Below are 560767 nucleotides of genomic sequence, written 5' to 3' on the forward strand. Positions count from 1 at the left end.
TTACTGCAAGCAGTCAACTCATTAAAGCTCGAGTTCGTGAAGTTTTGTTAGCTGTTCAGTCTAAATATATTTATTAGCATGCATGTGGGGATTTGTGCACAAAGTCACTCTCCTGGAAAAACAGCTGGGTGGCTGAAGAAGTTTTTAGAAGTTAAAATTGCGCTGCTTTTGCTGCTTTGTATCTCAAGAGCAAATGAAAAGAGGCCAGAGGAGACACTGAGGGCTCAGACTCAGTTCTTGAGGGGCCTTGAGACTTGAAGGATTAAGATTACGGGGGAGGTTCTTTAAAATGACTGATAGCGCAAAGTGAGAGAGGGAGCAAGGCAGGGCAGGGCAGGAGTCTGTGTGGCGGACCAGCAGCAGCTTTACTCTTCAATCAGTGAGATGAAAATTGCCACTCCTGTCAAAGTAGAGGTGTTTACTGAAAGGAGGACAAGGGAGAAAAAGAAATAAAGAGAGACCTCTTGAGAGGGAGAGTTATGCAACCTGTATGGTCCAGGGTTCCCATGGAGCAAGGCAGCTAAATTTAGCCAATCAGAGCTGGAGTTGTTACCTCTCAAAGTCTGCGGGCAGAGATGTTGAGAGGTAGGATTGGTTATGATCCTGCAATGATGTATATTGACACATAACCAAATTGCACATCTCTGACTGTGGCTACGGGATGACAGTTTTCCGGGAACGAAAGCGGGGCATCAGAGTGTTGGACAGCTGCGAGACGCGCTCTGGATCTCTTTAGACACAGTAATTTCATATGATATCGGGGAAAGTGAGGCCAAAGAGCTGCATCTGAAACTCCAGAAAACGCTTCAAGGCTAAGAGAGACTGTCGACGTGTAAAATGTCACTCATGACCTCAACTCTTAATCATTTACAGGGGGCTTGAGCATAAGTGATTCCCATTAGGAGTGGCCTCTAAGCCTGGTGCGGTTGGGTAGCATGGTGGTCTCAGTGGTGATTTATGATACAGTAGGGCCTTGTGGCAATGCTGCCCGCAGTGTATTTTGTGTCTGTCTAGATTTCATTGATCGGCGATGTGATGGAGAGCTGCAGTCAGGCCTCTTTGTCAAGACGGGATGTCATTGTTAGGGCACTTCAGCTGTGATGAGGATTGCTTAAGTTTTATGGCCTCTGTGGCCTTAGTGATTTGTTGTTTTATAAAATGTATTTTTAAATGTGAGTTTCTTTCAAACTTAAGCTTCCTTTCAAACTCTGCCATTGCGTTAAAGAGCACCACGGCCTCCATAATTCAAAGCAATTTGCAATTTGATGTCACCAGGAAAGGCCGCTAGATTAAATGCTCATCCATTTAGCTTTTTAAGGAAAGCGGATCATATTTTCGTGGAGCACTTTCTGACATCTTCATAAATCAGTCTAATCATAGGGTTGTGGTACACCCCTGCCTTGTTTGTGTCTTTGTTAATGCCATGCACATGTGACCAATGACATGCTTGCATAGATGAGCGAGCGCCAGCGTGCTCTCTCTCAGCTGTAGAGGTGGTTAGATGTCTGCTTACATTTAAGAATGTATTTCGGGAGGCGAGGGGGGGCGAGCATGCCAGACGTTGTTTGGATGTTTGGCTGCAGGCTTTGGTATAAGGGAGTCGTCGACATCTTCAAGGTGAACCCCTGGAGAAGTACCATCTTTAAATTTTGAAAATTTATGCTTAAATTTTAGTCTCAACATACCGTTCATCGCCTGACATTGCCCATTTTATGTTTCTTTTTATGTCAGCTCACTACATTGATCTTGATGATCTGTCAAATAGATTTTGCCCTGTCGCGTCGTGCGGCAGAATATATGAGTTTATCCTCGCGGACGCTCTCTAGGAGCACCTTTATTGCAGCGATATATTTCACCAGGAAGAACTTGACTTGCTTCAGGCGAATCACAGCTGGGCACCACATGCTTCATATCCACGGCGCGTTCCATGAACCGTTCAGAGACAAGACAGTGCTCCCGTCTTTGTTTCGCCTCGCTCACTTCTCATCTATTTGTGTCTCTTTCTCTTATCCGGAGATGTTTATCACTCGCTGTATCTACAGGCTGCACCCATCATCAGACACTGCGTTTAAGTTCGGGCCCTCTTTAAAAAGAGATCCATGCTGTCTAAAGTGGAGGCAGGCCTCGCTCAGATAGCAGCCGATGAACGCTGGAATGCCTTTGGTCTTATCATGTTGTCGTCACGATGCAGCCGCAGCAGGCCCGAGCCTGGGACGCACGAGAGGCGACGCGATGTCATCTTGAAGTCAAAGGTTCGCACGACGCCGTGAGTCACGCTTTAAATCAACGTTTCCTGCAGCTGCTCTTGCAGCTTAAAGCCGCACACAAGCAACTCCTGTAAGAACAAGGACGCTGCTTTTCATGTTTAGATGTAGAAATCCTGCGACACCATTACGGTTCACAATCTGATATAAATAGCTCTCTGAAAGGTTTATCTGTCATTAAAATGCTGCATTTTTCCTATGAGACCTAATCAGAATATTTTTTTTCTTGTCAGGCTTATTAGGGAGCAGTTTATTGTACAAAGTGGTCTTTGGTATCCCCTGCCCCATTAATTTGAATGTTCCAGTGTGCTTGTTATACCTCAATGTTTTCCATAAGTCGTTCAGTTGAAGTTAAGTATCCATTTACTTATTTTATGATTATTTCTGTGCTGCATTTTACAAGGAACGCTGCTATAATCACTAATTCTAGTTGACCACATGAAGAAAGCACAATATCAAATCCAGTGGTACATTGTGGTAACCGTCAGTCCAGCGAGTGAAACATGGCTCGGTTTCTTTCATAGCCGGACCACTGTGTGACACAGGCGACAACAGTACAACTGGCTGTCTGTCAAAGTTTCCAACAGGCCGCTGTAGTCTACGGTGAGCACAGATCTGGTTGTGATTACTACAACGGAGACAGTAAATCATGACGCAGCATGAGACTAATTTGTGGTGGAGAAGAAAAAGACCTGGGCCTTTCTTTATGGAGTCGCAGTTAACTACAGAAGACAAGCGCAAAATAACTTTTTAATAGCAGAAAATCAGAGAAAAGAGGAGCAGCCCCGAAAATGGGGAGAGAAATCTGTTGTTTCGTGTTTGTGGAATAATACAAATTAGTGACAAATTACGGGAAATGCCGACATTAGACGCCTTAGGAAGCCCACCGTGAGCCTCAAGAGCAGCTTCAGTGCTCCCTGGCACAAGTCTCTGAACTATACCGAATGAATACTGCTCTTCCGGCAGATATTCTCTCATTTGATGGTGGCTCTGGAGAGTGCTGTCTAAAGCTGGAGTTGTGCATTAAGGGGCACTTCCTCAAAAATATAACTGGTTGAAAGAGATGGGACAGTCCCGAATTATGACCACTTGTCCCGAATCCCAGATCCTGCCCTGTTTGTCCCGAAAATTGGACTAAACCTGAGTTTTAACCTAAAAAGACATTAAATTCTGATGTTGCCCACAGGCTGGCACTGTTCTGGCTCTCCACAGCCACAGAAGGGGCTGCAGGGTAGCCTTTTAAAACGCAAAAATCTGTAGCCTACATGAATTATGGCTGTTGTAGTGTTTTTTTTTTTTAGCCATGTACAGTAGCGCTGTGGGCAGGCAGCCACAGAGAGGGAGTGGTCTGACATGGCACAGACAGATGTGATAGGTACCGCACTGACGACATGAATAAGACTAACGGATAATGATTTGGATACTGTTGCACACAATGCAGGAAGAGCTTCATGAACAAAAATAAGGAATTTTAGCATCGACTCTTCATTGACACTGAATGTAATGCACTGGAGGCAACGACCACTCCCAGCTCCCCTGTCCCAGGTTTCATCCATTCTCATCTGGTCACCCTAAACTGCAGGTCGGGGCTCTGGCAGCAGTCAAGATTCAACATGTGGACTGCAAGAAATGTGATTGGTCGGTTTGTGTTTTCCCCACAAATATTCTGATGCCGGAGGAGACTGCTGGGAGTGAAACAAAATGAGAAAGCAACACACATCTAACAAAGATCCTTTGTGCCCATGTATGGAAGCATCTGCATTTGTTATGTTTCTCCACTGGTTAAGGCAGGTTTTTCCTTTCATTTGTGTGTGTGTTATTGCAAAAAGCCCTGACTCGCCACTTGACTCAATCTCCTTAATCACATTACAACCAACAGGAAAAATTGGAAAAATGCAGAATTAGTCATTTGTTTGCCCGCTCACCTGTGCGGACGCTGCACATTTAAACAGGAGTCCTTCTGTCTCCGAAGCAAATCTAACAGCATTTAAGTCAGAATTTTCCACTCTGGTTGGAGGCCTAGTGAGTCAGCATCAATAAAATTTTTAGGGCCATCATGCCCTCTGTGAGCCAAAATGCAGCGCTACAAACAGCAGGCAGATAAAGTGGGATTGCCTCGCATATCATCTTTCTAGGGCAGCCTGGATGGCTTATTAGGACACTTAATCCTGTTTGTTTTGGAACCAAAATATGTCTTTCTTACCGTAAAACCGCAAAATGTTTGACATGGCCCAAAAGAGCATCCTTCCAGAAAGGCTAGAGGGGTATGGGATAACTAATAGGCATTGTAAAGACTCCTTAATTTTTCAAGTCTCCCATACAACACAAACAATGTTTAGAGAAGTGCTCAGTCTGCCCCTTAATCTGTGGCTGTTGGGATGTTTTTGTCTCCACTGCTCTGCTTTTCAGTTTTAACTCCTTTGAATCTACCTCTCCGGGTCAAATGATTCCCTGGCTTCACAGCAGTTCTGTGGTGGCTCCACTAATGGCGCTGTAATTTTGCATCCCTTTGAAGTTCACCCCGACCGTTGTGTTACCTGAAGTCTGCGCTTCTCTGAGGTTTTGGGATGGGGCAGGCTAGCTAACCCTCTGCAGCCTAATTAAATGTAATTGCTCCATTTTGTAGTGGTGCCCGTGTGGAGAGGGGAAGCCTTGTAATAAGGGAGATTGCGTGAAGGGTCCGAGGATCACAGACGCCAAAGAGGAGCCACGAGGAGACGATCGGAGACGCTTCCCCCTCTGTCGCCTCCTCTGTCCTGAGCAGACCTAGTCATTACCCCCTCCACTCTTCTCACTCTGGCTCTGTCTCTCCTCTCTCGCTCTCTGTTGCTCCTTCATCCTCTCTGTCATCATCACTCCGTCTTTCATTCACAGTCATGCATGTGCACGGCTTGAGTGCGCAATATTCCGCTCAGAGACGTGCTTTATTTTGCACTCGTTCTGTCTCTCGCCCCGCTCATGAATTTTGAAAACAGGGGTTCACGTCGCTGCTGCATGACAGACGAATGCTGAGCGTGTACAGGAAGTGTTTGCTACGATCTCTGCGGCATTCTCCTCAGGTGGCGTCACAGTTGTGGGTGCAAAAGCTGGAATTCTTGGAATCCTCCAGGCACCTCTGGGACTCCGTAACTGAGTCAGACACCGAAATGGGCTGTTTAGCCCCCTGACACTGACTGGTGGAGCGACAGGAGACGCATTCTTTCCGGGAAAGAGGAGAGGGAAAAAAATGGGAAATTACAGAGCAGGAGAGAGACAACATGACACACAGAGAGAGAGGGAGCGCCAGCTTGACCGTGACCCTGTGGGATGACAGGCTGACAGGGGATGTGTGATGATGTGTGTGCTGTGGGTACAAAGGTGACTTAGATCGAGGGATAAGCATCATTCTCCCTCTCTGTTGTCTCTTTCTTTGGGGAGGTGCCAGAGAACCTTCCAGTTGGGATGATGACATTTCTTCCTCTGCCTTAGCTCCACATACGCTTCCTGCATCGGGGTGTCCGGCGATTCGCCTCCCTCGTCCTCCTCCTCCTCCACCACCACCCGTCTTCTCCGCCCTGTGGTGCCAGCGCGTCTGCCACACAGCCGTTAAGGCTAATGCGACACAGGCTCCGGATCACATTTCAGCCTCACATGAGCACCCCCCTACTTCGTCTCCCCCCCATCCTCGTCCTCCACCCACCCCCATTTCCTCTCTTCCAAGCTGACCAGGCCTGGCCCAGGAAGTATACATTTGATCAGAGAGCGCAGATCAATAAAAGCGCGGGATCCCAGAGTCATCATTTGGTGTTTTATGATCCAGGAAAGTGTCCGCTAAATGATTTCTCTGCTTGTTAAAATAGTTTTGTGAAGCTGGAAATGGGTGGCAGTAGCCAAGCTTCTGCTCAGATGGAGCAGGGTGTGTGTGTGTGTGTGTGTGTCTGCTTTTCCTGACAGCGAGAGTAGGGGTCTCTCGAGGAGAAATGATAAAAGTTGAGGAGGGAAACATCAAAAGTGCGGTGGGGAACGAGTGTGGTGAGATCGCACACAGTGCCGGGCCTGCTGTCTCTCTCATGACCTCCCTGTCATGTGGCTTCCATGAGAACCAAACATCCAGCCACAGTTGTTTCCATACAAAACCAAGCTGCTTTGGTGATCCCAATGCTCCTTTTCTTTTTTCACGACCACAAAGCTAATCGTTTGGCTGCTTTTGCACGGCTGCGTTTTTTCATCTTATCATGTGCGAAGGTCACAGCAATCGCACACAAATTTTATCGGACCCCCTTTTTTTTTCTTTTGCCGCAAAAACGTCACGACTATCAGTGTCGTCTCCTCGACGTGAGCCAAATTCCCCGTGCTGTGTGGTCAGTCCCTCTGTCACACTTCTCTCATGCCTAGTCTGGTAAACACAGTTGAAAGATACCAAAAAAAAAAAGAAATGTCTCTTCAAAACATCAGTGTTGTGTATGTGTGCTGCTGCTCCATAAATCTGCCAACCTTATCACGCTCCTGTTCTAAACTGGGGGCATAACCAATTAACGAGGCCTACACAGTAATTCGCTGTCTGCGTGTTGAATAACTCCTCACTCCCAGTTCCCATTAGTGGCTTATAACTGCAGAGGTTCATAATTATACCATGAATTGTATACGTGCTTGATTCGTAATTATACCATCTATATAATTATAGATTCATGCTTCCTCTGCAACCTGTTTTGACACATATTTCGTGAACTCTTGTGATCAAAGCGATTGGTGTGTAAATGTTATTGAGTCAGGGATTGCAGTAGATCTTTTGGCAAATGTTTTTGTTGTTTCCAAACACTGGGTAAAAACTGTTTTGGTGTTAAAAAGTGGAAACGCTTGAATCCCTTCTGAGGATGAGACTATCCATCCCTGCAGATGAAGGCGACTGGTTCTCGTCTATAAAGAGGCCAATTTCATGCAATTATTCTATATTCTTAGCAAACACGTCGTGATTTTTTTTCCCCCCAGGTTGATGCAAATGGAGCTGTGAAGTGTTCGCGAAACATGAAGCTGCATATTTTCTAACCACGTGTCTACTCTTTGATTAGTGCCTTTTCACTCCACAGTCAGAGTATAGTAGGTGCCCTGGAATTAATGTAATTGTTTGAAGTGTAAAGTGTAAAATCAGCATCACATGGCATTCATTTATGAGCTTATCAAATCCAGATGGAGGCATATTTTGCTCAGCATGATTCGAATATCCATCTCTTTGAGTCTGCTTGCAATTAAACCATTCAGTGAACGTTCAACAGCCTGAGAAAAATCCAGTCTTTTGGAATCAGTGGGACACAAAGCAGGGTGAGCTGTTAACACCGGGAAAGACCACCCCTGATTTTGACTGTAAATGATATTATACGTCCGTCAGGGCTCAAAGTCCTACATCAAAGCGAAGGAGACAATACAACTGTGACTGGTTTTTGCCCTGTGTGAGAAAATCAGGAGTGTTTTGAGAGCTGTAGAGCTAATCTCTTCTTTGGATACACAACAGTGACGGCATTCCTCTTGAGGTACTCTATATGAAACTCAGCCAATCAGGTGAAAAATGGAGATAGAGACAGAGGACCAATAAAAAGTGCATTATGGGAAACTCCAGATGTTCCGCGAGATCGAGAAAAACAAGACGAATCCCTGTCAGAAATTGCCCTGGGGCAACATGGGGTTGTAATTTCAACCCCATTAAGATGCATTAGTGTTAATTTGTTTAAAGACAAGGAGCTGTTGTGTTGTGAGAAGAAGGCCCATTGTGTTGAGAGTGGGGTGTGGACAGCGCCAATTAGATTTATCTGCAAATGTTGGCAAATGAAAACGCCAATTCTTAATGAATGGAAAATATTTGTGTGCAGTTGATTAAAAGAAGAAAACTCCGGGTAAAGCCGCAGATACGATTAATTAAAAATGTTGTGTGCTTTGTGGTTAAAGAGAAGAAAGGTAAAGAAAGGTGTAAACATTTTGATACTGAAGTGTAACTAAATGACAGAATGGGGATACAAATACAAATCGTGTTCTAACCACATAATGAGATGGTATAAACGTGTTTCTTTGAGATGGCATGGCTAATCCTGAACACAGCAAATCTGTTGTGTATCTTTCTCATGAAGTTCAAAAGGTAAAGCTCCCGATCGGGTGACAGGTAGCTCAAGGGTTTGAAACCTGCATTAAAGTCTCTCTTTTATTTCCTTTCACTTTCAAATATTTACTGTCCCAAAAGTGGAAATAATATAAGATTAACAAGAAAAGGAGAAATGTGTGGCAATAAGGCAGAAGAGGAAGCTTGCAGTGGAGTTTAATTTTTCTATTTTTATTCATTTGTCCAGTGAGAGAAAAGTTTAAAAATATGAAAAAAGGGACCATTTAAGAGCATCTGGGCAAAGCAAGACAGAGGTGGACCACTGGGGACTGGATAAGCTTGACAGGGGTCAAAAGGGCAACATCTAAACGGAAAAAAAAAAAAAAAGACGTATCGGCCTCTCTCATTAGAGTGCAGTGCACCGTGGGGACTTCCTGGGTTAATAACTGGGATGGGGTTTGCATTACTTTGTGTCTCAGCAGCAGGAGAGGAACACAACCCTTTAATACAGCAGCTTCAATTACACCACATCAGGAAAACGATGTCCCCTTAGATCCCATTAACAAAAATAATACTCAGAAACAGTGGCGTGTGTGTCTGCGCCGCGTGCGTTCGTGCACGCAGGAAGAACTTCCAAGTGTCTTCTGGCGAGTTGACTTTGGTTCGTCGACTCTAAAATCTGGATCCAGAGCTCAGAAATTTGTCACAATTGTCCTTTAGTCAGCGCTGCAAAGCCTGATGCGTTTAAAAGCTCGAGTACTGCACCAACATCTGTTAAATTGCTGCCATTGATAATCATCACAACTACCGGCAAATTGCTGCATCTTATCGCGGGCAATTAACAAAACACGGAACTTCTAAAACACCCTCCGGCTGTCTTTTCTCTTCCTGAAATTCTCTTTCTTTCTCCCTCTCTCAGCTGCTCAGACATATGTGGCCTCATGTCAGGGGATGCCTCTTGTAGTGAATGCCCATTGAAGGAAGCGATTTTGCCAAATGCCAAAGCCATTGAGTTGCTTCATATCCTGTCAGATAAGCGGCCACAAAGAGCTCTCTTTTTTTTTTTTTTTCTCCCCCGGCTCCCAAACCGTTCCTAACATCTTAACATCCTCCTCTCTTCCTCCCCGCTCCCCTCCTACTCCTCTTGTTAGTTGATAAAGAGCGTTGTAATGTCAGGAAGGACACACATTCCTGACGATGTACTCACAGATCTCCGAGGAGCAGGGGTTAGCTTCCTCGCAATGTGTGTGACAGATCAGACGGAAGAAGGGAAGGGACGGAGAGGCAGAGATGAGAGCAGCAGCGATACACAACATTTGAGGGGAAACAAGGGACTGAACTGAAAAGTCCATGCGGTGAAATGAGGGGAGAGAAAGGTGAAACACAAGGAAAACATGAGAAATGACATAATTGGACTGGATTCAGAATAATAATAATAATTCTAAACTTTATAGCACCTGTCACATTAGCTCAAAGTTGCTTTAGATTAGAAAGAAAACAACTTTACTATAGCTTTATCATAAATGAGCCACTAATCAGCAATTCTGCTCTGTGGAAAAAGTGCAGCTCTGAAGGCCAGACTTGGCACCGAGCTGAATGTAAAGTCCCACAGCTCCTGCACAACATCCAAAGTGCACCCAGTTAAAAAAAAAAATTCAAGGTTTATGTGATTGCACCGCGGGAGTCAACAGTAGCAAGTTTACTATGTCGATCAGTTTGATGGTAAATTACATGCACAGGACAACAAAAAAGCCTCTGTGTCTCCAGTGAGCCAATGTTTCAAAAACCACCCTTTTGGCAACATTTGGACGTCTCGCAAGTAGAACGCCCAATAAAAAGCAGATTTGGTACTCAGCCCCAAACCATTAGTAGTGAGCCGAGGCACTCGACGTGGTACACAGGCGTTAATTGCTTCTTTGCCCGTAACTTTTTTTTTTTGCAGCCCTTCTTTAACGCGGTTGTTTTTGTAAACAAGGTTATTTGGAAGGGATTGTAAACACCTGTGTGCTGGGAAATATTCCGTGTGATCGGGACACTCGGATGCTGCAGAGTCTGTCTCGGGCTGATAAGTGTAATGCTGCCGGTGTGATCGTTCACAGTCTGGTGATCTGTGTTATCTCACAGAAGCTTGTGCCTCTTGTCCATTAGAAGATCTTTTATCACTTTTTCTCTTTAATCTTCAGGCCATGCTTTGGTGTTTTACTCATCCTCTATTCCAAACCTGAAACTGACCTGAGAAACTGTCTCCAGATGCTCCACTTAATGCCTCTGACTCCATTCGTATAAGTAGGAAGACAAGACAAAACTGACCAAAACCCATATCAAATGGCAGCCTTATTATATAGTACAGTGTTCGCATCACCATTCTTGAGATACTAAAAATATCATGTTTTTAATATTTAAGATTTTCACTCCAAGTGGATTCAAATCCCATTTTTGTTTTATTTTTCTTTCCATTCCTCCAGTAAACCTCAGCTCTTGCTCATTAGATTTACAATCCGTGACATTTTACAGTCCATAACTGCCTCGAGTTTATTTTCATTTTATTTGCACATTTTCAATTTGTCAACATGAACTATTTCAATTTAGTTGCCCCGCTGACTCTGCAGAAAAGTCTGCTATATGTAGCAATAGTGAAAACAGTGTTACATATGAAGCCTTCCCAGTTTGGCTCCTATCAAAATGGCTGAGATGCTTGTGGCTTTGTGATTAAGCTGCTGCAAACCACACAGCCCAGGGAGAGTAAACCCAACATTTAAACCAAAACCCAGATACAGGCAGCCTGGGCAACAACAGTGGCATATTAGTACTTACTCCAAGACAAAATGTCCGTCATTTGTGTGTAACCCACATTCAGGCAATTCGGCTTCTCAGCACATGGAATTAAGTCTGGGAGGCTTGAGGGGGTTTGGGGTATTATTATGCAGCCATCTGACAACCCTGAATTGTCTGGAGGAATTAAGATGACTTGTTGTAAAACTGGCTCATGTGATTAGCGTTGAGATTTTCAGCTCCACCGTATTGTCGTGATTTTTTTCACACGTTCTTAACTTTTTCGTGTATATTTTTCACTGCTCTCTCTCGCTCTCATTAATAGTCAAGTACAGATCACCTGGTTGTTGGACTTCAAAGCAAGCAACAATTGGATATCAACAACACCATTACTTACCAAGTCCCTGTGAATCTCTGTTTGACCAGTGGGACCTTTACCAGAGGGGAAAATAACCCATCTGTCCGGCAAATGCTTCCATATGGACACAAAGAGTGGGGGCACATTCTTGTGGAAATGAAAGCAGGTCCTTTAATCTAAGAGACATAATCAATAAATGATAAGGCCTGTAGCTGCAGGGCAAAGCGGTAGTTTGAAGATAACTTAAGACAAGATTAGTGATGGGACAAAATGGGGGTGGTGGGGGGTGATGTTGAATTAAAACATTATGCATGGAGGACTGGACTTAGTTGCTTGGTAATCATGGGTTCCTATCAGCTCTTTAGATCACTTCCTGCAAGCTTAGCTCAGCCGTATTCAAGTGATCATTGTTTTATCTGGAAAGAATGCTAATTAGAGTTGTAGAGAAGCCAAGCCTTGCCGACATCACCAAAATACACTATGTGGCCAGTTTAAATGAGACAATAGATGCCTTCGCAACAACTATTATGCAAAGGAGACATTAGAGTACCAATTTGGAATGCAATCTCCGTCTAGCAAATATTTACCAACAGCCAAAGACATGGAAAAGAGTCTAGGAGACAGCTAGCATGGCTAATGACTGAGTATAGAAGGGCTGAAATGTACATTTCAGTAAGAGGGGGTTAGACTGAGGCTTCTGAGTGCGATTCAAGCCCCTGGGGAATGTGCTGAGTGTAACATTTGATGCGCAAGATAACCAAAGTAGTGGGCATTTTCAATCAACGTGTCAACCCGAATTTCAGTCGAGATTCAAAAATAACACCAAGGATGGAGGGAGGTTTTAGGCTTGGCTTTGATTTCATGGTACTATAGGTTTAAAGACCAGAATTATATTTGAGTGCCATGAGAATTTGTTCATCTCTGGAGCTGTTTCTAATGATATGGAATGACCCAGACGGGTGCTACTGGTCTTAAAGTCCCTAAAAATAGAGATGCTTATTTGCAATCCCACATTTGGGCCCATGCGCACACAGAGAATGGCAAACTGTGACACCAGGCGAGGAGTCTAATTTTCCCTTCTTTTATGGTTATTGCTGAGAATCCGCTCTAACAGCAGCCTTTGAAATAACAAATATGGAAAGATATCCTCTGACTTCTGTATTACTGGTGAGGAACACTGCAGGTTGAGAACTCTTGGCATTCACATTACGATTAAATCTTGAGTCACTCGACTGTAAAGAAACTTTGAAATTGTTGTTGTTCGTCTTTTTTTCTTCCCTTTAATCCATAAGATAACAACCTATTTTTTTGTCTACTGTGAGAACTGCAGCTTCAGGATGATGTTAAAGGCAACAGTGGCTCCTTCCAAACAGATGCATGTGTAGTTTGTGGTTTGTACCAGCAGGGGTAAGTCTGAACGGATCCTTTCAATGTCCACAGTTTATCAAATTAGGGGAAAAGATGTCATGCACAATAAACTTAATTCTTTGTCTCTGGTTGTGGCCAACAGTGGGTGCTGGAGTGTGTGTGTGTGATTTATACCTTTCTCTAAATGTCAGCTGTGAGAGTGACAGTAATATGATGTTTCCCACCCACAATGGAGGAACACACACACAGTGAGCAACCTCAACATGGCTGTTTGGTGAGGCTATAGGGTGTTCCCAATCATTTCTGTACCCACAACATAGACAATGAGCATGTTGCGCTATTAAGGTTTGGTCCTGTGAGTGGAAGAACCAGGCAGCACATAAGGAAATAAAGGAGATTTCAGCCTGTAATTTGTGGAAATCTTGCTGTTTGGAAGCAACATCAAGACTTTTTAACTCGTCCACTGGGAGCAGGGCTAATGGCCGTGAGCAGGAGAAGAGCTATACACACATCTGTAGAAAGAAGTGAACTTGACCACTTCACACATTTACATTCACTGGGCGTTTCCTTTTGTCAGCTCATTTAAGGCTCCTCAGATGTTGGTGTGAACAAATCAACATTTAGATAGCGTACTAATGTGCGGCTGAGAAGACCCTCTGAAGATAACTACCTTTGATATGACCCCCTGGGACTCACACTGTCCCCAGCTTAGCCCCACCAGCAGGGGCAAGACAATCCAGTCCATTTGCCCCCCAGAGAGATCAAAGCCCTGGCCTCCTCCTTTTCATTCTATTACCAAAGACTCCACCTTTGCAAAGTCCCTACACAAATGAGATTGTGCATCAACCATTTTCTTTGGTGGGGTTAAAGGCAGTGTTTTTGAAAGGACAGAAAACAAGCAGGGACATTAAAGAGTTTGGGTGAGGGTATGAAAAGAGGTGGCAAGTGGCAAAAAAAAAGCTCCGATTAAGGCCTGATGACTGTTAATGGGACAATGGTTGAACCACTGGGGCCATTACTGTGCCATTGTCTGATAGGATGCTTCCCTGTTGAGTTAAGGTATGCCATTACACAACATTCAAGCCTTTTGATGCTCCTGCTTAAGGGATATTCATCCATGTCTCAGACAGACAGACTCATCTCCTGTTGAGGATGTTTTATGAAATGAACCGAGGGCTCAGAGACACCCATTTCCTGCCCCTCGTAAAAAGTAGTCTGTCTGCTGTGAGCATACTGGATTAGGTATGGTACACGGCAATGCCTACTGATGGCTCATATTGGGGTTTGCAAATCATTGGCTAAACTGCCTCTCCTCGGTACTATAAGGTATTTTTCAAAGTATAAGGTTTCTGCGGTCACCTCTATTCAATCAGCTGTGCTAATTGACTGTGACGCCATAAGCCTGCCGTCTTTCAGTGTTATATAACTGGATATAACTTTATTATCTACTGAATAGCGACTCAGTCCGTGTGAGTTTTCCACTAACTCTCTCACTCTGCAATATATTTTTTTGACTTCTTCAAAAACTTCGTGAATAATGAGTAAATTATATGTGTGAAGCAGCTTTGCGCAATGTGGTTGTGGCTGAGGCAGACTTAACATAGCAGCCAGGAGCTGAGCCAGCTCTGGCCCTGGCCCTTGTCCTAGCCCCAGCCCCAGGCCGCCAGCAGCGAGCTTCTGGACGAACTATAATGAAGAGTAGGCATTTTTATACCCAGCTGTAACTCTGCCCCCCCTCCCGGTGCATCTGTTCACTCCCTGCTCATCTGGCAGAGCGGGCAGACTTCACATATTGGGATATTATTTGTATAAACAATGGGCAGATTGTTTGTTTGCCCTGAATTGGTCGCAGCTGTCTAAGCACTGGGATGTGTTGCACATGGAGCGACTGGAGAGAGTGAGGGAATCCACCTGAAGGATACAGGTGGTGGAGGACGAACTAAAGTGCCTACACAGCCCTCCGGTCTCTGGCACCACTGGCTTTGCTGAAAAAGCCTGTAGCCAAGGGAAAATAAACATGAGTCCTGAGAGCAACAGAGCATGGCAAAACACAGGGCATTGTGGTCAGGTATCTCTTTTCTTGGGCTTTCATGCAGTGTTACTGCAACAAGCAGCTTACGCAACGGCTTATAACACGACCACTTGTTTCTGTTTTAGCCCAACACACTTACCCACCATGGGCCTTCACGGCTGAAATCAGAGCAGCCGACTTTCCTTCATGTGGTAAACGGGGACTCAAACATAGTATGACATCATCAGAGAGGGACCTGAGACCACAGAGGAGGTGTCAGCTGCAGATGGAAGGAACACCAGGATGGATCAAACCAGTCATTCATGAACCTCCCCTGGTGAGCAAACCCAGTGTCGCGGCTCTGTCCCAGGGATAGCAGTGAGAGACGGGCTGGGCCTCTTGGCCGCCACATGGAAAGCCCTAACCACAGTTCTCTGATTGAGTGGAAATGTTTCACGAGCATGCTGATATTTTAAATAAATAGTCCAGTGTTACAGGAAAAACGCAACTTTCACTCTCACAAAGGAGACGCCAGTTAGCTTAGCTTAGCGTAAAAACTGAAAGCAGATGGAAACAGCTAGCTTGCCTCAGTTTGAAGATAACAAATCCACATATGAGCAACCAGAAAACTTACTAATTATAGTTTTTCTTACCAAATTTTAAAGGTTGCAAGGTTTTGTCAAGTTCAAACAGAAAAAGGCTATCTGTTTCCAGTCTTTATGCTAAGCTAGGCTAACATGCTACTGGCTGTATGTAGCCTCATATAATTTTTGAAAATGGAATTGATTTCTCAGCTAATTCGCCACAAGAAAGCAAATTAGCTTATTTTCCAAACATGTCAAGCTACTGCTTTAAGTACGGAGCTGGTGCCTGGAAATGTTTACCCTAGCTTAGCATAAAAATTGAAGGTGAAAAGCTAAACTGACTCTCTCCAAAGTGAAAAATAAGCATTGTGGCATCTATAAAACTGACTGCAACACGTCTTGCTTGTTCAAACCACACGGAAGAAGAAGTGTAAAAATGACTAGTTTGACTAGTTAGACCTTCCTCTTGGTGGACAACAGCCAGGTGTAGTGACTGTGCATAGCACCATGAAGTCTTGTCATCAGATTTGGTGCAATCGTAGCTGGAGAACCTGCACAGCAGTACTGAGCAAGTATTTTAATTTTTCTTTGTCAAAAAACAAGTCTAACATGTGAATCCAAAATCACAAATTGTAATTTTTGGAGTTGCATCATGTAGGCAGATGTAATGCAATGCTAAGCTAAGCACATCCTGATTCCAGCTCCATGACACACAGACTTGATTAATCTGGGAAAAAAGCTTGTGCTCAGAAATAGGGCTCAAATCCACGCAAAGACAAAGAGACAGACAGAGGGAGGAAGGCAAAGAGAGGTGAAATACAATATACAAATAGTTTGGAGGTGAGTGAGAACAATTGTCACTGGTTAATTACCTGGAACGTAACATGAGACCCAATCAAAGTACAATACGTCATCACTTCGCTCTGTGAAAACCCTTGTTTCCCCTGTTGTGTTGACATCACCCAGAAGTTAAATCAGTGGAGCAAACCTGTTCTCCACCTGCACTCACACACTCAGCGCATTGTGCTGAATGAGTTGTCCTTTGTTTAATTGTTATTTCCCAAGGACAGGGAGATTTCCCCGTATTGCTCAACCAGGCAGATTGTCATCCCACAAAGATGAATAGTGAGCATTGTGCGTCTTTTCTATGAAGTGATCAGCGCCAGCACCCAGAAGTTTGACATCTCCCTGTGAAATTTTGTTTACATAAGAGCTTGGTTTTGATCCGAATGCTCATTCCAGAAGTATGCCACCTCTTTCATCTGACAAAATAACATGCATTGCCTCTGTGTACACTGCCTCGTTTCTTTACCCTTTCATCTCTGATGTCTGTCAAGGGTATTTTGGCAGCGATGTTAGAATAACAATGGCAGAGATGCCAGGTACTAAGCAGAGAAAAGCTTGACTGTTAATCTTAGATTGTGAGGGCAGATATCAGATTTTAATACAGTAGTATAAACAAATAAGTTCTGAGTTTTATTGCACAGCAAGTCTTATCATAATAAACTGAGCTTGACGAATATCAGGCCAAACCAGAATTTGGTTTGTTTGTGTGTTTGTTAAATTTGGGTTATACACATAAAGTACACATGAAATGCATAGCCGAATGAAAACCGACATACTTTACATGTGTTGATGAGTATTTTCACGAATCGCAGCATGCAGGCGTGTTGCTAAGATCAAGCTTTGCTGTAGTTACATGTTACCAGTTTTTGGAAGTGTACAGTAGCATGAAAATGCATGTCAGTGGAAATGCTGATTCATTCTTGTGGTATGACAACACCAATTGTTGTTGGTTTGGATGCCATTGCGTGGGTGAGCACGCTGTTACTCCAAACCTCTCACACCCCGAGATTCGCCCCTATGAGGGTGTGTGACTGTGTGTGTACATGTGTTTGCATATGTGTGTAACAGCAGCAAGGTGGCGTGTGGGGACACGATTGTGTATGTGTCTGTTGTCGTGGATGCTGTTGTTGTTGCTGTTGTTACTCTGGAGTCCACTAAACCTACCGTAGCTGCGTCTACTACACACACACACACACACACCCTGGCCTTCCTGGAGTTAGGGCACATGCCTGTGGCCTGTGTGAGTCTGTGGTTGGAGTAATGATGACAGACTCACACACAGATTCCAGGACCCCCACAAACATGACTTGGCTGAGCCTGCATGGTATATTGTACTGCTGACAATGCTCCCATTACTCTTAATTACTCTGAAGAATGGACACTAAATTGTTTAAATGGAGTATGTCTCTCTGTATGTCTGCCTGCCTCCTTGTCAGTCCATCTGGTGGGAGTTTTCAGATCCTTTACATAAGTAAAATTAGCAATACCACAATGTAGAAATACTCTATTACAAGTGACAGTCCTGCATTCAGTGTATAAGTAAAGTATTGTTGTGATTATACCTTTATTAGCACTGATACTTGGCTAATTTTTACTATTATAGGTACTGCTGGATACTTTAAATAGCGGTTAAATAATGCATTTTATTTTATAGCTTATTTTAAGTAGCTTTTTACAAATCTTAAAGCAGCTGGTAACAGCAGCTGTCCAATAAATGTAAAAAGTACAATGTTAAAATGTATGTCAAATGGACATACTCAAGTTAAGTTCAAGTATCACAGAATTATACTCAAGTACAACACCTGAGTAAATGACCGTAGACACCACCACTGATCTTCTGTGCGAGTCAGAGTACACCTCACCTCGCCTTGCCTCAACAAACTGCAAATTAATGCCTATGGATGTGAACGGATGAAGAGGTTATCTTGCTCGGTCAGATATCAAGAGTGTCTTGTGCTCCTTTTGATCTGACACGAGAATCAAGCAGAAAGTACAGTAATTTCCACGGCATCTTCTAATCTAAACAGGTCTAATTACAGGCACCAAGGTGTATTTGGGTGGATTCATAGCCTACACATTAGAGCGCATCCATTGCACAGCAGCTGGGCGTGCTGTGCAGTTCGAGAAAACCAAAATCCTTTTTGTTATGTTTTTTTGTTTTGTTTTGTTTTGTTTTTTGAGTTGCATCACAAAAAACTGAAAACTGCTGCGGTGCACCTCATTTCATAAATCCTTGTGTAGATTGAGTAAGATGAAGTAATTAGAGGCTTTAGTTTGGATAGCTAGCTATCTGCTCTGCTGCACATGAAGGCAGGGAAGTTATAATTAGAAACTAGCCAGCAACACCAAAGGGTTAGGTGGCAAACCCTCGCCAGGACACACATACTTTGTTATTACCTCTTTGCAGTTATCATTTGATATGGCAGCATCCTGTCCTGTTTTTAATGTTCGTCTGATGACACAGCCCCGATGGACCATCCTCTTGCAGGATGTGGCCTGTTGAGGCTCCAGTAGAGGCTCATTACAGTTGTATGTTTGTTGTAAGTATGCTTTTCTGTGAGTGTGGGCCTGCACATTTTTCAGCAATTGTGTGTAATGACTTTGAGAAGCATATCTGGGCCAAACATTTAAACCATCCACTCAGCCCCAACCGCTGATTTGTGAGGAGTGGGCCCGCATTGAGTTAAACACCACCGAGTGATTGTTCAAATGACTCTTGCTTTCCAGAAGGGGATAGTTGTTTTTCAGCCAGAAACGATTCCCACCCTTACCAACCGTTAAATGAATATTTGGACTAAATGGTTTAGAAGCTAACTGCTGCTGGAGAATTCATAGTCGACACATCTCGAGCGACGCCTCAAACATTTCTTTGTTTTTGTGTTTTTGGGTTTTTTTTGGTGACACGAAAACACTGTTGCCAAAAATGAGGGGCAGGAAGAAGGAGTGAGGTTATCACATGACGTTTAATAAAACAAATATATTCAGATTTTCTATATATAACATTTTCTTATAAAACAATATATATAACACATTTACAATGCATGCAGCACCATGTCTTTATAATACCGGTGTTGACAGAATTCAATAGCTCAATTAAGTGCCACCTCTGGGATAATATTTACAATACAGTAATTTACTGCAATAACTGAGGCTTGAAGTTCCATAAAAAGAGAAACAAAACAGCTCTGCCATTACCGACGACATGAATCGATCTTCCCAAGACTTCTGAAATGTCACTTCCTAACTTCCGACTCCTCATCTGTTGATGGGGAATTGGATCGGTCCGTCTTGCTCTGTTGCATCCCTCTGGGTGTATCACTTTTCCAGGAATCATGTCTATCCTTCCGGGTGCTGTTTATGTCAGCAACTTTGGCAGGAAAGAATGTCTTAGGTGTTGGGTGTCTGTGTGTGTGTGTGTGTTTGTCAGTGTCTGTGACTGATTTGTTGGTCTGCTGGGTGTGTGTCTCGTGGTGTGTCTCTTTCTGTCTCTGTGTGTGTCCATGCGTGTGTGTCAGCGTCTCTGACAGGTGTGTAGGTTCCGGGCCGCCGTCCTGCTGACGCCGTGGTCTCTGTCTCCTTTCTCTGGTCGGCAGGTCATGCCGTCGCCGCAGTCACAGCGCTGGAACAGCTCCAAGCCGTGGGTGCCTTTCCTGCGGTGGCGCGTGCACACCTGGCCCTCCGTCAGCACAGGCTTACAGATTCGTGACCAGAAGTGTCTGGCGCAGCACAGACCCTCAGAGCAGTCTGCAGATCTCAGGCAAGTATCCCCCTCCTGGCCTGCACACAGAGTGAAGAGAGATGAGACTTTGTTACATGGACCAAACCTCACTGTGGACTTTTTGTGGTGCTATTTTAACCTGGTTGACGAGTCTTAGTAGGACACTCACCTTTCACAGCAGGAGGCTGATGGCCATGGGCACTGGGAGGCTTCTTGGCGTGATGCTCCATGGTGTTATTGTGTTTGTGCCAGCCAGTGATGATGGATGCATCTGTGCCATCTATGTCATTTGCCTGGCAAACACCTACAAAGGTGAAAAGAAAGAAAGACATTTAGGGGCCATATTCAAGTCATCCACCTCTTGCGCACATTAGAATGAATGAGCGAGCATGCAGATGCACAAGGGCTACAAGCAGCTATCAGAATATCTTCAATGATTTGATTAACCATAATTGTAAGTCTGTATATTTATGATGGGGTGCCTCTGCTTACCATTGCTGCAGCGGTTTCCTGCACAGCACATGGAGTCCCGTGCGCAACGCTTCCGGCTCTTACGGCAGGGCAGGCAGGCGCCTCTGGCATCGTTGCAGAATTCATCACCTCCGCAGTCTTCATCATCCGTGCAAACACCTGGCTGATGTGGTTTGATAAAAACAAGAGCAGCGTGTCATTGAATTACTGAGATACTTACTTACGAAACTTACACAGCCGCAACTTCTGCGGTGGCGCACAGAATTGACTTTTACGCACGGAAATTACCTGCAAGGTGTCTGCGGGTAATTTGTGTCCCACGCTACCGGAGGGAGAGGTGCGCGGGCTCGGACTGACAGTGTCGGAGCCTTTGCTACCCGAAGCACCGGGCAAGTTTTTGATAGCGTTGGAGTTCATCAGGACAGTCCCCGTGTAAACGTCCCCAAGGTATCCAAACAGCGTGAGATACACAGCCAAGAAGCGATGCGCAGACGGTATCTGCATGATTCTCCCCTTACACTCTGCTGCGTTGCAAACACACGGAAAGAAAAAAAAAATCCCTTCTGTTTGTCTGCAAAAGTGACTGAGTGACAAAGTCCAAAGCGGCCTCGAGTCCTGAATCCCAAAGTTTCCAGAGAGTTTCGGCACGATGCTTTCGGAGCCTCCTGACTCACAGTTGTGGGATGATCTCTTTATACATGTGGACCTGTTTGTCTTCCCGCCCCTCGCTGTGCACAACAAAGGCGGAGGGGTGGAATTTCAAAGAGAGCCCCACTGTACGGAAATGGCCATCTATTCTCCCTGCACAGGACTGCGTTTCACAATGTTTGTGTAATGATAATGACCTGCAAAGTCTGTCTGAGTGTCCGTCAGTCTGCGACGCACACTGGAAGCAAAGTACACACACAGTCAGGACTTACTGTGCCTATTTAGTTTAAAATCATATTTTCACTATAAAAAGGGTGAATACATTATTTATGTTCCTTTTTAACATTTAGCTTTTTTCTGTCATTTATGTCAACATCCACAACGTGTGTGCATTTTCTGCTCTGTTTCAACACGGACTTAAGAACATCTGTGGAACTCTTAGAATATAAATATAGGCTATTATAGTATGATTTGAATTTAAAATCCTTTTTTTTTCTTCTTCAACTTTTGCAACTGATTCAAATGACCAGATTTCCTTTGTTTTCTCTAAAATATTGATCACGACGATTCACCATTTATTCATGAATTTGAATGACTCTTATATGTTTAATTAATCTAGAAGCACAAATGTAGTCGTATATATACATTTATCATTTGTCAAATGATTAAGCTTTATACCTGTAACAAACCCTCGCCAGTATTCCCCACAGTGCATTCTGTGTTTCCTCGCAAACTCCGTTAGCCTTCTTTAAAGCTGTTTGGTTATTCCAGGTTCTTTGACATTCAAGTAGCCTAACTGCCCTTTGGCTGTGAAGACAGTGATTGAAGTCACTTGCGTCGATTAACTACTTCATTTGATCCCTCTGATTGCATAGGGGGCAATTATCCTCCAAAGTGTGCTTGATTACACCAGTGGCGAACATCAATGTGTAGGATATGCAGACCATTAAGGGGTGTGAAAAGTTTACCGAATTAATGGACTTCCGTGGCGAGGCCTTTCAGGGTTGACTGGCACTTCGAGATTAAAGGCAACTCTGATCTGTCTCTGCTCTCTGACCCTTTGGGCTCCTCCGCTGCAAGAAATGTCCTGAAACACTCAAATGAAGTCTTGAAAGTGCGGATTTGACTTCAGACTGCAAACCGAGTCAGGTCATCTCACCTTTTCTATTTTTTAAAGTGACTGTTTTCTTGAATTAACCAGTGCTCCGTCCTACTTTTGATCCTCCTACTGCTGATTAATTAGCTCCTTAAAGTGACTGAAACACATGAAGCTGAATATTGTCACTTTCCAGTAAACTGAGAGAAGTTTGTCTGTGAAGGCATCTCGGCACTTGGACGTCATCTGCTGGTCACGCAGCCTATTTCTGAGTGGATGAAGTATGTGCATGCGTGCGTGTGTCCATGCACGTGTGCGTGCGCATGCGTGTTTGTGCATATGAGTGTGTGCGTGCAAATGCGCACGCGCGTGCGTGCGCCTTAGACGTCCTGGCACACTGTGGCACTTTGCGCGTTTGAATTGCTGTATATCTTTTGAAGTAGAGCTTTTATCTCCACTTTACTAAATGTCAGTGCTGGTAAGGTGAGCTCCTTTGATGCACTTTGATCCCCTTTGATCTCGCAGAAGTGTCACCCTGTTGTTATGGCTGAAGCCATTCCCCCTGTCCCGCAAACAGATTTGTTGTGCGAATAACACTGAGAGCAGAGAGGCTGAATCATCATCTGCACTTACCACTAAGTGGATGACACTAACTCTTGGACTGATTATTAGATTTCAGGCAACCTTTGCCAGGTCGCACCAGGCTGAGGCAGTCGGTTTGGGAGAGACTCTGTCTCACCTGCAGCTCCCTCGTGTGGCGACTGCAGCCAACTGCGAACCCTCACCAGCACACACAGCTTCCAATCAACCATGCCGAGCTGTTTCAAATAACTAAGAGACAAACACCACTCAAAAGTATTGTTTTTACTCTATAATTTAAAAATCTGACACAGTGGCACTCTGCAAAATCAATTTACAGCAGAATAAACAACATAACACAAGGCAAATATCAGGTAACATTGCAGAAGGCGGTCAATATAAGACTCACAACCAGTGGTTCGTAGAGTGATGGCATACATAAGGCTTTGTGATGAACATAACCTGCCCTTAATACAGCAAAATACTTATGGTATGTCTACAGATGTAAGATTTCTTCTAATTCTTAGCTCTCGACACACTGAACGACTTATAGGATATCAATATCAGTGTGTCAGTCTGTTTGGCTTCCTGGGATGAAATATGAGTCGTTCGTCTTCATTCAAACCAAACAATAGAATGAGAATTTGGATGATGATGCATTCTGATCAATGCTGTCATACTGTCAAAGGCTGTCAACAGTGGTAAACGAAGTATGGAATGCCATTAATATATCAATATTTACACTTGATTGTATATTTATTGCCTTACTCATTTATTACAGATTTGATTTCAAAGACATATATATGTATTTAGTATTGACTTAAATGGCATTCCATGAACTAGAATAATGTTTTCGTATTTGTGAAATGTTCAAAACTGCAAATCATTCTTGCCATCTCTAAATGGTCATATTTCATGACTGAGTCAGGTGATGGATGGTCCCTCTGAGCTGTGATTTACTGTTCACTTTATATTAGGCCAGTTGTGGTGGATTTCATGACACCATATTAGATACACAGAGAAAAGCATGTCATTGCAGCCTTATCAGGTATGATAGATTTCTATCATTTTACTGTCAGTAAATGTTCCTGTGAGATAAATCAAAGGGGTAAAGCAGGAAATGTGTTCCACATACAGTTCTATGAGCCATCAAATGACTAGAAATTCTCTTTCCATTGTGATTAATGTATTTATTAGATATAACAAAGGATGAGAAGCAGCCGTCTAAGAGGACACATAAGTTTTTGAGGTGTATATGTGTTCATGCAGCATCAAAAAGGACTTGTGATGTTAATTTTGTATGCCATTGATTTAAGGCACTTACATTTCTTCTGATTTTATGCTCTGACTTTTGGACATGAGAGTTGATGAGCTTCATGAGAGATCATGGCGCAAAGTTTCACAAAATGTCATCTTTTTCTCCATATCGCCGTCTGTCTGTAAAAGACTTTCAAAAGCTCTGCAAGAGGATGTTAAGCCTTAGGTCTTAAGATGATGTGTATGTGGTCAATTTTGCCTCCAAAGGAGAGGATGGAAAATTCATATGGATGAACTTAACATAGTTAAACCTGTTTAAAAACCTCAAGGATACCACGTAGCACAATGTACCACGGTGTCAAGTGATATCAAACAAATCTTCACTTAAGTTTACGAATTGACACAAGTCTCCAATTTTCTAAACGAGGAAGTCAAGTACGTTACAAAGGAACCAAGCACAAAAGAACCACGATACAAAAACAATAACCAGTACTGTCATCTCACCATCGCTTATTATAATTTATCTATAACAGCACCAAAGACATTGAAACCATGTTCACAGTTATGTCAGAACTATACAGGAGCGAACAGAGGACGAGGCATTTGGGTGATTTAAAAACAGAAGAAGTATTCAGGTAGTGAAGTATTCATATGCGTGATTAAAAGCATTTTAAAGAACAAAAAGACGTGTGTGACTTCATCTACTGAAGCTTTAAATTAGCTAGAACTGCTGATTTTCTCAGTTAATGGTCTTAAGTGCATAATGACACATTGCTTCATGTAAATACTAGCTGACATTTCATGTGTGTCGGTGTGTGATTCATTAAATTTTAAGCAGGGCACTTAAAGAGTCATGTCTCTCTCCACTGAATGCACAGTGTTTGTGCTTTTCAAGGTAGGTTAATCTTACATAAAGTGTACTAAGTATTTGATTTTAGCCCAGTTGTGTCCATGTGTGAGATTGTACCTTCAAATACTATGTACTGTACATGCTGTATGCCATACGGATGTTAAATAAGAAGAAAATCTGTGACATTCAGGTTAGTCTTGAGCACTTGATACCAGTTTTACTTGCAAACTGTAGTGTGTTGATTTCTGGAAAGTGTCAGCGATTGCAGCAAGCAGCTGCATGTCAAAAAACAAGGAGGCAACTGCAGTAACATCGTATACCCTTCTAAAATCCACCAAATATTTCACCAAATATGGCGGAGAAACAAACACAGAAAAGAACTCAATCATCAGCCTCCTCTCTTTTTGAGCCGTCCATCATCACATTTTTCACACTCTTATTTATCCAATCGAATATTCATCCACCCACTTAAACATCTTTCCCTGTTACATGGGGAAAACATGGCTCCATGATCAGCCTCTCTTTATTGTGTTTATATACGTGTATCCCTGCACTTTCTTTGCCTTTGCCTTTGGAGCTGAGCGTAAGACAACACTGAAGAAGTGCTACAGCAGTCCCATTATAAATGCTTGATCCAGAGCCACAGTGAAATAAAGGCATATCGGTGACCCAGAGGGTTTGCCATCCATCCGTTTAGCTTCTTTTCCATATGCTCTCTTTCCTTTTTTAAAGCAGTTTTTTTTTTTTACAACACAGCCATGTCCTCATGATGGCCTCCAAGCAAACAAAAGAAGAGTTTCTTTTGGTTTTAGGGGAAGAGGAGGACTTCAAAAATCAACGTCCCAGCCGGAATTGTCATCTGGAGGCGGGTCCTCGTTGTCCTCTGGGAAGCTGTCGAAATTACTTGTGTCGACAGCCGATGTGACCTGAGAGAAAGACAGAAGAATCTTTAACAGAAAGACTAAACAAGCAGACGAAAAATGGATTTTGGATTTGAGATTACCCAAAAAGAGAAGACAATTATAAGAAGTAGAGCAATCAGCAGTGTGCACTTACATTAGGGATAATAGGGGGTGTCAATGTCCCCTTCTTCAAGCCCTCCCAGTTAAAGCCCTCAAACCATCTACAGGAAAAACAGCATCACTTCATCATTTCATGATTATGTTTTACTGCACAATTAGACTGCATAAAAGCAATGAGTAAGAGTGTTCTAGTCATTTATAAACATGCTTACTTGTGCTTTTGGATGTCTTTGACACCATTTTTCAAGTTTCCCAGTCGCTCAGAAGGATTATCCCTGCAGTAGAGAGAAGAAAAAAACGGCATGAATCAGCGTACAGACCACTTCAATGGGTTTAATACAGACCACTTCAATGAGTTTAAACAGCTGGAAGCACCAACACTCACCTGCATAGCTTTTTGATTAGGTTGGCAGCATTTTTGGTAATTTTCTTTGGGAATTCAATCATGTCGATGCCTCTCAGGATGATGTTGTAGGTTTTCATAGGATCGGGGCCAGAGAATGGAGGGCTACATAACAGAGGCAAAGATATGAGTCATGACGAGCAACAAATGCATTATGTAGTGTAAGAATTTAATCTGTGTGCTCATGCACCAACTTGTCAGTTATATTTATCACTTGCTGTAAGAAAACTCTTACTCAAAAGATGTTTTTATTGTGTGTGGTGTCATATATTTCCTGACAGGGAGCAGTTAAGATATTAGTTTTATGGACATGCCCAGGCTTGTGTGTACCTGCCGGTTAAGAGCTCAAACATGAGGATTCCTAGAGACCAGTAGTCAGCTGAGATGTCATGGCCCTTGTTCAGAATGATCTCTGGTGCTACATACTCCGGAGTCCCACAGAAGGTCCATGTCTTCTTTCCAAACCCGATCTTCTTGGCAAAGCCAAAGTCTACCTGAGGAAAAGAATGAGTTTATTTTCTGTCAGTCAAAATTGAATAAGAATGTGAAATAATTTCATATTAATTTGGCTATTACACACACACACACACACACACACACAAATATATATATATATATATATATATACACACACACAAAATTATTCAGTATTTTAGTTTTTCACTTGATGCTTTGGAATGATGGATAGAAAGACTAGAGCAGCTGGTTTCTGCTACAAACTCCTTTCTCTATGAGGAGAGAAGGGAATGGCTTCACTCCAAAAAACACAGAAACCACCTTAACCTCAATTGTCCTTTTTTTAGACTATAATTATACTTTTATTTACAATAATACATTAGGCAAGTGTTCAAAATTCATTCCTTCACTGTAGTATCACAGAAAGATGAGGTTTCACCTGTTTGCAGCATTTCTGATTTCCACAAAAGACACAGATCCAGAGGTTTTTTAATTATTGATGTCTTACCAGTTTGGCATAGCCCCTGTGGTCCAATATAAGGTTCTCTGGTTTGAGGTCTCTGTAGATGATTCCTTTGGAATGCAGGTAGGCGAAGGCCTCCACCACGCAAGCTGTGTAAAACCTGGTGGTTGAGTCCTCAAATGAACCCCTGGAAACAAATGAGGACAGCAGAGCTGAACTGTGAACTGTGTGGTATCTAACAGCAGTAGTCGAGCAGAAATGGCTTTTCTGAAGCCAACCACCAGGTTTCTGCACAGGATACCAATGAAAATTTGTATTAAATGTTAAATACAGAAAGTAAGCTCATTCTGGAAAATTAGCACTGCAAATCACCATATTTTAAGCACACATGCTATAAATCTAGCTAGAAACATTGCTCCAAAATTCACTGTTGAGATATAAACATGTCATCGAGGTCTAACAGCGAAGTGTGTTGGGCTCATGTGAAGCACAAACATTACTCTCCTGACACACCAAAAACCCTGAAATCCTTGAGGTAACTGCAACTCTCCACATCTTGTGGCACTTTCTCTTTGAGTATTAGTATCTGACCTGAAAATAGAGCTTACCGGTCTCGAAGAATGGTCCACAGCTCTCCTCCTAAACAAGCTTCCATCAACATGTAGAGGTACTTGCTGTCCTTGAATGTTCTATAGAGTCTGAAAACACAAAGGTGGATGTTATCTCTGTTGAATGCAAAAATGTTTAATGCAAGGAGTCCAAAATTTATTTTACAAAATAAAAATAAGAGCTGAAAGGTACACCTACAAAATGATTGCTGACACCTATACACTGACAGTACATCTCCATTTTAAACTTTATCTTTACGCATGCATTGGAATGTAATTATTTAATAAACAATAATACATCCCCCAGTTGCACAATTTTAGGTAAAACTGCCTCCGTTATTCATTTTTTAAAAGCAGTACATAGATGGTCAGAAACACAGCCACTGTTTGTTCAGATTTTTGTGGCCACTTCTTACCGTGTCCAAATGAGTAAGAGAAAAGTTCAGTTGTAGCTTAAGGCAACAACTAGTGCATTTGAGAGGGAGTGCAGACCTTCATACAGACAGACATTATATATACTGTATAGTGTGGCTTATGTGCAATCTCTTCTTTCAGGGCCAAAACAAGCTGAAGCTATTTCAAGCATATGCAGAGACAAGAGCCGAAGAAAACACCTTGAACAGGTCACCAGAGTATCTCAGGAACATCACAGGTGGACACACAAGCACTCATACTCACAATCAATCCTCTCTTTCGGTACAATGCAAATTGTTTCCAATATACTTGACTTGCAGGTGGGAGGAGAACTTTATTAACATAAAAAAGAACCTACACACTTTGCACTTATCGCCCTCTGAGGTATAAAAATATACTGAGTCTTGTGACATGTGTGGAACATACAGTAGATCACATATGTTGCATTTTAATGACGCTGTTCAGCGAGTATACCTAACAATGAAGTCAGAGTGGGCCTCCTGCATGATGAGTTTCTCTGAACGAATGTGCTCCTGCTGTCTTGTGTCGACAATGTGCCGCTTCTTCAGGATCTTCATGGCGAAGGTTTTGTTCTCGTCACTCTTGAGCTGAACCTTCAGCGAGAGGTGAAAGGAAGAACTTACAATGCGTAATGTCAGCCTGCACATCCACCTGCACAGCCTCTTAGACAATAGTGAAGATGAAAAAAAGCAATCATTCATGTTGCTGTCAAAGTGCAGTGCCCCCTACCAGCTCAACACGACCAAAGCCACCAACCCCCAGGGTGTCGATGATGTTGAAGTCAGCTAGGTTGAGATTGAAGAAAAACGCATTCTCTGCTTCATACCTGTGGTGCCAGGAAAAGGGGAAAAAAGACAGAATGGGAACAGGATTAGAGATGAGGTGAAGGATGAAAGAAGAGATAATCCACTTTCAACAACCTGAGACAAAATATCCGTCTCCTCTTCAGCTCATTTGTTTGCAAATCTTAGAGGATTTAACTCATAGTAATCTATCAAGGATGTTATTGAGGATGTGGGGTGTATAAATATGAGCACGTGAACAGGATGTGCTTGACTTTAGTCCTCTGGTAAACCTCTTTGACCTCTCTTTGAGCACAGACAATTGTCCCAAACTTGTCCCTATTCTTGACAGGAAAGAACAAAGACGGGACAGCCGTCAAACGAGCGGCTCACAACTCAGCTGGCTCTGAAGACACGCCTTGGCTCGGCCACCGAACACTGCAACATGCCATTGCAGACCTGCACATGCTGGCAGCGGAGACTGTTTCCATGTGTCCACCCCTTATCCCCAGATGCCCCGTGTCTTCTCTGGTTATTGTTTGATCCAGACAGAGTTTCATCAGCTCAGTCTCTGGATCAGTGGGCTTAGGACAGATCTGAGCATGGGCAGCCCTATCTGGGTCACTCGGAAGAGACTACCGCCCCAACGTCAGGCCCAAAAACAATACAGCTGTATGCCAATAACAGACATTTATCAAAAATACTCCAAGACTTGTTTAAATAAGGCTTCATGGAGCAGCAGGGATTAAGTTTATTTACCTAAAGGATGAACGATGACTCATCTTATTCCGTTCTGTGTTTGAATTTCATATATTCAAACAACAAATGAGACTCTTACTTTTGTCGTACTTCATTGAAAGATTATGTGGCCATTTGAGATGTGGAAAGAGATTTTTCACTCCATCAGATCCACCAGATACATTAGTTACACTGCAAGCTGGAACAATAAAACCTTTTCCCTAAGCTGCATACCAGTGGGCACAGTGTTGGCACGTGTTGGCAGGTTACCGAGGCTGCTGTTTCTCGGAAACACTTCAGGTTACCAGGACAGTCAGTGTTTGTGTTTATAGTGTGCATAGGCACTACTACTCGCATGGAAGATTCAGAGGTGATCCTTTCATTTTATTCTCTCCACCCATCATCTGGAAGCTGGCCCAGAACACGCTCCGAATCTAAAAATGCTCCCTGCTTGACAAAAGGACGAAGGGTGGTAACTGAGAGCACGTGGATTACTGTGTGTGGGACAGGATTATTATTAATGTCAGGGTGACCGGCACGCACGCATGCATGGGCTTATGAGCGCGCACACACAGGAAACCACGCACAATATCAATGAGGTGTGGACATGAGGTGTTCAGGTTCTGTTCCTGTAGGAAGGAATGGATGGGTTCATTTTACGTTTTGCAGGTCTTTAAAGAGGTATGGAAAGTGATAGTATGATTTGGCCAGCAGATGGCAGCGTCGCTCCATTACAAGTATCAGCGTAGGCAAAACGTACTTGCTTATGAACCTCAACTCCAAGCCTTTCAAGGCTGAAACATGAAATGAAGCTATTTTATTAAGTAGGCAACAAGATGCAAAAGATGAGCTCTCCTTTAAGCGAATACAATAAGACAACCATGAATGCAGCTGGTGGAGTTTGCTGCAATGAATTGTAATCATCAAAAGTTTTGTGTCTGGAAAAGGATTTCCTGTTGCTGTGTCTCAACCAAGGACACACAGGCTTTCTGGGAGTTGATGAATAGTGAGACATTTCCAAAAGCAGCAACACAAATATTCATACAGACATTTTTTTTTCAGGCAGAGAACAACACTTGGAACATGATATTGGCAAGCAGACCCAGTGAGACTCAAACCACACATCTACCTTAAATAGATGTCATGACCATGATCCTTGAATGAAAACTAACACAGAGCTCAGCTGCATCTAACATTGCAATGCAACCCTGGTTATTTACATAATACATGTGTTTTGTGGTCCCTTGTAAGAGGTTGAAATGATATGTTGTTTATTACTGTCCATTACCAGCACTGCAATACAAAGTGTTTCTGTGCGGGTCAAGTAGCACCCCAGTGGGTGATAATCTGTATCAGTGAACGGATGAGATCATAAAAAATGATGCAATCCCCATGTGTCTACGCGCGTGAGTGTAAATGTGAGAGTGTGTTGTGCGCTATTATCCTCATTTCCTTTGCTCCGGGTTCTTCTTGGTCTTGTCTGACTCAAGGGAGAGGAGAGAGGAGAGGACAGCGTCTCTGACCTTACAGCTGACTCTCATTAAATGCCACTTTTATTTACCAGCTATTCCTGCTTATTGAACTCCTACAGACATTGGACATGCTGAATCATACTGGGTCATATTTTCTAAAAAATCTTCAATTACAAAGAGTTTTATTCCTGAATGGGCCTTTATTAGCAGGCAGTGGACAGTAAAGTATTTATACTCAATAAAAGGCATCTGCAAGTTTCATTAACTTAGATTTGAGACACTTTAATGACAATTCAAATGGAAACTGTATTTTTTAGGGCATTTTATGTCTCTATAAGACAGTCAACAGTACACATGAGGGGCGAGACGGAAGAGAGAGTTCAGGAGTGACATGCAACAAAATCCCCGACCAGGGACTTCACAGTTCAGGGCCAGAGCTATAACTCACAGGCCAGCAGGACACCCCTCCCAAAAAAAAATTTTTATAGACTTCGGCAACTGTATTAAAAATATTAAAGCATGCTCCAGGGAATTTAGATAACATAATTTAAGATTGTTTCTCAGGATTTGCCAGTAAGACTATTTTGCTTCTGGTAACTTATAATAACAGATTCTCACCTCTCATTCCACGAAACAAAATACTTTCAATTTACGTTTTATGCATGTAGAAATACAAGTGACACATTACAGGGTTTGGCTCTACTTTGTGTAGCGTGACGCTCCTCCTGCACAGAGAAGCACTGACTTGATCAAAAACAATGTCCACATATAGCACATAGCGGGGAGCTGGTCTTTGAAGAAAAGACCTGCCAGCCTCACAGACAGCAGCTGTATTTTGCTGTACAGTTACAGTACTGCTGCAAGGTGCTTATCCACTGTGACCAATTAGAGATAGTTTCCATCACCGAGGGATCCTGACTCAGGCTTTCCTCACCAAGACACAAATGTGCTCTGCTGGGCGGGGAGTGCCAGCAAGAGACAACACACAAACACACACACACACGCAGCAGGGAAAGCTACCTTAATCAGGGTGAAAATGGCTTTGATGTGACAGATTTCAGGGAGCACGGGAAGACAGTAGCTGTATTTTAAGGTTAACTTCTGTAGAGAATAGGGTTGATAATAAGTTTACAAACGGTTGCCAGGCAAAAGTACGATTTCTTGCTCATTTGCATAAAATCAATCTTAAACTGGTTTCCCCAGAGACCCAGGAATGGGAAAAATGGGGTCGAGAATGCACACTGCAGGTCTCTTTCTATCACACACATCTGCTGGCAGAGCAATCATCAGTGGTAGCGAGCAGGGGAATCTGGGCAGGGCTAAATGCCAGAAGCAAGCCACTGCTCTCGCCCATTGTACCCATCTTCTCTTGCCTCTGTCCAACACAGAAAGTGATGTTATGTTCTGGTCTTTGCTGACTAAATTCCACTGACTCGCCGAAGACGACTGACTCTCTTGGCAGTCAGCTAGAAATCTGAAGCATGGAACAGACAGACAGAGGTCTAGTCCGCTTTGTCACCCGCCTTGTTCTCTCCCTGTCTCTCCTCAGTCCGTCCATCTATCTACATCTTTCTTTCTCTTTCCGAGGTGATAAGCCGCCCCTGCTCTCTCGCTCTCTGTAATCAGTCATCACCGGGTTCTTGTCTCTCCTCACCTTGACTCACAACATAGCACCAAGTGAGTTGGGTATCAGATTATGCCAATACACAGCTGCCTGAACCCCAAGATGCCCACCTCATCGCCAAGGTGCCCTGTGCCTTGTATAGTGCTATTCTCTTGTTTCCATAGCGACGATAAATAGAGTCCATATTAATTCCTCCAGAAATAGAGGCGGAGGTCATGGCCTCTGTTTTCTGGCTCGCCACATGGGTATTGTCTTGTTATGTAACTAACCTAAAGGCACAATGCATTAACAGCTGGCCGAGGGCAGCACGTTTCTTTATCAAATGTTACAGCGGGTGGGGAGTCGTGATATGGTACAACATTTTAAAGGGCTATTGAGATTGAAAATGAATTTGCAGAAATTATTTAATGAAAACAAAAGACATATAAAACACAAATTAAGCACAAAGCAATAAAACACACTTCACAATTTGCATAGTGGATATTTTAATGAATTCATGCATGCAAATAAATTCTAATTGTCTTACTTGGCTTTGGCATCCGCATCCTCATGGCCTTTACTGGACACGTCCTCCAAACCTCCAATCAAGTGCTTGAATGAACTGGAACACAACAGCACAATAACAGCAAACGTTAAAACAGCAAATAAGCAAACTTTTCTTGAATTTACTTTGTTCAAATATCTACAGTCTATCCAGTGCAGAGTAATACGTACACATATTCTCCATTTACAGTACGTAATGAGTGAATAGCTTATGGTTAGAGGAATTACAGCAGCTTGTATTGTACACTGCAGGCGATCCGTATAAGAAGCTGGAACAATATATGAACAGGCTGCCATAAAAAACACTGCCAGTCACTATTAAATATTCATCAGTCTGCTTTTAGAGACAAGCCTCTAAAAATCACTGAGAACAGACGAGAGGACAGATCTATCGTGAAGAGGTGTAAAATGCTGTGATAGCAGACGGTGGCTGAGTGAGAACCTTAGTGACAAAAGTAGAAGGCCGTACATAAATCTTTTAATGAATGAATCATAGAACAGAAGTTATCATTAGACATAAAATACACATGACAATATTTTCTGTTATTTCAGTACTTAGTGCTAAGTGAGTTAAACTAAAGGAAACCATGTTCCTTTCAGACCTTAATAACAACATTATAATATAACAATAATCAGCTAATTTACCTACTGGATATACCAGAAATTTTCATTAGTATGACTGCAGCAGATATGAAAGTTAATGAAAGAAAGGATGACACGTTAACTGGAAAATAATAAGATACATAATTCGTTAACTCGCTGAAATAAAATCCTCCAGAGTTGCACTCATGGGGAGATCTGGTACATGAAAAGTAATAACTACACTTGGCCTCATTCCTCTCTGAAGCACGGCCTCGCGTGGAAAAGACTCCAAACATCCCGGAAGAACAACTAACTGAGACAGTTTTCACGCAAAGCTCATCAGGCTGTCAGCCAGAAGAAGTAATACATCTGGTGTTTTCTCCTGTTGAGACCATAATGCCTGTGAGCTGTGACTGTTTCCGAGCTGAGCTTTTCTTTAAATGTTTGGCTGCTTGAAGCGTCTATTGTACTAAGTCGATTTAATTTGTTTGTTTTTATTCCCTGTCTCTTTCCCACTGTCTCTATCTCCTGCGTTTTCCGCAGCAATTATCCTTATCTTACCTCTTAAGCTGCGCGGTTTTGTTTTAATGCTTCACACATGTATGGACATACAGGAAATAAATGCGCACACAATAACAAAAGGCTCAAATACCAAGAACCTAGCATCCTCACTAAAACTGGTCTGGCTGGGTGACACACAATGAGCTAGTTTTGTGGGCTGTGACAGCATTAGCTACTTGTATGACAGGCAGAGTGAAAGGCAGTGGTAATCACCTGTGCTGGATGACTCACTCACTATCCCCTCTGCTAGCTCTGAGGATGGCCCATTTGTGCCTGCCGTGTTCCCTGAGGCCAGAGGGAGGCTGTGGGTAAGATGATACCGTCTACCATCCTCCCCACACCTCATATCCATCTGTCTCTCTATTCTCACCACATGACTTAATGCTAGAGACAGAGATGGATCGACTTTTTCATTTAGTTATTTATTTTTTTAAGTACGATCTCTTGATAAAAAAAATCATCCTGCACATAGTAATAAAATATCAAACCATGTTTGTGCAATGAAAAGAAAGGAAAACTGCAAATATTTGAGCTCAGATTAGTTTAAAGGGCAATGTGAAGCTCAAAATAATGGTTTTGCTCTTTGATAATCTCCTGACAAACGCCGGTGAAAATACAGCCCTCGTTAGTCATCCCTGCACAAATCTAGCATAAATCTAAATTCCTTGCTGAAGTTGATTTAGGATTTCAGACGCATTCTACACCTGCTGTCTTGACGTCATTAAACTAAGCAAGTCTCATGAATTTAGCTGTTTGGGTCTATTTCTCACCTTACATTTACTGAATTTGACGAAATGTAATTCATTGGATAATTTTGGATTAATCTGACATTTGCACGAGAGCCTTGATGTTTTCTTAATTTGAAAACTGAAAGCAATGACACCTAAATGTGCGCCATGCTCATCCACTAAGGCGTAGCAGCGGAGTCGTGCTGATGTCTCAGTAAGTACTTTTATAGCCTGTCCTTTCCTGACCGTAGTTTTGCATGGCTGCACAAGGCGAACATTCGTTCACAGGACAAATGCATTTCATTCCAGTGCTAAAGAAACAACATTATTATGTTCTGTGGGATTCACTTTTATGATACTCACTCTCTATCGATGACTAGACAGGTCACTGCCTCTGCCGCAATAACGTTGGCCGTCCTGATGTCCTCCCTGGACAAAAAGATCACACAACACGATCAGGCACAAAAACAAAATTGGCATATTTGAGGCCATTATTAAATCACATTATTATTAACTTTCAATGCTTTGTCAGAGCTTTGATGATGGAAGCAGTCAAAATGAAACACCTGCACATCAGTTATGCCTCACTCAACTCCATTCACTCCATAAATGGAACTGGCACACAATGAAAACATCACTCCCCACAGGCAGCACACACTGTGAAGACTGGCATTACTCTTTATCACATTTGACATCAGATTCATCTTCTTCTGATGATGATGCTTCTTCAGAGGAGTCGCCCCAATCACATGAATCCTCTGAGTCTGTATCCCAGGAATCCATCCTTCACTGTGAACAATTTTCTCCACAGCAATAAGCTCTAACTCTGAACCAGCGCTCTGCCCGGGGCAGCCCTTCAATAAAAGACACGTCTGTCGTGGTTGCATATAAATTCCAAGTCCAAAGCTATACACTTCAACATAGACTAAAATATTACAAAAAGACAGCAAATTCTTCTGGAGTTGTCCCATATGCAGAGTACTTCATGCCCCACCTTAAACAGGAAAAAAGCTCATACTCTGGATGAATTTCATATCCTGCTGGGTAGCGAATAAAAAGCTAAATCAGGCTCTGTTCAGGAGAGTTGACTCAATTTAGTCGAAGTGCGAACAGTAACTGACAATCACTCTCTGTGTCTGACCTGAACTCAGACATACGGCAACCTATTTCAATGAGCCGAGGTGATAATTCCTCCTCATGCTATGTCAACTCCCTCTGCCTTCCTTCTTCTAAATACACACACACATACGCGCAACCTTCCCTCTTCATGCACGCGCACGCACACACACACACACATGCTCTGCCTCACTCTGCTGACCCCTCTGAATAAAGGTCACAGCTGGTGGGGGAACAACACATTTTGAAAGCTGAGGACTAAGAGAGGAGAAGCGAGCAGGGGAGAGGAAGGCAGTGTTTGTCACGGGCACGGGATACATGAACAGATGACTACTCGGGCTTTCTAGCTAGCATAGCGCATACAGTATTTCATTCACCTCCGATAAGCTCCTATGACCTGCATCCAAGCTCTTAACACAATACCCTGGCTAACACTGTTCCACCTGTTCCTCTGGTTGGCAACAACAGCATTCAATACCATCTGAATAAGCACACTTCATACTCATAACCAGGTTAATGGGTGAAAGAACAACGAATGCCCCAGTTCGGATGATGATACCATGTTATAACTATTGATTATGTGATAATTCATTTGAGGAACAAGAATCTTGATAATTAGTTCTTAATAGTTACCACAGAATAAGACTAAGGTGAGAAAGATTAGTGGATTTCATAAAGGAAAGCATAAGAAACCTTCATCACATTTAATAGTTTGATGTGATGATTATTCAAAAATTTAGAAACTGAGTAGGGGCTTGCACTATCAAAGGATGCTGAGGCACAAATGCTTGTAATTTGCCAGCTGTGAATTTGCCAGTAACAATCCACCAGCTGTTGTGTCACTTCTCAAAAGCTATTGCCCTTACTTCTGCAAATGTACCGGCTCCTGTCAGGCAGCGTGAACAAGCTTTTTTAATTCATATCATATTCTGTATGTAAATGAGGACACAGCGAAAATGCATCTCAAATAACAGATACTCACTCAAAATGTCGAACAGTCATAAGTCAAGAATGCCAAAGATCTAAACTTCTTTGATTAACTTTATTTCTAACTTTAATACATTTCAGAAGATTATACATCACATTTTCTAAATGGTAGATATTCAAACACAAGCAAACTCATTGGGCACACACACACACACACCACACACATTTCATCAGTGATAATGAGCGACACCTACAGTGACACCCACAATCTGTTACATGAAGTCTCATTAAAGGAAGTGTAGTGTTTGTGTCATTTACTAACCATGGTGATACAACAAAACAACACAACACTTTGGGCTATATTGAAATGGTGGTTACGTAAGCATGAATCATCCTGAAGAGACCTAAAGGGTTTCACGTTAGAGAGAAGCTTGTTACACCTGTCCCCTGCTGCTCGACTGTAGCTGAGGAAAACAACTTAGTGTGCCATTGCGTTGATACTTGCGATGTTCTACGTGAAACACAATCGCTAAACAATATCTGTCAGAATGATTCATTTTCACACCGCTGAGCCCAAGTCATCCACTAAGCCAAAGATGGCTCTGCACTTGTTAATTGCGGCGCAACAAGAAATGCATTTGAAAACAGACACACACACACAAACACATGCTCAAGCATAGAGGCACTAAAAGCAGCTGCAGGCTGTGTCTGGAATGTCCTTTGGACTTACACAGGAGGGAGCCTGTGGTGTTGATTTCCAGTAGATAGTTGAAATGAACCTGGTAATTGGACAGTGATCTGGTGTCCCGGGAAGGGGTTAAGAAAATAACGTCCAGGCTTGGAGGCTGAGAGTGGAGCAGTACCTTTGGCCTGCAGTTTTTGGAAATAAAGCCAGGCGCAGGATGGGGGCAAGCACAAGAGGTGGCCGTGGGATACAATGCCAATTGCTTGTGCTTCAGTTCTGTGACTGAGAGGTACTCAGGAGGGCCTGGACAGCTGCGTATGAAACTTCACAGGTTGGTATCAGAGCTGGCTACTTTTCTGTCTTAATTAATAGTAATTAACACAACCCAAGTATCCTGTTTAGCACTTTTAACCAGCTTGTAAATCTCCCTCCTGCTGTCATTCCTGCCTCATCTTCGGTTGACAGTGAAAATTTCTCATTATGCTTTCCTGTCTGAATTGGCTCCTATCTGCCTGCAGATCCTTATAAACACTGGAGCTCACACGCGTTCCTCCTCTATAGTCCATGTGATAGTATTCCTACAAATTTCATAAAATCAATCTTCCCTGTCTTCAGTCCCAGCTTGCTCTCTATTTTCAACCAGTCTCTCACATCCAGGTCTGTCCCTGACTATTTTAAAATTGCCAGGGTTCAGCCACTTCTTAAAAAACCCTCTCTAGACTGAGCCCAGTTAGAGAATTACAAACCAATCCCCAAGCTACCCTTTTTGTCCAAAATCTTTGAAAAAATTGTTATCTACCAACTCCTGAAGTTGGTCGAGGTTCATGGAATTTCAATCCACAAGCATAGTACTGAGAATGCTTTACTGAGAGTAACCAATGAAACTTTGCATGCAGACAAAGTTGAATACTTCATTGTCATCCTGCTAGGTTTGACTGCTGCCTTTGACACCATCACATATGTTACCATGTAATTTTACTTTATAGGTTGTATAACTGTGCTGGCATTTCTTGTACAACTTTAAAATGGTTTCAGTCCCATTTGACAAATAGATATTTTAATATCTGTATCAAGCATCACGTGTCCTCCTCAGCTCCCCTGCTGTGTGATGTGCCTCAGGGGTCAGTCCTTGGACCAATCCTGTTTTCATTGTACATGCTTCCTCTGGGTCATTTGTTTAACCACTTTCAAGAAGTGTCATATCACTGCTGTGCCGAAGATACACAAATCTATTTCACTGCCAAGCCAATAACCCGAATCAACTGCCCTCCGTCCAAAAACAGATATTATTTTAATTGGTCCTGACAACTTTTCCTCTGTAGTTGATCCGTTTATTGGTCCATTTCACTCTAATATCAACTCTACCACTACAAATCTTGGTATCACCTTTGATCACCATATGACTTTTGACCAACATGTTACTAAGCTAGATCAGTCCTGTTTTCCTCAGCTAAGAAATAGTTCAAGAATCACATGTATATTGTCTTCTACAGATCCTGAACTACTGATTCACAGTTTCATTTTCTCCCACCTTGATTATTGTAATGCATAACCTTGCCCCAAGTTACATTTCTGATCTCATTGTCTCGTATTCCACTCCTCGATCTCTCCGATCCTCTAATCTCTGCCTTTTATCCATCCTCTGCTTCAACTGCAAAACAAAAGGTGATCCTGCCTTTGTTGTTTAGCCCCACACCTCTGGAATGATCTTCGCTCATCGGTCAGATTTGCTAAATCTTTGGACTGTTTCAAGTGGCTTCTAAAAACTTTTCATAGATCTTCATTCTGGCCTTTGTTTTTTTGTTGTACTTTTTTTTACCTTACTTGTTTATTCATTTTTATCTTTGTGTGTGTGTGTGTGTGAAGCTTTTTATAACTATTTTAAAAAGCGCTACATAAATAAAGCTTTCCTTACTGACTCACTTACTTTTTCAAGCTCCAACTTCCAAGATTTAAGTGTTCGACCATGTGCGAACATTATTGCAGTCACAAACTGTGTTGTCAGATTAACCAAACTTAACCAAAGATCATGTGGGAAGGTTACTCACACAGCGTTTCTCATATACAGAATATATTTTATGCGCCTGCCCAAAAAGAAACCTTTTTTTAGAAGTTTGTAGTTATTATTTCTCACTGTCAAATCCCTTTTGGACATACAGTTGACAGATCAGATCAGTCTGCCAGAATGGTACATACTGGGCTCAAGCTACAGCTGACTCTCAATGCTTAATGCTGTTCTCAGCTCCCCCAACCCTCCAACCCCACCTCCCCCCTTGGGTTCCAACACCTAAAATAAATGTTTGGCCTGTGGGAAACTCTGAAGGAACAGTCCCTGTTCATAGCAGCATTACAATATGACAACTGTGCATGTTTCTAAAATAAAAAAGGCAACATGGGATTCATTTTGACGAAGTAATTCTCAAGCAGTCTCTAAAAAGCTTCAAATCCTTGGTCGTTGATTTTAGTACGGTGATGGTATGAACTGAGAGCAGTATGATATACTCTGTATGATATAAGACGTTTCTTCAATCTAAACATTTGTGGTATGCTTAACAGCAAAGAAAATATACAGAGGATACAGCTGCAATGCAAAATACGCAGAATATCTAGTTAACAGCAAATAGCAGAGGTTAATGCTTTTACTCATGGGGTATGAGCTATTAAAAGACTGAGAGTATGGCTTGGAGAGCAAGGAGGACGGCGATTCTATAAAGCTGCATTCAGATTGACCAGCTCTTCATCAAAATATGCAGAATTTATTTCAATGAGACCACTGTGCGTTTTCAGTATGGATACCGCTGAAATAAACTTCACACCATCTGGCTCAGCTTTCGCAACAGCACAGTACAGCAATGTCCAGCAGCGTAATGCACCGACCAAAAACTATGTGCAAACACACAGACCAGGTAAGAAAACTCTGCAGCCTTATCTTTGGCCCTGATGGGCCGTACTAAAGGTTAAGCTAAATTTGTCTGATGTATGATGTTTAGCAGTTAAAATGTTTACTGTGTTCATCATCATTGAGCCAATTTCTGTTGTTTTATTTTTGTTCAGAGAGATTAATAGATGGCAAGGCTGAAGCTATAATTTTATGAGATGATTTGAGTCACACAGTTATGACTGCTCTTCAAATGACACAGTTGAAAATTTCAACAATATCTTGTCATCTGCTTTAAATAGTTTTCTTCCACTAAAGGTTAATAGGAGGCCGACTGACAGATTCTCTCCATGGTTAAACAATAACAGTGTTAACAAGATTAAGAGAATCTGCCGAACAGCTGAAAGAAAATGTAGAAAAACTTGGCTCACAGTTCACTGTAATATATACAAAGAAGCCATGACTGTTTATAACAAAGCAACATGTCTGGAAAGAAAGGATTACTTTTCCAAGATTATCACAGACATTACTGGCAAGTCCAGAATATTATTTTCCACCACTGACCAGCTACTCAACACTGGCCTCACCCATCTGCAGCTGGGTGCATCAAACTGTGAAGAACCTATGTCATTCTCCAATAACAGAATAACCTCTATTAGAGCCAGCATTGCTGCTGATGTAAACACAGATGACCTCAACAAACCCTGTCCGATGTAACCACGGGAAAACTCACCTCTACTTCATTAGCTGAGCTCTGCAAGACTGTCACAGAGTCTAACTCGTCCACCTCATGTGTTAACCCTGTACCTACAGCACTTTAAAGCAGGTGTTAGACGGTATTTCAAGTCATGTCCTGAAGATTGTAAATACATCTCTGCAAACAGGCATCTTTCCAGATGCTTTCAAAACAGCTGTTATAAAACTCTTACTAAAGAAACCCAGCCTGGATGGTAATGTACTCACCAAGTATAGGCTGATATCCGACTATCCATTCATCAGTAAGATGAATAGATCCAATAGTTTTTGGGACATTTTACTCAAAATCACAAATAGAACCTCATGGTGGCGCTAGAGGAAAAGTCAAGGGATCACATTAGTATCAGGATACATTGTCTTGGAGCGCTCAATGTCTGCACAAGATTTTGTGCAATCCATCAAAACAGGACAAATTTATGATGTTGTTTCACTTTTCTGTTCTGTCAAACCCTGCAACAAATGAGTAAATACTGCTGTGCAGTATCTACTAAACCTTCAAAGTGGATTTTCTTGGTTTGTTTCATCATCTCACCACTCTAACACAGCTCTGCTTTTTCACAGAGCTATAGTTGGTCTGAAAGGGGCCTGACGCCAATCACATTTCTGTCGGCGACATCACACTTTTTTTTTAACAAAATCTCTCATCCTCTACTGGAAAAGACATACACACACACACACAGACACACAAGGTAGAGGAGGTCATAGCACACACCATTTGTGCTATTGGTGGATCTACACCTCAACTGAAAGCTCACACTTCACCATTGAAGAAAGAATGTGACATGAGTTTCAAACAGGGAGCCGATCTTTTCCTGGAACATCCACCTATTGGGGTGAGATATACGTATACTGTAGTATTCACTAAGGGCGACACAAACTTTTAGAGAAAACATGTAATCCAATTTTCCTTCAGCTGCTTTAATGTACACACACATCACACACCAGCACTTACACTCACTCTAACAAACCATTACAGCTGGCAGGAGAACAGACTTTGATTTGTAAATATGATGTTCTCATAGATCAAAGACAATGTCTTCAGATGGACAGAGTAGCCTTTGAGTAGGGGCTATTGAGTTTCATGAGCAAGGACACACATAGTTAACTTCTAATTAGAAAGATGGCCCTGCAGAAGAGCCCTCTGATCAAAAGCCTGTTTCCAAGATAGTCAGTATCTCAATCATTTCAATTTGCGAGACATCCTTGACCATCAAAGGTGTAGTTGAATAGGCTAAGACACTCTAAACAAGCAGATGGCGAAGTGGGGGGAGCACTTTGTTTCAGTGGGATATAGAAAAGATAAGGTTTTCTTGATTAATCAAAGCATGAGATGCTCTTGAAGTTGCTTTGAAGAGCTTCTCAAAACAGCACACTACTTGAATTCTTATTCTGGGAAACACTACAAAAGAATTGATGGAAATATATGGATACATTTAAAAATATGTGGGATGTGTCATGTATTTATATCGAGGCTCATGCATTTTATATGTGTGTGTGGACTTAGAAGAAGTCACTGAAGTCCCTGAAAATTCAAATACTTCAACACAAAAGTAGTGCAGCTGCTCAATCCATTATAAATTAGCACTTTGTGTCATGCTCTCATTCATCAAACAGCACAGCTTTATGTCTCATTAGTGTAAAAGGATCAAATTTCTGTTTGGAACAACCAACTCCTCCCACTGCCGAGAGATCAAGCTTCCTGTGCCTCACATGTGCCACATGCATTTTAATGCTCTGTCATATTTTATATCCTATAGTCACTAGCTTTAAGATATGGGGAGAACCCAGCCATCCGTTCAATTCCAGCTGTTGCCTGAACATCAAATCTAGAGTGTTCCTTTTGAAGATGAAAACAAAGATTTACAGTGTGCTTTGACAACAAATAAGCTGGCATTTATTTTTCACCCGCTTTGCTTCAACAAGACTGCATTTTAAAGAGTGTATTTAATGCTCTTGAGGTGTGAATATTGTTTGAGAGCAAATCTGAGATGGCTTTCATGTTCACTGGCCACAAGATGGCGACATCTCCACTTCTTTTTCATGCAGACGCTGTCGGCATCTGTTTCTACCTGACCCCATGCAGTCATAATACACTTCAGACTATTTTCTCTCTCTACCCTCCCTGTGTTTTAATAATATGGCATCCATGGAGGTGCACAGTCATGACAGAACACAAGAAACGGCAGTGTAAAACCATCACTTCAGGAGACTGGTCATTGACGCCAGAAGCCATATAAAAACATTTTTATTAGACCTAAATGTTCTTTCAGTGAAAGTATTTGAGTGCTTAGAGAGCACCAAATGTTAGCAGTGGCTGTGAATCATTTGATCCCTACAGCATATACAGCCTGATTACTTCAAACTTACCACAGTCCATCTTCACGGCTAGAATGCATGTTTCCTAGTATAGATTTTCGTAATGCTGGAGACTCGTCATGCTTGGCTTGTATCTGCTTATTACATGCTTCTCTCAATCGACATCAGCTGCTGCGTTGGTAAAAGCAACTATGCATACATATTCAACACAAACATTCATACGAGTATATGAAGAGGGTGAAAATTCCTTTTTATAGTGAAATAACACGAAGACGTTCTGGATGTCATGATGTTCTGGGGATGAGGAATTGAGAAGGAAAGACCAAAGAATCTAAGGAGCACTGAGATAATAACCAAACACAAAACTCCCCTCACAGTAGATGACTTTTCGCCTGTACATTATTGTCTGTGTGACATAGCTGTGTGCAAAATATAGCACTTGGTGTCATTGTGAGGGATCTCCATTGTCACTTGAACATAAACACTTTTTTTCTCCTCTGATTTGGGCAAAAATAGAGCTCGAGAAAGAAGAGCGTGTCACAGTTACTGTGTGTTGTGCTTTCTACAAACAGGGTTGGAGGTAAAATAGCTGCATCTTTAGATATTCATGCTGTTTATATGGCATCAGCTAGAAATATGATTCCGTGACCAATCATTTCAAAATGCTTGCTGCTCAAAACTTATCTCAACATATTTTCAGTTGCACAAAATAAAAAAAAAACATTTGGATTTCTATGACAGTTTAGACTCTTTCTTTCTGATCAGCTGAAGCTTAACAGTGTTTGTGTGGTTCAGAGAAAATTCTTGTGTCACATCTCAAAAATGTGGCTGGAACAGTTACAGTAAATCAGGCCTGAAGTTGTGTAATGTGCGCCCGGCTTTCAGCATTTCCAAACATTTAGCAACTTATCATGCCTCTCAAGAAGAGTGAGTGGTGGGTGAAAAAACGGGACAGATAAGAGCTGGAGGCTGATTGATGGCAAATTAGAAAGGATAGATGCATATTAAGTGTAAGAGGAAGGATATTAAAGACAGGTTGCAAGTGAAAATTAGACAGGGAGTGGGTGACAGTGAAGGAGACAGAAACAGCGGGTGAACAGAAGATTTAAATTGAAGGAGGCAGTCATTAGGAATAATCTTACCCTTGCAGTGCTTTCTCCCCAAACCAGTCTCCTTTTCCGAGGCTGCGCAGGTACACAGGCTCTCCGTTGGGCAAGTCTTCTCTGGTCACATTAACCTGGCAAAAGAATGAAAATGCAGGAGGAGGAGGGTTAAAGAAGAGTAGTGTGACAGGGAGGAAGATAGAACAAAAGTGAAGAAGGTAGAGTGGATGAGTAAAAGAAGAGGAGTTTTATTTGAGATGGACAACATTTCATTTAAGCATCATTCTGAAAGAAACTGACGAGTAAATGAACTCTCAAGATGGCAGGTTAATCACACTACTTCAAGCAGGGGAGAAGCATCAGCATCATGGGTAGTCTGTTACAAACAGGTGACAGCCATCTCTTTGCACGATGTGGGCGGCGCCGCTGACCACTCCATTAGCCAGATGACATGTGAGTGATGGCACTGTGCTGTGCCGGTAGACTTAGCCAATCAAAGTGATGGCACTTGAGTAGATTTTAGAGGAAGCGAATGGAGACGGTCATTTCAACTAATAAAGGATCTTGTCTCCATCTATTAGTCAGTTCTGCACAGGTGTGGCAGCGGATCCAGCACCAGCAAACTAATGCTGTCCACACCTGATTGACAGTGTAATTAGTTGTGATCTAATACGATCAAGTGGTAGCAGAAAAAAGCAAAGAGAGGAGGTAGAGGAGCTTCCAGAAAAAAAGTGAAGGACAAAGGGCAAATTCAGTGTGTTTGTGTTGTGAGACGCCTAAATCTGGTGGAACGTCCTCCACACAAAGTGCACTGTCTGTCGTATAGATAGGGACAAAGTGAGAGATGTGGAAACAGCCAAGCAGAAAGCGCTCATAAGGTCAGGAGTGTGTGTGAGTGTGTGTACATGTGTGTGTGAGTTAGTGTGTTCATGTATGTCGCCCATTTGCTTGTGATGTAGTTATGCCGACCTTGTTTAGTGGGTTGTGTCTGTTTGGGGTCAAAGGAGAGTAAAAAAAAGACAGGAAACATAATGTATCTTCATCTTTCACAATGCCACCTACATCCTGGACATGTGAACTGCTAGAAAATGCTGAGAAATTGTCTGTCTCACTGGGACTTGAGGGCAGAATTTCTGGCCATGAAACACTTCAGTAAGCCATGTTTAAATCTTTTGTAGATACAAGAATTATGTTGTTTACAAATGTGCATAATCACAATGAGGAAGAGGGGTAGAGGAGGATGAAGGGGAAACATGAACCAGTGAAGGTGAGAGAAGAAGTGAAGGAGCAAGTGTAAAATGGACCAGAGGGTAGTAAGAAAAGGGAAAAGGATAAAGAACATGCGGAAGATGAGCAGGGAGAAAATTAGGATAGAAACGTTCACAATGCAAGCACATGAAAGCCCTCCAACAGTGTTGATATTGAACGAGACAGTGTGTCATCTGTGCTCAGTGTGAAAGTCAGCGTTAATGGCAGAAAGGTGAAATGAAAGTGACTCCATTCTCCTTTCTATCAGCTCCCACCGCTGCCGCGAGAGATGACGAAAGAGGCGGCGCCTCCGTCTCTCCTCTCCACTATCTCAAGATGATTGATGACAGCCAACTTCCACCCAAAAATACTACCGCTTTGCTCCAAAGATGGGTGTCATGATGCCCTGCATTGTGATGTTATGATGATTATTTTGGTGGTAGACTAGAGAATCTGTTCTCACCTTTCCTTTACTGATGATGAAGAAGGTGTCTCCTCTGGCCCCCTGTCTGATGATGTACTCTCCATCTTCATAATGTGTCTGTCAGAAGAGAAGACCAGAGAAGAGAAGTGTTATTCAGGAGCATTATGATTCTTTTATCTCCTTTCTTACATTGGTATTGCCCAATTAGATCTTTTTTCTTGTTAATGCCACAGACTGGCAAGCTGCCATCAGTGTTTCTCTGCCTTCCACCCACTACTTGCTTGGATATGAAGTGTGACCTTGAATATGAGCAAGCAGGTACAGAAAATGTGTGAATAAATGAATGCTACTGCATCAAATCTGAAGGCAAATCACAGCTCATTTCGCAGTGCAGAATTAATACAGGGCATCCATTCCTCAATTCATTTTCAATACCCAGTAATCCTGTTCAGGGTTGTGGGTGCTGGAGCCTATCCCAGCAAACGCCGAACAGGCTATGTTCCGGTGTAGTCGCCAGTCTAACACAAGGCTAACGCAGACAGAAAAACACTTTCCCACACAGATTCACGCCTTGTGTTGTAAATAACCCTCACTGCCGGATAAAGAAAGCATTGCTTCAAGGACATTAAGGGTATAGTTTCTTGTAGGGTAAGTGATACACAAGACATGACATAACTTAACATGGTGAGAAAAACCACTTGTGCCATGGCCAGAACCGCAGCACATGAAGCACAGGTAGTCACTGACTAACCTTGATAAAGACAATAGGCTGACATAGTTTTGTTTTTCATAACAGCTCAGGTGGGAGTTTCACTTTCTGAGCAAAATACAGAAAATATGAAGACAGAGCTCAATATTTCCTGTTAGATCATAAGCAGATTCCACACTGAATTTGCTAGGTTTGTATTCTCACACCATTTCACCCAGGGAAATTATCTTCCATCTTACTTTGTACTGAGTGTGTGTGTGTGTGTGTGTGTGTGTGTGTGTGCGTGCGTGTGTGTGTGTGTGTGTGGAATCTACTACTTGTCAACAGTAGGTTGCAGTTATGATGTTTGGTTCAGGATTATTGATTCCTATAATGTACTCACTTTTTCTCAAGCATGTCTTCAAGGAGAGGAATACAGAAAAACTAGTTAGATCTATCTAATCAAAAATCAATCGCAGGCCTAAATGATCTATTATAGTGGAGGACAAGACACAGGACAGCCTGATGGATTTAACCATTATTTGACCTAACAACACAACCTTCTGCACAGACAGGCAAGACTATTCTTAAAAAATAGGAAAAACCTTGGAGGGGCCAAGTCAAATAATACATACCACTGATTGGTTGTTTATGGGGATGACAGCAAAGAAATAATGTAAAGCAATCAGAGTTTTTAATTATTTCAGGGCTGTTTTTGCTAGCTTGCTACTTGCTTTGTCTATGAAACCCTCAGCCAACAGTGCAAACACATTAATCAGAGTACATTTATGTCCAAAATGTCGTGCAAAACATTTTTATTACTATTGTGTGCATTCTTTCAGAACACTCACATGTCGTCCTCACACCAAGCCTAAATGATCATCTCATTAATTGAATTGCTCGCAAAAGAGTTTGCACATTTCAAATGGCCCAGGTTAAAGAGGATTTGATCACAGGGATGTGAAGGTTGTTTGATATCGTCACATAGGCTTGTTTTTACACTCTGACACGTCCTCACCTTTGTAAAACCTCGAAATTCTAAACATTCTGCCCCACTTTACATTTTCCAATTCAGCCGCTGGCATGTTTTTGTTGAGGATGATTTGGCTTGCTGCCTCCTTCTGTCAATGTACTTTCCTCTGACCTTCTTCTCTTCCTTAATGGAGCTGTCCTTCACCATAAACAAATATTGTGTAAGCCCATTTCTTTTTCCTGGTTCTGCTGCCCTTCAATTACCCAGCGAAACTGGCTCTTTGCAGTTACACTGTACCCTGCTGACCCCTTTAACCTGTTAGGTCCTAGCATTATCATCAATTCGACCTTAACCCACTTACAGAAAACTTCTGTGCTGTGATGATGTTTGTACTCACACCATGGTCATTTCCATGCTGCTGATAATGTACTTCTTAGTGACGATGTATTAATATTAAATTATGGAAGCAGAAATTGTGCCAGCCACAGTCCAAGTCACACACACTGTGCTATGGCACAGACAATTCTATATTATCATGGTACAAAAAAAATGTACAATGACACAATAGTGTAACAGTCAAGCGATACAGGACAGGAAGGATGAAAAAGGCAGGATAGATAATGCTCATTTCAAAGTAAAACTCGATGAGCTGATCCGTACTGGGTGAGGCGATACAATGTTCCGCTATGACAATATGATGTAAAGATGATTTAATAACATGTTGGCCAAACAAAAACCATATGTAGTATTTTTTTATTCCCACTGACCAGAAAAATAGAAACCATTACACAATGTCATGCAATCTATTATAGTCCAGTCCCGCTATAAATTCAAACTCTGTGAAGATTGAAGAATATGAGATTATTAAAGAAAGGTTGTAATTTAACTTCATGGTAATATTTTAGCCCATTTATCATACACTCATGTTCAGTTTGCCTGGTCAGTCAATGACATTTTCACTGCATGAGGTGAAACAGCTTAACAAATGGAAAACTGAATGTGCTGCCAACTTTTCTGTAGGTTCTTGGGTTTATTAATTTTCATACTAATGCATATCACTAATTAAAACAAATCTTTAATTTGCTGTTTTTGCTGGTTAACAACTAGAAACTCCTACTCAAAACAATCTTAAACATTAAAAGGCCAATCCATCCCTCAGGGTAAATCTTTAGAATTAGAAAAATCTGCATCCAGTTTGCAGAAATAAATTAAGAAATACATTTCTTTAAAGCAAAATGATCAGGAACAGATTTCTTTTGCATAAATGATTACACATGTACACATATTGACAGTGAATAACCTATAAAAGTAGGAAACGAGAATATCTGAATCCAATTCAGCATATTGAAAGCCGCAATGTTCGCAGCACACATCACAAGTGTAAATGAGAATGTGTTTGCATAACTAAATTATGCTGGAGGAAACATCAAACGAGGTGGTGTGCAGATGGGTAGAAAATGTGATATTGAGACACATCTCAAAATGCACATGGACACCAGAACAAAGAGCACATTCTACAAAACTGCAGTAAAAATGACATACCAGTGATGTTACATGTTTTAGTACATTTCTAACAAATTGCATATCACAACTGCTGTCCATTTGGCAAAAACATGCTGTTGTGTTTCAGGTGACTTAATGTACTGTATTTTTCTGCCTTGCAGGCAGCCATTGGTTTCTGTTTGTTTACATATGCAGATGCTAGAAACTTGCCTGAGTTTTGCAATCCATCACATTCAACAGTGAGTCTGCATTTATTTTTGTTGCGTTATTGTTATGAGGTAATGCAGTGCAGACTTTTAAAAATCAGTCTGCACAACTCGGAAAATATTTTGCTTGCTTTGATGGATCACACAACTCGTGCAAATATTGAATGGGGCGAATTCCATATCTGCGGAAATGAATGGAAAACTATGGACGCCACAAAGGAAAGTGGTAGGAAACCCCTCCCCCCAAAAATAAAAGATGTTCTAATAAGACTGAGTCAGTTGCTTATATTGTTTGAACGCACATTACAGAGCAACAATTGCTCTGAAATCCCAGCTGTGCACATTTTGTTGAAAAAAAACCCCCCGAAACTTCATTACCATTATTCATTTCTGTAATATGCCGATTAAGATGTGTAGATGTTGTGCTGCAGATATCACAGACTGAAACAAAGCATTTACCTCCTCAAGGACATCTGCAAGCTTGCTCAGAATATCTTCCTGCAGGCCATGGAACGTGGGGACGCTGCAGGGTAAAGAAATGAAATGGCTTTTAAATAGAAAAAAGATTCATACATATAAACATAATACTGATTTAGTCTTTTGTGGTTGTCAGATAAAAGAGATGTAGAAAGCAGTGTAGCTGGCAGCTTAGAACACAGGATGTACTGGCTCTGAAACCGCTGGCCAGAATTAAAGCAGACCTGTGATCTGAAGTGAACAACATAAATATAGACAACAAGAACACGTAAAAATCAATATTAGGCTTTGAGACTTGGCTTGTATTAGGATATATAAATATTTTAGCATACACTGGGCAGCATGTCTAGTTACCAAGCATGGCCTCAGATCCTAAGGTTGAATACACCAGTATGAGGCTTTAATGTTTGTTCCGTTTGCTTCCCGGCAGCCTCATTGAATGCTATCTGCCTGTTATCATTCCTACTAAATAAAACTGGCCCAATGTTTATCAAGCAGGAGAGAAAATAACCCGTGTTGGCGAACAAAGAACTTATCTCCCCATATCATCTCTTTCTGTTTCTCCATCTCCCTCTCCCCCCTCATTTTCCATGCTTTATTACAGTAATCTGAGCCATCTTGCCTCGGCCCCCAACCCAGGCCGCAGCCACTGTGCTGATCCGTGTCTTGTTTCTTCCTCAACAGAGGGACTGGCTAATGACTTAGGCAGTGATGACCTTACTCTACATGAAACATATGGAGTCTCAGTCCCAGAGCTGTGAAGCTGTTGACACGTCCTCTGTTGTAGCAAATTTCCGATCCAACAGCTTAATTGTGTTACAGCACATTAATTAAATATACAAGGCCAATGGGGAAGTGTGGTTTTGCTAATGTGGTATTTTTGGTCACTTCAAACATTCTTATATCATTACATTTACGGCACCCTGCATAACATAACTAACAAATTCAGTTGTGACCTTGCAAACATCTAGAAAAACGAGCACTCCCCTGAAGTTGGTCTATTCTATTCCCTATAGCTAGACTTGCATCTGAAGTGGAATTTGCAGCAATGCACATTTTGTAACCCAAGGTGATGTTTGTCAGTTCATTAACGCTACCTTTGCTGTTACTTATTCTGGAACAATATGTTTGACTCACTGAGAGTAACTGCTAGAAAGAAACAATAAAAAAAAAAGTCTTCACAAGCACACTCACTTCCTGTATGCAATATAGTGTGGGATTTCTCAGTCAGCTTTGCATCTGTGTTCCTCCTCCACAACTTGTGAGAGCAAATATATAATTTCACAGCAGTTAAAGAGTGGGTACAAGTCTCACAGGGACCAGCATGTGTTTGTTCTTACGCTTATACTACAGCTCTTTTATTAGATCTGCTTCGTGGAAAAAAACAGCAATATTATTGTCTACATATTGTAAATTAACAAATGTTGCTATAAATCTCTGATTTCCCGCCCTAGATACCCCTTTTTAAACCAAACACACAGAGTGAGCCCAGACCAAGCAATGCATACATCTATTAAACATTTACTTTTCTGTTGGACTGTTACGTAAGAGCCGCTGAAAGGCAAGAGATGCCCTGCAGCACACGCTCATACACTCAGAGAGAGATAGAGGTGTTTTTGTGTGTCTTTTTTTAGTCAAAGCCATTCCTAAAATAGCTTCAGCTTTAGACATGGAAATAAGATTAATAGTGGTTTTGATCTGGTTGGAAATATATTTTTGGTACTGTACAGTAGATCTTCGTTGTATTGTGAAAAGGGTGCTGTAGATGCAGCAAGGATAGAGTAGCTTTACTGTGACTGACCTGCAAATGTCAGACTGTTATGCTATACAAGGGGTTTGTTCTCACCAGAAATGATGACAGTATTTGTCATTATGGTCAAACACTCAGAACAACCTAAGTGATTTCTCAAACTGCCTTATCTTGTGTAATTGTACACTCTCAGTAGCAAAGGCAGAAGTGGTATAATATTGGTGTACTGCGGCAAATGTCTTTAGGGGCCAATATGCTATATTAGAAGAAATAGCATTGGAAACCCACCCCCCGTCACACCTTTCTGATGGTGGTGGTGTTTCATTTTTTAAAAGTTTAATTTCTAAAGTATAACTATACCTTTACCGTAAAGGTTGCACATCAGGAAACCTGTGTCGGAGTCATTTCTGGAACAGTGAAATGGGTTGTTTTGGAACGTGACATACAGCCTTTTGTATTTTAGGGGTGTGATGATTTGTTGGAAATGTCGAGTGAAAAGTTGATTTCCTAAGTGCTGTATCCAGCTGCCTGCCTTGAAACAACATGAGGCATGTTCATGATCCGAGGCAGAGCGTGTGCTTTTATGATTTGTGAACTTCAAACATGAAGCACATGTGTGAGGAGGTGAGAAGACATATCAGCGTGGTATCGGCTCTGAAACAAAGTCATGTGGAAGTGGGCACATGCAATAGGGATGACATGATATCATTTCCATAACTGGCTTGATGAAGACCAAAGTGAATGACTGAAAAACGAAGGTTTGTGGGTGACAGAGATTTCTGCTGTAATTGCATCTCATGCATCTTTATCACCGTACGCTGCCCTTCCTCTGTCTTTTGATGATTCTTTCTTTTATCCTATACTCCATGCATGCACAAAAGAGTCTGCAGGCCTTTTAAGTGATAATTGGCTTCTCTATAGAGAAGTGGTTAGGGCTCTGTGATACAGATAGGGACATTAAAGAAACATGATATAGGTACAAGGTGTTTTTCCAGCAGGATGAATGATGCCTCCAGTGACGCACCAGAAATTAAAGTTGAGATATATGATTTATTGGCAGAAATGAGGACTAAGGAATCTTCTGAGAAACAGCTCACACATACTCTCCTCAATTCATTTTGTTAATTAATTCATTGAATTCCAGATCAAAGCCCTGCCGAAGCCATTTGTCATTGTGAGAAGATTTGCCCCGGACACTCACCTTTTCAGAAACTCCATATACTCCGTGTGCTTGATGAGACCCGTCCTCATCATGATCGTCTGAAAACATTGCCGGTCAATGGCCCACAGCTTCACATTTGTTAGAGCTGGAAAGAAGGATGCACAAAAGCAGTGTCATGAAAGACAGTTACTACCCTCAGGCATTCAGAATAATAAAACAGTACATTTATGCGTAATACATGCCCTGCAACAGCTTTATGCTTTATGCTCGCTCATTACCAATATAGTGAATATAATATGCACTTTAAAGCATTTGATACTGAACTTGGAATGTGAGAAGGACCGTAGTTGTGTCATGGCATGTGCGTGTGAATTTGAACAAAAAAAACCTATTGAAATGTTCAGACAGCAGGGTGGAGAAATCTGTGAGCATTTGGGCATAGTCACTCTTTTAGTGGCAATAACTGTCATCTAAATGTTTTCTGTAGCTGCTGGTTGTCTCGACAATTACTCTTTACTCAGCAGCTGGAGTTAATTGGTATGGTGCATGGATGGCTTGCTTCAAGTCATGCTACGACGTTTTAATTGGTTTAAGGTCAGGAATCTGACTTGACGATGTCATTTTTTTTTTCATTTCTTTTTAATTGGTTAAAGCCCATGAGTTACTAATTGCTCTTTGTGTTAAGGGCAATTATAAAAATGTGTGACGAAAGTAAAGTTTCAAATCACAAACAGCTACCCTGATGTTATTCTGTACAATTTCCTGGAACAATTTGAAATTAATTGTTCCTTCAATGATTGCAATCTGCACTAGCCCCGAGGCGCCAGCTCCAACCATAATACTCTCTACATCTGGAGTAGATGGAGGTTAAAATGTCGGCATGCAGACTTTTTTTTTTGTTTAAATATAGCACGGTCCTTCAGAAACTCATGCAAAATCTTTTTTTTCATTTGTATGCTTGGCTGTTGATTGATGGAGGCCTGGGTCTTTTGAAATTCCCTTTCATGCCATTTTCAGTGTTATGAGCCTCAGCAGCACTTTCTCTGGGGTCCTCTATAGCCACCTTTGACCAGAATATGTTTCACCTCGACAGATCTCTGTTGTGTAGAGCAGTCTGTTGGAACCAGGCCATGTGGGTTTTCATCAGAGCAATGGACCTCTAACCCTCTAACCTGAAATTCAATGTATTTCCCCATCTAACCCCATTTCCTTAAAGAAACTGGGTTGTTGAGGCAGAAACTTCATTACAAAACATGTCAAAACCCCATATTACATCTAGCTGAGCCATGTTATATAGTGACTTCCAGAATGTGGAAGCGGATCACTTTGGTAACAGTTTATGGTAATTATTTCAAAATGACACCTCACAATTGGCAGTATCATTATCTTCTGCAAGAAAGGCTATTATTTCGACTTCATTGTTTCACTTGTGCAGTCGCACAGTGGACTGTGAGGAATAATAAGTCAGACAATACAGAGAATCCAAAGTCTGACCCCAAAACGAATCTGGGGATCCCTGGGGGGCCCTGGGGCCGTAGGGACATGTAGTAATATTAGAAAAAAAGTCATCAGACGAGTCAGTCTTTTATGTGTCTGTTGACAGAGCTTTTTATTCTGTCTCATCTTCCCAGTGTAACACGTCTTCTTCACAGGGTTCTAAAGATTTGTTGGTAACAATGTGGTCTGTATCGATTACACAATTGCATGATAAATTATTTTTCGCTCACTGTCCTCGACGACAAAGTCGCAGTGCAGGCTTGGCTACTGAGCGGCACCCCTGCAGCCGGTGGGGAATCAGTGTGTCCCTTCAGGTAGTTGACTGCTGGGCCTGGGCCTGCAGGTTAACGGGCATTTCTAATAGTATATATCTGATTATTTACGCTTACTAAATGTGATGCCCACTCTCTCACACACACAGCTCAACAACTTTTGCTTCTATCCTTCTGAGTACAGATGTTTACTTAAAAGTATGAGGATGTTTTTGCACAGAGGGGTGGTTCTAGCCAGTTGTCATAAATTTTTTAGAATGGCTTTTAAGTAAGGATAATGGTTGATGTAGACAACTAAGAATAAAGCTGAACTGGTGTCTGTGATAACCTGGCAAATATTATTAATTTACCTCTGGCTCCATGAGCACACCAATGCTAACACACAAACTCATATGCTCTTCATGTTTATGTACATATACACACTCCCACATACACTATAAATCTTTCTCTGCAGACGAGGAGTTTGGCAGCACTTTAAAATAGGGCCAAACCACAGGAGAAATGCCCTCATTACACAGACTGACACTGTTTTTAGTTGGAGACACTTTCTTGGAGCAGGAACCCCAAAGCACACAGTATGACATAAAAATGTATACACAGATATGACAAAAATGTGTGGACGAACAGATATGCAGACATTCTGTGCACAGCTAATACATGATGCACATCAGATAAACACTAGATATAAACACACACATGTAGCTGTGTGTACGTACACATGCACATACCACAAATAAATAATAAAGCAATCATAAGGCAAACTCAGTAAAAACACAGTGGATTGTAATGCTGACGCCAAACACACACGTTCCACAAATATTCTATTTCTTCTCCTCCTCCTTTTTTCCAAAGGTGTGACTTAAAAAAATCCAATCACATCTAGATCTGGGTACGTCTTCCCTAATCAAAAAGGTTATTTTCATAGGAGTGATGTGGACAAACTAGACTGTAAACCCAACAAACCTGGTATATGGAGACATTTGTAGAGAGAAATTATTAGAGTAGCCTTCTAATTTGACCCCAAAGAAACAGGAGTGGGAGGTTAGACGTTGTTGCCCACTATGCAGCTTGCAATGGAGTGTTTTGAAAGTGGGAGTGTGGGGAACTGGGAAATAAGATATGTTGGGAGCCTGCAGCGCACCACAGTAGGTAAGTTTATTATTCAGAGGCTTGACTAAATTGCGATGAGACTCAGGGAGCTAGTTATCCTGTAGTGAGGGCGCAGATAAATGTCTTAATGCTCAGGGGTTGCCGACCATTAGCTTCGCAGCTTTCTGGACACACATAACACCAATGGCCGTGCTGGAGAGGATGCAAGGATGTTGTCTGTAAAAAGCTTTGAGGAATTGGTCAGTGTGGTGCTCCAGTGGGATGATAACCGGACATGCAGCAGTGGACTGTTAATGGATGCAACATGAAACTCACAAGTGTATACTGTATATACAGAGGGTAGACATAAAAAGGAATACCTGTGCAATTTAATGCGGCAATGAGTACTACCTGCAGGCCAAGTGCCCCAGATGGCATTGTATTGTTGTTGCATCATATTGTTACAGCTGCCCACTTCATGTAATACACATCATATGCAGTACATGACAAGTGCACTTGATTGGTTCAGTGTTTCTTTCAGCAACAGTCTTCAACATTTGTCAAATAGCAGTAGACATGGAGGTGACGAGTTAAAATATATGCATCCATTCTCTTTCAACAAGGTTAAAAAATATAGTTTTAGTGCAACACACAATATGATGTACAACAGCAGAGAGAGGAGGTATTTAAGATACAGTTTGCTGGGTGTGCTGATCAGAGGAGCAAATGTGACAAAACTGCAGATTTTTTTGGAAAACTGCCTCCCGTCGATGCTGCGAAAATGGCCTGCTAATGTGCACCAATCCACCAGTGTGTGGGCTTGCATAGAAAAAATCTGTGCAGGTGTTTTGATGCTTGTGATATGCAGCCGATGTGTCATGCACTTAATTGTACGTTGCGTCAAATATCACATTATGATAATTCCTTTAAACTTCACAACGGCTGATTTTTGTATGTCCATGTAAAGTGTGTTAATTGACATACATTTGTGTTATAAATTTCACTCCCTAAATTAAAAGCATGCTAACTCTAATATCTGTGCTGTCTGCTGTTTAACACCTCACCCTGATAGCGCCGCTAAATTGAATGTAATCCCACCTCAGAATAAAGGATGGCTGCCCACAGCCGAGTACTTTCTCATTAACATTTGCTCGTGCTCCTTGTTACATTTCTTGTTCTTGATGCAGTGATCTGAATCCCTCACCCCTCAATTTCTCCCATTTATTTGTAACAATAGATCAATAGTGTTGATTGTGAATACTGCATAACTGGCCAACTAGCCCCCTCGGCCCCGAAGGAGAAAATACGTTTTTAAGCCTGAGGAAAATAGTGAGGGATTATACATGTGAATGCTGCCAACAGCATGTCCTTGTTCCTGCAGGACAAGGCATGTATGCGGTGTAAGGAATCACTCATTCATTTGACACAGTCGTAATTCATTGTAACTGAATTTCAGCCCAGGGCATTATGCAAAAGTTCCACGTGTGTTTGTTCTTCTAATCTAATTCTTGCTCATTAAATTATATAAATATAGGATGAGATTTCTTCTCTGCACTCTGGCCATGACAATTAACATCCATCCGTGGGGTTTGGAAGCATAAAAACTTGCTGTGACTGTGATCTTGATTTCCGCTTGAGCGGCGTGAGTATTAATGGGGTTTTAAAATGACTCAAAACAGTCTGGCCCGTGATGATTCAGCTGAAGTATAAAACATCTGCCATTTACACAGCAGAAAATCCACATTCCTTTCCTAAAGCACCATTGGGCTACATGAAAGTGGTACTTAAATAAGGATTAGGCCGAGTCTCAAGCAGTGAAGTGTGCAGGGAAACTTGTAACCTCTGATGACAAGAAATACATTTGCTGAAAAACAGTATTACCACAGTACAATGCACTGCTCAATGCACGCCACTGTGTACACAGACAGAAAATAAGCTCCCTCTCTCTCCACACTCGTCTGTCTAAAGGGTGCTGGGAAATCTGTTTATTATCTGCCTCCTGCTGTGCCTGTAGGTTCCTTTTCCAGAGGAGTAAAAAAAAAAAACCTGCCATAACAAGATCATGACAGATGATGATATGTATTCTGACACAATACTATATATTATTTATCTTCAGCTCCCATTTTTACAGCGTTACCATGCCGGTAATCAAATCATTGCCACATAGCGCAGAAAATGTGTTGGAAAACCTTGGAAATATTAATCAACATGCGTCTTTTGTGCTTTGTCAGTTATTAGAACATGCACTTGTAGATGATTAACCTGGGGTTACACAGAGTGGTGTCTCCAAACTAATTACTGAGAGCAACCACCATAAGAATTTTCACTCAGGGATATTGTTGTAATGTTGAGGTTTAAGGGCACTTGAATTGGTTTTCACTGTCACTATAACTGCTCCTGCAGTTTCATTTCTCTCATTAACATTTTCTCCTAAACTCCCCCCTCGTTTCTTCCCTGTAATCTGTACAAAAATGAGAAAATCAACCGTTCTCCTCTCGCTGACTTCGTGACAAACACACATCTCAGACCACACAGTCACGTGCGCTCGACTCCTTCGAGGCTTCCTGCATGTCTTGTTTTGGAAAGTGTTAAGAGAGCGATGCCGAGCGATGCTGTCAGGACTGCGAGGTGGAAGAGTGCAATCTCCTTTCCCCCCAAGTCATTAATAACATCAGCCAAGTCTGATTGCATCTGGATGAGCTCTTTAGAGCGTGAGAAAGCAGGACAAGTGATTTACACCAGACGCTGTCACAGAGCCGAAAGAACAAGGAAAACAGAGGGATTTTCTTCGTAATTATGCATCTAATTATTAATACTGATGCTTAAAGGAATATAAGGCAGTGTAGGAAAAACAGATTCACTGAGCACATGTTTGGCAGTAGTTCAAATGTGTAATAAGTTTCTACAATTCATATTCCAAAGAACAACCAGCGCTGATTTACATGATTTGTTGTGAACTGCAGCATTGCATGTCTCTAGTTAGGGTGGTAGCGTGTGCTCTTATGACAGCTTTCACATCTCAGTGAATCCCAACAGAGAAAACTAGCTGGCTTCGTAAGATGCAGTCTCCAGCTGCCAGTTCTGCCAATGCTCGCCCCATGTGGGAGAAGGGAGCCCGTAGACTTGGAGCTGCAGCTGTTTGAGAAATATTGAGCAGAAACGCCAGCCATCCACCCACCGTGCTCACCCACGCTATGTTGTATAGAGCACAGAGGATCCCATTCTTTGTATCACAGAATAACAGATTTAATTGCAGTGGTATATAGAAACTGTTTCATCTCAAAACTATTTATGTCCAACAGCGTCCACCATTAAAAGTGGAAAAGGCACCTAGATGTGTGGGAGTCATAATATTTAAATGAATAAATCTAACACTGAGCACAGGCAGGATACTCTTTTTACATTTCATCTGGAAACTTCCTGTCAGAGGCTGATTGAATAGGAATATTCCTAAAAGCCTTTCTCCCAAGATAAAACCACCATTCACCGCTCATCTCTAACATTAACAAACCTCACTCCCAACCTTTATTCATCAACTCTCGCTGGTCTTATTTGGAAGTTTATTATAAACACACACACACACACTCACACATTTAGAAAGCTGGAGTTTGGTCGGTTTGGATCAGTTTTCCATTATCCTGAAAGGAGAGCGGTCCATCTAAATTTAGCTCTGTGTGCAGGTATTTTAATGTTGTTCATACTGCGGACCTCATCATACTCTCTGATAGCAGCCACTGGAGTCATTTAAGGAGTAGCTTCCCTAGATGGGATGTGCTGTCTTTGTGGACAGTCAGTCATGATGGGTGACAATCATTTCCCACTACCTGAAGCTGTTTTATACACTGTCGTCACTTTAAGTTTGTGGGAGTATGAATATGTGTTTGAACAGAATTAGAGGGAGGACAGAGTCGAGGGGTGGGGGGGTATGTGAAGACGCTGCATTTAGGCTAAACTCCACATTTGCAGACAAATATAGAAAGGACAAAGGGATATTTGGACAGTACGCCATGGTTATATATTTTACAATGCAATGGGATAAGAGGAATCCAATCCCATGAGTCATAACTAATGAGCATGAGTAGTACTGATGTACACGAAAAGTAACATTTCTCTTTGAGAAGGAGTTAACTGGTTGATAAGACAGGGAAGGATTGAATAAGAATGAAGGAGCAGCGTGTTGTGTCAAAAAAAAATGGAGTAAACTCTGTTAACACATTGTTCTTTTTAAAAGCCTTTAATCTTCCCAGTCCATTTTTAACAGGCTGTTGTCTTTAGTTCAAAACAGTTTTCATTAGCAGGGATTTATCCCCTGTTTTCTGCACAGATTTCGTATCATGGTGTCACGATGCAGCTGCTACCTGAGCCGGTGACGTCAGCGCTACGGGCAACTGCCTCTCCATCAAGGGAGCGAGGGAAACATCTTAGCTATCCACCCCCCGCACCATAAAAATTACCTTTTCAGCATAAAGTGCTTTCTCATCGGTTTGTGAGATCAATTTTAATTGTTTGTTGTCCTCATCATTACGGACAATGAACCAGAAACATTTGCCACAGAGGAAATCAGTTTGAATAACCTGATAAATGTTGCTGTGCCCGGCTGTAGAAAATCAAATGGAGGAAATGAAGTGTGTTTCCAATTCATCAGCAAGTAGGTTATTTTTAGGCCCTGAGTCCAGGTTGTATCAGGTGACACATTTCTCTATATAGCTGATTCTGTGGATTACTAAAACTCCACACTGAAATCTGTCCAATTATTGATTTGCCAGGCAGTCAAACATCCTGAGAACAATGTTAAACCATGTGTCCCATATTGTCAGCCAGATTTAGCCATGTAATATCTCAAGACAATATCCTCCCAAATACCATAGCGTCTACACTAAAATTACTTCCAAGATAGGAGTATTTTATTTTATTCTGACAATAAGAAGAAATAACTTGTGTCATTGTTGGATTTCTGTCAGTCAAGGCTGATGTTTGGCGACCTGCTGAGGCAAAAACATTGCAGTGACGGCTTCTATTCTGCTTTGCCAGAACACGACGAGTATACTTTCCTGTGCGAGTGAGCGACTGCATGGCAGCATGCGTGTGCGCATATTCATCATCCCAAATGTGTGTATGCCACTGTGACAAGTGGCCTCTTTACTCTGCAGGAGTCCAACATTCAGCTCTGCTTCTCTGAAGGCCACGGAGACTGGTTATTATAGGAGGGAAAGATGCATAAACATACACACATTCATCAGAGATGATAAATGTCCAGTAAAAGAAAAAGAAAAAAGATAATTTACCCGCATTTGGCACTTGCCAGGTGTTAATTTTGGACCCTGCTATCACAGCTCCATAGCAGTTTACTGATATTGATACGACCAATGTTTTGTCAGATCTGTGACGGGTATCTTTCAGCCACCCTCTACACGTAAATTGCAAAATGTTTCTGCTTAACATAAGAGCAATGCATTGGCTCACAACATGCTTCAATTGTCATTATTTGATCATCATCAGCTTTTCCCTTCTCCCAAACATTAAGCAATCGGTCAACCTCTAATAGGAAATAGCACAGTTTATTTGCTACCATCCACTTGTCATGGGGCATGAAATTAAGCCTGCTTTTGAGAGGGTGAAGGCTAGAAAATTGAAAAGTCTTTGCTCATCAGTCAGTTACTTTAATTGTATTTCTACGGTTCAAACGTCAGTGCCTCTTCACTGCCTTGCAAGTGCAGGCTGCTTGACCAAGTATGAGAACTTAGAACTTAGCTAATACTATATATATATAGTTGTCTTCTTACCCTGTCCATAAACTCAATGCCAGCCATAAATTGTGTTTTGATGTTTGTATTTTTCCCCATTCAGTAAAGAAACAACAATCAGTATGTCTTGAATGAAAGGTCAGTCCCACCTTGTCGCTGAGATTGGCTCAGCATTAGTGATTCTAACAACGTGGCTGCAAATAGTTCCATGGTATGCGTCCAACACTGCTGGACCACAACTATCAGATCTTTGCACTGGTATAATGAAATTCAATTACATGTTTAAATCTGTAACATGTATTTTGTTCCACACTCAGCAACTCTGACTCTCAGGCTACATTTTCTCCACTGCGTGAGAGACTGCTTGCTTCCTCTTCCATGGAGAGATCAACAAGTTCATAAAATCAATAAGGCCATAAAATAGCCAAGGCTGTGAGTCATGCACACTCCAATTTGTTCTGTGGAGGATTAGCTTCTTCCAGTCATCACTATTGGTATCTGACCCCATTTACACTTGCTATTTCAAGTGTCTTGTATCCAGATCCAGATGCAGTTACACTTTCTAAACATCTGGATAAAATGCATTGAAACACATAGAAAGCAAAGTTTAGTCTACCTTGAATTGCTCTCTTATTCAAAATACCAAACACTCATGAAGTGACTCATGTCAGATTCAGGCTATGGAATATTTTCAATTTTAAGATGCTGTCACTGTGTCAGATTAGGCAATTGTAGAGTCTACACGTTGGTCCCCAACCAATCGTCGCTTGCCATCTGTCACCACCTGCGTGATGTCATCAATAAGGAGGCGCTAGGAGCGGTGAAACTTATGGAAACAAGAATGTAAAGAAATAACAGCGTCTGTACTCTGTATGATAACGGTTGTCAGGAAAGCCTTAAAAAAGGAATCATTCCTCTTTTGCACACCATGTTTACAGTTGAGTGTGGACGAGCGCTCTGTTTTCCTATTAGTCAACGTCACAAAACACATCGTGGAAGGCCAAAACATTCTGACGTTCTAGTCTTTCTGTCACGACGACATGAAGCGGATAAAAGGATCAATCACAACCCCGCACGTCCGTCGAGTCGGGCTGTTGTTGGGCTGATATCATGCAATCTGAGCCCAGCATACGTGCAAATGGGTTTAAGATTCCAGACAGGTAGTCCTGCTAAATACTACTAAGAGAAACAGTTCTACAAAGTTTCTGGAGTTCCCACACTGACACTGAGCTACAGCTTCACCAGCAAATAACTTTTTTTTTGCAAAGCACAAGCTAAAATTGTATCAAAAAAGGGGAGCAATGCAAATGAAACCTGGATAATGCAAAGGCAGACAGCTTTATCCTCAGTCGCCCGACATTCCCCCTGAGCAAAATCCATGTTCATATTATTGGCCTGTCCATTTTGGCACATGAGACTATTGGCATAAATCATGTCAAAGAAAAGCAGTTGTTTAAAGCTACACCTGCAGGGCCATTTTCTTATTGACTGACTGTATATTGCTGCTGTCTGAGGCTGCCTCTCTGGGTTTTTTAACCTTTCAAGCTGTCTAGACCCCAGAGCAGCATCTAGCTCCGGGCTCACACCTGCGCACCTGCTGAGAATCAGGACAACAGCAGCAGCAGGGGCCCTCTGTCCGAACACGCACACACACACACACACACACGCACACACACACACTGGGACAACCTTTAACACATTTACTTTCACACAAAAGCACAAAAATCCGGATGCCTTCATTCAAATAAAATAAGCCACACTGTGAAGTTCTACACGCAGACACAAGACAAAAAAGCACACAACAGTAACTTCAAATACCTGGATGAGGGCTACCCTGCCGCCATCACCATTTTACCACCACATTTCTTACTGCACACTGGTAACGGTGTTACCATGGCAGCATTGGAAACAGAGAATATTTTTTCCCCACTCTGTCCCACTGGATTTGTATCTACCAAAGCCATTCTTTCTGTCTTCTTCTCTCTGCCCCTGTTTTCTGCATTTTATTCGGTTATCCAGTGAAATCCTTTATTCCATGGCAAGGTACTGTAGTTCTCCTGAACCTCCACACACATCGCCACGAGGTGATGAAAGGGAATAGTGGTAGCTTTTACAACAAAATATCCAGCCACTGCTATGGACATGTCAGTCACAGCGAATGAGACGCCAATTTGTGAGCTTTTTGTCATTAACTTTAAATTCAATCAGTAATTCCTGTTGCTGCAATGTCAGATATTCATGTTATCTCTTTTTCTCTGCTTATCTAATTGCTTGACTGAATTTGGATGTGGCATGACTACATAAACTGTACAGTCCGCTCATTTTTGCATTGCATGTTTATATTTTGATGCATTTTGTATGGCTACCTCATCAATCTGGCATCTAATTAGGGTGAATAGCCTAAGATTTAGAAAAAAAAAAAAGGCACAGTGGATGTTGACTCTGCGTTCCTCGTTAAGAGTGCACTCACTAGCTGTCCTGATTCTAAGAGCCCTTATCTCCACACCTGTGGTTCATAGCAACAAATATAATCTGCAGTAGTTTTAGATCTCCACAGTTTGCAGTTTACTGTATATTAAATACTCCTAATATGTTCTCTGTCATTTCCCACATCCAAATACTTACATGTGGAATTACTTCAATATTAAGATCACCTAATTCGTTAAATATATAACTACATGTTAATTTGCAGATACAGTGTTGTATGCCTGTACTGTCACTTATTTCATTTATCTTTATTGTATTTTTATCTGTGAGCTGACACCACTGAATAAATTAGCTGGGCTAGTTATATATACAGGTAGCTGCAACGAGGCGGTCCCCCAGACAGAGACCACAGAGGCTTGCTGTACCACAACCTGTCCAGCTGACTAAAGAGAATACAGGAGCATTCATCCAGTATACCCAGCTTATAAATGTTCTGCGGAAACAGGAACAACGCAGGAGCTAACTGCTACTAAGTGTGTCTGCAAACTAATGCTCATGCTTGCATTATGTCATCAGCAAGATAATGCTGTTTGTTTTAATGCTAAATGTGGGGAATCAGCGGTTGCTAATTATTAGGATTAATGTAAGACAGAGCAAACATATTTATTACATTACATTCAGCTGAATTTATGACAACTCGCCTTATATGAAGTACAAATTGAAAATGCTCACGCTGGTTTTCAAAAAAGGAGACGTAATAGAGTTTGTTTGGAGGGTGGTTTTCAAATCCTGCACTGCTGCATTTTAATCACACTGAAAACAAATTGTGTAAAATGCTGTTGTTTTTCTCTGCTTGCAAGGCAATTGGCTGTTGCTTGGTATTCTGCACCAGCGAAAGAGCAGCGCCCAAGAGTAAGAGGAGGCCAAGACAAGGCGCCGATGGAATCGTGCTGCAGGGTCAAAGGGAGGCTGGGGGTGATCTCACACTTCAAGTCATGCATGAACAGAGGTAAAGTGCCAGAGGAATGCTTTGTAGGAAGTCTGCATTTCTTTGTTATGCATTGATGAAGCAGTCTATAATGGCACAGGCACAAGAATAACAATCAGGGGATTCATTATGAAAGAGACCAGGAATGTATACACACATAAACAACACATCAGAGTCTCCTGCAAAAGCCACCGTCCTCTGACTTCCGTACCGGACGTGATATTTAACTTGGTGCCTGGCTCTCCAAAGAGTCGAACCTGCAACTTATCTCTTTCTGCCAAAGCAAGTTTTGCTCACTGTGGTCAGAGTGATTCCTGAGACTGAACAGACGTAGTCTACTGCACACACACTCATGCATTTACACACACTCGCATGTACATTTTCCTCTCTCAGACTGATTAGACGGACGACCGTTTGCTCGTTCCCAGCGGAAGGAAGGGTTCTCATACAGCTGAGCTATCACTCTGCTACAAGGGCCATTCTCAGAAGCCTGCAGAACAATGCTGCTGCTGTGCCTTAATTTTCTCCCTGTGATAGCATGATAAGAAGTGCTGTTTTTACTCACTTATGTGTGTGTATGAATACTGATGCCCAAGCATTGGGCTTCTCCCAGCCGCCATGTTTCATCTATGAAGATGAAAATGCGCCTATCAAAATGCAAGCTAGTGTGCATACATCATTGAGTATGTAGTTATGCATATCTGTGTTGTCAATAAGGGTTTGAGGATGAATTCATCCCCTTGTCGTAGAAAAACAATATTCACAAGGACAGATAAACAGGCCTTAAACTCCTGGCAGTCAGGCTTTTAGAGCTATATATTCATGAGTCAGTGGTGCACGGTGCCATTACCCCACAACCCAACATGCACCCTCATGAAAATAGAGCCCTTAATCTTAAAGGACAGACTCAGTCATGGCTTGGATGGCTGCCATCCGTAGGAAACTGAAAATCTTCCATCATATTAATTAGGACTTGTGTTTTCATTTTTATCTCAAGTCCAGATTATCTGGGAGGGTATAAATGTCAAATAATGGGAATCATTAGGAGAGAGGAAATGTCAAATTGAGATGAATATCTGATGCACAGTCCATAATGTATATGTATAAGCTGGTTTGCATCTAATACATTTATGCATCAGATATTCATCAATACCACCAGTCAATTGTGTTCTCTTGAAATCTATTGTTTTAAACTGGATGTTATTTAACAGTACTAATTATAATAATAGTACTAATAAAAACTATATTATTATATTATAATTATATAAGTGGATTTTGTTATAATGTGTTTTTCATACAAGAAATGGTGACACTATAACTGTCGATGTCTACATTAGGTCTATTTTTCAGTAGCTTTGGTCGGGATTGAATTTGCACTACTACCACTTGGAGTCGCAGAAGCCGGATGTTTCAACCATTTATTCTGTCTCGAGCTGTATGTTGACCTATCTGCACACTTGGTAGCTAGTTTTCATGTATTTTCAACTGCGCCATGTGGTGTTGTGGTTTGACAACATCGTCTTTCTATCATAGCAGGTAGTTCATTGGTTGATCAGCAAAACTGCAATTTATAATCCTATCCATGGGTTTATTTCCCTTCTAAGCACAAATATGTGGACATTTTTTGAGTAAATCATAATTGCAAATTAGCTGAGGTACTCTGAAACCTGCAAAGGTACCCGCTCAGGTACATGTACCCCTGTTGGGAACTACAGCAGAACATTGTCAGAAGAAAATAAAGGAAAAAACCTGAAAAATTCCTGAAAGAGTGAAGTGCACATTCCTGTGTTGTGTGCAACAATCCCAATGATATGTTGCATAACACTCAAAACAGAAGAAGAAAAACAACTAAAATATCACCTTCACTCAATTTATGGACTGACCTACAGGATGACGATAATAATAAAACCCACAAATTAAGCTTTTAACTCTGTCCCACACAAGTCAGATTGATCGTCTCCTCTTGCACTTGTTTGGTGGACAAAATGTGCATTTCTTATGCAACAGCTTTAAACCCCAGTCATTTAGTTTCCAGGTAATTTAGTCCCACCATTTTGGTAGCCGTGCTTGTTTTTTCCCAGTACCAGCAGACCCCACGCTCATTTAAACAGCCGAAACCTAATTCTCAAATGTGCATGGGAGTGTGAAAGGCAAGGCGTGCCGGTGTGCAGAGTTAGTCATTGATCATCATGAAAATGCTGATTACTTACTTCGGACTAACATTGTGAGACATTTAGGTGACTCAGTAACATACAAGCACCTACAGACCTGGACTCCTGGAGATAAAGAGGGTAAACAGATAAATATTTCTGTTTACCCTCTTTCAATAAGTTTGTCACCATCTTTTTATTATTTAATTTTATATTTGTACAAGATTAATTTAATTTATTTAAATTTTTGAATCTCTGTCCTAGGAATTGGGGAAACACCTTGCCGTTTTCTGTTCATGTTTCTTTTTTTCTATCTCTCAAAGATATGGAACAAAAGAATCTAGAGCTTTTTTATTGTAAAAAAAAAAAGATTTTGTAAATGTATTTCAATTTGTAAAAGCTGGAAACATCAATAAACTAATTTGTTCAAACAAAAAAAAGAGAAAATGCTTGTCGAACCAGTCTGCGCTGCACGAAATTCTCTGTGTATGTGTGTGAAAGAGAGCGACAGAAAGCGAGAAACAGGTGTGTGAAACGTGTGTGTGTGTTTGTGCATGTCTGTGTGCCTGCTGCTGGCAATCCAGTACCTCCCAAAATAAATGATTACGTTGTTATGATTCAAAAAGTAATGCAGTCATACGTTAAGCATCCATGTGCATTAGATATGATCCCAGCTGAGAGCACAGCTGAGTTTCGGCAATGACGTCTGAGACTGCTATCATTAAGATGGAGCACACAGATAATCAGTCTCTCTGATTATGTTAGTAGTGACTGGCAGTGACCTCACGCTCTCAGACAGGACTGCTCCAAAACAACGCCAGGATTCCCGACGCTCGTTGGACCCACTACGCCATGTTTTTGTGTGTGTGCCATAATGTCTAGAGCCAAAATTTTGTTTTAAGCTTTTTATTTGATTTGCTAATAATAAAAAAGGTCTATCTTTGACCGTGAAAGACCTATAAAACAGTAGTTTGATAAATAAAAATCGAGGGCTCAAAAAAGAGTGTGAGATGTGGTTGAAAGTTATTGAAAATAACTAATCAGTCGACCTTAAATTCATAGTTTTTGTCAGAGGGCTGCAACCAGCATTTGCTTGTGGTCATCATAAACTCTAAACATACCTACGCCTTACAAAATAAGCAAATAAAATGACGCCCTATACCATGCTGCTTAATTATTCACACGTTTCAGTGTCATTTTCAATCAAGTTTTCTGTCAGAAAACAGAAAAAGATTTAAATGCCACGAACAAACGGGAGAAATTCTGATCAAATATAATGTACTATTGATTATGGACCCTATTTTCCCATGTTTTTCCAGGTAACCAACAATTTAGTCAGTATTTAGAGAGTGCAGTCCCTCCAGACGTTTGTGCGCCGCCAGTGTAAGTGTAGCAGACTCAGATTGTTATTCTAAGGGTCTGACAGTATTATGGAAAGGATCCCTACAGAGACGGACCTTTTTGTTAAAGAGTCAGATAATATTTGTTGAACCGAAAACAGACAATAAATAACTGACACCAAAGACACCAGACTCCATTCACAGAAACAGTCATTTCATTATCAAAACAACTCACCAAAACTTTCATTACCTTACATTGTTCCAACTCAACACCAACTTTGGTTTGGTCAAAAGAAACTCTCAATTCACAAAATCAGGAGAGCGAGAGAGCGAGAGCGAGAGCGAGAGCGAGAGGAGAAGCAGCATGTAGAGTGAGAATATTTTCACATCTACTCAGGAATCATTCTCACATTAGGACCTGAAAGATTTAAATATGTCGGACTGCAACCGATTTTCAGTTTGAAACACTAAAATTAATTACTGGACTACAGAAACTCAGATTTTATGACTCCTGTCTGTCATGCAGTGCATTCATTGCTGCTTTTTTCCACAATCACACATTAATTTTCACAATCGAATTAAAAATGTGATTATGTATTCAGCACTACTGCTTATTAGTTTCGATGAAACGACCACATTTATCATGCAGAGCTAAAACGATCAGTTAATTAATAGTTGAATTAATCGACAAGACATTAACTGGCAACCATTTTCATGATCTGTAATCTGTTTTGTACCTTTGGGTAATGGAGAAAATAATTGACAGATAATCAATGATGAAAATAGCTAGTTGCAGCTCTACGATCAAGGAACCCTTTACCATGATTCTGAAGTTTGCAACTGCGTGCTTGGATTCCAGCCTCAGTGGCCATTCTCAAGAAACAGGCAGTCATATTGCTTGATCTCTTTCCAGATGTCTCGCACATGCCGAATTGCATCCTGTTACGCTTCCAATTCTTCATGAAACAGTGACATTTAAACGCTATGAAATAAAAATTTTTAGCAGAAGGCCACTGTCCCTCTCTTCTGTCTGCAGACAAAAAAAAAATACCAATTTTGTCTCACTTCCCTTGAGGTGGCTCCCTCATTTTCTTGTCAGTGCTGTCCTGTATTTATCACCTCTTTCTCTTGTCTCTCACGCCCACTCTTTTCTTCTACTTCTCTTCGGCCAGCGTCTTCCCGATTGTTGTCATGTGAAAATGATGTGATATGGATTTGATGGCTTCTCTGTGCTGCATCTCGGGCAACATTTTTCTCTCAGCGTGTATCTAAAATCCCACCTCGTTTGGGAAGACTGGCAGAGCCAAACCTCTATCCTTTCAGGGCCATTGTGAAAGATTTAAGTAGATATATTGGTAGAGTATGGCAGAAATTGAGCATAAGCATAACCATGTTTTCATTAGTCAAAATAAGAAAAGTTTTCTTAACCTAAGAGCGAGCTCTATATATCTACAGAGGGAGCAGGTCCCCTTCCACCATGTTGCACCGCCATGTTTCTACAGTATCCCAGCATGGACAAACCAAACACAGGCTCTAGGGAGCACCTCTCACGTTTTCCACAACCTTCAAGTGTCTGTATCCTGGAACTAAACATAACATATTGATTGGCGGAGCTTGTTCAGGCACCGCACAGCCTGGAACTAAGTGTTGTTAAAAATGGTTAAGTCAGGGCAAGCCTATTGCACAGGAGCCGTTTCTCTTAGGAGAGGGCAAGCAAGAGCTCACCCATGAAATCACCTGAAGGCTGAAAAGAAGGGAGGTTGATAGGAAGCGAATATCCTCATCAGTCCCTTCAGGAATTTGCAATCACAGAAAGGCAAGAAATAACACAAATTCCACCAATCCTCGTATTATTTAGGAGAGCTTGCATTTTTGCCTCATCCCTGCAACGCATCTGCTTAAAAATGACGAATGTTTGCAGGTTTTGCCAATCAAATCAGTTTCCTGCCTTAAAATGGTCCGCTTCATATTTTTTTGGATGTGTATTGTCAATTTGTTTCCAGAGCTTTTTGTTTGTGTATTGTTATTGTAATGGAACAGATTACAGCATTGATTTAGCATATTTTAGACATTTTATGTTAAATCAGATTCTACTGATTCCATTACTGCTGTGGGCTTTTTTTTAACTTCTTTCCAGGCAGCTTCCTTTTCATACAAGTGTGGTGTTTAGTGAGGATTATGTCTGCTTTTATTGCTGTCAGAGCCACATTATCCCTTTGTTGGAAGACAGTTTTAAGCACAGATTGATTCGCAAAGCCACAAAGACACAATGCTCACTTGATGAATTACAGAAATCAAGCCAGTTTCAAGTCTGCGTTTTTCAGAATGTTCTGCAACGAATAGAAACCAAGAGAAGAGAATAGGAAAGACACAATGAAAAATCTAAAACTCTGTAGTAATGTTTGACGCTAATTGAAAGGAAATGCAATTAAAATAAATGGGATAAATTGTGCTATATCACTGCTACGCTGCTTTAAGACTAAAGGAACCTGGACTACAACATTTCAAGCTCATTTTACTCTCACTGGAACTAATTAAATTTCAAGTCTAATTTTAAACATTTGTGCCTGCTTAATTGCAAAGTAACACATAATGATGCACGCTGAACTGCAACAACGAAACATTGGAAATGTCATCATTATGTCAACTTGCTAGTCCCTGATTGGTGAGACTGTGTTCCAAGCACTGTCTTCAAATCACTGCACATGACGGCCCTTAATTGTTTCTGTGCGTTCTCTTAGTAGGTGTCAAACTCATTATTGCAGTTAGCAATAATGCCATTACATCATGAGTTACCTATGCAGTTAAAGGATGTGGTTGAAACCTATGGAAGCTATGGCAGGGAGGGGGCGTAGCTGCTCCACACGAGCATGTTCATCATTTCAATTCTGTCAAAATGTAATTACTCATGCATATGAGTTAGGAGACCATGCAATGTAAATTGAAATTACACTGAGGACGTATCCTCCTACAGGGTTCCACACACACATCAATTTAATTGAAGGTTGGAAGCTGAACCTCCGTGCTCACTCCTCGGGTAGTTGCATGACTTCCACTGAAGGCTGTCACCTCTCCTCTCCTATGCGGCAGCTGAATTCCTCTGCACATTCTTGTGTGGAGACACAGATTAAACCGAAGACATCCACTCTTAGAGACAGCACCAGTGACCCTGTTAGGCTGTAAACACACTTCTGCCAATGTAGACAATTACATCATTTGTTCCATGCAGGGTTTTATTAAGCAGCAAAGCGCCGGAGCACATGAAAAATATCGTGACGGGAATTGCGGGCCGATGGGCCGGCGGCTGGCAGAAGAATATACAAAAGAGGAAGACAGACACTCTGTCGCCTGTGGGAAGGGGAATATTTCATCCCATGAGAGTTGGCTCATCTCCCCGTGGGCACCTGTTGCCATGGCAACGGGAGCCGGGAGTTCCGTCAGGTTGGTGTGGTCAGCGGTACGGGATCAAGGGACATGAAAGGGGCCAGCGAGGGGCGTGCAACCTTACTGCCATCACTCATCAAACCTGTTTCCTCCACACTTCAGCTCAGGCCTCCTCGCCCTTGACTGCGAGCCCGAGGGACCCCCACCCTTCATGCATTCATTCATACCTGGACCACAAGTTGATTTTCTTCCTGAGCAGGGGAAAATCAACCCTGCGTGTGGAGGTATTTACCAGGTAAATAGTGATTATACTGAATAATGATTGAGTAAGTTCTTCAGTGTCGACTGGAGCACTCACTCAGACACTGACCTACTTTCATTCATTTTAATTTCAACTGCATTCATGAGCAAAAAAACACTTTCACCCAGCAGACCTTAGCTCATCTCACCTTTTGTCTATTAATTATTCTATCCGAAGACACATTTCCAGCGATTTCCCATTTCCTGCGTCCCATAAACACACATTTTTCATCCTGACACACTCTCTTATAACACACTCTGTCTCAAATGTGCGTAGTACACCATCTGTCCTGTCCTTTCTCAGTCTCCCCTCCTTACTCTATTAGGCTGGCTAGTCAAATCGCCAGTCTGACAGACCACCTCCTCACTCACTGTGCATCCTCCATAGGCGGAGCTCTGACACCTGACACAGCAGCTGCAGTAAACCTTGACATTCAGCTCGCTGGGGGTCTCGCAAGACACTTAAGTGGAGTGTTGTGAAAACACAGAGCAGTGATGGGGAGTGTGTCATTGTGACCGCTGTGTTCCCAATTCATACAGTGATGGTGTGATTCCCTCTCTATGTTGACATAGGACTGATATCTTACAGGCAGAAAGGCCCCTAATCCCTCACAGCAAGGGAACAGATTTCAGTGTTTGTGTGTGTGTGTGAACATGCGGACGTTCAACGCAGACTCGTGTGAGCACTTTGGATGTTTTTCCAGGTGTCTGTGGAGACTCACTCTTGACAGTGGCAGTCCTGGTGCAGTTGTAGAGAATAGCCAGCTCTCCAAACACCTTCCCTGGCCCCATGGTGCAGAGCTTCAGGCTCTCCTTCGTCACCTCCACCTTCCCGTCTGAAACATGCACACAAGTACAGGTACACCATCAGGCATAATGCTATTCAAATTGCACATTTATTTTCCTGCTTGGGCGCTCAAGTGTGCGAGTCCTCTGCAGCATTTGATATATGCAGCAAACAAAGTTTTAGCGATGAAATGGAGTGGATGATAGGTGTCTGAGGGCTTTTGCTTCATTTTTGAAGGCACCCAACCAAAGTGACTCTTGACTCACTGGGCTGAAAAAAAAAAAAAGAAGATTATTTTACAATGTGGAGTTTCCAAGGGCTACTGGCCTCCTACCAAGGCCTGTGTGTGGCCCTGTTAAATGCAGCAGTACCAACGTGAGAAAAATGTACTTAAAGCTTAACACTCCATAACTCACACAGTATGGTGTGCCTTTAAGGTGAGGGCTGGGAAACCAAAATACTGTATGTGAAATTCATTATCAGGACTGAGGAATCCACCAAGAATGCTGTAAAGTATTATTACTGCAGTATTTATGCTGGTAAAGTCACCATTCAGATCTGTTTCCAAAGTACTGAAAAAGCTTTACCTGCCATTTCATATGAAGAGCAATCAGAAAGGAACAACCAGCTGCTTTTGCATCAATAACTGCAGGTTTTTGCCTACAAAACCACATGCTACAAAAGCACATGCGAGAAAGCACGCATGCAAAGCTGGAATTGTGCTGCTGCGGAGATGCACAGAAGCACTTAAGCAAACCTAAGGAGCCGCCACTTGCTATATCTCAACAACGCGTAGTGCAGTCCGGCTCATCAAGCAAGCTGATTGGCTCATCTAACATCCTGTTGGCACGTTTTCTTTCAAAGTCTGGTTCACCATCGCGCCATCGTTGATGACTCAATGTTTCTTTCATGGATGTACTGTGGTGGCTTGTTTACGCTGTCACTGGAGTGAGATTGATTTCCACTTCCTGATATCTTTTACGTTTTTCTTTACACTGTGGTTTGCTAAACGTGACAGCGCTTCCTAGCATCTTAAAGCAGGTAAGTGTGCTTTTTACACACTGTAAGGGCTCATTGCCTGTGTGAATGTGTGCTAAGACGAGCCTCGTCAAGCGTGTGCGCTTTCCTGAAAACTCAGCATTCCAGCGAGACCATGACACTGATTCACCGAGAGCAAAAACCCAAAGAAAACATTTTAAGCCGGCACTCGGCTGCTGATGAAATTTGGAAAGATGATAAGAGCAGGCGAGCCATCCACAGAGGAAACAGCTCGACATGTTATCTTGTTAGAGAGGGCCGTGAACGCTTGTGACGAAATGCCTCCAAAAAAAAAGTCACCATGTTTCAGGACCAGCTCTTTTCTCTATGTTGTAGTTTTTTACCATGGTGAACAGCACAACATCTATTAACACCCAGCATGAAACTCTACACACAGAGGAAACCATCAGCTCTTTAAGTGTGTCACCATCTCACTGTGTCGTCGACCTCCCTGCTGCTTTCACTGCCCCTGTTTAATGGCCTTTTTTGTATCAGAGCTTCCTGTCAGAGACTCCCATTTATTCCACTCAAATGAAGAAACTGCTGGAGGTTAAAAAAAAAAAAACCTTGCCATTAAAAAGGTGTTTTCACATTTTTAACAATGCGGTGCTTGCGCCTCTGTCATTATTATCAGCTTAAGTGTTCATAAGAGCTTTCTTACATTGATTGGAAAACAATATCATAAATATTTCTCTCAAATCTTGCATTCAAATGTTTCTGGCAAATAATCACTGCTGCCTTTCAGAAACACTTGAAGTCTGAACCTGATAGACATTAACAAGTCTTTTGAAGATTAGATTTTCAGCGTACATAGAAATAAAGCGCTTCTGTAGTTTCTCATATTCCTCCTTCTATTTTCTACTAATTCCAAATAAGCTGATGTTTGCCGCTTTCAAAAGAATAAAATAAATGACTTTCTCCCAGAGAGACGGAACCCCTGATGCTTGAAGAGTAACTGTAAAATGTTTCGTGGACTGAGCAGAGCTGAAATTATTTTTGTAGTGCCAGTCTAGCCTTTCAAAATCTATAAACACTATAATTAGTGAGCTCAGTTCGCAGCACGATTTAAGTCTGGTGAACGGCCACTGAGACTCGATTGAGCACGATAAATATCCACCAGACTACTCAGTGAGCTGTGAGGAGTGTTGAGATGATCTTTCAAAACTCCTGAGCCCTTTTTATGAACTATTAAACCTGCCTGTCATAGGTGGGAGAGAATGGATGATGAATGGTTTAGAAGAAATTGCGAATGATTTAGCAATTGCTTGTTTTTCCAGTTCAGAAACTGTAAGCGAGGACCAAAGACAACACCGTGTCTTTGTTGCCTTTACCTAATCAGGTGTAGAAAAGGTTTGTGTTGATCTTAAAGTGAAGGGGGACTGTCTATCATCAATTGTGGACCCCATTTGAAGTGCCTATTGAGCCTTGAGATACCACATTCCTGTTGCTCCATCATCAACAGGGTCACAATGCGGACTTGTAGTTTCAGGAGGAAGAAATATGCATATTAGTACATGTATAGTTAGAAACAGGTACAATATGTGCTCGTATAACAAGAGATAATTGATGCCCTATTCAAAAGGACACACGACACAGAGCTTAATTAAGTCCAGTGCAATGTCTGTGCCTTAATAACTGCAGTGCCTTGTGGATGGGTTCATGTGGGGGCAAAGACAGCCACACATCAGGCAGCAAAACCTTTTTTGCTTGACGATGGACGAAGCTAATAATTTCCTGTGGACGGCCGTGTAATTAATTTCCGACAAAGGTGAGTAGTCTGAGCACGGTGCTTGTTTTGGACAGCTCACTGCAGGCTGTGAGGAAATTGCGAGGAAATTAAGTAATCCAGTTCTGCAATTATTTGAATTCCACAAACGAAAAAAAAAAGGAACTTGTTATTGAGAAGTTTGCACAAATCAACTCACACACGCCGACACGCGGTGCAGCTCATTTCCTGCTTTTGTCTCGTAATAAGGGCTGCTTTATCACACTCCTTCATCACAAATTCACCTGAAATTCACCTTTCATATGCAAGTGCCATTCAAACCTAACTACACAACAGGCAGACCCGCGCTGTCTCGTTGTGCCGTCGATCTGATATCAAAGCAGAGTATGTTTACATCTCACCGAGCCAACAGCTGAACACTGTTCTCGTCTAAAGGCAAATTAAAAATGCGATCAGAGGAAGAACTGAAAAACTCGGAATGAATGACTAATGTTAACTGTGTTTTCACCGTCAGCGTATCGCAGCATGTCTTCGTCACCTGAGGTGGTGCAGCTGTGTTAATGGCTGATCATTTGAATGCATGCGGTAATGTGCTCCAGGGCACCAGGACAGACCTGGGAGCAGACTTCCCTCTGGCTGGGGATCAGATAGGATTCCAGCTGCATTCAAAATAAAAAAAAAGAAAAAAAAAACACTGCCGTCTTTTGGGTTGTCTTCATCTCACACTGGTGCAGAATACTTCACAGATGAAAAGCAACAGGAATGTTCTCCCGTTAAGCCTCTAACAGGAGTGACAAATCTGACCAAAATATCAGATTTTCTATTAAAACCTACAATTAAAGCATTAGATTGGAGATAAAGGCTTTCTTGTAATGAGTCCACTCAAATGTGCCTCTGCGAGCAGCATGTGACACCAGGCTCTCTGTTAACCCTAAAATAAATTTGAAGATAAGGACATCTGTTAGCTTCCACGTGGAGTCTTTCACGCTGAGGCCATTAAACTGTGTCTATAAATAAAGCTGAGTTCCAGGGTCAGGATGCTGTTTAATTCGTACTCCTCTTCTTTCATTTTCTTATGTTTTTCAAGCAGCAGAAAATGGACATCAAGAAACAGGATGTGGGGGAGTTCAGATCCCCTCGAGGATAACAAACAACCACCATCCTATCCTCACAGGCCTCGCGCTTCCGCCACTGCTCAGGGGTCAGATTACCCAGTACTACCCCAATCCATTAGAGCAATGGAGGAACACTGATACTAGATCAGGCAGAACATTGTTTCATCCTCCCGCCAAAAAAAACTGAAGGTTTTTAGAGGTACGGCTATGAGTCTGACAGTTCTGGCTACAGGTCAGCATCGATATGTCCGTGATAAAAACATCCACGCTCTGTCTGACAGTTTGAACGCTTTTGTGGAGGAAAAGTCATGAGAGAAACAGGACTGAGTGTGGGATCTATTCAACAGGGACTGAAATGGGCTCAGACAAGAAAAAAAAATCACCATGCGCTCTTTATTTTTTTAAAAAGAAGAAGAAGATGGGGTTTGAAAGATTTCGCGAATTGCAGCTCATTCAAAAGTTTGACTGAGATAGGCCTGAAATGATAGCGTTTGATAGCTCTGAGCAGTAATTTCTGCTTTCACCTTGTTTTTCAAAGAGCACAATGTGACCTCTGCAGGGGGAAAAAAAAACAACACTTTCAGCAGAGCAAACATTTATAGCTGCGCTGTTCTGAAAAATGAGACACATGAATCAACACGGCGAGCAGACATCAGAAAATGAAGAATAAAATAAAAAGATCAAGATAAATGGGGCGCTCCACTTCACGCTCAGTGAAAAGGTATTATAAGGGCTAGACGTTCGGGTTTGAGGGTAATTGACGGCAGGCCTTATTAAATTAATCAAAACTGTTGTGTTGCTCTGAAGCAACATTCAGGCACAAGTCATGCCTTATTTCTCTCTGCAGTTAAGAACGGAATAAATCCTGGACTGTGAGAGAATCTGGGTGTGGGCTGAAGCCAGCAGCAAGGACAAACCCTAAGAGTGGAAGCGCTGTTAGGTTATTAATCAGGGAGGAACTCAGCATACAAACAGAAGAATCCCTGTTTGTATCTCTGCGGGCTGAAATAACACAAGCTGAGCAGGGACGGAGAGAAAGCGGAGTCTGACTGAAACATGTGTTGTCGTTGACTTGTGAAATGCAAATGTTGAGGTATTTTCAGGCAGCGAGTGGCTATTTTCTGCGCCTGCCTCCAGGCGATGATGCTGTGCTGTGCTGTGAACGGGCAGCGGCGGGGTGCAGCTCTGCTGTCATGCCAACAGCTACATCCGGTCCTCCAGCGCGTGGTACCGCCAGTACCACGCGCTGCAGGCGGCTGCTGTCCACCTACTTTCATCACATCATCACGGAGCTAAACAGAGCCTGCTGTATTTCAATCATTAGCAGTATGGCACAATTAATGCAGCAATTTCAGCTGACTAATATCATAGTTTATTGGGCCTGACTGGATAATCAAACTTTGCAGAGGTTTCTGTTACTGAGCCTACCCCTGCTGATATAAATGGGGTGGACAAAGTAATAGAAACACCTGTCTGTATGACTCAATACAATTCAACAGCACCACAAACTGCAGCCTCCAAAATGAGAAACCTTCATGAAGGCTTGATTAATTGCAGACTATTGTATTAGACTGCATTAGTCTCAGCTTGGTGTACCTAATAAACTGAGTGTTTTAAAGCAACATTAGCTGCAACATGTGATTATCCAATAAACTATGACTTTAGTCAGTTGAAATTGCTGCATTCATTTTGTTGTACTGTCATATATAACTATTATCTGTATGTTTATGTTTTCCACAGCGTCCCAACAGTTGGCTGTTTGCCCTGCATCGTCCATTCTTGTTTCACAGAGCAGCACGTCTGCATCATCTTCAAAAAATATGCTTGTTGACTGTTCAGCTCCCTGTCAACAAACCCGCGGAGTCGCCTCCGTAGCCTTCTGCGGTTCAGGAATCTCGCCGACTGAAGGTGGAGGAGGCAGAGTTCGCTCCTGTTTCAGAGCCTTTTCAAGAAACACTGGTGCCGCCGCTGCTTTTAAATCGACAAGTGCAGGCAGTTTTGTACGTACGCGCTGCTCTGCGGGTGGGATCTGAGTGCGAACCAGCTGACGTCGAGCAGCCTCCTTGTATGTATGCCGTCTTTTCGAGAGCAGCAAAAACAAGGGAAAGATAAAAGCAGCGACAGGGCAAGAGGAGTGGGGCGAGAAATGTAAGAAGGCAGCGGCGAGGAGAGGAGAGGAGAAAAGAAGCAGAGAGGCAGCGGGGGAGAAAGACGAGGAAGGACACCTGATGCTATAGGTGAGCACTGCCGAGTATCACATAATTTGAGACGAGAGCACTTCAGATCTTTTCCAGTTGAGCGGCGGCGTGCTCACACGGAGCGCCCTGCTATCGGCACAGTGAAAAATTACACCGGAGTTTTGTTCAAGTGCTGTGTGAGACTAAACAGTGTGTTGTGTGTGTGTCAACTGGATGCGGAGGACAGCTGGTTTCACCCTTTTTACATCATTTCGCCTTGGAGACAAGAACTCAGCAAGTGCCATATGTCCGTTTTTTATAGCCTTTCAGCCTCACGCTGAAGATTACTTTCATTCATCGGGAGCAATCGGACACACAAGGTGAGACCCGGCAGTTATAATCCCTTGTCTAAGATCCCGCTCCGATCTGTGATTTCAATAAAACATAATAATGCCTGGTTTCATCCCTGCTGCTGTCCTAGTCATCAAACTCAGATTATGGCTCCTGTCTTGACAAGGTGATTGATAGCCTGAGCAGGGGGCAGTGATAATGCTCGTTCTGTATTCACACACCAAATCACAGCATTGTAATTAGCCGTCGGCGACCACGCCACGCACACATACTGCGGCTTTTCTTTTATGCAGGCCAGACTCAATTAGACAGCTTCAAAATCAGAGTACAGATTAATATGGCCTCTTAAGTGCCACAGCAATGGGTTCATTTCCACAGCCTGCTCTCATTTCGGTAGCCTGCTGTATCGCCGCAGGCAGGAAGATTCAGAGTGTTGGGGACACAAATGCTTACACAAACATGAACACACAGTATTTACATGCAGAAAAGTAAGCAAATACACAGAAGGACTACAGTCACGCTTGTGGCGCCGTGAGGCTCCACTTAGGCACCTCTTTGAGCTAAATACTAATAAGCTGATGGTTTTTAGGTTTGATGAGATATTCGAGTCTGAACCAAATCGGTGAATTAACAGACCAACATTGTCAGTCATTGCGGGCTAAAATCATATTTTCTTGCAGTTGTTTAAAGATTACAAGCTGCTTGATGGGCTTGTTTAACCTCCTTGGCTCATGTAATCATTTCAAAATCCCTTAGAAAATGTCAGAAATGCTTTGTTATCAAGCTTAGAACAAGGCTGTTCTTGGAAAAATTGAGATAATCAAGATATAACAGCGATATTCTGCTGTTGTTCACATATGGGGGGTCCAACATTAGCACACACCACTCGCCAACACGCTTAAGTTGATGTTTTGCATTGGCTCTGCAATGCATGACGGCCAACAATCGTATCGCAGTTCTTTGACGCTAATTGAACTGGAGGAGATTTTCAAGGGAAAAGCAAGCAAGCAAGCATTTGGCAGCACATTGTAGTGTAGATGGGTTTTATGGCTGGTCGAAAAATGTTTTGGCAGATAAACCAAAAAGTTAATTTCGGACCACGTATCTGCGTATGTGTACACCACCACTATACACACACACACACACACACACATACACATCCAAAGTCAGCTTATAACAGTGATTTTTGCTCTTTCTCCAACAAAAATTGCGAGTGTTCCCATGCCGGGGTTGGGAGTATTTGGCGAAGGCAATCAAAGTTCAAAAAGAGATCAAAGAGATGAATTTTAACTCTATGAAAAGTCTGCAGCGAGAGAAGAGAAACGTGAAAGAAACTCTTATCTCGAACCTTGACTCCAGTGACACTGATTGATGAAAGTGGCCTTTCCAAGCCCGATGTATGCAGGCTTCGTCAAGTATGTAAGTTAATAATAAAAGCCAAGAATACTGATTCAGCCTTTGAGACTGGACACCACCATACTGTCCTCAGATAACACTGCTGTTTAGAGCCAGTGCCTGCAGCTATTTCACGCGTATGTATATACAGTGCACGTGTGTGTGTGTGCGTGTGCATGAGCTAGTCTGAGGGTGAAGGGAGGGATTTGTCCGTCACTGTAGCAGAGCAGATTACTCGCGCCCTATCTTGTATCCTCAAGTCTGAACCTCAGCAAACACAGAGCTTATCCAGTCACAGCAGACTCTCAGCATTTCTCCAAGTCTGCGGCCACCACCTCCCGACACACACACACACACACACACACACACACACACACACACACTCACACACACAGCAGCAGCAAGCACACAATACAGTACGGTTTATACCTACCGAAGTCAAAGCAAAGAAAGGACTTTCAAACATTTGCATAATATTGGGCTCATATGATGCTCGTGAGCTCTTTTTGTTGCTTCCTCCTCCTCCCCTCCTCTTCTGTGTCACCCACACACACATACACACACACACTGCTTTCATCGTCTTTCCAGATGAAGAACTCTCAGAAGCGGGGTTACCCACAAAGGGGATAAAGGCTCAGGGATCATTCACAAATTACTCATTAATTCTTGCTCTGAGGTGTATTCATCAGCCTCTGTGGAGTAAAAATGGGGATCAATTCTTATTCTAGAGTTCAGGGGAAAAAAAAAAAACAAAGGCCATCTCACACTAATCAGAGCAGAGGAAAAGTCGGTGAAAGGGGATGAACGGGGAAGAAAGGAAGAGGATAAAAAGAGAAACAAGCATAATGAAGTGGACAGATGGGTGAAGAGTGACAATGGAATGAGACAGTAGAAGAAAAGAAGTGATGAGCAAGTGGAGAAAAGATGGTGACAACAGGACAGATTGGGGCCAAAGTCGGTAAAATGTGAGGAGGGGCAGTAGAGGGAGACGTGCATGCCTCTGGTCTCGTATTTGACCATTTGGAATTGATAACTTGTACCTGTGTGTGTGTGTGTGTGAGTAAGAGGGCGAAAGAGAAAGTGACAAAGGGAACAACTTGGAGGCAGAGAGGGCAAAAGAGAAAAGACACTTGTCAAAGAGAGAGCGTGTTTTCACTTAGTGTTCGGAGCAGATGGTGCACCACTCAACGCAGGTGAGATTACTAGTCTGCAACACACACACACACACGCACACACACACACACACACACACACACAAACCATTTGCACATAAATGACACATTAGCTGGAGTGATACTGGTCTCGATAAAAGTGTGTCAGATCATTTGGCTATTATATGTCGGCAAATGCAGGCAGATGTTTACCCATCTTCTTGAAAAATTTAATTTGCTGTAGTGTATAGAAACGGCTACTTCCTGCTTTTCATTGCATTGCTGTTCATTAATTTAAAAAATCCACCCATGGCTGATTCACTGTTACGATCCCACTTTAAATTAGAAATCAAATCGCAATTTGCTAGCAAGTGAAAATATTTCTCTGCAGACTCTTTCGCAATAATCAATTTTTCAAGCCTGGTCAGTCGAGTGAATGAAAGGAATTACATACACACACACACGCACACACGCACACACATACTGTAGGTGTATGTCAATTCATATATATATATATATATATCAGAGCATCAGGCAAAAATATCATTACACACATGTTTCATTTAATCACATGTAACTTTTTCTGCGTAGTTTCTCTGCATTTGCTTCAGAGTTCTTCTAGAGGAGGAGGATTTTGGGGTGACCACGTTTAATGTGGACAAATACAGGGTTAACACCTGATACTGACTGTTACTTCTGGCGTGTGTATGTGTGTGAGATAACAAGGAGAGTGTTTAAATGTCATTCCAATTACAGACCCCTCACCTTTTCCCCAGATGACACCTTAATAAACCTCCAGCAGGAGCCTCATTAGGGTTATCATAAGAGCTGATAGCCTGAAGAGGGCCGGCTACAGGTGACTCAATCCCGTGGTAATAACGGTATTGCATTGCCATGTTACATAAGAGAGTCCACACATGCACACACACACACACACGCATACTGAGCCACTCATCGTACATACCATTTTAGTCCCAAATAGCTAAAATTGAGTTCCCTGAGATGCCTTTTCAGCAGCAGGGGAGAGTCTGAGCCTCAGCAGCTGGTTAGGGTTCATTATTAACTTAAGATTGGCGGCTGTGCAGTGCTGTCGAGATACAACAGGCAGCAACTGTAGTATCAAATGTTGGCTACATGCTGTATGCTCCGGGGCCAATCAAACAAAAAACTGTGAGCTTCAACATTTTACTTGCTGAGCAGCATTAGTTAAGTTGCCAGGCAACAATGCAGTGCAGTGGGTTTGTGCGCTCACGTTTCTGTAGCCCAGCGCATTCTCTATTTTCACATCATCTTATTAATATGCGAATATATCATAATAATTACAAAGATCAGCCGATCATTTATTAAACAGCAGCGGCTGCAGTCGCTGCGCTGCAAGTAGCAGTAACAGAAGCAGTAATAACACTACGTTTAATTTGCTTTATGCCTGTATTGTGTCCTTTCATACCTCTGACACAGTCACACTCAGGTTCCCCTGTTGATTACATCTCTACGCTGTGCGTAGACGAGAGAGCAGCCGGTCTCCCTTTACCCTGCCTCATTGGCCAGTGAGCACACAGGGGCTCCAGCCGATAGCACACAGAGAGACAATGATTCCTTTACACCTTAGCTGCTGTCACAATCACAGACAGGGACATTCATTTATTTGGTCTCTCACAGATTCTTTAGGAAATTGATGCTTGCACAGCTGGGACACTGGTTGGTCTTTTGGCCAGGTGATTATTCTGGCTGGTGGCTAGTTAGTTACGATGATTGTTAGGTTGAAGAGCAAATCCATTCATACTAAAGGTCCCTAATGAGAATAAAAACAAACAGGATAGTGAACATTGAGGAGCTCTAGAGATCAGCTTTCATGTCGGGTTTTAATAAGTCAGCCTGTAAGGTAGAGTACAAGGTGACAGAGAGGTGATAAGGTGCTGGTAGAAGCTAAAGGGGATTATCACAGGATAAAATACGCCATGAAATGATATGTAAACATACACCTGTGCCTCTGATTTCCCAATGTTATATTTGATTAGAGGTGCATGCAAACAGATCAGTGTTTGACGCCACACATATCATGCTTACTAAATATCTTGAGTGTCATATCATAAGGAGTCAAAAACCATCAGATGCTCCCCTTTCGCAGAGAAGTACCGAGCCACAGTGGGTAAACATTGTTATTCATTGTTATTCAGGGGTCTGTCTCAGTAAAAGCAGCAGGAAAAGGAAAATAACTGCAGGAGCGGTTCAGCATGAGCCTCAAAACAGCGCATTGTTCCTTTCTGTCATTCACACATTAAAGGATGCCATTTAAGCCTCACTTCGAGTATTCTTGGCGAGATCTGTCAGAATATTATCTTTGCCTCGCCTAACGCAAGGTCAGATAAAATAATTGGGACTCTATCCAATTTGTGTTGAGAAAATGTCAAATCCTGGATGTATTCTCAAATCCCCTGAACACCTTCACCTGAATAAAGTGCATCAATGGTTGCATTGAACAGGGTAGCCTGTCAAAGAAGCTGTCAATGTACTGTGAGCACTTGGGGTTTAGACTCACATTTGCAACTCTTTCTCCTCACTTCTCCATCTGCCCTCCCTGTACACTTAGTAAAACTGATAAAATATACAGTAAGGGCAGGAAGCTGGTTCTCCCTAAAAGATAAGAAATAGAAAAAAATACATAATTCAGAATCAATATCACGTATGCCTGCATCCTCCTGGCAAGGCTGAATTTCTTCTTTGAATGCACCTGCTTCTCACACAAAGATTCAGACTCTTAAGTGAATATTCAAGTATAAATGCAAAGTTTTAGTTCTGAGAGATCTAGTCCGGAGAGCCCCCTAATCCCTGATAAAGTTGTCAAACAAAAGAAACCCGTTCAGGTTACGCTCACAACACCAAACCATTAACAGTAACCATCTCAAGGTCTAAACAGAGCTAGAGCTGAAACAATTAGTCAAATAATCAATCAATCTGCCATAATTTTGACAATCAGTTAATCTTCGTCTTCTGTTTGAAGAGACGTCCAGTTCATATATGTCAGCTTACACAAGTGTGATCGACATCGCTCACGATTTCCTTACAGTTAGTAGATCAGATGATCAATTGATTAGCTGAAGAAAGAGCTGGCAGTTAATCGATAATGAAAAGAAACGTTACTTGCAGCCCTGAACGCAAACATACATTTTAATGTTCCGCCTTGAGCCGACCTGCAGGTTTGACAAGCTCAAACATGAGCTCATCGTGGTTAACAACACAAAACCGTTCTCTGTGAGTAATGTTTAAAATGGCCCTTCCGACAGGTGCAATGATCACCTTGTTTACCGCAAATTAGACTGAGCCGATCATGTGCTCTTAATAGGTTTGAATGTTGGCCGAGGCCAAGTATTCAATGAGCTCACAGCATCCAAATGAACCATCAAATCTCTATTCTCAAAGCTGAGGATTAGGCTCCCTCTGAACATTGTCAACATGTTCCTGGAGGACAGGTAGGACCAGAGCTGCATATTTGTATTAGCATCCACACCTTCATTAGATTAAGTTGAATGATGACTATGACGGAAATCATGAGGCTTTTACCGTCAAGAAAGTTCTTGATAGTAATTGGATGTGATTATACTAGTTATCATCATTAGCCACCTGTACGGGTCTTCGCGGATGACATGGCCAATCAAAAAATCCTCTCTCATCTCCATGGAAACGTGAGCCTTTGTCTCCGTCGCAATCAGTGTTTTAAAGAGGGGCCAGTGTCAGTTACAGCCCGGCGGATGCGACCGAAATACAACAAACATTCATTACGGCAGCTACTGCCAAGCGGGCGGCCTCATCATAGCAGCGAGCCGGTGCCAGGATCCACTGTTTCGTCTGATCTTTAATTATCAGCTGCAATCTGCAACAAAAGCTATCTACTCTGAAGCTGTTGAAAGAGAGACGCTGTGATTCTCTCTGGTATCAGTCTAGACTCTCACTGATGGAAAATAAGCTCTGCATGTGCTCTCATATTAAAGAAAAAAAATGTTATATTTGAAGTGAGATCAATGACGTGATGCACAGCTATCATAGTTTTTGTATGAGTGTGGTTTGATCTTGCTTCATGTGGCTACGTGATGCTTGATAAACGGTGTCAGCCCCGTGGCAAGATGTTAATGAATAGCCTGGCAAGTCTCAGTAAGAGATGACAGCACTGCCTGAGCAGTGAACACTTCATTTGCTAGGAAAATGATGTACGGTGTGTGTTTGACGTGGCATGGCACGGCCAGACGTCCTGTCAGCGTGGATTAAAACGTCACAGGCTGTGCCGGGCTTTCACAGTCCTTGGTACAAAGTCGTCGCCCCTTGGGCTAATGCTTTTAACATTTGTTTTTTATGCAAAAGAAGTCAAGGCCAGGGACAGTTAGGGCGAAAGCTGCAGGCGAGGGACAGGCTGGGACACGAGAGAGAGACAGAAAAAAAAGGGAGACGATCAGAAAGTGGATCAGAGCTGATGATGTTCGCTGACGATAAATATGTTAAACCTGCCCCGAGGATTTGAAAATGGGAAACAATTAACCACATATTTGATATTGGTGGCATATGCCCACTGTTGAATGGAAGCCACAGTTCCGGTTACGCTACCGCTCTTTCCTCCATCACTGTCGGAGAGGAAATCACAGAGCCCCTCAACAATTATTTCTCTTACAGATTGATATCATTTGTTCCTCTCTTTTCTGTTGAGCTCAAGAGGAACCTATTCATCATGCCAGTGTGACACTTGCTCATTTGTGACCTAGCATGACGAGTCACCTCTGGCGCAATCGACTTCTCGCCGCCTTCGTCACAGGATTCGTCTGGAAGTTTGTGCCCGCCCCCCCCCACACACACGACTTTAGAACAGAAAGAAACACCTGATTCTATTACAGCACCCAACACTTCCTCAAATTTAAAACATTCATCTCGGGTCACTCGTACAGGCCACAGCTGTGTTTTGCATTTCATTTGCATTGTGCCAGTTACATGTCAGACTCTTTACATATCTGACTTCTCTCTGCAGTCTACAGATAAGGACAACGAGTGAGATCCTTCTTGCAAACAGGGACGTGAATAGTAATGGAAAAAGTCCACTTTTGCTAAAGTAAAAGTAAAAATAGAGCAATATAAAAACACCCAAAGTAATTCTGCATCCAAAACCTACTCAAGTAAATGTACAGAGGTATTTTCAGGAAGCTGTACTTACAGTTGTACAGTCCCTGTGATTATTGTATTGTTATAGTTCAGTAAGTAGTTCAGTAATAGTTTTCTTGGGAGTTTTTTTTTTTTCTTTTTTTACTGTTTTGCATTTGCAGTTTGCATTCATGTGCGGCGTCTTAGTTTTGTATACTAGCATGCTAACATTTTCTAATTAGCATGAAACACAAAAGTTCAGCCTAATGTCATTAGTTAAGCAGGTATTTGGTCATGAACATCTGCAGGATTCTTCTTCTGTGGCACCATGAATGTACACAAGCCTGGACAAAAGCAGTGGATTGAAAGGCTCCGCCACGCCACGAGCATGAAAAAAAACGTTAAAGTCAGTGTAGCACTTTTATTAATTTATACATATATTCATCCTTTTCTTCATATTCTACTTTATATAACATCTGTTTCTCTAAAACAACAGAATTCATTTCAATCGTGGTTGACAAAATGCAGTGAAAAACCACTGCTTGTGTCCTGATCAATATGACTGAGTCCCCTCCCCAATACAATAACCTTTAAAGTCACGGTTCTCAGGTTTTTGAATCCAGACCCAATGACTCACTAAAGACCAGATGAAGGCAGAAAGCAGCCGTAACACTTCTACTGGCATCCACAGAGAGACACTGCCCGACTCTGGAGTCCTTTCAGATGTGACAAAGTCTATCTGCCTCTGCTCGAAGAGAACTAGTATTTCTATATTTTATATAGAAAATACAGGTTTGTGGTAGAAATCAACAGTTTCTCTTAGTCTAGTGGAATTGCAATCTCATTGTTTTAGTCCCACAGATCTGGTCTTAACAATGTTTGGCCGAATGTGGCATCCAGGAAATGTCTGGTTGACCCAATAATCAAAACAGGTGGCCGGAGCGCCTCGGTAGTCAAATGCCTTCAGCAGTTAATGAACTGTTGTCAGTTCGATTCCAGCCGGCGACCTTTGTTGCATGTCATACCTCTCTGTCTCTCTCCCCATATCCTGTCTGCCTCTACATCCACCACCATCAAATAAAGGCATAAATGCCCCAAAATAAAAAAAACAATTAAAAAATAGGTGGCTGACATGAAAGGATAGGAGCAACAATCAATATCAGCACTCCTCCTGGTGAAATACTGTCTACATACCAAACAACAAGATTCAGTCTTATTGCTTCTCAGTTTGTTCTCATTCTTCTGCCACGTTGTTTAAAATGTTTCCACCTTGAAACTTCTTGAAGCCGTATTAGAGTTACACTGCCCATGAACTTGTATATCAGAGTCAAGTGCAGGTTATGAAGGGTGGATAGGGAAAGGGAGCAACAATGGTAATTTGTACGTTCAATATTTTAATCTCTGGGATGTCAAAGCTCACCTCTATATAATGATCAATTATACTGTGCAGGCATCGACCGACACCGCTTCCCCTGAGGTCAGATCTGTTGTCGGGGACGGTGGTTCTCTGAGCAGTTTATAGTAGTACTGCTTGTCACAAATCATGTAGTAAGAATGCCCTTTCACAAATCCCATCAGTGCCAGTGTGGACTGTTGTTCCTGTCACCAGAGCTCACACTCAAAAAAAAAAAAAAGAAAATACAAACCACATGCTGAAACAATACTTCTGAAAAAGGCAGAAATATAGAGGACTCAGCGGGCACGCATATAAAATAATATCTGTGGGACGCGAGTGAATCATACAGCATCGCTGTTGAAGTTTTGAGTTTCAGTTCATCACCCTTCAGCAGCCCATCAATATTGCCCTTTCATTGCTTTTCCATCATTGTCACGATGGTGCTCTTGAAGCTGTCCAGAAAACACCCCTACAGATCCTGTTAAATCATATTTATTAGAGAATATGTGTAATTATGTACTTCTTTTTAGGGTTATTCTACTGTTTCTACTTTAGATTTACATTTGTGCTTCCACAGGATTGACATTTTACCTCCGTGCATGTGTGCTTTTACCTTCCATGACGTAGACCAGCGAGCCCACATCTCCTTCCTTAATGATACAGCTGTCCTTTCCATACTCCACCGGATACATGCAGTCCACGATCTCTTGGATCTGCGACAGCTCCAGGTTCTTCATGAAGTCATTGTCCAAGATGGCCTCCTTGATCAGGTCCTTAGACCTGGAGACAAGGTGAAACAAAATGATATCATACCTTCACTGTTGACATGGTGAGCTAGAACCCCTGGCCGTGTTATAGAGCTTCTGGTACAAGCAGTTAGGTGAAATAAAGACCTTAAAAGGGATAAAGATTGGGAATGAAGAACACATCATTGGGCTCTTTGTTGTGTTATTTTGTTATTTAGAGGACCCAGACACAACTTGAGATGTTTGACTTCTGCTCTAGAACTTAAACTGGAGTTCAAAAAAATGGTTTAACTCAGGGTTACTGTAATAAGAGGAACTGATATATCAAAGCCAACATTAGGAATGATGATGGAGAGGTGGGGTGTCCTTGCACTGGTTCTCAGTTCATGAACAGATGCTACAAAATGAAGGAACCCTCTTTTTTTTTGTCTCTACCTATCGAGATACCTGAGAAACAATTCAGAGTGTGGGATAAAGTTATTTCAAGGTTTATATGGAATGATCAAAGGCCAAGAGTCAAATCAGAAGCATAAACAGGATGCAGCGCTTCCAGCGTTTCCATGCAGCCCAATGAACTCACTCATTAATAAAAATAGGACTGGCTCGTTTAATCCAATGAATCACTTTATTCAAATTTAAGATCTTGTTCAAGGATTTTTCTTTCTGTGAGGTCACTGCATCATAAAGTATGACAACAGACATTCAAAGCTTCTTTTGAAATCCTAAATGGAAGCTTTGAATGTAAAGAAATAAAGAAAAAAAAGACATTCGGTACAGGACTGCTTCATATGTTTGCAATTAAGGGACTTTTATGAGAGATAAAGCACAATGTGAATTTATATAAAAATAGAAGAATTAGAATCCTAACTGGAGTTTACAATTCATAGAAACCTAGAAAAATATCTATGTTATATGAGCACCTCATGGAGAGAAGAGGAAATACAACATTACATGTGAAGCTGAACTCGGGCAAAGAACGAGGTGCGAACACGTCAGATGAATGGTTGCAGATTGGGTGTCCTCACATACTTGGAGAGCAGTTTCTTACCTGAAAAAGCGGACGATTCAATGAGCGCCGTGAGGGACTAATGATCAGCCGTGCTATCAATCTGTGCCCTGAACCCAAGGAGGAGCAGTAACAACAGCGGTGACCGCCATAGACAAGACAGACGCTGCTACTGAGGCTGCTCTTCACCTGACATCGCAGTTTGTTTGCACTTTGCTTTGCTTCGCTCTTAAAACTATGACAAAGCCAGTATGCTGGCATGGCTGCGCGTCAGTGTCGACTTCTAATAATGTTAGATTCAGGCGAATACGTTGCTCTCTGGTGATTGGTAGAGAAAATTGATCTTCCTCCCCCAGAGACGAAGTGTAAAGAGTTGACAACTCAGGAGATGATGTGGGCCAATAAATGCAGACCGCTGTGGGCGGCTGACAAATTCAAATGAAATACGTGGAACTGTTAAATCATAACATGAGCGCTCAAGACGAACAACGTGGAGACAAAAGCACGACGTTTCTGTTCTGGAATAGCGATAAAAACCAAAGAAAAACAAACTTGGCGGAGATCAAAATATACTCAACGATCCTGTGAAGGATGTTGACCAGTTCAACAAGCATTTTGCTTTACTTTTAAGGCAATTAAAGTCTCATTCAAACTGCACAGTGGCTTTGCAAAAAATCACATCTTCATTTCAGAGGTGTCAAGGTGCAGCCTTTTTATTCCCACCAAAGGCTCAAACAAGTCAATAAATTGCATAACCCATGCCTAATGGAAGCAGATTGTTTCCACTCAGGGGTGCGTTTCTGAAAGCCAAATCAGCCTTCAGACTGCAGTCATTAGGACATTCCACAGGTAAGTTTTTTTTTTTTTTTTTTTTTTTGAAATGACAATGCAAGGAAGGGAGAAAATGCAATTAACTGCAAAGCTAATGTGCTGTTGTCAAGGTGCACCTCGGATTACAGGTGAAAGAGCACTTCGTCAGGCAGGCTAAAAGGAAAAGCAAGGCCAAATGGACTTAGACAACAGCAGAAAGGGAACACGATGTCAAATTATCATTCAAATTAGGAGTACACGTTGATGCTACTGATGGGCTCCACTGATGTAAGAGAGACATTTGTTCATAAAAGGGGTCCACGCGTCAACGTCAGGTGATGATCCTCTCTGACAGAGGGAGGCGGGAGAGAAATCTGACCGGCTCCTCTACAGTGAGTCAAGATCACTCATCCGCTGGAGCGCGTCATCACCAGCATCTGAGGTGCTGCGCAGCTGGTTTTGACGCTGGCTGAATGAGGTTAATAATATGTATCAAGGCTAATCCAACAAGGAGTCCCCTCCTGCTGACAACTGAAGCTTTCACACCCTAATTCATGAAAAACGACAGAGCGCGCTCGCCATCCCCGGGTAGCAGGCACCGCTGAACTGCCTCTTGCCTTTTGTTGTGCTCAGTGCCCTTTTCAGGAGCTGATCACCTGAGGAGCTTACAGCTAAAAGAGCAAATAAACTGGGAGGCATTTCTGAAGCGCTGCTCCCGCCGCACACAGGCTCCTCTGCCCTGCTGTCAGCCTGCAGCAACGTCCTACACAAGACACACAGCTACACAACCCAGACTACACAAACCCGACTTCAATGTCTGCCATGATGCAACACCAGCAGGGCCCTGGGTTTGGGTTTTTTTTTTTTTTTGTTTTGTTTTTGGATTTCTGTACTGAGCACTAAACACATGTCTGTGTTGAACTTTTAAGGTCATACAAATGCTTCTCCATAAACTTTCTCCACACATTGTCAAATGTGTGGAGAAAGTTAGTGTTGAGGGACGAATTGATGAATTGCCACGGCTATGAGAGATCAGCTCACAGCCGGCATATAAATAAAAATTTTAACCTCGGCCGGCAACTACAGATCATTGAAGCGCGTCTTTTTTTCACACCATCAGCTGAATGACTTTTGGTTTGGGTCTCGAGCAGCATGCTGAAATATCACTAATGTGGTTCGCTTAACGTGCGTTTGGCATTCAACAGTCGTGAATTTTCAGTTATGGTTTCAAGGCCTGCGGGTCCCCAAACAGCTCTGCTTTTAATCTCTGACAGCGGTGATAATTGAGGATAAAAGTGAGGAGATAAATGACTAAAGACCGACATTAGCAAGCTGTCACAGGCGATTGGAAAACACAGATTACTTACTTAAGTACAAAGAAGCGGAGCAAAGTATCATCCTGCTTGATGGATCAGAAATCCTTGCATACTGCATTTTCTCCCTTGAAAGGCCATTAACTGTATATATTCCTATGGCAACCTCATTCTCCCATACTTCCCAGTCATTTGCTTAATATTATAGGGAACTTCTCGTTTGTTGGGACAGAGCGGTTGCTACTCCAACAGAGCGACCAGGACGATCCAAAGGTTCCTCATCAGTTTTTGTTCTGCCCTTGAGAGACAGAACAAGTTACTCATGGGAAGTGAAAAGAGGAGACAGAGGTGCTGCACCTATTTTTAAATCCACCCCACAGTCTATGTTCTGATGTGCACTGCGCTTCCCAAACCTCCCTCCTCTTTTCAGCAGAGACTGCACGAGGAGGAGAAGATGATTTCCATTTAACGCTCACAGCTCTCATTAGGGTTCAGGGAGTAGACCTTAATAAAGGCGTGAGGTGGTGTTTTTTTTTTTTAAACTGTGCTGATCCTTATGATCCCTCCTGAGTTAGCAATGCTTTAAAATGAGCTTAATTAAAGGCAGAGATATTGGAACTCCACGTTTCATCACCTAAATGAACAGGAACAAATTGGAAATCTGTTCTTTTCCAGAGTGGAAATCTGCCTCCTTGACCCTGTTTCTGGTACGTTTACACCCAGGAGATTTCTGGCCTTTTCAGCCCTGACCGGGACCCCCCGACTTGAGCCTCAACGTTGAGCAACGTCCTCCAACCAGACCCTTAAGCAAACATCTGCCTGCCTCTCCTTTGTGAGGATGACAAATTTGCCTTCATCCCCTAGTGAAGTTTGGGGCTGAGCGAGTCCAGCCTTCCTTAAAAGGAGAAAATATGCTCTTTTTCGGAGGAAAAACCAAGAGGGGTGGCAGAAAAGTGGGAGAGACTAACAGAAATAAGAGGCAGACAGAGGGAGAGCGTATGTGTATGTATCTCTGTGGGCCTTGTAAAGAAGATGAAGTGGGTGGGAATGACAGAAAAATATAAACATTTGGCCAAATCCAACAGGCATTATCACTCCACTTCAATAACCCAAACAAAATGAAAATGTGATGGTGCTGTTTTTATCCCATGAGGACTCTTGCGTACTTCATTAAACCTCTCTGTTCTCAACTGAGCAATAAAAAAAAAGCTAGAAAGGTCACACAAAAAACAAAAGAACTTCAGATGAAATGGAAACTTCTGCCAGCTGCTCGAGCACAGATGTCCGAGCAAACTGAAGAACGGTAACAATGCTGAAACAATAAGAGAGCGGCGGTCCAACACGCTCGAGTCATTCGCATTCGGCAGTCTATCTGCTTTTCAATCTTCTTTTTTTTTAATGTATATGCTTATTAGAGGAGAGATACTGAACACAATTATCATCCTCAGCCAGATGGAGGGTGCAAGAAGGTGTGGCAGACACTCAGCAGGAAGTTCAAGCCGTTCCAACAACCTGAGGAAGAATTTAGTTTTCAGTTCCATCGTGTTGCCTCCTTTCAGTCTGAAAAATGTCAAAACGCAGGACAAATTGATATTTTGAAGATCTTGTTTTTGTGTTTCCCGTCAAGGCCTCGCTAAAAGCCTCTTTGGGAAATCTCTTAATGGAAACGGGCACATAGACTAAAAGCTTTAGGACGAAGACAATTATCATAATAAAATGGTCACTCTGTTGTGTTCGCCCCACCTTCCCTGCCAAGCCAGTGGCAAGTGTTTCCCGATTATACACGACAGCGAGACAAAGAAACACACAAGGAGGCTTTTTGTGTTTTTCCACGCAGAGCTGACAGGTATAACAAAGACTAATGGCCTTCTCTCATATAAATACTCCCCTTCATTTTTGTTTTTTTTAATCTTTGATGAAATCCTTGGAGCTTGTTTGTTTGCATGTCGACGGAATAATGACATTCATATCTGACACATCTGATCTCTGCAAAGTCTGAGAACAGAAACATCTCATATAACAATACACTACATTTAAAAGTTGATAATATACCAATAAGTTCGATTTAATTGAAACGCTCCCTTCTGCTTAAGCCAAGTGTCTTGATTGTCTGGCTGTGCACTGCAAAGCCAGATTTAGTTGTGAAAGTGTATTGATTACATTCAGTGACCACTTTTCAGTGCGCTTGCAGAATGGAGACAGATATTCTTCGCGTCCACCAGGGGGGTAAGTGTATCGGCTCATAATGACACAGCCTTCAAGTTCAAACTCAACAGAGAGCTGGATTATTTCACGACGCAGGGCTTTGTTAGTGCCAGTTTGACAACCGGACCTCATGCTGCAGACCCGAGCTGAGTGGGAAAGAGGTGTGCTCGCTTGAGTTTGAAAAGGAGAGAGACAGAGAGAGAGAGAGAGAGAGACTGGCTCCAGACATTCGTAAGGTAAACATGCACAGAGAGAGGCTGTTAAGACTGTCACAGGATCACAGCTTGTGTAGAATCCACACTGGTGCATTACACAGAGCTGCCATCACCAGGTCTCTAAACCTATAATTCCCCGTCACTGGATGATGTTTCACTTCTCATGCTAGACTATAATCAGGATAATTGATATGCAGCCTTTTATCACTGGGCTTCTGATTGTCTTAATTGATAACTGTCACTGATGACAGCTTCCATCAGATCACTTTTTCCTTATACCCATTGTGTGTGTGTGTGTGTGTGTGTGTGTGTGTAAAAGAGGGCACCACCTCATCCATATGCGCTACAGGTGCTGTACCTGCTGCGCCACACGTAAAATTACGCACACGAATCAGAAAGGTGGCAAAGGGTGAGTGAAGTCATCCTGGACCGCAGCTGCCGATGCAAAATGAGGAAAGAAAAAGTGAATGTTATGCGGTTAGAATTCAGACACCTACTGTGGGCTTTTGGGGTAGAAAGGTAGGGTGACATGGCTAAGATCCTGGATGTCGAAGGCAGTGGGTTCGGCCGAAATTGCCTGCCTCTTCGTCCGCTGCTGCTCGTGCAGCTCGCTCTGCTTGTGGACCTGCTGGGTTGCCGGTTTGATAACGGAGCGGTATTTGTCCAGCTCGTTCTGTAGTCTCTGTATGAGCTCGTCTTTCTGGTCGAGCTCCAGTTCCAGTTCGTCGATGAGCGCGTCCCTCTGGCGCAGCTCCTCGATCTTCTCCTGGAGCGCGTACTGGAGGTCGCGCAAGGTGCCCATTTCGGTTGGCGGCGACTAGCGACTTCCCAACAAGTTTACCAAGGGGTGCGCAACCGAGTCTTTATCCTCTCTCCTCTTGCGCGCAGCTCGTAAACTTTATCCGGCATGAACGGCTTCAGAGGATGCAGCCCCTGTCTCTCCTGAAGGGGGGATTCCTCGCCGCGCTCCGTCACCAGCGGATGTTGGGAATTTAAGCGAAGGTATGTCCGGCGGGTGCCTCGATTGCCAAGGTGAGAGCGCCTCGACCGCGATCCCGCAAAGTTTGCCCTCGATCTCTCTCTCCCTCCCTCACCCTGCCTCCCTCCCTCGGCGGTGTGACAGCGGAGGACCGTCCTCCCCGAGTGCGTCAGGCTGCGACCCAGAGAGAGCGCTTGGCGAGAAGGGCGCCTACAGGAATCTGTGGCACAGTGCAGTCTGCCACTCCAGAGAGAGCCGCGCTCGTCTCACATGAATAATGGACTCAGTGAGAAAGCCGCTGCTTGGAGAACCGTGTCATCATACCTCAGCAGCTCGCCCTGAGGCTGCTGAGTTACAAATAGATGAGCACCGGAGTCTTAATGGATGTTGAAGGTGATGGAAACTTAATGAACCTCGATGTAAAAATAAACAGCATCTACTGGGGGAAGAGGCTCCATTTGTATTGTGTTGAAATGCTTGTGTAATTTGTCTGCATGGGCAAAAAGGAAACTATGAGATAACATTTGAACTCATTAGTGTTCACTGGAGTGCTGGATTTGAACCCATATGATGCTTTTGTGGGCATACAATGAGTGTTAAAGTTCCACTTTTCCCAAATATCTGCCTAGCAACTGTTCACTTTGGTGACAGATTCCAAAGTGGAGCAAGTAAAGCTGCTCCAGGTGAAATATGACCACCTTACAGATTGTCAGACAGCAGCAGGTTTGACAATATTGTGGCTCACGACTCCCCACAGCAGCTCCACATTCCTCATCTAATCTTGTGCTCTGTGTGGACTCTGCTGGTGTCTGTCCACATTATCCCAATGAGTCATCTGAAGCTCAGCGAACAGCATTTGGCCTAATGCGCTCTGGACAAATTCAGAGGAGGATGAACTGCCAAGGACAATCTGATGGGGCGACCTAGGCCACAACAGCAATTACTGAGCAGAGAGGATGGGGGGCACACGGGCTGATGGTGAGGACAAAAGGTGGGATCAACGAGATCTCTTTGGCTGCGAGGATAGGTGTGCTTGGTTTCTGTGGTAAAAGCCATCTTTTACCTGTCAGAAAGCCTGTAAACAACCCTGGACAGAGACAGCTGGTCTAATAAAAGACCACAGCTGCCCTCTTGTGGTGGGTTAGTGCATCAACTCAGGCAAACAGCAACAGGGTGGCATGGCTCTGCTCTACTGGCAAAAATGTCCCATGTTTTGTGTATCATTGCATTATGACTGATGAACAATTACTTCTGTCATTGTTGATACTAACATGTGCAGCAGCCCTGGGTGCAATAAGAGAAAACAAATGCACATCAGCGGCAGAGCAAACAATAAAAAAACGGTGTTCAGACGTAACAGAGACACAAAAAGGTAGAAATTACAGCTTTCTGGGAGACTTCAAAAGAGATAAAACAACTGTGGGAACTCCTGTTCAACAAAAAATGCACTTAATAGTCTGATTAAGCCATTAAAATAATGGCTTTATATATATATTTCCCCCAAGAAGATTTGTTTCTCTAAATGCAAACACCAAAACTTCTAATGAAGCCAAAGCAGCCCTTCTCCTCTGAGCTAATTAAAAACGCTCATATTTTCTTTTATCTCTGTCAAGGGAGGGACGCTGGGCGCAAAACTTAAGCAGCAGCAGTTTCCTTCATACGAGAAAACTGCAGGTAGAGCTGCAGATTTCAGGCTCTCCCCAGTCCACTGTAGCATCCCCACATCCTCCCATCATCAAAAGGCCCTCCCACTGTCCTTCAAAGGACCTCTGCGCTTTAAATTTCACCTCTCTAACCATCCAGCTCAGCCCTTTTCCTATGCAGATCAATAGAAACAGGATCCGCTGCTCCATGCTGCGGTAATCCGATGAGCGGGGCAGGCCGCCGGCTGGTGCCACGTCCTGACTCTAATGGGGGTCACACCGTCTCCGACCCCGCGGCGGCCCGGCGGGCACGGCAGCGCAGGTGGAGGCCCTGCTCCAGACACCCATGGCACCGAGAGCAATCGCGTCATCCCGCCGGTGCTTTTCACAAATGCAAACAGGCTTACTTCCGTTTCACTGCACAGAGTGTACAGCCACATGCAATTTATTTGTCCACCGAAGGCCCATTCAGGCACTTATTGTGCCTCATCAGCTGACGCATAATTTGACCCCTTTCACAATGAACCCTGGTCCTATAGATGATCAGCGTAGGCCTACATGATGATTTCTGTCTTGAGTATAGCTTGTTAGTCACTATCTCTCAACTAACCTGGGCCACTCAAGGCCTCCGTGCCTCATTCTCAAGTATTTTTATGTCCTTTTTTTGCCTCAGGACTCTTTTGTGCTTGTTTAAAGACACACTGAGTATCTGTTAGTGAGTGCAAACGAGGACCTTCCCTTTCTGTAGTTTATTAATGCAAATGAAGGCTGGAAATTGTCTAGCCATCTTAATAAAATTAACCCCATTGTCTCTTGCATTAATTGAGTCAGCAGGGTGATTTCTGCTAGTGTGTTTGTGTGTGAGAGAGAAAGACAGAGAGAGAGAGTATAACAGGTGATTTATCCTGATGTCATGGTAATAAGAGAAATTGAGAAATTAAAAGAGTCAAACTTTTCACAGCCATATCAAGCAGAATAGACTGGAACTAAGTGACAGGATGAGATACTAACTGATGACTATTCAGGCACAGGCCCCACATGAAACCCTCAAAATCAAGACAGCCATGCTGCGAGGCTAAAACGAGCACCAAAAGGTGATGAAGGAAGCATATGGTCAAACAAAGCGTTTTCTAATGGAGTATTAAATATCCTCAGACATGCACTTCGGGTCCTCAGCGTCCAGCTACTAAAAGCCAATAATGCATCGCACTTCCTCCTGTCTGTGTCCCGTGGGACTGCCATGATGGATCTGATCAATTAGGAGCTCTTTCTGAAGCTCGTCTTGGAGCTGCGTCATCGGCCCCAAGAATGAAAGTGCTCGTCCATTCATGGCAAACCTCTCCATCGCCCATTTAGAAATAAAAAAGGGAAGAAAAGGTAGAAAATAGACCATTAAAAAAAGCGTTGTAGGACACTGGAGTACCACAACTACCTGTGAGCGTGTGTTTGAGTGTGTGGAGTTGCAATCAACACATTTACAATCACATTTCAGAGTTGTGCTTCCTAATCACGGTATCGATCCGCCCCATTCATGGCAAACCCTTTGCTTCAGTTTGTGAAAAGGGGGAAAAACACAAACACACACGCTCATGAGGATATTTTAAGACGGCACACAAAGCTGACACATGCTCACCAAAGTGCCAACGCCTGCTCAAAGACTCTTACCAGTCGGACTTGGCGTATTTCCGAAACGTCTGCCTTGACAGGTCCTGGTGCGTCTGCGGCTCCGCGGAGATGCCCTGCGCCCTGCGGGTCCGCGGTCCGATAAGTTGCGCGCTTGGCAGAACGGACTGACATTTGTGTAATTTTCTCTTCAGTTCTTGAATCTCGTCTTCCCTGTCCGCCAGACGCCTCTCCAAGTCCCGTATCCTCTCCTCCTTGAGCAGCAGGATCTTGGCAAAGTCGTCCTCCAGGTCACTCATGTTGGAAATCTCCGTTAAACTTCGACGATCCGGACAAACGCGATTAACTCCCAGCACTCGCGCAGGTTGTGAAAACGGGACACAGATCCCCCCCACCACCCACCCACCCTCCTCTACATACGCGCACGATGATGATGCTCCGTGGATCCCCTTCACTGCCCTCGTGTTTATTTCAGAAGAAGCGAGCGGAGCGGGCGGCGGACGGTCTGCGGAGCAGCGCCACGCTACAGTCCAGCGATCCTCCGGGGAGCCGCTGATGATCTCTCATTGAGAAACCAATTACAGCTGCTCTTCCTCTCCGAGGACGCGGGCAGGCCGTCAGAGTGGGCACTGAAGAGCCGAGGCAACTCCTCTCGCACTGCAAACACACCACAGAGGAAGTCCAGGGCCGCTGCCGTCTGTCTACCATCCATCTGCACGATCCCCTCTGAGCGCAATGTTAAACACCCACATCACCTCCCCGACCTGTCTTACTGCAAAAATCAATTGTCCCGCACTGGATCACTGCACAACGGACTGTTTGCAACGTTAACATCTTATATATGGCGCAATCTCCTGATAAGGCTAAAGACCTTTGTGGTTTGCTTCCTTAGTTGCACTAAAGTATTATTGTGATGATTTATTGATTTAAATGTATGTTTTTAGGATGATTGTAGAACCCTGATTCCAAAACAAAGTTGGGACACTGTTCAAAATGTGAAGAAAATATATAGAATATCATCTGCAAACAAACTGTGTTTACTGACAACAGTTTAACAAAGTGTTCCTGAGCTCATGCAGTAACATCCTTTATCCAATCATGTGTTCACAGAGTGGTGACCATTGCTCCGTCCTTGCTTGTGAACGACTGAGCCTTTCCAGGATGCTCCTTTCATACCCAATCATGATACTATCACCTGTTACCAATCAACCTGTTTACCTGCAAAATGTTGCGAAACAGGTGTGTTTGGAGTGTTCCACTACTTTCCCAGTCTTTTGTTGCTCCTGTTCCAGCCTGTTTGAAATGTGTTGCTGCATCAAATTCAGCATCAGCAGATATTTACAAAAATCAATCAAGCTGATGAGGTAAAACATTAAATATGTTGTTTTTGTACTGTTTACAATTGTGTTTACATCAAAAAAGAGTGGAAAATTATCACATTTGTATGTTTTGCACACCATCACAACACAATGTTATAATTACAGTGATCATATCCAATCAAATTTGAACTTAAATGATGTAAAGTAGTTAGAAAGGATATGAAGCATTAAATTCAGACCCATTTGACAAACAAAGTGCATAAAAAGAAATTAGAAATCAAGATTTTGCTCTGAAGCAGGACAAAATGAATGCCTTGAAAAAGTGGCCGTGACTGTTTGTATCCAACATTAAGTGAAGATAATAACACAAAAGACAAAGATTTTAAAGTGTTTCATTTTACTGATCAGACTAATCAGTTTCAATTACATTCATTTACATGCTTTCTCAACAACCCTGCTCCCCGCTTCCACCCCCAGCATGCTGTGCGGTCTGGGGAGGGTTCGGTAATCGATCATCTCTTCTCTCTGGAATATTAATCTCCAAACTCAGCCAGTCATTTCTATGCACCATTTTTCATTCTACTGCCTAAATCTGTTTCAACTCAATGAATTCATTGAGGGGGGGAAGGAGCTCACGGGCGCTTGGGGGATGTTTCATTAAGATTCTGAGTTAAAAATAGAGTGAACAGATCTTCCCTTTGCTGGTGTAGTTCAACATATCTCGCCCTTGTCTACAGCTTGCCTTCTTATTTCCCCCACCTCTTATTTGCTTAGAGATGAACACTTGTTGCTGGAAAGCGTAGCTGCATACGTGTATTTGCAGAGTTTTATTACACATTATTTGGCAATTTCTTTCCAGTTTAAACCTGCGGCTCTCCAAATGCATCTATTACCATGATAACTGGCTGCAGGACTTGTGATAACTTGTCGAGTGTAGATTGCAGTGGCTCGCATCATGTTGCACATATGATCTGCTTCTGAGTGGCTCTCTGCGAGCGTCTCACACAATAACAAAGTGAACGTAATCAGCATTCAAAGAGACAAGGTGAGGACCGGGGTTGTGCTGTTACCGGTGTGGAAAACAGTGATCGATTAATTATGTATGCAGTGGACACTGTGCCCATTATGACAGTGGTAAATTAAGTGTCACCTTCTGTGACCATATCCACATCCACGCAGCATATGGTTGCACTGAAAAGGCGTCGCTTACATCATGTTCAAGAAACAGGCTTTCATGCATTTGGACAAAAAAGATGCAGAATATCATCCATCAGTTTTGCATTAAAGTAGTGTTTGATCTTGCGCCTGTACCTATACACACACTCGTTGCATCATCGCCACGGCTATATAAGCAGCGTCGGCCTGAAAGGTGTATCTGTGTTGCCCCCACACTCGTCTGTTCCCATGTTTACACAGAGTGAGTAATGCCGCACTACCAGTTTCAGCTTGTGTTGTCGGCGTTCTGCATGGGTCATCTCCCTTGGATGTTGTGGGTTAGGTAATGGACGCCGTGTTAACCTTACGGCACCCAGAGATAGATGAGAGCGAGAGCGGCCGCTCATTGGGCGCCATTGACTCCACGATTGCAGAGACCGGCTGCGCTGTAATAAACGGTTCATGTGCTGTCTTTGCAGTGCTTCTAAAGCGCCTCTGGGCAGAGAAAAGCCGGTGCCCTCTTGTTCGCCTCTGGGACGGATCAGCTTACGGAAGAGAGAGGGCAGACATTAGTCACTGTTTTCCTGTAATACACTCACACACACACAGAAGAAACAGAGAGAAGTATCTTGGGCATACCCAGACATATGCTTGCACATCATTATCACCCACGCACACGCTTGCATATAAAGATTTATGTAACCATTCACAAAGCTAAAATCCCAGCAGACACACAAACATGAGCATGCCAGCATCTCGTATGGAAACCTTAGAGGGGATTACTGTAAGTGCGGTGCTGGAGAGGTACATTGCTGCGTCCCTGTAAAGCCTTCCCCCCTGAGACACTGATGTCTTTGATACTACATGTGACTGTGCTCTCTGTGTCACTGCTGCCGTCCCAGTGAGACACCACCAGCTGGCCGCCTGCCTGGGCCTGCCGTCCCTGGAGAAGTGAGATGAGCGCCGGGGGGGAGGTGAAAGACGGGCGCGAGACATCATTGGGACGAGGACGGGAGAGGCGCTTTCGCCCGGGGCCATCTATTTCTGAGCCTCTCCCGCCCCGTAAAAAAAAAACTACAGCAAATCCTGCACTTCAGCAGCAGTATCAATACGATGACTTCACATCACATCGATATAGTCTCACATCGTAACATGATATCACATCCCGAGCTGCAGATTGATCATTTGGCTCACACTGGAGATGGATTGAACCAGAGCTCAGGAAATTGACTTAGCAAGCGCAGTAATGATACTTCCTTCCTGCCGTCCTGCATTAGCACTGTCAAAATCAGATGACGAGGATCGGGTGCATTTCAACTTTTTTTGCAACAATGCTAGGGCTGCAGCTAACGATTGTTTTCAGCATTCATTAACCTTTCGGTGAATCTGTTTGTGAAGATTCTCGGTTAAAGAATCATTGCTACCCCTTAGCTCTAAGGAACATTTTAGTGTTTTACTTGGCTCATTCTCACTGCTCTCGTCACAGCTGTTTCCAGATGCAGCCTTTTTTTGAGCTTAAAAGCTCTGATAAACTCACTGTCACCGCCTGCCCAGCACCAAACTGCAGACCAACAAAGTTAGCGACTTAGCAGATGATGTAAATGGAGTGAATGTTGGATTTACATTCATCAGACGGACAGACGCAAAATTACACGTGAATGCTAAAGTTCAACATCTGTTAGATGAGTAATTAGGCAAGAGTTTGCTAACAAGTTCACCACATCAACTTCAAAAGAGATAATATGTCAGTGATGTGTTTACAGCTTGTTTCTGCTGCCCCCATGTGGCCAAAAAAAAACAGTTATTGCCTGTTTAAAAAGTGCAGTCGACCAAGTGCTTCCACCTATCAATGAATTGTTGAATCGTACAATCCATAAAAGCTAAAAAATAGGGCTATCACAAGTTGCCAGAGCTCAAGTTAAGGTCTTTAAATTGCTTTTTTCCCCAAAACCCAAAGATATTCCATTTAAAAATTATATAAAACAGAAAAAAACCTCAGATCTTCACATTTGAAGCTGGAACCAGTGAATGTTTGGCATTTTCAGCATGATAAAAGACTTTTGTTGTCAATTAATTCTCCCTCAGTCTACCAATCAATTAATTGAGTTATGGCTTCAGCACCACACGTTGTTCACACTGGAAAGTCTAATGAAAAAAGAGGCCTGTACTGTGATCCGAAGGTGACTTGACAGTAAGTGTGAGGAGAGACTCCGGTGTTACAGAGAGGAGAAATGTGTCTGTGAGGTGAACAGAAGGTCAGAGGTCACTGGCAGGAATGCAGCATTCCCGTCATTGTCCAGGTGTGCTGGGTGACTAACACTGCTGATGACCTCAGTCATGTGTACGGTGGCCCAGAGAGCTCAAAGCACGCAGAAAGCAGAGAAAACATAATCCCTAATTTGACAAGGCCTGCAGCATAGAGTCATGTAGAGCAGAGCTACTGAAGTTGATTGGAGAACGATTACTTGCTTCTCCTTACTGGCCTCCAGATTCAAATAAACTGACACAATTAACAGCTTGGTTTTGCAATGTTTCACTGTTTGCTTGTGTTTTCTCTAGTTGCAGCACATTTTATTATGCTGCACATACACTGTCACATTGAAGAAGATGCAGTCTCTATTTTGCTGTGTCTGAATGCATGTGTTTTCTTTAGTGGCATGTTTTGAGCTCTCAGGGCCACCGTACACTGAGGGGTCGCGGAGCTCAGAATTACATCTTTTCTCCACAAAATGTCAACTGAATATAACTCATAACTCAGTGGGAAATAGGGTCAAAGGATATAGGTGTTTGCATGCTGCACAGATTGTAATACCCCTTGAGGGATATTTGCGGTTTGTAATATTGGGCTATGTAAATAAAGTGAGCTTGACTTGAGTCTCACAAAATACGTTCTTTATGTCTATGTAAACAGTCAGATGACTCATGAGCGCCCTTTGCTGATGCAAAATGAAGTGGGGTCAGCAAATGCTAACCTGAAAGGAAGACAGATCTTTGCTTGTCTTCGTCCGCTGATGTTTTTCTTGTCATGAGAAGTGAATGCCTCTGGAAGCTTCGTGGGTAAATAGAGTGGACGCACGGTAACAGGAGAAGACGTACAAGCGGACACGGTCATGAGCTGTCGTGACCCCACCAAAGCCTTCAACATCGGCCCATTTTTCTGGAGAAAATGGAGGCTATGCTGCTCCGTGCTCGCTCTGTCCAAACAGGACTGTTTCCCACCCCTCCAATAATTATCGGGTGTGATCGAGGTGTCTCTTCTCACGCCTGTCCAGAGCCGTCTGACACATCAAGGCGCAGTAAAGAGCAGCTGTGGTGTTGTCGTTGGGGAAAAGTTGACCTTTTTGGCCCCTGCATATGTTTATTTTTGCCACACTGAGGCTGTCATCACTGTGTCCGAGTGAGGAGTTGACGTTAGCAGGAAATAAAGTCGTGTGGTACCCCTGTAACAGACAAAACTGTGTCTGATTTGTGGTGTAAAGCACATTTAGTTTCATCAGCTTGTTTACCTAGTTCTCATTCTGCGTCAAGTCTGGTGGCATATCTATAAAAAAAAGACTGGAACCCCTGTACTGATCACCGTATTGATACCCATCTAGAGTAATGGACAGAGCCCCGGCTGTATCCAATGAAAAGAGACATGTTACATAAGCTGTGAAGAAGCCCTCTCATCTCCCAGGCTGTAAGACAACAAACAGCCGCCTTCCCTCCCCAGCTGGCTGCAGCCGCTGCACTAAAGCAACAAACTCATATAGTGGTGGAGGTGGGATGTAATTGATGGTTCTATGTGAAATGAAATGACCCCGTTGATGTCTCCCGCTCACCTCAAGCCTCTCAGCCTCACGCATACATGAGCGCCGTCTCACTCCCTCCATCTGTGCCTCTCTTCCCCCGTGTTTGCGCCAGTGAAAGCATGTGTTCGGAAAAGGTCGTCACCTGCGACACATTTGCTGAATAACCGCCTGAGAGGATGGGCTGCTTTGACTTTTTCCTGGAGCTGGAAACATGTGTTACAAAGCGTGGCAGCCTGTCTGCAGAGAAGCCTCTTTTTCTTGCGTAATAAGCCGTAAACACACCTGAGTGATGAGTCACATTGCCGGAGAGCTGGGACCTACTAGCATGCCGTTATCGGGCTGTTAACAAGGAATGCGTTTAATGGAAGCTCGTTGGAGGGAGCACGTTCCTCCCCCGGCGTTAACCACGCCATATGGAGGCTGTATGCCAGGCTTTCTTCGGCGAAAGCCGGGGGATGATGCAGTGTGCATAAAGCCTGCACAACTGATTCTGGTAAAAGTCTGTTTTCTTAGGTCTTCTAAACTGTTTGATGGAGCACGTTTTGAGCTGTGACGTTTGCTTGAAAACTTAGCTGCTCTTTGCTCAGCGTGATCATCTCCAGCACTCCGTTGACAAAGCGGAGATGAAAGATGAAACTGGCTTTTCATGCTTCCTTCCAGGAAGTTTGCAGCAGAAAAATCACTCTTGTGTGGCCTGTTAAGTTTTCATGACTGTTCATGATTTACAGAGCAGAATTATGTAACTTAATACCCTCTGTCTATCTGTATGTACCGAGAGAGAGAGATTTAAATGAAAATACAGTCATTAATCAGGCAAATACAGGGTAATACTGATAATATTGGTAATATTGATTCAACAAAGCCCAATTTAAGCCCAGTTAGGTTTTGATCACTGGGGGCGATGCAACTCCTGCCCAAAAGGTGCATCTAGATTGAAGTGTATAATAAATACTCTGCTTTACTGTCTACTTTTACCCTAATTGGGCATCTCTATTTGTCAGATATCTTAAAAAAACGAATTTTTGTGGCTGTTAGTGCCAAAAAAAAAAAAAAAAACGAGAAATGGGTCAGAAGTTCCTCTTAACAAAGAGATTCTTGTAAAGCATTTACGAGGCACCAGATTTATTCAGCCTCTCATGAGAAGGGAGAGATGTTTTATGTGGCTTAGATGAAATCTGACGTGAACTTTATTGAAATTGGAACTTTAAAATAAATAACTTGCACATTTCCTAAAAGCAAGAAAACAAAAATAAGAAACACGCAGACAGCATGAATATGGACTAATAATGAGCACAGACAATGAATAGTTTAATAGTTAAAAGTTTGAACGGGAACAGATCTTAAAACAACAACAAGCGACTGCTGAGGAAATTCAGGTTTATTAATAAATGAGTTTTCTACATTTCTACAATTTCTTCTGAGAGGTCACTTCTTCCAGAGTTTGGAGCTCTTTCGACTAAACTAAACACTTCAGAGAGTTTAATCACAACACGTTCAACAGCCTTGTTTACTCGGGATGCACCGACTCGACTGTTACGGTCCTGATACCGATACCTGGACTTTGGGTATTGGCCCATGCTGAGAAATACCAGCGCAGTGAGGCAGATATAAATGTACTGAGTTATTTATTAAAATAATGGTCTCCAATACCAGATCAGCCCAAACCTGATCCAGCTATTTGAGTCAGTATCAGGCCGATATCTAATCAGTATTGGTATTAGTATCTCTGCTGTTTATAAAGGATTGCAATGATTCTAAACAGTCGAAGCCTGAAAACCCTTCCACCATGATTAATGATAACATCACACATCCAAAAAAAAGCGTTTTAAATATTTACATTTTTTAATGCAATAAGTAAATCACACTTGAACACACATAGGCTGAATTGTCCTCCCTCACGCTGTGTGTATTATGGCGTGAATGAAGTGGAGGCGTGCTGACATTCTGACCAATGGCAGCGTCTGAAACGGAGCATCATACCTCTTCAGCGAGATAAAAGGTTGTCTCTGTGCTTCTATAGCTCCATGCTGCTCTGAAAACGAATCACTTCAAAGCTCTCTGAGCGTATTCTCGGAATATTTATCAATCCAACCCTGGCCTGAGCTTAAAAGCGGGCATCTCCTCTTATTACAAGAGGTCTGCATCATTAGCTGTTAATAGCTCCCTGCGTTATGTTTTGATCAGCATGTGATGAAGGTATAGGTAGCTGCAGTGCTGGAGGAAGAATAAGTACAAATACTCCAGTGCTCCAAGTTAAAGTCCTACATTGAAAATGCAATTTAAATAAATGTATGTGTCATTAGAAAAACACATTAAAGTAACATTGTACATGCATAAATATGGCTCCTGTGAGTGTTGGACTATATCTGTAGATTATTTAGGGTTGTAGCTGGTTATGGTGGAGCTAGTTTTTAACTATCTACGATTGTAACTAACTGATATTTTTCATTTTTTTGTTCCGTCCAATGTCAACAAATAGTGACAAACGGTTGTGACCCCAGATCCAGATCCTCAAGTGACACCTTCAAATAGCTTGTTTTGTCCAGACCACAAAATTATACAGTTTAAGTAATCTAAGAGAAGGAAACAAGGACAAAAATGAAATTTGTTTTTGTGGCATTTTGCATGAAAATTAATTCCTCATTCATTTTATACAATATAAGCTGTCTTTTATCAACTAATTGTTTCAGCTCTAGTTTTATATATTGTCAGGTAGTTCAATGTACACTAATGTATCATATTTTATAAGCTTGTCACATGTTTTGTGCGTGAAGTCCCCTCACTCAAAAATGTGTTGTTCTTCTTGTTCATACAGCTTCACTGTGCAGAATGATGCATGTGCAGAGTTTGACACAAGGTATTTAATCTGTAAAGTCACATTAACTGTGCCCGTCAAATGAATGCAGTTGAGTAAAAAGTGCAATATTTCTCTCTGATTTGTGGTGCAGTGGAAGTATGAAGTGTAAAGTACAAGTACCTAAAGTGCTTAAGTGTAGCACTTGAGTAAATGTACTTAAAATTCCACCACTGAGTAGCTAGAAGACAGTAGCAGTTGTGATCTATAGAGGTCGAAGCTGCTGGACCCCTGAATTCCTCTGGCACATGCCTTTCTCTGCAGGGTTCCCAGCAAACTAAGCAAGCTTTGCACAACCTACGGAGGGACGAGTCATGGCGGAGTCCGGCACAAGCGTCTGGAACGAGCTCTGGCAACGCTGCCACAGCACGCCTTCGCTTCAACAAGCTCGTAAAAGTCTGCGCAGCTAAAGATAGACACAGGCGGTCAGGAGGACGGCAGTAAATCAGTAGGAGACCCCCGGGGCCCGACGAGAAAGGGTCCTCAGATGGTGTGGCTTAGCTCGCTGCCATTAAGCTGATCCTCAGCCTGTCACTGAGCTAAACCCCGCTCATGATTTGTACTGTGACCTAAAGACCCAGCTGTATTTGCTTTTGCAGTTGAATGCTCTGAAGCCTCATACGTTGCTTTAATGTTCTGAACAATGACTTGAAGGATTGTCACTCTTTCAATGCATTAATAGTACCCAGAATTAGCTCTCTGGGAGAACCCTCTCCTGTCTGCAGGGCTGCCGCTGTCCGCTTTGCACCTAAAGGGCCTCCACATTCCTGACTCAGCTGGACATTCAACAGGCCACCACCTGCAGCATGTCAACAAACTGCACAAGGTTTACACCCCCTCTGTCGAAGGTGCTGTAAAAATAGTGTCATACTGACTGGGTCTGTTGGTGAACGCTGTCCAGTAATAACTGGAAGAACAGAAATAGGAGTGGGAAGTGAGAGTAATTGAAAAAGCAGCAAAGAAAAACAAGGAAAATGATAATAAGTTCAAGATTACATGCACAAAAGACAGAGAAGAGATTATACTGCATTCATAATAAAGAGACAACACCAAAGAGCTCAGATGATGGTACAGTTAAGGCTCTAAACAAAAGGCCGATGATTTGACATTTGCCCGTGGCTGTGCGTGCTAACAACGGGGGAAGGAGCTACATGGTTTCTTGTCTCAGCTGTCACTTCTGAGCCCGTGGTGGGAAAAACGGGAGAGCAGTGCCCACACTCTGCCTCTCAGTCGCATCCACACGCTGAGATCCCCTCCGCCGACTGGATGTTACGCACACACCGGAACATCCTTTGTTCCCCTCCTTCGCTTTGTCTCGTTCGGATTGATGTGAGTCAGCGTGTGGCCCAGAAGAGTTTTCCCAAGTCATCCCGTTAAAAAGATTGAGTGACTGTGATTAAGAAAAGCATCATTAATTTTCTTTGGCAGCTGAATGCGCCGGTCCGCTTTGATGTCTGATTCAAGAAAGCATCCTTCAGCAGGAAGGAGCTGGCTCACTGTTGATTACAAATGTGCTTTCTGCATTTGCATAACAAAGACAAGACTGGCTGATATTAGGAGAGATTGAGATCTAATCCGCGGCTCCTCTTGCGTTGCTGCCAATCGAGATGCCTAGTAGCCGGCGATGCCCTCTTCATTTGCAGTCGACATCACATTGGCGCCAGAGGAGCTCACCCAGAATAACTGGACAGGCCTCCAGAGGCAGCTACTCGCTCATGTAATATGTACGAGCTGAGTAGACATCTCTTTCTTGGATATCACGCCAGAGCGTTAGTGTGAGTGATATCAACAGTGAGACGCTTGGAGGAATCTTTACCTATGTGACATAATAGCATATCACCCTGCATTTAGCCAGCAAAGACCTTTATGACTTTGCAAATGCAGTAAAAAAAAAATCTGACTGTGTCTTCTGGATGAGAGCATATCAGCATAGAAAAGAAAAAAAAACTGGTGGGTGATTCAGCCTGAAGGAGCGCTCGGAGATTACTGGTTCACAGTCAAGCATGGCTGCCGGGAAGAGCCTTCATGCTGCAGCCGTGATCACTCTTCATTTGCGTGCGCTGCAGTAAATCAGCCGTGCAGGTTCTGTCTCCATTAAGGAAACCCTTTGACCTCGCGCACGCTCATCGAGACAGACAGCATCACTCGGCCAGCGCGCTCACCAGCCAGTATAGATTTAGATTTCAGCTCTTCTTTCTGCCATCATTGTCTCTGATGTCACATCAAAGGTGAGCAATTTATTTTTTAATCTGAGCATTTGCTTCACAAACTCCTTTCCTGCTTTTATGCAGCGGAGCAAAAGGTAGCCTTGCCACGGCCAACGACTACTTAACAAAGCGGACTTGAGAGGATCGGCTACACGATTCAGCTTTTAAAAAACACAATGACGACGAAACAGTGACTGAATCAGCTTTTACAGGCTCTACTTTTGAGTCTGAAATCCCTGAATCGAGCAGCTACGGAGCATCAGAACACGGCGTCTCCTTTGACTTTCAGAGATTACAGATTCAGACTAGGACGTTCAAAATAACACTTGCCTTGAAGATTGTTTGATGGGTTAAGATGTTTTCAGCCGTGTGCTTTGGAGCCTGGCTGAACTACAGAAGAGCATCCTTTGAAGCGAGTAGTGCTCCAGTGTTTCGCTCAAGGACACTTCATGCGGGGTGTATGCTTTCGGGCTTTAACAACCTCAGCAATCTTTATTTAGGGTCATTATTCTGTCCCTGGTAATGTTGTAAGTGACTGAACTAATATGACAGCCACATACAGTGTTACATAAGACTTTGTAGAGTCTGTACTTATCGCTGACATTTACCCGTTTCCCCATCTGTTGACCAAAGCTTTGTTCTTCTTTCATAGTGTCCAAATGTCATCTCAAAGCTAAAAAAAGTCACAATGATATCCTAGATCAAAGCCAGCTCTGTCTGCGCGGCTTTCCGAGGCTTTTGGTTTTTGAAAATGATGCACACGGAGTAGTAGGGCAGACAGCAGGGCTTGAGACAAAGCGTGAGAAGACAGCGGTTACCGAGGAACGTCATCAGCGCTACTGAAAAACTCCAAAGGTGGCTCGACGCTGCTGTCAGCCGCCATATTTCAAAATCACTCCTGACTGATTGATTTACTGCTGATGGGCCTTTCAGAGCCCCTTCAGGTCTGGATTCTGACTCAACATACCATGTACTGATGGGAAAAGGAACTTTTTCACACATTAACTTTTCATTGTGGGCTTTTACAGGAAGCTGTGAACTGACGACCTGCGTGTAATGCAAGAAGACAGCCAGGCTTCAATGGTTTGAGTGTGTTGTGGACTGAAATATCAAGGCCTGCCTACCGAAAGCCAGCAGCATCTGCACCATATCACAAATATTTACTGGCGATCAGCGTATTCACAACATTAAAGCTGCTCTAATCGATATTTTTAGAGCAACAATGGATCAAATGACTGTGTATAATGTGAAAAGGGTCTCTCCTGGTGATGAATCCAGAGGGAATTACCACCCACATTCACAGTTCCCCTTTTTAGCATCTTTCAGCTCATTGTTTTGGTTTTCTCTCACCGCTCTCATCAGCGGCATTTCCAGACACAACAGGCCGCCGTTTTCAGCATTTAGCAGCTAAAAAGACAAAAGGTGGCCACAAACTCCACTTCAACTCCGTATCTACTGGACATGTTAATAGATACACTCACCATATCAAGCTTATAAGGTGATAATATATCAATATTGTGTTTACAGCTTGTTGCACTGCCCCCAAGTGGTCAAAGGGTTTAAAGAGTAGTTTAATATTTTGTTTTCTCAACTATAGTGGTTTAATTTGATGCAGTGATGTACAGGTGTACTCCAGGACCTCCTGACATCACTGTTCGGTGTGGCTACTTGGTGTTATGTTTTTTTTTTTTTCTTTTTTTTTGGGATCAGGGTTGTCGTAGTAGTGAAGTGAAATGCAAGAACAAACTAAATTGATATATTAGAGTGAGCAGATGCCAGCAGAGCCACTGTTCAGCAGCAGTGTGGTCCTTGACAATGACACTCTGACAACCAGGATCTGACAGGACTCAGCCTGTCATCTGCTCGTCCAAATGTGTCGGCAACATGGCTCCCTTCCAGAATCCCTCAACAAAAATAAACTACTTGGCGGATCAAAGCGCCTGTTCAAGGATGGCGCATTAAAAATCGCCCTTCCAGGTAGAGTGGCGAGATGACGGACGCCTCTCTTTGTTCCGTCTGCTGTGCCAGCACTGGTGGCAAGGACTGCAGACAGATGGCACAGAAAGTGTTTCCATCAGTCGTGAGAGTGTCCCCTCAGTCGGCGCCGGTTGACTTTTGACTTGTTATATCACACAGTATGTCGTTCTCTGAGGCGATTCCAGCTCGAACAGGGGCTCCGGTCCAAAAGTTTTACCACTACGGACGATAGAGGAAGCAAAGTCACGCAGCTTAACAGCACAGTTTGAGCTGGAGTTTGACTTCCTGCCTCAGACCTTCTTCGAGCGCGCCGTGGCCTGGGGATGACCTCCATCACCACCTTGTCATATTGGCTGTTATGACTGCCAGTTTCTGAGTCACCTCTCCTGTGGTAGATGGACTGAAACTGCAATGCAGTTTCAAGCGGTCAGAGGCTGGAGGAAGTGTTGGCCCAACTGACAGAGTGTGGCGAGATGAGCAGGCTCTGAAGCAAGCATACACACAGTGGTTGACGGGGGAGGGGGGTTGACACGGCCGTCTCTTTAAGCTCTGGTCATTTCATGGCCTCTTGAGATGTGTGTGGAGCCCTGAAGTGGTATTACTCATCATGTGCCGGGCTTGACAGGGATGATAATTCAGGCCGAGAATCTAACGTCAGTCCTGGCGAAACTCCACGTTCACAACAGACACATGTACTGTGAGCATTTTTATTTATTTTATGTGTATACATTATGTATGTTCTGTAAATTTTTCAGTTTATGGCAACAAAAAACATCCAAAAACTTTTTTTAAAAATCAGCGTTCTTTAGTTTCAGGAGTTAGTCAGTTGCATATTAATAATTAAAGCAGCAGGAATACATATATACCATATATGCCATATATATATGGTCTACAGTTCTGAGGGACTGAGGCTGCCCTGTGTTGTATTTACCCATTTCTTTTAGCTTTTTTAACACTGGCCCAACATTTCAGGCAAATCACCTCGACAGGCCACCACGAATTCCCCCGGTGCTGCCGACGGACAGTCCGGGTCTGATGGTGTGTCTGATGAAAATAACTATCATCATTACTGACCTTCAATGTCTTCAGCAGCTGCAGCCACGGTCGTTCCGGTCCCGCAGTGCTTCCATCATATTGAGTCTCTTGAGAGGAAGCTTGAAATGAAAAGACTGTGCAGTGTTGTTTCTCTAACGGCCTCGCCACATCTCAAAAAAAGTTGGCAATAAAAAAAGATGTAAAACCTTGTTGTTTTTGAAAGCTGCTATTTAAGCTCCGTTGCTGTCCTCCAAATCTGCACTTGCAGAAACGTGAACCAAAAGAGCAGAGAGAATATTTAGCCTCTGTACACTTGAAGCGACTTTTTTATAACAACGTGTCAAATGAAAATGTGAAAACAAGAGACTGTGTGAGAGGTCGCTCATAGTGATGAACCTACAGAGAATCATCACCTGAATCTGCAGCGAGTTTCAGCACATTGCTCGGCCGTCCGGTCTGGTTCACACTCACTGCTGTCATAGCATGCCATAGTTTCTGGCTGCAGTAGGCTGCTGTTATCAGTGCAAACTACCTGTTCAGCACCAAACAGCAGTCAGACACAGTTAGCCACTATCTGGTGAACATAGTGGAGCATTTAACAGCTAAAGACATTTCCATCAGGTTGTGGTGGAGACCAAACACAGAGCTAACAGAGGGGGAATCTTGCACTCATGGCCAGAACATGAAAGGTGATTTCATATCAATCCCGTGCTCACAACCTGTTTCCGCTGCCCGTAAGTGAAGCTCTCAGTTATTGCAGGTTTAAGTATATTCTGACAAGTGACACGACTTGCTGTAGCTATCAGTGAGAGAAGGAAATGAATTCACATGCATATGCTCTGCAAGAACACTCCACAGCACTAGAAAATGATTGAAAACACAGAGGCGTGAGGGGAATTTTGAGTTCAAACTGATGCCCTATTAAATTTTACAAGACATTAAACAATCAATGGACTTTATGCATGCCGATGTGTGTGTCCTTCTTTCCATTAACTATCAGCATTTTAAGCACAGGAGGGGATGAGCACCACAGTCCAGAACATGACTGTATACACAATGGCAGTTTTATTACACAAATCCCTCTTTCTCATGCCACCCACTTTCCGAGCCATCCATTAATAGACAAAACTCCATTTGCACTCCGACAACGTTATCTTCACAGACTAAGTATGGTATTACGGTGAAAGGCCGCGGCACTGCTGAGAATAGAATAGAATTTGCTCCTGAACCCATGAATCAGACTTGTTTCTCTTGGCTCCGCGGCCTTGAGAGAGAAAAGGTTGCTCTATAGCAGCAGACGGCGCATTGCGATGCCACAATGCGACCGTAAAAATGAAGTTATTATGCATTTTCACATGTTGAGGCACAGTGAGTAGAAAATGTCTTGAGTAGAAAATGATTGATAGACGCCGGAGCGCAGAAAGAGGCCAGATTGGAAAACAGGCTGCTGCAGTTTGGACGCCAGAGCAGAGGCTGCGTTTTCACATGCTAACACATTCTTCATGTTGTCAAATCATTTGCAGAATATGATTTGAGTAATACCTAACCACTGTAACCACCTGAGTTCCACATACAAAGCATTTTACCACCCCGAACTCTCAAATCAAATGCAAGGTGTCTGTAGTTAAGAACGCAGGCCGTTTTCTGTCCACATTACAGATTGCACACCTGCATAATTAAAAGATTTTCAGCCACACGACGCTGCGGACTATCTTGAGAGCTTCACCCTGGCCTATTTAATGAAGTCAGCTGAAAGTAGAAGATGTTTAGAGCACAGATCCTCTCCACCCTCCCCCTCATATGACTGCGTACAGTAGTAATGTGTGGGAGTTCAGCTTGGCTGGCCAGTGCAGTCTCTCCAGGGTGCCAGCAAATTCTCCAGCTGGCCGAGGAGCCGGCTCCAGATAAATATATGCCCCTTTTCATCCGAGGAATTGTGAGGACCCTCTTGCTCTTTCAGCAGGCAGCTGCAGAAAACGCCAGAGGTGACTCAACCCCCCCAGCAAAAATGTATCAGCAGCTGAGGTCGTGATCTAATTAGTTTTATTTGGATCTCTCGAATCTCTAGAGTGTGTCACGGCAGATGACACAATAATCAGCACCGGATCAGTCCTTTGATAATTTGGAAGATAAAATTCTTTTGGACCCTTTTTTGTGTCACTTTCACAATTTTATTCCTCGAGTGAAACTGGGTGAAAGCCAGAAGCTTTAGAAAGTGGCTGTCTTGAAGTAAAAACCAGAAAACATATTTTCTGACTCAGTGACACTGGGAGTGACGCCGACCTACGTGGACACCAACTTTTCTGAATAAGTATGAATCGTTTGTGACACAAGAGATGTCCTGTGTTGTTAGTTTTGGCTGTACTCTATTGGTGGGAAAACATCTCTGTGCACTAATCAGGATTTAGCAAAATTCAACTCAAAATGCATTGTGGGATTGTGATGATTTGGAGATTTTCTGAGTGTTAAATCAATAATAAATAATACCTAGCAAAGGTTTTCTCCATGCTTTAACACTCTTACTCAACGTTCTATGTTACAAATACTTCAGATTTCAGGCATTTTCAGTCATTTTACAAAAACCTCATGATCTGCTGGCAAACACCTGGGTGAATTAGGAGAGAGGTGACGCGAAGACTTAAGTTTGAAACATGTAGGAAGGGTTAACAAGCGGGAACTATGTCAGGCATACTTGCAGTAGGTGGAGAGCACAAATGCATACTGGAAGCATAAACACTTTCTGGAAGGAGAGACCACCCCTCGCGATGCTGGTCTTTTTTATGCAACTCAATGTGTCCACCTGCTGGCTGGTAGAGGCTCTGCCATGACGTCATCTTTTGGCACAATGAGTTGACACGATGTAATCTGCTGTAAGAGAGGCACACAGATGGACGTAGAAAGAGACCGACAGCAAATGAGATTTACATTATAGTAAAATGTTTTATTCAAAAGCGTCCCAAGTGGAATCCTTTATCGTATCTTACAAATATCTGGTATATGCACAGAAAAAGAGACAAAGTTGGTGAGAAGTTTACAGGGAAACAAACAGGATAACCAACTTTCATTTATTGGAGACAAAAAGAATAATTCGACTTGATTGGCAAACAAGACAAAACTCCAGCCTTCATCCTCATCAAAGCTCTCAGGTATCATTAGAGAGCCACGTCTGGGCCATAGCTTCAAACATCTCAGATTAAGATGTGGCCGTATGTGAGGAGCCTGCTGTAAAACTAACAAACCGTTCATTGTAAGAAGTGAAATGATTGGATGATGCTACAGGAAGGAGGGTAAGTCTGTGCTGTAGTTTGTCTCGAACATTAAGACTCTGGTTGGCATTGAAAGGTATCATAAGCTCACATTGAAAATAATATTTTCTCACCTCCTACTTTTGACAGTACTCAAAGAAATTAATCACATTATCAATATTATTTATTTGGATTTTGTATCATCTAAAGCTTAGTGCAGTGTTTCTTCATGAAAACTAATACGTTTATTTTGAACTTTTTCTTCAGTTTCACATAATGAGTTAAATCTTTCCCTATAGACGAACTTGTGCAATACTTTACAGTTCAGTCAGTTACACAAAGAAAAGCAAAAACAAGTCGACATGTGCAGTATTTGATTTGGAGGACACAGTTCACATTCAAGGAAATCAATGTTATCCTGTTTGCACACATATGGCCAGAGAGATCATGAGCTCTGTGCATCACGCTTCATCTTGTTCCCCACACAAAAGTACCATCTTGAGCGTTTGCTACTTCTGGAAAGATCATTGTGGCGTTGCACTGGAGGCTGCGTCGAGGATACACTGGCTTCAGACTGGAAGGTAGCAGCTGGATTTAGCACAAGACAAACCATACAAAGCACGTACAGATGCATCACAGACATGCTCAAAAATTTCGCCTGAAGCTTCAGGTTTTAAACTTTGGCATTCCCTAAACTCAACACAAGTGTCACATCGGACATTTTAATCTAGATCTCATCACTGAAAAGGTTACAAGACCAGACAGCGATGAGGATTATTCTGATTTCAAAATGGGACTCGATGTGGGAACAAGAGAGGGGCTCATTGTCTCCTGAGCAGAGAGATGCAGCGATGATGCAAAAGAGCGTGAGGTCCAGAATAACTTAACTCTGCACCTCGGAGACATTTCTTATGCAATTTCCACTCAGGCAGTGATGTTTAGCGGATAATGTTGGAAAGGAAAACGAGAAGACGTGGTTGTGTCCACAGGCGACTGAGCATTGATGATCCGTCTTTGAACATGGCTGGTGTTGGTTAAAGACTGATTGGTAAAAATGAAATGTTACAGACATAAAAAAAAATACAATTAACAGTCATTGTTTCTGTTAGAACAGCATTAACTAACTAAACATAAACTGACATCATAAAGCATCAATAAATAAACGGGACATTTCAGTCACTGCACGTTATTTTGGAAAAAACAATTTCTGGTAAGGCTGGCGTAGTTGTTTTACATTCATGGGAACGAGACTGTTAACTAAGTACCATCTCATACCACGGCATGGTCACACCCACGGCAGAGAGACGCAAGACACACAGTACTTGAACTGTTTTACAATCAAGCTAAGAAAGGCACTGGAATAATGTTATACCACATTAGATTCTTATGCTCTCAGTTATCCATCTTGAAAAAGGTAAAAATCTAAAAATCTTTTCTTGGACATCATTTGTTTTTGAAAAATAAAGTTTGACATACTTAAAAAAAGTATTTTTTGCACCTCTGACTCATTTTAGCAAGGACAGTTTACAAAAAGTAATTTGCTATAAAAAAAAAAAGAAAAAATGCTTATGGCATTTTGGTTATCAAATACGCTTTCCATTGACACTACTTGCACTAAAAATATTCAAAGAACATGAAGACATGAACTATGGTTTTGTGCAGAGGGGGGAAAAAAGTAATTGAGTCCTTATGGCCAAAAACCAGTTTGAGTTTCAGAAGTTTCTTGATATTTCATAGATCTGCTACAAAAGCAGAGACGGTTATGTGGCCCACGAAGAGGAAAAGACACAAAACAAATATAAATTAGTGCTCTGTGTTGACAAATACACCAGAAGAGAAAGACAATAAAAAACTCTCTCTATATATATATATATATATAGAAAGAGAGACAGAGAGACAAACAACGGAAAAAAAAAATACTAGGTGGGTCACAGTGCTACCCATTTGGACAGGGATGTGTCTGTTACTAGAGGTGAAAGGACAGCATGCTACATTTAACAGTGCCATCTTCCATGGGTAAAAACAGCACTTATGGAAGTCATAGTCCTCCCCTGCTTTGACATGATGAGGGTTACTGGATGTCCAGTTTGCTGTACTTCACACCGCGGTTCCACTGCAACGTTCGCAATGACAGCGGCACCTGATAGTTACGAGGGACCGTGCCGTTGACGTTCTCTTCACAGTATTGGAACAGTCTGTACCACCACACGCGGGAGAACGGGTTACTCTGCGACGTCTCCTTCAGCGACTGCAACAAACACACACAAGTACTGTCAGCGGCTCACAAATCTAACGTTACTTTCTTCACCAGTTAATTTTTGGTTTGAGTAATTTACTTTCAAATTATTCAGGTCCTTCTGTCATTACATATTGTGTCAGCTGTGCTTTTGGTTCCAAAAGTCTTTCATGTGGACTCCTTTACGTACAGGGACAGGAGTAGACCAGTGGAAAAGCTATATTTAAGAAACGATTTATAGCTAAAATAACTAGCCAGGCATACTGTATGTTGATTTGGCCAATCCAGTCAAATAAATACCTTGAAAACTCAAGCTTCTTCATCACACAGAGGAAAAATGTATGTAAAACCATAGATATTTGGGGAATTAAGCTTATTTGCTTCAATGAGAAGACTGACACAGCTCTTTTGTCTGTACACTAAGCTGTCTGCGGCCAGTTAGCTTATGGTAGCACAAAGGCTGGAGACAGGGACAGGGCTCTGCCCCAAAACTTGCCTACCAGGTTCTTTATGGCTAATTAACACTTATCTCAATCCATACAGAAGCCAAAACTGTCAAAAAAGCAGGGCTATTTCCAGTCTTTAAGATAAGATAATCTGCTACTGGCTGTGGCTTTATATTTAGTGTACAGATATTACGGTGGTAATGATCTTCTCATAGAAGTCTCAACAACAAAGTGAAAAAGTGCATTTTACCAAAAAAATATGAAACTACTGCTTTAAAAGATAGAGCTGCTTCAGTATAAACTCACCTGCTGGTTGGCCATAGTGTGGTACCACCAAAACAGGCGTGTAGTAATAAAGTATGCAACCACCACATCCACAGTATAGTGGTCATGTGCTAGAAGGATGCAGAAAATCCCCACTGCACTTAAGATCCAGCAAAACCAGTGGTACCACCAGAACCGCTTGGGGGAATCTGCCAGACAAACAACCGAGCAGGGTTAATACACCACATACACAGATCAAACAGTATCAGCTATAAACAAGAGACTGAAATTGCTTCAACAGGAAAATACACTGTATTTGGCCTGAAAAGTTCCAAAGGTGGCTTTTTGGCAGAAATATTAGCCAAACCATTCTCCTTTTCACCACTAGATGTCACTGCTGTATCAATCAGGTTTGTCAAACCTGGTGCAAAAGCATTGCAGTACAATGTCAGGTAGCAGAGGAAGACAACTGTTGACTTAAAGTCTGCATGAGAAATGTAATAACGTCTGTGACTTGACTACACAGATCAAATGCTACTGCTTCTGAACCTTGCGCGTAGGGATGGGCGCAAAAACCAAATGCATGAGATAACGGAAATGAGGAACAGAGAATGTGGTTCTGAGCAGGCTGAAACCAACATGTCACCAGATGTTTAAGAGGATAGCGCAACATTTCCTCTACATTTCCTTTGCATCTACATTATGTGAGAAGAGAAGTGTTGCAAAAGCCGAGCAGTATTACACTTTATCAGGGAGATACAGACACTGAAGTCGTGCTTTAGGTGCCACCTGCTTACTCTTAGCCTTGAAAAACACAGGGTTTAGCAGCACAGGCACCATTTCTCATTTGTATCTTTCTTTTGACATCTTAACTGACATTTTGAAGGAAATGTGCATTTGATTACGCCAGATGCGGTTGTCAAAATGACGTGCTGCATATTACTACACACAAAGACAGGCTTTAAGAAAGTAAAAAGAGCTTCATATGTGGCTTAGAGGCAAAACATTCCTGTACATTCTTAAACTCTAGTAAAGACACAGTGGAACTTACACTCCTTGATGAAGAGGTACGTTAGTGTTAACATGACGGTGTGGCCACTGTACAGATAATCTCCACACATGGTGTGGGAACCTGTGATTGATAGGCCCCCACCAGCAATCATCTTCATTATTCTCCTCATCTGTGCCTCCCAGTTTCCAAGAAGCTGAAAGAAACACAGCCATTCATAACATTAGATTTTTAATAAACGTATAATAACTGATAGTACAACCTGCACATACTAATGAAATATGTGTTGTGTAAAAGCAGGATGTAGAGAAGAGAGGGAAAACAGGAGCACAACTTGAATTAATCCAGACTGCAGTGTTCATTGCACCTTTAAATTACTTTTGCATTGTTTTGGAGATCAGTTTACATTGCATTTGCTTTTTTGACACTTTTTTCTGACACTTTTTTTGACACATCAAATTATTTTTCTTATGCTACAACATTGAAGGGCGACAAAATATTGTAAAACTGTTCAAATACTTGATTAGAATTTAAAGTTCAGCATCTGACGTTTTTTCGACTAAAGGACAAGTGTATTAGCAGCGAAATGTAGTTGAAGAATCAGAAGTAAAAAACACAAATTCCCCCAATACTTCCTCTAAAATATTAGTAATAGCACTGCTGATATGAAAAGCAGCACAAAGTGCAAATACTAAATTAGGCATTTGTTAATGTAAAGAACCTGTATTATTGCTCACACTTGGTGCCACAAAAGGAAGCAGTGCAAGGTCCTTAGACAAGAGCACATAAGGGTGTGGCAGACGAGGGTGGTGGACGGGTGTAACACATGTTTGACTTTAACATCGGAGGCCACAGATCAGTACATGTCTGCTACGCTCAAAGTTTTTTTTAACCATGACCATTATCTTAACTCTCACATTTCCCCAACACTCACACCAGCTTTATCTGTAACAGAAATTTTAGTTGCCTGAAACTTAGTTGCATTTCAGATGACCCCAATTTTCTCAAACCAGTGTTTCCCATACCTTGATTGTTTGTGGAGGCCTGCCAAAGTGTCAACATTGACCACTACATTTTTTTTTTCTATTTAAAATTGGTAAAATGTTCTTTCATTGTAGAGCTGCGTGCAGAGCAACAATTTGCACAGCTCCTCCTTAGCCCACTCTTGGTCTCTCCCATACATATGATGACAGATCCCCCTGTGAATAGCCCCTCCTGTCCGTGCACACTCTGAATCAAAACATGACCATGAGTGAGAGGAAGGATTGTTGTTTGCTTCACCCACAGATAAGACGGCTGGTCAAATTCCTGAATACAATCAATGCCGAGCTCACCAATGGTTAGTTTCATGAACAGATCTTCACAATTTCTTTTCTAAACTGCTGCAAGTTAACTCTGACAATTTAGCCTACGTTCTTAACACAACTCTGTCAATCTTGCAGACCCCACCCACCCCCTCCCCAACTGCTGCACAGTGGCTTTCAGTAAAAGGACATGAATCTGCTTTCCTAGTAGAGCAACTGCAACACAACCTTAAAGGAACTACAAAAAAAAGTGAAGCAAACACTCAGAGCTTTTCTTACTCACAAAAACATGGACATGCACATATCTTCATCCAATCAGTGGTTAGTGGAGAGCACTGAGAGGCTTTCAGCTTACAAAAGACAACTCATTTTTGCTGAATTTGTCCATTCAGCACAATTGTGCCTACAGCAGTTAAGTAAGAAAGAAGCCTTTCATGCTCAACCAACCTAAAATGGCACGAGAAATAAAAGTGTGTATGTATTATACCTTTGGAGAGCATTTGAAGTGCATCCCAGGGACCGGCAGAGTGGTGATGTACATTGTAATACACCGGTACAGATAGAGTGTGCCCACAATGAAAAAGAAGCGCCTGCCTATAATCGACCTGGGGGGGGGAAAAAAAACAGAATATGAATAACATGACAGTTTCATTTAGATGCAATTCAGATTTTAACTGAAAAAAAAACAAGATATTTGGGTGATTAAACTAGACTGCACCTGTGCTTAAGTAGAATCCACTGTATGAGCCAGAGTCCCACCAACAGCATGCCATTAATCTCACAGATGGAGAAGGCCCACTCCACCCTGTCAAACAGGTCGAAGAACTTATCAGGCAGTGGTGGGGTATGCTCCTTTGGTGGTACCCTCTCATGGACCACTGAAATGACGACAGTGGTGGTAACAAAGCACGCCACCGCGTAGATGAATGCTATGCCTGTCTTCCCCCACTCGGCAGGGAATGAGGAGAGTGTCTTTTCAATTGTAGGGATGGGGATGTGGACCATCTCCATCCTGAAGTCCTTCATCTCCAATGTGCCATTCCTCTGAGGTTTGCCAGTTCCGTTAGGTATCCCACCAACATGTCCGTTTGCATGGCCGTTTTTGTGTGCCTCGATATGAGTCTCTATCCGCAGGGTCTCCAGTCGCTCCAACAGCTGCTGCCCGCCATCAGATGACACCAGCAACAGGGGAGGCATCTGGAAATCATCCTCGGTGAGCCTAAGCAGGGCAGGGCCGTCCGTCTGACGGAGAGCATCTATGTACTCCAGCATCCCCTCTTTGCTCAGCCAACTGGAGACGTCCTCTGCTGACCATGCCGCCACCTTCTTCATCTTGGTCAGTGGGCAATGAGGAGGATAAGGAGGGTCCTCAGAGTAGAGAGGAAGGTTCACAAGAGGTTTGTATGTCTATGGGGCAGTGGTAAGTCCTCCCCAGTTTTGGCACATGGTGTTCTCTTGCACCCAGAGGGAGCACAGCCTCCTCTTGAAGCGATGGGGGGTAAGTAGTAGGGTCACTCAGGGTTAGAGCTAATAGATAGGAGGTGAACCACACTGGCCTCTGGCTGTCCTCTCCTCATCAGCTCTTCCCCACACACTGCACCCCTGTTAGAGCAAAAATAAAAGAGAATGCAGTGATGAAGACCACATCCTAACTGTACTGTGTGTAGTCATAGACCAGAAGCCTGGTCAGACCCGAAAGCTAGTATGTATATTCTGAATTAATAATAGAGAAAATCACCCATGAAACTACTTCAGGCCCATTTCACAAACATGAAACACTAAATGAATAATTCACATTCCAAAGCTTTAACAATAATAAGCAACGGTACAAGGACTCGATCGATCCACGGGTTTCCCTTCTTTGATCGTCAGTGCCGGGAAACATTTTCATACATCAGTGGGAACAGAGTTGATATAATATATATATCCTTTATAGGTGATTATACATACAAGTGGAGAAGATCTATTACCCTTCACCACGGAGAAAGTGTCAGTAATTCACACAGTAGCACTTCTGCAATCCCCATATGAATGGGTTTCTGGTTCAAAACCCTTATTATAAGACAACAGTGTGTAACCAGATCTGAGGTGAAGTGAAGGAACAAGAAGTGTTGGCTGTGACGAGAATGAATGTACAGTGAGTTACAGCTAGTCAGTGGTTCATCGTTTATTTGATCAGCAGCAAGCTGAGCAGATAAATCTGAATTGCTACCATACAAGTCGACTGCCAAGTCAACTGACCATGTAATTCAGGTTACTGAAAAATGTACTGCTCAAGACGAACGAAAGCATCTATGAACCTGTCTAATATGCTGTGTGCTAGATTAAAATATTATATGTTTAACTTTGTTTTCCATACTGTGTGTTTCTCATCCAGGTGTCGGGCAACAGCATCACATCTGTGGCATGTCATGTCTGTGGTGCACAGAGGGTGGCCCTGCTTGTGTTCAGAGGAGTGCATGGTACAGCTGGAGGCAGGTTCTGATCTACTGCATGCATATGCGGAAAGAGGGAGGATGAGAGGGAAACGGACGGCATGGAGGAAATCATAAATCTGTGTGAACGTCAGCAGTGAGCAGTGAGACGGCCCCACCACTGTAATCAGCCAGCAGTCAGACCCCAGCTCAGTCAGATCAACTAAGGCCAATAGCAGCTAAATACACTGGCAGGCCAGCAGGTTGGCAGGACAACAAACTGCACATCAGTACTTAGTCTCACCTCGACTCAGCACAGAGGCCTGTTCATTTAGGCCAGCAAAACAGGGCCAAAGAAGTGGGCTATGCGCTGGGTCATCTACAACTCTGACAACACCTGGCATCAGATTTATTCCAGCTGAGGTCTGGAGATCAGTTTGACCTAATAACACCACAATTCCAACGAAACATGCAAACACGAAAGAGCAAGTGTAAAAACAAACATATGGATAGCATGCAAACAGCACAGCATGAGAGTCCTCATTGCAACAGCTTAGCTACATGATAACCCAGCTGTGTACCTTCACATTGTGTGAGTTGTGCAAAGTAAAACAGTATTCAGTAGAAATAAGGAGAACAAAGACATTGAGCAGTTGCATCAATGTGTTAACAGTGTACAATTCAGACACATCAGAGATTAGCTACCACTGCGTCAGCTGTGTGCTGAGGACCTTTGGTCTGTGAATCAGCTTACAGCCGTTTCAGGGAAGAAATAATCTCACTCAACTGAAATGGGGAAAAACAGACTAATCCTGAAACTAATAAACTAACCTGTATTAACTCAGGTATCTGAATACAGCGGTTTAAGAAATCCCACAAATCCTGGATGTGAGGGCTGTTGCAATTTGTACATTGAAAACTTTATGAGTGCTCATATTAACTTTGGTAGTGATGGAATGCATGATGGAAAGAGTATGATGGTGCTGTGCTACTGCTCTCTTATTCAACCTGGAGATGGAGAAAATTCCCGGAGTACATACCATGTACTGTATGCAGTGAATTATTTCCACTGGCTGTAACCGGACCCTGCCATAACACAAGGCTGTGGAAAATACATATTTCATGTCATCACCTGATGACCAAGTGGAAGGGCTTTGATAAAAATGTTTCTGCCACAAGCAAAACAGATGAAAATCTGATCAAGAGTGAGTTCTCGACAGCATTGTTTGAGGACAGAGGGCTACAGAAACAGAGGAAAGTCTGGAAATGCTTCAGTCTTATGATGTTGAGAATTTTGATACAAGATAAAGGTAAAAGAAAACATTGAAGTTACTCCCTAAACAAAGGATTTTGTCCTTGAAAGCCTTTTGTGTCCCGTCAGAGCTTTAATAAATATGACAGCACCACAGAAAGGCAACACAGATAGGACATGATCGTTACGTGCAGCCTTCATTTTCAGGGTTGTCATGTGTTCTTTCAGTACAGAGCAGGGAATTCTATTGTTGTATGTTTACTTACGGTAGCCTAGCTCCTACTTACAACACTGACGTCATTCGTTTGAGGGTGTTTAAGGTGTTGAAGGAAGTGGCTTTTTTTTTTTTCTTTTAACCCGAGTTAAAAAAAGGATGTACCTAAGAGGAATCAACTGAACTTTGAATCCTAACATCATTGATAAAGCAGCACAGAGTTCACACCAGATAAAACAGGCTATAGAGCCTGTCCAACGTTGCTTCCGCTTGCAAAGCTAATTTTTCTTGCTTTAGTCATGCAAATTTGGCTGTTAGAAAGATTTTCAGCACAGAGGATGATGTGTACCGATCTTGGTGTATGTGTGTGCTTTTGTTACAGCTCACATGGGTAAATCTCTAATTCTGCCAGGAATTCCAGGTTTTATTTCTTCATTTACACAGAGTCTTGGTGCTTTCATTGTCATCATGGAAATGTATGTCTCATTTGTAAAGAGTGTTGCATGATGGTAGCATTGCACACCTTGTGCTCACACTGAAAGGCTTGTTTGTTATGTCACCTCAGTATCTAAGAACACTAATAGTTTAGCCCAATATCTAAATTCAGCACTAATGTCAATTGCACTTGTAGCATTAGGGACCATGAACTTCCCCAAAGAAACTTAACTAACTGGTATACAATTACTTTAACATCCCTTAACTTTGATTTCTTCAAATCATTATTTATTCAGTGTAGCTTTGTTAAGCACATATCTTGCTTTGATCATACCTGCTCCACAAGCAGACAGTGGAGGTATGTTGACAGGTGAGTAGTTAAGTTCAAAGTGCTACCACACCCAAAATCCTTTTGCCCATACAAAAGTTACCTCCTGGGGGCTTCAGAGGTGGCTGTAAAAAGTTTTAGTTTGCTCCTCAGAAAACAGAGGCTGTGGTCAGCTGAATTCATAGATTCATGCATTATAATAGTGACAACTACAGACTAAAGGCACCTAGGTACATACTGAAGGATAATGATGACAATGGTGAGTATTTGTTCACTTCACTTTGTTTTTTTTTTTTTTACTGAATCTGTGACGATAAACTTAAATCAAAGTTCTACTACTTGTAGTCTCTGCTTTGTTTAGTGGAAGTGGTGGAGCATCAGGATTTGAGTATCATTTTACAGGGCTTGCTCAAGGGCACTTCAGTGGTGGATATACCAGTGGGGTAAACACTACTTAAACCGGCCCTATTGAGTTAACAAAAGTTAAAATTCAATGTAAAACTCACCATGTGTATCCTTGAAGTCTAACAAACATGTCGAGAACTGATGCAGCAAAATCATAAATCACACACTCATTTTTCAAGCCTGTTTTCTTTAAATGCTCATTCCAGAAACTTTCAGAAAAAAAAGAGACCAGGCCAGTGGCAACACTGTGGGACACAGCTACACAGACTAAATGAGCCTGTCTGCTTTTCTACTTGGAGTTCTGCTTGATGGGTAAAGTACTGGCTTGCCGTGCCGGGTTTATAATCTGAAGTCAATCAATGTAACCTCAAACTGGTTGAAGCCGAATATGGATTCTTCAGTTCTAAGGTGAATAATCTATTGTTTTTAAACAGCTAAAACTGCAACAGCATAGCATAAAGGAAACAGACACCAAACATGACAAAAACATCAACATCATCAACAACATCATGTCAAAGACCTTCTTGGTGAAGCAGCATTCAAATATACAACATAGTTAATACATCACCTGCCTAGATCAGACCTTTACGATATTTCACATTACCACTTCCTCTTTTTTTTAAACACCTAAACGCTATACACACCTAAATCAAGCGGAAATGCCACGATAAATTTAAAAACAAACAGGAAAGTGTACTATATTAAGGGGGACTGCACCATACGAAAATAAAACGTTACCACAACGGCACTTTCCCCTCATGCGGTAAATTTTTCCCCTCAGAAAGTTTGGTGGGGCTAAGGGGAGGATAAGGGCGGGGGGTTGAATGATTTAGCACAAAGAAGTACATGTGACATCACCAGAAAAATATCCCACCCAGTTGCGACAATATTTCAAGGCGACACAAACATAAACACACACCATCCGTAGCCATCTTTAGGCAGCCAGGAGTGGTACTGAATGACTCATTCACAATGGCTCTGAGTGGCCTTTCAAAAGAGCGAGTCAGATTGGGTATGACACAGACCGATGTTAAAACAAAACTGCCTCTGCTGTAAGTTTCATTTAGACATGCGATAAATAAGCATTTACTTGTACGAATAGCAACCTGGACTTACTTTTTTTCTTTTTTTTCCCCTAAACAAACCTGTTAGGCTATCACTTTTAAGTTTTTTTTTTAAATATATACCTGATCACAGGTCTGAAATCAAATCATTTTTAGGGCCTGTGATAAATACTGAATTATTAGGACATTGCAGCTAAAATGTAGGACACCAAGGTCACAGCTAATGGTGCAGTAACAATAAGGGATAAATACATATTATAAAAACAAAACACTATACAATCAACAATTCGGAGCCAGTGTATTGAAAGACAGTACAGAGTTTATTAAAACTGGAAACTGAATGTTTGACTTTTCAACAAAATCCTTTTTGATTGATTATTTTTTGGGGCTAAGTGGCAAAGGGTGATCAAGATTAATCTGAGCATGTTTCAACACCCATGCAACTACTAGCATTAGAATCTGAGATTGTGACAGCAGTCACACAAATCACAACACTTTTTTGAACTTTAAACATTTAACTGAACACTGATGAGAAACTTTTCAAGGCTTTAAGGCCACACACATTGCTGGCCGTTTGGCTGTGGTGTAATTCCTGCCCTGCTGATCTGAATTTGAGCTTCACAGTAGAGGGCACCTGTGCCATACAACCTAGTACTTACTGTTATGTGTTCCTAAATTCCCTGTCCTTCAACAGCGCAACAGCATTGGCCTCAGAGGGAAGAACAATTGCTTTCTGACCTGTCACCACCCTCTGTTTTTTAGTTTCCGCCTCTTCATACATTCTCCTCCTCGCCTGCATGATCAGGAGCCAGCACCTATTCATTGTACTTTCTCCCACTCTATCTCTATTCCTGCACATTTGTTTCCTGCCATTTGTTTCATTCTGTGATGTCTTTTTTTGCTGTTGTTGGCCCTTACAACACTTACAACTTGTGAGAACTCCCGGTTAAAAAGAATGGCTTTTATCAAATTGGCAGAAGTACAGATACGTGAATATTAATTAGATGTGAGGACAAATATACAGTGACAGAGGCTCAACACTCACAGGCACGTTAGTCTAAGCCATGTTACAGTTGGCCTGACCAGCCTTACCACATCATGTGGAAAATGTAGCTAATATCTGACAAATACACTGTGGCTCTTGCGTAACAGTAAGAATCACTGAACACACACAGGAGCCATCATAAAGGCTTTTCGCAACAACATGTCTGTGCTTGAGCTGGTTGCTGAACCAAATCGCAAAACCAATTCCAGTGCTTCCACCAAGGAACCCATCATAAAACTGGGGGCAATGTCAGCACCATGCAAAGCTGAGCTCATTTCTAGGAAACTAGAAGCAAAGAGCAGCAAGGAGAGTTTGATTCGATCTTAAATGTAATTCAGCAATCCTTTAACCAAACTTATGCTCTGCAGGTCATAAGGCTGATCCTCAAGAGAAATTCAAAATGAATTGGAAAGTTGCAAAACTATCGTGTACATAACAAAAGGGAAGGGTGACAACCGGGTTTAACCAGAAAGGTGCAATAAATAGAAAACTGAGAATAAAGAAATGTGACTACGAGAGGACAAAAAGGTCAAGACAGCACGCTGATAAGAATGGCATCAACTTCGTCTTCCTGGAAACAAGCTGATAAATAAATTGACCGGGTCACTCCCTGTGCTTATGTAGCATCCATGTTTGACATGCTATGCAAGTTGCCATCAACTACCACAGTAGATCATGAGTTTGCCTCACGTTGTGACAGCATGTAAGCAAAGAAAGTAGAACTACAATGATTAGTCAACTTTTCGATTAGTGAATCGACAGAAAAATAATCAGTAACTTTTTTAGTAATTGATAGACATGGACGAATACTGGTACCAGTATCAGGTCCAATACTGTCCTCATATAATCAGAAATGTAATCGTAAAACGTGGCATGAACCTCTCATCATTTGAGCAGTTAGGCCGTAGGGCAGGGTGTCTAAAAATGTGGTGGATGAAGAAAATTTCAACAATTCAATTTTCACTGAATTTAATTCAAATATTCAAAATTGAATGAAGTTTGAATTCATTAAATTCACCTCGCATTGGAAAGGTACAAGATAAAAATGGAGAGGGGTATTCAGAAAAAGTGCCTCCATGTCCCATTAATTATTTTTTGAAAAATGCAAGTATCACATGAAGTGGGCCTAAAAGCTTTTCAGCAAAACTGAGGAGGTTTTTCTGAATTCTGCTATTTCCGTTCCGCTTACTACTTCTAAAACTGCTTCTCATATCTAACAGCTAATGTTCTGTTTTAGCCAATGTAATTGCACAACCAGCAAACATTGTCAGTGACAGAAAAGCCACAGATGATATTTCCCCCTCACAAAAAAGGAAAGCTTTGTTTGCCATCTCCCTGCCTTGTCTCCTAAGGGTGTTGTCCTTGTTTTTGAAAGAGTGGTATCCTTTACAGGTGTTTTATCTGGTGAGACCATCTGACAATGGGTGAACACCACACTCTCACCTGTATCCCTTTACACCTCGTATACAAGTACCTCACAGGCAGACAATGCAGGGCCAATATTTACACAACTGGGCCAGCAGTGGTTAAAGTAAAAGACTGGATGGTTAAAATTAACCATACATGTTGCATACAGTTGTACGTTACACAGTGGTTCAGTGATATTGTTAAAGTGAGTTAATATACAGCACTTACACCAAACTTTATGAAGTGTGGTGCTGCGGCTCCTCCTGCTATTTGTAAGAAACTCTTCAGTTCATAATCTGTAAAGCCTTGGTGAAAATCCCTTATACACCTTAAGCAGCTATGGTTAAGCACTATAAACTTCTAAGATGCTCAGTTCCCAGAAATATGTCCGTCTATCATCGTTTAACTGGGAGGGACAGACTCAATGATTAAACAGTGTTTGGCTTGAGTGAACGCAGAGGGGATGAATAACATGCTTGGAATGTGCAGCATTTTAGAGATTAAAAGGGTCAGCTAACGCAAATCACACACGCCTACACAAAATTTCTACCTCTAAGATTTCTGCCACCAAACACAAAGAAGTTAGTTAATTCACTAAATTTATTACTAAATAGCACTAACTAAATCTCTTTACACTTACTTGCATTTGATGAGTTTACATCAATTTAAACTCTTGACTTGCCATTTTATTTAATTGTTTTCTTTGGATTAATTTGAAATTTGTTATTTCTTAATTTTTAATCTTCATTTTCACGATTGCCTCCAATTTCTAACTGTGTTTTGATATTTACTTGTCATGTGTTGTGTAGGTATTCAACTTGTTTGACTAACCAGCACCTATAAAGTGAGCAATAAGCAATGAAACTAAATTCAGATATGATCAAAACCATTCACATTATTTTATAGACTTTATAATACTCTGGCTGTGTAATTAAACAAAAGAACGCTCAAGATCGGTGAAACTGTAAGACTGTAGAAATTAACATGGCCTTAGATCCTTCAACAAGACCAAATCAATATCAGAACCAATCCGGACAGGTCTTACAGCACAAGATGGCCTTCAAAAGTAAATTAGAATCAGCACAGGCGTCAAGTTTACATTTTAAACTACACCTACACTTCCAAGTTTTGCTTACACATTGGGTTTTCTGTTGTGAAGACAAGATGTACGGCTTCCTTTAGCAGCAGATTACTCGTCATCTCGAGAAACAATGACCCACAGGGATCGACCAACATATCTGGCATGTTGATAAACACATGTATACAAGAAGCAATAAATAGCTCCTGGAGACAATACAGAGATTCTTGTGATAGCACATACACATATCTGAGATTAAAATCTTTCCATTTACAATGAATAAGCTATTAGAGAAGTTGGAGCACTACCACACAAGCTATCCAGGGCAAGAAAACTGTATGAAACTGAGAAATTTAACAGTGAGGTCTGATGACGGCTTTGACTGAGTACAGTTACTGTTAAGTACGACCACAGGCAATGAGGCCTGATATTTTTTTCAGTCAGGGAATAATCAATCTGCTAGCCATAACAGCTGACTACAGACGCTCCAAAACGTGTATTATATAACATCCTCCTACTACCTAGGAACACTGCATATCTAATTTTATCAGATAACTAGACTACAGCTGTAATGGAAGAATGAAAATTTGCATTCTAAATAAGAGGAAAAACAAATACCATTTCATTCTTTTTTTACCCCCCAGTGTGGGCACCACTAAGCTTATCTGTCATTACAAAACGTTATTAAGAGGAAAACACTGGGATAGGACAAAGCCAAAAATGGCATATAAACCCAGGTCATGTGTGCTTCATCACGCAGGACCTAACAACCCTGCTATTACAGAACAATACTTTGTACAGGCAGTCTGTTAATTATTAGAGCAAGGGTTAAGATTAGACAGATCAGAGAACATGGATGACTCTTGCAGAAGTCTCAGGGGTTCTGAGCTGAAACAACAACCATACTGGTGGGTGCTATCTGCAAATGAGGAAACCACCTGTGGCTTTGAGTCACTTATTAGGATGTCAGGCCTTCACAGCCCCTGAGGGCCAACACACAACTTGCTTAGCATCTCTGTTCACCTGCACATGGTGCAGATACATCAGAAATTATATCCAGGATAGCACCCAAGGGACTTGTTGTCAACAGGGAGTAATTAGTGTGCAGCACAGCATTTAGCCCATCTTTTCATATATTTACTGTCCAGACTGTAATGGTCTTTATCAACAAGGTTGACAGACCTGTCATGACTTTCCATGTTTGAGCAGAAACATGCAATTTCCTAACCGTATTTCTGCATAGCTAACACTAGACAATTGTGCTTCTTCTCACTTCTGTTGGCAGGACATAAATAAATGTTGCGGTTTGCTTTCTTTCACGGCACAACTCAGAAAATGCAGGTCTTTTCTGGACTGCATGTGAACCATACAAATTAAAACACCCTAACATAACCTGATGACTCTCTTTTGGCCTGTGCATTGGGATTTTTGAGACTTATATGTTGTATTTCAGGAGCAATAACTTGCACAGTACACCAAGTTCTGGCTCTTGCTTTCTTGGTTCTCTGACTGGTGCAATCTTCCATGAAGATGCCATCCATTGTAGCCCGTTTATGACCATGTTCAATGACCTGAAACCTCCACGGCACTATAAGAAAAGGCACAGTCTCCAAAACCAAAAACTTCACATAGCTGCAGTAATCTCAGTATTATTGTTAAAGTTTCTCAGAGGAGAACTTTACACATATGACTTCAAGTGCAGTCATGTTTCCAACTGTTTTTTCTTTCAATCATGTTATTTTAACAGTATACACACTGTTACATTCTTTAAGCATGAAGCATAAACCAGGCTTTAAGGGGCTTAGGCAAGTGGAGACAGGGCAACACCCAAAATCTTGTCATGTATAGTTATAAAGCTTATTTCCATTTTGGCTGGAATTGTGTAATTTTCATTTCAGAGGTTTTACACACGTGTCTCCTTACATGGATATAAAGTAAATGAATCCAAATACCCTCCTTATCACTGTTAAAATCATTACTCATTAAAATCCTTTTTCTACTGCACATAAGAACAGGAAAGTTTTTCTACACCTAAGATGCACATCACACCATTACCAGACATTGAGGTGGGGGAGTTTCAAGTTGCTGTGGAGCCAGCTAGTAAAGGATAGTAGAGAAACTGTCTCACAGGACTCCCTTTGACCTTGCTGTATTATCTAGTTTTTCTTTTACTTTCACACTTTGTACATACATAACTTGGTTTTAATCTCTGCCCTCCTTCAAGGGCAGTTGTGGACACAAAATGACATCACTGGCCTGCCAAAGTCACACCATCTACCCTCAATATAGTATCATGGTTTTATATTTAAAATAGGCCAAAATATGCAAAAATTAGGGCAAGAGCAGGTCTACAGTAATTAGGGTACTTGAAATATAGGCACACTGGTGTACCTTTGATTGCATGTGTACCCAACAACGTGAGAAACTTGATGCAGGAATGCAAGCAGGGGTGGGAGTTACTTAGAACAAGTCAGGACAGGGGGATACCTTGCTCAGTTTTAAGCAGGCTAGACAATAGCACATGACAAAAAAAACAAGCAGGCCTTCACTGGGGCAAGCTGCACTACTTAAAATTCCATACAAATACCCCTATTCCCCACCCTCGTCCTCATGTATCTGTTCCTACATTTGTAATGTACCTGCATCATCTACTGTAATACAAAACCTTACATATGTACACATAAATTATAATTGTGCCAAATTCAGTAAGCGTCTGTGTGTCTGCAGCTCCTTAATTAATTCAAAGAAAGCCCGGCCAAATAAGATGACACAAAACTACTTCAAGACTGCCCTTCTGCCAAAAAGGATCATCAAAATTTAATCTCATAATTTGACGGTATTTATTTTCTGAACAACACAAAATAGGCTATGTCAGAGCACTACTAGCCTAGATAGCCAAAAAGCAGTTATAGGCCACAGGAAACTGGGACATCATGTGAGTGGCAGTAAAACTTCATGTGTTTCTAATTATGGCAGAAACAAGATTGAAGCCATTACATATTGTTTCTCTGGAGGCAAACCTATGATGGAAATCAAATGATCAATGGCTGTTAGCTGGGATTAACACTGTCATCCCATGCTCTAGAATAACAAACAGGCCAAGGCCATCGGGTAATAGCATTACTCCCTGGTTGTGCTTTGAGTACTGAGGCTCAGATACTCTGGAGAGGTGCAGACACACACATTTGCAAATGTGTGATCATTTTAGAAAAGACTAGTATGCATTTCAAGTGTAGAATGTGGATCAGTTTCAGAATGCCAGAAGACCCACACAGTGTTTTCCCATTAGGCATCTGAAGCCATTTTGAACAGTAACCTGTTTAAAAACGAACATGTTACACAAAAAATAAATGTTAGGATAATTTGCAGGGACCTACACACCGTATCAATAGCAATGATTTTAATAAGGAATGTTTTGATATAAGAGGTCTTATTCAGGCTTTGTCAGGCAAACTAACATTGGCAGAAAATGCAAATTTTGTGTGACTTGGCAGTGACGTGTAATTTTGACTCAACGTGAAATTGAATTTGAGGCCATGTACGGGTGTTTGGTTTACATTAAAATCTATGGAGGGGACAGTCAAAAAATACAAGACAAAACGCAATATTCATCTGTTTGACAGAGACAAAATAGACAAATTGCCCAATATGGACACTTTATAATCTAATGCAAAAGTGACCACTGAGCGTTTGCACCTTGTGTTAAACCTAAAAAAGCAGGCTTCTATGAGATCATTTTAATGATGGTGCTCTCTGTAGTGTTAAAAATATAAACATTAATGCAGCTTTAAACTGTTTATATATGCAACATAACTTCTCCATTCTGTTGTAAGATTTTAAATTTAGAATCTCTTTTCAATATAGTTTGTTGGCCATTTGTCCTTTGCTATTGATTTAAATGTTTAGCAAGTTGACGTGAGTTATAATACTTGCAGAGCTGATTAATTGATGAACTATGCTCAAACTTTTATTCACATTTATGAAAAAGCATGTTCAGTTGACACTCCCAGTATATCTTTAGAGACTCCAGCACATAAAATAAGAACCTGCAATGTGCCATCTACATCTCTCACTCCTCATCTTCATGTTGCTGCATAAGTCTCGTCTGTCTCCCTCATCCTGTTCTCTTGACATCTGTGTCACTCCTAATTTCCTGGTAGTCAGTTTCACACCCTTTGCTTCGAAAATCAAGATCAGCCATTTACACAAGATGACACTAACAGGGGTTACAGATGAGTGCAAACGTCAGTGAGAGGGGTGCTAATATCACTTCCCTATGGAGTGATATATGTGACGCTTTGACATATTGATCAGTCATATCCAGTAAAGCTATGCCGTTTTCATTCGAGAAAAATTACACCTCGCACTAATGCCATTAAGTAATCTGCAGCCTATGACATAAGAGTTTATGGTATGTTGTCTAGAGACAACAGTGGCAGGAAAGCACTTTTTCAAGGCCAGGGGAAGTTGATGACTCAAGCTACTATTGGTTGAAACTTTGGCTGTCAGCTGAGACAGTTTTCCAAGGCTGAATCAGTGCTGTGCCTGCTGCCTACAGAAAACGCACAGTTTCCACTTGTTGATAGTCTGACATGCTTTGCAATGAGGTTTCCTCTGCAATTGGGCTAGATGCTGTGCTAACAACAACCCCCATTGACTCAATTTAACATTTTCACCCCTTGACACTCAGCAGCCACAGTGTTTAGGTCTGTGAAAAGTTGCTTTCTCACCAGTTCCGTTACACAGACATCTCACTGTTCATTTCGACCACTGTCTCTGTTGGCTCATCTGTCTGACCAGTGAGTTGCACTGTGGCCTTAGTGGATGTTGGGTTAGCAGTCATACACAGCATGTCCTGCTAACAGGGCTGATGTGTCTTTTTCCAGCGACACAACTGTGCAAACACATCTGTGATCACGTTCGCACCCTCTTTTTCCAAAAGGGGAAGCAACGTGTCTGTAACCCTTCAAGGAAAACAGCCCTAAACCAGGCCACCCGTTCCACCCTCTTCTTCGGCGAATAAACGAGGCAAAACAGATCCCAAATGTGACCATGTCGAGAGACGCGAAATAGAGGGAGAAACAAATATTTGACTACCATTAAAACTCTAGGTTACTATTTACAGAAAAACAGAGCTAGCGAAGGCTTAGCTGAGAATGTAACGTTATTCGGCAATTCACTGCCACTGGAACGTTAGTAGGCACACCTGTGAAATAGCATTACATCAAAATCATGGCTGACACAGGTGGTTTTAACGTGCTAAAAACACTGCCTTCATTCACACTTAGGCCTCGGCAGCCACTGTATAGTGTGGCTTAAGAGCTTATAGTCTGACCACCTAAAAATAGATAGGCAAGCTGGCGTCTTCGGTATTTTAGCTAGCTAGCTAGCTGGCTAGCTAAAACACAGCCTACACTGGTCGTGCATTCGTAGCGCGATTCGGGGTAACGGTTAGCTACATGTCTGCAAATTAGTAGACTAAAAATTGTTTGTATTTAATGTTGTGTCTTAAATATTAACCAGCTCAGCATTTTTGCTCGGGTTTGAATTCACACAGCGCTAACTGAGTGTAGCTTCCCTGCCAATCACGCTGGATCAGAATTAACGACAACGGGAGATGTTTTGTCGTCAACTGGTGAAATATTTCAACACTACGCTAGTAAGCAGCATAGCTAACGTTACGTTTGGCAATGAATACGAAAAAAGTGGTGCGCCAAATAGCTTATACCGGCATAACGTTTGTTGCAATACAACAGTGTCTGACTCAGAGTTTGTGTTACAGCATTAGATATTAACTAGTAACAGTTACCTTGCCACGACTTGGAGCCAGAGTGTTAACTAACCAACCTCGCCGAGAGGGCTCAGCGGTTAGCTAGGTCCGCTTTCCATAAACGGCTAATAAAGGTGTGTGTAATGTAATTACCTTGTCTTCGAAATGTTGAAGGACTTCTCTTCAAATTGCACTGTCTTTCACCGCAATGTGGTACGAATCCCTCTGGAAGTCTGTCCGGTGTTTTCATGGGTAGGCGGTTTGTGACTGGAGAAGCGGGGAGTTCCCTTCACAGCATCACCCGTGCTACCTTCACGTGCCGTCAGAAATGTTACGTCCCACTGCGACAGAAAGACAGAAAGACGGAATGAAGTGTGATGAGTCCCAGCAAACACACTCGATTACCAAACACAAAACGTCGCTATCGACCTGCACATCTCATAGCATATTTATATGATTTTATTCTGCAGAAGAATGCGCGAAACTACATATTTACACATTCGACTTGCTGACGTTTGAGCACAGGAGGAACATTTGAATGCAGCAGCAGTGACAACTACGCAGAAAGTGCAGCGTTGGAGCAGCGCAAGCCAACCCCACTCACTCATCTGAAGCCATCTATTGGCGAAGGGTTGAGCACACCAAACGGATTAGTGACATCACCGCAAAAATAAAGTCTCACTTTACTCAAAGTATAGATTATTCGGCTCAATAAACCATCAGATCAGATATCTAACACGGATTTACACTGTTTGTTCTTGTAGTGAGGGCTTTGTCAAAGTTCAGGGAGTGAAAACATGTTAATACTTACTTGCACTCAATTTGTTTGTCTTTCATGCTTCTTCTGATACCACTGATCAGATCATACTGCTTGATGGGCGTGGATAATTGAGCTGGCATTGCATATCTTGAAAACTCACTGAGTACATTTTCTTTTTTTAGTCTGACAGAGCATTCACTGTCTCTACAGGCAACTTTATATCAGCCTTAACTGATATGTGGCTCCGTCGGGGATCACCTGTTGATCTGTTGATTCATCTCTGAAGACGTAATCTGTCTAATCTGAAACAGCATCTTTGTTATGTAAGGCATGAAGATTTTTCTCCATCTGACATGAAAAGTAGAAATTACTGCTCTAGGCCCTGACAAGCCATAAAAATCCTAACAACCAAGCGCAGGACATTACTTTTATTCTAAAATCCTACTAAAGCTAGCAGATAAGGTTTTTGATTGGCTCCAGGAAATTAGGCCAGATCATAAATTAGGCCAGATCATCCCAGAACTTGCTTTTTGTTGCAGCCTCCTGGTATGTATTAGTTCCTCTTGTGTATTAAAGTTTTGACTCGCCTCTGCATGGAATTTCTTGTAGGACACTATAGAGTCTGCACTTTATTACCACAATTTCCAGTGCAGACTAACCAAAACTGAAAACTCTTTGAATTGATGATACACATGTCATAATCTGCAGATGGGAGTCTTGCACCCGTGGAGCTGCAAGCATATAACAACTAAATGCATGCTGTTATGTAAGTACCATATTAAAGGGTCTAAGTAGGCATATTGAACTGATATAGAATATTTTTGACTTCTTACCAATGGGTAGGGTAATATGAGTTAAATATGAGGTATAAGGCTATAAAATGATGAAGTGAATTGCACCTATAAGACTGATTTTCTACTAAACAGCATCTTGTGTCTGAAAAAATAACTTGCAGACAAGAGAGAATAAAGATAGGCATAATGTGGAGTGGATGGGAAATAAATGACAAGAATATCCATTTAATGCTGCAGCTTGATGAGTTCTTTCACTGGAACGTGGTGGGAGCTTAATCGTGTGACTTTTATCCAAAAGCAGTTAAAATGAAATGACTGAACAAACCACTGTGTTGATGTTGTTTCACATCAGACCATCACAAACCTACTTTTTGCACTACTTCATTAGTTATGTCATCATATGTTAATATCCATTACATCTGTGCAACTTATTTTGCATTATATATAGATTTTTACTGTGCAATAACCCAAATACCCTGTGTTTTATTATTCACATTTTCCTCATGTACAGTATATATAAAATGTACATAGCCTCCATAGCTGATTTGATTTTGTATATTTGTTGTTGTTGTTGTTGTTCTACTTTCTTCTTTGTTCTTTTTTTCTACATCTTCTTTTTGTTCCTGTTATAACAACTGAATTTCACCAGTGTGGGAGCAAGAAAATCTTATCTTATCTTATCTTGTTTGGGAGTGTGATAATGAGTTTTTATATACCTACCAGAGGTGTTGTCACATCACAACCAAGACATCTCCCTAGAAAACAAGTTTACAGTGATACTGTAAGACATTAAAACAAAGTTATATATACAGGATTGTACATTGGACTGCAGCCATAGCTCCCCGCCCACACTACACACACAGAAAATGTATAAACAAATATTCTACAATAAAATACAGAAGGCAGTAAAACAGAACTAAGTATATAAAAGTAGCACTAAAGGAAGCAATAAAAGGGAAAACTGAATTATAGTTATAAGGAAGATGTACAGTCGAGTCAAATCAAATCAAACTTTATTTGTCCCGAGAGGGGTGATTTTCCTTTGCAGCAGTGAAACAGTAATAACATGCAACATCACACAATATCCAAGAACACACACAAGGCAATAAATACAACATATAATGAGAAGTAAAACACAGAGTACTACTAAAAGTAAAGCAAAGCAATATTACAGAGTGTGGTTGGGCTGCCTTGAACTTCAGCTGTGAAATGGCTTGAGGTGGGGAGGAGTGTTTGTTTCTGATGGTTTTGGTGAAGTGTATTTAAAGCGACAACCTGAAGGTAAGTTCTGAAACTCTAGGTGCAGGGGGTGGCTGCTGCTGTCACATATACATACATGCATATATATAAACACACACACACACACGCACACACACACACACACACACACATATATATATAGATATAGAAATAGATATAGATATATACACTGCTCAAAAAAATAAAGGGAATACTTAAACAACACAATGTAACTCCAAGGCACACTTCTGTGAAATCAAACTGTCCACTTAGGAAGCAACACTGATTGACAATCAATTTCACATGCTGTTGTGCAAATGGAATAGACAACAGGTAGAAATTATAGGTATTTAGCAAGACACCCCTAATAAAGCAGTGGTTCTGCAGGTGGTGACCACAGACCACTTCTCAGTTCCTGTTTTGGTCAATTTTGAATGCTGGCGGTGCTTTCACTCTAGTGGTAGCATGAGACGGACTCTACAACCCACACATATGCTGGTGCAGTTGGCCCTGGGTTCCTCCTAGAGACAATGCTAGACCTCACGTTGCTGGAGTGTGTCAGCAGTTCCTGCAAGATGAAGGCATTGATACTATGGACTGGCCCGCCCGTTCCCCACACCTGAATCCAATTGGACACATCTGGGACATCATGTCTCGCCCCATCCACCAATGCCACGCTGCACCACAGACTGTCCAGGAGTTGGCGAATGCTTTAATCCAGGTCTGGGAGGAGATCCCTCAGGAGACCATCTGCCACCTCATCAGGAGCATGCCCAGGCGTTGTACGGAGATCATACAGGCACGTGGAGGCCACACACACTACTGACCCTCATTCTGACTTGTTTGAAGGACATTACATCAAAGCTGGATCAGCCTGTAGTGGGCTTTTCCACTTTATTTTTGAGTGTGACTCCAAATCCAAATGGATTAATAAATTTCATTTCATTTCATGAAATTTATTCATAATCAATGGAATTTTTTTTTCAATTTCCATTGATCATTTTTGTGTGATTGTGTGGTCAGCACACTCAACTATGTAAAAAACAAAGTATTTAATAAGAATATTTTATTCATTCAGATCTAGGCTATATATATATATATATATATATATATATATATATACACACATTAAGATGCCTTTATAACCTGACAAGACTGATTCATTTTCCATTCTAACTGTTTTTATTTTTCTTTTGATGTTAGTAGCAAGCACAAAATGTGTTACATTTAAGGTTATGCTGCTGGGGTAAACGGTGGTAAACAAACTGGACTGGACTCTGCACAGCCCCTGTTTGGACGCGGTCACACAAGTTTCAAGTCTGCCATAGTTTTAGGGACAGCTGCCTTTCAAGCCCCTGAGTGCATCATGCTGACTTTTCTTTGGAAATTCGTTGTCTTTCATTTCCTCATCATCTCCTGCTGTTTACTCGACAATGTGAATCCTGAGGACAATCTGGATATACCAGCTATTGCCAAATATTTCAACACAAAAGGGAGATACGAGGAAGTGAACCCATATCTCACAGAGGACATACTTGCTGTAAACGGATCTATTTTGCAGCCTCCGTCCGCACAATGTCAAGAGATTCATCTGACAGCCATCATAAGACACGGCACAAGATATCCAACAACCAAAAACATCAAGGAGATGCAGCAGCTCTACAACATCGTCCTGCACAATGCCTCAGGTGAAGCGAACTGGCTGCGTGAAATCCAGACCCAGTGGACGATGTGGTACACCGAGGACATGGACGGCCGGCTCGTCCAGAAAGGTGTGAATGACCACAAGCATCTGGCCATCAGGCTGTCAAAGCTGTTCCCCTCAATGATTTCAGAGGAGAACCTGCGAGGTGGATTCATCCGGTTCATAACCAGCTCAAAGCACAGGTGTGTCAAAAGCACGCTGTCCTTCAAGGCGGGGCTGACAGAGCTGTGGGCCATCACAGGTATGACCTTGATGCTATGCCACAACATTATGATTTACATGTATTTTCATTATGACCTGTTCCTCTCTTCCTGCCCAGATAAGGAGTTTGACCACGTGGTGAATGATACTCTGATGAGGTTTTTTGACCAGTGCACCAGGTTTGTGCAGGAAGTTGATAACAACCCATCAGCTGTGGTAGAGGTCAACATGTTCAAGCAAGGACCAGAGATGAGGAGTGTCCAGGAGAAGATCGCAGACCGTCTCCGAGTCCCATACAGTCTCATCACACATGGTCAAATCTACACAAACCCTACCTTTTTAAACTTTGGGTTGTGTGCATGGATTCTAAAGTATTAACAATTATCATAACTCCCAAGGATCCATGCTATTAATGGTCCTGTACTGTAAACTGCATCTCTTAAATGACTGATTTAGACTATATGTGTGCCAGATATGTTACAGATCCTCATATAAAAAAAATAATTCCCAATTCTTGAGTAATTATGTCTTTAAATGTACACTATTAAATCTGTATCAGGGCCTGAAAGAGGCTATATATCAGTGCATATTGATTACATACTGTATATCGGCTGTTATACATCAAAAAAATAGACAAAAAATAGCTGTCAGTGTCCACTGGGTGGAGCTGTTTTCTATTTTGAAAGTAAGGAGGGTTGTAGTGAGCCTTTTCATGTGTGGCCTTGAAAGGCTTCAAAGTGTAATAATTAAACAAGCAATGGCTACCTAGGTTCAGTTTTAAGATTAAGACAAACTGCTGTCGGAGCAATGGTAGTATTCGAAGATAGTAGTTTTTAAGTCTAAGTGCTTTCCAGTTTGTTATTCAAGGATGTCATCTCAGACTTTAAAAAGGCTGCAAATTCTGCTATTTCACCTCCAAATGTTTTACATCCGCTTCTCTCCTGCAGATTTGACTGAAGCTGCGTTTTACCTGTGTGCTTATGAGTTTGCAATCAAGGCAGTGAACTCCCCCTGGTGTCAGCTCTTCGATGAGGTCGATGCAAAGGTAGGAGCAATTAGCGATCAGCTGGCATCAAATGCTTCCCTTAATGAAGTTGCATAAGTCAGAAATTTGGTATTTCCTTCACCTTCTATATACATGGGGTCATTTATTGCAGTGAGACCTAATTTGTCACAATGGAAACAGCACAGGTGTTTCTAATAACATTAACACTGGCTCTGTTGTAGTCAAGTGTCAGCAAGTTACAAGTGAGCCAGCATAAGCATGCACAATACCAGGACCCCGGAACTGGAGTAGCTAAATGGAATCCAGCCATGATTAATTTATTACACAACTTTTCCTGTTGAAATTTCCTGTTGAAACAGACCTACATTTCAACATGTCTACATTACTCTCACGCTGCAACTTTGCCAGCAAATTTGTCTCCCATTCCACCATCACACATTAATTTATTAGGCTATTTAATACCACATGCAGAACAGGAACTTTAAAAAGAAGCACAGAGGTACACAAGGGGGTAGGAAGAACACAGGGTTAGTGTAAGGGTTATCTTTAGGTTTTATTTCGCTACAACGTCACAACAAAGTGGTCAACCAGAGAGGAACTTCATCAGATCAGACTGTCATTTAAGGTCAAAAAGATGGGCACTTAGGTCATGTAGGGGCACGGAAACTAAACCCACTATTGGATCCAACACAAACACAACAATGCAAACAAACAGCTCTGTCAAATCTAGGCCAGATGTACTCTGTGCCCTCAGCGTTATATAAATCATCTACATACACTGTTGCTTGTTTTCTAGGAATATGAATAAGTGTCTTAATTACTTTATATAATATCAACTTTATTAAAAAAACAACTTCAGGGGCTTGTTCCAGTTTATACATTTGGAAGAAAAATAAGCATCACAGTGTATTATTTTCTCTGTTTTGTCATTCTATTCATTAACTGAGAAACCCTTTGGCATTGTGCGTATAAGAAAGAGCGTTTTGTGGCTTGTGTTACAAACTGACCCGATGCTGCCTGAAACCTCATCTGGCAGAATGCGAAACAGACTGCTCAGTTGGGATATCTGCCAACAGGTTATGGAGTACGCCAGTGACCTGAGGGAATACTGGAAAAGAGGCTACGGTCATGATATTAACAGCAAGTCAAGCTGCAGGCTCTTTCATGACGTGTTTCGCCGACTGAACAAAGCAGCTGGCGAGAACAAGTAAGTGAACTATTGAAGTGACCTGCAGTCCGTACAAATACACCTGCTGAAGACCTTGATGAAAACCCTGCGTGGAATAGATGAAACAATCACAAGTGCCAGTGATTTTATCTGCTTGTCCTTTAGTTGTGTTTGTTTTGCTGTTGTTTTTGGTCTTTCACCCTATTGGTAAGTTTCATCATTTTGACAAAGAGAAAGATCTAGATCTATTAAAGGTGAAGTGCCCTAAAGACTAGTCTGTGTTCTATCCCTTAGTTCAACTAACTTATGAAATACAGCTCCCTCAGTGTTGCAGCAGGAGCTTTGTTAAATTCTGAACCCTGTTTGTCCTTTGTCAGGTCAGGCCAGCAGGTGACTGAAGCTGTGACCATCCAGGTGGGCCATGCAGATACACTCCTGCCGCTGCTTACCCTCCTGGGCTTCTTCAAGGACAGCGATGCCCTGACATCCACCAACTACGCCTCCCAGACCCAGCGCTCCTTCCGCACCAGCCACATGCTACCCTATGCAGCAAACTTAGTTCTGGTGCTATACGACTGTGGGGGAGGAGACCTGAGACTGCAGCCGCTGCTCAATGAGAAGCCTGTGACTTTCCCCGGTTTGACTGACCCGAGGACCTCCATGCCACTCTATGAGGACGTCAAAGAGCACTACAGGGAACTGCTCCAAGGCTGTGACTTTGAGGCTGAGTGTCAGCTGTTCAAGCATCCTGCTAAAGTTTAGGCAGACAGGGAAGAATCTAGAGGTGGTTCTGGAGTTGTAGTTGCTTTTATTTGTAATATATGCAATATGTTCTTACTACAAAAATGAAACTGTTTGAAAAAGCTTTTTTTTTTGTTCTCCTTTTGAAAATTAAATATGGCTGTCCTCCTGTCATCAACATTTTCAGGAAGCACTCATGTGTTCTATGAATCACTGAATTAAAAATTAAGATATGTGCTGTTTTTTTTAAAAAAAACCACGTTTATTAATAGCAATAAAATTCAGATCTGCATTCACTTTTTGCCGTAAACTAGTTTATACTGAAATATTTTCATGTGAAATTGTATCTAGATTTTTTCATAGAATGACTTAAAGCAATAAAATAATATACAATTACTAATGGCAGAATGTCGACTAAAATAAGAGGAAGAGAACAACAGTGGTTGAATGTAATTAAGTACACTCAAGTACTATATCTATTGACACTGTTGATGATGATTTGTACTTTACTTGGGTATTTATATATTCTATGCTCTGTTATGCTTGTACTCCCTCACATTTCAGAGTGAGGTACTAAGCTTTTTAATCCTCTGTGTTTACTGAGAGCTTCAGTTACTGGCTACTTTTCAGATTAAACGTTTACATAAAAAATACACACTGTTAAAGATTAAACCAATGGCTCACACGATTTTGGTTTGTCAGCAGTGTCTAGTTGGGGCCTCTTCTTCAAAGTTCAAGAGATTTACCCACCAAACTTCTAATTTAGATAAGAGGTAAACATTTCCAACACTAAAAAGCATAGATTAGAGAAAAGTTGCAACAAATTGTGCATCAGAACTTTGTTTTTCCTTCTTTCCTACCTCGTTAATCATCTAACAACCCCTCAATTGTATCCTTTAACCCTTTGTAGGGGCCCAATATCTTGGTTGGAAACACTGTGTGGAACTACCCAATGGTATATACATATTGATATATAGCATAGTTAAAAGAGGGTCCACCTCAATTAGCTACAGCAATAAAGTGCTTATACTTTGATGCATCAGTATTAACGATGCTAAATATAATAATATATCAGTCACAAAGGCAGATTTGCAAAACCAAGTAAATATAGCTGACAGTGGTTTAACAGCGGTTTTAGTGCATTGACCGACGTAACAGTCCTGAGCACCTCTTCCACCACTGAAGAGTACTGACACAAGTGCAGCAAATCTCACAATGCACTCCAACTGAAGTACAACTCTGAGGTGCTTTGACTATTTCCATTTTCTGCTGCTTTTACTGCACGGCATTTCAGAGGTTATATTGTTCTTTTTCCTCCAATACACTCATTTAATAACTTAACGTACTTTGCAAATCCAGATTGATAATACAAAATATAAAAAACAAATAAATTATGATGTATTATTATGGATAATGTCTGATATGGATGGATATATAAAGTAATTACAAATAGCTGCTCATTTACCATCTGCAGCTTTACAGTGATCAACACATTTTTGAATCAATAATTATTCTGCAATAATATAATAAAACATTATCCTGAAATAGGTCATTCTGCACGATGTGTACTTTCACTTTTGTACTTTCACTTAATTATGGGGACCTCAGCAGCTCCTTTAGCAACAGACTGCTGCATCCACTCTGCAAGAAGGAACGCTACCGCAGGTCATTCATACCAACAGCTGTCAGAGTGTTCAACTCCAGCATTGCTTAATGTAGCACTGGTTCCATATTCAGACTGCTTTTGCACTGATGTGTGATTTATTATACACGAATTAACTTGTGCAATAATACTTTTTCTCTTTAAGTACTCCACCTATGCATATATACTGGTATTCTACTGTGACACATATATATTTATTACTGTGCAATAGTGTAAATGCTGTTCTGACTTTGGTATTGCTACTTTTACATAAGTAAGAGTCCTTCTTCCACTGACTATAGGGCATGTTTTCCGGTGTTTCTTCAAACATGGTCAAGTCGGGGGTGTTAATGTTTATAAAATTGATAGAGGAGCTACATCCAGCGCTGCAGGACTAACATGTATAGAGTTTTATGGATAGGCCTCTTTAGAAGCTGTACAAAAGCAGGTCAGTAACATGGTTAAAAGTGGTCAACGTCCATTGTAGTCAATTATATAAAAGTTCCGGGACAGGCCTCTCGAGCTGCTAAGCGCCTCTGTGATTGGTGGGAGAGTCTGAGCGAGGTGACGTCACTCATTTTCGGTCCCGAGTTGTGGATGCACGCGGCCATATACACAACCTACCAGGCTGCATCATGTCGACCACTGTTTGGAAAGTTATTGTTCTTTATTTCACCACCACACTCGACTGTAGCTGCTGCTTTCGTAACGATGTGAATCTTAAGGACAACCCAAACATACCAGCAATCGCCAAGTATTTCACCACGAAAGGGAGGTACGAGGAAGTGAACCCGTATCTCATAGAGGACATACTCGCTGTAAACAGATCTATTTTGCAGCCTCCGTCCGCACAATGTCGCGAAATTCATCTAACCGCCATCATAAGACACGGCACAAGGTACCCGACGAGTAAAAACGTCAAGAAGATGCAGAAGCTTTACGAGCTGGTCAAGAGCGGCGCGACGGGCAAAGACAGCTGGCTGCGTGAAATCCAGACCCAGTGGACGATGTGGTACACCGAGGACATGGACGGCCGGCTCGTCCAGAAAGGTGTGAACGACCACAAGCATCTGGCCGTCAGGCTGTCAAAGCTGTTCCCCTCAATGATTTCAGAGGAGAACCTGCGAGGTGGATTCATCCGGTTCATAACCAGCTCAAAGCACAGGTGCGTCAACAGCACGCTGTCCTTCAAGGCGGGGCTGACAGAGCTGTGGGCCATCACAGGTATGACCGTGATGACGTGATCAGGATTTGCCACTCACATGCATTTTCAGTATAACCCTGTTCCTTCTTTTTCCTGGCCAGATCAGGATTTTGACCATGCGGTGAATGATGCTCTGATGAGGTTTTTTGACCAGTGCACCAGGTTCGTGGAGGAAGTTGATAACAACCCGTCAGCTCTGTCCGAGGTGGACAGGTTCAGGCAGGGACCAGAGATGAGGAGGGTCCAGGAGAAGATCGCAGACCGTCTCGGAGTCCCGTACCCTAACATCACAGATGGTCAGTGGTGGAGTGGTCAGATCAATTATTTAAATAAAAAAAACACAAACATACTAATTACCACAGTTTAAAGCATCAAGGCTTAGCTTTTAGCTCCTCGCCCACACTACACACACAGAAAATGTATAAACAAATATTCTACAATAAAATACAGAAGGCAGTAAAACAGAACAAAGTATATAAAAGTAGTACTAAAGGAAGCAATAAAAGGGAAAACTAATTTATAATTATAAGGAAGATGTACAGTCGAGTCAAATCAAATCAAACTTTATTTGTCCCGAGAGGGGTGATTTTCCTTTGCAGCAGTGAAACAGTAATAACATGCAACCTCACGCAATATCCAAGAACACACACAAGGCAATAAATACAACATATAATGAGAAGTAAAACACAGAGTACTACTAAAAGTAAAGCAAAGCAATATTACAGAGTGTGGTTGGGCTGCCCTGAACTTCAGCTGTGAAGTGTAAGTTCTGAAACTCTAGGTGCAGGGGGTGGCTGCTGTCACACACACACATATATATATATATATATACACACACAAACACACACACACATATATATATATATATACATAGATAGATATATGCATATGTACATGCAAAAATATTTACATATTATGTTAAAGTAATAGTGCAAATAGTCTTGATTCTTGATTTCAAGTACTTTACGTTCAGATGTTGTTTTGTCATATACACAACAGGAAGAACAAGAAGTCATTGGCATTGAAATTCGTAATTCTGAGGCTCGCTTCAACTACGCTTTAATGGTATGTCTAAAAACAAAATCACACAAGTAAAAATGGGAAACTCAGACCTAAGACAAGAAATAGTGCATTGCTTAAATACAAGAATATCATATAAAATGAATTAATATAAAGTAATAAAATCAACCTGTGGCGGAGGAAGAGTGGTTGTCTTGCTGTCTCTGTGGTGGTGTTGGTGGGGTGGGCCATGGCCCGGTCCACTCAGATGTGAACCCCGCAGAACCTGAAACTGCCTATTCTCTCCCCCATCGTCTCATTGATGTAGACGGAGAAATGTCCTTCTCCCGATTGCTTCTTGTAGTCCACAATTAGCTCCTTTGTTTTGCTGGCGTTGTGCCGGCGTGTTCAGGCTGATCATGTCGCCAGCAAACGTGATGATGGTGTTGAAGCTGTGGATGGCCACGTCGTCATGCATGAACAGGGAGTGCAGGAGACGGTTGAGCACACAGCCCTGAGGGACTCCAGCATTTAAAGTCAGGGTGGAGGATGTGGTGCAGCCTGTCCACACAGCCTTGGGTCTCTGTCTGAACATCAAGTCTCAGATGTCTGAGCTTGACGGCGACCTTGGAGGACACAGTGTCTGAACGCTGATCTATAGGTCATGAACAGCATTCTCACATATGTGTTCCTCTGGTCCAGGTGGGAGAGGGCAGTGTGGATGGCTCAGGCAATGGCGTTGTCCATAGAGCCGTTTGGCCTGTCTGCAACTTGAAGCGGGTACAGAGAGTCAGGGAGTGAGGAGGTGTTTGCCTGTAAGCCCTCCCACTTAAATATTTAATGGCATGATAAACACAAAGAGTATTATTAATAGTAAAGCAGACAGTACTGGTGGGTATATATGCAGAACATTTCATTAGTCATGTTTCACAGTGACTATTTGCACAGTAGGTGGAGCTGTTCTCTAATTTGTATTGAATTTTAATATGTATTGAACTCCTCTGAGCCGTAGCCAACGTTGAGTTTATTTGTGGCCTTAAAGAAGAGTCGTAGGCCTCAAACCGGTACAGTAATTATGCAACACACATGGTTTTTAAGTTTCAGGATAACTTGTGTCTCGTCTCAGTGCTCTAATTGTGTTTGTTTTAATGGCTGACTGGCTTGTTTGATTTCATGGCTTATTAACATTTCACTGCAACCTTTCTCCTCCAGATATGGCAGAGGCTGCATTTTACTTGTGTGCTTATGAGTTTGCCATCAAGACTGTGAACTCTCCCTGGTGTCGGCTCTTCGATGAGGTCGATGCACAGGTACAGGACTAGGCTGTTAAATGACTGTTGGTTTAAAGTGCAAGTGTCATCAAATGTCTGTGCAATTAAATCTTTGAAAACACTTCGCTAAGATTGTATCATGAGGGTTGGAGATGTTTTAGGGTCAGTAACCTCAAGTGCTCATCTTATGCTGGTATTCATTGTACATCTAATTGTAGCATTAGATGCCTTGCAACAAGACACATCACTCTTATGAATTGGAGGGGGGGGACACAATAAGGTCATTCCTGTACCCACAATCCTTATCAGGTTACGTCTTTGTCAGTGAATAGCACATGATTTGATTAAACTTTGCTACCATAAAAACAGGACCTACCACTGGCAAGCCTGCAAGAGACGTAAAACAGTAAGATTTTAAGTAGAAAAACAAACAGATGAAGCTAACAAACAGACCTGTCTAATCGTTTGAGATGAATCCAGAACCAAATCAGTCTAAGACATTCAAATCCTGGGAAGAACAACTTCACCAAAGACACTTTAGTAGGGCTACAAGAATTTTCTACTTGTTTGTTTTTAATCCTGGACAGGGGCTGCAAATTAACACCTAGATAACCATTATTACATGTGTTGCTTTCCTTACTCCCATGCAGTCTGCACTGTAAACAATTATTACATTAAATAAAAAGGGAAGAAAGGTTTGCAAGGTCAAGTTAAAGAAAGACTGAGTAGTATGTAATGCTTTCTCTGCTTTTCCATAGTATTCATTCACTGAGAAGCTGTTTACTGTTCTTCATGACACAAAGAGTGTTTTGTGGCTTGTGTTACAAGCTGACCCAACACTCAGGTAGCCTGAAATGGTACCTCACATAGCAAAACCTTCGACCTTTAACGTCACATCCGGAATGGCAATGATTTGTGCTGTCTGTTCAACAGGTTATGGAGTATGCAAATGACCTGAAACAATTCTGGAAAAGAGGCTATGGTTACGATATTAACAGCAAGTCGAGCTGCATCCTCTTCCATGATTTGTTCAGTCGACTGGACAAAGCAGCCGGCGAGCTCAAGTGAGTAAAACTTTAGTGTCTTTCAGTACAAAAAAAAAAGGAGGGTGGTGTTGCTCTGTATTTTTCTTATTGTGAACAAAACTCATAAAAGGACCAAAACCAGCGATGCCCTCTTCTGTCTCTTAACGCTTTGCAACATTCTTTCAGTATTTGGTTCTCAGCCCGAGACTGTTCATTTAAGCTTAAGACAGAAAGCACAGACATTTCTTGTTAGTCAGATCACTTCGTTGTTGGGTTTGGTCTTTTCGTGGCATTTGTTGACAACAAGAAAAAGATAGAACACCACCAGCCTCACACTCTGCGTGTCTTACTCTATTTCAGTTCATTAACAAGTGGAACTGAAATGATTAGTTGATTAATCAATTTGCTGGCCGAGTGTATCGATTAAAAACAATTTTGATTATTGGTTCATCTTTGAAGGCATTTATCAGGCAAAATCACCACACATTCTCCATTTACAGCTTCTTCGATGTGAAGATTTGCTCTTTTTCTGTGCTTGATATCACTTAAACTGAGTATATTTGGGTTTTTGACACTTGGAGCGTCACCTTCAACTCTGAGAAAGTGTAATGGGCATTTTTTTTTAGCTTAGTTTATGTTTTTTTTTATTTTAGTATTGTCTGACATTTCATGGACTAAACAATTTATCAAGAAAATAATTGGTAGAATAATCCCAGATACATAATTGTTGTTAATAATAATTGTACTGATACTGACAGGGCCAGTATAGCCCTGGAGGCTAACCTGAGGGTGAGATGGTCTGTGTGTGTGACTGAATGTATCAGTTGAATCTCAGTGAATATGTGATAGCACTATGTCAAACAAGTAAAGAACTCATAAGGAACAAGTCAAAACCCGTTCAGCTGGTTGAAGTCCAACATACAGCGCAAGACACGTACTCAGTTGAATGCAGTGTTCTTGCTCCATTATAATTACCAGTTGTGACAGCTTGGCCGGTATTGTTTTCACCTTGCGTGTGTGCGTCATTAAAGCAAAAATGTGGTCCTGGAGACACATATAGAAGCAGGAACTAGTACAGAAATGGTTTTTAGTACTTTGCCAGGTGTTTATGAAGTAAGACGCAGCCATGAAACTTTACAGGTGTGAAGTTGAGATTAACATAAAGGCCGAGTTCAAAGATGAGTGTGGTCTGAGCAAGTGCACTAGAAGTAGGTAGGTAGAAATTAAAGAAGGGGTTTGTTTGGTGGTTTGTTTGTGTGTGTGGTACGACAACAGAGTAGAGTACAGGAACTAAACAGAGAGAATAAGACCTGGTATAGGATCTGGGGTTGTAAAGGGGAGTAAATCAGTACTGCAAGAAGCCTAGTTCAGTGAGGGAAAATTAGGTGGCAAGCTGTCAAGCACAGGAACGCAGCTAAACTTGCTAAGCAGCATGCTCAAGAAAGAAGATGTGATAAATGTTCAAATATGCTATGTAAAAACTTCGGGGCATTCACAGCAATATCTGTTCACGCAGCCACTTCTGTTAACACAACACAGCTGTCTAAGATGCAGCCACGAAATGGTGCAAGTGTGTGTTGTTGAGATCAAGAGGCACTGCTTTCCTTTTGGTGTGGTCCCTTTTCTAACGACTCAGACATTACTTGGTAGACAAGTTTCTCGCAAATGCAGTTACTATGCAGACTATGTTTTTGTTAAATCTTGTGTATTTTCATGTACAGTTATTTCCTTTAAGTCTGACAAAATGAGTCCACAATTTTGCTTCCCTAATTACAGTCAATTCACAATGTCAATTTAAGTAAGGCTGGAGAGAAAATGACAGTTCTCTCCTTCACTTAGACATCATTACCCGGTTACTTAAATGCATGTAAACACTTTTCATTGCTCTTTGCTTTAGATTTTCAATGTGGTTGTCAATTTTCCTCCCTTGGCTGCTGACCAAAATTTTCACTTCTTGACATCTTTGAACACAACTCATTCTGTGTTAGACCTGAAGCTGTTGTTGTTTGTCATGTGTGTCAGGTTGGGCCAGCAGGTGACTGAAGCTGTGACAGTCCAGGTGGGCCATGCCGAGACTATTCTACCGCTGCTTACCCTCCTGGGCTTCTTCAAGGACAGCGATGCCCTGACGTCCACCAACTATGCCTCACAAACCCAACGCTCCTTCCGCACCAGCCACATGCTACCCTATGCAGCGAACTTAGTCCTGGTGCTATACGACTGTGGGGGAGGAGACCTGAGACTGCAGCCGCTGCTCAATGAGAAGCCTGTGACTTTCCCCGGTTTGACTGCCCCGAGGACCTCCATGCCGCTCTACGAGGACGTCAAAGAGCACTACAGGGAACTGCTCCACGGCTGTGACTTTGAGGCTGAGTGTCAGCTGTTCAAGCATCCTGCTAAAGTTTAGGCAGACAGGACAGAATCTGGAAAAGACCATTATAGTGGCTTTATTGCGCTTTATTTGCAAAATGGATTGAAAGTTGTGGTTGTAATCTGAGCATCTTAATCTGAACGCATCCCTGTGCAAATCCATGGACAACTCACAGTTTGAGCTGGCCTTATAAGCATGTTTTAACATTTTTCACTTCCTTTTTTTGTTATACCTGGGAAAAGACAGATTTGTCTCTGAAATGTGCCATGTTCCCAGGCTAGGAATTTAATTTCTGTACCATTACAGTATTACTGCTTCTACAATGCTTATTTTCAAGGTTTATTTCCATTATTGCACATGATAGAACAGGAATCAAATGATGTATTTTTGCAGTGTACAGATCTTCTATGTTCTGTTACAGTATTAACATCCTGACCATGTTTTATGATGCCGCATTTATTTCTACTCATTTATTTATTTTGTTGCTTTACCATACAGCTTGCTGTGAACATTACAGTGGGTCTGAATTAAAATTAGCGAAGCAACTTGGCTATTTATGACAGCTGAATAGCTCTGCATTAAGAAAACAACCTGATCATAGCTTTCCTTAAATCATTTCCTATAATCGTGCTTATCATGTCTTATAATATTTTGAGTGCCACTGTCTGATAAGACACCCTACAGGATTCATCAGTTGTTACTTATCAGTTTATCAATGGGTAATTAATCATTTACTGATTGTTCACAGATCAGCCAAAGGCGTACAAAATGCATCACTAACGTTTGCAACTGCAGACTAGCTGGATTAAAACCCTTCATTGATAATTTACACGTAAATTGCAGACTTTTCAAAATGTATTAGTAAATGTGGATAATCAATCAAATTGATTGCACTCGAACACGACTTGCCTTACTGTTTCTGTCTGACCCTCTCTGTTAGGAACACCATGGCAACGGCTACTTAGCTACTCATAATCACCCCCAATAACGTTACGTTTAGTGTCATGTTTGGGGCATTTATTACTGTGTTCCCTCACTTGACATTTACTCGGTTAACAAGTAAGCTAGGTTACCTAATTTTGAGTGTACGACGCTGTGATGTCGGTTGAAAAACATCACTGAAATGGGAAAACTTCTACCCAGGAGAGAGTAACGTTTACCTAAACTCTCTGCCATGTTTGCTCCATTAGAATCGAGCTAGCAAGTGGCATTAGCATTAAAGTTACTGTTAGCCAGCTAACTACGGTTGAGACGGCAGTTATTTGAAGCAAGCTAGCTGTGTAATGTTTTTGACGGTTCAGCTTTGTATGGTAACCTAGTTGTTTTCGTAACCTGGGCAGACTATAGTGGGCCGTAACCTCCCGGAACTGCCATAATATTAGCAACACAGAGAGTACAAGTGTATTTTAACGTAACGCGTCCTCTCTTTATCAATACCGTGAGTGAATATCATGCTTAACCGCAACCTCCAGCCCAGTTCTGCCTGTTTCAGTGCTCAGCCCCGTCATGTCGTTATGCTTTAGTATTGGCTAGTACACTGACAATTATGCAGATTTATGGACGTCGGAGGAGGAGGCTGGGCCAACGGAATGCTACGTGTCTTGGAAGTCCCTTTTAAAAACCCTCGTCTTCGATTAACTTGCCACAGCCAAAGGTTTGGTGATAACAACACCAGCGAGCGACAGACTCCCCCAGATCCAGGCCTCTGTGTGTCCGAGCCCGGTGTCCAGCCGTCGTGCGAAATGTCCGGAGTGAAAAAGCTTCGTACGGTGAGTAGATCTGGAGATAAAAGGCAGAGAGAAACAACTCAGATTCAAGCTGTCATCAGATTAGCCTCAAATGTGTCCAAAAGTGCAGCAAAGTGTGATCCGCCAGCGCCCGAATAACATGGAAAACTCCTCCCAAATATGATAACCAAGTGTTGTGTTCATACACTATCTGCTATATGTTCCGGTCCTCTGACCACTGAGGTCTGATGCGATCGCGCAGAAAAAGCAGTGAAAAGTGGACAACATCAGTTGATGACTTTTCCCTTCAAGGTAACCCAGGATCATTGCTTTAAAAGTTAACTTGCTCTTGCAACAGAAACTTTTGTGCCTCTTTACTATAACTTACTGCCAGGTGTGATAGTTCCAGCCTTGACTCTGAATAGACCGGTTGTTGTAGTAGCGTATCCTTGTCAATTTGGCCCATTCATAACGTCGGGTGTCTTGTGAGGGGGAGAAAGAAGCCAGTGTGAAACGGCAGACGGATGCTGCACAGCAGTGCTGCTAACATAGACTACAAACGTGGAATCATGTCAAGTGAGCATAGCGACAGGTCAGTCGAAATGCCATGAATTGTAAGCTTCTAAGGTATTTCCATGCACAAACTTGTCATGTGTCTTTTGACCCATAAAGCTGAACTATGGCGATCCATCACTTAAGGTGTGCACCATTGTAGACAGCGGCGTGACACGGATTCCACCATACAAACCTAGGCAGAGCTGAGTGTCAGCAGCTCTTTTGATAACTAAAATGTTTGAGTTACTTTTGAAGCACTTCATTGGTAGTATTTGCTGTTTTTCTCATTTTTTTTATATATGATTGTAAATTGAGAAAAAATAGACTAATCACTGATGAAAGTAAAGCAATAAAAAATGTGTTATATAAGGTATAATAACAGTGAGTGTATATCAGATTTCTTAGTGAATGCAGCTGAAAGGGCAGATTAATAATTGGAAGGGAAGTAACTGGATAAAAGCATGTCTAAAGAGAGTGGTCTTGAAGTTTTTTTTTTTCATAGATGAAGACAGACTCAAAAAAATGTCCCCACGTCTGTTGAAAGGAAGGAAGCGAGGATAAGGAGCAGTGCGTTGGCAATCTGCAATGGAAGGAGAGAAGGTGTCTCCTCTGTTTGCAAAGAACAGAGCTGTTTGTCTACTGCTCACTCACATCGTGTGGGTGTGTACATGCACAAGGTGTAGGATACGTGTCATTTGGGGAAGGTTATGCTCGTCATTAGAGCATATTTTGTGCTGTAGGGTGAGTTGCAGCAGTGGTTTACTTTCAAATGCTGCTCAAGGTACATACTTTACAATGACAGTAGTATACGTTTACATCCTTCTGCTGTATTGAATGTCACACTTGTTTGTTTGTTAACGGCCCGTTTTTTTGTGAGACTAAGTCATATTTTTTAGCACCATCTGTGCCCAGATTCGTTATCCATAAACCCAGAAAATTCTTTACTAGAGAGACAACCATAAAGTCTAACTTTATATGGCAGTCTTCTCACATCCTTGATTGAAACACACCTTTATCTGTGTGAAGGTCACAGTGTTTTTTTACAGTCATGCCTGTGTTTGTGTGTGTGAGAGAGAGAGGAAAAAGGGGTCTTTAAATACAGATTGGGAAATTGAGACTGAAACCCTGGGAGGGTCTATTCAGACAGGTTATAGGCTCAGAGGGTGGTGACTGAGGTGGGGGGTGAGTACGCAATACGTGCAGCCATGGGATGGATGTAGAGAAGAAGGGAGAGTGGGTGCAGAGGGCGAACGTGTGGGCACGAGCACTGCCACATCATCGCTGGGCTGCAGGCAGCACACTGGACACATTGTCCAGTCAGTCCACCTCCTCCCTCCATCCCTTCCATGCCTCCCTCCTCTACCCCTCCCCTTTAGAAGTCAATACAGCCCCATTTATCCACAGCCTGGTTCACATAGTCAGTTTGGGCTGGGTGTGTCATGCTAAGTTCCAATCAGTATGAAAAGTGCTATGACTCGATCTTTTGAATGACATGTTAATGAAGCAAGATCACGCCTGAGGCTACTGTGAGGTATGTCTCTACAATTATTACCCAACAGGTTAGCCTACAGATGTTTCATGACTGGAAAGACTAAGCAGAACAAAGTGGAGGTAGGATGTGTGTGTTGTGTAACATGGTTAACATGATCTGAGATGAACACATTTTAATGGCCTGTTGCAGCCACTCACATCCTGTTTGTCTGTTTATTGTAATAAACAATTCAACAGAACCACTTTAGTTTGCCTGAGTCTGACTCAGTCTGAGCCTGCCTTCTTCTGTTTTAGGATCTCAACAGGTCAACCAACGTGGTGTACCAGGCCCACCATGTCAGCCGGAGCAAGAGGGGGCAGGTCGTGGGCACCAGGGGAGGCTTCAGAGGCTGTACAATCTGGCTCACCGGTAAATCTTGTCTTGTCCACTTGTAGGTCATGAGGCTGCTCCTTCATCTACCATGTACATTAGATAGGGTTTAATCTGAAATTTACTATTTTAAATGTAGTGCATCAATCATCCCACTGTCATGCTGACATGTCTTATCACATTTTCCCACCAGGTTTGTCTGGTGCCGGGAAGACTACCATCAGTTTTGCCCTGGAAGAGTACCTCGTGTCTCATGCTATTCCTTGCTACTCGCTGGATGGAGACAACGTTCGCCATGGCCTGAACAAGAATCTGAGCTTCTCTGCCGAAGACCGCGAGGAGAACGTCCGTCGTATTGCTGAGGTGGCCAAACTATTTGCCGACGCCGGGCTGGTGTGCATCACCAGTTTCATTTCTCCTTTCAGCAAGGTCAGAAAACAGTTAAAATCATTTTTTGGTGCATATGTGTCCATTTAAATAACTGAAAAACGTTATCTAATGAAGGTTCATACCATACATCTTGTGGACTAAAGCATTTGATGTAAGAGTTTTTTTATCTGATACCAAAAGTGCCAGCAGACCAGAATGTGCTGCAACACTTTAAACTGTATTTAAATAAAATACATGATATGTACTGTTTTCCTCCACAGGATCGCGAGGAGGCGAGGAAGATCCATGCAAGTGCCGGGCTGCCATTTTTTGAGGTTTTTGTCCACGCTCCTCTTGAGGTGTGTGAGAGCAGGGATGTAAAAGGACTTTACAAGAAGGCCCGCGCTGGAGAGATCAAAGGTCTGTGAGACAAGGTTCAACTCTGCAAACTTCCCCCCAATTTTTTTTGCACACTGCCACTCTATGAGTCATATAAGTAATGCCAAGCCCTTTCTCCAACCACACTTCATATTGAGGTTGTACTGTATCTTATTCAAGTAAGAATAGTGCTCATGAGGTTTCAGTGACAATCCTTGTTATGGTTTTTACATTTGTTGCCAGGTTTCACTGGGATTGACTCAAATTATGAGCGTCCTGAGGTTCCAGATCTTGTACTGAAAACTGGAGAGCTCTCAGTGAGTGAATGCCTCCACCAAGTGCTGGAGCTGCTCAGGGACCAGGTGGGTGTAACAGACCGTCAAATAACCCCCAACATTTGTCTAGATGTTCAAGGCGCAATGGGCCACTGTATCATACATGTTGTACCTTACACGTGTCATCATCATCATACTGGTGAAATACTAATACCTGTGAGTCTACAAGCACACGGATTTATATATCCCAGTTTATACAAGTAGCTTATGTTACAAAGCAAATTCAGTATCCTCAGGGATGGACTTGACCAGCTGGTTTCTTAAAACCAAACAATGATTTTAGATGTTAAACACAAAGGAGATTGTAGTGTTTATGTTAGGCTCCGGTTGTTCCAGTCCAGCTCTGTGGACTTTCACATGGAAGGGAGGGTTAGAGAATTGTAACATTTAGCAAGAGGCAAAGAACATCATGGTGACCATGAGATGGTGTTTGGTTGCTCAGAGCAGATTATATTATTGATCTCACCTGGGATAGCAGGTCATTGTAGGAGCAAAAACTAGTGATTCAACTGAAAGAAATTAAATACACAATGTAAAACGTGGTATCAAAATAAAAGGTTATTAGGTCTAAAAATTGTAGGTTTGAAAAAGAGACTCTGCCGTAAGATACTGTAGAGGGACCTATAGGTAATGACTCACTTCACATGAAGAGAGAGGGCAACATACATCTCAGCTTTGCCCTGTTCTCACAATTAAAATAAGGCGTTCTATTGTGCTGAGAGCCGTTTTGACCGAAAGATCCTTTGCAAATATGCACAACAAATCAGACAGATACGGACACAGAGTTCACACAGGTGTAATGCTGCTTCAGATGCCAAGTCACTGATAAAGTAAATGTGTAAACACATAAGCTTTTTATTGCCTTGTCATGGTGGCAGAGATGAATTATGTTTTAAGAAAACAATGTTGTGTCAGCATGAGTTTGTGAAAAGATTTTCTGAAGGTGGCATCCTGTTCCCATAAGTGCATTTCTTAATAAATGCCCAAAGGCAGGTAGCAGGAATTATCGTTATCTGCCTGTCGACTTTAGTTGTTTTTTTTTGGGTCTTTTCATTATGACTAATAAGACTTGGGACAACATGTATAAGCATAGGAAGTACCTGGTAGGACAGAAAACCAACAGTACCCAGCAACAACAGGGTGAAACTAATTCATTCAGGATATAATGGTTTAAGACATACAATAAAATTCATTAATTTAATTCTGTCTTCAAACTCCACATTCTGAGACTATTGACAAAATGATTCCTTAGTAGAATAAAGATTCATTAAATTATATTGAACAGTTCCCCAGACCATTTAGAGAGGGAGACAGAAAGAAAGAAGAAATAAAGTGGGTAAGGTTGAGAGTTTCAGTCTTTTTTTTACCATCCTGTTTTCTCTCAAAGCTCTTCTCTGGTTACACAAATCTTAGATTTGATGGCCTGAAGATAGTCTGATTCTGAACAGGTGTAAGTGTTCCACTTATTTACTATGGAAATGTATTGTGTGCACTGTACAGCTAAGGTTAAGTTAGTACACCAACCGCCATCTCTTTGTGAAACAGACATTAAAAGAAACTGTACTTTTTAAAGGATGAGTTCAGTATTTTCAAGCTTTCATTCCTCTTTATGGATTCTGTGCTTTCTAGCAACAAAAGTTTTAACTTATTCTTATCTTAGAATGTAGCCACAATATTTATAACTGAAATTGCATCTACAACCAACAACCACACACAGACACACACAAAACATTGTCCAATTCCAGCCTATCATATGTGAGGTTTCTTTGTCATATATGATAGTAAATGATATGTCTTTGGGTTGTGAACTGTTGGTTGGACAAAGCAAGCAAACCCAGGAAGGACTCTGGGAAATTATGTTTTATGGACCAAACATTCAATGGATTAATCGAGAAATGAATTATAAGATGAACAAATAGCAAAAGCCCTTCATTACCAACCGTATACAGCTGTAATAATAATATTCCCTTTTTCACCTTGTGTATAGAATATTGTACCAGGCGAGATCATGGAGGAGCTGAATGAACTATTTGTTCCGGAGAACAAGCTGGATCTTGCTGTGGCTGACGCAAACTTGCTTCCCACCATCAGCATCACCAAGGTGACCCACCACTCCAGTATATAGTTTTCTTTTTATCATGCAGCAAATGGGCAAGAGAGTCAACACTGGACATGGCAGAGAGCTGCTCTTGATGTACCCATAAACACTCCCTGCTGTTTGGACCCTGTGTACTATCTCAATTGCTCTGACTTCCCTGGGCACTAATAAAGGCATAAAAGCCAGCCAAGCACACAGCAGTGTGCTTGCCTTATCAAATTACCATTCAGGCCGATTCATTGGAGATGAATGAGGATTTCAACCAAAAGAAGAAGAATGGCTGTTTCATTTTCTTCCAGAATTTAGAGCCAGAGACCACTGTAATAGCTCTGGTAAAGTAAGATGTGGCAGTCAATGATCATGATGGTATGATCGTACAACACATATGCCTGTTATTAACCCACCAGGTCTACTTTTTCAGTGGGCCTAGTCAAATGTTTATTTCACTCTTTATTTTTTGTATTTGGAGTGTGTTGCTTCATCTGTAGCTCTGATGCGTTTACTAATGTGTGGTGAGAGGCAACACAGTCGGTTATGAAAGTTCAGTGGACTTGTCAGCTACCGTTTATTCAAGCGGCAGCACAGCCAAGAAAATGTAATAACTCCAGCCTGTTATTCATGTGTGCAACATGTTATCTCAGACCGTTTCGCTATGGTTTAGTGAGGATGTCAAGTGATTGTCAACAGTTATGTCTCATTGCAACACAGCACAATGAGGCTCTCTTTTACTTTGGCACTGTGCCTGTTCTCCAACCATCCAGCATTTCTTACATCCACGATTCATTGATTCTTTCATTCATAGTGTAATTACACACTTGTTGATTAGTGTATCGACATTTACAAAACACTGGATGCCATCAGTGCAGTTAAATCTGTGGCTTTTCTCAAGTGGAAGCATATGTTAAAGCGTTTTCTTGCTGTTTATAATGAGTAAATTTCCTCTGTCCACAGTTGGATCTACAGTGGGTGCAGGTTTTGGCGGAGGGCTGGGCTAGCCCTCTGAAGGGCTTCATGAGAGAGAGAGAGTTCCTTCAGGTCTTACACTTTGGCAGCCTGCTGGATGGTGAGTGACAACCGCACATTCATATTTACACTTCTAATAACCTGCCAGGACATTACCTTTCCGACACACTGCCCTGAAAATCACAAACGGCAGGGTAGCATCATCCAGATTAGCCGCTTGTTCCCTTTCAAACTGAGAACTTTTGTTTTTTAATCATAGTGCAGTTTATTGTGTAATGAGACAAAAAATGTGTGAGAATGAATTAAAGAAGGAAGGATTTTTTCCTGACTTTTTATTTTAAAGTATAACAGCAGCACCGTGCAACAGCTACACACAAACCCAGACACAGAAACAAGAGGGGTCAACCAAAATGGCGGTTAAATGTGATTAAATGACAAACAATCGAAACATATTTAAATAAAGACTTCCAGCAGTTGACACTCATGTGCCGAAGTGGAACAAGTCATTGCTGCAAACCACGTGCTGCGCATGTTCCTAAAGCAAAAAAACACAACACACAGTAAAATGTTTTACACAGAAACAAAGGAATATGAAAATATCAACTCTACCTATACATCACAATTTCTTTCCAGATATTCTGACAATATAAAAGTGACAGTTTCATTCAGTTCTGTCATTATTTCAGCTTCTTCCAACACAAAATTAATTTGGGGTTTTACTTTCTTAGATCATGATACTCTATATAGTAGGACAATGTGAAACGAAATGCTTGTCTTTTTCTGTCTCATTTAACTCACATAACTAAGACAAACGATCCAGTTCTTCACAACCATCAAAACAACCTGTTTCCAGATGCCATGGTAAGACACCACACATCAGCTGGCCAGAGACCTTTTCCTCCTTTGATTTAAAAATATGTTTGTCATTTTGCCTTGTTGGATCCCATTTCATTATGATCAGATTTTTCGCGAAACGACTGAAAAACAAATCAACACAAATTTAATCAAACCAAAATTAACTTCTTTCAAAATAGTCTGCCCACGTACCACCTTTCCTACCCACCAGTGTGCTTCATAGTCTACTCATGAAACCAGCCCCACGTACATCTCCAGCACTGCTCTCCTAGTCTATTATAGTATTATTTAATTTTTTATTTACTCCCAAAATGAACTGTACCCTGCCAGATGACTCAGAGAGCATTGTCAGTTCCCAACCTCTTCTGTTTGATGCACCCCCTCAGCCCCTTTATAGATGAACTCCATCAACACCACCCATCATGTTCCAAATGTGTTCATTTGAACTGCTTTTAAACATACATAGAAGTGGAAACTACAATTTTCTTTTCGTACAATTTAAGTGTCGATAGTTGGGTCAGTTGGTACCGCTTGGAGTGGCAGAAGATGGACATTTCAATCATTTAGCCATTGCTTTCAGCTTTCTATTTCAATCATTCACCCATTGCTTTCAGATTTCTATGTCAATCACTGAGCTGATGCTTTTTGGCGTCTGGTTCCCCTGTTTTTCCATTACTTTAAGTTTTCTATTTCAATCATTCATCCATTACTTTTTGACATCTGTTTCCACTGCTTATTTATTGCTTTCAGCTAACATTATATTATTATTAAACCACTATCATGGCATTTAGGTAATTTATTTCAGCCGGTTATCATTTGCTTTTAGCTACAGGATATCCAATGTTTATCCAATATTTTAAACTGTAGCAATTTAAACTATACAATATTTTGAGCTACCTATTTGAACTGTTAATTCATTACTTTTCTCACTTGCTAAGTAGTTTTAATGCACTTTTACCTGCATCATGTGGTGTTCAGGTGTTACATGTGACTCAGTATGTGGATGTATGTTTTTTTTAAATTAAAGAGTAACTTTAGTTGCACCTTTGCACAATCTTATCACGTACCTCCTGGCAAATCTAGAAGTACCCCTTGGGGTACCTCTGATTGACAATCACTGTTTTAAATGCTTATCCGCCGTCGTAGGTCTGAGGGTACTCCTGGGTTGTGATGTAGTCTTAGTATTTATAGTTTTTGTAAATAACATTTCTGAAATAATATTTGCTTGGTCTAAGGTGGGGCCATCAACTTGTCAGTTCCCATCGTCCTGCCTGTCAGCACTGAGACTAAGCAGGAGCTGGACGGCTGTGCGGCTGTGGCTCTTGTGTACCAGGGTTCACGTGTGGCTGTTCTCAGGAACCCAGAGTTCTACGAAAACCGCAAAGAGGAACGTTGCGCCAGACAGTGGGGCACCACTTGTCCACAGCACCCTTACATTAAGGTAATACAGCGTTCATCACACATAGTTATAATTTCAATGTCTACCTCGTGATTGCACTGCAGACAGTCAGTTCCTCTGGTGCTTATGTCATTGTTTGTGATTCTGTGGCAAACAAAACAGGAAAATATCATGTTATTAAACACAGTTCGAAGGCAATGATTTTACCTGAACATTAATACTAATTACAGTTACAGGGAAATATTTGAGTCAGCAATAGCCGGTAATCATGTGTTCATCCCCTTGTGCAGATGGTTATGGAGGGAGGTGATTGGCTGGTGGGTGGTGACCTGGAGGTGCTGAAGCGAATCAAGTGGAACGATGGACTTGACCAGTACCGCCTTACTCCACAGGAGCTCCAGCAGAAGTTCAAAGACATGAAAGCAGGTTAGAAAATCGAAATTACAGTAAAGCTACAGTAACTATCAGGAACAGAAATGCATACAAGTTGTTGTAAGCAGCTACTGGTATGAGTAATACCATTCAGTAAATGCAATATGCATCGCAGCTGGTGAAAAACTGAACATAAACTTGAAAGCAATGTATTTAGCAGTGCACCATTTGTCTTTCAGAAGAACTTGACAAAGGACCAGGTGAAATAAAATGGTAAATTTAAAGCTGCATTGTGATGTTTGTGATCTGTGCTCAGTGATCAAGTGCGACATACAGTATCTTTCTGAAAAGTAATGTAAAGACTAAATGTGATCACCTATTTTTACTCTCACTCTCTCACTTGTATCATTTATTTATCTGCACCACAATACAGTATGTATTTTAGTCATGTTTTCTTTTTCAGCGTCTTTGCCGCCCTGTGGCACATGTAGTCAGACTTTGTTACTGATGCAAGCATGTTGTGATGTGCACTTGACGGATTAGGCTGAGAATATTCTCTATTTTCTTATTGTTGACGAACTCCCTTGCTCAATAATCAATTCTCAATAACTTCCCCAGCCTTCCTGTGACTCTCAGGCCTAAGCGCGTTTATTCCAACTGAAGAAGTAAACCTTTTAAAATGGTTCAAAAGTTATTTCCTGAAATAGCTGTGCACTGTAGTTTTTAAACAGGAAAAAGTAGTGCATTTGCTTGGGACTATTTTCTTCTACAGATTTGGTATGCTAGTGAGTAAGCCATATTAGGTTTTGCTACACACACAATACTTGTGAGCATTATCAATTAACTGGTGTTTTCCTGGGATTTGCCAACAATAAGAAAAATATGGAATATTAACAGACTTCTCCTTTAACACAAACCAGAAGCAATTTTGATGCCAAATGTATGAAGCAAAGTCCAGCTGAGTTATGTGAAAGGCAGTGTAAGCATGTTTGCTGTGATGCACAATATCCTGCACGTGTTTTGGACTGCTCATATCTGTGCTCCAGTACTGCTGATATAATTATAAATATTGTCATTATATGAACTTTGTTTTGTGCTGCTGCCTGTCGTCCTCCTTAGATGCAATATTCGCATTCCAGCTGCGTAACCCGGTCCACAATGGTCACGCCCTGCTGATGCAAGACACCAAGCGCCGTCTTTTGGAGCGGGGCTACAAAAATCCAGTCCTCCTACTGCACCCACTCGGCGGCTGGACCAAAGATGACGATGTGCCTCTGCAGTGGCGGATGAAGCAGCATGCTGCCGTCTTGGAGGAAGGCATCCTGGACCCAGCCAGCACCATTGTCGCCATCTTCCCCTCTCCGATGATGTACGCTGGACCCACAGAGGTAAGGGCTGCTGTGGCCTAAGGTTTAGTCAGATCTAATCCGCCTAGCTGTTCATTCTTCAACCATTTACCATGTGTGATTGAGTATTAACCTGAAAGAATTCCAATTCCTAATCAGGTTCAGTGGCACTGTAGAGCCAGAATGATCGCCGGAGCAAACTTCTACATTGTTGGCCGGGACCCAGCAGGTATGCCACACCCTGAGACTAAAAAGGACCTGTATGAACCCACCCACGGAGGCAAGGTCCTCACCATGGCCCCAGGCCTCACCTCTGTGGAGATCATCCCCTTCAGGGTAGCTGCCTACAACAAGACTAAGAAGGCTATGGACTTTTATGACCCAGAGCGGTGAGTGAAGATTTGCTTGCTAACTGCAGTCAACATTTTGCTGACCTGAGAACCTGACAATTAAGAGCGTCACCTGAATTGAATTATTTCATAATACATTTTTAATGAAAAAGATTTTTCTTCCTGTGGAGCATGTCACCACATTTTTCCAGACTTGCCATGAAATTCAGATTTGGTCTTACATTACAGCCTCCTGCACACATTAACTGGTCCAAAACTTTTAATCCAAACATGATTTCCATGAGAATATGAACCATCTGTGACCCCACATCATGTTGTTGCCACTGCAAGCAGACTACTGACTGTGCATTTTGAGGTTCACTCTTGTAAATTTACTGTATTCATATCCACCTTTTGGTATTTCTGTGCAAGTATACTTATGGTCTCAACAGATTTCTAAGATTGTAATATGGGAAGAGTCTACGGCAGTTCTAATAACCTACCCTGCCTTCTCTCTCCATGCTGCCCTTCTTCACTCATTGCTCTCTTAGACATGCTGATTTTGAGTTCATCTCTGGAACCAAGATGAGGAACATGGCTCGCAGCGGAGAGAACCCTCCAGATGGATTCATGGGCATGAAGGCCTGGAAGGTGTTGGTTGAGTACTACACCTCTCTCAAGAAGGACAAGTAATCAACACAGCGCTCAGCTCACCAATCAACAGCACACTATAAAAAGATTACAGTCAGTTCTTAAAGGGGGTATTTTAGATCGGGTCTAGTTTTTTGCATTTAGAATGATGAATTTAGTTTTCTAAATTCTGGCAGGGGTGGGTTTTGTACAAGTCTTCATCAAATCAAAATGACTTGTCTTAAGCAGTTTAATCAGTACATTTTTACATTTCTATAAAACCATGTGATTTATAAATCCATTGTATGTTTATATGCATATTAACTTAAGCTATATATTTTAATAAATTAATGGTTACTTGAGATTCTTATTTTGTTTGTTTTTTTGAGTTTAGGAGCACATACCAAGACAGGGAAATCATTTTTCATATTTACATGTAATTATCTGAAGGATTTTTACAGCATTTTATGCCAATTATATCACTGTCTGTCAAGTTGTTTGTATGACCTGAATGAAAGTCACTTTCAGTTTTATCACTACCTACAGTGCCTTTTTATTTTACATGGATGGATGTTGATTGATTAATAAATTAATGTTTCACATTCTTGTGAAATGCAGCACAGATTTTTTTTTTAATAATGTGAAAGTGCCTTTCTCTCAAAAGTCAGCATTATAAAACAGCTGTTGTTTAAATCTCTTGCTGGCATTTGCCTGAAATGTCTCTGAGATTTGTGTGATTTTATAAAATGGGCGTGTGCATTCATGTAATAAAGACCTGCAGTTTTGTGAAGGCAAAAAATGTCAAATGCAGTAATAAAGGATCTTATTTGTTATTATGAATCTTTGGTGACCGCCTAATCACTGTGAACGGATATCTGCATTGTCCGATGATCCAAGAATGATTACCACCCAATACCGAGATATTGTGCAGATAAGATGTCAATGTAATGGATTAAAATGTTTTCTTTTCAGTTATATCTCTGTTCTGATTACATCTAGGTGCCACTGGTTATGCAATATTTTTACATTATCTTCTGACTGAACAAAGTGCATGCTTATCAATAGAAGGTTAAAGGTGGAAGTCAGCTTGACATAGTGGTATTGTGGGACTGCAAAGCCAAAAGTGCAATGCTGCCATCTGCTGGCAAGAACTGATGCAGCAAAACACAGATAAAACAAGAAACTACTGTTAATGCTCGTAAAAGGGTTCTGTCACGTTGGGATTCTCTGACAGGTGGTTGGCTTTATGACTGCATTCACCATAATAAGACCAGACCTAGAGATACTCCTTTGTTTCTACCTTACAGTCAGTTCAGTGTCCTGTTAAGAGAGGAAACTAGCTGCAGTCACAGTCAACAGTGGAGATGTTCTTTTAATGGTCTAATATCTTGTGCACATTTGTTTGCACTGGAAAACACTGGGTTCATCTCTGGATTGGCTTTGCCAGTGAGATCTTTTATAACAGATTAAGGAGATCCTGAGACGCTTTCAAATTACTCTTAAGAGATGGTTGAGTGAACTTCAAGGACTGATTAATTTTGCCAGTCATTAAGCTGTAAGAGCTTACATTACTATGAGATGAGTGTTCTTCTATGAGGAGAACCATTCTCCCGCTGTAAGAAGCACATTCCTAATTAGCCTCACATGGGATCAGATCATTTAATCTGCGATGTTCCAGGTAACCCCATTTAAATCTGCTGAACTGCACCCTCAGTACTTACATAAAATCTCCAACTACTGTACATCCAACATGTCATGTCACAGAGAAATGACCAGGATGGCTGCTGGTGTAAACCTCTTTTGTCCTACAGACCTAATATCTCTGAAGATAGGCTAACCCTATTTTAACACCCTAAAATGTGATGCACTACCTGCAGGGGCACACAGGTGTGAAGGTTATGCAAGGATGCTTATTTAGATATGGAAATGTCATGACAGATGTTATGTGGAATGGTTTGCATAGTCATGTTACATGGGACATGGGTTGAGATATGGATGTGAAGGCCCTCTCATCCTGTGGCTGGAGCTCTTACAGTAACGGGCCTTGCCTCCAGAACATACACACATGCAGTGATTTTTCCGGTGTGGTGGAAATGCACCTGAGATTAAACTTTTTTTTCTTTTTCACAGAAATTCAATTAAACTGCCAATTAGTTTTCCAATTAATCGTTTAATGAATTTGTCTATAATGTCAGAAAAAATGGGATCACAGTTTCCCAGAATCCAAGGTGACATATTCACATTGTTTGTTTTGTTTAACCAGCAGTCCAAAACCAAAAATGTTCAATTTACAATCATAAAGTAATAAGAAAACCAGTGGAGAATTCCATTTAAGCAGTAGGAACCAGTGATTTTTGACACTTAAAAGAATTGTTAATTGATCGTTTCAAATCGAATCCAAGCCCTGTAAAGCCCTGTTATTATCCATATCTTACCATGTATAATCCAAATAATCAAGGCAATATTATACACTCTTTTTGTATATAATGCACATATATAGTAGGTTTTTATTTTGTATCCGTTATTATTGTCTATTTGCTATTTTTCTACATCTCCTCTTTATTCTTGCTATTATTGCTGTCTGTAACATCTTAATGCCCAGTAAAGTTATATCTTATCTTACCTTATCTTAAAACCCCACCCTCTACCCTACAACTTACTTCAGATAAATACTGTGGCTGCGTCCTCATCTACTTTTTGTAAAGTGTTAATGAGGAAGCATTATTTGTTATTATTGCTGTCACTGTTGTTGTTAATGAAAATATAATACAATGTAGGTTATGAATGTATTTTCAACGTTATTATGCATAATTTTTTGTCACTTTTAGTATGCGTCAATGAAAACTATGTAAACAAATGTTGTCCTTTTTCAATTTCTATGGGCCATGCAATTAACATCGCAGGTATAATCTAGGATTAATGTGAGGAGACTGTATGAAGAACGCAATGAGGGTGCTGCAATTTTTATTAATGTACAAATGTAAACATGATAAAAGTAACGTGGATTGATAGGTTGCATGGATGTATTTTCTATAGGCTGAAATGACAGTTTAAACCGCGAAAAGTGACATTATGTTGGAAACTTCCCTAATTACAGCCACACGTGATCACTTTGACAGAAGGGAGCGTCGCATGCGGACTCACTTTATCCTTCCGCCAGAAGCACGAAATAACTCCATTGTTGCGCTGTTCCGGGTTAAAACAATTACTTATGTCAGTATTAGTTCATATTAATCTAATATCAATTGTTAAGACAATATTGGTTTAGATTGCATTCATCGGTTTTAATTAAACAGTGGAACTATATAGTGAAGGCGGTGTGATATTTGTTCTAAAATCCCAGCCTGCTCTACCTTCTTTTTTTCCTTCGGTGGAGGCCATGATGGGAGCCTGAGAGTTCAGCTGGAGCGAGAGGAACGAGAAAAGAAGATGATTCCCCGGGACGGAACTGACAAACCAATCTGTGCAGATTTCTGATCTTTGTATAGTCCATATACATTTAAGGTGGAGCCTGTCACTTTTTTCAGATGTGTTCTTGGCAATCAGTCGATGACAATGTTGAATCGTTAGGGGGCTTTTGGATCGAAAAAGGAGGTAGCATTAGCTATTGTTGCTAGCTAGCTGTGCTAGCTAGCTAGTTAGCTAGCGAGCTAGCTACGTCTGAGTGACTGGATACGGTTTTCGGGAACCGGTGAGTTCTCTATCCTCTCGCTCTCAATCGCGGCGGCTGCGATTGAGCCATCGGCGTGGACCGTGCCCGGCATCTGAAGGTTTTTTTGAGGACAACTGCATGTATTTTATTCGGGGGTATTTGCAAGACGAATTGCAGGATTGGGAAAGTCGGGCCTGCACGGAGGAGCAGAGCAAGGCCCGTCTTTATGATCCTGAGGAAGCCTTTCTAATCCTACCGACAGCCACTGCTAGATCTGCTGGCTAGCACGTCTCTGCGAGGACCTGCAAAATTCAGAGAGCAGCCAGCGACCGAGATCAGACCCACTGACTGCAACACACACGACCAGACGGTCAATAGCAGAAAAAACTGTTTTTCATCATTTACCCCATATAGACTCCTGTCACCTGCTACAATGGCTGCGATTATAAAAGAAATGGTCAGCCGGAACAAAAGGAGATATCAAGAAGATGGGTTCGACCTGGACTTAACATGTATCCTTCCCTGCCTTCCTTATTTTCACGGTACCCAGGACAGTGGCTAGTAATGTGTAATAGCTGCTCTGAGTAGAAGTACTGGAACCAGAAATGGTGGAGTAACGTGAGGTGCTTAGCTTCCCTGCTACTTAGCTAGCTGGCTAGTTGGTCAGACAGCGCAGCTTTGCTGTCACCCAGCATGTTTGAAAGATGGTGGATCTGTCAAACCAGCACGCATAAATGTCACAGTCATATTATAGCTGGAAAACCCCGTCCGACGAGACATAAGTGTGTGTTTAATGAAAAACGACAGGGCATTTAACTTGCATACCAGTCACCCAGCGGTGGACCTAGCTTGGGGTTGTGAAATTGTTAGTGGCATTAAGTCAGTATTTATTTTAACCAGTTGGTGTTCGAAGGCGGGTGGATGTTGTCGACTATTTCTCTCACAGTGTCTTCATATCTGCTTTTTTTCTGTTTGTACATATAGATAGTCCATGTGTAACTTCATTATTTGGCAGGATTCTGGTTTATGATTGAAATAGCTGGAAAGACTAACATCCCTGTAAGCTCACCCTCACCTTTCCTCACCTCACCTGTGTCCTCCATGGGTGAGTATTCATCAATGAATTTCAGCAAATCAGATTAGCTTTTTCCTTTCCCTTTATAGAGATTTAAGAATTGCTATTTGAGGCCCATCTGCAGGACTCATTTCTCATCTGTTACCACTGATAATAGTTGACCTGGTTCCCCAGTGCAGTATCGTTGGTACCAGTAAAGTTGGTAAAGTTGGTACTCACTCGGCTGATGGTGAACTTGATTTGGCAAGTGATGTGGTTGCCCTTGGCCAGCTAAATGTAAAACCTTAACATGTGAAAGTGCTGAGACTGGGTCGTGGTCATAGTTGTGATGTACGCGTGCATGACTTTGAGTCTTGAGTGGGATATTTCTGGTTTGAAACGAGTAGTAGATTGATGGATGAGTCAGTCGACACAAGGTACACCTGCAGCAGTTTTGATCATCTATCGTTTGTAGTGGTTATGGGGGTTTTTGTTCCTGTTTTATGGGGGAAAAAAACTCAAAGTGAGAAATTGCTGCTTTTCTCAGACTTCCGTGGGATAAAATTGAATAACTTTGGGTTTTGGACCGTTGGTCAGATAAAACATCAAAAAAGATGTCAACTTGGGCTCTGGAAAATAGTGTAAGGCATTTCTAACTATTGATCTCTACGGATCAAGTGATTAATTGAGTTATCTAAGAAAATTATTTTGCAGATGAATCAATAATGAAATGACTTAGTAGCAGCCCTATTTGGTTTCGTACGGCATGTAAAATATTAAACAGGCCTCGGTATTTGTGGTATAATTTGCTCTGGTTATTATCAGTATTGTTGCATTAACTTGGGAACATTGCTGATTAACATTTTTCTTTTCCCAGAGGGGCACTTTGATTTCATACAGCCGCTACAGATTACATGTTGAACTGAATTCAGGTGGAACTGTCAGCTGGGATGTATGTGTGCCCACATGTGTGCATCACAGTGTTTGATCAAATGTTTCTCACCTGGTTTTATCTTGAGGGTAACGCTTGTGTCATGTGGCGGGACTCTTGTGTTGCGCTTCTACAGCTTTGTGCAGGTGTGCCGGGGGCACGCCACTCAAAAGTGCCATCTTTCTTTGGCTTGAAGTCTCCCCTTGTTCAGATGTGGGCCCTTTCGAACTATGCCTTTTATCATTTTTGGCATGCTGTCTAAAAACAATACAGGCTCTCTGCAGTTATGTAATGCAGTATCACAGTTCTGGGAATTGCCCTTAAAATAGAGTTGCCAGTGATCTTGTATCAGTGTTGCTGTCTGAGTGCTCTCTCTCTCTCTTAGCCTCTCAACCCACCACCTCTCCTCTGCTCTTTTTCTTTACTACTCCCACTCTAATTCTCCCTCCCTCTGCTTGCCCCCTTTCCTCTGCTCTCCTCCTTTCCTGTCCTCCCCACCCCCTCCTCGCTCAGTGCTCGCCGGTTCCCACTCTCCCTTTCCCCCCTCTCTCTTGCTCTCAGTTGTGGATTTGGCGTATGCATAGAGCTGAGGCAGGGCTGGCTTTAAAGAAAAGGCGTGCCTGAAACGGCAGATTTTCTTTCTTTCTTTTTCTTTTCCCCTCCTACTTGGAGCTTCCGTCGGGGGTCCCGTATGTGCGTTTCCTCCCAGCTGAGGCTCTCCTGGGAGCTGTGCAGCTTTTTAAAAACACTTATAACAGTCTGACTGGGATCTCTTTGCCATTTACAAGGGTTAGAGAAGCCCATCACATAGCACGGAAAACCTGTATTTGGCTCCTAATTAGGTCTTAGAGGAAAAAATGGGCTGGTTTGTACAGATAGGCTACTACAGGGAAGTGGCTCGACAGTATGCAAATAATACCATAGGTTTACTGTTGTGCTCATGCATCAAGGCCTGTGTTGACCATACCTCAGCTGCATTAGGGCCCTTGTTAAATTCAACAAGGTTTTATTGAAGATTGCCATGTGTTACTTTTCCTAGCTAAAAATATTTGCAGCTGCAGTGTTCTTTGTGTATGTGTCTACTTGTTCTGGATTCCTACATTTTTCTATCCTAGCAGGTCTACTGATTGAACAGTGAACTGTTTGTGTGCATGTGCTGTGTGCACCATGAAAAGGGCTGTTCTTCTGCTTTTTGCATGTGCAGGTACTTGCATGTGTGCACACTTGCAAAGTTGAGGATTATGTAGAGCCCGCCGCACTTTCTCACCAGAATTGTCAGACACGTGTGTTAAATTTTTCTGACCAGTTATAAAGTGATTTGACTCTGGAAAAATATGGTCTGCTCAAAATGAAACAGACATATCCAATTAGAATTATTCAGCTTTTCTATTTCTGACACCGTGGCACAGGAAGTGTAAGAAAAGGTTGCCCTTTAGTCAGTGGTTAAAGTGTGAAATCCCAGAGCTTATGGCGACAAGCAGACTTCAGTTACAGGTAGGCGTTGCAGCCGAGCCTCAAAGACATGCATGCCAACTCAATTATTCTTTTCACTGCGAAATGACACTGATATGTGCCTTTAAGATTGTATGTATGTCACCATATAATTGGTCGTGACATTTCCTATCACTACCCTGTGCTGAAATACGGAGCCTTGTTTGATGATGTAAGGCAACTGTAAAGGCAGGTGCAGCACGAGAGAAGTGGCGCAGCCAGAAGTTAAACTTGTCGTGTGCATGGTTTCCGAGGCGTTGTTTTGCTTCTTGTCCATCACTGAATGTCATAGGTGCTGCTGCATGTGCAGTGTGCAAGCCGTAACACAAAGGACACTTGTTCGATGGAGCGTTTGGGTTTTTTTTTTTTTCTTCTACCTGCGTGTGTTCATGCTGCCTTCGTTCGATCCCGCAGATATGCAAATTGGTCCGGCTGCGCTCGAGAGAGATAAGGCGGACATTTGCGATCATCCCAATATAACTTTGGGCTCTAAAAATAAATGCAGGTCAGGGAGCGGAGACTGTCCTCGTGCACCCACATGTGGGGCTGGCTCGTGCAGGAGCACTGTTACTCCCGTCCTCTCTGCCTGTTTCGCACTGTCAAGGCCATCTGTCACAACACACACACACACTGATCAGTGCCCCCTCCTCTATGCGCCCATCTATCCATAACTTCAATGACACCCTTATATTGACATTGGCTGAAACTTTTTCATGCTCTGCTGCTTGTCTCTGCATTTTTGTAATTGTGTTCCAATGTTGAATTCTTATAGAAAGCAATTTCTTTTAGATTAAAAGGAAAAAAAAAGCAATTCATTTTAGCCTCCTGGTACTGCTGTTGAAAGCATAGGTAGACCTACTTATTCTTCAGTGTGGTGCTGGGTGCCTCGGTACATTTCCTTAACTCCTGCCCGAACAGATATCTACCCAAACATCATTGCTATGGGCTTTCCAGCAGAGAGACTCGAAGGCGTGTACAGAAACAATATAGACGATGTAGTACGGTGAGTTGTGTTACTTCTGCTTCTGCCATGCAACCATAGAAAAGTGAAATGAACGCGAAATGCATTGTGTTTGTCTTTTCATTTTGCTCTGGCAGTGGATCTCATATCGATGTAATAAATGTATTCTCTACCTGCTTATGTTTTCTCTTGCAAACAGGTTTTTGGATTCAAAGCATAAAAACCATTACAAAATCTACAACCTGTAAGTGTCCCACGCATACCCGAACTGCTCTTTGTTGACTTAATAGCTTCCTCTGTGTGTTAGCTAACTGGATTTTGTTCCTCCCATTTCAGCTGCGCAGAAAGACACTACGATGCTGCCAAATTTAACTGCAGAGGTAGGCAGCTTTACGTGGTCTGCAGACGCTTTCGCACTTTAAAAATCAAACAAAAAAAATGGTCTCACAGAACGTCCACTGTGTCTTCTTCCTCCCTGTCCCGTCTCCTCTGACCTGTCTGCATCCCCTCCCCTCCTCTGGTTGCAACTTTGCGTGGGCCCGCATCCCGTCACGCATCAGTTGCACAGTACCCCTTCGAAGACCACAACCCTCCTCAGCTGGAGCTAATTAAGCCGTTTTGTGAAGACCTGGACCAGTGGCTCAGCGAGGATGACAATCACGTGGCGGCCATCCACTGTAAGGCCGGGAAGGGCCGCACTGGAGTCATGATCTGCGCCTATCTCCTCCATCGAGGCAAATTCCTGGAGGCCCAAGAAGCGCTGGACTTTTACGGTGAAGTCAGGACAAGGGACAAGAAGGTGAGCAATTAACCGCAGGCCACATGGCTCAATAAAGCAGCTCTTTGTCACTTCAGATCACTTGTTGCAGATAGGGCTGCAGCTGACGATCATTTTCACTATTAAATAGTCTACAGATTACTTCCTTGATTAATCAAGTTAATGATAGAAAATTGTGAAAAATTGTGTTTTCCCACAGCCTAAAGAGACATATTTAAAAAATCTACAGATATTAGACTTATACATCAATTTTTTTATTGAAGTGATTTTGTGAATTTAATTTTTGTTTTAGTTTCAGTTTCAGTTGCAAACACAGAGGAGTGGATGTCATTCGTGCATCTTGGATTTCTCAACACCGTTTCTGTCGTTGCAGGGAGTAACGATCCCGAGCCAGCGCCGCTATGTATACTACTACAGCTACCTACTGAAGAACCAGCTAGAGTACAAGCCGGTGGCGCTCCTCTTCCACAAAATGGTGTTCGAGACTCTCCCCATGTTCAGCGGGGGCACCTGCAGTGAGTCACGCTCATGTTCAACTTTAACTCCAAACTAGGGCGTAGGCATGCATAGCGCTGTTCAAACGGAACGAGAGCCTTGGATGTGTTGTGCACTGTAGGGCTCACCCACGCTGCAGTTTAGCACCATAGAACAGGAGAGGGTCATCTATGGTAGAGCTGAGTCGCCCCGCGCCGGGATTTTAAAACCGAATCAAGTGTGGCTGAATTCGCTGCAGTATTTTTGGACCTTTTGACAATCAAGGGCAAGCTCTTATTGATTAAGTCTTCCTGTTGCTGCTTACGACAAGGCCAACTTATTCTTTGCCCACTTTAAAAAACGTTGACTCAGATCCACTGTCCTGTTTGTCATAAAGGAAATTTTAAATGTTCGCTCACTGAAGAAAAGCACATGAAAGCAGAAATCGATCGCCTTCTAAGAATTTTGATATCTCAGGCATTTGAGCCATCATTTATTATTTTTTTCACTTCCTCAGAAGAATTGCCTTTCTAGGAGTCAGGCTGCGTGCGTTCATTTGTTCACACTCTGCTGCGTACAACTTTTTTGTGCACGGTATTAAGAAGAATTACAATATGCACCGTTCAAAAAGAATGGAGCACCTCCAGCCCTGCATTAGTGAAGTAAACTACACCGACACACCGGACAGAGCAGTAAAAGCCACATCAGCATGCTTTACTTACACATAACCAGGAAGTAACTAAAAGGCAGTAAAGGAATTAAATGTATTGGTCAGAGATTTATTGTAACACTGGTACCACAGCGCTTGATTGTTAATAAGTAGTTACTTCCAGTCATCCATAAGTATTTGCATATCACTGCATGTTTGCTCAGACCTTGAATGGTATGACTTTGTAGTAAAATGTGTGTGTATTGCAAACAGTGGCGCTTGTTGTCCCTTGCGTTTAGTGGAAGAGTGACACAGATGTGTCGACATGTTAATGCTCTGTATTTTACTGCATGTAGAAAACACTTCTTGGTGGTTTAAAAGTTCTGTGCTATGGTCAAATAATCTTTTTTTTCTGCGCAAACATGTCTGAGTCACACAATGTTGCACCTCTCTTGTACCTGAATTTTTAAACTAACGGCCAGAAAAGGCACCTCTTCTTCCTTTACTTCTGTGGCTTTTTAAACCCTAACACCTGACTGTGCTGAACAGCCACGACTCTATTGATCCTTCTCTTTCCTCCTAACTAAAAAAAAAAAGAAGGCCCTATTCTGAGTTTGACGTCTTCATACTGGTGCGCACGCACACACACACACACACACACACACACCACCCTTCTCTAGCGTCAGGCTTTAGCGCACCTCGACAGTAAAAGAGGAGAAGCCAGCTTGTTCGACATAACCCAACATCACACGTCTCTGTTCAACAGTTTAATCCAACGAAGAAAAACTCAGATGTTCTGTGGTCGTTTGTGATCGTCAGCAGTCTCAAGTTCCCCCTTTCCTCCTTCCCCTTTGTGTAACTCACACACGCCAGGTCCCATGTCGAATGTTCAAGATGCACACCTCCGCTTAAAAAGCCACACACTGTACGCTGTTTGTAAGTGAAAGCTATGTAGATGCCGATATCTGTAAATACTTGTGTGGAGCTCTTGTGTTTGTGCCTGCTGTGCTGTCAAGCCCCTGACAGGCCAGCCGAGCCCTGTTTGTGATAATCTCCTTCTTTCTCTCTAAGGGGACAGTACCGTTAAAAACAGGAGCGAGCCGACCCCTCAGGGCTTCAAGAAAGGGAATTGGCATTGGGGTAAATGAGCCTTTCATCCATTATTATTATTTCACTCATTTGCTTTTATATGGCCCCAGAGATCCACCAGGAAGGAGCAGTCTGAGGTAGACATGTTGCCTAGCAGGACAGGACTAGTTCACAGGCATATGATGTCATCTCAAACACCCACCACCACCAATCTTGACAGGAAGAAAGAAGGTTAAAATTCTTCTATATGCAACGTGTTGCGCTGGTCCAAGACCAAACCGTGACTGTCTATCAGAATAGGGTCCTGTGTCTCTGGTTCTGGGTCTCTTTGGGTGTTCCCTTTCTTCTCCTTAATTGTGATATAATGTTTTGCACTTATTCAGTGGGGGGGGGTGATGGCGTGCTGTGCTGTTTCTTTTGTCAACTCCTGTAACAACACTGTTAATCCTGTCTCACTCTCTTGATTCACTCCTCTGTCACTCACTCTTCTTGTGTTTTCTGTCTGTTCCACTCACAAATCTCATAATCTTGCCCCACCCCCTACCTCCCCCCTCCCTGTGCAACGTCGACACTCTTTGCAGATCCCCAGTTTGTGGTGTACCAGCTGAAAGTGAAGATTCACACGTCGAACCCCGCTCACACGCGGCGCGAGGACAAGCACATGTTTTTTGAATTCCCCCAGCCGCTGCCAGTTTGTGGAGACATCAAAGTGGAGTTCTTCCATAAACAGAATAAGATGATGAAGAAGGTTAGTTGCGTGTGTGCGTGCGTCCGTGTGTGTGTGTGCGCGCGCGCAGGGGCTTTTATTGTAGCTTAATTTGCTTGGTACTTGTTGCCGACAAATTTCTGTTGGTCATTAAGAGCTTATTCCAGCTGTTGATTGTCCTGACCTCTGCTAGTCAAAGAACAATCAGCAGGCATTTGACGAAGCATTTTCTCACTCAGCCGGCTGCCAACAATTACGCTTTAAAGGACAAGGCTGACATCATTCTGTATTTTATTTTTACTGCCAACAAATCCCATGAAAACACCAAAACCAAAAGTCTAGTATTTTTTTGTGTCACTAAAACCTAATAATAGCTTATTGCCTTAGTGCCATAGACCTCCATTGTTGTCCAGAAACTCTTAAAAACACATAAGTTAGCCTCATCGCCACACTGGTTGACAAGCATGGGCACGGTAGTTTATTTTGAGTCAGTCCCACATTCACCGTCCTGCTGCTGTAAATACTCACTAATGCAACAACAGCGTATTAATCCACGGCTGAAAATAGTCCCCACATGCACTATGTACTCCTTTTTGGGTAATGTTTGCTCAAACCTAGAGTGCCTAAAGGCTCAGTAATTTCCTAAAACAGCTGGGTGTTTCAGGGTGTTTCGGGGCCTTTTTCTGAAAATGAACCTATATTTGTGAACAGTCTTTAAAGATTCGCAACTTCAGTAGAAGCAAATGGGCTTGGGGCTGAGTGCACAGACAGGGTAGGGAAGTCAGAACGTACTGACAGACAGACTAACACATTGCTGGCTTTGTTCTTTTAATGAGATTTGTTGACAATTATAAAAACATAGAATAACGCCAGCTTAGCCAGCTGTAGCCTATAAGCAAATGAAATCAAAAGTTCCTTTGAATGCTCTATTTCATCCAATTTCTCATTGCACCTCATCTCTCCTCACCTCTGCCACCCAGGACAAAATGTTCCACTTCTGGGTGAACACCTTCTTCATCCCTGGACCAGAGGAGAGCGGGGACAAGATGGAGAACGGGGCGGTGAACAATGCAGACAGCCAGCAGGGGGTACCGGCACCGGGCCAGGGCCAGCCACAGAGCGCCGAGTGCAGGGACAGCTGCAGGGAAAGCGGCAGGGAAAGCGACAGGGACAGGGACTACCTCATCCTGACGCTCACTAAGAACGACTTGGACAAGGCCAACAAAGACAAAGCTAACCGCTACTTCTCGCCAAACTTCAAGGTAAAGATTTAATTTAGATATTAGCAGGGTAAATGGATGGCATGTTGATCGATGCTTATCTCCCAGTCTGTTATTGAATAAGCTAATTACTTTGCTGTCAAATCGGTCAGTATTTTCATGGAGAGAGCAATGACGAGACTTGTTTATGATCATTTTTTTTAAATGGCGTGGACTGAAATTGGTTTTAATTTGCAATTCCAGGTGAAGTTGTATTTTACGAAAACCGTGGAGGAGCCTTCGAATTCTGAGGCAAGCACTTCGACATCCGTCACCCCGGACGTTAGCGACAATGAGCCAGACCATTATCGATACTCTGACACCACTGACTCTGATCCGGAAAATGAACCTTTTGATGAAGAGCAGCACACGCAAATCACAAAAGTGTGAACTCTTTTTAAACAGGAAAAGAAGAAATTATACACGAGAGAAAAAAAGGAGAAAACTTGAATATAAACTCAAAAGAAGAACCTTTGTCCCTTCCCTCCCCCAGACGGCAATAGAATATCATCATGTCAAATGCCAATTTTAGGGAAAAAAAGATAAATATCCTGACCAATATATTGTTTTTTTTATTTTTCTTTTTTCTTTGGCACGGCCATGTACCATGTGCGAGGTATTGACACTGTTGCCCCATGGGAAAAGGTGCTGTAGCTATAAAAATGTATTTATCTATATATATATACTCACGTATATGTATATACATATATACATGCATATATAAACAAACATTTTTTTGTGTCAAAGACAATGGAAAGAGTACCACAATCAGGAGACGGGAGGTGAAGTGTGGGAGAAGTTAGAATGATATACTAGGACTATGCTGCTCCTTCTCCTGTCTAAACCAAGGCCAGTGCTGCAGTCACTTTGTTTCACTCCCTCTCTTCTCCTCCTCCCCCCCCCCCCTTCTCCTCTCATCTTTTACTCTCCCTCCCCTCCATCCTATCCTCCTTCCTAGCCTCCTTTACTGTGAATGCTTCTTGTGCTCTTTGCAGGCTGTCTCACGTGACTTTTGGTCTTTGTGCAGTGCAAACTGCATGCGGGCAGTGGGTTGGGGGTGGGCGGGGTTATGAAGAGGCTGTGATGATGTCTAAAGCATTGCCATTCCTGTTCCCACTGTGTATACGTTAAATTATGCAGAACAAGGCATCCCATGTAATTGTTAATGTTTTTTTTTATCCTAAGATAATAAAAATATAATACACAAAACAGCAGGGAGACAAGTGTTTGCAATAATGTCAACACTACATTTAAAGGACAATGGTGATTTGCATGTATTGGAATTGGCGTCCATCCCTAATAAATGTATGCAATGTTGTCTTTTCTTAAAGAGACCAGCTTTGAGATGTGTCTTCTGCGTGGGGTTCCCCAGTGCTTTGAGTCATGCTCAGAAAATTACATCAGAGGTTTATGTAATGTTCTCCCTCCGCTGTTCGCAGTTAATGAAAATCATGCAGAATGAAAATGGAATTTTTATAATATGCAGTTGTCATCAAACGGCGGGGCCAATGCAGCCGTCAACTCGACACCAGCGCTGTCAACTAAAGCCGTAATTTTAAGTGACGGCGCCTGGCCCCCGTAATCTAAACTTTGAGCGTGTGCGAGGTGGAGCATGTGCAGCGAGTCGGGGAGGAAAAAATGCGCACAAGCGCCGAGCTTGATGAGAAAAATGCTGTAAAGCAGGTTGTCGTCGTCGCAGCTGCCGGAGCTGTGTTAACAGCAACTTCCTGCTTTAAAGGTCACGCTGCAAATAGCGGGTGGGACCTGAGGTAGGGAAGTGATGGAAGGATTATTATTAAAAGTTCAACTGAGGGCGCCGAGCCCACTTCAAACAAATAACTGACTCAACCAGGGAGCCGAGCATCTACATTAATGGCCGTCTATTGGCGAGCGAAAGCATATAAATCTGTTGAAGAGGCGCAGCAACAGTCTGCTTTCATTCTAACTTGACTGATAAGTGTGGTTCACACAGCTGAGCTTTCACTTTAATGGTTTCAAAATAGATGGTGAATTGTTGTCCTGCTTCTGCAGAGTAACAGTCCATTTCCTGAATTGATTTCAAAGCAAACTGACCCTTGAACTCTGATAAAACAACGTTTGCGAGCCAAAAAAGCAGCTGACCTCACACGAAACCATCAGTGTTGCATGCACAGCGGTTGCTGCTGCTTAATCAAGGCGTTCTCCACATGAGCTGAGCAGAGGAAGGAAAGGCTTCCAGCCCAGGAGGGAGGAGCGCGAGGCCTCGGGCAGGCCGGCCCGCTCTGCTTGCAGGCTTGTGCGACTCCCCCAAATGAAAGAGTAACAGGATTAACGACCGTGTCGCTGTGATAGGAGAGCAGAGAGTGGAAAGACCCTGGCTAAAGCATGGCCCAAAGTCTCCTGATAATAAAATAAAGTATGAATTAAACATATATATTTTAAAAAAAAATGTTCCACCCCCAGAGGCAGGCAGTCACATAATCCCCTTCTGCTCTATTAAGACTTGGTCCCCGGCTCTTTCGTGTTGATAGAGACATCAAAGCCAACCAGCGCAGCGTCAAATGAGACAGGCAGCAGTCGCAGGGGCCCGACTGTAATTGGCTGAGCTGAGAAGGAGGGAGCGACTCTGCGAGATTAATAATGAATGTGCTGTGCTGGGCTGAGGGAGACCAGAGAGAGATGCCTCAGCTCTCCACGGGCAGACGAGACTGAGGAGAGCGAAGGGGGCTGACTTCAGTGGAGCTCCAGAGTCCACGTCTTTGCTTTTGATTGCCCTCCTCATCTCACACACACACACACACACACACAAACACAGACACAGCGGCTGAAATATTAATACTCAATAATCAAAACACAGCTTCATTTGTATGTCTCGAGCACTGGCGCCTGCAAAAGATGTTCGTTTGTTTGATTTTTCGGCATCAACACCTCTCTTGAGATGAGACAAAAACGGAGGAGCTGGTGATGTGGAGGAATCTTTGCTTTTTATGTTTGAAGCTGAGTTTCCTTCCATTATGTGGGTCATATATATCCAGCCAAGAGTGTGATATGAAATTATATTTCTTTTACAATCTGCTGGTCAGCCTGTCCCATTAAGTCTGATGTGAGTCCATTACAGAAAGCCATTTCCAACAGGAAAAGAAAAAAATAGATGGAAAATTAACTATATTAATGTAAATATTCCACATTCATTCAAGTTTTCAGATACTAAACTAAAAGTATGAGATATTAGCCCCCTTTTTTCGCCTTTTCTATAACATGATAAGTCAAATTTATGAGAGACTAGAGGTCTTGAGGCGCATTAAAGGTCGAGAGTGTGGGGTCTAATGGCAGAAATGTAATATAATATTTATAGTTATGGTTTCATAAGTGTAGAATCACCTAAAAATAAGAATCATGTTTTCGCTACCCTAGAATGAGCTTTTTGTTTCTACAGAGGGAGCAGGTCCTCTTCCACAGAGTCCGCAATGTTGCATATACAGTAGCCCAGAAGGGACAATCCAAACACTCGCTCTGGAGAGCGCCTTTCGCAGTTTGAGCGGCCACAGTCGGGGAGGCGACCTCACCGCTAGATGGCACTAAATCACACAGGGCCGAAAAAAACTTGGGCCTGTGAATTCATGGCGTTGACCATGCTGTGTTGCACCTTTCACTCTTCTTCTTCTACTCCTCAGAAGAGGAATGGGTGTTTTATTGCTGCGCAGTGAAAGCACTGTATGTTTGGTTTGCAGACAGTAGTGAGACAGGAGTCAGTGGTGCAAATGCATCTTTTAAACTGTGTGAACCCTTCGTCCCGCTAACAGCCAAGCTTTATTTGCACAAAGACGAATAAAATGCCAGGGGCGCGTAACCAAAACAGTACAGCGTGACTGCACTGGCTAACGAGTTAGCAGTTAGCTCGCCAGCTACAGCCGTTCCCCGAGCAGCCCTGCAATAGCCACCAAGCTTCAAAAAACAAACATTTCACAAAGACACACAGTTTCACTTTCTCGTGTGACCTGGCCTAAGTCATTACAACAAAATTATAACGTGTGTCTCATAATATTGACCTACCAATGAGCATTTACCAGACAGAAGTTGTCATCTTTCCTTTTTTTTTTCTGGTGGTCATGGCCTTCCATAGAGTATGCATCAAACTATTGTGAAAAGGAAAAAAAAAAGCTAACACCAAAATATAGAGATTTAAGCGTAGCATTATGACCAAATGAGGGGGTGGGGGAGCGTGGGGGCGTCAGTCTGGCCTACAAAGAGAAGATAAGCCCAAGCTGGTAACCCCATTTCCCTTCCATCTGTTGGTAGCAGTTGTAGAGCATGGCTGCACTCACCAGGACCTGGCAACCCATCCCCCAAGCCCTCTTTCTCTGGCTGACTGCACAGCTGTGTTGCGTTTGGATTAGGCCAAGAATAAAACAGGAAGTAGAAATTAAACAAAAGCTTAAACACACACACACGCAGAAACACACACACACACGCTCTCACACAGGCAGTGTAAGTTACCAAAGACTCAGCAGCAAAGCGAGTGACAGCCTGTGGAAAAAGTGCACACACCCACACGTGTAGACCATCGCGATCGCACACAAATATACTACAGTACGAACAAAGTCATACTCTGCCTCCCACAGACTCACATAAGCCCGAGCAGGACCACAGGCGGATCGTTCCTCTGTGCCCACACTCGTGCTCACACATATGGTCTTTTTACATGCTAAGTGCCTCCCTGCCTCTCCTCCCCTCTTCATGGTGGTCCGCTGCGGCGGCTGATGAGGAAAACTAGCAAACATGCTCAATCTTGGGGCATGCCAGTGTAATGATGCTAACATGGGAGTATTTTGGTTACGGGACGACATCACAAACATTGCATCCATAACACAAACGACTATGAATGAGATAAAAGACGACGAACGCAGGTCGCTTTCTCGTGTACACTTGATCACCAGCACAGAGGCTTCGTTTCTCGCAGATTCTTTTAATTAATCCACTACATTAAAGCTGGAGTCGCATCCATTCATTGCTCGTGAGCTGTTATGCAAGAATCTTGCTTCATCTGGCCATTGTAGGCCATGAGTACCTGATGCTCATTCCGGATCACATGAAAACAACCCAAAAAAGCACCATTCAGACAGAAATCTGAGTAAACCCCACAACTAAGTAAATGAGCAGACATCAGGTGCTGAATGTTATCACTCCTCTGGCCTTGCACAACATTTTAGCTCTTGAGAAGTGACATTATTTTCTCTGCTGTGAACTTGATCCAGCGTTCAGCAAATCTTCACAGTGCTCTCTCTTCTTTTGCCCAAATGCACCAAAATAGCCCGGCGACAGCACGCCGGAAGCGCGCTGAACGAGGAAGAGGAACTGGGAAGGAGGAGAAGGGAGATGTTTGGGGAACACGTGGCCGCGCGACGAGTTTGTTTAGCTGGCAAGGTGCGCTTGATGGAAATCCGTTAAAGTGCTTCTCGTCATGACTTGGACCGGCTCTTAATGAATATACGGTAAATGTTCTCAGATGTTATTTTTACTGTCAGGACCTGAGTCACCTAATGAGTCACACGAGCTCTGCTTCTCTGCGTCTGTGTGTGTGAGTTTTTGTTGACATGGATTTGCCAGCATGCTTGTCAGTCTGCTTGTGTTTATGTGTGTCTTCGTGAATAAGAGAAGCACATGGAAACACTTACTGTACTGCTGTCGCCACTGACCCCTCCCCTTCCTCCTCCTCCTCCTCCACACACACACACACACAAGTACTTATTCCCTGTATGTGATCAATGAAGAGCACATGTGTGTCTATTGTACTGAATAACAGTCAACAAGCATTGCTTGAGGCGAAAAACATGGACAGAAGCATATCAGCTTTATCACAGGGCTCTACGTGCACACATCCAGCCAGCACACACACACACACACACACATTTCTACAGCAGCAACTTGTTTTTCTTGGCTTTCTGCGATACTGAAAAGTGCTCCTGCTGCAGGGCTTTTGTGTGTATGAATTTGTGCGCATGTGAAAATGTGCGTTCATACACCAGAATTTATCAGACTTTGACAGCCTCTGTTCTCTACCTGACTTTTACCCTGAAATCTTAGAGCGGGCGTAATCCTTCCCCCAAGCCTCTTCCTCGCTCTCTTCCCTCTCTCCATCTAGTGTCATCAGGAGGGTAATATGAGGCATATGGCTGCTGATGACAGTCCCTAATCCTCACGCTGATGACTGATAGTTACCCGCGCACTCCTCATCCCCATCTCGTCCTCACAGACCAAGAACAAGGGAGGGAGACGCACGTCGGCTGATACTCTTTGCTCAGCCTCAGCGTCCCTCCGCTCGCTGTCTCTCCCAGCTGAGAGTCATTATCTGAAATGACTGATGTGAGAACGGCTGATGGACAAGACCGATATTAGTGTTTGTGCCGGAGAGTGAAAGTTAGAAATGGTGCTGCAGACTTTCAGAGTGTCGGGGAACATAGATTGCTTCAGGGTTTTGCAGTTCATAAGATGCATCAAATAAAAGGAAAGCATACACTGTACATCTTGAGAGCATGCGGAGGATATAGCGCCACACACTTGAGTCCTGGCGGTTTTCAAAGGGTTAGCGTTTAAAGTTGATCACCCCCAGCAGACGATGCATCCAGAAACCGGTCTGCAACATTGCAGTTTAGGTCTTCCAGAGGTTTTTAATTGAGCCCATGAGTGAATGTTCGGAAATTTCGCAACATGTCCAAATGTTGCCAAAGTGTTTTTACGCTTGGATGGGGTTGAAACGTCGGCTTATTGATAAAAAGGCAACGTGACAAAGAGTTTGTTTGAGGACAAAGAGCTCCTCCAGTGACACAGATGTAAATGCCAGATTCCCATTATATGCATGCTTCACCACCGTTCAAGGTTTGACCAGATTCTCCTTTAGCTATTTCATTGTCTCATAATGGTGGCGGGATCCAAACATGCACTGATCCAAATTTTCTTGTGCAGATTTAAAAAAAAATTTGGTTAACATTTGCCCAAAACTTGGTTGGAACGTGAGTTACGCAACATATCCTGAACAGCGGCCAAGTGTCAATTACAAGGTGACGGTTCATTTAACAGCATAATATTTTAATAGCTGTGAATAACTATTGGTAGCACAAGTAGAGAAAACTAATACATTTACTAGGCTTCTCCTCAGCTTTCAGATACAACTGATACCTGAACAAAACCCAACCTGCTGATGAAGGCCGAAAGATGTAGTTCAAAAAGCTACCAAACTAACTAACTCCCATATTCAAGGTCAAGAATTAACTTAAAATCTCAAGAGTCATAAAATCAGCAAACTGACTCAGTAACACCAGTTAAAGGACAATATCGACCTAGCATCGGCTAATATTTGCTCTCAGAGGCTAGTTGTCAAATCAGACCAATTAAGAGCAAAACCCCTGAGTGTGCTGAATTGAGCAGTTGAGGTTTTATTGCTCGTGAGTTCAACTTTTCATTTGTAAGAGGAAGAATGTGTTAATTATTTTCTCAAAAGTGACATAGTCTCGCTGTTAGGATTGTGACAGCGACCAAGGCCGTTTACACAGACGTGATGCAAAAAAAGGAGGAATTGCAGACTTGACTGTCTTTCTCTCCTCTTTCCTCTTCTTCTGTGCTGGGCTTTTTCATCCTAGCCATATGGGGTTTAGTTTACATACACAAGGCTCATCTGGCTGTTGTTGAAAGCAACTTAGTTTTCCCTCCACATACACACATCAGGAGCAGTTTGGGGTTAAGTGTCTTTAAGGGCACTTAAAGGAAGAGCTCAATTATGAGAAATACTCTTTTTCGCTTTCTTGCCGGGAACCAGATGAGAAGGTCATATCTGGTTATCTTAGCTTATTATAAAGACTGGAAGCAAACAGCTAGCCTTGCTCTGTCCAAAGGTAAGAAAATCCACCTACAAACACCTCTAAAGCTCACCTGATAACATGTTGTCTCTTGTTCATTAATCCATACAGAGGTGTGAAAATGTGGAAAAATCTTTGGTGGCTGGCTGGCAACCAGTCATTCACAAAAAGACACAAGCCTTTTGTTTTCCATTTGTAAGGGCTAGCTGTTCCGCCCTGTGTTCAGCCTTTATGCTAAGCTAAGCTAACCAGCCTTTTTCCCAAAATGTCAAACTATTCCTTTGAACATGTGGACAGGAAAAGAAAAGGTTTAAACCACCATCCAAAGGTCGACACAGTGGACCGCCTGAGCTACAGTCGCCCAGATAGTGCGTCCACGTCCTCCTAGATGAGGATACAGAAGGTTGTTTTTCAGAACAGCTTTGTGTAAACCAAAAGGTCTGTTTTCCTAATCTCTTTTTTCACTGTATGGTATGCACTTCTCTAAACTCCTTGTCTACATGTGTTTCCGGGAAGAGCTATTTTCACCAGCTTGGAGGATACTTCTGGAGATGCAGTATGCTCTGGAAATTTCGGGCATGTGTACGTACATACTTGTACAAACAAGTGACATACTTTCTGCAGGCCTAGTGGATGTCAGTCACGGGAGTGGGTAAGCATGGTCCATCCTCTCATTTAGAGCCTGCCAGTCAGCCAGCCACTCAACCAGCCCTGGAACCAGCCAGCCAGAGCTTTTTAAAGGGCCTGTGATTTGACAGAATCCCGTGGGGGAGATGGGGGTGGGGGGGGGGATTAGGATTAGCAGCTGTTTCCTCTCAAACACTGGAGAAGATACGCTACAGCTACACCACGCTGATGGCAAATTAATAGATGAATAGAACATGCGTGCGTCGACTCAGATAATGTGCTAAAGCTCCCCCGTTTCATAAATAGTGAGGAAGGTGTCCTTTTCTTGAACCCGGCTGCGAGGATCTCTTGTCACACACATACTGAGTAGCAGGGAGGGAAGCGAAGGCATATTGCGGCCGTGAGAAAGGTTTAAAACATCATCACTTTAATCTGGGAGCACAAAGCCAGCTACAGATTATGCTTCTGCCTCTCAAGCGATTCTGCCGCAGATCCGGTTTAGATGACCCCCGCTAACACCCTCAGAGACAGGGGCTTTTAACCCCAAACAAACACTGATAGCAGGCAGCCATCAAATGAGAACACACAGCGAGCACACACACACACACAAACACACACACAGATATTATCCACATCCATGGCATGCACAGCGATTGTACCCACACACAGCATCCAAAAACACATAGATGAGGGCACACGCACACACAGAGCAGAGGACACCCATTGCACACACTCACAGCCGTACACAATGACAGATAAACACACAGGCTCATGTCGGTTCCACTTGCATCCATTTCAGGCTATTAAGCAAGGCACGAAAAGCCCAAACTGTTGCGTAGCTAACAGGTTTTGAGGTAAAAATGACACATTGGCTGGTGTGAAGAGACAGCACACAATGCGGCCATCCCCGAGACTGTCACAGAGACCACCTAAAGTGACGATGACACCATTGTGATGCTGTCAGGAGTTAAGGCAACATAAAGGGCGCAAACGCACATGTGAATTATCTCGAGGTTTTCATCAGGATCACAGAGAAAGGTTCAGCAGACGCCAAACTCCTCTGCTGCTGACCTTGTGGGCCCGTATTACCTGTATTAAAGGAGCTGAGGCACCCTGATGTAACACACAGACGATTTTTGCTCACTCTCTTTTAAACCAGAGCACCAACCACACAATTAGCTCCCTGTGAGTTAATGACTAGTTTTCTCTATCGCTTATAAAAACCTCAGAGGGCCACATTGACTGCAGAAAGCACTCGATTCTCACCCTGTCTGACATTTCCTGCATATCTGTCCAAATATTGAACTAATTCAGCTCCCAAGATTGACATACTCTGTGTAATTTACAATATTTTCTCTTTTTTTTTTTTAAAAAAAGGGAGCTAGCTCATTTATATTTAACTGGAAACATGCATTATTTAAAGCTATCTACATTGAACTAAAAGTTAACCTTCGCTACGCAGAGCAAACGGAAATGGAAAGAGGGAGAAAGCGAGATACAGGCGAGAAAATGGATATAAAAGAGGAGAGAATTCGGCAGCGGTTCGCCACAATACACTTGAGACCTGAAGGATGAGTCAGAGAGGAGATGGCCATGTCAAAGAAAATTGAGAAAGCAATAGACAAAAGAAGGAAGGGGGGTTTTCAAGCACAAGCAGCAGCCTGTTTGAAATCAGCCCTTGATTTTGAACTCGGAGGCTAAGATTATAACATCATATCTCAGCCGGCCTCCAGCTCACCGAAGCTCATGGAAAAGCCATTCTCTGGCGATACGGAGCTGTGTGGGTTTTTTTTTTTTTTTTTTTGCCAAATTTTGCCCAACACTTCAATGAGAGCCTCAAACTAATTGGTCTCACCCCCACTCCACTTTAGCCATTTGTGTCTTTATGTAGAGCAGATCTGGCAGATTTTTTACACACTTTACAACTGCAGAGCTTAACCACTCAAACCGCATGGAAAATGTCCCCACACCCTTAAATAACGGCTATGTGTGTGTGTGTGTGTGTGTGTGTAGGAGACAGCGAAAGAGGTAAAGAGAGAGAGTGAGAGCACACCCTGACGTTTCCTGTCTCCAAATAAAGACCGATGGCTGTGTGCGCATGTATGCACAAATACAGTATGTGTGTGTGTGTGTGTGCTTGAATGCCTACATCCTCATCTGTGCGCAACGCTGTTTATTTTCAAGTGCACGTTGTCATTTTTTGACATGTCACACATGACATTAAAACGTGCTATCGGCTCCTGTAGCTGACATATTTAAATAAATGTCAGTGCACTCACATACGTCCACATACACACACCACCTGTGAGCAGCCGGACGGGCTGATGTTTCTGCGTGAGCTCAACTACAAGTCAGACGAATCAGGACATGAGGACACACCTTAAAGCCGCCGTGTGTCGATTCTGCAACGCACAAAGCCAGATTCGATCAGATTTAATAAAAAAAGCAGCACACACAGACAGTATCGGCTCTTATCTGTGCGACGTCTCATGTGTCCTGCTGCAATGGCCGGGGACGTAAACACACCAGACGTAAACCCGCCATCATGTTCTTTCTGAATGATTTCAACCATGACAGTGACTTCCATCAGATAGACAATGACAAAGTGCTGAGGTTTCACGTCTGTTCACTTCCTCTGTGATTTCTAGAGAGAGAGAGAGAGTGTTTGCGCATATATGTGTATGTGTGTGTGTGTGTGTGTGTGTGTGAGACAGAGAGAGACGGACCCTATCTGTATTTGAACACTCACCACTACCACACATAAGTGAGTGTGATTCATCACTTCCTTCCTATTAACACTGCAAGAGCAGAGGGTGTCAACTCAATGTTACAGTTCAGAGCACCGGGCTCTCCACCCGCGTGCGTGCATGAACTACATGCACACACGTGGGTGTACATGTGTGTGTTTGCCCCGCCACACACCTGCACGTCTCCGTCACATACAAAATGCTTGTTTTTTGGCCTGACATAAAGTGCATACGCCATGCAGCGAGTCAGCTTGATCGTTGCAACGTTTTTTATGCGTGAAGCTTGTGTGCACGTGTGTGCGTGCGTGCAGTACGTGTCCTGCGTGAGAGAGGGCCTCCGAAAAGTTCTGCTCTCGACCTCTGGTGCCATCTGCCAGTGACAGGGCAGAAATGCAAATCAGAAGCAGTCAGATAATACACCACGCTCGCTCCCTCCATTAGAGCAGCCTACAGAAATAAACTAGGTCAGACAGACCAGCAGCCAGCTGTGTGTGTGTGTGTGTGTGTGCGTGTGTGTAATAAGGCACATGCGCCTCTCTTTGTGTGGGGAGACAGCTATACATGTGTGTGTGGGGGATGGGTTTCGAGTTAGCGCTGAGGGTTCATAATATCCTTACTTGTGATGCTGCACACTGAACAGTCACAAGTAACGTATAGACAAACAGCAGCTCCTCCAGTCAGCACTCCTTCAAAGATCTCAGACAGAGGAGGCACTTCGAGGCTGTGTGACGGGGCAAAGGAGCTGGGTGACAAATAAAGGCTCTTATCTGAGGCTGAAATTAGCCACAGCCAGAGCGCAACTGATAGGGAGCGTATTAAACTCTCGAAAACGAACCACCCGGGAGGGTGATGCAACGCGGAGGCAACGCTGGCGTAATGCAGACAGATGCGTCCTCCTCTCTCATATCGCTGCGACGCCTCTGAATTATGAATGAGGCCCGTGCACCTTTTCAATGCAAGAGGCTTCTTGTCTTCGTGCTCACAATGTACTGTTTGTTTTCATTAATGCCTCACGCTCAAACGCAGCCTCCCATCGTCGTTGTTGGCTGTGCTAAAAATTTTAAATAAAGGTTCAGAAAGTATTTGAGGGGCGTATTTAAATGCCCTTTGTCTGAGGACAGCCAAACAGTGCACAAAGCAGATGACACATAGGTGCTGATCTGAGACAATTAGATTGCTTGGTGTTGCGTTTGAGGAGCCAAGGTGGTTTAGGCTTTACAGGGGTACAGCAGCTTTTTTGGCACATATAGTGCCTGATCTACTGGTTTAAAGCTTCAATTCTATGCTCCTTTATTTGGTTGCAAGCTGATGCTACAGTACAGTGTGTAAGTTTGTATAATTTCCAAAATTCATGCAAACCTGTCACACGTAAATCAGAGTTTATACACGGAAAAGGCTTCGTATGTCTTTGTGCTTTCATGCATACGGCAAAGCCTATCACGAGTTTCAAATCTGCTATTGTCAGAATATGAATCTAAATTCCAAACAGGCTTCTTTTACTCATTCTATGTGATAAACATGGAGCAATATGAGCTGAATAATAAATGACTCGCATGCCTTTCAGAATCATTTCAAACGTGGGTCTTCTATTTATAGACGCTCAAACATTTCCTTCTCCAGCTAACTTTCTCTGTTTTCTTTCTTCCTTCAACTGATTTCAGGCACAGATTGTAAATTCGGTCACAAGGGAGGGTCAGTGATTCTCATTTCCTGCAGTTTGGTCCTCTTTAACCAAATGACTCTCCACTCCCTGAATTCTCTGAAGTTCCTCCGAGATATCTGGAGCCGTTTGTGTGTCTGTATTGTTGGTGCGTATGAATCTGTGTGTACTTCATGTGTGTCTGCAGGCATGTGAGCATGATGCATGAAGCTGGACGAAAAGGTGACATGGGTTGAAAAGGTTAATATTTTCCAGGCTGGTGGGTGGAAGGTGATAGCTTTTTGTGTGCATGAGTTTCTGTGTGTGTGAGCGTGTGTGTGTGTGTGTGTGTGAGAGAGAGAGAGAGAGAGAGAGTTTGATCACACATTTATGTGTATTTTCTGTGTGGGTGAATGAGAAAAGTTTCGTGTAAAATGTTGCCACGTTCCCAGAAAAGTAGACTTATTTCACTGACGTGAAAGCTGCACAAGATTTATTGGTTGGTTATTATGTTACGTGGAGCATTAAAATGTTTGATTAGGGATTTGTACCATTAAGAGAGGCCATCTTGAACATTTTCACTAATTTCTGACGCATGTATTGTGTGAATGTCTATCACTCTCTTTTGATCCTGATCCGGATGCAGATACGACATTTCTGAATATTTCCTGTGTGAAAGGTGAAAGGACTGTGCAGCCTTGGCAAAGTTATGTGCAAACAGAAAGTCAAATTATGTCGACCGGTGTTTCCTAACCTTCTCTGTCGCACGTCCCCACAGCCTGACACAGATGCACACGCCAGCCTTCAAGTTCCAAATGTGTTCATTAGGACTGATTTTACACCGAATGTTGTTTAACGCTGTTAAACCTTAACCTTTAAATGCTTTGGTTGCTTTTAGGTCAAGTTTGAATTTGTATACTGCCTGAAGGAGCAGAAACCAACTGTTTCAGACATGTTTCCATTACATTTTAGCTAAGCGTTTCAACCTTTAATTCATTACTTGTAGCTAACCATTTAGCAGCGTTGGGCTTGTTACTCAAAAAATGTCATTTATTACTCATTACCATAAATTTCAAAATATTTCCACCCGCTGCATGTAAGCGTTTTCATCTTCCAAGCTAGCTTGCTCCTTGGCAATGTGCAGTTTAATAATTACTTTTGGCTAACTGTTTCAACAGTGCATCTATTATTTTTAGCTCCTGTAACCTTTATTCCATGACTTTTATGTAACCTAGTCATTATTTCAGCTCTGCTCACTTGCTGACTGCGTTAGTTTTCACACATGCTCACTTGCGACACGTGGTGTTCAGGTGTTCATCGAGGACTACAGACATATAAAACACTCACAAATTCTGGTCTCAGACATGAGAGACGGGTCGTCCTCGAGGTCAGAATGGGGAAACGTCCTTTCGAGTAATGGTTTAGACAAAGGACAAATGACTGGAGTGGGCCCACTCTGAGGACGGAGAGGACAGGTAAAGGACAGGACAGGCAGGGCTGGAATCAGTTTGGCCTGGCCTACAGGCTCAGCTCAGTCTCCCGCTGCTGTTCTGTTTTGATTAAGTCCCTAACCGGATTTTTCCAATAGTCCCAATAAATCCATCTCTACGGGATATTCAGCCGGCATTATTCTTGTCATTCCTCTGTGCTGGAGAAAAGTGCTCGGCACAGTTTGGAACAAGGCATCCAATCTGCACTCCTCGCCATTGTCTCCCCCACCAGACAGCCCAGTGAATGAATGCTCTCGGCCAAATCCCCCTTCCACCATGTGCAGACACTCCCTTGCCCGCAGATACGCTCGGCTCTAATTAGGCAGACCGCTGGACGTGTTGCGGGGGGAAATCTCTCTGCACAGACATATCGTCGAGTGGCAGCTTTACAGATTTACGTCTTTTCATCTAGTTTGCATGAGTGTGTGTAAGCTGTTGCTGATGGGGGGGCAGTAAGATATTATAGTTGTTTTTTAAGATTTAGTGATGAACACAATCCTTACTTCGTAATGTATGGCACACGACAGAACTCGAAGAAGTGTGTGTCCCTGCTGCAACATGTTGCACGGCCTTGCACAGCCTTGCTGTTCACACAGTTACAGAGTGTACAGTAGGCTTCAGATCTACAGAACTTGCTGAGCATTCCCCCGAGACCTGCGTCATCAGTACAGAGGTTATTTCCTGTAGTTGAAGAGCAGCATGACTCTCTTCCTGTTCTGTGTGTGAAGCAGCATCAGTCTGCCCCCTCCAGTCCCTGTTTCTTCTATACTGGGCACAAGGCAGACAAGCAGTTAGCAATAGATGTTTTCGCCTCACATAAGTTATTTCCTGCTTAATGCATTCAAGATATCCTGAATAAAGATTCCCCTGCTTGAAATATCATCCGCCAATACCATGGTTTCAGCATCTGAGTACGAACTCTGAATACCAAAACTGTGAATCTGTCAGTGTGTGTGATTTTTTTTAAGGTGAATACTTCAAATATTCACTTCAAGACAGAAAAAGTGAAAACTGTCACGGTGGTTATGTTTAAATGTCAAAGTCACAGCAGTATAGCTACTCTGAATTGAAAGAGCAAAGCCGATCCCTTTGGAAATATAGTTTTCACATTCACTCTCAGTGCACTCATGGATTATGATTACTACCTGTAGGCCTAAAAGCTCCAGCTCTATAAAAGCAGTGCTGCTCAAGTTAAAGAAGAAGCTCAACCTCAAGGAATAAATAAGAAATATGAAGGAATCTTCCACAACATGCATGAAATGTAAATTTAACAAATGCATAGTGTACTTTAGGGGAAAAACGTGTTGCTTTGTGTGTTGTTTTTAGATATGAGTTAACGCTGTTGTGACCCATTTTCTAAAAACAGACGGCGCATTGTGACTGCAGTTAACTACGTCTGAAACACGCTACGATGCAGTACAACAATAATGGCAGAAGCAGCGACAACCACTGAAGTGTCCTCTCTTTCTGGTGCATCTTTTACTGAAGGAGAAGAGCTGTTACCTACTGCTTCCCCGACTCATCTCCTCCCTCTTCTTCTGTGTCTCCAGGGAGGCTTTGCAACACGGTCCCTTCCAGCAGCTTCCTCCTAACAACAAAACATTGTTTTATTCTATTTTATTTTTCCTCCCCTCCATCTCAGTGGAGCTATTACTCTGCCTTATTCTGCATATGACCTGGGGGCGATGGGAGGCGGAACACATTGGCCGTGGATGATAATGTCTTTCCACACAGCTGAAATCTATGAGTTTCGCACTTCTCTGGTTGTGGTTTCTGCAGCCACTTGGTTTTGTTGCAGTAGAGCAGAATGGAGGAGAGTAGTACTCATATTTATTTGCTATTATTACAGTATATTATAAGGATTATTCCACACATAACAGAGAGTGAGGCGCCAAAATACATGCATCTGTGCCAAAAAGACCATGTTCAATTTATCCACTTATATATCCTCACAGCTAGCAGCTGAGGGCTAAGGGTAAACCTGATTAACTTCCCACATTTGAATTGCGTGAATGTCCTTATATGACCGTTCTTCTCATACATATTAACCCATCTTGTAAAGAGCCACTTGTGTTATTATAAAATTAATGATAGTGAAAATAGCTGCAGAACCAAATGCAAAAAATGCCATTGTTTTGTCACGGTCCAGCATGGTCTACTTGCTTTTTCAGGTTTGGCTATGCATTACATATTGACTGTTTCAACTCAGAATACATGGAAATAGTTCCATGTTGCAGCTCTGCAAGGCTTACGTGGGCACAGCATTGCTTTGAGCTAAATGCTAACATCTGCATGCTGATGCACTCACAATGTGAACAAATGATGCTTGACAGGTATGATGCTCACGATGTTCACCATCTTTAGCATGTTGGCATCTTGCCATTTTCTAATTAGCACAAAACAAAACATACACACACATAATTAGTTTTGCATGCATTTGTTCATGAACTGATGATGGCACTAGCTGAAAAGTTAAGGGATAACAGAAGGGATTTCAGTTCCTCCTGAGGGGGACATGAATGTCTGTGACAAAATTTCATGGCAGCCTGTCCAACAGTTGTGAAAACGTTTCACTCAAAAGCGCAAATGTGAACCTTAGGATGGCGCCAGAAGAAATCACATAATTCATTATCCTCCATTATCTGGGGACAAATAAAATCTGTACAAAAGTTAATGGGCATCCATTCAGTAGTTTTTAGGATATTTTAGTCTGGACCAAAGTGGTGGACTATTGGACCGATATTTTCCAGCCATAGAGCCATGCTGCCTGCATGCCTAAAAATATGAATTCATGTTTTTTTGACAACACCTGTGTGTGTATGTGTGTGTGTGCGTGTGTCTTTCTCTCTGTGTGTGTGTGAGCATGTGTGTGTTCATTTTGCTCTTTAAGTGGGCCAAATGAGCAGGCAGCAGACTGGTACAAATCCGACACTGGGACTCACTGGGACTACAAAGGGCTAAAATTTGGTACACTTGCAAAAACAACTAAATCCCACAGGAGTTCTCCTTAAAGTTAAGTTTTTATTCCCCAGCCAAATACTCTTGTCTTCACTTTTGTTCAAAGTTTTTTTTTTGTTAACTACACTTGGCAGAGATCAAACAAATATGGCACTTATTCCCAGCAGCCATCCAACCGAATGAAGAGCAATAACCCCACCTAGTGGCATAATTTGAGACTTGCATGCATGGTGGCTGGCATCTGCAAACCATAGAAATGTTTCTTCTTTATTAATCTTCTCATATAGCACATTGAATGAATAAAATACAGTTTAATAGAGAGTTGTTATTTCTGTCCAGTGCATTAATTTGTTTGTGGCTCCTTGTTTCCATAAATGAGCTTTCCATCCAGTGTAATTTTTCCACAGAGAGATTGAGAAGGTCTGATAGTCCTTTTAACCAGAGCTGTAACTACCACTGAGGTCACTGAGGTCATGTGTTTTAGCAACATTGGGGTAGTTTAGCAATTAAAAACTTACACGTGGTGGGTGTTTTATAGGCTAATTTCAGTGCTTTTAAACTGATTAAAATTGACTGGGCCAATAGAATAGGCTAATAAATAAAGCCTTCAGCATTTCTCCCCCAGAAATATATTCCTAGCTGCATGGAGGGGGTTTTGGAGCGCCATTTAGGCTTTCATATTGGGAAATAAAATTTACTGTATATAGAAATGAACAGTTGACTGACACACACACAAAAAAAATCCCTGCTTTTTCTCAGAGAGGTGGTGCATTGTGGGGGATTTGTGATCTCAGTATTTCTAAAACCCCGGGTATTACCCTGAGAGGGAGAGGGCTAGTTAATGTGGGGGTTTCCACAGTTACTGTGTATTAGTCATGAAGAAAAGCATAGACATACAGTTTTATGTGCAATCTATATTGCTAGCTACACGTATTGAAAAACACACATGTGTTTCCTATTGGTGACTGGAACTGAGAAAACAAGAAAAAAAAAAAATCCCCAATAAATTCGCGCATGCGCAGTCGTAGGCCCAACCCTGGCTCGAGCGTTAACGTTGTAGCAGTTGTTGAAAGCGTTAAACAACATGGCAGTCGCTACAGACAAGTTTCCTGTGTTGGTTATCGCCTTTGGGTTGTTCTCCCACCACGTCTCAGTGTAAGTGAAGTAAACAGATCACAGATATGAAGTTTGGGAACTGTATGTGTTTATGCTGTGTCGTGACATAACGTTAGACGTTGTTGAAGTCTGTTCAGATACCTGTCTGTGTTTGGGTGAAGGTTAATATCGGGCAACGATGGATATATGATTAAAGATTACCGCTGGAGTTTATCTAAAAGGCTTAGTTGATGTCAATCATCACATAAGTCGCCAAGTTGTCGGGGTTTTAGGGTTAGGATGGGGTTCAGAGGGGAAACAAGTCGATGGGAAACAAAATTCACCTGAGTTCAAACCTCTTCCTAAAAATCGAACCGTTTGGAAAGAGAAGCAAACGAAGACAGTATGGACTCCAGGCGTTGTTTTAAATGTCGTAATTAGGCATTTCTTCAAGATAATATATTGAGTTTGACAACTTACTTTCACTTTCGTTTATCTGCCCGCTCTTGTTTTTTTTCTTCAATAAAACTTTATTGAATGCGGAACAGAACAATACAGTTCGACAGAAAAGGGTTTTGCCACATACAAGTAAAAACAGTCTACAGAAAAATATTAAAGATATTGCACAAATGCACAGTCTTAATAGCCTTGGTGTTGGTTGAGTACTTAAGGGTCTGAATATACTGTTTGGTTTCATTCTTAAAAAAAATAAAACAGGGACTTTTATTTTTATAATAATTCTGCATTTGTGAATATGAAATTTAGATAATGAAATGATAAGGTTGATTATATAAAACTGTTTGCTTTTGGAAGGAATAAAAGAAGTGAAACCTAACAGTATATTTTCAAAACAAAGAGTAAAACTATTCTCAATAAATGTAGAAATAAAATGACAAACATCTTTCCAGAAATAGGGCAAGACCAAAATAAATGAAAATTATCTTCAGGGCATTGTGAACAAAAAGAGCAGTTGGTATCAATATGTTATCTAAAATGCTGTAAAAGAAATATTTTAGAAGGATAAATTTTATGAATTAATTTTAAAGATACTTTTTTTATTTTGTTGTTAATCTGCCCGCTCTTGTTGTTGCCAGGGTTGTTTCCTCCCAGTGTGTAGATGGAACCTACGAGCATGACGGGAGGGATTGCTGTCTGTGTCCTCCTGGTAAGTGTCAGTGCGCAGCCGCATGTGACTGTGAGTAGCAATATGAAAGCAGGTTTACAAATTCCTTCATTTAGGAGGCATCAAATGTTCCGGCCTTGACAGCAGGGGTTAAAAAGTGCCTGCAAGATCAGCGTTCCTGAATAATATTCACATAATTTATTGTTTAATGTCTACCTAACTATCTGTCTCTGTCTTGGATGGAAAACACCTGGACTTCAGCAGAAACAACTTTATATGTTCCATCCCTGACAACCATAGCAGAATATTATTAAGAAGCCACACCAAACCAGATCTAAAAAAGCTACATTTTCAGCCTTGTTTGACACATAAAACATCTGAAAAAACTATGAAAGGTGCAGTTAGATTCCAAGGTAAAACAAAGGGAAACAGGAAAACACTGGTTTATGGTAATTTACAAAGGTATAATACAAATGTATGAACAAGAAGTTACATATGAAACCACAGATAATGTATCTCGCAATTGGTTTGGGTAAATTGTTTTTAAAAGCAAATTTACAATGCAAGACTATCCATCATACGAGCATAACTGAAATATTTAAGGTGCTAAAACAAAACTATAATACATTCCTCTTACACATGACAGGGCCTCAAGAAAGAGACAAAATGCAAGTGTGTCCACACCACTTCAGGTTTTATTGTGCTTTAGTGCATATTACCAACAAACGAGCAATTAATCAAATTACCTACTGCATAGGTCATGGCCTTTTGGGCCCTTGGCCGTCTGGGACCTTTCATGACATAATTCATCCCAGTGTTTTTACTTTTGAGATAAATCTGTGAGGTTGGAAATATTTTTAAAACACATTTTTGGCCCCAATTTAAGATATTTTGAGGTGGGTAATGACAACTTTTGTGTGGTTGGACACAGGCTATTAAGTAAAGGCTTCCGCAGAATCTTAACATGCAGTGTTTTGAACAAGATATTGATAAATGTGGCCATTTCATTGTCAACATTGTCGTGTCTGTTTTGCCAGAAATGGAGACTTTATAAGTATATCATAGACTGGCCCAGATTGATTCAATTATTTTCACTGTCTGGCTCTGGCTCTTGTTTATCCACGCTGTAGGTCAGCACCTGGTGGAGCACTGCACTACAAATCTAGAAGTTGGAAAATGCGATCCTTGTGATCCTGGGACGTACAGCAGTCACCCTACTGCCGAGATGTCCTGCGATCTCTGCACATCCTGCTCACAACCCAGTGGTACACACGCAATGCGGCATCACTGTTTCACTGTTTCCAGTAAAACCAAAATCTAAACATTTGGTAAAAAATTAAAAAGACAAGGTTTCGGTGCAATAACTCCAGATGTTTTGATTTGTCACAGTAGGAAAAGCACTGGTGTTAGTATAAACTTTGTTCCAGTGAGCTAGCATGAACAGAGCATGGACCCTGAAACTGAAGCAGCTATAGGGAATTCAGTTACCAGAAATTTTATTATTACCAGCTATTCCTACTGTGTCATGTCAAAATGGGGAGGAAACCATGCTACCTAATATACTAAGCCTTTATGATATCTATGACCCTATAGCTACCTATACTTGGGTATACATTATAGAATATCTCTGGTATTTTCTTAGTTAATCTATTAGTTGTTTCATCTTTAAAATCTCAGAAAATGGTGAAAAATATCAGTCAGTGTTTCCCAAAGCCCAGGATGACGTCCTCAAAATGACTTGTTTTGTCCACAACAAGATATTCAGTTTGCTGTCATAGAGGAAGAAACCAGAAAACCCAGAAATTACTGACAGAAGCTGAAATTAGAGAATTTTGACTTTAAAAACTTAAAAAAAATCATCAGACCAATTAATCAATTTTCATAATAGTTCACATTAATTTAATAGTTGACAACTAATTGATTAATCGTTGCAGCTCTACTCCCTGTCTATGCTGACCCTATAAAATGGATCAGTCAGGTGTGACCAGTCCACATGAAATACTCTTCATTGTCACTGCTCTTATTAAAAGAGCACAATATTATGAACTTGTAATGATACAATGTGTAGGTATGAGCATCAGGTATGAGTGAAGTCCAGTCACAGCTTCATTTTGATCTTACACAAAGAAGAATGATTACAAGAAAAAAATCAATTTAAAGATGTCGAGTTGGAATCTGAGAAAATGCAATTGTCATATTTTCTCATATTGTGAAATGTAGATTTTACCACAAGCAATGTGAGGATCTGTGAGTTCCTCTAATGTAAGTTGTGCGGTTCTACTATTGTTTTAGAAAACCTAGAGGAGGACGAACCCTGCACCGTTGCCCAGGACAGGAAGTGTCGATGTCAAAAGGATCACTATTGCGTCAGTAGCACAGACATTTGTAGACTGTGCCACCGTTGTAAGCAGTAAGTTCTGCTCCTTCACATATTTATGAACTAGAAGATGTGTGTATAGCTTCTTTAAAAATGTTTTGTATTGATTCGTACTCATAGTCTCAGAATTTGTAAAGCAAATTATAAAAATGTTGCAGTCATAATTCAGTTTGTCTCTCATAATGGCTTTTTTTTGGTTCAAGATGTGGCACTGAGGGCATCAAAGTACCCTGTGCAGGCCACAATGACACAGTCTGCAATGACAAAATTGAAGGTATGGTTTTGTTTGGCGTGATTGCATTTGAATGAAGTAATGATGGCTTCAATTGGTATATTTGAAATGGCATCATTTTGTTAGTAATATAAATGTGATGTCCTTACCTTTGTGTTTCAGGCGGTGTTTCAGGAGGGAAGATAACCGGCATAGTCTTTGCTGTAATTGTAATAATTGCCATAGGAGGATTAGCTGTGTTTTTTTTTAAAAAGAGTGAGTATTTCCTTCACAATACGTACTGGGATCAACAGAGAGGGCATGAGAGTTTCAAGATTCAAGATTATTTATTGTCATTGAGCATGACATGTCAATGAAATTTGCATTACAACCCCCATGTTAGAAACAAGATAATAAGAAAGATAAGAAAGATTCTTAAATAAAATTAAGAAACTAGAATGAAATAAACCAACATGCAATAAAAATATTCGTAAATGCAATTAAAAATATACCAGACATGAAAATATACTAAACAATAAACAGTAGACAATCAAATATACCAGTGAAATGTACCAACAGAATAAAATATACCAGTGAAATGTAGTTTCTCAGTAAAGTAGCACAGTAGTAATAATACAGTGCATTTGGTTCTGTTAACGTTCAGTTCAAGGAACATTCGGATTTGATTAGTAGTTTTGCATGTTTTTGATAATGTTTGTGAATCTTGTTTTTTTATAATTTATCTAATAAGGGAGGAGACAACAGCCACAAGCAGAGCTGACAAATGGAAATGCGACTGATGTGGTAAGTTATTCTTTGTTTATGAGGACTGACCCAGCTGTAAGATGTTTGTCCTGTTTTTCAGAGTTTTAATTAACCTCTTGTCACACTTGCGCATGTCTATGTATCATAAACGCTTTTTATCTCCCCTCTAATGTTGGCATAGCTGCCCCTTTCTATTGGAGGTGCAGGTTAGTTGTTTGAAACCATTGGTGTCCTTGTTAGTGTGCTTGCTCTCTGTCAGTGCTATTTGTGGTGTGATATACACCTGTCAAAAGTTTGGTTTGTTCAATGTTTTTCTTCATTTTTTCATATTTTCTACATTGTACATTAGTTCTGAAGACATCAAAACGAAGAAGTAACACATATGGCATTATGTAGTAAACAAAAGAATGATAAACTAAGCAAAATGATTTATATTTAGCATTTTTCTTAAATGTTTGTGTTTGTTTTACTGATTGCTTTGATGATAGCTTTCCACACTCTTGGCATCATCTTAATCAGCTTTATGCGGTAGTCACCTGAAATGGTATAAGTAAAGAGAAACCAGAGTCCATCATTGGTGTAAGACATTGTGGTCAGTCAAAATGCCAAATTTCAAGAATTTTGAATGATTCTTCAAGTGTAGTCTCAAAAAAACATCAGACACTATGATGGAACCGGTTCTCATGAAGATCACTGCAGGAAAGGAAGACCGAGAGTTACTCTGCTGCAGAGGACCAATTCATTACAGTTAGCAGCCTCAGACCTCGCCGATTAACAGCACCTCAGATTAGAGCCCACACGCATACTTCACTGAGTTCAAGTTCATCCCAGCATTAACTGTTAGAGGAGACTGTGCGAATCACGCCTTCATGTCTGAATTGCTGCAAAGAAACCACAAATGAGGGAGACCAAGCAGATGAAGAGAACTGGACCAAGAAAAACAAGGACTGGACATTAGAGCAGTGGAAATCTTGGCTTTGGTCCGATGAGTCCAAATGTAAGATTTTTGGTTCCAGCCGCTGTTTCTATGAGACACAGAGAAAGAGAAAGGATGGCATGGCACGGTCATGTGTCGCTCTCTGCTTGAAGCGTGGAGGAGGAGGTGTGATGGTGTGGGGATTCCTGGCTGGTGACACCGTTTGGGATTTCTTCAAACTTTAAGGCACACTTCACCAGCATGGCCACCAGTGTGCAAAGCTGTCATCAAAGCAAAGGGTGTATATTTTGAAGAGTCTAAAAAATAGAACATTTCATTTTTTCTCTTTGTTGTTTGCTTACTATATAACTCATAGTTTTCATACTGTATTTGTAAAGCTTGTGTAAGTGGTTTTATCTCTGTGCAGTTGTAAGTCTTTTATTAACATCCATTCTACTTGTGCTTCTCAGGAGAGGCAGAATCTTAGAGGTAAGAAGTTGAGCTTTAATCACTGTTTCTCTGCTTTGTATTTCACTTTATCAGTCAGTCTGATATTGTGTTTATGTTAGCCGATTTCTGTGTGGGAGGGTTATATTTTATTTAGTTTTTCCTAACCAAACAGAAGTGAGTGACATTTACTCCCAAGTTACTTTTTTGTTGTTAGCTGCAGTAATGGTAACATTTTTCCTGTTCCTGTTTTTCATGGGTGTAGTTATTTTTGTGGCACAGGAAGATGACGTCCCCATTCTTAAACATGTCCCCATTTCTCCCCCAGTTTCAGATGTGGATCTCCAGCCTCTACTGCCTGACATTGCCGAAGTGATTGGATGGAAGGATATGCAGGATGTAGCAATGCGTAGCGGGATGCTAAATGCTACTATTGATGCATGTAAACTGGACCACCCCGGTGATAGCCAGGAGCAGACACTCCAACTGCTAAGGATCTGGCAGGAGAGTCAGGGCAGGGAGGCAGGGTTGAACTTGATCGAAAGCCTAGGCAAAAGTGGCAAAAAGAGCAAAGCGGGCCAGGTGAGGGATATATTGCTTCGTGGCAGTTAGATGAAATCTTCCTGCTTGAATGTATTTATTGTGCACTTTTTAAAATCTTTGCAGTACTGTATTATTTTAAAAAGTATCCGTTGAGATGTTTACATGAATGGTAAATACTGACCAAAGATTTTTTTGATTTTTGCAAAAGCAGAGTTTAAGGTTAGATTTTCGAGGAGACAGCTGTGATCTGCATTTGTGTTACAGATGAATGACGTGAGGATTCACAAGTATCTGCTTCTCAGTTCAATAAATAATGGATTGAGATTTTCTGCCATCCGATCAAATGTGTGTATGTGTATGTGCCACGAATGAGTGATGAACAATTTCATTAAATCTCAATAAATCCACAGTTTGTGAAAGTGTCACATGGATTTTGGTTCCTTCTATGTTATGAAATTGTGACTGGCTAAGACTTGATCATCTAACGCTGATGGACACCATATTTTGTAGTTCAGCTGTTCCTGATCTTCAAACCAGAATGCCACAGCACATCTTCATTTCTAGAATCACATAAGAATTGAGCCTTGTCTCCTGTGATCAGCACATTCAAGAAGCCACTAAGATCACCTTTTTCCACTTAATCAGGTGTTTTCATGCAAAAACCCTAATTCACATCTTTGTTTTATCCAGTCTTATTTACTGTAATGTTTTTGTGTCAGGCCTGCCGAGCGCCAGTACAAAAAGTCTCCAAATGGTTGAGAGTGCTGCAGCTTGGACCACAGTACACTGATTTTAGCTTCACTTCATTAGCTCCCTTTAAGGTGCTTCTCATGACTTATAAAATTGTGAGTGGGCTCTCCCCTTCAGACCTGTCTGATCTCATTATACCTTCTACTGCACCTTGTGCAATATGCTCTCAGAACAGGGACTTCTGTCAGTATCCAGAGTTAAAAAGAAGTCAACTGGCTGCAAAGCCTTTTATCTGGCTTGACCTCCCTGTATCAGATACTCTGACTCTGTTGAGACCTTTAAATCTAAGGTAAAAGGTAAAATAAATAAAATCTTTTCATCCTTCCTTTCAGCTGTGCTTACTTGAGCTTCAATATCTCAGGCCTTCTGTTACCATCGTCCTTGCGATGGGTCAGTCTCAGTGTCAAAGAATATCTTAACTCAGCTACTCAGTACTCAGCTTCTCTCTTTCTGCTGAGTTTGCATGCCATCGTGTCTCTCTCTCACCCTGTATATTTGTTTTTCTCTCTTATTTGTGTGAATGGCCTGCTGCCTCTTCTACATACATACTGTGATTTTTTTTGCTGGTCTATGGTGTACACACAGTATCTCTGTCTGTCCTGGGAGAGGGATCCCTCCTCTGCTGCTCCTTTGAGGTTTCTTCCATTTTTTCCCCATTAAAGCATTTTCCTTTAGTAGGATGTGAATAATGTCAGAAAATAGTGAAAAATGTCCACCATGATTTAAAACTCAAGCTCCCTCTTGAAATTCCTTATTTTGTCTGAACTCCGGTCCAAAACCTACTTTGTCACACAAGACAAAAAAGCAAATCTACACAACTGAAGACCTAGAAACATGGAATGTCTGGCGTTTTAGGTGGGAAAATGACTTAAACAATTAAACAAAAACAGTTATTGGTGGTTAGCTTCCTGCTGATCAAGAAATCAATGCAGCTGTACACCGAAGAATAGAAGAAAATTGTTGATAAACGTTGATGATTGGCTGAAACAAGTGCCCTCTTCCAGCTATAACCAGGCGGACAGTATTATCATATGAACTTTACCTTTCCTTTTTATAGTGGTTTAGTTGCCCTCACCAAGTTCCACATTTTGTAAATTCTGATTAAGTAAGTTGTCTACACTGACAAGAAGTTGGTAGTTGCGTTTTGACTGGTCCTCACAACTTCAAAGGGCTGTTTGAAGGTTCAGGCTTGATTTTCAGGCCAAGGTTAGAATTAGGTTTAGGTTAGGGTTGAGGCAAAGGTTCGGTTTGACATTTAGTTGTGATGATTAAGGTTACGATGAGGGGCTGGGGAATGTGTTATGTTAATGAGGGTCCTCACGAGGATTGAAGGTGTCAAGGAGTGGGGGCTTAGGGGAACTAAGAGGGAACCCAGATGCAGACACACGGGGGTGAAGATCCAAAATAAACAAATTTATTTATGACCAGGATAACTCCAGACAACCAAAACTCAGGGGACTAGTGACTAAAGACACAAGGGACAAAGGGTTCACACAACACGACACAACACAGGGAATGACAACACAAGACACAACGGAGATAAGGACAAGACTATGAATAACTATCAAAGTATAGAAATAAAGAACCGAAAACGCTCCCAAAGGAGGAAGAAACAAAATGGCTAAGAAAGGCCTAAAGAACCCAACTAACAAAACAGCAGAAACAAAAATCACTCCTGAAGAACCGGAGGAAAATATCACTACTAAGAAATAAAAACTGAACCAAAGAACAATCTAACAAGGAACTGGAACTGACAAAACAACAAAACTAGACTATAGAAAATACAATAAGAGGGGAACTCACAGGGAACACGGCACGGACATGAACACAGACAAACCGAGGGATAACTCAGACATGAACAGAAACACGGACATGAACACAGACAAACCGAGGGATAACTCAGACATGAACAGAAACACGGACATGAACAAAGACAACGAAACAAAAACACTCACTGAAGGACTAGGACTAGGACTAGGACTAGGACTAGGACTAGGACTATGGCTATGGCTATGGCTATGGCAAGGGAACACAGACGGCAAGGGAACACAGACAACGACCCAACAAAGACAGGAGGGAAGACACAGACTTATATACACAAGGGAGGAACACTTAATGACACACAGGTGAACATGATCAGACAATCACAGGGGCGGGAAAACACAGGAAGTAAAGCAACCAAAGACACATAACATGAACCTTCAAAATAAAACAGGACGTGAAAAAACCCAGACAAAGACAACACACAAGTGGAAACTTTACAAAAAGGCTGGCATGCAAAGCAGACAGAAGGATCGTGTGTGTGTGTGCAGGGCCTTCAAATGTGATCAATATTTAATCCTCCATTCATTTGTCATTTAAGTTATATACATAAATATATTTCACCAGGCTCTTATCCAGTAAAATCATGAGGAAGGAAGACCATGTTTTCAGCCCAGTTATTTTAAGTCTGCTGATGTGGCTGTCTAGTTTCACATCATTCATCCAAAATTGCGACAGTGGCACCAATGTGCCCTCACTCACTTTTAGCATCTGGTAGTACTGTTTCGTTTGAAATCTGACATTCAGGCACAGCTTTCGAATGGTACTTGGGTGATTTTGTGGAGTCTTTTTGTTGTAAACATCACTTCCATATCGGACACATCAGTGTTATTATTTCTACAGTAACTCCACACCATCATCTGCAGATCTCAATACTGTTTTTACAAGTATGTTTCACTAGCAAAGACAACACCAATAAAATATGGATTTAGAATAGTTTAATGCATATTATGGATGGAGGAGAGCTGAGATGAAGGAGGAATGTATAAGGGTCCAGAGGGAAAAAAGTGGGATGAAGGGGTAAGGGGGGAAAGGGTGAGAGGATGAGGGGTCTTCTTGGATCATTGGTGCCTGAGTGAATGGCTGCAATGATAACAGGGACACACCTTTGGAAGGAGGGCTGAGGGTGTTTGCCTGGGTATAGGCTTTTTTAGGGGTGCTAGACTTCAGGGAAGCTGCAGGGGGCACAGAGAGTGGCATTCTGGTTTTAATAACTGAGATGAATAATAAGGCAAACAAAAGTCACTAGATTTTCTTTCAAGGCAAAACAAAAAGCTAGGCAAAAACTGGCTGGATGTCTTGACAAAACACACAAGACAGTCTGGCACAGGACAAGGGGAGATGCGGACTATATATACACAAGGTAACAGGGAACAGGTGGAAACAATCAGGGAGGGGCAGACAATCAGACAGGTGGGAAGGACACCAGGAAGTCAACGGTCTGAAACGAGAGGAGAGTTAGGTTTCAATATAAAATAAGAATTGATGCCAGTGAACAAAAACACAACAAGACATTACATTACTGTTATATCTGTCAGATCCTCTGTGTGATATCTGCAGGTCTCATTTTTATAGATATCTACATCTGCAAACCTACTTATCATCCATTTGTCAACAGCAGGCTGGTGTACAATACAAGATAGTACACAGGCTTATTTGGTCAAAGGCTGGAGTGTCTAGAATTAGACCGGAGTTGGACCCTACTTGTGATTCCTGTAAGTCTAATAAGGTTGCATAATTTTTGGCAGTTTATCTTCGATACCCTCTCTAAAATATCGAAGGGTCAAATAGATCCATCTCGTTTTTATTGGTTTATTTGGTGTGAAGTGATTGTAAATGCAGTTTGCTGGCCTTTTGCACTTTGTTAGCCAGGCGATTTATACTGTTCAGGTGGACAGACACGTTCCTCCCCACATACTGTCACCTGATAAAAGAGGTTGTGCAATATGGTAAAATAGAGAAGATCATGTACCCTGAGATTATTTTCAATCTGGCAACCTTTTTTGACATTTGTACAAACAATAGCAGCAGTGACTGTAACCACATAATATTTTTATATATAAAAACTTTTAATTTGTACTGTTGTTGTGTATTTGTCTGTTTTTATCTTATTTGTTTATGTGTTTCTCCCTTTTGGCAAGCCTATAAAGTGACTGCTTAGTGATGCAGGCCTGGTGGGGCAATACTGGGATTACACTGGATACAGGGAGCTGTTTGCATTTTGTGTAGAGTAGAAATATGCAATTAAAAGTCCCTGATGAAAAGAAAATAGTTTAAGTATGAAACTTGATAAAATCTAAAAGAAAAACAGAGGAGTACCATATATCAAGTTTTAATTTGTTTTATTAGCAAGTGGTGGGAAAGGAAAAAGATAAGCTTTTCTCTTTTTACCAACTGATCAGAGGTTCAATGACAAGTATAAAGCTTTTTTTAAAAGATTTCCTTTTAATACTGTTCTCATAATTTAACATATTACACTATTTATTGATGTATATTGACCAGTAACCTCTTACTATTTTTATGGAATATAATCTCAATAAATAAATAAACTGAAGGATAATTACATCCCCAAAACATCAATATCACATTCATATTTCATTCCAAAAGTAAACTAGTTGGAGAAAACAAGAATTAAGACAATACGAAGTGCTCGCCAGCCCATGTAGTCATATCCTTTATACAATCATATGTTTCATAAAGTAAAGCCAATGAGCCTGTTTACCTGTGGAATGTTCCAAACAGGTGTTTTTGGAGCGTTCCACAACTTTCCCAGTCTGTTATTGCTCCTGTCCCAACTTGTGTGAAAACTGTGCTGCTGCCATCAAATCCAGAATAAGCAGATATTTACAAAAAAATCAATGACATTGCACAAGCAAACTGCAAAGTTTTTAGAGTGACGATGAAAGTTTTTTCAGGTGTATTTTAATACCAGTTATAATAATTACATGTCCATGTGGTATGTATATTAAAACGGTTATTGTTTTCTCTAATCAAGAATATTGTCTTGGTTAACTTTTCTTCATTACTTGCTTTTTTTTGCAGGTCAATAACCAAAAACAATCTTCATATATATATAATGATAATCATGACCTTTTTAAAGTCTCTGTATTCCCTGACTTCCTCCTTGTGTCTTCTTTTTGCAGTGTGCCAAAAAGACTGTCCCAGTGCGTGAAGTACGGTGCGTAGTTCACTTTGAATTTGAGGTGGTGGAGGTTGTGATGCTGAGCTCCTCCGTAGAGGCCGAAGGGCACCAGTCTATGTGGAGACCAGGGAAATTCATAGCCTGAGTGAGCCTCCACAGACAGATACATGTTAGTGATATAGAAGAGCATCTCTGTGAGTGGATGGCAAGCCAGCAGCGCAGGGTTCAGTGTTGTGAAGAAGCTGAGGGTTAGCATCTCCCAGGCACCCGTGTTTTCTGTTGTCAGGGAGAAGCTGGCCGTGTACAAGTGGTGCTCCTTGTGGAAAAAGTTGTAGAGCCAGGACACTTTGTGATGAACCAGATGCCACAGAAAGTACTGCATGTCGAACAGGAGGAGGCAGCCCAGTATATCCTTAGTACCAGTGCACAACAGACAGCGGGAAAATGAAAAGGACATGGTTGTGCAAAATGGTTTTAAAGCAACTCCAAGCCATTCTCCATGTCACCTTGCTCTGAGGCTGGATCTTGAAGCGGTGCACCAGGGTCAGTCTGGGACAGATCAAATCCAGACAAACATAAGGCAAGCAGCAGCTCAGGTAAACAGCCAGGGAGAATAAGAGTGGAAAAAATGGAGATCTGAGAAAGCTCTGTTGTCTCAGCCAGTCCCAAAGAATCTGCAGGGGGGGCCCCTCCGTGATGCTCTCGGAGTTCGTCATCGCTGCAGTGTGAGAAATCTTCACTCTACAGACGCATTTCTACTTCGTGAAGTACGGCGACGTTACGTAAGATGCTGACAGAACATTTCCTGGGGGGTTTCATGTGGAAGCCAAAGAAAACTTGAAGGTTTTTTTTAATGACAGTTATATGTTATCACTTCTTTAACACAAGGTTAGTAAGAGTTTCAGCGTTGATGCAACGGTGTCTGCAAATGAATGAAACAACATTAATGTTTTGTAGCTGCTAATCAGTGGATTTCTGCCTCTAAAGGTCACATTCGATTATTGTTGTCGTTCATGCACGTGAAGCCTGTTTTAAGGAACGAGTTAAGATCAACCTGTGCACCCTCTGTATCCCGCCTTAGTTTAGGATCCAAACAAGGAGCACCACATTATGGATGTAGAATATTTCTCTTTTCATTTAGCAAAATAATCATTATGGGATGATAAATGTCATTACATTACTGGCATTTTGAAGTGTGTAATGTATATTTTTAACATTGATTTGTGAGAAAATCACTGCTTGTATTTCACTTTGAGGTATGATTTGTAAATGTTGGAGGGTTTAATGCTCAGCACAAACATTATGACGTCCATAGTGCATGTTTACAACTATACTACTTAGTAAATGCCAGCGTTAAAAGGGACCTGCAAATCAAAAAGGGAGTGATTAACCATTCTGGGACATGATATACAGCATGTCATACCTGCTGTTTCACAATCTGTCACTTTCAGGTTGCTCGGAGTAAAGAGAACCACATTCAATGTGAAAAGTGTTTGGCTTTTTTTAATATCGGAAGGATGTACAGTACATGTCTGAAGAAGTTTGTGCAGAATTAAAGCTGAAGAGCTGTGTGGAAGAGGCGCATGTCGCATGATTTTGAAAAAAGGATGCAAGCAATCATTTAACCTTCAAACACAGATGAAATGTAACTAAGTGAATTTCTCGAATACTTCAGTGAACATTTCAGGTGCAACATAAATATTATACTTTTTGCTCCACCACAATTTTTTGACAGCGTAAGTGTCACGGCCAGTGAATGCAGGCAACCAGAAAAGGACTCAAACACAGACAACAGCAGGCAGGTAGAATCAGGTCAGTGCTTTAATGAGGAAAAAACTGGCAGCCACAAGACATGCAAGGGTCTACACCAGGAAGACAAATGAATAAATAAGGGTTAAGCAAAGAAGATTTCAGGTAAATGAGTTCACAGGAAACAGGGAACAAGGCCCAGGGTTCAGAAGTTCACAAGGCAGACACACACACACAACTTTGATGATGTGGCAGAAGAACAATGTGGGTATGTTGTGAGCGGCTGATGAGGAGAGAGGAGCAGGTGAGGGGTAAGAGATGACTGCAGGGCCATCTGCTGGATGGAAGGATTATTGCAGTCAAATGAATGTGCATGGGGCAAGAGAGGTGACTGATGGGAGGGACAGAGGAAGAATAAGCAAAAGCAGGACAAAGGCAGACATTGTTACATTAGTCTACTAGTTAATTTACAATTAAGATTTTCCAAAACAAAACACACACACAGAAAAATAGAAAATAGAGCTGAAACAATTACTCGATTATTCCACTGAGAAAATTGGCAGCTGTTTTGATCATCATTCAAATCATTTTTCATGCAATAAAGGCACAAAAATAAATATATAAAAGAAAATCATGCTTCCAGCTTCTCGAATGTGAAAGTTTTTCTGCTTTTCTTTTTAATTATTTGAATAATCTTAATGTGCCAGTTGTTTGCTCTATTGGTTGGTAATTTATCACTAGAATGGTTACAAACCAGACAATCAATTGATCAATGGAGGACATAATCAGCAGGTTAATGGAATTTTTTTTTTTAAATAATGCAATTATGAAAACAATCATTAACTGCAGTCCTATACGAAATACTTCAGAGTGAGCGCCACTACAAACCAAATGTGGAATCCTGCTTTTACATTAATGCACGAGTAAATAATATATCAGGCAGGGCTCATTTTTCTGAAATGACCACTTTTACTTTTGATATTTGAAGTATATTTTCCTGATTGTATTACCTACTTTTAACACTTGATCCTTTACTTGTGGCTGCAAGGCGGAGCAAAATTTGACTGCGTCATTGTGATGATCGTGTATGTTTTGTGATCAAAGTCTGAACAGTGAATTCTATGGACTTGTGAATTAGAGGTGTGGTGCATAACATTGCGATATCCCACAACAGCAGCCCAAAGAAGACTTGTGCAGTTGAGTGCAACACACAGTACCCTGCAGTATGTTGACATTCACACTGGTTTGAGGTCTTTTTACAATACTACTACAATAAGTAAAACGTTTTGGCTGTGCACACCCCTTGTGATGTGTGACGGGACCCTGCACAGAGGAAGCTGGGCGGTGTCTGGGTGTGTGGGTGGAGCTCACAGTCAGGAAGTGTGTCAGAGCGACGCTGTGAAACTGTTCCCTCGCTGCTCACCGCGACATGAGTTTATCAGCATGAGCTCGGCCAGAGGACACCGCAAAGGTAAGTTTAGCAAGTTTTCTTTGCACCGCGTATCTTCTTGAATAAACTCCTCTGGACGAGTACATCGAGAAGAGCGATACACGTGCGGTCATGTGGGACAAAAACACGCTCGTTGCTCATATTTTCCGGAAAGTAAACGCAGAAAGTTGTTTTTATTAGCTTCACACAGCATCTTCTGGAGCACGGTGTGTTAGCAGGGGTCAGTAAAGTGGCTCGTGCGTCTGGAATAATGTTTTCTGTCTGCACGTTTCCGCGATGAGCGCGGGACATTATTTTGTTGCCAGGACAACAGAGGCGGTAACTCAGGCGCGCGGACACAGTCATGGAGAGAGTCATTCGCTGCAGACACCCTGCGGTTACTGCGTGGTGGAGAGGCGTCTATTTCACTCGTTTTAAAGTCATTTAAACTTGTATTTTACACAGTGAAGTTAAAACAGCAATACCTGTACTGAATATGAACTCAGAAAAATGGATATTACTGGATAATAATTATTGATGCATTAATGTGTTCATCACTTGTTGCAGCTAGTAAAGGTGGAGTTAATTTAACTACTTTGCTTTATATACTGCTGGGTAGTTTAATGCATAATAATACATCCATTATGAAATGTAGCAGAAAATGGAGTTACTCAAATTCCAACCATTTTAATTTAAGTACAGTAAGTGTACTTAGTTACTTCCCACCGCTGACGTTACTTGGATACTTCCATTGCATGCCTCTAAAATACTGTCCTCTTTATTCTAGTACTTTGTTTTTTTGACATTAGCCGCTTTAAGTTAGTGGTCATACCAGACCAAAGCTGTTGCAGCAACAACTAATATTTTAATTTCTACCAAGAATAATGGCTTATTTGTTAGTCTTTGTTTAGGTTGACTGTAGCCTTCATGTTCTTTAACAGTAGATGGTCTGAAAAATATTTTTTAATGAACCACAGCACAGGCTTGTCTGTCTGGCTTGGTGTTTGTTTGGATGGACTGTGCAATGTAAGTGTTGGAAAACATCCCAGTGAGTAAGTCATGGGAAGTTTCCCTGGCTCTGTGACCTCACATACTCTGCCAGCACTGCTGCCATTTTAAAGCCCAAGTCTGCCAGAGAACAGCTCTTAATCTCATGATCTTACAGTGAGATCATGATGCATGTGTACTTCCTATTTCTAATTTCTCTCCTTTGAAAGGGAAGTCCCATTTTTGAACATCTGCATGTATTTATTTCAAAAGATTGTAGTGATGATAGTTTAAGTAATTCAGTCCATCCTTACCAAAGCAGTGTGCAGTTGTCTCTTTAAAGTCCACTAAAAGCTCGGAACAAACGCAAGAGACTCATGTAATTTCCTCTTCTGTACAATATATTGCATTACTTGTCAGCCATCTGATGACGTCCAGGAAAGAAGATAATAATGTCAAGTGAGTGTTTCATTTGCAAACTTTCTTTGGACATTTTCCAGAAAGGGAGGTGCCATTCATTTTATTTTGTGCTAAATGTTAACAGGATGTAAAAGTCAAGAGGCAAGCTAAAATAGAGGCAAAACTAAACAGGGTTATCAGAGAAGGGCGACGTTCTTCTAAAGGGTTCAATCTTCCTTCCTCCCATGTTGCACAGTCTGATGCTGGGCGAGTGCGTCACTCAGCCCACTGCCTCTATATTTAGAGGTACAATCTGTGCTTCCTCCAGGGGTGGAGTCAAGCAAAAATAACTGGATTTTCTTTATATATACCATGATTTTTATACATTTTATTTGTTACGTCATTTTTTCCTTAAATCCACTTCAATAATACCACTATTTCTGTTTTTGTTTCAGGATCTGAGCTGTGGCTGCCGGGACGCCTTCGAGGCGCTTGAATGTGCACGTTAGAAACAGGCTGAAGATGCAGGGGGCCATTGCACGAATGTGTGTGGTGGTGGCCGCTGCCATATTGAACCAACCCTTGCTCTTTCCTCAAGAGAACACCACACTCCCGGACCAGGATGAGGAGCTGATTGCTCGCATGCGGGAGCACGAGGCGAGGCTGGAAGTGGAGCAGGCCAGGCTGGAGAAGGAGCTTTCACTGCTGGACTCAAAGCAGGAAGAGACCGGCTCGGAGGAGGGTTATAGCTGGTACTTTTGGAGCGCTGTGTCTTTTGTCATATTCTTCACAATCGAGATGTGCAGGGTGGATCTTGCCGACACAGAAATCCGGCCAGTGGAGGACGAAGACGTTTTTTCAGAGAGTGGATCCGTCACCCCTGGGACGGTGGTGCTGGACAAGGATGTCCTGAGCAACTTCTGTGACAAATCCACCTACATTTCATCCCACGATAACTGGAGGGTGAGGGAGTTTGTCGAGGGTTTCGCTGATGACTTGCTGGAATCGCTCAGAAGCGTGTGTGACAGGGATGCAGACATGGAAGTTGGAGACTTTGTCGGGATTGGAAGCATGTTTGAGTCTTGGAAGGTGTGTAAGCCGCTGGTGTGTGACCTTATAGTGCCTTTCTCGCCTCCAGATCCGTACTCCTTCCAGTTCCACCTGTGGTGCAGCCCGTCCAGCGACATGCCTCCAGACGTGCAAGGCTGTGGCAAGATAAAGGTGACCAGGTTTGGGGAGGATGAGGAGGACTGTCTCTGTGGCTCTGCTAACCTGGGCGAGGACATGCTTTGTCTGTTGCACAGCAGGAATGACGCGCTCAAAGTGGACCACAGTCCTGACGAACTGCTGTGCTCCAGGAACACACCTTTCTTAGCCAAGGATCAAGTCATGAAGTGGTTTCAGATCTCTGTAACCAAAGCGTGGGGGCGCATCTCTCACAAATACGACTTCGAGGTCACTTTTCGCAACCTGGATGCCGCCGGTGCTCTGAAGATCCGATTCCGTTCAGGGAAAGTCATCGTGTTGAACATCATACCGGTGGTTCAGCTGGAGGATACAGATGCTTATTTTGTCTCACACTTTCCATCAGAGTGTGACAGCTATGCAGACCCATACTGGCCGCTCTCTTTTGCTGTCTACGAGAGGAATTTGCTGAAACATTTCGCTAAACGCCTACCACAAAATTCCTGTCATTTACACTGCCTTCGGATCGTTACTTTCTTACACAGAAAGCAGACAGGGCTCACAGGAAAATGTGCCCTTACTAACTACCACATAAAGACCGCTCTGTTGCACCTGTTGCTGAGTACAAGGCCCTCGGCGTGGGGCACTGAGAGTGTGGAGCAGAGGCTTCGGGATGTGCTCAGCTTCTTGCAGAGGAGCCTGCAGGAGAAGAGACTTCATCACATCCTGATTGGGAACAGTAAAGTGCCAGAAGACGTCCGGGTTCCTGAGATCATTCGAAAAGCTGAGCCCATCAATCTGTTCCGGTCTCTGGTGTTGCAGAGGGAACTTCATGAAGCAACAGTCAGACATTTCCACGAGATGTTGAGAAATGCGCCTGTGCTCATACAAGAGTACACGCCTCACTTCTCAAATGGAGGTTTAAACCACAGCCTTGATGTCTGAATATTTTCTAACTTTTAGTACGAGCAGATCTTGAAAGATCTTTCAGCGTTACCACGAATAATGTTAATAGCTGAACCAGATACACGAGTACTGCCATGGAAAGGTGCATATACATACAGCACTTATTTTAGTTATGGCTGATATGTAGACATGTAGTGTTTTTTGCTGCGGCTGCTTTCTTTACACTCGACAGTGTAATCAGTGTATTGAGAATAGGGCCTCTGAACAAAGCATAGCAATGTGCCAACAGTGGGTTCTGTTGTTCTAGCGGCAAAACAGATTTGATTGGTATATAGTATATCGTTTAACTATGTATAGTTAATATATTCAGTCTATAAGACTTACTGAACTTTAATAGTCGTAGTGCTTGTTTTAGAGGCCTAACTCAATATTTACCTGTAAAAAGACGAGGCACTTTTGTCAGCCGGAAACATTTCAACAGAAATACCTCTTGTATATTATGCCAGTTTATCCGGAATCATTTACCAACCAGTATCGCAGCATTTTTGTCTTCATTCATACTGCTGCGAATCAAACGGCAGCTATAACATTTTGTAATGTTCAGTGTTAAGTGCTCAATTTCTTACTGCGTATTAGAAAGCGAGGTTTTGCGTTTGAATGTTTTTTTTTTTTTTTTGTCTCTCCATCTTTGGTGGAGCTCCATTTTATTGAATAGGAAGACTCTTTGCAGCCTGTGAGGGAAAACTAGTGATGGGCAGATGAAGCCTGACTGTATGAAGCCTTGGGGCTTTGTTTCTATTTGTGCCAAAAAACAATTGAAGCTTCAAGAAGTCTGCGTGTCATCAAGTCTGTATACTTTTGTTCAAAAGTAAACGGATTTAATGTAGCATTAAATGTAGATGTTATTGTGCAACATGTTACAATACAACAGTTAGGCGTTGTCCAAAAAGAGCTGAAATTATTTTGCTAAAATGAAACAACAATGTACTTTTTGGCGTAGACTTGGCGTGACATTTCATATGAGTCACAATGTGATGTGATTGGAGAGTGATTCATTAAATTAGCCTACTACTTTTATTACATCATTACTTGTTCGCATGAAGAAATGTTCTCATCACAGGAGTGATGATCGGCATGATCGGCCCATCTCTAGAGAAAACACAATGCCTTTTTTTGTTGTAGAAAATTCTGACTCAGGTCACAGTCATTACATCTCCAGTTTTTATTAGAAAAATGCCAAACTTTGGGATTAATAACTGAACACCTTTAATCATATTTACCTCACTGTACCTCATTCCCGTTATGGTGAGTTCATATTTTCCCCTCAATAACAAGGGAAGCCTTAATAGTCCAATACAAATAAATTTCCCCTTCATTGTATCCCTTAAATGTTAACTCAACATTGTATTCACCATTTTATTTTGTGTACAGACTCCAGAATAACCATGACCACAAAAAACAAAAAACTGGACGGTTTAAGGTTTTGGTCGCCTAGTTTCTACAGGCCATAGTCATAGTTGGGTTTCCCCTCAACGTAAGTCTTGTAAAAGGCCTTGTAGGTGTCCAAACTGTGCATAGTGGCTTTGACAGCCGGGTCCTCCGACATGCACTCACTCCACTTCTTCAGCTCAGGTGTGTCATCAAGGCAGCTGAAAAGGGAATCAAATCACTCACCAAAGATCAAATTACCACACATGGACATAAAATGTCCTCATGAAATTAACAGACGTCATGAAGGAAAGATGACAAAGAAGACAACACGCATGATTCCCTGCTCTTAACTGTACTTATGTTTGTACTTTACTGAATATTTGTACTTTTTGCTGCCCTCTATGGTGACCTTTAGTGCTTTGACATGCTTTCATTAATAAAATGTATTTATTTTTAAATCCTATCCTGAGAGATTGCTACTTACATTTGCAGTTCAAAGATCTCCAGCCTTTCAAACCACGGCCACATCATGTAGTCGATCATTGTGATGGAATCACCACCGAAGAACTTGGTCTTCTTATTAACGAGGTCCTGAAAAATAAACATTAAATTCATCATTGTAGGATAAAAAACAGTAAACTAGCCAGGAACAGTAATTAAAGACAGACACATGGATGATCTCACTTCACTCATTATCTTTGACCATTTATCACAATTCATAGACAGGAACATTTGCACTTTCGTCATTCCTGGGGACAGATTTGACTTTACAATCTACCAAACTGAATGTCTGGTGAATGTGTAAAGAAACCAGAGCTCTCAACTTTACAACCTACCTCATTTAATTTGGCAAACTTCTGTTTCAGTTCATCTTCCAGTCCTGAGACATCCTCACCCTTTCTTCTCCCCATTGGGATCTTATAGAAGTATGGTGTTATCTGTAGAAAACAGCTGCATTAATATTATTTAGGTGGTGAACAGTAGCCAAGAATACAAAAAACAACAACAACACTATTTAGATGTGTGTTGACATAATATACCTTGGAAAAATGCTCCAGCATCATCTTCTGTTGAGCTTTACCAAAAGGAGAGGAAGGAAGCAGCTTTTTCTCGGGATAAACTTCATCCAGGTATTCACAGGTGATGGGAGACTCGTATATCACCTCCCCAGTGGTCGTCTCCAGAGTTGGGACAAGACCAAGAGGATTCCTCTCAAGGAACCAGTCAGGTTTGTCTTTCAGGTTGATGTTGATGATGTCATGCCTAAAAGACAAACAGAGGTCATGGAAATTTAATCAAAAGCACAGGTTAAAGGAATTTCATGTTTATGTATTGGTGATGCTGTGGTTTAAAATGAAGCATCGTGAAAAGTGTCTTTACTTGATCCCTTTGGCATTCAGGACTAATCTGGTCCTTTGAGCGAAGGGGCAGAATCTCATGCTGTAAAGCCTGATGTGGCCTTGGGCAACTGGACCAGGTGCAGCACTTCCTGAAAGAAATGATGACAAAGTGCAACTAGGACAACATGTTGAGTTATGTGTGCTACCATAAATGCCTGAAAGTAATCATTTACACTCACTTCTGTTACTGCAACTCAAACTGTTTTTGAGGCATTTTTTAGTGTTTCCATTTTATGCTTCAGCTTGTACTTCAACAACAAATCATTTCAGAGATTTTTTTTTTTTACTCTACACTGCAGATTTACTTGCCATTTACAGTTACGAGTTTTGTTATGGATTAATATTCTGCATACCGAACATATGATCATGCTTTAAATACATTTTATTTTTACATTGTAGTGTCACTACTTTTACTGAAGCAAATAGTCTCGGTAATTTATTTCTTTCAGTGTAAAACAGTATGAACTCTGGAGAGCCATCGTGTTCTTCTCCAAGTTACAACAATAGTCTTCTAGTAGAGTTTAAATGAGTAATGTATCAGTAAAGTAGCCTGAAGTACTTCCCAGATTTATCTGTTGTCTTTCTCATCAGAGCACCCACAGACAGTTGCTGAACGCTGTGCTAATTCAGTCTTTGAAAGCGAATTCAATTCAATGGTTGACATAATACTCAAGACAAAAAAGGAGTTGGTTATTTGGACTAGTTGCAACGACATTACACCCTTACTATCTGCTGTTAGCTTTACGAACTGGGCTTAAGAGTTTTAAATAATGCTTAGTCATGATGACTGCAAAAAAATTGCCCTTGTCATTGTTTCTGGATCTTCACATCGTGAGATGGAATGCAATGGCTAACATCTGACAGTATGTTAAATTCAGTTTTGCACAGGTGGATACAAGATTTTACAAACAGGAGTATCGAGTTTGTAGACAATAAAACAGTAGGTTGTACATCTGGGAGCCATATCTGTTTCCTGAACCTGGAGACAGTATTTTTACATGATAGTAATAGTACTTTTACTTTAGCAAATAGTCTCAGGCTTTTATTTATTTCAGAGTGTAAAACAGTTTAAACTCTATCCTTTTAGCCTTTTACAGTCACACTGGACAGCCATCATTTTATTTACTGATAAGTAACTACAATAGTTTTCTTGTATATTTAAATGAATATGCTATTACATAAGTAAAGTAGTACTTTCCGGATATTCCAGTCGTCTTTCACAACTGCATGTCATCAGAATATCCACAAAAAGTCGATTGATCAGTTCGATGATAGACAAAATAATCATGATTAAAAAGGAATTGATTATTTCCCAACTGGACTGAAGACATTAAGCAATGCTTTGTCACAACGACTGCAGAAAATATCGCTCTCGTCATTGCTTCTGGCACCTCACCTCGTGACAACACAAGCAGAGCAGAAGCAATGAATGGGATGGCAAACATCTGGCAGAGTGTTAAGTTCAGTTTTGCACAGGTTTTAATGTAAGACAATGGATTCAGTCCAAAATTAGGTAAACGCGCATAAGCTCTGATTTGCACGTGACATATTTTAGGAAGTAACTGTTGCGCTGATCGTAGTTTAGCTTGTTAGCAAAAATGACAGCAGCCTGCGAGATAATTTTTAAGTTATCTGAGTAATCGCCGCACGTCTTACCTTTGGCCAAACACTTTTCAGTAGACATGTTTACACTTCAGGTGGTGAAAAAAACAAGTGTAAATGTGGCCTTGACACGAACGCAGAAGGTCAACTACTGAGAGGACAGCGTGCTGTCAGCAGAATATATAGCGATGCTATTTAATGTGAAACCAACTTCCGGGATGATAACGTGAAACGGTGCTGCGTCAGATGACGTAGTAGCCAATAGCGTGAAAGCGTGGTTTCTTCGCCTTCGCCTTTCTTCTTCGAAACGGAACGACGCGCCTGTCCCTTTATCTGTTATCTTGGCGAGAAGTGGTATTTTATTGTATGTAATTTTATTCTCATATGAAAATGGATGGAATTGGAAATTCAGAAGTTAGGTATGTTGTTGCAACAATTACATATATCTATTTTTTACCTCAGTGCAGTAAGTATACATCGTTAATGTACTGTTTACACCATCGTTGTCCATAGCAGTTAAGCTAGCTAATATTTACTAGTTTACTACTACTATTTACTACTAGTGCTAGTACCTCTGTGACCTGTATGTATGCTACTACATGGGAGGTACCAACAGGAGCTAAGTAACATTGGGGTGTATTGCTTCCATCAGGTTTTACAAACAAGAGTCTCAAGTTTGACGACAGTAAAACAGTATGTTACGCATGCAGGTGCATGGGGAAAGGCTGGAAATCGAGCAGGCCAAGCTGGAGAAAGAGTTTTCACAGCTGGACTCAAAGCAGGAAGAAACTGGCTCAGAGGAGTGTTATCGTTGGTAATACAAGTTTTCTTGTATATATTAAATGAGTAAGCTGTTGTTTTAATAAAGTAGTACCACTACGGATATTTCAGTCGTCTTTCGCAAGTGCATGTCATCAGAGTATCCACAAACAGTCGATCGATCAATTCGATAGTAGACATAATACTCAAGATTAAAAAGGAATTGATTATCCACCTGGTTGTGACATCTCTGCAGACCCATACTGGCCCCTCTCTTTTGCTGTCTGTGAGAGAAATCTGCTGAAAGATTTCACTAAACACCTACCACAAAATTCATCTCATTTACACTGCCCTCAGATTGGTACTTTCCGACACAGAAAGCAGACAGGGCTCACAGGAAAAAGTGTCCTTACTAACTATAATGTAAAGACTGCTCTGTTGTACTTGTGCTTGCTAAGTAAAGGGCCTTCTACATTTCTGCACTGTGCATTGAAAGTATGTAAGTATATAGTATAAATAAAAAGTAAGGTACTGACACAAGCTTCGGCACAATGTGCTGAAACAGTGCACTTCACAGGAGTGAAACAAGCCTTGGTATCACCTGCCCATCTCTAGAGAAAACATAATGCACTTTATTTTGTTGCACAAATATTTGATTCAGGTCAGAGTCATGACATCTCCAATTTTCATTAGAAAAATGCCAACCTTTGGAATTAATAGCTGAAAACACCTTGAGTGGTGAGTTCGTGTTTTCCCCTCAATAACAAAAGAAGTCTTAACTGTCCATAAAAACACATTTTCCCCTTCAAGCATCTCTTAAATGTTAACTCAACATTGTATTCTTGTTTTATTATGTATACAGACTCCAGAATAACCATGACCACAAAAAATTGGACGGTTTAAGGTTTTGATCACTTAGTTTCTACAGGCCATAGTCAAAGTTGGGTTTCCCCTCAACGTAAGTCTTGTAAAAGGCCTTGTGGTTGTCCACGCTGTGCATGGTGGCTTTGACGGCCGGGTCCTCTGACATTCGCTCACTCCACTTCTTCAGCTCAGGTGTGTCATCGAGGCAGCTGAAAAGACAATGGGAAATCATTCACGTAAAATCAAATTACAACACATGGACATATAAATTGTCCTCATGAAATATAACAGACGTCATGAAGGAAAGATGACAAAGAAGACAACACACATGATTCCCTGCTCTTAACTGTACTGACTTTTGTACTTTTTGCTGCCCTCTATGATGACCTTTAGTGCTTTGACATGCTTCCATTAATAAAATGTATTTATTTTTAAATCCTATCCTAAAAGATTGTGACTTACTTTTGCAGTTCATAGATTTCCAGCCTTTCAAACCACGGCCACATCATGTAGTCGATCATTGTGATGGAATCACCACCGAAGAACTTGGTCTTCTTATTAACAAGGTCCTGAAAAATAAACATTAAATTAATCATTGTTGGATAAAACACAGTAAACTAGCCAGGTACAGTCATTAAAGACAGACACATGGATGATCTCACTTTACTCATTATCTTTGACCATTCATAGACAGTAACATTTGCACTTACTGTCATTCCTGGGGACAGATTTGACTTTACAATCTACCAAACTGAATGTCTGGTGAATGTGTAAAGAAACCAGAGCTCTCAACTTTACAACCTACCTCATTTAATTTGGCAAACTTCTGTTTCAGTTCATCTTCCAGTCCTGAGACATCCTCACCCTTTCTTCTCCCCATTGGGATCTGATACATGTATTGTGTTATCTGTAGAAAACAGTTGCATTAATATGATTATTTAGGTGGTGAACAGTAGCCAAGAATACAAAAAACAACAACAACAGTATTTAGATGCAAGTGTTGACATAATATACCTAGGAAAAATGCTCAAGCATCATCTTCTGTTGAGCTTTACCAAAAGGAGAGGAAGGAAGCAGCTTTTTATCGGGATAAACTTCATCCAGGTATTCACAGGTGATGGGAGAGTCATATATCACCTCCCCAGCGGTTGTCTCCAGAGTTGGGATAAGACCAAGAGGATTCATCTCAAGGAACCAGTCAGGTTTGTCTTTCAGGTTGATGTTGATGATGTCATGCCTAAAAGACAAACAGCGGTCATGGAAATTTAATCAAAAGTACAGGTTAAAAGAGTTTCATGGTTATGTTTGTATGCTTATTTAGTGTGCAGTGTCTTTACTTGATCCCTTTGGCATTCAGGACTAATCTGGCCCTGTGAGCAAAGGGGCAGAACCTCATGCTGTAAAGTCTGATGTGGCCTTGGGGGACTGGACCAGGTGCAGCACTTCCTGAAAGAAAATAAATATAATTTACACATATGACAAAGTGCTACCATGAGAGCATGTTGATTTATGTACCATAAATGCCTGAAAGCAACCATTTTAATTTACTTCTGTTACTTTAACTTGTTTTTGAGTTACTTTAGTGCTTGTACTTCAACTTCAAATAATTACAGAGAAAATTGTTTTACAATTGTCTACATTGCAGATTTACTCAGCAGCGTCCGTTACAAGTTTTGTTATGGATTAAAATTGTGCATACCGAACATATGAACATTTGATCCATCTTAATTCTTTAAAAACATTTGCTGATAACACTCCTGTTAGTTTATAAGTGCAGGACTTTTAAGAATAGTGAAGTATTTTTCCATTGTAGTGTCACTACTTTTATTGACGCAAATAGTCTCAGTAATTTATTTCTTTCAGTGTAAAACAGTATGAACTCTGTCCTTTCAGCCTTTTACAGTCACGCTGGAGAGTCATCGTGTTGTTCTCTAAGTTACAACAATAGTCTTCTAGTATAGTTTAAATGAGTAATGTATTGTATTAGTAAAGTAGCCTGAAGTACTTCCCGGATTTATCTGTCGTCTTTCTCATCAGAGCATCCACAGACAGTCGCTGAACGCTGTGCTAATTCAGTCTTTGAAAGCGAATTCAATTCAACGGTAGACATAATACTCAAGACAAAAAGTTGGTTATTTGGACTAGTTGCAATAACGTAACACCCTTGCTATCTGCTGTTAGCTTTACGAGCTGGGCTTAAGAGTTTTACATAATGCTTAGTCATGATGACTGGAAAATAATTTGCCATCGTCATTGCTTCTGGATCCTCACATCATGAGATGGGAACATCTGGCAGTGTGTTAAATTCAGTTTTGCACTGGCAGTAATGTAAAACTATGGATTCAGTGAAACATTAAGCAAATCCGCCTAAACTTCTGATATGCACGAAAGAGATTCTAGGAAGTTAACTGTTCTGCTTATCGTAGTTTAGATGAGTAACAAAAATGACGCAGCAGGCAAGGTAACTTTTAAAGTAGCTGCGTAATCGCCGTACGCCTTACCTTTGGCGAAACACTTTTCAGTAGACATCTTTACACTTCAGGTGGTGAATGAAATAAGTGTGAAAGTGGCACGACCGGAAAAGTTCAGCGACTGAGAGAAGGGTGTACTGTCAGCAGGACATACAGCGATATCATTTAATGTGAACCCAACTTCCGGGATGATAATGTCAAACGGCGCTGCATCAGTTGAAGTATCAGCCAATAGCGTGGAAGCGTTGTGTCTTCCGTGTTTTCTGGTTTCCAGGGATACGCAACGAATCTTATCTGTTGTGTTCGTGAGAAGTGATATTTTGTTGTGTATCATTGTCTTCGCAGATGAAAATGGATGTAATCGGAAGTTTAGAAGTCAGGTATGTTGTCGCAACAATTACATCTATCTTTTTCACTTGTGTGAAGCATATATACATCGTTAAAGTACAGTTTACATCACAGTTGTCCGTAGCAGTAGTACGCTACAACATGGGACGCACAAACAGGTGCTAACTAATATAATATTTGGCTGTTTTACTTCCTTCAGATGGATACAAGGTTTTACAAACAAGAGCATCGAGTTCGTCGACAGTAAAACAGTATGTTATACATCTGGGAGCCATATCTGTTTCCTGAACCTGGAGACAAAAATACAAAGTGTCCTTCAGAGTCCTGGCAGAGGCATTGGTGCACTGACAGCCAATGGCAACAATGGGATTTTTGCTTTCTCTGAGCAAAAGCTATCCCCATCTATATTTGTGTACATTTTTCCTGAGCTTCAGCTGAAGAATGAACTAAAGGGTAAGGTGATATTGTCCTCCAGCTGAGATTACTGCCTGAATCTATGCAATTGTCATCATATTCCAGTTGGTCGCTGTTGTTTTCATCAGTCCTGGAAGAAGTACTCAAATACTTTAAAATTAGCAATGCCACACTTCAGAAGTACTCCTTTACAACTAAAAATCCAACATTCAAAATCTTACTTAGTAAATGTACAGAAGTAACATCAGCAAGCACTGGTAAAGTACCCTTTTGACTGATAAATATGAATCCAAGTGACATTATTAGATTATTAATAGTGAAACATCACTGTCTAGGCAGCATTCTGCTGTTGTAGCTGCTCGAGGTGGAGCTAGTTTGAACCACTTTATACAGATAGCCAGTCCAGTCCAGAGTTCTGATACACAAATCTCTATTTAGTTTTTGGACTTTTCTCTAATCTTTGTTTTTGTGAAATATTGGATCATATTACACTTTTGGACCTCAAGCGACCATTTAAATGAAAACAGATGAGAAGTTTAGAGTGGAAAGTAATTAAAAGTCACTGAAGTTTTGTGTTAATCTACTATAATTCTACTTCATAATTTCCATGTTGATTATATGTTGTATCATTCATCTGAATCTGCAAAGTAACTAGTAACTAAAGTTATCAAATAAATGTTGTGGAGTAAAAGTACAATATTTCCCTCTAAAATGCAGGAGAGTACAAAGTAGCATAACATGGACTTGAGTAAATGTAGCCTACGTAATTGCTTTCACCACTGTTTATTATCAATGATTTTACTGTAATTTTCCTCCAAGATGTAATGAGTTATTGGTATTTGTTTGCTTGCATCCCTTCTACATTTATGTTCTCTGTCACAAATCCTAAACAGTTCCCAATCGTTCTTTTTCAAGGAACAGCACAACTGGATTACACATCCCTGACATTAAGTGATGGTGGTCCTTATTTGGGCTGTTGTTCCTCTTTTCCAGACCACACCATAACAGTGTGGTAAGCCACAAAAGATGTAGAGTACCTAATTTTGTGCACTCCATAGTTTCACTTATGTTTATTTAGGTAGAGCAGCTTTGTGACTGTAACCATGACTGTGTGATGCAGGAACTGGGAAAACGCTGAACCAATTTGTACACAGCCACAAGTTGGGCATGATGTCATTTCTTTGGTGTTCAACCCTCTAAACTGGCTCCAGCTTTGTGCTCTGGGGGCTACATCCCTCACTATCTGGAATATTGAGAAGAGTGCCAACTTTCATGTCCTGAAACCAAGGTAAAGTAGACTTGACTTCATGAGCAATGATAGACGGACATGACTTTCTGTGCATTACATGTAATTTAATTGATAAATGAAACTACATGCATTTATGATTCAGAAGTGCAATGGGGACTGAAAAACACATGCAGAGTCTAACCCAGTGTCAAACAATATTACGTATGCGTAAGTCATAGTTGTATGTCACATTTGTTGCGTTGCAGTGTGATAGAGCTTCCAGCAACTGATGGTTCCTTTGTTGAAAGATTGGTGCCCACCTCTCACACTGTCAGTGAAAAACTGCCCTATTTTGGTCCAGAAATGCCACCATCAGCCATTGCAGGGCTCAAGGGAGACAAAGCAGAACACATTGTGGTATTGTCCCACCGTCACTTATACACTAATACAGACAAAATAAATACACTTCCAGCAATTAATATGTTTATTTTGGTGATGCAGCTGTAATTTTTGGATCCATGAACCTATTTGTTGGGAAAACAATTTTGTTATCAGGCACACAAACAAACACAAAATGTAAACAGTTACCCAACTCCACATGTGTTTACTCAGACTAAACTCTGCACCAAAGCCAGAGTCACTCCTACTGCCATCTGCTGGACGGCCACTTCAGAGCTTTATGTGGCCTGCGCGGAAGGCTTTCTGCTTCGTGTTGATGCAAAGACCCTCTCTGTTTCAATCCCCCTCAACCCTACAAGTAAACAAACATACACACACATTGACCTAGGATGTGATAGATATTTAACAACTCACTGGGAGCATTCCTACTCTTTCATTTAAGTATTGGCTAATTTTATTTGGCAATAAATAGAAAAGACATTTGATATCTGCTTTGTGTTTCTCTTTTGTTCAGCTGCTGATGCCATCCATGAACTCAGGCAGAGCAACTTTCAAGGTTTAGCCCTTAACAAGAATGGTTTGATCATTTTAGGAAAGGTAAAAGCCCACACGCCTATTAACACCTGCTTGGCACACTGAGTAAAACACCTTCAAAATTTAACTTAGAATAATAGATTCATTCTTCTGTGGATTTGTGGATTTCAGGCATCAGGAATTCTCAATTAGCCCAATTTAAGAGCACTTTAATGTTTTACAGGAGAGTGTTGTCCACTGTCTGCAAATCAAAGAGACTCAGATAAGCGTCACACAAACATGGCAATTAGAAAGACCCTTCACAACTATGATGTACTCCCCTGACTACGAAACCTTACTTTTATCTTCTAATACAGTAAGTACTCAGATCTGTTATAGTGTGGCCAATTGCAGTACATGTGTCATTCAATCAAATAATAACATGTTACTTGAGAGAAAAGATGTGTTGAAAAGAAAATCTGAGAACATCACAGGCTTCATGTTCTTCAGGGGCAAATCTATATGTTGAACCCAACCCAAACAGACAAAACTGTGAAGGTCCTGGATGTTGTCAGTGGCAACTTTGTGGCAGCAGCTTTGTCGCACACTGAGAAGAAAACTTGCGTGGTAAAACATTTGTGTTGCTCAAGAATTACAGTGTCTTGTGACGGCATGTGTAATTAAGGTCACTGTCTTTTAAGTGAGTTGTGATATTTGTGTTTTTGCTGGTCGCAGTCAGTGAGGGATTCTGGAGAATTGCAGCTGTGGTCTCAAGATGGCATTTGCCTTGGTTCCCTGTCTCTTCAAACAGAGGTCAGATTCCCAGCATATGAACATTCAGAACATACCTGTTGTATATAGTTAGACGCACTAACACTCTTGTTCTGTCAGCAAGTGAACATGACTTAAATCAAATAACTAAATTTATCAGAAGTAGACTTGAACTTGTAAGCTGTGTCTGTTTAGGTGACAAGTCTGGCCTGCTGTCCCATTGCACAATACACAGCTGTTGGAACAGCTTCAGGAAGTGTCCTCTTCATTGACCTGAACAAGGAGCAGCAGCCTCGCCTGGTGCACCAGGTTCATCTCTACCACACTCCAGTGGATCACCTAGTGCAAGTATCCTCCATCCATGTGATGTTTCAGTCTGACACTGTACTTGTAACAAAGCATCACACCATACATGTATGTCACATTAAATGGTTACAGGCTTTCTTATTGTGCGCATATACTGTATGTCTGTATACATGGTGTGTTTTTTTGCGTTTACAGTTTTGATCAAGAGGGGGACTACCTTCTCACTGGTGCCTCAGATTCACACATCTATGTACTAGATGCAAAGCCATCAAAGAGATTTTCAGTCATAGGATACACAGGTAAATACTCTTTTTAACAGTTTTTACTTGATTAAACATGTTAGTGCCCCCTCTGCACATACCAAAACACTGTACAAATCAAAGCAAATGTTGTTCTAGAATTGATATTCAGTGTTTGCCTTGTGTCAATGTATTTAGTAATACCATGTTTAAATACTGAAAGACGGAACGAAATCAAGCTCACCCGCACCCTTTTGTCATTTGGCTTTCTTTTCCAGTTGTTCCTGGGCCCATTCTGTCACTTTCTGCTCAGTGCATCGGGGAACGTGAGCTGGTGAAAGTTCTTGCACTGTGTGCTGGAGAGGAGGGCAAAACTCATGATGGCAGCCTGCTCACAGTGCTGTCTCTGCCTGTGAGAGACCTAGCAGGTACAGCACTGATGAAGTAGATTAATTCACTACTTATTCTCTTTTTTAATTAAGGCATTTAGGGAGTTGGTCAGTAATTTTTTTTAAAGATAGCACTGATTGAACACAATCATACAATTAACTGGTACACATCCAGAGGAGATCTACAGACTAGGGCCAGAGGTCATTATGTCTCTGAACAGTTTGGTAGGGACAGTGTCAAAAATGCAAGTTGAGGGTCTCATGTGCGACCCATTATTCATAAACTCATGTGGTGATGCTGACCTCAAGCAACAACTTTAGTTACCTGGCAACTGGCAGTTAACTAATCATCTCCTGTAGATGAGGAGAGGTTTAAACCATGATTGATGGTACTAAACCAAAAGTCAAGCATTGCACTGGTTGGTAGAAATTGAGAGAGTAATCATGGCCTGTAGCTTTCTTTGGTTTACAGTTACAAAATCTATAAGCAGTGAATAATAGAGCTGTAGTTTACTAGGCTACCACTTGCCTTCTGCTCTTTTTTTAAGGCTGGGAATCTATAATTCATCTATGGGGGTGCTTTGACAGTAGACTTCACTTTTACTTCCAACCATATCCAGAGACATTAGCATTACCGATTAATAGTACTCATCTGGACGTTTTTATCCAAATGTTTAGACATGTTCTAACTAATGTCGTAAAAAAGAGAGAAAAACGCCTGCGTGGTGCGCAGAGACACACCCTTTGTTTATACAGCCTGGAAAACTATGTTGAACAAGACAGACCATGACACAGATGTTTCTCTGCAGGAAAGTGCAAACAATAAGTCTAGTGTGTGGCCACAGATGAGAGTTGTGCCACACACTGGTTTAATGAGGTTATAAAACATGACTGTGTGGTTGCAGGTGCTATCTACATGATAGTTAAAATTTCCAAAGACAATGGCTTTGGTAATAATCAATTAAGGATAAAACCTCTTAAGATTTGGATAAAACACAATTTCCATTAGATATTGTATAACATTTTTTATAGAGCTATTCTGTATGAGTATTTTATATACACACTTAAACGGATATATTCTATGCCGCAGAATCCATCAGTATTATTGAAGACGTGTAGCTGCAGGATTAGCAGGCTCTCTGTAGGAGTCATCACTATGGACAAGCATTGTTCAAACAAAACAGAAAAAGGAGCCTGAATGTATCTATTTATTTACTTTTTAATAACAGTGTTTCTGCTCGGCTGTTAACATTTTACCATGGCAGGAAAAAAAAAATCACAAGAGAGCAACAGGGAGTGAAATGGGAGATGTGACCCATATATAACCCCCTCACCCCATCCTCATAAAATTGTTCCCCACAGCAAACCTCTCATTTGACAGGAAACACTGACTACATTTATTATGTGTCTCCACTAACCTGCAGGTCCAGATTGTGTAGACCGACATGGTTGCCTGTCCACTCATGTCCTTCAAGTGTCCACATATGAAGTGCCTCATCCACTTAAATCCTGTGTTCTGGGAGTCAGTGAGGTCTTTGCTTACTGCCACAAGAAGAAAACCCTTCAGCAATTTAAACTTCCTCAGGTTTACTGCTGCCTAATGTGTCTGATTCTTATGATCCTTTTTTCAGTTTTTCCAATTGTTTACAGAAACAGTGGTCTCTTGTATGTGTTCTTAATCTGTGTATTAACACAAATGAAATCATTATCTGATTTTAATGTCCAGGACACAGATGGCGTCTCGAGTCAACAGGTGGTCCAGCTGAAACCAGAGCAGGAAGTGAGGGGTTATCATCTGGGCCCTGTCTCTCTCGTTCTGTCTCCTCACCGTTTATGGCTGGCTTCTGTTAGCCCAGATGGCCTACTACGCATCCGAGAAACTGCTTCCATGGTAGGAGCCCATTTTATTTTGTTTTTCTTGTCTCCTGCAAATGTTTGAATCAGGTTTTCATTGTCTGTTGTGTATATTACAATGCACCAACAGGAGCGGTACATTGAGCTGCATTGTCATTCATGCCGTGATGGTGGCGCGCAAAGTGTGTCTTTCTCTGCAGACAGCCAGACACTCCTCACTGCTGGCTTTAAAGGTGGCTCTCTGGTGTGCACTAATCTCAGGTAAAACAGCAAGCAGCCTGTCCTGCTCACATAATGCACCGCTGTGAACAGCAGAGGGAACTGTTGCTTGCTGTAGTGCTATTACTCTTCCGCTGTTTGATATAGTGCACATACGACAGTATTTTTCCTCTCTTAGCATTGACTGTGATGGACAGTAGAAAATAAATGCAACTGAAGTGGTGGGTTGAGGGGGATCATGGTCATAATCTGCAGGAAAATAAAGATTCTGTAAACTTCATAGCACGAGTTCCCCACTGAATCAGCTCCCACACAAATTCCTTCATTATCAGTCAGTCCTATGCGCATGGTCCTGCTGCCATAAACACTCAATGATGTACCGAATTCACAGCTTAAAACTGTCTTCAACAAATGCAATATTGACTCCTGTTTGAGTCACATTTGCAAAAAATACATTGTCTTGCTGTTGTGAAAGATTTACGTCTTTAATGGGAACAAATGGGCTCGGTGCTGAGTGGCACGGACGGGGTAAGAAAGTCAGAAATTATTGAGTTGAACTAATTACTGTTAGTTTGATCTTTTCGTGGGATTTGGATGATAATAAAAATGTAGAAGAATGGCAGCATTATTCTTTAAGGTTATACTCTCACACTTACTGTAAGGGGATTATTCGTAGTTATACTGTGCTACAGTTTCCTGAGAAAGTCTGTTATATAATTGACTCTTTATGTACCAATTTGTATGACTTCTTCTAAAGCTATGACTCATTTTAGATCTGTCCTATATACAGAATGGCTATTTAATGTAAATATAATTTAATTATAAGGCAGAATGAAACAACCAACTTTAGAATTCACTTGATTTCCACTTTAGACACAATAAAACTGGTTGTTTCTATATTTATTATTATTTTATTTATTTATATTTATCTCCATATATCTTCTCTCTTATTGTGTATATCTTATGTGTTTTACATAGAATTAAAGGTGTGGATGCTGGTAAGGTGAATGAAGCTACTCAGTACAGCCAGTCTATGGATCATTCCTTGAAGATCATATTCAACACAGAGAATCCCATCCTCGTTGACTTGCCCGAGTGGGGCCAAGGGTCTCCCGCTGGTGCTGAAAACCCAGAGGAAAGTGAGGTAAATGATATTCTGGTCTGTTTTAGCAGAGTATTTATAGCTCTGCTTTACTACTACACAACAGTGTACTAACTTTTTGTAACTTTTGTTTTTGTTGCTGAAACAACAAACAGTACACTGCAATAGCAGAAAATGGAAGAAAAATATACAATTCAGCAGCACCATAAACTACAACCTCCAGAGTGATCATAAAATTGAATCCACACTCTCTAAAGAAGTTTTCAGCAGAAACCTTGTATTATAGACTTATAATAATGACGATATTGTACAGCTGTTCTGGATTATGCCAGTATTGTAGGTGAGGCATCCCAGTAAATTTCAAGAATGTAATGATAAATGTGAATTTATGGTAAGCAACAGTTTTCCTCTGAGCTCTTCTGTGTTCTTAATTAAGTCACTGTGGTATGAATCTGGTATGAATATTACTCAATCTAATAAATATTTAATTATATTATTTGTTGCTCATGCAAAGGCCTCGTTCATTGCTTAATAAATTAACAATTCAGCAATGCGTCAAAGTAAATGCTTATATTTTTCCTTATCTGAGTGTGTTTTTTGTGTTTTTAACACTCTGTAGGTCAGTGTTGGAGTCGAGACAGTGGATGTAACAGAGCACAATGAGAGTTATAACAGCCTGCTGTCTGCTCCACCTTCACACCCCACCTGGCTGGAAAAGAGGCGAGAGGCGGTCAGTGACTAACATATTGTCATATTTGCGGTCGTGTCATAATGTTAACTATGTTAGATACTTCTTTTATGTCTCTGCGACATTGCAGGTGGGGGATTACGAAAGTGCCCTTTGCACCTGTGTGTGATTTCTTGCTGTGTTGCTTTTGGCACAAAGTTTCTCTGAGCAAGAGCTTGATTTATCTGCACTTAGTGAGTGAGAAATTCAACCAATTGGCAAGTGGTAAAGTGCTATAAAGCAGATAAGCATTTGTAAAATAAAACATGATCAGTACTTTGTCCCCTGACAAAGCTTCTTGATAACAATAAATAGATACTGAAGGTGTGGCAGTCTTTGAATAAGCCTCACTGAAAATCACACATGAGAAATGGGCATAGGCACTTTCCAGCCTGCTTTAAGCTACAACATGCTTTCTTACGTGACTCACCTGTGTCCTGTGAAGACATCTGTTTAAATCAAGCTGCATCATGTTGAGTGATAAAGTGTTGGATAGCATATAATTTATTTTCTCTCCCCATATTATAAAATGTATCATAATTAACATGTGTGTTTGTCATTTAGGATTACTTACGTCAGAATGTGTTCTTGTGATTCTTGTGAAGTTGACATGTACTAACTAATTCACTACATTGTTGAAGTTGAAATATCTCACTCATTTTCAATCTATATTTTGAACAGGTTATAAAAGAAGACAATGATCAGTATTCTGAGACAAAGAAAAACATGAGGAACACCATCAAAGCGTTACGTGACGCTGTAAGAGACTGTTATTATTTCATATTTGTTTATTTTAGTCTTTACTTTAGAAGATGGTCATAAGTTTTTGAGCAGGAAAAATGTCTGAACACACATGAAATTTGCTGACAAAACAACGCCCCGCAGTACATGCAAGCACAAATACTGTATCATTAAACATGCTTGGTAAGTGCTTTTCAATCCAATGAGATCCCTCTAATTATATGCAGCAGCTCACTATCAAGGGCAACATATACACACAATAAACTGGGGGGTGGAACACTGTTTTTCACAAAGCTAAAGCACTCAAAAACTAAAAGAGAAAACCTGTATGTGGAATTCTGGTTACAAATACGTGAATAAATAAATACTATATAAAAACACATAACAAACTGTGATGCCATGCTAATGTCAGCACCAAACTAAAAATGATACAGTGGTATCTCAAAGCATCATCAAGTGTCTGTCTCAAGAACGTTTTACCTATTGTAAACTTACCCCTGTACTTTCCAGTTTTATTGGTTTCTAGCACATAAAAAATGCAGTATGTTTGAAGTCCATCATGAAAATTATGTTCAATTAGTTCAACAAACAAGTTACATTTTGTAATAATGTTTTAGTAGTAACGGTAGGCGCCCAATTACAAAATAAGTCACAGAAAGATGTTAAGATGTTAATTATGAGATTGTCTTATGAGCAATATGACGACTAAACTGTGCTTCCTGCATTGTCAGATCCAGGATGCGATGCGCCTAAATGAGAACCTCCCAGACACTGACCGTGTGGAACAACAGGAGTTCAACCTGGATATAGAGGAGCAGAGGAGACTGGAGGCCATGGTGGAGCAGGAAGCTACTCGGGTAATGCATGCACTAAAATATGAATGCAATGAAGCTTTAGTTTTGCTTTGAGGCCATGATGGCAGTGATTCTTAATGCAGTCACATTATAGGTGAGAAATGAAATCGAATGGGAGATTTTAGAAAAACGTTACCTTCGTGATGTCCTGAAGAGAGAATGCTGGGATTCTATGAAGGTCAAAGGCAAGACCATCAAGGTAAGATGGCTTAGAAACAAGCACTGAGAAGTGTTCATCACAATCACAGTATTTTATGATCTGTATGTAGAGTTTTAAATCACTTCTGGCTGTCTACCACAGGCCTTTCACTCTGAACACGAGGTGACGAACTACTCTCTGAAAGAGCAAACAGAAAAAGAAATGGAGGACCTTCAAAGGGTTCAAAATATGAGGAAGTTTGAAAAGGCTGCTTGCATGGTAAGCAAAATCCCCATTAGCTTCCGCAAAAGTGGTGGCTAATCTTCCTGGGGTCCACATAAAGCATACAGACATATCAACAGACATGCCAACATTGACTGAAACCCATCAGTCTGGCCAGAAATTACATATTCAAAAGCCAGAGTAATCAAAATATCAGATAACTTAAACAATACACATGCAACACAGATTCCAAAAAAGGTAGGACGCTGTGTGGAACATAAATAAAACACAATGTGCTGTAGTACAAAGACTGTGCCCTGATGGCTCACCCAGAAGAATGTCCTCACTGTCCCTCTTTGTCTGTCCCATCAAATAAAGCCAAAATAATAATGATGATAATATTAAAAGAAAACAGTTAAAAAAGACAATATATTAAATTTTTTACTTCACTGACTTCATACATTTTTGTAAATATCTGCTTATTCTCAATTTGATGCCAGCAACACGTTTCAAACACGGTGGGACACACATCAAAACACCTGGAACATTCCACAGGTTAACAGGTTCATTGGTAAGTATAGTATCATGATTGGGTATGAAAGGAGCATCCTGAAGGGATCACAAGCAAGGATGGAGCGAGGTTCACCATGTTTTGAACACATGATTGTACAAAGAATGTTAATACATGGGCTCGGGAACACTTGTCAGTAAACACAGCTCATTTGCAAATGATGGCAATCTGTTTTCATTTATGTTTTACACAGCATCCCAACTTTTTTGGAATTTGGTTTGTACAGAGGTTATCAGACAAACAAAATGTGAAGTCTGAAAACAAAACATCATCACAGGTAATCAAAATTCTAATCAGTTAGTATTCGAAATATCAGACCACCTGAAATGCACAGAGGTTATGAAACAAACTAATTAGTTTGAACCCCAAACAAGACATCATAACAGGTGGCATTATTCCTTCATTTCATTACTAGATGGTATGTTGACTTTTTAATATGAAACAGAAATATATATATATTCTAAAAGCTATGACAACGCAACCTCCTCAGTATGTGGGTTGTCACTCTCTGGAAATACATTTTATAGCAAAACCATTCAAGTCAAAACAGGTTTACTGCTGGAAAATAATTTGATGCTTTGAATGTGTGACCTTTCACTGCTGTAACTTTTTAAATGCTTGAATACGTGCCAGTCCACCAGTGTTGAAACTTCTCTAGATTTATGGCTGTGTGGCCAAAAGAGAGTTAGCTCTCTTCACTGCAATATTCTTGGGATGAAGTTTATAATCTTATGACCACAGATTAAATCCTCAACGTTTATTTCAGCCCTCTCAAAGTATCTTTCTCCATCTTTCAGCTGCAGCACAGCGGCCTAAAGAAAAGTTCCAACACAACCAGTGCGAAGGAGGAAGAGCAAGGGGAGGAAGGCCGCGCAGCAGAGAGTGCTGCTGTAACGGGAAGTTTGTCCGCTCAGTTAGGATATTCAAATCCTTACCTCTACGATCAGTTCAGCCTGGAAACCACAGAGCAGAGGATCAACCAGATAATTCTGCTACAGGTGTGAACCTGTTCAAAAACTGTTGGCTCTCAGCAAAAGTGTGATTAAATTATTACAGTACTTTTCCAAAACAGTTCCGAAAGCACACACTTAAGAACAAAAATAATAAAATTAAGAGAGTGAAATAAAGACCACATACATTCACATACATGGTTATTGTTATTGATCATAATCTTTTTTTTTCTCTCACTCAACTCCAAATCTAGGATGTGATATGTCGCATCAAGACAGCTTTCAATGCTGACTTTGAGGCTGTGCACAGGCAGAAGGTGCAGGAGCTCAACCGTGTCAAGGGGAGGAACAGACACATCAGAGGGATCATGTTGGAGCTGGACATGACCGAGAAGCTGTCGGAGCCCAGTCTGACCAACAGCGAGCAGCCAGAGAGGCTGCTCACTGTGGACGACTCTGAGGTTACCGACCTCCTCATGAAACATCTAAACAGTTGACAAAGTTCACAGAAAGTTCAACAAACAAAGCGTACATCCTGAACTACTTTGTGGTTTGTTTGTTTTTTTAGCGAAATGCGAAATTGTATGTGATTATCTTCGTAGAAGATGCAGTATCACAGTTCATGTGGCCTTCGTCCCGCTGTAGATAACGGCAGAGAAGTACCTCACCCCAGAACAGAAAGAGGAGGAGGAGAGGAAGAAGTTGGAAGAGGAAAGGCGTTTGGCTGCCAAAGTATGCTGCTATAATAAATGTGTTTTTGTTTTTCAACTCGTTGTAAGCTTGTTTGTTGCTACTTACAAATTCTCCAAATACTTCCATATATAAAAACTGCATCTATCATTATTACTTACAACAGCAAGATTATATTTAGCAGTTCTTTACCAAAAAGAAATTAAACATTAATGCCTGTATAGTATATGGAGCAAGTCATACCTAAAAGTAGTTCAGTTCTGTCGCATTGATGAGGTTTTGTTTTTGTCTTTCTATTGCAGGGTGATAACCTCAGAGACAGGGCTCTCGATGACATGATGGATGGAGTGCTTGAAGTGAAAAAAGAGGACATCTTGAAAATGGTGGGTCAGAATATTCACTTTTTTGTTAAAGCATTAATACTGTAATAAACAATAAACTGATCCCATATTTAATATTCCATAGAAAATACGATACAAAATGATGGACATGTTTTTGCCTGTGAAATATTATCTACTCACTTGTTTGATCAATAATTGCGAGATAATCTGAAATGCTCAATGTTTTCCACACCTGGATTGGCAGAGAGCACTGTCTTCTGTGTCAGTCTAAATGTTGAAACCAGGCAGATAAATACTTCTCCTTAAACTATGGGAACATATCATTTTCACAATTTTCTTCCAATCTTTTGATGAAGAAAATAACAGTTAGTTGCTGCCCTAATGTAAATGTAGGCTTTGGATTGTGATAAATTTTCATTATTAGATGTTTATCATGTAATTAGATCACAGAGTATTAACACTTTTTGAATGTCTGGGAGAGAAAGACAGGAAAAAAATAAGACTCTTCCCTACCTCCTGCTGTCATTTCTTATGACGTACACAAACGCTGCATCTCACTGCAGCCAAAATGAACCACTTACGCAGGAAAGCGTTACTTCTCTGCCTGTAGAAAAATTATGTCTTTTTTTAAAACTTGAATTCTTTTCTAGTCAGTGTCAGTTGAATTAGACAAATCAGCATGAAGGGCACATAGTTTCTTTTGAATTGCCTCCACAGGAAATACCTCCGCCTGAGTTTGTTTTGACCAAACCTGGAATCCACTGGAGTGAGGAGGAGAAAAAAGTCTACAAAGAGTATGAAAAGAAAACCAAAGACCTGAGCGAGGAGAAGGAGAAATACAAAAAGGTATTACAGTCAATACATTCACAGCTCTGCTACTTTTCTACGATCAGCAATATGATTAACTTCTGATCAGTGATCAATATAAGTCATCTAGTGAACTCTGTAATTGCAGTCACTGGAAACTGAAATGAAGAGACTGCAGGCATCCACCAAGGATGCCACCGAAAAGTTTGATGAAACTTTGACAAAGTTGTTTAAGAAGAAGGTGAAATGTGAAATGGCTATATATCAGGTGAGCCAACACACACACACACACTGTACATGTGTGTGACACATGTAGAGGCTATTAACATGGACAATCTGCATCACATTTGTTCCTTTTGTTTCCCCCTTTCTCATTTTCCTCACACAAGATGAAGGGCCCTGTCTTCTCATTGGAGTTTCCTCCTTGAGATAATTATGAGATATGATATCTTGTGTATGTTTCACCTTTTAAAAAATCCTGTTTTTTTGTATGTATTTTACAGGAACGGCTCAAGATTACTTATCTGGCCTATTCAGTCCTCGTAGAAGAGGAGATAAGAAATCGAGAGCAGGAGCTCAAGCTCAAACTTGAAAAAATGGTGGCACATAAGGTCAGAAAACTGGAACACAGTAATGCTGAAGGAATTTATTGCTGCCAGCTTGAGATTTTGTTATTCATCAGACACCTGAATGAATGGCAGTGGTATTCCAGATTCCAGTATAAAAATCTTCCCATTGCTCAGGCGTGTTTTGCAAGAGCTAACCTGTGCTGCATGCTCATTTGTTCAGGCTTTAAGACTGTCAGTCACTATTTCTCACAGGCAACATGCTGCTCTCATCTGATCAACATATATTTCTTTGACAGGATGAAATTGGGGAGGAGGTGAAGAGACACGAAGAAGAAGTACAATTGTTTCATGAGACCTATGACAGTATTGTAGCTGAGGACAAAGTAAGCCAGCTGGTAAAATACTGAAATCATTTTGACTGTAAGTGCACACACATAATATAATATACGTCCATGTTTCCTAAGGTTTTTGACAAAGAATTCAGGAAGGAGTTCTTTGATGTACCAAGCCATGTGGTCGATCAACTGTACAAGTTATTCAAGCGTAGACCCAGGTTTGTAATACCATAAACCATTAAACATAAGGCAGCTGTGCTGACTTGTAGCGTCATATGTTGAAAGTTGCATGATTTGATTATCCATATCATAAGTGCTGCACACACGGTCTTTTATGCCTCAGGGTTCAAAAGATGAGGACCCAGACCGACAACAGCTCCAACCTGTTTAAGGAGCAGTATCTGTGCGGTTCTCTGGCTCCTGATGGGCTCAGTAAAACGCTGAAGGCCATGGAAGAGCTGGATGCTCCGGAGAATATACCAGAAGGCTTGAACCCATCAGTCTGGGAGAGGTTTTGTCTTGTCCGCAGAATGAAAGTAGAGAGTGAGCAAAAGGTAAAATTGGTATTTTGGTACACCACTACTCTATGGTCAGTACAGCCCAGCTATGAAACTTATTTAAGAACCTTTACTAATCATTGTGTCTTGTGTGTAGTTACTGTTGCTGTACTGTGCTGTACTTACTATTTGACACGTCCTTTGCAGGTAAAAGTAAAAGCTCTGACTCTTGCTGAGATGCAGGCCTTCCTGCAGAAGAGGAGAGATGAGGATAAGGCTGCTCAACAGGAAATTAAAAATCTTTCTGACGAACTTGAGAGGTATGACTGCAATGTTGCCGTTCATTCTGATTAGAGGACGAAAGGGTGAAAATACAGCATGGATGACCTGAGAGAATGGCACTCAAGCCACGAGTCTCCTTCTCTGTAACCTGTAACAATTGTAGAAGTTGATAGTGAAAAAAGTTGATATAAGTTATTCTATTTCTCTATGTGTTTTTGTTGTCCTGCTCCCTTCTAGTCTGCATAAGGAAAAGAACCGTTTCCTGATGAACATCATGGTCCAGGTCCTGCTCAAACAGGGTCAGGTGGAGGTGTCCACCACTGACCTGACTGCTGACTACACGGAAGCTGTACTTCTCCACAGGAGTGTGCTGGAGGACCTCAACAGGACCATCAGGGTCAGCCTATACCACCAGAAACAGTCTCATTGTAAAACAAGGATGTACATTCTCATCAATGTACATCCTTGTTTTCTCTATATACAAATACGGTATGAAAATGTCTGTATCTGTCAAATGATTGTTATCTATATGATCAGACACTTGGAGAGCAGAAGATAACCACCATGGTGGAGTGCAAAGACTTCCGTAAGGGCATCATCCAGCTGCAGTGGGAGCACAAGATGATGGAGAGACAGATAGAGGACCTCAACAACAAGGCGAGGGACATCCAGATGTTACAGCTCTCTGAAGAGCCACGGGATGTGAGTGCAATCAGGATACTGAAACACCCTAATTCTGCTTTTTTAGCTCCTCCAAGGGCCCTTTTATTTCTTAAGCACTAAATAACACTTTCTGATTATTAATACTACTGCATACTAAACAGGTTAGACCTTGTATATAATTCCTGGTAATTATATGTCAATGGTTTTCAAAAAGTTAAGCATCTGCTTGAAATAGCATTGAAATCTTAGCACCTTGGCTGAAACTTTAACGCTGTTCTGTTCCTGTTTCTGGACAAACCTCAGTACGTGATATCAAGGCAGGTATTTGGGTTTTGGCAGCGTCAGATGTTTCGTGAGCAGAAAATTGTTACCATCCCTGAGTACAGATGGATGATCTTTTGTGATCACAGACACACCCATTTCACGCAAACTCCCCACCCCATTTTTTTTATTTATTTTTTTTTTTTGCATCTTTTAAAACTGGTACTCCACAGGTGAAGACTGGTTGAAAACTAAACTTGTGGTTTCTTTAATCTTGTTTGAACTTTTCAGCCGTGTTGCAATGATTTGAAATTCTAGGGAAACAGAAAAGCTTCTCTGCTTCATTTGGCAGCAAAATTCTAAGGCGTGAACAGGGAGTTAATTAAATACAGACCACTAAACTCGACAGGAAGATACTTCACCCCTCGTTGCAAATCATTAACCCCTTAACACACATTAACACAAGGAATTTCATGAGTTAGTGGTATAAAAAATAACCGAGAGGTGGTGGTTGAGGAATGAAAGAATACATGAAGATCAAATGAGTCATCCATCATGTTATTTTCAATGAGTCGATGATCCTGGCACACACAAAACATGTTTCCAGGCCTGAATGCCAGTTTCCTCTGGAAAAAGCTTCAGGTAGCTCTGCTGAGGCGTGGCATGCACCTTCCTGTCATTGTTTAGGCCCCCTAAACCTTGAGAAAGAAAAACTTTGAATATAAACAAATCCATCCTGAGAACATTTTATGATGAGGCATTTTTGCCACGACTATTAATGGCGTCTCTCATCAAGAGCTAGAATAGACACTTGATAGAAAACCATGCTGAGACGCTTTATGTTGCTGCTCCATCTTTGTTTTTGAGTTCTCACTTCACACAAGTCAGCAATTCCCTTGTCTTTCCAGTATCTCAACGAGACAGATCAAGACAGTTGCATGTCCGAGCAAGTTTCCAGTCTGGAGAAAACTATAGCTTTCCAGGAAAAGGTAACGTAAAACTAACGTGATCTCATCAGTCAGCTCTGTGTTGTGTACTGTCTGTACCTTGTGTTAAAATACACATTATTCTCTATATTCAGACTCATCAACAGAATGTGCAGCATCGCATAAAAATGATTGAGCAGCTTAAGAGGCAGGCAGCAAAGAAAGTGGAGAAGAATGCAATTGTAGAGCAGCAGCTACCCAATATTCCGGTGACTGTTGGAGAGAGGAGACACATCTATGAAGCAATAGGTAATAAAACGAAAATTTCAGCTCTAATGAAACACACTGCAGATTCTAGAGCCTGCGCCGACTGATAATGTGGCTTGTTTCAGATTCGGAGGAAAATCAGGCAGCTAAAATGGAGGAGCGCTTCAAGGAAATCATTCAGAAGAAGTACTTGGAGGACTTCGTCAGAGCACAGGTGGAGGAGCTGGCTCTTCTCTGGGCCGAAGTCAACCGTCTGAGGATGAAGAACTTTCCTTCACTTGATCAGCTGAAACACAACTGAGCACAGCCGTCTCTTCAACAGAAAACATGGGTTTATTTACATGCCTCTTAGCAAGTAAACTTAACATGAAATGTACAACTTCAGCTGTGAATAAAAATGGAATAGCAGCAACAAACACAACAATTAGTCAACTCATTATATTTTAAATATGACTGTTGCCCTCTAGAATTTTTTACACTGATGAAACAAATGTTGCTTGTTTTTTAAATCATATTTATTAGTTAGTGAAGTCCTCCTCTGTGCGGTCAAAGTGCAGAATGCCATCATCCAGCCCAAAGAGATCAATAAGCTCTGACAGACTGGCCTTTCCTCCATGTATGGGGATGTCTGACTGGAGCTCATATAGTGCAGCCTGAGCACAACTCCGCCACTTGTCAATCAAGGTTTGGAGCCGTGTTAAATCATTCTAGGGACAGAGACAGGACATGTGTCATATTCAATGTCCACTTTCAGTCTAATTAAGCAAATTAAATCCCATTACAATAATGTTGGGAGCAACCCAGACAATTTAAATTGAGCTGATACCTTGCTTCTGTACGTTTGAACCATCTTGAGCCTGCGCAGAGTCTCCATCTTGTCTTTAACCTCCTTCCTCAGTTGTTCTCGTTGTTGTGCAAAGTCTTCTGAAGGATGATGTGTTGGTTGGGGAATAGTTCCCGAAAACCTTTCACTCCCTGATCTTGCCTCATTTCGGTTTACATCTACGTTGGGAATGATCAGTGGAGGGTTATTAACTGTCTCCCGCGAATCTGCTGAAACTTGTTGGCCGTTCTCCTCCTCATCATCAACACAAAGGCGTTTGGCCACAGAGAAGGGCGAGGTGAAGGAGCGCCTTGATCTCTTCAGCCTCTCCCTCAGAGAGGAACTCAGCTTTTGATGATGCTGCGGGGATGACAATGAACGAATGACTAACTGTCTCAATAGGTGACAACAGTTCATATTATATCATGTTTAATACAATGTGAGATCACGTAAAATCATTTAGAAGTGATCGCACCCGGATATATATATATATAATGCAGTTCAACCTACCTTTTGCTCTTTATATTCACAGGGGCTTGACTCCACTGAACTACAAGGTGAAGAATACACTTTTAATTTAGCCGCTTTGGGAGTGATCTCCATCGGTGAAACTTACTTTGACTCATGTGAACTAACGTTGTTTTCGCTGTGGATACAGTAACGTCGGGGCTACTGAGTTAGCTTAACGAGCACTAACGTTAGCACCAAACGTTAGTCACACAGCTTCCCCTCAACAGACACTAAACAACAACCACCACAAGCACGTTACCAACCTATTTTATAAACGTTCTCGCAATAACTAGTGACAACAGATTTTTCACAAAACGCTGACAACAGCACGTAACTGTGAGAGCGATGTCAGAGTTTCTATTTTTCCTTATGTTGCGGCTCAAGAAAACCTCCAAAGGCAGCGATTGGACAGAATTTGATGACGCGTTACCGAAGAGGAGCCTGGGAACTGGAGTTGTTGTCTGCTAGATAGGTTACAACACAAACCACAACTATAAAACCAAATGTTTCCATGTTATTCCTCATGCCTTATCATGCCTAATCATAAATCATATCCACAAGCCTCATCAGTCCTCTCTTCTTGTTTTGTAAAAAGTTAGGCAAACAAAATGACTTTAGTGGTGTTTGTAATGGAACAAAACAATTTGTTTCTGAAGTTTTTTAACAAACGCTCACTGATAGGTAATTTCTTATATAGAACTGACTAAAGTACAGCAGTAATAATGAATGGGTAAATGAAAATGAGGAAAATACATGCAATAAACGATTTTCTTAGAGAAGTAAGCGATATTGGCTTGGGAGTATACAGAGACACATTGATTCAACCGGATGCTTTCACAGAGTAAAGTACTAAAAGATAGTCAAAAGTGAAACAGGGAAAGTAAATGTTTTGTGAGCTTGTGAATGGGTTCACTGTTGAATCAATGTTAGTTGGTTACTCTTGTTACCAGGGTCGAGTCATATTGTAATTCAGCCCTTCTCATCAGTTGATTCATCTCTATTATAGGATTTATTTTAGACTTCTACATTCTGGTGTCATCATGTTTACGGTTGTTTTGAGACTTGTGCTTATGTCTTACCTTTTTCCTTTTCTTTCTTTTTTTTTTAACTTGTGTTTTTCTGTAGCCGTCAGGAGAAAGGCGTGAGTTAAAACGTGATCCTGCCTAGACTTGAACATCAGTACTTGGCAGACTGATATTACACACCCTAGGCAATGGGGATTTTTAACATTTTATATGGATGAATCTTGCAAGGCTGAAGATTGAAGATAATTACTATGTGTGTGTCAGGAGACCGTTTTCCGTGCTTTTTTACTGTTGAATCGTTGACATGAAATACCGTATTGTGTCTGCTCCTCAGCAATATACATGAAGTAGCTGCAGCAATGGTATGAGTAGAATCTAGAGGCAATGTGAGAGATGCCAGCTCTTTCATCAAATACAGGTGTGTATGCTGGGCACTGGCTATTGATACCACAGCAGTGAGATACTATTGTTTACATCTACTATGGTTCCTTCCTGTCCTGTCAGTCTTAAACATGGATTCTAGGTTTCAGCTCTTTCTCTGGAGTCCCTTTCTTAGTGAAGGACACGTGATTGTGCTGTGTTTGGCAGAAAGGGTGTTTTGTACTTTGGAGTAATAGGTTATTTTGATCTCCAGTATATACTCTGTGTTATCTGGTATCTCTGTGTGGGAAATTTCCTTTTCAAGTAGTGCCAATGTCCTGTCTGCAAACACTTCCTTATCTCCCAGGTTTATAATGGCAGCACAGGGCCTGTCTACAAGGCACGGCCACAAAATGACTCAATATCGCAGGATGTAGATGATATTGTTTTCCAATTGGTTTGGTGTAACAGGCCTTTTCCCCAGCAGACATTTTCACTTGTCACAGCAGGTAAAGCACAGGTGTCGCTGATAACAATGGCCCTGCTTTAGTCAAGTGTCCCAGTAAGTCATGACAGTCTGCCAGTGAGCCAGTCTCCCCACCTTGCGCCTTTCCTAGTCTGAAAAAAGGCCTGTAACTTAGAAAAGTGTTTCTGAAATGGCACTTTGACTTACTGACTGTGGGATGATTGTAGTTATTACACATCATTTCCGAATATCCCCCTCGGTGATACGTGTGTTTTCTTTCACAGCCAAAGAGTAAAGTTATTATGAAATACTGCATGTTGACCATATAAATCACGATAAATACTCTTTCCATTTTGGAAAATATATTTCACACATGAAAGCCATGCTGGTGGTGTGATGATTATTTTAATTATCAATTTACTGATTATTTTCTGGATAAGGCAATAAATCATTTGGCCTATAAAATGTATAAAAAAATATTAAAAAGACCTAGAATGATTTCCCTAGGCCCATCAAATGTTTACTAAACCTAAACATTCATTAGTTATTCCATAAAATGAAGAAAAGCTGCAAATCCTCATAATTTAGAAGATGGAATTTGGGAATATTTGTGCTTTTTGATCTTGAGAAAATGACTTGAAATGATGAGCTAATTATCAGAATAATTTCTGATTATTTTTCCATCAATCCACAGAATCTATTTGCTTCAGCTCAAGTTGAGTTTTCTACTTGACTATTACAAGAATCAGAATGACTAATGGTGTGTACACATACAAGCAATTTGACTCCAGTTCTAAGAATAATGTCCTGGAGGATAGAAATAGACATACAGCTAGAAACAAGGACAATAAATCTGCACAAGGACAGGTACAAATGAACAGAAAACATAGAACTATAATGTCCATAGAAGTAGGAAAGTGAGATTCTGAAAAAGACCAAAATCAGCTGAGAGGCTAAGAATACATTGTTACATGCTCTCTCCACAATTTCACTTCATTACTGTCTTTAAGCCAAATATCCAGGTACATAAATAGAGATAAAACCCAGAAAAGAGCTTGAGCTGCCTCTCTTCTGTCCGACCACACACGGAGTGCCGCCTTCCTGGAAATGATTCTCTGCTGTTCTTTCTGTGGAGAGATTTTACCAGAGAGGTTTGCCAGCTCAGCTTGGAACAAAGTGTGACTTCCACGAAGAGACAAACCTCAGCTTCATCTCTATAAAACTGTCAAAACGCTAATCGGACTCAGCCCTTGGAGTTTATACGATACTTTGAACAATAAACAAATGCTGCCTGGCTGTGAGAGAAACGATGCCGACAGGAGATTTCACCAGACACTGTGACAGAGATGCATAATGTGAGAGATTCCTTCATAACCCACAGAGGAAAAATCTTATCTGGTCCATCAGTTGTTGTAATGTAGCTCAGTGACTAATGTTTGCTGGTTTACCTGAGGAAAGGTGGTGGTTTCTTTACATCACCCTAATGCCACTTTCACAGCAGGCTAAATCATTACTGTGTCACATTATCTTGATAAACCTGGGATGATTAAGTTCTTTGCCTTGTAATGTGCTTCTTTTGAACTCTAATCTCACCTAATTTGGGTACTTTTGAAACTGCTGCCCCCTTGATCCAGAGAAATAAGAAGCCCTCATCTGGAAAGCTGTTACCCCCACATAGGCTGGAGTGTGTTTTAACCAAAAAGGCCGAACAAGCCAGTCAACTCCTTTGTCATTTTTTTTTTCACCATCCCAGAATCTGTTGTTTTAAACCAGCCCCCTTTTCCGTTAGATATGGCATTATTCAAGCTCGCACATAGATGTGAGCGGAGCAGCTCCTCCTCCGTTACACTGGCCTTGGGGCCATTTGTTTTCCATCATTTGAGCAGATTGGAGTCATGCTCTCTGTGAGTCATGCAGGGTGGGTGGATGTCTACGCAGGGTGTGGTGGGTGAAGGATCCTACTGGCGCTTGCGGCTGCCACTGGAGCAACAAAGCATCCAATTTTGCTCAAAATTGCAGAAATGCAAATGAATGGACGGGGGAGCTTTTATTATAATCATCCAGTTAAAAACAGCTCATAACCCATGGGAGTGCGCTGCTGGTGGAAACAGCCCGATGCTGCGTCCTCAGCTGTCGCATGAAAACGATCATAGCCCCTCATCTCAATAATAAACAGGAAAAGTGATCCTTCAACAGCTGCACAAACATGCTGGACTGCCTGCTGTGCAAAGACGTGGAAGATGGTTAAAATCACTTTGACAAGCATATTGAGACTTGGGCGCACGCTCCTGCCTGAAAAGTGCTTGTGCTAAAATACTGTTTTGTTATGTAACAAGTGGCAGAAACCATACAGCCCGAATGCTCTGCTTCGACGTCCAAGGTGCGCACCAGATGTGTTCCAGCTGCAACAGGCTGGATTTGCTGCACACACAGCAGATCAGCAGAGCCTGATCCGGTTGCCCTCCTGCAATCCATGAAAGAGAGAAACAAAGGAGAAAAAAAAATCCCACCCCCCTCTATCCAAAATCACGCCTTTCCACCTCCTCCCAAAACTTTACCAGTTTCAAAAAGTGGTGAGTAAAGCAGCAGAAGCGCAGCAGCGGGAGGGGTTCATCACTTTGCCTTTTCACGGTCGACAGTCTGTCTCTGCAGAGGTGAGTCTGACAACTTAATTGGTTCCCTGAGGCGCGTTTTTTTCAAGGTTCAGCTTTTCGTGCCGTCTTCTACACCTGCCTGCCAAGCTGCAGCGCTGATGGGCGCGGCTGGGACCGGTGCCCAAACCTCTGTTTTGACTTGCCTGGGAAAAGCTGGGCGAAAAGACACAAAGGGGACCGAGGACTTTAAGAACATCCCAGCACCGCGCGTCAGCCTCACTTTAACGCGTTATTCCTCCCGAGGAGCGCTCGGTCCATCTCGAGAGGAAGTTTGAGCGATCGTTGTTCGAGCTGGCTGAAGGTATGGAGTTTCACTGGAACAACCCGGAGACGTTTTTCTGTCTGTTTGGGCTGTTTGTGCTGGACGGTGCGCGTGCCTCTTCCCACGTGCCTGCTGCATCTCTTGCACTAACTGGAGTTTGGTGATGGGCTGTCAAAATCTTTTTTTTTTTTTTTTCCTGGCTTTATACTTTGGATTTGTTGGCTTTGTTTGGTGGAAGTGGAAATGATTCTGAACTCATCTGTAAAATTCAGTAGGGGGCTTTTGGGGCTCATTTCTCTTCCTGTGGCATCTATATAATTAGCCTGTTATCGTGATCTCGGGATAGTTTTACATGTACTTTTGCTGCGCTATTTACATCCCTCTAAATATACTGCAGGACCTGGCCGAGCAGTCGCGCCAGCTTTATGTGACAGCAACCTTTTATTTTTGCTGTGCAGAGATCAGTTACAGGCTATAAAAGAGAGATTTGTACAAACTTTATTGAAAAGAAGTGGTTGGTGTGTTCACAGATGCTGGTTTAATTGACCTTCAGACATATTTTGCTCCTCTGAGAGGTGGAGGAAACTGAAGATCTCATGAGGAAAGAGTGTTTCTGCTTTTTGTTTCTCTCTGAATGTGAGGGCGTGCAGCACATGAAGCACATGCTGTTAAATGTCCCTGGCTGGCAGGGTGTGGTGAGAGGATGGTCTTTCAGAGCAGTGCACTGATCCCCTCGCCTCTTTTGTCCTTTTGTCCCTTTGGTCTGCAAAGAAACAAAATGAATACAGAGTCTATTGAAATCTATAGATGATGCATTGGTCTTGGCCTTTCTTGTGGTAGCCGCTGTTCACATGAGATTGAGATGCGTCTGGAAAGCTGTTTGTTTTGAAATGGAGTCTAGGTGAGAGTTGAATGTGATCTGCTCTATCTTGGGCTCACTGCAGAAGTTCTGTCTCCAGTTAATTAAAAGCGGGTCGCTCCAGTATCTAGTGAAGTATGAGATTGTGGTTTTTAAAGTACGATCATGAGACTGTTGTGATGCCATTTCGTCCTCAGTGGCATGAAGTTTTATGAGCTCAGAAAACAAGCGGCCTGGTCTTTAACCCACACCGTGCCCGACATAACTTTCCCCCATCAGATGTTTGCTAAAATGCCATTTGACCACATTTACAAGTTCAGCTTTTAACAGCATTTGGCACAGCGTATGCATGACCGTGGTCAACACTTTATCATCATCTCACCAGATAAAATGGGATGGAGGAGTTAACGAGACAGATGGACTTCTCGGGAGGCTTGTCGGAAGAAAAGGGTGAGATTCCTGAATTTATTCAAGTTAAAGGGTTGGTTCGCCCAAAACACACACACACACACACACAAAAAAGCCCCCACTTTTTCACACTTTTTCACACTAAATGTAGGTAGTTTTGGTTTTATTTGCAGAGTTTTAGAGATCTCTGGCCACTCAATCACAATGGAGGTGAATTGACTCTTGTTTTGCTCAAAGCATTAAAAAAATAGCTCATTCTGGAGTAACAAAGTCCCATTTCCACAGTACTGATTTTGGCAAGAGATATAAAAGTATGATTCCTCATTTGAAAGCTGGCAGACTGGGGTTGCTTAAGTCTGTTTAAAGACCCATAAGCTCTTCTGCACTTATTTTCCAGGGTGATGCTTTTGTCTCTCTCATGGGGCGGCTTACTATCACTAACATCATGGCATGCCTTCACTGGCCTCGGGTTTCCACTTCTGCTCCTCGCTCACTCTCAGGGCTCAGGGTTGGAGTCATCCTCGGGGTTTTCCTCCAGTAGTCATAACCGAATGCAGAACGGCGGCTCATCTCGGCTGAACGCCTCGTGACACGAGGTCAAGGAACGCCTAATTACACGTTCGACACTAACTGAGACAAACATATAATCAGCTGTCTGTGGTCCCCGTGTTCCTGTCTTGTTTCATGTGTCGCTCCTAAAAGTTAGTAAACTTTGTGTATATATCACTTTTCAAACCAGTGGTTACAAAGTGCTTGACAGAAGGGACAAAAGATAGAGAGAGAAAAAAGTTCTGAAAAAGATAATAAAAAAAAACAAAACAAGCAAGTTTTAAGATGCTTTTTATGCACCAATTTGGCTTCTGTGAGACTTTCTTGGAGGCTCCTCCAAAGTCGAGGAGCAACAGCAGCAAAAGCACGATCGCCTCTGGTTTTTAGCCTTGACCCTGAAAGCCTCTAAAAGGAAAGAGGAGGAGGAGGAGAAGGAGGACAGGAGCGAGGAGGCAGCATGAAATTGAAATGGAATTTACATTATCTATAACAGAATGCAGGTCGCAGCTGCAGAACAAGGCGCCTCCTAGTGGAAGACAGCTGTTATTCCTATCAATCATCTCCACCCAGTTCATTATAAACATGACATGATTTATTTACACAAACCTTATTCCCACACTTTGTTTATATTTAGCCAAGGGTTTCACTGCCTCGTTAGGGAGTGGAACACATGATGATTTAAGTGAGAAAGTGACACATGTAGATAAATGAGTTCACAGCACAGCTGACAAAGGGTAAACGAGATTGATGCTGGAAAAAGTCCTAAAGCATCTGAACACAAAGATCTGCTTACTGGAAATTTCCCAGTGCTTTCATGGAGATGGTTTAGCCGTTAGTCCATACTGACGTCTCGTGACAACGAGTAAACTGTCTCCATGACAACTAAGCAAACTCTATCCGCAAATGAAGGCCTTTAGATTTGGCTGAAAGCTCCGGAAAATCTCGAGTAAGTGCGTCCTGTGCTGGGAAGCTTTTAGCCAACCAAAGCTCTTGTTTGCTTGTTTTAATCTCACCTGCAACGTGTAATTTAGGAGTTGTCGCTTTATTTTGACAAGAATTTATCACATAATTAAAAAGAAACCTGAACTTGAATTTGACTTAACTACCGAAACGAACGGATTTGATTACACTCAACTTTCAGAAATGTCAATACCACCTAATAAAAGGTTTACTAGGGAGGGTTTATTGTAAGTTGCAACCAATGTGTTTATTAATGGATAATAAATGATTTACAAAGTGACTCAGTTATAGATAAATACATATAAATCATCAGAAAAAGTTAGTCATTGCTAAATATAATGATAACAATCCATTCGCTACTACTTCTTAATGCTAATAATTTGTTAATATATTGAAGATCTATCAGAGGCTCCTCCTGATGAGACCTGAAAAATCTGCCCTGCTAGAGGAGGATAAGCACCAACCTGGCAACCCAAATGTTGTTCTTAATAATGCTCAAAACTGACCTTTAAAGCATCATAAAATGATTTGTTATTCTTTAATGAAGCCACTGTTTAATGGGACATTCTCCCTGCAGCACCACAGCGGCGGTAACTCCATCAACCCTGTCTATCAATCAAAGTCACATTAAGGACGCGTAGAAATGAACACCATGCCAGTCATTCAACACCCCACTCAACACCCGCCAACTAGCATTAACATATAGAAGCTGGAATCATATAGTTTGCTGTAGATAACTGCCAGGAGCTGCACAGTGTAATGACTTCATTTCTTTTTTATGTGCTATCAGTTGTGACAGAAACTATAACCTCCACAACCAGGCTGACTTCTCTACCACCAAGTGAGTGTCTCTTTCCTCCAGTAATGCTAGCTTTATTCATTGGCGGTAAAACTAAATGCATGATACAGTAATTACAGCCGAGCGGTTCTAAAGGAAGCACCCGATGAGTAACGGCTTCTCCTTGTTTTGCTCTGTGTCTTCTCGTTGCTAGAGGGAACCAGCGGATCAAATCACAGGAATATGTCCAGCGGTGCTGGAGGGCTGGGCTTGGAGAAGAATGTCTTAACCCAGAACAGCAGTGGAACTTATTTCTCTTCATGTGAGAGCAAATTTCCACTCATGGTCCAGAACTGGGAAGTTGTGGCTTTGTGTTTGGACAAGTTTCGAGATGCCGAATGTTATATTTTTAACCCCCAGAAGACAGAAACTAACAGTGATTTCAGTTTCTGTGTACTGTCACATCTCTTGTAATTTTTAAGAATTTCCAGGCTGTGGTGGCGGAAATTTTTGATTCTTTACTCAAGTCATGTAGAAATACACCAAGTCCTGCTTTGAAAATGCTACTAAATTAAAGTATGCAAGTATTATTGGGAAAATGTAGTTAAAGTATCAAAAGTCAAAGAACTTAATCCAGAATTTAGCATTGCTTTGTTGTTTGTCGAGATGGTCTGGAAGTGCTGTACTTAAGTCCACATTTGAAGTACTTATACTTTACTTTAGCGCTTCCTTTTCATGTCACTTTGTACTTATACAGGGAAATATTGTACTTTTTACTCCACTAGTTATTTGTATAACACTTTATATTAAGGTGCACGTATTCACCATTAACTCGTTGCTTATTAGCATGCATATTATTAGCATATTAGCTCCTTATTAGTCATTATAAAGCGCATATTAATGCCTCATTCTGCATTCTGAACATTTTTTGACAACTTCTAGTCCATTAACTAAGAGTTTCCCTCAATAACCTCCAAACTACTGCTTGATGATAGTAAGTAAGGAAGTTGTTGCACATTAGTTAAGATGTTAATAACCTAACCCTAACCCTTAATAACCCTCTAACCCCTAGATTAAGGCATTAATAAGGATGACTAATAAGGAGCCATTATGCTACTAATATAAATGCTAATAAGTAGCTAGTTAATGAATATGTGTAGCTTCATAAAAATGTGTTACAATGTTTGACAGGCATAGCTACTGGTTTACAACAATTACAGCCAACACAATTAGTTGATCAATCAATTAGACCAATTGATGATAATTGGTCAGTTGGTCAAAGTCAGTTTGCATGCAGAAAGGTGAAACATTCAATGGCTCCAGCCTGTCAAATGGGACTATTTCCTTTTTATTATTATTGTTAATAATAATCATTTTTAGTGTGTTCAATAGTTGTCACTATCCACTTTTACAAACCCAACCGTCATTGGGTTAATCTAGAAAAACACAGCAGAGTACTTTTACAGTACAGTTACTGTACTAAAATACTAAAAAGTATTGCTACTTTTACTAAAGGAAAGGATCTGAATCCTTCCTCCACCACTGCCCATAGCGTCCTGTAATTTCCAGCAAGGAAATGATATGTAACTGTCAATTCATGTGATGCTTCCTGTGTAATTCAGTGTTAATTATAAGGAAAACAGACACAGTGTTGGAACTGAAATTTGTCGGCAAGGAGAGGGTTCAACTCAATGTGTGTAGAGTAAAGTTTACAATAATAGATTAACCTCATCTTGGGTTTAAATTTTGCTGTTTACTGTTGGTTAAGTAAAAGTAAGTGTGTAAAAGTACATTCTACTTTGCATTACCTTCATGTGACTAAGCAATATCCCAGTTTGTTTATTGACGCTGCAGAGAGGATACCGTTGCAGGAAATCAAAAATAACATCCACAAATCATCCCTCCAGCCTCTGTAGGTGTTAACACCAGCGGCTACAGCTCCTCCTCAGGAGTTTACTTTGGAGGAGACTCCTCAGGAGGAGGCGATGGAGGGGGGAGCTACATAGACGGAGAAGGTTACGGATGTGGAGGAGGAGGAGGAGGAGGCGGAGGCGGCAGCAGCTATCTCGTGAGCTCGGTGTCAAAGGTCAGGTCCAGCTCGTCAGGCGGCGCCAGGAGAGGGCAAACCGCCGGCTCATCAGGAGGCCTGTCGCCAGTTTTCCGGGAGAGGAAGAATATATCCAGCCGCTCAGGAGGTTATGATGGTGAGATCCTGTTAATAAAACAAGCGCTGCCCAGCTGGCATCAGGGGTGCCTGAAACAGAAGTTTGAAAAGAGAAGGAAGCCGTCGTGCATGAGGGTGCTGTTAACATTTCTGCTGTCATTGTGTTTTCTTCTAGGAAGTTCCAGTGCTAATTCCTCTCCTGAATTTACACGCAAAGATTATGGAATCTATTGTAAGTGAGAGTAAGACCTGTGTGGGTTTATATGCTGTCCGGTTGCACAGTGTTTTTCCAGCCTTATCCTCATTATGTGTCTGTGTGTGTTTTTATGTTTCTTTTCCCTTTTTTTTTTGTCTGTTTTCTTTGCAGGCTCCAACACCACAAGAGGGAGGAGCGAAAGCAGAGGTAGCCGTTTTCCCCCCTCCTTCCTCCCTTCATTATTTCTGACTCTGGATTTTCCTGGTTTTAGTTTTATTAAATCGGGATTCCTTTGTCTATTGTTTGTTGTGATTTTTTCCAGAGAGCGAGATCAGAGCCCGATTACAAAGCGCCTCTCCCACCACCTGCAGATGTAAGACAACTTGAGACACATTGATCCGTTTGCTGTTGGTTTTGTAATCCTTCATAAAGCAACAAAGCATCTTTATTTGAGTGTGTTCATTCAGAGAACCACTTGGACAGGGAATGGTTTTTACTGCTGGCTCACTCACTCACAAGTATGTTATTTGAATTATGCTGCTGTCAAACGCTTTGGCTCAGCGTTCAGCATGTCATGCATAGGACACTCCTACTCCTCCACCTCTCACATGCACGTTTGCCTCCGTGAAATTTCAATCAGTAACACATGTGCAGCTCCCCCACACTGCAGAAATACAGCACATCAGCAAAAAGCAAAGGGTGAGACTTGAACAGCAAGGATCTTGAGTTTGTTTGCATTGTGCTCATGTGGGGAAGAAGCTAAGGGGCAGATCTGTGGTGGCAACAATGGCACACATGAGTCACCGTTTGCACCACCTCCCATTTGTAGCAAAAAGTGGAGGGTTTTACAGACGCTGAATGCTCCCCCTGCTGATTAAAGTGTATAACTGCGATAATTTAATCCACATTTTTTAACAGTTAGTCACTCTGTGCCACCTTAACCCCACCTCAGCTGGGTGTCAGATTGCAGAGCTGTGCTTTCAGCAGTGGTGGAGGAAGTTTAGAGCTTCTACTTGAATAGCAGTCCAGCAACGCAAAAACCAGAAGTGGAACGTAATTCAATACTTTTGCCCAATTATTGTGCTTAAACACAATTTTGAGGTATTTAAACTTTCTATTTTATGCTACTTTATACTTCACATTCACTACATTTCAGGAGGAAACCCACTACATGTTATTTGACAGATAACAGTTACCTTGCACATGAAGCCCATGATCGGCTCTTAGAGTATGATGCACTGTGACAGATAAAACTACCTCGCAGTGTGCACAGTTATTAAAATTTGTCCCATCTTCACCAACTACTATATTAAAACTAATGCATCAGTAACGATAATTCATTAATCAAATCTAACAGTCTGATGGGGCCATTCTACCTTTTACTTTTATACTTGAAGCAAATTCTGCTGCCAATACTTCCAGTACGTACTGGTACATAAGTGAAATTATGAATGCAGGACTTAGGCTGCTTTACTTGTAATGGAGTATTACAGTGCTCTATTACTTCTTTTACAATTTTTTTAATCAAGTACACAAGTATTATCACTGACATGTACTTAAAAGTACAAAAACTTATTACAGCCAGTTTTAGTTATATTTCTGATTATTACTGCATTCTCTGCCACATAGAGACAGCTAACTGCACAGCTAATGTAAAGCACCTATATTAACCTAAAACTAGCATGTGAGCTAGCTGTGGCTAGCCCTAGCTAAAAGCTAAAGCTCAAATGTACTAGTTTACCGCAATTTCCTCCTAGCTGTTGAAAAATAGCCATTCTGATCAACTGACATTGTGGTTATTCTGTAATTTTTTCCACAATTCAGTTTTTAAAAATGAGACAGTAGCTAAATCTAATCATGGCAGAAAAAGGAAAAACTCAGCTAGCTAAACTCCTGCTAAAGCTAACTAGCTCAGCAGATAACAGCAGCTGCCATCTCAGCTTTTGACTTCAGGGAATTTCATGTGATTTGGGGGTAAGTTATTTCAAATCATATGCTTAAATGTATTAAATTATCAATTAATGTATCATATTATATCAATCTAATTATTAATAGTAGGTTACTCAACAGAAAGACTGAGCACTTCAGATACATTTAATTAGGCTACTATAAGTTATGCGGACAGTAAATAAGTTTATTTTGTTAAATATTGTTTTTCTCTAAGTGTTTACGCTAACATTGGCGTTCAGAATTAACACACACTCTTAAAGCATTTCTCACATATTCAGCTGGACTGTATTTAATGAACATTGTTTGTGCGACTGTGGTTTTGCAGGGACGGAGCTGGATGACGTGAAGAAGCTGCTGAAGGGACGCTCCTGCAGCGTCAGCCCCACTCGCTCCTCCAACACTTCCATTACCCTGCCTGTCCCTAAAAAAGCCAGCGTGGAAACCAAGACCATCTCTGTGGCCTCTCAGTCGGGTATGTCCCCTCACCAGAGTAAATCATATATGCGCATACTGGAGATGCATAGACACCTTGTCTCCCTCCTAAAGATACGTGGTTTAAAATGGCCTCAGTTCAAGGCTCTCGTGTATTACGTTACATTCACTCACCGAGCTAAGCATCTGGTTTCAGAGGGACCAGTCCTTTGAACTCAGATATTTAACAACACATACCACCGTTAGAGTATTTCCAGAATCCTGACAGGCTCTTCTACAGAAGAAAAATGACATATAGTGTCCTCCTGCTCAAACTGGACAACACACAAGGCAAATATCAACGTGTTATTACATATTACATATACATGTAGTAAAACTGAGGAGATCTGTCACGTTTGTCATCATCTGAATTAGGAAAGTCTCAACTTTGCAAACATGTCAAAAAACTTTTTTTTCTGCCTTGGAGCGAATATTCAGTGTGAATATAACAGATTTTTTAAATTTTCCTCTTTCCTCTCCTGCAGTTTCAACTTCATTTGGCTCTGGTGTGAGATCAGATGGCTTCCACACCATTGATACGTCAGGCCTGTATGATAACGGGCTGACATCTGAGCAGTTTGATGCTGGTGTAAAATCAGGCCAGTACGATATCACTTTGAAATCAGGCCAGTATGATACTGGTGTGAAATCAAGCCTGTACGGTGGTAGTCTGAAATCAGGCCAGTATGATACTGGTGTGAAATCAAGCCTGTATGATGGCAGTCTGAAATCAGGACAGTTTGATACTGGTGTGAAATCAGGCCAGTATGATATCACTATGAAATCAGGCCAGTACGACAGCAGTGTGAGATCAGGCCAGTACGACACGCTGGACACTATACTTCCATCTTTCTCTTGGTCCACCTCCACGCTGCCCTCCTCCTCAACCACGGTGGTCAACGGCAACACCAGCAGCTACACGTACCAGACCAGCACCAACAACATGCCGGGAGGGTCCTCGCCGCTCGGCCTCACCTCTCCCTCGTCCCTGTCAGGTGAGACCAAACGTCCTTTGAATATTATCTGAAACTGGCAGGTGAAATGTGGTCTTGTTTGTAATGTAAAACAAATAAATAAACAATTTATGATTTGTGATTTCATGGTTTTCAACCCTTTTTTCTACCATACCATCAAATCAAACTCTGCGTCTCTTGTTTCCAGTTTACGGCTTTCAGAATAATCTGGCTCCCACCTCTGGCAGCGTGCTCACCACCAGCGGAGCCAACGTGAACGCCAACCTGGGAGGCACGTTTTCTGACACGCTTCAACAATATCCCGACACATTCAAATATCTTGCACTCAATATAGCATCTTCCTGGCTGTACGTAAGTGCTTATCTGTGTGTATATGTGTGTATTTGCAGGTTACGGCGTTCAAAAGAACTTGTCAAATGGTGGTGGTGTCGTCAGCACTGGAGTCTCTACAAGTCAGTCCACAATAGTTTAAAATTTTCCCCTATTCCCCGAGTTATCACAGTCAAAACAATCATGAAACTGGAATGATTCCTGACTGTCTGCCTCTTTTTGTTGTTGTCAGCCACTAAATCCCAAACTGATGATGCCTATAAGAAAGACTATAAGTTCCTGATCTCTGAGAAGGAGAACGCTCCGGCCAAGAGGGACACAGAGATGCTCATCCTGGCTAAAGACAGCGGGAAGCATTTCACCAGCGGCAGCAGTGTTCGAATAGGAGGAGGTTAGTCAGAGACTTACTGCCCCCTTCTGGACAAACTCTCAATTTTCTCCCACCTTATGAGGTTTCGCAACTTTTTCTGAACCACAGCAAGTAAAGCATATTTATAGAATATACAGCTGCTCTATTTTCACATAATAGTATACCATGAAACCCTTTGAGGCTGTTTGTGGATGTGAAGTCTTGATGGCACTGACAAACTTTCAGCCTCCTGCATCTCTGCATCTGCACAGTCTGCATCACGTCTCAACATCAATCCAACATCTCTGTCTCTTAACGCAAAAGCCAAAATGGCCTGAATTGAATTTAAAAGTGTTTCTAATGGTTATTTTTAATGGATCATTTCAATTAGATCAGAAACTTTAACCAGTATTTATATGTTTACTCCTTCCTCGTCTTAGTGACCATCTACAAGCACAGCAGCTTGCTTATTAACAGGAATTATCATTTTTTCTCTTCTGTCTTTAGATTGAAGAAATTTAGTTATTTATGTACTTCCTTATATTTTTTTTAATCTCTGTTGTTATGGGTTGAAGCTTTTTCTCTGTGTGTATAATTGTATTGTATCATAACTTCTACTACTGATATTGTGTGTTGTTTTTATGAACTGTGCTTTCAGCTCTGCTTGTTAAGCACGACAAATACAGTAAAAAAAAAACAGTTTCAAAAAGTGCTTAACTTTACAGGCTCACTGTCGGGAGACTCAATAAAGAAGGAGAAACTAATTTCAAGCTACAGTGAGACGATGCCACTGAAGACGGAGACAGGCAACTCTTACTGTGAGTGTTTGTTAAGAACATCGACGAAACAACAAAAAGTGGTTTGGACTGTAAAAATAAATCACTGATGCTTGTTGTTCCGCCATCAGATGGATCATCTGGAGTTGTGATGAAAGACAAAGCCACCTACGCAGGTAATTTTGATTGTATGTTTGTATTTACATGATATGTGAATATTTTAGTGCTTGAAAGTGAGGGTTTTGCTCTTTGCACCGTCTTCAGAGATTCACAGGGACAGCGGCATCTTCGGAGGTGGAGGACTATGCTGCTGCTCCGACTCCTGCTGCTCCTGGTGGAAATGGCTGCTGGGTCTTCTCCTCCTCTCCCTGCTCCTGCTGGGACTCCTCTTTGGGCTCATTGCACTGGGTATGATCGACTCAAACAACATTGCGAGATTTAATCGGGAAAGATAAAAATCTCCCACCGAAGATAAAACCTCAGGGGTCTTGAGATACTCTGTGCAGCTGGTGGCAGTGAAATGCGTGGGAGTGACCGGCTTTGCACCAATAAAATGTGTGTTTCAGCTTTTACAGGCTGGTGAGCATTATTTCACAGTCCTGCTAAGAGCTGCGAGGCAGTAAATGTACTCCTTTCCCTGGAAACTTGATCTGTGGGCACTGTCTCACTGCCATAAAGTCGGTCTGGCATTCATTGTCAGTGGAGCAGCTCCAGAAATTGCTCCGTGATGACATCCAGTTTGTTTTCCTGCAGAAGGAGAGCTGATTTGGATTTTCCTGACAAAAACGCGATAAACAAAATTACCCGGAATAACCTCTGAATTAATGAGTTTACTATGTAAGCGATTGCACATCGAAACCTAATGAGCAGTTCCTGACTGATCTGATCCTGTGCTCTGTTTACTGTCTTCAGGTTCATTTTGATATCATAGTCAGAAAGAACACAATGTTCAGCTGCGAGTGTAACTTCGCTCTGTGGTAGGTTGAAGGTAGATCCATTAAATCTTTAGATTTTACACATTAAGCTAAACATGAACAGTAACAGAATTGTTACAAACTCAGTCAAACCTGAACACACAGACCTGATACACATATTTTTAGATTCAGTGTGACTTAAACTATCTGAGGACGTCAGTATCATTATGTCCGTCACAAGTTAACATCCAAACAATCTGCTTAGAATTCAAAGAAAAAGACAGAACGTCTACAGCTGCAGAACTTGCCTGGGAATCATCATGTTTTTAATCCATCATGTATCGAAGTAAACCAGTGAAAGTTCTCTGTATGTTTTTGGGTACATTGCAGACAGGAACTGAAAATAGCGAATTCAGCTTGCTTTTAATGACGCCAGTTTGCCAAAATGTAGGCTAAAAGTTACAGCCCATAGCTTGTTAACTGACTCCATGACAACATAAAAACCCCTCCTCTGTACTTGTCATACTTTACTTCTCTTATTTAGAGCGAAAAAAAATAGGCTGTGTTACTATGTGAACTATAGGATTTGGATACTAAATTTAATGTTAATCTACACATTAAATACTGAAGATTGGAGTTCTTGGTTTTTCATACACATGTTTTAGAGCCAGACGTCTTTTTTTTCTATTTCGTTTGGAACAGCTATCTATGCTAGCTATGTTCACAGTGTTTTATCTACTTTATTAGTGATTTTTGAGATAAATTGTTATTATTTGTATTAATTATATAGTACAGTGTTTTCCATACACTGTATATCATTTATTTAGGCAGCCCACCTCAATACACCCCTGCCCCATTCAAAAAGATTAGTTTACAATGTTATATTCATTATTTCTGTTTTCTCTGAAGTCATGATGGTGAAAAGTGACTTCCCTATTGAACATTTACTTTTTGAATGCAATACTGTTTTAATAGTCATAACAGAAATTGACAAAATGATCATTAGAATAATAAGAAACTTAATTTCTAAAGCACAGTTTCATGCATAAATGCAAAATAACGGTGTTCCTCACTGGTCAGATGGTATTTGTAGCCTGTGATACTATATCAGTTCTTGGATTTACAGATTAAGAATTATTCCTTATCGATTCCTAAATGTATGCTCCCTGTATTTGCATCTCACCAAATTTTGATGTCTCTTTCTCAGCCGAGGATGTGAGAAAGCTGAAGAATCGAGTGGCTACCCTGGAGGCCGAGTCCTCGGTCGCCGCTGCTCGCACCAGTCGGCTGTCAGGTTCCTCCAACGACATCAACACCTATGTGGACGGTGGAGGAACCAGCCACCATGACAACACGCTACACCTGGGTGCTGGAGGTGGAGGCTCGGGCTCCAAAACACGAATTGCGATTGCCACAGGTGGAGGTGGAGGTGCAGGTGGCAATGGCATAGATGTCGGCATCGCAGGTGGTGCTGCAGGCACCAGTGCGGCTGGTGGTGCTGCTGCTGGAGGTGCAGGCAGTGCTGGTACTGGTTTCAGTGGCGGTACTAGCAGTGCTAGTGGTACCAGTTTCAGTGGTGGTGCCGGCAGTGCTGCTGGTACCGGTTTCAGTGGTGGTGCTGGCAGTGCTGGTACTGGTTTCAGTGCTGGTGCTGGCAGTGCTGGTACTGGTTTCAGTGGCAGTGCCGGCAGTGCTGGTACTGGTTTCAGTGGTGGTACTGGCAGCGCTTCTGGTACCAGTTTCAGTAGCGGTACCAGCAGTGCTCGTGGTACCAGTTTCCATGGTAGCTCAAGCAGTACTGATCAAAGTTTCAGCGGTAGTGCTAGCAGTGCTGGTGCTGGCTTCGGGACCGGTGTGAGTGGAGGACACATGGACGCCGCTGCTCTTCAGCTGATGATCCACCACATGTTAAGAACTGAAATGCAGTCACAGGCTTTCAGAGGTACTACACACATATACTGACAACATGAACTCACACACACACACAACAGTCATGTTCACTGAACTGTTGTTCTCTGTCTCAGGTTTTATAGCATCCTCAGTGCAGGGAGAGAGAGGACTGCCTGGACCTAAAGGTGAAATTCACACGTTATTTCTTTAATAAACCGCAAACATATACTGCTTTTCTCTAGTTAATCAGCATGAGTTGTATCTAATTTATGTTCATTTATGTTTTTGTCTGTTCTTTTCAGGGGACACTGGACCTAAAGGTTGGCGAGCAAAATCACTTCTTTCATCTTTCTCAGATTTTTCATTTGTAACTGAGTTGATTTCATGGTGTCTGTCATCTCTCATCGTAATCAAATGTTTGTTTTGCTTGTCACAGGAGACGCTGGTTTCGTTGGAGCTCCAGGTGAGGAGTGATGACTCACGTTTTCCTTCGTCATTGCCATTTTTTAATATTTTCTGAGCACTGTCATGTGGCATCATAATGTCATTTACTGACTGTGACCTTTGACCTCAGGTGCTCCGGGTCCGATGGGACACGCAGGCCCTGAGGGTCCTAAGGGACAGAAAGGAAGCCAAGGTACAGAGAGCGCCTCAGTTCGAACCACATGATGTAAGAGCACTGGTTGGCTTATTTAGACTGACACATTTTGTCTGTATGTAAATGTCTGGTCAGGTGATCATGGACTGGATGGGCTACCAGGTATCAGGGGTCGTGAGGGCCCAGCTGGCCCCAGAGGTGAGCCAGGACCTTCAGGCTTTGGACCGAAAGGTGATAGAGGTATGGCTCAGATTCCCACCAGTATCAGCTTTTGTGTTCGTCAGTGATAACAGCTCCTAGTTTATCTTGATTGTGTCAGTACAGGATCTCATGTGTTTGGTTTATGCAGGTGCTCCTGGAGATCCTGGAGTTCCTGGGCCTGCAGGATCTGTTGGACCCAAAGGTGAGATCATCGAACATAACATTTTTTTTTTTTACAACAAACAAAAACATCTAATTACTTTTTATATGAAAATACCATTGAGAAAAGGTGCATCTCTAACAGTTCATTAGCTCATGGTGTATGAACTACAAACAGCACTAGGTGGCAGCAGAGAGTTGGTTTGCCACTAAAGCTATGTCAATAGCTTAACTAAATTATAATTCCTTTATAATAATTCTTCATCCCTGTTCTAGGTGCACCTGGAGTTCCTGGGCTTTCTGGGCCACCAGGTCAGTTCCTCCCTGTTCCAGAAACACCCACTAACCTGAATATTATCTCAAATTTAGCTGAAACTACTGTTGGCAGTGCCTTGACCTAATCTCTGGCATTCTGAATGAACTGTTTTGTTGTAGGTCAACCAGGTCCTCAGGGTTTCCGTGGAGAGACAGGGCTGCCTGGGTCTAAAGGTAGGCTACATGGACATTGTTCAGCTGCTAAATACAATGAAATGCATAGATGATTTAGTTTATTTTATATACTATAAGGTTACTCAGTCACTGTTCTCACTCTGCAGGTGACAGAGGACTTAATGGATTTCAAGGAGCTAAAGGTTTGTTGGAACTACTTTATGTTTTAATAGGACTTGTGGGTTAGTGATTGTTACTAACTGCATTTTGATTCATGTTTATTTTAGGTGAATCTGGTGACAAAGGTATCAGAGGTTTGCAAGGTCAGTACAGCTTTAAACTACATGTGAAGCTGTCAGATTGGCATGTTATATACTCGGTACAGTTTCCTAACCCAGTGGTCCCACTCCTCAGGTGAGCCTGGTTTACCAGGTCTGCCAGGAGCAGCTGGAGAGAAAGGATCCAAAGGGTCAATGGGTGAGTCTCAGGACCTCCAGCCTCACATTATTAACTGATTCTCAGACACTCAGATTATGGTATTCTTCTTCTGAACTGTAACAGCTTGACATTTTGGCTTTCAGGCAGAGAGTTAGAGCTATTCATTTAGTGTGATTGTAGTGGGTTATGGTGATCAAAGCAAAAACAACTAACCAGGGACAAGAACATTTTTTCACACTTAGTTTTAGTTTTGAGTTTAGATTTAGTTTACTATAATAGTCTTGATCACAACTGACTTAAATGTGGCAGTAAGAAAAGTATTAAATAAGTCCTCCACCAGAGGGCAGAAGAGAGGCTTCTGCTCATTAGCCTCCTCTACTCCCCCTACTGTTTGTTGAAGGAATAAAAGACACTGAAAATAAACCCTCACAGCAAACGATTGTTTTTTTTGTTGTTGTTGTTGTTGTTTTTTTTGAGTGGTGAATGGAACAACATTCTATTTTTTTTTTTTTTTATTTTGTTTTTATGTCATCAGGCTTGTCTGGAATTGATGGTCAGAAAGGATCAAGAGGTGAGTGAGTCATTATATGGTTACATATAACAAGAATTACACAACTCGTGAGTGTATGAGAGTGCATGTGAAAAACAAAGCTTTTCTTCTCCTTCTGAACACTTAGAATTTTAGAAGCATTAAAAAAAAAAACCTTATTAATTCTATTTTTATTTTTGGCCCTCAGGTGACCGTGGATCTGCTGGGCCCCCCGGAATCAGAGGTCCTGTTGGGCCTCCTGGTGAGGCTGGACTTGCAGGTAAACTGAGCCTGGAGTTGATCCTCAGATATATTGAAACAATCATGAGTGGATCATAAGATAAGATGTATTCATCATATCTCCCACTCTGTAGGAACACCTGGGCTTCAAGGACCACCAGGTACCACTCTACTATTAATACAGCACATGTAGTTTATTATCAGTTCTTCAGCTTGCTGTAAATCCTTTGCTTTTAATGTTCACAACACTAAAAATGGACTTACGTTTTACTTTTAGGGATACCAGGAAATCCCGGACAACCTGGAGCCAAAGGTACAGCTGCTGCCAACTTTAGCTCCCTTCAGGGCCTTCTGCTTTCCAGCATACCATGTGTTTGTGCCATTAGTCTGCATCTAATAGCATGTATCTGTTTTAGGTGACACAGGTCAACCAGGACGAGTCATCAATGCAGGTAACACAACTTGATAAAACTGAAAATACACTGTATCTGGCTACAGTTCCAGGATATCCGACCTTTTCTGTTTTCTGACCTTTTACTTTGCAGCTGGCTCCTCTTCTGTTAGCATCCCAGGACCACCTGGGCCTGCTGGTCCTCCTGGCCCTGCAGGACCCCCAGGATTATCAGGTCTGACCCTTTAAAGTCCAGAAAGTTGCCACACGATCTTCCATCTCTGAATGATTGTACCATATCAGTAGTAACAATACACATCACTTTTGTACTGGCAACCTCAGCGTGTTATATAGTATGTATTGATCTACCCCCTCAGGTCCCATTGGCCCTGCTGGTCTGCCTGGCCAACCTGGTAGGTGTTTGCATTTTTTTTGCTCCAAAAGGAAGCTTTTTAGGTTTGTATATGTTGCCCTCTGAGTCTCATATTCTGCATTTCGTCTGTCTTCACAGGTCCTAAAGGTGACAGAGGATATAAGGGAGAGCAGGGAGAGCAAGGAATAACAGTGAGAACGAGTGAAAGTATAAGTTCAACCAGAGCTGAGAGTGAGTGCTTTTTTTATTGGTTTGCTTCAAGGAATTCAGTGTTTAGAGACGAGAAATAACTTGCTGCATCTGTGGTGTAACATTATCTGCTGTGGAATATAATTAAAGTGAGACGATGTAACTTCTGAGAGGAAAATAAATAACACAGTATGTTACACATAAATAACACATAAGAAATCTAGTTCAGTACACACAGGGGTTTTGATGCCAGTAGCTGCAGTGGTGGAGCAAGTATTCAGATCCTTTACATTAATAAAAGTACACTGTAAAAGTACTCTGTTACATTCACAATCTTTCTGAAGTAATAGTATGTGAGCACAAAAAATGTTCTTAGTATTAAAAGCAAAAGTACTCAACGCAGAAAAATAGCTGCTGTGACTGTTATACTATGATATATCACTGAATTGTTATTACTAATGCTCATTGGTGGCTAATTTTAGGAAATAATAAAAACTGACATTGTCGACATGTTAGCGTTTACTTTTTATCCTGCAGTTTCCATTTGTGACCACAGTGGCCGCTGTTCAGCAATATAAAACAGAAATTGTAATGTTGTACACTTGTAGCCTAGTTCATCCTTCTCTACAGAGCAGCATACTGTTCGTTACTGAAATTTATGTTTCTCTTTTAGGACAGTTTGGTAGCAATGGCGGCTCGATGCTAACCAGCCTACCTGGCCCACCCGGCCCACCAGGTCCTCCTGGACGTCCAGGTAAATAAGACACTGCATTGTCAAAGCCATCACCATTAATGATTTGGTGATTTGTTTGATGGCATCTGAGGTTGACCTTCTTACGATATTCTTCAAACTGTGTCGCTGACTGTTTTAAAAATGTTTCCATTAGGCGATTCAAGACAAGGACCTCCAGGACCACCTGGACCGCCAGGCGAGCCAGGCAAGTATTTATGCTTCACTGTTTCAAGCATAGACTTTGAAACGGGTGGATCATATGGTGTGTTTGTTTTTCATGTGAAGCTCATCAATTCTTCATTTCAAACTTTAATCATCTTTTCTGCTTTTTAGGTTATGGAAGACCAGGACCTAAGGGAGACAAAGGAGACGCAGGATTTGCATCCAGCTCTGGTATGATCCAAAATCTAGTGTGCATTGTCTGGACGTGGTTTGATATAATGAACGGTAACATTTCAACATGGCTCCTCTTCCAGGAGGGTTTTACAATGGACCACCAGGACCACCAGGACCACCTGGGATTCCAGGGGCTAAAGGATCACAAGGTGATCAGACTTTTTGAAGACCTCTTACTGTACAACTCTTTAAAGACACGTCCTTTTGGTTTTAGGAATACTTTATCGTAACATGTCCATCATTATTTTAGGTTCGCCTGGACCAAGAGGGTACCAAGGTAATTATCTTTCATTATTATGTTTGCATCTTTTTTTTAAATCCTTCACAGTATAGATAGTTGTGAGCCTTCCCAACATAAATAACTGTGACATATCGTGTGCGTCTCAGGTGAGCCAGGCCAGCCAGGTGTGCCAGGCTCCCCAGGAAGACCAGGAAGCTCTGAGAGAGGTCAGCATCCGACTGAATCATATTACAATTATTTTAGAGACACATTTGCGATAAAGTCAAGGGCTGAGGATGTGCAAGCTTAATGTAAAACTGTATATTTATTTATTTCGTACAGTGTCGACATATTCCGGGGGACACGGGATCCCTGGACCACCAGGTCCACCAGGACCTCCTGGACCCCAAGGACCACAAGGATTTAAAGGTAAACCCACCAACACATCAGAATTGTCAGACCGGGACTCAGAAGAGGACTCAGACGCAAAGATCAGTTCACACAGTTGTTTATTGTAACACTCAAGAACCACTTCGCGGAGTGTTAAACAAACCGGCTATGAAATTAATCTAGGCAAATAGCTATATCAATAATAAGATCTATAATAAGAAAAATAACAAAGAACACAAAACACTCACTCAGAGGAATAACTAAGAAACTCTATGGCTATGAAAACTTAGAAACAAAAGGCGCTCCCGAAGGAGGAAACTCAAAAGGCTATGAAAACGGAAATGACTAAACGAGACTAGGTAATGAAAACAATAAACTCAAAATACACTCCGAAATAATGGAGGAACTGGAATCTAAATAACAAAACCAACACAACAGAAAAGCACTCTATCAAGAGGAAAACAATTCGGCTATAATATAAACAGAGAAAATAAACCAAAAACTATGTTATCAAAGTTATAAACAAAAAACACTCACAAAGAGGAAACAAGAGCTTATGGACAATAACTGTGGCACGGGCACGGGCAAGGGAGTAGACAGGCTCGGGTGAATCGCCGACGGACAAAGACACACTGGCACAAGACAAGGGAGACGCAGACTATTTAACACGTGGAGGGTAATCAGGAACAGGTGGAGACAATAGGTAATCAGGGCCGACACACGGGACACATGAGGAAGGGCAAGTGCTCTGAAACGAGAGAAGAGTTAGACCTTCAAAATAAAACAGGAAATGACAAGACAAAAAAAACCCATGACAAGACAGACCTCACCGTGGTGTGACAAGAATATGTGAATGTCGTCAGTGATTTATTGTTGCATTGCAGAATAAACGCTGCAATGGCCTGTGTGCGTTACATGAAGATAATGCTTTTGTTGTTGTTCATCATTTTAAGGGGACACTGGAGCTCCTGGTCTCTCTGGCTCTTCAAGAGGTAGAAACAAACCAGAATTACTGTCCAAACTGCTCCTTTCAATAATACACAAAGGGGAGTTTTTTTTATCTCAACTAGTTAAGAATGGCTTTAATGTTTGACTCCACATAACCTCTTTCCTCAGGCTCCGTCTCAGTCAGCCCAGGCCCTCCTGGTCCCCCAGGTCCTCCTGGTCCTCCAGGTCTTCCAGGCTCCTTCGCTTCTTCTAGTGACATGCACCAGTACATCGCCGACTATCTGAGTAAGAGTTTCTCTGAAGCGAGGTCACAAACTCACAGGCTGTTGGGGGGACAGAAGAGAGTGTGAGCATGTTTCATGTGTCCTGTGCAGGTAGAAGCAGACTGCAGGCTGGAACCCCTGGACCCCCAGGTCCGCCTGGACCTCCAGGAATCCCCGGAACCTTCTCTGGTTCTATAGACGACATCGGCACTCGAGTCATTGCATACATCCAACGTAAGTTTCCCCAGATATTATCTTATTACAACAATAGTAGAATGGGGGGCACCATTAACTTTCTTGTACAATTGCAGGTTCAGGCTCAGGCTTCAGCAATGGCGTTCAGGGTCCTCCTGGACCACCTGGTCCTCCTGGACCTGCCTCTGGATCCCTGACAGTCAGTGGTCTCATCGTCATGCTTCAGAGTGAGTTCGCCGTCTTTGTAAACTCTTCAGCATCTTCTCTTTTCATTGTGAGGACAAACAAGTTTGAGGACTGAGTTTTTCAGAGGAAGCTTCGGCCTAAACTCCTCTCTCTGCCGTGATCTGCGTAGGAGATGAAGTGAGGAGATATTTGGCTGGACCACCAGGGCCACAAGGACCACCAGGACCACCAGGAACATCAGTCGGAAGTTCAAGCAGTCACAATGTAGAGGAGATAGCCAGATATGTCATCAATATCATAAATGGTGAGCACAGGCTGCCCAAACAGAAAACAGTAACCCTGGAGTGGAGTCTGGACTGAATCCATCAAACTGCTTTTATTCTCATTTTCAGAAAGAGGGGTTTCTAGAGGTCTGCCCGGTCCACCTGGTCCACCCGGTCCTCCTGGGCCTTCTGGTGCAGGCGGCTCTGGCTTTGCTACCGCTACGATTGACTACTCCACACTGCTGAGAAGTAATTTTATTTGAGTTTTCCATCGAGAGACACTGGCATTGATTGATTTATTCATGAATCACACATTCTCCAACAACAGTGAACTGTCACTCACTCGCCATCTTCCTCCTATCTTCATCTGCTTAGATTCAGACTTCCGCTCGTGGATTAACTCCGCTGTACAACACGGTCCTCCTGGTCCTCCGGGTATCCCAGGGCAGCCTGGACCCCCTGGTCCTCAGGGGCCACCAGGAGTCACCTCAGCCACTGTGTACGGGTCTGGAGGTCGTGGCCACAGCTTGGAGGAGATTCAGCGTTACCTGCAGGGTGAGTCTGACAGACGGGATGAACACAACGTATGTAAAATCACTGCTAATACTCGATCTTACAAGAAATAAAAGCCATCAGGTTAAATATGATGCAGGCACATCCTGCACACATCATTTCATTTAACGGGCACTGACACAGACGGTTTTCATTTCAAAACTGCCCCTCCACAACCTACAACCAACGTCATCACGCCGTGTGAAAGTAAACTCTCATCCAAACATTAATCATCATCATCGCTGCTTCCCTGAGAGAATATTTACTGAAAACGGCATTAAATATTTATGCATATATGGCTAAACAAATTTGAATTTGTTGTAAACATAAACCAAAGGTGGTGTGTTTGCAGATGCACTTCCAACGTGGAAAAACAAAAAAAACAGACGTGCAGAGTGCAGAAAAAACCCCCTGAAAATCAAAGCGGAAATGCTTCCTATCAGCCTCAGTCACTTCATGCTGCAGACTTGTGTTCACACTGTAACAATAGTTTCCAGTTTAGCAGATCCAGTACACCATGTTTTATTCGCACACAGACCAATCTTTCAAAACATAGCGTTTTAAATCACTTCCATCACTCAGCATTTACATTTTCAGTCCATCTGCATTTGAACTTCACATACATTAATGAAATTTCCAGTCGTTCTCAAAAACCCACACCCACCCCCGGAGTCCTCTTTAATGTAAACTCTAAAAACACAATCTGTAGGCAAGGGGCAAGATTTTGCTAAAGGAAACGTTCTGGTTTCCATTTACAGTCTATCTGTAGTCTTTTGAGCAGGCTTTGGAGAGCACATTGGCCGAAATTCAATCTCAGAACCCATCGGCTATCATCTGACTACAATTTAGCTCTTTATTAGTTCTGGCTACTTGTGAAACAATCCACTCGTAGATGTGGTGTCTCTCAACTCCAACTCGATTCTCAAGCTGCTAATCGGACTGTAAACAATGACCGACACACAGAAGAGGAAGTCTTGGCCAGGATATCCGTTATCTGTCACCCGGATATCCGCTGGCTACACCGGAAGCCCCAAAACATTGAGAGGCCCAGAGGCTGAATCATCGTCAGGTGACAGTGGATGGGTTCTGAGATTATCTTTAATATTGTGCAACACAAATTTCCTGCATTAAAGCCAAACATTATGTGGCTTAACATTCAGTAAGAGAGGTGTTAAATCAACTCTGTGGTTGGTTTGACTGTTGTTTATTTGTCTACCATCCAATGCTGTTAACATACTGTTAATGAGATTACCCAAGGTTTCCTCAACCTGCTGCGCACTTAGAACGACAATAACTTTGAGTTGAATCTTCCTCAGGCTCTGGGTTCAGAGGTCTTCCTGGCCCTCCTGGTCCTCAGGGACCACCGGGCCAACCAGGCAGTTCCTCTGGAACAGTTTCCTTCAGTGGAAGCTTCCCTCGGGAGAGCATCCGTGCTGAAGTTCAGGAGTATCTGACCAGTGAGCCGCTAACATCCCACACAGACAGATTAAAGGCATGCGATCAGTATCTGTCCTCGAACAACACCCCCGTAACTTAAACGTGAAATGAACTTTTATTTTTCAGGCGACAACGTTCGCCGTGCCATCATCGGACCGCCAGGGCCTCCAGGACCAAGGGGTCAGAAAGGAGAGCGTGGAGAGCCGGGTTACATCCAGGGCTACACGCAGAGCCACAGCTACTCTCAGGGCAACTCTCGCCAGGGCTCGGAGCGCAAAGACATCGATGTCAGCAGGCTCACTGAGACACTGGACTACTCCAACGTTGCATTGAGAGTCACAGACTACATCAAGAGTGAGTCCATTACAGCTGCCAGACAGAGATTTTACTGTACTGTAACTACAGTTCCCATAAGGCTTTGGGGGATGTTGCTGTGGATTCAGTGAGTTTTGACGGGCAACGATGATGAAACATGTGTAAATTAGTTTTGTATGACCACACGAGTGTCTCTACAGTACGCTGATATAACAACCCTCCTCTAGATCAAGGCCTGCTGCAGGAGTATCTGGTTGAGGGTCCATGGAAGACGAATGTAAGAGCGATCCAAGGCCCCCCTGGTCCACCTGGGCCTCCGGGACCAGCTGGTCAAAGCCGCGTCATCGGTGCCTACGGCAACGTCACGGCTGACCTCATGAACTTCTTCAGAGGTGAGCAGACACAGTTATGACTTTCCACATACTGTATCAGGTTGAATCGTACAGCAGTGGAAAACTATCCAGACTTATGTAAGTGCCGCTGGAAAATGTTGCTTCATCGTGACTGAATCTGTGCCATTGCTCTTGTGCAGCCTACGGCACCATCCCCGGCCCTCCAGGAGGCCCCGGACCAAGGGGAGACAGAGGGTACCCGGGACCCAAAGGAGAGAAGGGTACATTTAAACAGAGCCGACGAAACGTTGCATGTTTTCCACAGTAATGTTTTAGTGGCGTGACTGAGACAAGAGCTTTGTATGTTTACAGGTGATCAAGGACGCCCTGGATTACCAGGACTGCCAGGGACATACACTGTCCAAATTCCACACAGAGTGCAGAAGAGGGATGCAGGTAACCTCCGTCAAAATGTTGTGACGCGTCCAGCTTTACGTAACGTGTGACTCGCCACTTCACCATTTTCTTTCATCCACTGCAGCCAACAAAGTGGTCGGTCGTCAGAAGAAGCATCGCCGTCAAGCCACTGGTGGCTGAAGAGTTAACATACTACTGGGTCATGTCACATTTCATTTTTACTCATCTTTTTTTTAGGTTGATCTGTAGCAATGCAAGTAGTCAAAAATGCTCCTTATTCTTGCCATTTGTAGAAAAAGTCAGAGGACAACTTGAGAAAATAAAAGTGGCCAAAAAATGCATCAGTCTCTTTAAAACAGCTTCAGCAGAGGAATGGTTTCAGCTGCTGGTCAGTGTTTTTCACACAGACATTTTTTTTTTGTAACATGTGGGTGTATAATGTTTACTTTGCTTAGTAGAAGCTTGCATTTAAACTTTTTCCAGGGGCAGCTTTGTTTAAGAGAATATCTATTTTTAAGCAGTAAGTAGCTGATGCTTTAATTGCACTTTGCATCTCTTCCCACAGCTTGTGTAACTTGAGTGTCTGGTGTACTTTTTTTTTTGTATTCACTGTTTTTTGAGGATTATATTGTATTAAGGATTATATGAGTTTTAAAGGTTTTGTCAAGGTTAGCCTTCAATGTTTCATGAAAGAGTATAATACTGTCAGATAATCCACATAAATCAAGCCAGCCTCCAGCCTTAAAGACCCCTGGCATTTCTCCATTCACTCCATACAAAGCATTTCAAACTTATAAAGCATCGTTATCTGAACCTGACACAGTCCCGGTCAGGGTGAGGGTCATATGTGCGGCAGGTGGGGACGAGGGTTACAGTAAATGTTGTTGCCGTCAGGACTGACTTACTTGAAAGGATTGTTGGTAAAAAATAATGGTTGAGAGACAGGGACTCAGATAATCACTAATAAATGACTGATTGGAGTATATATTTTTGTATGAGCGCGCACTGAAATTGATATATTTTCTGTGTTGGAAAGATTAAATTATAAAATGTTCCCAGATTATGTTTGACATGATTGAACTTATTGACACTTGATCAGTTTATCTGAAAGACACGCAAATAAATCTATTTTTGGACTTTTGAGTCTCGATATTTGCATGACTAAATAAAAAAATTTTCACTGTTTCCAATGTCAAATAAACAGTCAATATTTTATTTACAACAAAAAAAAATGTCCATTTATAAAGACACTTTAAATACATTTGATCTGACATCAAAAAATGCATATACTAAGAATATTCATTGTGGTAGAATGACAAGTGGTCGACACATCCAAATGCTGTAACTTAACGAAATAAAAAAATATTTGAAATCTATGGGGCGTATGGTGTAATTCACAAGACACAGTCTCCAATAACCCCAATAAAAATCCAGCATTCATGACAAAACACCAGTCAATGTTAATGTCAGCGTACAGAAATGATAACATGCACCGATGTGGCAAAATAAACGTATCAGGTTATCTTGAAGTAGGTCTCTTTTTGTGAATCGTCAATACTTTGCTCATAAAATACAGCGAAGTACATCTCCTCACATGTGGAAATTCATACAGGTACAGATACAGCATTTCACCTCTCATACAACACTGGTCTCAACGACAGGAAAGGCTCACCAAAAAGAGCGATTATAGCATCAATACATCAGGAGTACATGTTTAGAAAACTAGATGTGGTCGTAAAATACTAAGGGCACATTTGAAAAAAAAAAGTCAAATAATGAGTAAAAAAACAGGCAAAAATGCTGAAAGGACTCAGTCAGTTTGGAGTTTGAACAGGCCTGGGTGAGACAAAAGTGACTCGCTGTCAAAAACACATTGACAGTTTACTACTGCATATTTTTTCTTTAGCTCAAGCGGAAAAACAGTGCAAATCAACAGCTTTACATTCCTTAAATATTCATTTGTCTTCACAACAAAGTGAGACCACTGCTCAACCGAACTCCCAGAAGGTAAAGTGATTTATTTTCTATATATATATATACTGTATATATAGAGAGAAAAGAAGTATTTCATCATTCTCCATGAACAGCTCACCTCTGGGTTTAACTAAACTGGGGAAGTTTGGGAGTCACTGAAACACTACAGCATCAAATTTTTGTTCTTAAAACTGTAAACTCCTCATGGTAAGCACAGTATCTGATTAAACTTCATATGTAGGTGCACACATGTAACATTTCACTCATCATTTACAACACAGTACAATCCTTTTGATTGGATATCACAGCCTTATGATCCCAACACGCTGCTGCTTTTGACTCCTGTGCGCGTGTAAAACTACGCAGACATGACAAAGTCTTACAACTACAGAGTCAGCTGACTCATCAGCACATCTCCCTAAAACCAGCTATGCCTAACGTGCAGCAAAACAACATCTCAGAGTTCAATCACAAGCTTATGTAAAATTGATTAAAATCTCTCTTGTGATAATGGGTGGAAATGATAACCAGCTATTTAAGTGCAAGGCATTCAGGGGGCTCTGTATTTACTGCAAGCTGTAAAAAAAGCAGGAAAGGGCCTAAATGCAGAAAAAAATGAGGCACTGGAGATCATTCATACTGTAGCAGCCTGTGCTTTCAATAATCTGATAAGCATAATTGGCCTTAACTACCAACTGCACACTTTAAGAATTTGAACCAAATTTGCTCAAAAAAGTGCACATTATCCATTAGCTGTTTCCCCACAAGCTGAGAAAAACGGATTAAGTGAGGGAACGGTGTGTAGGCACGTCATGCTCACTAACTGTGGAGTCAAAGCAGTGAAGACATTTTCATGTTTATCAGTGACGGTCGCAGAAATGATGGCGCTCCACCAGGAGCGCAGCCATGTTCGATCAGAGTCTGTGTGGTAGCACAGGCAGACACGGGGCTATAAACCTGAGTTGTGCAGGTTTGGGATGGGGTAGAATTTGGACACTCGACTCTGGGTGGTGGGGTTAAGGCATTCGGATTCGCCGCTCATCTTGAAGAAGACCTCCTGCTCCTGCAGCTTCCGTGTGAACTCCTCCTCTAACGCCTGCAGGGGGCAGCAGATACAAACAACTGAGTCAACCACTTTGAAGATTACCGAGACGTTCATACTCTGCAGCTGGACACTGAACATGGTAAGAATGTAGAGAGAATTTGTAGGAGACAGTCAAAGTGTGAGTGGATGTTAAATATACCTTCTTCCTGGGCCTTAGCTTCTCTCTCCACTCCTTTATCTCTTGGCTGTGCTCCTCGTCCAGCTCCTTCAGCTTTTGGGTCTCATGTTCAATCAGAAGGTGGCATTTCTCATTCTGTAAGAAAATGTGGGTTAACACAGCGCCTTCAGGAATAATGTGTAACACTTCCTGTTCTCTGTTTACTTTATCTGCACTGGAATATACTTCTGTCTTTGTTTTTATTTATTCTAATTGACCTTTTTCCTATTCAATCGTCAGCATGGCGTCTGAGATCAGAATCACTGCCTCTTGTTTAATTTATTTATTCTCCCTCCCCTTTTTTATTGATTCATCCATATGATCCACTATTTATGATTTATGTATTAAAGTTTGTTCTCGTGGACACAAAGACAATATGTGTATGCGAGCATGTGTGTGTTGCAGCCCCACCTGTAGCTGCTGCAGCTCCCTGATGTTTGAGTCACACTGCAGCTGCAGATCCCTCATCTGGTTCTCGTGTTTCTGGTGTTGATGCAGCCTCTCGTTCTTCTGCCTCTTTTCCTCCTGAGAAGCAAACTAGACCAAAATACGACATACAGCTGTAATGACAATTCACACCTGCACCTGCACCCTGCACCAATCTGCTCCCCACTTAATCTGCGTTCTGCATTTAGTGCAACACCCTATTGTAGCTGCAGAAGATGTTTCAGATTTCTTCGAAGGCTGCGCACTGTCCTGAACAAAATAAAATAGAAACATTTGGAGGATGATGCAGAGCCAGCGAAGCTTGCGAAATGGTGAATGGAAAGTTTCTGCTCGGACAGACTGCGCTCGTTAAGAGTACTGTGTTTGTGCTGGACAGATGCTAGGTGTGACCATTTGCGAGAGTGACATAGTGCTGCTAAAAAAAGAACGTGCATGTTCAGCCACATCAGTGTGAAACGAGCGTAGCACGAGTCTCTGTACCTGCTTTATCCGCTCTCTCTCCTGCTCCAGGGTGATGGCGGCAGCGGCGGTGATCCGCAGGCTCTTCTTGAACATGGCCATGCGGGTCTTGGCTTCGCTGCGTTGGATCTTGGGCAGACGAACCCTCTCTTGAGTCTGCTTGTTCTTCATCTCCTCTACCAACCGCTGGTTGTAGCGCTGCATCTGCTCCATTTCCTATACAAAAAAACAACACAACACACATGCACTCAGTGGTTGAGTTCAGCAGGATTGTTCAAATAGTCGTTTTTGAGTAGATTTCTCTCAAAGCTCTTACTTTCTCGTGCCTCTTCAGCAGCTGGTGTCTCTGCAGGAAGTACTGGTCTTTCAGCTGCTGCTTCAGCTGCTGGTGCTTCTCCTGCAGGTGGCGTTCCTCCAGCTCCCACATGGCTGCCTCTCGAGCTACAAAACACACAAAAACATGACGTTTTCATGTCGCGCAAGTATGACTGAGCAAGCGAGCACATGCATGTTAGCCGGCGACGAGCGGAGTGATGAAAACAAAACAGACAGGCAACACTGTCGGCCAGCTGGGCGAGCTGCGACATGTCTCCTCAAACAGCACGTCTGTTCTCATTCTGTGCATGTCACAGACAGCAGTCACTGACATACACTCTGTTACTAGTCAACAGTAAAAGAAAAAGGACTATTTTTTTTCTATCTTTCAGGTGGTTGCTGTTTTTCATGTCTCTCTGTTATGAAAATGAACTGTGAGACGTGAAACTTGCACAGGATGCTTGATGCTTGAGAAGTAAACAGTCACATCATGTTGCCTGTTTTGTCAAATTTAAGGGTAATGTGATCTACGCATGGATTGATAACGAGAGTCTGCTGATGTGGTGCCTTCAGCAGTGTTGGCAGGAAACCAGAACCAGAAGTTTCATGTTTTCCAGCGCTGCAACAGCTTCAAATCAGTCAGTGCTCTCACCAGCTTTACTATGCTCTACGATGGGATTTACATGTCACACTGAAATAAATGGAAAATAGGAGCAGAAGAGCACATTCAGAAATTGTGTTAAGCTTAAGAGGCTGGTGAGCAGTGATTTCATCTGTCAAGTAGCTCTTCCTCCTTCCTACCTCTCATCAGCTGCTGCTTGTGGTTGAGGCAGTCTCTCTCAATAGTGGCGATCTCCATTTTATGCTGCTGGATGATTTTCTTCAGAGCTCCGTCCAGTTCTTGCTGCTGCTTCTGTAGGAACTCCTGCTCCTGAGGAGCCAGAGAGAGGAAGAGCAATGAGAAACAGCAAGAGGAAGCCATCATACAGAGGGACAGCAGAGAGAGACAGCACAAGAAAATGACACGGTGCAAAATGCGTGTAAAGTATCAAAAACAGCCTGAAATAAAATGATATAATCTAGTCGAGTCGACCACTTCAAGCTCAGTACAACACAGAGCACTAAGATGTCACATCATCAACTGGAGTCAGAAGAGGAGACACTCAGAGATCATGGATGGCAACGATCCACAATGGAGGTGAAGAGAGAAAGAAAGAAAAGTTAACAGTTCAGTAAAGACTCAGATTCACAGTTTTATGTGAGACAACATCGACACTGACGTTAACATCGTCCAGAGCACAGCCTACATCATGCGGGACTCGATGCCTAACGTGCCAGAGCTGTCTATTAATTCAATTTTCTTTTCTGCCTTTACACATACTTGTGTGTAATGATCTGTTCTTTAGATTTCTAACACCCAGCTGGTGGCAAATTGTAGGTTATGTACTGCTATTACTTAACTATGATTAGGCATAATGGATCATATAATAACACAGAGGTCATTCTATCAGTAGAAAGCCTAGTATTATCATCACACTGCTGAATTCAAATTGAGCTGTTTACAATGTGATATCATAACCGAATTAGTCACAATACAAGTGACTTTTACATCTATCCTGTAAGGCAGTCAGTCTATATTTGGACCTTGGCTGACAGATACAAACATGGATCCAGACAGAAGGGAATCAACAACTACACCACCTCTGGGAAAGAGCGCTGTACATGTTTACTCCCACACTCAATCCAGCCTGATGCAAACGATGTAATACAATATAAATGCCACATAAAATACACAGACTGGATGTAGAACATTTGTGGTTTGGTGGAGGAAAAATACTGAGCAGGAGAGGAAGAGAGAACCACTGCACAAACACAGTGATGACAACACTCAACAAAAAAAAAAAGGAAAAAACAAACCGCCCATGCTTACATGTGTCGCATTTAAAGTAAAACCATCACAAGCTATCCTGTCACTAAACTTCGCTCACATCTAAGTATGGGCCAGAGGCGGAGAGAAACAGGGCGGGGGATCGGGGGGGGACTTACATCCTGCATCTGAGCGTTGAAGAGTGCGCATGAGGACAACTGAAATGACTGTATCATAACCTGGGCCACTGCCTGCGGAGGAGAGCACACAGCGCACTCGCCCTGATCAGGGACAGACAGCACACAGCAGGCTGAGGATCGCTCTCTCACCCACAAACACACACCAGCATGCACACACACACGCACACACACACACACACACACACACTCTGATTCTTCCTAAGTTATGTAAGAGATGGCCATTTCCCGCTTTGGGAATATTGGTGAGTTTACGGTGCACAGCACAGTTCTGGATAAATGTTAGCAGGAGGTCAGTTAATTAGTTATTAATATCTCTTCTCATGCTTGAAAGCGGCTCATAATTCCAGCACTCGAGTTTAATCCCGCTTGCAAGAGAGCAGTTTTGCAGCTTTCCATGCTACTGGCTCATGGATGTGTTAATAATCTAAGAGTTACCTTTCAGAGAAAAGGAGGCCTTTGTGCGCATGACTCATGTCTCATTCATAAAAGATGCGCAGGGAAACAAAGTTTGGACGAGCTTTCGGTGCAGACGTCTGCTGTGGAAACAAACGCTGTGTCTGCAATTTCTCCCTCATTCATTGATTCACTACACGATAAACTCTGCAGGGTTACTCTACGGCGAGCAGTAATATGAGAGTGGACACTTATGAATCATCTCATCATTTTTCATCATCACTTACAAGAGTAGAGTGGTTTCCACTTAAGTCATCTCAGGAGCAAATGTGAAGAATTGAATTGTGGGATGTTTAGTAGATAGTAGTTTCCAATCTTTATTCAACTGTGGGTGTTTTTCAAAAGATCAAATATGTCTAATTTTGTTAGAGACACAACTTAATTCTGCTAATTATTTTCTCGACTATTCATTTGGTCTAGAAATGTCAAAAATTAGTCACATTTTCCTTAATGTCTTGTTTTGTGCAACCAACAGTTCAAAACCCAGTAATATTCACTTTGCTAAGATAAGACAAATTAACATTTAAGAAAATCTGAAGCAGAGAATTTGTCACTTTTGATTAAAATAAAATGTGAATAATTACTCAGTTATCATATATAGAATACTGCGAATAATCAACTAATTGTTCCAGCTGTCATTATCATGTTGTGATACTAATACATATATATAACAGTGTATTACATTTACCGGAAATTAATACAGAAACCTTTACAGATAAGCCTGATGGGGGTGACTATTTTTTGGCTCATCCAATTCCAGCTAAACTAATTAAATACATAAGAGATGAAGCTGCTTCATCACACTGATGCAACAACTCTGTGAATCCAACATAGCCACGAAGCAGTTCTGCTCACTGATCTGCACAGTTTCTAGAGTCTCGTGATTATTATGTGTATTATCATACTGCTTAAATTTCAAACACTCTCATAAAATGTCAGGAAGTTATTACAGTGCACTTACAGTAGCAAAAAGGGAGCGATTACAGACACAGCAATTCTTTGTGTTTGTGTGCATATGAATACCTTATAAGAATGACTGAGATTATACAGAGAATGAATGAGGGTATGTATATATATATATATATAGAGAGAGATAAGGAGAAAAAGAGAGAAAGAGTAATGTTACTTGACAGAGTAAGAGGCAGCAGGTGATGGTTTACCTCTGCAGTCTTAAGGAGAGACAGGTCCTCCTTTAAGCGTTTCATGAGCTCTCTTCTCATGTGTTTGGGTGACTGTCCAACTTCCTGTTTGGCCTACAGTGTGTGTGTGCAGAAACTGGTTGATGCTGTATATTCTGACAATCTGACAAAGATGGCCAACAACAGTAGAAGACATGAACGGCCCACTTTGAGAGGATATGCTGCATCCCGCCACCAACTGATTTGAAGTCAGCATGCTTAATTCCCCTGACCTCTGTCTGATGCTCCTTTGAACTCGTCAGTCAGTCTTTTGATTAGTAGTGTTTCAGAGCACGTCAGAACTGTAAGTTTGAACTGTACGAGTTAGAGTCAAGTCAAAAGACAGATAGATGGCAGAAGATGTTAGTCTCAAAATCAGCTTTCCCTGTAAGCGTTTCATGTATCACCGTATTACTTTGCATTCAATTAAGTCCCAAAGCCATTAGGATGAGTAATTTGCCTCTGCAAATAAAATGGAGTAACTGAGTTGGAATCATCTGGCGACTATGACCTCTGAATGTTTGACGGTCCTGAAATGAGGAGCTCACTCTCAGTAATCTTGGATAACATTTCTTATGGACTACAGGTCAGTTGCTCTGACTTTGGTGAAAATGAAATGCTTGGTAACTGGTTCACCTTCAAATGTAACATCTCACCTGGTACCCTTGACCCACTTCAGTCTGCTTACTGGCCGAACAGATGTGTGGATGATGCTGTTTCTTTTGTTTTACACTCCTGTGCCAGAGTGCTGTTCATAGACTATAACTCAGCATTTAACACCAGTGTACTATTGTGACACTGGTGGCTACACTAAACCAGCTAGGTGCAATCTGTGCCTGGATGGATAATTTTTTAAGAGAGGCCACAAACAGTGAGAGTGTAAAATAACCTCTATTATTATTGTGAGCACAGATGGGCCACAGGCCTGCTGTCTCAGTCCAAGAAATAACAATGGGTTTTTTTTTTCTTGGATGCCTCAGAAATTAAGTATGTCTACAAAAACTCTGGTTAGTTTCAGTGCACTATTACAAGTGTTCTTACAGGAGGTTTAATAGTGTGGTTCTGTCTGAATTCGACCTGCAGCAACTTAACACAATTGTTGAGTAGGAATTCAAACCAATAGGGAGCAATCAGCAATGCAGAGATGAGCCATTTGATGTCAGGAAGACAGCACAAGACATTATTGTTACTTTTTTATTGCTACCATTGGGTAAGCGATATCTTAGCATCAGGGGCCACACCACTTGTTTTAAAGACAGTTTTATCCTCAGAGTTCTCAACAGTCTGCAGGGCAAGTAGCAAGTAGCCACTATCCCACTGTGTTTTCTGCACTATTTATTCAAGTCCATTTATTTTAGTTTTTATGTATTTGTTTATTCTGCAACACTATGATTAAATCTGTGTGATAGGGGCTTGAATTCATAAAGATGACATTAAAAGATGATTCCATATCAGTTACCCTAATGAAGGCTTTCATTATTTCTCCAAACAAGCCCAACACCACCAACCAACACCAAGTGGGCCATCCCATGACCAAAGCCACCTCACACACTCATACAAGAGACATGGTTAGTTAAATACACAATAACAGTACATTTTAATAAAGAACACAACATTGCAAATAACAAAAAGTGTAAAAAATGTGCATTTTTTTTCAATAAGAAATAGCTTATATTTTTGCAGCTAAACAGCCACAACAAAGTACATAGCTGAGGGCTGAAGCAACCACTTTAAGCCAACCTGCACAATGAAAATATACTCTATAAATGGCCCAGAGAGCAAATTGCAAGCTGCACAACAACCACCAAGGCATCATGATGTACTATGGATGCCAATCGGTATGACTGCCATAAAGAAGCTGCATAAAGCGAGACACAGGAGTGGCAAGCACACCCAACAAAATCCATCAAAGCGTTTAAGGCTGCCAAGCAGAGAAAGAGGCAGAAAATACTAATAAAGACTTTTATAACAAGCCCAGCACACCATCACGATAAGGTTTTATCCTTAGCCTGAGACTGAACTTTTATTACATTGTTCTCTAAAAATAACAAATAGACTCAGTAGCACACTGTTGCTTAGGAGGCAACCAGAAGCCTCGGGGCCTGATGAATAATGGATACAACAACATGGAGCTAGCAGCATCTAGGAGAAGGATAGCACAGGCTGTCTGTTGCTATCATTTGCACACATACAGTACCAGGCAGAACAGCAAGGCACACCACCCCCATAGGATTAATATGACACAGCAAAGTATGCCACCGGCTAAGTTGTTAAACACATGCACCATTAAAAAGCTTGTATTTACGACATGCAAATGCTTACGACCCCCTAGCCCCACCCAGTTAGAGCTAATCAGCCCACTAAAAGTACTTCCATGCAGACGCAGTCATGCACTACATTACCTCTTTCTTGCGGTTCTTCAGCATGTTTTGGAACTTGGAAAGCTCCTTGTCTTGATCCGCTTTGATGCGTTTGGCTTCGTCTCGGAGACGGCTGGTGTGATCCTGTTCCAGTCGCTCAATGGTCTGCTTCTGCTTCTTCTCAAGATTCTCCACCTCTTGGTCATACTGACGCTTCTTAGCCTACATAGACAGAGTCAACAGACACTGGCATCACCCTGACAAGGTGAGTTTCAAGCCTTTATTTATTGCTAAAGAGGGAAGGGAAGATTAACTGTAAAAGATATCTATACGGTGACATCTCAACCTGGCTTTGAAAGAACTTGCGCTTCACAGTAGAAACGCTGAATGAGTAAATGATAAGTGATAGCAAAAGACTGTTGGCTCGCTACATGCTTCATGCAAGTCTGTCAAATTCAGATCAAGTTTCAGATGAAGCAGCTCATTTTCTAGGAGTTGGCCAAAAAAACAAAAAACAAACAAAAAAAACCCCATCACACCACTGCGGTATGAACGAAGTGACTCACAGCAGTTTCCTGTTCAAAGCGCCGGTAGATCTGCTCTCTCTGCTGCTGCAGCTTGTTGCTCAGCTGCTGCTGGGCCCTCTGCTCCTCTTTCTGCAGGAGGCGCAACTCTCTCAACTCTTGCCGCCTGAGGAAACCACACCAACAGTGCAGTCAGGGTGCCACCGTATTAACTCATCTCAAATTCAGTGGTTTACCATTGACGATACAGGATTTTACTCACAAAAAACTTTCATTTTTCATTTCTGAGATGGGATTTTATATTCTGGTTCTTCATTTATTTTTCATATGCTATCTAAAATTGATTAAAATATCTCCCATTCATATTTAATAGGAGACTTGATTTCCTGTTTTCTGAATCAGGAGTTGCTAAATTTATACGTGTGAACTGCACACATTGGCACAAGGTCATGAACCCAATAGCAAGTAGTCACACAGGTCTTGTGTAAACATTCGGAGCAGAATATCTCATGCCTTTAAAAGGCAACGTGGGAGATGACAGTAACATAATGCAGCGTTCTTCACAGGAGATAACCCGGCGTTTGTAAAAAGCTGTGGCGTGTGATGTGAACGAGAACTATTTAAGGCAGGCATGTTAAATAGGCCATGCCACATATTTAGACCATCAGTATGGCAAGCAGACTGGATACAGACGTACCTCAGGAACCTCATCTCCTCGTTCTTGGTGTCGTTATCTGTCACTATCTTTGACGTTGTGACACTGACCTCCACACCATCCACCATGAACTTACGTGTCTTCTTCAGGGTCTTCTTCTGACGTTTTGACTCCTACAAATGAAACAGGGATGTTTTAGGGCTCAAATGACTGAAAAAATGTTGATAATGTAACAACTGAGGTTGTGAGTGATTATGTTACCTGCATAGACACAGAACCTCCCTCTTTGCTCTTAGACAGGAAGCTGGAGATGGACAGATTGAGGTCAAGGCTGTTGCTATCAGCAGCAGAGCTGCTTCCAGAATCAGAGTCCTTCTCTACATCTGGCTTGATCACAGCAGGACTACCATGTTCAATCTTGCTTTCTGAATCCGTTTCACTCTCCGGGACAGAGACAGCATCTTGGGAAGTGCTCTCATCTGCACGGTTGGCTTTCTCCTCCTCTTCCTTCACAGGAGCATCTGTACATGGGACCACTTGTTCTTCAGAGGTGTCTTTGGCTTCGTCACTGACTCCATTTGTGGATTCAGTTGGTGCCAGGTCCTTTACTTCATCCTCCTCTCTGGGCTGATTGTCTTGTTCAGGCTGTTCCACCTCCCCAGGAGGCCCATCCTCAGGATTCTCCTCTGGCTGACTTTCGATGGCCTCCTTCTCCAGCAAAACCTCAGTGGGGGATTCAGCTACACTACCATTTATGTTTGTGTCCAATACATTTGATTCTATATTCTCTGTATCTGCATTTACATCTGTGCCATCAGCTGTGTCTTCTGTCATCTTTTGTTGAGGTATCTCTTCATCTGGTTCTTTGCTTTCTTCTTCTACTTGTGCCACTCCTACTGGTATGGAGTCTGGTTCTTCTGGTGCATCTTCAGGTTGCTCTTGTGATTCTCTGGATTCTTCTTCTGTACCTGCTTCTTTTTCCTCCTCTTCTTTCACCTCTTTGTGTCCTCTTTCTTCTTCTATTACTTGGGTAGGTTCATCCTCTGTTGTCTCTTCTTGTGTCTCCTTTTGTCCCTCCTCTCTTTCTTGACCATCTGTAACAAGTTCTTCAGTATCCACTTTCTCTTCAGGTTCTTCTGGCTGTGAGAGTACAGGCTCAGCAGGAATCTCTTCATCTTGACCACCTTCTGGTTTAAGCTCTGTTGGATCTTGTGAGATCAAGACCTTGGTGGGCTCTATTAGCACAGGCCCCAGGTCTTCATTACTGGCATCAGACACCTCATTGAGTTTCTCCTCTTCAGTCTTGTCTACCTCACTTGTACCAAGTCCTTCATCAGAGAGCTTATCACTGGTCCGGTCCTCAGCATGCTCGACTTCTGTATTTTCTGTAACAGATTCCAGTGCGGAGGGAGTCGGTGGGACTTTGTCATCCTCTGAGCTGGCCACACTGGCATCTGATGGTGCTCGCTTGTGTCCAGGAGCCGCCTGAGAAATATGAACATCACAATAAGTCATCAGTCAGTAAAACACAGGTCACAGCTCTGTATTTCACGTAGAGATCAACAACAAGAGCTCATTTGTCATTCAAAATAATATAATAAATAAATATATGCACAATAATTAAACTACGTACCACCGGTGTATCAGGCTCTTCCTCCTCCTCCTCTTCTTTGCTGTCCTCGATCTCCTCTGTGACTTCAGCTTTGGCCTCGGCAATGAGCTCTCTGAGAGGTCTGCTATCAGTTACACTGGTGACAAAAGGATGCTACACAGATGCACAGGGACACAAGACATCAACATGAAACAGAAATATTTATCCTGCACAAACTGTCAGGCTGAATCACATCTAAGAACATACAGCAAAACAGAAAAAAACACCCTTTACTATTTGTTGAATGTGTAAACATTCTTTGGGTTATGTTGTAAGTTACGTAGATGGTTGCATACTGTGAGATAACAGCAGGGAGTGAATGAAGTAGGGCAGCTCACCTGTAGGAGCTGTACTGAGCCCCACCTATTGTCCACATTCTTATCAAGAGCTTTCCGCAGAAAGTCGTTGAATTCTGGTGACCTTTCAAGAATAAATAAAAAGATATCAGCTTGCTGTCCAAAGACCAGAGTTACTGTCCCTGTGTCCTGCTTTGTGGAATAAAATTAACACCACTCTTGCCCTTATGGCCATTCAGTTAAGCATTAACAATACACCAAGCTTTCACACATTAAACAGTAAACAACATATCCTTATCTCCAATCCGGAAACATTCCAGTGCCACCTCTTGTCTAATTATCACCAGCGCACCATCTTACCAGCGAGAGGGATGCATGAGTGTGGGCGGCTCGGACTTGGCTATTTTCAGCAGCACTCTCATGGGATTCATCTCGTGGTTGGGTGGCTCAATCTGCGCCAGCTCTATCAGGGTTACCCCGAGAGACCAGATGTCGGCCTTGTAGTCGTACGGACGATCCTTGGAAGTTTCACACATGACCACCTCTGGGGCCATCCTGCAGAATTAGAAGTCAGTGGGTTTGTGATTAGCATTAGGCTAATTTTTGATTGTGAAATTACGTGTGCACTCAGGCATGTTTGCTTGATATCTGTAAGCCCTAAAGGTCAGTTGAAGAAAAAGGACAATCAAATAGTATGTGTGTGCATTTCGATCTGGAATTTAAAAGATAGGAGCATTTTAGGCTGAGGTCATCAAACACCGGAGTGCATCCAAGTTGCTGAATGAAGCTTTTTCCGTTATCCCACATTCCATGACAGCTTTTGTGCCAGCGCATAGAAAAATCATCACCCGTAGCTGTGGGACACGCTAAGACAATTATCAGATTGAAAGGGGTGAATGCCCTCTTGTATGCAGACTGCATGACTCACCAATACGGAGTGCCGATGAAAGAGTCTCTTCTCTGCAACGTCTTGGTATTTTTAGCAGACACCCCAAAGTCAGCTGAAAGTAGACATTAGTTTCAATCCTTTTCATCAGTACATCAAACTAAACTGTATAATGTATAATGACACTTTATGTACCGTGGATCATTTTGAAACAGAAGACATAAAATAACATATATCACATTTCTACTAGAGCAACACAGTTACAACAAATTGTAATATTTGAAAGCTTCAAGCTTTCAAATATGACCCCCATAAGTGGGCAGAAACACCTCAGTCTCCTTTTCATATTGTTCCTGGAGTACATCATCACTACCTGCATTTTTGCCACCTGTGAATCTATTTAAACCTGCTCTCTTTTTCTCACATCGCTCACAGTATGTACACATTTCAGGGGAAGAGAGATCTATCATTAAGTCCCTTGTGACTGCTTGATAATTATTGTCTGCCACGCTGCGTCCTGACCCTCTGCCTACAGAACATGAATCATCAGGGAGCCAGCAGCTATAGATGCTACAGCAGCAACATGAATACTTTTACTTCTGTAATATTATGTAACCAATTCAATGTATCACCAACTCCTGCACATAAGTGGTGTTTAAAAAAATACAGTCCTCTCCTTGAATGAGTCATTCCAGTTTTATCATATGTAAACACTGTGCCGTGCACTTGTTACCACTATCCCCAAAGTCACATAGCTCAGCTGGCTGCCACAGCACTGATGGCAAAGGGATCCACAATTACCTTTACTTATTAGCTTTTTAAGCCTATTAGTGGTGGCCCTGCAGGAAGATTCAGAGAGCCACCAAGGACATATATCTGAGGGCGAAATCAACAGTGAATCAGTTATTGTTCTGTGTCGGACTCTACAGCGACTACCCTAGCATGTGCTTCGCCAGAACACGAGTGATATTTCCTTGCTCAATAATCACACTCAGTGAAATATTAAAATGGCAACAGATATTTACCCAGTTTCACTTCTCCATCCAAGGAGAGGAGAATGTTCCCGGCTTTCAAGTCTCTGTGGATGATCTTGCTCTCATGGAGGTAAATCAAGGCCTCTAAGGTCTGCTTGCATACCACACGGATCTGGGGCTCTGTCAGGGGCCTCTCCAGCTCTGTGAATAAACACGCAGACAGATCAATCATAAGTGATCATATTTTGTTACCATGGTTTTTGAGATGCACTTTTACAAAACACGGACTAATCCATTTAGATATATTAACATTAAATATGACAGCCTGATGGTATCCAGTAGCAACTGGAGGACCAAACTCCACCCTCACACCAGCCAGCATGTATGACTGGACAAATCTGGGGGAAGAAATTTGTTCTAGGTGAGTCAGACCACAGAGCAGAATGCGTCAACATCCAATGGCAAAGTGAATTAATTGATATCCTCTTTGTCATGGTAATTCATACATAGGAAAAATGGTGAGGTCTTCAAGGTCTAAGAGAGAGAAACTGCATGCACAAGAAGTGGACTAACCACTCCTTGAAAGCTGAGCCACAATAATTACACAGTTGGAATGGCCTCTCCAACTGGGGAGAGGGAAAAAAACCCACAGAGGAGGCTTCTGGATGGAATAAAAAGAGCTGGCACTTGAGGATGGAGCAAAGAAAAAGCTCCAGAATGTTATAATAATTTTCTGTTTCCTTCAATGAATGAGGGACTTACCCAGCATGATGGCATCCACTGCACCACCCGCACAGAACTCAATCAGAATCTGTAAAAGCAAAACAAAAGGAGTGGAGCAATGAGTAATATGCAATGAATCCACAATTTGCTTAAAGGGGGAATTTGTGTTATGCAACATAGGTGAACAACATGATCTTTATAGGAAAGACATCAAAACCCCTACTCTATGTTATTGATTACGCCATGGAGACATTCCAAGAAGCCAATCGATCAGACACAGAACAGCCACACTGAGCATCATCTATAGACACATCTTTTCTTTTCTATTTCAGGGCAGTCTTTATGTGTCAGCCTTAATGGATCGAAACACCAGTAGAGGTCCTAGCTGCAAGCTGGAGACAGTTACTGATATCCTCTCCTTATGGTTTCTTTAGGATTCAACAGTTCAGCAGGATTTTTACGCAAAAAGTATGCAGAGTAGGTTGTAATGGTTGGTCCTCCTGTTAGAACTATGTCTACAAAATAAACTCTTACTCTTTAGAGTGTATGTACATGCCTAATATGACTCACATCCAGGATATTTCATCATAGTCTGATGAAAAATGATTTCCTCATTTTGTTGAGCATTACAGTATATTTTGGAGGTAAAGCCTTAAGTCAACACCTCCTTTTGAGTCAAGATGTCATATGCAGTATAGACAATAAAATTCCTTCACTTTCACCCCTGCCACAAACAAATATTTTAGATATACATATCCAAGTCATACTATTTAAATTAGGGAGGATGTGAAAGGAAATAAACAGAAGAAATAAGCAGGGAGTTAACCAGAACAACTTGAATTAACCTTCACTTGTCAATCACAGCATGAAATCACAGCAACAGTAAATGTTTAAACTACAGCATAATGGTGCAGTACCCAGCAGAGGTGCTTTCAACAATTCTCCTGACGTACTGAAACCAAATGACCTGCTGTCTGATCATAAGATCCATAACTATGGATTTATCATTTCACAGAGCATCTTTTAGGTATCAGATGATGTTACAGAGATGTAAAAATGACCAGCTCCTGACCTCAGTTGTAATAGCTGATGTAATGCAACCGACCGCCACTTCATCTTTATTGGCAATGCCAGTTAGTTGGCAGCTCTTGGTATCAAATGATAGGCAAAAATCAATCAAAGCTACAACCGCGCCCGCCCTCTATTCAGGGAGGGAAACACAGAGAAACCAAGCGGTTGTTCCTGTTCTGAATCACAATTTATCGTGCCGTGGGAATCTCGCTTGTAATTTACGGTCTAATGATTCTGACAGGTGTTACAAGTGAGCACAATTAAAATCTGCTGATCAGAATCTCAGATGAAATTTAACATCATGCATATAAATCCTCTCTTTTTCAGCTACAAATTTCTTTTGATTAATCTTTTGCAGAAAAAATAAACATATAACATATCAGCTCAACCAAATACATGCAAAGCAGAAGCAGTTACACACTCATCATGCTGCTTTAACACGGGGGCCGGAGGGACTACCTGTATGCAGCTCTGAATTATTCACAAGCACTTTCTCCAGCCACCAAAACCACTCCATTATCATCCCATAGATGTGGCCAGTCCACAAGGGACGGTCACATGACACCACCTGCCAGGACCTAGTTGTTCTGGGGCCTCTTACTGCACTCAGAATGAGCTCTACTGACTATGTATTAAAATGGCATTGGCTTGGTAAGGAACCAGGAAGCAGACACACACTAAAAATGGGTTTTGAGAATTTAACTCTTTTGTCACAATAAAGAAACCAATGGGGAATATTCAGCTGGCTCCAGTTGTTGTCAGAACATTCCTACACTGTAGAAACATCATTTAAAGGTAAAATATGTAACATTTCTGCATCAAAATGTGTACAAACAGACCACACATTATGTTTCCAATAATGCTCAAACCAAAACAAATCCATAATCTTATTTAAGGTAGTGGTGCCTTTCATTTGGTTGCCTGTTGCTGGAACTTCCGGTGAAACACGGGAGACCCCAGATGATACGTCAGAGAGTAAAGAAGGAAACGTAATGTGAATAAAACTTTAAAACATTACCTTGTCCCTGTACATTTCCGCCGGAGCTGTCAGACAGATTTTCATCAGCAGTGGTGGTTGTTTAACAATTAAAACAACAACTCCCATGATCCCACCCTACTTTGACATCAGCAAGTTATGTCTTTTTTTCACCGCTTTTATTAAGAGACCTCAAGATGCAGAAATGACATACTGTGTGTTTAAATTAGATGACGCGTAAAAGAAAATATTTTTTTTAGATATTATGACCAGTGACTTCTGGGACGTGAGGCAATCCTGCAGTAGAACACGCAGGCCTTGCCTCATACTTTCCTCTAACTGTGTCGCATGATCAGCTTTAAACAAATGAAGGCGACAGTTGAAAAAATGCACTGCTATTATCCATTAATAGAATGATACAAGAGTCCTTTGAGTAACAGCATAACGAATACTGGCTTGTGATGAATTTGTGTGTCTCCATGCGTGACTAGTTCACTGCTTCTGTGTCTCCTTGGCTTCAAATCAACAGCAATACACCAGGGGAAAAAATAGTTCTCTCAGTCAGGCACTTGCTTCCTTACCCAAAGTTTGCCTTCGAAATAGAAGGCGTCCAGCAGTTTGACGATGTGATGGTGGTTGCAGGAGGCCAGAATGTCAATCTCGACCATGTAATCCTCCAACTCATCCTCTGTCTTTGTGTCAATAACCTTGGCAGCAGCGAGGGTCCCATTCTGCTTGTTCTGAGCCTGAAAGCAATATTGTTGACAAAAGTAGGAAACTGAATGAATTTTCACAATTGGCAACATATAAAATAGGAAAGAGGGAGAACAAAGGGAAGGCTTGTATCAATTGAGTATGCTGTTCAATACATTTATGTGTGGCTCACTTTGCTGGGGCAGTGCTGTAGAGCGGCTATTGTGGAAGAACATCCATCACCATTAACCACTTCATTTAAGACAAAAGCCATTTTGAATACAGAGCAATAAAACACCAAAACACTTAAAATCAAAAGCAGTCTCTTTGAATACATTTCATATAGACTTTATGATAGCACAAGGTTGTATATTGAAAAAGAAAATTATTGCAGAAATAACACCCATTTTAAGTCAAAATACTTCTAATACACCCTATCATCTTTTGCCCTGATCTAAAAAAAGATGATCTTGTTAAGCTTGCTCACTTCCTCCTCTTCCTCTTCTACCCTCTCTTCTTTCTTTCATTTCACTTTCATACACCTACTGTTCGGTCAAATTTGAAGTTACAGTGGCAGTAATTTAGAGATTACACCAAATGAATCTATGACTTAATAGGTCTCTGATTAGGGAAATTGCCTATTCTCGTCTATTTTGGTAACACATGCCTCAAAATCTTCACTCCGGACTAAGCTGCACTGAAGAGACTAATGCAAAAAAAAAATAAAATAAAATTACCACACACTCAGTCAAACAAGTAGCTGAGAAGTTATTTTAAGGCCAGCTTTGGACTTAATGTTTATGGATACAGACACAATCTCAGGGAGTTAAGGAAAAAGAAAAGGGAGGGAGTGTTAGAACCAACTGCTGCAGAGTGTGTCACACCCTATATTTACACAGTTCTGACCTGACACACTCCCTGTGTCTTTCCCTTTGTGCTGCCCGACGCCTGTCTAGCACAGGCCATCACTAATGCATACGCAGATTCAGTATTGGCTTCGAGATGGAGAGGGCAGCCATAATTTGTCTCTCACTGAGGCATTCAAGTGTAGTCTGTGGCCTTCAGTCATTATGACATTTTACACTAAACTCTATATACTGGTCTGGTTTAAGGGATTAAATGAGATCATTTGTGGGTGTCATAATAACAAATCAAGTAATCCAGCACATTGTGATTTGATCTATTAAGACTAGCGAATCATTTCACTCATCTGAATGCGAATAGATTGTAGTAAGGATAAATCTCACACCACTCCATCTGTATTGCATGGGCACAGTGCTTGGCAGAAGGACTGAATTTTTGTCTCTCATACTATAAAGGCTTACATCAATCTAACTATGTGATATGACAGGCCATACGAAAGTGTTAGGTCTTTAAGAATGACACACCTCTTCATTAATAAAAAATACAATAGAAGCTATGTTGATGTGTTTGTGAGTTCAGGACTCTTCTCTTGTTCTCTCTCTTAAACAGCTGATTCACACTTTGCTGGCAATTTTTGTCACCCCACCCAAAACAGGCAGCCATCAAAAGCCTGTGAAATAACTGATGAAATATGTATCCTGTGTTTATAGTAATGTGACCTGAGGAAGACAACTCCTCTCCAACCCATCTATGTATTGTATCATATATACAAAAGAGTATATTTGTCTACAACTGTAGGACGAGAAGGCATGAAAAGTCTTCTGGCTTCCATCACAGCTAGCTTATCAGCTAATAAGACTTGAAAACTGGAAAATGAAGATTTCTGGGCAATCGGCTGCATTATTTGATCACAAGAGTTCCAGGAAGGGACAATATAAGTCAGAGAAATAGAGAGAGAGATGAAGAGATGAATCTTCATGCGAAACTAACCAACTAAACTACTAGACTAGCTACATTTCTCATTTGATAACTGTGTTCAATTTGTATTACACCCCTCAATCCCTTGCTAAAAGTTGTTTAAAAGAGGCTGCATCAAGATTATCTTCACAAAATGCACAAAACAAGACAGAACAGTTTAACCTCCACTCAGAGACACATACTGGTATGTACAGATCTGAGTATTTCTCACGTTGCTGCTGACCTTTCCAAAGGGTGTTCTCACCCTGACACATATTCCCACAAAGGTAACCTAGAGAAGTACGTCAGGTAGCAGAGATTACAGGTGGTGGACCATGAAAACCTTGCCATATGATACAATCTAACACCGCAAACTACCGCCTCAGAGGTAACCGCAGAACGAAACAACCCCACTCTGGCACTCTCTCAGCAAAAACTAAATGTTATAAGCTCCACAAGCATTGTTTTGGGGCTTTTTCATTAAATGTGCATTATATTGTAGTGGGGCTGCGGGTGTTGTGTCCACCTCATGTATAATGTACAGTATGTGTTGGGGAAACAAATAGACCATCAACACGTAGTGTTAACCACCAAATTTACATGCACACCGGAGCATTTGTCAGAGTGTGTTGCATTAAGAAACTACTTGTCCTAGCCTTGTCACAAACAGTCCATTCAACAAGGCTGTAGAATGGGCCCATTTGACTTTGAAGGGATTTTTTTTTTTTTTTTTTTTTGCTGTTTATTTGCATGTCATCTGATCTCTCTTAGACAATCCAGTTTGACATTTGCGAGGCCATTGTAATTGTGTGGAAGGGAACCATACCAACAGTTTGACTCAGGCCAACTCAATGACATGACAAAGTCATATAACATGACAGTGTAACAGGGCCTAGCTTAAAACCCACAAATGTGAAACATCCCCGCCAGAATTACCAGGTGAGTTTAAGATGTCCCTAAACACACGTTTCTTTACATATCTACAACAGGAAGATGTTAGTAGGCAGGTAACAGTTAAAGTACAGTTTGCAGTAAGAGTGAACTGTCATAGCACGCATGCATGAAACGAAAAATTCAATTTCTAGTGGCCTAGAGGATGTGGCCTGGACGGGGCTTGTGCCATCACTGCTGTCATTTTAACGTTATGACCCACATGCAACAACATGTAACACAATGGAAGCGAGTGTCTTAAGAAATAGGTTAGAAAACCCCAAGGCGGATGTAATACATTACCTTGAACACTTTCCCAAATGCTCCATCTCCCAGTTCCCCAATGATTTCCCAAATTTCCTCTGGGTTGACGTCTCTGTGTACATGTTCATACTGCTTCTTCTTCTTATCAGGCCCGAACTTGAACATCTTCCGAAAATTGAAGAAAGACATCTTTTCGGACGTGAACTACAGTGCTGTGGATGCGGTGTCTTCTGCTATTTCCGCCAAGAAAATATAGCGGTTCCTCCCGACGCGGAGCTCAAATGGCTAATAAAATAACTGCATACAAGCGGTAAATGAAGGCGGACAAGCTGCTGTTGTAGCCATTCAGCTATGATAATGTCAATTATAACTTCCCTCGACGGCAGTTATTCATAATCACATCACAGATAGCAGTGTTCGCAGGACGCTGGTCGGGGAGGTGCGGGTTACAGAGAAGACTTCGCCGTTCCGTACTGGCTGGTAGTCCCGTTGTTAGAAAATTAAGCCGCAAATATCGATCATATCGGCATTGTTATTATTTAGCTAACGTTAGCGAGTGAAAAGGGTTGAGTCAAAGGACCCCATGCTTCGGTTGGCTGACCACACAGAAGTTAGCGGACTAGCGTCAAGGTGGCTAACGTGATTATGCGTATTTCCGCTAAAAACGTTCAAAATAAAACCGTTACTAACGAACAGGCGAGCAAGACACTTTTTAGTCTTTGAAATCAAGAAAAAATGAATTAAAAAATGCGTTCCAACATAACAAACAGACAAACAAAGTGATATTAGTTGTTTTTTGTGTATTTTGTGAGTGTTTAATGGAGAAATCTTGTTAGTTTTGATGTGTGAGTAACCGTTGGGCATGGAAGTTAGCTAACAGTGTTATGCTATTTTGCCAAGCGTAACGTTCACGCTGCATCTGTTTTACCGAATGAAAATACTTATTTTCCACGGAATTTAACATTGCTGTCAAAATATACGGTGCGAATGCAGCTGTTTTGCTTGTTCGGGATTGTGTACTGCTGCTGTAACGCCGAAAGGGAGCCATTTAAAAAGCGTTTAGTGGTACTTCGGAGGCTAACTGTCTGCATTTCCTCTGTCAGTTGGTCTGACACTAGCTAGCTTGACGCAGTTGAAGCTGTATCTGTTTCCTGGATCTCCTCGGCAGGACGTGCTTAGCGGCTCAGCCCCTCGGACCTACCACGCATGCTTCTTGTGTTCTGCCGTCATGACGAGGAAAAAATGGTAACTAGAAGTTGTTGAACATTTTCACCACATTCGGGCCCAAATTGGGCTTTAAGGAGTAGGCTACCTGATCCGTTTAGCTAATTCACACTATTCAAGGAGTTATTGGTTGGGACTGTCCCATCAAGATTCCCACTGGTTATTATAACCTAGTGTTGGATCATTAGTTATTGTAAAATACAATAGGCCCATTGATACTTATTTATCAAAAGTAAAATACACCCCATCAGTGTGTTATATCATACACTGTTCTATTATCTTACAGTTTTATTGTATGAACATATAAAAAGCATTTAGTGTTGTTGCTAGTTGAGTGAACTCTTTTAAAAATCAGCATCAGTTTCATTGGCAAGTATGTTTACACACACATGTAATTTGACTCAGATTTTTTGTTGCTCTTGATGAAACTTACACCGAAATAGACATAAAGCTAGGAATGAGGACAGCAAAGGTAAACATAAACATTTAGCTATTATGTACATTAAAGTAGGCGAAAAAAGATATAACGTATCTGAAAAGCAACAATGAACAATAGCATACAATGTCTAGGCCTATATACAAGTTAGACTTTCTGTAAACTGTAAAAAAAAATGCAATTGTGCAATGGCACAGAGTGCAAAGAGTTGGGAAAAAGGGTAAATATTGAATGATTAATGTAACAGGTTACTTTATTTACATGAGGTTAATGGATATGACAGTGTATGCATGTATCCATATCAAAATACAGTATATACAGCGTGTGTACATTTATATTTGACAATATTGATATTTACATGTTATAAAACAGTAATAAGATACATTTTACACCATTGTGTGTGTATATATATATATATATATATATATATATATATAGTTATCACAAAATCCGAAACACTGGACACTATGGCTGTAGTAAAAAGTACAGTATTCCCCTCTATATTGTTGTGGAGCATAGTCTAAAGTGGCATTAAATACTCAAATAAAACACAAATACCTCAGATCTGATTAAATATCCTTTGCTCCCCACTCCTGCAGTGCAAATAATAATAAAAAAAATGCTCTACTTGTACACATTACTAAAAAGGGTGGATCCCTTTTTGTGTTGTGCAGCGCCCCCGTGTGGGAAGGTTGACTAACTGTTCACCTCTTCACCTCCTTGGTCAGGCCTCTTCCACCGGAGCAAACTCATTTGCCATAGGCGCAGTGTTAAGGTCGTATTTTACGTGATTGTCAGTTTAAAGTGCAACATCTGTATCCAAAGGCGATTTAGAGTTTATTGTCACAAATACGTACAAAAACCTTCAGATATCAATTATTCTCAATACTGTGCTTTAATTCCACTGTTGTGCATCTAGTTTAAAAAATAAAATAAATAAATAAAAACTACCTACCAAAAAGTTTTTGTACAGCCTATAAGATGGAGGAACATGTGAAGGCAGCAATACTTTTCCATCCCCTTTCTGGAAAATGTGCTTTTCATCATGTAGGCTATGCAAACTTTCCTCCAAACTCTCAGTGGTTTTCAATATAGGAGTTCGGTATAATGTTACACATGAGAAGCAAGAAAGAGGTCCCGAACTGTCTGACTTCACTTCTTCAAAGGGTCCCGTACAGTGTGTCCAGCCAGCCGAAGCAGGACCGCCCCCTACATATTGATTTGCACGGCCCTCCTGTCCGTACTGTGAGGCCGGCCCCTCTTGAGGGAGGAGAAGAGGGATTAAACGCTACTTTTACTGCGTTGTCATGTTTCACAAGGAGCTCAGAAACTGCGAGATCGCCTGACACCATCGTTTCATGGATGCTCCGAAGCTCGAGTGCGGAGAGACTTTTATTTCCCCCCCTTTCACCTACTTTGCTTTTCTCACCACAGTACTATCAAGGCGATTCCCTCATGGTTTTTGATGCTCTATGTCGTTTTCATGGGTGAGCATCTTCTCTTGTAGCATTTAGAGTATCTCCTGGTGCAAGTCCCACTTGGTTTATCAAGATGCAGCTCCGGACGGTCCTTGACGTTAATGTTGTGGACGTGCAGAAGAGAAGGAATCCCTCCAAACATTATGTAAGTAGTCTCATTGTTCTGTGTTTCTCTTGTCATGCTGGTCAAGTAGTTAACTTCACAGACGTAGGCTCCGCTTTGTATCGCATCTCTTGAAAGTTTAGCCATGCTTGCAGCTCTGTGGATGACATTGTCGGTCCACCACTGAAATAGCTCAGCAATTGGATTGATGTTGTACAGACATGGTGTTCAGAGGATGGATCCCAATGACTTTGCTGACCCTCTGAATTTCCGTCTTGTGCCACCATAAGGTTCACGGTTGTGGCTTTTAAGTGAAATCTGACTGGATGGACGACGTTTGACCAGGGGCGTTTTAAGTGATTCGGGGGCCCCCAGGCAAACGCCCTTATGCTTTACCTCTCACCCTCTCTTGAACTGGGAATGTTGGTACTGGCTGTGGTGGTAGTACTCAAAACTTTTTTTCACGTTTGTTCAAGTTGGATATTTTAATTTTATTATAATGCTGGATAGTTTAATGAATGATAATGCATTATATTTGAATTGCTATTTTTGTGAGTAGTTTTTTAGTAGTCCAATGTTTTCTTCAGAACTAGATGTACACAGAATGTAAGGAGTTTTCAGTTGAGTTGCATATTTCTTAAGCATTTTGGGGGCCTTTTGTGAGTTATTTTAGGGTACAATGAGTTAGAATAGTGGCATAATTCAATATTTTTCATAGCTAAATATTGTAATAAATATATAGCTGTTAATTTTGGTCAGGTGGCCCCAAACAAACAAATCTTCGTTTCAAATGTTGTATGAATATATAAATAGGCTATTGACCCCCACAAAGATGCAGTCAGATAATCAAATACACTAATTGCATAGCATCGCAGTGCCTAAGGACAACCTCACTGCTAGCATAACTGTAGACTCTAAAGACCAGCTGAAATCACACTCATCCATTAGTGCAGTCAAAAGTATTGTCAGTGTGTTTTTAAAGTTTATTGTCAATGGATTTGTTTAATTAAAAGAAAGAAAGAAGTCTTTGGGGAAATATCAGAAATGCTCCCTTTGGCAGCTGGAGGGGTGTGTCTGTGTTTGACCGACAGCAGCTGTCAGGCTGAGCCCTGACAGGGAAATAAGAGAAAGAGTTAACAAACTTGGGCTGTAGCGTAAGGACCATACCAAAACCCTGAGGAGCCGCAGGACTAATTGCAGGTACATTTACATCCTCCCCCAAGAAAACTAGTGCTCAGTTTATTTTATGTCTAACTTTTTGTTAGACGGAAAGTCTTATTGCAGATCCATACCAGCCCTAGTTACAACTAGGTTTGCAATGGTATAATGTGAAATTAATCATTATATACCATAAACATAAAAACAAACAAACAAAAAATTTATATATTAATTTGGTTTAAATTTTTTTGTACTACAGTTCTGCTCCAGCTTCAAATGAACTTCAATAAGTGCTGAAAAGCTCTTTTACCACCTGTAAATCACAGTTTGGTTCTCCTTAAGCCATTCCATTGAGTTGCTGCATTTCAGATCTGGTGCATGTATTTTATGCCACATGAGATATATGTCGGCCGGAAGGAGTCTGTGTACCACTAGGTGTTCTTTAAAATAGCAAGGGTCATATTTATCTAGTTTTTTGGAGGGAATGTACCATCCTAGTGTCCTCACGCCCATATGAGAAGCAGGTGCAAGCCCTGCTTTGGCCAGACACATCCCTATGTAAACATCATCAATAGGAATAATAGGAATGGACTGGGACATGTTGAATATGACCAAAGCTGTGTAAACAGACATGATCAAGCCTCCACCACCACAGTAGGGAGGATATGAATCTGAATCATCCACCTGAAACGGAATAAAATACTTGCTCGTTGACGATCTGATGGGCCTTGCATTTGTGATCAGATGCCCCGTAAAGAGGTGCTTGCTACCATTATTGTCCTTGAGGCCTTGGAGATACTCAACTATGTTGTCTGTGTTGGCAAAGACGTCGTCATCGCCATTGAGCAGGAAGCGAGTGTGCGGGCAGTTTCTTTCCATCCATTCATGGAAGAGTATCTGCTTCAAGGTGAGGTTAAAGAGTGATTCTTGAAAGTCCCATTGGATAATGTCATTGTACTGACGTTGCTCCAGTTTGAGGAGTTTGTTCAGTCTCTCTTTTTGGAAACCACTCGCCGTCGTTCCTGAGATGAAGATCCTTCGAATCCACACGCCGTTGTATAACCTCTCTTTAGCCCAGGTTTTGCGCAGCACCTCCCGGCGTTCATAGTTCACAGGAGAGCTTTTAATGACCAGCAGAAGGAAGACGTCTGCAGATTCATCAGCTCCTCCACATTTGTCAGGTGTGTCCAGTAGCATGGGGAAATGGCGACAGTGACGGTAGTAGAGAAAGTCTTGAATCATACGAGAGAGAGAGCTGAAGTCTGAGCTGTTGGCAGCAGTCAAATTTTGTTCACACGTAGGCCAGGAGTATACATAAGAGCTGTTTTTTGAGGGTGCCCTTGTTTCGCTGCCATTGTTTTTCACATCTTCTTGGAGATGAATGGTTTTGTGGTCAGATAAATTTTTGCAGAGATAGACAACCACAAGAAGAACTCCCAACAGCAAGGGAGTTCTTGTTCTGATGGTTTTCATCCTTAAGATCCTGCAGTCAAAAATCAAGCAGTTTTCTCATCAGCTTTAGGCGGATCAATTGGCAGACATGGCATATGTAAGGGATAATGCATAGTGAGCAGGCTCCTGTGGAGAAATAAACCCCGACAGGATGACATAGAAGACTGACGCAAAATATAGTATAAATAAAATAATATTTTTTAAAAAGTATGAATATATAAAATAATGTATACCCCTTAAGTCAGATCATATTTTAATTCCACTGTCTGTGAAAATAAGTTATGATAACATGGAAAAAGTCAAAGTGTCTTCTACATCATTATTAGTGACACCTCACCTGAATACTTGTATTTGTGCAGCTCTGTGCTTAGGGTCAGACGGCCAGCCAAGGCTGACATGTTTTCCCAGAACAGTTGAAATATGTGGTGGTTGGTTATCACAAGCATTTACTCACAGGAAAAAAAATAATAATGTAACCGGTTTGTTCAGATATTTTGTGATCGCATAACATTCTGATTATTATTTTAAAGTGGTTGTCACCAGTGATGCTCTAGTATGTTACTTTGACAGTAAGAAATACAAAAGGAACTCCTCATCAGGAAAACACAAAATTACATAATTGTTTCCAAAGAAACACTGTTACATACTTCGATTCTTCTTCAACTTTTTAAAGAAAACATCAAAGATCATAAAAACAAAACTTGAGCACTTGATTGAGAAATATTAATGAATTAGAAGGGATGTAATGTTAATTGCAGAGCCAAATCAGAACATGGTCTCTCTAACCCCTCAGCTCGTTTCTCTCTAAGTTAATGAGCTCTCTTCTCTAAGCTATGAGAATGATTCAATCAGTTATCAGTTTGTAGACAAATGTAAACTCGCAGAAACTCGTTACACACAATTAAACCAACCTTAAATTAACAATAATTACCTGAACATATTAGTAGATTAGTGTGAGCATGTGGCGAGTATCCCTTTGATAGTCAGTAGTCAGTCTGTACAGGTTAGTGGTGGGTAGTTGTGAAAGAACTAGTGAAAGATGATGTCGGACCCATAACCCCACCCACCCTCCTTCTTAGTTTAGCCAATCAGACAGCCTCTTTGCTAAGGCAGACTATGCTACAAACTATGTACTTGGTTTAAGTAGTTTCTCATGGTTGGCCGAAAGTAAACAGGTGGAACCTGCTGGAAGAAAAACCACTGATGCTTGTAAAAGTCACACAGTCACTTCTCTGCTGTGCACCCGGCTGGATACAGGCCAGACCTCCTGTGTCAGGACTCCTTGCGTCTTTTGCCTCATTTGACCAACCAACCAATCAATGACAAACCATAAGCTCACTTACTCTTGTTGCTGAAAACTGCTGATGGCCCTAGAGGAAAAGTCAGGGGATCAGAGGTTGAATCCCAGTGACTTTGGTGAACCTCTGGCTTTTCCTCTGCTGCCATTATCCGGTCAAAATACATTGATGTCTGACTAAATACCTGCAAATTTATTGACCTTCCCACCTTCCTCAGCTGTATTTTGTTTAGAAAGTCTTTGCATGCTAACACTCACTAACATGGTGAACGCTGTAAACATGCCTGTTAAACATCATCATGTTAGCATTAGTCATCGCGAGCATTTTAGCATTAGCATGTAGCACAAAGCACTGATGTCCCTAAGTATAGCCTCATAGCGCTGCTAGCATGGCTGTAGACCCCTGGTCATGTTTCACTGCAGGGTCTGGTTTTGGTGTTATCTTACTGACTTGAGTAATCAAATCCGATGGGCCACGAGACATGGCTCAGCGGGACTGCAAATATCAATTAGTCCATCAGGTACAATTGGATTACTTAACCTGAGAGTTAGGATCAATTGCATCATCCATCTCCTGCTGAGGGACGCTCCCCGAGGCCACTAAACACAGGGCACAGACTTTCCCCTGGGATGGGAGCCGGAGGTGAGGGTTGACTGGGAAGTCCCCCTAGAGGAAGAGGGAGAAAAAAATAAAATCTCATTATCTATGAGCTAAGCAACTGAAAATGCTCATCCGGTTTGAGAGAGGAAAGAAGCAACCCTTTGTCTTTTGTCCCCACTGTTCAAGTGTGACTTCCTTCCAGGGACTCGTGGCACTGGAGCCATATGCAGCATGGCAACTGATCCTTGTTTATATACGTTGCCAAAGGATCATTTCAGGAAATATGAGATCCAATGGGAAGTCTTCAGTTTGTTCACTGTACTGCATGAACACCCTTGTTAAATAATGAGTTTGATATTTAGATTAAAAATGTGCTCGGCTATAGTATTTGACCACCAGTCATAGTAATTTAGTGCAGATGAGCCTGCACAGAAATGCACATTAATGTTTGCTTGTCTAAAATCTGCAGTAAAGAATGTCATCCTTTTGCATTAAATAACAACAGGCCCAGTATCAGTAATGTTGGTTGCAACCACCGCAATCATTTCTGTAACACTTCTGACACTTCTGTAAATCTTGCATAAGAAATACCTCATTAATTAACTCATACTAATGTGTTAATCTCAGATTGTTTCCCTCTTGTGTAAGTTGTATTGTCATGGTCAAACATAAATATGGTCCGTGGTTTTCTTGGGATGTATCTTGACCTCACACTCCCTCGCGTTTGAACCATGCTGTTGCCTAAATTCAGAGTGTTTGGTCATACTGTCGGTATCTAAGTAGGAAGCTGCTGGAGGACTTGTTCCACCTCGCTGCACACTTTTTCTGTAATGAACTGTGTGCAGAGTGAAGACGACATTTCAAACTGGTGCCCTTGCAGATTGCCACCATATGTGTAAATGCTGCTTTTGTAAACATTCTGTGCCATGCGCTTGGATGGAAATGCATTAGGTATGGCCATCTGTTTCCAAACCTCAGGACATGCACAGTTGTTTGTTGGCCCTTTATTGTTGAGGCAAACAGAGAATTTATTTTCGGAAAACATCCGGCAACAGTGTTTTGTTCAGTTCATGACTGATGCCTGACAAGGAAATTATATTCCCATTTCAGTTACTATGTGAGTAAAAACTTCTTCCCTATCATCATTCCTGGCGATAGATAGAAGTGCTGCAAGTTGTTGACATAATGTGAGTATCACTCGTTTTTCCTCAGATAGTGGATTTAAGTGGACATTATAAAAGTTAAATCCAAAGTTTGTAGTTATACAAGTCACTGGAATGCAAGTTTGCAGATTTTTATTATCAGCACTTTAGAATAATAAGTAAAACTGAGACTTGAACTTGTTCTGAAATATTTAAGACCACCAAAGTCACATTCAGTCAATTGCACTCGCAGCAGATGTAATTCATTATAAATGGTTTTTATGACATAATACTTGAAATCTATTGGCCCTATCATTGACCCCTGATAGCTTTTCAATGTGTGATGGAAACAAATGAGCTTAATGAGTTTATTTGTCCTCTAGCGACCTCTTGAAGTTAAGTCAGGAGGGAATGTGCTTTGTGTCATTAGGGAAGGTCAGGCTGAGGCGGTGCCATGGTGTCTTTGACTAAGTGACTTTGTTTCTAATGGACCTCTTTTTGTTTGTGTTTGTCTTTCTCTCACTAGGTGTACCTCATCAACGTCACTTACTCAGACTCCACTTCCCATGTCATCTACAGGAGATACAGCAAATTCTTTGACCTGCAGGTATGTTATACTGACAAATAAACTCCTGCAGCCACTTAATACCTGACAGGTTAAGTTCTAAACCTTGAGGTTGTGTGCTGAGAGTGGCCTGAGTATGTCTTCTTCATTTTAAACTCTGTGAGGTCAGTTTGACCTTTTGGTCCCGTCTTTCTGCTCAGCTGCTGGACGGCAGTATGCTTAGTGAAAGGTCTCGTTTCAGACTGCTGGTGGAGTCTGCTTGGAAGAAGGGAAATGGGGGAAATCCAGTCAGCAGATGCAGGAAGAAAACATGACCTCAGTCAGTATGCAGAATACAGTGTGGGGCAAAGGTACGCCTCAGGATTCTTTTGAGGGATTCAGTAGCCTACAGTGAAAGTTCTGCATTCCCTGACATTGGCTCGGGTTTATATTTTAACAAGACATGGCCGAATTGTCTGCACTATAATTTGTTTGTTAGTAGGGCTGCTCGATTACGGCCCAAAACATTATTTTGGTCAATATTGAGATCAAGATCATTTAACACGATTTCTCATTGACTTTGGAACCCTCATGCATTTGTTGAAGTTTTAATTTAATTCAACTGGAAAACAAGACAAATATCAGAATAAGAATAAGAATATAAAGACTTGTTTGATGTATGAAATATTTATAATGTTGCTTTTATTTGGTCTATGAAATGCAAGAATAATTTTTGACGCGTGACTCTCGTCCTTTTCGGCCGCTCCATGCACTTGTACTGTACCAGCACAGATAGATGTGTATCAAAATACAAGCTTACAAAATAATCTCTGAAACAGCAACTCGCTTGACAGCATTGCGCGAAACTAAACATGCAATAGCCTGGCTGAGAGTGACTTTGGACTTAGGGAGGAAGTGCACTACTGTAAAGGAAAGGGGAGCACTGGATTTATAACACAAGACACAATGCGAGCATTATTGCGAAATGGAATGCGTCAGAATAAATAATTTTATCTAAATTATGTTGTTTTCATAAGTGCTGTACGCCAGGATTGTAGTTGAAAACAAAATTTGATTGATCGTTAGAAACATCTAAGTAGCCTAAGCAACAGTGTGAGCGGTTTACAGCTAAATTAGTGCAGACCTTATCAAGCACTTTACTTGTAAAAGACCATCTCTGACTCGCGTCAGATAACTCTCTGCCAGACTGCACTCCACAGCGCTGTGGCTTTGGTGGGCTGGCTGTGTTGAAGGCAGCAGAGGAAACCCTTTGTTCTCTGGTCTCTTGCTAATCGCCAGGAAAATTTCTGCCCTGGTCTGTTTGATGGAAACAGAGCTTCTCTCCTGTCTCTGTAAACATTAGTCTTGTCTATAGAGCCCTGCTGCCTGGGCGTGTTAGCCTGGCCACGGTAATCTGCGAAGAACAACAGTCTGCAGCTGTTCATACAAAATGGGTGGGAGTAGTGTGTTGTATTTATCCTTATATGAACATAGACATATAGGTGAAAGATGAAGGGTCTTGAACAAAGCACACTGGCAGTTGCAGACAATCAATGACTAGTACTAGACTGACCAGTTGTAAAAAAGAAAGAACAAACAAAAGCATCTTATCATTACAAGGTAAGGTAATGTCAACATGTGCATCAAAACTAGATTGTTATAGAAGTAATGTACAGTTTCAAACAATTGTGTGAAATCAACTCAGCCAATGAGATTTGCAGAAGTTCTACAGAAGGAGGATGTAGTTTAGGTAATGCAAGGAGCAATCCCAGAATGCACTGGATAAAATAAGAAGAAAGGCTGGGGGGTAATGAACAGTTTTGGAGCCTTGGATTTAAAGACTGCAAGGAAGATGCTTTCCTTCGGAAGTTTAGATAAGACAGCCATTTAAGTGCTGCATGTCTCCTCGTGATTCCAATAATGTTGAGCAATGACAGTCACTTTTGTAACGCCTGTATTAAAATGTTTGTCTTTTCTCCTAGGCAGAAACTGTGCTTTTGTTTGTATGTCAGCCAAATGACACCTACAGTCTTTCCCCACCTCTGCACAGTTCTCTGTCTTTGCAGCACAATTACGTGTTTTATGTTCACTAAAAGCTGACAGGGAAAAAAAATGCATTTGACAGTCTTGGCCCTTGACAAAATGTGACCATGATCTCATCTGATAACCATTAATTCAGAATTCAGAAAAGCCAAGCAAGGTCAAAGAACAAGAAACGCCTTTTACACAGTGACCGATTGCTCATATTATGTCCAACAGAAGTCAGCAGTGTGCAGCTGGTCATATAAAAAACCCCTTGTCAACAACAGCCAGCTTTGCTGTTTGTCTTTTAAGGGTGAAGTATCCATTTTCATTGCCAAATGGATGTCCAAAAGTGCACTCACTGCTAATGTTTCAAACCTCTCCAGTGCACTAAACGTAACTCATAACTGCTCCTCTGGGAAGCAATTATCATAAATTATTAGGATCCTCTCCCCTTTTTATCTGATTCCTTCCTATCTTCTTTTCTGCTGACCTAAAGTGAAGTGTGCTCTTTTTAAGTTAAGCGCATTGATTCCTTAGAGACATTTGTATTCATGCTGAGTACTGCTGAGCCTGAAGTCCAAATGCTGTTTCTGGTGTTGAAGGGAAATGTTTTTGACCCTGCATATGTTTGACGTGAGCAGAATTGGTCAGTGTGTCAAACAGAGTTTACCGTCAAGAGAGGAACGAGTGAGGTCTCCCACCTCCACACCCTTCAACCACAGAGCACATGGGTCACAGCATTCCACAGGGGGATTGTGGAGTGTGCAAGCTGGCCTGGTTTCCTTTTGGACTGAAACTTCCCCAAAAATCCCTTAGTCGTCATTATTTTTGGATTGGGGATTTGGACCTGGGTCAGCTCTACTCTGTCTGCATTATAATTTGTCTGGCCTACATTCCCGACATAAGATTGTCAAAAAAAGCTGTTGTTAAACCTAGCCTATAATGAAGAATAGTCTTAAATTAAAGATTATTTAATACAGTATAACATAGTCCGACTCATGTTTGACTTTTTGGTTTTTCAAAAACTGATGCAGCAGAACCAGAGATATCGTCTTTTTTATTCCACGCTTTCTTCCTTTTCAAAACCTGATGTCTACATTACCCACAATGCAACACCACCGCCGACAGTTAGGTCTGAGATTCAGGTCTGTTGTGCTAGCAGCAGCTGAGCAGGCTACAGAGGTCTGGTAAGATCTTTCCCCTCTAACTTCAAACTTTTCAGACAGTAGTCTTCAGCCCCAGCTGACAATTTAGACTTAGATTTAGACTTTGCACAGAACCCTGTGCAGCCAGAAAAAGCTTTACACAACTTTTTTCACATATGTCATAGACCTGTAAACAAACTATGGTGTGTACAACCAGTGGGGTTTCCTCTCTGAATGAATAAACCGATTATAGTCAAATGAACCCATTGGCTGCAGAGGTGAACGGCCCAAAGATCTGAACACTTGTCACTGTTGCAGCAATCTGCTCCAATACTGGAGGAGACATAAGATGTGAGTTTACATTACTTGTTTCTGATAACGATGACAATGCAGCTTTTGTAACAACATGCACGACAAAATGTGATTCCAAGTCAATCAGAGACACTTTGTGACCAGGAGGGCCGTTGCATCATAATCTCTCTGCAGTAAACAACTGTCAAGCAGATGTCACAACACAAGCCAGAGATGGGATCGGATTGTTTTCCCACTCAAACATTCCTCCAAACTCCCCCTGTCTAAGATTCCTCTCAGAGCAGTTTCTTTGTCTTCTGCTCAGTGCAGTGTCTCTTTGTCTGTTCCTCCCCTCCCCACTCCTGCGAGTGCAATTAAGTTTAAATGCTTCAAATGATTATCATTACAGTGCACAGAAGCTGTTTGGGTGTCTCGTGTCACCATAAGTCATGTCCACAACATCGTGATGCCAAAATAGAGATATATTTGATGATTGAGCATTTATTGCGCTTCTTTCCCGAGCATTTGCTCTCAACAATGATTATCGAGCGTGTAAAAAGACCCAGGGAAACGTGATTACATCATAGCACCTGTTGCTACATGTTCATTTTCCCAGTGGGAGCACTTGGCTGACTCTGCAGCTTAACAGACCGAAGCATCCTGTGCAGAGTTTTGGAAAAAAATATAGAAGAAATACAGCCTCTTGAGTCCCTGAATTCAAGGTATATGAAATGTGAGAAATGTTTTCTCTCAGAGTTTTCTTCCAAGTTGTTCGGCTGTTGCCATAGAAATGGCGTTTCACACCTGTGCTGTGGAGCTGTGAGTCTATCCAGGCAGCTCCCCCGGGGGGTTGATGTCATCATCGCTTCTGGATGTGGAGCCTCTGTCAGCCGAGCTGGTTTCTGAAGGTGCTGAGTGAACACTCCCATCTTAGAGGGAGTACACGGCTCCATCCAGCTGGGAGGCTGATAACATGATGAGTGTGCAGCTTAGTGTGTCAGACAAACAAAACAGTTACCAGCGCACTGTTACAGAAACTGGGATTTTTGGAAATTACAGCCCTTGCTGTAAAACTGTATTATTGCCAGAGTATTCTAAAGAAAAAAACAATGGTTTGTATATATATTTAATGTCTTGCAGTTTTAGGAGCATAAAACTCTGTGTGCTGTGCATGTTTAAGTGCAGATGTGGTTAACCAGGGCCGTTCTTTATACTCAGCCCTTTTACTTTGCCCTTAAACCACAATAATGATGGTTGTCCTCTTCAAAAGAAACCATTTCTTGTTAGCTGACTATATTTCGGAGGAGGGGAGACATACATGCCCTGAGAGAAATTTCGAGATTCAGCAAAGGCAGCAGATGGGTGCAGAAAAGAAAGAACCACAAGAGTAGAAACCAAACCATGTCGTACTGGAGAGGTCCCACAAACAACTCCTGCAGGCCCAGACAGAGCGGGTCCAACTTTACCCTCCAAGCCTGATTCTGTTTGTCCACCTGGTTGTTTTTGGCTCGGTTTAGACCAAGACTAGTCTCCCAGTCTCCTCCTCCCAGCTGAGTGTGCTTCAAGTTTGACGCTCACGGTCTTTGCCATTTAACAACGCACATCTGGAACAAGGCAAGGCAGAACCAACAAAGGCGGGGCTACATCTGGATTTTGAGCTTGCCATTACTGTAGGATGCTCTCATGTTCGTTCATGGTACTGCCGTGATTTATGCAAAGAGGAAATGAGAAAGTCTTGTCTGTGATACAGACACATTTGCGATGCATATTTTTCAGCACTCAAAGCAACGCGCTAATACATCACACACAACGAGGCAAGTGTTCTTTGCACACGTGGAACGGATGCGCACATATATGTGTATCTGAGCAGACACATACAGAAAAAGTTACAAACTGCTGCACTTAGAGGAAAAAAGTAGTATGCTGTCATCTAAAGACTTGACGCGATATCTATTTTTCATGTCTGTTCCTCCCTGTATCTCTCAATACATGGATCCTGTAAACGGTCTGCAGTATCAAGTGTTAACATCAAAGTGTTAATTACCTCCTCTCACGTCTTTTTGAGCTCCTTAAGTGGAACTTGCTTTTGATTTTTTGTTTTTCAGTAAGTGTGGGTGATGTAACCTTGTCTGTTGCCCCAGAGATCAAAGTGAAGCGGCTCGTAGTTGCACGACACAGTAGCTTTTCAGATCATCTGTAATTACACCCCTCATTGAACTCATGTACCATAACAAGGAGGTTGACTGTTCCAGGAGCGTTTGCAATCCCCTTTTTAGTTTCTATTCTCATCTCAGATTCCTCCGCTTTGAAACTTGCCTGATAAACTTGCGGTAGATAGAAGACAGTTCATGTGGTTCAGCCCTCAAGCAGTTAGAAGATAATGACCGCTTGCCACTTACATACATACTATATATTGGCATGCATTTTTTTGTGTCATTCAAAAAAGCATGTTTTTGAGTTTTGCTGCCCAACTCGTGTTTGTGCCACGCTTCACTCTCTCCCTCACTTTTGCAGATGCGAATCCTCGACAAATTCCCGATTGACGGAGGACAGAAGGACCCCAAAAAGAGGATTATTCCTTTTTTACCAGGTGATAAACACAGTGCATCATACGAACAGAGTGCACAACACTCGGATATCACTGTCACACCAGTTTAAGACTTATCCAAGAGACGGCTGTAAGCGCGAGCAAAAGAAACGCCTTCAGACATTACCATGCACAACTGATGTTTGTTAGCACTCCTACATACTTCATAGCATTGCCTACCACATTTCATTGTTTTATTAACTGCCATACTCCACCCAGGCCAAATCAATTTGTGGTCTGCCATGTCAGTGGGAGGCTAGCAGAGAGGGATTTGTCTAATCTGATAAACTCATTGTGGGCCAGAGCAGAGGAGAGCAGTGAAGAGATCCTTTGTTAGACAAGCTCTACTGCTCTAAGTCTGGCCAGTGCTGTTTTGATCTCTCTGTAAGCCCAGCATGGTGTGAACTGTATTCCCTTACACACAGCAAACAACATGCACAATTCCACTGTTTAGTGGGTTCTTAGCCATGATATTAGCTGGCAGTCTCCTCAGAGTTATAAAGTAAGGATGAATGGACTCTCATTGATTTATGGACTAGAAAACACTTGTGAGTTCGTCAGTTCTTAGACTCAAGCATGTATTGTTTAAGATTTAAGACATGAATTCAATGGAGGTTGTTTTTTTTCCTGTTGTATGTCATGTCAGATAAAGAGAAACACACTTGCTTTCTACAGCTGGATTTCACACTGACAGCATATGAATTGATAATTTCTTATGTAAACCGTACGCACCCCAAGAAGCTGTACTAAATGCTGCTATTTCAATTTATGCATTTGTTTATTTTCGTGTTATATTTCGTCCGCACAGTATACATATACATATGTACATAAAGAAGTAAAATACAGGGCTATGAGTATAAGAGAGAGCTAAATCCTGCCAATGGTTTCATCATTACATTAAAAGATAGGGAAAAAAAGGGGGAATTGGGTCCTATTGGCTCCCGTTGATCAATCCTTCCCACTTTTTGTTATTCAGTATAGTAATCACAACTTCTATTTTTGACAACTTAAAATTTTTCAAATGCTGCTATCCGTCCACTCATCATCACAAGGGGTAAGAGAAGTTTTTCCATATATTCTTAAAAAGTTTATGTCCCACCAGCATGGATCATGACAATCATCAGTAATGTCTGAATCCACCTTTCAGGGGAGGGAGGGATCTGTCTTTTCATAATTCATCTGCTTATCTGACATTTTATTTTTTGGATTTTGGATGTTTTTGGATATGATTTGTATTTGTAAGTGACAGTGTTTTTTTTCCCTCAGGTAAAGTCTTGTTTCGCCGAAGTCACATAAGAGATGTCGCCGTCAGGAGACTGAAGCACCTGGACAATTACTGCAAAGTAAGACAAAGGCTCTATGTCTCATAATGTCCTTAGAGCTCTTTTTTGAGTCCGCACTGTCAGTTTGTTCACTGTTAACACAACACAACTCATGTTTTCGGACAGTAAATGTTGAGTACTAATTTTTTGATTTATGTGTTGTTTGGAAGAGCACTCCCTGAACATTTGCCACAGTATTTCTGAGGCAGGCGTCGCCATTTATCTCCCCTAACCAGCCTCGACAGGAAAGCAACTGCTCTATCTGCACTGGTCATTTCCTGTCACCAATGTAAATAGGCAGCCCATAAAGGAAACAAGGGAAATGGGGGCACACAGGGGTAAAAGACAGTCTCAAGAATAAGAATGAATCAGCAGACTTAAAGCGTAGTAGTGCATGCAGATGGCTACCTGACCCGCTTATATTCAGTAGGTCAGAGAAGGGAATGTGGGGCAGGTGCTTTGCCAAGTGTGGCAGCAGTTTTCGTTTTAAGGAACTAAATAAGATTTGCAGTGAAGGCAGGAAGCTTTAAGAACAAAACTAGATTTCTTTTTAATTTTGTTCCTATAAGTCTTTTCTGATTCAAGTGCACTGGGCTGATACAGGCTATCCTTATACTCCATCACCACTGTGTCTTTTCCTTTGTTTTAACCCTCTCTCTGGGCCCAGAGCCTTCTTCCTTCCCCTCCACACCCTCCACATCCCTGCCTGGTCTTTTCATCTGACTGACTGTACAGTGACTAAGTGTTATAACCTGGTTACTCACTGCCATTCAAAACAAACTACAGGCTTTTTTTAAAAAATACATGCAACCATTTCAATGTGTTCTTGTTGCAACCAGTAGCTTTCTCCCCTCCTTCTCCCCCGCAGGCTCTGATGAAACTTCCCTCCCACATTTCCCAAAGTGAGGAGGTCCTTAAGTTCTTTGAGACCAAGTTAGAGGACCTCAACCCTCCTACAGAGTGAGTAACTATCTTATCATACTTTAGAAATCATAAGCTATCACTGAGCATTAGCATCATGTCTGTTATATGAACTGTTAGATACCGAGCAAACCCTCTGGAGGCTGCATCGGCAGACTGTGTGTGTGTGTGTGTGTGTGTGTGTGTGTGTGTGTGTGTGTGTGTGTGTGTGTGTGTGTGTGGTTCAGCAGCTGGGACAGATGCCTCTCACCCGCACTGACCCATCTTGATCCGGAGGCTTTGCTGTGTCTCAGGGTTGATTGATGGATTCTGAGAGGCACTGTGTTTTATTAATAATGATTTCTGGGTGGTGACACCTGATCCCAAAACGAATGCGTAAGGATCATGAGAGTGCGGCTGAGTTCAAGTCTCAGAGCAGATAAAGCTCTCAGGCTAGTCATTTGTCAAGCTCAGTTCAAAGTCAGAGTGGGAGTAATTACAGACCGCCTGCTGGAGTACCTTTTGTTCAAATTCAATTCTTTCCTTCTGATTTATGTGCAATCGAAGTATGTCTGTGATAGTATTTCCTCCCACTAAGGTATGAATTTAAAGTCAAATGTTGTACATTTCCCAGCACGAGAAGGAGAAGAATGTGGTAGAGTGACCTCCTGAGGGGTCTTTCAACTATCGCCAGGCCCACCACCTCTAACCCCCGCAGCCCATTCATGTTAATACCACTTCAAAGTGAGCTCCTCCTCCACCTCAGAGACTCTCGAGCACAGCTTAAATTGAGATGCTGAGATTGTCTAAAAGACATGCCACCCAAGTGCTCAGTTCACTGCTGGAGAACCAGGACCGTTTGAGAATGACTTTTAGGATGTTATTCATTGTTTCATAAGATCACAGAAAATGTTATACCATAACCATACAGTAATATTTCTGCTTAATCGGAGAGCTATTTGATCACATTTTATACAAAATATGCATTGATATTTTCCAGAAGTACTGTGAAAACAGCATAAAGAATAGAAGTTTTCTGCTCAGGTGATCATGTCAAAGTTCAAGTAAGTTCACTGAAACACTGAGTACAGGCTGTAAAAATAACCAGGAAACCATCCAAACCATCCACATGTCTCTATTGCAGTGATTAATTATGGGGCCAATCATACTGGGGACATTTTCTCCACCACAAAATATGATTCAGATCCATTTTACTGGTAGTTCTGCCAGTAGTCAGTCGCCGTAAGCATTAGCAGTGAGGCCATGCCTTCATCTGTTACTGCCATCTAATGGTGAACAGGTGTCACTGCATAGATTAAAAAAGAAAAGAAATGGATGTGACGTTGTTCCATCACAAGAGGGAGCCATGCAACAGGCTTCAAGTATCACATAGCACTGCAGTGAGGCAGCGGTTGTGCTGTTACACAGGAAGGATAAACAGCTGATTTGTACACATACATACACAAATCTAATAGTAATTGCCATTTTTAATGGCTTGACTGGCTATTTTAGATTTGTATTGATTAATAATGATAAATCGATTAATGTTAAATGTCATGTAGCTTATGAACTTTCCAAGAAAGACACTGTATATTAAACTGCACCGCTTTTACCCATGTGCAAAGTTCTTAGCTAGACAGTAGTGAAATGAGCTGAGAAAATGTCTTCTCTTGTGATCCCTCAAGTGTAGTAGCATCAGTATCAAAACAGGATCACTAAATATTTCTCAGACACCTCAAGTTAGCAAATGAGATTTCACAAATGTGCAGTGTTTTGAATCTTTTTGGCCTTTGAACCTTTGAACCAAAGTGATGCTTACTTCAAATTCAAATAATGACTTCCTTTTTTAAAGTAGTCTCAGAACACTATTGATTATTTCACAAGTAAGAGGAACTTTTTAGACTTTAGACAAATAGTCATTTTAAGATGTTTGGATAATTGTAACATGTTTTTCATAGTCTTACATCCTTGGGTTCATATCGGCACCTCAAATAACTGATTATGATAGAGTACATGCAGAGAGTATTGAATTATAGAGTTTAGATTTCCTTTATCATAATGAATGCCCCTGGCCAGATATACAATTAAAACACTGAGTTTTGGTGATCAATCATTCCTACACCTCTGCAGTGTTAGTTTCACCATTATGCAGATTTGAAATGGTGTGTGAAAGTGATTTTTAAGGTTATTTTGCCTATAATTTTGACATCAGTTAGCTTTAAGGTGTTTTGCTCAGATAATTTGTACCATCAGTGCCAGCCCATGTCTTTGCTTGTTCACTGAGAAATGTCTTTTAGTGCCCTATCTGTGACTTTGCTTTGTTCCAAATTTTTAGAATGGTAACAAGTGTGTTACACTTTATTAATCCCTGTGGGGAAATTTGTCCTCTGCATTTGATCCATCCTAACTATTTGGGAGCAGTGTGCAGCCACAGCGCAGGGCCTGGAGACATCTGCAGTTCTTAGGGCAGCAACCTGGTCAAGGGCAATGATTCAATTAGGAATAATTTAGTAAACATATGCATATATCTCCACAGCAACATTTATACAAACCTCTACAAACCAGCTCATGTTTTATTTATTCCTCTGTTTAGATTTTGTTGACATGTCGATCGGCCTCTGCCCATGTATTCCAGCTCTTAGTCGTATTTGCACTTCTTGTTCCCCTGAAGGTTGGTTGGTTTGTGCAGTTGTAGTCTAATAGACTTGAGCTCTACATCCAAACTTGGGAGTCTGAGCATATGGGACCCAGCAGGGAGTGTACTGATTCAGCATACGCAAAAAAATGAAAGATTAAGACCTGGACCAACAGTGGAAAAAGTACCTTTCTTGGACTGTACTCCCTGAGCATGCATCCAGTCAGTTTGAGGCCACTGGGCTTGATCATCTGAATGTTCCGAGTCAGATTCACCAGAGTCCCTTAACTGCTCAAACTGAGGAGGAGAGCATCTGTAAAGTTTCATCCTTTGCATAATCAACGCCACTAAAATGACCATAATAAGGTACCTGGTCTGCAAGTTTCATTCACATAAACATCATCAAAAATAAGACTTTAATACAACAAAGTTATGGAAGAAATCAGCAAACAGATTTAACAGTGTCAGTAATGTAGTTAGAGGACACAAAACAATTCGAAAATATTAGTAACACAGCTGTCGATGACAGTGTTCATTCGAGAAACGCTGTACTGTGACTGAAATAAAAATGAATGATTTCAAATGAATGTAGATGCTAGAAAATGACTTTCCGAAGTGAGGCAGTCCATGGCTAAAATGAGAGGCAGTCAAAGGGATATTAGAGAGGATAATATTATAGGCTACACAAGGAGATGTTACACTGTCTGGTGCTACAGAGGATGATACGAGACAGACCTGCATAAGAGCCTGAGGCTGCTGCTGCAGGGAGAGAATTTATTGGGCTGAATAAGTTACTGTGTGGAAATACGCCAATAACAATGATCAAATCTGAAAAACCTCTCAGTAAATTGGCAAGCCAGGATGATGATGATGATGATTTGGTGAACAGAATATTCATTTGGCATCATGTTTGTCTTAGTCATATATTTTATTTTAGTCGATATCTGTATCATATTTAGACTCCAAACTGATTCAGCTTGAAGCATTATGATTTCAGCAATGATTTTATAAGCCTTTATACCACATAACTAGATTCCTTGTCAACTGCTCCACACTCTGTCGACTTGTCAAGAATGAGAAGAATGGGAATCAGTCATGTGACTGAGCTGAATTTAGAAAATGAGAATTGTAAAGATTGTGATGTTGACATCGAGGATGCACAGCAGCATAGGCTCTGTGGCTTAAGATACCATAAAAAATCTAACCAGCTTGCAGAAAAAGGAATAACTTCCTAATTTAATGATTTTGGGGGTCAAGGGGTCAAAGGAGTTCCTGTACTTGTGGCAACATGAAGTAAAAGAATTATGGCTTTTTGTCTTTATCATATTCATGTGACGGAAGGCGCAGGACATTTCATTTGACACGTGTCTTGTGCAAGATACATGAGTCTAATTGAATCAATTCATTTAGTTTAAACAGTAACAGCCAGTATTCAAAGATGTTTGTACTACTTGTTGTAGTAAAGACTGTTTTCAGATCCGAGCAAAGCCGCTCGTGACAAGATGAAGACAAAAACATTTCGCTTCTGTAGCTTCTATTTAAAACATATGATCATGCTTGCTGGTACAAAACCTGTGGTCAAAACACATTCCTCCAGATGTGCATACATTATAGTACAGCTACTGTGGGCTCCCTCCATATGGATGTAAACAGATACACACACACACGACTCTGGAAGACATTGCACTGACTCACTTTCATCTCCTGGAAATTTACTTTAACTTTGATTATAACTGCTACATATCCAACCCCCCAACCTTAACCAAAAACCAGAAATGCAGTGATTTACCTTATGGGACCCTGCTTTTGTCCCCAAATGAGAGTTGATTCCCCCACATTGGGAATGTGTAAACACAACATGATTAATACAAGAACGCAATTATGCATTTGTGTATGAGAGACAATAAAGTTGTTTTAAAGTCTTTTCTTTACAGCCTAAAGCTTAATTTTTCATCACCGTTTCACCACAAGGGAAGTTATTAGTGGTCGATTCATGGTCAAACTAACATTCTTTTCCCCTGACATCACTGTGTAATCATGACCAAGCTTTGCTAGGGATATTGGCCCATTTGCATGAGTTTATTGTGCTTTTGCGAGGATTTGAATAAGCAGTGTCATTACCTTCCTTAAGGATATTGACGCAAAAACCCCTACAGCACCTTTTCTGTGCACAAACCAGCTCTATCATAATGATTTCCTATTTAATGACGGCGACCCATTGACCCCTGAGCTGGAGGTTGCCCCTGCAGAGGTTAATGTTAGGTCAGGCGGGAGTGTCTATGGAGTGTATACATGCAGCAGTGCAGGCACTTCAGTCCTCTGGCTTGGCTGAGAAATGTGAGCAAAGGACTAATGTCTCACACATTCCATTTCTAATAGGCCCACCTACAAAGAGCGAGCTGCAAACAGATGGTTATTCTCAACTCAAGTTTAAGATGGACTCTCATGGGCTTGGATTTTTAATGATGTGTTCAGCCCATGCAGTCTATGTGTATGTCCATATACTGTATGTGCATCTCCTGGCATGGGCGTGCACTGGATGAAACCAGAACTGTATGAACTGTAAAGGCTACCTCCCAACTTTTCTGACTCTCCATTGTTAAGTAATGGTTTAAATGTACACGGGCGCAAAGTCTTAAGCATTTAATAGTGTTTGGACATATTTTCGCTCCCCTTACCTTCCCTCATCTATTAGATTTTACTGGTGATAGGAGGAAAGCGTACAGAGCCAGAGTTGTGTGCTCAGTCTCCTCCTGGGAAGCATATTATTCCAGCTCTGTGCTACGGGTCACGAGCTAGCAGGGCAGGTCAAGCATCTACTTTATCCCCATCATTTCTCCCCATCCCTCCATAGTGCTTCTCTCAGTTTCATCTCTACCCTACCATATTTTCACCAAATAAACACAGGATGCTTCATAAAACGCTTTAGAAATGCGTAACATGCATTACAATTGATTTGTGTCATACGATGCCTTGATGTGCACAGTATCTGAAGCGGTTACCATAAACATACTGTGATTTATCCCAGAGTTTATGCTACATTACCTAAAGAAATACCACCACTCAACCTGCTCGTTTTTCCATCCTGAAAACCTTTTCCAACCTGAAAAGCAAACCCTCTCCTGTGATACTTTGTGCATCACCTTCTTAGACTATGCTTATTTTTAAAAGACTGCAACCATATTTCTGTTGGCTCAGCATAAATGTTTAACATTAGTGTGTTTTCTGCACATCATATGACATAGAACGTTGTGAAATTCATTTCAACAGTATGAGCGTTGCTAGAAGACCCAATGTAAACGTTTTTTCTACTGTGTCACAATCCAGTTTAATAGTGTATTCACAGTTGAATTTGCTGTTTTACTTCAAGATTAAGTAAGTATATCATGAATGTTTTTAATGAAGCTGAACTGAGCTTTAAGCTGTTACATGTGTGATTGGAAATGTCTCATAACTCGTATTTGTTCATGCATCTGGAAACCGAGAAGCCTTGTGCCAAAAATGACTTTATCTGAATTAACAGAGGAATACAGCTATTGGTAAAAAAAAAAATGTTTTGATTAAGCAAGAAGTGTTGCTTAGCTTGATCTTGGGTGCTTGCCAGACCCTTTATAGTATTCAATGCCATTTTGCATTTTTTTTTGCTGTCCTCTAAAAGCAAAACCTAAATGTGAAACAGCTTCTTTGTACTACAGTTGAAAATATTCCACTTCAGAAATTGCAAAATAGTTGAAATGATACTTCTTTTGTTGACTGGAATCAATGAAACAGAGAGAGCTGATGAACAGGCTGTAACCTTGTAACCAAATGTTGGACAAGGTTTATCCAAACATGTACTCATATCCATAACTGGCCATGGCTGCAGTCCTGCTGCTGGCCTCTTCAGAGAGCCAGGTGTCTGCTCCCATCTGCGTCAAACCTCGGCTTCTCCTCAGTGGGCTCTCTCTGCAGCTCAGTTAACTGAACGAGGACAGTCAGCCAGCCCCTCCTAAAATGTACAACAAGCTACAAGTCATACATGTACAGTACATGCACACACAGGTCCAGGATTTTGTTTTGTTTTGAAATGTTCATGCATTTCCGTTGTGTAATCTCATCAAACTGCACAAATTATGTGAAGCATCATTATTTATGTACCTGCATTACAGCAAATGAAGCATGAGCATCCAAACTGAACTGACAGCACTTTAATGAATCAATTTAGATTTGTGCTCATTTTTTTCTAATTCTAAATGAATAATTTTTGTCAAACTAAAATAATAGCATCGTATTTTCCCCGGCTGAACGGATCCAACAGCAGTGACAGGTTTACAATTATGCAAATGATCCGCTCCAGTCTAAATAATAAGGAACCAAACCAAAGAAGGAGCGCACACAGACGTGTACAGTAAACGCGCACACAGTCAGTGGCAAATTGCTGCTCTGTGGCTCTGATGAGCGTGAAAGCACAGAGTGGGTTCATTGACACTAATGCTCATCCTTTCACTGTTCTGCTTCAGTCCAGGCTTTGGAACAGAAAGACACTTTCACATCTGAACATGAATGGGACTAATCAAGGGGATGTGATACTGCTGTGAACTAAATAAATGCCGTTCTGTTAAACAGAGGCAGCTGCATCAGCCCTCAGATACACCATATCTACCATTTGAACAGATAACATTCAGTAGACGCATTGGAGTATATTGGCTAGAATATCTGATGACTTGTTTTGTTACTGTCCTTGACACACTTACACACCCGTACAGTATGCTGTATCCCACCCTGTCTCCCTCCCTCTGGTAGAGGGTCAAGTTCAGCATGCATTCTCAACGAGGGTTTGGCTGGTACTTCTGTGCCAACGGCATTTGGATAGTCCCAGGCAGAGATTCAGCTGTAACCGGGATAGATGAAGTTAATTATTAATGCTCTGACCTGTCTTGCACACACACTTGTACTGACCATGCTTCTGTGGTGTTGCTTCTTTTCCAGAGACTGTGGAGGCTCCGGCAAACGCAAATCAGGTAAGAGTCTGAAATCTGCTTACTTGAATGAAATGTGTGTTTGAGACCTCTTTTATGTACAAATAGTAACAGTTTTCGTCATTTGTTTTGGAATATACGGATTTGCTCAAAACGGGCTCAGCTGTGAAGGGGAACTCTGCTGTTTTACACATCAAAGTCTGTTTAAGGCTCTTGGGGAGTGCTGTGAAAATTTAAGATCTTCTGTGGCTCCAGAGAGAGCCGCATGAAATCTGATAAATTGCCTGAAGTCACAGCAACTGTTTTGACAATCAATTAATGGTTTCAGTTATTTTTCAAGCAAAAATGCCAAGTATTCTCTGATTTCAGCTTCTGAAATGAGAAGATTTAGTACTTTTCTTTGTCACATTTATTTATTTATCTATCACCAAGGGCTCTGAGAAATTGTCAATGGCATTTGGACTTTTTAAAAATAATTGTGAGTTGCAGCCGGAGCTTAGAATAAAGCTATCTCTGGTACAATTGTTGAGAGGCCTGAGGCGCTCAAGAGGGTAAAAATCTCATGAACATAAAATCATATTAACAGTAAAAACACCATTTGCAGCAGAGGAAATCAGCAGCAATAAGCAAATATATACACATCTTCAAACATCTTAATATTTAAATTCTCAAATAATAACTCCTAAAAATTAAGGAGTGACATGGAGTTCCCCAGTCAAAGCTAAGCATTGCGTAGCTGTCAGTCCAAATCCAAAATTATTTTCTTTGTAAGACCATTTTTAATTTGTCTCCACCCCATATTGAGTTTTCTACATGATCTGTGCCTGATATCTTCATCCTATTGCCATCGTCAGCCTCTTTATAATGTAGAGCCATGGGGTGTTGGGGGTCATCAGTTCTTATAGCCTATTCATGTTCAGCCAGTCTTGCTTTCAGTTTGTTCAGTTTGTTTTATTCTCCCAATAGAAAAACAACAAATGCATATTCAGTAAGAGCAAACACATCCTGACCTAACGCTTCTGCAGTATGTTGAAATGCTCAGGAAAACAGTGCTAGGTGGGAGAGACCACCTGTTTGTGCCTATATGCTCTGTATTTGCTCTGCCAGAGAGAGAGAGAGTGCAAGGAAGACAGAAAGACTGAATGACTCAGCTGAGCATGGGGATACGGGCGTAGGAGGCTGCAGGAAAAGTATGAGAGGGGTTTAGTGAACAGCTGTGCAAGTGTTGTGTATTTGTGTGTGCATGCAGTCTCAGAATACCCACATGCATTACTAAATTACACGTTAGTCCCGCAATCAGATACAAAGTTGCTGTGGACATCCTTCCTGCAAGCTGCCACAGTTATGTATGACATAGCTGGGCAATGAAAGTCTCAGTAAATGACCTGTAAGTTAATTTGCTGTGGGCGATCCACTCTGAGAAAAAGCTGTGCCAGAGTTGCCACCAAACGAAATAAGACCCCAACCTAATTTCATTATGTGTTCCATGGTATTGAGGCTTTACGTAACAGGGGATTCCAGCTACATAGCGAAATGGAAAAATTGTCTTATTTCAGCTGTGTGTGTGTGTGTGTGTGTGTGTCAACTAGTCTACATTCAGTCTGTGCAAGATATTAGATTGGTTTCCAGTTTTATTCATATTGGCTGTCTGGAAAGTTCGTCATATAGTGCCTGTCGTTTCAGCTGTTTGGTTTGGTTTGATATTAAATCTGTTAGCACCTATGTTGTAACATGTACATATATCTATCCTTCCAATGAATCATTGAATCACTCAGTGGGATCAAGTCTACCAATACAAACAATAATAACACACTTTATGTCTGGTGCTCATGATGACTTACTATTCACAGTCAATGTGGAGTGCATACTGTTCAAGCCCTCTCTAAGCCTCCACCATAGTCCCCGTGCTGGACATTAGTGGTTAACGCAGCTGAAAGATTGATTTTTCTCTTTTCAAGCCGGACAGCAGATAAAGTGCAGTGAGGCTGTGGTGAATTTGTGCTGTAGCTGCAGCCTATGGTTTCCATAATTACATGGTGCAGGTCTCCCATAAGAGTTTACTGAGCCCCTGCCCTAAACAGGAGAATGTAGCCCTTTACCACAAACTGCTAGCGGTTAGAGGTTTACCTACACACTCACAGATGATCGCTCACTGTTGATCTCGTTGACTACATTTGCATGCACAAAAAATTACAATTATTATAATAATTATTCCAAAAAAGACAGTTATTCTACTCAGCTGTTTGCAAGGATAATGAAAATGAATATTCCACTAATGTTGCCATCTATGTGCAGCTGTGCTTACGCTTAATAAACGCAGCCTCTCTTTTTCATTCATTCAGCCGCCTTCTTGAAAAGGTCGGCGTTGCGATATTTGTGCATGTCCAAAAACCTGTTGATATCCAAGCGTTTCACAATGTTTAAAATGTGTATCTCCTTCCCACCATAAAATGTGGGTTTTTATTTGGTGCATGCATCCCTACTCCAGCCTTGCACACTGTTGGCTAGACAACACACAGAGCTGACTGTAAACAGGCAAGAGGCCATGTGTTGCAAACTGCGGTTAAAAACCCCAGTTTAGATGCATAGTCAGGATGCGCTGCATACATGCCCAAAGAATGCTCCTAAAACCCGAATACTAGCGTCATATCCCACATGTCTTTACTGGAAAAATGCTTTAAATATCCACACAGAATATTTACATGAACCTTATATAATTCAGACTATCGTATAGTGGATAGTGAAGTATTAATTTGCATATAAATGTAACCATTGACATCTTTGTCTTCATCATTTTTATCACCATCGTGATTGTTTTTCTTCTTTGTTTAGGTGATGGAGACCAGTGGACAGAAAGTGATTTAAAAGGGAATTGTGTTATATACTCAGGGATTTCATCTCATATGTTTCCAGTAAAAGTCTGGCCCATATCTCATTTATTGTCCTCAAACTGTGACTTCCACTGCAAGAGCTCTACAGAATGAGGCTGAAGTCTCAATCACTGACTGAGCATCATAGAAGCCACTATCTACATAGTGTCTAACATATAATAGAGTTGTCAGGATTGACTGGTGATATCGGGCTCATCAGCATAAATCACTGTCAGATAAGTGGGGCTGCTATCATAAGCAAACCCAAGAGGAAGCATCTTTTGACTCTGGTGACGAAATACATTATCTTTTATCAATTCGGGGCAAAAAATAAAAAATAAAAAAAAGGCAAGGTTAACTGTTTCATAGGGAAAACCAAACAACCTGAGTGTTCAAATGAACTCAGATGTTAAGAGGAACTGCTGTTTACTTTCTAGGATGTTGAGGTTCAGCAGATTCAGATCATCTTTAAAGCATTAGTGATAATTTGTATGAAAAAAGAAAGTGAGATGAGGAGAAGACAGTTAGAAATCGAGTAGAGAGGAAAAGAAATGGAGCGCTCAGGGGTGTAGTGCATGTGAAAAGCAGCTGGAGAGGAGAGAAGGTTTACGTGGCAAGTGGAAACCATTTCAGTGTTGCGCGCGGACTGAGGGAGTGTGTTTATGTGTGCAGACTTGCTGTCTTTATTTGAGCTGCGGGTCTCAGGGGGCTTATAGGGTGTGTATGTGCGCTTGAGGTTGTGCCTGCGTGGGTGTTTACACGCTGTATGTGGGTATGCATGTGTGTGTGTGCACGCTTGTTGAGTAGAAAAGGGGTTAATCTGTTCTGATAGATGGTGGGTGGGTCAAGAGGTCTGTGCGTTTGTTTGTATTTGCAGATGGATAAGATTTTAAACTGGCATAGGAAATCATTAAGGCAAATGAGCACTTCCAAATTATCAACCATACAGGGTTTCAGCAGCTTCTTTCTCACTGAACCCCCCGACTCTGCACAATGAGTCTCACAGTAGCAGAAAGATTCATGTTGTGGTTGAACCAGGTTTTACTGGACATTTAGCTTTTTTTTTTTGAGTAGATGCTGTTAAAAGTTGTAGATGTGGGCATTCATTCCATGGATACAGCTTTAACATCAGTGTGGAAATGTTTGTTTTTTCCCAAGTTACCGCTTAACTCTGGCAGAGTCAAAGCCCCCCCCTGCCCAATACAGGCCGCTCTGTTTCTGATAAGTGACCATTTGTCACAGTGGACTCTCATCCTGGAGGCAGCACTTAAGGTCTCTGCTTTAAATCCCTTGCTTTAGCCAGAGAATGTTCTGTAATGAATGAGATCAGAAATCTATATTTATATATCAGTCGTAGGGATACGTCACAGCACGGCGTCCTTTGATATCGTTGCAGTTTCTTCACAGAGCTTCTATTGGAAAACCTGATGAATTGCAGGATTGAAGTCCCACTTATTTAATTAGCAGTTTCCCTCTGATTCCAGGCTTTTTTGGAAACCCTCTGAATCAGCAACATCCAGTGCAATGATGCTGCTACTGAAGTTACCTCTAGTAGTAGTAGTGGAGCAATGTTTGCACAAGTGGGTCCCATTTTTGTTATAGTAATGTGCATGCTTGCACGCAGGTTACGTGATACTCAGTCCTGCAGTGGTTTAATGCATGACAGTTGGAGGCAGTAACCTTTCAAGTGATGTTGCAATGCGCCAACAAAGGCAAGAAAGAACAAGTAGAAGAAACATGATTGTAAACAGTGTCGGTTTCAAATTCTTCCAAATCGCGGCCGTATTTCAAAATGTTTCATCTATCTGGTGCTTTTCTTTCAACTTCCATAACATTTACACTCTCATCTAGCCCTACAATACAGAGACAACCAGCAGATCAAGTAAGATGATGAAGACATTCAACAGTTTTAACAGCCTTGTGAAGGCTATCTTACTGTAAGATGATTTTAGGGAAAGTTTCTGTACTATTTGTTTGTGGTCTGCCCTGTCTCCCTCAGGGCCACATACTGATTCAATGACATGAGTACATCTGTACTACATTGAACAGCAGTCCTGTGTCTTTTTCTAATCCAACTGCACATCTGCTGCTGATGAGCCAAACAAAGGCATTGCACTTTGCCAAATTTTACTCCTCTCAACCCAGATCTGAACTCGTAAAGTCACCCCAGGGTCCAAATTGTGGCACTAAGACATAAAGGCCAGTGCCAACTTTGCTATCAACCAAAAAGCCTGATCCTTGAAAATTCCTTGGTATAAATGGGTAGACTAGACTCCCTGGTTTCCTCCTCTTGGTGGTGAATTATTGCAAAGTTCCCAACTGTCATCATCTTTGGATGGAGCTGATGATGGGTGAGTGGGGGTGGAGGTGGAGGTTGGATGGAGTTAGGACTTCTGGGAGTGCAAGGGTGGGAGCAGGAAGCACATGTATAAATCTGACTGAGGAGAGATATAAACACAGAGAGTGGCTAATAGGGCTATCTCATGGAAGCCAAGAAGAAAATACTTTCCTTTTCAAAGCTCATAAATACTTGAGATATTCGCTGTGCATACACATGCTCTATAATACATATATAAATACACATGCCAGCTCACACACTCTACAACAGTTCCCAGCCTTTTTTGTTAGACGTGTCCCCACAGCCCTATCAGATGAACTCATTTACCCCTTCATCGACACCAACCATCATTTTCCAAATGTGCTCATGTGAATATAATGAGCTCAATATAAATCATTAATGATAAATGATAAAAGTGTATATTTTTACAATGTTTTTACCATACAATTGAACTGTCAGTGTGAAAATCACTTTGGCCAAGATTACTTTTGTACAATTACCACTTTGGAGTGGCTTCAACCATTTATTCATTCCCTATATCTTACAATTTCAACCATTTATCCATCGCTTTTGGTTAACAATTTTCAATTGTATCCATTACTTTGCACTAGTTCAACCATTTTAACTGTTTTGCCTGTTTGTTAATTAATTGCAGTCACTTAATGTAGGAACTAGTTAACCCAATCATTGTTGCTCCGATATTTTAAAGCAAGTGGTTGTCTAGTAGTGATTTTAGGATTCACTGTGTGCATCCTTGTCTTAACGTAAGGGACGTTGGTAAGGGTAGTTGGACAGCCCCAAGGGGGGGCACCAGAAAATTTCCTGTGTTTTCAAGTCCCAGCGTTGACTGGTATGGGCATTTATCTGTTGCTTTTAGCTATTTCAACAATTTCTGTCTTACATTTAGCTTACTATTTCAACCATTTATTAATTACTTTGTGCTATTTCAACCATTTATCCATGACTCTAAGCTATTTCAGCCATTTATCCATAAGCTATATTTCTAACCATTTGCCCATTAGCCTGCTTTTAGCTGACCATTACAGCTATTTACATGTAGCAAACTGTTAAGTCTTCTTTGCTCGGTTGCCATATTCACTTTTCATGCACTTTTTTCCAAAAAAAGATGATTCTGCATGTGGATATATGCATACTGTGTTTGCTTTTAATGCAATTTTTATTTCAGTTTTTTTCAAATCAGTGCAGCTACTTACAGTCTTTCCGCGTACCCACTGGCATCTGCAGAAGTATTCACTGCTCTGTAACTTTTGAATAACCACCTTTTTTCAGGAAATGGCTGATAGAAGTACTGTAATTTTACTGTGCTGCTGCATTTTATCGAAACATTCTTTGGCACACAGTAATTTATAAAGCTCATTTTATGCTCTGCTCTCTTTCTACATACTTCATTTGAAATTAAACCTATCCTGTCCAAGGCTGTTTCACCCCGTTTTTCTCACACATGTTCTCCTTGTTCTGGCTCTGTCTTCCTGCTGTTGCAAAACATTTCATTTCCTGAATGAGGCTGAAATATTAGCTTTTGTTTTTCAGGACTATTGACTTCGCTGACAAAGTCTTTACTCACCTCAAGTCTCAGGTTTACTGTTCACTCACAGCAGTAGTTAATCGTGTGTTTTATAAACCTCCATTTACATCATTTGACGTAGAATTTGGTTTTATGAGATCATGAGTTTTATGTCCATCTGTCTTGTATATATATTGTTGACAAGTGTGTCTTTCCGTTTTCTTTTTTTTAAAAGTGAAATTGGGTACCTGACAAGTCATAATTCTATTTCAAGGGCAGATTTATTATTAAAAAAGCAAAGGCGCAGAATAAATCCACAGGTTTGCCGTTTTGTTGTGGTTTAGGTAGACGGAAAATTTCTGATCATGAAAAAGTAAAGAGTAGCTAATTTAAGTGAAGGTATAGCACAGCAGTAAATTTGTAAATGAAGACAAGCCAAGAACGTAGGTGATGACTGGGAACTAGATTTCCACATGTTCAAATCCCCGTACTGCATACGAAAGTTTTGATATTTGAAAGATGAATTTCAAAATATATTGAAGTGGTTATCAGTGTGAAAATCATCCAACAGTTCCAGCAAAACACGTTTTATTCGGTCATCTTATGTCCCTGCTGAGCCGACATTGTTTTAACTCACAGATCAACAAACGCGGGTCACTAACAAACCTCTCAACCACACATTTCCAAGAATAGTGTCAAAATAAATATCACTGTTTGCTGTAACTAAAGTAATTGCTGTCATATTATACTTTGAAGAACAAGAAGGCAGTACCCAGAATTTTAATAATATGTTCTTTCCAGTGTTTCTGCACCCAGCTTTGTGGTTTGACAAAACATCTTGCACAAATAACGTGAGGCTTCATAAACCACAGACGGGCCACAGTAATCCAGTGTCAGACTCTTTGGCAGTTTTAACATTTGAAATGCTAATGGTGTCGAGTTCATCCACATAAGTTATGAGTTCCTTGACATTTCAAGTGTACTTCCTGAACTGAGTGCAAAATACTATCCAGACAGAGAAATGTTAATCTTTACTCTGAAGGACTGTCACCAGGTCAGCCCTTTGGAGAAATGGCAGTTTAATCCACGTTGCCTCGATCATTCCTTATCTAAGCCTCAAACCTTCCATCTTTTGGACTCAATTGTTCTTATTTTCCATCCTCGGGATAAGACAGAGCTCCTTTTCGCAGAAACTGTGACTACCACATTTTAAAAATCCGTATTTTATTTAAACTTGCTTTGCTTCTCTATTCCTCTTATCTTCCTGAAAATATTTGTTGATTTTGTGAGTCAAGAGCTTACATATTTCATCTTTCTTTTCGCTAACTGATAGCAATAGAACCATAAAAAAGAGATTGTGTTCTGTATTGTGTTTGTGGATCTTTTGCTTTTGCTGTGCATCTGCTGTAGCAGCGTTATGAGGGTAAACAGATATAATCTTAAGTGTGCAGCCACTATCTCCCCTCTATTAGGGGCTTTGAACTCAGTGGTCAGCAGAAGCTCTTGTTAATGTGTGAAGTGAATGTCAGCTGGGGTTGTGTCTGGATTCCAGCTGACGCTTGTTAGATCTGCCTTAGCTCCTTCAGCCATGCTTGCTTTAAGGATTTTTCATGATCAAGGCTTCAGCTGGGCTCAGTTAATGTGACTGTTATTGTGTGGGGGGAAAAATGTGGATGTTTGTAATATATCAGTCACTATATGCTCTTTATACGTTTTTACAAATAAAATCACATGTTTCTGTCTTAAAAAGGCTTTCCTGTTGGTAGTTAGAGTAAAACCAAACTCTACTTAAGTAGTGGATGTGACCAAGTTATGAAAGCAGGCACAAACTCAAAAAAGTAAGTCACTGCTGGTGTTTATAAGGTTAACTCAGTGAAGTACAGAAAGGAAGATTTCCATTGGCTGGGCTGCACGCTGTAGTCAGAGCTCTAGTGTTTCATGGAGACAGAGGGCCATCCCTCTGAGCACAGCTCCAGCCCCTTCATCTGGTTCTATTTAAGACCTCTAGTGCCGACTCTTATGATTGGTGTACACAACCCCCTACTCTTCCTCCAGCTCCAGCCCCAACTGAGGAGAAAGAGGCTTTTTAGCAGATGGTTTATTTTCCAAGGGAAACCATTTCTTTCTCCCACTCTACTGTCCTGTCCTCAGCTGGCTTTAGCTCAGTTTTCTATCACTGCTACAGCTACTTCTGCTTTCTCATTGCTGCTCCTCTTTCCATTGTGTTAATGTGCCTACCTGCATCTAATGAGCCGGTCCCAGCTTTGTTGGACAATAAGGATGAGGCCTCTTCAGTAACACAGGATGGATCTTTTGCACTTGACTGCTTGAACCTTTACTTGTTGGAAGGAGATTCTTTTCCTAGATTTTCAGCATCTCCGTTGCCCTTGTTGTTGGGCTGGAGGGGGATGCAGCTCTATGGCTAGACTCTCAGGAAGATGCACTGAGCCCCGTGATTATTGTGATTGGCTGAGCTCTACAGACAAAGTGGCCTATGGCACAACGAGTGCCCAGCAGTCGTTCTCGTGGACCTATGGCTGGCAGCTGGCTGACAGCATGTTTTTTCCCATCAACCCCAGGTCTGGACGCTTCGGATCCCATGCTCCTGGAACAGTATGTGGTGGTGGCCAGTTACGAGAAACAAGAGCCTGCAGAAATCAGCCTTCAAGCAGGCGAGGTGGTCGACGTCATTGAAAAGAGCGAGAGCGGTGAGTGATCAAAACAAATGTGTAACAAAGACATGTTGAGCAGGAACAGTTTGCATGCATGTCATGTGTGTGTGTCAGACACAAACAGACTCTTTCATGTTTCAGGGCCGTAGTTCCTCAAACATGCTGCCCTTTTCCCTAACTCAACCCTCTCGCCTCCTTTGTCCACAGCTTGCTAGCTGTTACTTAGCCCCATCTGGAGGCTCACTTTGGCCTGCAGTCAGCCCTGTTTTTTCCCACTGTTGGTTTTGGCTGGGGTCCAAAATGTTGCCTCTAGCAAGAGGAATGTCTTCCAGACTCGCATTAATTATTCCACCTCACTTTAATGGAAAGCCAGTAAGACATGCCGGATTTACAAATGCCAGCTGCAGAGTACTTAGTCAGCTGTTTCACCCCTGGAAACAGCTAGCAAACAAGGCCAACATCATGTTTCAGGGTATATGTGATTCAGTTTGATAATATTTAGTGGTTAATGAGTCAGCAGCACGCTGACATAAAGCCCAGCTTCATGGTATTCTAGGAATATGATGTAATGCTTCCAGAAACTTGAATCTATTATTATATATCAACTGTTTTTGCAAATGTACATGAAATGCCTGAAATGAAATATCAATATCAAATATGTTTGAGATGCAAATGAAAACTGGTTAGATAGTTTTGTAGATTTTCTGACACAAAAGCTACTAACCCTCTACTTACATGTTATTTGCTATACGAGTATCAAATCATGTGTCTTAAATGCACTAAAACTAACAACTACCACTGGTCCGAACACCTGCCTGAATCACTTTTATTTTGAAGAGAATTTGCCACATGGAGCACGAGAGTGACTGGAGAGGGCCCAGTAACAGGGTCTGACGTTCAGCTTTAATGGTGTGCTGAGACAGTAAAACAGTAATGGGACTCATGTGTCCTTCAGCGGGAAGATGGGGAAAGAGGGATGGAGGAGGAAGCAGTGGCCAGGAAGGCAGTGGGACTTGTGTTTCATGATGGGTGTGAGTGAAAACGCCATGCCACATTGGCCTCAAGGAAGAGGGTCCGTATAGTGGGATCGCTTTGAAGTGTCACGTGTCCCGCCTTCGGGTTCATGTATTTGTTTTCACTCCCTGCTCCAGTAGGATTTCAACTCAATGGGGAGCCACGGTGAGGCGGATATTCCAACACCTTGAAGTCCTTTTATCGGGGGCCTTATATGAGAGCTTTCCTCCATGAACTTGAGCTGCATGGTCCTGTGCTTTTTAAGTTGAGGCCCCTTCTCCACTTTTTTATTTTAGCTGACCACGGTGCAAAGCCGTAGCAGTTGATCTGCGTATTGATGACATATGCAGAATCTGAAACTTGTGTACTTCAATGGTCTCATTGCAGATTTATGATTTCCAGGCTTCTGTGTTATTGCTGCAGCTTAGTTTCCATGTTATTATTGCTGTGTTTCATCCTCTTCTCTGATGCACTCTATATTTTGTTGCCACTCTCAGCTCAGCTCATTCATTCATCACTGGTTTGGTTGGATTTGTCACGAGTTTCTAGAAAGCAAAAACAGTAGACTACATGCTTCTTAAAACACACCCTAAGGCTATTTGACAGTTTTATTAGACACTGACGGACACTTTCACAGAGATCTGAAGTAAATACAACCCCTCCACCCCTCTACAACTTGCTATGGAGCCTGTTTCCAGCAGCACAGCTAGCATTTAACTGAAAACTCAACACCTCCTGCAATAGAAGTCAGCTAAATCTGAAGCATTTGGCTGGGTGACATCACTCCATATCCCATTGCCAATACTAACAAGACCAGGTGTGTGCTAAGAAGATTTCAGAGCTCATTTGATTTAGCATCCATTCCCTTGCAGGATAAGTACAAACCCTTTAATGGTTTCTGACAGATTGATCTGTGCATTACGGAGCTAAATGTGCTGAGTTAGAGGCACTAAAAGGTGTCCATTACATTTGTAATGATAAAAGCGTTTTTTATTGCGCCTCCAGCTATAGTCACATATTTTCCTTTAAAGCCATGCAGATTTCTCTGGATGCACCGAGTGGAAAGCATCTGTATGCTGTCATTTTGCCATCTAATTTTGTATCAGCATTGTATGTCTGACTGGTTTTGTATGAGATTTTTTTTTTTTGCACAAAGGTGTGAGAGTATAGCAGTGACAGATCAAAAAATGAAAAAAAAAAAAAAAAAAAAACAGCTCTGCGTTATTTTTGCCATTCACCCCAGTCCTTTAGCAGACGTCCTGCTGTTAAAGCAACTGTGCCATAGAGTGTGGCTGTGACTGCTGCCCATGCAGTTATCGACTTTTCCTTACCTTGAATTAGATAATATGCGCCTTCAACAGGGCTAGTGAATCTAGGTCAGACCTATAAGCGAGCTCAGCTTTCTCCGCTTTTCCAGCCTGCTGTGACGAGCCAAGCCAGTATTTTCCATCGCACAGTTTGTGTCGTGGCCTTTCTTTCAGTTGGTACAGTAGCTTATATTGATTTCTGGTTTGTTAAGTTTGAAGTAGGTGCAGTATATGGTAAAACCAGCAGGGTAGACCAGGGTAGACTGCTTGATGTTCTTGTGTAGTATGTAGTTTTTTCTGGAATAATACTTTCAAAACCCAGAAGTTACTATTTGCTAAGACCCATAAAAATATCTGCAATCCGAAGGAGCGATATGAAATATTATAGAAGTTACATTCTAGCATTGTCAAAACCTATGCTGTATTCAAAATGTGTTTTAGAATTATTAATTCTGTCCTCACTCCCTCTGCAGCTATTTTATTTGTCTATTTTATGAGAGTTTGCCAGGGGGAGATGCTGGCTCAGGAGGAGAGAGTAGCGCAGGGAGAAACTCGGGGAGAAAATGGAAAAAGACATTTCCTGCCAAAGTTAGTGGTTCAGAGAGGTTGGTTCATTATAATGGCTTAATGGATCCTCCAGGATGCCTCCTCAGTTTACACTATATTGGAGAGATGTTAACCAAAGCTAAGCTTGCAGCCTGGTTGGTCAGTTCAAATGCTTTGTATTCAGTGGTTTAAACTTTGCCCTTTAATGGGGTAGTGTGTAGGAAGGGAAAAAATAATTTGCAGTCCCCTCTGGAAATATTGTACTTAATGCAGCTGGTTTGCCTACACCTCAAGGGCAGTGTTAGGTGTGTTGTGCCCAGTTCTGTGTAGAAAATCTGTCTCTGTGGACCAGTCAGGGTTTAACTTGTCTCCATTCCAAGTCAGCTTCTATGAATTACAGTTTGCCAAATGAACTCCAGGAATGCTTGTCTGTTTTGGAGAGGCCAGCTCACATCCGTCAGTCCCTCCCGCTCCCCCAAAGACCCCCTTGCACCACCCATGTACAGTTTGTATTGTATCTCTACTTCTCCAGCTAGTTTACTTAAGTAGGGTGGAGTAAGCGAAATTTCAGGAAGAGCCCTAAGGGTCACTTATGGAGACAGCAATCTTAGCTGTATGAAATTGCCCTGTTTGTCCTCACGGACATATCTGAAGTTTGACAAATCTGAGCCATAGAGAAGGCAGAAGGTAACAGAGGAATCCTGTGGGTGATGTTCCGCTGCCTGGCTGAAAGCCCGTAGAGACTGCTGGAGTCCAATCCTGGCAGATTAAGCAGGTCTGGCAGAGATGGATGTGCAAAATGTCTTTTTTACCTTCACCTGGAAAAAATGTACCAATACAACATTGTCTCTGTCTCCATGCTGGATGCGAGATTATCTCAGGACTCAGCTCAGCAGGAGTTCAGTATTCAGAGAGGCTGATTCTTCCAGGATCTGCGTTTACGCCAAGAGCACAGACTTACTGTTACACTTTACAGCATTGCTCCTGTAGAATTCAACTTATCTATGATATTATATAAGGCAGTATCTGTGTAATGGCATAAATTCCAGATCCAGATAACTAGTAGAGTTTAGTCAGTTTATTTTGTTGACAATAAGGTTATTTGTAATTCTTTTCATTTTTTTTTTTTTAGCAACGCTAGCAGTATGGTCCAGCCAGTTTGGTTCAGACTGAAATATCTCAACAACTATTGGGTGGATTGCCATGAAACCTGGCTCAGACACAGTCACATTCCCCTCAGGATAAATAAATTTGGCGATCCCTTCACTGTTCATTAGCTCGAATATTGATTTATCACATACTTTTGTTACCTGGTTACCCTGGGCAGTCGAGCTCCAGCCACTGCGGTGGGCACACTGCCCTGATACAGGGGGCGCAGGCTCTACCAGGTGAGCTACCTGGGAGCCCCCCAGCTATGCTTTGTGATTATAACCAATCAGCAAATGTTGGCATGCTGACATTCTGAAGTAAGACGGTGAACATTATACCTGCGAAACATCAGCATGTTAGTATTGTCATTGTGGCCATGTTAGCATTCTGATGTTAGCATTTAGCATGAAATACTGCTGTGTCTAAGTGCAGCCTCACAGAGCTGCTAGCATGGGTGTAGACATCTGGTTTGAGCTATCAGGCACAGACAAAAAACAAACAGGGGGGGCATAACCTCGGTAAAGGTAATAAACGGTGTATCTCCTTGAAGCCCTCGGCCTACATCAGGGCTTCTCAAAGTTGGGGAGCATAGAGCGACTTCAGGGGGGGCATGGATGACCAGAGCAAAATATTGAGTGAAATTGAGTATAATGAATGTGATTTATGTAGGGAAGCTAAACAAACAAGAGTTTACCGATGCTATCGTGCTGACCTTTATTTCACTAACATTCAACTTGGATCCTTCTTTATGAGTTGCTTCTCCTGTCATTGTTATCATTGTGCTATATTAACTGTAGCACTGGTTGACAGTACTCTCTAGGTCCTCATTCAACATGCACAGACAATTCATTAGAATTATAGTCTGTGCACTTCCTTCTGTACCTAGATAATTGCACCAAAACCTGTGTTGCCATAATGATCAGTCAGTCAAAGAGAGAACTGCAAGCTCCATGCAGATTTTACCATCAGTGGTTCCTGCAAGTGTGACAGCATCATGTACACTGGCCGTTCCAGTCTTTCTGTCTCTGATATACAGGAGGATTAAACACAAGGTCAATGTTAAGCTTCTAGTGCTGCTAGTGTGCAAACCTTCACTTTGTGCAGTTTCAGCAAGAACATGTTTCCTTGTATAAAAGAAAAACCCTATAATTCTTGTCAATGAACCACGAAAGACATGACGCAGAAAACTTGCCAAGTGTTAAATGCCTTTTTTAAGCTGAAGTTGCAGCAGCAGATGGAAGACACATTATCCTCTCATAGTAATCCCCATCCTCCACATACTTTCAGCTTACCATAGGAAGTGCTCATGACTGTCTCAAGAAATTAACCTTATCCTGTATTTTTAGATGTGGAAACTCAAATTGGAGGTTTGTAAGTGGCATTGCAAGAGAGGCTTCTACTGCTGTTTTTGTCTTGCGTCTTTTCACAGAGCAATGCAAGCAGGCGGGATGGAGAACAGGAGCATTGACACTATTTAAAAGGACAAATAGTCGTAATAATTGTGTACAGAAATCAGTCTGTGGAGCCAAAAGGGTGCCTCTCTCTCTCACTCACTGAAGAATTGACCATTGAGGTAAACCAGCATTTTAAAAGGTGGGCTTTCAGACCCTCAAGGACTGCTGTGTCTCCAAATCAGCAGAGAGCACACAAGCTGTGGGCTATAGCTTCGTTCAGACCATGAGGGGATCCATTGAGAGGCTGGGAGGGAGAGAAGGTTATTCCTTAGGTCAACATCAGCCCTTGAAAGCTGTGTTGTGCCATTCCCCCCCCTCTCACCCCCAACCCACCCCCGTACCAGAGCCACCCAGGTAATTGAAACCCAGTGTTTTATGAAAACTGGAAGTGTGTGTATTGGACTGGATACCTTCCCCCTTGTGCTTTGATACTGGATCCACTGTTAATGAATACAGAAGCTGGGAATGAATGGTGTTTTCTCCTGCTCTGCTCAACAGTGGTGTCAGATATCTGCAGGACTGCTGAGCCACTGCATTCCTCATCATTTCAGGTCGTGGAAAAAAGCCTCCTTGTGCTGCTGAATCTGTGGTTCTCATATTCATGCTAGATGTGTAGAAATCTTTCATGAGTATTACAGAGCTAATCCAAGGCACAAAACAATGTTGATGTCAGATTTCAGTACAGTTTAAGGTCTATTTGTCTCAATGATATATTTGTAGGGATGAGGAGGACATTAAGGAGCATTGCAATGTCACACTGTGTTAGGTATGCTGTTGCTCCGGTACCAGACTTGATTGATTGTATATGTAGATCGTGGTTTTGTGTTATAGGTCATCCAGTCACCTTGGGAAAAACCCCAAATGGCATAAATCTAGTTTCTCGTTTCAGCTGAGAATCTGTTGTTGATTACAGTAAAAATGAAGCATGGGTCTCAAAGCTGATAGAGTTTCCAGATGGCAGATACTGTATGAGAGACAAATAGAGCTTTGAAATGCTGCTCACTCTCATCACATGTCTGTATCTGCACTTGCAGGGGTAGAATACAGGTGAGAGTAAAAGGAAAGCTCCATAAGAGTCTGAGAGCAAACATCTGTTTACATTTCATGCTTTCTCTTTACAAAAATAAGTGCCTCAGTAGCATTTTTCCATCTGGCGTAGTCAAATTGTTGCAAAACTTTCAACAGACATAACTAACAGTTATTTTTCGTGTTCATAGTGATTTAAAATAATAGTTTGACATTTTTGGAAATATTCATTCATGGTCAAATAACAAAATAGCATTTAAATAATTACGTCACATCTCTTGTGATTGGCCAGCATGAAACCAGGGCAGACGTGGTTCAGACAGTTAGTCTGTATTTATTTCTGTCTCAGAGTCTTACAGCTACATTTACAGTAGTTGTAGGAATCGTCTACATGTTCTGTATCTGCGGTTGAGGAGGTGATTCTCTGGTGTAATGTTAATGTGTGAACTCGACAGCAACAGCCCTCTCCAGCAGTTAGCGTCGCCATGACGACGATGTCAACGAAGCTACATTAAAACCACTTTCCCCTGGGGACAGGATCACTGTGAAGGATCTCCAGCTACACTGCATATTCAACGTCACTAACAATTTATCGACCAGTATGAAATGAATTTCAAAACAGAAAAAGCTGCACTCAATAACATATTGTAGCCTAGGCATAACATGACGTACCCTTCGGTCTGAGGTCCAGACAGAGAATTATACTGACTTCTCAGCTAACTCCCCACCACAAAAAGTAGTATGAAGAGCATTTTCCCAAATCTCACATTTTTGCTTTAAACCTGCATCTGCAAGTTTCATGCTGTCTAAATTAGGCTTACATCATCATTCTCTTTATTTTTACTACAGATATAATTGGATTCAAGCAGGCCTGTAACTTGATCCGACCAGTTTTGCACTCAGATACCAAAGTACAAGCTTAGTTACAAGTTGCCCTCGGCTCCGCTTTAAACATCCAGTTTTTCATGATGCCCTTGTAGTGTTGTACAAACGTGTTGTCAAGACAAACCGTTTGGTTTCTTGCTTTCTGAGGCTGTGACATTTGAGGTTGTTGCCTGTGGTCATGATCCTATGGTGTGATGGTGTTATGTGAGATCTCCACCACAGGGTTGCGGGTTTAGCTATTGTCTTATGTAACCGCTGACCCCAAAACGAAACTCTGCTCAAACGTTTTAAAAGCATTTTGATTTACTCAGGATGTTGACTAAGTAGCCGAATCGTAATATTGAATAATGTTTTGCAAAGTGTATTGCCAGTCAGCATTTGGCTGTGTTCTTTTTTGTTTTCCTTTGTGGTTGAAACTCTGCAGCAGCTTTCCAAGATTTTTAACTTTTCCTTACGTGGATAACGATGCAGGGATACATGGAGGAAAGTGGTTTGTGATATTGACTAATGAAAAACAACGAGAGAGCACGGACAAAGACGCAGGTGTATCTTTGAAATGTGTGTCAGCAGTCTCTGCCGCGGGAACCAGACAAGTGGTGGATCAAAATCAGGCAAATGCACAGATGCATGTGTGCTCTTACAAACACACACCCCCATTTCCAGACACAAGGTATGCTTCCTTCACCTTTGTTCCTCCCACATCTGTTCAGATAATCTCTGCCATCCGGACACAAGGCAGAGAGAACACGTTCTTCTCCTAATCTTACTTCCATTATCTGCAATTTCACCTTTCAGCAGCTGAATCCACAACTTCATTCGCTCTTCACAATTCATTCAGCTTTACTTTTAACTTTTTCAGTCCATGCAAAATTTCTGTTTTGGCAGCAGGAGACTCAGAAAACAGCTGTTTCTTTTGTAATGACCTCAGCTTAAAGTCTGGGTCATGATGATAACCCTGTCAAATCACAGAATCACATTCTCCCTTATGGAGAAATATTCCACAAGAATAATGCTAGCAAAAGATATGATATGCAACAATTATAGGGTAATTTCATTTGATATCTGAAGCCCTAAACATAGCCTATAGATTCAGGAAGTTCTTTTTCAGCACATGGTTTATGAAAGCTTTATTTTTGTCACTTTATGTTGCCTGTGTAAGATAACATAGTCAGTGATCCCCCAGAGGGGAAATTCTGGTGCTACAGCAGCAAAACATGGACAGAAACAACAGGGAAAAAAAAAAGTTAAAACTTGGTATAAAATAAAAATAAGTGTTGAATAAGATTGAATTGAAATTACAGTAGTGGAAATAACAGTACACATACAGTACCCACAACTGGTGTTGGACCAATAGAGCAATACTGTCAAGTGTACAATACAATACTCTCAAGCAAAGAGAGTGTGAGATTAGTAGCAGCAAAGTCAGCATTTAAATGTAAAACTATTATCATACCATCAGCTATAACAGTCTGAATATTAGATTCTATAATTACGGATGGATAGATGGAGTATTTATGAGTGCCAGCGGGAAAATTTACAGCAGCTTGGAGCAAAAAAAAAAAAAAGACAAAGATAATGAACAAAAAACTATAAAGTACCTTAAAGTGATATCTTAACAAAAGCTTAGAACCAGTGGGAGGATTTTTACTGTACATGTGTAACACGTCGACTATGGACCTAATTTTGTGCGAGATTGAATTGCAGTCACTCTTTGAATGAACACATCCAGTGAAAGACATGAACCAGGTTTCTCGCTTAAAGCGGGTTTATTTATGAATAATTTTTTTGCATTTCATGTAATTGCAACTTGTCTGATGTAAACCTGCAATGGCCACGAAAGCAGCACTTGCGTAGTGTGTGTGTGTTTTTTTTAAAGTACTTTTATTGCTTCTTTTGAGGTTCAGTGAACTCAGCCTAAGCACCTGCCATATGTGAGGATGTCTGAAAAACACGAGCAAGGCAGCCCAAGCCATCAATAACAGCATATATTTACTCAGGCCTTTTAAAGTGACTGTGTCTTTGCTTTGTATGTATGTTCAGACTTACAGCCAAGTGATCTTAATTAAAGCACATTCCCACACCTTTCTTATATTTGCTTGTATTTCTACAAGTGTCGGTTTGCTGAAGTGAAAATAACATTTCCCCCGAGCGGCCATGTTAGTGTGAAAATGGCAATTTGCTAATGTAAGGATTTTTTTTCTTTATTGAGTTGACGCAGGTCTTTTTCTCACTGCCAAGCTGACCTTTCTTTATAATGGTCAATTTAATTTAATGTACCACTAATGTAGTTGACGTTGCCCTTTGCTGGTCATTAAACAGGACACATCAGATTTATTTTAATGTTGTCAGTGGCTTAATGAAGTATTGCAAAATGCTGGTATAATGAACTCATTTAAATTTAGGATGACAGTGTAATAAATGTTTAACAGTCCTTGAATTTTCTCACAAAGTTTCAACTCCACTGTATCTGCTCTTTGTGTCCTTTGGTACTGACTGTTGTCGGCACTGTTTTTTTTTATAGCCTGCTGCTCTCTCTGATTTATTGGCATGAGGTTTTGTTCAAGCCACAGCGTTGGTGAAGAGAATGAGTGCATTACACGGCTGGTTACGTACCTGAGTCCAAGCCAGCATAACCCACCCTAACTCTATGCAAAATAGCCCCACTGTACAGCTGATGATGTTTTTTGTTGTGTATCTTAGCAAGTTCAGCAGTAAAATAAATCATCCTTCACATGAGATTGCATGCTCAAGATAAAAAAGCCCTGGAGAGAGTTTATCTGTGATTTCCTGCACTGAAAGAGTCATGCAGCCTGTCATCAGGATATCTTCTAGCTCTCCAGTATGATTTGGTAGACAGATATTTGTAAGGCCAGGGAACAATTTGAATCAGTCATGTTTGTCATTAGAATTTGGGATTGCCAACATTACACAATTATTTGGTCTTTATAAGTATGCCTGAGAATGGGACCTCTTCTAATCCATAGCGACCTCTAATTGCCGCCTGTCTAATTGTGATGCATCACTGCAAAGTTAAGGACAGAATTAAGCAAAATACTTCACTCCATGCAGATGAATCAAAATTGCTAAATATAGGGGTCTACAATGTCTTTGCTGTTATTTCCATATTAGAATCCTATAATTTTGCCTCATCCTTTCACCATATAATTAATATAACACGTTCTCTTTGTGTTCCTGTCCATGGTAATACATTCTGCTTCTTTTTTATTAATTGTGAGTAACTAAACTACCTCATAACACACCATTTCTGTAGGAAAATGTACACTGGACGTTTGGACCAGCTGTGGAAGTGTAATGGAACACTCCTTTCCTCTTTATGGGTCGTCCAGACAGCTGTTAGCCGTATTGTATTCCCGTTACCACAGCAAATAACGTATGTGTGGCACACCACATATAGGACTGTCTTTGTGCCAGGTTTGTCACTTAGGTCTCACTTTAGGTCTCCTTTTGTAATTTACATCAGCACGCCTTATATGACACAATGAAGTGGTGCAGTCCACTCGCTTTATTGGGATCAGATTTTTTTTCCTTTGTGTGCGCACCTTTCCAGCTGAGGCATTTGTCATAAAGCAGCTGTCAGAGCAATGCTGTCAGAGGAGCCGAGTCAAATCAGCTGCAACAGTGCAAATGGGTATTTTGGCCAGTAACAGCGCTTCAGGATTGTCCTGCCCACTGGAATCACGACTGATCCTGATGAAATGCAGGTTGAACAAGACCTCGTCACGAGTCGAGCTACGGCCGGGCGGCCTTCCCTCTGATGTTCTTGGCCTTGTCTGTAGTTGTAGATTCTATTGGCAACACACTTAAGTTCCTCATGTCCATGTGTAGGTCATCCCTGTGATTTGACTAAAACAAAGATGCGAGTGATTTGACGGGGGATAGAAGCCAGGCTGGAAGATCTATGGTCATGCGTCATCCATGTTCATTTTCATCCGTGTTTGTAGAGATTTATTATGTGTACTTTTTTGGGCGGGAATCTTATCACAGGCCCAAATTCATCTGCGAAATTTCAACAAATCTTCCAGACCCCCGGAGGCATTTTAATTCCTTCCACTCAAAGTTTAGGCTATACCGACTGTATCTTCCTATGTAATGCGCTGTATGACATGTTTGTCAAACATCCTACACAGTCCTGGTGATTTTCAGCCTCTGTATGTTTCCACAGGTTGGTGGTTCGTCAGCACCGCAGAGGAGCAGGGTTGGGTCCCTGCGACCTATCTCAACTCCCACAGCGGCACACGGGATGATTTGGAGCTTGGCGCCTCCAAAGCTGGGGAAGGTAAGTCACTGCAGACTCTGCCCACACACACACACACACACACACACCTCACACATGCTGTTATATACCCACACACAGATACCACCTCTGCCCTCAATTCTCAGTCTTTGATCTGTGACAAAATGGAGCAAACTCGTCCCTTCTTCACCACCGCCGGCCGTTAGCTAACGGCGCCGGGCTGGAGTGAACACCTCTCTCTGTCTGCCTGCCATTATAAGCACGCTTGAACAGAGTGTAGATTCAGACCTGGGTAAACAGCAAGGAGGAGCGCCAGGAGAGACCAGACCACAACCACTGAAGTGATGTTCTGTACAGTAATGCTCTGTACAGTAAAGATGCAGCGCAATATGACGTGATATGACCTCCACGGAGTGAGCTCATGAAAGAAGCATGTGTTTCCATCAGCAGTAAGGAATAAAACCAGGGGACTATCTCAAGAGTCATGCTCTTTAAATCACGGTTATATCGTTAATTAAAGCAAGCTCTGACATGAATTATGCTATTTCATGCAACGTCTGCTTGTCATTCTGGATTGCTGATAAGTTGCAGCGCAGGAGGCAAGTGTTGATGTTAAAATTTGTGAGCTTACTGGAGTCAGAGAGGGATCCAAAACCATGATAAGAAACACACCTATGTAGAGTTCAGTTTGCCAGAATATAATGCAGACATATGTGAAGCTGAAGACGGCGTCCAGTCACGCAGTCATCTTGATCGCCCTGTTGGATACAGTTATCAAACCATCCACGCGCAACTCCAGCCTCATTCTTTAAGGATTTTTAATATCAAACAAGGTGAAAGCACTCTAATATCAGAGCACTAGAGCTCAGTGTCAAATATTCAGACTTTGATAGTTTTGACAGGTAGTGCAACAACTGCAGCTTATCAGTTAAGATTAATGCAGTTTTGTGATAGAGAAAACCGAACAAACTGGAGGCACGGAAATAATTAAGTTGCATGTTACACTTCGAAACAAACATCAAGATTTTCCAGCATTCTGGCCAGAACGTCTTTTCCTGTACAATTGCTGTACTCTGTAACAATGGGACCCTGGATCCCCTCGGTGTTGTATATCTTATGACTCAGGGATGGAGGGAGAGAGAGAGTGAATACATTAGGCTAAACAGTGTTACTGTTTCACAATATGTTTAAGTGCCCTTTTCTCCCCATTGGGGCTTACAGAGTGCACATTTATCAAAGAAGATTTCAGCATGTGGGCATGCAAATGTATTATCACACAGATACAAACCTAAATGCAAACGTGTAAATGCAACACTCCTTTGCACTCTGTCAGAGATAGCTGGAGTTTGCTGCCAGGGGCTTTTCACCAAGGACAATCTGTCAGTGTAATTAGTGTTTATGTGTCTAGTCGGTCATGGGAATGGCATGAAACTCATAAAGCATCTCTTTGTCAGTCCTGCGGTCTTCAGCAGTCTGTGCCACCGCATTGTCACAGAAAAAACGCACACATTTCTGAAAGACTGCATTTGGAATTCATGTTCTTTCTCTCTAAAAAGCCCCCCCACCCCAAAAAGAGACATGTTGAAAGCTGAGACAGCTTGAGATGTGAGTTTACCCACTGATCAAAGTGCAAAAACATCCCCCTCTTTCTTGTTTTGATCACATTTTGTGCAAAAAAACCCCCTATTGCTTCAAGGAGTAGTTAGACATTTTTGGCTTCGCTTTTTCGCTTCCTGGAGGAGAGTTATGTCTGTATGGTAAATATTAAACTACAGCCGGTTAGCTTAGCCTAGCATAAAGCCTGACTCTGCCCAACGATTACTAAATCAGTCTACCAGCACCTCTAAGGCTCACAAATTAACACATTTTGTCTAAATTGTTTGGCTGCGACTGGTAATGTCCTGGAGTCTCTGCTGGTTGCCTGGCAACTGCTCAGAGGCAAGAAATGAACTCACACATAATGGTGAATTGACATTTTTACAGGCTGCTTTTTTAATTAAATTAAACAAACAACCTATAATGTGTTCATAAGTCATCTTTAGTGGCCTTTCGACAGAGCCAGCCTTTGTGCTAAGCTAAGCTAAGCTAACTGCTGGGTCACAGTGGCTTCGTATTCACACTCTTCACCTGAAGCGGAGTCTAACTATTCCTGTAAAAGTCTTTGTAATAGTGGCATATGATTTTTTAGCTTGATCACATAAACAACTGCTCAAAGTTCTTACTTTTCACATGTCTCTCAGATGCTGTCTGATCTTACCATCACTGTAAATTAAGAAGAGTATCTAGTGATGAAAAGGACCTTCTTTGTCCTACATAAGATAATTTACAGGAACTACTCCTTCAATTGTTTTGACATGTGACACAAGTTGGCAGAAATCCTTTCCATCACCGCTGTTTTACCTCCAACAGGCATAGGAAAATGTAGACTCTCTGACAACTCCAACCAGCCGCACCGTCAGCTGCTCTATTAATTGGATGGCATTCCTACAGCAGAAATGTGTGTCCCAGATGCTCTAACACAACAGGATGGGAAAACCATTCTAACAACATCCTAATTACAGGCCACAGAGAAGATGTCTTGGTTTAACACTTCCTCTGTAACCTCCGCCCATCCACTCTAACTGTCCACCATGTTTTGCTTTGTGGTCTCGTTTTTATGTCCTCCATGTAGCTAATAATTGCCCCCTCTGGGTTGGATCCACGTCATTTGTGTGCTGTGTGTTTGTGTAACATTTGTGCTTGCTCTTCGTGTCTCCCATGTTTGTTTGTTTGTTTGTTTGTTTGTTTGTTGTCGTCTGGTCACCATGTGTGTCTGTCAGTTACTAAGCGACATAAGGCTCATCTGAAGAGGCTGGACCGGAGATGGACGTTGGGGGGTGTCATCAGCAGGCAGCAGAGCCGAGGTGAACTGAGACAGATGCTGCATCACCTCCCTCCCTTTGTTATCGCTCTCCTCACCCCTCTTATCACATGGCTCAACTCGTCCCTCTCCACATGTACATATTTGCTCAGCCTTTCATCCTGTGTCGTCCTCCAGCAAATGCATTTCTCATAAGCCGCAATCCACCACGACTAACCACTAACTGACGTTAATATGAAATGAGCCTGGAAAGCAAAGGTGAAATCAGCAACTTTTATACACACCAATTATTGATGCTAAGCTCAAATTATGTTACAAAACTGCTCCATGTAAGCGTTTTCGTTATAATTAAACATTGTGTGCCAAAACCAATCTTCCCAGAATCCCAGAAAAAAAAAACCCGTCCCACTCATCTGAAAGTAGTTGCATAATAGACTTTGGAATGCCTCATGCTGCATTTTAGAGCCATATTCTGCTTTTTTATGAGAAAATGAAGCGTGTATGTAGTTTTCTACTGAGCGTGTGTTCTACCAAAGCGTGGCAGAAACAGACATTTATCCTGCTGTGGTGCGGGTAGCAACCAATATTGACAGATAAACAAGAGCCTTATTAATCTGTCACTTATTTAGCAAGAAAATCACATTCTCAGTCACAAAGTTGCACATGTTCTTCTTTTCAAGGCCAAGGTTTTTTGTTTTTTTTTTCACAGGAGATGCATTTGAATCGCTGACAGAGGAGTGAGGATAGGCTATTGAGTTCAGCCCAAACTTTGCACTTGGCAGTGGACTCTGCTCTCTGGAGTGGAGAGAGACTTGTTTCCACCCTAGCACTGAAATCCTGCTTTGTGTTTAAAAAAAAAGAAGAAACGACTGATATTTTGCTGACTCCACAAGAATAATTTATAACACTGATGCAGGCGATGCATGTTGTGGTTAACATAGCATCTGATTCAGAGTTTCCCTTCACTGCAACGCTGGATGTTGTTTGAAAGAGGTTGGTGAGAGGAAAACGGTTTACCAGCCCCAACACAAAGAGGCCGGAAGAACCAGGCAAAAGGAAAATGAAGCATACAGAAATATCTTTGCCCGTGGAGCTTACTGTAGTTTTTGCAAGTAAAGGGAATTACAATCCCACACCCATTAAAGCTCCAACACAACCCTGGAAACGGGTGGAGAAGAGGAAAAGGGAAAAATTTGTCACCAGAATGTTGATTCCTATGCACCAACTGGGAGGACAGCATACAGAACAGGGCCTTTTTATGTGCTCGTCTCCTTCTTGAACACTTCTCCCTGTGCTGTCTGTGTTCAGACAGGAATTGCCATAATGACAGGAAATGATGTCTTTGCTCTGCCCCTTGGCCTCATGGGAATGCATAAATCAGAATGGAGCCTCTGCCCTCTGTTATGTGCTGAGTTGCTCAGAGTCACACGGCCAAGGACACCAGTTGCTCGCTCCGCGTGCTGTGGTTCCTCTTGGTCTGTTCCTTTTTTGAATATCTATGTTAAAGTCGTTGATATTATGGAGAACTACATGTGAAATGTGGGAAGAGAGAGACAAAAGAAGAATGACTCAAACCAGGGATAATTTATGACTGTTGAGTCGATCATCACGATGAGTTATGTGTGACAAGTGATCGGATGTTGGACCTGGTCTGTTCCAGACTGGGTCAGTTACTGTTGACAGTCATCAGATAAAATCCTGCCAGTCGATCTTTGATATTTGTGACTGACGTTGGTGACCATTGATTGAACTTATGTGTTGTCAGAGGGAGGCATATCGGTAAATAAAAAGCTCTACCTGAAATTAGCTTTGTTAGTTTACCCATCTCCAATTCCCTCCGTAGGCTGTCGGTGTTGCCCACACATCGTCATCAAAGATCCCACCCAAAGTTTGCACTTTTTTCTTCTTTTTTCTAGTGTATTTACTTGGTCATGAGGTTGATGCTCCTCCCTGACAGTCAAAGACAAACACATGTGCATGGAAACTGTCTTAATGTGTGGTTTGTCCAGTCTTTCAGCTAGTCTTCAATTTGTCCCAAACATTAAAGGATTACATGTTTTCTATTCTGCCTGAAAACCATACTCACACGCAGATATGTACATTGAAAGCTTTGTTGTTCCTCCTATCCACGCTGACCGTAAAGACATCCCTTCCTTAAGTTATTTTCAATGAAAGTGTCGGGGACAAAATCCATTTGTTTCTGTTTCGTGCAAAGAAACACTGAGGTTACAGCAGTTTGAGGCAGTCAAATCACATGAGTATCTTCCAAAGTTAGTCTTTTTTCTGTCACTGTGTTTCCACAGTGTGTCCTTGCTGAGACATGGTGGAGGGACAGGCTCAAAAAGGCAGAAACTTGTACTAAAAACACTGTAATGTCAGAAGATACCCGATGGCAAGTTTTGGATAAAATGGGACTGTGGATTTTGTCCCCTATCACTTAAACTGAAAATGTTGTAAGAGGCATTTCTTTAAGGCCAGCATGAACAGGAGGAACAGTTAGTGACCAACAGTTTTTTCAATGTGCAGTATTATTTAAAGACAGACTTGAAAAAATGTGACGCTATCCTTTAACCCCAGTAACCCTGTGTTGGGTTTTTTAGACTGCAAAGCAATGATCTAACATATAGTACAATACAGCTGTGTAACTAAGAGAAATACACACTGTTACAATGGCAAAATATTTACTTCTAAATGCTAGAATTAATTATGCCCTGTAGTTATTCACTGCATTATAAAGTTCTCTCAGTTTTCATAAAAAGAAATTGTACCAGGGAACAATTTAACACACATAGCACTTCTGCTTGCACATCTGGCAGCTGAACCCACTGCCTGAGAGCAGAGCAGTTCCTGTATTAAAGAAAAGATATACCTCTGCTCCAGTATCATATTGCAAAATTGATGCCAATGTATCACAAGATAATCTATCAGTGTATATTGCTGTAACTCTTATCGCTTACTACTGCAATATGATCATATAAATATATAAAATCTTCACAAAATATGATCTTTTTTTCTCTTTTTCTTCTCTTTTCCAATGATTATATTGCTTTATTGATCTCACGGCCCTTAAAATCTTGTCATTCTCTGCTCTGGCTTTGGCAGAAGAGAAGTATGTAACAGTGCAGCCCTACACCAGCCAGGGCAAGGACGAAATTGCTTTCGAGAAAGGAGTCATCGTGGAGGTGATTCAGAAGAACCTGGAGGGCTGGTGGTTTATCAGGTAAACCTCTGCTCACTTGCTTCAGACATTTGTTACCATTCCAAAAAGACTGTTTTTTTCATCATATTCTCCTCCAACTTATCTTACAGGTACCAGGATAAAGAGGGCTGGGCTCCAGCTTCTTACCTGAAGAAGCTGAAGGATGACCTCTCTCCCCGTAAGAAGACTGTGACGGGCCCAGTGGAGATCATTGGAAACATCATGGAGATCAGCAACCTTCTTAACAAGAAGGCCTTGAGTGAGAAAGATGTGCAGGCTGAAGGTGTCCCGGAGAGCCCCCAGGTGGCCAGGAAGGAGATCAGCTTGCCAATCCCTTGTGCTGACTCCAGCCCTATTAATACCCCACAGGATGGAAAGAGTAAAGCAGAGCCTGCCTCACCAGCTATAGCCCGCATCGCCCCTCACCGAGTGGAAATTGGTAAGTCATCTCACTGTTTGCATTATTGAATTTTAATTTAAAACTTCTTTAAAACTTTTAAAAAATCTTATTTTTGAATTTCTCAAGTCTAATAAATGTTGTAAATGTAGCATGCATCATGCATGTTTTTCTTCTGTGATTTTTTTCACAGGTTCCCCAGTTCTCAGGCAAAAACCTCCTCCTCGAAGAGATGCAACCCTGGTAAGTGTTTGATATTTTAGCCATCCATCCATCCCTCCAGTCATCCAGTCATTTAAGTAGCTTTTATTGATTGAAGTTCATGCTGCTTGAAAGGCTGCGTTTATAGCCGCTAATAAATATAGCCCCTTGTGAGCAATTTTAAATGGCAGTGTACAGTCTTTACTTCTGTTCTAGGTTAAAGAGTAATGAAAAGGCTCATCAGAGGCATAATGTGTGTATTGAATTTAATTGCAATGAATGGTGATGCACAAGACTTTGATATCTGCGGCTTTTTTGTCGTACAAAGAATTAGGAACAAACAAAGCAAACAACAAATAGTGGAAGAAACTATTCAGATCCTTAAAGTAAAAGTACCAGTCCATTAGTATAAAATATTCCATTAAATTTAAATGATCTGCAATCATTCTACTTAATTGTAAGAAGATATGCTTAATTAGAAGAAGATATGCTTAAAGATATGCTTAAAGTATCAAAATTAAAATTGCTCACTTGTGACTTATATGTACAGTACCATGCATTATAATGCGTCAGTGTGGAAGCAGCATTTTACTGCTGTAGCTGGTTGAGTTTTTACTGGTTTTATTGGTTTTTACTACTCCATATAAAGTTAAATATTGTTGTCCAGTCCTTAGTGGTCAGGCCCCCTCTTAAGTCTCACAAGATAAATGTGAGGGGCCATGAGATGATCAATGGGCTCGAAAAAAGAAAAAACAGAAAAAAAGTTCAGCGAGCAAATGTTGTATTCAGTTCTTGGACTCTTTTCTAATCTTTGCTTTTGTGCTTGTGTGAAATAAAAAATCATTTTACCTTGTAGTGCCTGAAACAATTATTTAAATGAAACCATCTCAGAAGTTTAAAGGTCAAATCTCTTTTTGGTGGAAATGCTAACCAGGAACTGTAGACATTTGAATATTTATTTATTTATTTATTAAGGGGCCTCAAGTCAAGAAAGCTGAAAACTGGTCCAAGTCTTTGACAATATGCTTTATTTTATAAGATTATCGTATGCTTTTGAATGTAAAATCTTAATCTGAAAAGCAAATAGTTACCACAACTGTAAGATAAATGTAGTGGAGTTTAAATATAAAATTAAATGGAAATACTCTCTAAACTAGACTTAAATACAGTACTTGAGTTACCTTCAGCCACTCATAGTATGTCTAACAATGCAAATTTAATTTGTGCTCAGGGATTTCAGTTGCCATCCCCACCAGAGCCCCCTACAGTTGAAGCAGAGTATTACACCATTGCAGATTTCCAGTCCTGTATATCTGATGGTATCACTTTCAATGGAGGACAGAAAGCAGAGGTAAGCACCCTTTTTCATGGTAAACTTCACTAGCACAACAATCTTGACTGACTATATATCTTTTGCTAAATTAATTTATTCATCCTAGCTCAGTGACAACTCTGCCTTCTAAATCCAAATCAAATGAAAATGTACAAAAATGCCTTTAAAGAGAGACTAAAACTCTTTTTGAATATGTATTTTAGGTCATTGAGAAGAACTCTGGTGGTTGGTGGTATGTCCAGATAGGAGAGAAGGAAGGTTGGGCTCCCTGTTCCTACATTGACAAGCGCAAAAAGCCAAACCTGAATCGCAGAACAAGCACTCTGTGCCGCCCAAAAGTTCCACCCCCAGCCCCACCTGTCAAAAAGCAGGACTCAGTGGAGACCGCACCTCCCAGCAGCCCTGGGTCTGAAGCACCAGAGTCCCCTGTATCTCCTGGGAGGCCAGTGTATGAAGAGCCAGAATATGATGTCCCTGCCATTGGTGATCTGGACCTGGAATCTGAGTTTGAGTTTCTGAGGGGAGAAGGGTCCTTGGTGGATGCAAAGAATGAGGATACTTCCTCCGAAAAGGGATCCCACCTGTCCTCCAAGCCTTCTCCGGCTTCCTCACTCCACAGTGCGTCCTTCAAGATGGGTGAGTCTTTTGAAGATGGCCATGAAGGAGAGGGGGAGGCCGAGGGAGAGGATGAGTGTATCTATGAGAATGATGGCTTCCGGCCTTTCAGGGAGACACCAGAGAGGCAGTGCAGCAGGGACTCAAATTCCTCCAAGACAAGTGTTTTGTCAGAAACTGGCAAGACTGCAAACCCAACATCAGGTGGATGGAGACCTCCAGGTAACAAATTCAAGATCGACTTGAATGGGAGCCCATTTTCTGCCAAAGCTGAGGAGGCAGCCAGTCTTAAATCTGCCTCCACTGAGTCAACTCCAGATCTGTCCAGAACCAAGAAAGACCAAGAGGAAACCAAGGCATTCTCTTCCACCAAGTCTTCTTGTAAACTAAAGCCAGTGGTGAGGCCTAAACCACAACTAGCCAAGGCATCTAGTGCAGAGAAGATGGACATCAGCACCTTGAGAAGACAGCTGCGGCCAACAGGGCAGCTGAAGAACGGCACCAAAGCTAAAGGCGAGGACTCTGAGACAGCTTCAGTTATCTCCTCAGAGGACTCCTTCTCCTCTCAGAGCACATCCGATCTCTCCTCCATCTATTCTAAAGGAAGCCGGGGAGACTCTGACCTGGAAGGCTGCAACCTGTATCGCACCACAGATCCATATGAGAAAGCCCAAGAGTCCGAGCTCAGCTTCCCCGCTGGAGTAGAAGTTGAAGTGGTGGAGAAGCAGGAGAGTGGCTGGTGGTATGTCCGCTGGGGAGATGCAGAGGGTTGGGCTCCAACTTACTACCTGGAGCCCATCAGGCAACAAGATGACATGGCAGGGTCGGAATCTGATGGCACCCCAACTAAACCTGGAAGCCTCAGTAAGTCCAACAGCCTTGAGAAGAATGAACAAAGGGTGCAGGCGCTGAACAACATCAACCAAAACCTAAAGAAGGTAACCCCACCCATCCCGACCAAGCCTCCAGGTGGCCTCTCCAAACCCACTGGCTTGTTCGGTTCACGGAAGCAGAATAGTGCCAAACAGCAGCAGGTTGTCAGACCTCAGTCTGTCTTCATTTCAGCCCCAATCAGGGATGGTCCCAGCCCTGTTGGCTCTCTCAGGAGAAACGAGTCCCTCAACTCCACAGACCACCCTCGTGCCAGCCCCACAGTGCGACGCAATGCCTCCTTCGGCACTGTGCCACGTAGCCCGGCGCCAAACAACATAGCACTACCCAGCAGGAACAGATCTGGTACTGGTAGCTCTGAATCCCTTGGCCTCAGCTCTCAGAGGAATGCCCTCCCTGTATCCACAGTGAAACCCAAGCCCCACATCATCCATAACAACCTCAGAGAGGTGTATGTCTCCATAGCAGATTACCATGGCGACGAGGAGACCATGGGATTTCCTGAGGGGACGAGTCTGGAGGTCCTGGATAGAAACCCCAATGGATGGTGGTATTGCAAGATTCTAGACAATGGCAGACAAAGGAAGGGATGGGTTCCCTCAAATTACCTCGAGAGAAAGCACTAGCGCTCATGTGTGGAGCTGGCAGAACTCTGAACATGCGTGTAAAGACTACTCAAACAGATGCATTTATTTTGTGAAAAAGGCTAACCCTAAGACGTTAAGTCAGGATTGAAATCGTACCCGGTACCTTTGCCAAAAAAGAGCAGCCCGACTTTGAAATAAAATGAGACATCTGGTGAAATGAGTCTACATGAGACAGTGCCTGAGACGTCGCATTAGGAGCAGTATATTGGGACTTAATGACAGAGCCAAAGAGAACACCAGAGTGGAAGAATGATTTAATGATATTCTACAGTGGTTACCTTTAACTTGAACCTTTCTCTGTAAGTTTATAATGTAATTTTTAAAAACTTTTTAAGCATTTAAAGCTTACTGCATGTTTGAAATGATTCATTATACTGACGATGCCTTGAGCTGTTGAAATTAAACCTTTTTCTCCTCCTTTCTGTTAAGAAAATCTCAGTTGTTGCCAAAGCTGCTTTGTGTTAGTCTCATCTTGGTGCTGTCTGTTTGCATGTTTTTTTTTTATATCTCTTTATACTGTATGTCACCTTTATGTGAAATATTTTATCCACTTAATTGTATAATATTGTCCTAACGAAACAATTTGTGAGCATCTCTGACAGTATTTTCTTATCCTTAAATGTAAAAACAATCCCTGACGATCTCCCCTGAAACTCTTTTCATTTCAGAGGCTAATTGTCCAAAATCAAAACGTCAGTGAAAATGATATTTATTCATTGCTTAAAAATCATATTACTTATTTTATTATTATTTTAAGAAATTTACTGATTAAAAAAATCACAACCGTTGAAACATTTCTAAAAACTGCTCTTTTAGTCATGATAACATTTTGAATTTCTGCTGGGCAGTAAATTTGACGTAACTCTTCAGCTGCAGTAGTACTGGGATGCTCACTTTTGTTTTATGTTAACTGTGTGACCAGTGATGATAACTGAAGTGCCAAAAGAACGAATTAAATAAATGCACTTTTGAACAATCATCGGTACTTTCTTTCTTTTTTTTTTTTAAATTCTCATCACTCATAGTTACTATTTGCCCACACATCAGGTTTGGTCCTCTTACAATGGTATGCAACCTTTTCTGACATGCACTCCCACATCCTGTCAGATTAGCACAAGTACCTCTTCATCAACGCCAACCGCCATGCTCCAAATATGTTCTTATGAATGGATTATAAACCACATGTTATTTAACAATATTAAAAGGGGATATTTTTACAGTATTTTTTCATGCAGTTAAATTAGCAATGTTTAGGTTGCTCTGGTCAAGTGCATTTGTATCACTAGTAACAGAAACTGGATGTTTCAACTATTATCCCTCACTTTTAGCTAACTAAAACTATTCATTACTTTTAATTACTCATTACTATTCAAACTATTTCCACTGTTTATTTGTTACTTTTAGCCATCTGTTTTAATTATTGATCCAATATTTTAGCTAACTATATAAACTGTTTATCCATTACAATTAGCTATTTCAAATTTTATATGCATTGTTTTTAGTTTACTGTTTCAACTGTTTATCCACTGTTTTATAGCTATTTCAGTTGTTTATTAATTTAAGATAACTATTCCAACTGTTATCCATTACATTTATCTATTTCAGCTTGTAAATCCATTGCGTTTAGCGATTGCAACTGTTTATCCATGACTGTTAGCTAACTATTTCAACTATGTATTCATCTCTGTAAACTATTTTGACAGCTTATTCCTTAACATTATCTAATAATTCCAACAGTTTATGTATTACTTAACCTACATAACTGTTTAATGTCGGTGTTAGCACTGAAGGGAAGGAGAGACAAAGTAAACAAACTCGTGTTGGAGCCTAAATGTCATGGGCAGACAGTGTGTTGTTAATGTTAGAAGCATTTAACTGGACCAGAGGGACATTTGCAGGTAAGTTTACATGCTGTTTAATATGCTGCAGCTAATTAGCTAGCTAAGCCTGCAAACTAACAGCAGTAATGGACTTTTCCCAGGTGAATATTTGTTAAGAAGACTTTAGCACCAAAGCTAATGTTACTGTTCAGAGTCTATGGCTCTTGGGCTGTGAATAGCACACTGCTGTTTCGCTCATTGTGGCTGCTCTGCTCTGCCAATGATAGAGCGCTGATGTCACTGCTTAATGCAAGATTTGATTGGCTGTATCAAAATAAGGTCCACACCTGGCAGCCAGATACCCTAACAGTATTCTGTCGAATCAAAGCAAACGGGGTGCCATCACAAAACCAACAAATGTAAGAAATCTCACCCTTTTTGCATATGTGTTGCTGCAGCAGACAAACACAGAAAATCAGTTGGCCTTTAATGCTCCACATGGCGTGAGAGATGGGAGTAATCAACTGCTAAATTAATTGCAAATCAGTGTGTATAATTAACAGTAGCTATAATGAAAATTTACCACAGGCCAGAATTACAGGTTATGAGCCTCTCAGTTCTGTTGCATTAAAAGCTTTCTGCCTTGGTGAAAGCTCTCAATATTGAATGTGTTTATATCTATAAACTCACATCTGTGCATATGCAATACAGCTGAAGTGCTGGACCAGCTGGATGCTGTTTTGCAAATAAATTAGATCACACTTGGTTGCACGGCATCCCTTTCATTTCTTACCCACAGCACTGAGCCAGATAGTGGTGCAGTTCACTTTGATTGGCCTCCTCCAGCGACTTCTGCTTCAGGAGAACCTTAGATGGTTTTCATTCTGTGGTCACTGGGCTGCTTAATTTAGCATCAACTGACAAAGCAAAAGTTTAAGTTACCACTGAGGAGTTGTAGTCTATAATATTGTCGCCTTCAGCTATAATCAGAGAAACACCAAATCAAAACACTGATGCAGTTTTCCAGTGTCAGACACCGCATATTGCTGATATATTGGATTTGGTGCCTGAAATATAATAAGATTTACAGCCCATAGGAATTTAATGTGAAATATGTCCATCCCACTGGCTGTTTCCTCTATTGGGAATTCTACATTCATACTACACTCACTGGCTTGGAACCAAGTTATGGGTGCCTGCTGATCATCTTTATAACATGCTTTTCTGCTGGCTCTGTGTTAAGTCTGTATTTGCTTTCTCGCTTTGTTTGCTTGCTGTGCTCGTGCAGAGTTTGCATTCATTCGTGTTTTCATGCAAACGGTAAATCACAGGAGGTGGAAAGAGGAAAAAGGAAACGCAAGATGTGTAGTGAGACAAAGACACCCCAAGAAGCCTGCAACTTCAAATGTGATGGTAGTTTGTCAGTCATTGTGTCAGACGTTGTTGTACGGTGTGGTGAAAAACTCAAGACTGTAATGTGTACTGAGTGCTGTGGTTAATTCTTGACCTTCGATATATTAGTTTGACAGCCGAGCCAACCGATGAAGATCATAAGATGTGTTTTAAAGCTCTGAGAAAACTTAGAGTAGCAAGTAGACCTTCAGTCAAGAGGTGTATGTTATTATTAGAGAATGGGGAAAAGGTTTGAAAAAATGAATACAGATCATCACATACAGCGCATAATTCTAGAAAAGTACAGAAAATTGATTTAGTTTCAGTTTTTTTTTTTGTTTTTTTTTTTGTAACATCTTCAAGGTTAAAACTAAATATGTTGGATCTGCCAGCAAAAAAATAGTGATCATGAATATGAATTAACCTCCCCCAGTCTATTTTCATTATCATTCATAAAATGTATAAATGTTTATACTGATAGGGCGGTTGAAAGGTGCGTCCTTTCACTTGCATTGAAAACATTTTTGCTCTAACACATAACTGATGGGTTTCTGTGCAGAAGGTGCTGGAGCAGTTTGTGGCCTCTGGAGGGCAGCAGCACTCAGCTTGTCACTGCAGGCCGAGCGCAACCTCACAGTAACCTTCACCTCCGTCTTCATCAACACAGTCGTTAGATAGTGTCGGGGCGAGATCCCTCGATTGATCTGGCCTACGAACAAAGTTGTACTTTTTAATATAATTGCACTTCTTCTCACAGTCTGTCCCCCGACACTGCGGAGCAGACTGAGGAAAAGATTTTACATCACGCTGAACATCAGAAGCTTAAAGCCTTAACTACAACAGAGGAGAAAACTCAAATTCTGACTGTCTGAAGTCGAGTTAAAATTCATAATCAATAGTGTCGTGCTTTTTCGGAATACAAATTTGATACCTTAATAGAAAGAGTTTGTTTTTGACCAAACAGCTGCCTAGAAGAGATACCACAACACAGCTCAAACAAGTCTGCCAAGCCCTTAAGCCTTCAGAAGGCCGGCAGCCAGGTTCACTGCGAGGTCTGGGTGGAAAGTCTGTGTGTACACAGACACCGGTGAGATATACTGTATTCATGTCACTGTCACAGACCCAGGCTGTGTATTTCCCTCTCAACTCTGAGAACACTTGGTCATGAACGGCAGCCGCTGATGCCTGTTTCATGTCCGGACGTCACAGGCTGTGTTTGTGCCTATTTGAGTGCAGCATAAAACAGTGCTGCATTAGAGCCAGGCCCACAGGGTAGTAAATAACAGATGATGTTCGCTCTGGCCAGGTCTACATACCACGACTCTAAACACTTTCTCTGTGAGTTATAGCTGTTTACTAAAAGCCCTTGCCTTTGTTATTCATATAGTATATGGCTGGGTGTTAGTCAAGTATACTACTGTGGTGAGTGATTGTGTCGGGTGTAAGGCATCTGAAAGATGGCTGCCTTTTTGTTCTGCGCAATTTGAATTTTCTTGCCTAAGAGGTTACATCAACCATTTGTATAATGTACGTTTTGGGAAAAGGTAATTGCACTAATGCTCTCTCATTCCCCATCTTTTGTGCCAGATTGACTTCACTTTCCCGCTGTGCATAAAACACAATAAGCACTGTAGCTGTGAAATGGGAATGGTCACTTTTAACTTGTTATTGCAGTTCGAGTCAGATGCCTGAACCAAAGCAGGGGATTGGCTTTCTTCTGTACCTGAAGAAGAGCTGTATGGGCTCAAAATGTACTTTATTTCATGGAATAAATAAGAGATATTAACAGGCACAAAGCTAGTGAGTCAAATTGAAACTTTATTTAACAAACTGAACATAATTAAACCACTTAAGAATGTTTTTTAACAACTAATAGAGATCCCAGGCCCAGGAAACCAAAGTTACGAGCTGATTTTCTTGTCCTAAATGCACAGTGCCCACCTTCACTTACAACTTGATGGTTTTGTTTCAACAGCAAATATTTGGTCACTTTTGGAAAAAATGGGCTGTCAGAATTATGGCCATACGGGAACTACACACGCCTGCTTCACTACAACACAAATTCAAGATATAATTTAAATATGCACAAGTAGGACAAACATAATTTTATTAACTAATAGGTGACCGATGCCAACTCGACGCGTTCTATTCCCTTTTAAGACCATAGTTTTGTTCATGGTATCAAAACAAACGCTTGACATCTTGGGAAATGTGCTCATTCACTTTCTAAGAGTTACATGAAACGATTGACACAACTCTCATATTAAGTGGCTACAGCTAGTGGTGAGCTGTTAGCTTAGCATAAAGAAAATGGGGGATACAGCTAGCCTGGCTCAACATCTGCCTACAAGCACTTCTGAAGCTCAACAATTAACACATTATATCCTCCCAGGTGAAACAGTACTGTACTTTAGTGTATTAGAAATATCATTTAAGTATAGAAAAGTCATTACAAGTACACTTTACTTTTTGTGCTCAATTTAAAAGTTTGTTTGACATATATTTTTTAAAAGTGTACTTCTAAACAGATGCCATTAAGTTCTACTTAAATGTATTATAAATGAATATAGTAATTCTGTAATACTCAAAGTGGTATTTCAAAATATTTATAAAAAGTGTACTTCATTGTAAGTGTATAAACTGTACTTTTAAAAAATGTAATAAATCACAAATACTTTCAGAGCAATAAATTGTACTTCTGAAATATATACTTATTTTCAAGTCCTTTGTAACACAATATTAGCATGCTCAATTAAAGTGTACTTTAATTCCCCTTCCTTTTAACTATATTTAAGTATATTTCCAACATGTCGGTGATATATAATTGTACTGCAAGTTGTGCCAATTTAGAATAATATTTACAATTCAAGTATACTTGAAGACTACTTGAGTACACTTAAGTATACTTGAAGGCCACAAAAATAGCACAAACTGTACATAGTACATTCTTCAAAAAGTCATATTTTAAGTGTAATATTTTTTTCAACAGGGCTGCTTCTTTAGAACCGTGTAAAAACTTCAAATTCACAGGTTCACAGGGGATGTGTGCTTTGCTTGGCTGGACTATTTTTTGGCTAGCCTGCTGCAACAGGCAACCAGCAGAGATCCACATCCAGCAGAGTTTCTGGATGTGAGCTTCAGAGGTGTTGATAGGCCTATATTGTTTCCGTTGGATAGAGCCAGACAGGCCGTTTCCCCTTGTTTCCAGTTTTAATGCTAATAGTCTCTGTATGTTCATGTACCAGCAATTTCACAATATTATATTACATTTTCACATGGTCATCTTATACATTGCTATAAAAATAGTACATTGATAGTGAAGCAGAATGTTAAAATACTCCACTCCTGCATCCCAAATTGTACTGAAGTGCAGTATTTGAGTAAATGTAGTGGAGAGTGGTATCGATCATCTAATTCAGCACCAGAAAGTTAATGAACACACTTCTCGCAATGTCAAACTTTTCCTTTACGTGAAAATCAGCTGACCCACAAAGCCTTGCAGGGAAGTAAAGTTGTCTATAATCTTTAACTATGCAACAATACGATAAACAATATTCTTACTTTTTGGACAATATAGCCATACATATAAAACAACAGTGAGAAGTCTTAATAGTAGCATTGACAAAATAAATAAACCTCATAATGTACAGTTAATATTACACTCATCGATACTGCTTTTCTATCAAAAATCCTTCACAATGTTTTATTTCTGCAAGGTCATATTTGGTCAGGAGGAAAAACAAAAACAGGTAGAAATGTAAAGGCTGAGCAATAAAATTCCAGTATTATGCAATGCAGTGGCAGAAGGGACAAGGCGATATTCAAACATTTCATCTCGAGCAGTGAATAAATTCACAGGATGATATCGAGCACGCCGAAATGTTGGCTTCGTGCCGGTAGGCTGTGCGGTTACACCTGCTCGTGTCACAATCACATAACAGTGACTTTAAGATGAACATGAGCCTCGGTTTTCACAGTAAGGAGCCTAACAGACCAACGTTTGCCCGGACTTCTCTTTTTAAAGGCACACAAGAAAACTTAACTGTGACTCAAACATAACACAACACGGCTGCTAGTTGTCCCTCCGCGGCGGCGAGATGACTTGGGCTGAAGCTAACACCTTGAAAACAAACAAATCAAGCACTTACTGCTTTACAAATTACTGAGTAATGTTTCATCAAGGCCAAAATTACACCTGAAAATAGCTTGTATTTCTTAACAATTCAAAGCAGTACATAATGCATGAGATTAGTCAAGTGAAAATGTCCTTGAAGTTTGCTTTTACCCACAGAGAGCAGCACTCAGAAACTGATAATGCAAATGAAATTCCCACAATAACAAGCTACATCCTTGTAACTGACTGCACACTGCACATTTTTTTTCCACTTGAAGACACAGTGTGCTGAAATGTCGTCACTGAAAGCAAATAATCATGTTCTTATTGAATGTACATATGAACGAGAGTGCAACCTGAATTAGCCATCTGTAAATTAGTGTTGCGTGGGTTTTTTGCAGTGATTAAGATATTGATTTGTCATCCCTGTGTGCTCTTTCAGCATTTTAAAAATACTTCACTGCCCACCAGTGTTTATTTTCAATTACTTTTGTCCAATTACAGCATCCAGCCGGCGCGCCGAGCAGCAGCCAGAGATGGCGGGGTCGGCTGCCAAGAAGCAGGACATGCAAACCATGCAGGTCCCACATTTTACAGGCCTTCACACAAACTTCTGATGTATCTGGTGTGCCTGAGTGAGCAAACGCTTTCTTTGCGCTGAAACGATGTGCAGACGCTCAGCGAGGGTGCCCCTTCCTCCCTTGTCTCCATCCCAAACGTACAACATCCTCCCGCGCTCCCTCTTCACTGATTTACATCCTCATTCACAGCAAGCATGACCTTCTATGGTGACAACGTTCACACTTTTTCACCCTTCGCACAATCTCACCCTGCTGAAGTTCACACAAGCACAGCAGGTAGTGATTCATCCGACAAACCACTTCACTTATTACACAACGGAGTTCCTTTAAGGATTTCTTTACCCTTTAGGTTTAGGCGCGTTTAGGAGCATTCAAAACTTTTCACCACAAAAACGTCTTTTTACTAATTCCTCACCGAGCTCTGGAAGCATTCAGGAAACCTTGATTTTCCCTCAAATTTAGTAGAGAATGGATTCTTACCCTAAAACAACACTTTTTGACCCAACGCTCTCTGACAAGCAGTGAAGGAGCAGCTAGTGAAACCGCAGATTTGTTTTCCTTGTTTCTTCCGCAGCTCTGGACAATTTTACCTTGTCTAAAACTAGCTAGCAGCAGCGCTATCACCTGCAGAATGAAGGGTAGCTCTACAGGAAGTGGGACAGATTCTTCAAATTGCTCTTTCTCTTCCGCAGATGCACAAATCACAGTCACTGGATAGTAGGTCAAGGTGGGAGGTGTTTGGCCTGTCTGCAGTCACTGCAGTTGATCCCACTATTTTTCTCTGATGGTCTGAGGCATCCCGGGCAGGAGCGGCTGTGAGCTTTCCAGGGATGTGCATTAGACATAACATAGGGAAAAAGTCCTGCTGTGGAGTACCTGAGCCAGACTGCACACACAAACAAGTGGGGCTTTCACTTGCGCCATGTCCGTCTTTACGAAGTCTCACATGGCTTTGACCACCTCTGAGCCGAACTGACAATGCGACACATGGTCCGACACAAGCCTACGTGCTCCTGTAGGTCTTGATGATATCTTTGATTGTCCTCCTGCAGATGGGGCAGCACGCGTTGGCCATCTTCTTGAGTTTGAGGCCACAGGTGTAGCAGAGACACATGTGTCCACAGGCGTAAAGGACCGTGTCCACCGCATTCTCGTAGCAAATGGTGCATTCGTCACTCCACGAGCCCGAGCAGGACGGGAAGGTGGGGGACTCTGGGTGGCTGGAGAACGGAGAGTTCGGGGTTGTACCTGAGGTGGCGAGAGAAAAACAAATTAGAGGCGTGTTTGGGAGTGTGAGATAACAGAGCAAGAAATTGTCGAAAAATGGAAGAAACTTCCAGGTAGTTCAGGCAGACACACACTAACTGCACCATGTATCCAAGGCACCTTTTATTTAAGCTGTCAATACCCTGCCCACTGTTAGTCTCTGCTAATGAAGCTTCAGGACGACTTCATGGGGGAATAATTGCGTTTCAGTCCTCGCTCCTTCTGCTTCCATTATCTGCCAGGAGCTTTGCTGTCATGCTGTCTGCAGCCTGGGACTGCATTGACATCGAGGATCACTGGTTCCCATCACCAAGGTAAATATTTGGCTCATGTGCTAACATGCGGATTGTGAGTCGATGTGTTGGCGCTGTTCAGTCGGTGTTTGCGTGCTCTCCGGCATGTCTGTGTTTTAATCAATTTCATTAGCAACAAAAGGGATCAACAAGAAAAAAAAAAGTGGACAGGAAATGCTTGGCATATGTAAATGCTTGAATTGGTGGCCTGGCTTGTGTGTGTGTGTGTGTGTGTGTGTATATATATATATATATATATAGTTATCACAGAAAAAACAGAATTCTCTTTGCACAGTTTATGCCTGGAAAGGATAGAGGAGTAAACTGGAACACTTGGACGAACCTGTGGAGGAAGAAAAGACTGTATGGTAGTTGGAGTTGAGGCTTGAATTGAGGTTGATGTTCAACGGTGTGTTGAGGTTGGGCTCAGAGTTGCCGCTGCAAAGCATCGTGGGGGTGTTGGGCGTGCAGGATGGGGAGCTGGGGACCGACGGCCCTCGAAGGTCCGGGTGCAGAGATGAGCCTGAAAGTGCAGAAGAGACGCTAAAGATGATCTATGAAAGCAAGAGATTTCTGTGTTCAAAAGAGCCAAAGCAATGCTTCCGTGACTGAGAATGAAATATTTCCATCATTCACACTGCGCATGTTGAGTCAGAGCTGATAATTAGCAAATGGAGGAGAGTGGATGTCTTGTTGCATCTCTCACTGTCTCTCTTACACACACACACACACACACACACACACACACACACACACACACACACACATCAAATCTTTTCTATCACCGAGCAGATGACTTGTGAGTCCACAGCGTCTGTGTGTGGGTGTGTGTGAGTGAGTCAAGCGCCGATGAGTCGGTGTAGTCTCGTCAGAGAGGCCAAACACCTCCCCCTCCTCCTTCCTCCTTCATGAGCCCATGATCCCTCTGGGTAGGGTACAAAACGCTTCCACACTCTATCTGTTGCCTGTCCTGTATGATCTAACCCCATCCGTACCCCATGACCATCGGCTCTGACATCAGTTCTCATATTGGCAGCTTATCTCTCCTCGCGGACGAGAATACCGACCCCGATCCCACAGACAAATTCTGATCTATTCTGCCTGGCAGGCACACGGCATTGTTGTTTACACATTGTCCTTCAACTGACCATGGCAGAAATATTGCTGCACCGTCAGGATGGCCACTTACTTGGCACCACCATCCTTCCATGTGTCAAATGATCTAATATTGGTGGTGTACATCCTATCCCACAACTTGCTTATACACATTTTCCTACAATGACAGTGCAGAGCGGAGGAACAGGAAATAAAGAACCACATATGGTGAGAAATTGCAGAAAAAGTGAAATACTGTTGGCTTAAAAAAAGAAAAGGGCATATTTATGTGGTCTGTTGGTAGCACAAAAATGTATACAGTTTGTTGCATAACTGCAGCAGCCCTGATCCATTGCACTGAGCTCTGATGCCTTTTCCTCGGACCACTCCAACCACTGCAGCCTCGATTTCAGCCTACGTAAACAAACCATAGTAGCTCTTTAGTCATGCAACAACCCGTTTGCTGCTAAAAAATTGACAGATGGAGCAAAGTCTGCATGAATGCAGGACTTGTTTCAGTCCATACAAAAACCTTTCCATAATTTGACTACATTTAAGGAGGGCAGGAATGGGAATGTTTGTTGCTGAGACATGCTTTTTTCAGAATCATCTATTTATTTATCCTTTATGTTAGCATATTTTAGAGTGAGATACAGAGGCATACTTGCATACAGTAGCATTTATACACCCTTCCATTACCTACTTAACCTGACCTGTGTGGCAGCCCAGCTGTTAGCAAATGTCTTGGTCAACTCTAATAAGGAAGAATGGATAACCTTCACGTCTATTCGTGTACCCCTTCATCAAGGGGACCTTTCATCTTCTCTCATATTATGAATTTACTGCAGGCTGTGTCACCAGGAACGAGTATGTGGACGTCTTTAGCTATGCAGGCAGTACGGGAGGCTTATTTGTGGTTCGCTATTCCAGTGGTGGCTTTCAACACTTGCTCATCAAATATAGAGATCTCTGCCACAGCCCATCCAGCCAATTCTTTTTCTGTTAGTGTCTGAAAGGAGCCAGGCTGTAAATGTCAAATATATGGAAAACTTGATGGCAGTTGATACAGTGGCTTTTTACACAACCAGCAGACACAGACCTGTATTAGTATCAATATTAGTATCAATATTCACTCTCCTTTTTACTCAGTTTTGGTCTCCACCAACTCCTGAGGTAAATATCTGGCTCTTTAGTAGCTAAATGCTCCACTGTTTTCACCAGCTAGTCTCTGTGTGGTATAGTACTTTTTTCCACTGAAAACAGGTGCCTAATGTGGCTGAAATCGCTGCTATTAGAGCGACGAGTGTGAACCAAAATATTAAGTTGAGTTCAAAACGCTGCAGCGCTCCGTAGAGCTGAAGAGAGCTGTGTGAGTGAGGTGATAATTCTCTGTAGGTTTGACACTAAGAGTGACCCCTTCCATATACATGTAGTCAGCAGTTGTTAATATAAAGATATTGATTACAGCTTTAAGATTACAGCTGTAAAACCACAGCAGGACAGCTGCAATGAGGATACACACGACTACCGAAGGCCATTATTGATTTTAAATATCTAACAGGAAATTAAAAAATCTTGGCGTCCAGGATAACACGGACAAAATGACCACGTGAGAGCAACAGACTCCCATCTGTTCCACTTCACAGGCTTGACAACACCCAGCCATGACAAACTGTCACTTGCCTCAGTGGCTAGATGTCTCCATGGCAACTCATGGTGTGTGGATGCAGCGAGTGGGTGAGCAGAGACGTCACAAATGCACTCCCCACAGCTGGAGTGGGTAATGACTCGAAGAACGCTCACCCCAAAGAATCGGGAGGGGGGGATGTAAGAAGGCGCAAGAGGAAAAGAGGAAGAACGGAGACGATGGGAGGACCAGTGTGAAGAGAGCGAGCTGTGGGTGGAAAACCCAGCATCTCAAACCTCCATGCAATTACATTTTAATAATGCATATGGAGGGCATCATAAGGAGCTATCACGGCCCCCCTCTCGATACATAATGCTGGCTGCTGGGAGCCCACGCAAGACAGAAATAACCTCCTCAGCCTGGGTCTGACTGACTACATGAAAGAGGAGAAGAGACACTGCAATTCAGAAGCGAACAAGAATGAACAAATTCTAACAAACTGATGCATTTTGACCAGCTCTGAAGCTTCTCCGGTAATTATAGATTTCCTGTGAAAGGCAGCTAAGTTTTTTGGGATAGAATCATTATCGACGTAGCCAGAAGACAACGCTGTAGTGGAGGAAGATTGCCTCTGAAGAATTAAGATGAATGTATTTATCTGCAGTGGCTGCAAACAAATCAGAAGCACTCACGCCTGTGCCTGCTGCACTCTGCAGTATTTCAGTCACATCATAATACACTAAGTCTAAGCAATGCTGGGGTTCCATCTTATGAAAAATAGAGAATTTAAAATCCTTAAGTGCAGGAGCTTTAAAACTGAGCAAGTCTTACTAAATATTTCAAACTTAAAATGGACTCGCACAAAAATGTGGTAAAGCTTAATTACCTCTAAGTCAAATGTCCCTGAAAATAAACTCTTAGCAATATCAGAGGGTTCATTTTTTCACGTCGACTCTTTAAATTCTCCAGACTAGATTAAAATTGCTACATCAAAATTATGCTTCTCCACACGTCACCAAAAGCATCCTCAGCCTGTGATCATCAGCATTTGCGTGGTCTTGCTTTTAAAATCAACAAAACAAAGAAATTAATTTGGAGAGGAAAATTATTCCAAAAACATACAGCCACTGCTTATCATTAAACCAGCAGCCCCTGAACCTGTTAGCCATTATATGTTCTCTTTCTGCTAACTTCGAGTCAGACAGTCCTAAACTGTGCATGCAGTCCCACATCTAGGGAGCCACAATCTCAGCACCAGGCATGATAAACTTCAGGGTAGCTTCAGGTAATGCTGCGTTATCGTTGTGTGAAATCTGCGGGAATCAAACGGCGCTGACATAAATTCTGTTCAACTGAAAATACAAAGTTAACATTCATATGCGAACTGTGGGGGTAGAATGCAAATTCCCAAGAGATATACGGGTTGATAAAAAGTCGGCCCAGACAGCAAAGGAGGGGGAAACTATTTCATGACTCGACTGAGTGGGAATTCAGCCTCCAAAGGTCGCAGCAGGATCACAGACTGCGCTACCTTCTCAATGGAAAGTTACAAATGACATCCTGTGAAGATCTGTGGGACATGTTCACATTTCTTCAACCAGGATTAAATTAGAGCTATTGCTAAAAATGCTGTTAATAAGGAACTGCTCAGCTACCTCTATTGCTGATGCAAACCTGGTAACGGAAATCTAATTAAATATATTTTTATTCTAATTTGTTAAATAGAAGAGTTTGTTCAGAATGGACCCAGAAGTTAAATGTCCCGGTCACCTCACTGCAAACAGGGGTTTAGGGTAAAATCCCAGTATGGCTTTTTGGCTTAAGATGATAAAGCTGTTCTAAAATTAAAATTAAGATGCAGCTGCAGAAAAAAAAAAGATGCTGTGAACGAACCTAAAATCCTGAGTTGTGTGATGGTGTCGTGCAGGCCGTAGAACATCCAGAGCGGCCTGGAGTTATCGACACAAAGCTGCATCCCTGCACTGATGCCGTTATGGCTCATCATGACCTCCCCTTCTGCGTTCACCACAAAGCCCAAGATGTCTCCGCTGTGGAGCGGCATCGCCACCCGACACACAGCCCAGAATTCCTTGCGGTCAACGAGGGACTCCGGGTTGGATGGGAGGTCACTGGGCCTCAGGGTGGCCGGGTCACACGACGTCACACCGTAAGAAAGAGCGCCGGGCCGCGTGACGCCCGCCTTCACCTTCACAAGCACAGTCTCTGAGCAGCGCACGGGCCGGCTGGTGAACACCAGGGTCCTCTCGTCGCCGCGGTGATCCAACCGCGCCACCGTGTGCTTATCCAGCACTGTAACATGGATGCCGTGCACCGGGTGGAGGTGCAGATCAGTGTCCAAATGGCTGGGCAGCAGCAGCTGTGAGTTCTGAGAGTTTTGGGGCACATGGCAGGAGTTGGAGCTTAAGGGTTGCAGCCGTTCCTCTTCCTCATCATCTTCCTCCAGGTGCGCCTCCTGCTGCTGCAGGCTCAGGTCACACAGGCTGATGGAAAGGCGAGGGTCATCACCGTTTCGCTGAATGGAGGCCCGGTGGGCGGCAGCAAAAGAACGAGGACGCAGGCAGTCCATGGGGAGCATCTCACTGTCTGTGGAAAAAAACCCACACAGGAATGTTATATAATCACTTGTTTGTGGTGAAGATTTCAATCTGAACCAACACAGAATGTCTTTTCTCTTGCTTTCTAATGATTTTTATTTGGACAACATCATAACATCAGACTGTGACTAATGCAGTTGCATTTACAGTTGTTGCAAGTGAGGAAAAAGTGTCCAGACCAAACCAAATTCAATTTATGGACCCACTTAGTATTCTGCATATTTCCATGTGCAACGCTGGCTTGTTTTACATTCACTGTCTGCATGCTGTTCATTCATCACGCCCGTCACTGTAAACAAATGGTCGCTTCCGGCTTCTCTGCTTCATAACATATTAATTCTAATGCACTCTCTCCGCTGAGGCTTGTACTCGTAATACCTAAGTGTTTACATGTTTAGAAACATACCAGGACTTGTGTGTGTGTGTATGTGTGTGTGTGTGAGGGGAGGGGGACATATTGTAGCTGCAGGCCAATAGCTGCATCACAGTAAAAGAGACATAACAGCTTTATGTAACAATGCAGAAATAAGAGATGCCCATGAAGCCGCTGAAAGACAGTAAAGCTCAGCTGTGTTCAAGCCTTCCACTCTGTCTTTTGCTTGGAGTCCTGTGATAATGAGCCACATTTTCTTACTTATCATATTCTCATTTCCACTTTTAAGTCTTCTTGGAGTGCCACCACAAGCCTCAGGTATGAAAATGCAGATATTATCATAATCTATCAAATCCAAAGACTGTATGTGTAAAAAGGCAACTCTTTAATGAAGGCAGTTTACCTTCAGTATTTGCCAAGGACAGAAAGTGAATGTCTATAGTGGATTTCAAATAACTGTAATGAGCCGCCACGAGACCTAGGTGTTTACATAACAAACTACCTCAGCAGCAGTGACTTAATGTACCGTAGTCTACCTCTGTACATTTGCAGTTATGTGTCTGGGTGCTAAAAGCAGCTCATTTTCCAGTCATTGAAAGGGAAAGGCATCCTAAAAACTGTATCACATGTCTCCCTCCATGGTGCGTAGGCCCCTCACATATAGCCCTCCCTATGCTTATTCCGCTCACTGTAAAAGAGAAGCCGATGGGAACATGGCTGCAAAAACGAAAACAGAGGGAGTGTGTCTTTCACAGTCGGTACGAACGGATCTGCATCACGGCACGCTTAGGGACACGCTGCCAAATTTAACGCGGCCCTCGAACACGGGCTAAAATTAGCCTGATTGGACATTTGAGGAGAGCGGGGAGGGACAGGCTGAGGGATGAGTGACATGATGGCTGAGTTGTGTGGCTGTTTAGCCTCGATCCGCTTTGGGCTTCCCCCTGTGAAAAGTGGATGAAGCTGGAGAGCGCGGTAGAGGAGTAGAGGGCGAAGAATAGGGTGGGGTGAACACTTGAGAGAAAGGGCATACCTCACCAACTCCTCTTTATCACACAAAGACAGCACATCTCCGGCCAGCCACTGATAAAGCTGCTTGAACTTAATTACTTCCTCAGTCAAGAGTGTCCACAACCAAGCATGAGGCTCTTATTATTAGCAGCCTTATCATCTTCAAGGCAAAGTTAGCTGACTTTGGGATACAAGAGATAACTTCTTGCTATTACGGCTTCCTGTGGTTCATAGTTTCTGTTTTTGAGAGTGGTGCCGCAGTCGAAACAAGCTGTGAGGAGAATAGCAACATGACAAGGAAGTTTCTACGTTCTGCAAAAAACAAGATGTACAAAAGATAAAAGGAGATGAAACAATGAAAGATAAAGATGCGTACCAAATAAATATGTATGACCTCTCCCCGAGTTTGAGATGGAACTTCACACATTAAACACCTGACAAATATGAAAAGCATCAAGTCAAACAGCGAGATTACAGAGCTAGAAGCACACAGTGCTGTTTATCTACATGTCCTGTGATGAACACGTGTTTATGTGTGTACGCCGGCATTCACAGCGTGCTTGCAACATTCACAGAATTGCTGCACGTACCCATACGGATGGTTGAAATAATTATGTCAGAGTAATAGATAAATGGTTGAAACTGTTAGCTACAAATGGTTGAATGTTTCAAATGGTTAGCTAAAAGTAATTGTTAGCCTAAATGTTTCAAACTGCTTGCTAAAAGTAATGGCTAGCCCAAACAGATAAATGGGTGAAATAGTTAAAAGTAGGTAATAGGTAAAAGTGATGGTTTGTCTAATTGTTTTAAAAGGTTTGCTAAAAGTAATTGTTAGCCTAAAAGGTTTGAAATTGTGAGCTAAAAGTAATGGTTAGCCTAAATGTTTGAAATGGTTAGCTAAAAATAATGGCTATAGGTTTGAAATGGTTTGCTAAAAATAATGGTTAGCTTAAATGTTTGAAATTGTTAGCTAAAAACAGATAAATGGGTGAAACAGTTAGCTAAAGGTCATGGTTTGTCAAATTGTTTTAAATGGTTAGCTAAAAGTAAGGGTTAGCCTAAATGTTTGAAATATCCAGCTTCTGTCACTCAAGTTGTGTGAATGCAATCATAATCAAATCAACCATAACAATGACAGTTTAACTGTCTGAGAAAATATCTATATCTACTTTTATATCATGAAAAATGAACTGATATCTAGCTTGGTCAATGAACACGTGGAACACGACTATCGAGGGGGAACTTGTTAACCTGATGTGGCTGTGGGGTTACGTCCGACAAAAAGTATCTCACTGACCTGAGATATTCCAACAGGACACACACAACAGCAAACAATCTTTTTGTAGCTGGGTTGTAAAGACTGTTTGTTATTACAGTTGATAAGAAGCCAACTCTCCTTGTCAGACTGCTCACTCATTAAAATGTCCATCACACACAGACAGGTGCAGTCTTGCCTTTTGTCCTTTGAGTTATGTTGGATAATTAAACATGGTACCCATAGTGAATTTCCCTGCAGCTTTGCATAACACATTTTTTTTACTTTTAACGTTTGGCTGCGTTCCAATGGTTTTACAATAGCATGTCTTGAACTTAATGTTGATTACATTCTACTCTGAAACTTTGAAAGTGCAAGTCCTTGAAGCTTTTGCATAGCAAGGCAAAGTCTGAATCACTTTTTTCTGGCATGAAAACAATACAGACGTGATTAAGTGTAAGGCTGAAGTTGTCCTAGTAAAATGAAGTAGTCTTTGGACAGCTCCAGGTATTTAATCACAGGAGAAAAGCTCAAGTTAAACAGAGGAACACATACTAGACTGACTCTGTTCTGCAGGGTCAACGGCTGACCTTTTGGCTTGGCTTTTTATAAAACACCGTAGCTGTGAGAGGAAAAACAAAATAGAAATCAGACTTGCTCAACTCTTGCTGAACATTATGGAGGAATGTATTGGCTTCGTGGAAGTGAAACACACTCACAACAAACCATACACCTGCAAAAAATCTTTTGACCTATTTTCTGTTTACCTACTCAAACAAGTTCCATCCTAACGGAACTCTTTAGGTGCAATCCGGAAAAACCAGTTCCTGAAAAGTGAATTAGACGTTGGCAAGGGAGGATGTCCGTATAACTGAAAAAACTGGCATCTTGTTTCACTGTTAATGCAAGCCAGAATGACGACTAACGTACTACGGTTAAAAACATGTTTAAAATGCAACACTGCCAAAATAAGCAGTCTGGCCGCACCTCATCATGAAATGCCTTTTTACAGAGGCCTGCATGTATTACAGAACATTGCTAAGTAGCCTATTTGATCTGAATCACTCAATTGAATTGGGGATTTTCATGTGTTCTAGTCCTTTTTTAGTCTTGAACAGCTCTCAGTCAGACAATGGCATGGTACTGGGTAGACAAGGGAGGGTTCAGTTTATTCCTCGGCCCTGGTGGAACAGGATTAGGAGGCTTTTGGGGGTTTTAGCGAAGCTGCAACCTCTACACAAGGTCAGCTGCACCAAATGTGTGTGTGAGTGTGTGTTTGGGGATTTGCCCTAAGTATGCATGCCTAGGGGGGCCATCCAGGGCTCTGTCTAGAATGAGTGAGTGAAGTCATCTGTCATGAGAAAGGAGATTGTGTGTCAGTCCCAAAAAAGGAGAGGGAAGGGCTTCCACATGTTAAAGAAAAAAACTATGTTGATGAGCTTTTAAGGAGTGGTATCCTGGTCAAGATAATGGCACAAGTACACGAGTGTGAAGCAGGAGGGGCTAAAAGGCTAGAGAACGCTATGATATCGATACACAGGAGAAGCCCAACAGTTTGAGAGTCTGAGATGCCATGTGCAATAGGAGCCACATATGTGGCGTTTTTGAGAGATCAAGTCGAGCCTCTGTTTTAGTGCCAGATGTTTCGGGGTTTTGGATCGGGATCGCGGAAAAAAAATGGGACACAGGGAGGTGACAAATGGCAGCAGTGAAAGCGACACTCAGCACTTAAGGGATGTCACAAGGGCACAGTGTCTCCAAGACCAGTTAAAAGCCATGTCTGAACTAACTAAAGTGTCTCCACATGCATAAAACACCATGCACTTTCAGACAACCCTGCTTTGAAAAACACTTCGTATTTTCAAAGTGTGAGAGTGTCCGTCGGTTGATGAGGTGCCTCAACCTGATTTCGAACACATTTCTTCAATTATAGATTCATCTCGTTGTTTTGGTCAAAAAGATATTAAGAGAACCTCTATGAAAACTACACAGACGGACACATTTGCACAATAATACACACAGAATACACAGCGTGCATTCATGTCTTCACTGGGACGAGAGTCTGGTCATCTGAAAGTGATTAGCCTCCTCTCTGAAGGCTTCCCCTTGTACAGCCCAGCTCCCAGGATCCAAACCTGACAGGCTCCATTACGATTTCTATTTTGATTTCTCCGCAAATCTGTTCGATTCCATCTGGGCCGATTAAATCCCAGCTGACGCACAATAGCCTGTCCAGCGGCATTTATTTTGGTTCAACAAATCAAATAAATTCCAAGCTCTGAGATCACTTGAAACAGAGCTCTTATAAATACATAGACCCTAATCCCGATGTGTACATGCTGGCAGATGTTATGTCAAGGGACAGTCCTCCAACATTTTAGTTTATAGCAGGCCTCTCGTTTCATTGTAACCAACTGTCAACCAACTGAATGACTTTACTACAGTTATAATAAGGGTCCAATGGAGAAATAAAGGGGAAATCTTGATATTCTCACACTATAGCAGTCAGATTTGTGCATGACATACTATAACATTTGCAATGCTTCTGTAGTTGCCAGGGGAAACATAGGGAAAAGGAAATTGCATTTTGAATTTAAAAAATTTACAGTCAAGTCACCATGAGACATGCGCTTCGTATGATTGCTATGAACAAAGTTTGTTTCTTTTAGCTCTCATGCTAAAGAAAATACCACAACAAAGACATTCCCCCTACTATTTTTCACTATGTGTGTGAATCTCTTAGTTGTCTTTTATTTTCATTTCTTGGTGCCCTGCTCTGCTCTTGACTCACGCCAGCCTTAGAGGCACCATTACCAGGACTTCCTTAATCCAACCTTTTTGTCTTGTTGATTACAGCCAATCTAGTGCAGATTTTTAAGAGGGCTTATTATCTTGGACAAGCTGAACTGCTATCATCAGTAATTGCGAATGTTTCAACTTCTGTGATGAAAATGTTGTTTTACTCCTTCTCTTCTTTTTTAATGACCTTGCCTTGGCACCTCCCAACCCGAAGTCCTGCCTCACCACTGTGTCTTTAAAATATTTCTTCATGTTGTAGCTTTAAAGACAGTGAACTAGTCTCTAAATTAATTAAGTGACATTCACAAATTGGCTACGCAGAAGTGTTTCGCACTGGAATTCTGGTTATCTAGGTTATCCGCATCCCAATTCCACACGACATATAAATATTACTCTCTAATCTTTGTGCTACATTGTTTGCCAGTTAATAGACTCATGTACTATAATTACGTATCTATATTAACAGGATAAAGTGCCAAGTCTGCAGCTGCAGATGCCTATCGAGGTGAAACAACAACCAGCAATTCCAAATTTGATTCCCAAAACGTGACACTGCGCATATAAAGCATTGCAATTAAAATACTGCACTGTGAAAGAAGAGTAGCATGTATGAATTTGGACTTTTTAAGCACACTTAATTTAGTCATTTTTCCTTATTGAATGTTTAAATCCTGACTGAGTAGTGTTGATACAAACATTGTTAGATTTAGCTTGCAAAGCCAGCATGCCATTGCTGGCCTTGGAAAGGGACTGAGGATTGGCTGATTGCCAAGGAGCATAGTTTCAGCTTCAGCATTGAACATAGTGGGAAGGCTAAGACAGACAATGTACCTACTTAGAAATGGACAAGGTTACCACAGCCTGGAACCAGAATCATCTCTAGGTTTACGCCTTTAGGTTTTTACCCAAAAAAGGTATCAGCCCTAACAGGTCCTTTTGACTTGAACATAAGTTGCAGGCTTCAGTAATTTCCAAAAGAGGAGAACTTGGGAACATAGCCTTGCAAAATCTTAATGTGACTGTAATCAGGTTTAAATGTCCAGCCTCTTGAAAAAGAACCATATGATTTATTGGTGTGATCAGCATACAGTCTAAGGAAAGAGAGGGCAAGATGGGAAAAAAAAGAGTGACAGCCTGATTCATGATTTTAGTCTAAATTTGCCAAAAGAATTCAGCTCAGGGAAATTACTAAATGTTTATAATATGGAGACACTGAGCATTTCTCTTTGCCTTTCTCCCTCACCGTCTGCTGTTTGCCTCTGGCTGGAAACCGACATTTGACTGAGAACTTTGCATATTGTTATTACCATCCTGCATTTCCAGTTTATTGTTCTTGGACGATTTGGCTGTAACCAGCAGACCTGACATCAAACGTATTCATTCAAAATCCATTTGCCGTACTTCAGTGTAATCAGACCCTTCAAGCCTTTCACATGTCTTCATCAATCAAAATTAACAAAAGTCTTCAGTTCTGCTCCTTAATGATGCCCTGTGGAAACAGGTAGGGCCACACCTAGACAGTATAACAACATGACTAGAGTATAAAGCTGAATATAAAATTTTACTTGCATTTGATGTTTTACATTTTCCTCATCCTGTCCTACTGAACCATTTTCACCTGCATCGTTGCCCACACTGTGTATCTGGCATCTCATGTCAGGTTGCACCTGTGTGACCTCTTTATTTAAAACCATTTCATCCACAGATCAAAACCCTGTGAAACTCCACATAATCTGTGTTGACAAGTGAAACAATGAGCAAGATCTGTAGCAATTGAACGTGAGCTTTAGGCGCACTGAGTGAACACAGACGAAAATAGACACAAAGAAAGGAAAGTACCGCACAATCAGGTTCAGACTAGCCAACTTGTTTGTGCAGCAAAGAGCTTTTCAGCATTTCCACTCTACCTCTTTATCTGTTGACAAAACAGGTGTGAGTCAAACATACAGAGATCTTTATCTGCTAACAGGCAGTTTCAGTTTTAATTAGAATAACATGGGGTCCACATGATATGAGAATTAAATGGTTTCTGACAAAATGATGAAATATTGCCAATGTGCATCAACTGAGTTAAAAGAGAGTCCGCAGCCACGCTGGCAGCAATGCACTTAGGCACAGCTAAATGCTAAGGTCAGCATGCTAACACAACAAAGCTTAAATGCTGATGTTTAACAGGCTAAGATGCTGAAATAAGTCGATTATTTGAGTAGTTTGATGATCGGTTAATTGTTGAGATCATTCTTCTAAAAATGCCAAATATTCTCCAGTTCCAGCTTGCACATTTTGAGATTTTCCTAGTCTCCTCTAACCTATTTTATAGCAAACTTAATATTCTGGTGGTTTTGGAAAGAAGTTCATAGAAAAATTCTGATTGCATTTTTCACTAATTTTTGATATCTTATAGACTAATTCATCAATGATGAACAAAATCATTAGCTCATTAATGATTGTACCATATTTAATGGACATCCATACAATAGATGATGAGACATTTCTCACAAATCCACAAGGTGGCGCTATAGAAAAAGTCACTTGATCACAAAAGTCACAATCTGAGAACCATGAATGTCTCTACAAAATGTGGCACCAATTAGTGTATCTATTTCACAGGATAAGTGAAAGCGTGGCGCTAGATGAAAAATCAGGGAAGCAGTAAAGTCATAAGGATTCATCCTCTGGAAGCCATGAATGTCTGCACAAAATGACATGGAAATCCATTAATGATCCATTGACCAACATGCCGCAAATATGGCTAAACTGCACTCTAAAACACCAGGTCCTGCAGCCTCTGTCCTCTGAGGTGGAAAGGTACGCGGTGTCTCTGAATGTTGCGTGAAAATCATACAGCAGGTTTTCCCCACTATGATGCTCTACCGGCCTAATGCATCGCAATGTCATGCACAGAGATGATTGATGTCAACACCCTCCTCTTAATCACCTGAGAGGTATTCAGCCTCTTGACAGTCTGGCAGCCATCTTGGATTCTTCTCTAATGACTATAGAGACAGGTTGCAGATGATGTTAGCTGACGCCGGTCTCACGGATCACTAGCGTTCTGTCAGTGATTAAGTGACTCATCTACCTCTAGTAAACAAACCCCCAGTGGAGCATCTTGCATCCATCAAAAGATGCCTTAGACTCGCTCTGCTTATCTAACTTGGAAGGAATCCATCATACCTGTACAAAACGGTGGACGCTGTGTGGTCTCTCGGGAGTCGTCCCATAAACAAACACACTCTGCTAAGACTGCCACCGAACGTGTGCAGAGGGAGGCTCTTTTTTGACTGCAGAAAGGTATAGCATTCCCATATGTGTTCTGCTTCAGGGAGATGAAACTGAAAACACTTGCAAGTTGTTTGTGACCTGATTTCTGGGGCTTCCAGAACAAACTTGACAAAACTAAAACGCTGAAAAGTGAACTGAAAAAATAGGAAATAGTGTTTTTTTTCTTTTTTAAATAAAGTTGATGGTGCTAGATAAGGGGGGGCATTATAAAGGAGGACTTCTTATGAAGGAGAAATATAGTAAACAGAGACATTTGTGAAAATGCAGCTGACAAATTGTACTTTGAAAACAGTTATGTTGCTTCAGACATATTATACACTTGAGGAAATCTTTTATAAGTCCCTCTAAGGGCTAATGTGTCTCAGCGTAGCATCCTCAACAGCACAGGCTGTTCTGTGCAAAACCCAAGCAAGGCACTTTAGTCTTTATTGATAGTTGCGTGAGTAGGACAAGTGTGGTGATGTAACAGATCTTAAATTGCATGGGCAGCATTGTTGGTCTGGACAACCCCTGAGGCTCAGTTTGATTTCAGCAGATTAATTTAGCTTCCTCTCTTATGCAACACCATCTCAGCTTTCAAGATGCCTCACTGATCTCTGGATCACCTTTGACTCTGTGCATGGGTGGCTAGCTGCCGAACGGCACTCCCTTGATAACAGCCTAGAGAGGAAACAGCATGGCTCTTGAAAAGATCCTTAAACATCAGAATAAGACCTGATAGCAGGAAAGCTCTTTGGCAGCAGGACGCATTGAGAGACAGCACAGGTGAAAAGGCAGCAATGGATAGCTTTGATGAATTCCTTAATACAGCATGTAAGGTTGTAAGAGATCAAACAGACACAACAGTGTCAGAATCCTGCGGAGCATGTGTTTGATGCGGATTATCCACAGGCTAAAAAAACATCTGACTGCTAAAATGGATCATTTCCACAGCAGGTCACTGCTACTGAATGACAAAAACTCAAGTTATTTAGAAAAAAAAAAAAAACGGTTCTGACAATGATGCATCTCCAGAATGAATTTTCAGCCTCTGGTTTTATAGAAACATTCACCCTACGAAGGATCACAGGAACCCTTCGTTCAAGCAAAATCCTCAGAAGAGCAATGACGCATTGTGCTGGTAAGACTGTCTTCATTGGACGTTTATACTCAGGTGGCGTTTCGCGGAGGAATTCTGACAGATACGGTAATGTGTCCCGGCATGTGAGCAGGGACGCTTTCATTATTCAATCCATGCAATATTAAAGGCAAAGACGCTATTCACAGAAAGGATGTGATCAGCGCCAGTTATGCTCGCTACACGGGTGTTAAAGTGCGAGAGCGAAGGCTGACTGGCCTGAGCTGACGGCTGTGTCAGCTGGGGAATGAGGTCACGACACAAGAATGGTTCAGCTTAGAGAAACAATGGTTTAACGTTTTGGGGAAGTAAAATCTCTTATCAGTACTTATATATATTTGCTCTCAATATAAAGTCAAAGGGGAACTCCACTGATTTTTAGTACCATCACGCTTACATAAAGTTGGGGGACTCACAAGAGACAGATAAAAAATTAAAAGAGATTAACAAAGAAAAAAAAGTTAAAATCGAAGCAGCAGATGTCATAACATCATGACTTTTAGTCCCTCGTGTTGAAACACTAAATCCTACAATTCCCATAATGCAACTCAGTACTATCTTTCTTAGACCCTTTCTTACTGGTAAATGCACCTATCTTTCAAACCCCACATCTTCTTTATAATACAGCTTTTAATGCTGAATTTGAATGAAACCACATCGAGATAATGACATCTCAGGCTTTAAAGGAAAACCTCACCAATTTTACACATCAAAGCTTGTTGACAGGATTACTACTGTATCTGTGAAAAAAAAAAAACAAAAGTTGTTTGCAGCCTTGTGAGGCCCGGAGGTAGCTGCGTGAAATGTGATAAACTGCCTCACGTGATGTCACTGGAGTCAGCGTTGGTTGGGACTGAAGGCTACAAGTCTGAACGCAAGCATAACGTCTGAATCTCCAACTGAATTTGTCGGTGGTCAAGATGCATTGTGGGTAAAGTAGGCGGGCTAGGAGGAAAAATTTATGGGATGAAAAAGATGATTTCTCTGGTTCTGTTGCAGTGATTTTGATTCTTTTTTGTGATTTTGACAATGTTATAGGAGTGCAGTGCTTAATGGGTAGTTAAAAAGCTCCCTTCAGAGCCACAGAAGATTACGCAACTGTTTTTCAGACTGAGTAGTGCTCTTGGTGACAAGTAGATCTTCATATGTAAAATAGGTGGAGTGCCCCTTTAATACACAAAAGCTCTTGAAACACATTATCTCGCTGACTAAGTCAACAGGTTTATCACAACGTATTTTCCCTTATATTCTCAGTCTTGAACATTTATCTCAAAAGCCAAATCAAGGTCACCTAACCAAGCCATTTTCTACACTCCACAGAGCTTATTCACAGGTCCACGCTCCATTTGTCCCCTGTGGGGTGGGTGAGTCGGGTGGGGGGGCGGCAACTGCAGCAGATCTGTAATTCCCACCTGGGCAGATTGTGTGATAGCAGGCCCACAACAGGTGAAATTTGGCTGAATTTATCAGCTGGTGCAGCATTAATTTCAGACCCTGGTGTAAGCGTCATTAAGAATCTAAATGCACCCTTCTGTTAAAGGAAAATGTGCACATGTGCCAGTTCACGACACCAGACTTTGATGTGTCCGCCCATTTTTCTGAGACTAAGTGTTTGCTGAACTGCAGCCAAATGCCAAGACAATACTGGGCCTTTGAGATATACCATGCTCTTGAGTAGTGGCGCTCTCGGGCTATAGAAGAAAGCTGATAGCCAAGTGATCCTTCAGCTGACTGAGGGCTTTTTGGTTTAAACCATCAATGTGGGGATAAAGGTGATCGATGTGGGAAAACCAGAGAACAAAACAATGGGGTTCTGAGCTGGCCTCATTCACATGCATACGACTAAACAGTATGAGAAATCTTGACTTCAATAGTACAATGAAAAAATCCTGTTATTATACTGAAATGTTTGGTTGAAACTCTTATTTAAATATATGAATGTGCGTTAGGGGTGATTGCAGGGCAACCGCATGAAGTCGAATTCAGACTTGGATCCCAAGAGTGAGACATTCCTCTGGTCTGATTGTCTTGGAAAAAACACCCCAGACATGTCATTACCTGACATCATCCCTCCCCTTGTCTGTCCTCTTGGGATGACCAACACACTGCTCTTGTTCTTCGACAAGAGCTGTGTGCTGGTCGGCACTGCAAGGCCAGTGAACCCCAGATAGTCGCACTCTGGCGCTGGATACCAAACAGCCCATCAGGAGATAGCACGCTTCTCGCTGTCAACCACACCGCAAGAAATGAGGTTAAATGGCACTATCTGCACAATATGGGAGCCTCTTCTATTTTTATTAACGGTGCTGACAGCTTCTATTCTTTGGAGAGAGGCAGTGCAATTCTTGGAAATGGTTATAAATAAGTACTGAGGCGTCCACCAGGATTCCTATTTATCTATTTTGCATAGTTTTGTATTGTTTTGAAAAATTGGAGACAGCTGTTTTCAATGCATGATGTGTTTCATAAATGCATCTCAATCTGAAATCCAAACATACTTCAGTTGATTCAGTGCGGTGCAAAGCTGCTGTTAATGATTGGGAGGGGGGGCCTGTTTGCTCTTAATGTCTTTGATGTAATGACCCTTTAAACAGCACGGAGAACTTGTTAGCGGGGTTTCAGACATTTTGAAATTCCCCCTTTAGGGACATTTCTTTGATACTAACAACCGTGGTAACAATACAATCTACCTAATCTCCCACCATCTTTTTCCACTGAGCTATTTGGTCGGTGTGGGAAAAGTGGAGCAGCTGTGTGTAACATCCCCTTTAAGCATTCACACTGAAAAAAACATCTGATGCACAATGGTTTCCAGTGGTACAGCATTATAGCAACAAAAGTAAGAGTCTACAGCCATGCCAGCAGCTCTGTGCTTGGAGCTAAATGCTAACATCAACACGCTAACACGCTGATGTACAGCTGACACAGATGGGAGTGTCATGAGTTTTGCAGGTATTTGGAAACCAAAGTACTGGACTAATTAAAATTCAGAAGATCACCAAAGTCGGACTGCATCCTCTGGAGACCATGGATGCCTGTACCAAATTTCATGGAAATCCATCGAACAGATGTTGAGAAATTTCCAGCCAGCTGACAGACTGATGCCATCCATTGAGGCGTGGTGCTAGCACGGCTAAAAATCTCCAAATGCTAGTGCTGCGTTCAAATAGGGTCATCATTTCTCAGAAGGGACCTGTTTCTGCATGCATGACTCACCGAGTAGCTGGACCCCCCTTGTGAGGCCGTAGATGTCTATGAGAGCCCACAGAGGTTCAGAGACATGAACGCCACTGAAGAACAGCATGGGGCTGGAGTCGTTGATTCTGTAAAACACCCGGCCCTTCTTGTCCACCCAGAAGGAGATGACGTTTCCCTCATTGGAGAGCTCCTCTGGCAGGGCCTTTGCCCAGAAACCGCTTTGAGAGACCAGGTCGGGGCAGGCGTACTTCGGCAAGGTGTCTGGGTTGATCCTCGATGGGTCTTTGGATGTAAAACCAAGCCGCAGGGCACCGCTCCAGCAGCACTGCTTTTTAGTGATCTGGGGAGGGATTTTTAATTAATGAAGATAATCAATATAAAATGAATCTTTAAGATAAGAACTAAGAGCTAAAAGACTGCAGCCATGCTAGCAGCTCTGTGAAGCTGACTTTTGGTGCATTTAGCTAAATGCTAATGTCAGCATGCTTGTAAGAACAGCGCTAGCATGCTAATATTGAGCAGGTGTAATTAATTTGTGTTTAGCAGGTGTAATTCATATTTACCATGTTCAGAATTTTATTTCAGCATGCTAGCATTTGTTAATTAGCACAAACACAAAGAACAACTGAGGCTGATGGAAAGTGCGGGTAGTCATAAACCAAAGTATTTGACAAATTAAAATTCTGATGTGATGATGGCTCTAAATTAAACTTTAGGGGTTAACCAAAGTTATTAGAATTGATCCTTGGGGGGACTTCAGTGTCTGTAACAGATTCCATTGCAATTCATTCAATAGTTGCTGAGATATTTCAGTATGGAACAACACACAAACCACAATTGCCATCCATACTGCCAAGCCACCAGCTTGGCTGAGAATCTCTAAAATAAGACTAGGACTAGTTACCTTGGTATGTTTATCACCTGCAAACGATTTTTGTCTAATTTGAAACCTGTTTTTACTACTTAGCATTTACCGTGCCAGATAACAATAATCCTCACATGGCAATGCTTGCCCTGCTCTCTCACTTTCGAGACATAGATGGCCTGATAGGTGAAGTGGAAACTTGTTCTAAGCTGCTGCTGCTTTGGCCCACACAAGAGCACAAGAGCAGAGAGAGAAAAGAGAGAAAATCAAAACAGGAGAGCAAAGACGGGGGATGAAGAGAGAGAGACAGGGAGGGAGAAGAAAAATAGAAACATACTGAGAGAGATCGGTTTATTGCGTCGGTGCTACAACCCTAATTCTTAAAAAGTTAGGATGCTGTGTAAAACGTAAATAAAAACAGAATTTGCAAACAAACTGTTTACCGACAACAGTTTTACGAAGTCTGAGTCCATGCAGTATCATCCTTTATACAATCATGTGTTCACAAAGTGAATGACTTGTGAACGACTGAGCCTTTTGAGCATGCTCCTATCATCCCCAATCACGATACTATCACCTGTTACCAGCGAACCTGTTTACCTGTGGAATGTTCCAAACAGTTGTTTTGTTGCTCCTGTCACAACGTGCTTGAAATATGTTGCTGGCATCAAATTCAGAATATGCACACGATCACAAAAATCAATAAAGCTGATGTGGCAAAACAATAAATATATGGTCTTTGTCTTGTTTTCAATTGTCTATATATAAAAATGGATTATTAAATCATTCAGTTTTATATCTTTTTGGAATCTGGGTTGTGTATTAACCCAAACTGGGTCAAATTTGAATCCAGTGTCTTTTGGTTTGCAGCCTGCTGGGATTTTTCAGTTGACCTCCTCTTGTCATTTTTCCACTGTTTACAGATCACATTCTGTAAACACGGTCAGATTGTGAATATATCATATACAATATGCAACTAGGACACAGCTGGTGTTTTTGTCTTTGTACCTTCAGCCGAACTTGCTCATACACAGCGATAGGCCTGTTGCTGAAGGTGATGGCATTGCAGAAGCTGGCCTGTCTCTTGACGGTCCTCTGGGACATGTCCATGACGATCTGCGAGCCCTTGGTGCTGGGGTGGAAGAGCAGAGGGAAGGAGGACAAGCTCCCACACGGCTGGACGGGCATGCAGCGTTTGGGCTTGTGGTGGCATCGGTGGGATGTGGCAGGAAACGGCCCGTTCAGAGAATCTATGAAATAAGTGGATGCTTAGTTTGGTCCACAGGTGGAGATCAGGAAATAAATTACTGTATAAATTCTTCTTGACGCACAATTTACAGGAAAATACTGAAATTTTAGATTAGATTAGAATATTAGATTAGATCTATACCACGTCTGTACCATGGCAGGCTTCGCTTTAAAAACTGACATCGTGAGGTGGCCTCTGTCACATGTCATCTTCTCTCACATATCTTACCAGCTCCTGTAACATCAAGTTAAGTGAAAATGTATTAACGTAATCTAATATTTGAGTTCTGCTTCCATCTTCTCCAGGTAACAAAGTACTGGTGCCGGTTAAATTACATGCCAAAGTGTCCTTGGATGGGAAAAAAATCAAGGACAGAATTGCTTATTGAATTAAGGAGAACAGTGCAGCTGTAAGAAATTTACACAACATGCTCTAACTTCAGTAAATGGTCAATGGTCACACCTTGCTATTCTACATCATGCCAGATTTTGAACAGGTTTGTGTTTTAACAGTGTGTTTCTCACCGTGCTGGAACACTTTACAATAATTCACAATAATGAGTGGAGGGGAGGAAATGGAGAAGGCGGAGGAAGATAAAGAACAAAAACTAGAAAAAACAATGGCGAACATGTTAAGGTGCTCGAATGTCATGCAGCATCTCCAACAGCTAAACAGAAAGCAAGCTCTTGAGGTCTTGATGCGTGTATGTTCAGCTGACTGATACAGTATATTCAAAGCTACTCTTATAATAGCAAGGCCTGGCTGTTGCATGTTATTTCCAGCTGTGGCTCATGTTTTAACGAGCGCATATCAATCACAGTGTTTATGTCAAGTACACACGGCCTGCTTTATCAGAATTTAAAAAAAAAAGAACACAATCTTGTGCTAAATAGCTACTAAATTAGATTTGGTGACATTTATTGTGCTACGCCAGGCAGAGGAAGTGGCAAAATAAGAACCGATCCAAGGGAGAACAACTGACTCACAATGTGCAGCAGGGTTTTTAAAACATTTTCCCATGTGAACATGTGTGAATCATGACTGCTCCCACTTACAGTAACTCATAGTAGAGCAAAACATCTTTTTTCACATCACATCTCTCCTTTTGGGTTTGAAAGAATTTGCTCAAAGTCGTCATGAGCCTGGTATCACACTCACTCCCTTTCATTAAGACCAACTTTCCCCATTCGTTTCCACATTTCTCTTCAAACTACAATGCCAAGGTCATTGTGGTATTGTGGAGGAGGCATTTTCTCACAGACATTGGGTTCTCATTAAATGTGAGGCAGGATTGGTGGACACCGTGTACGAATAATTCATCAAGTGATTTGATCCAGTGTCCTATACTGCACTACTTAAGTCCTCTTTATAATGACATTTAAAGGTCTTAAAGTGCCATAAAATCCAGCCAATGCGCCAAAACTTGAAGCCAAATAAATAATTTAGACCTAATTAACACTTCGTCCTTGAGAGATGCTCGTATTTTCATACCTAAACTTGGAAGACTGTGCAGGAGCTGCTTGTATTTGCCTGTGAGAGAAATACGAGACATCGCTGAAAGACAGATATGCATGCTTTCCTTTGAGTGACCTTGGTGGGTCAAGACGGTTATAATGTCCCCTGGAGGCAAATCAATTCTCAGGCTTGCCGATGACTAGTCATGTGACTTCTGAGACCAGGTCTGTTGTAACACCCCTATTGTTCGGGTTTCAGGCCAGAGATAGAGCTCTGAGCAGCAGATGACGACATTATTTCCCTCCATGGATGTAAAAACGTATAATTTGTTGAGGTTAAACGAGAAAGAGTCTTTCCCCTCAAATAACAATCGGAGAGGCTCTGCCAAGTGTTCTGGGCTCAGTACAGTGTATTTGTTAAGCTCTTCGCATGCTCTTGTCCCTGCAGAACAATGTCGAATTGTGCTCTGTGCACAACAGTGGTCTTAAATGAAGTCATAACAAATCCTTCAACCATATTGCATCCATGATGTCATGTCAGACGTGATGTCTTCAGGAAAATAAAACAGGACTGTATTGTACTTCATCAGTGAGCAGGCCTGAGACTGAATAGAGTATTTCCTGTAAGGTCTGAAAACAGAGGTAACACCTCACCGGACTCTGCAGATCGTGTAACAACACTCATACTGTACCATCTAATCCAATATCTTCTTTTATTCTCACTATATTCGTGCCATCTCAGCTTTATTTTCACATTACAGAGATGGCGGAGTGTGTTTCCAGCACTCAGAGGACAATATAAAGTCTGAATAAAGTCAATAAATGGGTAAATAAAAATACCACATTTGATTCACTGTAAATGGCAGCTGGTTGGAGCCAGAAGTGCTTGTGACACAGTGGCTGCTGAAGTGTGTTTAAAAAGTCACGCACCCTGATGGAGACATCAGGCTAAACAGTGACCAGAGCTCCGTCTTGATTAAAGAGAGGTGCCATGACGAGTGTCAGATGAGGAACTTAAGGAAGGATAATGTTACTTAATGCACCGCTGCACACAGTGTGACTGCGCAGAGACAAGGTACGGCCCTGGCCAGCGTCACCTGGCCTCTTACGCTCCTCTGTTTGTTATCCCCCGGCCCACTCTCACTAAGAGGCCTCAGCTGAGGCCATATTGTGGTGTGACGTTAGGATGAAGGCTCGGTGGCCCCCTCTCACAAGACGAGCACTCACAGGCAGCATCCTAAAAAGCCAAAGGGCACATGTGTGTTTTTAGCTTTTGCAAATATGTCTGAGAACCAGAGAATTTGGACATTTTTCTCTTTAAAAATGACTCAAATGGATTCATTCATTATAGAAATACTTGCTGATTAATTTCCTGCCAATCAACGAAAAGATGAATAAACTAATCAACTTTCAGCTCTAGCAATGAATCATCAGTGCTGCTCGTTCTGGAACTATTTTCTAAATGAGAGGACACCACAAGCCAAAACTGAAGCACAAGAAAACGAGAGCTATGATCCCTCTTACTAATCTCACCAATGAGATAATCATTGAAACTTTTAAAACTCTCAACAAATGAAAAAAAAAATCATCAAAATACAAACATGTAGGGTTGTCAGATGGGGAGAGTTGAATGATTCATGAGCCTGTGAGCTGGACAGGGTCCTGCAACATGACATGGATTACACTTTCAGGGCCCTGACTGGGTTCTTGTCAGAGGGCCAAGAATTTCTAGCAGCGCCCCTGCCTGCACCTATATTATTACTTCACACCAGTGGCCCCTAACAGTGAAACTGGGAAAAGGACTGTATGGATTGGCCTGTGTCCATGTGTGAAATGAGGTGTTTACTGTTGCCTGGTTGTGTAATGTGCATCAATCAACATCATCAGTTTGTCTCAAAGCCAAAAAGTCTTGTATAGTGCATGTCTCTGCTTAGCAGCCAAACAATATGAGTGGAATCTGCTCATGTAAAACTCATCTAATCATCAGATTCATTACACTTCATCTTCGCCAATGCAAATTCACTGAATGCCAACCTCATCAGATGAGCAATTTGGGATGAAACTAACTATTAATTTAATCATAGATTAAACTGACGACTGTTTTCTTTAATTTCATCATTTGGTCTATAAAATTTCCTGAAGCCCAAGTTGACGTATTTATATTGCTTGTTTTTGTACAAACCAACAGCCGATTCACACATTTGAGAAGCTGAAAGCAGGAAACATTTTGCATTTCTGCTTAAAAAAATGTTTAAAAAAAAAAAAATCTCTAAAAAAAATGTTTTTCACTGAAGTGATAAAAAAATCAAAATAGTTGCTGGCAATTGACTAATCAGTTAATTGACTAAATTTGCAGCTCTCCAATCAGCATAATCAATAACTCCTCTCCTAGACTAAGGTTTGATGCAGTTTTTTTTTATTGTGTGAAAATATAAAAGCAACAAGCAATTAAAACAATCAAACATCATATTTTGGCACACTTAAATTGCAACATAGTAAATGAGTTTGATTATACATGCTGTGTGTTTGTATCACTGTCAGAAAGCAAAGGAAAACTAGATATTATGATTGTATGACTAATGAAATAAATCATGCAGGAAATCAGACATTAAATTATATCTCGTATACAAACAGTAAAAAATAAAAGCTTCTGCAAGAAATTTCCATGTGAAAATAGACCGTTAAAACGTCCAATGCACCTGTTATCATCATTTGAGACGTGCATGCACGGTCAGTTTACAGCCACAGGAGTACAAACATAAAAGCACATGAAGTTGTGACACCACTTGCCAACATGCTGACATTCATGAGGCCTACAAAAGTTCTGCACCAACTTCTTTCACTTTGCCCTGTTGGATTTCTCTGAGCTTTGACTTCCTGTAAGCTGAACCATCTCCTAATATGATGCTGCAGACAGAGGCTTATCACATTCTCAAAATCACGACTTCCTGTTCACATTTCCTCTTATTCAAAGCCAGTCGTGACTTACAGAAGGTGGTAAAAACTTGGCTACTTTTGTTTTGTTTTGTTTTTTTCCTCCTCTCGTTTATTTTAGGCTACCAGGACGCCTACAATTTCCATGCACTCAGGCTTGAGGCTGCACAAGCACGCTCACAACTCGCCTCTATCATCCTCTATTAGAATAATCACGGGGTTCATTAATAATAAAGGCTCGATACCGTCCCGCGATGCCGCACGCTCCTTACCGTAGAGGGTGTTTCTGGTGATCTGACCTCCCATGGTTGGATGCAAGGTGCGTTCACCTCCTCTCTAACTGCCGGCTGGATCCACAGTATTCACGTTCAGCCGCGCGTCCTCGGCGGCGACATTATACGGACACGACGCCGTTCGCGAGAAGTCCCGACGGTGATTCGGCGGCAGGTCGAGTCGCTCCAGCGCCTCATCGACACGCAGCAGCAGCCGACAGATCCAGCGCTCAGCGGCTCCCTGAGTCCGTGCGGAGATCACGCTGAAATTAACATAAAAGGTGGTGGTGGAGGTGGGGCTTCCCGGGACTATTAACGCTGTAGCTACCAAAGAGGGGACCTGAAGAGTCTGTGCAAGCTTGAAATCATCATTATATTCCTGTAGCCTGCTAGAGGACACTTATCTCCCTGTTATATATGTGTAATACCTCTGTAGGGTGTCACATGTCTGCAACAGAGATCCTGTTGTTTTTATGTCTGCACATTTTTCAGTTTCATGTTTCATTCCTGCACTCTCCTGCTGATGTCTTATTTGTGGTGGGTTTGTCCCTCCCACCTGTTAAGAGGACCCCGTTTGCTGCCAGCACCCCCTTTGATCGCTCGCTTTAAAACTGCAGGCTGGCTGTTCCTCTGTATTTACACAGACGTGAAGAAGCTCAGATGTTCCCTGGATCACTTGATCACTAGATGGGAAAATAAAAGTGCAGGGAGGAAAAGGCTCTGACAACAGGGTTGAAAGTTTTCAGTTATTTTGGCAGACGCTCACAGAAAACCACTTCAAGGACCCATCTGGAGGGAATGAGCGAAAGTGACCGATAATACAGAGATGTCATACTGCGAGTTTTTCTCCCAACCGCCGAAGGTTGAAGGGTTTGATGGCTTCTGTTCATCTAAATCCAGTATCGTTTCTCCACGTAGCCGAGTAAGATTTACTCCTCAGTTGGAAGATGAATGCTGACACATTATGACATCATGTCTTGGCAGTGGCGGTGCCACGATGACCGGGCAGAGGCGCCGTTGACTTCAGGCTTACCGTGATCCCAGAGCTGAGGAGCTGGGCCTGAACAGCAAAGGCTGGCTAGTAATATTAGTATTGACTTCAGTTTTCACTTCATGAATAATTTTCCTCAAAGAGAGACTTGTCTGTCCTTCCTCTATTCCTTTAAAGTAAAGGAACAACTCGTCAGGGCTTCCCTGATGTGTCGTGGCTTCGGAGGTTCGGAGCTGGCGTGATGACCCCGGTCCCTACCAGCACCTCTTGGGATCTGCATTGTCGCCTTAGCATTTACTGAACTTGTGTCGGCAGCCAGGCCTGTGAGACGCTGTATTGGCTCGGTATCATGAGCTATATTCTCATGTTGTTTATACAAACTGATTGCGGTTAACTCGACTGTCTGTAAGCAATTTGCAACCAGGGTAAAGTCGTACCACTGGAGGTTTTTCATGCAGCATTTTGCATGTTGATTTTCTATGAAAAGTGGTCACACCGATATTATTTGCCAGAGGAAATAGAGATGAACTAAAAATATCAAAGCAAAAAGTGTGAACAGAACACTTAGGAATTTATGACATGGACCCTTTAGCTATCGCAGTCATGCTTAATGGAGTTTGACATGCCACCTGATCACAGAGCTGTCAAAATCTGATTGGCTTTTCTGTAATACAAGGAGAAGTCTTGCTCCCTGTGAAATGATAAAACACGATGCCTTGTGTCCTACAGTAACATCAAAGCAGCGAGCCGCTAATCAGGCACTGGGGGAAGTTGCCAAATATCGAGCAATTGCGAAATATCAATGACAAGACACAAAAAAGCAAAATAGTTTTGCCTAAATTTGGCTTAAATGCCCCCGTTGTTGTGCTGCAAACCAGAAGAAAACAATCAGCACAGGTCTGACAGTATGTAGCTGCCCAGCACGTGATCTTTTACCGTGTTATTACCTGTGGATCATCTCGACAGACATGTAAGGGCCCCAGGTACAAGACGCCCCGACTGATGCTGCCCCGTCGTTTGTAGTCATCTTGTGTCTCTTTGTATTCATGTTAAATCTGTATTTGTTTTGTGTCTCTGTGGCTGTTTTGCATCTCTAGGTGCTCATTTTGCATCTTCTTGTGGCTGTTTGGTGTCTCTTTGTTGTAGTTTTGCATCTCTTTGTAGTTGTATTGTGTCTTTTCGTGGTCGTTGTTCTTCTCTTTGTGCTCATTTTGGCATGTCATTGTGGTCATTTTGTATCTCTTTGTAGTAGTTTTGCATTTCTTAGTTGCTGTATTGTATCTCTGTTGTATGTCCTTTTGTGGTCGTTGTGCTTTTCTTTGTGCTCATTTTGCATCTCCTTGTGGTCGTGTGGTGTCTCTTTGTGGCTGTTTTGTTCTTTTGGGGTCATATTGTGTCTCTTTGTAATAATTTTGCGTCTCTGTGTTTTTTTGCATCTCTGTGTGGTTGTTGTGCGTCTCTGTGGTCATTTTGCATCTCCTTCTGGTTGTTTTGCATCTGCGTTCGTTGTGCATCTCTTTTTGCTCATTTTGTGTGTCTTTGTGGTCTTTTTGTGTCTCTTTGTGCTTGTTTTGCATCTCTTTAGTACTCATGTGATGACTTTCTAACAAGAAATGCCAACAGTCATTTCAAGGCCACGTGAGGGTCAGGGGGGCCTGGGCCTGTGCCCAGCAGGTAATCAGTAATCCATTCATGCATGGAAGTCACAGAATAGTTTTAAAATTGGCTGAATTTGCTTAAATTCCAACACTACGATATTCTCAGTACTTTTCAAAAAAATTATTATAGCCTAGTTCTTTGTGTAATAGCTTTGAACATTTCACTCAGGATTGGATATACACTGTATACCCTGACAGAACAGACTGACACCTCCTCCCACAGTTGATTATTTGTAGATGGGCGCCTGGCAGGCAGCAGCTGCCTGGTGGGGCGTGCTGGCATCGGGCCTCCGCGGACATCTTGACAACCTTGTTTGAGGCAGCCGTGTGCATGCCTGCTCTCTTCGGGGATGATCCATGTTGAACAAAAACACCATTCTACTCCGAGTTTGGACCCTCGCCCTGGAGCCATATGCAAAACATTACAAAAGCAACACAAGAGCTTCATATGATCCTCAACAGGGGGCGTCAGCAGGAAAGCAACCCAGGCACGTATCAGAGGTGAAATCAAGATGTCACGTAGCATTCAGAAGTGACAGTGACATAAGAAAGATACTGGGGGAAAGTTTATTGATCATGAGATTGACATCAGGCAAACTGAAGCTAGAAGGGACTCTAAACATTCATCTAAAATTACCAGAATCCAGTTTATTTATTGGCAGAGGATGCTCGCAGAAAGAATTTTGACTACAGTTGTTAGGGGCTCTCAGAGTATCTACACGCAGTGCCAAACTGAGCAAACAAACAGACATTCAGCTGTTACACAAAGCAAATAAGTATACAAAAAGTTCCTTGTTCATTATAGCTCATTATCTGCATTTCTTTACTTTGATAGACAGTTGTCCAGAGGTTTCATCTGTTTTCGAGTTGAGCATTGTTGATTTAACAGGAAGAACGTAACAGCATTATGAGCTTGGTTTAGATTTTATTTAGCCTGGCGCTCGGCGGTGCGCAGTGATCCAGACACTGTGGAACTGAAGGATCATCACTGAGATTATGATGTGTTTGAAGACCTGAGGGACTATGAATTGACTCACCGAGAGGCGAACATCTCGCCGCATCTCTTTAATCATTCATTAACGAAGCTAAATGATGGGCGAAAAGCAGCTTCACGTGTTTCAAAGCCCTCCACTTTTGTAGCCTGGGCTTCATAGCTGTGCCTTCCTCTTAGGGTAATTGTTGTTGATGGATAAATGCGCCCAACAGCATAACTTGACTCCTGCTCCTCGGTCAGGACAAATGTTTTCCATGAAGGGTAACTGAGAGGCAGCCACATGGGGCAGATCTAGGTAGTGGCGTCACAATATTTAGAGAGAATATATTTGATTGTTAATACTGCTTAAAGACACTGTTGTTTACTGTATAATGACTGGCAAGATGGGATGACTGTGTATATAATCTTTGGAAATAAATACATTTTGGATTTATCGTTCACACTGTTTAGAGGAGAATCTGCTCTTATGTGTGCGCCCTGCTTGTGGCCACATGTTAAGGAATAATTTCCGCATCAATCTTTGTGCTCGCAGGACTTGAATGTGCCCTTGCGCCACATGGGTGAGGTTTTATTGTTGCTGTTCTCTGCTGCGTTTCATGTGAAAGGCTTTCATCTGAGATACCGAGAGTGTTCAACTCTGCTCAAGACACAAAAATGAAAGCTGGAGATGTAGCTTGGACTCGACTGCGAGGAGCTCTAACTTACTTCAGACTTGGCTGGACTTGACACCTAAAAGCACATTCAAGACTGATCTCAAGTTTAAAATTGTGTCGTTTTTCCTCTCTAGGTATTTGTGCTAAAGGAGGTGGTGTGCTCTAGGTCCTAATATTTGCATTTCTGTTTCTCCATTTATCACTGTAGATGTTTTGGCCTACTCTGTACATATGACTATTGCACAATCTATTGCATCCATCCTGGAAGAGGGATCCCTCCTCTGTTGCTCTCCCTGATGTTTCTTCCTTTTTTACCTGTTAAAGGGGGTCTTTGGGGTAAGTTTTCCGTTATCAGAATGGCTAGGAGTCTAGCGGATATGCTATACACACTTTAAAGGCCTTAGATGTGAATTTTGCATTTCAGGAAATATAAATAAAACTTACTTGACTAAATCTAAATCCTAAAATTTAAGAAAAGCCTTACTGCCACACACCGTGCATATTAATTATTAGGCATATGCATTCAAATGATTTGGTCTTGTTTATGTTGAAATGATTCATGACCTCAGACCTGACTCCAACTTGTCTTGAAGGGGAAATCCACTTATTCTCTTTTTGGCACCAACTCAGTGTTTAATATTAAGCTTTGGCAGTGGGTTAGCTTAGCTTAGCACAGACAGAAGCGCTTTGTTTATGGGAGGTTGCATGCCAAACTATTTTTCGGTCGGAACCTGTTGCCAGGCAACCAGCTAAGACTCAAGGAAGTTGCTGGTCTCAATCAAGAAATATTTTGCCACACATCCCCCTAAACACACTTCAGTTTCTGTGTGGATTAAGCAAGTTACATCTAATGTATTAATTAGTGAGCTTAGGGGGTCCTGGAGGGCAGATTTTGTTACCGTACCACAATGCCTGATGCTTCCAGTCTTTGTAACAATATGGAGTTAGCCTCAGCTAACTGTCGGCTGGCTGTAGCCTTATATTTACCATGCAGGTATGAGAGTGGCATCCTTTCCCCTCACACTGCACCAAAAGCATATTTCCACAAAAATGTAAAACTATTCTTCTAAGACTTGAATCATACTAGTCTTGAAAGATTTAAGACTTGAATTGGACTCGCATCAAAAGGTTTAAAAACTGCACCATTTGTTAGCAGACTGATGTAATGTAAAAGGACATATTCCTTTTATTCATTGTTCACGAGTTGTCTTATCACTGTTAAAGGAATCCATTCAGATTCATTATCTGCTCGCCCACATGTTAATCAAAGCTCCAGTGACATTTGAATAACTGTCAGACACACGCTGATTTTGCCCCCACGTTTCCATCAGACAGTGGAAGTTAAAGGAGCCATCCTTTTACAGCCATGACGCAGCATAAAACGTCCGTCACATTTCTCAAACTAGCTCATGCACCATAATCAGGTGTTTGTAGCCAAACAATTGCACAGCACCTCCAGTCATTATCCCATCTATTTCCCTCAGTTAATATTTTAAAAGGCACCAACCGTCTCACCGCACGTCGCCAGAGCACTGTTAGCGGGGAAAATAATGAGGTATTCAGGGACATTTGGTGGACATTTTATGTTTGATTTTTTTTTCTTTCCCCGTCTAAAAAAGATTGTCCCATTAATCAGCAGTTTATAAGGATGAATGGTCCGGTATCAGCCAAAACTTCACTGGACTGGTATGGGGTGAGTAGAAAATGACAGATTTCATCCGGCAAAAAAAAAAAGATTTTCCAGTTGTTGACTTTGAACATGGCAGCGTTTCAATATGAGGACATACAGTATATATTGTTAAGTAGTGTATATGCTCAGTTGTGCAGTTGTGTGTTTGTTGTGCAGTGACATACAGAAAAGAAAAACAGAAAAAAAGGGTTTAATTGAAAGTATTAATCATTGTCACAGACCTTACCAAAAACTCACATATAACATTTGTATAAACACTATCGGTCAGTTCACACAAACAGCGGCCTTCTGAAAGAAAGTCCTGTGTTTGTTTGACCCATCCACCCAACCCACCTTCCTCCACATGTGGACTTTCTTGCTCTTTATACTACGTCACCTGACTTCCTCCTTTGTTCCCGTCATAATTACTACAGCCTAACAATAAACAACAATAAACACAGATGACCTACACAGCCCTTTTTACGGTGAGGATGGGCTGTATCCAACATACTTACATTACTTAAATTTGGGGTAAATTAGAGCTTTAACCCCCTTGTGTAACAAACGATTATAAAAGAACTCCAACAACAAAAATCCAGATTTATTCAATTCCATCATATTTAACCTTGTTTTTTCACTTTTTCTCATAAAATTAGGAAAAGTTGTGAAGTATCAAGGTCATGAAACAATGTTAAGTATGTTTCTTGGGTTGTTTATGTGGGCCTGAAGTATCCAAGACCCGAAAACAAAGCATCTTGTTAAAATTGCAAAATTTCTCCAGAGGAAGACGGGAAGTTAAAATGTTTCTTTTTAATACCATAGTCACAAGCACCGCATTTTACATTAACAGATAATTCTGGCAGTTACTGTATGAGGCACATTTGTTCACACTGATAAGTGTGGTGTGATGCCCGAATCAATAACCAGATATGATAGTGATGAAGCATTTATTGGAGCTTGTGAAAACAGCATCTGAAAGCAGGCCTTCCATCACTTTCATTACTATGGAGAGTTCAGATGATTACAATTGATCTTCCAGAGAGGATGAAATCCTAGCCAGAGGGGAGAAATCCTCATTACTATAGAACCAGGATCACTGTAGCCATGGCTCAAATACCACTGTGATTTTGATCACATATCCATTGTGCAGCACACTAAAGTTTCCCATACAAACTTGAAAGGCTATGCTGTAATTTTCTTGTGGGACATAATATATGCTGACCTAGAAATCCATGCATATTAAAATGGCGAAATAATACGCCAACAGCAGATAATGGAAGGGCTCAGCAGGCAGCGCTGAAGAACAGAGAATTAACTAATTAGTCCTTCAATTTTAGAAGGATGTTTCTTTTTGTAAGCTATAGTGTGTTCACATCCAAGGATCACTGCAGTAGCTGTGGTTGAAATCAAGCACCATCCATTCTGCAGATGTTCCCATCTGCTCAGTTTGTGGTTCATTTGATGCACCCAGCAAATCAAATGAATTCAGAGCAGCATTTTTTTTCTTCTCTTCAAACAGCACCTGCATCTATTCAGCAGAGGAGGAACTGAATAGATGCTAATAAAGTAAAGCCAGGTAAAGTCTCACATCCTATTATTTCAGGTATTTACTTTTGTGGTTTGGTTACGCAATGCTGGTGAGGTGTCATATGACCAATGTGAGAAAGGATGACACACTTGAGCACAGGACTTAAATTTTAACGTGCAGGTTTTCTGCTTAGCATTGAAACCCAAGAACATCTAAGCCCTGCGGTCCTAGGAAGAAAAGCTGCAGTTCAGTACAGCTGTTTACAGTCTTTCCACCATTGTTAGCACTGTATTATAAACTGTTTAAACCTTCACGAATATAGAGCCTGTAAAGCATTGCTGGGGCAGAGTGTGACTGCAAACATGTTGGAATGTTGACTGAAGCAAAGAGTAAACCAACCGTGAATAAAGCAAGTTTATAATGAAATATGACATTTATCATCAATAAATATTTAAGGTGGTCCCTCCAGCTTTGGCCTAATGCATAATTAAAGCACTTTACATAAATTCATAATGATGTAATGACAATAGAGGACATAAAACAAACACTGTCTGTCTATTTGCTTATGAGGTGTAATTTATTGATCTTATACCGCTGCTCAGGGTGTGTTTTATTTAAAAAGAAAAAAAAAAGCATATGGCGTGTTGGATGGCTTACAACTACACGTCAGCGTGGAATTGTTTTGTTGAATAATTTCAGTGAAGCTGAATTCAACAGTGTTTTTCCTCTGGGGAGCATAAATGTGATTCGGAAATTTCCTGGAAATCTGGTCTCGCTAAAGGACACTTTATGCGTCCGTAGGAGATGCCGAGTTTGGCGACCGGGGAATGAGAACAGTGGAAGTGGTTTGTCCTCTGAGGAGCATGAACATCCGCAGTAAATTTCATCAGCTCATGTAGTGTTTGCACTGATGTCACTTTGTTGGAGCCTCAGTTCATTTTAAGAAGTAACTCAAGATACCCCTGCTGGCATCATGATGAACTGACCTTAATGTGTCCACCTTTTAAAAGATTGACAAATGATTTCACGTTACTGTTTTGTCAGTCAATATGAAAGCACACAGAGGTGCCAAGAATGTGCCATAAAGTACATTTTATATTGCGCCACAGATTTGTTTGCTACGGAGTCAAACAAGTGAATTTACAATAAGTGCATTTAAATGTCAGTATTTTGTATCGTCAAATACACCTTTGTGACGTCTGGCCAGGATTGTCATGAAGTTTCATATTACTGAGGTAATGAAAAAACTGGATTTCTATCTATCATTATCCATCATTATTTTGCTGTTGCTAAACTTACATGACAACACCCCCGAGGAAGAGACTGTGGTGTGCTAAAATATTTGATTGGCTTCGTGCTTGAAAACAAGTCAATGTTGGTGACTGTGGAAGTGCCAAGAGAGATTCAGGTCGGGACCTGAAAGGCCTGTTTAATCTGGCCAAGGATCTGATGGTGTTTATAGTGTTTTTTTTTTTAAACGACACCTGCCCCAGAGGCGAAGGCAAGTGAGGACAAGGTTGGATCTTTTTTTATCAAGCTTTCAAGGTAGCTTTGACTATGGTTCAGAGTTCAATACAAATACCCAGTGGCCTGTTGCACAAGCTATATGTTAATTTTTTTCTTAAGTTAGGGTGCAAAGTCCAAGATAAACGATGCATTGAAACTAGTTAATTTGATTCTAAAGCTATGTCATTGTTTGGTTGCACCACTGAGACGTAAGTCCAAACTAACCGAAATATTGGTGCAGAAAATTCAAGTTTTCACTTCCTGTGGCCAATCAGTGACAGCTATTTTTTTTCCTACTTTTTATTTGTATTTTCAGAATACAAACACAACAAAACACAACAAAACATGGTCAAACAACAGAAAGAATATGGGGGGGCACTCTCATTTTGATAAAAATTATTACGTGTCTTATGATGAATAATCCGTCATCCTTTTTTGGAAGTCAGTCCATTTTTCCCAGCGCTGATGATAAGACTTTGCTTTGTTTCTTAAGTAGTAAGTCAGCTTTCCATTGAAAGAATCTCCTCTACTAATTCCAACTAGTTTGTTAGTGTAGGGGGGTCGCTTTTCAGCCAGTTTCTGGTGATGGTCTTCTTGCTCGCCAATTTTAAACAAGTAGACATCCTTCGTATAAATAATACCTTCCGGGATCAAGCCTAAATACACTATCCGTGGGTCTTTAGGAAAGTGACAGCTATTTTTAATGCAGTGTTTGTTACTGTGTTGTCTGTCGTGCACAGTCATCCTTGAACACTTTGCTACAGAATAGCGAAGAGGCTAACAGCTAAACGTAGCTAACATTAATCACCGTACAACAGAACAAAGCATTATGATTAGGTGATATACAGTTTATATAATAAATAACCTTAACCTACAGCAAGTGCAGCATAACAACAGTGACAATGAGTGGTGGGATAATATAACAGTACTCTACTATTGAGCAGATGAAATTGTAATGTTATAAAGAACACATTATGATCTCTACGCTGGCACACTGTTATAAATTAGTAGTTAATGATAAGATATATTTGCTTGTCAACACTGTAACGTTAGTGTCTAATGCTAAATTTAGTCATGTTGCCGGCTTTGCAGTCTATAGTGTAATGCTATGTTGACGTTAGTTTGTGCTCTGTTATTGGAGACACTTGTGCTCCCTCCTCCTCCTATAAATGTTGACCATTCCAAACAATGTTTTACTGATTTCTTTATATGTACGAATGATTTTAAGTCGCAACTTATGCCCATGCTGGAACTATCTCAAAGGGTGCAAACCCCATCCTAAGTTAGAAATTCCATTCACACGATGCTACGTTGGACTTTACACACAGCTGCTGCAACCCACTGCAGGTGTTTTTAAAAACAAAGCAGACTGTTTTGGTGGTATGCTCCCATGCATGCAAATTCACATCCTTTTTTATTTTATTTTTATTTTTTCCTACATAATACAGTGGCTAGTGGTTACCGTAACCTACAGCAGACAGATACTAAAAATACTAATTTATGTATTTTACCAGCAGATTACAGCAGCTCAGCAAACAAAAGAACATCACAGCTTGTCTTTGACAGTTCATATTTAATCGTGTCCTATAGCTTTTAGTGTAGTGTTGTTTAGAGAGAAAGTGTCTGTTGTGGGAGGAATGCTTGAATATGACTTCGACTTTCTTCAACCCCAGCATGAACAAAATACTGAAGTTCAAATGCAGTTTTGATCCATAACAACATCAGTGTGCCAGTTACTTATGGTTGCAGCTTCAAGATCTGTAGATCAGTCCACGAATAGCTGAGGCGAGGGGGAGAGCAGAGCTCACATTTGTTTGTTTCTGTTGTAGACTGAGATCTGCATCGACTTTTTCCTCTCTGAGAAAACTGGTCTAAAGGCTGAAGGGCAAAATAGTGCTGTATGAAAACTATGCTTTCATTTGCCATGCTTTAAAACTGTAACAGTTAAAATATTAAGTTATTTAAAGTTTACAACAGTTTTTTCATCATTAAATCGTTCTTCTAACGCAGCACAAAAAGACGGCATTAAGTCTGGAACAAAAAGCAATAAATCATCTGCATATAACGAAAATGCTCTGTGAGAGATCATTCACACATGGGTTAGGGTTGTCAGCTGCATATTGTGATGATTGTTTCTGTATTTAGTCAAAACAACGTAGACTAAATACAGACATAGGTAATCGCCACAAATGTTCCTCTGTGCACAAATAAACAAGGAAAAGGCCCACTGTAGATAAACTTTTTCACCATCTAAGAATGACTTTAAAATAGACATCTTCACCAAAATAATCAGAGAGTTAGTTCAATATTCATTCAAGAGGAAAATGTGACATCACCTTTTTGTCATTAAGTACTCATAAAAGACAAAAACCTGAGCCCCATCTGGTCTGATCCGGTATGTATTATCAATAGTTATGTTGATAATTTAAAGAGAAATTTAGACGAGGTATCAGTGTCCACATCCAACACCTGGGAACATGGAGGCGAAATCCATCAGAGGAGATTATAGCAGGAGAGAAATCTAACATTTTTTAGCTAAAAAAGTGCTCAACAATTCTCAGCATGAAACTCCCAACGGGGCTTGAAGGTTTACCAGACTGCACAGTAATGCAGAGATTCACTGATGGCTTCAGTCATTTCTCTTGAGGTAATGCTCTGATTTAATGCCATCTGGTGAGAATCAGAGATGTTTGGCAACAAGATGAAGCTTGGAAGGCCTTTTTGAATTATCGACCTTCCCTCCTCAGCTTTATATATTGGTTTGTAAAAATGACAAAACCAATATTATTTTTAGAGAAGCAGGCCGCCGTTTGCCAGACACGTTCTTGATACCAGCCACAGAGTGATGACTCAGGACGGTGGGTAGGACAGTATGTCATTTCTTGCCACGTTTGTACTCATTCTTTAGCATTTTGTAATAGCAAAAAAATATATATCGAGGGGCTGTCTTAGGATCTCCAACATATTTGGCTTCATGTAATTTGAACAACATGCAAATATGCTGAAATCAAGGACTCAAAATGAAACTCTTGCGTGACATTTTTAGGCTAATGATATAATGAAGTTTCCATTGGACATCGGTTAAGGGTAATTTTAATCCAGGGTACAGAAAAATAAAGCAGTTAGTATAAAATAATTGTCCTCTTTTTGTTTCTGGGCAAAATAAATGAATTCATCCAGTGTTTGCAGGCTTATGTCTTAACTAAACAGATTGTCGACCCATCAACATGCTGTACAAAGCATGCTGCTCTTCTGAAGTGCAGCCTTTACCCACTTATTTTACCGATGGCTTAAATACTTAGACCACTTGGGCGACGAGCAGAGGACACAAATTGCGACACCGCAGTCTTACTGCTCCTACATAAATCACTGCGAGGCAGAGCGGGGAGGGAGAGCCATGAAGGGGAGGCTAATGGAGCAAGGAGCGCAACCATGTCATCTCTCAGACAGGTTTACAAGGCATCTAGTATACAAACTTTAAATTTCTTTACACAGTCTCTGTGGAACTTACTGGCAAACACACCTGGACAACCAACTGGAAACTAACTTTATGAGCTCAGAGCATTTATTATTGTCATTGAGGATGTACACTGAAAATGAACATGCATCTGAAACATATCAACATTCCTGGAAAGTCAGGATTATTCAAAGACACACGACAGAGAAAGGATGTCCAAGCTACTTGAAGAGGAGTTAATGAAATAATGGAATTGAATGATTTGAAATGCTTTTTCTTTCAATTTTGACAATGAAGTCTTTCACATTTGTTTACTAAATCTTTATTTTCCGAAAAATGCCAAGCATATTTTGGCATGATGTCAAAAAACAATAAGAGAAGCACAATTTCTTGGCTCAGCCACCTCAGCTCAAGGTTCTTTTACTTGTTCATCCTGGAGCTTTCGACTGTATCATTCTGTGTTTATCAGATGGAGTTTGCTCAGCTGTCCTGGAACTGTAGATGTTTCGAGATAAATCTCTATGATCTCTATTTCAAAAGAAACAATCGTATTTTTCCAACCTGGTTGACAAACTGTAACAACACATTGTCTGTCAAATCTTCCAACTCTTCCTGGGCCCATTTAAATTTTACATGTGGTTTTTTTTAAATACTTGGTGGGTAAAAGTAACCATTTTTTTTACAATAAATGCAAAAATTTGAGAAAAATCCCAAAACATTTATACAGATTTGTGTCACAGAACTTTGGAGGAGCCCCAACCCAAAGCTTATCGGACTAAACTAAACTACCTAGCTTTATATGAAGCGGTTAAAACTAGCAAACTAATAAAATGCCTTTTGCACATTAATGCATCAGTCTGGCACCGGTTCCTTCGTCCCGTCGGCAAAAATTGCAAGACATCTTAAACCACCTGCATCCAGACCTTTGGGCGGCTGTGTGTGTGCGACACGTTTTGGACACAGCTCGCCTGCGGACCAGAGGGTCTTTTTGACTATTGTGTGTAGCCACTGTGCTTTGTACCAAGACCCTCTTAGTATTTGTTTCTTTTACTTTTCTTGTGTGTGTACAATTCTAAACCAACCTTTGTTCCTGGTATTTTGGTTGGTTAGTTTAAGAGTGTTGATTGTAGTGTTTTGAGTTGCTTTCCCTTGTGTTGTTCTTTTTATTTAGTGTAAATCCAGACCCCTTTGTCTGTGAATTGTTGTTACTCCTTACCTCAGAGTTTGTTTTTCTATTTAGTGTAAGTCCAGACCCCTTGGTCTCCGAATTTCTGTTACTCCTTATCTCTGAGTTTGTATCATCATTTACCAATTAAAAATTCTAATTTATCTTGGCCACCTACTCCAACTGGGTTTTATGTTACTCTCCCTTTTACCCTAGCGAGCTGGGTTGTAACAAATGATAACAAAAAGTTTCTCGGTACAAAAATGCAGAACAAAAGGTGCAAGGCTCAAATTCCAAACAAAAGATGCTAAGGTTTGAATATTCTCAATCACTAGAAAAATAACAAAAGCTCTCAAGGTAAATCTAGGCACAACAAGGAAGATACGCTGGACTGACATGAAAACCCCAAGGTCACAAGACGATCTGGCACAGGACAAGGGGAGACGCGGACTATATATACATGAGGTAACAATGAACAGGTGGAGACAATCAGGGCAGGGCAGACAATCAGACAGGCAGGAAACACACCAGGTAGCCAAGGTTCTGAAACGAGGGGAGAGTCAGGGTTTCTAGTGAAACAAATCGCTTAACAGACACGATGAGACACAACATTAGGTGCATTTTGCTTTCATTGGGTAAGATCTGAATGCAGGACTTTTACTGGTAATCAGTGGTGGAAGAAGTAGTTTTACTTTAAGTAAATGTAGCAATACCACGATGAATTACAAGTAAAAGTCCTGCATTCAAAATCTCAATAGGTCAGGACAAAAGTATTATCAGTAAACTATACTTAAATTATAAGATGTAAGAGTAGACATTTTGCAGAATGGCTCTATTCACAGTGGTCAAAATTGTGTTTAATTAAAATTTAATTAGAATTTAATTAAAACTTAGGTTTAACAAAGTTTAATTTAATTTGAACTAAGTTACATTCCACCACTGCTGGTGATGAAGTATTTCAACATTGTAGTACTTCTGCTTTTACTTATTCTTCTTCATACATATTCATCTTCTCCACGGGTGTCACACAATTATATATTACATCTTATGCAAATGAGTAACATGTCCAATTATGTACTGTATCAGCTAAGATGAATATATCAGGAGCCAAATCCTGCCTCTTGTTACATCTGGAATTTGCTCATTTTCCCAGAAAGCTCATTTTAAATAGCAACAAAAACAAAAAGATGTAAATTTCAGGTGAGTTAACGCTCATGAGCGCCCCCTACACATCATTACTCTGTTCTCCACGTTCAGGATGAACCAGCCCTTTTATCTCCAAAGTCAGTCCGTAACAAGATGAACGACGCTTCACTCCAGTATTGATCCCTCTGTGTCACAAGCAGATGCTCTGTCATTGGCTGTGACTCACAATCATATTAAGTTGACAACAAGGTGAATGCCATGTTTTATCTGAATGACAGCTTGCCTCCTCTACACACAAATGAGTTCGCATTTCTTTACCTTCCTCTTCCTCCTTTTTCGGCACACACACACACACACACACACACACACACACACAGACACACACACACACAGAGACACACACACACACACAAAGCTGCTCATCCGCTAACAGCTGCTGCAAATCATTTCGGTGTTAGTTAATAATATAAGATGTATTAAGAAAACATGTTCATATCGCTTGATGTGTTGATTTTAATTCTTTAGGTCTTCTGTTTGTGTAAGCGTGATTTTCCGTTGTTGTGTCTATTAGGGGCTATAATTCAAAGCTGCACGACAGTGTGCAGTCTGTCTGGTCCAGATTTCCACTCTTGTTCTGCCTGTTGTTTCTGTTCTCGCCAAACAGATGCTCCATCAAATCTCTTTATACTTGGCTGCGCAGTGGGAGTTACGTACTGTCACTCTGTGGCCCCCATAGACCCCTAATGTATAAGCTGTCACTCACCGTGATAGGACTCATGAGTGTGTGCAACGTGTGTGCGCCTGTGTGCTCGTGAACATATGCCAGCGGGGTCTGCTTCTGCATGGCTTTACTTGAAAATACATTGTAAATTCGACCTGCCAGTAAACCGGTAATATGTGTGTGTTTATCCACATCTGGTCTTTACCCAAAAAATGACAACACTACAAAACGTTTACATACGAAGCCTCCTGTGACCTCAATTACATTTTTCGAAAACGTCCTCTTATCTAGTTATCTCTGTGCTGCTCTACTTCAGCCAGTCATTAGAAGTTTGCTATCAGTGTGGGCTTTGCAGATCAATGCCCGTCTCTACAAGACAGGCCAAAAAGCAGGATGAAATATGAATGCCAGTGTGGGTTGTTTGGCTTTCACGGATAAGGCTCTTCTATTTTGTTAAATATCTGAGTGCCATCTGGTGACTTGTAAAGACATGCTCTGTGCTTAGAAGAACCATACAAATGTGAAAAGAATCAGCTGCTCTCTGACGAGGGTCACGATGCCTGCTCAAGCTCTCCCTCCCCAACTGAGATAGACATTAACTGACTATAAGATAGACCAGGGGCTTTCAAAGTCTCACAGTGTGGACCACCCTGGCAACCCCATTCTGAGTTAGTTATTAGCAGTTCCTGATTGCATTGTATCCATGGCAGAACAGACAGCTATCACCAGATTACACTGATGATGATTTCTAAGAAGATTTATGGCTTATTTGCGATGGATGAGTGGGATGATAATGATATCTTTGCAAAGTGTAACTCATGCTGAATCTAAAAATGTGTGTGTCATCATGTGCTCATTTTTAAAATGCAAATTGCATTTAATTGTCACTTATTTAGTAATGAAATTTTAATATTATGGAGAAATATTTAAAGATTTGCCACCATGTTTTTAGGGGCTTAAAGTCAGGTGGCTGACTAAGGAAGGCCGTCGAGGCAGTGTTTTTAGTGTAATGAACTGACCAAGGGTGTATTTTTCTTTTACTTTCTTTTTTATTTCTTCGTAATTGAGCTTTTTATTTGCAGGCATAATAAGGTGATATTGTTTCGCTTTAATTCCCCAAAATGCAGATCATCTCTCTGGAAGTGATTTTTGAATGCAATGCAAATGTGTATGATTTTACGGTAATGTGACACCGCCATCAATGGCATAAAGTGTCTAAAATCCTCCTCATTCTGAGTCTCTGAGTGAGACTCTAAAGAGTCAGTGTGTAAAAGCAAAGCGAGCAGTCTTTTGTGCAGCACAGCACAGTGTTTCTCTTGACTGTGTCTGCACTCATGACACAGTCTCTCTTCGGCACATCTGTCTTTACTCACACTGTAAAGCTGACATCATCTCCACACATGCAAACCCACGCACACACACCCACCCTCCCCCCAGCACAGGCCCTGCAGACACTTCGAGAGCATGCGGATGGAGGAGGGGTAAATAAATCAAAATCAACAACAGGCATCTGTTTGAAACAACGGATCGCGGATGCAGCCCCAAAACAGGCACAACGAAGGTCAGTGGAAAAATATTGTTTCTGTCTTTCAGGCTGTAAGCAAATGGGACCAATTTTAAGCAAGGATTTTTTTTTTTTTTTATCTTGTTCTTCATAAATCACATTAATAAGAGTAAGGCTTAATCACCAAGGATACAGATAAGAACATGGCTAAGATGTTGCACTCTGTTGTCAAGGAAACTGCTCAGACTTGGCCCAGTGGCCTTGGGAGCTCACAGTATTGTGCTGGCCCAAACCATCATGCAGTACATGGAAACCTTGAGAGACCAAATCTTCATTCTATGCTTTATTTTGTTATCTTATTATTATTATTATTTTTTACTGCCATTATGCTTAAAATGTGCATCTATTTTTATTTGTGCAAACACTAAAGTTTTCCCTCAGGCTGCACAGGTAAGACTGGGAAGGATGGGTTGAGGGACAACAAAAGCGCAGTATATTGATGCATGTCATGGAAACCTGTGCAGTGAGGGTCTACAGAACCTTTGATTCTTACAGATTTTCTGGCAATAGACACAGTTTGCAAAGGTCTGTGAAACGGTTGAATTACAGTTAATACGTAACGAATAAAAAAGGAAAGGACGCAACATTAATATGTTTCATGGCAACTTCAATGAACACATTAACAGTTGTATTACCTGTTGCAAGAATCCGCAGATGTAGTGTCAACCAGCCTTACAACTAAATGCTGATGTTGGACAATCGTGTGACACCTGAACATGCATTTTAAAAAACACAAACCACAGGGACAGTGAACGAGCATGTGTGAGAAATGTGTGAGAAATATTCTTTATGCCACTGAAAACTGTGATATTTCTCACGTTCAACAGTCGCTTTTGGTGTAAGATATTGGTGAATGCGTGGATATGTAGAATAATTCATGACCGGTGTGTGAGTGTGTGTGTTCACAGGCGCAGAGGACTCGCATCTGTGGGAGAAACTGCGACACATCATGATGTGAGCTGAGTAAACACGACACAACACTCATGATTACGGCTTCTCATGCCGTCGCTTTCAATTCTATGCAGAATATGTATTGAAAAACTGAAGAGTATGTTTTGTTTTTAGGTGGATTTTCTTATTAACTCAAATTTCACCCTGTCAATTAATGAGATTTTGCTCCCTCTGGAAGGCAATTAAACAATGGACCCTGTGTTTCCGTCCATGCCAATATTCTGACAGTGCTCCTCTATCAACACACAACTATCTAATACCAATTAGTTTCTGTCTTTTCAAATACATGCAAATTAAAGTTGCAGCAAATGAACTAGCTTTCCAGCTTATCCCAGGCACTCAAGTGTGGACCCAGTGTGCTATATCTTTTATTTTGTCATTATTTCATCCTCCAGTCAAAGTCAGTTCATTTCTCAAGGGTAATATGATGGGAAGGGGATTAACCTGACCCAACTGGTAATATCTGCTTCAGCTGACACTGATGTAGCTGTTTATCTGTTATGTGTGACCAAGAAAAATTACAAATTTGTCCCTCTGTGGGTTCGAGAGAGAGAGAGAGAGAAGGGGGTCTTAATAGAGATGAGTGAAATGTGGTGAAATACATGACCGGCGCACTCTCTGTAATCATAATCAGCTTGTATTTAATGTAACTTCCTCCCAATGATCTAGCCCCCTCTAGTGTGTAAAGAAATGATCACGTAGGAGACTCCTGCCTCAGAGGTCCTCTTCAGACACATGCGTCATACATCAGACATGCAACAGACCGCATCAGTTTTTTATTCAAACATTGCAGTATTTGTAACATATTTTAAAGACCATACAGAGCTGCCTTTAAAAGGAATTAAATCTAATTATAATGCCAGGTTGCGTCTTAGCAGTTTGTTTTCCTCACATCCACCTCCACAGTCAATTTCTGCCCTCAGCGGCTAATTGTCTCTGCTCGTCTTGCTCTGCTGTTGCATACATTTGCTTTTCTGATCAGCCTATTCCTCCAGCGTCACAGAAATTGTCTCTTTTGAACCACTAGGGGGCACTATGGAACAACCCAGCCATTAGCAAATTAGCAGGGGATTCATAAGGGCTGGTTATGTACTGAGCAGTAGCTGTTTGTTGCTGTGTTACTGAAAATGAAATTCAAAACAAACAGGCCTGTTTGGTGTATTTTCCCTTCAATCTCCCCTGCTATTCCTCCATTTCGCCCTCATACCTCTCCCCCCCTTTCCTTTTTCTTTCTCTCTCTCTTTATTTATTTCTTTTTTTCTAAACCAACCGGTGGTTATGTAGTCTGGAATATGCTAATCTGCTATGCACCGGCAACTCCCTGGGTGAAGATCACTTATTAAAAGCATAGTTGGGAGGGTTTATGCAAATTGAGTCAAATCAAAGCAAGCTTTCCCTTGGTTGGTTACCCCTTTGCATACATTGTGGATTCAAGACCAATATTTTATTCCTGATATTCCTTTTCATGGAGCTGGTGCCATTTTCACATCACCTCTGAGCTCTCCTCGTCGTGCATTTAATGTTAAAATGTTGCTCTGCTTTCTCGTTCTTTTTGTGCCAGTGTGTTGCCGCAGACAAACAGTTTGCTTGCCTGCAAAAGGAGAAGTTTCATTTCCCGTTGAGTGGATTGACAGATTTGTTAGAAGGAAAAGATGGATAATATCCGCTGTGGCCAAAGGCTGCCATGAAGTAGTCTGACACAGACACTGATTAAGCCTCTTGAGATCTGAAGGGATTGTGGGTCTTAGCTGAGAGAGAGAAGGAGAAACAAAAAGAGAGGAGTGAGCAGGCGAATGAACAAAACTGCAAATTGGATTGGATGAGATGCAAGTGTCCTGTGGGTGTGCTGGCTTTTGTGTAACATGTTGTTCAGGTTGGACCAACAATCAGTCCTGCTTGCTTAACTCCAGACTATTAGGTGCAAGAGAGAAGGGATAAGCAGATCTCAGATCAACAAGGGGAAACAGCATTGGCTGTAATGTGCTGCATTGTTTGTGGGCAGAGTTGATTTGGGATTCCTGGTCATTATTTAGGAAAAAGTCATGCTTCCTGAATCAGCTGTGCCCGTTTTGCATACGGTCACATATTGTAATGAAGGACTTAATTGGACCTCTTGCATATGGCTTTACATTTATACCACAGTAGTGCAAACACATCTGACTTCTAAAATCACCCCTGGCCTTTAGTGCACCTCATGCTGTGCAAATTAAGAGTGCAAAGGTGGGCCCTCGATGCTCCATATTTATATTTTGACAGTAAATTAAGTAGAAAGAGCAGAGGTCAATGCCTCTCCTCCAGGCAAGTATGCAGACTCTGCAGTCTTGTGTTGGGTACTAAATATCACCAGGGGTGTTTCTATTACTGGTTTAGCTTGTAGTCAAACTGGGAATTTTTAGCTTAAAGAGACAAATGAAAGGTTATTAAGGATATTAGTGATTACGCAGCAGTTCACTTCAGCCAAGCAGTGAGACTGATTGAATATATTGAATGTTTGCTCATGCTTTCAGAGGCAGAAACCCACATTCAGCCATGCTTTACAAATGGATTCTTGCACAGGCAACTAAGTGTTAACCATGGGAAACATTTTACCGTCTTTCTCCTGTCATCACGACGGCAATCTTTGATGAAGACAACATGGTTCAGGAACAACTGTACAAAAGCCATAATTCCCTTGTGAGTCTTATTTAACTATTTTTGTACAGATATGTGCTCATTTTATTAAGGTGCCTTGAACTATATCATGCCAGATCATATTAGAGATGAAGCATGCTCCCTGGAGTATTACTGATATACAGACTACATCAAAAATGAAGGGAAAATGTATGCTTGTGCAACATCTGAGCATTTTCTGAAGTGCAGTCTGCCCGTTTTTGATGTAAATAACACGCAAATCTGTTCGGTGGCTGCTGCAACAATACAAACGAAATGCATGCAGTTGTGTGCATGTGTGTGATGTCTTCACTAGTAGCTTTTGTCTAGACATATTCATTTAGACAGTTGCATTCCTCCCTGTCTTTGTGGGTCAATTCAGTAAGGTTTGGACTATAAGGGGATCACTTGAGCACATTTCAGTGTTTAACCCGAGCATAAACCCCATCAGCGCAGCAGAGGCAGCTGTGGATGATTCCTTAATCCAACCAGACACTGGGAGAGGGATTCATGGAGGCAGAAAGGCTTCCAACAGCATCCTCCCCACTGCACACCAGCAGGGATAAAATTCCCTAATGTGAATGCAGAGGGGTTTGCCGATTGCAAAGTCTAATTGCAATATTAATCAATTACAGAGAATAAAAAGCTCATTTTTATGCCTACCATGGGTGGCTGGCGTGCTGACTTCCTGTAATCTTTATTCACTGGATCATATGAGGTTTGTGCTCCATTGTAAGAAAATGAAATTATACCACTTCACTTTGATATTTGCATATTCACTCGCAAAACAAAGAGGCAGTATGCAGAAGTATAGTGGCTACATCGTACAAGTGTAGCATATTGGATGCTTGCTGGACTTCTGTTGATATAGTTACACAGAATCAGCCATGCATTAATGGTGAACGCAGTTCAATAATGTCTCAGTCTGGATGAAAGCAGCCCCCCATAAAAACCATCAGAGGGCAATCGATGTGCTTTCATCCCCAGGACGGAAATTGCACTCACATGGCTCAGACTCTATGAAGGTCCCCCATCCAAAGCCAAATCATTAACATCAAACTTGCAGGAAAGAAATCAAAATGTCAGTCTGCCCTGCAATCTCTGAGCAGATGAGAACTGCCTCTATTTCTTATACAATTTCATTCTCCTCATATCTACTCCTGGCGTAGCCTACTGTAGGCCTATTTCTCCCTGCATGATTTGGCGGTATTGAATATGGAGAGTCGAGACAGTTTTACACGTTGCAGAACTTGAACATGCTCTCCCAAAAAATAACCCAGACCAAAAGTTTGCTGCTCACAATCTTCTTTTCTTTTGTCTCATCAGAATCGTCTTATTCGGAGAGGATCCCCTCCGCCCTCCCACCCTGCCCCACTTCAGGACAAACTGTCCTGCCCAGTTTGAGAATAGCAGGAAAGACAAGACAAGCAGGAGTTCCTTAGCTGTGCTCACAGGCTCCTCTTTCTCCTTAACAGCCTGGAGCAATAGAGATTTGAATTCAATCACTGAGACAAATTTCTTGATTGGCTCATTTAGAAGCCAATCAAGGTTTCTTTCGGATCTTACTATTATCTCAAGAGCTGATTATTTCAGACAAATAAAGATCAGCGCAGTGAGGGGGAAAAAAAAAGGAGCATCTTAATATCTTAAGAAGGGGGTGAGATGAGAGGGCTGTTTCTCAGGAGCTGAATTTAAGAAATGTGGAGAAAAAGGTCAAAATCTCATATTGATGTTACATTTAGCTCAGTTCTCAGAGAAATGAACCAGACAAAGAAGGGATTTGGAATTTTCCTTTCCTCAAGCTACTATACGTACAGACTGACATTATGAATAACGGCTCTGAATCCCTAAAGACTTCATTACCCTGGGTATATGGTTAATTCATATTAAATGGTTGGCCCGTGCCTCCCTATTACCCCTTACCTCTGCTGGTGTCTATGCAGATAGTTTTGGTTTTCTTTCCATCTCTGAGTTGTTTGCCTCCACCCCAATTGAGATGAATGTTTCATTTATTTATTTTTATTTTGGAAGGATCTGTAAAGCCCTTTGAGACATATTTCTGCTATGAGATTTTTGGCTATATGAAGTTTTGTTTTTAACTTTGCTGTGTGTGCAACATTAAAAAACAACACTAACTCTACTCTGCCAACTACACATTTAAATGCACAGAATGTAATTTCTGCTGTCAATCAAAACAATAACAAAAGACATAGCTTGATGATGTCATGACGTAGCGTGGGATCATGGGAGTTGTTGTCTTCATTGTTAAACCACGCCACTGCTGATGGAATGTATGAAAGTTTTGTTGATGTTACGTTTAGTCATGTTCGTTGACTTCCCTTCTCTTTACTCTATAGTCTGTTGCTTTTATCTTTTGCACCGTCTTGTGCCACTTAGATTTCACTAAATACTATGATGTGCATGTGGCATTAAAATCCTTGCATCCTAACTTAAAAGACAGATTCACATATTTTTCAGGTGCCCATATGATCATTGAAACAGTTTTCCAGCATAAGCGATGGAGGACAAAACCTACAGTCCTTGCTCTGTGCAAAAATACATGTCAAAGTTTATCTGAAGTTAAAATGAGGCTTCAACACTCTGACTTAATCAAGTGAGAATCTCCCAGTCATGAGTTAGTCTTTTTTTTTTTACTTTGAAATGTCCTCTTTTTGCAGGAATTTTGGAACTAATCAGACTGTAACCTTGAAAGAACATAACTTGAGATAAAACTTTGGAACGTATTTTAAAGCCAGTATGAACAGGAGGAACGATTACAGCAAGAAATGATCATGTGGGCACCCGACTGTTGTTTTCAGAAAGACGAAACATAATCCCTAAAGTAACCAAGACACTTTCTGCAGGGAAATACCTGCAAAATTAGTGTAGTTGTTTAATACACCACATAAAATTACATTCACTTCCACTCCATTTTGGCTGGTGGCAGAAATCTCGGTACAGATATCTGAAAACCAAAAATAAAACTAAACCGATGTGCATGGATGCTGCTAGAATGGATTATTGAGACTGATACTGATATTTCCATACTGGAAATATAAAGAAATAGATTTAGGCACAAAAACCCTGGTTGTGGATGGGGAATGGCAGCGGGTATGGTTTCTCTTCACACTTACATGGAGCACATCCTCCATCCTTCAAAAATAGCCAGAGGATCTGTGTTTTGTGTCTTGACCCGCTGGATAAAATGTAAGGTTGGAGACTGACTGAGAGGACGGGCGCTGCTCCTCAGGAGCGTTCCTGAGGCTTCAGATCAGTGGCATCGACATCGCTGGTCATGAAGTCATTTGAAAGGCTGGTGAAAGGGGAACTGTTGAAAATGGTGAGGGAGGCTCTGGATGGCAGAAGAAGATTACTCAACTTCCTGTATAAACATCTAGAAGGTCTCAGACTTTTATTTTTGGGATTTCTCATCTTATACTATCCAGCAACAAGTTTTAGCTAGAATTGCTTTTTGTCAGTTGATTATTTACTCTAATCTTGATGGAAATTTTGTAGATTTTTAAACAAGTAGGTCTCAGAGGGTGAGAGCGAATGGCTTTCTGTCAGAAGGTCCCTCCTCTTCCACTGGCTGCCCTCAGGCCTGTATCCTGTCCTCTTTGCTGCACAATCTTCATACCAAGCATGGGGACAGGCACATCCTGATGGTATCATCAGCCCGCTCCATAAACATGAATCTGAACCAGTGTAGATGAGTTTGTCATATGGTGTGATGAGGCATTCCTGCTCATGCCACAAAGACAAAGGATATGGCCATTGGTTTAACAACCCCGATTCCAAAAAGGCTCAGACGCCGTGCGACACATAAATAAAAACAGAATGCAATCATTTGCAAATGAACTGTATTTACCGACAAGTGTTCCCGAGCCCGTGTAGTAATATCCTTTATACAACCATGCGTTTCAGACAGCGATGACCCTCGCTCCATCCTTGCTTGTGAATGACTGAGCCTTTCCAGGATGCTCCTTTCATACCCGCTCACCATCTCACACCCTCATCAAATGAACTGACAATGAAGAAGATTGTATATATCTTGACGCTGCAAACAGTAGAAATGTTGTTGACAGTAACCAGACGTATGCAAATGCTTACTCGGTCTGTGAGAAGAGATAACAATGTTTTTAATTCCTTATGAGGTTAAATGTTTTTAATGTAGACAGAAAAGTGAGGTCTTTGCTTTGTGTCCCACAGCACCCATGACAGCTATCTCTGACCAGCAGCTTCTCCACAAGGCCACGTCTGTACAAACCACGCCGACACTTTTAGTTTGGAACTGTAGATTTAAAGTTCATGTGCAGTAGCAGTTAAAGTCTTTGTTCCCTGTGCAATAACCCTGCACAATCTGCACATGTAATTCAGCATTCTAGAGATAGTTTTGCTGTATCTCTCTGTTCTTTAAATCATATGTAGAGGAAACATTTTTGTACTTTTTGTTTTTCATTATGTGCTTGTGTCGTTTTTCATCTTGTGCCCCTGACTGCAAGTCAAGTTCCCCATCTGGGATCATAAAACTGAACTGAAGATGTCTCTCACCCCTGAGCCTCTGAGATCTTTTGTAAAAATCGTGATTGTGTCGTTATATACTTGTCAGGTCATAGTCTGCTGATTCAAAGCACAGGCCGATCAAAGAAGATGTTAATTTCCTGGTAATGCTGTGAATGTTCAAACGGTGTATTAAAGCGCAGTAGCGTTCACTTTAGCATTCATCCTTTTGATCATCGGGCATTCATGTTAAGTTCAATGTATGCCAAGGCCTCCTGTGATGAATCCCACAAACATAAAAATACATACAAACAAACTCTCTCTCTTCCTCTCTTCCTCTCCAGCTCTCATTTCTTTCTCTTTTCTCTGCAACATCAAAATGGTTTCAACCCTCTGAAGCTCATTTCACTTGGTCCTTATGATGCAAATACAACTTGTGTGTTTGAAAGACAATTACTTGCATTTATCACCAGCAAGTGTGCGTGTTCAAGTACATGCTGGAACGCTGTATTGCTACAAGCGCAATTAGAAACCTGAAAGTAACACTGGCTCAATGTAGTGCAAAATTGAAATAATGCAAGGCACATGACATGTAATTATCTTAATTACACTATAATGAGTACTGTAATCATAGTATAACTAGATTTTTTTACCATTTTGGATCATGATCGGCATAGCCTATTACCCTCAGAGTCCACGTCTAGTCTGAGCTGTGCTGAAGGTTTCTGCTGAATTTGTTCATCTTACGCTTCTTTTTTTCCTTATTTGAACAGATAAAGTAATCAGTCTCATCTCAGATTGCTTCAGATTCCTTGAGTGAATATTAAACTGTGTTTGTTTGAGTGTTTAAATGCTGTCATTCAAATTGATGCAAACACATTACAATGAAATCTCTCATTATCCCTTCTCAAACATGCCTTTGTCAAATTTTTAGTCTGCTGTCAACACTTTGTTGGCTTGCTGTTACGGTACATCAGCATGTCCCTCAATTTGGATAAGCATCATTCTCAGAAATTCATTTCTAAGTTTAGTCAGCTCCTCTAAGGGGCTGTACGAAAATGATTAGGGCAAGGGGGGGTCCAGAAAAGGGGTTGGGTAAGATATTATTTTTTTTTGCTGAAGGGAGCATAGTCTGTAAACAAAACCTTAACAGCTCTAAAGCAGCTATAACTATGTCAAATGACAATATGCAATCAATATGACTTTAACATGACTGACAGGTGTTCCTATTATTTTGTCCACCCCATTTATATCAGTGAGGGTAAGCTAAATAACGGAAGCACCTCTCTGTATTACTCAATATTGTTCAACAGGACCACAGCCTCCAAAATCCAATACATCCTCTAACCCTGACAGCTGAATAGTCGACTATATGATTGCCAAAATGACGTGTGTGACTGTTGGAGAGCACCATCGGTTGGCGTACCACACCTTCATCATCACATGGTTAACACTGTGAAACAGTTTGCTTTGGTCTAAGCACCAAAACTACTTGGTTGGGTTTAGGAAAATATCATGATTTGGGTTAAAAACATGAATGTTAAGTACGTTTTCTAACTTAAGTACGTTATGCAAATTAGAATAAGAAAACATTAACTTCCTGCTTCTCACAGGACACAAACAGCGGCCTCCTGGGTTTTAAGTCCCGTTTGTGTTTGACCCATCCATCCACGCTACCTTTCTCCATGTGAGGATTTTCTTGCTTTTTATACTATGTCACCTGACTTTCTCCTTTGCTCCTGTCATAATTGCTATGGCTATTAGAGGTCATAGACTATTGCACATGGCTGGTACGGATAAGTTAAATCAAGTGATTGCTCTGTTGCACAGTGGATAAATATATTTGTGTCACAGTGGAAATTAATTCATGCATGGGTGTAGTACTTCAGGACAAAAATGCACCAGGTATAGCATGTGTAGATAGAAGGATGTTTTTCTGCTATGGGCTGCCAAAATCATTATAAAACTGAATTAGTTCAGGAAAAAAAAATTATATCATTGTTTTAAGCAAGGAGAGTAAAAGTGCCCCAAAACTGTACTTACAGTACACTTGTAAATATTAGCCACTTTTCGTCTCTCTTTATGCTTAGACAGATGTTGTGTGCAGATGTTTCATTGAAAGAAATGTCTCTCTTTTCACAGCTAGGAAATAGTGAGTTTTAGTTCTAGTGAAACAGTGTAATATTTGGCTTTTGTAGTTAAGATCACATGTGAAATATCAACACAAGGGACAATTTAAGCAAGAGGTGACACACACACACACAGAAACACACACTCGTTGTCTCACACACACACACTCATCAGGGACAAGGATACAATCGTTTTTTGACATGAATCGATGTTGACATGTTCTTATTTCCAGAGCTGAAGCTTTTTATTTTTTTTTTCCTAAACTCTGAGATGAACTGAATGGAAATTCTGCAGCATCGGCGACACAGCTGCCTCGGTCAATAGGCCAGAGCTGCTCATGGACTTGGCAGCAAGGCACAGGAGCGGGCGGCAGCGCCAACGGAGCCGGATCAAACAGCTTGATCTGTAAAGGCCCTGACTCAAGACACAAATTGACTGGGGGTGCAGGAGAGAGTACCTCCACCCCAGTCAGCTAGACTTTCACAGTTCATAGACACAGAGAGGGACACATTTTTGGAAGCGCGCCACGGTCATTAAATCCCGGCTATTTTTGTATTCTGCGCACACATCTGCTGAAGATCTGTTGCCGTGGTTGTGATATCATGAGGGGCAGAATCACCTTTGCCCCCCAACCATTCCCATGTTGATGGAGGGACTATTAGACACCACAGGAACGGATTTCACTCTTGTTACACTCCTGACTGCTGATTGAACACCCCGGCGCTATCTGTTACCAGGAGAGTGGTCTGCTGCCAGAGGCATTTCTTGTAGTAGTAGATTACTTGCTTCCACTCAGATGGATGTACTTTACATGACATTAAACAGAAGCAATACGGGATCCGCCTGGTACAAACCCCCTCCTCCCTCCCTTTTGAAGAGCGTGGGAGAGTTTCATGCACGATTCATCTCCTAAATCTAACATCTTATACTCTATGATGGGGATATGATGTGGAATTAATGGCCGCATGCACTTAAAAACACAAAGATGATATTGTTTACATGTGTATCCTCAAATTGGCAATCACGTAATTTGAAAAGAAAATTGGACCCACTTCCAGCGTAGACTTTTGAAACATGCATCAGCACAGATCTGGCAGGCACTCTGAAATAAGTGTTTCTAATGTCTTTAGAGAGAGTAAATTAAGAGCATAATGTGTTCTGGTGCACACATCTAAAAAAGACTTGTCAACATAATCTTCTCTTCCCATGAAGTCTTGTATATTGTGACGTTTGTTTTGTGTTCAAGGGACTGCTTTGAAAGGGAAATGATAGTGATATTTTCTCGTCAAAGGTAATGACTTCCCATTTGGAAATCTTAAGAGGCGTATTGTGCATCCAGATAAGCTTCAGGCCTGGGCAGGCTTTATTCACAGGAGACATCAGCTAAAGTGTCCATGGTTACAAAATAACGTGCAGGATAGGGTGAATTCAACATCAAAGATAAAGAAAATGATTAACTGAGGCCACGCTGACATTTGGAAGAATGAATCGACTGCAAAAAAGCAACCTTGTTCATGATAGAAAAGCATTTCAGAGCCTTTGTAAAAATTGATTTTTTCTCACCATTAATTGGGCAGAAAAAATCTAAATTTCCATTTGGAAAAATTCGAATAAGAAATTTTTAATTTGTACCCGATGGTACATAGTTCCAGTTTTATTAGTTGCTGGAAAGTGCCTCATGTCTGAACTAGCCCACTTTGTGTGTGGCACAGTTGAGATTGCATTCATGTACATCATGTGGCATTTTACAGTTTTAGCAGTAATTTTGACTGGATATTCACGCTTCTGCCTGCACCATCATACAAACGCCGTTCACGTACGTTGTCTTTTGCTTCTTCTCTATGGATAATAAATTTCAGGTAGTATACATTTACACATGTACACACACTGTAAATGAATTATGAGATTCTCTACTTACTCATAAAACTGCATCTTTTTCTGGCCACTTGGGGGCAGTGCGACAAGCTGTAACATTGATATATTGCCGCCCTATTATGTTGTGATGCTGCACATGTTGCCAAACAGTTGCCTATTTACACATCCAGCAGACAGAGAAACATCAACACTCATTTGGAGTCATGTCTCAGGTGACCCGATGGCTGTAAGTCCAATATTCACTCTGTTTTTAGTGCTGTTTTGCTCTCCAGCAACTCCCGAGGGAAATATCTGTCTCTTTAGCTGCTAAATGCTCCGGCTGGTGACAAACTTCGTCTTTCAGCTGTTCAGTGGTGGGGAGGTAGCATACAGTCAGTTTATCAGAGGCTTTGCTGAGAACAGCTGCCTGCAGCGGATGGAAACAGGGCTGATGAGAGCAGTGAGAGCAAACCAAAACAATAAAGAAACCACAACAAAGAGGCGAAACGCCCCAAAAACTCTTAGTGCAGCTAAGGGGAGCTGCAGAGTGGGGTGATAACTATCTGTGGGTTCATCACAACAAGCTACACCCTTCACATAGTCAGTAGATGATTTACGTATAAAAAACACATTAATTAGAGCAATAACAATCTCAGAAGCCATCAGCTTTCATCCAGTCATGATTTGGCCCCTGGAGGCAATGGCCAACGTTTCAGGGCTTCCAGTGTAGCCGGCGAATATCTGGATAATGCATTTTCAGGCCAAGACTTCCTCTTCCTGGTGCTGGTCATTGTTTACGGTCTGATTAGCAACTTGAGACACAATAAGGAGCTGGAGTTGAGAGACGATGATACCCGATTACATTTCAACCAATGAGTTCCACCTCTTTTGCTTTCCACATAGACTGATTACCTGCATGCAACCAAAGCCCGCTGAAATGTGATTAATCAGCGCTGCTCAAACTACAAACGAGCTATACGGAAACCAGAACGCTTCCGATGCCAAAATCTGCCTCAGAATCCCATAAAGTCTGCACTCATATGCAGATATCTGTTTATAGAGATTAGAGAAAATCATCCACTCATGAACCTGCATGTACATGTACTGTATGTGGCCAAACAACTGCTTTTCCAGCAGTATTTGCTTTAGAGATATTACTGTGCACATATAACTATATATCACTAAGAGCAACAATTTTAGTTAACATATATAGGCAAAAGAGAACAAATAATACAAACACGTTTTATTGTTTAGTTGCAGCTTAACTGCGCAGACTTGTTTTCTAGAATAACTTGTTGTGAGTTATTGTGCAGGTAAATGAATTTCATTGCCTCCTGAAATTCCTCCTAAATTCATTGGTTTTGGGTGCCGTATAGAGTGCAGTGATGGCTCTGACACCGTCTGTCAGTAGATGGCCTTCACAACTTCTTGTACAATCGAAAGTATTACAAGTATTCTTGTGGATGTGTCTTTCATGAGTAGCTGACATTCTGGAACTGGAGGAAGCTATCGTAGCGTAGCAGCTTTGTGTTATTCAGTTTTTTTTAACCGTCCTCTAACTGAGTGTCAACTGCTCCACCAAAGAGTTATGGTTTGCAGACCACTGCGACAGGAGTCAAAGGTGCAGATAAGTCTCAACTTATTGTCCAGCTTGTGACCATGCTAAGATAACAAGATTTATTTTCCGTCTTCAATTCATGAAGGAAATGGCGAGCAGCAGCGGGAGAACATAGAGGATCTCCAGGAGCTATTGTGACTGACGGGTGCTATCCCAGCTAGGTGGCGACTTAGCGGCTAGCTTGGCATCTGCAGCAGTTCACCAACGTCACCACGCTTCCAGACGCAGATTAATTTGGCTGCTGTGTACAGGTTATAAACTGGAATGAATGCATTAGATTTATAACTGTGCCGCTTTCCATTTCCTGCTTCTTAAATATCATGTTCGACCAAAAGGTTAGGAAGTTCTACCATAAATCAGGAAGTCAGGGAGCTTCCTGTAATGATTTTTAAAACTTGTTCCTCGTGGCTACATCTGTGACAGAAAGCAGGAAATTGTGCTAAATAAAGTCAAAAAAGCTGACAGAAAGCACGCACTGACTAATGACGTTGAAAGAAAAAAGTCTTAATTTTACATTGCGTGTTTCTCAGCTTTGAAAGGGAGATTTTTTTTAAAAGATGGTTTTTAAGATCTGAACACTTTCCCCATTGGATTGTGAAACCAGTGAGGGTCTCAAAGTGGAAAATAAAGTGTGTAAAGAGTGGTAAAAATTCTCAAAGCTAAAGTTGTCACTGAGTCTGTGTCACGGGTGATGATAAACGATTGTAAACAGCATTTTTAAAAGGTTTGTGTTGAAAAACCATGACAGCCTCTATTGCACATAATTACAAGTCACTGAGAGTGGCCAGCAGTTCATAAAAAAAAGGATACGGTGTTTTCAGCCACTGGTAATAACTAACATTTTCACCGGTCCAGTTTTTCCCCGGCTGGGCACATGAATGATGACCAGGTCTGGCCGCAGCTACTTTTGATGAAAGGAGAGAATTCATTAATTCAGCTGGTAAAGCAATTATGAAATATGTATGTGGAACACACTGCATCAGTGTGATGAAAGTCTGCCATTGTCCTGGCTGCTGGTTTTAGCATTGACATTTTAATTGGTGATTTTCAGCTCTCATTCTGCACCAAAAATACACTGACGGCAGAGAAAGTTTCTAGGACATTTCAGAAAGAATGTTAGCTTCTAGCTTCTAAGCTGGTCACATACACAGTCATGCACACCGACACAAACACACACACACACACACACACACACACACACACAGAGTGCAGTCATTGAAATTGAGTAGTCTGACTGAGCCTTGTGTGGGCTCAGTGACAGCGTTGATTAAACATTAAGGAAGAGATATAATGCCATTTTACCATTGTGAGTTATCCAACCCCTTTGTACTATCATTTCATCTTTGCCCTTGAACTCAAACACATTGCCGACTGACAGGATAGAAAGAATAATGATAATGAATTATGCATAAATGAGAACTTGAATTCATCTTTATCCAACTTTGGAAAGTTGGTGCGTTTGAGGACCCCTGAGTGTTATTTGTCATGCAGCTGACAGGAAACACTGCGGTTGGTACTTGTAAAAATGGGCTCAGTGTCTGTGCCAAACAGAACAGTTTTGTGCAGCGTTGTGGGCCGTGATCCTGATCCTCCTGGTCTTTGATGGCCACAAGAAGGTGAGCAATGGAAGAATAATAAATATACTATAAACTATTTGTCCACTACCACTTCTTTTAATCCCTTTCTTGAGTTGATGTGAGATGGATTTAGAAGAAAGCAACAAAAGAAGAAGGTGTCAAGATATCTGTATAATGGTGGTACGGTAAAGTGCCTGGTCTGGGTAAAGCCTGGATGTGATACGAACAAGAAAAACTCTCATGACACTGGAACATTTTGTAATTTTAGGTTGTTTTAACATTATGTCTCCTATCTGATGCTCAGGGTTGAATTTCCTTTTCTTCAAAACAGTAAAGGGACAGCACAGTCTGTGATACCGGATGACGTGTCTGCTGAGATACAGCAGAGCAGCAGACATTCACAGACAGGACAGGACAGCCGGCAGCCGTGGCGTCTTACTGATTGCCGTTTTCTCTGAAGCTTGTGTGATCCATCACACTGTAAAGCCATCCTTAGGAAATCGAGGTCACACGTGTCTTTTTCTATCCATGTAAATAATGTCAAAGCCATGAGCTTTGGATCCACTTGGACAATCAGAAAAATTGCACCCTAGCCCACTGATATATTCATAGCTTTATTTCCAGCTAGGTTACACACTTATCACTTTCATTTGGGCCGAGATATTGCTGTTGGGATACGTGTAATTTTCTCTGCAGGCTTTCGAATTTCCTGGATATCTTATCATCAGCCAGTGCCCTTTGATATTATGAACTTTTGAGCATGATATGAAAGGTGGTTTTGTATACTTCCCATGGAGGTGCACTGTGTAATTCACAGTTTTCAGCAGTTGTGTCACTACAAATTGTTTCTAGAAAATACTCACATGAGTTTTTCTGTTGGGGGGTGAAACTTGCACAGCATGCAGGCTGCAAATGAACTGCTGAGACTCAGTGATGTTGAATTCTCATTTCAGCCGCAGCTCACAAAGTATAACAGATTACCTCAGCGGTGGAGGAACTACTCAAATATAGAAAATACTCCATTACAAACAAAAGTCCTCCTTCAGCAAAAGTACAGAAAACAGCTAAATGAATGTAAAGGATCAAAAATAAAAGTACTCCTGCAGAAAAAAGGCGCCTATGACTAACATGTAATCTCACACTATTAGATCGTTTATCCTGCATCAGCACATAAGCAGCATTTTACTGCTGGAGCTGCTCAAGGTGGAGCAAGTTTTAAGTTTAACAACTTTATATACACTTATGTTCAGTGCTTCCCAAATGAGGTGCTGGACCCCTCAAAAGGGTCAGAAGATAAATGCGGTGGGTCATGAGATGATTAATGGGGTAAGAGCGAAGGAAAACATACATTTGGGCTTGTTTTCCGTCTTTGCCTTTTCATGAATTATTGGATCATTTTACCTCTTTGGGCCTTGAACTGTTGTTTATATGAAACCGTCTGAGAAGTTCAGGGACGAAATCATTCTGAACTCATAGTCACTGCTTTTTTGAAAGGGGTCTTACTCCGAAAAAGTCGGGAACCAGTATTTGTAATAATGTGTTGTATTTATTAAGATCACCAAATGCTTTTTAATGTAAAATCTTAATCTAAATAGTATCGAGTAGCTAAAGCAGGCGAGGAAATGTAATGGAATAAAAAGTACAATATTTCCAGTAGAGCAGAAGTACAAAGTATAACTACCTCAAAACTATACAGTAGAGTACTTGATTAAATGTACTTAGTTACACTAAACTACTGCTGGTAATGGAGTATTTTTACATTGTTGTGTTGGTGCGTTCTTCAACCACTGAAACTCAAGGTCCACTTACTCGCTTTCATCTGCATCACATGGCCTTCATCCAAATTGTCTCCACAGCAATTACAAATCACATCTTATGCAAAGGAGTACCATGTGTAATCATGTACTTTATCAACTAAAATGAAAACAGAAGTACTTGATGTACTGCAATACCGCAAATACTTACCTCCACTTGCTGACCTGGAATATTAATTGTTAATGTTATTTCTTATTTCTGTACAACCTTATTATTAACGACTAAATAAGTGGCAATTTAAGTAAAAAAAACAAAACAAAAACAAAACTGCTGCTCTTAATTGAATGTTTAACATGCAAAAGCTCAGCAGGACTCTGTGGGTTTGGTTTGATCAGATTTGTTTGATGGCCCTGGCAGTACAAACCACAACTCCATCACATGACTGTCATCACATTGTGATGCACAGAAATATGTGCCATCACCTTTTTTCAGCTGAATCCCGCTCACTTCATTCCGGCAAGAAAAGACGTCTGTTATGTGAAATAACCAAAGCTGCTGTAACGCTGGCAGAAAACTGTGATTACGCCGTAAGAAGCCGATTGAGAAAATGTGTTTTCGGGGCTTTTGATGAAAGTATCACGTCCGCACAAATCCACAGCGGTAACCTCATGAGTACAAAAAAAACGTTCATGTAGTATTTTTTTTTTCAGCCTCACAAAGCAAACAGCAGTTTCTGTCACAGTAATTTCAGTAATAAGTATGGACTTCTACCACTGACCTTCATGGCGTTCCGATGTATTATTACGTGTTATTTTTACACTTGACAGTGTTTAACGTTACAAGGGGGGAAGTCTGGCCTGCTTGACCATGACCCTAAACGTTCTGTGGATTTTTTTTTTTAATGGCTAGAGGACAACCTGAGCCATAACGACCATTTAATAGAAAAGTGCCCCTTCCTAACCTTGGGAGTGATTGTTCTCATAAGCATTGCGCTGCAGTGCATGACAACGCTGCATATGCAGCTATTTTAATTTACTTGTGGCATCGGGAGGTCCTCTGGAGCCAGGCTGGGCTTGATGAACGTGCTATCACCCTCAATGAGAGGAATAATTATCAAAACAACACATACATAAGTCCTCTATTAGATTAAGGCCCATTTTAATAGACTCAGCAAGAGTGGGAGGGGTGGCTTAATGTAATTGGTTACAAGACGACATGCGGAGGGAAGCGTCATGAAAAGCAAAGTAAATTTATAAGACCTGCTCTCCCTCACTTCTTCCTTTTTTGCCCGCGTCTCCCCGCCGAAGCTTTATTTGACCACTCTAATCGCTCCTGTCCTGTGATCTCACAAGTGTGTCATATAAATGGCTGGCGCATTCTGTTTATTTTCCCCATCCATAATACATAGGGTATCTAAATCCTGCTGGCGTGTGCAGGAAACAGTGGGAGAGTGAGAGAAAGAAATGGCGAGAGAGAGGCGGCTTGCTAATGGTGTGAGGCATAAAGGCTCAGAACAAAGTGGCAGAAATACATACACATAAGCCGAGAAGAGCCGGAGAGGCCACGCACTGTGGTCTGCTGGTTGAGACGTGGTGATTTGAGAGTTTGGAGCTTAGGAAGGCTTTAGGCTGAGTTTGATCTGCCCCTGCTCCAGCAGTATTTAGAATCAGCTGCCTAAGTATTGCCTCACGCTCACCTGACTGCAAGGTCACCCAAAGCCACATTTTAATTCGGCTCTGTGGAAAGCACGAATTGCTCTCAAGTGTAGCCTTTATCTGTCTTTATCCAACAGTGCCGGAGTGCTCTCTGTCCTGCAGGATTCTGTGGAGAGCACACAGCAACATTTCCAGACGTTAGGGGCTTCAGTTCCAGTGCAGATCCTCGAGCTGGAATCATTAAAGACATGTTACCATGTAGTGCATAAATGCGTGTCTCGTCAGACCTGTGCAAATAACTGAATCAACACATGCATCTGCAGTGTTTATCTGGGTAATCTGTGACGGAGGCTGAACATATTTGAGACAGTCTGCACAATCTGAAACAATCTCAACGCATTTCAGCCTCCTTCCCTCAACGTACTGTAATTACTGTGCGAAGCTTTCACTGAGATCATCAATTCACAGTTTTTCATTACATCCTGAGCATAAGACCACATAAGGTGGAGAGAGAGCCATCTAACTGTGGCCCCTACACTGAGAAAGGTCCTCTGCATTTCAGAATAAAAGACTTCACTGTCGCTGTCATGTTTTATGTGCAGAATTATGGTGAATTTGTTTGCAACAGATATAAACTGCATACCAGGGTTCTTAAATTAAACTAATGCAGCTCAATTTACCAACAGGAAATATTAACTAGCTAGCTGCACTACAAAACAATAAAGCACAAAACACTGCTGTTTTAAAAGGCAACTGGACTTGCTTGAGGTTCTAGAAGACTTTCACCCCTCATCCAAGAGGCTTCTTCGAGCTGCCAGCAAGCTTTCCCTCTGTTTTATCTCTGGCTCCCGTCTTTCTATCCTCTGGTAGCCTGATTTTATTGCTTTTAATTGCTTCAGAGTCAGCATTAGCCCAGTTTGAAGACAAACTACTGCTACAATCCACACACTGAATATGACGAATCCCCCACTGTGCATGATCTTCGTTTCCGTGTGCTGTTTTGGTGGTGTGGAGTCAAGTTTCGACTGTTGATTGAAAACAAATCCTTCCCTCTCTGCACACATCGGCTGCGAGCCTCACTCGCTGCCCCGTGGTTGACTGTTTAGCTCTCTACTTCCTCACTCATCTGCACTCATATATATGCATATATGCAACATCTAATGAATATTTCAGCCTTTAACCCACAGCTAGACAATATCAGCGGAACATGACTGTCATCTGTTTTAGAGAGATTATTAAAAGAACTGAGAATTTCCGTCGTGCCCTCCGAATGACTCACAGCAAACAGACAAAATCCTATTCTATTGTTTTCTTAGCTTTTTTTTTCTGGGAGGAGGATTTTAATTTTTACTTTTACGTTTTGTGCCTTGCAGCAGAGCTTTATGCACAAGACCGCTGCTCAGAAAACATGTCTCCTCCTGGTCTCCTGCTGCTATTGCACAGCAAAGCCAGGATAAACAGGTGCCAGTTTTGAGATTATTCGGTGTAAGTGAACCATTTGGAAACGAACTGTGTGCTCCTCTACCTTTCTACAGAGTTCATGGAAAGTACAAAATATGTGTTTTTACCCAGCGCATCAAATTAAATACTGTACTATGGCATGAACTAAAAAGAAACAAGGAAGCCTAAGAGTTTTGTTTTGCCTTTCTTGTATCCATCTGATCACGGATTCGTCCAGAGGCATTACCGTTTGATTTGATAAAGCTGTCAAAAGTCACATGAAAAGGATGGTTAGAGAAGATGGAAGATCAAAGGCTGTCTTCCTAATGTCTGTCTGTATGTAGTGTGAGCATTCAGCAGCTCTGTTTTCTGATACTGTATGAAGGTTTCACAGAACTGAGTAATTATACCTGCCAAGTATTATTAATATATATATATATATACAATGCTTCCACTACTTTTTCAACCCCCCAAAACCCAATCTGGGCTGCTTGAATGACAGCATTGCAAAAAAAAAAAAAAAAAAAAAACTGGGGAAAAAGGGAAAATGAGAGTGACTGAACTGGAATAGAAGTGTCGTGGAGAGAAGATGGATTCCTGTGCTCTCAGTGGAAAGCTGTCATAACAGTCCTCAGCAGCTGTTCTGGGAGCAGCGAGGAGTCGCTGGAAATATGTCACACACACCTCCACTCCTCTGTACGGGCCCAGGCAGGAATCCCACCTAACTGTGTCACATTTCCATCTCATTGTGGAGAAAGCCGCCCAACAGAGAGGGAGAGGAGCACAGAGGAGCAGGGGCACAGGGGGAAGATCCTTTAATTTAGCCTCAGAGGAAAGCTTTAAGCCTCTATGCTGCCAGGGAGGGAAGGAACAGCGTGAGGCACTGCAGCTGTATGCTGCCCCCTCACATCGCTCACTTCCATCACAGCGCCTCCGTCAGATCTCCAGTGATGACGAGGAATTGTGTAATGGGTGTGAACATATGCCCTCTTCGCCTGTATGGGTGCTCTGCAACCATTGTGCAGATGAACTGGTGCAGTTTGCTCGCAACACAGAGTAGAAAAAAAAGAGAGTAAAGCGTGAGAGTTAACAACAGCGAGCAGTCGGGGGATCCGGAGAGTAAAAGTCGTGTCACCCCTGATAAGACTCAGCCTCTGGCCCTACAGGAGGCCGTTTAAACTTTGGAAATTATGAATGCCCACCAGACTCCTATACAGTGTTTGTAACCTCCGCCTGAAAAGCTCTGCACTACCAATTCTTTTTGCTTCAGTGGCTTGCAATGACAATGTTGGCACTTTGGTAAAACACCGAATTAAATGTGATCCTTCATTTATTCATGATATTTTTTCCATCTCAGTGTCTTTAATTTCCACATAAGCGCGTTAAAAGATGTGCAACCACATCGGTCTCCAGTGAAGCCGCCCAAGATGCTTGAGGCAAATAAACTGCAGGCAAAGTGTTTTGCTTTAGATATGATTGTTTTAGTTATTAACAGTGTATGATGAGGATGTAAAATGTTAATTATTTAAAGGCACAAACACCTGATTTCATCCACTTTTAATACCAGAATACAACTAAGTATGTTATTATTATCTTCTGGTGCTGGGAAAGGTTAGTCATGCCTGCAAATTTGTTGTTGACGACTTACCGTTCTAGAGCTCTGCAGTCCTTAAACCTGCATTAACTGATGTTTTAGCTACTTGGGGGCAGGATAACAAGCTGTAAACACAATGATATAATAAGGCAAACATTATTCATTTGTTTGTTTGTCTTTGTGTCCACCTGCAAATGCAAGTTCAATATTCACATCTCTGCTTTGCTCTCTGCGAACTCCTGGGGGAAATATCTGGCTATTCAGCTGCTAAATGCTCCTATAAGTTCAGAAGTTAGTCGCTAACTTTGTCCATATGCTGTTTGGTGCTAAGCAGGTCGTGTACAGTGGGATTTTAGAGCATTTACACCGTAGACCGCTGCCCGCTAAACGATGCTGTAAGAGCTGTAAGAGTGGACTGAAACAGTAACGTTGCGCGTCGTAAAAGCTTCAAAAAACCTTTAGATTTAAAAAAGAAAAACGCTATTAAACTGTTTTGTAGAGCTGAGGGGAACTGTGCTGGGTGATAATCATCTGTGGGTTTGTCAGTATGAGGAATAGCTCTCACATTACACGGTCATTTGCTCTATTGTTATTATAAAACTATTGATTAAAACAGTTACAGCCTATAAAAGTGCAGGGTGATTCATGATTATCTGGATCATGAACTTGAATATAAATTCTTTGCACGTTGATTTATTGAGTCCATTAGAGTCACTTATCAGTTTTATAAATTATGGATAAATCATTTAAAGTCCAGCTGAAATTAAATTGTTTTTTTTTTTTGTTGTTGTTTGTTTTTTTGTCTGCAAAAGCATAAATTTGTGCTGGGAATAAGCATAAAAAGAGTGACATCAGTGTTCAAGCAACAGACTCTGAACAACAACCCACACTAGCTAAAAAGTCTCCTTTTTATTGCACTTATGAACATGATCATATGTTGTTTCCTGTGTAGCTTCTTGAACCAAACAAGCATTCATGAGAGGAAAGTGCACAGCCAACGTCAGTTTGTAGGCGAGTTAGCTGATTAGCTGCTCAGCTGCAGAGCATTAAACAGCATGTAAACATACCTGCAAATGCCACTTGGGTCCAGTTAAATGCTGGTGTGGTCCTTGCTGTTCAATATCACTAACAACACGCTGTCTGCCCTGTCTGACATGAAGGGTACAGCGCGAGTTCATTTATTTTGTCTCTCGTTCCCAGTAGTGTAGTGCAGGCACTTTGGCGGCCTGCCAGCTGCTGTCAATCAAACGCAGAAACCAACAAGCAACTCCCGAGACTTGTAGGAGCATTTCTAATATTTCCCAAAATGCCCTTTTTCATCCATTTAATAATAATAAAATATTAACAATTAAGAAGGCAGCTCCCGAGGGAAGTGGAGAGAGATCACCTGGTCCAAGTGAGCTGGTCTCACCCCCAGATAGGAAAGATTACACTCAGCCAGGGGAGTCACAGTTCCACATCTAATGCAACATGCAGGGAGAGGCACAAGGTTAGGTCTTGCTAGTCTTGCATGTAATATTTACCATGTGCCTTGGTTTAGCATAGCAATGTAGCATGGAGCAAGCTAAGGAGAAAGGATGGTCTTTTCTCATATTGTACTATTGGCACATGGTGTGTGTATATTATACACACACCATGGGACGCACGTTTTAGTTGAAAAACCATGAAAAGAGTATTTTGTATAATATGTGACCTTAAATCTTAAAGAGCAGAGGTGTCTCCGATGCTGTGATTGAAGCTGTAAGTTCAGGTGATCTGTATGATCCAGTGTCGGTCGTCCACCTCTGGCTCCTGTTTTCTCTTGCTGTCCTGGAAGGTCTGAATCTCAGCAAGGCGGCTCAGGAACCTGAACCTGAATCTGAACAGTACAATCACTTTGCAGGGCAACATCGCTAAATCACCAAACTCTGTTGCATAGTCTTCAGCTATCTGCAGGAACTGTCTGCAGTTTAGGGCTGTGGAGACAATGAAATTCGTCCCATGCACAACCCTGTGCATCATGTTTTGAAATTAATTATTTCTGCGTTTTGATTCCTGATGTTTGATGGAGTGAAAACTGACAAAGTTGGACGTTTCTTCTCTTTTTTTCTCGAGACCAACCAGCCTCTTGTCTTTGCCTCGCATGCTTGGGGCACCATCCGTGCACACACTTGCAAGACTCCAACTGAGGTTTTTTTTTTGTTTGTTTGTTTTTCATCAAAAAATGCCAGAAGTGCATTAAGAAAGTCTGCACCTCTTGTTTGGCCAAGGACTGGAAGTAAGTACAAAATTTCTTCTTTTCTTTTCGGAACCTTGCCCAAACCCAGAGCTGAGCTCCATCAGTGCTGAAACACAGGAAAATGAGCAAGTAACCGGTCCCTTACTGTACGCCTTTGACGATGTCCTCTGGCTCATAATGGTTAAATTGCAGTCCCTTTATTTGCTTTACAAATGTGTCCTTGTTGTCAGAGTCTGAGAATAATATTTCTGCTGTAGTCAAGAAATAGTCTTTTACTATGTCTGCATCTGAGAATGTTTTTTTTTTTTTTACTTTAGCCAAGAACCATGCAATTTCAAAGGACGCTACAGTTAAACTGCTGCTGCAGAAGTTGTTTTGTGGATGAGGTTTTGCTGCTCGCAAAGCAAAGAATGGTGCTTTTTTCCCTGAGGTTATTACCAGATGGATAAGTTTCACTGAATTTTTGGATGCGTGGTTTGAAAATGCTGCTCCAAGTTGCTTTGCTTGAAACTGGAGCAAGTTTGGTTGAATATTAAACACAAAGGCTGGTTACATGGAGGACAAATAAGAATGTATTTGTCCATTTTTCTTGAAATTTCCTATGCTCATGTTGCATGGCTTGTATCTGTGCTTTTTTTTTACTCTGATCACCTGCTGCCTGCCATTAACTCCTCTCTCCAGTGTCTTCGTTTTGGTTTCTGCATGCTCCAAGTCTCATTTTCCTCACCACTTTGTTTCTGTCCATCTGGTTTGTGACTTAGCTTGATTAAAAATCAGTCCATTTTTATTATTCATGTACTCTTTTAATCACCTGAAATTATGATACACCAGCCCGTCCATTAGTTACCCATCCAACTGCACTTTCACCATTGTAGTGTTTCAGAGGGCCACCAGTGAGTCTGGGTAGGTCTGAGCAGGATTTGACAATCCCATGCTTGTCACCTATATTGTGTATAAATAGTGTTACTGTTTTGCATTTTTATGAATTTTGGGCATCCTGTGCGATGAGTAACACTGATTTAGAGTGTCTTAAATCTGTGGTTTTATTGGAGGCTTTGGATGGGTTTCATCTCGGGCAGTTAAAAAATACTTTAAGATCTATTTTCTTCAGCTGCACAGCTGCAGGAAAAAAAGGCTCTGTCTCTTGCTGCATCCCAATTCAGGGGCTTGCATCTGTTGAAGGACATGGTCCACAATGCTGTGTCCTTCGAAAGACACAGAAGGCTAGACTCAACCTGGGGCCCCTCAAAAATGAGACTCTCTAACCTCTCAGAGACAAAACTAATGGTGCATTCAGGTGGTCCTCATCACGCTGTAAAGATAAGTTTATCACAAGGTTGTCCTTGAATGGTATATACACAAGTAGTTAACAGAGAGATTTCGTGACACGTGATTTGAGTTGTGAACATTATTTTCCTTCAGCTAATGCTGGGCGATGTAATGAAGTGGCAGCATGTATAGTGAGAATAATAATGGACCAAGACTGCTCCCTTGTGCAACATATAATGTTTCTGAGACACATGATCTCAAAAACTGACATAAAACTTTCTCCCTTTGATGTATGTTTTAACATCGCAAAGACCAACCAACTTTTCAAGACGATGGAAGATATTGTGATCAGCTGTATCTAATGTCTGACTGAAATTCCTCCAGATTGTTATTTTCTTTAAGAAAGGAGCTAATTTGCACTGAAACAGTTTTCCAGTATCTTAGTGATGAATGGATGGTTGGATATCAGCCTATGCTCAGTGAGTACATTACCATGTAGGCTGGGTTTCTTTAGTAAGAGTTTTATAACAGCTGTTTTGAAAGCATCTGGAAAGATGCCTGTTTGCAGAGATGTATTTACAATCTTCAGGACATGATTTGAAATACCGTTTAACACCTGCTTTAAAGTGCTGTAGGTACAGGGTTAACACATGAGGTGGACGAGTTAGACTCTGTGACAGTCTTGCAGAGCTCAGCTAATGAAATACAGGTGAGTTTTCCCGTGGTTACATCTGTTTGACAGGGTTTGTTGAGGTCATCTGTGTTTACATCAGCAGCAATGCTGGCTCTAATAGAGGTTATTCTGTTATTGGAGAATGACATAGGTTCTTCACAGTTTGATGCACAGAGCTGCAGATGGGTGAGGCCAGTGTTGAGTAGCTGGTCAGTGGTGGAAAATAATATTCTGGACTTGCCAGTAATGTCTGTGATAATCTTGAAAAGTAATCCTTTCTTTCCAGACATGTTGCTTTGTTATAAACCGCCATAACAGTTGTTATTACCAAGTCCAGAATGTTACCATGCTCATGAGTGGTTTCATTTACATGTTGGGTATGTTTGAAGCTGTCCAGTACATGTTCAAGCTCCACAGCTTTTGAGTCGTTTAATTTGTTGATATGAATATTCTAGTCTCCATTAAGGATTAATCTGTCATATCTAGTGATAACAAGTGTGATCAGCTCTGAGGATTCCTGCATAAACAGTGATGAATATCCTGGTGGCTGGTATGTAATGATGAGCACTGATAATTCTGCTTTGAGCTCAAGATATACAAATGATGTAAATTCACTCAGGTCAATGTCATTAAGCACACAAGCTGTGTAGAAAAAATGGCTGCAACCCCTCCTCCTTTCCTGTTTTGTCTGACTCACTGATTAAAAATCATAATTTGGAGGACAAGCCTCTATCAGTGTAGCTACACCAGCGGTGCTGTTGAGCCAGATACCACCTAAAAGCATTACATGCAAATTCTTCTCAGTTATCAGATCATCATGAGTTTTATTGAAATAAATATCACCAATTTGCCTCAAAGGGCTTTGCAATTTGTACAGTATTTGACAACCCCCCATCCTTTGACCCTTGAATAGGTTAAGGATAAACTCACTAACCTTTATTCAGGGAAAAGATGCCTCAGGAGGAGCATTTGAGGAGCAGTCCATCTTCCAAGATGGACAGATGTGCAATAAACGGTGCCATGCTATTGTTCTGATCACCATTAACCCAAAACTCCTATAGTTCGATAACTGTCCAGCTGGAACAGAAGGTCATTTGTCTGACAGGCCATTTTTTTCCAAAAACAAACAACCATTGCTCCAAAGACCTGTCCTGAAAATATTCCCTCTGGTACCACCAGCGTACGTACATAAGTTAACTGACATAACCAACATACATATTTTAACCAAAATCACTCTCCCAAACTATTTCACAATGTTAACCATATGTTTATTCTTGTTACCATGATGATGAAGGTCACTTGGCTCTTGCTACCATGACTATGAAGGTCACCTGACTTTGTCCTTTCTGTCCAAAAATACTATATAGGGCAAAAAACTCCAGGGAGTGTGTATTTTTGGAACAACTGGCCTTTGGAGCAGTGGGCTTTTGTTTTGGGCTGTTGGACAAATGGGCTTATGGTCCAGTGAGACATTATATTGGATTTTTGGAATAATGGACAGTCCCCCAGTAGATTTCCCGTGTACACAATAGACCAACATAGTAAAATGGACTATAAGGATGACGCAACTATAGCTAGATTGTAAACTTGTATGAAGAATGGATCCCGGAGGACGTTGAGGGACTTGAAGTGTAGCCGAACTGACCTGAGCCTCGTGACCTCCTCTCCAGTATGGAGACCTGGAAGAGGGAAGACTCAAAATAGCAAAGCTTAAGCACAGCAAGAACAGAACAAACACACCCAGACAGCGAGAGAGAGACGACGACAACGTGCACACAGTGCAGGGAGAGACGAGATTACATAACAACGTTGCACTTCTTTCATTGGAAACATGTCGCCAGTCAACATAATCCATTCAGCAACTACATTTCTTACCAAAACACATATGGCAAAACAAATTCATTGCATGTAAGGACAATTTGTTGGAAACTGGGTTGCCATGCATCAAATTTCCACTTCATGTCGAAAACTGAGCGGACTCCTAAACATCACACTTGCATGTCATTGTTTAGCATTTCTAAAATCATGGACATTGATAGCTCCTTTAGCAGCCTCGGCTCCTCTGGGAAGGCTTTCCACAACATTTTGGAACCTGACTGCAGGAATTTGTTCCCCTTCATCAATAAGAGCATGAGTGAGACTGGGCACTGATGTTGGGTGATAAGAGCTGGCTCCCAGTCCACAATCCAATTCATTCCAAAGGCGTTGGATGAGATTGAGGTCTTCCACACCGGACTTGGAAAACAAATTCCCCCACGGACCTCGTGCACGGTGGCATTGTCATGTTGAAAAAGGAAAGTGCTGCCAAAACACTGGAAGCACACTGTTGTCTAAAATATCCTTGTATGCTGTTGCATTAACATTTCCCTTAATCAGAACTAAGGAGTCTAGTCCAAATTATGTAAACAGCCTCAGAACAAAAGTCCACAAAGTATGCATACAGGGGTGTCCACATACTTGTGGCCACATAACACTGAACGATACAGATAGAGCAATATGTTTTTCAACATGTTAGCACAAACCTGTTTTCACGCAAAGTAATACCTTGTAATAAAATCTAAGTGTTTTTAGGGATGATTCAGAGTGTTATTGTTTGTACAGTTGCTTATCCATCTGTAGCATGACTCAGTCTCTCTATCCAGTGTAGTCCTCCAGGCTCTTTCATACGTCCTCCATTTCATTTGTCTCCATATTTTGTCCTGAATTGGCCCTGGCTTTATAATTAGCTGTCTGCTCCGCTCTGCTCTGGTCTTCGAGGTACAGTGTACCTGTGCAATGTGAGAAATGCTGTGGGAACTGAAAGTTTAATACATCCTTCTCACTCTCTTTATCTGCACGGTTTTATTATGAGATTTACAGTGCAGTCTGTAAATGTGACAGCTTGGTATTCCAATTGAAAAGTTAAAAAAAAAATGTTACTGCGACTATTGAGCCTCGTGGCATGTTATTCATCAGCGTCACTCCACTCTGAAAGGCAGTGGGACCATGCCAGATGGGACAATGATGCAGATGCAACAAGTAAAGGTGGTGGTTAGTTGATAAATGCTGACAGCCATGAATTATTCATGTTCATTCCCATGACAATCCAGTGAGATTAAAAAAAAAAAAACATTCACAGAAAAATATTTTATTGCTTTTCAACTTTCACTTGATTTTTTTTTTTTTTTTTTGCTGCTTGCATGAACACTGTGCTCAGCAAAGTCATGGCTGATATCATGGAAACATCACTACAAGGCTAAGAAATGAGCTGTCGGACAAAGGTGGTGAACACGCTAAGCTAAACCACTTTAAAGACAAAGTTAGTTAGTTAGCTTTTACACTAGCTGTCTGAGGCTAATGTGTGACTGCTGCTGTAAGTTAGCGCTGGGATAACTGTTATATATTTTACTCTTTTTACTTTTACTCTTGTGGACTTAGTGTGTTTGTTTACCAGACTGATTGGTGCCAGGTTTGACTGGCAAAAAGTAGGTCAAACATGAACCTGCCCAGTATCAGGGAAGTAGCCCAATTTTTCATTTTCATTTAGGAAAGTGTGTGTGTGTGTGTGTGTGTGTGTGTGTGTGTGCGTGTGCGTGTGTGGTTTTTAAAGAGAGCAAGAAAACATATTTAAAAAAGGAAAATTATCTCTCCCATTGCCTCCGGCTTTCTGTTTTATTATTGTAATCAGGCAAACTCAAAACCATGCTCACAACGATGAAAAATGTATGCCAGTCATAAAATGAAAAGTCTCTTAGATAATGTTACATTAAACATTCAAGGTTTTCACTCATATGAACAGATGTAAGCTTTTACAAGTCATACAAGTTGTACTTTGTATGGCGACTAAAAGTGAGAGTGACTGTCTGAACGATGGGCAGCGACCGCAAGTGACAATAATGATAAAACAATGGTGAATGATAAAACAGCAGCACAGCTGGAGAGAGTCACTTACTCAGCAAACTGGCTGTAATATCAGTCACGCAGCAGCATCTATCGAAAGTTAACGTTAATAACATCAGCTGTCAGAGGCTACTACAAGGGTGTCTTTTACATCTTACGAATTCAGCTACTCATTTGTGATTTATTTCTTCTTAAATATTAATGTTGATCCTTCATTGATGATACTTCCTGACATGAGAGACCTAATTTGACAACTTGTGAATATTTATGTGAATCCAGTTTCCTCGTTATCGTACAAAGTCATTTTTCACCTTTGCTCCACGCCTGACGCTTTGTTCGTGGTATCTGGTGTTATTCTGGTCTTTAATCTCTGTCACTGAATTGGTTGTTCAGCTCTGTTTTTGCAGTTTCGCTCCTGGACGCGGACTGTCTGGGTGATGATCTCACAGTTCAGCTTTGGTTCCGTTTGGCTAACCCGATCGTGTTTCTTGACACTTCACACTTGTTTTCTGTGATGTACTGTAAGGGCTTACAGTTTGAATTTGACATGTTTAAAAAGTTCATTTACTGATCCAGGGACAGCTCTGTCACTTTGACAGTTTGGGAGTCGACGTCTTTGAAGTCTTACTCCGAGTTTGATGGATGGTTTATATCAGTTTGGACTCTGCGTTCATTTGAGTGTGTTCAGTGTGACTCCTGGTAATTTCAGAGTAGTCTTATTATGTTGTATGTGCCTCCCTCTGTGCCTGTTAAACCACAATCTCTTGTTTTCTAGTCCTACGGGTGCTTAAAGGACCAGTGTGTAAGATTCAGGCAGAATATGGCAGAAATAGAATATGAATTTTATGAGCCAAACACTGGCACATTTTTCGGGAGTTTTGCGGCCACCACAGGATCTCCTACATGTTTGGAAAGGGAATCATCATTCATCAATGTCATAATCCCTGACTCCAGATGTTATTATTTTTGGACAAGCCCAAGTCCAGAATAGCTGCCTCGTGTGTCGGCCTCTTCAGGTTTGCGTGCACTGCACTAGAAATCATCAAATCATGGTTCAAAAACATCACATAACTTGTCCATATCTATAAAAAAAATACAAACATTTGATAAAAAAAAGTCAAATCTTTTCGAGTCATTTGTCTCAAGCCTTTTTCAAGTCTCAAGTCACGTCAAAGTCAGGTCTTTTATCCGTGTTAGTCAACTCAAGTCCTCGAATTTGCAACTTGTGTCTGACTTGTAATTTGTAATGACTAATTGAATGTTTTTGAAGTGACTTGCCCACACTTAGCCCCAATTTGTGCTGCTTGGATTGACGGACAAAACTGCAAAAGGTCATAACAAAACCAAAATGATCCTTTAAAACCAACAACTTTTGATCTGCTTTGGTTTATCTGCTACCAGGATTCTCATTTATCTAAAAAAAAAAAAAAAAAAGGCATAAGAATGACTTCAAAGATTAGGACGATCACATAAAAATTCAGCAACCAGTGTATAATTTAAAAACTATTGGAAGTGAATGTTCAGTAACATTGGCACAGAACATAATCCAGGGTTTGCAGAATGGTATTATGTCTGGGTGGTGAATGAGTTGCACTGAGCCAGAGAAGATGCAGCAGCTTGAGCGTGGATATTTGGTGGTGTGTTTGTTCTGTTTTCAGTTTCATTCGCTCTCTCTTGCATATCTTCACAGGTGTGTATTTTGTAGAGTCCAAGCCATTTTACCCACAGAGCGAGTGTGTGTAAATGCACACTACAATACATCTTCATATAAGCCTGTGCATCTAACATATAGTGGCTTTGACAAATCGAAAAACCAAAATCATTTCTCACATCACGCCATGCTGGGCAGCGCAGATTCTTGATTAACAGCTGTAATCGAACTTGAGGCCCTCTTTCTGAGCCATTTCCCCTCGGCTGTCCAAAAAAGAACCATGTTGGATTTCGAGCTGTCTCAGACTTCAAAAGGAGCGAGATGGGAAAGAGGCGAGGAAGTGCAAGTGGAGACACATAGACGGAGGGAGGGTGGGGTGGGGTGTTGTGGGGGGGTTGGTGGGAATGCACTTGAAAGGAAGACGGAGAGACCACGAAGGAGAGGGAGACAAAAAGGAGAAATGTGTGTGTTTGTGTGTACGGGCATGTGCGGTGGGAGGAAAAGGGCTGTTGGTGGTAAGCAATTGCCTGCCAATACACCCAAAAAAGCAGAGGAGCAGAGAACCCCATCACCTTTGGCCAAGTTCTAAAGTGCTCATTTAAAGAAATCCCAGTAAAGTTGCAGAGGGTTTTAAGCTGTATCGACTTTCCTTTCTGTCTGTGAGGAAAGCCTAAAGGAAACCCACCGAAAGTCCGAGTTAGCCCACGCAGCCGATGTGTAAATGTGGGACAAAATCCATAGTGGGGCAGACGCTTCCTTCCTCCGGCTTCTCTCTTGTCAACATAAAATATAACACCACAATAAACTGATACAACCATTACATGTTTATGATGTTGAGCAGGGAAGATGGGAGGGATGGGCTTTTTTTAAAGAAATCAGTTCTCATTCCAGACACGTACTGGTTCCTTTTAATTTGCCATGTTATACCGCTATAAATCTGCCCTAGTATCATACTAATGCTAACAAGGAGAGGAGGGATTTGGATGAACTCTGTGTCATCCTGGTTTTTATCACCTCTCTAATCTAATCTGCTCCTGTTGTTGTTTGCCACCCAATTCTACTGGAACCAACTTAAATAACAATACTGCTCGATTTTTACATGCATATATTACTCCCACAGTATGGTCTGACATCCTCAGCGGGATTTGTGAACATAGAGATGTCCTGAAGCTAAAAACCAGAGAATCAAGAATGTGTCCATGTGATGATCTCTTACTGATATAGTTCCAGGGAAAAACAGAGGTCATTCTGTCGATCGAGGGAATGTTTTGCCTTAACTTCAACCTTAACAAATGAGATTCATCTAAACTTTAAATGTGCCACACCAATCTTATGCAATACCAACCCTGCTTAGACAGAAAAGCATCGGTGTACTATAGGAGCTGGCACCAGGTGTGCATAGTTACCACGTTTCTCCTCACCAATTCCTTCTGTTCACTCTTCAGCATAATGCAATTATGTATGAGCATGGCTGCGCTTTCTATGGAAGGTGTCAGTATACATAAGTGTGGCTCAGAGACTGAATAAATAGTGGATGGAGCTTCCAAGTCCGAAAAGTGAAGCAAATGCAGAAACATGCATTCTCTCTAACGGCCAGCAGGGGGCGACTCCACTGGCTGCAAAAACAAGTAGATTGTATGTAAAACTTATGAGAAAATGACTCCACTTCTCATCTGATTCAAAACCTCATGAAGTAGACATTTTCTTAATGAGTTTATGGTATCTAGTTTTAAGTCCTCTTTAAATGCAATGATGTTCATGTTGTAGGTTATGATCCAATTTAGTGTAAAATAGAAGATAAGCAGGGCATGCTTTAGGGTGGGAGTACCGTGTGATTGACAAGTCGCTAGCAGAGGCGATCGAGGCGTAGCAGTGCAAATCGTCCCCAGCTTCACCCTCTCATCCAAATGTGGTCACTTCTGGCCCAACAAAGCAAGATGCTGATGGTTGTAATGCCGAGCTTCAGAACGTTAGTCCACAAACCAAAGGGTGACGTCATGGAGGATAGATTTACAGATTCAAGCTGCTTCACCTTCCCTTATCTGTCTGACATTAAAATTAAGTTCCATTCGGTAGATGAAGTGTGAACAAGATTGTCTTCAGGTTGGCTTTATCCACAGGGGGAAAAGTAAACCCACAGAATGTGGAACATACTAAGAACTGGGCTAAAGTTTGAGTCGTTCATTAATGCAAGTCAAACTGTCTCCATGCATAAAATTACTGGTATTTCCCTTTAAGAGACAGATCTGGTATTTTCAAAGTGGGTCAAAGAATTTGTGTTTGATAACAGATGGTGTTCGCTCTCCGGTGGCAATAAACAAACATGATCATTAAAAATCAAGAGACCAGATTTATAATGTGTATGATCATATATATACAGTATGTATATATATAGCTGTTGGTCATGATTGCTGACCAGTGTGTGGTGACATATTCAAAATCATTCAGAAACATAATCTGGAGCCACATATGTTCACATATATTCTCTAAGAAGTGGTTTAATTTTTCCCTGCATGTTAACTCTGCTCAGAATTTGTTGCTTTTCCCAGCATGCGTCTGGCACAAGACAGGAAACCAGCCTGTGAAGGTTGTCAGTCCAGCACATGAGTGACAGACACACATTCCTGCCAAGGCATCAATTTCAAGTATGAATTTTTGCCTCCTCGCATGTGGAAGTAGTATCGAAAGTACATGGGAACTCAGAACTGCTTCAAAAACGACCCTGTAAAGGATCATTTTTGTTGTTTTTACCATGTGGCTCTTATTGTTGTAGTTTTTATCATCCATCCTAACAGTGATAACATCGCACTAAGTTCATTGCTGAGCTCAACTGAATGCAAGCAGTCAGATTATCAGATGCAAAACAACAAACAAACCTCAAGGTTAACCAAACTTATCTGGAGGAGAAAATGAAGTGAGACAAAACTGACCATATCACCCAAACTATTATCTGTCTATACAATAATATGTCTGCCCTTTGATTTTCCTGACACCGTCCATCTGATCCACTTCACACTTGGCCAGTATTGCTGAGGACTCAAGGAAGTGTAGCATTGAGTATGAGCTCTTGAGATCTATGGGACATATTTATTTGTCGTGTGTTTTTATGGCCAGAAGGACACACTGTGTAGTATAAGATAAGAGCATGCTGAGTACAGCTCGCTCTTCATCGCCTGTTATGTCATTTTTTTTTCACTAAACTCAAACATTTCAAGCATAAGCGATGTAATGAACGCCTTTGTTCCTAGAATTAGCCTGGTCCCAAATAGCTAACTTGTCTTTTTCGCACTCAAATGCCGCTTAAGCATTGCTAGGAGACGCAACTGTGTCACATGGCAGCAGGTGAATTGCTCAGGATCTGTGGAAGTGCAGTGTCGAGTTTGGATGAGCTTTCTCAAGAAAGCTGCAAGCAGCAACGCCGGAGGCCGGGCTATCGGGCAGTGCACGAATAAAGTCAACACATCTTCCATATTTAACAGAGACTACAGTCTTTCCAAACCTTAACAGAGTGTTGAACATAACTATAAAAAAACATTTATCATGCTTAATTGCTAATAGCAGAGACTACACTGTAGGGAAAACAAATGAAGCACCTTGTCAGTGAGCATTTTACTGGTTTCACACAGTGTCAACATTTTGGCGACTTTGCAGATACATTCATTTACATCATTTCCTCATTATGTTGATGGAAAACGTAATTCTGGCATCACATTCCTTACAAAACCTCTGTGCTGTCGCCTAATTACTCAAATATGAATGTAAATTCCAGGAGACGGGACTGTAATGAGGGAAGTTCTGAGTGTGCCCACTTCTTTTAATGCACCTGAACTTCACAACCTGCCTGATCATCTCGCTGCTGGTGACTTTTTTGGCCAGTCCTACTTTGTTGTGGGAACGTCTTTGCTACTTGGTGAGTACACTATCATCATTAGAGACACGCACAGTGGCCAAACTACGACACTTCAAGTTGTTATAAACCGGAAACACCCTTCAGATAAAATGAATCATCTTAAAGAATATAACAAAGGAACAAAGCCAGAATTGACCCAGCACGTCTGATAAAATCTTGCAGACGTTACAGCTGTGTGAAGAATGTGTTACGGCTGTGCGGGATCAAGCAAATTGTATTGAGATCTTGACAGGCTCGTGCCTGAGCTCATCATGTGCAGGAGGAGACTCCAGAACAAAGGCATCAGAGAGATAATAGTATTCACCAATGCGGAGGGCTGTATTTTCAGCGACAGGGCCAGTTTATTGCAGTAGCAAACTGTCCTAAACTACTCCTCCCACTGTGATTTTAAAAAGCCTTTATTTTATTGAGACGATGAAGGAGGTACAAAATAAGTGTTTTGCCATCTGCAATAAAAGAAAGTTTCACTTTTTAATGGCATGAGTATAGCTGAGCGGGGAGTGCACCTTGCTGTTCATCTCCTGCATGCGAGTGTGAGCTGTCTGGGTGATGGCCATTATGGTTCCTGCTACTGCCGATGCGTCCGCTCCGCCGGGATCACTGAAGTGTTGGAACTAACAAGCTTGGGATGCAGACAGCGGATGCACAAATGGGATTTTGTCCTGAAAGTTTTAGAGCTTGCGCCCTGTCTTCAGTAGAAACAGGAGAGAGGATGGTGCCGTTTGCAGGGACTGTCTGAGTTATGCGCCACCAGAATGAGATGATTACATCTGATAATCTTGCTAATGATCTACACTGGGGAGGAGAGCACATAAAATTGAATGAGCTACACCGATGTACACAGTTTTCAGTCTCGTCCTCTCATCTCTCTTTTTCTCTTATTCTCTTTCACTGTGGCTGCGATTTATGCAGAATCTGAGATGTTCTCCACCCAGGAAGACATGCAATATTCCTTGTCATAGTTTAAGCGCACGCAGGATGTGGGGCACAGTCACATTAGAACTCTCCCCTCAGATATCTCTGCACATATAAACACGCGCCTCTTCCTCTTTCTTCCTCTCTGTGTCTTTCGCACACACACATGCACATGCACACACGAGGCACAAACACGCAAATCCGCAAAATGCTCTCCCGGCCCAAGGTTAGCACAGATTAAAAGATGTGTCATTGATGGAAGAGGCTCCTCCTTCCTCCCCGGCCTGTCACACCGCGTTTGGGAACAACCCACTTCATTTTAGCAGCATAATGGGTAAACAGAGTGTGATCAGTCCAATTACCCCCTCATTGCAGAGGCGTTCTGGCGGGAATGGCCTGTAGAGAGAGTGAGCTGTCTGGCGTGCAGCGAAGTTGCAACAGTAGCACCTGCTGCCCGGAGCCCTCGCTTGCATGAATCTCAATTTGTTTGTACAGCCGTGCCAAAAAAAAAAAGACCCAAAACAGGTGACCGAGGCGTGGGCCCTCTGAGGAGGATAGCAGTACTGGCTAGCCTACTGATTGCTGTTCTTTAACACAGTGCAAGATCAGAAGGTGCTATTCTCAACAGCGGACTCATGTCAACGTCCGTCCTTCCTGTGGATTGCTGTGTACTCGACTCTTGCCGTGCAGCTTTCCAGGATGGTGAATTCTCGTATCCTCTCCGCTATGTTTTACAGCTCAGCAGATGCATGATTTCCAAACGGGGATGTGATGTGGTGTCACTTGTTTTTATACTGCGTTCAGTATCAAATGAAGAGTGAGACAGGACAGTTGGCAGCACAGCGATAAACCCATCTTCACTTTTACAGTTTGCCTCATAATTAACAGTCGGGACTGCTTGACATCTTCATGCCAGTGAAGAGGCTCGCGCTGAGTATCTCCGGATCCTGGATTGGTTTAACCTTGACAGAAAGCAGTAATTGCTCTAAGTTTATCTCAGAATATATGTAACGCCCGCCCTCACATACAAACACATGTCTGGTTTCAGTTTTTTGTCCTTGTGATCCAAAGATGTGCTTGTTGTCCTTGAAGAAGATGGAAATCCTTCTCCTTGCAAAGATGTATACCATGTGTTTTAGCTCCTTATTGCAAAACATCACCAGTAAAAAATATGTTGTTGTTTTTTTTAACAAGATTGACATACAATTTCTGCAACAACTGCCAGGGAGCCCTGTCAGCAGGAAGTAGGTATTGCCTTTCAGGATTCATTTGGCTGCACTAATTGAAACTAATACCCTTCAAATAGCATATTGATTTGGAGAAAGCTCCATTTTTCAGATGTGCACTGTAAAAATGAATGAATAGTAGAAAATGTGAAGGTACCAAGATTAAAACAGACTTGTTGGAGGCTTGTTGCCCGTGTGACACCAGAAATCGTGAAGATTACAGCAAACATATCATAGGATTACTTCAAAGCTCCTCTTGTTTCCTGGGCTGCTGTGCAGTGGAAGGCCTGAGGCGCACTGTATTAGTGGACTAATTAAAAAAAAAAGTCTTGTAGTGTCACCAGATATACAGTCACAGCAGAGGAAAAACTGCACCTCTCTGGCTCTGCACATCAAAACTATATCAGTAACACGTCTGGATCTTTATCAGGAAGTCCAACTGAATTTCCCCAAAATGTACTCGCGCTCATGCGCACGCGCGTGCACACGGCTGACAGGTGAATCCGGCGCTGATTGAGGCAAGCAAATGATGTTTTTTTTTCTGTTTTTTTTCCCGTGTCAGACGCAGAAACGTTGCCACAGCGTGAACGCAACACAGTTCTGCAAAAGCACAAATTACTTTTGCTGTCAGCCGTTCCGAGTCAATCAAGTGCTGTTTTGGATAACTTTTATAGGTTTACACAAATGGCCCGAGACGGAGCTGAATAAAAACTCCACCGCCCCAGACGAAAGATAAAAGCGTCGAATAATTTCAGAATGATTTCCTGTGATTTCAGTATTTTAAAGCCATTTTTTCTCTCTCTCTCTCTAAAATATGCTCATGAAGAATGAGCTCGAGCCGCTCCTGCAGTCACTCTCTGTCGGCGCGTGTGCCTGATGCGCAGCGCCTCCCCAACTGGTCCCTCACTTTGACAAATTCCTGGACGTGAGCGGGTCTGCCGAGTGGCTTCTTGCTCGTAAAGATGATACCGTGAATATTTTAGAAGTTGAATAGCTCTGCCACATCTTTTTTTCCCCTCTCCCCTCTGGTAGACTATCAGTTTGGAGGAACACAATGGGACTGTGGTCATTTTGGAGTTTTTCTCTTTTGGCATTCGCGCTGCTGCACCCCTTTCAACCCAAGTTTGTGGCTCAAGCCGAAATAAGTTCCCCCGGAACAAACGATAGATTTTATCGGCTGGATGTAACGCCGCTGGAGGCACGTGTGATCCGAAAAGTCTCGCCCAAAATCGACGACAGCACAAAAGTTTTAAGCGCTTTTGAAACGGAAGCAGTCGGTGCTTCGAAACCGAACAATGGAAAGCAGGTGGGGAAAGACAACCAGAGTGGACTTGGAGCGGAGGCACCGATCGGCGTCAACACGGCACCAAACTATCACAACCGTCTGAAAATACCTGGCAAAAAGTGTGGCAACATTTCCGAGGACGACCAAAGGCGACGCGCGGCAAATATGATGTTAGAAAACACATTTCCTGGCACAAGGAAGAGGGCAACAAGGAGTGTCGGCACAACATACGGCGAAAATGTGGATAGGAGTATAGGTGGAGAAGCGCAGTCAAGAGAGAGGTTTGTGGAGACCATCCAAGGTGTTCCCAACTCCAGAGCCGAGTACCGGCGCGCTGGGGAGGAAGCCAGAGGGTCTAACCCGAGGCACAGTGAGCCGCACCTGGACACTTCCACTTTTGCTCTGTCGGGAGACTCGGCGCACAACCAGGCGATGGTGCACTGGTCCGGGCACAACAGCAGCGTGAGTTTCAGTTTCACAAAACTTCATCTTATCATACAGATTTTGGAGAACATGTAAATTCCCCACACATATTACAGTGTAGTGTTTTTTTCTGCTAGAAATGCAAATTTTGAACATTTTAAAATAGGTTCACGTGAATCTGTCACATTTTTACGCACAGCTACCTAAGCGCGCACGGGGTGGATTCGTTCCTGCAGACTCATTATTTCAGCCAAACTGAGTCTCGACTTGAACTATGTGTTTGCTCTTCTCACATTCATGAGTGTGTTCTGCGTTATTGGCCACGCAGAGATCGTGCCTGTATGCGGATTGTGCGCGGCTGTTTGTGTGGATGCCTGATGGATGTGATTGTGCACTCGCAGGATCCCCCCCTCCGCCGCTCTTTCAAACTAGAGTAGAATCATTCATTCATTTCACAAAGTATTTGTCACCTGAACTTTAAATTAGCCGTCAACCCCGCAGGTATATTTATTTGGCACTGAGCTCTGGGACGGTGCAGGCATTTTGCCAGCAATCACAACACATTCATTATTTATGAAATTATCAAGTAACGTCTCTCGGGAATGTGCAGTAGCTACAATTAAAAGGGACTGTGTCCAACCTGGCCCTTAATGTGAGGCTGATGAGACACAGCCTGACCTTTTGACAAACGAGCCATGCCTTCATCGTTGACATTTGTTTCACACTTTCCATAGTTGTCTAATTGCCTGCATGGGTACAACATTGCAGTGTATGATGTTGCCAAGCTTTTCACTTCAGAACAGGTTGATAGGAATGTGCAAAACTTCAATGGACAATGCAGCAACCACCAAGATCACCCACCCCCTCACACACAGACACACGCACACAGGCCACAGCTGCATGCACACTTTGTGGTTGCACGCCGCTTTGCCATCAGAGAGACAAAGCTGTGGAGATTGTATCTCTTATTTTACATATACAGCACGCAGAGGTGTTTGCAAGCCCCAGTGTTTATCAGGCACAAAGATCTTAAAACTACAAACAGGCTTTGTACGACAGAAAGGAGCCGCTCTGTCTTTTTTCTTCAGGTAATTCAGATCACCTCAGTTTGCTGGGCAAAAGGGTGTGTGGCAGCAACATTAATCTGGGACCACATCAGAAGATTACCGTGTCCCAGAAACACTGCTAATATTCATGCATGATCCAAAAACTGTGGATATATTTCACTAGATGGGTTACACTATTCAACCTCCACTTGTATTTTCTCAGCTGATGCACTTTTCTTTCTGGTAAAATGTGTCATAACGTCGACGAGGCATCACAGACTTTGGCCGTGCTGATGCACCGCGGTGGACAGAAATAACCAGAAATTACTAAAATCCGATTTGTGGGAAGTGAAATATGATGTTGGTTTGAGATGTCTTCACCAACGATGGCCTTTTGTACTGCAGGACACCGTTCACTGGATCATCACTGATGGGCTTGTCACTGCAGCCAGTCAACATCTGAGATTTATACAGTCTGAGCGCCTGTCTGCTGTCCCAAAAGTACAACTGGGACTGCAGAGTTTAAATTGATGGCATTTTATGACTAGATGTTAGAGCTCAGGCGATATCAGATGTAAATGACTGATAATAAATCCAATCTAAAAGGGGCATTTGAAGGAAAATTACTTCATTCCTGTGGTCTAGGGTAGTTCTATCAAATATTCACTTCAAGACTTTGCCTGTGATCTGGCCAAGATGTGAAATTCCAGAGGGAGTGAAATGAGAAAGATGTGGAAGGTGATGGTGAAAGCGCCAGCAGGGGATCTTCAGAGTTCAGATGTGATAAAGTGTTTCATCGTATAAAACCTCAAATCTGTTCTCAAATCAGTCTCCCAACTATTATTTGATTTCTGCGATTGTCTGAGACATCAAAGCCCGGAGTCATAGCTCTCTGGTCTCTGACTTTAAGAGAGATAACATTGATTGGACCCGACCATGGGAATAAAACATATACTGCAAGAACTCCCTTTTAAATTCATGCTCCTTAACTACATGTAGTATTGATTGACTGTGCATCTGTCTTGCTTCGTAAATGTGTCCTGAATGTGAATGGGGATGGAGATATACCGGTTCATGATTTGTAATGATGTGTGCCATAAATATGAGCAAAAATAGAAACGAAGCTAATTAAAAATACTAATAAATGCACTTGGCTGGGGATGTCCTCTATGGCGAATCAATATTCCAGTCTTTTGCCTCACATGGGTGTTCAAGCTGTGATATGACTGTGTTGGTAATCTTTTTAAACAGCCATTGCAGCACATCCTGCACTCAAGGGATGCTGAGTCCCCCCCCCCCCCCCCCCCCCCCCCCCCCCCAGCCCCCACCTCCCACCCCCCCTAAAGGCAAAAGTCTTAGTGTGCGAGCCAGCTGGTGATCAGGGAGTTATTGGCAGCGAAATGATTTTAGGCTCCTGATTGACCATTTTTGCAAGCTCCTCACAGACAGCTGACCAAACTAGGACGCCGAGGACAGTTAATAAGCATCGTTATTGACATCACATCCCCCGAGCTGCTGCTGCTGCAGAGACGATACTGTATGTTGGTGTAAATAATGTCCACCTACTCTGCCATGAGAATATCGGTCTGCTCATCTTCACTGGCCGGCTATTAGAAACTTGCTCTGGGAGGAGCCGGACATTGATGAGGCCAGCTGTTCTTCTTGGCCATGGAGTAAACCTCATTGGTTTTTTTCTTTTTGTCTGAGGTGGCGAGAGTCAAATCCAATCTGTCAGTGCTGTTACATCGTCTTTTTCTGCCGCGACTGACTGGGAATCAGAGGGGCCTCCTGGGCCGCGTTGTCCGCATGCTTAATCAGAACGAGGCAGTTATTGTTGCACATAATCTCATCGGTATAAATAGACAATAAAAAAGAGGAAATGGCACGCCCGTGGGGGACACTTGTGTTTAAAACCGGTTCATTAGATAGACAGCCATTCCATTTAACATGCCAGAGCTGGTTGCATAGAAACTCCTTGATCCATAAAATCAAATGGAATGGGTTCCCAATTCACAGAGGTGTTTGACCAGAGTTTGCGGGTGCTGCAGGATGATGAAAAGTGCATTAAAAAGCTGCCACTGTCGAGGTGTTCAGATGCAACAAAGGCAAAGTTTCACTGTGGTTTTGTTTTTCTGATCATTTCCCACATTTGTCTTTCATATTCTCCACACACAGCTGTGTTTTCAGTTCTAATTTGTGGTAAGATCCCTTTAATAAAGAAGTCACAGTGCTCAGTCATGGGGGCCGATATGTGACCTTGCAAAACCTTTTATTCATGCACTTTTCATCATCCTCTGGCCCCCTGGTTGCTAGCTGACGGGGTTTTGATCCTACGTTTGATGAAAATCAAAAGTGGTTCACATTTTAACATTTCAGTACAAATCGTGCCCCCCCCCCCCCCCTTACACACTTAGTATTAGGACATTCCTCTTCTTGGGTTTTTGTGTGCATATTGTTAGCACTCCATCTGATTCGTCTGATCAGTTAAGTTTCAGATTTTTGACTAACTATGGATCTTAAAGTGATCGCCAATGGGGAAAAAAAACAACAAATAGATCATTTTTTCCAACAGCCGTTTTCATTCTTTACCTGCTTGTCCCTCGGGGTGTCAGCACCATAAGTCATTAATCCATCCTGTCTCAAGCCTTTAGGGGTGCACTGTCCACTGATGTGATTGTAAGATGCTGATAGAAACCGCGGCAATCCTGCGTGCTATGCAAGAGGTAGACAGCAGAAACAATTGAATGGCAATTTTTAAAGGTTTGCTGAGAAATAGGCAACATTTCCCATTGTTCTTCTTTTTTCTTTTTTTGCCTCAGTTTTATTTTATGGCGCACCAAATACAAGTTTTACCCTCTCTGTAGTAATAATTCAGTGAAATCACAGTTTTTACTCCTCTAAATGACACGAATGTGCCCTTTTTGTTATGAATCATTTGTGCTGGGAGACCATAATGCGTCACATCAACATAGGCTCTCAGCACCTTCTCAGCAGATATACTGTAGTTTTGCCTCACAAAGTGCATTTTGAGCAGCAAGTGAAGGCCTCCTATCAGTCTCAGTCTCTCTCTCTTTCTACGACACACGCACCCGCACTTGTATTTCAATTTTAATCAAAGTGACAAAGCGGGTGCGGAATTATATTTGACAGGTTTGCATGTGATTAATTAGTTTAATAACTGTCACAGTGTGGCAGACACATACTGTACTATAGCTGTGATTAGGTTATGAAAACAAATTTATGCATTTTTCTGATTGGGGAAAATCAAAAAATTCTAATTCAAATTCGGAGACGACTTCTTTATTATTCACCATGGAGATGTAATTAATCTGAACTGTGGCCCTTCATAAAAAGAACATTTTATGCCTAAAGGTCGTGGTTAATTTTATTTAGTTCGTTGTTCGTAGAGTTCAGGCAAACCAAGTGACCCCAGTTTGGTAACATCGTGCGCCACCACGCTGGGCCTTGAAGCATCATATTGCCTGAAGCAACACAGCAGTTACTATCATGTTTAAAGATGACTGGGATTGCTCAGGTGGCAGTCGGCTCAAATAATGGCTTGAGTTGGCTGTTTACAGTGACAGGAATGTATTAGTTGGAGAAGGAAATGTTTTTTACCTATCTAGTGAGATAGAAAAGACACAACTAAAGCCAACCCCCCATCCCACACACACACACACACAGACACACACACACAGACACACACACACACACACACACACACACACACACACAATCAATGGCGATGATTGAGAACCTCCAAACACAAAATGGCACTCACTCAATGGGATCCCGGAACAAATCCTTTAAAATGACTGGTTGCTTTTGCTTTCAACAAATAAAACTGAGTTATGGTCAACATCAGAAACTACATAAATGGACGCATAAATATGGACAAAATTATGGCAGTTCTTCAGAAATCCTGACAACATATTAATCAAAATCCTTGCAGGGGCAAGACTTGACTGGAGCGACACATCATTTACATGAGTTAATGATTGCATTGGAGCGGACGTGAATTGTCATCAGTAAGAATGTCATGAGACTACAAATTATTTAAATAACTAAGCATTGGATTAGAAATAACACCTAATTGTATTCCAGCTTTACTGTTGCCACCATTACACACACTCTCCATAGTCAGTAGTCCTTAATTTCTGATTTCATGCTGTTTAAATAGTTCCATTCATCACCATCTTTGATTATATTCCCATTTATTTCCATCCTTTTTTGCTGTAAATTCTTGCTATTCCCTTCAGCGGTTCCATATTCCACACAGAGGTAATTGAAATTTCGTCTTTCGTGGTGTTGTGGAAACATTTTCCAAAGTGTAGCTTTTACACAGCAAAAATTAAACTGGCTGTGACAAATATGGATGAGCCTGTCTCTGAAATGAATGCAATTTGTAGCTTTATGAGGATACAACAGTAAACAACTTTTCATGACCAAACCCACCGACAAGCAAAGAAAATGGCAAATAAACAAATAAATAACTCGAAATGTCACATTATACACTATTCTGGTTACCGTGTAATTGAGTTGTATGAATTAGGCAGCAATAAAATACTAATCAGTTCCTACTGCGTCTTAAATGTAGGTACAGAGGAAGACAACAAGACCTTGTGTGACCCACTGCTTTGTCTTCTGGAAACTATGTACAGCTAATTTGAAGGAGAAAATACATTTAGAAGGAAACATAATGCAGCCCAAATTCTGTTTTCTGTCAACATAACAAGGAAATTTGTTTTTTAATTAAGTTTTTAATTAACATGTCTGTCGAGTTGTAAAACGTGAACATATCTGACAGGGTTTGTTTTCAGGTCGGAAACGACGATCGTAGCCATGATTTATTTCACTGGTTTAAGGTTGGGGAGAGCTGCTGGTCTTGGTTAAATACTGAAGAAGTCATCAGTGATCTGAAGCAGGTTGTGTTCATTAACATTAATCAATGCCATGATCTTTCCCAACCTGAACCAAAGTGCTCTGAACCTGACCACATGTGGGAGTCCGGACGCAAACCCCAGCTCTCAGAACTCTCAGTGCTGTTTTATTAGTATAATTAGGTGAACCCAAAACTACAGAGCCCCACAGTGGCCATAGAGAGAAGGAAATTGTATATCGAGGCTACGTCAAGCACTCAGAGCGCTTTTTTCCCACATTTTGATTAATTCTTGCGATATACCATACATATATACTATTTTGAATGCATATGTAGGCAGGCTATCGGCACCAGCTAAAACAAACTCCCACTGAACACAAAGGCTCTCAGAATACCGTCTGCCCACCACGCATAACGAGGCACGCATAACAGTTTGCCAAAAAAACCTCAGTCTGTTTTTCTGACAACTTGCCAGACACTCGGTTATACCAATCCTCTGCCCTGAAGGTGTTTTAGGGCTGGTTAAAAAACATTGCAAATATCAAAGGTCTAAGGTTAATGCATGAACATGATTAATTCAGAATATAATGGAGCAAACCCGTGGACAAGGGCTGAGAGTCAGTGGATGTTTTAAGAGAGGCTTTGACCACATCTACAGTATAAACAGCTGGTACGTAGCTCTTTTTTATTTAAGCAGAGAGGGTACAGTTAGATTGACATGTGCTGTAGTTAGCGTTAGTAACCTACCTATGCATTCAACATAAAACACACTCTTATCTCGTGGAGGAATTAACCAAAAAGGTCAGAATGAATTGTATCTTGCGTGCATGCATCAAGCGCTCGGTGGAGCAAAACCTGTAATGAACGAGTGAAGTAATGAAAAATGATTTGCAACAAGTCTTTCGGATCACGTGACATTAAACATAAAAGGTCATCACCTATATGAACAGGAGATTTTTTATCACAGAGCTGGGACTTTATAACTAAAGTTTCTGTCTCGTTGCATTGAACTGAAGTGACATTTGCTTTTGTTGGTCATCAGTTATCAGTCGCTGCGTGTCGAGCCCGTTGAACTCAGCGCCCCGTCAGTCTCATGATACCTGCAGAGGAAGGGGCTGATGCGCTGGATTAGCAGGGGAAACAGCCTGGATGGTACAAAAAGTATCCCAAATCACGGCCAAAACAAATTTTACCTGGTCAATTTGCTGGAAAAACGCCCGATCTGGCAACACTGATGTCCACCCTCCAGCTTGACCATGACTTCAGTTTAGTCCAAGAGCACAGTACTTTGTTCCCACTGAACATAATCCTGGCAGCATTTATGTCTCCCTCTAAATGCAACTGGCAAAAGGAATAAGTGGTATATAAACATAATTTCTACAAAAAGTACAAACTCAAAACTAACGAGCTTAAAGAGTAGCCGGTCTCTTCCTCTACACAAAATGTAAAAAGCAAATAAGTGATGGGGGGGATATGACAAAATGAGGATATGTGTGACACATTTAGCTCATGATCTCTGAGTCTCACAGCACTTTTGGCAGTGAAGGGGGTAATTTTAGGTGGAGGGTTTCTCTCTTCCAAAAGCTCAATTTGGACCCACTACCGCCTTTGGCTCCAGCTCAGACCCCCGCGGGCAGAAGCAGAGCCATTAGGAGCCAAAGCTGTGAAGGCACAGAAGAGGTTGGAAGAAATGTCTGAATGGTGTTACACTGCTTAAAGTTCTCCAAAATGCTCACGAGTGTTACTTACCAAACTTACCAAAAACCTTTTTTTTTTTCCTTACTGACATATTTCACCGAGGTGAGTTTCCAATCTCTGCTGGAAACTGTTGTTGTCCAAGGCTCAGCGAATGACAGGATCACATATAAAGAGTAAAAGTAGTCATGCTGCAGTACTTTCACCCTCTGAGCAGTAAATACGAGCAAACGAAAGTGGAACAAAAAAAAAAAAAAAACAGCCAGAGTAAAATGCTAATGTTGTATTTTTTGGCTCTCCACGCTGTTTACAATGCATCAAATTAATTTCAGATTGCACGGGATGTGACTAAAACTTTGTCGAATGTGTCAAAACATTTAAATGACTTCTAAGATTTCCATCTGATTTGTCCTTCAATCCTTGTTTTTCCCTGTTGTTGTTTTTTTTTTTTTCTGCGCAAACCACTGTGCCGTGACATCGACATCAAAACACAGAGGAAAAATATGGACCAAGTGCGGTTTATATCTCTATACCTTGTCCATTATATATACTGTATTCCTTTAAAGAAATGAAGTGAACCAATCACAGTCTTTTATCCCACTAATGGAGAACAGTGCAGTTTGCTGTGTATTGTTGTTCGGAGCAGAGAGATGTAACATGCCCAGAAAGCCTCCTCACAATAGAGCTGTATTTGAAGCGAAGCCCTTTTATAGTCAGTCCATTTCATTAATTCCCCCCCCCCCCCCTAATGGGCTGAATTGATTGCTGGAACCTCTGGAGCTCAAAGCATCAGAGCTATATGACCAGAGCTCAGGAGTCGGGAGGATAAGCAAACATACAGACAGCAGACTAATGCACAAGGGACATTTCGCAGTGGTTTACTTGATGAAAGCAGCATCCCTGGAGTATGTTTTCACCCACAAAAGTACAAACAATCAATTTTGTCCACAGATAAGATGAGGACAGAGTAAGGCCTCTCTTCGACCGCACCATTTCTCTTAAAAGCAGTTTGTCTTTCCTGCTAAGTGCTCTACTTTGTGGACGTCCTCGCAGAGCCACAATCAAGATGTGTGGTGTTTTTTATCCCTCCACCCACTGCTTGATTTTGCCCTCGCTGCTGTCAAGCCTGAAAGACATTTATGCAAATTCACAACCAATACTGTATTTCTTTTCTCTGCAGGTGTTTGCATCAGATAATTTCTAATGGATGCGTGAATATATTAATCTTTAATCTTAGGAGGGAAAAAAAGAAGAAGATCCAATTCATGTCTGCGGTGTCGGGTGTGTTGTGACACTAAAGTTTGGAGCTCATTTCGATTCAAGATTACTTTCTACATCTACAGCGGAGTGTTTTTCTAAATCCCATTTGGCTTAACAGAGGATTCAAAACAATCTTTTTTCTTGTGCTTGGCTGCTGATCTTTGTCCCTCATATCATAAAAAATGAAAATGAAAAGCAAAAGTCTACAACAGACCTGAAATCTTCTCAGTGTGGGTAGGAGATCTAGGACATTAATTAGCTAGTTGACTTAAAGAAAACACAGTGTTTGTCAAATTACTCAAGTGACTCTTTCTTGCCCTTGGCTTCCGTCTTCCTTTCCTTAATGAAGTCGAGAATGTAATGAGCTTAACAACAAATGAAACAGGTTTTATTTTTGCGTCCTCAGGATTGCGTCTGCATGAACAGGCCAGTGAAATGCGGTGCAGTGAGGTGAACAATGGAGTCCCAGCTTGATCTTCCCACACCGATATGCCAGCTTTTGGTGTCTGATAATGGCCAGGATGCATTAGGGGGTCTCCACGTATCTGCATTATTTGGTAGACTTGGCTCTTTCCTCTGCTTTCTACGTTTTTCACCTCGCTTCCTCTTCCAAACCACTTCTTCTGTTTCTTATTCAAAGCAGTAGTGGCAGAGAGTCAATTTTTGGATAATCAACACTGTAGCACTGGAATGAAAAATCATGCTCAAGATGGATTAATTTGGTACATCAAACATCTTTCTTTGTGCTCTAGGAACATTTTACAGTATCGCACTGCAAGTCTGCCTGATCCCATGCTACTTCATGACGTCATCAGACCACACCACACAGACCACAGTGTCTATATAATATTAGTAAGTATAGTGACTGATTTTCTTGGCCAACTGGGGGCACCAGAAACAAGTTAAGTTAATAGCAAACACTTGCTCATTCAGACATCCAGCAACTGTGGAGCAACATTATCATTCATTTGGTGAATATAAGTGCAACATTTGCACTCTTAATGTGTTTTCAGGTCCAAAGGTCAAGGTCACTGTGGCCACACAAAATATGTTTTTGGCCATAATACACTCATTATGACAAAATGAAGTGATGACATTTGATATCCCAAAGGTCAAAGGTTAACTTCACCGTGACATCGTAATGTTCTGAAAAAACCCTTTTTCAACACCATTAACTGAAGGACAGAAGGGCAGATTGGACCATATTTCACATTTGGTCAGATGCTGAATTGGTGATCTTGGGTATCCCCCTTGAAACTCCGCTTATTCTGTAAATCTTCTGCGCTGCCGGGTTGAAGATGTGTGTGAAGCATCCACATTTTAACATCTGTAGCTTCTTTGTAACAACATCCACATTTTGAAGCACTGTAGTCCACCACAGGCTCATCAAATTATCCACTGGAATCATGCATGTCAATATTGCAATAACTTCAATTTCACCAACAAATGCATTTAATGCATGAATCAAATCCCTTCAAAGTCTACATGAGTATGGACAGACATGGATATAAACTGTAACTTGACTGGTTGGTGTGTAATTCTATCTTAGTTCTGTTTTTGGTCTCCACCAACTCCTGAGGAAACATTTCAGGTTTCAGTATGTTCACCAGCTGGTTGCTAACTGTGTAACTCTGCCCTTTGTTGCTGAGCAGATAGTGTACAGTGGGTTTTTAGAGCTGTTTCTCTGAAAACGGCTGCCTGATGCCGCCACTATGAGAGTGTTGAGAAGGAACCAAAACAGTGAAGTCGCAGCTCAACAATAAGCTGGAACTTCCTAAAGTAAAGTCGAGGGGAGCTGCAGATTCAAGTGATAATCTTCTGAAAATTCCTCACTACTGACAACCCCTTTCACATTATCTACACATTGTCATTTTGGTTCCTTAAAATTGTGACTGAGATAAAAGCTGGACAATTTACAGTGCAAAATTAAACTCTGTGCTTTCTGGTAGGCAAACTGCTTTAATCCCCTTTCTTGTTAAATAAAGTTATTATTATTATTAAGAAGATAATGTGGTAGAGCACAAAAACTATACAAAAATATACATTTATTGTACTTGTGAAGAAAAGAATGTGTGCACTCAAGTCTTGTTGGATGATGTTTAATTCAATCACTTGATGGATTCAAAACCCACCTTCACTCTGTTTATCAAATCTGATAAGGTCATAAAAACGTACCTGGAGACAGTTGACGGAGAAAGGTGTCATGTGGGGGTAAAAAAAAAAAAAAATTATCTCATGAAATCTCATATTTAAGCCATGATTTAATTAGTGCTGACACATTTCAGCGACTTGTCAGACATTTTGATGTTGCGGTTGGTAAACAGACAGGAGTGACTCCCGGGAGACGTCTCTGTGTATGGATGTGTTTACTCTACAGTGCAATATACAAAAGCTTTTGTGTATTCATGAGAATGTAAATGTGTGTCATTGTAGCGGTGAACTTTTCACAGGATGCTAAAGGTAAAAACAGTAGAGATGTGTGTCGGTGTTTCTCCGAGCATGAGCCACCAGCCGTATTATTACAAGGAGCCTTACATCATTCACTGTTATCAACTTTGGGGGTCCCTTGGAAATTAATTTAGATCCTTCAGTTGTACCCTCCAGTTAGGGTACTGTTTTTTAACCTATCTACATGAAAGTGACTGTATTCCTCACATTTCTAAAGAATCTTCCTCCTTCCCATGATGCATCACTCCTGAGAAGGAAACAACAGTGTGAAGGTGTGATGTTTAGAGTAAGGACCCCATTTTTTCCCCTGACTACCCAATTAGACAGATATCATGTTGCAGAGGTGCCGTCTTAACGATGCCTCACTGTTGGCTGATTGAGCAACAGGTTCCATTTGAAGCGTGGTGTGAGAAAGCACAATAAAACTGCGCCAATGTGCACACTGTTTCATTAATAGCCACATTTCAGTACAGTACAGAGAGATGATTCATATCTAAATTGCGAGCGGTGTCGAAAATCTTCTGCCCACCAACATGGTGGTTAAGATGCCTCTCACATCCCACTGAAGCACTCAAAAATCTGAGCGTTTCTCTTTAAAAACAAAAAAAAGAGATTGATATGGAATTTCTAAAGATTTCATTTGATCCAACAGTCTGTGTCACTGCATGCATACGCTGCATGCATGAACGCTCGTGCAAGAGGAGTGTGTAGGTCCGTGTGTGTGTGTGTGTGGATGAGACTGTCGCACCGAGCCGATCCAGTATATCACAATGACATTATGGCCGTAACACCTTCGCTGCCGTGGAACGAGTTAAAAATCTTTGCATGGCTAAACAGCACCTGACCGTGATGTGCCTTTGTTTGTTTGCTTTTTTCCAATCTTCACCGCGCGCGCCTTCCTCCTGAAATATTCTGGGTGCAAGACAGAAAAGAGCAAAAGAAAGAACCTGGAGAGCCCGTTTTTAAAAGGAAGGAAGAGCGAGAAACAAAGAGAGAGTGAAAGCATGAACGAAAGAAAGAGGAAATGCAAGACGGAGAGAAAGGGGGGGGGGGGAAGTGAAGCAAAGAAGGGAAAGAAAGCGACAAGAATAGAATGTTAGGATAAAAGGATGACTAAACCCAACTCCTCGGAGGGTGAGAGCCAATCTGAAAAATGATTGGTTGACTTTCCCGGGGCAAAGCTCTCTTTGCTCACATCAATAAAACATAAACATGAATAAATGCACTGCTTTTGGCCTTCCGGGGTCCTTACTTAATTTCATGTATGCAAGTGAGCGATGATATGCATGGAAAATTGTATTTACCTAGAAGGCTCAAAATAATTCTGGAAGCCATTTTGTGTTTGTTTGTTCCCAGTGTTTACATAAATGCAAGGCTGCACCATAAACTCTTAAAATATGCGTTTAATGCGGCTTCATTTGTCCTGTTCTTCGTGGTGTAAGTCACACATCTGGTGTGCACGTCATGCGCTCTCCCGGCTCCCTCAGCATTTGCATGTATGGCAGTTGCTCCCTATTGACTCGAGCCACAGACGCACGGCCTATCAATAACGTTGAGGACGTGGGAACACACAGTCTCCAGTGATGTACTCTTGATGTATCCACTTAGGGACAAATCATCCAAACAGTCATCTGCCTCACTAGCCTGTTAGTCCCTGAGGTAGATCTTCAGTGACCCAATTCAGTGGGTCAGCTTTTGTTAATGAGCCAACCGCACAAACACCCTGACAACAGTTAAGACAGAGCTCCTAATGGCAATTACAGCTCGGGTGCTAAGAGGCTTTTTTGTTATCAAGTTTTGCCCTTTGGGGTTATTTTTAGAGGCTGTTTTCCATCCTCAACTACAGTCATGAACATTTGATTAAATTGGATCCATGTGCAAAACGGAGCAAGTGATTAAAACCTTTAAAATTGTGGACATTTATTCGTTGTTCAGTCAATTAATTTGCAGCGCTGGATATTTGAATCCCTTTGGTTTGGAATGAGCCGCCTCTAGTTTGACACTGATAAAATCAATTCCAGATTCAATTTACCTCGTAGTATTTATAATGTCCCACGACACGGAGTCATTGTTGTTAGCAAAAAGAGAACCGAGGAGACAAACGATCAACAGTTTGGCAGAGTTTTTCCCTCGTATCTATTTTTCAAAGCAGGCAATTAGGCCTAACATCACAGCCATTTAACTAAGTCTGTTCTCCAAATTGATTCAGACTCCAGCGTTGGACCTTGCAGACATGGTGCATTTAGTTATGCAAATGCTTATCTCTCTGTGTGATTGGTTAATTAACCTGTAATGCAGATAGTCCCAGCCATGCACAGTGGCTGTTTGATGGCTAAATTGTGGGTCAATTGGGTTTTTAACATTTTCAAAGCAGACTTAGAGGCATGTCTTTGTCCCTCCGAGTCTTGTGTGGCTTTTCTCAGTTTAATGACTCGTTCCACGGGTCCCGTAAGGTTAATGTGTTTAAACTCACTGTAATTGAGCTTTTGACCTATCTTTCAGGCTTTTTAAAAATTCGTCATATTATGCCATGTTTCTGCTGCTTGATTGTTATTATCTTCCATTCCTGCTCCCTCCCTGCATGCCATGCCCTAAACTCTCCCGCCCATCCCCCCCTCTCTCTCTGAGTTATGAGCGTTCCCATGGGAAGTCATTTATAATGCCATTGGAGTGACAATAATTCGCTTGCACACCATTTCACTCTGCCCTCTGCGCCTTGGCAGGCTTTTATGGGCTACATTTTTGTTTGCCCAGAAACGCATTGTCCGACCATCCTCAGAGAACACGCAAAAGCATTTAGCCCGCACTGGAACTGGGCGTCTTCCAATGAGTTAAATAAGTGACATTGCGTGCTCCGTCAGCATTGGAGATCAGAATTTGCTGGCGCTTTTGCAGCTAAACTACTTCGCTGTTTTGAAGGTACAAAGAAACAGGGTACATAAGAAGAAGAGGAGGAAGGAAATGGGGAATGAGAGAAGGGGGGGTGCAGTGCAGCCACTGACTACATTTCTTTTCATTGTTCAGTGAACAATTATGTTCAGATTTTGCTGTCATGTAGGTATCATTCCACATGAGATACAGACACAGTTCTTGACAGCACACATGGATTTTTTTTTCAGATCCCACCACCGTCAGACTGACATCCCTTGACAACATGAGGATCGCTTGTCATTGGGATAGCATACTGTATGAAGCTGATATTTATTAGTGAAGGGATGTAGCAGGCATGTTGCATTCATTCCACATCATTAGGAGCAGACAGGTAATGTGTGCTAGTGAGGCACTTATGCAAAGGCTTTTTAGTGCAGATGCCGGCATGTAATTACATGTAATGTCTGCCGCTGTTATAGGTGATCCTGATCTTGACTAAGCTGTATGACTTCAACCTGGGGGCTGTTACTGAGAGCTCGCTCTGGAGGTAAGGGTTGTTTTTTTTAATCACTGCAATTTTTTCCCTTCCCATCTCAATAGAAAGGTTGCAGCATCATTGGGAGAATTTTATAAGAATGCAAAAGCACAGCCCTAAAAACAATAAGAATAATATATTCATAGAGAGTGCGCTGTGCTGTGAGTATGATTTATAGTGTTCTCCGTTGCTTGGATATGAACAATCAAGTTACACTGGAAGCCAATATAAAGTATGTTTTAATAAAGCAATGTGAAGTAGTTGAGAATGAAGCATCCTCCTCTTTGTTTCCTGCAGTCCCATAAATAACACAACTGAGACTGCAACAACCTTTTAGAAAAGGCCCAACCTATTTCCTGTCCATCAGCAGCAAAGAAACTTTTTTTGAAAGGCTATTTTTTTTCTTTTTAAAGATAAACCGGAGGACTTATCTGAGGGAGTCTTTGTTTGGATCTGTGCCTCTTTTCCTCTGACCTAGAAACTTGCTGATGGAGTTTTTGATTGATTGTCATCTGTAACCTTTTGTTTCAGAGGCAATTGACATGCAATTGCTACTGTATAGCCGTGGTAATTCCATTCAGTATGTATTGAGAGGTGAGTTACAGTGCCCTGTCAGGTCATAAATAAGAATGGAATTCATTAAGGATTATACCGTAGAGCCCAATCCAGCCTCTGATATGCCTTTTTTTCTCACCTCTCCCATAGCCTGCAGAGAACTCATTTCATTGTGAAATACACATGAAAAAGAGACCATCAGTCCGCCAAGCATAGAGTTTCAAATTAATATCTGTTTCACCAGAGGCACCGCAAAGATTTACACCCGACTTGACACGTTTTGAAATCCCATATTGTGTACAGGAGGTCTTCCATCATCAAGGTGTCTGCTTAACAATGGCACCACGAGTAAATTAGAGTGTACCTCAGGGGGTGCACGAAGGCTTTTAGCGTGGGTATTAGAAAAGCAGAGATTTGAATGTTGTGAAAAGAAACAGGAGTAAATGATTTCTGTGATAACACAATAAATGATTTATGACTACAGCTCCAGGCGACTGTTGGTGGCAAAATGCAGTGTGCGGATCAATGGGTGACTTGCAGAACCCCTCTTAACGCGCATCAGGTCCCTTTGTGTTTTGAGATGGCTGCCTCTTCTGCTAAAGAAACTTCACGATGTAATTACATCATTTAAGAGGCTTTCTTCCACAGCCACAATCAAAGACAGATCCGCCGACTGAAAGGAGTACTTAAGCGCAAACACGAATGTGTTTAGGGGTAAGTCTTTGAAAACAATGTCAACGGCAAACGGGATGATTCAGATTAATGCCCAGACAATGATAGCAGACACTGGGTATCTATCCAATTATGCAGTGAAATTACATTCGGAGGCACTCAGGTAGAACTGAGAGCATGGATTGGCTGTTTGTGGCGAGGAGAAATATGAAAATTGAGATGACAAACACATCTACCCTTGTCATGGGATGCATGGACTTCTAAGGAACAGGCTTCTGTTCTTTGCTCCAACGTGACGACCCTCAGTGTCTTCTTTTATTTAAACACAGCCCATTTCCTGTAAGCACTAAGGGCCTAGAACTGGGTCATTTTATCTCATTTGTACTTCTCTTTTTATCTCCCTTTTTCTAACAAATTTCACTTAAACTGTTATTTATCACCTTTGTCTTGCTAATGTGCAACAGAGCACCACACTTGAGCTCTTGCTGCTGAAAAGAAAACCGAATATGCAAGGATGAAGTGAAATATCTAAATCGGATGAAAAGCGAGAGAACAAAAGGACATTCTAGCATAATTTATGATTTAAAAAAAAACTGCATGAAAGGGGATTTCACCACTGCCTTTAAACTCCTTGCTAGCTGTCTTCAATGTACAAACGTCTTCTGGCATGAAAGGAGAGTAATGACTTCTACAGTGTCAGATTACAATGTGTTCATCATCAGAACTGTATGCTCGTGTTACATGTTTTAGTCCTTCAACTCCAAATTACATATAGTGCGTGTACTTACCTCACTGCTGACCATTTTCCAGAGCATACCTGAAGTTCTCAAATTGATTTCCTACCTTGCAGGCAGCCGCTGGTTTCATTACATGCCAGTGTAGCATGAAAATCAGCCTGCAATGAAATGAGATTTGCTTGACGTGTATAAAGTGAATGTTTAGTCTGCGTAATGCGTTTGTCAAAGCCACATTGTTGCTGAATGGTATTGTAGCTGCGAGTGTGAAATGCCTAATGAATATGTCAACGTTTTTAATGCAGAAAACTTGCGTTATGTTTCCCCTGATATCCATATTTTCTTGTTGGTTGTCAGGATGTGATTGCAGCGCTCTGTGAATGCTTTCTTTTATTAGAGCTTGCTTTAATGGAGCAGCAAGGAGGAGCTTTCAGATTATATCCTGCGCGCTAATGTATTACCACACAATGACAACATACTTTTTTCCTCTAAAACATTTGCAAACCATTTTTTTTTTAAATCTGCACTGTTACATCAACAAACTGTGATTGCGCTGGTTAGTAGTCTTTCACTTCCTGTCTTTCGCTGCTGCATGGCTACACTTCTTGCTGGGTTATCACCCCCAATTGTTAATCAGTGGACCAACCTGAGAGACATCCTATACTGGAGCCCTTCCCTTCTTTGACGCATTTACTAGCTCACTAGTTGACATCGCTCTTCTCTGCATCTTACAATATTTGACCCTTGATCTTGCTCTCCTATGCATTTTATAGCCTTCGTGCACTAAATGAAATTGCAAGCAATGGTGCCAGTAGATTACAAGATATGAACAAAATGGGGGCCCACTCACCAAGAACATCTCACCAGAGGTCAAAAACTCCACAGATTTCCTTTAACGGTGAAATCTGCCTGTTTGTGCAGCACATTCCTGTGCTGTTTATTCAACCGCCACCCTGTGCTGAAACATGCTGGCTGAATAAAGAGCAGACTCTTCCATAAGTGAGTTCTCCAAGTTGTTTTTTTTCACATTTGCTCCTTTTTATAATTTGAGCACCTACAGCGGATGACTGGTGGAGGAACACACTTTTCCAGCGTAGCACATTTCATGCAGGACTGCAACAAAGTCCTGTTTTTTTTTGTTTTTTTTTTCCAAGGGCAACAAAAACAAAAATAACACATTAGCATGGAGCTACTTTCTCTCTGCGAGCTGATTTTCATTCCATAAAGCGAAAGGCTGCCTGGATGGTGGGAAATCAATCTGAACACGTATGGTGTGCTCTGGAGATGCAGTGACGTAAAGAATAACTGATTCGCAGTTAATGGGCTAAAACATGCCAAACACTGGCGTGGTGCTTTAAAATCTGTGTCAGGCAGGTCTCTAATGGATTCCTACATCGCACATGCAACATGGTTTTTTGTCTGTGTGCAGATCCAACGATTATGGAAGCACCTACACCAAACTCAATGACAAAGTGGGCTCAAGGACAGTCTTAAGTTACCTGTACGTCTGCCCTACCAACAAACAGAAGGTCAGCATTCCTCTGTTTCTTTCATCTCTCTGTCTGATCTCTTACAAGCTCGACATCAAATAACAGTTTTTTAAAATTGCTGCCGAGTGACAGTATCTCTCTCTCTCTCTGTCTCCCCCTCCTCTAATGCCATGGCCCTCTGTACTTAAGATAATGATGCTCAGCGACCCAGAGGTAGAGAGCGCTGTTCTCATCAGTTCAGATGAAGGGGCAAGTTTTGAGAAGCATCCCATTAGCTTCAATATCCTGAGCCTGCTCTTCCACCCCGCACAGGAGAACTGGATCCTGGCTTACAGTCACGACAGCAAGGTAGCTTCTGAGTGAATCCACAATGAACTCTTAAGCGGGGATGAGATGATGTATGACGCTGGATCTGTAACCCGTTTTTCAACGTAGCTTTTATGTGATGTGCTGATGGCTGCGCCGCTCGTTAGCAATGTCTTCCTCCCTAGAAGTTTAAGTGTGATGAAGATTGACCTGATTTTATCTTGCAGCTGTACAGTTCAATGGACTTCGGGAGGAAATGGCAGCTCGTCCACGACAGCGTGATGCTGGGCCGGTTCTACTGGTATGGCGCTCCTGTTTTTGACCTGTTCGTCATTGATTGCAGTTTGCATAATGATAGTGTGCATGACCCCGCGCTGTCAGAAGGATCCACTGACCCCTTGTCACAACAGATCTCTCCCGCTGCAGTCGTGCACAAAGCTGATTACACCCATGTCACGTAGACCTGTAGGAATATTGCTTCTTTTTCCATAGCACAAACATGACATGCTGCTTTTGTTGTCGCTGTCATTTAGTAATCTCAACTGCTCGGGCACAAGGCAGCGAATATTGATGTGAGCCCGTTTATCCCTGTTTGTCGTGGCATGTGTCAAACCCAAGTGTGGGTTTTTTTGCGAGCTGGTAAAGAAAAGGACATCGGTTGGAGGACATCCTCTCCACATGCGTGAACAGCGAGACGTTTGATAAATAAGAACAGCGCAGCGGGTATAGTGGCAGCTGAGACAATGCGTTATTTGTGCTCTTGAAAACCATGCCTTCGTGCACATTATGTCGAATAGTTATTTTTTAAAATGATGTTGCAGCTACCCGCAATTGTATAACTACATGCATTTGCTTTGCTAGATATTTATGGAAATAGCTCATGTTTTGTCACCCCTCCCTCTTGCTGCTTCCTCTGTTGATTCTTTGGTGAATTGAGATTAATCGCCGCTGGTGGTGCAGATTCTACACTGACTGATGTAGAGAAAAACATTCCTGCTATGGGTTTCACACAATAGGGATGTCCATCTTCAGCTGTGATACCCCTAACCTTTTTTCCTTTTCTTCCCCGTCCTTCCTCCACCCCTCTCTGCTCTGCCTCTATGTCCTCCTCCTCCTTCTCTTTCAAGGGCGGTAATGGGGCTGGACAGAGAATCTGATGTGGTCCACATCGAGACGCGCATCGCCAAAGGCCGTGAGTGCCTGCACTCCAGTCCACAGCAGTAGCGGGACCCACAGGACCCTTTGCCTCTCATTTAGAGCGAGGTCAAGGGGAAGATGAGACCCACTCTGCTCTCCAGATTGGTCCCCGGAGTCCAGTAAAGCAGAATAGGTGTCTCCTGACAAAAACAGAGAGTTTTAGTGGCTTGATGGATGTTTCTCCTCCTCAATCTATCCCCTGTGTCTCATAGACAAACCTCAACTCCCCTCGTCTAAACAGCATGGTATATTCTGTCAAACCAATTATAGGGTTTTCCTGCACTAGAAGGATACTCCTATTGCTCCTGCAGTGAGAAAAATCTGTGTCTGAATTAGCATACAAACGCTTCTTGTCTCAAAAAATAACATCCTGAACTTTTTTTGTAGTGTGACTCACAGCAAGAGCTTCCCCTGTATTACATTTGAGTCTCAGCTAATTTGGATTGCAAAAGGGCCGACTGTCTTCTGTAGTAACTGTGGTTGGATTTCTCCATTATTTATACAGTTACTCGAGCTTTGAGCCGTTTCAGAACTGTGAACCTGGAGTATATTTAGCATATGCGTACTGTGTAGCAGCTCCTGTGCTCACAAAGAACTGTTTGAGGGTAAATGCTTGTAATTTACCTCTGATTGATTTTTTTTTTTTTTTTTTTTTGCCTCTTTCCAGGCGCTCAGTATGTGAAGTGCAGAGCCCAACGATGCACAGAAGGCAACAGGCAATACCTCTTCCCTGGACACGTGGACACCAACTCACTGGTCGTGCAGGACGAATATGTTTTCACACAGGTTTGCATGGGAGCAGATTCCGATTTTTGGTTAAATTTAAACATCATCTTTTCACGCTTCGGTCTTTGTGAAATTTTCTTTTCTTTTCTTTTTTTTTTCTTTCGGTCTCTCGTGCATCTCAAATCGCGCTTTTCCATCAAAACCCACGTAATGGCTTTCCCCAATGCACCTGTTCCCCACTTGCCCAGTGTGTGTTTTGATTATGCTTTGTCTCCTTCATGTCATGGCACCTTCAGTGTTTGAGTTTCTGCACAGACATGCCTGAAAAATGTGTTTGCTAGCAGAGAGCACACGGCGACGGAACGGTGAATAGACAGGTTGGTGTCCTTATTACCATTCGCTCTGACTTTGACTCCAATTAGACAGCGGCAGTCAGGGTCATTATTAGAAATTAAATTTTCAAATGCCCTCCACTGTCATTGATTTCCATCCACGGCTAAGTAATTCTCTCTCTGCTGGTCAGTGTTGATGCGTTTGTGAGACTGCAACTAAGTTTCAGGAAGATAGAAATCAAATGATCGTAGTTTCCCGGGGCTCAGTGTTTGTAGTAAATCATTCTGCACTCTCTCATTTTGAATGAGCGCCGCTAAATGTTTGCTGTTGCTTTTTTTAAATTTATTTATCCGCAGATTTAATCTTTTGATATGATATGATGTTGCAGCAGCAATACTTTAGCGGTGACCCAGTTTCACTTTCAACACACTTAATCCACAGTCTTGATTGAAACGGCTGCGATGTAAGAATGGAAATGTATGACGGGTGGGGTGGGGGGGAAATATCAGAGCGTGGTTCAGAAATGGTGATTCAATAAAATGCCCAAATTGCATTTAGCTGAGATGAGATTGACCGTCGAGGCGGAGGCAGACGCGAGGAAGATGCTGGTGAAAATAACTGGACACAGTGAGCGTCTGCGCCGAGCCGCGGCGGCACGGATGACTTTCTTGTGACTTTCATTGCTTGGGGCAGTTGGATTTAACTTGACAAAGAGTAATGAGGTTATCGATTGGGCTACAGCGAAATAAGCAGTCTTCAACACCTCCGAAGTCTCTTGGGAGAGAAGGAACAGCCAAGTGCAACATCCTCAAAAATGTGGCCTGGGAAAATGCAGCTCATTGATTTTCGATAGATTATTCCATTAGAGCCCTAATGTAGTGTGTTGGGGGACAAACGCCATCCTTCTGGTTGATTAGAAAATAAGCAATCAAGTGGTGTTGCCTTGCCTGTAAGTGGATGGGAAAGTGCACTAAGATCTTCAAGACGCACTGTAGATAAAGCCAACACAATTTTCAGTGCCTCTTTTCCTTTAGACTAATTGAGATAATGATAATAATATCTGTTGTGCTTGTAATTTCCGTCTGCTTTCGACAGTGGAATGCTGAGTAAAATTGCAAGCGTTTTATCAAGTCGGCCATGCGTTGTGAATTAATACACCTCCATCAGGAAACACTTCAGCTTCATGTCCTCATTTCACGACAGAGTCGCAGTTGGGTTGTTGGCAAGTTGTCTCGCATGTGTCGTGCGAAAGCCTCCCATCCCATTTTGATGTTTGTCATTTTTCCGGATGGTCCTCTCCATGCAGCACGAGCTCACACTCGTGGCATCAATCAGAACGGAAATGTACAAATAAAAGAGTCACTGGCTTAAAACTGAGAAAAAAAAGACAAGTTAGATGAAGTGATGCTGAAATATGCGCAGTATGTGGTCTATTTGAAGAGTGACAAAGCCTCTTTGACTTCTTTGCAAAGGTAACCAAGTCAGGACGAGCCAGCTACTTTGTCTCCTACATGAGAGAATCCTTCAAGCAGATGAAATTACCTAAGTATTGTCTCCCGAAGGTAAGCGCCGATGTCCACAAATAACCGTCGGATAACAGAAGATGTATTGCAACAGAGAAAAATTATTATTGTTTTTGTTTTGAATCGCTTCAGTTTCCTCAGTGTTAGTTTGTAAGAGGTGTCCCACTTTGTTAAACTGCAGCAGCTCATGGCCTCTCTTTTTAAGCCTCTTTCCTGTTTTCTCGCCTGCACCCGTCATTCTCACCCACTCTCTCTTTTCATCTCTCTTTCTCTGACCCACAACCTCCTGCAGGACATGCATATTATCAGTACAGATGAGAAGCAGGTGTTTGCTGCAGTCCAGGAGTGGAATCAGAACAACACTTACAGCCTTTATATCTCAGACTCCCCCGGGGTCTTCTTTACCCTTTCATTAGAGAATCTGAGAACCAGCAGAGGACCCGCCGGTAACCTACTGGTTGACTTTTACAAGGTGCGTACTTGGTCTCGTTCATGGGCTGCCGCTGTCACTGCGCCGCCAATTCCCCTTCCAGATATTTCACATACTCGTAGTAGTAGTTGTCAAGAATGGCGCATTTTTCAGAGCCTAAGGTGACGTACTGAAATTTCTGTGTTTGTCTGACCAACCAGATATTTATTTTGAAATAAACCAGCAAAGAGCTGCAAATCCTCATCAGCATTTTTGCTTGGAAAGTGCCTGAAATGCAGTGTTTTTTGGATTCCCAAAAGGTTGGGTGCTGTGTAAAACCTAAATAAAACAGAATATGATAATTTGCTGATTCTTTATGACATGTACTCAACTGACAACGTCGCAAGGACTAATATTTAATATTTACCTCATCAACTTCATTGATTTTTATAAATATCTGCTTATACTGAATTTGATGCCAGCAACGTGTTGCAAACAAGTTGGGACAGGAGCAACAAACGACTGGGAAAGTTGTGAAATACTCCAAAAACACCTGTTTAGATCATTCCACAGGTAAACAGGCTGATTGGTAACAGGTGATAGTATCATGACTGGGTATGAAAGGAGCATCCTGGAAAGGCTCAGTCGCTCACAAGCGAGGATGGAGCGAGGTTTTGGAATCGGGGTCGTATAAAAACAGCAAATCCTCTCATTTCAGAAGCTAGTAGAAGCAACTGTTTGACATTTTTGCTTGCAAAGGGACTCAGTAATAACTTTGACAGAGGCCTTTCTGTGTAATGAGTGCTTTAAAAGCATTTTGCTGATAACGCTGCGGCAGTGCTTGTTCTACTCAAGTGAAGGGTTTGAATTCTTCTTCCACTCTGCTGTTTTCCTTCGCAGGTCGAGGGGATAAACGGCATGTACCTCGCCAACAAACTGGTGGACAATCACATCAAGAGCTTCATCACATACAACAAGGGACAAACGTGGGCCCTGCTGCCGGCTCCTGCCGCTGATGTGGCTGGAAATAACCTTCACTGCGTCCTGGTGAGCCTTCGGGCGGCCGTGAATGAATGCTCGCCTTCGTGCGAAATGAAGCGTGTGGCACATATCATTCATCAAATGTTTCAAGCTCATCAGCCGCGCTTCGGATGGTCTTTGATTCGGAGCCATATTTGCGCAGGGCCACGTGCCAGCCTCGGCATCGGCTCGCCTTCTTAGCCTCCTAAATGGCCGAGGAGATGCTTGGCTGGAATGTTCTTATTATCATTGTAAGGCGCCGGGTGTCACCGCCTTTAGTTACAGGGGTCCAGACTTTCCATTAACCTCTGTGATTTCAATTTACTACCTGTAGTCACACTGGACTAATGAATGTTAGATTACGCTGAATTACATTAGGCTATGTGGCTGTGCTGTTATTCGGCAGGTGCGATATTCACCTAATCCACTCTGTGTGTTCTATAGTGATAATGTATATTGTTCAGTTAACAGCAGGTTACTGTATTTCTCTGTCTCATACCGATGACCATTATGCTCTCGCCTGCTTTCTGACCCCCCTCCAACCTCAGCTGTTTAAAAAGCCCTATTGATGTTTTTCCGTGTGCTGCAGCCTGAGAGATGAGTGAAAATGATTTCAATCAATTTTGCCAGTTTTATCAGTGCATCTTGGAGAATTTTAATTACATGCCTTGTTTGCTTTAGAATGAAACAATTCAAATGCCCTCTGTGTCCTCTCAGCCATCGTCTGGCAGGGGAGATGAGAGGAACAAAGTATCTTTGTTTTCTAAACGGTCTCTGAAAATGTTAGCACTTTTCTCTCAATGGGAAGAACAGTTCGAAGGCAAAGCTAATTATAATTGCTTCCGCGAAGATCTGCCTGATACATATTGTCTCAACCTGTGCTGTATTGGAATCCGTTTCTGTTGACAGCCATTTTGTTCGCTGCATCTTCATCTGGAGATGTCAGAGAATCCCTACACGTCCGGACCCATCACCAGCAAAAAGTCTGTACCAGGCATCATCGTGGCTACAGGTAGAGTTACCTGAAGGACGTGCATTTGATTTGTAAATGAAGCTGATCAGATCATACTTGACATAAGTGGTGAGGCTTTGCTAATTTTTCATCATCACAGGCATCCCCCCCTTTCTCAGATAAATGCATTGTAGTCGTGCAACCGCAAAAAACTAATCACACAGTGCCCTCTTTCTGTCATTGAAATCAGATACTGAAGCTTCAGCTCCTAAATCTCATATTTTGGGGGAGCTGATTAGGTTGCAGTAAGTCATAAACGTGTCCTCCGGAGGAAAATGAGCACGCACGCAGATTTGCAAAATAACTCTTAACGATTTTATCAGTTGATTGTGCACATAGGTGTGTTATGGAGCCTTTGCTATGTAAATACACAGTGAAATTATTCATCTTTTTGTACTCAGGGAACATCGGAACAGAGCTGTCCTCCACCAACCTTGGGATGTTTATAACATCTGATGCAGGGAATAGCTGGAGACAGGTGAGACCCATCTGGGTCTACACACTGCATGTGTTTATATACAAAGTGTGCTTTCATGAGTGGAGCAAAACGTGTTTTTCCAATGTGCACCGATGTAGATTTTTGATGAAGAGCACAACGTTTGGTTTCTTGACAATGGAGGGGCGATGCTGGCAGTCCTACATGCAGCGACACCTATTCGCCACTTATGGTAGGTAATGACGTCATAATTGCAATAGGTTGGAGCTATAGGTGTTGGAGTTGTTGTGGGAAATTGCCCGAGAATAATTTCATTTTTTCTCTAGGTTTGATGCAGCGTATGATTACATTTAATGTTTTGAAATGCTGATGGGCAAAGTTTGCATGATTATTGTATAGACGCTGCAGCTTCACAACTGTCAGACTCATTTCTAACCGAAGAGAGTCTGTTTCAGCTTTGTACTCTTGGTTGGATATGATGGTTTGAGTGCTTTTATGTAAATGAAAAGTAGAGCGGGGTAGAAATATGAGACTGAGAATGCCCTCATAAGTGCCCCGTATTGTGGGAGCTTTGTAACACTATCTACTTTGATGTCCCTGCTCACCACAGCCCTGTCACAAGTGATTAAGCTCCGGGAAAGGTGATTTGAAACCCCCAAAATCCATTTCTAATGTTACAGCCTGAGTCATATCTCTCTTTTCCGTTGTTTTGTCGCCTTCAAAAATTTACCTGCGCCGAGGAACATTTGTTCTGTTGTTCAGCTGGGTGTCAAGATAATTTTTCAGAGAAAAAAAAAAACAGAGAATCCAAGGTGCTTCATTTTTCAACTGTGGCAAAAGCTAAATGACCTGAAATCCATATTTCTTCAAGCCTTGTTTTTCACTGCTTAACCTGTGATGTTTAATGTTGTGTGCACGGAGGAAACAATATATTTAGCCACAGCAGATAGATAGACATGGATGGATAGACAGACAGATGTTCGCGCAATGACAGCTGGCTCTTTTTTTTTCCCCTCCTTTGTGATGCAGGATCAGTCTAGACGAAGGAAAAAAATGGGACCGTCACAGTTTCTCCTTGGCACCACTGTATGTGGATGGTGTTTTAATGGAGCCGGAATCTGACAATCACATTATCACGTAAGCAGAGACGCACGAGCACAGTCCAGCAGGAAGAAAACAAAACAAATATCAGGCTTGAAGGATTAGCTTTCTGTGGGTGTGATCAAAGAAATGTCCACCTGATTTCCCCACCTTTGCATCAAAGGGGACGTTATCTTGTCTGTCAGCATTTGTGACAAGCTTGTATCTGTATCTCAAGATAGTCTTTTGTGAATCATCCTCCAGTTTCTTTGGACACTTCAGCCATCGGTCAGAGTGGCAGCTGATCAAGATCGACTACAAGGGCCTCTTTAGCAGGAGATGCATGGATGGAGATTATCAGACGTGGCACCTGCACAACAAGGTAGCTGGGAATGTTAAATATTACTGATTTGTTGCCGACTTCAAGAGCTGCACGTCTGTCCGTCGTCACTGTAAACACAGTACACTCGCTTAACGTGTGAACAGAAATCTTCCTGCCTCCGTGTTCGTTCCTTCTTTCTACCTTTTCCTTGTTTGATAGGGAGAGCTGTGTGTGATGGGTGAGAAGCAGATCTATATGAAGCGCCGGCCAGGCAACCGTTGCATGCTGGCCCAGGACTATTCAAGGATCTATTCCTCAGAGCCGTGCCTCTGCACAGCTTATGATTTTGAATGGTAATGACTTCCCCTCTCAGATTTCCCAACTGGGACTATACTGTAACTCAGACTTTTGTCCTCTGTGATCCTTAATTTCTTTCATTACATGTCTACCAAACAGCCCCTCTCCTTTGAACATCTAATTCAATTGCACTTAATTACGGCTGCATGTAGACATTTGTAATCAAAACCGAAGTTTCAGTTTACAGAACTTCATATGCCTTAATATCCATCTTACATTGCACATTTGCTGGATAACCAATGTAGCTGTATCCATTGAATCTAATTATAGTTTTGAAATTGTAGATGGAAGTTAGGAACTTTTCATTGTGCTACTGTAATTTGCATAATGTCAAGTGACTTATTAGAATTCAATTAATAATGAATCGCTAAATGAATTTTGAATATCTTTTATCCATCCGTCTGAAATTCTGTTTGATCCTGCTTGTCTGACAATCATGTCTCTACTTATGGTCTTAAAATATGCCATGAAGCTCCAACTGCGAAGCATTTGCCCCACTACAAAAGCTTGTAGAAGCCAGATTATTTGAGTAGCAGTGTTTATCATTTCATGAAGTGTCGTGTTATTTTTTTTATTTTTTTTGGCAGTGATTACGGGTGGGAGCGCCAGGCAGACGGGAAGTGCTCCCCTGCTTTTTGGTTTAATCCAAATGGTGCGGCTAAAAGCTGCAGCAGCAGCCAAAGCTTCCTTAACAGCACAGGGTAAGTGGCCCCCAATGTTCAATCCATCACAAAACAATATTATTCCATTCCAGCGTGTTAGTCATATTGTCTAGAACACAAACAGAAAATAATGCTCTGAGTAAACCCAAACCTAAACTGTGTCCCAGTTCCACATAGTTAGTACAAAGCACTATAGATGTATGCTATGGAAATTAGTACATAGCTCATGCTGTATTCTGTTCGCGTGTAATAAGGGATTATAACATGATACTTACTTAACGTCATGCTCCTAAGGTATCGGAAGGTTTTGTCCAACAACTGTAAAGAGGGAGGGAGGAACGTGTACTCGCCCAGGAGGCAGGCGTGTCGTCCCAGACCACCTCGTGGCCTCCGGCTGTCCACCAGTCACGGAGAGCTCAGCGCCGCTGTTGGGAGCAACGTCACTTTCATGGTGTACCTGGATGATGTGAGTCATATCAACAAAAGGTCCGGTTTTAGTTGTCATTAGTGTGAAGGGTCGGTTCAACCGAATTCCAACTAGACTAGCATGGCTGTAGGCCACTTTGTTGGCTATCACTTGTAGACGGGTTTTTCCCATCTTGTTTTATCTCCAAACATGATTTTGATGGTGTGGCTTGTGACATAGCGGCTACTCTCCACCTCTCCCACTCAGAGACCGGCCATAACCGGCTTTATGATACATGTTATCCAGGATCAGCAACGGTAGTTTTAGTGAAGCGAGCAACCAAAATAGAGACGGAGACCTCAGGACAACAGCTGGCGATGTGGAGGTTGGCCGCTAGCCCAGTTCTACAAACTCGCCCTGGTCAGACTCTGATATAATGAACTTCATAACAACACACAACATGCTGCCAACAATATTGTTGTGTGAGTGTTGCTTGAGTAATGCAGTGTCTTGGTAATCACTGGCCTGGACACACACACAAATGGAGTATCTTCTTCAGTACAAAAAATGCTGTCTCCACCTAACAAACTATAATCAAACACAGAAAAGCTTGTAGTTTAGATTTTCCCCATTACAATGATGTGTGCGTCTGTAGGCTCTGAGAGCTAAATGCCCACGCCAACATGCTATCATGCTCAAAATGCTGATTCAGTTTATTAGTTCACCGTTCCAGTGTCATTTCATGGCAATCCATCCCACAGCTTTTGGTATTTCCCACAAAATTTCCCATAAAAGTCAGGGGATCACTAAAGTTGCTAGGATACATCCTCTGGGAACCATGAATGTGTCACTCTAATAGAGATATTTCAGTCTGGTTCAAAGTGGTGAACCGACCGACAGCAACAGACCAGTACCCCGAGAGCCGTATTTTTCCCTCTTACCTCTAGTGTACACATGCAGATAGTTTTTATTTGACCGTGTTTTTAAATAACTTAATGCAGCGGGGATGACTGAAATGTTGTTTGTGGTTAATTAAACAAACAGTATCATAAATCTGGATAATCCTCAGCTCTCACTGTGAGCAGATTTCATTGGAACTACAAGTGTACCTAACATGTGTTAGGTACACATGTTAGGACAGGCACACTGTCTCTGGAAAGAAAAACTGTTATTGAATCTAAGTGTTTTTTTTTTTTTTATTATTGTGAGCACCACATAAGAAGCCCTGTTGACCTGTTATATTACTGTAGTGCCAGAAATCTTATAGAACAGACACCTGGAAGTGTGAGTAAATAAAACCAAAGCTATCTGGATGGCTGGATGCCAGTAGGGGTTAGTGAGAATATATGTGGGGTTTTTTTTTTTCTAATTTGTGTGAAAAACACTTTAATAATGGGAATGTTTTTTGCTGTGGATGATTTCCTCAGTCACATTATAAATTGATTCTTATTACTTTGGGATGCTTTCATGGCCTCTTTTGCCTCTGCAGCTTTTTACTTTTCCTCATCTTTTCTCGGTTGGTTTTCTGTCTCCATCCATTGGTATTCACCAACAAAGTGTTTGTGACACGTCTACTAGGACCCAGCCCCAGCACTCTCATAGTGGACTGGGCTTACCTCGCTCGTATGTGGTCTAATTGACGTATCTGACCTAAGCCGTAGTGACAGAGGCCATGTCTCGCTGCCTGTCCACAGGGAGACTCACAGAGGACCAGCATCCAGCTAGACTTCGGGGACGGCATCAAGATCACATACTCTAACCTGAGCAGGACTGATGATGGCATCAAGCACATCTACAGAGCGACTGGGATTTACCGAGTGACAGCGTCTGCTGAAAACGGCCAGGGATCTGACAGCAGCACGCTGTTTTTACACATCACCAGTACGTGAATAAGAAACATCATTACTCATTCCTGCCGCAGCGCACATAGCATGAACCTCTTCTCTTTCATGGATAGTCACATTCCCACTCCGCTGAATTTCATTTCGGTCATGGTTGTGTTACTTTAATGCATTGGAAAATGCAGAAACACCCGGAGCTAAATGTACATCAGCCGTGATCACAATAGCACTCCGCGTTTGCTGAACATTGGTGTGTTTTGTGTGTGGGTGCGTTTATTTGTATGCACACGTGTGCATGCATGTATGTGTGCGTGTGTGTGTGTGTGTTGTTGTTGGCTCAGGTCCAGTGGAGCGTGTATATCTCTCCGCTCCTATTGTGGCCATCCGGGGGAAGGAGGCTAATCTGACTGTGGTGGTTTGGCCGAGTCACACCAGAACATTGACCTTCTTCTGGTGGTTTGATAACAGCTCTGAGGTGAGAAACTTCTCCTCCCACTATCACTATTGTTCCACACTAACTGATTTCCACAGTTCACCCCACAGCCTTTTCCTTTCTCCCACTCTTCTCCTGACGTCCTTGTGCAAATCTTCACAAAGTATAAATCTACCGAGCTTTCGCACAAATCATGCGAACTGTGACTACACGTGACTGGCCCGCGCCTTTGTGGAGGATCCAGCAAGGGTGGCTGGTCATATTTATTTATCACGTTGATTGTGTTCACTGCAGCACCTCCTCATTATACAGTATGTCAAGGGCTGCATGGAGTATTCTATATTCGGCTGAGAGGATGCGGGTTTTTCCTATGAAATTCTCTGTGTTTTTCCTTTTGAAATCCAGCCCATTATAACCTTGGAGGGAAGCATCTCTTACACGTTTCAGAGAGAGGGAAAAAACAAGGTCACGGTCCAGGTTGCTTCTGGGAGCACCATAATGCAGGACTCAAAAGTTATAACTGTTAAAGGTGAGTGGGGAAGACAGTCTTCAAAGCGCTTTAATTGGTGCAATGCACGTTACATGAATATGCAATATGCTATCTCGGGGAAAGTGCGATGCCTCTCAGTCCACCCTGCGAGCGGCGCCACGTTGATGTCAGCGTGGACTTATCTAATGAATAAAATGTCACGGTGGGCGAACACGAAATCTCGAGGAGCAATTAACTTCAAGGCGCATGTTACCAAATGAAAAAAGACAAAACTGCACATCGGATTAATCACAAACGAAAGCAGAGGAAGCGTTCGTATTATAACAGACCATCACTTCATCTTTCTGCCAGAGTTCTTCAGGTCGCTGCTGCTGTCGTTCTCGCCAGCTCTTGATGAGCACAATCCTGACATCCCCGAGTGGAGGGAGGACATAGGGCGCGTGGTGCGGACAGCGCTGTCACAGGTACATCACGTCCCCATTGCTCTGAGATCTGATCTGAGAACGCCGGCCACCAATGGCTTTAAGGGCCATTACTATTTTATACCTGTGTGCAGCACTGATACAGCAGTCATGATTTTTTATGGTCCAACATGAGAAACTGTCTCTTTTTAGTTTACCTTTGATGACGATGTGGTCTTGTTTGAATTTGAATAGATGTCAGGATGTTTGCCGGGTGTTGGTTTGGACAGTTTGACTTTAGCTCAGAAGTAAAAGTCCAAACTCTAACACCCATAGTGGAGTCATGCCGTCATGCCTGCCTGTTGCGTTGTCCTGTTGCTGCAGGTGTCTGGTGTACCTGAAGAGCAGCTGCTGGTGTCTTTGTACCCTGGACTTCCAAGTACAGCCGAGCTTTTTATTCTACCTGATGAGCGTACATCAAGTGAGCACAAGAGAAGCAGCGAGGAGGCTCTAGAGACGGTGAGAACAACGATGTGTAGAAATGTTGTATTAGTTCTGTTTCACTGTTTCACTTCCACTGACGCAACATAAAATAATATGATATTATTAGCTAGGAAATAATTTGATTCATTGATTTTGGCTCTGGTGTTTATTTACTTTTTCATACTAGCTACTAAGGAGCCATCAAACATGTTTAAAGACATTTATTGATTTGCTTTTTTTGCCAAGAGTTCGATGATTTAGGTTAGGCTGAAGGTCAGAAGCTAACTAAATGAACACATTACTGTGTACCTTGCTTATTTATTTCACACACAATAGAAATGTGAAATTGACAAGTTAAATGTTGTTGGTGATAGCTGAATTTTTTAACAACTGAGAGAGCCATGCTAACTGTTTCCATCTGGATCCAGTCATCATGCTAAGCTAAGCTAGCCCCCTCCTGGCTCAAGCTCCACACACACATGAGCATGGTGTCAATCTTGAAATGCTTGAAAGATTTTTTTTTTTAACTAACTTCCTTTAAGAAAGTTGAGAGAGAGAGATTTGTTCTTATTTATTGTTGCATAATATATCATTCTGTTTTTTGTTTCTTTGTTTTGTCTTGAATCCCCAAAACAGATATCAGATATTTTTGTCACTGCCCTGAACCAAGGCCTGATCCAGTTTGAGCTGAAAGCTGACATTCGCATCATTGTGTACATGACTCAGCAAACTTTGGGTAAGTTTCTTTGTAACCTTGGCCTCTTATTTCTGCACACACTTGGACCAATTGTTACATTTAACAACCTTTTCCGGGTAAATAAGCACAAAGCGTTCAGATCTTAGCTCGGGTTTATGCCTGTTTACTACAGTATATCCACGCATCCACGGTGCATTTGTTCAGCTTGCTGATGTGCAGAAGATAAGCCACGCGTCTTTCTTGGGATGATTTGACATTGAGTTCTGCCCAAACACTGAAAAAAATCAAACCAGGCAACAGTATTCCCTGAGTGAGATTTATATGATACAGTATATCACAGGATTTAAATATCTTTCACAGCGCATCAGTTTCGCACCTGAGGCTGTGAGACAGTAGTACTCTTTGAAATCAGCCGATCAATGACAGGATTGACAAAGAAGGCGTTTGGTATGCACTGAGGAAATCGTCAGGGTCAGCGGGTCATTAGCATATCGCAAAAACGTGTCGATCAACCCTGCGTGGCTTTACCCTTTTCATCCACCAACGGATCTGTCTTCATTTGTGTCTGCATACAAAGGTCTGGGTTGCCTTTAAAATGATCCAGAAAGGTCATAGACTTCATAGGCGTCTCTCTGGAGGAGAGAAAGACGGGCGGCGAGGGGGAATACTTTGAATACTGCGTCTCAGCATTTAAAAAGCCATGACTATGCATAAGCTACCTGCATGACGGACCCCAGGGAGCGGGAGGAGACCTCCTAAAGATTCCTTTTAATACCCTGAGGGGACGACATGCAGGGAGCAGCTCTTCAAACTGTACCTGCAGTTGTTACATGACACGGGTAATGAAAGTAATCTCCTTGAAATAAGACATGGTTTAGTGGGGAAAAAAGAAAGGGATTAGCTCATTTGTCTTGGTCATAATGTGGTGTGTTTGTCTTTCAGCACCACTGGTGGATTCAAACTCCATCCACAGTGGGTCGGCCATGCTGATGCTGCTCACTGTGGTGTTCGTCGGCTTAGCGGCGTTCTTCATCTACAAGTTCAAAAGGTGCGCTCAGGTCGATAAGAGGCCGCATTGTATTGAGTTCACGTGTAAATCAGAAGCCGCTGTTGGTGAAAAGCTCACACAGGTGCTCCACTTAACTGCGTGTCATTAGGAAAATCCCCTGGATCCACGTTCAGACTGAGGACAGTCACGAGAAGGAGCCGGAAGTGATCAGTACAGTCGGCCAGAACGACAACATGTCCAAGGTCAAGCTCAGCGAGTTTCCCTCTCCGAAAGAGCTCATGGAGAAGGAGCTGGAGGCCAGGAGCAGAGGTACGCCAGCCACTTTTAATAATGATTAGTGTTGTGCAGAATGTACAGCATTTTAAGCAGTGGCGGAAGACGTTCTAAGATCTTTCACCGCAGTAAAAGTAGCAGTACCACAATTTAAAAAAGCTCTCTAAAACTGCAAAAGCACATGGGTATTATCGAGAAAATGTGCTTCAATTATAAAAGTACTTACTACAGCTAAAAAATGTCTCTGTTGTTGCTACATTACTATATATTATACCATTAGATTATTATTATTGATTCAGAAATATGCAAACAGTGTTTTATTACTGTACCCATTTTAACTAATTTGCTTGCATGATGGGGTTCATAAAATCTTCATCTGCAAAGTAACTGCAGGTACCAAACAAATGTAGTAACAAGACAATAAAAAGTAAAAATTCTTATAAAATTAATATCAAGTACAAGTAACAAAAGAATTTGACTTGAATACTTAGTTACTTTCCACCACTGATTTTAAGTGGATGTATTTTAGGAGATTTTTATTAGGAGATAGAGTCAAAACTACAGTGTCCGACAGCTGTGATGCATTTTGTTATTCCAAGACTGAATTAAACACAGAATATTTGTGTTCCACTCAGACGCATTAATACAGGATTTAAAGAAAATCTGTCAGTGCAAGAGACTGATACTGATTAACATTTTATTGCCCCACAAACACATCACTGAGCATCTGTTTTGAATAAATTGTAACCTGCATTTAATGTGAGCATAAAACGGGATGGCATTGTGCTTGGGAGGAAGCGGGGCGGGTCATCCACCAATCAGGAGGTCGGTGGTTCAATCCCCGGCTCTGTGTGCCGAAGTGTCCTTGGGCAAAACGCTGAACACCAAAATTGCTGTGCACTTGCTGTGTTGAATTGAAGCCCTTTGAGTGGTCGGTACACTAGAAGAGTGCTATAAATCTATGAATGAGGCGACTGCACGTCGAAGTGCTGTGAACATCTAAGGCGCTGGGACGTTGTTATCAATGCCACATTTTTATAAACTGCACACTAGGACCGCAGCAACCAGACATCACAATGACAAGTTAACTTTTTGAGTGCTACGGCTGACATCCACCGTGATGCCTTTTAGATGAGAACTATTCGGTCCCTGCAGACAGTCTGGATTTCTTTGACAAAGGTAGCATTGCAGCGCTCCTGACACTGACATGTGGGCTGCAGGTCTTTTTTCTGGTCACTCAGCACTTTCTGCTGTTCCTCATTTCTCAGCTGTTTCTACCTTTCCGAGCCCTTGCTGATCTGAAACAGATTAACTCCTTTTTGGTTACTTTCGAAAAGTGTTTGTTTACAAAAGGGCAGACCGGCATGGGACCTTTTGATTTGGGGCTTGATTAAATCAATTTACAACCTGCTGTTTTAAGATTTCATTAATGCTCTGAAGCTTGGTTTGTTTTCTCGTGCAGTCTGAGTTTGGCTGAGGTGCAAACACATAGCTGAGTCTGTTGTATAGAATGTATAGAATCTTCCAGTCTATCTATTTCAATCATCTGTTGAATGAACGAATATTGCCTTCAGTTGTTTCTCACTATTACATTGTGAATACTCCGATGTGTAGATTTAATTGCATCTGAAATAAAGTGAGTATAAACAGAATAGTAGAGGGTTAGGGTTATTTTCCATTGTGCCAGCCAGTGTGGAAACAAGCCTTCTACCAACATTAACCAATTGTAATTTAATTAATATCTGTGCTCAGTGATTTTATGTGTTCTCATTTGAGTCCAAATGGCTTTAAAAGCTCAAAGAAGAAGAAGAGGAGGAAGAAGAGTCTGTCTTGTCATAGATGGTTGTTTCAGTGCAGCGAGAGCTATGAAGTCAAATCAGTCAAAACTCATAAGTGTTAAAAGGACGACTTTAAAACAGGATGTGAGGGATTACCATGAAAAATCTGAATGCAAGTTAAGTTAAGGATCTTAATTTGATTTATGTTAATACAAATTGCCTCTGAATGATTAACATGACAGCTCACGTGGGCTCATGTATCATAATGAGTAGAGGTTTGCATTTGGGTTGAAATAGGAGAGTGTTAAGCCGTAAAAGACATTCGGGATGACGCATTGCGCAGAGAGGACAGGAGGTGGTCAGAACGGATCTGTCCCGCCATCAAATCAGTATTTCCCAATGTTAGAGATGCAAAACAGTGGCATTTACTTAACCACCATCCTCTAGACATGAATTGTTTCTTGCTAGACCGGCCTGAATTCCCATTCCCAGTGAGGGAGAAGTAAACTTCTTTGAATAAAGGTTGGTGTGATGTAAGCTAACTCAAACCACTCAAAGTTGGTCCAAAGAGCCAATTTAGGGGTAAAAACGTTCTGAGCTGAGTGTGAAGAATGAAGCACATTTATCAAGCAGCTTACTCCTGCCCAGTGTAAGAGTGTAAGAGTGTAGCTTCTGAGAGCAACTCTCAAGTAATCACATGATTAATCACAAGTATTAACAACATCAGATACATGGATTTATACCTACACCTGCTAGATTATTTATTATTGGAAAAAAAAAGAAAATGGCATACAGACAAGGTTAGCAACAAGTCTCTGAAGCATTTAGCGACATTTAGCAGCTGAAGAGCCAGATGTTTCCCTCAGGAGTTGGTGGAGACCAAAACAGAGCTAAAAGAGAGTGAAATATTTGACTGACATTTGTCAAGCTACAAACCATCCAGATAAATGATAATATTGCTTCCGCACTGCTGCCTGTGTGAATAAGCTACTATTTGCCAACAACCCTGATTATAAAAAAGTGTGGAGGCTGTGTAGAACATAAATAAAACAGAATGCAACCTTTTGTATTTTGCCATTTCAACTTAAAAGGTGACTTTATGTTAATGTTGTGTTCACAACTTGCTTCTGCTGCCCGCAAGTGACCAAAAAATTCAGTTATTGCAGGTTGTTGTCTCCACTTGAAATTACAGTATTTCTCAGTCGCTTTGGTGCTTTTCTCAGATCAGAATGAAAATTCTCAGTTCAACCTCCACAACGTTTAGTCATTTGTGCACATCATAGTAGCAATTTCTCCTTCCTCTGAAGCAGTTGCAAATGTTTTTGGACACGTTTCAGTTGTTTTCATACAATTCTCTGGTGTCACTGTGACGTCAGTCAAAATGAACTATACTCATGGATGCTGAATAGTCATTGCCAATAAAACTAAAAGTCTTCATTTTATTAAGTCATGACATACAAAATTGTTGAACTAGTTACCAAATTTTGTCAAGCAGATTTTATACCTTTTCATTTTTTCCTAAAAATGTCTCCTAAATTTAAAATTATGTGGCCAGACAGACAGGAACATCAGGATGTGCCAGAATGATTTACCTATGTTCAGTTACAATATGTACTCTTAAATTGTTCACATTTGTGCACAGCTCTACCCAAAGGGTGTTTCTCATGTTTGTTCTAAATAAGTGACTGCAGTGTATTTTTCTTTTGCACAAGCTGTAGAATTGCAAAGCACATATACAGTAAAAATGTGAAACGTACGTTTTTAGTGTCTTGTACTCACTTACTCCCCAAACTACAGCAATGTGTAACTTTGCTGTTGTTTTCAAATGGTGGTACAAATAGTGTAGAGTGTTGTCTTGAGAATTTTCAAGTAGTGTCAGCGAGTTCAGACCTTTTTTGGCATTGGAAAACACTGACAGAATAAACTGTCATAATGAAAACATGACAAAGCCTTTTGACTATCGTGTTCATACACGATGGTGTCAAGACTTCTCAATTTGATGACACTGACAGTTTACATAAATACTTGCTTTCGAGAGATGGACAATCCATTTTTAGCGAGCAATGTGCTTTTGCAGGTTATCCACTAGGTTTTGCAGTTTGCACTGATTGTTTTGAGAAATGCACTAACTGTCTAAATTTTAGGAGTGATGTGAGAAAAGCACCAAAGCGATTGAGGAAAAACTGTAAGATGTGAAATTGACAAAAATCTGATATCCAGATATGGAAATTTGCATGAAAGAATAGGAAATTGGCTGAAATCAAACCAAAAAGAAAACTTAACTGCAATAGGAAAGAATTTCTGCTGCTGGTAGACGAGCTACATCACAAAAATTATTTTGTACAATCAATCCAAACATGCTCAAGTTGGACTAATCTTGATAATTAGCTTTTAATCTTAAACTTGCGAGTAGCAGTAAAAGTGAAAGGGTTTTAACTTGAATCTTCCACTTTCTGCAGTGCAAAATGTTATTTTTAGCCATTTGCTGCATACGGGCCCAGGTGTCTTCCCTCCTTGATACTCCTTGAATGCAGCCAATCCTGGCTGGCATAGACTGATATAGTAACTTCTGGTGAGGCTCATGAGCCAGTAAAAATTCTTCTGCAGACTACATAGATTTTAATCTTAAAATATACTCCATGTATAAGCAATTTAATTCTCATAAATCATATTTTCTTTAGCAAATGTGAACTGACTGCCAGATCTCTACCTTGATGAATTAAGTGCCAGTTTATTAGTTATTTGGGCAAACATGGAATCGGCTTCATGCAGCTTTGCACAAATCACTGAATTTAATCTACTGACACAGTTGGAAGATACCGTAAGAGTGCCACCTTTGAAAGAGCTGGTGTCTGCACAATCTGAACGACCCCACTTGTCACAGCGATCCTATCTCATGGGCCCTCCATCACCAGCTCAGCCCTGCCTGCATAGGTCAAGTTCCTTTGAGACAACAGGGGACTGTTTAACAAAAATACTTGGCTGATGACTTCACGGGGAAGTGCAAAAGCTGATACAAACCATTTGATCTTCAAGTAAAGCGAGATTGAACTTTGAGTTGTTCGGTTGATGTCAAAGGCTGTTAAAGGTTACTGCTGCACTCCAAAATCAATGTCATGCAGATAAAGCCAAGATATCACTGATTCCAGCTCAAAGTTGTGTTGTTTTGCAGAGACTCTCTCTCATAATTCTTTTATCATGTTCTCAAAACGTGAAAATGTGATGTCAAAGCAGTGGACTGTCCCTGTATTTAGCCTATTTTTATTATTTGTTTGCATGCTTTCAGGTGGAGGTGGAAGAAATATGGAGAGAATTGTCACAAGGGAATTTCCAAACTGTACTAATGTCTAAAACAAGCGCTCTGTTACTGAGTAAGTACAGATTGTTGTGTTACAATTGTGCTGAAAATGTTTGCTTTGTTGGCACTGTTTTTTCATTTATTCCACGCTGATAGCTGCTATCGTTCAAAGTCATGTTTTTAACTCACATGGATAGAGTTAGTATCTACTTTACAACACTTGATGAAGATCAGACCACTGAGCCAGACTCCAGGGCCTCTAGTTTGACGGCGGTGAATTGCTGAAATCGGCCGATAAGTTCGGCTCAAAATGTCCAATTAGCATCAGGATTCCACAGCTCTGTATGGACACCGTGGCTGTACTGTTGATATTAGTATTCATGACTATTCAGATGTGTAATTTTGATGAACGCCTTACTGCCTGTGACATACCATCCTTCTTCTTAATTACGATAATGTCAAGAGAGGAAAAACAGACTGACTTTCCGGAATATAATACCTCAAAAGCTATAAAAAATACCCTAATATAAGGTCAATGAGAAAAGTACCATTAACTCACGGATCAGTACAAGAGAAAGAATGTATCGGTTTCAATCTGAGTTTGATAAAGTTGCTTTAACTTCGGCGCTGAATGACAGAATTATCCTGACTTACTATGAGGATATTTCGGCCGTTAAGGAATATTCTAAATATAAATCAGGGCTTAAAATGATGTGATGTAATAAAAATGTTTTGGAGATCTTACAGTACTTGTTGATAATGTTTCCCTCTTAGCGTAATGTTTGTTCATAAATTGAACCAGCGGGCTATAAAACTTGTCAAGTGTAACCTTTTCTTCGTGTTCTTTTTATGATTTCGTGTCTTTTCCCCACATGCTTAATGGAGAAAACAACCCGCACAACAAAGAGTTGCCTGTTTAAGGCAGAACACATAGCACTCTGCCTCCATACAGCAGAAATATAATTAATTGAATATTTTAAGTTTAGTTATCATTTCTTTATGTGAAATTAGCCCCTTTAACTTTATGCTCTGGATAAACTTTTGCATTTGCCGCCCTATGACTACAGGTATATATCTATATCTATATATATAAATAAATGTCAAAATCTGACTGTTGTGAATGCTTATAAGAAAGAAACACGTAGTTGCTCTGTAAGATAACATGGTGCTTGGAATGACTTTTTCTCAGATGATGGTACACAACAAAAATGAGATGTATGGACATGACAGTCTGGCCTTAGAAGTTGAAATCCTGAAAACTTGTACATAGAATAAGATGGAATGTAAATCTATACAGTAGCTTCATCCTACTTATTGTAAAGTCGACCCACTGAACAGGCAGTAATATGTTTCCATGACCTTAAGTCTCACAACAAGCTGTATGTCCTCTTTTCTATTTGTTTTCTACAATAGCATGCCCTAATCACCTGTGATAAAAGACTTGGGACTACATTAGGGTGAGCAAGTGCTGTATATATACATCATGGTTGTTTTAAAGTTTCCTTGGCACATTAAACAAATTATTAAACACCTCGTCTAATAGTCTAGTTGTGCAATGGCCCAGAGTTGTGCATGATCTATGATATTGTCCATTCCTGTCGATGAAATACAAATCGTATTGTTTTGAATCATATTTCTTACTGTGAACAAAATGCCATTTTAAAATTGTTCAAAATAAATGTATTTTTATATGGAATTTTGCTTTTTTTTCCTGTTACGCATCCACCTACAGTGCAGTACGTGTTGTAATGGAAAAGATTATACCATGGTGTGCACTTTTTCTTGTCTTCAGAAGCGAAAGGATGCCAGGACAGAGTTTTTGGCCGAGAATGAGAAACATTGTCAACCTAGAAACAAATGGCTTCATGAAGCTTTGCTTTTGCCCCATTAGTGCAGTCTTATCTGAAACACAGGTGCCTTGTTTCAGTCTCAGAATACCATTTTTACTGATCCAGCAGGGGCTCTGATGTCTGCTTTAATGGGCAAAAGTGTGATAACACCCATGTGAAGATTCCCATCTGACACGTTGACTGAGCAATCATCTGATCGCTCAAGTTGCCAGTTACAGATGGTTCCCGTTTAATGGGAGCAATTACTGAGGCTGTAGTCGAATGATGAGAAACAGATGAACTTCTGGTGTTAAGAGTGCGTCGTTCTCTGTCTTTAAATTTGGAAAGAATGGGGGGGAAAAAAGCCTCGCACATTGAAATGGAAGCGGTTGGAGGACGGACCTGTGTGGTCGATTGGCTGAAATAACTCAAAAGCTGCAACAACAAGGCCCTTGTTCCTCTGTTTTGCATTTTGTTTGCCACTTCAACCGCTTCATATCACACAGCAATCTTCATCACTCCAGCAGCCGCCGACGCCCCGAGAGTCTTATTCTCGCTCCTGCTCTCAGTCTGAATTAACACCAAGGCCTTCCTCTAACTGCCCTGGGATGTTCGGCGGTGCACAATCAAATTGAACGGTGACAATCACTAATGGATGATTCGCTGCAGCCAGACACTGTAATGTAGCACTCAATGAAAGGAAACATGCTCATCAATTTCACACTGTGGCTAACACAATATTGCTGTGGGTTATTGTTGTGGGACATTTTTCATTCAAGGTGCTACCCAGTCTGGGAAATCTTCCTTGATTGCGTGCGTGTGTGTGTGTATGTGTGTGTGTGTCGATTTCCTGGAGAGGGGATAATTAATTTGTTGCACATTGGGAGAGCCAAGGAACCAGCCCATTAGAATCACTCCAGGCTACCTCCTGCTTTTCATTGTCCTCCCGCTCTGCCCCATTGTATCATGCAAATGGCCGCGCTGAAACTTGAGCATGCTCAGCAACACTTGTTAGAGACAAAGCAGAAAAAGCAACAAATTCGACAAAGTGAGAGCGCCTGTCCATCAAATCTACCAATTTGCGACTCGCAGGCAGCCGAGGTGGAGTCATAGTAGTGCCCTTCACGAAGTCTGTTGATTGACTAAATCAAAAGGTCAAACACAATTAACACAGTTTAACAGATCGAAGACAGCAAAAAAATCTATTTATGCTTTTAGAAATGAGTTTAACAACCAGTCACGCTGCATTCATGTTGCGTTTCTGCTTTATTCTGCAACCACGGTTACTTCTGCAAGATCAAATGAACGACACAGAAACGACCCACTGAATAATCACTTCACGTGTAATTAATGAGCCTCTGAGAAAAGGAAAAAATACTGCAGTTCACGTTTCATTTTCTTTCCTAATTAAGACGTATTTTAAGTATCTTGAAAGAGGAAAAAAAAAACATGCAAGTATGTCTACAATCGTATTCACAGGTTGATTATTGGGACATGAGAAAAAACTTTGCTAAATATCTAACAAGCACAAAACCAAAGTCTTCTGCTGATCGCTGCTCCGTCTGATGGCGAGCGCCGGCTTATTTATGCTTCAGGCTCAATCGTGGGATTGGAGGGAAGAAGTATGGAGGAGCCTCTAGTCAATTTGTCTTACTGACATATGATGCTGACAACACTTAAAAAGAAAAGTTTGATGAAGAAGAACTTCAGTACTTATCCCAAAGAGACAGCAGCTGACCAAAGCTCTGCGCGTAGGCTGAGCCTTGTTGACAGGAGATACGTCTTCTCTATCTCTGTGTCCCTCGCAGCGAAGGAGATGAACAAATCTGCAGCCTTTTGTCCGCTGAGTCCTTGGGGGCAAACCGAGAACAGACTGCAGGCTCCTCTGCATCACTGTAAACTGAGGAAATGCCGTGTGGAGATGCTGGTATCGTCATGGTAGATAAACCGTCCAGAATAAATAAAAAGGTGCTCAAAAGCAGCCTAAAAGCAGAACGCCTTTCCACTCAAACCTGGGGCGTTTTTCGGCGTTGGCGCTTCCTGCGAGAGGGCACCACAACCTTCACAGTGAGATCAGTTCAAAGCAAAACAACAAAAACATGAGAAATATCTTGTAACTGTGCCAAGGAGCACGAGCCTTTTCACCAAATCCAGAAAACAAACCAACAGCTGATAAATCCAATAAGTAATTCATTAAAATACTTATTATATAATATATAATACTGTAGCACTTTTTACTGCATTACAGCAACTCTTTGCTGCTGGGTCGCTCTTTGTTAACACAGGAATTATTCAGAAAATTGAGTTTACTTTGCAGAATGCAGAATGTACAAGAAATGCTCCGGGCGACTAAAAAAATATGAAGCGCGACTTTGAAAGTCATCGCATTGTTTAACAGTCAAATTGACTGTAAACCTAATAAATAACAAGATGCTGCTGCAATAACAGATTTAGATTAGACAGGATACTTGTGTGCAATCTGTTTTGAAGATGTTTTAACATTTACAACGTTGGCGTCACTAAAATGACTGAAACAAGAGGGGTTGCTCAGTTTCTCACCTACTGTGAATACCTATCTCGTATATCCGCTTTCTGTTCTTCTTTCGGTTATGACATGTATAACATTTTGAGCGGCAGGCTTGATGGAGCACACAGATCTGGGACTAGGAGCCCTCCCTCATCTCCTGGATATTGCAAGCTTTCACTTGATGAGAATCTGGTGATAAGATTTACTGATTGTACAGAGCTTAATGAATCTGCTCCCCTCACTGTCTTACTCAGATAAGCTATTTCCACATAGTTAAACAAAGTAAACTTCACAAACACGAGCCCAAAGAACAGAAATTGGAGCATATTTGAAGATATTATTATACATCACTTCCGTTCCGCCGTTTGATATTTTCATATTTGAGCAGACGCAGCTGTAACCAGCTGAGACAAATAACTTTTACCTCTTCCATTATGGATGTACATTATTTACATAAAAAGATCAATGTCCTTGCAAAAATACAAGTATTTTCAGTCAAAAAGTGTCCCTTTTCAAGAAGCAAGTATAAATCTGTACAGTCTCCTCAGAGGGATTAGGCAGCACAGTGTGAACTGGTCCATCCATGCATGGGTAGGAAAACACTCGAGACCATTCATTGTGACCGTGGTTTCATAGCTTGCTGGAAGTAACTGCCAAAGAAGATGTATTGCTTTCGAGTCGGTCATAGACTCTCAACATTAAAACACATGGGGCGCTTCATCAGAGAGCTTGATGTCTGTGTGAGATGGCAGGTAGCCTGGCAAGGGAGAAAAGAGGAAAGAGACAGAGGAGGAATTTTATGTAGCTATTTGCATACGGGTGTATTTTTGCAGGCAAACACATTTATCTTGGACGGGTCGATTGTTTATCTACAGCTGGAGGTAAATCAGCCGCAACCTCATAGATATTTCTTGATGAAAATGCTTTCACCACTCCGCGTCTTTCCTGATGCACTAATTATTTTATTGGGTCAAATAATTCACCCAGACATTCTCATCACTTTAGCTCGCTCTTGATTGTGCCTCACTTACCTGTGAATACTAATACCTTGCTGTGACAAACTCAGGTTGGCAAATACATAAATATACGGCGCATAATAACTGTATCTTGGCGACTCGTATGATAATGCGGGTGCAGCAAGAATAGCACCAGCACTTAACATTAAGTGACTACGCAGTATCTCTTGCCTGTCGGTGAGCTTCAACTCGTCGCTCGTCGCCAGCGCAGATTTTAATATACTGTCACAACTTTTGCCAAAACTTTATTCACACATTTTTTTACAAAAAAAAAAAAACAAACAGATTTTGTCACTTGACCCTTGTGATATTGAACCATGCAGATAGTTTTGGGTTTATGTGCTGAGGTTGTGAGACATTAGCCAAAACTGTAGCACAAAGGAAACAGGAACAATGTCCCGGTAGAGGTACAGTCACATGTCCCCTCCTGTTCAGTCAAACTGCATCAACACTCGGCCGACTATCACTGCTGGGTTATTCTAACCTGAACCTGAGGGCTGCATTTCCGCTCATGCATAGAACAAACGGGTTTCCGGTAACCCTCTGATACCAAAACATCCGCTGACTGGCCATTAATCATCCAAAAAAAGCACACTTTTTAACATGTACATACATCACTCACTCTCACTGTCAACACACATTGTACACTCCATTGTGTATATTGTTTATTGTCTCACAATTCTTTGTATATATTGCTGTTTATTCTGTATCTTTGCACTATTTAACCTCTTGTTCAGTCTTTGTCCCATGTTTAAACTGGTGTCACACTCCTTGCATGTGCACACATACTTGCGATGCTGCAGCTTGTTGTGTGGGAGAGTCATATCGAACAAAACAAGCTGATGGCACATTTCTTGCTAGTTTTTATTTCGACGCCAAGATATCCTCCGGTAAAACATATAAAAAACAAAAGGGAAATCATCAGCTATGGTGTTATATGTTCTTCTTTATGCTTCCAAATAATATGTTTAGGTGCAAAGCTTGTGGTGCAGACAGAAAGGATTTGCTACAAGCTTAAAGCGTATCCTAATAAAAGCCCCCCACCCATCTTCCTGGCTGTCTACAAGCTACTGGCAAAGTTAAATGTTGTGTTTGCCAATATCCAACTCTACTGTACTAATTAACAAGAATAATGGCTACATTTCCAAACGCAGTGCACCAGCGTTTCTGCAAAGTTGCAAGGAAAAGTTCAAGAGAGGAAAAGTCTGACCCAAGAGCTGAACCGGAGCTGGCCAGGCGATCGCAGCGAAACAGGACCGACAGCACCAATGTGACCGTTCCTTCACGGCTTTGCTCCACCCTTTACTGTGTTTTTATAGGAACGGCCTTTTTCCCCAGAAACAGTTCAAATGAAAACAGTTGACAGCGTGCTTTGTATCGAGGAAACTGTTCCAGGAGAGAGATGACGGTGCTGAATTCTCTAAATGTGTGTAGGTGTGGGGGGGTCAATGCTGTTACCACCACCAGTGAAATTCCAGAAATCTCAGAGATGGGTGTCTGAAAACCTGGGCAAATAAAACCACTGGATGCCACTAAATGTGATTAAGAAAACATCAAATGGAATTGGCTCCAGCACCCTGCGGGGTAAAGCTAATGGCTGGAAGAAAATGTTTCTTGTCATTTGGGTGAATTGACCCTTGAAGCAAGTTCTGCTGTTTTTATACCCAGTGCACCAAAATGTTGGTGCTGCCCCCTTTGTTGCTTTGAAAACGGAGCGCGGGCGGTGACTACTTTAATGATTACTTCGATAAGTGCTAGAAACACTACATGAGAGTAGACCTCCGACATAAAAACATATAACAGTCTGCGTATGCTTGAGGAATGGCGGCCGCTTAACGGAGGAAACAGGCACATTAATGCGTTAATACCTCTGCTTTTTGAGTCCAGCTGTACATCCACATGATCCAGCGAGGTCAGCTTGTCCCCCTCAGGGTTTGGGACAGCTATGGAGGTCACTGTCGGGATGACCTCTTGTTCTTTGTCAGGCTGCTCCGCTGTGTATGTGTTGATGCCCGGGATCTTCCTGTAGGTCATGCAGGAGAAAGAAATGCAGAGAAAGAGAGAGAGAGGGAAAAAAAAAAGATTTTAAAAAGGAAAGTTAATGGAAACCTGCCATCAGGTCTGTTTCACTAATGCTTCCACTATGCATAATGTGTCACACACTATTTTTAACTGTTAAGGATGGGAGAGGATTGCTTGAAAGCTTGAAACTGGGGCATTTTGCATTCCGATGGGCATTGCTCTCTCACTTTCATATTGTTCACCTCACTTTTCAATCAATTTTTCATCCCCTCAGATGCATCCCCAATTCTGCTTAAAACTAACATCTTGCATTTCTAATTTCAGATCCTCCCCCTGTGATTTTGTGCCGCAGCTGGTGCTGTGGCATTTGCGGCAGCTTTAGAAACCCAAAGTTGACTTCTTAATGTAGTAATTATGATCCTGAAAGTTAGAGTTAAGTACTGTTTTGCTTTTATAATGAGTAAAACTCGGCAAACCACAGAGGATCTCAGCCATTCCCCTGTGATTGGCATGGGATTACCTGCAGCAGAGGATGCTATTTACTGTATGTCCCTCACTGTATAATATATGTTGTCTCAGGACTTATCTCCTCAACCTTTCCTGCCATTCTGCAGAGTATGCCTCACCTTGAATGGCTGTGTTTAGCATTTCCGAAAGGTCAGCCCTCACATTGTCAGTTAGATGAATATTGATAACTGCAGGACTCTGACACCCATTCAGCTCTCTGGGAGAATTGATTAGACTGTCATTCCCTGTAATATTCTGCAGATTGAGACAGAGGGGAATTGTCTTATTCCTCCAGCTATTATTGTGTCGCGGACGTCCATAACTCAGAGATATATGGAGTCTGAATACTTGTGGAAAGTTTTAGGAGTTCGCCGGTGAGGTTGCTTGCTTGAAGATAATGGGGCCGGCTCTAAACCGGGTCGTTACGCAACGCACACACACAAAAACAACAATAACATCTAGCTCATCGTAGATGTTTGCAGCGATGAGAGTCTGAAAATCTGAGGATTAATCTTCGCACGTTCTTTCTAACCTCATATGCCTTACAGTATACGTACTTCCAAATGTATCCTATCCAGTATACTGCACCTTTTAAATTTATATATTACAAAGACGGCCAAGCCCATCAGCACGACCGACACGAGCATGATGACTGCGGTGCTGCTGTGGCCGCTGTCGCTGCTGTCCACAAGAGGAGCTTTGAAGGAGAAAGAAAGAAAGGGAAAATGAGTGCAGGCCAAATGAAGACAAATGCATTTAAAAAAAAATCTTATGTGAATATAAATTATATAACAATTAAACCTATTAAATAACAATGTAGAATCACCGCTGGCTTGATTTCCTGATAAAATTGGAGAATTATGACCGAGCAAGCAAATGTCCAATTAACATTTTATCGCTTTCTTCATAGTTTATCCAGGATAATCCACTCGCTATCAGTAACGCTCTGAGTGAGTACAACCCCGATTCCCCGACAGTTGGGACGCTGCGTTAGATGTAAATAAAAACAGAATGCAATCATCCTGAGCTCATGTAGTAACATCCTTTATACAGTAATGTGTTCACAAAGTGGTGAACCTCGCTCCATCCTCGCTTGTGAGCGACTGAGCCTTTCCAGGATGCTCCTTTCATACCCAATCATGATACTATCACCTGTTACCAATCAACCTGTTGACCTGTGGAATGTTCCAGGTAGGTTCTTGTCCCAACTTCAAATTGCTATCAAATTCAGAATAAGCAGATATTTACAAAAATTAATGAAGCTGATGAGGTCAAGCATTAAATATACTGTCTTTATACTGTTTTCTATTGACAACTTGCTATCCTTTTTGGGATATAATCACATTCTGTTTTGTTATGAATACTAATAAATCTGCAGGCTACAAATCCACAAGAATGTAAAACATTCCATCACATGAGGTTAAAAATTCAAAGGCAATCCTGACTACTTGACAGTTCACAGCATTTAGGAAAAAATGTGTTGGATGCTGTAACGTTATGAAGGTATGACACATTGCTTCCATTTGTCAACAGGGCCCACAGATAAAAGTTAGCTTTTAGCTCTATCTTTTGCCATTAAGGTATTCTGTGGGTCGTCCGCTGGCCTGATCACAACATCCCTGGTTTAGTTCCAGCTGGGGACCTTTGTTGCATGCAATCCTTCTCTAGCCCCCGTTGTTCCTGTCTGCCTCTGTACTATCAACTCTTCAATAAAGGCAAAAACCAACCAAATGTTAAATAAATAACCAATAAAAAACGTCAAACTGCAAAAGACAAGGCAGGTCTACATTGCAGAAAGTCAAAAAGGATTAGTAAATGATCACATTGTGTTTTATTTATGTTTTACACAGCATCCCACTTTTCTGGACTCTGGGTTGTATATTAAAAACAAATTGAAACTTCTTTTGTTCCCATGTTAACTGGATCCATCCAAAGTGGAAGAACTGCACAAACTCTGGCCTCAAATAAGAAACAGCACTGTGACAACCGCCTGAAATGCTCCACCATTTGTTCAGGTAGGTGTGCAGGAGACTCACCTGGAGACAGCCGTGTGGCGTACACGTTCACCTGCGCCCCCGGTTTGAGTGTGAACTGGATGAGGTCTTGGTTCAGAGCACTTAGCAGAACCTGAGAAAGCTATGAGGAGGAGTGATGAGAGCAGGAAGGCTCTGTCAGCGGCGGCTGCACAGCAATATTCCACAGTCATCAATATTTCAAATGCAGTCATTTCATCCAACAGCCTGAATTATGAATCAGAATTTTTGCTTCCTTCTAAAGAGGAGCAAATGTTGATATGACACTGAAAAACCAAACCTGCTGCACCGAAACCCAGCAGGCTTGTAATGGCGATGGAAACCCCATCAGGTAAAAGGGCGGTCTGCTCACGGTGTGGCAGTGACATTTAAAAAAAAAAAAAAATTACTCTTTTACTTTTACGATCAAAACTGGGAATTTTTCATCTGCCTTTTTTTCCGCACCCCCAAGAAAACGTGATTTACCGATTTAAAAGTTCAGCGAGGCAAATCTATTGGAAATCAAAGTATGTTCTAATATCATGAAATTGCAGTTTTAATTTTTCTCCCCCTGAAGTGCCTCAAGTTCCCCTGTTTTTCACACCTAGATGAAGCAGTCATTTAACAAGAGACCAAAATGCCTTCCCAGAGCCCATTTGAGTCCTTAGCCATGCCTCACTAATTCCATCTCGCTCTTTCTAAAATCTTTCCACTGGTTAAAATTAGACTGCTCTACACAGTATGAATAATTACTTTTTGTTCTAGTGGCATATCAGGGTCAGTAAATCTATTACACATTTTAATAAGCTGCTCCACACATACACTCACCGCACGCATGCACGTGTGTATGTGTGGGCACATGCTCACTTAGTGCATCCACACTGCAAGTCATTCACTGGAGCACAGTGAACTGAAGATTTATTACCCTATTGTCTGTGAGGTTCTGCCAGGTAATCAGACAGGCTTTAGATAAATACATCTCTTTAATTCCCAATCCAGGCCGCCTGGCCCAGTTTGTCTCCTTTCTCGATGGTGCCAATTATATGATGCATCAATGTAATTAAATACCTATTAACTTAGTTCAAGACTGACTGTGAGCCAGTGAAATTATGTTTACTTGTGATCCATCGAGGTCCTCTCCGTTGTGATGAATAAATGAGCTCGCCTGGCTGGTGCTCTTAAAAAACATCCATGTTATTATATTGTTTACATGTTTAATTGCTTTCTATGGCACGATAAGAGAAAGCTTTTGAAGATCCAGGATTATTTGGCCGTGGGAAAATAACCATGAGGCATGATGGCTTGAAATGATAATGGTGTTGTCATCTAAAGGTTTACACAAGTCTTTGGAAGAAAAAACTTCCAAAAAGGTGGCAGTGAGTCTATAACATGCAGTGAGATGCTTTCTGAGTATTATTTCAGTGCTGATGGATGCCGGTTCAGTGCTTTTGCATGGCGAGACACTGCCCTCTAGTGTTGGCATAATGCATCACTCTTTAGGAGGGATTGAAATACAAGGTGCATGAGTGGGAGCATTAAATCATTTAGCACTTGAGCAATAAAGACGCAAAATCTCATTTCTTAAAGCTTGATCCTCTGCAATACAGTCGGTGCAGTCTCGCTTTTTGTTTGGTGGCGAAGAAAACAAAGCCAAATTAACAATTTAAGTTTGTGTTGCATGATTAAAGCATCGTAACACCACAAATGCAGTAAAATTGAGTAGCAGTGCTTTGATTGAATGACTCTGCAGGGAATCTTAGGAATTTATTGTACAATCTGGAAACTAAATGAGGAACATGTCTTATGGAGCTATATGAGATCAAATTGGTCCTATGTGTTTGCATGCTAATAACAGTGGAGTAATAGAAAACATTTTCTTCTTGTTCTTGTTCGTGTGTTTTCACTTAATGAACTGCACCAGCGTTTTTGCATCTTTTACCCCAATTACTACAAAAAACGCACACTCGTCAGTACTGCTGACCTTTTCCAAAGAACAACATAGTGTTCCTCCTACCTACCATGCAGCCAGCAGTGTCCATTTATTTCACTGTGGTATGAAAATACATTTGCAGAGGCTTTAAACTTGGCTGACTTAGGTAATCCATCACCATGAGCATCATGTCTGCATTTATTTTTGTCAAAGTTAACCTTATTGTTGCGTGACGATGGAGTGCAGACTTTCCAGATAAAGCTGCACTTAAAACTTAAGGTTATGGATATAACCCCGGTTCTCTGATTAGCATGAGTGAGTGTCTCACTATGGGGAACGCCTCCTGCGTGACCTCATCAGAAGCACAATAACACTACGCCAGCCTCCGATTGGCTGGCATGAGTGACGCCTATGTCAGGAGGAGGGGAACCCTCCCCCTATATATTAGGCTGACATAGCGGCAGTCGTCATTCAAAACAAGCTCACCTCTTCCTCGCTTCACAGCAAGGAGGGTGGTCTGGTGAGACACTCACTCATGCTAATCAGAGAACCGGGGTTATATCCATAACCTTAAGTTCTCTTTCATAGCATTCGTTTCGTGTCTCACTATGGGGAAAATACTGACTCCCGGATTGCCAGACGAGCCTGTAAAGAAGACAACTGTCCCTAGTAAAACCTCACTGGGTAGGAGCCATGCTCTGAGAAGAACCCGTGCTCAGGACCATTTGTCCTAGAGTTGGCGCTGTGACATCCAACCTATAGAATCTAGCAAAAGTGTGGGTCGAGGCCCAGCATGCGGCTGCACACACCTCCTGAATGGAAACTCCCTTAAAAAGAGCCCAAGAGGTCGCTAGACCCCTGGTGGAATGTGCACGTAAGCCCGCAGGGGGTTGGAGACCTTTGCTACTGTAAGCAAGGGCAATAGCCCCTACTATCCAGTGAGAAAGACGCTGTTTGGACACTGGCATTCCCACATGTGGCTTTGCCCAGGACACAAACAACTGGCTGCCCTGTCTAAAACTCTGGGTCCTGTCAATGTAAATTCGTAGTGCACGAACCGGACACAGGTTATGCAAGCGCCGATGCTCCTCAGAGGAGAAAGGCGGAGGATAGAAAGCAACCAAATTTATGGGGGAGCATGAGCCCAACACCTTTGGGATAAAGGCTGGGTTAGGCTGCATACTGACACTAGTATTCCCAGGGGAAAACTGCATACATGCCCGATGCACAGAGAGGGCATGAATTTCGCCTATACGCTTAGCCGAGGCTAAGGCAAGCAACAACACTGTCTTCAAAGACAACATTTTTAACTCCGCTTGCTCTAAGGGTTCAAAAGGGGAACAGGAGAGAGCGGCTAGAACTGTGGGAAGATCCCACGATGGAACCAGTGGCCTAGACGTAGGCAATTTACGGCGTGCCCCCTTCATGAATCGACACACCAAGGGGTGCTGACCCACCGTCTTTCCATCAAGACCAACATGGCAGGCTGAAATGGCTGCCAAGTACACCTTGACAGTAGAAAAAGCCTTGCCCTTCTCAATGAGGTCCTGTAAAAATGACAGAATCACTGCTACAGAACACTGAAAAGGGATAGCTTGTGATTCCAAGCACCAGCTCTCAAACACGCGCCACTTATGCTCATACAGTGTCCTAGTTGATGAGGCTCTGGCACACTGAATAGTGTCAATAACATTGGAGGGAAGTTCCACCGCATTCAGGTTGAACCACTCACGGGCCAAGCCCATAGCGCTAGCCTCTCTGGGTGGGGATGGAAAATCTCCCCCTGCGCCTGAGACAACAGGTCCCGGCGAAGTGGCAGCGGCCACGGAGGGACAGACAGGAGCTGAAAAATCTCCGCCAGCCAGTGCTTCCCTGGCCAACGCGGGGCTACCAGGATCATGGACAGACCCCTCTCCCTCACTCTGGCCAGAGTTGGGGAAATGAGAGCCACTGGGGGAAAAGCATACAGGAGGGTTCTCGGCCACTCCTGAGACAGGGCATCTATCCCCAGAGGGGCTCCCTGGTCGCGCAGAGAGAAGAACAGGGGGCACTGTGTGTTCTCCGCTGACGCATAAACGTCCACGGTTGCCTGACCGAACCGTGACCAGATCTGCTTCACCACTTCGGGGTGAAGTTTCCAGTCTGCATAGAGTGGGTCGCGCCTGGATAACAGATCCGCCCCATAATTCAGAACTCCTGGTACATGAGTTGCTCTGAGTGACTGTAGGTGCACACTGCTCCAAACTATCAGTCTGTGTGCCAACGTGTGTAACTGGGGGGACCTCAGCCCCCCCTGTCTGTTGATATAAGCCACTACGGTGGAATTGTCCGTCCTCACCAGAACATGGTGACCTCTTAGCCACGGGAGGAAATGCCTTAGGGCTAGATGAACAGCTAGCAGCTCCAGACAATTTATGTGGGTAGAACGCATGTGAGGGTTCCACCTCCCGTTCACTGTTCTGCCCTCGTGGGTGGCACCCCAGCCAATCAGAGAAGCATCTGTGGTGATCACCTTCCTGGCTAGGACGGGTCCTATAGTCACCCCCTGAGTCAGAAAGCCCGGACTTCTCCACTGACGCAGGGCTAGCGAGCAGTCTGGGGAAACCCTCACTAGACGGCGGCCATCGCGATGAGGGTCCAGACCTTGAGAGGCTACCCAGCGCTGAAAGCCTCTCATATACAGGCGCCCCAGTGGTATGGCCACCACAGAGGAGGCCATCATGCCCAGCAGCCTCTGGCATTGTTTGAGTGTAACCATGTTGCCCCTTCGAAACATTGACAGGGTTGTCTGCATATTCTCCACTCTTTCCGGAGATATAACTACCTTGGCCTGGAGAGAGTCCAGGGTGAGCCCTATGAAGGTGATGTGTTGCACGGGCGTCATCATGCTCTTTTCTGCATTTATCTGAAAGCCCAGACCCACCAGGTGCTGCGTGAGAGCACCTGTGTGACACGCCACCTCCTGGCGAGTGGGAGCTGCCACTAGCCAATCGTCTATGTATGTGGCCACTCGAATCCCCCTTTCTCTGAGTGGGGCTACTGCCGCCTCGGTGCATTTTACAAACACCCTTGGGCTCAGTGACAGACCGAATGGCAGAACCATAAACTCGTAGGCTATCCCCTGGAAAGCAAACCGCAGATATTTTCTGTGTGGGGGATATATGGGAATGTGGAAATAAGCATCCCTCAGGTCGATTGACGTGAACCAGTCGCCTGCGCGCACGAAACGCAGCAGAGAAGCATGTGTCAACATCCTGAATTTGTATTTCCTTAGATAACGATTCAGGGCACGGAGGTCCAAAATGGCTCTCATCCCCCTCCCCCCTTTCTTTGGGACTAGGAAATACCTCGAGTAGAAGCCGCTCTGAGCTTCGCCTGGAGGGACAACTCTGATGGCTCTTTTCTCTCTCAGATTTGAAATTTCTTCCCAGAGAATATTGGCAGACTCGCCCTGAGCATGAGAGTAACACACCTCTTTGAACTGTGGTGGAGCGATATTGAACTGAAGCCTGTAGCCCTTCTCTATCGTTCTCAACACCCATGCTGACTGAGTGCAGGCAGCCCAGCTCTCCCTGTGTAAAGAGAGTGGGCTGACCGGCCACTCTGTCAAAATTGGTGTGCTGGCGCCCTCTTGTGGCTCCTGTGCGCAACACACACCGTCCGTGCGCTCCGACGCCTTCAACCGGCAGCATGGAGGCGCGTGGACCGTCTGCGTTGTCACGGCCGTGGGGCTGTTGGACCCCACTGGCTGTGTTATGGCGCAGTTCGACTTGTTTATCAACATATCTTTTTTGAAATATTTTTTCATATTTGACAGCGCCCTCGGCAGTCTGCCTGGATGCGCGTGTTGGGACACTTTTATTACAGAATGCATGTGAGTGCTTGTGTGACAACACTGAAAACATCGTTTTCGATTCACATGCGCGGGCACTAGAACACAAACATCCGCCCGATTTCTGCACTCTGTCTGGAACATGTCCCGTCGAACTTGCCCTGGAACGGAGCTGGGAGGAGGTGGAGCGGCCCGCGAACGGGGGGAACTGGGCTCGCTCTCCTCCGGAGGAGACGCTATCAGGCCGGCCGCTTCTTCTTCCTGCCAGTCACGGTGGCTGGAGGAGGTGGCGGTGGTTGAGGTTGAGGTCTGGCCTGGGGAGATTGCTTCCTAGACCATGGGTTCTTGGGACCTCTAGGGGCCTGGGGGGCTGCCTGCGCTTTCGGTACTTTAGGGATCCTGAAAGCGGGGGCCGGGTGGGAGACGGCCTGCGCGTACGTCTGGCGTGGAGCCGCAGGGACAGCGGGTTGAGCCCTCCGTGGCAGGCAAAGTCTCAGCGCCTCATCCTCCCTCTTTTTCTCCTCACATCTCTTCTGCATGGAGGTGACGGCTGCACCGAAGAGACCCTGAGGGACGACCGGAGTGTCGAGGAGCTCCTCCTTCTCCTTGGTCGTCAAATTCGTGAGCCCGAGCCAGCGTGCCCTCTCCTGGAGAACCATGAGACCCATGGCTCTCCCCGTAGCTTGTATGGCCACTTTGTGGAGACGAAGGACGTGGTCCGTTATGACGCAGATTTCTTCCCACAAGGTGGAATCTGGTTTGGCCGTCATGTCCTCTTCCAGCTCAGCTTGATAAGCCATTAGCATGGAGGAGGCATTTAGGGCTCTCACTGACAGAGCCGCCGCCTTGTAGCCCTTATCGGTGAGGCTAGACTGGAAGCGGTCCATCTTGGAAGGAAGAGAGGGGGCCGAAGAAGACATGGAGGCCTTTGGGTGGAGGTGGGTCGCAACCAGCGGCTCTATGGGTGGCATCTGGCGGACACCATGGGCTTCCATTCCCTCACAATCCAACAGAGAGCTACCCGCAATCGGGTGTTTCTCGCTGTATGGTCTCTCCTTCCAGGTCACGGCTATCTCGTCCAGAAGCTCCGGGAAAATTGGCAACATTTGCTTTCCCGTCTTCTTTGCTTTGGGCAGTTTTTTGCCGTCAAACCGTGATTTCACCACCTCCGCTTGGGCGACGGGCCACGGGATGCTGAGCCTGTTAGCCGCGCGCTTACACATGTCCTGCATGTCAAGGTCGGTGGGAGACGACGGTGGGAGCTGGACGCTTCCCTCTGCGACGGGGGGCTTTGCAGCCCCGCGGTCGCTAGCAAGGAGGATGGAGTCCTCCTCTTCGTCGTCGGACAACAGGAGCTCCGAGTCGGCCGACTCATCTCCGTCACCCTCCGCATCTCCACCCAGGATTGCCCGAGCGGTGGCGAGGCTTTCGCAAACCTCGTCCATCTCCGGAGACGGGAAAGCGGGGTCCTGCAGCTGGGGATCTACATCCGCCCAGCTCGGTCCAGGTGTAGCGGTCAAGCCCTCGGACATGTCCGTGTCTACCTGCGGCGCAGCTGTCTCGCACATCAGCGGGTCTCCCCCTGACAGACTAGCCTGGCGGGCTAGTCGGCGGCGAAGCAGCTTACGTGGAAAGGCAGCGCAGTGGATACACTCGTCGGTGGAGCTTAAGGCAGCCTGAGCGTGGGGTAAGCCCAGACATGCAGCACACACAGGGTGAGTGTCCCAGTTCGATATTTTGTTGCCACAGGGACATAGCTTTGGGCTTTTCTCTACTTCACTGGGGTTGATAGCGGTAGCCATGGTTAGCTAACTTGCTATTAACACTAGCAGCGTTTTAAGGTCGCTTTATAGCTTGTGCAGCTACTTGGCGTAGGGGCAGAAGTATTGCTACTCCTCTAGAGGTATCGCTACCTATTGTGTGGTACCGTTAATACACCTGTGACACGGTATTGCTACCAGTTGGTATTATTAACACTACCCACGATGTCCAAAGTATTGCTACTTTGATTCGGAAAATATTGCTATTTCCCAGGCAAAAGTATTGCTACTTTATACCAAGAGCTAGCTGTGAAAGAGTATTGCTACTGTTCCTTAACTAGCGTGCAACTGTACAGCTGGGAACGAAGCGCCCGGTGACCGAGTTGTGCACTCCGGTCTGTGGACAGTTTAGCTTAGCGCCCAAAACAGCACAGTTGTCGACAGGCTTCTGTGAGAAGCGAGAAGAGGTTTTTGAATGACGACTGCCGCTATGTCAGCCTAATATATAGGGGGAGGGTTCCCCTCCTCCTGACATAGGCGTCACTCATGCCAGCCAATCGGAGGCTGGCGTAGTGTTATTGTGCTTCTGATGAGGTCACGCAGGAGGCGTTCCCCATAGTGAGACACGAAACGAATGCTATGAAAGAGAACTGTGTTACCATGCAACGATAATGTAACTTTGACAAAAATAAATGCAGACATGATGCTCATTGTGATGTATTGCCTCACCGAAACAAGTTTAAAGTCTCTGCAAGTTGATCTTCATACCGCGCTGAAAAGAATGGCGACCAGTGGCTGCCTGGAAGGTGGGGAAATGGATTCAAATGAATGTAAAATATAAAACATTTGGAAAATAATGAGTGATCATGCAAAGTGCATTTGACCTTAAGCCCCATGTAAAAGAAAGATTACACAGACAATAAATAAAAGAAGAAAACAGGGCCAGGGTATATATAAAAAAAAAAACACCCAGAGAGGCAGAGATAAGGGGGGGGGGGGAATCTGCGCATGTACAAGTAACTGTTGACACAGTACACGTTCTTTAAGTACAGCGCAGTTAACATGTAACCTTTGCTTTGCTTTGCAAGTACACATAACCTTGAAGAATGTTCATCAGGACGTTCTTCAGACAGCTTCAGGCCAGATATTACTTCACTAAACAAACTAAACTTAAGGAAGTGGAGTTAAATTAGTTGACATATTCATTGATGCATGCAAAATTAAAGGCAACGAAAATCTAATATCTAGATTATCCAACAGAAGACAAAACTCCAAGAACGACCTGACTGTCCGGCGGAGAAGTGGAGATGATTGAGGACGACTGCAGTAATATATGATGAAAGCCAGACGATGAAAATTCAAATTTATACAAAAGGATTCTCAGGGACAAAATGACCATTTTTATATTTTTTGCATTTGTCTTTTTCATTTTGGCAAGAGGCTGCAAACGAGATGATAAATATGTGGAATATCTGGAATAGAAGTTGACTGCTCTTTTGTTACATTATGTCGGGGTGAAATCCTGGATAAACTCATGGCACAGGATACTTTTTGGCGACGAGCACAAAAGCTATCACGCAAATGGCTGCAGGCGAATGCTCCGACAAAGGACGACTGGACTGCAACTGTCAATGAAATAAATTGTAAGGACAAATTGACCTTATATATAAAATACTTGGAAAAAACTGACAGTATGTGTGCAGATGTCACTTGCAGACCATGAGTCTGTACAGTTTTACTGTACTGTGCTGCTGATATCAACCCACCCATTTACCTTGAAAGTTGGAAAAAAAAAATAATGTGAAGCTGCAAAACAAGATGTAACCTTCTGATGAGAGACATCCAGACATCATAAAATATGTTCTCTTTTTAATACAACAATAGAGCTTAAAGTGACTCAGTAGTGCTGTCTGACACTCTAAAGCAAAGGACATATTCACCAGGGACGTCCTCTTGAGAGACGCTCTCTTGACTTCCTTCAGCTTGCTTTTGTGCCGTTTTAATTATCACAGAAAACCACGTTGTGCCGAGCATCTGCCAGGGGACATTAAAATGATTTGACAAGACCGTACCTGATCCAGGTGCGCCAACTTTTCATCCACGCCTCCGTGTCTTGACCTCTTCTCGGGCACGATGAAAACCTCTGCTGTGGTCGGTAGGCCTGGAAGCACCGTGACCAGGAGCTGATCCTCGCTGATTCCTGTGACCTTTAATAAAAACAACAAAACCTCATTAAAAGGGGTTCATTGGACGCTCGTTGGGTTGATATTCTGTGTTTTTGCCCATGAAATTTGATCAGGGCTGGCCAGCATTAATGAGCAAGTGCTGTTGGCTTGTTGCTTCATATATCATTTGCCTAAGTACCAGTCACTGTCAAGATATAATGCACGGATCAACTGAAACATGCAAGTTCAATTTGACAGTCTTTGGCAAATGCCAGGGCTTTTAGTGCATTTATGCCGTAACCAGAGGTCTCCTGTCAGTTTGCTGCCGTAAACCGTGGTCATATCTGACAAGACATAAGGTCAAAGTGAATGTTTCATACTGAGGGCTACTGTGGGTTATATATAAAGCTCAGGATCCAAGTCTTTTACATAACCCGCTACAATGTTTGAGAGGGAAAACAGGCACATTTAACCGCAGTTAGGCTCTCTTAACTCGAGGTTTTGGCATTCTCTCCAGGCCATGGCATTAGACTCTTTAAAGAGCAAACGATAACTGTCAAGGCAGCGCTTTGACTGCCCTTTAGCGTTTTGACAAGCTCAGTTGAAAGCGTGTACTGGTAGTAATCATTTTGGGTGATGTGCCATGTCAGCGTGTTGAGGTTAACAACTAATTACACAGCAAGCGAGGTCAAAGACACCGCAAGTGGCGGAGTGCACCACTTGACACACAATCACATTCATTCATTACAAATGTAGCATAACCAAGAATGGAATATCACCGGCTCACTGGACAGAGACGTGAGTTTTTCTCTCCGGGCTGGTGCAAAGCCGCTAATGGTCAAATCCAAGTGGAGTTTAGTTCATTCCCGGTTATGTTATCGTCTTTATAATATGAGCTAGCAGCTGCAGCACTGACCTGAACCATGGAGCTCTTCACCACTCGGCCGACGTCCTCTCGCCACTCAGACACCCCGGGGTTCAGCTCATCCAGATTGGAAGAAAACGCCAAAACATGTGACCGGAAGTAATCTGAAATCCAGCCAGAAATTTAATTCAGACCTGTCGTCTCTCTAACTTCATAACGGAGGAGCCCTCTTCACAATAATGATTCCAATAACCCTGATTGTGAGGTTGCCTGTGCGGAGCGAATCTGTATTTCCAGCATGGAGGCCGTTGACGTGAGAGCCAAATTGAAAAGGGCTGAAAATGGTTATGATTTACAGCTTCAGTTAATTCTTTTGTAGATGCTGCACATTATGACCCATTTGTCTTATGCAAAGATGCATATGATGAATAAGATGATGCACCCTTGCATACGATGAATAAGATGGATCTCATGCAAAGCTGCCAAAGATGAATGAAACGTCTTTCCTAACTTGCCCTTGTAAGAAGCAGAGATATATTTCAGCCCTGTGATCTTCTAACTTCATTTAGCATCATTATCTATCACTAAAGCCTTGAATCCGTTTGTTATATAGTACTAAACAAGACAGTTGAGCTCCCATGATAAAATATATTGATTACACACCACTGGGAGCTACTGTATGCATTGCTCTTCACTACATCTACTATTTTGCCAACTCTTTCATCAACATCAAAGAGAAGCCGCAGGAATGAAACTATTCAAAACTGGAACAAAAGATGTGAATATATATATACTGATATATACTGACATACTGTATATCCTTACAGTAATAATTATAATTATGTCTGCACCTGTATAATTTTACATTCTTTTGTTTCTGACTTATGAATTTCCTTTGACCGTGTGTGTGGCTGTGTGTGTGTGTGTGTCAAATGCCATGACAACAAACCCATCACCATGACAACTAAGCAAACTCCATCCACTGATCACAAAAGCTCAAGAAAAGAGGACCCTTTTTAAAAAAAAAAAAAATGTAATATTATACTACAAGGCTGTTTAAGGGTATTGAGTAAAGGGAAAAGTAATATAAAAACTATATATGATTCACCATAAACTGCCACAGTCATTTGGTCCTGAAGGACAGTGTTGCCCACTGAAGCCTGGACGGTGACAGTGTGACTTCCCTCCTTGGAGAAAATGAAGGACATCACTCCGTCCAGGGTCACAACAGGCTAAACGACGAAGAGACAGAGAGAGACATGTGCTGTGACTTGTGAATCTGTCGTGTCATTCAGTTAATTGGCTGCACGGAGGAAGAACAAGAAAGTAAGGCTTACCTCCGTTTTGTTATCAAACCACCAGTAATAGGTGACAGTCCCCACATTGCTGGGCCGTAACACTGTCGTGAGGTTCACCGCTTTGCTCTTGACAACCACAGAGGGAGATGAGAGCTGGACCTGTTCGAGTTGACCTTTAGAGAGGAAACATAAAAACTAGAATAATTGCTAAATGCTGCTTTCATGATGTCCAAATTTCCAACAGAAGTCACGTATTCGGCAATGTTTTGGCACAGCGGTGGCTGTCTGGAACACAACGAGCATATAGGCAGACAGTGGAGAAGATTGGACTGCGGGAGTGGTTCGGAGAGTGTCTGCGGATGTTTTGATGCTTTTTGCCTTCATGAAAATGTCACCGCTGGTATCCATTATAATGAGCTGAATTCAAACTGACCACCGCTGCCCTTCACTGTCAATGAGGAAACAACAAGCAGCCGTCTTTCCCACCCACGCGCGGTGAGAGACACCCAAAACCTTGGATTGGAATTTTGGATGGAGTCTGACTTTAATGAACCAATCTGAAGTTGCAGAGGAGTCGTGAGCGTCTTTGCCCAAATGTTTTGCATTGTTTTTTCTCTCGAAGGGCTCACAAGTGTTCTCACCTGTCTGAAGGCTGTTGAATCAGCTGTGATAAAGGTTGGAGAAAATAACTCATAGTGTATGAGTTAACTAACTTAACGATATTAATTAAAATTAAGTTAGTTGCTAACAAGTTCACCTTCTCATGTGGCGGGAAACAAGCACTCAGCCAGGTAATCATCACTGACTGCATCACTCAAGCCCTTAAAGCGAAGGTGTTTTACACAATTCGTTATAGTATTCTGGAGGAAAAGGGCCTGTTTTCTTATATGAACACATCGACTCACAGGAGACGTGGAGATAGAGGATCACCCTGTCAAAGCCCAGAGTGTTGGTAGCTGTAGCAGAAACTTGGTAGATGCCAACTTTGCTGTAGATATGCTTGACCCCGTCATCGATGGAGCTTATGTTAACGTACGATATGGCGGTCCCGTCGCCAAAGTCCACCGTCACACTTGTCGTGGAGCTGAGACCCTTCAAAAAAAAGACAAAAAAGAAAGCAATGCTGTCAGTCACAATGCAGCCTCGGACGTTTGTCACACAACAGCGCACTTTCTATAATATCTACAAGAACGAGGTCAAGTGCTAAATCATGTCACTGCATATTTATTTGATACGGCGCTCCAGCGTCTGTGCTACGTCTATGCCAGCATCTCGATATACAGATAACTACACAGCAAAAAAAAAGCGTGCAGACTACAAGTGTCGCCGTGTACTGCACTACTGTTGCTTTGTTAAGTGAAGTCTGCACCTCTTCCAGAAAGACCAAGAAAGTGACATTCTTCTCCAGGGTTGCCACCAGAGTTCCCTCGCTGGTGAAGAGCTGGAGGCCCCTGGGGGCCTGACTGGGACACTTTTGTCGCCTGGGGCTGTACTTCAGCAGCGTTCCCTCGGTGCAGTTGTTAGACAAAGCCCTGCGATATCTGGAATTCATTTAAGACCCCCAAAAAGACACAGATGAGCAGTGCGTGAGTGGGAAAGCAGACATGTTACAAAAGCACGCACAGGAAGACTTTCATGATAACAGTGGTCCTCTCTGCTGCACAGCCACAGCTCTATCAGCTCAGTTAGCCGTTCATCAGCAGCGGCCGTCACTTACCGATCTGTTCCCCTGAACTGATTTGAAACCAGATGCTTGTTCACGATTAATTACATAAAAAAAGATGAACACAACATTTTTTGTCATACAAAACATAGCTATCCTGTTGTTTCAAATAGTTATCCATTACTTTTAGCTACTTTTCTGCTCGCTTGCTAACTGGTTTTCAATCTCAGCTGCAGCATGTGGTTTACTGTGGCTATTGTAAATAGATCAGCCTCACACCAACTTGCAATCCTGCTTGTATTCTCATTTTCCTCTTTAAAATGTGCATAAGTTTGGGAACCTTTCTTGTCTAGTATGCGAGCAACCATTTTCACACATGATAGCAGCGGTGGAGGAAGTATTCTGATTCTTTACTTGGGTAAAAGTGCCAATACAACAGTGTAAAAAAAAAACTCCATTACAAGTAAAAAGTATGTAAGAATTATCAGTAAAATGTCTCTCTTTGGTGCTAACAACTCATAGGCATTAAAGAGCTCAAAAACAGTGGGTATATAACTGTGAGCTGAATTTTATAAGCTTATCAAATGTTTTTTTTTTTATGTAAAATCTCCACCCAAAAAGTAACTCAGCTGTCAAATAAATGTACTATAAGAAAAAAGTAGAAGAAAATTGAAACATTTGTACTTTGCACCACTGCAGAATAGTGTGTGATTTTCAACAAAGTTTACGTGTAACAGAGGGCCTGTGTGCACCCACTCCTCCCTTTGCTGCTGTCAGCGCAAATGAATGAGGTGTACCCCGTGGTGTTGAGGAAGCTGTCCCCCGTGATGCAGTCTCTAGATGTGGCTGAAGGAACGAACCAGAAAGCCGGAGAGCAGCTCCCATCAATCTGCCTCTCAAAGCCATAGTCGCTGTTTGAGGGGGAACAACAAACACAGAAAATGGGGTGTTACTGAGATTCAGCATCATTTATTTAAAATACCAAATACAATTACACAGCTCAAACAGCATCACACACGCAGCAAGTGCATGCCTGCTGTGAATTGAGGTGCGTGGAAACTTTTCACAGCTCACACTTTTTTTTAAATTTGATGTTTTATGTATCGAACTCCTGAAGCAGAGCAGGCATCGTGTGTGTTTACGCAAACCATAATTACACCTCGGCAAAGTCAGAGGGATCGCCAGACTCCTTTCATCCTGATGAGGGAAGCGCTGTCTCAGAGTTTGAAAGTTTAACGCATCTTTTAGTAATAAAGTGGTGTTAATGTGGTAGTCAGCGCTGCTCATTTAGCACCGGCGAGATCGGGAAGATGAAAGAAAGGATGAGACACAGCGATGTCTGAAAAGTTCTGACTTGGTAGACGTAGAGAAGATGTGAATGGAGTGAGCCATCACTTTTATTCATTATGCAAATCGTCTCTATTTTACATCTACGTATATTCTATAACCTGTTCTCATTATGTACACATAGTTACTACATTACTGCACAACTTGTTTAAATTACATTTTATACATTCTGCTATTACTGCACACTTGTCCATCTATTTTAGTTTATTTAGTCCAGTCTATTTTAGCTGCTCCTCTATTTTATGTCTAATTAGATTTTGCTTCAGTGTAATTGTAATGTACGGTACAATAAAGAGCTTAAACTATTCAAATGCACTTGATTTAAGTAAGATGCAGCAGAGTACTGCTATCACATATTTGATTGCTAGGACTGCATTTCCTGTCAGTTCAGTTGTGTTGTGATGATGTGATCGTCCAGCATTACTCTTTTATGAAATGATGCTGCCCAAAAGAATTAGCCCATGCTAAATACAGTTCAAATGAACAAAATGAGTCTTTTAAGTTTTTGTTTTTAGATTTTTGTCCAATGTAAAGTGACACAGTTATTTTATTTCTATTTCTATATGAGCATTTTTGGACACATTTGCAGTATTCTGATATACTGAAATGATATTTTGATATTTTCATTAATATTGAGATATTTATTACAACCGCAATCTTACGTCAGGATTATTAACATCCAACAGTTAAACAACTCATGACATGATTTCAAATCACAGCACTAACATCCTAAGTTGACAGAGAGGTAACAGAAATAAGAATAACAAGTTGTGAATTATAAAATGTAGCTGTTCAAACAGTCCTCTTGTTGTGCCTTAGGTTTGCTTCACAGACTCTGCCTCTGGAGACTGATGAAGTGCTGTGCATTAGATTTAATGAAGTGAAAAGAGTAGCTGCAGAGCAGGGAACTCACCACTCAAAATCTGCCTCTGTGCATGGGCAGGAGTCTGACATCTGGGAAATATACTGATCTCTGGCCTTGACACATCGAACGTTTGCTTTCAGTTTTTGGAAGATTCTCTTCATTCCCATGATGCACACTTCCCCCTGTGATGAATAATGCATCATAAACATTTCAGAGGTTCTTTTTCCTTTTATTTCTTACCATCTTGCTTTTATTGTGCGGCTGACTCAAAGAAATTCACTTGAGTTTAATCAAAGATCGAGCCGTGCCATCAACAGCCGAGTCCTCGTACCTCATTGTGTAGCTGCCACGTCAGATAGTCGTCAGATGTGCATCGTTGTTGGAAAACGGACCGGAAGTCAATTTTGACAAGTTGCCACTCAGATCGATGACTGAAATGGCCGAATATTCTGCACAAACAAGTCAGGAGAACTAGGTCAAAAACATTTGGTATATGGGGCAAATTCAAGAAAGAAAAAAACCTGTTGTGTGAAAACCTTCACTGTGAGTAATTTTAAAGCGCTGACTGTAATCTATGTTCCTCTGCGGGAAACTGCCAAACTCCTCCGCATCTTGGGCTTATGAAAATATTTATGTACACTTCTAAGTCTTCATCGGAGTAACATATAATTACCCAGTGCAGTAATTAACAAACTAGACGCACATGCGTGGCTCCTTCAGATCTTACGTCATTATGAGGGTGTCCTCTCCAGGCTCCCCCAGCACCCCATCAACATAGAGCGGAGAGGAGGTGAAGCTATATTTGTCCCAGTTTCTGCCCTCATCAAAACTCAGCCTGAGGGAGAGAACAATGGTTGGATCAGAGACAGACCAGCCACAAACAGAGTCGAATTCAGTAAGAAAAGCCTCCGCAGGAAAGCAGTCTCACTCCTTAGTTTGGAGATAGTCTCTAAAAAGATGTGGCACATCCTCGGAGAGCCTTACCAAATATGTCTAATTGGCAGAGGTGTGTGTCGGATGGCCACCAGAGATCCTCCTTGATTCAGGAAAAACACGCTGTACTCTTCCTGAAACACCTGCAGACACGACCAGACTCACTTTATCACACCAGGGGAAACTAGACAAGTGCATGGTGACGACATGAGGAACACGCACTAAAGCGGAAACCTCAACAGTTCTGTTGCAGCCGGTGTTGCTCTCTGTCAAAATCTTAAGCTGATAACAAAAATCCTTGGGGTTTATTTGTTTGTGGGATCAGAGATGCGCATGTCTTACACAATGCTGCATGTCAAAACTTCACTCTTATTTCTTTGTAACTGCAGCACAGAGAACTGAAAAGCGAGAACCGAGAGCTTGGCATTGAAAGCTTCCTACTTTTGTTCACCCATTCTTTATTCGGTTAATGCCAGAGTGAAGTCAAATCTTTCTCATCATATTCTGTGTTATATGGAGGGGAAAGATCAAGGGGAAGGCAGCAGTTCCAGCTTTAAAGACGTTCTCTGAATAAAGAAAGTTTAAACCGTACATTTGAAGGCATATTAACGTAACCAAAAAGTGACTGTGCAGAACAGCAGCACTAAATTCACCCTGCGACGTCAAACTGTACCTCTCTCCAGGTGTTTCCAGCATCAGATGTGATGAAAATACTGACATTAGTGCTCGTCAGCTCAGGTCCAAAAACACCTGAACACAAAAGGTGGAACATCACTATTCATAATCCTCATTATTTCAAGCATGTCATTTAAACCGTTACACAAGCAAATGAGTATGTGTGCTTCTTTTGAAATCTGAGCATTTCTTCAGATAAGACAAAAGAAATGTCATCGTCATGGAAGAGATGTGCACGAGGGATTGATTTAATTTCATTTTGTAAACTGTAAAGCTGGGAGAGGCCCTGCTGGGAAGAGGAGGAACAGATTTGATTGGGAGCGCTGAGGGATGTGATCGAGAATAAACAACAGTATGGATGCGGAAATCAAAGTGCAAATCAAATAATCTCCTCACCTGACGCTATTATAATTCCTGGGGCCGACTCTTTGCTGACAATGTTTCCCGAGGTGTAGGGATTTTCTGATACGTGGAGGTGTAGGTGTAACGAACAGTAAGGCTGCGAAACACAAAGGAGATTAGTTTGCTCATGTCAGAATGTGAAAATGAAATACGAGCTTTCACAAAAGCTGTCCTGAATTAATTGTGAATCTATCATAATCATTAATTATCCAGCAGAGGAATTTCATATTTGGAAATGTTTTCAACATACAATACAATACATGGATATTATCATACATCATAACTCTCCATAGAACGTAAGTGAATCAGGGTCATTTGCGCTGGAATTTCAATATCAAAGTCCTGAGTTATGCTTACTCACAAAGCGGATATATCAAAATGTGTTTTTTCACTTATTATGGTTGGTGTTATTGCAGCCTCCAGAATCATTCTGAGGCATCTAAAAACAGCTAAAGCTCCAGATTTAACAGAGTGGGTAGATGCAGTGGCAGAGATTGCATCTTATGAGAGTCTGCACAGTAGATTAAAAAGCAGTTTGGATGATGGGGTGTGTCCATGAGACCTTTTTAAGTGTTTGATCAGATTTTATTTATTATAAAATGTCTGTTTATTTTATTTAATTGTTGATTCCATTTGCCACTTTGTGTTTTTTTTCTTCAAGTTAATTAAGGGTGTTTTTCCTCACTGCCATGTACCAAACTTTGCCATTAAAATGTTTTAACTATACAGATGATCAGACTTTTACTGAATAAGGAATAGCAACAAACCGTCTCTGTTACTTTTCGTAATAATCTAATAAAAATGTTTAGTTCCACTGCACTGTAAATCCTGCATTTTTTAAATATTAAAACCATCCCAATAGTTATGATACAATATGTCATACAATGAATCATATTAGACTATTATAATACAAAAAAGAAACAAGAAAGAACAACCTTAATTTAGTAACCTCATATTTTTGGATTCATAATTAAAGAGAGTTATGTTGAAAAGACTTGAGTGTTAGAGTCTTTTCAGCTGCTGACACATTCTGCTGTTTTTGTGACCCACATATATTTGCACTCTTGGTCCACAGCATGGCACGATCCACTGTAGCGTTTGTTTTTTTTTTCAGCTGATAACAGAAATCCAAATAACCAAATCTGTCTCTCATCAGTGGCCCACTTACCTGTTCACAATAGACCTTATTTCCCTGGAGATCGGTTGCTGGAGCCTGAAGAAGCCGCCAGTCTCTCCCCTTGTTGTATGTGATATAAGTTTTCACTTGGTTCTCAACAACTTTATTTGACAGGAACACCCCTTTAATCCCGGCAACCTGCGAACATGAGAGAAGGAGAGCAGTATGGGGAAAAATAACAAAAAAGGGAGGAAAAAAAACAACCGTAAATTATTCAGACTTAAGTAAAGCTGAAGGCCTAGATCGGAGAGGAAGAGATGTCTGAAAGTGACAGGGAGCACTATTTTGGACCATCTGTAGGACTCTGCAGAATCAAAACAACATATGGCGCAGCCCTGAGATATTTCTTCTTCTTTGTATTTATGTGCACAGAAATTCAGGCTCTCACGTGCCTCCATCGCTTGAGTTTCTCTTCCATTCAGGGAGGACAAGGATTCCATCAAAGGATTTCATGTGTTCTGCTGGTCAAGTCATTGCATAACTCCATATTTCTGGGCGTCAAATGTGTGTGGAGGTCAGTGAGCTGTGAGAGTAACCAACACTGATGGCTATCTTAGGTGTGTTTGTAACAATGTGATGCTTTTACTGCCGGCTGGAGATGAGGGTAATCTGGACTGACGCATACATGTGCAGTCTCTGCATCCTCATAGCACATCTGTCGACACAGCGAACATGTTCAGGGCACAAGTTAAAGATGTTATTTTTCCTGCACTGTGACTAAGTGACACTAAACTTGCCCATAGATGGTATGTTTCCTAAAAACAGAGCCTACTCAATGTGTTTTTGCTTGATGATAATGTCACACAAAAAAGATAATAAAAGCAGGCAGGAAGTGGATATGAGAGAGACACTCAGATGCTGCAGAATAAAATGTACCAACATCTGTTCCGTTATTGTGAGGACATCTGAGACACGAGAAAATCGGGATGAACCCTGACTCGACTTGTAGGCTGTCTGCTGGTACTTTACTTGTCAGAGTCTGTTTAATTGTTCATGAAAGCTCCCAAACCAGGGATTTAAATTTGTATGGTGCTCACGGTGAAAGACATGAAAGCCTGGTGGACTGCAGACTCTAAATTGCATGTGATGTGAATGTGTGTGGATCAATGAATAAAGCTAAGAGGTCTGGTAAGTATTATTTTCATTATTAATGAATCTGTCCGGTATGTTTTTCTGCATCTGCACAATGTCAGAAAAATACCCATTAAATCCTAAGAACACAGCATTGAGCGCAAATTTCTTCTCTTGTCCAGACCTGCAATTAATCGATCAATCAATCAATAAAAACATAAATCAGCGACTAATTTGATAATCAATTAGTCAGTTAAACACACAGTATGTAATTCCTGCTGTCTCTCACTCAAAACAATGAAAGCAAAGACGTGGTTTGATGATGTCATAAAGCACTGTGGGATCATGGGAGTTGTTTTTTATTGTTTTCATTATCTGGCATGATTCAGGCATCATGTTGCTTTTAATCATCTTATAGGCCAACGATCAATCACAGAAATGTTTGCTAGATTGATTGATAATGAAAATAATGGTTAGTTGTAGCTCTGCTCTTGTCTGCCAGAAGTTTCAGTTCAAAACCACAGATAGAGTAAAATAGTCAGATAATCAACTGGCAAGTACATAAAGCATCAAAATCTTCAAATTTGAGAACCTGGAGGTTGCAGATCAATTTTTTGTTTGATCAATTTGTTTTAAATGATCAAGCAATGTTGCAGATTTTACGCCACTCGACTACCATCTAACACACTCACTCATTTCAGCACTAATTAAATAAGAAATGAATAAGAATAAATAAATAAAATTTTGGAACATTCTAGGCTGCAACTAACATTTATATTGCTTTTCGATTAATCTGACGATTGTTTTCTCGATAAATCAATTAATCGTGCAAATAGCGCAAACAGTGAAAGCTCAAGGTGATGTCCATAAAGCAGCTTTGAGGTTCAAAGCTGGAACAGGAAAATGTTTGGCATCTCTGCTTGACAAATGACTCAACCAGTTATTTTGATCAATTATCTTTCTATCAACTAATCGAATAATTGACTGATCACTGCAGCTTTCTAATATAATTTTGCATGTATAATTGCACTTGTTATTTTTTTAATTGCACTAAATGATTTTAGTGAACATGACACATTGTCCTATAACCTGCAGCAGTCACAAAACCAGGCCAGTGATTTCAGTTGGTCCAACACGACAGTATGTAAAAGTATGACAGCGCCGCCCCAGCAGCACTGTCGCTGCCCACCTCATACAGGTCTATCATGATGTTGCCCTCCGGTCCTCCACTGCTCACAACGCTCTCCAGCATCAGGGTGAAGAACAGCCCTCTGGACTCAGACATGTACAGGTTGTAGGAGTCATTCTGGTGCCAGTCCTGAATGGCTGCCACCACCTGGTTATCGTCGGTGCTGATTATCTGCAAGTCCTGAAAAAAAGAAATCGTGACTAGATGTCAAGGTCTGAAGAATCGATTTAACTGGGCTCTCTCAACATAAACGTGTGAATCTGCACAGTAGTGTGCACAGAGCGGCCACGGAGCTCGAGCAGCGAATCTTGACATGATTCAGTCAGGATCAGCAGCGATTAGACCTCAGGCGTTTCATGCCATGCACTAAAAATGAAGACAGGCTCTGTTTAATTTTACTGAATCCCTTATCCAGGGTGAGGCGAGGTAAGAGACGTGTCCTCCTCAAGGAAACTGACGGCACACATGGATGGATGGACGAATGGATAGATTGATCGAAACAACACCGTGGGCACTAAATCTCTCCTGTTGTTATGACACGGTCCCTCACACCACTAAACCACCCTGCTGTGCTTTTAGTAAATGGAATTCAGTGGCAAGCACTATTTTGTGCAAAATGCAAATGGCCTTCTCTCTTTCAGAAAATTCCTTTGCAGTTCTTTGCAGTGAAACTGACTCTGCATTCATTTCTTTAGGAAATATCTGTTGATACAGATGGAGGGGGTATCTGATTAAAAACTATGCATGGGTCTTAAATAAACACAAGATCTGAAGATATAATTATGCATAACCGAAGCAGTTTTCAGGCAGATAATAATGCGGGGTAAACAATTAAAGGATTTGTCAGCAAACATTATGACTAACTGGGAACAAGCTTACTTAACATCATCTGAAAGGGAGAGTGTGTCACAGTTAAGTTAATGCTACGCAGCTACTCATTCCTCTGCATATACTCGACTCACCAAACACTGCATCCTCTCCAGCAGTCTTACCTTTGGCAGCGTGTACTTGGGAAGCTTCATTGGGTAGAAAGCATGCCTTTTATAGGACACATAATGGACTGACTGGCCACCTATTGGCACCTGAAAAAGCAATATAGTACAATTTACAGTCCATCACATATCAGGTAAATATTCATAAACGTCACTGTGTGCGCTGATTGCTGCCAGCATGCTTTAAACAATTTCAACCATCATCAAAACTCTGGGTTTTCTACTATTTGGGATGTTGTGCATTCTGGCAGAGTGGAGTTGTAGTATAATACACGACGCTGTGATTTCAATTTCATGCCACCCTTTCCCAGGATAATGGCCCCTTTTAGTTAATGAAAAACATGACTGTACATTAAGATGCAATCGAATGCAGCGGTTTTACAGCTTTTAATTGTCTTTTAATGAAGCCAGACCTTGCAATAAAAACCCACCTGGATGAAAACGTATTCATCCTGAACCACCAGGGAATTGGGGATGATAAATCCAGGGAAAGGCTTGCCCTTGTTTCCATCAGAGCAATTCTGAAGTTTACAAGTTATGTACTGTGACCCTGTGGGTAAACAAGAAATGAGTGCTAAAAATATAACAAAGGGAAAAACAACCTTCTGTAGACCACAATCAAGGTTCAGCATTGCCTATGCTGACAGTATTAACGGAGCCATGGAGGCAAAATTTTGGAGGCCAATCCTTATTCTCACTAATAGATAAAGTAGAGAGAGCTGTCCCAGTGTGTTAGCATCAGCCAAATGAGGAGGTCTCCCCGGGGACAGGGCATTAACACACGAGGCCTTATGGAAGTGCTGCCCTCTCTCCACTGTGGCCGAGAGAGGAGCCAAGTCACAGCCTGGCCCTTGAAAAATGAATTAGTTTAATCGTATGAAGAGTCTCCAAGCAGCCAATTCAGGCGGGGACGAGAGTTTTAGTGAGGACAGCAAAAAAAAAAAAAAAAGAAGAAGAAGAAGAAGAAGAAAAGCTATAATCTGTCACCAGTTGTTTTAAATTTAGGCTAGAAATTACAGCAAATGTTGCTAATGTGATGTGAAAGCTGTTCACAAAATAAGTTTTGACCAATCCTCTTTTCTGTGTTGCCAAGGTAACATCATTTCATCACTCACGTCCGTCAGAGACGATGATCTCCAGGTGAATCATTCCTTGTTCTTTGTCTAAACCCAGTCTGGACCTGCAACATCATGACAAAGGTTGATGACATTGTGTGTAGATATTGACTCAGATATTTCTTTCTTTCTCTAATTATTTCATTAGGATTTGAATTGTATTTCTGTAATGATTAGCTGTTACTAAATATTGAGACCCAAGCTAACTTTGCTAACTGACGTTAGCGTGCGACTGTATTAGCCATGTAGATTGAGGAGAAATACGGCTGACACATCAGATACTTGCAAAAAACTTTAAAAAAATAATGTTTACTTGGGGAGATTTAAAATAATACAATTCACAAAATAGCACAGCATACCTCAAATTACAAAACATTATGCTAAGTGACTAGCTAGCTAAATAGCGTCAGTTAGATTAGTATAATCGTGTAGCTACTAGTTTCAGACAGGCCCCTTAAACTGCTCATTTTGGGAAGGCAATTTTGACCTGATGAATTTTATTTAGTAATGTGTTGATAGTTAGTAAGAACATATATTTCACAGTATTGATTGAAACACTAGAAGTCAAATGTTAAATCGGCCCCCACGTGCTGTTACAGTGGTGTAACAGCACTCAATATCTCTACAGAAATACCAAGGACCACAATAAGCTCCCAAGATTATAAATATAGTTAAAAACAATCTAATATTCATTAAATTAATTCCAGCTGAATTAAAACTGTATAATGATAACATAATTAAACAAATCTAAAAACAATGTGAGGGATCCCCACAGAGTGCGTGCAGGGTTTCATGGTCTCATTTCTGATCCTTGCAATTTGAGATGTTATAAATGCCCTTTGTTTAAAATGTGAAAAAATAAAACGGCTCCAATCAAGTTTTGAATCAGAGCTTCAGAGTTTCAATAATGGGCCACAATTACACATGAAATCAGCCAATACAGCAGCATTTAAATTGAAAACAAGCTCTGACTGAGAGGCAAAAGACTGAACCACTGGACTATGGCACAAAATAAACGTAAATTGAGTATGCATAGACATTTAAAATACACCCAAAGCACTTTTCTCAAATTGTTAGGAAAAAAAAATCATGCATTTTGATGTTGCTACTAAGCCAGACACCATTTTGATGGAGTTTGGGTCAATAGTAAGCCTGTGTGACTGCTGTACTCCCCCGGACACAAGCTGTTCTGCTGGCTAGAAACAACAAACCTTAGTTTGACAAAGATATTACCTGTTAGACAACAGAATGGTCAATGTGAGGAAAAAAGTACAAGACATCAGTTTGTCCTTTCGCAGGCAGAGAGGGGTCATCACAGACCGTATGAGATTCATGGTTCTGTCTCGTTTCTGATTGGTGCAATTTGAGATGCTGCAATTACCCCCAGTCTCCCTGACTTAGACACAAACTTAGAGATGGATTTATGAATGGAAAAAGAAGTAAACACGACAGAAAGGACAGAGTAGTTATTTTTGTGTGACAGAAGGATATATTTTTCTTTTGCTATCCTGTTTATCATTTTGTAACCCTCTGATTTCTCTATGTGGACCCTTGGCTTTGACACCCAAGTCGAGAACCACTGATTTAGGTTATGCAGAGTATCTATATTAGACTCAGTTTCTTGTTGTTTATTTTGAACATCGGGGGGCTTAACAAGGCATCCAGGCAAAAAGCTTTATTGATTATTTTGCTGCCGTCCCAAGGCACATTTGACAAAGCGTATGCGCTGTGTGAATAATCAGAACAAAAACAAAGACAATTTGAAGAAAACTCACACAATAATTGCACTTAGCTCACAGTAATAGCCTCTGTTTTTCTGTTATTAGAAGCGCAGCAGTTGTGATTTACATTTGAGTTTGATCTTCATTTCGATTGTGCATGGGACCAAGGGAAATAAGAGATGTAGCTGTGATCTTTACTGTTCTCCCAGGAGCAATAATTCAGCAACCTTATCTGTGAACACTGGCCTGACGGACATTTGACCTGCGCTGCACTTGATGGGTAAGGTGTATTTAGCCATTTCATTCACTTTCAATAGAGATTCTTCATGATAGCGGTTAAGTCCGAGTGACAGAAGTGACCACTTGTTGTATTAATAGCAGCTGTTGTGACAGAAGATGGGTTTCTTCTCATTTTCCATACCGTGTCTGAACTATAATATAAAAAGCCCCCGTCCTGCTTCCCTCAGCACTCTGTAATTGCCTCGCAGCTCCATCTCTTTTAATGGACTTTCTGTCAAATACATCCAATTCTATCAGTGAGTAGCAGCCCTTGCTCTTAAATAAACCCCTGCAATGTTATACTGTGTTCTCCCATAACTAACACATACCACTGTGTGTGCCTCGCGAGGGGGCCTGTTAACATATTTCTGCAAATCATCTCTGTCAGGTTTTCTTAAATAAAATGAGCCGGACAGGGTGAGATGGAAATATTTCTTTCATAGCGGATCTCCGATGGGTTTTTTTGGTTAAAGTACATATTTTAAAATCAAAAGCTGTTTTTTTGTCAAACACCACTGTCTTTATTTAGTATATTGACCGAAATAGTAAATAATAATTGAAAAGATATGGTATATACTCAAATTAAAGGTAATTGTACAGAATATATGCAGGATTTGTGAATATGCCTGCAGCAGCAAGACATTTTGCATCCATGGGTTAGTAGTAATCTTCCTTTGGTATGATTATCTTATTTTCTATTTTTCCAGACAGATTACAGTTTAATATTCATGATGTTCCTTGCAGATCGTTGACGACCTAAATTACAACCACATTCTGTCATGAAAAACAAAAAGAGCCTTGACTTTTATGTGAGGTAGAGTTTCAATAAAAGTTGAAGATCTTTATGTGCACAGTTGATTTAGCTGTTTGCCTGAAAGGAAAGTCTCTGTCTTGTTATGTGATTTAGGTGAGCTGTATTGCTCATTATGTGATGATTTAGGGGCTACCTTTTCAGTAGTATGTCCTTTATTTCTGATGAGTTCCTCTGCTTGAATGATTATAAAGTACATACATTGTATTGTGGAAACCTTTTTGTGGCAGATTTTATTTGTAGAGCTTGGGACAGAAGCTATTTGTGGTATAATAATAAATCTAAGTTTTGCTCTCTTGTCTGAAAAGTGTTTCGCCACTGCATGTGTATTCCTGGTGTTTTATAACTCCATGTGTTTCTCATGGTGCATGCATGAAAGAATAAATAGCATAATAATATAGATTTACTTCATGCAGCAGTTTTAAATTCTGCATCTTTCAAGCTAACTGCAGTTGGTTTAAAGTTCACCACAGTTTCTGTATACATTAGGAAAACAAATTAGCCAGCACTGAAAGGGCAAGTTATAAATTACCCCTTAACCCCATAAGAAACAAGTGTCATACATCCACCTTCGCTTGAGGATAGAAATATGAGCCTCATTAAGCAAGAGATAGCTGTTGTTTTGTCTACTTAGTCATCAGCGTTTTTCATAAATGGGTTTTTATTTACTCTGAAGGTGTTGGGTCATTGTATTTCCCAGAAAAAAACAAAACAAAACATGTACTGCAGGTCACGCCAAGCCCCCTTGATTAATCCATGGTTCTGCTTTTTTTATTTCTGTGTGAAAGCGATCTTGTAGCCAACAACCATAAAAAGATTATAAATTAAACATTTATCCTGGACCGTAATCCCTGCACCAGCACCCAACTGCTAATAACACTACAACACTTAAAAAGACACCCAGAAGCTCTCTGCGATATCATCAGTCCGGATAATATTCGATAGGATTCGATTTGTTGTACACTGCGGTATCCCAGCAATATTTCATGAGCAGACTGAATTCAAAGGATCAAATATTAATGAGCCTATGTAAATATATAACATTATATATATAGATAGATATACAGTATATAAGTGGAACATCTGCCTCCCTAAAAACCTTGCTTTGGCAATCAATAATAAAAGCAATGGGATTAAAATGTGAAATGTTATTTAATTTACTCAATTTTTATCTTTACTGTAATCAGTGGTGGAAAGTAACTAAATACACATACCGAAGTGCTCCACTTCAGTCAAACTTTTAGGCATTTACACTTGAACATCTCAGAGGCAAATACTGCACTTTACTCCACTCACCTCAGTACAGTACATGCTAGATACAAATTAAGATTTTTTTAACATGACAAACAGCTTCTAAAATACAAAACCCATTCAAAAAAGCTGTGTACCTAAGCACCTTGTCACAGGTTTCCTGTGTCTGAAACTCTCTGACTGTTTCATTTATATAAAAATCATCGATCATGACCCCTCAGATTTACCTTGTGACCCTTTGGAGGGGTCAGACCCCTGGGCTGGGAATCACTGAGCCAAAGTACCTAACATATGTATAAAGTAGGTAAAACTGGCTCCAACTACTCCATCAGTTCTACTTATACATTGGTGCATTAGCAATAATAATGCAATAATGTCATACAAGATCATTTATCAGTCAAAGGGGTCAAGTACTTTAAGCGCATTTTACTGATAATACTTACTTTTACACAAGTAAACCTTTAAAATGAAGGGTTTTTACTCTTAATCAAGTATTTCAACATTGTTGTTTTGGTGCTTTTACTCCAGTAAAGGAAACAAGTTCTTCTGCCAGTACTGAGACATGACACTCGAGATGCCAGACTTGTGAAGTGGTTAAAATCCGACTCAATAACATACATTTTCTTTAGATATTCCTGCAAATGAGCTGCTGACTGATACTGCAGTATGAGTCACTACTCTGGTAACTGTTAACTTTTGTTTCTACTTCGTCAGTAAAACTTGTCAGCATATCTGGAAAAAAAAACATCCAACTTATTTTATAGAACATGTAAATACAGTATGTATAGTGGATTTCCCCTCTGTACTGCTGCGGTGATCACAATGCTAAAAATGCACACAGTTTGATTTATTGATGCATAATTGTTCTTTTCTTGTCTATTATTCAGTGGGGTTTTTTTTTGGAACATGTCAAAATTTGCAGCAATATTGCAGCATTTCCCTCCAAGACAGACAAGCCCTCAAATGACTGATTGTTGATCTCACCAGTAGAATCTGTTGGGGACGACGCTGTCATGCACAAGCTGCCATCTCCTCCCAAATTCAACAGAGACATAGAGCTGAAAAATGAGAGGAATGCATTAAGCAAATGAGTTACAGTATAGAGAATAATTCTCCAAGTCAGAATATCCAAGAGAATTATTCCCTGATTTATGTCCAACTGTGTTGTCAAGCAGCTGTCACATTTGTAGATTTTGTGGCGTCAGTCTGGTGATGTTGTTTTGAATATTGCGCTACTGAGCGCATACTTTATGTGAAAATGCAACGGTGATGAGACAATCCATCAGTTTCTGTAAAAATACGGGGAAATTCTGAAGCTAGGTTTTTCATTAAAAACCAAAACAGAAAACACTGAGGATTATTCATTATGATGCCTCGGAAAAGACAGAAGGGAGGACATAGAAATTGAAATAAAAGTGTCTCCTCCTCACAATAACTCAGCAGGATTTCAGCCTAATTGGCATTATAAAATCACTCATTTAACTGTCATTGTAATCTTTTCTTTCCCCATGAAGCTATTAGGCTCCTTTTTACTGCAAAGTTAGACTCATGTCCGAGCATTCGGGAGGCCTGTCATCTTACCGTCATGATCGAGCAGCAAGCATCTTAAGCTGGGAGCTTTACAAGGATAAGCAACATCATTTTGACTTATCCAAGGGCTTCAAACTCTTAAAAGACATGACAGACAATCAATAAATGTAAAATGAAACCAAGCTCAGATTAATTTCAGCTGCGATGGAAAGAGAAAAACTGATGAAATTTAGCTTTACAAAGACGTACAGAATGACCTGAAGGCAAACGTCTGTGGAGCATCTTTATTTTGACCCGCTGATGGCTCTCAACTAAGCTTTCATCTTCCTCCCTGCACCATTTATCTCACTTCTCAAACCTTGACTGTTTTTCTCTCTGAAAATCAAGTCCTCCAATAGCAGGCTGGGAAGGCTGAGTTTGATGTCTGGTGTGTAGAGTAAAGCAGACAGCGGGGTTCTCACACAGAGTAATGGTGGGTGTGTGTTTACGCTTGCAATTGTGTGTGTGTGTGTGTGTGTGTGTGTGTGTGTGTGTGTGTGTGTGTGAGCTTGTGGATTGTTTGGGCGTTTCTCCCTTGTTAACTTTCCCCTGTGCTGTCTAGGACACATCCATTCAAAGTTAGAGGCTTCAGCCAGACCTTATGACTTGTTGAGCGGAGCAGGTGATCAGCTGCCTCTGTTTCTGACAACTGCAGCCTTGGTTTAAGTGGCAGGCGTCTCTGCTCATGAAGACCATGTCCTGAATGGTGGCCGCCATTATCAAAATGAATGCTTTCGACCGTGACAACAACCTATGTTTTGTATCATTTTATAGAGACATTCATTTTGCCGCGACCCATCGGGCTCCTGATATATAATCTGGCAGAACGCTCGCGCCGAGCTACCAAGAGCATGACAAGCAGCAAGTAAAGCATGCACAACAGCCTTTATTCCCATCCAGACTTTATCTTTGTGCCACTGTTCAGTTGTTATTCCAGCTATTTCATGCCATCTGACAGCTACACATTACCTTTTGGTCGTGGCTGTAAGCCAGGATCCAGTCCTCCTGCTCCGGGTGAAAAAGCAGGCTGAGGATATCAAAGGCTAAGCTGTGTTTCTGATAGGACGCCCCCTCGTCAAGGCTAATGAGGAGGCTGCTCTCCACCTCCGGGTCCGTAAGTAGCATGATCTGAGACGAGACAAGAAAGGAGACGGGGGAATCAGCGGCCCACCTTGACAGCATCCATTCCACAGGGCTTAAATGTGCTTGTGCAATGCTTGGAACAAATGCATGGTGCAACCTCCAGCAGGGCTGCTGTGTGGTGGAGTCGCTTAGTGATAACAATCGACAGATTTGTTCAACGCAGGCAGGACTTTTCATAGCCTGCATGTGGACACCTACCTTCCTTTTGTTGTTCGGACTCACGTACAAGTAGCTCAGGATGACCTTTGGCCCGACTTTCTCATTAAGTTTCTCATACGTGGTCCCATAATCAGTTGACCTAAAATTCAATTATAGAATAAAGCGAATAGGTTGTAAATAGGAGAGCAAAGGAGAACAGAGCAACACCTTCTCGTTAAGATGCTGATGGTATCATTAAGCATATCAGGCAAGCAGAAAATTGCAACAGCAGAAGTCATGAAGCAATTTGCTAGATGAATGGAGATTTTTTTAATTATCAGAATAAACAAGAATATCCTGTGTGGCACACATGGTGAGGGGACAGGGTATTATTTGAACTGCTTGTATTATTGATGGTTTGGGGTGAAAATACAATTCTGATGTTTGTGATGTTCATGTTTTATAACTCAGACGGAGCATTAGAGGACATATTTGCCTGTTGCTTGACAATGGCTCACGCCGCTTTGCTGGGCTCATTTTGGATTCATTCACTGACACCAAAACAGATATTGGTCCCAGCTGTTTGGTGACAGTTCAGAAACAAGCAGCCCTGAAATGTTTTGTGCTGCATGAAAGAAAACTTTAATGATCTTTTGTTTTGTGTTGAAGGGCATTTGTGAAATATGTAGTCATTATTTGCTATTTAACCCTTGTATATTAAAGATAATGGCTCTACTGTTTGCAGTCCCACAGACCCCAATACTGTATGTGTAAAAATACTACTACTAATAATAATAATAGCAAAATCAATCTGGGTTTCCACATTAAACCTGCAGTAGCTGTTGTTTTCTGGTCATTTTTTGGCAGCCGAAACAAGCTGTGAACACAACATTGACATAACATCACCTTTAGAGCTGATATTACGAACTTACGAACACTTACTTATTTAAACATTCAGCAAGTCATTTGGATTCATGTTTATGTTCACTTGATGAATGCAAGCCCAATATTCACTCTCTTTAAGCTCTGTTTTTGGTCTCTACCAACTCCTGAGGGAAATATCTGGCTCTTTAGCTGCTCAGTGCTCGTCGCTACCTGTGTCTGTTTGCTGTTTGGTGCTGAGCAGACAGTGTACAGTGAATTTTTTAGATCTCCATTGCTGAACAGCTGCCTGCTGCAGCTGAAAACTATGGTGCAAGAGCAGTGAGAGTGAACCATAACAGTGAAATTGCAGCCGGGCATCTAAACAATAAATAAAGTCTTATAAAGGCTTAAACTCGCTGTAAAACTCTGCACAGCCGAGGGGATATCAGTCGGCTGATAAGTCTCAGTAGGTTCATAGGTTCAAAAATATATGCTTGTTTTCTGCCAAAAAGTCACTCACAGACAAATAACGGTATGTTATCACACACAGTAGTGGTGTTACTTATGTTTAATTAGACAGCAGAGATTTAATTTTAATCTGCTGTTGAAGATCTCTTAGAAATAAACTGTCCAAATAGACTCATTGGGCGTTTGGGACGGGTAGTGATGCACAAAAAGCGCTATCAACAACAATCACAGATATAGAGCATACAAGAAAAAGGCATCTCGTTTAACCATGTTTTACACATGGGGGCTCTGAAACCCTAAACAGAAGCAACATGTCATCTCCTGTAGTGGATTTCTGAAACAATCAGTTCAAAATCATGTTAATAAGAAATCCTCATAGAATTAGGAAACATCGTAAAGCAGATAAAATGCTAAATATCATTTTTGTGCTGTTAATGAAGGTTCTGCTGGAACCCAAACAGAACATTTGGGTTCAGTCATTCCACTACAAATCTAATCCAACGCAGTACCAATATAAATGAATCACATTTGATTTGCTGCAGCTTTTATGTGGAAGGCAATGCCAGACAGAAGATCTTACCTCCATAAAGAGCTCTCTGTTACTCTGCCGGAGTTGAAGTCGTAGTACTTTGTCAACATGAGGATCACCTACCAAGCAGATCAAACAGATTACCAGCTTCGAAGCGAGTGCATCATCACTTTTGAAAAAAAAAAAAAAAAGCAGCAATGACATGTCACATATTGAAACAAAAGAGCCGAGCCATCCACGCGCGTGTCTTTTAAACTCCCTGACAGCCACGGCTTTATTAAAAACCAAACACTGTGATGGTATGTCAACCCATTGCCCTGCTTGTAAAGCTATAAACCCTGTGCATATTCCCTGTGGATACGCTGATCACATATGTATGCTATAATGGCTTGTAAGACCTAGCAGACAACCAGCAACTGCTACCACTGGTAAACTATGACTAAATGAATAAATAAGTCGACACTAAAATTCATCCCAGGCGGAGAGAGGCAGACCTCGTAAATATCAAGGACATCTTCTTTGAAGAGGATCATAAAAAGTGTCACAGTCAAATGTGCTTTATAATACACAGGCCTTTACTTAATACGCATAAAAAGCCGCAGATTTCAGGGTGTCTTGTAAATTACCTCAGATATTAATGAATGGATCGCTGTGGACGTTTCTATTTGCTTCAGCACAGATCAGAACATAAATCAAAGCTTGTGCGTTTGTATATGCGTGTAATTACTGATGCATGAAGTCGTGTTTACACACATTTCACTTATAATTCCCTTTTCTCTCAGTAAGGCAATAATGTGAGGAAAAATTCCAATTATTAACTTAACTTCCATCCAAAAGAATGTATTTTTCTGAAATGAGTGATGGAATTTTATCAAATCTCAGCAGGCCTTTACTGATATTGTGCCCTTCACCCTTTACACAATTAATCACTCAAGCTATGCCCTGCCTGCACTGTGCAATCATAAAACCTGCACACCATATAGCTCTCCTGGGAGGCCTCTCTGTGCATCTTGTTCACAGCTATCTTCTAATTATCGAGTGTTACGAGTGTTTGGGGTAACATTCCCTGGAACAAGTAAGAACTCCATCATGTAAACAAGAAATCTGAAACTTTTTAAAGCCTCGCTCTCACAGTCCTTTTCCAGGCTTTGGCTCAATTCAAACGAGTCAATACTCTTCAGCTCAGCTTGATAAAAGCCTAACACCACTTGAAACTAATTGCTTAAGTGAAACAGAACTATTGCAGACACACGCTGTGCAGGTATGAGGCTCCTCAAGGTCACTTCAGTGCAGTCGACTCCAGCATTTAGTTTCAAAAGCAACACAAAAAACAACAGCGTCCCAGGTTTCTCAAAGCAAAATCTGGTCAACACCAACTGTCTGCTGATATATTTTAGAGGTGCAACACGACAAAGCTATATATATGATAAAACAGTAACAGCAAGTCTTTGACTGAATGAATACAAAAAACCCTTCTACATGTACTGCATCCTAAATATAGGCTACTCACTATCTGATTCTCTTAGCTGATATAATTAATCCCTGTATCAATAAACAGAATCATCAAAGCCTGAATGAAATCTAACAGAGTCCTTTCATTTTTTGCGGTGCACACAGATGTAATGTAATATTTAAGCTTCCTAGCATATATACATATATACATTAGGTACAATATATTAATCGGGGCTAAAACTATTATTTGGTTTTATTTTATTTAGGTCTATAAAACATCTGATGGAAGAAAATGCTTATCAAAGTTTCACAGTTTCTCATTACCCAAGGCATTAAATGTCATATTTCCTTCAGATCAAAAGTCCAAAGATGAAAGATATTTTATTAACAATGATTTCAAATAGAGAAAAGCAGAAAACGATGACAAACGAGGAGCTAGAAACAGATCATGTTTCTTATTTCTTCTTAAAAAATGACCGAAACAATCAAGTCAAAGATTAACTCTCTGTCGATCTACTAATTGACCTCTAACATGCCGAATGTCCCACACATTAAATCATGTACCACACTGCAACAGCACAAGTTTCTGAAGACCCTTTGCTGTTAATGATGCAATGGATTTAAACAGTTCTGCTTTATGTCCTAGTTATTTTCCCTCTTTGTGCACAAGCTGAATAAGAAAACTCTGACTCTGCTATTACTTTATGCTGAATGTATGAAATCCTTTATATGAGCGCTAGTTCGGAGATAATCCATGTACCTTGTTATAACTATGGTACTAAGTGTCCAGAATGGGTTGAAGAGATTTATAGTCTTGGAATAAAATGGCCTTTATACCTTCCAAAAGTCCTACCCTCATGGACACTGTCATACACAATAAAACAACCTGCAGCAGCCTGAAAATTAGGACAAAATATATCCCCCTGTTCTGTATGGCAGTTAACTTTATGCATTTACTTGGGAGGGTTCCAGGATTACAGTCAGATATAATTTGCATCCGGCTTATTGCCGGTTGGAAAAGTTTCCAGCGTTCTGAGGGATGTTGAAGGTGAAGCTCCAGGGGTGCAGTTAACGCATCAATAGAGTGATACAATATTCACTTTGTAGATATTTCAGCGTGAAACAGGTGTTTGAAGCTCAACGTGTCACATCACCGGACAAATGCTCTTCTTCTTTAGTGATTATATAACGTACCCTCTGAATATAAATAATAATGCCATGTTTATTAGCATATCTTTGCCTTTGAATGACAACAAAGGTGTCACAGTTGATGCCAGCTACCATGTAGTGCATAGCCCATTAGACTGCAGCGTATCTCCAAAACTGGATTACTTGACATCCAAGAGCAAGCAAATTGATTTTTCAACCTCTAATCCTTTGTAAATCTTACACCTTGGAGCTAAATGGACTGGGATGAATTTGATCATTATGTAAGAATGAGTGGAGGCTTAATGGTGACTTAAAGGGCTTAGGGTGAGGAGATTACTGTTGTGAATTGGTGTTGTATGAAGAAGAGAAGGGCCAGAGGAATGGAGAAAGCAGAAGGGGGGATGCTGTTATTGAAGGATGAACACCTGAGACAAATGAAAGGAGCGACAGAGTACACATTACAATTCATTCCCACTCTCACCAACTTATCAGCTGTTGGAATTAAGTTGCCTCATCAATAAAACTGTCATCACATTTAGCCACCGCAATTAAACAGATGGATGATTCCATAAAAGCAATTGTTGCAGGAGTTACTGACTGGAATGTTAATAATAAAGACAAATATGACATATGAAAAGCGGGTCTTGTGTGTTTGCCAGTGCATGCTGGGATATGCTCCGGCCCACCTTTGACCCTGAGCAGGAATAAGCAATGAAAAATACATTTAAATTAGAACAATGGACTTGAGAGTTTGTGATGCTCGAAAAGGGTCAGTCCCCCTTAAAAATACAAAATAAGGAAATGTTTTGCCGCTGCACCCCAGTGGCATCCAGCCACGCAGGCACTGGAGCTTTGGTCGTATTTTCCCAGGTTCTCTAAAACTTCTGCCTCCACTTCCAATAAAAAGTGAATGAAATTTTGTTTGTGGTGCAGAAAGAACTGAAAAACTACTTTCAGCAATTCAATAACACGTGTCTTTTAGAAAAACAATGCCCAGGTCACTAAAACTACTTGTTTTGTTTCAACAAAAACAAGTCCAGAGTCGTTAATCTCACACTCAACGTCTGCGGATAATCCAGAGTAATTTCTCTGAGGAGAGGGGTTTTGTTATAATTTGGGCGAGTAGACTATTTGACAATTTAGAAATCACCAGTCAGCAGAGTAACAGAGTCTGTAATTCCCCTTGTTTTCCTTTAGGGACCAGTGTGTGAGATTTAGGGGGATCTATTGGCAAAATATGAGAGAAACGTGATGTCATATTCAGAGGTTTGCGTTCATTAGTGTATAATCACCTTAGAATAAGAGTTGTTGTATTTTTGTTATCTTAGAATAAGATCTTTATATCTACAGATGGAGCAGATCCTCCGCCATGTTGCAATCTGCAACCTCACCACCAGAGGCCACTAAACCCTACACACTGGTCCTTTAAACCTGCATTAAGTGATTTTTGCACACTTGGAGGCAGTGCAATGAACTGCAAACACAACACTTTATATGGTAGATGTATGTCCACCTGGTGAATATTCGCTCTCCTTTTAACGCCGCCTTGTGCTCCATCAACTCCTGGAGGAAACATTTGGCTCTTAAGTTGCTGAATGCTTCAGCATGTTCACCAGTCGATAACTTTTCTCTGAATACTCGTGGCTCAGCGGCTCAGATCATCTCAGCTGCACCTGAATCGAGCAGTGAGAGTGATTCAAAACATTAAAGCTACAGGCCAAAAGAAAAGCCGAAACAATAAGCTTAAACATGCCAAAACTCTACACCAAGAGTATATGCACATGTAGTCATGTGATCCATTAGTTGGTATAAATAAAGTACGAACATCTGAATGTCACATTTTCACAGGACATGAAGCAATGATGGGTGGAGGGTGAGAACACCTGCCCACATGACATCAACACCCGAGAAGTGTTAACAATGTGGCAGCAGATGCTTTACAAGGAATAAAAAACACAGATTAGCGTGCAAATTCAAAGACCCCAGGGGCGAGCTTCAAATATGAAACTTCACTTGATAAAATCAGCACATTAAATGCATCATTTAAAACCTTTGAAAAAGAGGGACGTTTCTATATAAGTCGGACAATCAGAAGCAATTACCATATGTAGAATTTCTATCCCGTTGCATCGAAACTCGTGAAATCAGTTGTTCAGTTCTGCAGCTTTGTAAGGTCTCCAAAATTAGATCTTTTTTACCCGCTAAGAACCTGGACATTGTCATCCATGCTTTCATTATACTCAGCTTAGACTACTGTAACTCACTGAGTTCTTGTCTCACTCAATCAAAATGCTGGCAGCAAGATTGCTCAGATAGAAGACGCTTTTAGCATCTCAACACTGGTTACCTGTACGTTTCAAGATGGATTTTTAAAAATGGAATGAAGACTGTTAAAGATTGATTACATTACTGATTTACTAACCCCTTACGACCCTGAATGCGGGCTGAGATCCTCCGGCTGAGGTATGTTAATGATTCCAAGGCCGAGGCTAAAACCAGAGCAGGCCGAGCCTTTGGAGTCGGGGTCCCCCAACTCTGGAGGAAATCAGGCAGGCAAGCTGTTTCATATTTTAAATCTCTCTAAAAAAAAAGCTCTTTTGAGCTTTCTCTTGAATGGGTTATTCATCTGTGTTTACTTGTTTTGACTGCGTGTTAAAATTCATACCTTGCTTGTCATTATCATTGTATCAATTCTACTTTTATTGATTATTCATCTGGCAATTGCTCGTGTTTTCATGTCTTTGTAAAGCACTTTGTAACGTGCTTCTGAAAAGTGCAACATGAACAAAGTTAGCATTATTACTTCCATTGTTTACGACCCCGCGGCTCACTCCGCAGCCACAAACGCCCGCAGGAAAGCTCATCCTCGTGCACTTCAACACCACCTCGGTGAGCAGCTTCATGCACAGAGGCTTTTGTCTGCCACATCAATTTACATCACTTCATTAACAAAGGCAACATTTCCTCGTAGACCAGATGTTGTGTTGAAGCCGGGTTGTTTGAAGTCAGAGCTGTTGGCTCTCCCACGGACTGCAGGTCACTGCAATCATAAATTATGAAGCAAAGGTAACACTTTACAATGCAGCACACATCAGTGTGAGTGGTTGCAGAGGAATGAGTGAGGAATGGTCTGATAATCAATTAAGTAACTCCTGAATAACTGATTGCATGACTATGTCGTGGATAATGCTGTGTTACTGGAGAACAGACTGGGAGATGGTATATTAATGAATTGGTAAGTAATGATCTGGAAATCAGAACTTTCTTCATCGGCTGTTCCCGATTAACTCTGACCTGGCAAAAACCAGTGGCCACTCATTCATCGCTAATTACTTAATCACTAGTTTCTGTTTGTGCCCTTTCAACTAAAATGACTCATCTTAGCTGTTAGCAGTTACTGAGCAGTCCCTCATTACTTCATAATCCACTGACCATTACTCGTAATTATCAGCACGCTCCTGATTGGCTCCTTACTTGTTTCTTAGTAACCACTCACATTTCTGAGTACTTAAGTGTTACCAAAGCAACATCAGAACATCACTTTGCAGAAAATGAACTACTGGTGTTGCTGATCAAACCTGATATACAAATACAAGGTTGAGTGAAACCACAGTGAACAAATGTTCTGACGACTGGAGAGTGTGAACAAAACCTCTTGAGGGTCTGTGAAGACTCTCAGAGGCTAAACCTCCTTAGAAAACCTCTTCAGTCTTAGCTTTAGGCACTTGTAAGGTGTTACTATAACTAAGCTTTTGAAGGACGTGATTCCAGATGAAGCTATAATGTGACTGATGGCGACATTCTGTTACTTTGGCAGACGGTAGCACCATTGATCTGTGAACGTCAAATAACCAGCTTTTCAAATGGACAGCAAACACATGCTCCGTGTTACAGCCACAGCTTTCAAACAGAACAGCAAGTGCCTGACTTTATTGGACTTCTCAAGTCGAGACGACGGCCCTGTGTGGAAGCAGCGGCTCGGTTGATAAGTCATCTGAAACGGCTTCCTTCTTCTTTGGCCCTCTGCTCTCGCATCGTTTGCTTCTTCGCCATAAATGAAAGCCCAGTCTAGTTCAGAAGCTCGGCTACGGCGGCATGCTGAGCTTGGAAGCTTCGGCGTGCATGAGGAGGGGGTCTGATCAATGCGGGCCAGATTAGACAGCGAGTTGGGTCGGTTTTTCAACCCAGCCCCCCAAAAAGTTGTGCTCGCTGTGCGAGGATGTTTTTTTCCCAAACTACTTTTAATTCCTAAGTGCTCTGTTTGAGATCTGGAGGTGCTGAGTGTGATGGTAGAAGATTAGTTTGCACGTTGACAAACTAAAAGCTCCTTGAACTCTGTAATAAAGTACACTTCCTCTGACCTAAGTAAAGTAAAACAGCTGATTAGCTCAATATGCTGCAGAAGGATTTCTCTCACCCCCGCTCAACAACAGTGTTTAAAGCCTCCTGTCTGCCAAAATGCATCACAATAAATCTGAAAAGGAAACTTCAGTGCGTGAATCAAAGTTATGGTTTTGAATGTGAGGCTGTTCTTACAGCAGCCAGATGGTGTAACTCATGCTGTATGAGCGAGTAATGGGGGTGGCCGACGTTGGTGAAAGTGTTGTGAAACACAGAACGAGGTGGCAGCTGAGCGAGGGCCAAAAAAAGAATATTGACAACAGCAACTGAGTGTTTCTGATTCATAGATGGAGCACAGAAAACACAACGAGCAGCTGAGTTACATTTACAGACACGGCCAGACGTTATCTTCCTGTAAAGACAGTGGAACGTGGAGAAAGCAGGCAGAGCGCACACGGCAAAAACACGGACGGGTTCGATTTAAGCGAGCACAAAGAAGTGCGAACACAAAGACGTGTCTGTGCCATAAAATGAAAAATAAAAGGGGTTGAGATCTCATTATTCAACAATGCATATTGTTCCAGCTAAATTAACTTTATCCTGGTCGAGGATACAATCTGTGGATGGCTTTCATGGAATTTCTGCTCTATTAGACAGCGCTCGGTGGAGAAGAAAGGAAACCCAGGAGGGGAGCACAGCTTGCCGGTAAAAAAACACACTCTGCAGGATTTCAAGGCGTTAGAGAAACTCGCCACAGGAAGGCTTGGTGGCTTGGCAGCGCTGCACTCAGCCTGCCAGCAGTTTCTGTGCAGCGCTGAGCTTTAAACACCAGTCGCTGTGTTTATCCATGCAATGTAGTGAATGCCACGTCCACGAAATTTGTCGGGGAAAAAAGAGACGCTTTGTCTTCAGTTGTCTTTTGTTGAGTCGTGGCGTTCCGGTTCTTATCATTATGTATTTCATGAATTTATTTATGTTTCTTTAGCAGGATGTGTGACGTTCACTCCCTGAAACAACGCTACCGCAACCCTCCCCCTCTCAACAGCCTGTCCATCACAGCCGCCCAGGAGAGAGCGGAGCTGCTGGGGGTCCACGCCGACAGCATGAGCCACAGGGTTGCCTGAACACGTCAACATGCTGTACGCAGGAAGCTACATGCATCACAGTGTCCGGTACGGGGCTGTTTGCCACGGTGTGCTGAGGACAGAATCAAGGCGGGGGAGGCAGGAAAGATAAGATGGTGAAAAGGTGTTAAGGACTAAATTGAATTTAAATATTGATCATATTAAGTCTCCTGCTCCTCCCCCTGAGGTACAACATGGAGAGCCAGAGCTGAACAGGTATGATTAGTGACAAAATGGCTCTGGCGTCGACCAAATTAGATGTTGCTGTAGCTGGGCAAGCTGCAATTTCTGTAGTAATTATCCTACACTGCTTTCAGCTGGGGCGGGCATGTTTCCACATACTGGGACAGAATTACTCAGAAATACTTTATAAATGCTCATATTTTCATTGAAACACATTGTGTGTATTCAACAGATAAATATTCAAATGTTTATGTCCTGCAGCTTTCAATGTTGGCAGATTATTATTTGAGTAAACATGATTATAACCCATTACCGAGTCAAGAGAAACCAAAGGGCTGCCAATCAATCTCGCCTCCGTGTATTCAGGTGCACAAAATTTTTATGAATGGACTAAATTATTTTGCTTCTGTTGCAGAGTTATTTCTTCACAGTTTTTGTATATATGCTGCCTCCATTATGACACTGTTGAGAGCAGCTTTCAGTCTTTTTTCTCAAACATTTTTCTCTATGCCAAGAGTTAGACATGTCTTATGTCTCTGTTTCATCTTGGGTTTGCAAGTACCCTTAGGCACAGTATACTGTAATTTCCTCCACAGATTTAATCAAATCCTGTATTCAGTATTTATAATATCGTGCATTTGGTTGCGTGTGCCCATGTGTGTACAGCTAATCTCACATGCTACTGTATGAGGGCTCAGAAACAGATATCCATAGAAAGGTTTGGTCTCATCGTGAACAGCAGTATCTGTATGTTAGGATCCACTTCAGTTAGGCACAATATGAGTTCAATAAATCCCTATTTTTGTTATCTTCGCCGCCATCTTGATTATAAGCCTGGCAGAGAGCTGCACTCTGCAGAGCGCTTTCATCTAGTTTTCATATACTTTTATGAAAGACACATTATACATTAATCTTCTCCATTGAGTAAAGACGGCCTTGTTTTCAAAATAACAACGCAATTGGTGTGCTTCCACTCTGCTGTTGAATATAGCATTTTGGACAAATATAGTGTTCTCACTGTCACTCCAGAACTTTTTATCAGTGGCCGAAAAATGAACCTGAAACTTTCTTCAAAAAAAATATTAAAGCTTCACTTTTACTGTTGCTATTGACACACCTTAATAATGTTGTAATACCAACATTTTACTGACTAAATTCTCAAACCTCAATCACAATTCACTCTATTGTTACCTTGAAAACATCATGTGTGTCTTTTTAGAAAGTTAACCTTCTACTGATGGTTTTGACTGAGCAGTTTCTTACATTCATTAAGGCACGCTGCACGCTGGCTGCAGAGCACGCTGCAATTTCAGTTATTCTTGTAATGCTTTTGTGCGGGGATTGGCAAAATCAAGGTCAATTCTTGCAAGGGACGTCTTATAATGAGCTAGAATTATCTTTTTTCCTTGAGAAGGAAAGAACATTTGCTCTCTTTGATTTGACTGATCGTTTACCACTGTTTGCCTGAGACAAACGACATTAGCGCTCACAATCTTGAATGTCTCTGGATAATTGCGGCGGTAACAACATAATATTTAGTGTTTTCTTTCATCGACTTTTTCTCAATGTGTGTAATCAAGGTACGGCAGCCTCTCTTTCCAAAGGACAGTTGGGTATTAATAAAAAAGTAAAACTGAATTATTCCAGTAAAAAAAGACACATGCTTGCATTGACTTGACAGGACATGACCTGACAGCTCACTATTCTCACACTACTTATAGCACAAGCCTCCACCAGCTCAGTAACAGGACAGATAACAGATACTTTGGTTTTTCAAGGAGCTGGAGGAAGATGGAGAAGTGGAACTGGACAATGCCACCAAATACAGTATTTGACCCACCGTTCAGCCAGTGAGTCATCGACTCCCGGCGTACCTGGCCCAGCTCCAATTTGCAGAGACAGATGAGACGGTCTACCAAGAGAGAATGACGCAGATGAGGAGAAGCTACGCACCAGGCTGTCAAGCACAAGGTCTGTCAAGAGGAGGAGACCCTCTACTAGAAAATAGAGGAGCGGAAAATACTACAAAGTACCCATGTACCAAGGAGTGCCTATGAGCAGGGTGTAGACGTTCATCGACTGGAGGATGGAGAAGGCATTTCAAGAACTGAGCAGCTGCTCTTCAAGGCTGCTCAAGGCAGAGACAACAAGTATTTGTCAAAAATTGAGAAACTCAACAAGTGCTCCAGACATAAAGAGCTTTGAGTACCCAGGAGATGGACATTCAGCTTAAGGTAGAGAAAGACTGTGAGACCTCTTTGCCAAGAAACGGAGAACCCTAAAGAAAAAGTAACTCAGACTAAATGTCCTAAATACTGAAGAGCAAGCTGAAGCTAGAGGACGGTCACATGTGGAAAGATGCTGTCCATCAAATACTTCATTTTTCCAGGAAAAAAAGTCCAAGAAACGTTGTGGATGCTGTAGGGGTCTCCGTGGTCCTGACCCCAACACGGAGAAGAAGAAGAAGACAAAAGAAAAGAAGATGCCATCCACTTCAAACTCCCACGACTTCATGCTTCCGAACGCAGTTTTTCCTTCAGTTAAATATCTATCGCCTGTGATAGCTCTTAAATAATACAGTGCGCTTCCTGTATACTTATCCTTCTGTGGAGAATTTTAAGTGATTAATATTATACGCGTGGCATTTAAAACAGCTGGATAGAGTGGAAACAAAATAGGACAGGCGTGTTCAAGGTGATGAGGAGCTGAAGGCCAGCGTGCACTGGGCAACACCTAGGACTAGTCTGACAGTCTCACAGGGCTAACACAGAATAACAAACACATTCACACCTACAGGCGACTCGAGCTTCCTGATTCACCTTACTCGCATGTGTTTGGACTAAAATAAAACCCGTACAAACACAAGGAGAATATACAAACCAGGGTTATCACTTTTTCAAAGGCTAATGAACACGCCATCCGTTCAAATGAACTTTGAATGCAGCCCAATGACTTCCCATTTGAATACGTTGATACAAACTGAATATGCATGTTTCCCAGCTTTTTCAAACTGTAGTTCGAATTTCAAATAAAGTGACAAACCTATTCAAACTCCAACAAAAATCATGTCTGACTGCACGCTTATAACCTTCAGACAGTTAAAGCCTTACTTTCCCAGCTGTAAAACGTGCCGTGGCCTTGACCAAGTGCTTATAAAAACCCAGTAGATCTTAATTAACATTGTCTGCTACATGAGTTAATTGAAATCACCTATCGCACTGGCACCTTTAGGTAAACCATTCAAAGCCATTCTGGTGGTGAATGCTGGACTTCAACATAAAGCAGTCAGGTATACAGTAGCTTCTCATTAATACCATGGGCTTGCTCGCTCCATATGTGATAAACATTGAATGAATTTCTGCAGTTAAATTGTATAAATTCAGTGAGAGGACGCTTGTTATTGAAACGCTGGGTACGATGGACAAGCCCCAGTTTGTGACTCGTGTGTGTTCACGTCTGTTCTCCTATCCAGGAAGCTGGCGGGCTGCCATCTATGTTCTGATTGGAAAACAGAAGCGCAACTTGAGAAATGGGTTAAAAGTCTTTGTTTAAAGATTCAGTAGATGATATATTTTTAATCTAAATGCTTACAGAGTCTTTTGGGGATGCCGAAAATACTGTCAAAACAGCTGCAATTGTTTTGTCTTTTACAGAAACTGATGATTACCTCTGTGAGCCGAATGCACACCAATGCATAAGGGGCACATACTGGGGCTAGTGTGTAGCAGACAATAACCACATGAATCAGTGTGGTGGCAGCAATCGATTGAGTACTCTTTTGCGTTTTCAGTGGCTTTCATGTTGATTGAAAAGTCGAAACTACAATGGCAGCTTAGCTTTCAAACCGTGATAATTGGACAAATAATGAAAAAGAAGCAACATCCACCAACTAAACTTCTGAAATTGGACGGGAAACATCAAGTCAATAAAGAGCTCAGGCGACGTGTCTCACAAACTGTATGTACAAATTGGCTGATGTCCTATAAGCCTTATACTAGGCCAATTATCAGATTTCAGACTCTGCCACAAGCACATCATAGTGAGCCGTACAACACTGACAAATGTTTGGATTTTTCAGAAATGTGGGCAGCCGGAAAACTTGATTTCATGTATGACAGTCGACATGTGAGGACAACTGCCCCAAGTGTCAAAGCAGAGCTGCAGTTTCCCACACAAGCTGAGTCACATTAACAAGCCAGAGGAGATATTACGAAACACAGCAGCCTCTGAACCCTTTTTTCTTTCTTTATGTTTGTTGGCAAATGTATCTACTTAAACATTTTACAAATTGCTTCTCTCATCGTTCGGCCTGTCAGATAAGGTTGCCTATGGATGCGTGACTGTCTGCTTTTACATTTCCTCATGCCCAGGGAAGCTGTTTGCAGCCGTTGTGAGCGAACGGTAACTGTTTAACAAAGATGTTTAACTTGCAAAAGGGAAATTTTAAAATAATCACTGCAATACATAAATTTCTGAAAAGCACACCAGCTGGAAAATCTGCAAGCTTCCTTGGTGACCACCTGACCTGCACCTACACACAGAGAGAGAGAGGGTGTGGCAAGTTGCAGAAGCGGGATAACACACATTACATCAAGTGTAGGCGGGAGAGATGAGAGTCTGTGTCATCAGGGGCGAAATTTCTCAAGGCAGGACTAGAATGTCATGTAACTGTGAATAAGACACAAAGTCCTGGAGATAATGACTTGAATCAAAGACAAATATTTGATTATGAGGTTTCATTTACTCATGCACATTAATGGTTGCTCATTAAAAACAGAATTTTCCCAAACATTTGATCATCCTTTAGACTTTTTATTCATGTTGTATGACGTGCTGATTCTTTACACAGTACCTCCAGGGTCCTACCACTCTCATGCTTTAATGCAGGGGTGGTGAATATCCAGCCTCTGGGCTGGGAGGCAAATCATGAATAGAAAAATCAGCTCAAACATGGAAAAAAAAATCTTTGAACAGCACTTACTTTTAAAATGAAATAGATAAAAACATAAAATAGGAGACTAACACATTCTTCCATGTGGTCCCTAAATGCAACACGCACATAGCAATTACATTGTCTTTTTTTTTGTTGTTGTTGAATGTAAAAAACAGTGTACCTATGTTAGTTTGTGGGGATGAAAAAGTCTAATCTTGACCATTACATCTGGAAACATGCTTATCTGGATGAGCTGCAAGGACAAATGTGCTTGGATAAAGTTAACACTCTTCAGCGGAGTTTGGATGCCCAGCAGCAGCTTTCACAAGACCACATTTTGACAGAGGCAGTGTTGGTGCAGGCATGTTTTGTGGTGAGCGAGCTGACAACTAAGAAGCTGAAAACCTCATTCAGAAGGAGAATTTGTGAAGAAGTGTCTTGTTGCTGTTGTGGAGCTGCTGCACCAGACAAAGTAAAACTGTTCCAAAGCATCAATTTGTCTCAAATAATTCAGTGAGATGAAAGAAAACCTCAGTCTCAGTGAAAGCAAGTGTCCGTGTGATTTGGCCTTCATGGTGGACAATAAGAACCTCTCAGAGCTGAAACTCAAGCTCCGGCAAGCTTCTCAGCTCTCTGCTTTCAAATGTGAGAATCATTCGAAGCCAAATTAAAGCGGCACAAGTACAACTGGAAAGAGATAACACTGTGTATTTCCCTACTCTGCAAGAACAAAAGCCTGCTGTGACATGTGACTATGCTGCTGACTGTGAAAACTCCTTCAGTTATTTGGCGAGAGGCTTCGGGACATGAAAAGCAAACCGAAGAAACTGAACATATTTGCTACTCCATTTAACGTGGAGCCAGCTGATGTGCCTGACAACCTACAACATGAAATCGTTGAGCTGCAAAGCAACAACAACCCCCTCCTTCTACAGACTGCATGTAGGTCCTGAGGATTTTCCCATCCTGAGCAGACACTCACTGAAGTTTGCATCTCTGTTTGGGACAACCTGCTACTCTGAGCAGCTCCTTTCAAAACTGATGCAAAACCTCGCCTCCGCTCCAGACTGATTGACTCAAACCTCAAAATGAGCTGCGAGTAACATCATCATCATCGCTACCATCGGACATCAGATGCTTTACCAAAGAGAGGCAGTTGCAGCCATCACATTAGAGGTTAGCGCAATATATATATTTAATAATTTAGCATGACCTCAAGGGAAGTTATTAAAATTGAGATGGCCCTTGACAGGAAAAAGTTTCCCCATCCCTGCTTTAATGTATAGTGTTTTTTTTCATGAAAAGTCAATCATGGAAAAAGGAAAAAAGTATGAACCAAGAAATGTTTTACCTTAAGGCAGTGCCAAGCTAGGTGTTTCCCACTGCTTCCAGCCTTGATGCTAAGCTAAGCTAATCACCTGCGTCACATTTACTGTTCAGACATGCAATTGGTATCATCTCACTGAAGTCTCTGCGAGAAAGTGAGTGTACTTCCCCAAATGTCAAATTATTCTTCAAAAGGAGGCAACAGTTAAAAAAACATAACTTAATATCTTTGGTTATTTTGGTGCCTTTTTTCTTTACCATTTATGTGCGTTTAGCAAACTAACAATCATATGTGATATTGTCTGTTCAAGCACCAAAGAGGCTGAATGCTCTACAGTGTTTCAGATTCAGGTGTTATGTGTTTGAGAAATCTAGCATTTGCTTTGAGTAAATAGAAGCAAGTCATCAAAATGTCAATTTTCACATTATGCTGATGACATGCAATTATACAGATCTAAAGAGCAAAATGCAAATGCACTTAAACTGGCTCACAGCCTGTTTGCACTTAATACATAGATGAGCAGTAACTTTCTAAAACTCAGTGACAGACGAACAAGACATAAATACTTTTGCTTAGCCCGGAGGCCAAAAGTGATGCACTATCCAAGCATCTCGGATCTCTGGTTTAGCAAGATCAAACCTAGGCCCTATGTCATAGTGTGTTAGACTCTGATATTAAATCACACCTCCATTTAATCCGTCTTTCATCTCAGGAATATTGCCAGGGTGCAGTTTTAGCCAGCAAGATGTCAAAAAGCTGATTCATGCTTAAGCAGGCCGGACTACTACACATTTCACCGGTCTGACTGAAATGCCTATTTAGGGGATACAAGTAATTCAAATTCTGCTCCTTGACTCCTGATCAAAACAAGAAAAAGCGAGCACGAGTTTGTGCTGAACTTCAAATGGCTCCACATGTCTCTTGGAATTGATGCTGGAGTCCCTGTCCTCGTATATGCAGTTAAGCTCTACATGGCTTAGGACCGGCTTACATCACACAACCAGTTGCTTTTAAGAGCCTTCACATTCACTCACATCCTCCACTGTGGGCCCTTAGATGTTCAGAACCACAGACATAAGAAAGCCGCATGTTCCCAAAATGTCAGTCCCCTGGATATTAACGAGGCAACCAAGAGGTTAAAAACACATCTATTTCTGCTAGCTTTCAACGAGTCTTTTAACTTGGAGTCTGTGCGTGTCTCTGTTCCTATATTTAGTGTTTTATAGCATGACTGTGATGCTAATTTGTTCATCACTTTGCTCATTTGGCTTTATTGTAAAGCAACACAGGTTACATTCTTTGTATAAAGAGCATTATATAAGTGGTTACATTATTTCTTTATCATTTCAAGTATTTTCAAGTATCTGCTGTATAATGACTTTGGCTTTCAACCCTCAGTAGCTCTTCCCTTAGACATAGATTAACGTCTGCGTAGCTCTGAGAACACAGTGCATCAGTCAGTGAGCTGTATACATAACCTTTTGTACCATCACCTGTCTATTTTTGTGCAAGGCGGAGAGGCCTGTAGCAAGAAGACAGGTACGCAGAAAGGTTTGTCGATCTCATTTGTGCATGAAATAAATGCCGATAGCCACCTGCCAAAGTCAGTGATTCGATTAAGAAAAACAGCAGAATTTGCCTGTGTGTGTGTGTGTGTGTGTGTGTGAGAGAGAGAGAGAGAGAGAGAGAGAGAGAGAGAGAGAGAATAAATGGGAGGGAAAAGACATTTGGTCTTTTAAACTATGCAGAACTTAAACTTAAATTATTTTGACCAGGATAGATGGAGGGTGTATGTGTGTGTGTGTGTCTGCGTGAGAGAGGCGGAATGAAGCAAAAGCAATTCACTCCAACTCTGCAACCTCCCAGCAGCCTCACATGTAATCTCTTGCGTCTGGTCTGCTCGCTCCGGCCTCAGTCAGCTTTAATGCTTCAGACCGCTCAACTGGCCGCGCGAGATGTGTGAGTGCACGCTGACCACACTGCGTCAAAAACAGCTCCGTGCGTAAATCTGGAGCACACATGAACTACTTACGCTGCTGTTCTGCCCGGACCAGTGCACCATCGCCTGGTTATGAGCCGTGTCCCCGGTGAGCGCGAACGTCGAACTAGTGAGCTGAAACTCCTCCTGGTCCGCAAAAGAAGCATCCTCCCCGCCCTCGGGTCTGAATCCGGACCAAGTCTCTGCGCTCCTCGCACTCCGCGCTCTCCTCCAACCGGTCGCGTCCGCGTCCTCTTTCACCGTCACATCAAACTGCGCCCCATTTTCTGCGTAAACGCTGCCGTTTTCACCGCCGTCGGTGCTGTTTCCGCTCAAGCTGGGAGAAAGTGCGGCCGCGCGTGAAACACTTGGCGCAAACACTTTCGGACGGGAAAGTTTTTGCTGCCCGTCCAACGCGTCCTTCAAGAGACAACTCGAGCTATGTCCTCCTGACCGCGGCCGCACTTTGGACGAACTTTCTTCGCTCGCGGTTAATTCCGGATCGTTGTGCTTTTCGTCCCCGCCGGCGGTGCGCTGTGCGTCCGCTGACCCCTCGGTAAATCCACCAAAATCTTCAGCTGGCGCCTCGCCAAAATTAGTCAAATCCAGCGCCGAGAGTTCCGGGGGAAACGCTGTGGTTAGCGGCAGCTGGCATGAGGGAATGCACCTTACCTCCGCTTTTGTTCCGCCCAGGATGGAAGTTAGGGTGAAGAGCCAAATCCACTCAGAGAAAATGAGAAAAAGGCAGTGACCGAGGCGCGTCTCCATATTACGTTAATTCCGACTTCGGCCGTGTTAAAAACATATCACTTTCACTCTTAAGCGCGCGTGTGTCATCACCTGGTAAAGTGGAGTCCGTGAATGCACTGTGGGGAGGTGCGGCAGCGCGCGGACAAGTGTTCCCAAGTACTGATGCAAACGATGCATCAGAGGAGGAGCTGGAGGCTGAATCCTGGACGAGAGGGGAGAGGGGCCCGTACCCCCGCATCCTCATCTCAACCTGAATGGGGGAAAAAAAAAACGCAAACTGAGCGTCCTCTTAATTAAGTTATATTTCTGCAGAGCCACGTGCTCCCCTAGAGGGTTTTATTCTGTTTTTGATCAGCAGTGTGTCAGATGCTGTGTCACTGTGAAATATTTGACTGGATCATCGTCCTATATGCAATAATGTGTTGGATTAAAACAATCTCAGAGGTCTTCAGATGTTGGGGTCCCCGGGGAGAAGTCTGGAAACATTACTGGGTCTGCCTCCGGTAGTCTTTGTGTGGAAATGTTCCTGACAGAGGCTTTATGGAAGATGAGACAATGAGGCTTTGCATTTTCCATTAGCACAGGCCTAGGTAATCAATTAACAGGATTGCTAGTGCTCACTGTCAATTATGCCGCGCAGGTAATGACTCTGTTGTGGCCCAGCTGCAAAGTGGCTTGGAAATTGTTTCACTCGGGCTTCTCTCCTGTATCATCCATTCAACACAGCCGAATTAAGTCCAATAAATGAATATTCTAAAAAAAAAATTTGGCTTGTTTTTTTGCATGTGTGGCTTTTTCTCAGGTTAATGGAGGATTTTCTGAAAGAAAATAATGAGACGGATTAAAGTATTTGGTGAGCGAGTAATCATTTTTCCTATCAACCCCCTCTAGTCTCTGCTGTTGTAGATCTATATATAAGCACACATGAGTATGCAGGTGCCATGGCAATAACTGAGAACCTATTATTGCCATGCAGTTCAGACACCCTGGAATGCATTGTTATATTTCGCTATATTTTGGGCTTTGTTCCAGTCAGCTAATGGTAAACCATTAGGAGAACCTGAGCCCGTCCAAACCCTGTGATTAGATTCTATTTCTGGGCAACGTTTAGTCAATAGGATGAGGATGCTGTTGACTGGTGACTGATGCCGAAGAGACTGCCTATATTGAGCTGTGTTCTCCCCATTGCTCTGAGCTGCGACGTGATCCTGTTCCACATACGGGTCAACTGCACAGAGACGTCTTTCATTGGCAGCCATTAGTGATGCAGTGAGCAAGAGCTGTCTCAATCTGTTTCAGTTAGCCCCCACCAGACAAGGGGAAACCAGTCTATAATGCAGATTGATGGCTGACTGAGAATTTCAATCATGGAGAACATTGGCTAAAAAGCTCAAGTTCTTGACTGTAATGCAAACCTAAAGCACAGCCCAACTGCTTCAATGCAGAAGACCTCTTAAAATACTAATGCCCATGTGTGGCACCTGTACCACTTTTTACATTCATTTTTTACTCGCTGTGTCTGCGATCCATCTGCAATGACATTGTGGAGTGATCATAATGGATTTTTTCCTGACCTGTCTGCTCAGTTTAGATATGGATGGCCGTGCACACACGTGCACAGCTCATTTTTGGTACTTTGTCTTGTTTTGGTTGTAATATTTCTGTGATAAAAATAACTTCCCCAAGGTGGATGCAACTAAATCTACTGATTATTATTTAGGTGAACCAATTAACTGTTTAAATGTCAGAAAATAGTGGGGGGGAAAAAGCCTTATCTCAATTTCCCAGGGACTAACGTGATCAAATATCCGCGGGGGTTCTTTTCGACTTGTTCACAGACTTTAAATTTGCCTGCGCCAGGTGACAGATTTCAGGACTGATGCCGTGTAGCACATTTGCGTGCACAACATGGCAGCCGAGTGGAATCATTGTCTTTCGACAGACAAGATTGCTGCTTTGCCGCCTGTCACACAGACTGAATACAAACTGCGTTATGCTCCCCAAGCTCATACTTCTATGATGGAAACTTGTGAGCAGGCGGTGTGAAAAGCACACAAAGGAACGAGACGACAGCGATCCATGTTGCTGGATTATTCTGTTTTTTTTTTTTTTATTTAATAGAATTCCGTGGGAAAAGAAAAGAGCACTGTTATAACTCATCTCTGAAATTAGACCTTTTCCCCTCTGTCTGGTTCACTTTCACAACCGTCCTAATTACTCTGTTGCTCATAAAAGTAAAAAAAGAAAAAAAAAAAGCAAAAAAAGCAAAGACGCTCATGACATTATTCATGCACAGTACATTGTCTCACCCTTCTGCTCTGGCTAAAAAGCCAACATCTGCCTTCAGTGCTGCTTAGCATTGACTATCAGCAGCAATGTGTGCGCATGACAAAAGATACACAGTTGCCATAGAGGTCTTTTTCAGCGTTCAGAAATGAGCTGCACCTAATCCTCTTCAAAAAGGAAGGACATTTTAAAAGCAGTGTGAAACTTACTGTGCAATGCGTTACAGAGCCACACACACTGAGACAGAATGTGTCGAGGCAGCAATAGACACCTGAGACATCCACTTTAATTAGTGCTGAACACACCTCAGGGGCACTCATAGAGAAAATCGCCTTTTTCAAATAATGATTTCAATTACATTTTTAAGAGATACGGTGAAATGCAATACAGGCAGCAGGTTAAGTGCTCTGACCCCTGTGAAATGCTGCAGGGTTGCATCCATCTGATACCTCAGATCCTTTACTTCTTCGAATATGTGATATAAGGTTTGGAGCCCGCTGTGCAGTCAGTGAAGTAAAATGGTGAAATAATACTTTGCTACTCAAGAAAGTTATACATATTGATCTGTATACATACTGATATCTAATTAACAGAAATATACTATTTTCTACTTTATTTTCTGCTTATTTTATTATACAGTAGATGTAGCTTTGGTTCATTAACTTTCAGCTCTTGCATATGAGGTCTGTTTCAAACCATAATTTATTCAGCACAGATTCAGTAATCAGTGAGGTGGATTTCCCCATTAAAGCACCTCTTCACCATTACGTTAATCTCCATTCCTCCTAATTTTTTGCGTAACCTTCAGTGCTCGGAATTTGCCTCAGTGCAGCTCAGGACAACAGCAGCAGCCTTATGTGATCACAAAATTACGTTAATCCACATTTAAAAGAGCCCATTCTTCGCACAATTTGATAAGAAATTCATGTTTTCAGCCACAGGCCATCAGTTTCTCCTCGTCTCACTCCTGATGTTGCATGGTCTTAGCTCAGCTTCAAATTAGTATGATAGTTGTGAGCGCATTACTGGCCGGACCTGCTTGTAAAATCAGAAGAAATCAACCAGGAATTAACATTTTTCCACCAAGAGCATAATAATGGTAAAATATAGTGGTTTGAGTTGTTTAAATTCATTTTCAATTGGTGCCTTCATAAATATTTGCAGTAGAAGTACAATCAAGTGAAGCTGTGAACTAATAAGACTACACGGCTCACAATTAGCATAACAGATTAACATATTTCTCTGACAGTGGTTTTATGGACGATACACTTTCTTGTTTATCAATACTCAAATTTTTCTTCAGAGCTTTATTTATATCATGTTGAAAGTTTTCACATTACGCAAAAACTACTTTATTGTGGTTTGAATAACCAGCAGATATTAGAGGTAATGCAGGCCCTAATTAGCACTTAGAGTACAGAGGAATAAATGTAGCAGACTGCTGCATAAGGTATTCATTATTCACGCCATCAGTGCTCGGATACTGAAAATGTGCTTACATTCACATATGCTAGCATTAGCAACCAGCTCACGAGAATCCATTTGGACCTCGTGGATATATACGGCTAAACTATACTGTCCACAAAAACACTTACTAAGTTACTAGGTTGTATTGTTTTTGTTGGTGTTAGATTCAGGCTCAGTAGGAAATAAAGCCGCAATCTAGCCTTGATATGGTCAACAACACATGGATTGTTGCATTACGCATATTTGGGATAAAATGTGTTGTTTTTGTGTGTAAGTATGCAGAGAACATAATGAAAAGCTTGTTAAGCAAAATAAACTAGAATAAAGTTTTCTAGTCCCCACTAAATGAAAAAAATTGACTTCTTTAATTTCAATTTCCGTGTCATAATAGAAATGTTTTTAAGAAGGAAATGCCATTACTTTTGTTTGTGCTTAAAACAGCTGATAAGTGTGCCACCAAGCTTGAATAAAACTAATTACACCATGAAAGATGTCTGAGCCGACCCGCACCTTCCATTAAAGTAAAACATCTCTTTGATTATTCTCCCGCTGGTCTGCATGCTTATGTGTGATCTCTCCCGGCGTTACGTCCCAGCCTGGCATCCTGTTTCAAATGGAAACGTGTCAATTTTCAGAACGTACATTACGACTAGATGAGATCTTGATGCTGATAGATTTCTCTGTGTGAGTGAACATTGTTGTTTTACAGATGTAATCTTTATTTGGTGCCTCATATAAAAGCTAAGATGAAGTCCTTTGTGAGAATATGCTTCTAGACTCGAGTTAAGGTTCATTTTAGGGCAACAAATTCACACAAGTTTGCAGATAATGGCTCCATGTCTTATTGTTCTTTATAAAAATGGACACCCTGGGAAATGACGGCGAGGTGATTCATCCCTTTATTAGATTAGCAAATTTGATTCCTGAGCGATGGCTTCAGGTGGCCTGAAAGTGGGAAAATAAAGCTGAACCTGTAGTTGAAGACACCCTGGCTGTAAACATTAATATCTGAGAGAAATATTGAAATGTTGGCAGAGTGGGCCTGAAGTTCTCCTGAAGTAGCTTGTAATTTGGACTTTTAGAAGTCCATCATGTCCACTTTAAGGCTGTACGGTAACACGAGTCTTGGCCCCCCTGCTGAAGATTTCCTCATTAAAGTGTTGTCTTTTTTTCTTTTTGACCTGCTCACTTTAAAAATTATTTCAGCAGTTTGCAGCTACAGAGAAAACTCTTTGAAATCGTGAGTAATAGCAACATATAAAGATTATAAATGAAGTGCACAAACATTTGCAAAGTGTTCTCGGGGCGTGTTTAAGAGATATGCGGGACAGACCTGATCCTCATCCTTCAGCTCGACAAGTCAAACAATTTTCAGCGCAGTCGGAGGTTTATGTCAGCTCATTAGTAGCCTGCAGCAGCAGGAGCGCAACCATGACACACAGACTTGTAATTATCAATTATAGATGCCCCCATTCAAACTGTTTCCTCAATTTTCAAATGACAAGAGTCATAAAACCCGGCGCTCCGGTGAATAATAATTAATTGTAAAAATGAGTTTGACATATTCATCAGATGTAAATCCATCAAACCCATTTTCTTTTGCACCACATTTCCTTATCTATCTATCTATCTATCTGTCTATCTGTCTATCTATCTATCTATCTGTCTATCTGTCTATCTATCTATCTATCTGCCTGCCTATCTATAGGCTTAGGTTTAGGTTTAGTACTTTGTTTAGGGTTAAGGGACCTTTGTTGTCATAATTGTAATAATAACCATGTTTTTAAGGTTATAGTTACGGTCACTGTTTGATTAAATCACATCACACTCATATCATAAATACGAGGCTATGGCCAGCAGCTGCTTAGCTTAGCTTACTGTACCAAAGACACTGGCACCAGCTAGCCTAGCTCTGTCCGAACTTGTCCTTTCTAGATTGAAAAAAATGAGACATAGAAAGTTAAATAGTGGGCTTTAGTTGTGTTTCCGTTTAGTCAGGGTAGCTTTTTCGCTGTCTCCAGTCTTTATGCTAAGCTAACCTAACCGGCTGCAGCCTCCTATTTACCAACCTGACACGCGGGCGGTGTCAATCTTCTCATGTAACCCTCAGAAAGGAAGCAAATAAACGTATTCTCCAAGATGTCAAATTATTCCTCTAAACGTGGCTGGCACATCCTTTTGTAGCAGCGCGGCTTTGGCAGCAACACGCTGTTCTCATGTTTCTCCCTGCAAAGCAGTCGTCTTCTAGTCCCCTTTTTCCTAACTTAATTAGTCATGGAGAGACACATGAGGAAAAGAGAAGGTCATTTTTGTTGTTTAGCATACAGATAGAAACTTCAGGACACAGATCACTTGCTTCATATGCTAGCCAGTAATCACTAATGAGGTCAGCACAGCCTTTACCAGTCTAAAGGCCATGGCAAACTTAAAAACACTGAACTTTGCACAATAACAAGGGAGCGAGGAGGGGGTGGGAACTCCCACACGGTGCATCAGTAATTCACAAAGTGAAATATTTCATCCTGCAGAAGACCCCTCTTATTTTCAGGAATGTCATTTTTGAGTAGTGCGAAGGAGCTGCAGAGAGACATCCTTCCAGACATCAATTATTAACCAAAGCTTATATCTCAACCTCATAGATCAAAACAGCAAGCTTGTAAGATACTAGAGGGCATCTCATATATTTAGTGCTGCCAGAGAAACACAAACCTAAGACAGAAAGGTTAGGCGTTTGAAATCTGACGCGAGCTCACGAGTCTTTGTAATTTCCCTGACAGGTACACGATATGGCACAGGAACACTGTAGGGTATGTGAGTCTATCTTTGTACTCCTCCATCAGAGGCAGAGGATTTTGCACCACCACAGAATAGGGTTCCTGTGAAAATGAATATTTTATGATATTGCTACCAGGCTATGAATGGTAGCGCACGAGTAGATTTGCATTCCAAACTGCCTGTTGTGCAAAAAAATTCATCATTACCAACCTTAGATAAGTCATAATGTACCCAGCAGTCCAAAAACATGTGGTGTGGTGTTTTGTATTGTCTCCCCTGAGGTTAAAACCACAAGGCAGGTAAAAATATTTACCCTAGGTTAAAAGCCCACAATCCCCTGATTCATTAGAGCCACATTTAGCACTGGGAAGACTACATCTCAGCGTATGCCCTGTTTCACTCTGCTGCTACTACTGATGATAAAAAGACTTTTCCCATCCTTCCGGGGGCTTTTAATAATGATGAGACACACTTACTGTAGCGCTTTTATTGTATATTTCCAGCTGACAAAAAAAAAATTAAAAATCTATTTTTAGATTTTTTTAAAGTGAACTTTTATCTGACGTCTTTGGCAGCTTCCCATTGGTGGCTATGGTAGCGGTCCCGTCCTGTTTTAAGCACTGTTGCAAAACAAAGACATTAGAGGTGAAATGAATAATGTAGAGTCATTTCTCAGTAAGGAGTCTGGACACTTGCCTCAAGGGGTGCTGCGTCACTCTCTAAGCCCCTGTAACCTATATTTGTTTGAGTCAGTTTTAACAGCCCATCGGGGAGCAGAGCTTTCCAATACAATGAGCTTGCGATGTTTAAACAGATGATTCATCTTTGTCCTTGCGCTGTGATGCGTAAATGTGATACAGCATGTTTATCCGCGCAACATACCTCCAAAGTTATTCAAAATGTATTTTTATACGTTTCTGGTTGCCCTCACAGATATGGAATGTGCTTCGTAACAGAAACCGATGTAAGGTGCAGATGCAGAGCCTGCGCATTCATATCTGTTAGAAAGCAGAGAGCAAAAATAGCCTTGCTGCCTCTGCATTCCTATGCCTACTCCATCCTGATCCGAAGAACCTGTCACTCTCCACCTTGTGACACAAACAAACTGGAACCACCTCAGGTACTCGATGCTGATTTGCATTTTGTATCAAGTTCTTTGGTCCGACGCCAGCGCGAGCATAAAAAGCTCTGCTCCCCAGATATGGAGGCCCTGATTGAAACTGTAGGCAGAGTGGAGGCTCTCGCTGTGCGCTCTCTATATAGCGAGCTCATTAGTTGGAGAGACCTGTGTGCATTGTTCCAAGTCTGCAGAGTCAGCGAGGGAGCCACTCATCACTCTGCACAATCCAGACTCCCGCACATCTGGTCTGGCAGCTTCAGGGTGACCTGCACGCTCACACAGACGCACACGTGCACGTAAAAATGTTGGCATGGAAGCAAACATAAACAGTCACCCGTGCGCAAAGTGTCCTGATACAGAATGCATAATCTCCTGGGTGATCAAGCATGCATTGTGTAGGAAGAGCTCTGAGGATGAGCAGCATTGAAATGTAAAAGATTTTATACATATTCGCCCCCCCCCCCCCCCCCCCCACACACACACACACACACACCCACACACCCACACACACTCTTCCACAAGCACTGTCCTGTATCGCCTGTGATTTACTGGCCGTTTTACACCCAGCTGAGGTGGCCACCTCCAGCGCTGACCCTGCACAGCACCTCAGGGACGCAGGAACAGCATTTGGCAGCACTTCCCCAAGAATTCGCAGGCACAGAAGGAAACTGTGCTGTCAGTCTCCACTTATGAAGGTTTTACTTTAGTGGCTTGAAGGTCTAAAATGCACAGCTCCTTTCATATAGGTCAGTCCCTTCGCTGCTATCCCCAGTTCTCTATCATACAGCAAGTCGGCCTGCACTGCGCCATGCGTTACAAAGCTGTAGCTGCGACTGTGTGTCCTCATATTTACAACGCTTTGGCCTTGAGGAAGTGCAGGAGGAAGTCATCGGCATGCAGGTGACTGTCAGTGTTGTGGAGAAGTGAAAAGTTACTTTTTTTGGCATTTTTTGTATAGTTAACCCCTGAAGCTGCAACCATTTTGGGCCATAAAAGGATTTTTTTTAGATTTATTTTACCCATGCTTCTCGACTGTAACTCAAATCTGACATTCTTTGCACTTTCCCCGTGAATAATTTCATATCACCTGACATGTACAAAGCAGTTTGCACTGCTTTGCTTTAACCAAAATAGATTTCTCCGTAGGGTGGCTTTGCTGCAGTCCAGCTTCTTCCAGTGTGAAGCAATTGGTAGCTTGCAAAGCTATGCTTTCAAAGTAGCTTCCACGACTGCCATGAATGGCGTAAGAATAAAGAGAAAATGAAATAAATCTATTCGACAGCGAGCGAGAGGGCACGGCTCTATTGAGAACATGCCAGTGTGCATTCTATTGACAGACCTGCTTCATCTGGCGACGTCATTTCCAAGACACACTGAGCAGTGACTGGAGGATAAAGTTGGCTCAGGAAACTGAGAACAATAGCATAGACGACCACATATTGAGTCTCTGTATCAGCATGAAAGGAAAAGACTTACTGGACCCGTGGCTGCTATTTCAAAAGGCAAAATTAATCAATGGAGTTCGCTGGAGAAGCTTTCACATAATGGCACTCGCCAACAGATTAAAACCATTTGAAATCAATACTTTTGAGTCTTTCCGCTTCCGACGGCAGCGGCAAGACGTGAGTGGCTACCTCAGTGCGTGGCCCAGCAGGTAGAGCTCACCTTCATGATTGAGACGTGTTGTGGGTGGAAGATGAGCCGGAATTATGATCACAACATCCTGCCTAAAGACATTGACATTTTGAGAAATGTCGTTGCCTTCTTGCCGATGGTTAGATGAGCATATCTTGTAGCCAGCAGCTGGCTAACTTAGCTTAGCACAAAGACTGGACGCAGGGGAAACAGCTAGCCTGGCTCTGCACAAGCAAAAGCCACACTGCATCCTGTTTGTTTAATCTGTATGACGGATGAACGCATGTTTAGTGAAGACACCCCGTAGGAAGACATGTTTGCGAGATCTGTGAAAGCCCTTTATTCTGTTTTCCATCCACACATTGCTCATTGTCTCCTGTCAGATAATAATAAATGGAGCCGCGGCCCCTCTAGGAAACAGCAGCAATCTCACATTTCTTTTCTTAGTCTCCCCGCTGTAAACTTTCCTCCTGCTTTCAGCTAAGCTGTGCAGGTCTCCCGCCAGCTTCCAATAGGCAGGTGCGATTTGTGACTGGTCTACATTATCTGGCAGCAGACAGCAGGAAGGGTGTTTAAGCGGCTTGGACAGATGCGCCGTAAGGATTAGATTACCTTTGATCCAAACATTTCCAATCAATCATCACAATACTTTACTTCATGTAGTTTTCTGGATGATTATACAGCTTAATATTATCTGTGTTGGATACGGAGAGCGACTTCAGATGCGCTTTAACAACTGTAAATTGTATTCCCTGGCTGTCACAACACCTCTTCAGAAAACTGCTAATTGGGAAGACTCAGCCTATTCTCAGTAGCCAAAGAAGGGGGAAAAAAGATAAAGAAAAGAAGAAAAGTGCGAGACGTCGACGTCCCAGGCTCGACTGTCACAGCACAACGTGCCGCTGCTCCTCTGAGATTTGCCTCTGTGAACAGCACACACAAAGGCTTCCAGACTCCTCGCTTGAGTTTTATCGGAGGTGTGAGAGAAGAGAGAGTTGTCAAGGCCATCAGAAATGTAGGTTCAAATTAATCTTTGTGAAGAGCCGTCCTGTGACGTCAAGAGGCTCTCTATTTGTGGAAACATTAGCATTCGGTGTTAGGGTGATGACACCGGCGCTTTATTTAACTGCATGACCTCATCGCCATCCAGCTTCGCTCCCTATACTTTGTTGTGAAAGACTGAAATAAGAAACATGTCACAAATGAGGTACAAGCATCTCACACGGGAGACTATGAGTTCAGTCGGCTTCTCAGAACATTTTTGATGTGACAGCATTGGAAATATTGCTGGCATCAAAGCCACAATTTTTGGGGCAAACTCTTCCTAATGATGAATTTCAGCAACACTGTGTTTCCACAAATCTCACGGTCCATACATTTGTGGACACTAAAACTGTGCCGAAGCCCACGTGACATGAAAGTGAGTCTTTAAGTTTCCCTCTAAATAATGAATACACATAGATGCACCGGTTTGATTCTTAATTCAAAGAGCTCTAATCTCGTCTGATCCAGACAGGAGTCTTCAGACACCTGTTAGCTGCAGGTTTTTCGCAGAAGGAGGTTGCACTAACTGTATCAGAGGGTGACTTTGAAGTAGCTACTTGCCCTGGCAGTGAAAACACTAGTATTTTGCAGGAAATAGACTTTGTGAGAGGAATTTAAGAAAGCGTGTAATAAGTTAGCTTATATCTGATGCAAACAAGAATCAAATCCAAGAGAAAAGCCGGTCAGATGTGGTTATCAGAGATATGCCACCCTGTCTCATATGTTTTATGAATGAAGATGGAAGGTCCAGTAGGGGCTACCCTCAGAATGCACCAGGATTTTTTTTTTTTTTTTTTTTTTTTTTCCATTTTTGGATACGGAGTGAACGTTCTCAAACTTTTAATGTGAAATGAAATAATTAAAGACAACATGTCTAAACTCTCCATTCTGAAAGGACCTGAAACTTTTATGAGCACCATCCAGTTTTTTTGAAGCCTGACGTAGGAAGCCGAGCCTTCTCTGTGGCACACTTTTCAGACTTCATGAATAAAATATGGCATTCATATGGGTGTGCTTAAGCGACAAAAAGAAACTCTGTCTGAGTTGTTCTACAATGATTTTAAATAGATCTTTTGTGATGGAAAAGAAAAAAAAACGCGCAAACAAAGTCATTGCCACTCTCAAAAGCATCTCTAGGTGTATTGCCCTTTAGTAAAGGAATCAATCAAAAATGAGGTTTCGTCAGGTATTCATGTCATTATTTTTGTAAATGAGAGCCCTAACGATGGTTTAATTGCATTCTGATGCAGTCAGAATTGATTCATTTGTTTGTTAGACTCCAGGCCCGTGGTGGTTTTGATAAAGCCATTTAAAGATGGGTAACACATTAATTGTGCTCATAAAGCTATCAGTCACAGCAGCTGTCACACACTGTAAGTCATGACAGACAATACCACCGCGAACACGATGCCAATTCAAGGCTGTTTAAAGGCCACATTACAAATACAAGGTGAGTTTGCCTTTGTGTGTGAAGTCTGCATGGGTACAAGCGATAAGGCTGAGCTATCTTTATGATGATCTACACGACTTTCATATGTGACAGTGACTGGTCTCTTTAATTAAAATAGAAGCACGTAAAACAATATAAATGCAAAAATAACAGGCCTTCTCATCGCCCGCCACCCACCCAAACACCTCCCGAGGGAGGGTACAAAAACTTCTCACACTGGAAATATGTTGCTAGGGAGCATAATCCAGGCAGTGATGCATTTCAACTAATAAATAAACATATATACATTTAAATTTGTAAGAAACAGGGTTGATTTCTAAATTAATAAATCTTATGGGTTATTATTATCACGAAATATTACATATACTATTATTACTATATATACTACTTCATATAATTCTAAATATTATTATTATTGTTAGTATTGCTAATATGGGTACTATTATAGTGTTAGTATTAGCAGTAGTAGTAATCTAGTATCCTATCATTCTTACTTGATGTCTATATATTTCTATATAAACATCTGCTACTTATAGTTGGGTACAACTTACTGTTTTCACACATTTACGTATTTCATATTGGTTACTATTTATGTTTGATTTCTATTGTTGTATAGTGGACGTATTTGTACATATCTCTTACATATTTTTACATGTATTTAGATTCTCTGAAATATTATATTCCTATTTCCTTTCTTTGTTTGTTTGGAGCAACTGCAGCTGACCCAGTTTCCCCTCAGGGATCAATAAAGTGTTACAGATTCTGATTACATGTAGATTTTAAATGGTTGGCTTTTAAAACATGCATTCGTGTAGCCTGTTTCAGCGGCCACGCAGGATGATTGTCTCCGTGAGGAACACAGCATTGTTCAGGTGATGCTGAAGTACATCGTGCCAAGTGCACAGTTCTCCTTTTGGCCTATTTTCTCCATCTTTAACCTATGGAGTGTGCAGTGTTTGAGCACCACTTGGGATCCTGCTGTATGTGTGTCACTTTTTGATTGCCTCGGAGGAGTGTGGAGGAGACCTGGCTCATTAAAAATGAATGTATGAAAGGGGAAAAAAATCAATGGTTGCAACAATGGAATATATTTAGTGTGGACCCTGCAGTGACATCGGGGACATCTCAGTCAGCAGCGATATGACGAACTCATTAAAATGATTGAAGTTGGTCTTCAAAGAGCCACAGTTCAAATCCCAGGACAGCAGGCTAACATGAATCATGGCCAAGATGCTCAAATCATGACCTTAATTCTTTCATTTAACCGTGTTGCACTGTGATAATGACGATGACAACCAAGAGCACCAGGTACAGCACCAAACCCTGAGCTATATTTCATGAATCAAAAGGGCTTTCATCCATCTATTACATTCATTATTGTGAATTATAGGTAATGAACCCCTCAGGTTTCTATAGCATCTTTTCATTTTCCATTTTCTACAAAGACGTGTGCAGGACGAGGCCGCGTGTGAAAGGTGAGGTAAATATAAGATCTAATTAATTTCTACAGTATCCTTCTGGATGGAGCATTGTGAGTCGATGAAACGAAAGGCAGGCACACTAAGAGCAGCACACAGCATCAATAAAAGCCCAGTCTATAAAAACAGGATTTCAGATGTCGATTAAAAACAATCCACACTGCTGACCAACTCGATATCAATCAGAAAGTTCACCGTGGCTCTTGAATTTTCTCTTTTCAACTTTATTATTATTTTCCTGAAGAAAGTTTAGTTTGCAGCCAGGCATTGAAAACATTACATGATATAAATGTGCCAAGAAGTATCAACAAACCAGTCAAAAAACAAAAATCTGAGTACATATAGAGGTATATGAATACACATTTTGACTTATAGCCAGTAAACCCTGACCAACATCTATGGACCTCTGTATCCTAATGTGGCAAATACCTTGCAAAGCACTTTGGATAAAAGAACTGCGTGAATATAGCAATTTACCATGTTATCACCTGAGTTTAGTGTTTTAGCATGCTAACCTTTGCTAATTAGCACTTCTAACAAAAAAGCACAGCTGAGACTGATGTGTCATGTCATCTGTGTAGATGTGGATATCTGTACCACATCAATCTGTCCAGCAGATGTTGAGATATTTTACAGGTTAAGTGAAAACTTCGACCTGAATGTGGCGCTAGAGGAGAAGTCAAAAGATCATCAAAGTCATGAGAATGAATCGTGTACGGACTGTGATGGTGTTCAAGGCATCCCCAGAGCCATGCTGCTAGAGTAGCTAAAAATGACAATGGAGTTACAGTGCAGTGACTTAATGAAAGTCACCGGCGAACAGAAAAACTTGAGTTGGAGCAAACCTCAAGTTTTAGCTATGCATAAAAGCTGAACGCGGCTTCTCAAAGTTTAGTTTTGAGTCTGGAGACAGAAATCAAACCTGTCTCACCTGAGAGGTCTGGACCGACCAGACCTGTGTTTTGGCCCTAAACCATCCCCCATTTAAAAAAAACAAAAACAAATAGTAGCATTTTGAAATCAATTCCTCGATTCTTCAGGAAGCAAATGCAAAGATCTGTGAGCAGGAGAGATGTGCTGCGTTGTCTTGTGAGGGCTCTCGCAGCAGCAGCAGCATCTTGAATGAGCTGCAGCTGTCTGATCGGGGTTTTAGGTAGACCTGAAGCCATAGCGTGTGCTTTTGCGTTCTAAAAACTGTCCAATGCACAGTTTGTAGATTTAGTCAACTCCATGAATACTGTACAGTGATGAATTAAAGCTAGAACGAACAGCCATTCATATTTGCAGACCTTGTCTGAGCTGTCAAAACACAGATAACAAATCGCCATGACAACCTTGGACACATGGGCCGACTTTGCCAGCGGTGCATACAGCAGTGACGGGACTTCATTATGTTGAAATGCTGAAAAACGATATAGCATATAAAATAACCTTATTTTGCTGCTGTTGTCTTGAAATACAATATCTGAAACCCTGATGTACACAAATACGCCGCTAACGTCCCAGAGGGCAGACAGAGTTTCCTGAAAGATGATTGAGTATTGTCTGATAACCCATCTCGCAAATCTATTCACAGTATGTTTTAACTCAAACTGTGTGTCTGGTGAAAAATACCTCTGAAGACATTTTTGTCAGTGTGATAATAAAGTCATGTCCAGTTCTTTATCCTGGAACAAAAAGCAGTTCTTTTACGTTGTGGACAATTCAGCTGCATCAACAATCGCTTTGTGAACAATGAAAACCTCCAGAATAATATTGAATGGTTTCACACTTGGTTTAACAGTCCTTTCAACACAAGAAAAAAGTATTAAGCCTCGTCTCCCATTTCCTCTTAAGTGTGTGCAACACTGTGTAGCCAGAGATGAATTGTATCTCTGAATCTAAACTGTCAGCTGTGGCCAAAGTTAAGTTTTAACTGAGGTGAGTGTGTTTGCTGCGTTCTGCACTCACGCTCCTGTTTTCAATGCTAAAAATGACGTGACTCCCTGCCTGCTTTCGTCTTTAATGTTGCAAAGGCAGCAGCGGTACACAAGTCAGACTGAATCTTATTACAGAGGCCTGCTAGCACCTCCTCTTCACCGGCACAGTTCTGTTGGTCAGAACGCAAACGCCCGGCAGGAGAGAACAGCAGCATGCCGCAGAGTGACTCACCCTCACTTCTTCTTCTGGTAACTAGATATGAGATTCCAGTTTGATAGAGGATCCTCAGAGAAAGTAATTATGGTTTCAGCCATGTTAACAGCATATCTCTAGTGTGCAGTGTCTGTCAGTCAGTCCACCACTTTGGTCCAGGCTGACCCAGGTCAAAAAGTAGTGTATTAGAAATAGAATTCAAGCATAGAAAAGTCATTATGAGTACACTTTGTGCATAATTTCAAGTATAGTTGACATATACTTCCAAAAAGTGCACTTGTAAACAGATGCCATTAAGTTCTGCTTAAATGTGGTAAAGAATATACAAATTTTACACTTATATAAGTGTATTTTAATTGTACTTAAATTAACTTTTAACACTAAACACTAAATTGCAAATCCTTTTAGCAATGAAGTGGAAAGTATACTTATTGTAGCACACTAGTAGCATGCTTAATTAAAGTGTACTTTATTTTCACTTCATTTTAAGTATATTTATGTATTTTCCAACACATGGAAAATACATAAATATATGATATACAATTGTAGTGCAAGCGTGTTTTTAATGCTCATGATTTTCACTGGTGTACTCCAGAACAGTTTAAAGTTTGTAAAAAGTTGTGCCATATTATCCATTTACACTTCAAGCTCAAGTATTTCTCAAGTGGTACTCAAGGACTACTTGAGCGCACTGAAGTACACTTGAAGGGAAAAATACAAGCACAAAGTAAAAAAGTATCATTTAAGTCTGATATTTTTTCACCTTGGGAAATATCTTAGTTATTATTAAATGGATGGTGAAATTTTGTACAGACATTCATGAACTCCAGAGGATTAATCCACCCTGACCTTTCCTCTGGTACCTCAGGAGTTTGACATCTTGTCTTGGTTTTTAGCAGTTTTGGGAGTGAAGCTTTACAAAGTGACGCTCTACTACAGTTCAACTACTTTGATGGCAGTATAACAAACATAACAAACGCAGCGACAGTCACTGGCATTTAAATGGGCTTGTGACTCATTACTTTTGTCTTACGTGTAAACAGACGACTGCAGAGGAAAGCAGGCGAACACAGCCTGTGCCCCAGACTCTGGTTTACGATCCAACATCAACCGACCTCGCGGTGCAGCTGCTAACATTAGCATCTCGTTAAATTAGAAACAGGAAGTTGGAAAACTGCACCAAAAAGAAAAGTCAGCTCCAACAGACTTAACATTTTCTTAACAGTTGTTTGGACTTGCTTTACACACAACAATGAAAGATCTTGCCTTAACCTTCAGTCCTTGAAGAAGTAACAGTCTGACAAAACACAGCATTAAATCAAGGCTGGATAAGCCATTTATGCAACCTGGAGCTGAAGGGGTCTCCCCAGGCGACACTGTCTTCTTGCACAGTTTGAGCCTGAAGTATTCAATGATAACCACATCAAGGGCCACCCGGGGATCAAGTTCAGGTGCAAGTTGGACACGTGCTGCTGATGCACACATATAATCAGATAAAGCGTCTCCCCAAGGATCTCGGCGAGAGAAATAACCAGCAGACGAGTGCACCGAAGGTTTTTTAGTAATTGCCTCTGTAGGAACACCGCATCTAAGAAGGAGGCATGTGTTTATTCAAATCTTGGGCGTTTAGAGGACACTGTGCCGCAAATACGTCTAAAAATATTCTTTTTTCTATCACTCGAGAGCGAACGGAAAACAGTTTTTGATCTCGCAGATGTGAAACCAAATGACCAGACGTGTTATGTGAATAACACAGCGTGGCGTTTCAGATCAGAAATACTTTTGTTCCTTTGAAACGGCCCGGGAAGATCAAACAAATAATTGAGCACTCGGGGGACGATAAAAAGGTGACAAATTACGCCGTCTGTGAGAAAACCCGCTTCACACATCCGAACATTAAACCGCTTCTCAGCGCTGGATTACATTAGAAAGTTCTTGTATCAGTCTTACAGCTAACTTATATGGCATATCAAAGTATTACAGCTCTCAGGGGAGTGATCATCCACATCATCATCTCAGTCATTAAAAGTCAGTGAAAGTAACTTTTAATGACATGTTCCCTTGTTATTCTACTAGAAATAACTAGAAAATAATTATGTTTTAAAACCCAGTGGTAGAAACCATCCACTGACCTAGAAAATACAGAAAGTTTCACAGAACGTATTAAATATTTATCTCAAATCAGCTCTTATTACCTACACTAACAAGGTTATGTCTTTGCCTCTTTGTTATTATTTTCTACAAGGTATCTCAAAATGTATCAGTGGATTTACATGATATTAGCTGGACAGGTAGGCCTTAAGCCAGAGAACAATTCATTACATTTTGGTAGCGCTCCAGATCTGGGATTTCCACCATTCAACATCTATTGTTTTTAATCTCTAACTATGAATTTAAGGCAGATAGAAACTTGATTTCAGAGGCTGAAGGTATGTTTGCAGGGTCAAGGAATCGGTTTAACTCAGAAATGAATGAATGATGTCTGGCGGGCGGGTTTTGGCGGAGCCGTGCGCTCTTAAAGTCGCTCACAGTTTGATACAACTAAGCCTGACGCCTGTACGAGTCTGGGCTTCAGCCAGGTTTAGAGAGCTGCAGGACAGGAAAATGACGATCACAGGAGGGGATGTGCTTTTAATGCTTTTCATTTTAATGAAGTTTGCTTTCCTTTCTTTACCCCTGCCTCTTGGTTCCTTGCAGAAGCAGTAATTGCCTTACAGGGATTCTGAGGCAGAGCACCACTCAGTGAGACGCTGTCTTAGATATCCATCTATGCCTCTGTTCCTGGGGTAATTAAGGTTTGGAGTCACCTCAGAAGATATCGAGGCTGCTCAAACTAGCAGGCTTTGGTGATCTGTGGCGCAGTGTGGGGGGTAAATCAACAGCGGGCTAAACCGGAGTGCTGGAGTGCCCCAAGTCCTCTTGAGTGAACCTGTCTGAGTCCATTGGTGCTGTTTTGGCTGATGGAGGCATAACTGTTGAAAGAAAGGGGATATTTTTGTCTTTATTATGGTGCTGCAGAAGGAAATTACGCTTTATCAGCGTAATTAGCGCCATTAGGCTACCCTGGGTCATTTTAGGAGTGAGTCCTCTGCCATTCAAATATTAATGCTACAGTGCCGTTTGTTGTCAAGCAAATTAGCTGCAGCACACAGGCAATGAATCCCATTATAGAAGTGAATAGCTTTTACCCCTTTTTTTCCAGATACGCACAGTAAAAAATTATAGAAAATGAAGGCTGAGAATTATGCTATCAGTTATGATAATGTCAATAAAGGACAACATCTATCTATGATTAAGTAAGCAGCGTGTCCCTCTCAGCTCCATTGGAACCACAGCAACAGTTAATTGCTTTGTGCCTGAGACAGCCTTTTCAAGTACTTGGGAATTTGGCCTGACAGCACCCTGTACTTCTTCCAGCATCAAGCGAAACCCCAGTTGGGGCTTTGCCTTTTAGATCAGAGCCATTCTTCCTCTCGCTCTGCGGTGAGCGGGGCAGGCACTGAGCGCTGGTTAGGAGGTGCAGGGAGCCGAGAGCGGTCCAGCCAGTCAATGAGAGGGAGCCTGATTAACATTTTCATCTGCTGCTGGTGTAAATGACCAAAGCTAACGTCCGGGCGAGTGCTTGAATGACAAGAGCACAGCACAAGAATGGCACGCTGCAAAGCCTCTGGAATACAAAGGCCACAGCCCCATGGCCCCGAGGGAGGAGCTTTGATTTATTTACAAACTGTTGGGCTCTGTGATAAGTAACAGCAGCGGAGTCTAACGCTGCTGGTGCATGCTCATGTTGTTGCCAACATGAAAGCTGCTCAAGAAAGAACCAGAACTCTCATCTCCAGCGTCTCTCCCTGACAAGAGAGGCAGCTCATTTGTCCCAGACTATCTCCGCCACTGCCATCAGATGATCATCCTTCCACTGCTAGATTAAGGTGATGCGCTACACATATCAGCCTTTCAAAGGTGCGTGTGATTGGTTACACGTTTTGAAGTGATGCAAAGGCTTGATGCCAGTGCTTCTGACAAGTCACAGTCGCGAGTACAAACGCTTCCCTCTGTAAAATTTCGCCTGAAAAATCTCTTGACTTGTGCAGCTCTTTCGACTCCTCTTTGGTTCTGCAGCTTGCTCCAGCCTGTAACATTACATCTTGTTGTCAGTGATGAATCCTCATTGGCACACTCACATTCTAGCTTTCTCTCAAGAGGACAAAATCTGCCTCTTCTTCTTTTTTCTTTTTTTTTTTTACTTATTGCTTTGTAGGATTCAGATCAAAGAATTCGACCCACATCTCAGCGCAAATGAATCTGATCCAATCTTAATAACTCCTCGCAAAGTTCAGCTCGTCACCGCTCATTAGTCTCATTCATGCATTTCAACGTCATTTGCGGCGCTTACGCAACAGTCTGTCAGACGAAACCGAGTCATTTTTGTCATTTTTGTCATATCCGTTACATCAACATACTCGACATGTTGCCTCGTAAAGCCGCACGACGTCCTGCTGTAGCCAATTTTGGTGATCATGTCACCACTTTTCTCTGTGACCTGAAGATGATCCTTCAGATATTGAAGCCATGTTTATGCTTAAATACTCATGAATGTGAATGTTTAGCCAAAGGTTACTGGGAACAAAACAGGTATTTGCGATGAAGAAGTTGCTATGAAAACAATTCTTCTTGGAATTTGTCTGCAAAATACGGTTAAAGGATTGACTTCTTTGACCTCTACTATGTATGTTTCTTGTATATATTTGAATAACTTCATATAACAATCTAAAAGATTCATATCATATTTGAATATCTACTATTGCTTGGGCTATTTTTGTTATTTCAGGTATTGTTTTCTCATTAAAACAATTCAAATGTCTTAATCACATAAAATCATGATTGAAATACCTCAAAATTAAC

At 41.7% G+C, this 560767-nt stretch overlaps 20 protein-coding genes and 1 pseudogene across 31 annotated transcripts; 10 read left to right on the top strand and 11 right to left on the bottom strand.

The window, feature by feature from the left end:
* Positions 1 to 19220: 19220 nt before the first annotated feature.
* On the bottom strand, positions 19221 to 21148 carry LOC121614099 (dickkopf-related protein 1-like). Its single transcript, XM_041947874.1, has 4 exons — positions 20748 to 21148; positions 20481 to 20622; positions 20158 to 20292; positions 19221 to 20047 (listed from the first exon to the last, which is right to left on the bottom strand). Exons 1-4 carry the CDS (start codon positions 20961 to 20963, stop codon positions 19782 to 19784), a joined length of 759 nt encoding a protein of 252 aa, XP_041803808.1. The 5' UTR covers positions 20964 to 21148; the 3' UTR covers positions 19221 to 19781.
* Positions 21149 to 23174: 2026 nt separating this feature from the next.
* LOC121613601 (cGMP-dependent protein kinase 1) lies at positions 23175 to 99805 on the bottom strand. 2 transcript variants are annotated; one of them, XM_041947083.1, is made up of 18 exons: positions 99549 to 99805; positions 89580 to 89746; positions 73432 to 73545; positions 53558 to 53663; positions 50589 to 50652; positions 46799 to 46876; positions 45127 to 45221; positions 35670 to 35735; positions 33419 to 33493; positions 29006 to 29102; positions 28730 to 28869; positions 27842 to 27931; positions 27279 to 27420; positions 26645 to 26808; positions 26297 to 26419; positions 26124 to 26186; positions 25946 to 26012; positions 23175 to 25815 (listed from the first exon to the last, which is right to left on the bottom strand). In XM_041947083.1, the coding sequence occupies exons 1-18, from the start codon at positions 99803 to 99805 to the stop codon at positions 25717 to 25719; spliced, it is 2007 nt and encodes a 668-aa protein (XP_041803017.1). In that variant the 3' UTR covers positions 23175 to 25716. The 2 variants fall into 2 exon arrangements, with proteins under 2 accessions (XP_041803017.1, XP_041803016.1); XM_041947082.1 differs by lacking the exon at positions 99549 to 99805 and adding an exon at positions 95759 to 96268.
* A 16993-nt stretch (positions 99806 to 116798) lies between these two features.
* sgms1a (sphingomyelin synthase 1a) lies at positions 116799 to 138017 on the bottom strand. The gene is made up of 6 exons (XM_041947360.1): positions 137914 to 138017; positions 123067 to 123950; positions 122836 to 122953; positions 121087 to 121240; positions 120078 to 120244; positions 116799 to 119337 (listed from the first exon to the last, which is right to left on the bottom strand). Exons 2-6 carry the CDS (start codon positions 123678 to 123680, stop codon positions 119161 to 119163), a joined length of 1230 nt encoding a protein of 409 aa, XP_041803294.1. The 5' UTR covers positions 123681 to 123950; positions 137914 to 138017; the 3' UTR covers positions 116799 to 119160.
* Positions 138018 to 141919: 3902 nt separating this feature from the next.
* On the top strand, positions 141920 to 145395 carry LOC121614285 (multiple inositol polyphosphate phosphatase 1-like). The gene is made up of 5 exons (XM_041948099.1): positions 141920 to 142499; positions 142578 to 142772; positions 143407 to 143504; positions 144542 to 144672; positions 145011 to 145395. Exons 1-5 carry the CDS (start codon positions 141920 to 141922, stop codon positions 145393 to 145395), a joined length of 1389 nt encoding a protein of 462 aa, XP_041804033.1.
* A 2216-nt stretch (positions 145396 to 147611) lies between these two features.
* On the top strand, positions 147612 to 154746 carry LOC121613824 (multiple inositol polyphosphate phosphatase 1-like). The gene is made up of 5 exons (XM_041947478.1): positions 147612 to 148240; positions 148322 to 148516; positions 150432 to 150529; positions 151424 to 151554; positions 153538 to 154746. Exons 1-5 carry the CDS (start codon positions 147652 to 147654, stop codon positions 153920 to 153922), a joined length of 1398 nt encoding a protein of 465 aa, XP_041803412.1. The 5' UTR covers positions 147612 to 147651; the 3' UTR covers positions 153923 to 154746.
* A 744-nt stretch (positions 154747 to 155490) lies between these two features.
* Positions 155491 to 167943, top strand: LOC121613760 (bifunctional 3'-phosphoadenosine 5'-phosphosulfate synthase 2-like). The gene is made up of 12 exons (XM_041947378.1): positions 155491 to 155655; positions 157954 to 158068; positions 158223 to 158458; positions 158680 to 158818; positions 159020 to 159138; positions 161099 to 161212; positions 162161 to 162272; positions 164263 to 164468; positions 164717 to 164852; positions 165918 to 166186; positions 166304 to 166533; positions 167025 to 167943. The coding sequence occupies exons 1-12, from the start codon at positions 155629 to 155631 to the stop codon at positions 167164 to 167166; spliced, it is 1845 nt and encodes a 614-aa protein (XP_041803312.1). The 5' UTR covers positions 155491 to 155628; the 3' UTR covers positions 167167 to 167943.
* Positions 167944 to 170281: 2338 nt separating this feature from the next.
* On the top strand, positions 170282 to 181477 carry LOC121613762 (phosphatidylinositol 3,4,5-trisphosphate 3-phosphatase and dual-specificity protein phosphatase PTEN). 2 transcript variants are annotated; one of them, XM_041947380.1, is made up of 10 exons: positions 170282 to 171267; positions 175150 to 175234; positions 175392 to 175436; positions 175529 to 175572; positions 175753 to 175991; positions 176344 to 176485; positions 178165 to 178233; positions 178764 to 178930; positions 179869 to 180150; positions 180352 to 181477. In XM_041947380.1, the coding sequence occupies exons 1-10, from the start codon at positions 171189 to 171191 to the stop codon at positions 180535 to 180537; spliced, it is 1338 nt and encodes a 445-aa protein (XP_041803314.1). In that variant the 5' UTR covers positions 170282 to 171188; the 3' UTR covers positions 180538 to 181477. The 2 variants fall into 2 exon arrangements, with proteins under 2 accessions (XP_041803314.1, XP_041803315.1); XM_041947381.1 differs by lacking the exon at positions 178165 to 178233 and having other exon boundaries at positions 170283 to 171267.
* Positions 181478 to 198467: 16990 nt separating this feature from the next.
* Positions 198468 to 205336, top strand: fas (Fas cell surface death receptor). The gene is made up of 9 exons (XM_041947434.1): positions 198468 to 198595; positions 199630 to 199700; positions 200789 to 200923; positions 201951 to 202068; positions 202239 to 202309; positions 202430 to 202522; positions 202998 to 203050; positions 204398 to 204416; positions 204703 to 205336. Exons 1-9 carry the CDS (start codon positions 198525 to 198527, stop codon positions 204984 to 204986), a joined length of 915 nt encoding a protein of 304 aa, XP_041803368.1. The 5' UTR covers positions 198468 to 198524; the 3' UTR covers positions 204987 to 205336.
* A 4567-nt stretch (positions 205337 to 209903) lies between these two features.
* On the bottom strand, positions 209904 to 211346 carry LOC121613738 (annotated as a pseudogene).
* A 2437-nt stretch (positions 211347 to 213783) lies between these two features.
* LOC121613736 (inositol 1,4,5-trisphosphate receptor interacting protein) lies at positions 213784 to 219179 on the top strand. 2 transcript variants are annotated; one of them, XM_041947342.1, is made up of 2 exons: positions 213784 to 213850; positions 215650 to 219179. In XM_041947342.1, the coding sequence occupies exon 2, from the start codon at positions 215717 to 215719 to the stop codon at positions 217322 to 217324; it is 1608 nt and encodes a 535-aa protein (XP_041803276.1). In that variant the 5' UTR covers positions 213784 to 213850; positions 215650 to 215716; the 3' UTR covers positions 217325 to 219179. The 2 variants fall into 2 exon arrangements, with proteins under 2 accessions (XP_041803276.1, XP_041803277.1); XM_041947343.1 differs by lacking the exon at positions 213784 to 213850 and adding an exon at positions 215158 to 215254.
* LOC121613739 (glutathione S-transferase omega-1-like) lies at positions 218675 to 221919 on the bottom strand. The gene is made up of 6 exons (XM_041947344.1): positions 221773 to 221919; positions 220097 to 220205; positions 219757 to 219979; positions 219553 to 219654; positions 219201 to 219307; positions 218675 to 218934 (listed from the first exon to the last, which is right to left on the bottom strand). The coding sequence occupies exons 1-6, from the start codon at positions 221798 to 221800 to the stop codon at positions 218784 to 218786; spliced, it is 720 nt and encodes a 239-aa protein (XP_041803278.1). The 5' UTR covers positions 221801 to 221919; the 3' UTR covers positions 218675 to 218783.
* Positions 221920 to 223074: 1155 nt separating this feature from the next.
* On the bottom strand, positions 223075 to 225974 carry LOC121613586 (glutathione S-transferase omega-1-like). Its single transcript, XM_041947052.1, is given in 6 exon segments — positions 223075 to 223550; positions 223804 to 223910; positions 224147 to 224248; positions 224356 to 224578; positions 224679 to 224787; positions 225843 to 225974. Coding segments are annotated over 6 exon segments (720 nt in total). The 5' UTR covers positions 225871 to 225974; the 3' UTR covers positions 223075 to 223399.
* Positions 225975 to 225981: 7 nt separating this feature from the next.
* On the top strand, positions 225982 to 243820 carry cfap43 (cilia and flagella associated protein 43). Its single transcript, XM_041947051.1, has 38 exons — positions 225982 to 226192; positions 226360 to 226613; positions 227490 to 227586; positions 227695 to 227862; positions 228069 to 228219; positions 228415 to 228559; positions 228716 to 228798; positions 228959 to 229090; positions 229225 to 229341; positions 229450 to 229527; positions 229681 to 229829; positions 229987 to 230090; positions 230309 to 230458; positions 231844 to 232004; positions 232146 to 232310; positions 232404 to 232534; positions 233471 to 233636; positions 234214 to 234324; positions 235003 to 235080; positions 235794 to 235919; positions 236011 to 236115; positions 236218 to 236334; positions 237652 to 237846; positions 238053 to 238259; positions 238444 to 238530; positions 238791 to 238871; positions 239547 to 239675; positions 239785 to 239904; positions 240140 to 240247; positions 240502 to 240588; positions 240670 to 240758; positions 240884 to 241094; positions 241245 to 241357; positions 241557 to 241716; positions 241857 to 242021; positions 243152 to 243232; positions 243325 to 243478; positions 243562 to 243820. The coding sequence occupies exons 1-38, from the start codon at positions 226158 to 226160 to the stop codon at positions 243735 to 243737; spliced, it is 4986 nt and encodes a 1661-aa protein (XP_041802985.1). The 5' UTR covers positions 225982 to 226157; the 3' UTR covers positions 243738 to 243820.
* On the bottom strand, positions 243747 to 245130 carry sfr1 (SWI5-dependent homologous recombination repair protein 1). Its single transcript, XM_041947053.1, has 3 exons — positions 244770 to 245130; positions 244263 to 244619; positions 243747 to 244143 (listed from the first exon to the last, which is right to left on the bottom strand). Exons 1-3 carry the CDS (start codon positions 244860 to 244862, stop codon positions 243955 to 243957), a joined length of 639 nt encoding a protein of 212 aa, XP_041802987.1. The 5' UTR covers positions 244863 to 245130; the 3' UTR covers positions 243747 to 243954.
* Positions 245131 to 249182: 4052 nt separating this feature from the next.
* Positions 249183 to 274434, top strand: col17a1b (collagen, type XVII, alpha 1b). Of its 4 annotated transcripts, XM_041947897.1 has the most exons (57): positions 249183 to 249274; positions 250781 to 250845; positions 253103 to 253153; positions 253305 to 253412; positions 254998 to 255294; positions 255430 to 255486; positions 255622 to 255657; positions 255773 to 255823; positions 257726 to 257872; positions 258357 to 258866; positions 259033 to 259116; positions 259235 to 259297; positions 259408 to 259566; positions 260250 to 260342; positions 260432 to 260476; positions 260565 to 260708; positions 262422 to 262589; positions 262632 to 263156; positions 263239 to 263289; positions 263407 to 263424; positions 263541 to 263567; positions 263679 to 263741; positions 263838 to 263942; positions 264052 to 264105; positions 264339 to 264374; positions 264498 to 264551; positions 264659 to 264694; positions 264779 to 264814; positions 264906 to 264968; positions 265465 to 265500; positions 265667 to 265738; positions 265833 to 265859; positions 265976 to 266011; positions 266115 to 266150; positions 266244 to 266324; positions 266467 to 266502; positions 266601 to 266693; positions 267325 to 267405; positions 267539 to 267589; positions 267718 to 267777; positions 267861 to 267929; positions 268031 to 268057; positions 268168 to 268227; positions 268343 to 268429; positions 269344 to 269382; positions 269507 to 269623; positions 269713 to 269835; positions 269913 to 270023; positions 270152 to 270286; positions 270375 to 270494; positions 270621 to 270800; positions 272114 to 272254; positions 272361 to 272588; positions 272777 to 272941; positions 273082 to 273162; positions 273254 to 273337; positions 273423 to 274434. In XM_041947897.1, exons 2-57 carry the CDS (start codon positions 250791 to 250793, stop codon positions 273476 to 273478), a joined length of 5568 nt encoding a protein of 1855 aa, XP_041803831.1. In that variant the 5' UTR covers positions 249183 to 249274; positions 250781 to 250790; the 3' UTR covers positions 273479 to 274434. The 4 variants fall into 4 exon arrangements, with proteins under 4 accessions (XP_041803831.1, XP_041803829.1, XP_041803830.1 ...); XM_041947895.1 differs by having other exon boundaries at positions 249184 to 249274; positions 262422 to 263156; XM_041947896.1 differs by lacking the exon at positions 249183 to 249274 and adding an exon at positions 249342 to 249575 and having other exon boundaries at positions 262422 to 263156.
* A 63-nt stretch (positions 274435 to 274497) lies between these two features.
* slka (STE20-like kinase a) lies at positions 274498 to 295896 on the bottom strand. Of its 3 annotated transcripts, none has more exons than XM_041947900.1 (19): positions 295317 to 295896; positions 292151 to 292315; positions 289562 to 289610; positions 288851 to 289000; positions 287868 to 287940; positions 287300 to 287494; positions 286982 to 287063; positions 286626 to 286757; positions 285254 to 286477; positions 285035 to 285165; positions 284380 to 284503; positions 283856 to 284035; positions 279802 to 279873; positions 278557 to 278686; positions 277757 to 277881; positions 277462 to 277656; positions 276946 to 277071; positions 276517 to 276630; positions 274498 to 276368 (listed from the first exon to the last, which is right to left on the bottom strand). In XM_041947900.1, exons 1-19 carry the CDS (start codon positions 295464 to 295466, stop codon positions 276222 to 276224), a joined length of 3564 nt encoding a protein of 1187 aa, XP_041803834.1. In that variant the 5' UTR covers positions 295467 to 295896; the 3' UTR covers positions 274498 to 276221. The 3 variants fall into 3 exon arrangements, with proteins under 3 accessions (XP_041803834.1, XP_041803833.1, XP_041803835.1); XM_041947899.1 differs by lacking the exon at positions 279802 to 279873 and adding an exon at positions 281436 to 281528; XM_041947901.1 differs by lacking the exon at positions 279802 to 279873.
* A 1859-nt stretch (positions 295897 to 297755) lies between these two features.
* Positions 297756 to 302147, bottom strand: LOC121613483 (N-acetyllactosaminide beta-1,3-N-acetylglucosaminyltransferase 3-like). The gene is made up of 2 exons (XM_041946862.1): positions 302060 to 302147; positions 297756 to 301159 (listed from the first exon to the last, which is right to left on the bottom strand). Exons 1-2 carry the CDS (start codon positions 302065 to 302067, stop codon positions 299983 to 299985), a joined length of 1185 nt encoding a protein of 394 aa, XP_041802796.1. The 5' UTR covers positions 302068 to 302147; the 3' UTR covers positions 297756 to 299982.
* sh3pxd2ab (SH3 and PX domains 2Ab) lies at positions 298200 to 352735 on the top strand. 4 transcript variants are annotated; one of them, XM_041946859.1, is made up of 15 exons: positions 298201 to 298560; positions 304695 to 304775; positions 310688 to 310763; positions 312027 to 312103; positions 312951 to 313042; positions 320586 to 320617; positions 324578 to 324586; positions 329864 to 330016; positions 341545 to 341658; positions 344436 to 344519; positions 347579 to 347696; positions 347786 to 348114; positions 348266 to 348315; positions 349505 to 349624; positions 349810 to 352735. In XM_041946859.1, the coding sequence occupies exons 1-15, from the start codon at positions 298489 to 298491 to the stop codon at positions 351736 to 351738; spliced, it is 3336 nt and encodes a 1111-aa protein (XP_041802793.1). In that variant the 5' UTR covers positions 298201 to 298488; the 3' UTR covers positions 351739 to 352735. The 4 variants fall into 4 exon arrangements, with proteins under 4 accessions (XP_041802794.1, XP_041802793.1, XP_041802791.1 ...); XM_041946860.1 differs by lacking the exon at positions 344436 to 344519 and having other exon boundaries at positions 298200 to 298560; XM_041946857.1 differs by lacking the exon at positions 324578 to 324586 and having other exon boundaries at positions 329888 to 330016.
* Positions 352736 to 356781: 4046 nt separating this feature from the next.
* On the bottom strand, positions 356782 to 386601 carry neurl1ab (neuralized E3 ubiquitin protein ligase 1Ab). The gene is made up of 6 exons (XM_041947920.1): positions 386375 to 386601; positions 381474 to 381715; positions 379619 to 379940; positions 365841 to 366551; positions 361569 to 361748; positions 356782 to 360914 (listed from the first exon to the last, which is right to left on the bottom strand). The coding sequence occupies exons 1-6, from the start codon at positions 386406 to 386408 to the stop codon at positions 360670 to 360672; spliced, it is 1734 nt and encodes a 577-aa protein (XP_041803854.1). The 5' UTR covers positions 386409 to 386601; the 3' UTR covers positions 356782 to 360669.
* A 55343-nt stretch (positions 386602 to 441944) lies between these two features.
* On the top strand, positions 441945 to 482380 carry sorcs3b (sortilin related VPS10 domain containing receptor 3b). Its single transcript, XM_041947332.1, has 27 exons — positions 441945 to 442637; positions 457277 to 457344; positions 460723 to 460822; positions 460973 to 461131; positions 461317 to 461390; positions 462217 to 462281; positions 462954 to 463072; positions 464818 to 464907; positions 465161 to 465340; positions 466178 to 466324; positions 467207 to 467309; positions 467711 to 467787; positions 467886 to 467977; positions 468775 to 468882; positions 469090 to 469207; positions 469367 to 469500; positions 470092 to 470205; positions 470461 to 470632; positions 472267 to 472453; positions 472755 to 472888; positions 473252 to 473375; positions 473688 to 473800; positions 474122 to 474256; positions 474857 to 474956; positions 475860 to 475965; positions 476075 to 476235; positions 481264 to 482380. The coding sequence occupies exons 1-27, from the start codon at positions 441945 to 441947 to the stop codon at positions 481326 to 481328; spliced, it is 3738 nt and encodes a 1245-aa protein (XP_041803266.1). The 3' UTR covers positions 481329 to 482380.
* A 3949-nt stretch (positions 482381 to 486329) lies between these two features.
* Positions 486330 to 540495, bottom strand: LOC121613728 (VPS10 domain-containing receptor SorCS1-like). The gene is made up of 27 exons (XM_041947333.1): positions 539782 to 540495; positions 523292 to 523359; positions 521440 to 521539; positions 521068 to 521226; positions 519514 to 519587; positions 514468 to 514532; positions 513784 to 513902; positions 513353 to 513442; positions 512361 to 512540; positions 510092 to 510238; positions 508918 to 509020; positions 508520 to 508596; positions 507898 to 507989; positions 507641 to 507748; positions 507245 to 507362; positions 506962 to 507095; positions 505499 to 505612; positions 504408 to 504579; positions 503944 to 504130; positions 503078 to 503211; positions 502849 to 502972; positions 501792 to 501904; positions 500783 to 500917; positions 491213 to 491312; positions 489765 to 489873; positions 488516 to 488670; positions 486330 to 486388 (listed from the first exon to the last, which is right to left on the bottom strand). Exons 1-27 carry the CDS (start codon positions 540493 to 540495, stop codon positions 486330 to 486332), a joined length of 3750 nt encoding a protein of 1249 aa, XP_041803267.1.
* Positions 540496 to 560767: the final 20272 nt, after the last annotated feature.

Source organism: Chelmon rostratus, chromosome 11 (assembly GCF_017976325.1).
Source record: "Chelmon rostratus isolate fCheRos1 chromosome 11, fCheRos1.pri, whole genome shotgun sequence".
NCBI classification, from domain to species: domain Eukaryota; kingdom Metazoa; phylum Chordata; class Actinopteri; order Chaetodontiformes; family Chaetodontidae; genus Chelmon; species Chelmon rostratus.

What these genes read in the sequence shown, in the direction of transcription:
- LOC121614099 (XM_041947874.1), bottom strand. Translation starts at nt 20,963, where the DNA reads ATGCAGATACCGTCTGCGCATCGCTTCTTGGCTGTGTATCTCACGCTG. An exon ending in TACCCGCAGACACCTTGCAG is followed by an intron (nt 20,623 to 20,747) that starts GTAATTTCCGTG and finishes AAACCACATCAG; the next exon opens with CCAGGTGTTTGCACGGATGA. An exon ending in TCAGCCTCCTGCTGTGAAAG is followed by an intron (nt 20,048 to 20,157) that starts GTGAGTGTCCTA and finishes CTCTGTGTGCAG; the next exon opens with GCCAGGAGGGGGATACTTGC.
- LOC121613601 (XM_041947082.1), bottom strand. Translation starts at nt 96,063, where the DNA reads ATGGGCACCTTGCGCGACCTCCAGTACGCGCTCCAGGAGAAGATCGAG. An exon ending in TTCTACCCCAAAAGCCCACA is followed by an intron (nt 89,747 to 95,758) that starts GTAGGTGTCTGA and finishes CCTTGTCTCCAG; the next exon opens with GTCTAAGGACCTGATCAAGG. An exon ending in GCTGGTCTACGTCATGGAAG is followed by an intron (nt 73,546 to 89,579) that starts GTAAAAGCACAC and finishes TGCATGTTTCAG; the next exon opens with ACGGGAAGGTGGAGGTGACG.
- sgms1a (XM_041947360.1), bottom strand. Translation starts at nt 123,680, where the DNA reads ATGAAGAAGGTGGCGGCATGGTCAGCAGAGGACGTCTCCAGTTGGCTG. An exon ending in TGGATTCTACTTAAGCACAG is followed by an intron (nt 122,954 to 123,066) that starts GTGCAGTCTAGT and finishes TCCCCCCCCCAG; the next exon opens with GTCGATTATAGGCAGGCGCT. An exon ending in ACACTATGGCCAACCAGCAG is followed by an intron (nt 119,338 to 120,077) that starts GTGAGTTTATAC and finishes TGTTTGTTGCAG; the next exon opens with TCGCTGAAGGAGACGTCGCA.
- LOC121614285 (XM_041948099.1), top strand. Translation starts at nt 141,920, where the DNA reads ATGCTGACTTTTCTTTGGAAATTCGTTGTCTTTCATTTCCTCATCATC. An exon ending in TCGATGAGGTCGATGCAAAG is followed by an intron (nt 143,505 to 144,541) that starts GTAGGAGCAATT and finishes ATCTGCCAACAG; the next exon opens with GTTATGGAGTACGCCAGTGA. An exon ending in AAAGCAGCTGGCGAGAACAA is followed by an intron (nt 144,673 to 145,010) that starts GTAAGTGAACTA and finishes GTCCTTTGTCAG; the next exon opens with GTCAGGCCAGCAGGTGACTG.
- LOC121613824 (XM_041947478.1), top strand. Translation starts at nt 147,652, where the DNA reads ATGTCGACCACTGTTTGGAAAGTTATTGTTCTTTATTTCACCACCACA. An exon ending in AGAGCTGTGGGCCATCACAG is followed by an intron (nt 148,241 to 148,321) that starts GTATGACCGTGA and finishes TTTCCTGGCCAG; the next exon opens with ATCAGGATTTTGACCATGCG. An exon ending in GTACCCTAACATCACAGATG is followed by an intron (nt 148,517 to 150,431) that starts GTCAGTGGTGGA and finishes TTTCTCCTCCAG; the next exon opens with ATATGGCAGAGGCTGCATTT.
- LOC121613760 (XM_041947378.1), top strand. Translation starts at nt 155,629, where the DNA reads ATGTCCGGAGTGAAAAAGCTTCGTACG. An exon ending in GAGTGAAAAAGCTTCGTACG is followed by an intron (nt 155,656 to 157,953) that starts GTGAGTAGATCT and finishes CTTCTGTTTTAG; the next exon opens with GATCTCAACAGGTCAACCAA. An exon ending in TGGAGCTGCTCAGGGACCAG is followed by an intron (nt 159,139 to 161,098) that starts GTGGGTGTAACA and finishes CCTTGTGTATAG; the next exon opens with AATATTGTACCAGGCGAGAT.
- LOC121613762 (XM_041947380.1), top strand. Translation starts at nt 171,189, where the DNA reads ATGGCTGCGATTATAAAAGAAATGGTCAGCCGGAACAAAAGGAGATAT. An exon ending in GTTCGACCTGGACTTAACAT is followed by an intron (nt 171,268 to 175,149) that starts GTATCCTTCCCT and finishes CTGCCCGAACAG; the next exon opens with ATATCTACCCAAACATCATT. An exon ending in GAAAGGGAATTGGCATTGGG is followed by an intron (nt 178,234 to 178,763) that starts GTAAATGAGCCT and finishes CACTCTTTGCAG; the next exon opens with ATCCCCAGTTTGTGGTGTAC.
- fas (XM_041947434.1), top strand. Translation starts at nt 198,525, where the DNA reads ATGGCAGTCGCTACAGACAAGTTTCCTGTGTTGGTTATCGCCTTTGGG. An exon ending in TTCTCCCACCACGTCTCAGT is followed by an intron (nt 198,596 to 199,629) that starts GTAAGTGAAGTA and finishes TGTTGTTGCCAG; the next exon opens with GGTTGTTTCCTCCCAGTGTG. An exon ending in CTGTGCCACCGTTGTAAGCA is followed by an intron (nt 202,069 to 202,238) that starts GTAAGTTCTGCT and finishes TTTTGGTTCAAG; the next exon opens with ATGTGGCACTGAGGGCATCA.
- LOC121613736 (XM_041947342.1), top strand. Translation starts at nt 215,717, where the DNA reads ATGCAGGGGGCCATTGCACGAATGTGTGTGGTGGTGGCCGCTGCCATA.
- LOC121613739 (XM_041947344.1), bottom strand. Translation starts at nt 221,800, where the DNA reads ATGTCTACTGAAAAGTGTTTGGCCAAAG. An exon ending in CTGAATGCCAAAGGGATCAA is followed by an intron (nt 219,980 to 220,096) that starts GTAAAGACACTT and finishes TTTGTCTTTTAG; the next exon opens with GCATGACATCATCAACATCA. An exon ending in GAGATCTTTGAACTGCAAAT is followed by an intron (nt 218,935 to 219,200) that starts GTAAGTAGCAAT and finishes TTCCCTTTTCAG; the next exon opens with CTGCCTTGATGACACACCTG.
- cfap43 (XM_041947051.1), top strand. Translation starts at nt 226,158, where the DNA reads ATGAAAATGGATGTAATCGGAAGTTTAGAAGTCAG. An exon ending in GACCACACCATAACAGTGTG is followed by an intron (nt 227,587 to 227,694) that starts GTAAGCCACAAA and finishes TGTGTGATGCAG; the next exon opens with GAACTGGGAAAACGCTGAAC. An exon ending in AGCAATTTAAACTTCCTCAG is followed by an intron (nt 232,005 to 232,145) that starts GTTTACTGCTGC and finishes TTTAATGTCCAG; the next exon opens with GACACAGATGGCGTCTCGAG.
- sfr1 (XM_041947053.1), bottom strand. Translation starts at nt 244,862, where the DNA reads ATGGAGATCACTCCCAAAGCGGCTAAATTAAAAGTGTATTCTTCACCT. An exon ending in GTGAATATAAAGAGCAAAAG is followed by an intron (nt 244,620 to 244,769) that starts GTAGGTTGAACT and finishes TCATCCCCGCAG; the next exon opens with CATCATCAAAAGCTGAGTTC. An exon ending in TTCAAACGTACAGAAGCAAG is followed by an intron (nt 244,144 to 244,262) that starts GTATCAGCTCAA and finishes CTCTGTCCCTAG; the next exon opens with AATGATTTAACACGGCTCCA.
- col17a1b (XM_041947895.1), top strand. Translation starts at nt 250,791, where the DNA reads ATGGAGGAGTTAACGAGACAGATGGACTTCTCGGGAGGCTTGTCGGAA. An exon ending in GCAGTCACAGGCTTTCAGAG is followed by an intron (nt 263,157 to 263,238) that starts GTACTACACACA and finishes TCTCTGTCTCAG; the next exon opens with GTTTTATAGCATCCTCAGTG. An exon ending in AGGATTTGCATCCAGCTCTG is followed by an intron (nt 267,778 to 267,860) that starts GTATGATCCAAA and finishes CTCCTCTTCCAG; the next exon opens with GAGGGTTTTACAATGGACCA.
- slka (XM_041947899.1), bottom strand. Translation starts at nt 295,466, where the DNA reads ATGTCTTTCTTCAATTTTCGGAAGATGTTCAAGTTCGGGCCTGATAAG. An exon ending in CTCTCCTTAAGACTGCAGAG is followed by an intron (nt 278,687 to 281,435) that starts GTAAACCATCAC and finishes CTGGCTCCTCAG; the next exon opens with GAGCAGGAGTTCCTACAGAA. An exon ending in AGAGAGAGCGGATAAAGCAG is followed by an intron (nt 277,072 to 277,461) that starts GTACAGAGACTC and finishes ATTTTGGTCTAG; the next exon opens with TTTGCTTCTCAGGAGGAAAA.
- sh3pxd2ab (XM_041946859.1), top strand. Translation starts at nt 298,489, where the DNA reads ATGCAGCTCCGGACGGTCCTTGACGTTAATGTTGTGGACGTGCAGAAG. An exon ending in GACCTCAACCCTCCTACAGA is followed by an intron (nt 313,043 to 320,585) that starts GTGAGTAACTAT and finishes CTTCTTTTCCAG; the next exon opens with AGACTGTGGAGGCTCCGGCA. An exon ending in CAGCAGGCAGCAGAGCCGAG is followed by an intron (nt 344,520 to 347,578) that starts GTGAACTGAGAC and finishes TGGCTTTGGCAG; the next exon opens with AAGAGAAGTATGTAACAGTG.
- neurl1ab (XM_041947920.1), bottom strand. Translation starts at nt 386,408, where the DNA reads ATGGGAGGTCAGATCACCAGAAACACCCTCTACG. An exon ending in ATGAGCAAGTTCGGCTGAAG is followed by an intron (nt 379,941 to 381,473) that starts GTACAAAGACAA and finishes ATCCCTCCCCAG; the next exon opens with ATCACTAAAAAGCAGTGCTG. An exon ending in CACACAACTCAGGATTTTAG is followed by an intron (nt 361,749 to 365,840) that starts GTTCGTTCACAG and finishes CTGCACTTTCAG; the next exon opens with GCTCATCTCTGCACCCGGAC.
- sorcs3b (XM_041947332.1), top strand. Translation starts at nt 441,945, where the DNA reads ATGGGACTGTGGTCATTTTGGAGTTTTTCTCTTTTGGCATTCGCGCTG. An exon ending in CAGGGAATAGCTGGAGACAG is followed by an intron (nt 467,788 to 467,885) that starts GTGAGACCCATC and finishes GCACCGATGTAG; the next exon opens with ATTTTTGATGAAGAGCACAA. An exon ending in GCTGTTTTTACACATCACCA is followed by an intron (nt 472,454 to 472,754) that starts GTACGTGAATAA and finishes TTGTTGGCTCAG; the next exon opens with GTCCAGTGGAGCGTGTATAT.
- LOC121613728 (XM_041947333.1), bottom strand. Translation starts at nt 540,495, where the DNA reads ATGGAGACGCGCCTCGGTCACTGCCTTTTTCTCATTTTCTCTGAGTGG. An exon ending in AGGAATTATAATAGCGTCAG is followed by an intron (nt 508,597 to 508,917) that starts GTGAGGAGATTA and finishes TTTTGTGTTCAG; the next exon opens with GTGTTTTTGGACCTGAGCTG. An exon ending in TGAAGAGCTCCATGGTTCAG is followed by an intron (nt 500,918 to 501,791) that starts GTCAGTGCTGCA and finishes TTTTTATTAAAG; the next exon opens with GTCACAGGAATCAGCGAGGA.